This window comes from Thermobia domestica, chromosome 6, assembly GCF_964235325.1.
Source record: "Thermobia domestica chromosome 6, izTheDome1.hap1.1, whole genome shotgun sequence".
Classification (NCBI taxonomy): Eukaryota; Metazoa; Arthropoda; class Insecta; order Zygentoma; family Lepismatidae; genus Thermobia; species Thermobia domestica.
This window is the reverse complement of record NC_137459.1, coordinates 157,146,762-157,723,477: the sequence shown is the minus strand read 5'-3', so window position 1 is coordinate 157,723,477 and position 576,716 is coordinate 157,146,762. Positions and strand designations below refer to the sequence as shown.

Sequence of the window (576,716 nt, the reverse complement as noted above, 5' to 3'; positions counted from 1 at the left end):
AAGAAGCAAGCTACCCGGAGGGATTCTGGTGGATGATCCAAACAATTAACGCACTGAAGCACTATGCCCTCATAAAGTGTATGCAGAAAGTAATGAAACTTGTAGCCGCATGGCGCTCCATTCGCTAGAAGCAAGCTACCCAGAGGTATTGTAGTGGATGGTCCAAAAAAGTAACGCAAAGAAGCGCTATGCCCTCATAACATTTGTGCAGATAGTTATGAGACGTGCCAACGCCTGGCGCTCCATTCGCTAGAAGCAAGCTACCCGGAGGGATTGTGGTGGATCATTCAAACCATTAACGCACTCAGCACTATGTTCACACACAGTAAGTGTCCAGAAAGTAATCAGACTCGCCGCTGCGTGGCGCTCCATGCGCTAGAGGCAAGCTAACCGGAAAGAGTGTGGTGGATGATCCAGACAATTAACGCACTAAAACACTATGCCCTCATAAAGTGTATGCAGAAAGTAATGAGACTCGCCATCGCGTGGCACTCCATTAGCAAGATACAAGGTACCCTAAGGGATTGCGGTGGATGATCCAAACAATTAACGCAATGAAGCACTATGCTCACACACAGTATGTGTCCTGAAATAATGTGCCTCGAAGCTGCGTGGCGTTCCATTCGCTAGAAGCAAGCTACCGGGAGGGATTGTGTTGGATGATCCAAACAATTAACGCACTGAAGCACTATGCATTCATAAAGTGTATGGAGAAAGTGATGAGACTTGCAACCGCGTGGCGTTCCATTCGCTAGAAGCAAGCTACCTGGAGGGATTGTGGTGGATGATCCAAACAATTAACCCACTGAAGCACTATTCTCGCACACAGTATGTATCCAGAAATTAATGAGACTCGCCACTGCGTGGCGCTCCATTCGCTGGAAGCAAGAAACCCGTAGGAGTGGGGTGAACGATCCAATCAATTAACGCACTGAAGCACTATACTCACACACAATATGTGTCCAGAAACTAATGAGACTCGCCGCCGCGTGGCGCTCCATTCGCTAGAAGCAAGCTACCCGGATGGATTGTGGTGGATCATTCAAAGAATTAACGAACTTAAGCACTATGCCCCCATAAAGTGTATGCAGAAAGGAATGAGACTCGCCACCGCGTGGCGCTCGATTCTCTAGAAGCTTCCTACCCGGAGGGTCTGCGGTGCATCATCCAAAACAATTAACGCACTGAAGCACTATGCCCTCATAATGTGCATGCAGAAAGTAATGAGACTTGCCACCGCCTGGCGCTCCATTCGCTAGATGCAAGCTACCCGGAGGGACTGTGGTGGATGATCCAATCAATTAACGCACTGATGCACTATGCCCTCATAAAGTTTATGCAGAAAGTAATGAGACTTGCCACCACGTGGCTCTCCTTTTGCTAGAAGCAAGGTACACGTAGGGATTGTGTTGGATGATCCAAAGAATTAACGAGTGAAGCACTATGCTCACACACAGTATTTGTCCAGGAAGTAATGAGACTCGCTGCTGCGTGGCACTCCATTCGCTAGAAGCAAGCTAACCGGAGGTATTGTGGTGGGTGTTCCAAACAATTAACGCAATGAAGCACTATGCCCTCATAAAGTGTATGCAGAGTGTAATGAGACTTGCCACCGGGTGGCGCTCCATTAGCCAGAAGCAAGCTACCCGGAGGGATTCTGGTTGATGATCCAAGCAATTAACGGATTGAAGCACTATATTCACACACAGTGTGTGTCCAGAAAGTAATGAGACTCGAAGCTGCGTGGCGCTCCATTCGCTAGAAGCAAGCTACCCGGAGGGATTGTGGTAGATGATCCAAAGTGTTAACGGAGTGAAGCACTATCCTCACGCACAGTATTTGTCCAGAAATAATGAGACTCGCCGCTGCGTGGCACTCCATTCGCTAGAAGCATGCTACCCGGAGGGATTGTGGTGGATGGTCCAAACAATTAACGCAATGAAGCACTATGCCCTCATAAAGTGTATGCGGAAAGTAATGAGACTTGCCACCGCGTGGCGCTCCATTCGCTAGATGCAAGTTACCCGGCGTAACTGTGGTGGATGATCCAAACAATTAACGCACTGAGGCACTATACCCTCATAAAGTTTATGCAGAAGGTAATGAGACTTGCCACCACGTGGCGCTCCTTTCGCTAGAAGCAAGGTACCCGTAGGGATTGTGTTGAATGATCCAAAGAATTAACGGAGTGAAGCACTATGCTCACACACATTATTTTTCCAGAAAGTAATGAGACTCGCCGCTGCGTGGCACTCCATTCGCTAGAAGCAAGCTACCCGGAGGGATTGTGGTGGATGATCCAAACATTTTTTTTCGACAGATTTGAGGTGAATCTCTGTTTTATAGTATGGTTCCTAATTATATAAACCATGCCTTATTTTCTTCTTTTTTTGAATTACTATTTATATTTATTGCAATTATTATTATTTTTTTTACAAAAGTACATACACAGACGATCACAGACGTAAAACCTGAAAAGAGACAGATCTGAAAAGAGACTAAAAATTTAAAAAAATATTAATATAATATATAAAAGTGATATTAAAATTGATAGTTATGATAGTAAAAACACAAAAATTTCCTTCTCGTTTATTAGGAAATCTGTACTCCAGACATCCTAAAAGTTTTTCTTCTTGTTTGTTAGGAAATCGGTACTCCAGGTTTCCCCAAAAATTTCTCACATTAACTTATCTTTATTGTTTATTAGTTTTTTATCTAGACTTTGAATTTTGGCTCTTGACAGAACACAAACACTACACATTCTGCACTACAACACTACACTAACACTAAAACACTAAACAGATAAAGTGTTAAGCTCTTGGCTTCCTCAGAGCTAATTTTTTAATTGATATCAAATTTATTTAATTTTATTTTTATTTTTAGTGTATCACACAGGATTTATCTTCTTCTTCTTTCTTCTCGTCTTTCTTTCCAAAGGTTTTCCAAAACATGCCTAGCCAGAGTACTACATTTTTCTAGTTTTTGTTCTTCTTCTATGATCGTTTTTATGCTATCTTGTTTCAGTTCATTTCTTATTTCTTTTATTGTATTCTTTGTTATATATCTGTCGCAAGACCAGAAAATATGCTCCGGAGTGTGAAGATCGCCACAAAAACATTTATCATCGTTTCGCAAGTTTAGTCTTTTAAAATGTGTTTTAAATGTTCCATGTCCTGATATATATTGTATCACATCCTTACTTATATTTCCCATCCTTTCTCTTGTTTTTAAATCTGGTATAATATTTCTAGTCCAAGCACCTTTCCTGGAATTTTTCCATTCTTCTTCCCATTTTGTTCTGATGATTCGTTCAATATCTTCATCGCAGCTTGGTATTTCTCCTGTGATTTCTAATATCTTCGTCATTTCTTTATTTTGGATCCAAGTCTTGATACATTTTCTTAATATTTGGAGATGTATCGGTTCTTCATATGTAAGTAATTGCAGTAATTCGGCTGGGATTGTCTTCATTATGTTATTTATTCTTATTAAAATAAGTCTCTGTACTCTTGTCAATGTTTCTTTTAGTTTAATATTCATAAAAATTCGGTGTCCCCATATGCCCACGCAGTACTGTAAGATTGCCATTAAAATTGTCTTGTTATATAACTTGAAAATCTTCTTGTCTAATCCGAAGTACTTTGTTACAACTGTTAGTAATTTGTTGGCTACCTTTTTTGCTTTTTCTGTTATTTCTGTTATCTATATATATAAAAGAGAACGCACAAATCCTTTGTTACCTCATCACGCTAATACGGCTGAACCAATTTCTTTTATTTTTGGGGGGTTATTAGGATTTGGACCCTAGATGGTTTTTATCATATCACTTTAATTTTTAATTACCAGTGTCTTGAGATAATTGACCATTCAAGTGTCCATAACGTACAAATCCTTTGTTAGTTCATCATAGGTAAAAATAAACGTATTTATATGCAACCCGCATGACCGTGTAACTCGGCGGGTTAACATAAATGACAGGCGATATAATGTTAACATTTACTGCAATCTACTATGGTTTTTATCATATCACTTGGAAGCGAAAACTTCCGGGGTGACCGCAGCGAAGCGGGGCGGGTTAACATAAATGACAGGCGATATAATGTTAACATTTACTGCAATCTTCTATGGTTTTTATCATATCACTTGAAAGCGAAAAAGTAAAAATTATCTAAGTAACAAAGTTTATTGCGTTCCGGGGTGACCGCAGCGAAGCGGGGTGAACGCTGCTAGTATGTTTATGAAAGTTTAATTTTTTATCGATCCATACTCCAAGATATTTGAATTCATTTACGTGTTCAATTTTTGTATCATTAATTTTTATTATTGGATCCCTCTTTAAAATTTGACCAAAGACCGTGTATTTAGTTTTACTTGCTGATAAATTTAACTTATTTTCTTTGCAACAATTATCTAATTCTGTTAATACGATTTTCCCCTTTGTTTCTATTTCATTTCTTGATGATGCTGAAAATACAACTGCCAGATCATCAGCATAACCCACAATACCGGCTGTTTCTTGCATATTATTTAAGTGATTTAAACATGGCTGTAGTGTAACATCCCACATTAAAGGCCCGAATATCGAGCCTTGTGGGGAGCCTTTTGTGCTTATTGTTTTAATGGTTTCTCCCGGTGTTTGCATTTGTATTTGTCTTCTGCTACAATAATCTAACATTATATTGTACAGTGTTTTACTGATGTTCATTTTCTTTAATTCGTTGAAGAAAGCTGGCTACCATAAATTATCAAATGCTCCACTTATGTCAGCGTAAATCACTACTTGATATTTTTCTACTTTTCCCTCTTCTATCAGGTCTATCATTCTTTTAATAGCTGTTTCTGTGTTTTTTCCTTTCCTAAAACCATATTGTAATAAGTCATTTTCTAAAACTCTCGTCCGATTAATCCTTTCCGTTATTGTTCTTTCAAACAGTTTGCTTATAATATTTAGTAAACATATAGTTCTATAGGATTTCGGATCGTCATCTTTTTTGTCGTCAGATTTCTTGAAAATTACTAAGTTAACCTGTTTCCATCTTCTGGGTATTTGTCCTTTTTTAAAACATAGATTAAACAGCTTTGACAAGTATGGTGCCCACTTATCCGCGTTTTTCTTATAAATTACTGGTTTTATGCAGTCTGGATCTGGTGCCTTTTTATTTTTTAATCTTTTAATGTGATTTATTATTTCTTCATTCTTAACTTCTTCACTTTTATCTTTTATTGGAGTCACCCTCATTAAATTTCGTAGTTGTGTCTGTGTTTCATTGTCTTCCCGCTGATCGTCTTTTGGCAGCAAGATGTTCATCAGGTATTCCACTGTTTCTTTCCAGTTTTTTTGTGTACGTCCCGTCTTGTTTTCTGAAAGTTGAAAGAGTGGTAGGTGTTTTTATTTTTTTGCTTATTATTTTATAAGGCTGTCCCCACGGATCTATATTCAGATGTTTTTCGATATAAGATTGCCAGCTTCTTTTCTTACTTTCTGTTATTTTATTTTGATAGTTTTTGTTTTAAATTTCTGTACTTGTTTAACCTTCTTTCTCTTAGATTATTATCTATAGTATTTTGGTATAATTTTCTCGCTTTTCTTGTCTTCCTCTTTAAATTTTGTAATTCGTTTGTCCAAAATGTATTATTATTTATTTCTAATTTGGTTGTTGTTTTAGTTTTAGTTGATTTTTTATTGCACTTTTTGTTGCTTCCTCTATCTGTTGGCCTAGTTGATCTAGGTTGCTCCAATCTTCTATTTTTGGTAATTTTATTTCGTTACAAAATTTTTCCCAATTTATTTTATCTGGGTTATATAGAAATCTTTCCTCTCCCCCGTTTGTGACTATTTCTTGAGTTTTTGTTTTTATTATGTCGAAGATTATTATATTGTGGTCACTTTCAGTGGCCGCATCTAAAACTTTCCAATTTTTTATTAGGCTATAAATTTTCGTTGATGCTATTGTTAGATCAATATTTGACTCTCCTTGACTGCTTCTGTAAGTGGGAGGGGTTCCTTCTTCGTTGATTATTATTAAATTATTGTTCATTATTAGATCCTCCACTCTTTCTCCTCTTTTATCTGTTTTATTACTATGCCACAAATTTGATTTTGCATTCAAGTCAATGCATATTAAAATACTATATCCCTGGTAAACCTTACAGAAGTCATCAATATTGTTTAAAAAGGGCTCTATGTCCATGCTATATTGGCAGTAACAGTTTACTAGTTTGAAATTTCCTAAAGTAGACCTTAACTTTAAACACACAGTCCAATTATCTCCGAATTGCGTAATATTTAATATCTTTATATTTTTGTTCCTATTTATAACTGCTGCCTCTGGTTTTTCACCAGTATTGCATAAATTATCGTCTCCTCCTGTGTGACTTTTAGATATAATTGTTTCCCATGTTCCCATGTTTGTTAATTTTTTGTTTCTTCTATATGGTTCTTGAAGGATAATTAAATCTGCTTCCACTTTTTCTGCCAAATCTTTGATTTCATCCATTACTGTTTTGCTTCCCTTTGCATTTAGTTGAATGACTGTTATTTTTTCTTCTTTAGTTTGGTTATTCATTTTGTTAATAAGAGTTTGTCATAGTTCAAAGATTTTGTTGTTATTTTACTATTTTCTTGTATTAAAAGTCAATTCTTGCTATTGTTCTCTCATATAACAATTTGTAAGTTGCACAGTCTTGATCGTTTTTTGCACTACATTGTTTTTTTTTTCCTTTTTGTGCAAGGGATGCATACTTTCTGTATATCCTTGTTAGGACAATTTGTCCGGTCATGATTTTCTCCACAGTGGTTACAGACTCTCCTCTCCTCTTTACAGTACTTACTTATGTGTAGGTAGTCACAGCACACCGAACACTTGGGAATAGTTATAAAATCTTTTATTGCATGGGCCTCATACATGAGGTATACCCTGCCATTTTGTAGTAGCCTTCTTCTAATTCTATAGGTGACTTCTATGACTAAATGACATTTTGTTTGATTTTTTGGGTCCAGTTCGAAATCTTGGTTTTATTTCACTTTGTACTTCTCCTGTTTCTTCTTTTTCGAAGTTTTGTTCTATGAGTGTCTCTATTATTTCTTCGTCTAAGAAATCAGATGGGACACTGTATATAATAAGTAATGTTTTTTTCTTCTTGGGTTGTTCTGCCATTACCATTTCCTGAAGTTTCTTGTTCCTTACTATTTTTTTTCATGTCTTCTTCGGTAGCAATCTCTACAATTACTGTGTTCTTCATTTTCCTTAATGATGTAATTTTTATTTTCTACTTTTACGGGTTTACACTTGAACAGAATTTTCGGTGTACTTCCGTTACATTTTCGTTGTTTTTTCCTTTCAGAAATATTGTGGGCTTCTGCTTTCTTATCACTTGTTGCACCACCTGTGCTCTTTTACTAGTCAGTCCTGTATTTTGTGCTCCCGAAAGAACTGATGAATATGTTGGTTTGTTTTCTACTTGTTTTCCGTTTTCGGCTTTTAATTTTGCAATTTCGGTCTTCAGTCTTTCATTTTCTTGCTTCAATTTTTCGTTTTCCATTTTGAGATGCTCGTTTTTGCCTAGAGTTTCTGATTGTTGAATGAGCCATTTTGCTAGCTCCTTCTTTATGCTTTTTGCAATAGCACCACTAACTTTGCTCCTTTTTACTGCGTTGTCCACAAATTCTAAACCAGATTCATACGTCTGTGATATATCTCCCACTGATCCCTCCCCCTGATATTTGTCCTTTTCTCTCGCTAATTCTTGTTCGTAGCCTGATAATATTTCCTCATCTTCCTTTTTGTTTATACTTTTATTTTGGTTTGAATATACACTTTGGTACATTGAATGTCCTTGTTCCTGTTCCAGTTTATCAAGAATATCCAAACAATTAACGCAATGAAGCACTATGCCCTAATAAAGTGTATCCAGAAAGTAACGAGACTTGCCACCGCGTGGCGCTCCATTCGCTAGAAGCAAGCTACCCGGAGAGATTCTGGTGGATGATCCAAACAATTAACGCACTAAGGCACTATGCCCTCATAAAGTGTATGCAGAAAGTAATGAGACTGGTAGCCTAGTAGCGCTCCATTCGCTAGAAGCAAGCTACCAGGAAAGATTGTGGTGGATGATCCAAACAATTAACGCACTGAAGCACTACGCTCTCATAAAGTGTATGCAGAGAGTAATGAGACTTGCCACCGCGTGGTTCTCTATTCGCTAGATGCAAGCTACCCGGAGGGACTGTGGTGGATGATCAGAACAATTAACGCACTCAACCACTATGCTCACACACAGTATGTGTCCAGAAATTAATGACACTCGCCGCTGCGTGGCGCTCCATTCGCTAGAAGCAAGCTACCTGGAGGGATTCTGGTTGATGATCCAAACCATTAACACACTGAAGCACTATGCCCTCATAACGTGTATGCAGATAGTTATGAGACTTGCCACCGCGTGGCGCTTCATTCGCTAGAAACAAGCTACCCGGAGGGATTGTGGTGGATGATCCAAAGAATTAACGCACTGAAGCACTATGCTCACACACATTATGTGTCCAGAAAGTAAAGAGACTTGTAGCTGAGTGGCGCTCCATTCGCTACAAGCAAGCTACCCGGAGGAATTGTGATGGATGATCCAAAAAATTAACGCACTGAAGCACAATGCCCTCATAACGTTTATGCAGAAAATTATGAGACTTACCACCGCCTGGCGCTCCATTCGCTAGAGACAAGCTACCCGGAGGAATTGTGGTGGATGATCCTAACAATTAACGCACTGAAGCACTACGCTACACACAATATGTGTCCAGAAAGTAATGACACTCGCCGCTTCGTGGAGCTCCATTCGCTAGAAGAAAGCTACTTGGAGGTATTGTGGTGGATGATCCAAACAATTAACGCACAGAAGCACTATGCTCACACACAATATGTGTCAAGAAAATAGTGAGACTCGCCGCTGCGTGGCGCTCCATTCGCTAGAAGCAAGCTACCCGGACGGATAGTGGTGGATGATCCAAACATTTAACGCACTGATGCACTATGCTCACACACAATATGTGTCCAGAAAATAATGACACTCGCCGCTTCGTGGAGCTCCATTCGCTAGAAGCAAGCTACTTGGAGGTATTGTGGTGGATGACCGAAACAATTAACACACTGAAGCACTATGCTCACACACAATATCCGTCAAGAAAATAGTGAGACTCGCCGCTGAGTGGCGCTCCATTCGCTAGAAGAAAGCTACCCGGAGGGATTGTGGTGGATGATCCAAACAATTAACGAACATAAGCATTATGACCTCATAAAGTGTATGCAAAAACGAATGAGACTTGTCACCGCGTGGCGCTCCATTCGCTACAAGGTAGCTACCTGGACGGTCTGTGGTGGATGATCCAAACAATTAACGCACTGAAGCACTATGCCCTCATAAAGTGTATGCAGAAAGTAATGAGACTTGCCGCCGCGTGGAGCACCATACGCTAGAAGGAAGCTACCCGGGAGGATTGTGCTGGATGATCCAAACAATTACCGAACTGAAGCATTCTGCTCACATACAGTGAATGCAGAAAGTAATGAGACTCGCCGCCGCGTGGCGCTCTATACGCTAGAAATAAATTACCCGGAGGGATTGTAGTGGATGAAATAAAGTATTTACACACTGAAGCAGTTTGATCACATACAGTGAATGCAAAAAGTAATGAAACTCGCCACCGCGTGGCGCTGAAAACGCTCGAAGCATGTTAACCGGAGGGATTGTGGTAGATGATCCAAACAATTAACGCACTGAAGCACTTTGCTCACATAAAGTGAATGCAGAAAGTACTGAGACTCTTCGCCGCGTGGCGCTCCATTGGCTAAAAGCAAACTACCCGGAGGGATTGTAGTGGATGACTTAAAGAATTAACACACTGAAGCATTATTTTTCACATACAGTGAATGCAGAAATAATGAGACTTGACGCTTGTAGCGCTCGATTCGCTAGAAGATAGCTATCCGGTAATATTGTGGTTAATGACCTAAACAATTAACATACTGAAGCACTATGCTCACATACAGTGTACGCGGAAAATAATGAGACTTCCATCCGCGTGGCGCTCCATTCGCTAGGACCAAGCTCTCCAGAGCAATTGTGGTGGTGATCCAAATCATTACGCACTGAAACACTATGGTCACATACAGTGAATCCAGAAAGTAATGAGACTTGCCTCCGCGTGGTGCTCCATGCACTACAAGAAAGCTCTTCGGGCGAAGTGTTGTGGATTATCCAAACAACTAACGCACTGAAGCACTATGCTCACATACAGTGAATGCAGAAAGTAATGAGATTAGCCGCAGCGTGGCGATCAATCCGCTAGAAGCAAATTACCCGCAGGGATTGTAGTGGATGACCAAAAAATTAACATACTGAAGCACTATGCTCACATACAGTGTATGCGCAAGATAATGAGACTTGCCTCCGAATGGCGTTCCATTCGCTACAAGCAAGCTCCCCGGATAGATTGCGGTGGATGATCAAAAATTAACACACTGGAGCACTATGCTCACATACAGTGAATGCAGAAATTAGTGAGACTCGCCGCCGCATGGCGATCCATTCGCTAGAAGCAAGCTCCCCAGAGGGATTGTGGTGGATGATCCAAGCATTTAACGCAGTGAAGTACTATACTTAAATACAGTGAATGCAGAAAGTGTTGAGACCCGCCGCCACGTGGCGCTCCATTCCCTAGACGCAAGCACCCCGGAGGAATTGCGCTGGATGACCTAAACAATTAACGCTCTGAAGCACTATGCTCACCTACAGTATATGCGGAAGATAACGAGACTAGCCTCCGCGTGGCGCTCCATTCGCTACAAAATAGATCTTCGAAAAAATTGTGGTGGATGATCCAAACAATTAATGCACTGAAGCACTATCCTCATATACAGTGAATACAGAAATTAATGAGACTGGCCGCAGAGTGGCGATCCATTCGCTAGAAGCAAGCTCCCAGGAGGGATTGTGGTGGATGACCTAAACAATTAAAGCACTGAAGCACTATGCTCACATACAGTGTATGCGGAAGATAATGAGACTCTCCTTCGAATGGCGTTCCATTCGCAACAAGCAAGCTCCCCGAAGGATGTGGTAGATTATCAAGCAGTTAACGCACTGAAGCACTATGCACACACACAGTGTATGGAAAAATTATTAGACTCGCCCCCGCGTGGGACTCCTTTCGCTAGAAATAAGCTACCATAAGGGATTGTGGTGGATGACCTAAACAATTAACACACTGAATCACTATGTTCACGTAGAGTGAATGCAGAAAGTAATGAGACTCGCCGCCGCGTGGCGTTCCATTGGCTAGAAGGGGCTCCCCGGAAGAATTGCGCTGGATGACCAAAACAATTAACGTTGTGAAGCACTATGCTGAGATGCAGTGAATGCAAAACGTAATGAGACTCGCCGCCGCGTGGCGCTCTGTTCGCTAGAACACAGCTACCCGGAGACATTGTGGTAGATGACCTAAAGAATTAAAACACTAAAGCACTATGCTAACATACAGTGTATGCAAAAAATAGTGACAATGGCTTCCGCGTGGCGCTCCATTCGCCACAATCAAGCTCCCCGGAATGATTGAGGAGGATGATACAAACAATTAACGCACTCAAGCACTATGCTCACCTACAGTGTATGCGGAAATTATTGTGACTCGCCGCCGCGTCGTAATCCAATCGCTAGTCAGAAGCTACCCTGAGGGATTGTGTTGGATGATCTAAGCAGTTAACGCAGTGAAGTACTACGATCACAACAGTATGCGTCAAGAAATATAATGAGATTGGCCGCCGCGTGGCGCTCCATTCAATAGAACCAAACTCCCCGAAAAGATTGTTGTCGTAATCCAAACAATTAACGCACTGAAGCACTATGCTCACATAGATTGAATGCAGAAATTAATGAGACTCGCCTTCGAGTGGCGCTCCATTCGCTAGAATGAAGCTACCCGGAAGGATTCTGTTGGATGACCTAAACAATTAACATACTGAATATCTACGCTCACATACAGTGTATGCGGAAATAATGAGATTGCCCGCAACGAGGCGCTTTGGTCGCTAGAACCAAGCTATTCGGAGGGATTGTGGTGGATGACCTAAACAAATATCGCACTGAAGAACTATGCTCACATATAGTGTATTCGGAAAATAATTAAACTTGCCACCGCTTGGCGCTCCATTCACTACAAGCAAGCTCCCCTGGGGGATTGTGGTGGATGATCCAAACAATTAACGCACTGAAGCACTATGCTCAGATCCACTGTACGCAGAAGGCAATGAGACTCGCCGCCGCGTGGCACTTCATTATCTAGAACAAGCTACCAGGACGGATTGTGGTGGATGACCTAAACAATTAACGCACTGAAGAACTATGCTCACATACACTGTATGCGGAAAATAATCAGACTTGCCACCGCGTGCGCTCCGTTAGCTACAAGCAAGCTCCGCTGAGATATTGCGGTGGATGATCCAAACAATTAACCCACTGAAGCATTACGCTCACATAGAATGTATGGAGAAGGTAATGAGACTCGCCGCCGTGTGGCACTCCATTCGCTAAACGCAGGCACCCCGGAGGGATTGTGCTGGATGACCAAAAGAATTGACACACTGCAGCACTATGCTCACTTACAGTGTATGCGGAAAATAATGAGACTTTCATGCGCGTGGCGTTAAATTCGCAACTAGCAAGCTCCCCGGAGGGATTGTGGTGGATGATTCAAACAATTTACTCACTGAAGCACTATGCTCACATACAGTGTATGCAGAAATTAATGAGACTCGCCGTCGCGTGGCATTCCATTCCCTAGAAGGAAGCCAGCCGGAAGGAATTGTGGTGGATGATCCAAAATATTAACGCACTGAAGCACTATGCTCACTAACAGAATGTGTCAAGAAATTATTGAGACTTCCCGCCGCGTGGCGTTCCATTCTCTAGAACCAAGCTTCCCGGAGAAATTGTGGTGGTGATCCAAAAAAATAACGCACTGAAGCACTATGCTCACATACAGTAAATGCAGAAAGTAATGAGACTCGCCGCCGCGTGGCGCTCCATTCGTTAGAGGCAAGCTACCCGGAAAGATTGTGGTGGATGACCTAAAGAATTAACACACTCAAGAAATATGCTCACATACAGTGATTGCGGAAAAAAAATGACAATTGCCTTCTCGTTTCATTCCATTCTCTAGAACGAACCTACGCGAAGGGATTGTGGAGGATGATTCAAACAGTTAACGCAGTGAAGTACTACGACTACAAACTGTATATGTCAAGAAAATAACGAAACTGCCAGCCGCGTGGCGCTCCATTCGCTACAACCAAGCTCCCCGAAGAAACTGTGGTGGATGATCCAAAAAATTAACGCACTGAAGCACTATGCTCACATACAGTGAATGCAGAAAGTAATGAGACTCGCCGCAGCGTGGCGCTTTCTTTTCTCAAAGCAAGCTATCCGGAAAGATTTTGTTGGATGACCTAAAGAAGTAACACAATGTAGAACTATGCTCACATACAGTGTATGCAGAAGATAATGAGACTCGCCGCTGCATGGCATTACATTCGTAGCAGAAAGCCGGCGGAAAGAATGTTGTGGATGATCCAAACAGTTAACGCACTGAAGTACTACTTTCACGAACAGTACGTGTCCAGAAATTAATGAGACTGGCCGCACCGTGGCGCTCCATTCGCTAGAACCAAGCTCCCCGGAGGTATTTTGGTGGTGATCCCAACAATTATCGCCCTGAAGCACTATGCTCACATACAGTGAGTGCAGAAAGTAATGAGACTCGCCGCCGAGTGGCGCTCCATTCGCTAGAACAAAGCTACCCGGAGTGATCGTGGTGGCTGAACTAAAGAATTAACACACTGAAGCACTATGCTCACAATCAGTGTGTGCGGAAATTAATGAGACTCGACGCAGCGTGGCACTCCATTCGCTACAAGATAGCACTTCGGACGGTTTTTTTGGTGGATGATTCAAACAATTAACGAACTGCAACACTATTCTCACATACAGTGAATGCAGAAACTAATGAGACTCGTTGTCCTGTGGCGCTTCATTCGCAAGAATCAAGTTACCAGGAGGAATTGTGGTGGATGACCTAAACAATTAACACACTGTAGCACTATGTTCACATACACTGTGTGCGGAAATTAATGAGACTTGCCTCCGCCGTGCGTTCCATTCGCTACACTAAAACTCTTTGGACGGATTGTGGTGGATGATCCAAACAATTAACGCAGTGAAGCACTATGCTCATATACAGTTTATGCAAAAATTAACCTTTTGTCACTCGCGCCAAATTTAGTAACATAACTACTCGCGCGTTTGCTTTTTTCCAACATTGACATTTTGAGATACAAACAATATATTTAGTAAACTTATTTGAAGTAATGCATGCAATTGTTGAGTAAATACTTAGGATATTTGGAATTGTTGCTATAGTGTTGTCAAAATGTCTTGATCCGTGGCAAAAATGCGAACTAAAGTTCAAACCATCGACACATCCACGCGTTGAGCCAATAAGGGTTCAGCTGTTGCTAAATGAGAGAGCCTTGGCGAAAGGGAGTGGATTCCTTCAGCCGATAGCAACGCTTGGAACAGAAATCTAGGTGTCAAGTCAATGTGGTATATCTATAGCTTGTCAATATCTCTTCTCTGAGATCGGCTTTCGAAATCATCGAATCTAATGCCCTGGGTAGTAGTAAAAAGCTCGTGTAACTCATTGCTGCTCTTACGATTGGAATTCCTGTTCCGTCACATGTCCACAGTGATCGTACATCATCACGTGTTCCTTTCTTTTGGCAATCAAATAAAGACTTCGAAATAAAGTCATTAATTCTGCTCTTGAAGTTGCTGTACAGTTGCAGTGCGTTCTTCGCCGAAACTTGTTCGTAATTTATCCAAATAATTGTTAGTACATTTTACAATTTCATCAATCACGGCTATATCGATAAATTTCGAAAAAAAAAAAAAAAACTGTTTACTCAGTGATACCCTTAGCAGTAAACTTCGGTTCTAGCATTTTTTTCACAATGTTTTTACACTTTGTCTTTGCTGATGCTGCCAGTTACTATTTACATTTTGTTTTCCTGTCTTTCCCAATGAAACAATATTTTCATTGTAACTGTAATTCACGTCCATATCGTTTGCATCTGAATCTGCATCTACACTGTTCTTATCACTTCACTATCATGATCAATATCATCTTCATTCACTTTTTTCATTACTTCAATCCGCATCACTTTCAGCAGCCACTAATTTTCGATAGTTAACATCAGACTCATCATTAATATTGTCAAGCCAATTCTCTATCTCACTTCTATTCAAGAAGCGAGACGTTGCTTAGAAAAACAAAACTTCACTCATAAACAATAATTATCACATTAACGATCGAGCGTTGGAAAATATCAAACTCCGTAAAAATATATGGTTGCTAGTGTTATCACGGAACTACTCGCGCGTTTGAAAAAAGCAAACGCAGACGAAACTATTTCCTCGACCTGTACTGGAAGCTACTACAATTGCAGCACGTCAGCGAGCTTTAGGGTGAAAGAGGGGAAGGAGCCACTTGAGGAATAGCAGTGAGGGTGACTCCGCTAATACGACCCCATTCGTAAAAATCATTAGTTTTTACTCACCTGTTTGCTTTTTTCCAACAGCGCGAGTGACAAAAGGTTAAGGAGACTTGCCACGGCATGGCACTCCATTCGCCACAAGCAAACTACCCGAAAAAATTGTGGTGGATGATCCGAACAATTAACGCAATGAAGCACTATGCTCACATTCAGTGTATGCAGAAAGTATTGAGACTCGCCGCCGCGTGGCACTCCATATGCTAGAAAAACGCTACCAGGAGGGATTCTGGTGGATGATCGTAACAATTAACGAACTGATGCACTCTGCTCAGATACAGTGTATGCGAAACATAATGAGTCTTGCCTACGCGTGGCGCTCCATTCGCTACATAAAAGCCCTTCGGATAGATTGAGGTGGATGATCCAAAAAATAAACGCACTGAAGCACTATGATCACATACAGTGTATGCAGAAAGTTATGAGGCTCGCCGCCGCGTGGCGCTTCATTCATTAGAAGCAAGCTACCCGGAGGGATTGTGCGAGATGACAAAAACCAATTAACACACTGAAGCACTATGCAAACTTTGAGTTTATGCATAAAGTAATGACATTCGCCGCCGCGTGCCGCTCCATTCATGAGAATCAAGCTACCCGGAGGGTTTGTGGTTGATGACCTAAACATTTAGCACATTGAAGCACTATGCTCACATACAGTGAATGTTCAAACTAATGAGACTCGCAGCCGCTTGGGTCTCCATTACCTAGAAACATCTAAACGGAGGGATTGTGGTGGATGACCAAAACAATAAACACACAGAAGCACTACGCTCACGTAGAGTGAATGCAGAAAGAAATGAGATTCGCCGCCGCGTAGCGCTCCATTCGCGAGAATCAAGCTACCCGGAGGGATTGCGGTGCATGACCTAATCAATTAACACATTGAAGCACTATGCTCACATACAGTGAATGCGAAAATAATGAGACTCGCCGCCGCGTGGCGCTCCATTCGCTAGAAGCATCTACCCGGAAAGATTGTGGTGGATGACCTAAACAGTTAACACATTCAAGCACTATGTTCACATAGAGTTTATGCAGAAGGTAATGAGACTTGCCTCCGAATGGTGTTCCATTCGCTAAAAGCAAGCTCCCCGGAGGGATTGTGGTGGATGATCCAAAGAATTAACACACTGTAGCACTATGCTCACATACAGTGTATGGATAAATAAATGAGACTCGCCGCCGCGTGGCACTCCATTCGCTAGACGCAAGCTAAACGGAGGGATTGTGGTGGATGATCCAAACAATTAACACACTGAAGCACTATGGTCACATGCAGTGAATGCAAAAAGTAATGAGACTCGCCGCCGCGTGCCGCTCCATTCGCTAGAAGCAAGCTACCCGGAGAGATTGTGGTGGATGACGTAAACAATTAACAAACTGAATTACTATGTTCACGTAGAGTGAATTCAGAAAGTAGTGTACTCACCGCCGCGTGGCGCTCCATTCGCGAGAATCAAGCTACCCGGAGGGATTGCGGTGCATGACCTAATCAATTAACACATTGAAGCACTATGCTCACATACAGTGAATGCAAAAATAATGAGACTCGCCGCCGCGTGGCGCTCTATTCGCTAGAAGCATCTACCCGGAAAGATTGTGGTGGATGACCTAAACAGTTAACACATTCAAGCACTATGTTCACATAGAGTTTATGCAGAAGGTAATGAGACATGCCTCCGAATGGTGTTCCATTCGCTAAAAGCAAGCTCCCCGGAGGGATTGTGGTGGATGATCCAAAGAATTAACACACTGTAGCACTATGCTCACATACAGTGTATGGATAAATAAATGAGACTCGCCGCCGCGTGGCACTCCATTCGCTAGACGCAAGCTAAACGGAGGGATTGTGGTGGATGATCCAAACAATTAACACACTGAAGCACTATGGTCACATGCAGTGAATGCAAAAAGTAATGAGACTCGCCGCCGCGTGCCGCTCCATTCGCTAGAAGCAAGCTACCCGGAGAGATTGTGGTGGATGACGTAAACAATTAACACACTGAATCACTATGTTCACGTAGAGTGAATTCAGAAAGTAGTGTACTCACCGCCGCGTGGCGCTCCATTCTCGAGAATCAAGCTACACGGAGGGATTGTGGTGGATGACCTAAACAATTAACCCACTGAAGCACTATACTCACATACAGTGAATGCTTGGTCTGTTTAGTATAAGTCTTAATTCTGGAGTTTGTATGATTTCTATCAAGCCTTCTGTTTCTCTGATAATTCTTAGTTCAGTCCTATCGATCCGATTGTCTTCCTGTAATACTATGTTGTCACATTCAATTAGTAGGTGATCGGGAGACTGTACCTCTCCATAGTCACACAAGTCTGAGTTTAGTAGACCTAGTTTAGTGAAAGTTGTTCTGAAGAGTCCATGACCGGTAATGAATTGAACTCCATGTTTGTTTAGATTTAGCTCTCCAATTTCTAGTCTATTTTTAATTTGTGGAAAAATTTGATGCACTTTTCTTGATTTTCGTTAAATATCCCAATTTTACTGCCACATGGTAAAAATAAATTCATCTATTTCTCTCATGGTCGTTACTCTTATTTGTAGGAGACGCTCTGCCTTATCTGGTCTTCCTTTCTGTAGCCAGTAATTTGCGGCGATTCTATGTATCGACAGATAAAAAGATTCTATTCCTAAAATAATTTAAAGTGCTTCAACAGTGAATGCAGAAAGTAAGGAGACTGGCCGTCGCGTGGTGCTCCATTCGCTAGAAGAAAGCTACCCGGAGGGATTGTGTTAGATGACCTAAAGAATTAAAACAAAGAAGCACTATACTAACATACAGTGTATGTGGTAATTATCAAGACTCTCCGCCGCGTGGCGCCCCATTCTCTTGAAGAAAGCTACCCGGAGGGATTGTAGTGGATGACCTAAAAAATTAGCACATTGAAGCACTATGCTCACATAGAGTGAATGCAGAATGTAATGAGACTCGCCGCCGCGTAGCGCTCCATTCGTTAGAAGCAATGTACCGGGAGGGATTGTGGTGGATGACCTAAACAATTAACACATTAAAGCACTATGCTCACATACAGTGAACGCAGAAAGTAATAAGACTCGCCGCCGCGAAGCGCTCCATTCCCTAGAAGCAAGCTTCCCGGAGGGATTGTGGTGGATGACCTAAACAATTAACACACTCAAGCACTATGATCACATACAGTGAATGCAGAAAGAATGAGATTCGCCGCCGCGTGGCGCTCCATTCGCTATAATAAAGCTTCTCGGAGGGATTGTAGTGGATGACCTAAAGAATTAAAACACTGAAGCACCATGCTCAAATGCAGTGAATGCAGAAAGTAATGAGATTCGCTCCAACGTGGCGCTCCATTCGCTGGAAGCGACCTATCCGGTGCGATATTGGTGGATGACCTAAACAATTAACACACTGAAGCACTATTTTTCACATACAGTGAATGCAGAAAGTAATGAGACTTGCCGGCGCGTGGCGTTTTATTCTCTAGAAGTAAGCTATCCGGAAAGATAGTGCTGGATGACCTAAAGAATTAACACAATGTAGCACTATACTCACATACAGTGTATGCAGAAATTAATGAGACTCGCCGCCGTGTGGCATTCTATTCGTAGAAGGAAGCCAGGCGGAGGGATTGTGGCGGATGATCGAAACAGTTAACGCAGTGAAGTACTAGGTTCACAAACAGTATGTGTCCAGAAATTAATGAGCCTGGCGGCGGCGTGGCGCTCCGCTCGCTAGGACCAAGCTCCCCGGAGTGATTGTGGTGGTGATCCAAACAATTATCGCACTGAAGCACTATGCTCACATACAATGGATGCAGAAAGTAATGAGACTTCCCTCAGAGTGGCGCTCCTCACGCTAGAAGCAAGCTATCCACAGAGATATTGGTGGATGACCTAAACAATTAACACACTCAAGCACTATGATCACATACAGTAAATGCAGAAAGTAATGAGATTCGCCGCCGCGTGGCGCTCCATTCGCTATAATAAAGCTTCCGGAGGGATTGTAGTGGATGACCTAAAGAATTAAAACACTGAAGCACCATGCTCAAATTCAGTGAATGCAGAAAGTAATGAGATTCGCCCCAACGTGGCGCTCCATTCGCTGGAAGCGACCTATGCGGTGCGATATTGGTGGATGACCTAAACAATTAACACACTGAAGCACTAATTTTCACATACAGTGTATGCCGAAATTAATGAGACTCGCCGCAGTGTGGCATCGCATTCGTAGAAGGAAGCCAGGCGGATGGGTTGTGGTGGATGATCCAAACAGTTAACGCAGTGAAGAACTAGGTTCACAAACATTATGTGTCCAGTAATTAAAGAGACTGGCCGCCGCGTGGCGCTCCATTCGCTAGGAACAAGCTCACCGGAGGGATTGTGGTTGTGATGCAAATAATTATCGCACTGAAGCTCTATGATCACATACAGTGAATGCAGAAAGTAATGAGACTCGCCGCTTGTCACTCCATTCGCTAGACGCAAGCTACCCGGAGGGATTGTGCTGGGTGACCTCAACAATTAAAACACTGAAGCACTATGCTCACATACAGTGAATGCAGAAAGTAATGAGACTTGCAGCCGCGTGGCGCTCCATTCGATGGAAGCAAGCTCCCCGGAGGGATTGTGGTGGATGACCTAAACAATTAATGCACTTTAGCACTATGCTCACGTAGAGTGAATTCAGAAATAATGAGATTCGCCGTCGCGTGGCGCTCCATTCGCTGAAAGCAACCTACTCGGAGGGATTGTGGTGGATGACCTAAACAAGTAATACACTGAAGCACTATGCTCACATAGAGTGAACGCAGAAAGTAAAGAGACTCGCAGCCGCCTGGCGCTCCATTCGCTAGAACCATGCTCCCCGGAGGGACTGCGCTGTATGACCTAAACAATTAACGCACTGAAGCGCCATGCTCACATACAGTGAATGCAAAAAGTAATGAGACTCGCCGCCACGTGGCGCTCCAATCGCTAGAAGCAAGCCACCCGGAGGGATTGTGGTATCTGACCTATAGAATTAAAAATCTGAAGCACTCTGCTCAAATACTGTGAGTGCAGAAAGTAATAAGACTTGCAGCCGCGTGGCGCTCCATTCGCTAGAGGCAAGGTACCCGGAGACATTCTAGTGGAAGACCTAAGGAATTTACACACTGAAGCACTGTTTTTCACATACAGTGAATGCAGAACGTAATGAGATTTGCCGCTGCGTGCCGCTTTATTCTCTAGAAGCAAGCTACCGGAAAAATTGTGGTGGTTGACCTAAAGAATGAACACAATGTAGCACTACGTTCGCAAACCGTGTATGCAGAAATTAATGAGACTCGAAGCAGCGTGGAATTAAATTTGTAGAATGAAACTTTTCGGAGGGATTGTGGAGGATGATCCATACAGTTAACGCACTGAATTACTACTTTCAAAAACATTATGTGTCCAGAAATTAATTAGACTGGCCGCCGCGTGGCGCTCCATTCGCTAGGACCAATCTCCCCGGAGGGGTGGTGATCCAAACAGTTAACAAACTGAAGAACTATGCTCACATACAGTGTATGCAGAAATTAATGAGACTCGCAGCCGCGTGGCATTCCATTCTCTAGAAGGTAGGTCCCCGGAGGGATTGTGGTGGATGATCCATACAGTTAACGCAGTGAAGAACTACGCTCACAAACAGTATGTGTCGAGGAATTAATGAGATTGGCCGCCACGTGGCGCTCTGTTCGCTGCAACAAAGCTCTTCGGACGGATTGTGGTGATGACCTAAAGAATAAACACACTCAAGCACGATACTTAAACTAAACTAGATCTAGTAAACTCAGACTTGTGTGATTGTGGAGAGGTGCAGTCTCCGGATCACCTACTATTTGAATGTGACATAGTATTACAGGAAGAGGATCGAATCGATAGGACTGAACTAAGAAGAATCAGAGAAACAAAAGGCTTGATAGAAATCATACAAACTTCAGAATTAAGACCTACACTAAACAGAGAAAGCATTCACTGTTACGGCAAGTCTCGTTACTTTCTGCATTTACTGTACGTGAGCATAGTGCTTCAGTGTGTTTATTGTTTAGGTCATCACCACATTCCGTCCGAAGAGTTTTGTTGTAGCGAACGGAGCGCCTCGCGGAGAAAAGTCTCATTAGTTTCTGCACTCACTGTATGTGAACATATTGCTTCAGTGTGTTAATTGTTTGGGGTCATCCACTACAATCCCTCCGGGGAACTTGGTTCTAGCGAATGGAGCGCCACGCGACGGCCAAACTCATTAATTTCTTCACACATACTTTTTGTGAGCGTAGTACTTCACCGCGTTAAGTGTTTGGATCATGCAGCACAATCCATCCTGTGAGCTTCCTTTTAGAGAATGGAATGCCACGCGGAAGCGAGTCTCAATAATTTCTGCATACACTGTATGTGAGCATGGTGCAACAGTGCTTTAATTGTTTGGATCATTCTCCACAATCTCTCCGGAGAGCTTGTTTATCGCTAATCGAGCGCCACGCGGAGGCGATTGTCATTATTTTCCGCATAGACTGTATGTGAACATATTGCTTCAGTGTGTTAATTCTTTAGGTCATCCACCACAATCCATCCGGTTAGCTTTCTTCCAGCGAATGGAGCGCTTGCCGTGGAGAGTCTCATTAATTTCTCTATACACTGTATCCGAGCATAGTGCTTCAGTGAGTTATTTGTTTGGATCATCCACCACAATCTCTCAAGGAAGCTTGCTTATAGCGTATGGAGCGCCATGCGGCGGCGAGTCTCATTACTTTCTGCTTTTACTGTATGCGAGAATAATGCTTCAGTGCGTTAATTTTTTGGATCATCCACCACAATCCTCCGGGGAGCTTGTTCCTAGCGAATAGAGCGCCAAACGGCTGCCAGTCTTATTAATTTTTTGTCACATACTGGTTGTGAACGTAGTACTTCAGTGTGTCAACTGTTTGGATCATCCACCACAAGCCCTCCGGGTAGCTTTCATCTAGAGAATGGAGCGCCACGCGACGGCGAGTCTAATTACTTTCTGCATTCACTGTATGTGAGCATACTGCTTCAGTGCGTTTATTGTTTGGATCATCACCACAATCCGTCCGAAGAGCTTTGTTGTAGCTAACGGAGCGCCACGCTTAGGCAAGTCTCATTAATTTCTGCATACACTGTAAGTGAGCATAGTGCTTCAGTGTGTTAATTTTTTAAGTCATCCACCACAATCCCTCTGGATAGCTTGCTTCTAGCGAATGGAGCGCCACGCAGAGGCAAATGTTGTTAATTTCCGCAAACACTGTATGTTAGCTTATTACTTCAGTGTGATAATTCTTTAGGTCATCCACTACAATATTTCCCGGTAGCTTTCTTCTTTCGAATGGAGCGCCACGTGGCGGGGAGTCTCATTACTTTCTGCATTTACAGTTTGTGACCATTGTTCAGCAGTGTGTTAATTCTTTAATTCATTCACGACAATCCCTCCAAAAAACTTCCTTCTATCGAATGGAGAGCCACGCAGCGGCGAGTCTCGTTACTTTCTGCATTCAATGTATGTGAGGATAGTGCTTCAGTGCGTTAATTGTTTTGTAAAATCATCACAATCCGTCCGAAGAGCTTTGTTGTAGCGAACGGAGCGCCACGCGGAGGCAACTCTCATAAATTTCTGCATACACTGTATGTGAGCATAGTGCTTCAGTGTGTTAATTATTTATGTCATCCACCACAATCTTTAGGGATAGCTTGTTTCTAGCGAATGGAGCGCCACGCTGCGGTAAATCTAATTAATTTCTGCATACACTTTATGTGAACATACTGCTACATTGTGTTAATTCTTTAGGTCAACAAGCACAATCTTTCCAAATAGCTTGCTTCTAGAGAATAAAGCGCCACGCGGCGGTGAGACTCATTACTTTCACCATTCACTTTATGTGAGCATATTTTTTCAGTGTGTTAATTGTTTATGTCATCCACCACAATCCCTCCAGGTAGCTTGCTTCTAGCGAATGGAGCGACAAGCGCCGTCGAGTCTCATTACTTTCTGCATTCACTGAATGTGAGCAGAGTGCTTCAGTATTTTAATTGTTGAGGTCACCCAGCAAAATCCCTCCGGGTAGCTTGCGTCTAGCGAGTGGAGTGCCACACGCTGGCGAGTCTCCTTACTTTCTACATTCACTGTATGTGAGCATAGTGTTTCAGTGTGATAATTGTTAGGATCACCTCCACAATCCCTCCGCGGAGCTTGCTCTTAACGAATGGAGCGCCACGCGGACGACAGGCTCATTAATTTCTGGACACATACTGTTTGTGAACCTATTACATCACTGTGTTAACTGTTTGGATCTCCACCACAATCCCTCCGCCTCGCTTCCTTCTCCGAATAGAATGCCACACGGTAGCCAGCCTCATTAATTTCTGCATACACCGTATGTGAGTATAGTGCTAGATTGTATTAATTCTTTAGGTAATCCAGTGTGTTAATTGTTTATGTCAAGCACCACTATTTTCCGGATAGCTTGCTTCTTGAGAATGGAGCGCCACTCGTCGGCGAGTCTCATTACATTCTGCATTCACTGTATTTGAGCATGGTGCTTCAGTGTGTTTATTCTTTAGGTTATCCACTACAATCCCTCCGGGAATCTTTCTTCTGGCGAATGGAGCGCCACGCGGCGGCGAGTCTCATTACATTCTGCATTCACTGTATTTGAGCACGGTGCTTCAGTGTGTTAATTCTTTAGGTCATCCACTACAATCCCTCCGGGAATCTTTCTTCTGGCGAATGGAGCGCCACGCGGCGGCTAGTCTCATTTCTTTCTGCATTCAATATATGTGAGCATAGTGCTTCAGTGTGTTAATTGTTTAGGTCATCCACTACAATCCATCCGGGTAGCTATCTTCTAGCGAATGGAACGCCATGTGGCGGCGAGTGTCATTACTTTGTTCATTCACTCTATGTCAGCAGAGTCCTTCAGTGGGATAATTGTTTGGATCACCACCACAATCCTTCCGGGATCTTGGTCCTAGCGAATGGAGTGCCACGCGGCGGCCAGTCTCATTAATTTCTGCATTCACTGTATGTGAGCATAGTGCTTCACTGTGTTAATTGTTTAAGTCATCCACCACAATCCCTTCGAGTTGCTTGCTTCCAGCGAATGGAGCGCCACGCGACGGTCTCATTAATTTCTGCATTCACTGTATGTGAGCATAGTGCTTAAGTGTATTACTTGTTTAGGTCATCCACCACAATCCCTCCGAGTAGCTTGCTTCTAGCGAATGGAGCGCCACGCGACGGCGAGTCCCATTACTTTCTGCATTCACTCTATGTGAGCATAGTGCTTCATTGCGACTATTGTTTGGATCTCCACCACAATCCCTCCGGGGAGCTTGGTCCTGGCGAATGGAGTGCCACGCGGTGGCCAGTCGCATTAATTTCTGCATTCACTGTATGTGAGCATAGTGCTTCAGTGTGTTAATTGTTTAGGTCATCCACCACAATCCCTTCGAGTTGCTTGCTTCCAGCGAATGGAGCGCCACGCGACTTCGAGTCCCAAAACTTTCTGCATTCACTCTATGTGAGTATAGTGCTTTAGTGCGATAATTATTTGGATCACCACCACAATCCCTCTGGGGAGCTTGGTCTTAGCGATTGGAGTGCCACGCGGCGGCCAGTCTCATTAATTTCTGCATTCACTGTGTGTGAGCATAGTGCTTAAGTTTGTTAATATATTAGGTCATCCACCACAATCCCTCCGAGTTGCTTGCTTCCAGCGAATGGAGCGCCACGCGACGGTGAGTCTCATTAATTTCTGCATTCACTGTATGTGAGCATAGTGCTTCAGTGTGTTAATTGTTTAGGTCATCCAGCACAATCGCTCCGGGTAGCTTGCTTCTAGCGAAAGGATTGCAACGCGTTGGCGAGTCTTTTTACTTTCTGCATTCTCTCTGTTAGAGCATAGTGATTCAGTGCATTAATTGTTTAGGTCATCCAGCGCAGTCCTTCCGGGGAGCTTGCGTCTAGCGAATGGAGCGCCACCTGGCGGCGAGTGTCATTACTTTCTGCATGCACTGTATGTAAGCATAGTGCTTCAGTGCGTTAATTCTTTGGATAACCATCACAATCCCTCCGGGGACATGTTTCTAGCGAATGGAGCGCCTCGCGGCGGCCAATCTCATTAATTTCTTTACACATACTGTTTGTGAGAGTAGTAGTTCACTGCGTTAACTCCTTGGATCATCCAACACAATCCCTCAGGGTAGCTTCTTACTAGCGAATGGAATGCCACGCGGCGGCGAGTCTCGATAGTTTCCGCATACACTGTATGTGAGCATAGACCTTCAGCGCGTTAATTGTTTGGAATATCCAACACAATGATTCCGGAAAGCTTCCTTGTAGAGAATGGAGCGCCACTCGGAGGCCATTGTCATTATTTTCCGCATACAGTGTATGTTAGCATAGTGCTTCAATGTTTTAATTCTTTAGGTCATCTAGCACAATCTCTCCGGTTAGCTTTTTTCTTGCGAATAGAGCACCACGCGGCGGCGAGTCTCATTACTTTCTGCATTCACTGTTAAAGCATTTCAAATTATTTTTGGAATTGAGCCTTTTCATCTGTCGGTAGATAGAATCGCCGCAAAATACTCGCTACAAACAGAAAGACCAGATAAGACAGATCGTCTCCTACAAAGAAGAGTAACGACCATGACGGACATAGATGAATTTATTTTTAACATGTGGCAGGAAAGTTGAGATAATTCACGAAAATCAAGAAGAGTGCATCAGATTTTTTCCACAAATTAAAAAAAGACTAGAAATTGGAGAGCTAAATCTAAACAAACCGGCAATTCGATTCATTACCGGCCATGGGCCCTTCAGAACATAGTGCTGTCTCATTGAATGTAAAATGCAGACTCACCGCCGCGTGGCGCTTTATTCTTTAGAACAAGCTATCCGGAAAGTTTGGGCTGGTTCACCTAAAGAATTAATACAATGTAGCACTATGTTCACATACAGTGTATGCAGAAATTAATGAGACTTGCCGCCGCGTGGCGCTCCGTTCGCTACAACAAAGCTCTTCGGATGGATTGTGATGATGATACAAACACACTATGCTCACATACATTGAATGCAGAAAGTAATTAGACTCTCCGCCGCGTGGCGCTCCATTCGCTAGAAGAAACCCACCAGGAGCGATTGTGGTGGTTGACTTTACTAATTAACACACTGAAGCACTATGCTCACATATAGTTTATGCGGAAAATTATGACAATTGCCTCCGCGTGGCGTTCGATTCGCGACAAGCAAGCTCCCCGGAGGGATTGTGGTGGATGATCCAAACAATTAACGCACTGAAGCACCAAGCTCACATACACTGTATGCAGAAATTAATGAGACTCACTTCCGCATGGCATTCCATTATCTAGAACGAAGCTCCCAGGATGGATTGTGGTGCATGATCCAAACAGTAAACGCAGTGAAGTACTACGCTCACAAACAGGATGTGTCAAGAAATTAATGAGACTCGCTGCCACATGGCGCTCCATTCGCTAGAAGAAAGCTACCCGGAAAGATTGTGGTGGATGACCTAAAGAATTAACACACTGAAGTAATATGCTCACATACAGTCTATGCGGAAAATAATGACAAGTGCCTCCGCGTGGCGTTCAATTCGCGACAAGCAAGCTCTCCGGAGGGATTGTGGTGATTGACCTAGTAGTAATCGCATGACTTGAGGCAAATTTGCCGCCCCCTAGAGCGTGGCGCCCGCCGCCGCCGCCAAAATTTTGCGCCCCGGGCGTCCGGCACCCATTTTTGGGTTACGTGGCCCGGGGTCAATGACCTAGGGGGGCGCCCGCCGCCGCTAAAATTTTGCGCCCCCGGGCACCCGTCGCCCATTTTTTGGGTTACGTGGCCCGGGGTCAATAACCTAGGGGTACATAGGATCACCCCTTTTAGATTTTGGTAGGAGTACCATGGCCCACCCCCTAAATTTTGGCAGGGGCACCTAGGACCATCCCCCTTAAATTTTGGAAATTGCCAAATCTAAAAATTTGGTGTGGTAGCCTAGGACCATAGTATGTACTTCTATCAGTATTGGGTGTCTATGTCATTCCCTTTCATGGGTAAAAAAAATGCCAAAAATTCAAATTTCGGGGTTTTTTGACCTAATTTATCCCCTTGGATGAGGTGTTATTATCCTATATGGTTATATGGGCGTATACAGGGTCCATTACCTTTCATAAGATATGGATATATTAATGCACCCCTTGAAAAATTTGGGAAGGGTACCTTGGCCCACCCCTTAAATTTTGGAAATTGACCAATTTAAACATTGGGTATTATAGTACTGCACTCTAATATGTATTATGATAAATTTGGGTGGTCCACCTCGTTCCCTTTTAGGGGTACAAATTTGCCAAAATATAAACGTAAGCAATACGTTGTACCACGTGTTTGTTCTTTTGGCCCAATTTATTTCCTTGGATGAGGTCCTATTACCTTATATGGTTATATGGTTATGTATAGGGGTCTATTCCCTATCATAAGACATAGGTACATTTGTGCACCCCTTTAAAAATTTGGGATGGGTACCTTGGCCCACCCCTTAGACTTTAGAAATTGACCATTTTACATATTTGGTATAATAGTATAGGACCCTAATATATATTACTATAAATTTGGGTGGTCCACCTCGTTCCCTTTCATGGGTACGAAATTGCCAAATTTTAATACATTCACGTGTTTGGTTTTTGACCTAATTTATCCCCTTGGATGAGGTATTATTACCCTATATGGTTATATGAACGTATACAGGGGTCCATTACCTTTCACAAGACATGGGTATATTAATGCACCCCTTGAAAAATTTGGGAGGGGTACCTTGGCCCACCCCTTTAATTTTGGAAATTGACCAATTTAAACATTGGGTATTATAGTACAGGATCCTAATATGTATTATGATAAATTTGGGTGGTCCACCTCGTTCCCTTCTAGGTGTAAAAAATTGCCAAAATATAAACGTAAGCAATACGTTATACCACGTGTTTTGTTTTGGCCCAATTTCTCCCCTTTGATGAGGTTTTATTACCCTATATGGTTATATGGTCATGTATATGGGTTCATTTCCTATCATAAGACATTGGTATATTAATGCACCCCTTGAAAAATTTGGGATGTGTACCTTGGCCCACCCCTTAAATTTTGAAAATTGACCAATTTAAACATTGGGTATTATAGTACAGGATCCTAATATGTATTACGATAAATTTGGGTGGTCCACCTCGTTCCCTTCTAGGGGTACAAAATTGCCAAAATATAAACGTAAGCAATACGTTATACCACGTGTTTTGTTTTGGCCCAATTTCTCCCCTTTGATGAGGTTTTATTACCCTATATGGTTATATGGTCATGTATATGGGTTCATTTCCTATCATAAGACATTGGTATATTAATGCACCCCTTGAAAAATTTGGGATGTGTACCTTGGCCCACCCCTTAAATTTTGAAAATTGACCAATTTAAACATTGGGTATTATAGTACAGGATCCTAATATGTATTACGATAAATTTGGGTGGTCCACCTCGTTCCCTTCTAGGGGTACAAAATTGCCAAAATATAAACGTAAGCAATACGTTATACCACGTGTTTTGTTTTGGCCCAATTTCTCCCCTTTGATGAGGTTTTATTACCCTATATGGTTATATGGTCATGTATATGGGTTCATTTCCTATCATAAGACATGGGTACATTGATGCGCCCCTTGAAAAAATTTGGGATGGGTACCTTGGCCCACCCCTTAAATTTAGAAAATTGACCAATTTAAACACTGGGTATTATAGTACAGGATCCTAATATGTATTATAATAAATTTGGGGTGGTCCACCCCGTTCCCTTTTATGGGTAAAGAACTACCAAAAATTAAATTTCGGAGGTTATTGACCCCTTTGATAAGGATTTAACATGTTATTATATGTGTATGTACAGAGGTTTATTACCTTCATATGTTTATGTGCCCTTTTAAATTTGGGAATTATCAAATAACAAAATTCGGTAAACCTTTTCTAGGACCCATTGGTGTTCCTCTTATGGCCAAATATTCAAAATTTAAAGGTTATTGACCGGCTTTATTATTGAATAACTACAGGATTTATTACTTTTTCATAAGACACAGGTGTATTTGTGTACCAATCTTTAATTTTGGGAGGGGTACATTTCTTATTGTCATATCAATAATTGGTAATTGTTCTTAAAATTGGATAGTATCTCATTCATTGGGTAAATCATTGTCAAATATGAGTATGATCACGTGATCAGTTATTGACCTATGATGGGATTAGGAGTCCAGGACATTGGTACATTTAAACTTTGTAGGATAATTTGAGAATGCGTCATTGGTTTCGATTATTCCAGCCAAATATAAACGTGATTGACCTTGATGAGGTAGTGTACAGGGATACATAGCTAACCTTATTGAAACTTATGACTCATAGTCTTAAGGGAATACATGCTACAACACTGGCAAAGTTATTGTTGATGCAATTTGATTGGTTGATCACTATCTTTCGTGCAATCTGATTGGCTGATCACTATCTTTCGTGCAATCTGATTGGTTGATGAGTTTCAAATCTTTGCTGCATTCAGTTTTGTTTTAACATTTAAAAAGTTTGAAACTTTGGTTTGACATTTTTTCGTTTGATATTTTTAGTTTAAAAATGTTTGTTTCGAAAATTTTTGTTTGAAAATTTTGTTACAAAATTTTGTTTGAAACTTTTCGTTTGAAATTTTTGTTCAAAAATTTTTGTTTGAAAATTTTGTTTGAAAATTTTTTTTGTAAATTTTTTTCAATTTTTTTGTTTAAAATTTTTTCGTTTGAAATTTTTCGTTTCCAAAAATTTTTTTCTGTTTAAAAATTTTTGTTTGAACAGTTTTGTTTGGAAAATTTTGTTTCAAATTTTTTTGTTTGAAAATTTTTGTTTGACATTTTTTTAAAAAAAAAGTTTGTGCACTCATTAGTAAAGAACCGGAACTGTTTAGAACTAAAACCTCTGGCAACATTGTGGTGCAATAGTACACGTCAGAACATGATAATGCAACGTCATCAGTTTTGCATCATATATAAGTATCGTTCGAGTTAGTATTCATGATAATATCATCATGGCTACTTGTCTGCAGTTTCTAAACACACGTGATGTGATGAAATCATTTATCAAGATTACTGATTTACAACAGAATGTACCTTATAGAATCTTAGCTAGCCAAATGATCCCTACAAAGTTTGGATTAAGAATCGTAGTGAAGCTTGAAAATGATAAGAATATAATTTTACCAGCAAGATATTTACCCATGGAAGCATCAAAACAAGAAGAACTGCTGCGTTTCTTAAATACTGGATCTGTATCTTTATGTTACAAAGGATTCTTGGGTCAAAGTCATCAATTTGAATTTAGTACACAGGCAGATTCGTCAGCAATTGTGATGAAATGAATTCAAACGTCATCACATCAGACATAGTTGTATGAATTTGGTTGGTCAGCATGACGTCAGCAACTGTGATGAAATCATGAATTCAAACGTCAGCACATTCCTTTCCAATGACGTCAGCCGTAGTTCTATAAATCAACCAATCCCACGAAATCATTTGAGCAAGTGCTTTTCAGGAGGAAAGATGTGTACTTCTAACGATAAAGAGTTCATCTTCGCAAGCTATTATCCAATAAATATATTTCAAACAAAACATGTGATGATTGGTATCAGTGCTAGAACATTTGAACCAGTAATTCGATTGGGCAAAGCAGAACAATTTGGTGTACAACTGACCTGTGAAGAATGGCAAATATTATGTTCACGAATCGACCAAATGAACGATTATTTTCATGATGAGCTAAATGTGACCATAGTCAAATCATTAGGCTCAAATCATGAAGTGGTGCTGCGTACAGTCCTCGAAGAGAAGATGGTGCTCTTACGTAAAAAGAGTACATTCCATGTCCCTCGCAACATGGTGTATCTAACACAAACGGAATGGAACAAATTCATCAGCGTATTTCAGTGTGTGAAACATGCAGTGGAAGTGTGCAACAAAACAAGTATATTCCTGAAAAAGTACTATTTTGAAAAATGTGTTATGCATATTGTACAACATGTATCTAGATATTGTGATGGTTGTCAACATCGTTCGTGGGTGCATAACTGTATTGATAAACAGTTTATTTGTGATCAAATGGACATTGAGTTTCCACCAATTGATATCGCAATAGACCTTAAAAGACTTCAATTGGAATTAAAATTATACGCTAAAGACAAACTAGTGCAAGAAGTTCAAAATACATTGTATCGACAATATCCAGAACCACTATCTGGTATGGATGTATGTGGAGTGTAATAAAATGATCCATTTCAATGAATTGTGTTTTTTCATTTCAAGTACAACCCCATATTCTGATGTGTACTATTGCACCACAATGTTGCCAGAGGTTTTAGTTCTAAACAGTTCCGGTTCTTTACTAATGAGTTCACAAACTTTTAAAAATGTCAAACCAAACTTTGAAACAAAATTTTTGAAACGAAAAAAATTGGAAACGAAAAATTCAAACAAAATTTTAAAACGAAAAAAATTTTCAAACAAACTTTTGAAAAAACAAAATTCGAAACAAAAAAAATTAAACAAAAAAATTTGGAAACGAAAAATTTCAAACGAAAAAATTTTAAACAAAAAATTTTCAAACAAAAAATGTTCAAACAAAAAAATTTTCAAACAAAAAATTTTGAAACATAAATTTCAAACAAAATTCTGAAACAAAAAATTCAAACACAAATTTGAAACAAGAGTTTTCAAACAAAAACTTTCAAACAAAAAATTTTCAAACAAAAAAAAATTTCACGTCTCACGGTTAACCGTCAAACTTTATCCGGTTTTTAACTATTCGATTAACAAATAAACGGTTTTGATCATATTTATCAGTGAGTGCAAAATGTTGAACGAAACCAAGATTTTTAAATGTTAAATAAAACTTAAAACTGAATGCAGCAAAGATTTGAAAATCATCAACCAATCAGATTGCACGAAAGATAGTGATCAGCCAATCAGATTGCACGAAAGATAGTGATCAACCAATCAAATTGCATCAACAATAACTTTGCCAGTGTTGTAGCATGTATTCCCTTAAGACTATGAGTCATAAGTTTCAATAAGGTTAGCTATGTATCCCTGTACACTACCTCATCAAGGTCAATCACGTTTATATTTGGCTGGAATAATCGAAACCAATGACGCATTCTCAAATTATCCTACAAAGTTTAAATGTACCAATGTCCTGGACTCCTAATCCCATCATAGGTCAATAACTGATCACGTGATCATACTCATATTTGACAATGATTTACCCAATGAATGAGATACTATCCAATTTTAAGAACAATTACCAATTATTGATATGACAATAAGAAATGTACCCCTCCCAAAATTAAAGATTGGTACACAAATACACCTGTGTCTTATGAAAAAGTAATAAATCCTGTAGTTATTCAATAATAAAGCCGGTCAATAACCTTTAAATTTTGAATATTTGGCCATAAGAGGAACACCAATGGGTCCTAGAAAAGGTTTACCGAATTTTGTTATTTGATAATTCCCAAATTTAAAAGGGCACATAAACATATGAAGGTAATAAACCTCTGTACATACCCATATAATATGTTAAATCCTTATCAAAGGGGTCAATAACCTCCGAAATTTAATTTTTGGTAGTTCTTTACCCATAAAAGGGAACGGGGTGGACCACCCCAAATTTATTATAATACATATTAGGATCCTGTACTATAATACCCAGTGTTTAAATTGGTCAATTTTCAAAATTTAAGGGGTGGGCCAAGGTACACATCCCAAATTTTTCAAGGGGTGCATTAATGTACCAATGTCTTATGATAGGAAATGAACCCATATACATGACCATATAACCATATAGGGTAATAAAACCTCATCAAAGGGGAGAAATTGGGCCAAAACAAAACACGTGGTATAACGTATTGCTTACGTTTATCTTTTGGCAATTTTTTACACCTAGAAGGGAACGAGGTGGACCACCCAAATTTATCATAATACATATTAGGATCCTGTACTATAATACCCAATGTTCAAATTGGTGAATTTCCAAAATTAAAGGGGTGGGCCAAGGTACCCCTCCCAAATTTTTCAAGGGGTGCATTAATATACCCATGTCTTGTGAAAGGTAATGGACCCCTGTATACGTTCATATAACCATATAGGGTAATAATACCTCATCCAAGGGGATAAATTAGGTCAAAAACCAAACACGTGAATGTATTAAAATTTGGCAATTTCGTACCCATGAAAGGGAACGAGGTGGACCACCCAAATTTATAGTAATATATATTAGGGTCCTATACTATTATACCAAATATATAAAATGGTCAATTTTTAAAATTTAAGGGGTGGGCCAAGGTACCCATCCCAAATTTTTAAAGGGGTGCACAAATGTACCTATGTCTTATGATAGGGAATAGACCCCTATACATAACCATATAACCATATAAGGTAATAGGACCTCATCCAAGGAAATAAATTGGGCCAAAAGAACAAACACGTGGTACAACGTATTGCTTACGTTTATATTTTGGCAAATTTGTACACCTAAAAGGGAACGAGGTGGACCACCCAAATTTATCATAATACATATTAGGATCCTGTACTATTATACTAAAAATGTAAAATGGTCAATTTCTAAAATTTAAGGGGTGGGCCAAGGTACCCATCCCAAAATTTTAAAGGGGTGTACAAATGTACCTATGTCTTATGATAGGGAATAGACCCCTATACATAACCATATAACCATATAAGGTAATAGGACCTCATCTAAGGAAATAAATTGGGCCAAAAGAACAAACACGTGGTACAACGTATTGCTTACGTTTATATTTTTGGCAATTTTGTACCCCTAAAAGGGAACGAGGTGGACCACCCAAATTTATCATAATACATATTAGGGTACAGTACTATAATACCCAATGTTTAAATTGGTCAATTTCCAAAATTTAAGGGATGGGCCAAGGTACCCTTCCCAAATTTTTCAAGGGGTGCATTAATATATCCATATCTTATGAAAGGTAATGGACCCCTGTATACGCCCATATAACCATATAGGATAATAACACCTCATCCAAGGGGATAAATTAGGTCAAAAAACCCCGAAATTTGAATTTTTGGCAATTTTTTTACTCATGAAAGGGAATGACATAGATACCCAATACTGATAGAAGTACATACTATGGTCCTAGGCTACCAAACCAAATTTTTAGATTTGGCAAATTCCAAAATTTAAGGGGGATGGTCCTAGGTGCCCCTGCCAAAATTTAGGGGGTGAGCCATGGTACCCCTACCAAAATCTAAAAGGGGTGATCCTATGTACCCCTAGGTTATTAACCCCGGGCCACGTAACCCAAAAATGGGCGCCGGGCGCCCGGGGGCGCAAAATTTTAGCGGCGGCGGGCGCCCCCTAGGTCATTGACCCCGGGCCACGTAACCCCAAAAATGGGCGCCGGGCACCCGGGGCGCAAACTTTTGGCGGCGGGGACGCCCCCTAGGTCATTGACCCCGGGCCACGTAACCCCAAAATTTTGGCGGCGGCGGCGGACGCCACGCTCTAGGGGCGGCAAAATTTGCCTCAAGTCATGCGATTACTACTGACCTAAACAATTAACACACTGAAGCAATATGCTCACATACAGTGAGTGCAGAAAGTAATGAGACTTGCCTCAGCGTGACGCTCCATTCGCTACAACAAAGCTCTTCGAATGGATTGTGGTGATGACCTAATCAATAAACACACTGTAGCACTATGTTCACATACAGTGAATGCAGAAAGTAATGAGGCTCGCTGCCGCGAGGCGCTTCATTCGCTAGAAGCAAGCTACCCGGAGGGATAGTAGTGGATGACTAAACGAAATAATACACTGAAGCACTATGCTCCCATACAGTGAATGCACAAAGTAATGAGACTCCCGGCAGCGTGGCGCTTTATTCTCTAGAAACAAGCTGCCCGGAGGGACTGTGGTGGTTGACCTAAACAATTAACACAATGAAGCACTATGCTTACAACCAGTGAATGCAGAAAGTAATGAAACTCACCGCCGCTTGGCGCTCCATTCGCTAGAAGAAAGTTACCCGGAGGGATTGTGGTGGATGATCCAAACAATTAACGCACTGAAGCACTATGCTCACATGCAGTGAATGAACAAAGTAATGAGACTCGCCGCCGCATGGCGCTCCATTCGCTAGAAGCAAGCTACCCGGAGGGACTGTAGTGGATGACCTAAACAATTAACACACTGAAGCAATTTGTTCAGTTACAGTGAGTGTAGAAAGGAATGAGACTTGCCGCAGAGTGGCGCTCCGTTCGCTAGAAGCATCTACCCGGAAAGATTGTGGTGGATGACCTGAAAATTAACACATTGAAGGACTATGCTCACATAGAGTTTCTGCAGAAGATAATGAGACTTGCCTCCGAATGGCGTTCCATTCGCTACAAGCAAGCTCCCTGGAAAGATTGTGGTGGAAGACTTAAACAATTAACACACTGAAGCACAATGCTCACATAAAGTGAATGCAGAAAGTAATCATACTCACCGCCGCGTGGCGCTTTATTCTCTAGAAGCAAGCTATCCGGAAAGATTGTGCTGGTTGACCTAAAGAATTAACACAATGTAGCACTATGCTCACATACAGTGTATGCAGAAATTAATGAGACTTGCCTCCGCGTGGCGCTCCATTCGCTATATAAAAGCTCTTCGGATAGATTGTGGTGGATGATCCAAAAAATAAACGCACTGAAGCACTATGCTGACATACAGTGAATGCAGAAAGTAATGAAACTCGTCGCAGCGTGGCGATCAATTCGCTAAAAGCAAGCTACCCGGAGGATATGTGGTGGATGTCCTAAAGAATTAACACACAGAAAACCTATGCTCACATACAGTCTATGCGGAAGAAAATGAGACCTGCCTCCGAATGGCGTTCCATTCGCTACAAGCAAGCTCCCCGGGGAGATTGTGGTGGATGATCCAAACAATTAACGCACTTAAGCACTATGATCACATACAGTGTATGCAGAAAGTTATGAGGCTAGCCGCCGCGTGGCGCTTCATTCATTAGAAGCAAGCTACCCGGAGGGATTGTGCGAGATGACAAAAACCAATTAACACACTGAAGCACTATGCAAACTTAGAGTCAATGCATAAAGTAATGACATTCGCCGCCACGTGCCGCTCCATTCATGAGAATCAAGATACCCGGAGGGTTTGTGGTTGATGACCTAAACATTTAGCACATTGAAGCACTATGCTCACATACAGTGAATGTTCAAAGTAATGAGACTCGCCGCCGTTTGGGTCTCCATTGCCTAGAAACATCTAAACGGAGGGATTGTGGTGGACGACCAAAACAATAAACACACAGAAGCACTACGCTCACGTAGAGTGAATGCAGAAAGAAATGAGATTCGCCGCCGCGTAGCGCTCCTTTCGCGAGAATCAAGCTACCCGGAGGGATTGTGGTGCATGACCTAATCAATTAACACATTGAAGCACTATGCTCACATACAGTGAATGCAAAAATAATGAGACTCGCCGCCGCGTGGCGCTCCATTCGCTAGAAGCATCTACCCGGAAAGATTGTGGTGGATGACCTAAACAGTTAACACATTCAAGCACTATGCTCACATAGAGTTTATGCAGAAGATAATGAGACTTGCCTCCGAATGGCGTCCCATTCGCTAAAAGCAAGCTCCCCGGAGGGATTGTGGTGGATGATCCAAACAATTAACACATTGTAGCACTATGCTCACATACAGTGTATGGATAAATAAATGAGACTCGCCGCCGCGTGGCACTCCATTCGCTAGACGCAAGCTAAACGGAGGGATTGTGGTGGATGATCCAAACAATTAACACACTGAAGCACTATGATCACATGCATTGAATGCAAAAAGTAATGAGACTCGCCGCCGCGTGCCGCTCCATTCGCTAGAAGCAAGCTACCCGGAGGGATTGTGGTGGATGACGTAAACAACACACTGAATCACTATGTTCACGTAGAGTGAATTCAGAAAGTAGTGTACTCACTGCCGCGTGGCGCTCCATTCTCGAGAATCAAGCTACACGGAGGGATTGTGGTGGATGACCTAAACAATTAACCCACTGAAGCACTATACTCACATACAGTGAATGCTTGGTCTGTTTAGTAAAAGTCTTAATTCTGGAGTTTGTATGATTTCTATCAAGCCTTCTGTTTCTCTGATAATTCGTAGTTCAGTCCTATCGATCCGATTGTCTTCCTGTAATACTATGTTGTCACATTCAATTAGTAGGTGATCGGGAGACTGTACCTCTCCACAGTCACACAAGTCTGAGTTTAGTAGACCTAGTTTAGTGAAAGTTGTTCTGAAGAGTCCATGACCGGTAATGAATTGAACTCCATGTTTGTTTAGATTTAGCTCTCCAATTTCAAGTCTATTTTTAATTAGTGGAAAAATCTGATGCACTCTCCTTGATTTTCGTTAAATATCCCAATTTTAATGCCACATGGTAAAAATAAATTCATCTATTTCTCTCATGGTCGTTACTCTTTTTCGTAGGAGACGTTCTGCCTTATCTGGTCTTCCTTTCTGTAGCCAGTAATTTGCGGCGATCCTATGTATCGACAGATGAAAAGATTCTATTCCTAAAATAATTTAAAGTGCTTCAACAGTGAATGCAGAAAGTAAGGAGACCGGCCGTCGCGTGGTGCTCCATTCGCTAGAAGAAAGCTACCCGAAAGGATTGTGTTAGATGACCTAAAGAATTAAAACAAAGAAGCACTATGCTAACATACAGTGTATGTGGTAATTATCAAGACTCGCCGCGTGGCGCCCCATTCGCTTGAAGAAAGCTACCCGGAGGGATTGTAGTGGATGACCTAAAAAATTAACACATTGAAGCACTATGCTCACATAGAGTGAATGCAGAATGTAATGAGACTCGCCGCCGCGTAGCGCTCCATTCGTTAGAAGCAATGTACCGGGAGGGATTGTGGTGGATGACCTAAACAATTAACACATTGAAGCACTATGCTCACATACAGTGAACGCAGAAAGTAATAAGACTCGCCGCCGTGAAGCGCTCCATTCGCTAGAAGCAAGCTGCCCGGAGGGATTGTGGTGGATGACCTAAACAATTAACACACTCAAGCACTATGATCACATTCAGTGAATGCAGAAAGTAATGAGATTCGCCGCCGCGTGGCGCTCTATTCGCTATAATAAAGCTTCTCGGAGGGACTGTAGTGGATGACCTAAAGAATTAAAACACTGAAGCACCATGCTCAAATGCAGTGAATGCAGAAAGTAATGAGATTCGCTCCAACGTGGCGCTCCATTCGCTGGAAGCGACCTATCCGGTGCGATATTGGTGGATGACCAAATCAATTAACACACTGAAGCACTATTTTTCACATACAGTGAATGCAGAAAGTAATGAGATTTGCCGCCGCGTGGCGTTTAATTCTCTAGAAGTAAGCTATCCGGAAAGATAGTGCTGGATGACCTAAAGAATTAACACAATGTAGCACTATACTCACATACAATGTATGCAGAAATTAATGAGACTCGCCGCCGTGTGGCATTCTATTCGTAGAAGGAAGCCAGGCGGAGGGATTGTGGCGGATGATCGAAACAGTTAACGCAGTGAAGTACTAGGTTCACAAACAGTATGTGTCCAGAAATTAATCAGCCTGGCGGCCGCGTGGCGCTCCGCTCGCTAGGACCAAGCTCCCCGGAGTGACTGTGGTGGTGATCCAAACAATTATCGCACTGAAGCACTATGCTCACATACAATGGATGCAGAAAGTAATGAGACTTCCCACAGCGTGGCGCTCCTCACGCTAGAAGCAAGCTATCCACAGAGATATTGGTGGATGACCTAAACAATTAACAAACTCAAGCACTATGATCACATACAGTAAATGCAGAAAGTAATGAGATTCGCCGCCGCGTGGCGCTCCATTCGCTATAATAAAGCTTCCCGGAGGGATTGTAGTGGATGACCTAAAGAATAAAAACACTGAAGCACCATGCTCAAATGCAGTGAATGCAGAAAGTAATGAGATTCGCCTCAACGTGGCGCTCCATTAGCTGGAAGCGACCTATGCGGTGCGATATTGGTGGATGACCTAAACAATTAACACACTGAAGCACTATTTTTCACATACAGTGTTTGCCGAAATTAATGAGACTCGCCGCAGTGTGACATCCCATTCGTAGAAGGAAGCCAGGCGGATGGATTGTGGTGGATGATCCAAACAGTTAACGCAGTGAAGTACTAGGTTCACAAACATTATGTGTCCAGTAATTAAAGAGACTGGCCGCCGCGTGGCGCTCCATTCGCTAGGAACAAGCTCACCGGAGGGATTGTGGTGGTGATGCAAATAATTATCGCACTGAAGCTCTATGCTCACATACAGTGAATGCAGAAAGTAATGAGACTCGCCGCTTGTCACTCCATTCGCTAGACGCAAGCTACCCGGAGGGATTGTGCTGGGTGACCTCAACAATTAAAACACTGAAGCACTATTCTCACATACAGTGAATGCACAAAATTAATGAGACTTGCAGCCGCGTGGCGCTCCATTCGATGGAAACAAGCTCCCCGGAGGGATTGTGGTGGATGACCTGAACAATTAATGCACTTTAGCACTATGCTCACGTAGAGTGAATTCAGAAATAATGAGATAAGCCGTCGCGTGGCGCTCCATTCGCTGGAAGCGACCTACTCGGAGGGATTGTGGTGGATGACCTAAACAAGTAATACACTGAAGCACTATGCTCACATAGAGTGAACGCAGAAAGTAAAGAGACTCGCAGCCGCGTGGCATTCCATTCTCTAGAAGGTAGGTCCCCGGAGGGATTGTGGTGGATGATCCATACAGTTAACGCAGTGAAGAACTACGCTCACAAACAGTATGTGTCAAGGAATTAATGAGATTGGCCGCCACGTGGCGCTCTGTTCGCTGCAACAAAGCTCTTCGGACGGATTGTGGTGATGACCTAAAGAATAAACACACTCAAGCACGATACTTTCACTAAACTAGATCTAGTAAACTCAGACTTGTGTGATTGTGGAGAGGTGCAGTATCCGGATCACTTACTATTTGAATGTAACAACATAGTATTACAGGAAGAGGATCGGATCGATAGGACTGAACTAAGAAGAATCAGAGAAACAAAAGGCTTGATAGAAATCATACAAACTTCAGAATTAAGACTTACACTAAACAGAGAAAGCATTCACTGTATGTGAGCATAGTGCTTCAGTGCGTTAATTGTTTAGGTCATCCACCACAATCCCTCCGTGTAGCATGATTCTCGAGAATGGAGCGCGACGCGGCGGCGAGTCCCATTACTTTCTGCATTCAATGTATGTGAGCATAGTGCTTGAATGTTTTAGTTGTTTGGGTCATCCACCACAATCCCTCCGGATAGCTTGCGTCTAGCGAATGGAGCGTCACGCGGCGGCAAGTGACATTACTTTCAGCATTCACTGTATGTGAGGATATTGCTTCAGTGTGTTAATTGTTGGATCATCGACCACAATCCATCCCGGAAGCTTGGTACTAGAGAATGGAGCGCCACGCGGCGGCCAGTCTCATTAATTTCTTGACGCATACTGTCTGTGAGCGTAGTACTTCACTGCGTTACCTGTATGGATCATCCACCACAATACCTCCAAGGAGCTTCCTTCTTGCGAATGGAGTGCCTTGCGGCGGTGAGTCTCATTACTTTCTGCATTCAATGTACAGCGTGAGTCAGCGTCATACAATGTGAGTCAGCGTTAACTGTTTGGATCATCCACCACAATCCCACCGCAAGGCTTCTCTCTACGAATGGAATGCCACGCGGCGGCGAGTCTTATTAATTTCTGCATACACTGTAAGTGAACATAGTGCTACACTGTGTTTATTCTTTAGGTCAAGCAGCACATTCTTTCCGGACAACTTGCTTCTAGAGAACAAAGCGCCAGGCGGCGGCAAGTCTCGTTACTTTCTGCATTTACTGTACGTGAGCATAGTGCTTCAGTGTGTTTATTGTTTAGGTCATCACCACATTCCGTCCGAAGAGCTTTGTTGTAGCGAACGGAGCGCCACGCGGAGAAAAGTCTCATTAGTTTCTGCACTCACTGTATGTGAACATATTGCTTCAGTGTGTTAATTGTTTGGGGTCATCCACTACAATCCCTCCGGGAACTTGGTTCTAGCGAATGGAGCGCCACGCGACGGCAAACTCATTAATTTCTTCACACATACTTTTTGTGAGCGTAGTACTTCACCGCGTTAAGTGTTTGGATCATGCAGCACAATCAATCCTGTGAGCTTCCTTTTAGAGAATGGAATGCCACGCGGAAGCGAGTCTCAATAATTTCTGCATACACTGTATGTGAGCATGGTGCAACAGTGCTTTAATTGTTTGGATCATTCACCACAATCCCTCCGGAGAGCTTGTTTATCGCTAATCGAGCGCCACGCGGAGGCGATTGTCATTATTTTCCGCATAGACTGTATGTGAAAATATTGCTTCAGTGTGTTAATTCTTTAGGTCATCCACCACAATCCATCCGGTTAGCTTTCTTCCAGCGAATGGAGCGCTTGCCGTGGAGAGTCTCATTAATTTCTCTATACACTGTATCCGAGCATAGTGCTTCAGTGAGTTATTTGTTTGGATCATCCACCACAATCTCTCCGGGAAGCTTGCTTATAGCGTATGGAGCGCCATGCGGCGGCGAGTCTCATTACTTTCTGCTTTTACTGTGTGCGAGAGTAATGCTTCAGTGCGTTAATTTTTTGGATCATCCACCACAATCCTCCGGGGAGCTTGTTCCTAGCGAATAGAGCGCCAAACGGCTGCCAGTCTTATTAATTTCTTGACACATACTGTTTGTGAACGTAGTACTTCAGTGTGTCAACTGTTTGGATCATCCACCAATATCGCACCGCATAGGTCGCTTCCAGCTAATGGAGCGCCACGTTGAGGCGAATCTCATTACTTTCTGCATTCACTGCATTTGAGCATGGTGCTTCAGTGTTTTTATTCTTTAGGTCATCCACTACAATCCCTCCGGGTAGCTTTCATCTAGAGAATGGAGCGCCACGCGACGGGGAGTCTAATTACTTTCTGCATTCACTGTATGTGAGCATACTGCTTCAGTGCGTTTATTGTTTTGATCATCACCACAATCCGTCCGAAGAACTTTGTTGTAGCTAACGGAGCGCCACGCGGAGGCGAGTCTCATTAATTTCTGCATACACTGTAAGTGAGCATAGTGCTTCAGTGTGTTAATTGTTTAAGTCATCCACCACAATCACTCCGGATAGCTTGCTTCTAGCGAATGGAGCGCCACGCAGAGGCAAATGTTGTTAATTTCCGCAAACACTGTATGTTAGCTTATTACTTCAGTGTGATAATTCTTTAGGTCATCCACTACAATATTTCCCGGTAGCTTTCTTCTTTCGAATGGAGCGCCACGTGGCGGGGAGTCTCATTACTTTCTGCATTTACAGTTTGTGAGCATTGTTCAGCAGTGTGTTAATTCTTTAATTCATTCACGACAATCCCTCCAAAAAACTTCCTTCTATCGAATGGAGAGCCACGCAGCGGCGAGTCTCGTTACTTTCTGCATTCAATGTATGTGAGGATAGTGCTTCAGTGCGTTAATTGTTTTGTAAAATCATCACAATCCGTCCGAAGAGCTTTGTTGTAGCGAACGGAGCGCCACGCGGAGGCAACTCTCATAAATTTCTGCATACACTGTATGTGAGCATAGTGCTTCAGTGTGTTAATTATTTATGTCATCCACCACAATCTTCAAGGATAGCTTGCTTCTAGCGAATGGAGCGCCACGCTGCGGTAAGTCTAATTAATTTCTGCATACACTTTATGTGAACATACTGCTACATTGTGTTAATTCTTTAGGTCAACCAGCACAATCTTTCCAAATAGCTTGCTTCTAGAGAATAAAGCGCCACGCGGCGGTGAGACTCATTACTTTCACCATTCACTTTATGTGAGCATATTTTTTAAGTGTGTTAATTGTTTAAGTCATCCACCACAATCCCTCCAGGTAGCTTGCTTCTAGCGAATGGAGCGCCACGCGGCAGCGAGTCTCATTAATTTCTGCATACACTGTATGTGAGCATAGTGCTTCAGTGTGTTAATTATTTATGTCATCCACCACAATCTTTAGGGATAGCTTGCTTCTAGCGAATGGAGCGCCACGCTGCGGTAAATATAATTAATTTCTGCATACACTTTATGTGAAAATAGTGCTACATTGTGTTAATTCTTTAGGTCAACAAGCACAATCTTTCCAAATAGCTTGCTTCTAGAGAATAAAGCGCCACGCGGCGGTGAGACTCATTACTTTCACCATTCACTTTATGTGAGCATATTTTTTCAGTGTGTTAATTGTTTATGTCATCCACCACAATCCCTCGAGGTCGTCGAGTCTCATTACTTTCTGCATTCACTGAATGTGAGCATAGTGTTTCAGTGCGATAATTGTTAGGATCACCTCCACAATCCCTCCGCGGAGCTTGCTCTTAACGAATGGAGCGCCCCGCGGACGCCAGGCTCATTAATTTCTGGACACATACTGTTTGTGAACCTATTACATCACTGCGTTAACTGTTTGGATCATCCACCACAATCCCTCCGCCTCGCTTCCTTCTCCGAATAGAATGCCACACGGTAGCCAGCCTCATTAATTTCTGCATACACCGTATGTGAGTATAGTGCTAGATTGTATTAATTCTTTAGGTAATCCAGTGTGTTAATTGTTTATGTCATGCACCACTATTTTCCGGATAGCTTGCTTCTTGAGAATGGAGCGCCACTCGGCGGCGAGTCTCATTACATTCTGCATTCACTGTATTTGAGCATGGTGCTTCAGTGTGTTAATTGTTTAGGTCATCCACCACAATCCCTTCGAGTTGCTTGCTTCCAGCGAATGGAGCGCCACGCGACGGCGAATCTCATTATTTTTGATTTCACTCTACTTGAGCATAGTGCTTAAGTGTGTAACTTGTTTAGGTCATCCACCACAATCCCTCCGAGTAGCTTGCTTCTAGCGAATGGAGCGCCACGCGACGGCGAGTCCCATTACTTTCTGCATTCACTCTATGTGAGCATAGTGCTTCATTGCGACTATTGTTTGGATCTCCACCACATTCCCTCCGGGGAGCTTGGTCCTGGCGAATGGAGTGCCACGCGGTGGCCAGTCTCATTAATTTCTGCATTCACTGTATTTGAGCATTGTGCTTCAGTGTGTTAATTCTTTAGGTCATCCACCACAATCCCTTCGAGTTGCTTGCTTCCAGCGAATGGAGCGCCACGCGACGGCGAATCTCATTATTTCTGATTTCACTCTACGTGAGCATAGTGCTTAAGTGTATTATTTGTTTAGGTCATCCACCACAATCCCTCCGAGTAGCTTGCTTCTAGCGAATGGAGCGCCACGCGACTTCGAGTCCCAAAACTTTCTGCATTATCTCTATGTGAGTATAGTGCTTTAGTGCGATAATTATTTGGATCACCACCACAATCCTTCTGGGGAGCTTGGTCTTAGCGATTGGAGTGCCACGCGGCGGCCAGTCTCATTAATTTCTGCATTCACTGTGTGTGAGCATAGTGCTTAAGTTTGTTAATATTTTAGGTCATCCACCACAATTCCTCCAAGTTGCTTGCTTCCAGCGAATGGAGCGCCACGCGACGGTGAGTCTCATTAATTTCTGCATTCACTGTATGTGATCATAGTGCTTAAATGTATTACTTGTTTAGGTGTTCCACCACAATCCCTCCAAGTAGGTTGCTTCCAGCGTATGGAGCGCCACGCGACGGCGAATCTCATTATTTCTGATTTCACTCTACGTGAGCATAGTGCTTAAGTGTATTACTTGTTTAGGTCATCCACCACAATCCCTCCGAGTAGCTTGCTTCTAGCGAATGAAGCGCCACGCGACTTCGAGTCCCAAAACTTTCTGCATTATCTCTATGTGAGTATAGTGCTTTAGTGCGATAATTATTTGGATCACCACCACAATCCCTCTGGGGAGCTTGGTCTTAGCGATTGGAGTGCCACGCGGCGGCCAGTCTCATTAATTTCTGCATTCACTGTGTGTAAGCATAGTGCTTAAGTTTGTTAATATTTTAGGTCATCCACCACAATCCCTCCAAGTTGCTTGCTTCCAGCGAATGGAGCGCCACGCGACGGTGAGTCTCATTAATTTCTGCATTCACTGTATGTGAGCATAGTGCTTCAGTGTGTTAATTGTTTTGGTCATCCAGCACAATCGCTCCGGGTAGCTTGCTTCTAGCGAAAGGATTGCAACGCGGTGGCGAGTCTTTTTACTTTCTGCATTCTCTCTGTTAGAGCATAGTGATTCAGTGCCTTAACTGTTTGGATCATCCACCACAATCCCTCCGCCTGGCTTCCTTCTACGAATGCAATGCCACACGGCGACGAGTCTCATTAATTTCACCATACACTGCATGTGAGCATAGTGCTACATCGTGTTAATTCTTTAGGTCATTCAGGACAATCTTTCCGGATACTTTGCTTTTAGAGAATAAAACGCAACGCAACGGCAAGTCTTATTACTTTCTGCATTCACAGTATTTGAGCAGAGTACATCAGTGTGTTAATTCTAGAGGTCAGCTACCACAATCCCTCCGGGTGTCTTGCTTCTAGCGAATGGAGTGCCAGGCGGCGGCGAGTCTCATTACTTTATGCATTCACTGTATGTGAGCATAGTGCTTCAGTGCGTTAATTATTTTAGGTCATCCAGCGCAGTCCTTCCGGGGAGCTTGCGTCTAGCGAATGGAGCGCCACCTGGCGGCAAGTGTCATTACTTTCTGCATGCACTGTATGAAAGCATAGTGCTTCAGTGCGTTAATTCTTTGGATAACCATCACAATCCCTCCGGGGACATGGTTCTAGCGAATGGAGCGCCTCGCGGCGGCCAATCTCATTAATTTCTTTACACATACTGTTTGTGAAAGTAGTAGTTCACTGCGTTAACTCCTTGGATCATCCAACACAATCCCTCAGGGTAGCTTCTTACTAGCGAATGGAATGCCACGCGGCGGCGAGTCTCGATAGTTTCCGCATACACTGTATGTGAGCATACACCTTCAGCGCGTTAATTGTTTGGAATATCCAACACAATGATTCCGGAAAGCTACCTTGTAGAGAGTGGAGCGCCACTCGGAGGCCATTGTCATTATTTTCCGCATACAGTGTATGTTAGCATAGTGCTTCAATGTTTTAATTCTTTAGGTCATCTAGCACAATCTCTCCGGTTAGCTTTCTTCTTGCGAATAGAGCACCACGCGGCGGCGAGTCTCATTACTTTCTGCATTCACTGTTAAAGCATTTCAAATTATTTTTGGAATTGAGCCTTTTCATCTGTCGATAGATAGAATCGCCGCAAAATACTCGCTACAAAAAGAAAGTCCAGATAAGACAGATCGTCTCCTACAAAGAAGAGTAACGACCATGACGGACATAGATGAATTTATTTTTAACATGTGGCAGGAAAATTGGGATAATTCACGAAAATCAAGAAGAGTGCATCAGATTTTTTCCACAAATTAAAAAAAGACTAGAAATTGGAGAGCTAAATCTAAACAAACCGGCAATTCGATTCATTACCGACCATGGTCCCTTCAGAACATAGTGCTGTCTCATTGAATGTACAATGCAGACTCATCGCCGCGTGGCGCTTTATTCTTTAGAACAAGCTATCCGGAAAGATTGGGCTGGTTCACCTAAAGAATTAATAGAATGTAGCACTATGTTCACATACAGTGTATGCAGAAATTAATGAGACTTGCCGCCGCGTGGCGCTCCGTTCGCTACAACAAAGCTCTTCGGACGGATTGTGATGATGATACAAGCACATAACGCACTGAAGCACTATGCTCACATACATTGAATGCAGAAAGTAATTAGACTCTCCGCCGCGTGGCGCTCCATTCGCTAGAAGGAACCTACCAGGAGGGATTGTGGTGGTTGACTTTACTAATTAACACACTGAAGCACTATGCTCATATACAGTTTATGCGGAAAATTATGACAATTGCCTCCGCGTGGCGTTCGATTCGCGACAAGCAAGCTCCTCGGAGGGATTGTGGTGGATGATATAAACAATTAACGCACTGAAGCACCAAGCTCACATACACTGTATGCAGAAATTAATGAGACTCACTTCCGCATGGCATTCCATTATCTAGAACGAAGCTCCCAAGATGGATTGTGGTGCATGATCCAAACAGTAAACGCAGTGAAGTACTACGCTCACAAACAGGATGTGTCAAGAAATTAATGAGACTCGCTGCCACATCGCGCTCCATTCGCTAGAAGAAAGCTACCCGGAAAGATTGTGGTGGATGACCTAAAGAATTAACACACTGAAGTAATATGCTCACATACAGTCTACGCGGAAAATAATGACAATTGCCTCCGCGTGGCGTTCAATTCGCGACAAGCAAGCTCCCCGGAGGGATTGTGGTGGATGACCTAAACAATTAACACACTGAAGCAATATGCTCACATACAGTGAGTGCAGAAAGTAATGAGACTTGCCTCAGCGTGACGCTCCGTTCGCTACAACAAAGCTCTTCGAATGGATTGTGGTGATGACCTAAACAATAAACACACTGTAGCACTATGTTCACATACAGTGAATGCAGAAAGTAATGAGGCTCGCTGCCGCGAGGCGCTTCATTCGCTAGAAGCAAGCTACCCGGAGGGATAGTAGTGGATGACTAAACGAAATAATACACTGAAGCACTATGCTCACATACAGTGAATGCACAAATTAATGAGACTCCCGGCAGCGTGGCGCTTTATTCTCTAGAAACAAGCTACCCGGAGGGACTGTGGTGGTTGACCTAAACAATTAACACACTGAAGCACTATGCTTACAAACAGTGAATGCAGAAAGTAATGAGACTCACCGCCGCTTGGCGCTCCGTTCGCTAGAAGAAAGTTACCCGGAGGGATTGTGGTGGATGATCCAAACAATTAACGCACTGAAGCACTATGCTCACATGCAGTGAATGAACAAAGTAATGAGACTCGCCGCCGCATGGCGCTCCATTCGCTAGAAGCAAGCTACCCGGAGGGACTGTAGTGGAAGACCTAAACAATTAACACACTGAAGCAATTTGTTCACATACAGTGAGTGTAGAAAGGAATGAGACTTGCCGCAGAGTGGCGCTCCGTTCGCTAGAAGCATCTACCCGGAAAGATTGTGGTGGATGACCTAAAAATTAACACATTGAAGGACTATGCTCACATAGAGTTTATGCAGAAGATAATGAGACTTGCCTCCGAATGGCGTTCCATTCGCTACAAGCAAGCTCCCTGGAGGGATTGTGGTGGAAGACTTAAACAATTAACACAGTAAAGCACAATGCTCACATAAAGTGAATGCAGATAGTAATCAGACTAACCGCCGCGTGGCGCTTTATTCTCTAGAAGCAAGCTATCCGGAAAGATTGTGCTGGTTGACCTAAAGAATTAACACAATGTACCACTATGCTCACATACAGTGTATGCAAAAATTAATGAGACTTGCCTCCGCGTGGCGCTCCGTTCGCTACAACAAAGCTTTTCGAACGGATTGTGGTGATGACCTAAACAATAAACGCACTGAAGCACTATGCTCACATACAGTGAATGCAGAATGTAATGAAACTCGCCGCAGCGTGGCGATCAATTCGTTAGAAGCAAGCTACCCGGAGGGATTGTGGGAAATGACAAAAAACAATTAACACACTGAAGCACTTTGCAAACTTAGAGTGAATGCATAAACTAATGACATTCGCCACCGCGTGCCGCTCCATTCGCGAGAATCAAGCTACCCGGAGGGATTGTGGTGCATCACCTAATCAATTAACACATTGAAGCACTATGCTCACATACAGTGTATGGATAAATTAATGAGACTCGCCGCCGCGTGGCTCTCCATTCTCTAGACGCAAGCTAAGAGGAGGGATTTTGGTGGATGATCCAAACAATTAACACACTGAAGCACTGTGGTCACATACAGTGAATGCAGAAGGTAATGAGACTCGCCGCCACGTGGCGCTCCATTCGCTAGAAGCAAGCTACCCGGAGGGATTGTGATGGATGACGTAAGCAATTAACACACTGAATCACTATGTTCACGTAGAGTGAGTTTAGAAAGTAATGGACTCACCGCCGCGTGGCGCTCCATTCTCGAGAATCAAGCTACACGGTGGGATATTGGTGGATGACCTAAACAATTAACACACTGAACCACTATGCTTACATACAGTGAATGCTTTGTCCGTTTAGTATAAGTCTTAATTCTGGAGTTTGTATGATTTCTATCAAGCCTTCTGTTTCTCTGATTCTTCTTAGTTCAGTCCTATCGATCCGATCGTCTTCCTGTAATACTATGTTGTCACATTCAATTAGTAGTGATCGGGAGAGTGTACTTCTCCACAGTCACACAAGTCTGAGTTTAGTAGACCTAGTTTAGTGAAAGTTGTTCTGAAGAGTCCATGGCCATTAATGAATTGAACTCCATGTTTGTTTAGATTTAGCTCTCTAATTTCTAGTCTATTTTTAGTTTGTTGAAAAATCTGATGCACTCTTCTTGATTTTCGTGAAATATCCCAATTTTCCGGTCACATGGTAAAAAAAATTCATCTATTTCTCTCATGGTCGTTACTCTTTTTTGTAGGAGACGCTCCGCCTTATCTGGTCTTTCTTTCTGTAGCTAGTATTTTGCGGCATTTCTATGTATCGACAGATGAAAAGATTCTATTCCTGAAATAATTTAAAGTGCTTCAACTGCGAATACAGAAAGTAATGAGATTGGCCGTCGCGTGCTGCTCCATTCGCTAGAAGAAAGCTACCCGGAGAGATTGTGGTAGATGACCTAAAGAATTAAAACATTGAACCACTATGCTAACATACAGTGTATGTGGTAATTATCGAGACTCGCCGCCGCGTGGGGCCCCATTCGCTTGAAGAAAGCTACCCGGAGAGATTGTAGTGGATGACCTAAAAAATTAACACATTGAAGCACTATGCTCACATACAGTGAATGCAGAATGTAATGAGACTCGCCGCCGCGTAGCGCTCCATTCTTTAGAAACAATGTACCGGGAGGGATTGTGGTGGATGACCTAAACACATAACACAATGAAGCACGATGCTCACATACATAGAATGCAGAAAGTAATGAGACTAGCCGCCGCATTTCGTACCCTTCGCTAGAAGCAAGCTACCCGGAGGGATTGTGGTGGATGACCTAAACAATTACCACAATGAGGCACTATGCTCACATATAGTGAATGCAGAAAGTAATAAGTCTCGCCGCCGCGAAGCGCTCCATTCGCTAGAAGCAAGCTGCCCGGAGGGATTGTGGTGGATGACCTAAAAAACTAACACACTGAAGCACTATGCTCACATACAGTGAATGCAGAAAGTAATGAGACTCGGAGCCGCTTGGCACTCCATTCGCAAGACGCAAGCTCCCCGGAGGGATTGCGTTGGATGACGTAAATATTAGACGCTCTGAAGACTATGCTCGCATCCAGTGAATGCAGAAAGTAATGAGATTCGCCGCTCCGTGGCGATCCATTCGCTATAATAAATCCTCCCGGAGGGATTGTAGTGGATGACCTAAAGAATTAAGACACTGAAGCACCATGCTCAAATGCAGTGAATGCAGAAAGTAATGAGATCCGCCCCAGCGTGACGCTTCATTCGCTAGAAGCGACCTATCCGGTGCGATATTGGAGGATGACCTAAACAATTAACACACTGAAGCAATATTTTTCACATACAGTGAATGCAGAAAGTAATGAGACTTGCCGCCGCGTGGCGTATTTTCTCTAGAAGCAAGCTATCCGGAAAGATAGTGCTAAATGACCTAAAGAATTAACACACTGAAGCACTATGCTCACATATAGTGAATGCAGAAAGTATTGAGACTCGCAGCCGCTTGGCACTCCATTCGCAAGACGCAAGTTCCCCGGACGGATTGCGCTGGATGACGTAAATATTAGACGCTCTGAAGACTATGCTCACATCCAGTGAATGCAGAAAGTAATGAGATTCGCCGCTGCGTGGCGCTCCATTCGCTATAATAAATCTTCCCGGAGGGATTGTAGTGGATGACTTAAAGAATTAAAACACTGAAGCACCATGCTCAAATGCAGTGAATGCAGAAAGTAATGAGATTCGCCCCAGCGTGGCGCTCCATTCGCTAGAAGCGACCTATCCGGTGCGATATTGGTAGAAGACCAAACAATTAACACACTGAAGCACTATTTTTCACATACAGTGAATGCAGAAAGTAATGAGACTCGCCGCCGTGTGGCGCTTTATTCGCTAGAAGCAAGCTGCCCGGAGGGATAGTAGTGGATGACTAAACGAAATAATACACTGAAGCACTATGCTCAGATACAGTGAATGCACAAAGTAATGATACTCCCGGCAGCTTGGCGCTCCATTCGCTAGAAGCAAGCTATCCGGAAAGATATTGGTGGGTGACCTAAACTATTAGCACATTGAAGCACTATGTTCACATACAGTGAGTGCAGAAAGTAATGAGACTTGCCTCCGCGTGGCGCTCCGTTCGCTACAACAAAGCTTTTCGAACGGATTGTGGTGACGACCTAAACAATAAACACACTGAAGCACTATGCTCACATACAGTGAATGCAGAAAGTAATGAGAGTTGCTGCCGCGTGGCGTTCCTTTCGCTAGAAGCAAGCTACCCGGAGGGATTGTAGTGGATGAGTTAATGAATTAATACACTGAAGCACTATGCTCAAATACAATGAATGCAGAAAGTAATGAGACTCACCGCCGCTTGGCTCTCCATTCCCTAGAAGAAAGTTACCCGGAGGGATTGTGGTGGATGATCCAAACAATTAACGCACTGAAGCAATATGTTCACATACAGTGAGTGTAGAAAGGAATGAGACTTCTCTCCGCGTGGCGCTCCGTTCGCTAGAAGCATCTACCCGGAAATATTGTGGTGGATGACCTAAAAGTTAACACTTTGAAGGACTATGCTCACATAGAGTTTATACAGAAGATAGTGAGACTTGCATCCGAATGGCGTTCCATTCGCTACAAGCAAGCTCCCCGGAGGGATTGTGGTGGAAGACTTAAACAATTAACACACTGAAGCACAATGCTCACATAAAGTGAATGCAGAAAGTAATGAGACTCACCGCCGCGTGGCGCTTTATTCTCTAGAAGCAAGCTATCCGGAAAGATTGTGCTGGTTGACCTAAAGAATTAACACAATGTAGCACTATGCTCACATACAATGTATGCAGAAATTAATGAGACTTGCCTCCGCGTGGCGCTCCATTCGCTACATAAAAGCTCTTCTTATAGATTGTGGTGGATGATCCAAAAAATAAACGCACTGAAGCACTATGCTGACATACAGTAAATGCAGAATGTAATGAAACTCGCCGCAGCGTGGCGATCAATTCGTTAGAAGCAAGCTACCCGGAGGGATTGTGGGAGATGACAAAAAACAATTAACACACTGAAGCACTTTGCAAACTTAGAGTGAATGCATAAACTAATGACATTCGCCACCGCGTGCCCCTCCATTCGCGAGAATCAAGCTACCCGGAGGGATTGTGGTGCATGACCTAATCAATTAACACATTGATGCACTATGCTCACATACAGTGAATGCAAAAAGTAATGAGGCTCGCCGCCGCGTGGCGCTCCATTCGCTAGAAGCATCTACCTGGAAAGATTGTGGTGGATGACCTAAAAATTAACACATTGAAGGACTATGCTCACATAGAGTTTATGCAGAAGATAATGAGACTTGCCTCCGAATGGCGTTCCATTCGCTACAAGCAAGATCCCCGGAGGGATTTTGGTGGATGATCCAAACCATTAACGCACTGAAGCACTATGGTCACATACAGTGAATGCAGAAAGTAATGAGATTCGCCCTAGCGTGGCGCTCCATTCGCTAGAAGCGACCTATCCGGTGCGATATTGGTGGATGACCTAAACAATTAACACACTGAAGCAATATTTTTCACATACAGTGAATGCAGAAAGTAATGAGACTCGCCGCCGTGTGGCATTCTATTCGTAGAACGAAGCATGGCGGAGGGATTGTTGCAAATGATCGAAACAGTTAACGCAGTGAAGTACTAGGTTCACAAACAGTATGTGTCCAGAAATTAATGAGCCTGGCGGGAGCGTGGCGCTCCGCTCCCTAGCACAAAGCTCTCCGGAGAGATTGTGGTAGTGATGCAAATAATTATCGCACTGAAGGTCTATGCTCACATACAGTAAATGCAGAAAGTAATGAGACTCGCCACCGCGTGTCACTCCATTCGCTAGACGCAAGCTACCCGGAGGGATTGTGCTGGGTGACCTCAACAATTAAAACACTGAATCACTATGCTCACATACAGTGAATGCACAAAGTAATGAGACTTGCAGCCGCGTGGCGCTCCATTCGATGGAAGCAAGCTACCCGGAGGGATTGTGGTGGATGACTTAACAAGTAATACACTTAAGCACTATGCTCACATACAGTGAATGCAGAAATTAATGAGACTCACCGTCGCGTGGCGCTCCATTCGCTGGAAGCAAGCAACTCGAACGGATTGTGGTGCATGACCTAAACAATTAACACACTGGAGCACTATGCTCACATACAGTGAATGCAGAAAGTAATGAGATTCGCCGTCGCGTGGCGCTCCATTCGCTAGAGGCAAGGAACCCGGAGACATTGTAGTGGAAGACCTAAAGAATTAACTAACTGAAGCACTATGCTCAAATACAAAAAATTCAGAAAGTAATCTGACTTGCCGCTGCGTTGCGTTTTATTCTCTAGAAGCAACCTATCCGGAAAGATTGTGCTGGCTGACGTAAAGAAATAACACAATGTAGTACTACGCTCACATACAGTGTATGCAGAAATTAGTGAGACTCGCCACCGCGTGGCACTCTATTCGCTAGACGCAAGCAACCCGGAGGGATTGTGATGGATGACTTAAACAATTAACACACTGAAGCACGATGCTCACATACAGTGAATGATGAAAGTAATTGGATTCGCCGTCGCGTGGCCCTCCGTTAGCGAGAATCAAGCTACACGGAGGGATTGTGGAGGATGACCTAAACAATTAACACACTGAAACACTTAGCTTATATACAGTGAATGCAGGAAGTAATGAGATTCTCCGCCGCTTGGCGCTACATTCGCTGGAAAAAAGCTACGCGGAGGGAATGTTGTGGATGACCTAAGCAATTAACACACTGAAGCACGATGCTTACAAGCAGTGAATGCAGAAAGTAATTAGACTCTCCGCAGCGTGGCGCTCCATTCGCTAGAAACAAGCTATTCGGAGGGATTGTGGTGGATGACGTAAACAATTAACACACTGAATCACTATGTTAACGTAGAGTGAATTCAGAAAGTAATGGACTCACCGCCGCGTGGCGCTCCATTCTCGAGAATCAAGCTACACGGAGGGATTGTGGAGGATGACTTAAACAATTAGCACACTGAAGCACTATGCTCACATACAGTTAATGCTTTGTCTGTTTAGTATAAGTCTTAATTCTGGAGTTTGTATGATTTCTATCTAGCCTTCTGTTTCTCTGATTCTTCTTAGTTCAGTCCTATCGATCCGATCGTCTTCCTGTAATACTATGTTGTCACATTCAATTAATAGGTGATCGGGAGACTGTACCTCTCCACAGTCACACAAGTCTGAGTTTAGTAGACCTAGTTTAGTGAAAGTTGTTCTGTAGGGTCCATGGCCGGTAATGAATTGAATTGCATGTTTGTTTGGATTTAGCGCTCCCATTTCTAGTCTATTTTTAATTTGTGGAAAAATCTGATGCACTCTTCTTGATTTTCGTGAAATATCCCAATTTTCCTGCCACATGGTAAAAATAAATTCATCTATTTCTGTCATGGTCGTTACTTTTTTTGTAGAAGACGCTCTGCCGTATCTGGTCTTTCTTTCTGTAGCCAGTATTTTGCGGCGATTCTATGTATTGACAGATGAAAAGACTCTATTCCTAAAAAAAAAATTTGAAGTGCTTCAACAGTGAATGCAGAAAGTAACTCACTGTCGCGTGGGGCTCCATTCGCTAGAAGGAAGCTACCCGGAGAGATTGTGGTAGATGACCTAAAGAATTAAAACTTTGAAGCACTATGCTAACATACAGTGTATGCGGAAAATAATGACAATGGCTTCCGCGTGGCGCTCCATTCGCTACAAGGAACAGCCCCGGAATCATTGTGTTGGATGATCCAAACAATTAACACACTGAAGCACTATGCTTACAAGCAGTGAATGCAGAAAGTAATGAGACTCTCCGCCGCGTGGCGCTCCATTCGCTAGAACAAAGCTACCCGGATGGATTGTAGTGGATGATCCAAACAATTAACGCACTGAAGCAGTATGCTCACATACAGTGAATGCAGAAAGTAACGAGACTCGCTGCCGCGTGGCGCTGCATTCGCTAAAGGAAAGCTCCCAGGATGGATTGTAGTGCATGGTCCAAAGAGTTAACGCGGTGAAGTACTACGCTCACAAACAGTATGTGTCAAGAAATTAATGAGAGTGGCCGTCCCGTGGCGCTTCATTCGCTAGATCCAAGCTCCCCTCAGGGATTGTGGTGGATGATCCAACAATTAACGCACTAAAGCACTATGTTCACACACAGTCAATGCACAAAGTAATGAGACTCGCCGCCGCATGGAGCTCCTTTCGCTAGAAGCAAGCTACCCGGAGGGTTTGTAGTGGATGACCTAAACAATTAACACACTGAAGCAATATGCTCACATACAGTGAGTGCAGAAAGTAATAAGACTTGCCTCGGCGTGGCGCTCCATTCGCTGGAGGAAAGCTCTTCGGACGGATTGTGGTGGATGATCCAAACAATTAACGCACTGATGCACTATGCTCACATACAGTGAATGCATAGAGTAATGGGGCTCAAAGCCGCGTGGCACCCCATTCGGTAGAACCAAATGACAAGGAGGGATTGTGGTGGATGACCTTAACAATTGACACATTGAAGCACTATGCTCACATACAATTTATACGGAAATTAATGAAAGTTGCCTCCGAATGGCGTTCCATACGCTACAAGCAAGCTCCCCGGAGAGATTGTGGTGGATGATCCGAACAAATAACTCACTGAAGCACTCTTCTCGCATACAGTGTATAGAGAAAGTAATGAGACTCGCTTCCGCGTGGCATTCCATTCTCTAAAAAGAAGCTCCCAGGATGGATTGTGGTGCATGATCCAAACAGTTTTTTTTTATAAGCCTCCACTTCCCCCTGCCTTGGCCGATTTCTTACGGTCTTATTATAGGGCAGTCGCAACTTGCCTCTGCCTTTTTTTCTCTCTCATATACTCTTTTATTTCAGTTTTTCTCTCTCTGCTATTCGGCTTTCGTCCTCGACAGATTTGAGGTGAGGCTCTGTTTTATGGCATGGTACCTAATTATATAAACCATGCCTTATTTTCTTCCTTTTTTTTAAATTACTATTTATATTTATTACAATTATTATTATTTTTTTTTTACAAAAGTACATACACAGACGATCACAGACATAAAACCTGAAAAGAGACAGAGCTCAAAAGATACTAAAAATAAAAAATGATTAATATAATATATAAAAGTGATAGTTATGATAGTAAAAACACAAAAATTTCCGTCTCGTTTATTAGGAAATCGGTACTCCAGACTTCCTAAAAGTTTTTCTTCTTGTTTGTTAGGGAATCGGTACTCCAGATTTCCCAAAAATTTTCTCATATTAACTTATCTTTATTGTGTATTCACTTCTTATCTAGATTTGAATTTTGCCTCTTGACAGAACACAAACACTACACATTCTGCACTACAACACCACACTAACACTAAAACACTAAGCATATAAAGTGTTTAGCTCTTGGCTTCCTCAGAGCTGATTGTTTTATTTGATATCAAATCTATTTAATTTTATTTTTATTTTTAGTGTATCACACAAAATTTATCTTCTTCTTCTTTCTTCTCGTCTTTCTTTCCAAAGGTTTTTCAAAACATGCCTTGCCAGAGTACTAAATTTTTCAAGTTTATGTTCTTCTTCTATGATCCTTTTTATGCTATTTTCTTTCAGTTCATTCCTTATTTCTTTTATTGTATTGTTTGTTATATATCTGTCGCAAGACCAGAAAATATGTTCCGGAGTGTGAAGATCGCCACAAAAGCATTTATCATCGTTTTGTAAGTTTAGTCTTTTAAAATGTGTTTTAAATGGTCCATGTCCTGATATATATTCTATCACATCTTTACTTATATTTCCCATCCTTTCTCTTGTTTTTAAATCTGGTATAATATTTCTAGTCCTGGCACCTTTCCTGGAATTTTTCCATTCTTCTTCCCATTTTGTTCTGATGATTCGTTCAATATCTTCATCGCAGCTTGGTATTTCTCCTGTGATTTCTAATATCTTCGTCATTTCTTTATTTTGGATCCAAGTCTTGATACATTTTCTTAATATTTGGAGATGTATCGGTTCTTCATATGTAAGTAATTGCAGTACTTCGGCTGGGATTGTCTTCATTATGTTGTTTACCCTTATTAAAATAAGTCTCCGTACTCTTGTCAATGTTTCTTTTAGTTTAATGTTCATAAAAATTCGGTGTCCCCATATGCCCACGCAGTACTGTAAGATTGCCATTAAAATTGTCTTGTTATATAATTTGAAAATCTTCTTGTCCAATCTAAAGTCCTTTGTTGCAACTGTTAGTAATTTGTTGGCTACCTTTTTTGCTTTTTCTGTTATTTCTGTTATATGTTTATGAAAGTTTAATTTTTTATCGATCCATACTCCAAGATATTTGAATTCATTTACGTGTTCAATTTTTGTATCATTAATTTTTATTATTGGATCCCTCTTTAAGATTTGACCAAAGACCGTGTATTTAGTTTTACTTGCTGATAAATTTAACTTATTTTCTTGGCACCAATTATCTAATTCTGTTAATACTATTTTCCCTTTTGTTTCTATTTCATTTTCTTGATGATGCTGAAAATACAACTGCCAGATCATCCGCATAACCCACAACACCGATTGTTTCTTGCATATTATTTAAGTGATTTAAACATGGCTGTAGTGTAACATCCCACATTAAGGGTCCGAGTATCGAGCCTTGTGGGCAGCCTTTTGTGTTTATTGTTTTAATGGTTTCTCCCGGTGTTTGTATTTGTATTTGTCTTCCGCTACAGTAATCTAACATTATATTATACAGTGTTTTACTGATGTTCATTTTCTTTAATTCGTTGAAGAAAGCTGGCCACCATAAATTATCAAATGCTCCACTTATGTCAGCGTAAATCACTACTTGATATTTTTCTACTTTTCCCTCTTCTATCAGGTCTATCATTCTTTTAATAGCTGTTTCTGTGTTTTTTCCTTTCCTAAAACCATATTGTAATAAGTCATTTTCTAAAACTCTCGTCCGATTAATCCTTTCCGTTATTGTTCTTTCAAACAGTTTGCTTATAATATTTAGTAAACATATAGGTCTATAGGATTTGGGATCGTCATCTTTTTTATCGTCAGATTTCTTAAAAATTACTAAGTTAGCCTGTTTCCATCTTCTGGGTATTTGTCCTTTTTTAAAACATAGATTAAACAGCTTTGACAAGTATGGTGCCCATTTATCCGCGTCCTTCTTATAAATTTCTGGTTTTATGCAGTCTGGACCTGGTGCCTTTTTATTTTTTAATCTTTTAATGTGATTTATTATTTCTTCATTCTTAACTTCTTCTTTTTTATCTTTTATTGGAGTCACCGTCATTAAATTTCGTAGTTGTGTCTGTGTTTCATTGTCTTCCCGCTGATCGTCTTTTGGCAGCAAGATGTTCATCAAATATTCCACTCTTTCTTTCCAGTTTTTTGTGTACGTCCTGAAAGAAAACGTTCACGTCCGTTGCCATAGAAACCGCCGTTTCTAGGGCAATCGATCCTGTCACGGTTAGCCAAAATTGAAAGAATACGTTAAAAAAAAATTAACGAAGATAAAAAAAGCTAATGTAATAGTTGGAGAGGAGTCGCTAAAATTAATTCTCTTTAACGAGGACGATTACGAAAGATCACTTACTGATTGAAATCCAGATTATTTTCCAATAGAGTAACTTCCAATAAACCTTTGGTTATTGTTAATTATTCCATATCGGACTCCCGAAGAAAACTTATCGAAACAACTTATTGACCGTGCCAATAGCGACTACTCTCAATCATGACTCCGTTTTCTTTCATTTAGAAATAGGAAAAAAAGAGAAGAAAGTAGAAGGGTAAAAGAAGGAGGTAGGTAAAGAAGAAAGAAAAGAAATAGGGTATTTTAATGAGAAACAGATTACTGGATAATTCCGGAAATATAGTAAAAGGTCGGGAAAGTCGTTGAAAGATGAATCATTCTAAATGTTATTAACAACTAATCAATTTTGGAATGCTTCGGAATAGACACATGTTCCCTCATACCACCCAGACCTAGCTCCAGGCACCACGATCATGGGGTTGCCCAGACCTAGACCTGGAAATGAGAAAAGTGAAATTTAATTCTTTGTAAAGTTATTCCGACCGGTGATTGATAACTATCCAGCATCTGAACTCGGTCCTCTAGGATCGACCACACATATGAATTAGCCGAGGAAAAAAAAAATCACACTTATCAACTCAATATAAATTTATGTATCGCATCAATAAAAGTCTCAACTTCCTGGAAGAAAGATGTCGTATTTAGGCTTATTCTTGCTATTTTTGCTTCACTCCTCGAGCCGATTTAAACCGTTAGTGACGGTCCTTCATGACCTAGGTTATTTACCTTAACACATATATATATTAAAACATGACACATATATTACAGATGTTAATATGACAAATGATATCACTAAAATTACTTATATTAAATCTATCATGCATTCACACGCTCACTCACTCAGGACAGTGTATATATGTTTAAAGGAAACCAACTAACTACAAAGGTACAAATAGTTTATTACATTCATAGTGAAAAAAAAGGACAAAACAAATAATTATGAAGAAAATATTAAACGCACAAGTTCTTGGTTATATATTAATAGAGTACATAGTGTTATATTTTAGTAATTTTTTATATATTCAATCATATTGACAAATGAAAAAGAAAGGAAAAAAAATAATTACACGTATCATATCTTAGGCATGCTAAAGCAAAATGATGATTTGCGACATACGCAAATACGACACTTATTTCACTTTAAAAAAAAATTGGACAAAGTGGAAAGAAAAAAAAAACCTTTTGGTGTATTAGAACTTATATGAGTCTCTACCTCACGTCGAGATATTAAAATATTAATAATTTCGAGCGTCCAAATCACCACTCACGCACTAGTCGTAGTGTCCAAAACGTTTCGCTCCATTTAACTTAATTTGTGGTCATTTATATATATCTCTATATGTATATATATATATCTATTGGTTTACAAAACCATTCGTCGTCTATATTTGGTTTGTAACTGGTAACAGTTTATATCTGCAATCGCACACTGCTACGTCTATACCCATCTAGGGATTTCGAGAAAATAACTTTCACTAGAGGAAGTTTCTCCTCTTAGACGGTCTATTTCCAAATTTATTAATCGAATAATTTCAAGTTATTTATCCAACACTGGGACACTTCACGAGACCTTTCATTAGGATCACTTTCGTATATGTTTATACATGGTTCGGATTAAAAAAAATGATCTTCCACAGGTGTACGGAGTATGATGGTTCAAATTGAGGATAAAAAAAAACTGGTCAAGTCACAGGATACATATGAAGGTGAGACGGATTCAAGGTGCACTTTCCACAATGGTTTTAGGTTAATTGTTCAGGGATAATATTTGTTATGATGTGGGTTACGTTTAGACCTGCCGATATTTTTTCAATGCATGCCATTATATAAGTACAGAGGTTATCACTTACATTGATTCAGAGGAAAAGGAAAATTACTTAAGTGCACGGCGGTATTCTTAACAAAATCTACGTTCTTAAATTCGTCGGAAGACTTCTGGTAAACTATAGCAACCAATACACGTCTAGGGGGACAGACACGAGCGCTCTTACATATATTCATAATACATTTAATATCATACTTTTACTTTAACATCATATTCACATACTAATTACACATACATTTCGAAGTATTTATTTCTCTCTATATATATATATTTATAATAAATGCGCACACATTTAAATTAATCACCCCAACAATAAAATTTTTCAAGGTTGCAACATTGTCCAAGAAAACAAATGACTTCCAACATTACATTTGGAAACAAATTAACTTTTATCTGATACCGCGCGTCTATAAATTTTTAACTTTTATATAATCAATTCGTGTTTAAATCATGAAGGAAAAAAAAAACTTTGTGAGGCAGGCACGTAACACAGAGCATTTCTAGATATAACTAGGTAAATCAAAATACAGTTTCTGGGCCCAGGTTAACTACAAGGTAATTGAAAACCAAAACAGAAAGGAAAGTGACCAACGGATTAAAAAAAACTTAAGAGGAACGACGGTGAAAGAACGTAATCGAAGTGTCGTCAAATACTAAGTCTTTGTTCATTTCAGCGATAGGTCAAAATGTGATGGAGGACCCAATCATTATCTACTCCATTCATGAATCGTGTCTTGCAACGTCTCAGCTGGTAATTTCAGATCAGAGTTGTACGTTAAATAAATCGTAAGTAACAAGTTCAAAATCTCGGGGGGGGGGAAGGTTGAAAAAATTTTAAAAAAACTTGAAGAAATGAAGACAGAGAGAGAGATAGAGAAGAAGGAAGACTAAGAATAGGGGCGCCAAAGACTTAAGTGAGAAATAACTAACGCTACAAAGTTAGAAGTCGAATTTCGCTCTCAACAAAATCCATAGCCAAAATATTCTTAACATGCCAAAAGGGTGGTCTACTCAAATACGTAGACTCAAGGGGCGTCCTGCTGCCAAGGATGCAAGTTCTGTGTCCATCAGATCCCAATCCCACAAGAGTTGGCTTGTAAGATTGAAATCCGATCCCCGTATCCGAGCCAGACCAGCAGGATAAAAGGAGAGGGGGAAAGGGACCAGGTAACTGCGTCCCCAATTTTGAAATCTCTAAGAAAAAAAATATTCGACCCCTTAGAAAACTAAGAAGGTTCGAGGACAGTAATGAAACTAGAATAGAAGTATTAGCTAAGATATCCCTAACTAATGATTTGCCGAAATAAAAAAAAAATTTAAATAAACTGAATTTTGGATCGGTGATTTCTATGCCAAACCTCACCGATAGCTACCCCGCGCAGACACGCCACAGTCTGGGATGTCGTTAATTTCCCTCGTCTAATTAAACTAAGAAAAGAAATGAAAATACTTAAAGGGACTAGGGGTCGACATCCGGGTACGCGAAAATAAATTTCAATAACTAATTGTTTTAATTCTGTACCCAGTCAGAGCTGTCGCCTCCATGAACATTGTAAGCTAGCCTGAGTAGGTAACGTGAAGAAAAAAAAAATCTCACGGAGTGGTACATTCTATTTTTAAAACCGACCAGAAAATATAATTCACTACAGCCCTGTTGTATAACTACTATTGTCCTTTCATAATTTATTATTCAATATGTCTAGTCAGCGATTATATGATGCTACCCATTCTATCAGATGGTATTACTATGGTTGATTACTATTATGACACATAAACTACAAAGTATTACCGTAGTCCGACTATATATCGCCCTCCGGTCCGCGTGATATTATGGTGCAGGGGTCAGAACCTGAGATGTTTGTAGTTACACGTATCTATTCAATATCTATATATCAACACGCGGCGAAGTATTCACTGGGCTACTATATATTTAACTATATGGGTGTCCTATATTCTATATTCATTTACTACAATATTCATATACTTATTAATATTCATATTCACATTAATATTCATTTGCCACGACGCTATATTCTACAAACACCCTGTTTCCTCTATCTACGCCCAGCCTATTTACACATTTCATCATAATACTTTAAAATCTATAATCACTACAAACATTTTCCCATTCCGATCACCGCACGACAACCTCACTCGAACCCAAGACTCTTTTACCACACACACAATACTATGTAATACTTGGTAGCTTTATTAAGAACGAAAGAAAAAAAATCCTATGTATGTTCACTGAAAATAGAATTATCTGCGATAATGTCTAATGTTTATAAAATTCTGCATCAACAATGAAATTCTACAGCCACGAAGAAAAATGGACATTTAATATATTTTCAAAGCGAAGAACTAGCATCATATCGCCCGACTTCTGTTAAAGATTTACGTATTGTTTATTTATTTAAATATTTAGATTTCTAGACTATGCAGAATGTTGAAACTTTCAGAATATATTAATTTTGGGTCACTTGACCTAACTGTACATTCATATGGGCTGTGAATTATACCTTCTAGGTTTTATTTCGGAAAGAAAGGTCAATTTCATGAAAACTAAATCACTAAGCACTTCGACGGAAGAATGGCGGTTAGTACTGACTTTTGACACTAGGGCTAGCGACGATATAATGAACCCTTGAACAACTGAATGTGACCTTGTACACGGAATTATTATACTATATTACGTTCACTTAATGACGGAGTAATAAAAATTTATCGCATAGTAAATACTACACTGTCCAACACACTCTTTCATCACTTAATTATCACTATCACTGATACTACATTACAAATATACACATACTACTCGAACTACAAGACACATCATGCCACATTCATACTACACACTACATTAATACATGTTATACTAATAAATATACACAGAAATCATTTAGATTTTACCATGTTAAATCGGCTCTATGAAAGGTAACGAAAGGAAAGAAATGAACAGGGCCAACTGGCCCTTATATTTACTAAATCATATTCTTTACTCGACCTATTTAATCGATGCCCTGAGGGGACATATCGGAGTATTAACTAGCAATAGGACCCCTGCCCTGAAGGGGCAGGAACCCGGAACAAACTACATGTTCAACTGATCCCGCTGGAAGCCGTACTCCCAATTTGGGAGTCAGATAGGAGCCCTTACTGAAATTTACACGTGCATTGTGATTACTGGACTGACTACCACAAAATTAAATACCGCCATGTATGTAATTAAAAAAAAATCACTCACTAACTACATAAACAAATCTATAATGGACAGGTCTTGTAACCCTCAATTAGTAGGAAAATTGGGAGGTAGAAATATGATGGGAAACACTGATCTTCTGAACCGGTTTTGGGAAAAGAAAGACGGAAATCACACTACTGTTGAATCCTGTCCATAGCGATCCGCAGATGAAAACATGGCGTCACTGTTGCACTTACTATTTCAGCTTTTTTAGTCCAGTTTTGACTATGAAATTTAATAGTTTTTTTGGCTCCTAGAGACTTCCAACGATTTTAGGTTAAAAAACTCCCAAATATTACCTTGTTTGCAGTTTTCTCACTCCGTTGCAACCTTTTAAGCTCGACGATCGAAATCTGGCTGTTGTCAGCAAGATTTTCCGGCTTGGAATGGAATAATTGCGCCCTAATATCATAGCGTGGGTTTATCAGCCAATCAAAACTAAGCATTTTGGCGGTGGGGCTTTGAAACGAATAAAATTTGGTAAAATCTGGATTAAACTAGATTTTTAGAAGGACCTAGGTATCTAAAAGAGAGGTGAAGGGTGGTCCTGAAAATTCTGTCGAATTTTAGATTGGTTATTTGATCTGGAAAGTTCCGTCCAATAGTGGATCTATGTTTTCAGATAGCACTGACACCGTAAGAATTGTAATAATCCATTTACATATACATATGCAAGACTTATAACTAATTTAAAATATAAATAGAGATATTGATTCCCAAAACTATCATTCCCAATGAATTTTTTACAGTTTTTCCATGTTAATTTGAAATAGAATAACAAATAAAATTTACGGATTATCTGAACAGCCAGAAATTTTTTGTTAAACGTCAAGTACAGTCGGTGCAAAAAATTTCGGGCACCCTCCTATTAAAAACATAATTTCATTAGACTGTAATGGCACATTACAGTTCCCCGGCGTCGTTAAAAAAAAATTTGTTTGAATAACAAAATTTTGTTGAATAGAATTAACATGTATTAATACTAATAAACTAACTACTCACTCATACTCTCATGCACTCAAATGAGACAGTGTAACATTCACTTTGGGTATTGAGATAGAAGTTCACGTTTTTTGTCCTCGGTACAGTTGAAAAGTTTAAGATTTTGGAAATTGTGAGTTCCGATACTTTCACCTTTTAGATTGTGTAATACAGCGCAAATTTTCAATAATTTAACTGCTAAAAACGTTCACAAAGGAACAGAACTGACAGGAGTTCCAGCTGAGATATTGAAAGAGACAACTCATATAACTATCCTTCCTCATTTCACCAGGTAGTTGCGGAATTAGTTCGTCGATTTGACAGCGGTCTCGCGACTATCAATCCCTCGAGTGGCTAGAATTCCATTTCCGCCATTAGTTGGTATTTGCGAAGGGGCAGAATTCTGAGATCTACTTACACAGTTATTGTTAACATTGCCGTTTTGGCCATTACCGTTTTCTCTTCTCCGGTACGCCCCGTTAAAGTTCCTCCTATTATCGTCCCTATTCGGGTTCGATTCCCCCATTGTGCGGTCATAGGGGCGATAACCCCGGCGATTGTTAAACATCGGTCGGTTACGAAACAGACGTCGACCATTATATTGATTGCTTTCTGAGCCACTCCCACTCGGATAGCGAGATCCAGCTTGGGTGTAACTCAGAAAGTCCGTTTGGCAACTAGCCGTTGCCTTGCTTTTCAAGGGTTTCACAACTTTTGCTTGTCGGGCGAAATACCTCTTCGGTGAGCCTCCAGTTTCTTTCCCACATAGGGCAGCTAGGCGTGACGTAACTTCTCGCACCGTTTGGCACAAGTGGGAAGCAATAGCCCGCGACTCATCTGGTGGAAGAGCGTTCACTATGATGTCTACTAGTTCGGCTTGCGATGGATTCTCTGCAATCTGGTAATACAATTCTATGATCTTCCAAGCATAGTCTAGAAGGGACCCATACTTGGCTCGATCATATCTTAAAGATTGGAGGTTGCGTTTCTGAAGCCTCTCTATATGTTCATTGCAGTATTCTTCCTTGAAAAGGATCAGGAAATCGTCAAACGTATGGATTCTATATTTAATAGAAGCAAACCACGCGCCTGATGCTGCAATTAAAAGTTTTTCCACTATTTGTAAACGTTCTCTATCGGTCAGCCGATACATTTCTAAACACTGCTGCAATCTACGCAGAAAAACACGAGGCTGTCCATTGGTAATATTCCCGTCAAAAGTGGGAAAACGTTCGATGTCCCTCAGCGAAACCTTGGAACCCATACTAACATAAGCAGGGGAATAGTTACTGGGAATTAACATATTATCCTGCACAATCGGAGTCGTCACCGGATTTACCACCGACGACGTAGTAGCGGTGTTATAACTACCCATGTAAGGGAAAGGGATTTTGTTGGTCGTATTGAATATGTTGGGCTCCATCCCCGGACCAATCGCACCCATGAACAACGACTCAGAATGGCTCCTTTTCCCGGCAACACGCTATGTGATTGTATACCTCCATGTAAGGAGGGAGCACTCACGCTAGTGACCGTAGTCGTCACAACACTCGACTGATTCGGCACACTATTAGAATTGAACCACGACTTGGGTTCTGACCGATGCATGGGGTAGTGCGTCGCAATATCCCGTGCATCAACCGACATTAAATTTTCTTTTCCTGCGCCACGGGTAGTTGTAGCGGGTAATATTCCTGAGGAATCGCTACCGGGGAAAGTATAGGTTACCTCTGATTTTTCGCGACTAGATTTTGTCATTTCTTTTTGAATATTCGCTATCTCGTTTTGAATTTTCGAAATTTTCTGGTCAGTTACTTCCAGTTCGGTTTTCAATGATAAGTCTGACAAGGTTGACCTTAAACTATCAATTTCGGCCTGCTGTGTTTCCAGTTTATTGTCGATTTTATGTAATTTTGTATCCATTTCTTCAATTTCAGAATTTACATGATCTAATTTACTTTCAGTCTCCTGCTGAAGTTGCTTTATGGACTGTTGAGCCTCGCATCTGACCAAATCGATGTCAGTAGACGTTTGCTCTCTCAATTTGTTTATTGAGGAAGCAAAGTCCGAGCGTATGTTGTCGATTTTCTGGGTTAATACCTCGAATCGAGATTCGGTTTCTCGTTTCGAGGTGTCAAATTTCTCATTTATTTCACGTCTTATCTCCCGGCTATTTATTTCCAGGCTATTATTATCTATTTTCTCATTTATTTCACTATTGTTAGATCAATATTTGACTCTCCTTGACTGCTTCTATAAGTGGGAGGATTTCCTTCTTCGTTGATTATTGTTAAATTATTGTTCATTATTAGATCTTCCACTCTTTCTCCTCTTTTATCTTTTCTCCTCCTGTTTACTATGCCATAAATTTGATTTTGCATTCGAGTCCATGCATATTAAAATACTGTCTCCCTGGTAGATCTGACAGAAGTCATCAATATTGTTTAAAAAGGGTTCTATATCCATGCTATATTGGCAGTAACAGTTTACTAGTTTGAAATTTCCTAAAGTAGACCTTAACTCTAAACACACAGTCCAATTATCTCCGAATTGCGTAATATTTAATATCTTTATATTTTTGTTCCTATTTATAACTGCTGCCTGTGGTTTTTCACCTGTATTGTATAAATTATGGTCTCCTACTGTGTGACTTTTAGATACAATTGTTTCCCGTGTTCCCATGTTTGTTAATTTTTTGTTTCTTGTATATGGTTCTTGAAGGATAGTCAAATCTGCTTCCACTTTTTCTGCCAAATCTTTGATTTCACCCATTACTGTTTTGCTTCCCTTTGCATTTAGTTGAATGACTGTTATTTTTTCTTCTTTAGCTTGGTTATTCATTTTGTTAATATGCGTTTGTCATAGTTCAAAGATTTTGTTGTTATTTTACTATTTTCTTGTATTAAAAGTCAATTCTTGCTATTGTTCTCTCATATAACAATTTGTAAGTTGCACAGTCTTGATCGTTTTTTGCACTACATTGTTTTTTTTTTTCCTTTTTGTGCAAGGGATGCATACTTTCTGTATATCCTTGTTAGGACAATTTGTCCGGTCATGATTTTCTCCACAATGGTTACAGACTCTCCTCTCCTCTTTACAGTACTTACTTATGTGTAGGTAGTCACAGCACACCGAACACTTGGGAATAGTTATAAAATCTTTTATTGCATGGGCCTCATACATGAGGTATACCCTGCCATTTTGTAGTAGCCTTCTTCTAATTCTATAGGTGACTTCTATGACTAAATGACATTTTGTTTGATTTTTGGGTCCAGTTCGAAACCTTGGTTTTATTTCACTTTGTACTTCTCCTGTTTCTTCTTTTTCGAAGTTTTGTTCTATGAGTGTCTCTATTATTTCTTCATCTTTGAAATCAGATGGGACACTGTATATAATGAGTAATGTTTTTTTCTTCTTGGGTTGTTCTGCCATTACCATTTCCTGAAGTTTCTTGTTCCTTATTATTTTTTTCATGTCTTCTTCGGTAGCAGTCTCTACAATTAATGTGTTCTTCATTTTCCTTAATGATGTAATTTTTATTTTCTCCTTTGCCGGGTTTACATTTGAACAGAATTTTCGGTGTACTTCCGTTACATTTTCGTTGTTTTTTCCTTTCAGAAATATTGTGGGCTTCTGCTTTGTTATTACTTGTTGCACCACCTGTGCTCTTTTGCTAGTCAGTCCTGTATTTTGTGCTCCCGAAAGAACTGATGAATATGTTGGTTTGTTTTCTACTTGTTTTCCGTTTTCGGCTTTTAATTTTGCAATTTCGGTCTTCAGTCTTTCATTTTCTTGCTTCAATTTTTCGTTTTCCATTTTGAGATGCTCGTTTTTGCCTAGAGTTTTTGATTGTTGAATGAGCGATTTTGTTAGCTCCTTCTTTATGCTTTTTGCAATAGCACCACTAACCTTGCTCCTTTTTACTGCGTTGTCCACAAATTCTAAACCAGATTCATACGTCTGTGATATATCTACCACTGATCCCTCCTCCTGATATTTGTCCTTTTCTCTCGCTAATTCTTGTTCGTCGGCAGAATATATTTCCTCATCTTCCTTTTTGTTTATACTTTTATTTTGATTTGAATTTACACTTTGGTACATTAAATGTCCTTGTTCCTGTTCCAGTCTATCAAGCATATCGTCATACGAGCCACTTGAATATCGCGGTAGTCTATCCATTTTATTTAATTTGTATTTCTTAGTTCTGGGGGGATCCCGCCCCCTGTTTACGTTGCAAAGTTCTTATCTGTTTTGCATATACAAGTCAGTGGAGAAAAAAACAAAGAAAGCTATAAAGTCCACTTACCTTGTTATGTTGATGTTTAAGTCAGCCAGAAATGTCACTATATGCACACGTGATCTTTTACTATTGTTTACTACAACACATGATACAGGATGAGTTTCCGCGGGAGAAATTCACGTACACTTAGGTCACTCACAGTTCATTTACACTTTGTCACTTCCTATGTTCGCACAAAATGCAAGCTTGCAAATATTTCTTTTTCCTCTTCAGTCTCCACGTCTTAGGTTTTTAACATTTAAAAGTTGCCATGTAATACACTAAAAACACTAGATATTTTACTAATATGTCCGTAAGTTTCTAAAATTTTTAACATCTATTTTCGCACACATTGACGTTATACCCTTACGCGTCCACAGACAAGCGGCTACTTTCCAGCTCAGTCTGCAAACCGTACGTTTTACCGTATTTTGCCGGAGCGACACACACACGTCCACTCGCGCTCACATATACATATACTTTCCCTCTATATACATATCCATATACATATGCATATCCAAACAGTTAACGCGGTGAAGTACTACGCTCACAAACAGTATGTTTCAAGAAATTAATGAGACTGGCCGTTGCGAGGCGCTCCATTCGCTAGAAGCAAGCTACCCGGAGGGATTGTAGTGGATGACCTAAACAATTAATACACTGAAGCAATAAGCTCATATACAGTATATGCGGAAAATAATGACAATTGCCTCCGCGTTGCGCTCGATTCGCGACAAGCAAGCTCCCCGGAGGGATTGTGGTGGATGATCCAAACAATTAACGCACTGAAGCACCATGCTCGCATACAGTGTATGCAGAAATTAATGAGACTCGCTTCCGCGTGGCATTCCATTCTCTAAAAAGAAGCTCCCAGGATGGTTTGTGGTGCATGATCCAAACAGTTAACTTAGTCAAGTACTACGCTCACAAACAGTATGTGTCGAGAAATTAACGAGACTGGCCGTTGCGTGGCGCTAAATTCGCTAGATCCAAGCTCCTCGGAGGGATTTTGGTGGATGATCCAAACAATTAACGCACTAAAGCACTATGCTCACATACAGTGAATGCACAAAATAATGAGACTCGCTGCCGCGTGGCGCTCCATTCGCTAGAAGCAAGCTACCTGGAGGCATGGTGGAAAGACTACAAGGTGGTTGCATGCGCATGTCGCCTGGAGCGCTGTCGTGGCTGTGACGTCATCTAGTTTGCAAGAGACAACGGGAAAAAGGCACGGCTTTAAGTGACAAGTGGAAATGCTTTGTTACTTTGTTCTTTTAAATGATATCGAGAATGCCTAATTGTGCAGCGTACGGCTGTAGTAATTATTACATAAAAACTAAGGGAACTAATATAAAATACTTTAGATTTTCTCAAAAAAGGGGGAATGTCTCCAGAAATGGATTTTAGCTTGCAGGTGACAGGACAAAATAAACCTAAAATATGGTACATAGAAGTAATAAATAAATGCAATGTTAAATGAAATTATAAAAAAGCGATTTCATTATGTAGTTTCTTTTTAGTATTAGTAGTATGTAATAATAGTATATAGGGCTACAGTAGCTTGTGTTAATTCTGCATACAAAAATCCAATAGTACGATTTAAAAAGACGAACTTTGAGGCAAGACCCGGATTCGAAATCATGAGGGAGGGGAACCGACAGAGTTGATCATTTCTATCATCATTTCCTTCTAGATAAGATATTGAGACAAAATTTTCCCCAGAGAGGCAGGCATGTAACTCGAGAAGGGAGGCACGATGATCTAGGGGGCTTACCTCCCTCGAGTTACGCAAATGGAGAGCATTGAACGCGTTAAAGTAGTTCAGGTCTCATTTCATTCTGCAGGTCTGCATTCCTTGTAGCCTCGGTGCTAAAACGGGACGTTGCACTTCAAATTAACTAACGAATGGAAGGTTCGTAATAACGATTAACGGTTACAAAGATATATAACAATGTATTAGATCAAGAGAATAAAGTATCCACCTACCATGTCAGGGCGACCTTCTCGGGACATTTTTACACTCAGATTATTAAATTTTTGTTCATTTTAATCATAACTTTGGATAATTATATATACATATTTAGGGGCCCCCTCCAGAATTACAAGATTAAGAATGACTGCAGTAAATTTAAAAATATGGTAGATTCTCAACCAATCAAGGAAGCACGGTGGCTCAGTGGCAGAAGGCTCACCTCTGGTGCAAGGGATACTAGTCCGCTTCTCGGTCAAGTGAGTTTGTGGTGCATAACATCGTGTCCGTGAGTTTCTCGAGGTACTCCCGCATTCTCATTCCACCAAATTCCACATAATTATTCACTTGCATTTATCTCTTGTCTTCTTTAGTCCACAGGATAGAAAAGAGAAAACTTATCAAGAAAATTAAGAAAATTATGTAATTTTATGGTTTATATGTTTTCTAGCCTAGCTGTAACAACCCTACTTCACCTTCACCTACGCCTAGTACTTTGTTTCTTGCTTGAAATAGTCAAGTTCCAATTTCTTTGTTTGAGGTGTTTTGTATATACATATTTATTTCTGTATATTTTTAGAACACAATAGTATATTGTAACGTTTTATTTCGTACAAATGTTTAATAATACAGTTTGTTATGGCGTAAATTTTGACACTAATATTCAGAGAACTGTCAGTTTCACCAAACCTTTTGTTTAAATACAAATTCTATAAATAAGATCAGCGACTTCAAATAAGATTATTTTTTTATAAATCAAAAATAAAAACGATGTTTAAAATATTAAATACGTGCGTTCCTGCAAGTTTTTAACCTCCACTGAGATTCTGATGAATCTTACGTGGGAGTAACCTCTTAACAAAAACTGTCCAAGCATAACGAAAATATACGTACGTGCATTTCTGTTTACGAAAACCATGAATTCTTCCTTGAGATATTCTCAAAATTTATATGGGGTCATCATTAAAGAATTCTCTTTCAAGCAAATTTATAATACTAGCAAATCAAAACCGATCAATGTGTTACGAAAATATACTTGAGCATATATAAATATATAATAATGAAATGCATTAACGACACACTGTGTTATAGATTATTCAGGCCTATACATACTCGAGGGTATTACTTCAGATGTTTAAAAAAGAAAAGAAAGAAAAGAAAAGAAAAGAAAAAGCAGAAAATGTAGTGAGTAATATTGGCTTGTTCAAGCTTCAAAGTTGTTTAATATGAACTGGTATTGCTGTTTCTTTTGCTATTGTAAATATCTTCCTTTGAATTCACTTAGCTTAAGCATTGATTACATTACATTTATATAATTATTGTTTGTACTAAAACTTTTACTTCGTTGAAGATCACTATAAATAAAAGAGAAGTTTGCGTATAAGATACCAGCGAGCAAGCGCTTGTTAGAAGTTCATCTGACTCTCGCTTTCCACGTCTACGACCAGGATGACGTCATGCGCCAGAGCAACAAGAATGTAGCACTGCATTGCATCCACCTTGTAGTCTTTCCACCATGCCCGGAGGGATTGTAGTGGATGACCTAAAGAATTAAAAAACTGAAGCACTATGCTCAAATACAGTGAATGCACAAAGTAATTAGACTCCCGGCAGCGTGGCGCTCCATTCGCTAGAAGCAAGCTATCCGGAAAGATATTGGTGGATGACCTAAACTATTAACACACTGAAGAACTATTTTTCACATACAGTGAATGCAGAACGTAATGAGACTTGCCGGCGCGTGAAGCTTTATTCTCTAGAAGCAAGCTGCAGGAAAGATTGTGCTCGTTGACCTAAAGAATGAACACAATGTAGCATTATGTTCTCATACAGTGTATGCAGAAATTAATGAGACTCGAAGCAGCGTGGAATAAAATTCGTAGAATGAAGCCTTTCTGAAGGATTCTGGTGGATGATCCAAACAATTAACGCACTGAAGTAGTACTTTCAAAAACATTATATGTCGAGAAATTAATTAGACTGGCCGACGCCTGGCGCTCCATTCGCTAGGACCAATCTCCCCGGAGGGACTGTGGTGGTGATCCAAACAATTAACGCACTGAAGAACTATGCTTACATACAGTGTATGCAGAAATTAATGAGACTCGCCGCCGCGTGGCATTTCATTCTCTAGAAGGTAGGTCCCCGGAGGGATTGTGGTGGATGATCCATACAGTTAACGCAGTGAAGAACTACGATCACAAACAGTATGTGTCAAGAAATTAATGAGATTGGCCGCCGCGTGGCGCTCCGTTCGTTGCAACAAAGCTCTTCGGACGGATAGTGGTGATGACCTAAAGAATAAACACACTCAAGCACGATACTTTCACTAAACTTGGTCTACTAAACTCAGACTTGTGTGACTCTGGAGAGCTACAGTCTACGGATCACCTACTATTTGATTGTGACAACATAGTATTACAGGAAGAGGATCGGATAGATAGGACTGAACTAAGAAGAATCAGAGAAACAGAAGGCTTGATAGAAACCATACAAACTCCAGAATTAAGACTTACACTAAACAGAGAAAGCATTCACTGTTTGTGAGCATAGTGCTTCAGTGTGTTAATTGTTTAGGTCATCCACCACAATCCCTCCGGGTACCTTGCTTATTGCAAATGGAGTACCTCGCGGCGGCGAGTCTCATTACTTTCTGCATTCAATGTACAGCGTTAGTCAGCGTCATACAATGTGAGTCAGCGCTAACTGTTTGGATCATCCACCACAATCCCTCCGCAAGGCTTCTCTCTACGAATGGAATGCCATGCGGCGGCAAGTCTCATTAATTTCTGCATACACTGTAAGTGAACATAGTGCTACATTGTGTTTATTCCTTAGGTCAACCAGCACATTCTTTCCGGACAGCTTACTTCTAGAGAATAATGCGCCACGCGGCGGCAACTCTCATTACTTTCTGCATTCACTGCATGTGAAAAATAGCGCTTCAGTGTGTTAATAGTTTAGGTCATTCACCAATATTTTTCCGGATAGTTTGCTTCTAGCGAATGGAGCGCCACGCCGCCGGGAGTCTAATTACTTAGTGCAAAACTGTTTTTGAGGATAGTGCTTCAGTGTGTTAATTGTTTTGGGTCATCCACTACAATCCCTCCGGGTAGCATGCTTCTAGAGAATGGAGCGCCATGCGGCGGCGAGTCTCATTAATTTGTGCATTCACTGTATATGAGCATAGTGCTCTAGTGCGTTAATTGTTTGGATCACCCACCAAAATCCCTCCAGGGAACTTGGTTCTAGCGAATGGAGCGCGACGCGACGGCCACTCTCATTGATTTCTTGACACATATTCTTTGTGAGCGTAGTACTTCACCGCGTTAACCGTTTGGATCATGCAGCACAATCCATCCTGGAAGCTTCCTTTTAGAGAATGGAATGCCACGCGGAAGCGAGTCTCATTAATTTCTGCATACACTGTATGGGAGCATGGTGCAACAGTGTTTTAATTGTTTGTATCATTCACCACAATCCCTCCGGGGAGCTTGTTTGTTGCGAATCGAGCGCCACGAGGAGGCAATTGTCATTATTTTCCGCATAGACTGTATGTGAGCTTATTGCTTCTTCTTTCTGAGCATTCTTTACGTCATCCACCACAATCTTTACCGGTAGCTTTCTTCTAGCGCATGGAGCGCCACAGGGCGGCGAGTATATTTACTTTCTGCATTCAGTGTTTTTGAGCATAGTGCTTCAATGTGCTAATTGTTTAGGTCATCCACCACAATCCATCCGGTTAGCTTTCTTCCAGCGAATGGAGCGCTTGCCGTGGAGAGTCTCATTACTTTCTCTATACACTGTATGCGAGCATAGTGCCTCAATGAGTTATTTGTTTGGATCATCCACCACAATTTCTCCGGGGAGCTTGCTTATAGCGTATGGAGCGCCATGCGGGGGCGAGTCTAATTACTTTCTGCATTCACTGTATGCGAGAATATTACTTCAGTGCGTTTATTTTTTGGATCATCCACCACAATCCCTCCGGGTAGCTTTCTTCTAGAGAATGGAGCGCCACGCGACGGCGAGTCTAATTACTTCTGCATTCACTGTATGTGAGCATAGTGCTTCAGGGCGTTACTTGTTTTGACCATCACCACAATCCGTCCGAAGAGCTTTGTTGTTGCGAACGGAGCTCCACGCGGAGGCAAGTCTCATTAATTTCTGCAGACACTGTAAGTGAGCATAGTGCTTCAGTGTGTTAATTGTTTAAGTCATCCACCACAATCCCTCCGGATAGCTTGCTTCTAGCGAATGGAGCGCCACGCAGAGGCAAATGTCATTAATTTCCGCAAACACTGTATGTTAGCTTATTGCTTCAGTGTGATAATTCTTTAGGTCGTCCACTACAATATTTCCCGGTAGCTTTCTTCTTTCAAATGGAGCGCCACCCGGCGGCGAGTCTAATTACTTTCTGCATTTACTGTTTGTGAGCATGGTTCTTCAGTGTGTTAATTCTTTAATTCATTTACTAGAATCTCTCCAGGAAACTTGCTTCTATCGAATGGAGAGCCACGCAGCGGCGACTCTCGTTACTTTCTGCATTCAATGTATGTGAAGATAATGCTTCAGTACGTTAATTGTTTGTATCATCAGCAGAAACCTTCCGAAGAGCTTTCTTGTAGCGAACGAAGCGCCACGCGGAGTTAAGTCTCATTAATTTCTGCATACACTGTATGTGAGCATAGTGCTTCCGTGTGTTAATTGTTTATGTCATCCACAATAATCTTTTCGGATAGCTTACTTCTACCGAATGGAGCGCCACGCGGCGGTAAGTTTTACTAATTTCTGCATACACTTTATGTGAACATAGTGCTACATTGTGTTAATTCTTTAGGTCAACCAGCACAATCTTTCCGGATAGTTTGCTTCTAGAGAATAAAGCGCCATGCGGCGGTGAGTCTCATTACTTTCTCCATTCACTCTATGTAAGCATTTTGCTTCAGTGTTTTAATTGTTTAAGTCAACCACCACAATCCCTCCGGGTAGCTTGCTTCCAGCGAATGGAGCGCCACGCGGCTGCGAGTCATATTACTTTCTGCGTTCACTGTATGTTGGCATAGTGCTTCAGTTCGTTAATTGTTTAGATCATCCACCACAATCTCTCCCGGTAGCTTGATTCTCGTTAATGGAGCGCCACGCGGCGGCGAATCTCATTTTTTCTGAAATCACTACGTGAGCATAGTGCTTCAGTGTGTTAATTGTTTAGGTCATCCACCATAATCAATCCGACTAGCTTGCTTCCCGCGAATGGAGCGAAGAGCGGCGTCGGGTCTCATTACTTTCTGCATTCAATGAATGTGAGCATAGTTCTTCAGTATGTTAATTATTTAGGTCACCCAGCACATACCCTCCGGGTAGCTTGCGGCTAGCGAATGGAGCGCAACGCGGTGGCCAGTCTCATTAATTTCTTGACACATACTGTTTGTGATCGTAGTACTTCACTGCGTTAACTGTTTGGATCATCCACCACAATCTCTTCGGGGAGCTTCCTTCTAGAGAATGGAATGAAACGCGATGGAAATTGTCATTATTTTCCGCATACACTTTATGTGTGCATATTGCATCAGTTTGTTAATTCTTTAAATTGTTGAGGTCATATACCACAATCTTTCCGGGTAGCTTTCTTCTAGCGAATGGAGACCCACGCGACGGCGAGTCTCATCACTTTGTGCATTCACTCCATGTGAGCATAGTGCTTCAGTGTATTACTTGTTTAGGTTATCCACCACTATCCCTTCTAGTAGCTTGTTTTCAGCGAATGGAGCGCCACGAGACGGCGAGTCTCATTACCTTGTTCATTCACTCTATGTCAGCAGAAGGCCTCAGTGCGATAATTGTTTGGATCACCACCACAATCCTTCCGAGAGCTTGGTCGTAGCGATTAGAGTGCCACGCTGCGGCCAGTCTCATTAATTTCTGCATTCACTGTATGTGAGCATAGTGCTTCAGTGTGTTAATTGTTTAGGTCGTCCACCACAATCCCTCCGAGTAGGTTTCTTCCAGCGAATGGAGCGCCAGGCGACGACGAGTCTCATTACTTTCTGCATTCAGTCTATGTGAGCATAGTGCTTCAGTGTGTTAATTGTTTAGGTCATCCACCACAATAACTCCGAGTTGCTTGCTTTCAGCGAATGGAGCGCCAGGCGACGGCGAATTTCATTATTTCTGAATTCACTCTACGTGAGCATAGTGCTTAAGTTATTACTTGTTTAGGTCATCCAACACAATCTCTCCGACTAGCTTGCTTCCAGCGAATGGAGCTCCACGCGACGGCGAGTCCTATTACTTTCTGCATTCACTCTATGTGAGCATAGTGGTTCAGTGCGATAATTTGGATCACCACCACAATCCCTCCGGGGAGCTTGGTCCTAGCGATTGGAGTGCCACGCAGCGGCCAGTCTCATTAATTTCTGCATTCATTGTATGTGAGCATAGTGCTTAAGTATGTTAATTGTTTAGGTAATCCACCACAATCCCTCCGAGTTGCTTGCTTCCAGCGAATGGAGCGCCACGCGACGGTGAGTCTCATTAATTTCTGCATTCACTGTATGTGTATAGTGCTTCAGTGTGTTAAATGTTTAGGTCATCCAGCACAATCCCTCCGGGTAGCTTGCGTCTAGCGAATGAAGTGCAACGCGGTGACGAGTCTCATTACTTTCTGCAGTCACTCTATAACAGGATAGTGCTTCAGTGCTATAATTGTTTGGATCACCACCACAATCCCTCCTGGGATCTTGGTCCTAGCGAAAGGAGTGCCACGCGGCGGCCAGCCTCATAAATTTTCTGGACATGTTAGGTTTGTGAACCTAGTACTTCACTTGGTTAACTGTTTGGATCACCCACCACATTCCCTTCGCCTGGCTTCCTTCTACGAATGGAATGCCACACGGCGGCGAGTCTCATTAATTTCTGCATACACTGTATGTGAGCATAGTGCTGCATTGTGTTAATTCTTTAGGTCATCCACTAGAATCTCTCCGGGCACCTTGCCTCTAACGAATGGAGCGCAACGTGGCTGCAAGTCTTATTATTTCCTGCATTCACAGTATTTGAGCATAGTGCTTCAGTGCGTTAATTGTTTACGTCATCCAGCGCAGTCCCTCCGGGGAGCGAGCTTCTAGCAAATGGAGCGCCATGTGGCGGCGAGTGTAATTACTTTCTTCATTCACTGTATGTAAGCATAGTGCTTCAGTGCGTTAATTGTTTGGATAACCACCACAATCCCTCCAGGGAAATGGTTCTAGCGAATGGAGTGCCTCCCGGCGGCCAATCTCATTAATTTCTTTACACATACTGTTTGTGAGAGTAGTACTTCACTGCGTTAAATCCTTGGATCATCCAACACAATCCCTCAGGGTAGCTTCCTACTAGCGAATGGAATGCCACGCGGCGGCGAGTCTCGATATTTTCCGCAAACACTGTATGTGAGCATTGTGCTTCAGCACGTTAATTGTTTGGATTATCCAACACAATGATTCCGGAAAGCTTCCTTGTAGCGAATGGAGTGCCACGCGGAGGCCATTGTCATTATTTTCCGCATACACTCTATGTTAGCATAGTGCTTCAATGTTTTAATTATTTAGGTCGTCTAGCACAATCTCTCCGGTTAGCTTTCTTCTTGCGAATGTAGCACCACGAGGCGGCGAGTCTCATTACTTTCTGCATTCAGTGTTGAAGCACTTCAAATTATTTTAGGAATTGAGCCTTTTCATCTGTCGATTCATAGAATCGCCGCAAAATACAGGCTACAGAAAGAAAGACCAGATAAGGCAGATCGTCTCCTACAAAGAAGAGTAACGACCATGACAGACAAAGATGAATTTATTTTTAACATGTGGCAGGGAAATTGGGATAATTCTCGAAAATCAAGAAGAGTGCATCAGATTTTTCCACAAATTAAAAAAAGACTAGAAATTCGAGAGCTAAATCTAAACAAACATGCAATTCAATTCATTACCGGCCATGAGACCTTCAGAACAGAGTGCTGTCTCATTCAATGTAGAATGCAGACTCACCGCCGCGTGGCGCTTTATTCTCTAGAAGCAAGCTATCCGGAAAGATTGTGCTGGTTGAACTAAAAAATTAATACAATGTAGCACGATGTTCACATACAGCGTATGCAGAAATTAATGAGACTCGCCGCCGCGTGGCGCTCCGTTCGCTACAACAAAGCTCTTCGGACGGATGGTGATGATGATACAAACACATAACGCACTGAAGCACTATGCTCACATACAGTGAATGCAGAAAGTAATGAGACTCGCCGCCGGTTGGCGCTCCATTCGCAAGAATAAAGTTACCGGGAAAGATTGTAGTTGATGACCAAAAAGAATTATCACACTGAGGCAATATGATCACATACAGTGTTTGCGGAAATTAATGACATTTGCGTCCGCGTGGTGCTATATTCGCTAAAAGCAAGCTATTCGGAAAGATTGTCGTGGATGACATAAACAATTAACGCACTTAAGCACTATGCTCACATACAGTGTATGCAGAAATTAATTAAACTTGCGTCCTCGTGGCGCTCCGTTCGCTACAACAAAGCTATTCGGACGGATTGTGGTGATGATCCCAACAATTAACGTACTGAAGCACTATGCTCACATACAGTGAATGCAGAAAGTAATTAGACTCGCCGCCGCGTGGCGCTCCATTCGCTAGAAGAAAGCTACCCGGAGGGATTGTGGTGGATGACCAAAAGAATTAACACACTGAAGTACTATGCTCACATAGAGTGTATGCGGAAATTAATTAGACTTGCCTCCGCGTGGCGCTCCATTCGCTGGAGGAAAGCTTTTCGGACGGATTGTGGTGATGACCTAATAATAAACGCACTAAGGCACTATGCTCACATACAGTGAATGCAGAATGTAATGAGACTCGCTGCCGCGTGGCGCTCCATTCGCTAGAACAAAGCTCTACCGACGGATTGTGGCGATGATCCAAACAATTAACGCATTGAAGCACTATGCTCACATACATTGAATGCAGAAAGTAATGAGACTCCCGGCAGCGTGGCGCCTTATTCTCTAGAAGCAAGCTACCAGGAGGGATTGTGGTGGATGACCTAAACAATTAACACACTGAAGCACTATGCTTACAAACAGTGAATGCAGAAGGTAATGAGACTTGCCTCCGCGTGGCACTCCGTTCGCTACAACAAAGCTCTACCGACGGATTGTGGTGATGATCCAAACAAATAACGCATTGAAGCACTATGTTCACATACATTGAATGCAGAAAGTAATGAGGCTTGCCGCCGCGTGGCGCTCCATTCACAAGGACCAATCTCTCCGGAGGGACTGTGGTGGTGATCCAAACAATTAACGCACTGAAGAACTATGTTCACATACAGTGTATGCAGAAATTAATGAGACTCTCCGAAGCGTGGCAGTCCATTTTCTAGAAGGAAGCTCCTCGGAGGGATTGTGATGGATGATCCATACACTTAACGCAGCGAATTTCTACGCTCACAAACAGTATGTGTCAAGAAATTAATGAGACTGACCACCGCGTGGCGCTCCATTCACAAGGACCAATCTCTCCGGAGTGACTGTGGTGGTGATCCAAACAATTAACGCACTGAAGAACTATGCTCACATACAGTGAATACTGAAAATAATTAGACTCGACGCCGAGTGGCGCTCCATTCGCTGGACGCAAGCTACCCGGAAGGATTGTCAAGGATGACCTAAACAATTAAAACACTCAAGTACGATGCTCACATACATTGAATGCAGAAAGTAATGAGACTCGCCGCCGCGAGGCACTCCATTAGCAAGATGCAAGCTACGCGGAGGGATTGAGTTGGATGACCTAAACAATTAACACACTGAAGCACGATGCTCAAAAGCAGTGAATGCAGAAAGTAATGAGACTCTCAGCCGCGTGGCGCTCCATTCGTAGAAAGAAGCCTTTCGGAGGGATTGTGGTGGATGATCCAAACAGTTAACGCACTGAAGTACTACGTTCACAAACATTATGTGTCTCAAAATTAATGAGACTGGCCGCCGCGTGGCGCTGCATTCGCTAGGACCAAGCTCCCCGGAGGGACTGTGATAATGATCCAAACAATTAACGCAGTGAAGCACTATGCTCACATACAGTGAATGCAGAAAGCAATGAGATTCGCCGCCGCGCGGCGCTCCATTCGCTAAAAGCAAGTTACCCGGAGGGATTATCGTGGATGACTTAAAAAATTAACACACTGAAACACAATGCTTACATAAAGTGAATGCAGAAAGTAATGAGACTCACCGCCGCGTGGCACTTTATTCTCTAGAAGCAAGCTGTCCGGAAAGATTGTGCTGGTTGACCTAAGGAATAAACCCAGTGTAGCACTATGTTCACATACACTCTATGCAGAAATTAATGAGACTTGCCGCCGCGTGGCGCTCCATTCGGTAGAAGCAAATTATCCGGAAAGATTGTGGTGGATGACATAAACAATTAACACACTGAAGCACTATGCTCACATACATTGAATGCCGAAAGTAATGAGACTCGCCGCCGCGTGGCTCTGCATTCGCCAGAAGCAAGTTCCCTGGAGGGATTGTAGTGGATGACCTTAACAATTAACACACTCAAGCACTATGATCACATACAGTTTATGCGGACAATAATGAAACATGCCTGCGAATGGCGTTCCATATGCTAAAAGCAAGCTTCCCGGAGGGATTGTGGTGGATGATCAAAAGAAATAACTCACTGAAGCGTTATGCTCGCATACAGTGTATAGAGAAACTAATGAGACTCGCCGCCGTGTGGCGCTCCATTCGCCGGAAGAAAGCTATCCGGAGGGATTCTGGGGGATGACCTAAACAATTAACACACTGAAGCACTATGCTCACATACATTGAATGCCGAAAATAATGAGACTCGCCGCCGCGTGGCTCTGCATTCGCCAGAAGCAAGTTCCCTGGAGGTATTGTAGTGGATGACCTTAACAATTAACACACTCAAGCACTATGATCACATACAGTTTATGCGGACAATAATGAAACATGCCTGCGAATGGCGTTCCATACGCTAAAAGCAAGCTCCCCGGAGGGATTGTGGCGGATGATCAAAACAAATAACTGACTGAAGCGTTATGCTCGCTTACAGTGTATAGAGAAAGTAATGAGACTCGCCGCCGCGTGGCGCTCCATTCGCTGGAAGAAAGCTATCCGGAAGGATTGTGGTTGATGAACGAAACTATTAACACACTTTAGCACTATTTTTCATATACAGTGAATGCAGAAAGTAATGAGACTTGCCGCCGCGATGCTCTTTACTCCTTAGAAGCAAGCTGTCCGGAAACATTTTGCTGGCTGACCTAAACAATTAACACACTGAAGCAATATGCTCACATACAGTGAGTGCAGAAAGTAATGAGACATGCCTCCGCGTGGCGCTCTATTCTCTAGAAGCAAGCTGTCCGGAAAGATTGTGCTGGTTGACCTAAAGAATAAACACAATGTAGCACTATGTTCACATACAGTGTATGGAGAAATTAATGAGACTCGCCGCGCGTGGCATTCCATTCGTAGAAGGGAGCCTTCGGGAGGGATTGTGGTGGATGATCCAAACTGTTAACGACCTTTAGTACTACGTTCACAAACAGTATGTGTCAAGAAATTAATGAGACTGGCCGCCGCGTGGCGCTCCATTTGCTAGAACCAAGCTCCGGGGAGGGATTGTGTTCGATCATCCAAACACTTAACGAACTGAAGCAATATGCTCACAAACAGTGAATGCAGAAAATAATGAGACTCGCCGCCGGGTGGCGCTCCATTCCCTAGAAGAAAGCTACCAGAGAAGATTGTAGTGGATGACCTAGAGAACTATCACACTGAAGCAATATGCCCACATCCAGTGTTTGCGGAAATTCATGACATTTGCCTCCGCGTGGCGCTCCATTCGCTAGAAGCAAGCTATCCTGAAAGATTGTGGTGGATGACATAAACAATTACCACACTAAAGCACTATGCTCACATACAGTGTATGCAGAAATTAATGAGACTCGCCGCCGCGTGGCATTCCATTCTCTAGAAGGAAGCTCCTTGGAGGGACTGTGGTGGATGCTCCACACAGTTAACGCAGTCTAGTACTACGCAGAGTCAACAGTATGTGTCAAGAAATTAATCAGATTGGCACCCGCGTGGCACACCATTTGCTAGAACCAAGATCCAGGGAGGGATTGTGGTCGGTGATCCAAACAATTAACGCACTGAAGCAATATGCTCACATAGAGTGAATGCTCAAGGTAATGAGACTCGATGCCGCGTTGCGCGCCATTCGCTAGACGCAAGTTTCCCGGATGGATTGTAATGGATGACCTAAATAATTAACACACTCAAGCACACTGCTCACATCCATTGAATGCAGAAGGTAATAAGACTCGCCGCCGCGAGGCACTCCATTCGCAACAAGCAAGATACCCGGAGGGATTGAGGTGGATGACCTAACAATTAACACACTGAAGCACTATGCTCAAATACAGTGAACGCAGAAAGTACTGAGACTCGAAGCCGCGTGGCGCTCCCTTCGCTAGAAGCAATCTACCAGGAGGGATTGTCGTGGATGACTGAAACAATTAACACACTGAAGCATTATGCTCACAAAAAGTGAATACAGAAAGTAATGAGACTCGCCGCCGCGTGGCGCTCCATTCGCTAGAAAAAAGCTACCCGGAGGAATTGTGGTGGATGACCAAGAGCATTAACACACTGAAGCACTATGTTCACATACAGTGTAAGCGAAAATTAATGAGACTTGCCTCCGCGTGGCGCTCCATTCGCTGGAAGAAAGCTCTTCGGACGGATTGTGGTGGATGATCCAAACAACTAACACACTGAAGCACTATGCTCACATAAAGTGAATGCAGAAAGTAATGAGATACACCGCCGCGTGGAGCTTTATTCTCTAGAAGCAAGCTTTCCGGAAAGATAGTGCTGGTTGACCTAAAGAATTAACACAATGTAGGAATATGTTCACATACAGTGTATGCATAAATTGAAGAGACTTGCTTCCGCGCGGCGCTCCGTTCCCTACAACAAACCTGTTCGGACAGATTGTGATGATGATATAAAAAAATAACGCACTGAAACACTATGCTCACATACAGTGAACGCAGAAAGTAATGATACTCGCCGCCGGGTGGCGCACCATTCCTTAGAAAAAAGCTACCGGAGAAGATTGTAGTGGATGACCTAAAGAACTATCAGACTGAAGCAATATGCTCACATACAGTGTTTGCGGAAATTAATGACATTACCTCCACTTGGCGCTCCATTCGCTAGACGCAAGCTACCGGAGGGTTTGTGGTGGATGACCTAAATAATTAACACACTCAAGCGCGATGCTCACATACATTGAATGCAGAAAGTAATGAGACTCGCCGCCGCGAGGCACTCAATTCGCAAGAAGCTAGCTAACCGGAATGATTGAGGTGGATGACCTAAACAATTAAAACACTGAAGCACTATGCTCACACACATTGTATGCAGAAATTGATGAGACTTGCTTCCGCGTGGCGGTCCGTTCTCTACAACAATCTCTTCGGATAGATTGTGATGATGATATAAACAATTATCGCACTCAAGCACTATGCATACATTCATTGAATGCAGAAAGTAATGAGACGCGCCGCCGCGTGGCTCTTCATTCGACCAGAAGCAAATTCCCAGGATGGATTGTAGTGGATGAACTAAAGAACTAACACACTGAAGAACTATGCTCACATACAGTGAATGCAGAAAGTAATGAGACTCGCCGAAGCGTATCGCTCCATTCCCCTGCAAGCTACCCGGAGGGATTGTGGTGGATGACCCAAACAATTAAAATACTGAAGCACGATGCTCAAAAGCAGTGAATGCAGAAAGTAATGAGACTCGCCGCCGAGTGGCGCTCCATTCCCTAGAAGAAAGCTACCAGAGAAGATTGTAGTTGATGACCTAAGGAATTATCACACTGAAGCAATATGCTCACATACAGTGTTTGCGGAAATTAATGACATTTGCCTTCGCGTGGCGCTCCATTCGCTAGAAGCAAGCTATTCGGAAAAATTGTGGTGGATGACATAAACAAATAACACACTAAAGAACTATGCTCACATACAGTGCACGCAGAAATTAATGAGACTAACCTCCGCGTGGCGCTCCGTTCGCTACAACAAAGCTCTTCGGACGGATTGTTGTGATGATCCAAACAATTAACGCACTGAAGCACTATGCTCACATACAGTGAATGCACAACGTAATGATACTCGCCGTAGCGTTGCGCTCCATTCTCTAGAAGAAAAATAATCGGAGTGATTCTGGTGGATGACCAAAAACTTAACACTCTGAAGCAATATGCTCAAATACAGTGAATGCAGAAAGTAATGAGACTTGGCACCGCGTGGCGCTCCATTCGCTAGGACCAATCTCTCCGGAGGGACTGTGGTGGTGATCCAAATTAACGCACTGAAGAACTATGCTCACATAGAGTGTATGCAGAAATTAATGAGACTCTCCGCCGCGTGACAGTCCATTCTCTAGAAGGAAGCTCCTCGGAGGGATTGAGGTTTATGATCCATACACTTAACGCAGCGAAGTACTTCTCTCACAAACAGTATGTGTAAAGAAATTATTGAGACTGACCACCGCGTAGCGCTCCATTCGCCAAAACCCAGCTCACGGGAGGGATTGTGGTCGATGATGCAAACAATTAACGCACTGAAGCAATATGCTCACATAGAGTGAATGCTGAAAATAATTAGACTCGACGCCGCGTGGCGCTCCATTCGCTAGACGCAAGCTACCCGGAAGGATTGTGGAGGATGACCTAAACAATTAAAACACTCAAGCACGATGCTCACATATATTGAATGAAGAAAATAATGAGACTCACCGCCGCGATGCACTCCATTTGCCAGAAGAAAGCTACCCGGAGGGATTGAGGTGGATGACCTAAACAATTAACACACTGAAGCACTATGCTCACATACAGTGAACGCAGAAAGTAATGAGACTCACCGCCGCGTGGCACTTTATTCTCTAGAAGCAAGTTCCCTGGAGAGATTGTAGTAAATGAACTAAAGAACTAACACACTGAAGAACTATGCTCACATACAGTGAATGCAGAAAGTAATGAGACTCGCCTCAGCGTATCGCTCCATTCCCTACAAGCAAGCTACCCATAAGGATACTGGCGGATGACCTAATCAATTAACACACTGAAGCTCAATGCTCACAAAGAGTGAATGCAGAAAATAATGAGACTCGCCGCCGGGAGGCGCTCCATTCGTAGAAGGAGGCCTTTCGGAGGGATTATGGTGGATGATCAAAACAAATAACTCACAGAGGCGATATGCTCGCATACAGTGTATAGAGAAAGTAATGAGACTCGCAGCCGCGTTGCGCTCAATTCGCTAGAATAAAGCTACCCGAAGGTATATTGGTGGATGATCCAAACAATTAACGCACTAAAGCACTATGCTCACATACAGTGAATGCAGAAAGTAACGAGACTCGCCGTCGCGTGGCGCTCCACTCGCTTGAAGAAAGCTATCCGGAAAGATTGTGGTTGATTACCTAAACTATTAACACACTGAAGCACTATTTTTCATATACAGTGAATGCAGAAAGTAATGAGACTTGCCGCCGCGTGGCGCTTTATTCTCTAGAAGCAAGCTATCCGGAAACATTGTGCTGGCTGTCCTAAACAATAAACACACTGAAGCAATATGCTCACATACAGTGAGTGCAGAAAGTAATGAGACTTGCCTCCGCGTGGCTCTTCGTTCGCTACAACAAAACTCTCCGGACGGATTGTGGTGATGACCTAAACAATAAAAACACTGAAGCTTTATGCTCATATACAGTGAATGGAGAAAGTAACAAGACTCGCCGCCGCGGAGCGCTCCATTCGCAAGAAGCGAGCTATCCGGAAATATAATGCAGGGTGACCTAAACTATTAACACACTGAAGCATGATTTTTCACATATGTGCATGCAGAAAGTAATGAGACTTGCCGCCGCGTGGCGCTTTATTCTCTAGAAACAAGCTATCCGGAAACATTGTGCTGGCTGTCCTAAACAGTAAACACACAGAACCAATATGCTTACAAACAGTGAATGCAGAAAGTAATGATACTCGCCGCTGCGTTGCGCGCCATTCGCTGGACGAAAACTACCTGGAGAGATTGTGGTGGATGACCTAAATAATTAACACACTCAAGCACAATGCTCACATACATTGAATGCAGAAAGTAGTGAGACTCACTGCCGCGTTGCGCTCCATTCGAAAGAAGCCAGCTACCAGGAGGGATTGTAGTGGATGACCTAAAGAATTAACACACTGAAGCACTGTGCTCAAATACAGTGAATGCACAAAGTATTGAGACTCCCGGCAGCGTGACCCTCCATTCGCTAAAAACGAGCTATCCGGAAAGATATTGGTGGATGACCCAAACCGTTAACACACTAAAAAACTATTTTTCACATACAGTGAACGCAGAAAGCTAGAAGAAAGCTACCCGGAGGGATTGTGGTGGATGACCAAACCATTAACACACTGAAGCACTATGCTCACATACAGTGTATGCGGAAATTAATGAGACTTGCCTCCGCGTGGCGCTCCTTTCGCTGAAAGTAAGCTATCCGGGGGGATTGTGCTGGATAACCTAAACAATTAACACACTGAAGCACTATGCTCACAAAGATTGAATGCAGAAATTTATTGAGACTCGCCGCTGCGAGGCGCTCCATTCGCAAGAAGAAAGCTATGCGGAAAGATTGTGGTTGATGACCAAAACTATTAACACACTTTAGCACTATTTTTCACATACAGTGAATGCAGAAAGTAATGATACTCGCCGCCGCGTTGCGCGCAATTCGCTGGACGAAAACTACCCGGAGAGATTGTGGTGGATGACCTAAATAATTAACACACTCAAGCACAATGCTCACATACATCGAATGCAGAAAGTAGTAAGACTTGCTGCCGCGTTGCGCTCCATTCGCAAGAAGCCAGCTACCCGGAATGATTGAGGTGGATGACCTAAACAATTAAAACACTGAAGCACTATGCTTACATACAGTGTATGCAGAAAGTAATGAGACTCTCAGCCGCGTGGTGCTCCATTCTCCAGAAGCAAGCTACCCGGAAGGATTGTCGTGGATGACTTAAACAATTAACACACTGAAGCACAATGCTCACATAAAGTGAAGGCAGAAAGTAATGAGACTCGTCGCCGCGTGGCGCTCTATTCGCTTCAAGGAAGCTATCCGGAAAGATTGTGGTCGATGACTTAAACTATTAACACACTGAAGCACTATTTTTCATAAACAGAGAATGCAGAAAGTAATGAGACTTGCCGCCGCGTGGCCCTTTATTCTCTAGAAGCAAGCTGTCCGGAAACATAGTGCTGGCTGACCTAAACAATAAACACACTGAAACAATATGCTCATACACAGTGAGTGCAGAAAGTAATGAGACTTGCCTCCGCGTGGCGCTCCGTTCGCTAGAAACCAGCTATCCGGAAAGATATTGCTGGATGACCTAAACTATTAACACACTGAAGCATGATTTTTCACATAAGTGCATGAAGAAAGTAATGAGACTTGCCGCCGTGTGACGCTTTATTCTCTAGAAGCAAGCTGTCCGGAAAGATTGTGCTGGTTGACCTAAAGAATAAACACAGTGTAGCACTATGTTCACATACAGTGTATGGAGAAATTATTGAGACTCGCCGGCGCGTGGCATTCCATTCGTAGAAGGGAGCCTTCGGGAGGGGTTGTGGTGGATGATCCAAACAGTTAACTCACTAAGGTACTACGTTCTTAAACATTATGTGTCCAGACGTTAATGAGACTGGCCGCCGCGTGGCGCTCCATTCGCAAGGACCAAGCTTCCCGGAGGGACTGTGGTGGTGATCCAAATATTTAACGCACAGAAAAACTATGCTCACTTACTGTGTATGCAGAAATTAATGAGACTCGCCACAGCGTGGCATTTTATTCTTTAGAGGGAAGCTCCTAGGAGGGACTGTGATGGATGATCCATACAATTAACGCAGTGAAGTACTACACTCACAAACAGTATGTGTCAAGAAATTAATGAGACTGGCCGCCGCGTGGCGCTCCATTTGTTAGAACCAAGATCCCGGGAGGGATTGTGGTCGATGATCCAAACAATTAACGCACTGAAGCAATATGCTCACATACAGTGAATGCTGAATGTAGTGATACTGGCCGCCGCGTTGCGCGCCAGTCGCTAGACGCAAGCTACCCGGAGGGATAGTGGTGAATGACTTAAACAATTAACACACTGAAGCACTATGCTCACATAAAGTGAATGCAGAAAGTAATGAGACTCGCCGCCGCGTGGCGCACCATTCGCTAGAAGAAAGTACCCGGAGGGATTGTGGTGGATGACCAAACCATTAACACACTGAAGCACTATGCTCACATAAAGTGTATGCGGAGATTAATGAGACTTGCCTCCGCGTGGCGCTCCTTTCGCTGGAAGTAAGCTATACGGGGGGATTGTTTTGGATAACCTAAACAATTAACACACTGAAGCACTATACTCACAAAGAGTGAATGCAGAAATTTATTGAGACTCGCCGCTGCGAGGCGCTCCATTCGCTAGAAGAAAGCTATGCGGAAAGATTGTGGTTGATGACCAAAACTATTAACACACTGAAACACTATTTTTCACATACAGTGAATGCAGAAAGTAATGAGACTTGCCTCCGCGTGGCGCTCCGTTCATTACAACAATGCTCTCCGGACGGATTTTGGTAATGACCTAAACAATAAACACACTGAAGCACTCGTCTCACATACAGTGAATGCAGAAAGTAGTGAGACTCGCTGCCGCGTTGCGTTCCATTCGCTAGAAGCACGCTACGAGGAGGGATTGTAGTGGATGACCTAAAGAATTAACACACTGAAGCACTATGCTCAAATACAGTGAATGCAGAAAATAATGAGACTCCCGGCAGCGTGACCCTCCATTCGCTAGAAACGAGCTATCCGGAAAGATATTGGTGGATGACCCAAACTGTTAACACACTAAAGCACTATTTTTCACATACAGTGAATTCAGAAAGTAATGAGACTTGCCGCCGTGTGGCGCTTTATTCTCTAGAAGCAAGTTGTCCGGAAAGATTGTGCTGGTTGACCTAAGGAATAAACACAATGCAGCACTATGTTCACATACAGTGTATGCAGAAATTAATGAGACTCGCCGCCGCGTGGCATTCCATTCTCTAGAAGGAAGATCGTTGGAGGGACTGGGGGGGATGCACCACAGAATTAACTCAGTGAAGTACTACGCTGAGTCAACAGTATGTGTGAAGAAATTAATGACACTGGCCGCCGCGTGGCGCTCCATTTGCTAGAACCAAGATACCGGGAGGGATTGTGGTCGATGATCCAAACAATTAACACACTGAAGCACAATGCTCACATAAAGTGAATGCAGAAAGTAATGAGACTCGTCGCCGCGTGGCGCTCCATTCGCTTGAAGAAAGCTATCCGGAAAGATTGTGGTTGATGACCTAAACTATTAACACACTGAGGCACTATTTTTCATATACAGTGAATGCAGAAAGTAATGAGACTTGCCTCCGCGTTGCGCTCCATTCGCTAGAAGCGAGCTATCCGGAATATAATGCAGGATGACCTAAATTATTAACACACTGAAGCATGATTTTTCACATAAGTGCATGCAGAAAGTAATGAGACTTGCCGCCGTGTGACGCTTTATTCTCTAGAAGCAAGCTGTCCGGAAAGATTGTGCTGGTTATCCTAAAGAATAAACACCATGTAGCACTATGTTCACATACAGTGTATGGAGAAATTATTGAGACTCGCGGGAGCGTGGCATTCCATTCGAAGAAGGGAGCCTTAGAAAGGGACTGTGGTGGATGATCCATACAATTAACGCAGTGAAGTACTACACTCACAAACAGTATGTGTCAAGAAATTAATGAGACTGGCCGCCGCGTGGCACTCCATTTTCTAGAACCAAGCTCCCGGGAGGGATTGAGGTGGATAACCAAAAGCATTAACACACTGAAGCACTCTGCTCAAATACAGTGTATGCGGAAATTAATGAAACTCGCCGCAGCGTGGCGCTTTATTCTCTAGAAGCAAGCTATCCGGAAAGATTGTGATGGTTGACCTAAAGAATTAACACAATGTAGCACTATGTTTACATACAGTGTATGCAGAAATTAATGAGACTTGCCGCCGCGTGGCGCTCCATTCGGTAGAAGCAAGCCTTCCGAAAATTTGTGGTGGATGACATAAACAATTAACACACTGAAGCATTATGCTCACATACAGTGTATGAAGAAATTAATGAGACTTGCCTCCGCGTGGCACTCCGTCCGCTACAACAAAGCTCTACCGACGGATTGTGGTGATGATCCAAACAATTAACGCACCGAAGCACTATGCTCAAATACATTGAATGCACAAAGTAATGAGACTCGCCGCCGCGTGGCTCTCCATTCGCCAAAAGCAAGTTCCCTGGAGGGATTGTGGTGGATGATCTAAACAATTAACACACTGAAGCACTATGCTCAAAAACAGTGAATGCAGAAAGTAACGAGACTCGCCGCCGGGTGGCGCTCCATTCGCTAGAAGAAAGCTACCGGGAAAGTTTGTAGTGGATGACCTAAAAAATTATCACACTGAAGCAATATGCTCACATACAGTCTTTGCGGAAATTAATAACATTTGCCTCCGCTTGGCGCTCCATTCTCTAGAAGAAAGCTACCAAGAGGGATTGTGGTGGATGACCAAAAAATTAACACACTGAAGCACTATGATAACATACAGTGAATGCAGAATGTAATGAGACTCGCCGCCGCGTGGCGCTCGATCCGCTCGAATCAAGTTACCATGAGGGATTCTGGGGGATGACCTTAACAATTAACACACTCAAGCACTATGATCACATACAGTTTATGCGCAATATTATTAAACTTGCGTCCGAATGGCGTTCCATACGCTACGAGCAAGCATCCCGGAGGGATTGTGGTGGATGATCAAAACAAATGACTCACTGAAGCGTTATGCTCGCATATAGTGTATAGAGAAAGTAATGAGACTCGCCGCCGTGTGGCGCTCCATTTGCTGGAAGAAAGCTACCTGGAGGCATAATGGTGGATGATCTAAACAATTAACACACTGAAGCACTATGCTAAAAAACAGTGAATGCAGAAAGTAACGAGACTCGCTGCCGCGTTGCGATGCATTCGCTAGAAGCAAGCTACCAGGAGGAATTGTAGTGGATGACCTAAAGAATTAACACACAGAGGCGCTATGCTGAGATACAGTGAATGCACAAAGTAATGAGACTCCCGGAAGCGTGACTCTCCATTCGCTAGAAACGAGCTATCCGGAAAGATATTGGTGGATGACCCTAACTATTAACCCACTGAAGCACTATTTTTCACATACAGTGAATGGAGAAAGTAATGAGACTTGCCGCCGTGTGGCGCCTTATTCTCTAGAAGCAAGTTGTCCGGAAAGATTGTGCTGGTTGACCTAAGGAATAAACACAATGTAGCACTATGTTCACAAACAGTGTATGCAGAAATTAATGAGACTCGCTGCCGCGTGGCATTCCATTCTTTAGAAGGATGCTCCTTGGAGGGACTGTGGGAATGCTCCACAGAATTAACTCAGTGAAGTACTACGCTGAGTTAACAGTATGTGTCAAGAAATTAATGAGACTGGCCGCCGCGTGGCGCTCCATTTGCTAGAACCAAGTAACCGGGAGGGATTGAGGTGGATGAGCTAAACAATTAACACACTGAAGCACTATGCTCACATACAGTGAACGCACAAAGTAATGAGACTCGCCCCCGCGTGGCACTCCATTCGGTAGACGCAGGCTACCCGGAAGGTTTGTGGTGTATGACCTAAATAATTAACACAATCAAACGCGATGCTCACATACATTGAATGCAGAAAGTAATGAGACTCGCCTCCGCGAAGCACTCAATTCGCAAGAAGCAAGCTACCCGGAATGATTGGGGTGGATGACCTAAACAATTAAAACACTCGCTGCCGCGTTGCGCTCCATTCGCTATAAGCAAGCTACCAGGAGGGATTGTAGTGGGTAACCTAAAGAATTAATACACTGAAGCACTATGCTCAAATACAGTGAATGCACAAAGTAATGATACTCCCGGCAGCGTGGCTCTCCATTCTCTAGAAACGAGCTATCCGGAAAGATATTGGTGGATGACCTAAACTATTAACACACTGAAGCACTATTTTTCACATACAATGAATGCAGAAAATAATGAGACTCGCCGCCGTGTGGCGCTTCATTCGCTAGAAGCTAGCTACCCGGAGGGATAGTAGTGGATGACTAACGAAATAATACACTGAAGCACTATGCTCAAATACAGTGAATGCACAAAGTAATGATACTCCCGGAGGCGTGGCTCTCCATTCTCTAGAAACGAGCTATCCGGAAAGATATTGGTCGATGACCTAAACTATTAACACACTGAAGCACTATTTTTCACATACAGTGAATGCAGAAAGTAATGAGACTCACCGCCGTGTGGCGCTTTATTCTCTAGAAGCAAGGTGTCCGGAAAGATGGTACTGGTTGACCTAAAGAATAAACACAATGTAGCACTATGTTCACATACAGTGTATGGAGAAATTAATGAGACTCTCCGACGCGTGGCATTCCATTCGTAGAAGGGAGCCTTGCAGAGGGATTTTGGTGGATGATCCAAAAAGTTAATGTACTAAAGTACTACGTTCACAAACATTATGTGGCCAGAAATTAATGAGACTGGCCACCACGTGGCGCTCTATTCGCTAGGACCAATCTACCCGGAGGGACTGTGGTGGTTATCCAAACATTTAACGCACTGAAGAACTGTGCTCACATACAGTGTATGCAAAAATTAATGAGACTCGCCGCCGCGAGGGACTCAATTCGCAAGAAGCAAGCTACCCGGAATGATTGAGGTGGATGACCTAAACAATTAAAACACTGAAGCACTATGCTCACATACAGTGTATGCAGAAATTGATGTGACTTGCTTCCGCGTGGCGGTCCGTTCGCTACAACGATCTTTGCGGATAGATTGTGATGATGATATAAGCAATGAACGCACTCAAGCACTATGCTTACTTTCATTGAATGCAGAAAGTAATGGGACTCGCCGCCGCGTGGCTCTCCATTCGCCAGAAGCAAGTTCCCTGGAGGGATTGTAGTGAGTGAACTAAAGAACTAACACACTGAAGAACTATGCTCACAAACAGTGAATGCAGAAGGTAATGAGACTCGCTGCCGAGTGGCGCTCCATTCCCTAGAAGAAAGCTACCAGAGAAGATTGTGGTGGATGACCAAAAAATTAACACACTGAAGCAATATGCTCACATACAGTGTTTGCGGAAATTAATGACATTTACCTTCGCGTGGCGCTCCATTCGCTGGAAGCAAGCTATCCGGAAAGGTTGTGGTGGATGACATAAACAAATAACACACTAAAGCACTATGCTTACATACAGTGAATGCAGAAATTAATGAGACTAGCCTCCGCGTGGCGCTCCGTTCGCTACAATAAAGCTCTTCGGACGGATTGTGGTGATGATCCAGACAATTAACGCACTGAAGCACTATTCTCACATACAGTGAATACAAAACGTAATGAGATTCACCGTAGCGTAGCGCTCCATTTTCTAAAGGAAAGCTACCCGGAGTGATTGTGGTGTATGACCAAAAACTTAACACGCTGAAGCACTATGCTCAAATACAGTGAATGCACAAAGTAATGAGACTCACCGTCGCGTGGCGCTCCATTCGCTAGAAGAAAGCTACCCGGAGGGATTTTGGTGGATGACCAAAAGAATTAACACAGTGCAGCACTATGCTCGCATAGAGTGTATGCTCAAATTAATGAGACTTGCCTCCGCGTGGCGCTCCATTCGCTAGAAGAAAGCTACCCGGAGGGATTCTGGTGGATGACCAAAAGAATTAACACACTGCAGCACTATGCTCACATACAGTGTATGCGGAAATTAATGAGACTTGCCTCCGCGTGGCGCTCCATTCGCTGGAAGGAAGCTCTTCGGACGGATTGTGGTGGATGATCCAAACAGTTAACTCACTGAAATACTACTTCAAAAACATTATGTGTCCAGAAATTAATGAGACCGGCCGCCGCCTAGCGCTCCATTCGCTAGGACCAAGTTCCCCGGAGGGACTGTGGTGATGATCCAAACAATTAACGCGCTGAAGCACTATGCACACATACAGTGAATGTGGAAATTAATGAGACTTTCCTCCGCGTGGTTCTCCATTCGCTGGAAGGAAGCCCTTCAGACGGATTGTGGTGGATGATCCAAACAATAAACGAACTGAAGCACTATGCTCACATACAGTGAATGCAGAAAGTAATGAGACTCGCCGCCGCGTGGCGCTCCATTTGCTAGAATCAAGCTACCCGGAAAGATTGTGGTGGATAACCTAAAGAATTAAAACACTAAAGAAATATGCTCACGTAGAGTGACTGCAGAAATAATGAGACTCGCCGCCATGTGGCGCTCCATTTGCGAAAATCAAGCTACACGGAGGGATTGTATTGGATGACCTAAACAATAAACACACTGAAGCACTATGCTCACATACATTGAATTCAGAAAGTAATGAGACTCGCTGCCGCGTGGCGCTCCATTCGCTAAAAGCAAGCTACCCGGAAAGATTGTAGTGGATGACCTAAAGAATAAACATACTGAAGCACTATGCTTAAATACAGTGAATGCAGAAGGTAATGAGACTCGCTGCCGCGTGGCGCTCCATTCGCTAGAAGCAAGCAATCAGGAAAAATATTGGTGAATGACCTAAACTATTAACACACCGAAGCACTGTATTTCACATACAGTGAATGCTGAAAGTAATAAGACTTGCCGCCGCGTGGCGCTTTATTCTCTAGAAGCAAGCTAAACGGAAAGATTGTGCTGGTTGACCTATAGAATTAACACAACGTAGCACTATGTTCATATACAGTGTATGCAGAAATTTATGAGCCTCGCCGCCGCGTGGCTTTGCATTCGTAGAAGGAAGCCAGTCGGAGGGATTGTGGTGGATGATCCAACCAGTTAACGCACTGAAGTAGTAAGTTCACAAACAGTATGTGTCCAGAAATTAATGATACGGGCCGCCGCGTGGCGCTCCTTTCGCTAGGACCAAGCTCCCCGTAGGGATTGTGGTGGTCGATCCAAACAAATAACTCCCTGAAGCACTATGCTCGCATACAGTGTATAGAGAAAAAAAATGAGACTCACCACCGCGTGGCGCTCCATTCGCTGGGGGAAAGCTAACCGGAAAGATGGTGGTGGATGACCTAAAGAATTAACACACTGAAGCAATATACTCACATACAGTGTATGCGGAAAATAATGACAATTACCTCCGCGTGGCTTTCCATTCTCTAGAAGGATGCTCCCCGGAGGAATTGTGGTGGATGTTCCATACAGTTAACGCAGTCTAGTACTACGCTCACAAACAGTATGGGTCAAGAAATTAATGACACTGGCCGCCGCGTGGCGCTCCATTCGCAAGAAACAAGCTCCCGGGAGGGATTGTGGCAGAAGATCCAAACAATTAACGCACTGAACCAATATGCTCACATACAGTGAATGCTGAAAGTAATGAGACTTCTGCCGCGTGGCGCTCCATTCGGTAGACACAAGCTACCCGGATGGATTGTGGTGGTTGACCTAAACAATTAACACACTCAAGCACGATGCTTACATACATTGAATGCAGAAAGTAATGATACTCGCCGCCGCGAGGTACTCCATTCGCTAGAAGCAAGCTTCCGGGAGAGATACAGATGGATGTCCTAAACAATTAATACACTGAAACACTAGGCTCACATACAGTGAACGCAGAAAGTAATGAGAGTCACAGCCGCGTGGCGTTCCATTCGCCAGAAGCAAGCTACCCGGAGAGATTGCGGTGGATGACTTAAAAAATTAACACATTGACGCACTATGCCCACATACAGTGTATGTGAAATTAATGAGACTTGCCCCCGCGTTTCGCTCCGTTCGCAACAACAAAGCTCTTCGGACGGATTGTGGTGATGATCCAAACAATTAACGCACTGAAGCACTATGCTCACATACAGTGAATGCACAAAGTGATGAGACTTTCCACCGCGTGGCTCTCCATTCGCTAGAAGCAAGTTCCCTGGAGGGATTGTAGTGGATGAACTAAAGAATTAACACACTGAAAAACTATGCTCACAAACAGTGAATGCAGAAAGTAATGAGACTCGCTGTAGCGTATCGCTCCATTCCCTGCAACAAGCTACCCGGAGGGATTGTGGTGGATGACATAAACAATTAACACACACTGAAGCACTATGCTCACGTACAGTGTATGCAGAAATTAATGAGACTTGCCTCCGCGTGGCGCTCCGTTAGCTACAACAACGTTTTTCGGACGGATTGTGGTGAGGATCCAAACAATTAACGCACTTAAGCAGTATGCTCACATACAGTGAATGCAGAAAGTAATGAGACTCGCCGCCGCGTGGCGCTCCTTCGCTAGAAGCAAGCTCCTCGGAAGGATTGTGGTGGATGTTCCAAACAATTTATGCACTGAAGCACTGTGCTTACATACAGTGTATGCAGAAATTAATGAGACTTGCCGCCGGGTGGCGCTCCATTCGCTAGAAGAAAGCAACCGGGAAAGATTTTAGTGGATGACCTAAAGAATTATCACACTGAAGCAATATGCTCACATACAGTGAATCCACAATGTAATGAGACTCGCCGCCGCGTGGCGCTCCATTCGCTAGAAGCAAGCTACCGGGAGTGATTGTGGTAGATGACCTAAACAATTAACACAATGAAGCATGATGCTTACATACATTGAATGCAGAAAGTAATGAGACTAGCCGCCGCGTTTCGCACCATTCGCTAGAAGCAAGCTACCCGGAGGGATTGTGGTGGATGATCTAAACAATTAACACACTGAAGCACAAGCTCCCCGGAAGAATTGTGGTGGATGTTCCAAACAATTAACACACTGAAGAACTATGCTCACATACAGTGTATGCAGAAATTAATGAGACTCGCCGCCGGGTGGCGCTCCATTCGCTAGAAGAAAGCAACCGGGAAAGATTGTGCTGGTTGACCTAAAGAATTAACACAATATAGCACTATGTTCACATACAGTGTATGCAGAAATTAATGAGACTTTCCGCCACGTGGCGCTCCATTCGCTAGAAGCGACCTCTCCGGAAAGATGGTGGTGGTTGACCTAAAGAATTAACACACTGAAGTACTATGCTCACAAACAGTGAATGTAGAAAGTAATGAGACTCGCCGCCGCGTGGCGCTCCATTCGCTAGAAGAAAGCTACGCGGAGGGATTGTGGTGGATGATCCAAACAATTAACGCACTGAAGCACTATGCTGACATACAGTGAATGGAGAAACTAACGAGATTCGGCGCCCCGTGGCGCTCCATTCGCTAGAAGATAGCTACCAGGAAAGATTGTGGTTGGTGACCTAAAGAATTAACACACTGAAACAATATGCTCACATTCAGTGTATGCGGAAAGTAATGAAAATTGCCTCCGCGTGGCGCTCGATTCGCGACAAGCAAGCTTCCCGGAGGGATTGTGGGGGATGATCCAAACAATTAACGCACTGAAGCACCATGCTCACAAACAGTGTATGCAGAAATTAATGAGACTCGCTTCCACGTGGCATTCCATTCTTTAGAAGGAGGCTCTCCGGATGGATTGTGGTGCATGATCCAAACAGTTAACGATGTGAAGTACTACGCTCACAAACAGTATGTTTCAAGAAATTAATGAGAGTGGCCGTCGCGTGGCGCTCCATTCGCTAGATCCAAGCTCCGCGGAGGGATTGTGGTGGATGATCCAAACAATTAACGCACTAAAGCACTATGCTCACATACAGTAAATCCACAAATTTATAGTACTCGCCACGGCATGGTGCTCCATTCGCTACAAGCAAGCTACCCGGAAGGATTGTAGTGGATGACCTGAACAATTAACGCACTGAAGCAATATGATCACATACAGTGAGTGCAGAAAGTAATGAGTCTTGCCACCGCTTGGCGCTACGTTCGCTACAATAAAGCTCTTCGGACGGAGTGTGGTGATGACCTAAACTTTTTTTTTATTATTCGCTCAGCCGCGTTACTGTCAGCCGGTGCCTTGGGCATTCAAAACCGCCGAAGTATCATCATTGCGAATGATTTCTCTTTTGGGTTTATTTTTTTCATAATTTTGAAGAAAGAAAGGGAAGGGGAAAAGTATATGGAACCAAAACAAAGGATTGGACAAAAGATAAAGATAAAACGAACAAAAAGCAAAAAAAAATAACTAAACTTAATGTTTGCTTAACGCTACTCTCATTTCTAGCCTTGTGAGATTTAGTGTGTTTTTAGTTTTATTGAGTACGAGTTTGTTACGTGTGTGTTGTTTTCTATGTCGTATGTTTTTTATTTTCGTGTTTACCTATTGGTCATCTTCTTCTTTCTTCTTTTCTTCAGGTTTTCACTCTGTATGTTTGGTTTCTCTGGTTTCTGCCTGCATTTCTCTCCTGTGTGTTCTATTTCACATTTGCACTATTTACACTGGCTTTTCACCTTTATATTTTACCACGCATTCTGGTCCTCGGCGAAAGCACGGTAATCCAGTGCTTTGATTCCAGGAGTCTTTTCTCCAGTCCGAGGACTTCTTCACACATTCTTCCGCTTGCACTCATCCTTCTATTCTTCTTCTGTAAGTTTTTCGTCTTAGATCGGAGTATTCATTTGTCAAATTTTCCAATTTTTTGCAGTCTTCCTCTACTTCTATTATTTCTTTCAGCGGTTTTTCTCTTATTTGAGTTCTTAGTTCTAAAATTTCTTCTAATAATGGACACCACATGACATGGTGCTCAGGAGTTCCTTCTTCTCCGCATTCACACGTTGGGCTGGGTCTTAACTTGATTCTGTGGAGGTGTTGTTCGTATGGTCCATGGCCTGATAGATAATGAATCAATCCATATGTTGGGTTTAAGTGGTTTATTTTTAGTCTATCGACGATACTAGGAAAAATTCTATGTAATCGTTGCGCTCCACTGTATTTCTGCCATTCTTTATCCCATAGTTGTATTATGTTGTCGTTAATTTCTTTCTCATCTTTTAGTTCCCTGTTAAAAATTTATAATTTTCCTTTTCTCTTCTTTCCTTAGCTAGTAATTTGTTGCCCTTTGCAATAACACATAGTTCATTGGTTGGATACCAAGGATTATACAGAGTGCGCTATGCGAAGTAGTGTTAAAAGCTCCAGACATTCTGATTAATAGGTTTCTTTGTGGTCTATTGATTTGATTTCTGTAGGTCTTATTTCTTAATAGTCTATCAATCCAAACGCTGGATGCGTACGCCATGGTAGCAGACAGAATAGTTTCTTTGTATAGTCTTAGTATTTTTAATGGTAGCCTGTATCTGTTTCTTGCAATAGTGGTCAATTTATTCGCTACACTGTTTCCCCTTTTTACTATATATTTCAAATGTTCATCAAATTTTAGTCCATCATCTAGCGTTATACCAAGGTATTTTATGCTTTGCACTCGTTCTACTCCTACTCCATTTAATTTTATAGTCGGATTTCTTTGTAGTTTTGTGCCGAAAATTAGATATTTGGTTTTCTTTGATGATATCCTTAATTTACTCTCCATATTCCATTCTTCAAGTGTTTCTGTTATCTTTTTAACTTTTTGTTCTAATTCCCTTCGGCTGTTTCCTGATGTTGTTATTACGACGTCATCGGTGAATGCCACTATTTTGTCGACTTCATGCTTTTTGTTTATTTTTTCCAAGAAAGTTTGTAATTCTATGTCCCATAGTAGAGGTCCTAATATTGATCCTTGCGGGCATCCTTTCTCTGTTTTAATTACTATGTCGCCCTCTTCATTGGGTATTATTATTTTTCTGTTTTCTAGATAGTTTCTTATCAAATTCAGTAAGTATGCTGGCATTTCCAATTTTTTTACATTTTCAATCAAGGATGGAAACCATAAATTATCAAATGCTCCTTCGATGTCAATGAAGAGCGCTAATACATATTTCTTTTCGTATATCTTTTCTTTGATATCATCTAGAAGAGTATTTATGGCGTCTTCTGTTGATTTTCCTACTCTGAATCCAAGTTGTAGTTTGTCTTCAGTTACGTTTCTGTATTTTTGAATTCTGTTTAATATTACTCTCTCAAAACTTTTTGATATATTTTTTAATAAGCATATAGGTCTATATGAGTTTATTTCTGATGGATCCCTTTCTGGTCCTTTTGAGAGAATAATTAATTTTGATGCTTTCCACGGCTCTGGAATTTTTTGTTTCTTTATTAGTAAATTAAAAAGCTTCGTTAGGTAGGGGACCCATAAATCTTTAGTCTTCTTGTATATTTGGTTTTTGATGCCATCTATACCCGGAGATTTCTTGTTTTTAAGTTTTCTAAAGATCTTTTCTATTTCTTCGTTAGTGACTTTGTCCGATTCTGGTACAGTTCCTCTATGTTGTTCACCCATTTTGTTTCTTAGTACTGTGTTTCTTTCTGCGTCGTTATTGTTTTCATCTCTGGGAAAAAATTTGTTCGCTAAAACTTTTAGAGTTTCTTCTCTGTTTGAGGTGTATGATCCATCTAATTTCTTGACTGTATTTAATACTAATGGGTTTATTTTTTGTGTTATGAGTTTGTATGGAACACCCCATGGATCTATTTCAATATTTTTTTTGAGGTAAAGATCCCAACTTCTTTTCTTAGCCTCTAATATCGCTTCCTTATATTTATTCTTTGCGTTTCTATATTTTTCTAATCTTCTTTCCTTTAGTATTGGGTTATAAGTTGCTTGATAACTTTTCCGGGCTGACGTTGAAAGTCTTTTTAATCTTTGTAGTTTAGGTGTCCAAAAGTCTTCATATACTTGTCTTTCTTGACTTTCCGGAGTAGCCTCTTTTAAAGCTTTTTTTTGTTGCTTGTTCAATTTCGTTGATTATTTCGGTCAAGTTTTCATCTTCATTTATTTGGGGTAGATTTAATTCGTTCTTGAAAGTAATCCAATTTGTCTTAGCTATATTAATTTTTTTTGTTCTTTTCCATTTTTCTCAATTTTCATATCAAATAGTATTATTTCGTGGTCGCTGAGAGTGAGTTTATCTCCAATCTGCCAATTTTCAATCCTACTTGTTATTTCAAATGTTCCGCATGTCACATCAATATGAGAGCTGCCTCTATTCCCTACAAAAGTTGGTCTGTTTCCTATGTTTGAGATTACAAGTCCGTTTTGCATTACAAAATCTTCAACTATTTCTCCTCTATCATTTGTTTCCGGGGCACCCCATAAGATTGATTTTGAATTTGTATCGGCAGGGATTAAAATTTCCGTATTATTCCTCTGCCATATTATCTCTTGAATTTTGTCTATGAAGTCACGTGTTTCTAAGCTGTATAGGAAATACGCATTTATTAGCCAGAATTTCATGTTTCCACACTTAACTTCAGCTGTTGTTATCCAATTGTTACTATATTGGGTTAGTTTAAGTACTTCAATTTCTCTATTCATGGAAACTATAACTGTTTTAGATTCCTGTCCTCCGTACATTATTTTTGAGCTTGCTGGAAAGGTTGTTAATTTCCCTTTTAGTAAATATGGTTCTTGTATTTTTACGATATCAATCTTTTGGATTTCTATTAGTCTTCTAAGTTCCATTGTGGCTATTTTATTTCCTTGTGCGTTATTTTGCATAATTTTCAAATACTTCTGATTTTTATCCATATCTCGTATATATGTAGGCATCCGTTCCTGATTTCGTTGGGTCGAAGTATACACTACCATGCGCACGCACCAGTTGTTTGTAAACATTTTCTAGCGTCCATTATATCCCTCGTCTCTCAGAAACCTCATCCACTAGATCAAGTAATTCCCATCCGTTTGCTGGAAGATCATAAATTCGCAGTTCAATTCTATCGGCTTCCTCCAAGGTTGGAAATGTTATAGTTCTTCCATTTATATGAATATCTCTTACTATCTGCCTTAATGCAGTCATTAGGATTTGTTTTTCTTCCAATTTTGCTAACCTATACATATTGTTTATATTTTCCTATAATTGTACATTATTTATTAAAATTTCTTCATTTGATGGTTTTACTGGAGTATTTTCTGTACTTGAAACTTCCGGATCTTGGATTTGTTGTATATGTTCTTCTTGAATTGGGAAAAGATATTTTTCTTCACCGTGGACAAATGATTCATTAATGTTAGGAGTCTGTTGCATACATTTATAATTCTCTTCGTTATATTTCTTTTTCCTATTCTTTTTTCTATTTTCTAGAAGTGTTTCTAGTTCTCCTTTTTCCTTGTCGTTTTTTGTTAACTTCCCCATTTCGATTTCTTCAGTTTTTATTTTCGATTTTTCATTTTCTTTTGTATCATATGTTTGTGTTTCTTTATCTCTCTTTTCTTTAAGTAGTTTTCATTTTCTTTCTAGAAAATTTTCAAATCTTTGTTTGTCCCTACGTTTCTTACTTGGGCTTTTTCTCTTTGTATTTACTAATTCTTTCTTTTTAATCTCCATAGTTTATTTTAGAAATTATCCTTTCTCTGGCTACTTTGTATGTGACACATTCTTCCGTTTGTGGGTTTTGACATACTTTGTGTCTTAGTTTACATGGTATACATATCTTTTTTCCTTTGTCTTCACATTCGTCGCTTTTTGTTGCAATGAGCCACAATATCTGCATCTCACTTTTTCCTTATTGTCGCAATATTTCGTAACGTGACCGAATTCTTAGCAAATAAAACATTGAGGTACGACCAGGAAATCTTTTATTCCATGTGCCTCATAATCGATGTAGACTTTTTCTTTTTCCACTAACAGTTTCCTTATCTTCGGTTCAACTTCTATCACCAAGTGGCATCGTTTTTCTTGTTTCTTCCCTGCTCGAACACTTTGCTTTATTCTTTTTGGCTTCTTCCATCTCGTTTTCATCAAAATTCTGTTCGATAAAAGCTTGGAGTAGTTCTTCATCCTTTAATTCAGACGGTACCCCATATATGATCATCAGCGGGTTTTTCTTCTTAGTTTCTTCGCACTTGAAGTTTTCCTTATTTCTTCTTTAGCCATTATTTTCCTAATGTCTTCTTTCGTTGCGGTTTCAAGTACTACCATATCTCTGGTAGTTCTTAAAACCAGTTATCTTCAATATCTTTTTTCGTTGATCAATAGCCACTGTTAATCTTTCCGCTGTTTGCTTTGATGACCTAAACAATAAACACACTGAAGAACTATGCTCACATACAGTGAATGCAGAAAGTAATGAGACTCGCGGCCGCGTAGCGCTCCATTCGCTAGAAGCAAGCTATCCGGAAAGATATTGGTGGATGACCTAAACTATTAACACACTGAAGCACTTTTTTTCACATACAGTGAATGCAGAAAGTAATGAGACTTGCCGCCGTGTGGCGCTTTATTCTCTAGAAGCAAGCCGTATGGAAAGATTGTGCGGGTTGACCTAAAGAATAAACACAATGTAGCACTATATTCACATACAGTGTATGGAGAAATTAATGAGACTTGCCGCCGCGTGACATTTCATTCGTAGAAGGGAGCCTTGCAGAGGGATTGGGGTGGATGATCCGAACAGTTAACGCACTGAAGTACTACGTCCACAAACATTATATGTCCATAAATTATTGCGAATGGCCACCGCGTGGTGCTCCATTCGCTAGAAGCAAGCTACCCGGAGGGATTGCGGTGGATTACCTAAACAATTAACACACTGAAGCACTATGCTCACATACAGTGAATGCAGAAAGTAATGAGACTCGCCGCAGCGTAACGCTCCATTCGCTAGAAGCAAGCCACCCGGAGGGATTGTCGTAGATGACCTAAACATTAAACACACTGAAGCACTATGCTCACATCCAGTGGATGCGGAAATTAATGAGACTTGCCTCCGCATGGCGCTCCGTTCGCTACAAGAAAGCTCTTCGGACGGATTGTGGTGATGATCCAAACAATCAACGCGTTGAAGCACTATGCTCTCTTACAGTGAATGCAGAAAGTAATATGACTCTCCGCCCAGCGGCGCTCCATTCGCTAGAAGCAAGCTACCCGGAGGGATTGTAGTGGATGACCTAAAGAATTAAAACACTGAAGCTCTATGCCCAAATACAGTGAATGCAGAAAGTAATGAGACTAGCCGCAGCGTGACGCTGTATTCTCTGGAAGCAAGCTATCCGGAAAGATTGTGCTGGATGACCTAAAGAATTAACACAATGTAAATCTATGCTCACATACAGTGTATGCAGAGATTAATGAGACTCGCCGCCGCGTAACATTCCATTCGTAGAAGGAAACAAGGCGGATGGATTGTTGTGGATGATCCAAACAATTATCGCACTGAAACACTATGCTCACATACAGTGAGTCCAGAAATTAATGAGACTCGCCGCCGCGTGGCGCTCAATTCGCTAGAATAAAGCTTCCCGGACGGATTGTGGTGGCTGACCTAAAGAAATAACACACTGAAGCACCATGGTCACATACAGTGAATGCAGAAACTAATGAGACTCGATGCCCTGTGGCGCTCCATTCGCAATAATCAAGTTGCCAGAAGGTATTGTGGTGGATCACCTAAACAATTAACACACTGAAGCTCTATGCTCACGTAGAGTGACTGCAGAAATAATGAGACCCGCCGCCGCGTGGCGCTCGATTCCCGCGAATCAAGCTTCCCGGAGGGATTGTCGTGGATGATCCAAAAAATTAACGCACTAAAGCACTATGCTCACATACAGTGTATGCAGAAATTATAAGACTCTCCGCCGCGTGGCATTCCATTCTCTAAAAGGAATCTACCGGAGAGATTGTGGTGGATGATCCAAATAGTTAACGTAGTGAATCACAACTTTAACAAACAGCATGTGTCAAAAAATTGAAGAAACTGGCCGTTGCGTGGCGCTCCATTCGCAAGAACCAAGCTCCCCGGAAGGGTTGTGGTTCTGATTCAAACAATTTACGCACTGAAGCACTATGCTCAAATACAGTGAATGCAGAAAGTAATGAGACTCGCCGCCGCGTGACGCTCCATTCGCTAGAAGCAAGCTACCAGGAGGGATTGTAGTGGATGACCTAAACAATTCACACGCTAATGCACTATTTTTCACATACAGTGAATGCAGAAAGTAATGAGACTCGCTGCCGCGTGGCGCTCCTTTCGCTAGAAGCAAGCTACCCGGAGGGATTGTTGTGGATGACCTAAAGAATTAACACACTGAAGCACTATGCTCGAATGCAATGAATGCACAAAGTAATGAGACTCCCGGCAGCGTGGCGCTTCATTCGCTAGAAGCAAGCTATCCGGAAAGATATTGACGGATGATCTAAACTATTAAAACACTGGAGCACTATTTTTCACATACAGTGAATGCAGAAAGTAATGAGACTTGCCGTCGCGTGGCGCTTTATACTTTAGAAGCAAGCTATCCGCAAAGATTGTGCTGGTTGACCTTAAGAATTAACACAATGTAGCATTATGTTCACATACAGTATATGCAGAAATTAATGAAACTCGCCGCCACGTAGCATTCCATTCGTAGAAGGAATCCTTGCGGAGAACTTGTGGTGGATGATCCAAACAGTTAACGCACCGAAGTACTACGTTCACAAACATTATGTGTCCAGAAATTAATGAAACTGGCCGCCACGTGGCGTTCCATTCACTAGACGCAATCTACGCGGAGTGATTGTGGTGGATGACCTAAACAATTAACACACCCAAGCACGATGCTCACATACAATGAATGCAGAAAGTAATGAGACTCGCCGCCGCGCAGCACCCCATTCGCCAGAAGCAAGCTACCGGAGGAAATGAGGTGCATGACCTAAAAAATTAACACACTGAAGCACTATGCTCACATTCAATGAACGCAGAAAGTAATGAGACTCGCAGCCACGTGGCGCTCCATTCGCTAGAAGCAAACTCTTCGGAGGGATTGTGGTGGATGATTTAAACAATTAACACACTGAAGCACTATGCTCACATACAGTGTATACAGAAATTAATGAGACTTGCCTCCGCGTGACGCTCCGTTCGCTACAACAAAGCTCTTCGGACAGATTGTGGTCATAATCCAAACAATTAACGCCCTGAAGCACTATGCTCACATACATTGAATGCAGAAAGTAATCAGACTCGCCGCCGCGTGGCTCTCCATTCGCTAGAAGCTAGTTCCCTAGAGGGATTGTAGTGGATGAACTAAAGAATTAACACACTCAAACACTATGCTCACAAACAGTGATTTCAGATAGTAATGAGACACTCCGCCGCGTGGCGCTCCATTCTCTAGAAGAAAGCAGCCGGGAACGATCGTAGTGGATGAGCTAAATTGTTATCACACTGAAGCAATATCCTCACATACAGTATTTGCTGAAAATAATGACATTTGCCTACGCGTGGCGCTCCATTCACTAGAAGCAAGCTATCCGGAATGATTGTGGTGGATGACATAAACAATTAACACACTGAAGCACTATGCTCACATACAATGTATCCAGAAATTAATGAGACTTGCCTCCGCGTGGCGCTCCGTTCGATACAACAAAGCTCTTCGGACGGATTGTGGTGGATGATCTAAACAATTAACGCACTGAAGCACCATTCTCACATACAGTGAATACTGAAAGTAATGAGACTCGCCGCCGCGTGGTGCTCCATTCGCTAGAATCAAGTTACGAGGAGGGATTGTCGTGGATGATCCAAACAATTAACACACTGATGCACTATGCTCACATCCACTGTATGTGAGCATAGTGCATCAGTGTGTTAATTATTTGGATCATCCACGACAATCTCTCCTCGTAACACTGTATGCAGGAAATAATGAAACTTGCCTCCGAGTGGCGTTCCATTCGCTACAACCAAGATCCCCGTCGGAATTCTGGTGGACGATCCAAGCAATAAACTCACTGAAGCACTATGCTCGCATACAGTGTATAGAGAATGTAATGAGACTCGCCGCCGCGTGGCACTCCATTCGCTAGACGCAAGCTACTGTAGGGATTGTGCTGGATGACCTAAACGATTAACACACCGAAGCACTATGCTCACGTAGAGTGAATGCAGAAATAATTAGACTCGCCGCCGCGTGGCACTCCATTTTCCAGAATCAAGCTTCCCGGAGGGATTGTGGTGGATGATCCAAACAATTAACGCACTGAAGCACTATGCTCACATACGTGGAATGCAGAAAGTAATGAGACTCGCCGCCGCATGGCGCTACATTCGCTAGAAGCAAGCTACCCGGAGGGATTGTAGTGGATGACCTAAACAATATACACTCTGAAGCAATATGCTCACTTACAGTGAGTGCAGAAAGTAATGAGACTCGCCGCCGCGTGGCATTCCATTCGTTAGAAGCAAGCTACCCGGAGAGATTGTAGTGTATGACCTAAAGAATTACACACTGAAGCACTATTTTATATACAGTGAATGCAGAAAGTAATGAGGCTCGCCGCCGCATGGCGCTACATTCGCTAGAAGCAAGCTACCCGGAGGGATTGTAGTGGATGAGCTAAACAATTAGCGCACTTAAGCACTATGCTCACATTTAGTGTATGCAGAAAGTAATGAGACTCGCCGAAGCGTGGCATTCCATTCGTAGAAGGAACTCAGGCGGAGGAATTGTGGTGGAAGAACCAAACTGTTAACGCACTGAGGTACTACGTTCACAAACATTATGTGTCCAGAAATTAATGAGACTGGACGCCTCGTGGCGCTCCATTTGCTAGGACCAAGATCCCCGGAGGGATTGTGGTGGTGATCCAAGCAATTATCGCACTGCAGCAATATGCTCACATACAGTGAATGCAGAAATAATAAGATTCGCCGCCGCGTGGCGCTCCATTCGCTAGAAGCAAGCTACCCGGAGTGATTGTGGTGGATAACCTAAACAATTAAAACACTGACGCACCATGCTCACATACAGTGTATGCGGAAAATAATAAAACTTGCCTCTGAATGGCGTTCCATTCGCTACAAGCAAGCTCCCCGGAGGGATTGTGGTGGATGATCCAAACAATTAACTCACTGAAGCACTATGCTCGCATACAGTTAATGGAGAAATTAATGTGATGGTGATAATAATTAAAGTGATGGAGTAAAGTGATAATAATTAAAGATATTGGTGGATGACCTAATCTATTATCACACTGAAGCACTATGCTCACATACAGTGAATGCAGAAAGTAATGAGACTTTCCGCCGCGTGGCGCTCCATTCTCTAGAAGAAAGCTACCCGGAGGGATAGTGGTGGATGGCCAAAATAATTTACACACTGAAGCACGATGCTCACATACAGTGTATGCGGAAATTATTGAGACTTGCTTCCGCGTGGCGCTCCATTCGCTACAAGCAAGCTCTTCGGACGGATTTTGGTGGATGATCCAAACAATTAACGCACTGAAGCATGATAACATTAGGACAAACGCGGGATTTAGGCATGTGCTAAACTTTACATCTACTCATTACATCACAAATAGGGACAGCGCACTGATATGTCACATGGTGTAATCGTTAGTGATAATGTCACGTTTGTTAGGTATTTAACAACGGCAAGGTGTGAAATTCAATCTGTGGTCAAAATTAGTGATGATCATTTAATTGTCACTTACAGAGACATTGAACAATAAAAATGTTCCTCTTGAGATTTCTAATGTACTTTTAGGTGCCTTTATTACTTGATGGTCTAGACTTGAACTGTATAAACTACTGAGAACTGTAGGCCTAGACAGCTATTTACTGTGACACCGACAGTATTATGTATATACAGAAAAAAATATCAGGTACCTTTTGTTAAAGGAAAAAAGATTATCGGAAGCCTGGAAATTTACATTTCTAGGATTAGGCGCAGAAAATGCTCATATAGGCTAATTAATACCCAGGAAGATGTTCGATAAATAGTCAAAATTAGGGGGGTAACACTGAATGATAGAAGCTGTCATAAAATAAACTTTGAGAGTTTCTATAAATTAGTCTGGACAATTAAAGTCCACAGTAAAAGAAAATACACATAGTATCGTGCGTATACCAGGGTTCCGTATCTTTAGCTGTACCGGGAAAAGACACACCGTGAGGTCAATAAAAGAAGGTAAACGTATTGACGAACACCAGATGACAGACGATAAACCAATACGAAAACGTGCAAGCGTGCCTTACGGTTATAGGCCCATGAACGAGTGAATTTAAGCTTTATGAATGTCTCTTTTCGTGCTGTGAACCCTTCGTATTATTTATTACTAATTTATTGTCAATTTATATATTTATCTATTTGTTTAGTTTTTAAACTATTTCCTTTACTGTGCAATTTTTGTTGCATCGTTTCATATAGAAACTGAATGTTAAAATAGATTGTGAAAATATTTAAAATTCTTATAGAAAGTCGTCGCTAATTATATATTGAATTGGGTTCTGCGAAACCTCGAGCGCTTTATTTTTTTTTAACTCGAGAGCTTTAATATTCTTATATTCCCAGTGATTTTATCTTTCTGTGTGAGTGTGTATATAAAGCAAATGATCTATTGTATGCATTTCAGTACATGATGTTAAAATTTCAACATCCCTCTACTATTTTAATCGCCGGTCTTTCAAGGGCTGGAAAGACATATTTTATAAATCGATTAGTTAGTGAACGTGATCAAATCTTTAGTATAAAATTTAATTATATTGTGTGGTGTTATGGTGCAGTAATACCAAACATAAATGCACATGCAAAAATACGTTTTATGGAGTGGATACTCGACATGACTAATTTTGAAATTAAAGAAAATTCATTATTAATACTCGATGATTTAATCTCTGAAACCAATGGTGATGTTGCTAATTTATTTACAAAGTATGCACATCATACAAAGTTGACAGTAATATTTATTATTAAAAATTTATTTCCAAGAGGAAAACATGCACGTATTATTAGTTTAAATGCACATTATATTATAGTATTTTAAAATCTTCGTGTTTAGTATTACTGTTAGCAAGGCAACTAATGCCTCGATATAGTAAGGAAATCATGAATGTGTTCGAAGAAGTTACACGTGAGCCCCACACTTACTTATTATTTGACTTAACACAGAAAAGAAACGATGCATTGCGAAAACGTACAAATATTTTCCTAAAGAAGTAATGCATGTGTACGCTAACGTAAAGGACATGCATACAAAAATTTTTGTTTAGTCTGAATCAAGTTGTTGAAGGTGAAACAACACTCCAACACGCTCCGTGCCCTGTGCATATTCTACAGTACGAAACGAAAAAACAAATTTTACAAAATGCTTTAGAGGATTTAATAAGAACAATTTCTAAGGTAGGTAAAACACAATAAAAGGAAGCATCCCTTTAAATTCTCGTCAGAAGCAACGTTTACGTAGACATAAAAAGATCTTACGAGCTTTATCTCAACAACGTACGTCATTAAAGAAGAGAAAGAAGTTGTTTGTACAAAAAGAAGGTGCACTTCTACCATTAATCTTGGGACCACATCTTGCATCAGTAGCAAGTAGTATTTTAGTAGATAACAGTGTCAAAATTACTTAAAATGATTTTAATTCCTGCTGTACATGGAATTCGATCCAATCTTAAATCCATAGATTCACGTCAATCTCGTTTAGATGAAGAAATGAATAATATTTTAAGATGTCATGATCTTAGTATCCAACAAAAGTGGCAATTATATCAACAAGCTTTGCATCTTTATTTACAGTATACTCCATCTTCACATAAACCTATGACATTACCTATTATTCAGGAAGAAGAGCAAGAAAAACCATCATCAACTTTCCAACATGATAACAATACTTCTATTTTACCATTTGTATCGGATATTTTACAATAAGTACCGAAAACACTACGTTACAAAACATATATTATTAAAGCAGTTGACAAGTTCCAATAACACTCAGTGGGATAAGTCTGGTATAGTACGTATCCAAGGAAAAACAATATCCGGTTCAAATATTATACATTTAGGAAATGATGTTGTTCGTACAAGAAAATATTCAAGAAAGCCTACAGGTATTCATGTATTTCAAATTTTATTAGATCTTAATGTTCCTAAATAATTTATTGGCCATCGAGCATCAAAATTGAATAGTAGTAGTACTATTAGTAGTAATAGCAAAAACCAATGTAGTCATAAAGTAAGAAAATCTTCTAGTCCTACAGCAGTATCTAATTTATTAAGGCATTGGAAATAATATAGTATGTAAAAATGACAAATTTATAAAAAATATATTATGATTATTCAAATCCTGATTCCTTATCAAGTATGCAAACATTTCATCGTAAAACAAAGTTGCTTAAAAACAAAAATTAAGAAATGATTGCTTCTCAGAATGTTTATACATTACACGCACCAGCTCGTGAAATTTTTGAACGCAAAAAGTATTATATGAGTGTACCAAATGAAACATTACAAATGGATGTAGCAGATATGCAAAATATTGCAAAGTATAATAATAATTATAAATATATATTATTTTGTATTGATATTTTTCACGTTATGCATATTGTGTTCCCATAAAAAGAAAGAAAGGTCTTGAAATTGTAAAAGTAATAACAAAAATTTTAAAACATTTCAATTTGCCCGTGTTTAACGTACAAACAGATTTAGGCGGTGATTTTTATAATCGTCATGTAAAACACTTGCTTCAACAATATGAAATTAATCATTATAGTGTTCAATCCTAAATTAGATGCGCTTTACGAGAACGATTTATATGAACATTAAAAGAAAAATTGTATCTTTACTACAAACAATATTTATCGATATATTACCGTCTTGTATCAAATTGTAAATAATTATAATCATTCATATCATTCAAGTATTCAAATGGCACCTGCACAAGTAAATGATTCCAATATCAGTCAAGTGTGGGAAACATTATACGCAAATAAAATAAGTAAAAAGAATACAAGTTGTAAATTTAGTCCGGGTGATTATGTCCGTGTTAGTAAGTAGAAACATATATTAGAAAAATGATACTTATCTAAATGGGCACAAGAAATATTTATTGTTGATAAATGTATTAAATCAGATACAGTCACTTATAAATTAAAAGATTGGAATGGCGAAGAAATTAAAGGGTTATTTTATGCACAAGAAATAAAGTAATTATAAATTCAAAGAAAACTTATGTAATTGAAAAAAATATTAAAACATAAAAATGGGTGGATGTATGTAAAACGGTTGGGATATCCGGCAAGTATTAATTCATGGATTAGGTCAAATTCTATTCAGTCTGCAAAATGAATTCTAACGTTACACATGAATTTTACGTTACTTTTCCTTCAAATGCCAATAAAAAGCTTTTCAATAATAATACTAATAATACAGCTTCATTTCGAATTAAATTAACGCATTGATTTAAGTGATGAGGATTGGAGCATTGCATTAACACAAATTAATATTCCTTGGAGATTTTATAATGTTGGTGAAAATCAAGAAATTATAATTAATACTGTTATTTATGATACACTCAAATGTCATTATGTTCCAATAACACCCGGATATTATTCATCAATTGAATCTATTCTTCAGATGATTCCTGAAAATGTTCGTATATTACAATACTTACAAAATAAAGATCAAATTGTTATTAAACATTCTTTGAAATTGTATCAATGTATGATTGGTATTACACCGGTACTACAGCATATTTATCAAGGGTATGAAAATACACTTGATATTAAAAATTTTGTTTACAGAAAAGTTAGAAATGTTGATTTGATATTAACACGTCGAAATTTTCCATGTAATATAAATTATAATATACCCAATACAATTAATGCATGTGTTGATATTGTGAAACAACAACAAAATATAGGTCCGACAGTTCGAAAACTTATAATGTACATGATGTGTAGTGTATATAATGTACAACACGGTCATGTAAAATCTTTTGTGTTTCACACACCGCATTATGTTAAAGTTAAAAGAAATATTTTGATACGATAGAAGTAAACTTAAATATGAACATGGGTTTAAATTACCATTTCGTTTCGGGACTTCACACTTCACTTTAAATAAAAATGATTTCTGCTAGTACTGATGATACTTTTTACGTTACATTAGTTTCAATCGCTGTTACAAATGTATATCTTACAAATAGCCAAACACATTTTATTAATCAATAAAAAAATATACGATCATCAGGATCCGATTTATACGTATGGTTAAGTGAAGTACATATTCTGTTAACATGTTATAATATTGCAGAAGGTGAAAATGTTATATGGTATAAATTTAAAAATGCGGAGCCTATGGAAAGTATAGTTATGGTTGTATTATATCCAACCATTCATCAATTAATAGATGAATTAAACTCAGTATTAAGATTTATAAGATTTAGTTTTTCAAATATTGTACATGTCGAATGTGATCAACGTGTAGAATCTGTTACACTGTCACCTACATTAGCATTTCAACTAGCTTTTTTCTGAAAAATCGGATCTTCTAAAACAACGTCGCGGATTCAAACAACCATACATAGATATTGGATATCCACATCAAATTTATATTTAAACAGATATCAATTTTTAGGTGACACAAAAGCACAATTATTACGTATAGCTAAAATCTCTGATATTAAATACGGAAAATAAAAACAATTACCTTTGAAGTTATTCATTATATGCCGCTTGCAAAATTTTGTTTTAACACTATCGAAATACTATTAAAAGATCACACAGGACGAAATTTGCCATTTCGATCCGGGACAATGACCGTGACACCACATTTTAATCACTCTTCTGTATCTGCTAAATAATAATAATAATAATAATAATAATAATGAGATCAAGACGCGTTTCTTATCAATGTTTGCATGGAATACAGTATTTTTCAGGAGTTGTAAATCCAAGGGGACATGGTAAAGGTAGTTTCTTTAAAGGGTTATTTCGTTTTGCTTTACCATTTCTCAAACAAGGTGCAAAAACTGCAGGGTTTCAGACATTGCAAACGGGTATGCAAGTTGTGGGAGATGTATTGGAAAATCGTTCATTTAAAGAATCTGTTCACGCACGAGTAAAAGAAGTTGGTGATAGTTTAAAGACAAAAGCCATTAATAAAGTCGGATAGTTGCTAGCTGGTAGCGGTAAGAGACGGTCACGCAAAAGGAAGACTCCTGCAATTGTAAAGTTTGGACCACCGAGAAAACGTAAACATATAAACGATATCTTTTTATAATGTCTCTTCTAAATTCAGATAGTTCTGAATGTTGTACCAATGAATTTGATTTATTTTCTATACCTATGACACAAATAGTTATTGAAGCAACTACAAATGCTGAATATCGTCCTATTTCTACAGTAACCTCGGAAGGACCTTTGAATTTGTTATTCCTGGAAAAACAGGAATTTATTCATCCTGCATATTTATATCTTTATGTACATTTTAAAATTACAAAAGCTGATGGTACGAATTTAACTGAAGACGATACTGTTGCAATAGCAAATAATTTCCTACGTTCATTATTTAGTCAAATTGATATTTCGTTCTTCATCGGGATATATAGTTCTTCATCAGGATGTTATCTCTATCGTACATATATTGAAACATTATTAAATTATTCTTATAATGCCTCTCAAACACATTTAGCATGTTCCATGCGGCATAAAGATACTGCAAAACATTTTAATAAATTAGATAATACAAATGCTGGTTTTGAAAAACGTGCTAATAAAGTGAAAAATGGTAAATCTTTTGAAATATACGGACGTCTTCACACTGATATTGTAAGTTTAAATGCTTCCCAATAAAGTAAGTTTACGTGTAAAATTACACCGCAGTAAAGATAACTTTTGCTTAATGTCTCCTGAAAATACAAGTTATAAAGTTGCACTTAAAGAGGTTATTCTTCATGTACGACGCATTGATGTAGCTGAAGATTTAGATATGCAATTAAATACACGAATGGTTTCAGAATCGGGCAAGTTACATCTCACAAGAGTAGAAACAAGATGTTATACTATTCCTGCACAAGTCGAGTGTTACAACCTTGATAATCTCTTCCTGGGTATTGTTCCTAAAGGCCTGGTTATTGGTTTCATCTCCAACACAGCCTTCAATGGGAAACCACATCTTAATCCCTATGAGTTTCGAAACTTTAACGTTAACAAACTGCAATTACACGTCGGCTCAAAATCATTTCCTCCCAACCCCCTCGTCCCTGATTTTAATAATTATTTATTCTTTCTAAGTTACTATACTCTGATATCAGGTACTGGTATATATTATTCACATACTGTTACTCTTGATGAATATCCTAATCGATATGCTCTGTATGCTTTTAATTCTGCCGCCAAGAGGAACTATAGACGATAATGCATAGAATGTAGTTCGTGGTTCTCCTGTAAATATAAAAGTATCATTTTCAGAAATTTTAACTGAGCCTGTTATATGTATTATGTATGCACAATATGATTCATTACCATAAGTAGATAAAGATAGAAATATCTATAGTGATAACACCTTTCAATTTATTCAGTTGAGTATAATGAGGGTTGTGCACTTCTCTGCTTTCAAAAATAATGATAATGAATTTATTGTAAAGGAGCTAGCAATTGTAAATCCTGACGTTTCCTTTTTTCAAAATTGGATATATAAACCATCATATCAAATAAATATGTTACCTGAGCAAATCATAAATACAAACAAGTATCTAAGTGAGAATGTATATGGCATTACCTGCCACGAAGACTATGTAGAGTATTCTCATCTTAAGGAGATACTTCAATTATATTGTTCAAATAGTAAAAGTATTTACACATATGGAATAACTAGAAAGTGTTTTCTTCAAGAAATTCTTCAAAGAAATGTTACAAATTTCGAAGAAATAGACTGTCCAAAGTATACTGCATTAAGTTTTCACGTCCACAAGTGTGCACATAATAAACATCGTTTTGGACAATATAGGTGCGGTGTTCATGAAGCATTACTGTATAGTGAATATGTTAAAGTGAATGATTATGTTTTACATGTGAACAAGAGTGATAAGTATATACCTAGTACAATTAAAAATAATCTTCATCATGTATAGTGACAAGTTGTTAAAAGTGTTACTAGCTGATAAAGTGACTGGTGCAAGTGTTACTGGGATTTACCCTATTGATAAACTTCGTGTAATGGTAGAACCACCTGTTGCACTTATGATTAATATCTATGCATCTGATTCAAGTCTGTGGCATTGGGTTGCAGTGTACATAGATGAGAAAAAGCAAGATATTACTTTGATAGCTTTGCTATGGAATTCCCAAGGAAATAAAAAACGTTTTATCAAAAAATACTAAAATATATTTTACAAATAATCAACAATATCAGGACGATAATTCTGTGTTGTGGGGATACTTTGTTTCATTCTTTTTGCATCGTATTATTCGTACTCTATCATTTCAAAAGTGTTTTAAAATGTTTAACAAGAAAATTTGAAAAACAATTTTGATATTGTTTATAAACATGTTAACAAAATTTTTAAAAAATACAAATATTTTTATTATATATATTTACATTTTTTATTTTTTATTATATGTATTCAATTTTTTAATTTTTCAATACTTTTTTAAAAAATTATATCCCTGCATTTTATTTACAATACCTCATTACAATCTTGATAATGCATTAGTTAATGTTGTTTATCTTTCACATTTCCAACAATAACTCAACTGTTGTGCATTATGATATGCACATCTTGATTTCTGTGTGAAAAGAACAATATTCATTAAGTGTGTTTCCACATAATTCATTTAATGAAGGACAATGTTTGGTTTCTAAATCAATTACATTATCTAATGAAAATATGCTCTTCATCCAAAGAGATTTCTTTAAACATTTACAATAAAAGGTTGAATTCTTTGCATATAATTGATATACAAGGTTGCGTATGAATGATACAGTATATCCAGCTTTGCTATCCCACTACAAACAGTGTCAATTTAATGTTAACCAATCAATTTGTTTTTGGCAACCTATTGATAATAAATTTTATTCCATTGGTCATTTTACCAAGCAATTGAAATTTACTGTATCATAGCATGGGCTTAGACAAAACTCAGAAATAATAAATTTATTATCAGACATTTTAGAAGCTTAAAATATCAATAATATATTGATTTACGCATGGTGAAATTTTCATTTCTGCGCTGAATGAAGAATGGTATAATTTGACCAACAAACTGTATTTCTTAAATGATCACAAGTTTTACGCATAAAGTCTATAAATGATATTTCAGTATGATCTTCTTCAAACTCTTCAAAAAGTTCACTAAGAGTTTTATCAAGAGATACGTACTTTGCTGCAAATATTCCAACGTTATGAAGCTTAATACAATAATAAAGAATATTCAATTTGCATTCCACACATTCAAATGGATTATTATTACATAAGAATATTTTTATTGTTTTTAGTACAAAATTCACATTAATATTTTCAGCAGTACAAAACACACATGAAGCACTGCTACGATTTGACTATTTTTTTACACTGGAGTGTACGATTTCCGTCAGTCTTTTTAAAATAAAACATCCAGTAACTTCCTGTGATAGTATGCATCCTTTAATAATTCCAGATATGATTCATAAAATTTTTCTCTTGTTAATATTCCAATAATGTGTCTACTTGCATACAGGTAAAACACATCTTCAAATCTAGGGCTTCTTATAATACTCCAGGCACGGGTTTCCAATGACTTTTGATTTACATTCATACAATCATGAGCATAACCATGATAAGAACCCTCTCCATATCCGTCGCATATTAATGTATCGTTGAAATCCCATTTTTCAATAGCTTTCTTTATACGTTCTCGGTCTACTTTTTGACTATAACAACAGTCTAAACTCTAAAATCTTGATATTCTTTATAACACAAGCGGAGATGAAGGTGGGTTTTCTGAAACTCTTGGCGCTGGTGATTCTATTGCGTCAACATAAAATTCTTTATCTCTCAATGATTCGAATATTTTCTGTTTCAGCATGAGATGATGATGGTGCTTCAATATTACTTTTGCAATAATACTTTTTCTTATACGACTGCATCATGTATCTTTATATATTCTCTCTCATATAACTTTTATTTAAAATACTTTCATACAGAGAATGTAATCACGTGTTCACCTTATCCAACACCAAAGTTTTTTTTTTATCATATTGCCTGGTTTCTCTGATGTCTACTCGCCGCAACGCCAACTTGTTTGTTAATGCGTGAGCAACTTTCTCTAATGTTAGTTGCAATATTTTCAATCACATACCCCAAAAAAATTTACTTCTGCCTATAGATCCAGGTTCCAAATTTATTTTCTATTAGTCGGCCGTTTTCTCTGATGTCTACTCACCATGGGCCAAAGTTAATTGGTAACGCTTCAGCGACTTTCTCTAATATCACGTAAGGTTCATTATTCTACACCACCAGCTTTCAATTCCGGCTTTCCATTAGGGTTCCAAAAGCACGCGAAAATCTCAGTTATATCTAGACTTCAGCCATGAACGACATTCGAAGACCATAGTCTATATATGCACCAGTATACGTACTCCCTACACGACGTTTTTCATACGGAAAATCCACAATGTTTCCAGCATGAATAAAGTTTATTACCTCTCATATCTCTGTACTTCGAAACAAAGTTTTTCTTGAGTATGTATAGCATACGATTTGTGAAAAATTATATAATCACAATCAGCGATTGTTCGACGAGTAATTACGAGAAAATAAATAATTAATATGATCACGGCATATCTGTTCTACGTTATGTGTATGACCTTCGTATCACAGTAAAAACAAAAAATTAAGGAGGGGTCATGCACGGGAGCCATCCTTTACAGGTGCATCAGGGACCGTTCTTTACAGAGGCTATAGGAAATCCATTGGAGCTTTTTACTATGATCACACAGTGTTCGACGGAAGCCATGGAGGGGTTCTGAGTGGGGACCATGGTCCCTACAGGGGGACCATTTTTTACATGAGCTATCGTAAATCCATTGGAGCTTTTTACTATGGTCACACATAGTGCTCGAGGAACTATTGGAGGGGGCCTGGATGGGGCCATTCGACAGGTAGTGAGAACCGTTGGGGCCATCATACTGCGTGGACCATGTGCCTACGTGGACACTACAACCACCAAGGGTCACAAAATATCATTCACCCTTACCAGGAAAAAAACTTCGAGGAATCATGACAGTTTTACATGTCAAAATTAACACCAGACGCTTTCACATGTCGAAATTAACGTCGCACACTTTCTCTAGCCTCTTAACTAACTAAAAACCAGTTACTTGACATTGTCGGCATCCCTTTAACCACTTTTTAAAACATAACTACTATCGGAATCATACATTCATTACACTCACAGGTTCCATTATTTCGGACGAAATTCCGGAATTCGTATTCAAATTTCTGTCTGCCCACTGAATTGAATTAATTCAAATTTGCTTGCTTTCACAACAATGCAAGCGAGCGGGTAAATAAGGAAATGTTTTCACAAAGTTGCTTGGCTTCTTCCTTTCACTCCTGGCTAGGTCTTATGCGCGTGTGTGCCTTTGTTTATGTCTGGGTATATCAAACGGTTCTTCGAACTCAAAACATTTTTAACAAGCGCTTCTCGCGAACCGGCTGAATAGCACCACTAATTGTATCTGTTTCTCAATGAGGCAGAAGCTTTCTGTGTAGTGTTAGATATTCTTATTACACGTAACCAAACTTTATCATGTAACTTGAATGAATTTTTTTCTCCCCTTGTCGTATATTCACTTATATTAAGCGTTTCTTCTCTTCTGTACTTTACTTCCCATATTAAGTGCTTTTACCATTCTCTGTTTCATTGTTTTAACATATTTTGAGCAAATTTCTTCTTAAGTTCGTAGATCTGTAGTTTCCCCTTTTTCCTGTTTTTCCCAAAAGAGAATGTTTCAGCTCGCGTTCGAATTGAAGAAATATAACGAGTAGCCAGTAGAGCTACAAACTCTGGAATTCATAGTAAACTCAATAGTTCTTAAAGGGCTGCGGTGGCTTAGTGGTAGAGAGTTCACTTTTGGTGCCTGGGGCCCAGGTTCGATCTCAGGCCCCGCCAAGTGAAATTTGTGGTAGACAAACACCTTGTGTGTGGGTTTCCTCGGGGTTCTCCCGTTTCGTCCCACATTCTTCATTCCACCATTTCATTCATTACTCATCATCACCGTTTCCTTTAGCCTAACCGACATAATCGTGGGATGTAAAACTCAAAGATTTCATTTCATTCGAGTAAATTCCCAAGATACTCTTGAGATATTTAATAATTTTTTCACCTTTGTTAGTTTTCGCTCTATATGCGCTTATATAATTGTATTTAGCTTGTATAGCTTGGAGAGTTTCTTTTAATACACCGCTGGTGAAGATAGAGTGATCGTCACTCACGACACAGGAGTAGTATCCAAATTCGTTAAAAAAAATTCACCAGATTCTAAATCATAATTTTCGAAGTAAGGTTCCGAACTGAATAAAATTTTACGAAACGAGAGAAGGAATCCACAACTACGAAACAGCATCTGTATCTTACTATTTTCGATTTTGTCGATAACAGGCTCTAGATTATCTATATAAAGTTGGATTCCAGGCTGAGCTACTAGCAAGCTCTCCATCTCTCCAAATCTTCTATTTACGAGTTCTTTATAAAGTGAAAAACTAACACAGCTCCTGACCACCTGAAAGATGTCCTTCCTCATATCTTTTCCAATAAAAGCTTTGCTTAATTCGTCTGTTTCCACATAGGATGGATGGCCTGACACTTGGGCTATATGGGCTGCATAACAAATTGAAGCTCACAGATCCATCGGCCCTCTTGTGACATTTTTGTCACCTTCCTTAAAAGGAAATCTTCTCATAAGAATATTATCAGAAGAAAAATATGTTTGTCGATCCAGGTTCCTGAATTTCTGCTCCTGCTTCTTCGAAACTCTTAATAACTACTCGTTCTTATATTGTACCAACTTGCTAAGAAAGTTATTTTCCCTCTGAAGTTTTCTAATAGCTTCAGTATTATTTAGGTCAAGCAAAGATTCTCCCTTTTCTTTCACTTCTCCTTGTTCTACATACAAAATGAAAGATTCTCAAGTAATTCTTTCTTCTCCTGGGAGGAGATGGGGACCATTGCTCTACTACTAACTTTGCCCCTTTTTCTTCTTTTTAATTTCTTGTTTGATGTTTTTACAGCCTTACTGCTGTCAAAGTCGATTACCATAAGCTCCGTTGGAGGTAAATCGTTAATATCTATTAACTGCCCTCCGTTGGTTTGTACTTTCAAAAACCCTGTGTCATTCCCCTCGATAGGAATTATATCATCTGTAGATATAGTATAAAAAATTCGGGGTCCTCAGTATGTCCCGATTCGATTCTCGAGAGGAAATCCACGGCGTTAGTGCAACCTGATATAAAATGTAAGATTACTGGAAATTGTAAGATCCTAGCTATCCAACGTGCCAACGAAGGTGCTACTTTAGTTGATCCTAAAATAGAAGGTAATGGTGGTGATTCGTATATCTCTGATGTGTGAAGTAAAATATTTCTTTATAGAGGTTTCTACTTCTATTCGGTTGGGTTCTGGAATATACAGTTCTGCGGTGTGTATCTCCTCTTCTCCACGCACACTAGTTTTTGGTTGCTTGTTAAGCAAATCGTCAAAGAAATCTTTCCATCTATTTAAGATGTTATCCGTATCAATGAGAACTGTACCGTCAGATTTCTTTAATATATATAAAGAGCACGAGATTGATAATTTTTTTTAAATTCGCTGATCCCCTTATATATGCCCCGGATGTTTTTATTTTTACTATTCTCTTCAAGTTCCTTAGTTTTAGCTTTCAAACAATCGCGTTTCTTTGTTCTAAAAGTTTTGGAAGTTTCCCGCCTCATGTCTACGAAATTTTGTGTAGTTATTTCATTCTAATTTTGTAGCCAGCGTAATTTTGCCTGTTTTCTCTTCTCTGCTAGTTTAATGCATTCCTGGTTGAACCAAGTTTTGTTTCTACGTATTTCCGCGTGTCCCAACTTTTCTTTTGATGAAATTTTAATGCTATCTCTAATTTCAATCCAGGTATCCTCAACACTAGTGCACTCCGAATCTTCTAAAGCCGAGTACCTATTCGAAACTTCAATCTGGTATTCCTCTCTTACCTGGCTCTCTTCCAATTTCTTTAAATTGAATCTCTCCGTTTTCGGACATTGAGTATTACCTTTATTCAACGATAATCTCTCTCTTGTTATCGCTGCTACCAGGTAGTGAAATGAAATCTTTAAGTTTTACGTCCCACGGTTATGCCGGTTAGGCTAAAGGAGACGGTGATAATGAGAGATGAGTGAAATGGTGGAATGAAGAAAGTGGGAGGAAACGGGAGAACCCCGAGAAAACCCACGAGCACGGCGTTTGTCCACCACAAAGTTCACTTGGCGGGGGCTGGGATCGAACCCGCGACCCCAAGCACCAGAGGTGAACGCTCTACCACTGAGCCACCGCGCCCCCCTACCAGGTAGTGATCAATGTCACAATCAGCCCCTCTAAACGACCGGACATCAACTATGCTAAATTGCCTTCTTCTATCTACTAAAACGTAATCAATTTATGTGTTTTTTCCGTCTGGTGATGTCCAAGTGTATTTATGAACGTCGCGATGTGGGAATTTTGTACTCTTTACGATTAGATTTTTGGATGTTGCAAGGTTCACAAGTCTAACACCGTTGTCGATACTTTCCTTATGCAGACTTTCGTTCCCTATAATCGGTTTGAAAATATCCTCTGGGCCTATCTTCGTATTGAAATCCCCTAATAGAATTTTCATATGGTATCGCGGGAGTTGGTCAAATATCCTTTTCACTTCTTCGTAAAAACTGTCTTTTATATCGTCATCCTTATCTTCAGTTGGGGCATGTACATTTAAAACAATAATATCACACCACCGTCCTTTAAGAGTAATAAAAGAAAGTCTGTCAGTAACAAATTCAACCCGTTTAATTGCTGGTAATATTCGTTTGTGGACAAAAAACCCTGTTCGTAACTGGTGATTTTTAATTCCTTCCCCGTAAAAGAACGTAAAATTCCCTAACTCACATTTCCATTTCCTTCCCACCTAAGTTCCTGAACTCCTACTAGATCTATCCTGTGTTTCTCTAACTACTCGTTACGGATTTTAACGCTCCTGCTCTATAAAGACTTCTAATATTCCAAGTTCCAAATCTGATGTCGATTTTCTTTTGCTGAGGTCGTGCCAAGTTATCAGTCCCTGTCCGAGGCTTTTGTGAATATTTCTGAACAAGTGCTTTTTTTACAGGATGAGGTTGTTAGCCTTACCCAAACCCCCAATGTGGAGGACCACTCCTAGTCGGCTGTCCTCGACTGCTTATTCAATATATTCGCAGCTAACCTCTATATCTAGAGGCCTTCTCCTCGATCCGCAGCCTGAGGACGTGCCATGCCGTGGTGACAGGAACCCATGTTACACAGCCTGGAAGGTTCCTACAATTATTTTCTATAAGGACAGGGTACTAAAACCATTGGGGACCCAGGAACACTCTTCAGGAACCCTTCTCAACCCAGAGACCATGCTCCTGATGACATCGATGGTCATTCACATCATCTTATGTCTTTTACACCTTTTAGAAATCGCACTTACTTTTACACATGTAACAATTAACACGACAACACTTTCTCTACTTTGTAACACATACTACTTACTTCTGCAAGGGACGGCTCTTTCTATGATGTATAAAATTCTACATCTTCCTACTTAGTGTGATGGAGTGATTCGAGAAACACAGGGGCGAGTTTCAAGTGATGTGCTGGCCCCCCAACTCGCCTGATCTGAACCCAATCGAACACATGTGGGATGGGATTGAACGTGACATCAGAGCGCATCGCCCCTCCCGAAATTTATGGGAATTAGGTGACCTATGTGTGCACATGTGGTGCCTACTCTTTCCTACGACCTACCAATGATCATTTCTTCCATGCCAAGACGCGTCGCCGTTGTTATCCGTAACAAAGGTGGACGTACTGACAATTAGGTAGGTAGTCATAATTTTCTGTCTGATGTGTACATATATTTTAACTCGTATATTTTGCCTCGATTCTAATTTCGAGACGTATCGTCCCGAATTCGAGTCGAGTCCGGACAGAAACTGTCGAGACAGAAACATATTTTGGAGTCGAGGCAGTGAATATTTTCGAATCGAGACACGAGTTGAGATAACATTTTCTTGAGACTACACGAAACTGGCTTAAATCTCGACTCGGCTCGTGCTCATCCCTAAATACACACAACAAATCAATATTCGCCAAAGAGACAATTGGGATCTTATCAAACCCCGGAGTAGTGTAACTAATTTTCACCAGAGTAGTTACATTTCCAAACATTTTTCTTCTTCTACACTTTCTTCTTTTAGTGTACCAATCATGGATTTAACAATTTTCTGTAAGGGATGAATATCTAAGTTGGTGGGTAATACTTCTCCGATTACCTCCCTGAAATAGAGTTGGAAACTGGCCGGTATTTCACCAGCCTGGCTGGAAATATTGCTGTTATTTTGATTAAGGCCGATGATCGGTACAAACTTCTTACCAGTCCCTTTATGACCGACATTTTGAAATCTGTAATCCATAATAAAACATCAAGCATCGAAATTCTTCAACAGTACCTTTACAAATACAAATTTCTTTCGTATTACACATTATGCAATAGTTTTTAAATCTATGACAGCTTCCTTTTATTTTTATTGTTAAACATTATTTTCAGCAATAGAGACGAAGTGTATAATTTGTCATAATTGTGCGGCTTAAATAAATTTAAATTATCCATCGATTGTTGGCAAATAACTCTTATGTATTTCGTTGGTACAATGTTTGTTGCATTGTTTAGTTTCACGTCCCCAGCTGCTGCTCATTCCTGAAAGGGACCTCAATCATCTTTTTCTCTGTTAATGTCGACTCGGTGCCGGCACTTTCTCTTTCCAACACTTACGTGGCTACATGGATCATGGTGGACGGAAGTCATTAATCATGCAATGGGGACTGCTTTGCAACAAATGCAGAGTATGAGAATTAAATCTGTCACATCTGTAGTTTCGTGTGGAGAAGAAACAAACTTGTGAACCAAAGGTTTAATAACAACTCAAGTTATTAGTATAAATTTTGCCGAAGATTATTGACGTATATCATCATAAGAGAAATACGAAAATTGTTTTGTTACGAAGAAAAATAACGTACAATCTTGCAAGAGGAGGCAAAGAAACCTAGCGTAACCAGAGTAAAGACGAAAAATCTACAGAGTTGTGATCTTGGTTCAGTAGTCAAGGTGCTTGACAGTAATTTGGAGGTTCTTCGATCGAATCCACTTTTGGCAAGTACTTTTTTTACTTTAGGATTTTTGATGGCGATTGATCGGCGATGACACGTTTTATTATATTCATATATTTGAATACTCGGATATTTCAATACTTGAACAATCAAATCTTCAGGAATAATAATAGTAATAACAATAAGCTCATTATAATAATAATTATCTCGTAGAAGAATTAAAAGCTTGGATCTTATTATCGCTCAGGACATATGATTACAAGCAGAAGCGTGACATTTAGCAAGAATATTTCGGTTTTGTTTAGTGTTGCTCACGAGAAGAGGAATTTCTCATCTCATTTCTAAAACAAAAGAAACAAAATCGGGATGAGAATTAAGATTTTACATTCGAGACGGGACATGGCTAACTAAATTTTCGTCTCGCTCTCGAGATGAGAATCGAGACGAGGCGAAAAGTATCGTAATACTTTTTCCATATTTCTTTTATAAAAATATACGTCAATAATCTTAGGCAAAATTTATGTTAATAACTTGAGTTGTTCTTCAATCTTTAGTTCACAAGTTTGTTTCTTCTCTAAACGAAACTACAGATATAACAGATCTAATTCTCATACTCTGCATTTGAGTAGAAGTGGGTGCCGATAGATGGCCGAGTCAGCAAAAAATTATCTTGTTTTCCTAGAAATTGATGTCATTTCCTGGAATTGGGAGGCAAGTTTCGACAAGCCTTTAGTTGCTATGTTCATAGCCTTTTACGGGTAGTACAGAAGCGCGTGGGAAAATTTTGGTTTATTTGAACCCCGTTACCCCCTACTCCTCCTGGAAAGCCAAAGAGTATAAGCGATTTAGCCCCTTGATCCTATTCCCACGAGATGACTGTAGATTATGAACTGAAAACATGATATTCAAATGATCGAAGCTTCTCAGCAGATTGTATGAAATTGGTCTTAGTTGCTAAGGTAAATATTAAATGTAAGGTTTTTTTTTTTAAAGCGTGAGATGAGACACACTATATGAGTCTCATAACGAAACACATACTCATGCAAAATCGTGTTGATTAGCCCCTTGGCCCTATTCCCACAAAGTGTCTGTAGAAGACGTGATAGTCAAATGATCAAAGCTTCTCACGAAATTGGCTTAGTTGCTAAGGTAAATATTGTATTTCACAATTTTTTAAAGACGTGAGACATGAAACCTGATATAAGTCTCATAACGAAACACATACCTATACACTCCTTTCCCCAGACCTCCTGCGAATGGATTCCAATGATTGAGCAAATTCTAATAATGGAAACTTCTCATAGCATATCATATTGTTTAAAACGTAGGGTGTGAAGTATGTTATATGAATATTCACATGACGATGTCTGCTATGATAAGTAAATCGATATCACTTCCTGTTTAGTTGTTATGTTCATAGCCTTTGAGAACATCATGTTGCTAGAAACAAGATGAAACATGCCTTTTAGGGTTACCATCAGCTATAGGTTCATGAAAAAACATGCCTTTTCTAGTCGTCTTGTATTGGTTAGCTAATTTGAATTCCCAAGCCCCGCCCCCTCCCGTAAAGACTCTTGAACGTCTACCGGATCTTCATCAGAGTCCTTTGAGTTACCACGATTGAAACCTGCCAATTGATTGTGTTTTCAGCTTAAACTGTAGTGAGTGTTTTGTGCTTTAAGTTCTTACGAATAAATCCTATCAATTGATTGTGTTTTCAACCTAAAACTGAAGTGTATGTGTGTTTTGTGATACCGCTCGTTCTTATTAAAATAGGTAAGTAAAATATATATATATATATATATATATATATATATGTTCTTTCTTCATTTAGTTATAAAGGCAGTTGAAAGAACAAGTGTATTTATTCAAAGTTCCGTTCATGTTCTAACATTAAAAAAAACACACAGACACATATGTGAATGTCTGTTTTGTTAGTCTCTTTCTTCCTCTGTTTTGTTAGTACATTGAACTACATCTTAAAATGGTTTAGTTTCAAGAGCAACAGATAAGATGCTATTCTCAAATGTTTTGATGATACGTACTACAATGAGATAACAAGACTGCCCTAGTTAAAAACAGATAAGTGAACTTCTATGAGGCTTCTAAGAAAAATGATAAGATGGAATTCTTGAATGTTTTCTGGTTCGCATTGCAATTGACGCAAGAAGTGTCTGTAGACTTGGTATTTTAATTTTGATAATATGATGTATACGTCTGTCTTTCTGTCTGTAAATGAAATCTTTTAAACAATGAAGAGTTTTACGTCCAACAATAAAGCCAACAAGGTCTGTCTGTCTTTCTATGTCGGCTATGCTAATGGAGGCGATGGTAATGAGTTGAGTTGATTTTAGTTCAGCGTCCCTTTCAACAGCAAGGCTATATGAGACGTGGACCTACTGATTATCGTGGAATCTGAACCACTAAGTTTTACGTCTTACAGTTATGTCGGCTATGCTAATGCAGGAGGTGATGATGAGTTGATGAGTTGAGTTGATTTTAGTTTAGCGCCCCTTTCAGCAGCGAGGCTATATGAGACGTGGACCTACTGATTAACGTGGAATCCGAATCACATGAGCTCCAGCCGGGACGATGGTAATGAGAAATGAATGAATGAAATGTTGCATTAAATTCACGTACACGGTGTTTGTCCACAGAGTTTTACGTCCTACGGTTACGTCTACTAGGCTAATGAAGGAGAGGTGATAATGAAAAAATGAATGAAATGATGTAATGAAGAAAGTGGAAGGAAACTGGTGAACTCCGAAGGGAAATCCACGCATACGATGTTTGTCCACCACAAAGTTCATAGGGCACGAATTGGGATCGAATCAGGGACCCAAGCACTTGAGGTGAACGCTCTACCACTGAGCCCACCGTGCCCTCTGGAACGTAAAAATGAAATGATAAGGACGGTTTTCCGGGGACAGTCAATAGCATCTTTTCGTTAAGTTGTAAAGGAAGCAGGGGATTTGTGGTCACTAAAATTAATGACAAGTATATAGAAAAAAAAAGACGTGATTTGAACACGGGCCCTCATGCACCAGAGGTAAACACTCTACCACTGAGTCACTCAAGTTAATTTCATAATTTTCTAATGTTAATAAGAGTGAAATCTAACGTTAAATACACATACATAAGTCAACGAACTGAGAGAGAGTTTCTGTATTGAACACGGGGACCTCATGCATTAGCGGTGAACACTCTATCACTGAGGCACTGAAGTTAATTTCATAATTTTCTAATGTTAATAAGAGTGAAATCTAACGTTAAATACACACATACATAAGTCAACGAACTGAGAGAGAGTTTCTGTATCTGCAATGTCTACTTGCAAAGAGCAGAAAAATAAGATAACAGAACATGTTTTGTATTTCAATGTTATTCTCCAGCTGTCGCGTCAACATTATCTTAGGTCATGGTTTCAGACAACACGAAGCGAAGATATGTATGTGTGTGTGTGTGTGTTTTAGGTAATATTAAAACAGTGTTTGAGATCTAAAACTTGACAAAACTAGTGATGCTTATACATCTCGGATGCCGTTACCTATGTACACATGATGTTGATTGATTTTTGAGTTTAACGTTCCGTTCAGCAGCGAGGCTATATGCACCACAAAGTTCACACGGCAAGAGTTAGGATCGAACCAGGGACCCCAATCACAGAAGGTGAACGCTTTACCACTGAGCCACAGCACCCCACGATTTCATCATGGGGCACAAATCTTCAAGTTAAAACAATTGTCTATTCTCAAATAAGAGAACATTTCTCCATTTCTTTAAGTTGATCTAGGAAGTTGAACTTTATACAGTTTTCTCCATATTATAGGCTAAGCTGTATGTGATATTACTTTAAAAGGACGAAAGTAGTTAAAATATTCCCTATTATTATCATCATTTCTTCTAAAATGCTCAGATTCCCGTCATAGAATTCGTATACTAGCTATGTACACAGGCGTGCATTAAGAAATTTTTTGTTGGGAGAGGTCCAAGCTTTGGGCGACGAGGCTCAAATACTACAAGCCTCTGTGTAGTATTGAACGCGTATTATTTTGCACTCGAAAAGACAATAAGTACTTGTAAAATACTTTCATCTATATTGTCATAGCGTCCCTTTCAGCAGCGAGGCTATATGAGACGTGGACACTAAATCACCAAGGCCCCCTATCGCATCACAAGTGAACGCTTTACCATTGATTCACCGAGGCCCCCTAGTACTTGTAAAAATTCTTTCATCTATATTGTCATAGCGTCCCTTTCAGCATCGAGGCTATATGAGACGTGGACACTAAATCACCAAGGCCCCTTATCGCATCACAAGTGAACGCTTTACCATTGATTCACCGAGTCCCCTTAGTTCAAAGTACAGTACTCATGTAATAATATTATCTAACATAAAGTTCACTTGTCGAGGGGCTCCCTGGGGGTAATATTCATACACGTAAAATATTTTAAAATAAACAATATTAGTACCGATTCCATAGTTTTCGAAGGTGCTGTATTCAATAAAGACACTTTGAAAATAGTAATATGCCATCTAAGGGGTAAAAAAAAGTGGTGAGCTCACGGGGTCTCCCTGGGGGGTAATATTCATACATGTAAAATATTTTAAAATAAACAATATTAGTACCGATTCCATAGTTTTCGAAGGTGTTGTATTCAATAAAGACACTTTGAAAATAGTAACATGACATCTAAGGGGTAAAAAAGTGATGAGCTCACGGGGGGTGATATTCATACACGTAAAATATTTTAAAATAAACAGTATTAGTTTCGATTCCATAGTTTTCGAAGATGTTGTATTCAATAAAGACACTTTGAAAACAGTAACGTGACATCTAAGGGGTAAAAAGTGTTGAGCTCCCGGGGGTGATATTCATACACGTAAAATAAACAACATTAGTATCGATTCTATAGTTTTCGAAGGTGTTGTATTCAATAAAGACACTTTGAAATCAGTAACATGACATCTAAGGGGTAAAAAGTTGTGGGCTCCCGGGGGTGGTATTCTTACACGTAAAAATAATATAAAATAAACAATATTAGTATCGATTCCATAGTTTTCCTAGTGTTGATTCCATATCGTGACAGGATTCCAATCTGTGACTTCCCGTGCACTAAAGATGAACGCTGTATCACGTAAGAAAAAAAAGAGATGAAATCTTTTAGTTTAAAATGTCTTCCCTCCCTCATTCACACGTTAAGGGGAGCATATGAATAAGACACATGTAGGAACGGTTTTCCTTGGAAAGTCAATAGCATCTTTTCGTTAAGTTGTAAAGAAGATAGCATTGAATTTGTGGTCGCTAAAATTAATGACAGTATAAAAGAAAGACGTGTAGAGAGGAGGAGGAGGAAATACGGATTTCGCGTTCACTAAAATTAACGATAAAATTCTAAAACAGAATAAGTATAAAAGACCATGTAATCTACATATCTTCATTAGTCAATACATTTGAAAGAGATTGTGAACATACATTTGTTTCACGCCTCATCCCATGGAATAGGAAGAAAAGTTAAAAATATTTAAAAGGTATGATGAGAGATTATTTCATTGACATCATAAAGTTCTGTCTTATATAGTATATATTTATATATCTAATATATATTGATTTATAAGTAACAAAATTCATTTCTTTTTTATTTTAGGTTGCATACAAATAAAGATAAGTGTAATCCTTTTCCCTATTCCTGTTGATATTATTATTATTATTCCTTTTTAATTACTTATATATCACATTTTACTTACTCGTATATTCTTTTAAACGCTTATATATCCTTTCAAAATATTTATATACATATATATATATATATATATATATATATTCCATTTAAATAAGATTTATATATCCTATTATATATCATATTCATATACCGTTTACACATATTGCATTACGTATATATACATCTGAGGAAGAAAAATGGCAAAAGAGAGTACGCAAGATTTACTGAAGGAGATTACGGTCTTCATTAATGACATGGAAGAAGAAGAAGAAGAGGTAGTGGGCGTAAATAACGAAACGCAAGTTCTTTTAAGTGAAATAAATGCCATAATCGGGATAGAAGAAGAAGAAGAAGAAGAAGAACAAGAAGACGCAAAAGAAGAAGAAATGGAAATAGATCATCATGAAAAAATGCAAGAAGAAGAAGACGGAGAAGAAAGAATAGAAGAAGCAGCAACAGCAACAGCATCAGCAACAGAAGAAGAAGAAGAAGAAGAAAGAGAAACTAATGAAATTCAAATTCCAGTAGAAAAAGAAGAATATGATGAAGAAGAACTATTACAATTATTGAACAGTGCTAGCAATAGAACGATAACAGAAGAAGCATCAGGCCGTATTAAAGAAATTATAAAGTGGTTACAAGAAGGAACAGAAGAAGACGTCGAAGAAAGGAGAAATGAAGAAGAGCTGCTAAATCTCACGTTTTCCCAAATAATAGGAGAGGATTACAATAAGGAAGAGATGAAGATAGAAGAAGAAGATGATAAGTTTTACACGAATGAACTAGAAAATTGGATTAACAATTTGTTTCCCGATCCCAGAAAAGAAGAAGAAGAAGTAATATATCCCTCAATTATGGAAATATTAGCAGAGGCTAGTGCAGAACAGGAAGAAATGGAAGTCGATTTAGACGACATAGAAAAAAGAATGGACGATTTGCTAGCCGTATTTCAAGCACAACGAAATTCAAATATACAAGTAGGATTCGGAAATAACAACCGTAATGATGGACACAATAGATTTCATATAATAGAAGAACGAAGAAGACAATACAGAAGATACAATATGGAGGGTAGAATGCTACGATTCCGTCTAGCCCCCGTGCGTGCAGATGAAAACCCTTTTACGGCAATTGAAGCAAGTCTACGGGCACTAATAGATTATTTACTACGTAATGTGGACCAGCATGATTACGTAGGAATAACAATCACAAACGAGAGAGAAGGACATCGACCATTTTGGTTGTCATTCAGAGAAGCAAGAAATCTTTCAGCAGAAGTTCTATGGACAAGCTATGAGAAAGTACTGCAAAGTAATGCGGCTTTTCTTATAAATGAAGATTGCATCGTGAATTTTCATCATGTACGTATGCCAAGAGGACAAGGTCCTTTGAAACAACATATTTTGAATACTGAAGAATATGTAAAGGCAAAACGTGGTATTATCACAATTAAGAATAAAGGCACAAGATGTTTAGCACATGCAATCGTCGTTGCCATAGGACTGAAAAAATACAAGGGAAGAAATCAAACTGAATATAATAGATATGTAAAAAATCAAAGTAAATATATAATAGAAAAAGAAGCAGAAGATCTGTGTGAAGCTGCCGATGTAGATCTCAGTCATGGTGGTGGAATTCCTGAAATTCGTAAATTTCAGGAATATTTAAAGGATTATAAAATCACAGTGTATAGGGGCTTTTCAGGAAGTGATGTTATGTTTGAAGCTCCACCAAGTGATAACGAGAGAACTGCTTTAAATTTACTGTTCATAAATAATCACTACAACGTCATTGAAAGCTTGACAGCATGTTTTAGCTGTAATTTTTATTGCGAAAGCTGTCATAAGAAATATCAAAATAAACATGATCATTTGAAACAATGTGCAGCTGTATGTTTTCGTTGTCATCAGAAGCCACCATGTGACTTTAAAGAAACCCATATTAATTGCAATGATTGTAATCGAGAATTTTATGGCCAGTCATGCTATGATTATCACAAGTCAGCGCCATATCAAAATGGAAAGCCTTTATGTTCCATTGTGAAATGTTGTGCCCAGTGTTTGAAAATTTATGTAGTGAAAGAGAAAGGTTCTCACGTATGTGGAGAAACTTATTGCAACATTTGCTATGATATAGTACCACCCAATCATGAATGTTACATGAGAGTGAATGAAAGAAGAAAATCGAAAAAAGCCAATGAAAAAATCATTGTGGAGAAGAAAGCTATGATTCTGTTTTATGATATTGAATGCACACAAGATACGAAAATAGAAGAAGAGGACGCAAACATATATGAACACATACCTAATGTCTTGGTTAGTCAACATGTATGTTACCAGTGTTATGAAGATAACAACATCAAGAATGATTGTGTCATTTGTGGAAAGCGAGAAAATATTTTTGACGGAGAAAATGTAATAGAAGATTTTCTAAAACATCTTCAACAACGTCGACCAAACATTAAATCAATAGCCTGTGTTGCCCATAATTCAAAGGGATATGACGCACATTTCATCATTAAGACCATGGTTGAGAAGATGAATTGGACTCCAGAAGTAATCATGAATGGAGCAAAAATTCTCTCTCTTAAAATAGGAAACGTAACCTTCATCGATTCACTAAGCTTTCTTCCTATGCCCTTAAGTAAATTAAGTGGTGCATTTGGGCTTCAATCGTGCAAAGGATATTTCCCACACTTCTTTAATCGACGTGAGAACCAAACCTATGAAGGGCCGCTTCCAGACATTAAATATTATGGAGCAGATACTATGAAAGTGAGATCTACATCGGCAGCTTCACACAGATCTTCTGCTTCTTTTTCTATTATATATTTACTTTGATTTTTTACATATCTATTATATTCAGTTTGATTTCTTCCCTTGTATTTTTTCAGTCCTATGGCAACGACGATTGCATGTGCTAAACATCTTGTGCCTTTATTCTTAATTGTGATAATACCACGTTTTGCCTTTACATATTCTTCAGTATTCAAAATATGTTGTTTCAAAGGACCTTGTCCTCTTGGCATACGTACATGATGAAAATTCACGATGCAATCTTCATTTATAAGAAAAGCCGCATTACTTTGCAGTACTTTCTCATAGCTTGTCCATAGAACTTCTGCTGAAAGATTTCTTGCTTCTCTGAATGACAACCAAAATGGTCGATGTCCTTCTCTCTCGTTTGTGATTGTTATTCCTACGTAATCATGCTGGTCCACATTACGTAGTAAATAATCTATTAGTGCCCGTAGACTTGCTTCAATTGCCGTAAAAGGGTTTTCATCTGCACGCACGGGGGCTAGACGGAATCGTAGCATTCTACCCTCCATATTGTATCTTCTGTATTGTCTTCTTCGTTCTTCTATTATATGAAATCTATTGTGTCCATCATTACGGTTGTTATTTCCGAATCCTACTTGTATATTTGAATTTCGTTGTGCTTGAAATACGGCTAGCAAATCGTCCATTCTTTTTTCTATGTCGTCTAAATCGACTTCCATTTCTTCCTGTTCTGCACTAGCCTCTGCTAATATTTCCATAATTGAGGGATATATTACTTCTTCTTCTTCTTTTCTGGGATCGGGAAACAAATTGTTAATCCAATTTTCTAGTTCATTCGTGTAAAACTTATCATCTTCTTCTTCTATCTTCATCTCTTCCTTATTGTAATCCTCTCCTATTATTTGGGAAAACGTGAGATTTAGCAGCTCTTCTTCATTTCTCCTTTCTTCGACGTCTTCTTCTGTTCCTTCTTGTAACCACTTTATAATTTCTTTAATACGGCCTGATGCTTCTTCTGTTATCGTTCTATTGCTAGCACTGTTCAATAATTGTAATAGTTCTTCTTCATCATATTCTTCTTTTTCTACTGGAATTTGAATTTCATTAGTTTCTCTTTCTTCTTCTTCTTCTTCTTCTGTTGCTGATGCTGTTGCTGTTGCTGCTTCTTCTATTCTTTCTTCTCCGTCTTCTTCTTCTTGCATTTTTTCATGATGATCTATTTCCATTTCTTCTTCTTTTGCGTCTTCTTGTTCTTCTTCTTCTTCTTCTTCTTCTATCCCGATTATGGCATTTATTTCACTTAAAAGAACTTGCGTTTCGTTATTTACGCCCACTACCTCTTCTTCTTCTTCTTCCATGTCATTAATGAAGACCGTAATCTCCTTCAGTAAATCTTGCGTACTCTCTTTTGCCATTTTTCTTCCTCAGATGTATATATACGTAATGCAATATGTGTAAACGGTATATGAATATGATATATAATAGGATATATAAATCTTATTTAAATGGAATATATATATATATATATATATATATATATATATATATATATATATATATATATATATATGTATATAAATATTTTGAAAGGATATATAAGCGTTTAAAAGAATATACGAGTAAGTAAAATGTGATATATAAGTAATTAAAAAGGAATAATAATAATAATATCAACAGGAATAGGGAAAAGGATTACACTTATCTTTATTTGTATGCAACCTAAAATAAAAAAGAAATGAATTTTGTTACTTATAAATCAATATATATTAGATATATAAATATATACTATATAAGACAGAACTTTATGATGTCAATGAAATAATCTCTCATCATACCTTTTAAATATTTTTAACTTTTCTTCCTATTCCATGGGATGAGGCGTGAAACAAATGTATGTTCACAATCTCTTTCAAATGTATTGACTAATGAAGATATGTAGATTACATGGTCTTTTATACTTATTCTGTTTTAGAATTTTATCGTTAATTTTAGTGAACGCGAAATCCGTATTTCCTCCTCCTCCTCTCTACACGTCTTTCTTTTATACTGTCATTAATTTTAGCGACCACAAATTCAATGCTATCTTCTTTACAACTTAACGAAAAGATGCTATTGACTTTCCAAGGAAAACCGTTCCTACATGTGTCTTATTCATATGCTCCCCTTAACGTGTGAATGAGGGAGGGAAGACATTTTAAACTAAAAGATTTCATCTCTTTTTTTTCTTACGTGATACAGCGTTCATCTTTAGTGCACGGGAAGTCACAGATTGGAATCCTGTCACGATATGGAATCAACACTAGGAAAACTATGGAATCGATACTAATATTGTTTATTTTATATTATTTTTACGTGTAAGAATACCACCCCCGGGAGCCCACAACTTTTTACCCCTTAGATGTCATGTTACTGATTTCAAAGTGTCTTTATTGAATACAACACCTTCGAAAACTATAGAATCGATACTAATGTTGTTTATTTTACGTGTATGAATATCACCCCCGGGAGCTCAACACTTTTTACCCCTTAGATGTCACGTTACTGTTTTCAAAGTGTCTTTATTGAATACAACATCTTCGAAAACTATGGAATCGAAACTAATACTGTTTATTTTAAAATATTTTACGTGTATGAATATCACCCCCCGTGAGCTCATCACTTTTTTACCCCTTAGATGTCATGTTACTATTTTCAAAGTGTCTTTATTGAATACAACACCTTCGAAAACTATGGAATCGGTACTAATATTGTTTATTTTAAAATATTTTACATGTATGAATATTACCCCCCAGGGAGACCCCGTGAGCTCACCACTTTTTTTTACCCCTTAGATGGCATATTACTATTTTCAAAGTGTCTTTATTGAATACAGCACCTTCGAAAACTATGGAATCGGTACTAATATTGTTTATTTTAAAATATTTTACGTGTATGAATATTACCCCCAGGGAGCCCCTCGACAAGTGAACTTTATGTTAGATAATATTATTACATGAGTACTGTACTTTGAACTAAGGGGACTCGGTGAATCAATGGTAAAGCGTTCACTTGTGATGCGATAGGGGGCCTTGGTGATTTAGTGTCCACGTCTCATATAGCCTCGATGCTGAAAGGGACGCTATGACAATATAGATGAAAGAATTTTTACAAGTACTAGGGGGCCTCGGTGAATCAATGGTAAAGCGTTCACTTGTGATGCGATAGGGGGCCTTGGTGATTTAGTGTCCACGTCTCATATAGCCTCGCTGCTGAAAGGGACGCTATGACAATATAGATGAAAGTATTTTACAAGTACTTATTGTCTTTTCGAGTGCAAAATAATACGCGTTCAATACTACACAGAGGCTTGTAGTATTTGAGCCTCGTCGCCCAAAGCTTGGACCTCTCCCAACAAAAAATTTCTTAATGCACGCCTGTGTACATAGCTAGTATACGAATTCTATGACGGGAATCTGAGCATTTTAGAAGAAATGATGATAATAATAGGGAATATTTTAACTACTTTCGTCCTTTTAAAGTAATATCACATACAGCTTAGCCTATAATATGGAGAAAACTGTATAAAGTTCAACTTCCTAGATCAACTTAAAGAAATGGAGAAATGTTCTCTTATTTGAGAATAGACAATTGTTTTAACTTGAAGATTTGTGCCCCATGATGAAATCGTGGGGTGCTGTGGCTCAGTGGTAAAGCGTTCACCTTCTGTGATTGGGGTCCCTGGTTCGATCCTAACTCTTGCCGTGTGAACTTTGTGGTGCATATAGCCTCGCTGCTGAACGGAACGTTAAACTCAAAAATCAATCAACATCATGTGTACATAGGTAACGGCATCCGAGATGTATAAGCATCACTAGTTTTGTCAAGTTTTAGATCTCAAACACTGTTTTAATATTACCTAAAACACACACACACACACATACATATCTTCGCTTCGTGTTGTCTGAAACCATGACCTAAGATAATGTTGACGCGACAGCTGGAGAATAACATTGAAATACAAAACATGTTCTGTTATCTTATTTTTCTGCTCTTTGCAAGTAGACATTGCAGATACAGAAACTCTCTCTCAGTTCGTTGACTTATGTATGTGTGTATTTAACGTTAGATTTCACTCTTATTAACATTAGAAAATTATGAAATTAACTTCAGTGCCTCAGTGATAGAGTGTTCACCGCTAATGCATGAGGTCCCCGTGTTCAATACAGAAACTCTCTCTCAGTTCGTTGACTTATGTATGTGTATTTAACGTTAGATTTCACTCTTATTAACATTAGAAAATTATGAAATTAACTTGAGTGACTCAGTGGTAGAGTGTTTACCTCTGGTGCATGAGGGCCCGTGTTCAAATCACGTCTTTTTTTTTCTATATACTTGTCATTAATTTTAGTGACCACAAATCCCCTGCTTCCTTTACAACTTAACGAAAAGATGCTATTGACTGTCCCCGGAAAACCGTCCTTATCATTTCATTTTTACGTTCCAGAGGGCACGGTGGGCTCAGTGGTAGAGCGTTCACCTCAAGTGCTTGGGTCCCTGATTCGATCCCAGTTCGTGCCCTATGAACTTTGTGGTGGACAAACATCGTATGCGTGGATTTCCCTTCGGAGTTCACCAGTTTCCTTCCACTTTCTTCATTACATCATTTCATTCATTTTTTCATTATCACCTCTCCTTCATTAGCCTAGTAGACGTAACCGTAGGACGTAAAACTCTGTGGACAAACACCGTGTACGTGAATTTAATGCAACATTTCATTCATTCATTTCTCATTACCATCGTCCCGGCTGGAGCTCATGTGATTCGGATTCCACGTTAATCAGTAGGTCCACGTCTCATATAGCCTCGCTGCTGAAAGGGGCGCTAAACTAAAATCAACTCAACTCATCAACTCATCATCACCTCCTGCATTAGCATAGCCGACATAACTGTAAGACGTAAAACTTAGTGGTTCAGATTCCACGATAATCAGTAGGTCCACGTCTCATATAGCCTTGCTGTTGAAAGGGACGCTGAACTAAAATCAACTCAACTCATTACCATCGCCTCCATTAGCATAGCCGACATAGAAAGACAGACAGACCTTGTTGGCTTTATTGTTGGACGTAAAACTCTTCATTGTTTAAAAGATTTCATTTACAGACAGAAAGACAGACGTATACATCATATTATCAAAATTAAAATACCAAGTCTACAGACACTTCTTGCGTCAATTGCAATGCGAACCAGAAAACATTCAAGAATTCCATCTTATCATTTTTCTTAGAAGCCTCATAGAAGTTCACTTATCTGTTTTTAACTAGGGCAGTCTTGTTATCTCATTGTAGTACGTATCATCAAAACATTTGAGAATAGCATCTTATCTGTTGCTCTTGAAACTAAACCATTTTAAGATGTAGTTCAATGTACTAACAAAACAGAGGAAGAAAGAGACTAACAAAACAGACATTCACATATGTGTCTGTGTGTTTTTTTTAATGTTAGAACATGAACGGAACTTTGAATAAATACACTTGTTCTTTCAACTGCCTTTATAACTAAATGAAGAAAGAACATATATATATATATATATATATATATATATATATTTTACTTACCTATTTTAATAAGAACGAGCGGTATCACAAAACACACATACACTTCAGTTTTAGGTTGAAAACACAATCAATTGATAGGATTTATTCGTAAGAACTTAAAGCACAAAACACTCACTACAGTTTAAGCTGAAAACACAATCAATTGGCAGGTTTCAATCGTGGTAACTCAAAGGACTCTGATGAAGATCCGGTAGACGTTCAAGAGTCTTTACGGGAGGGGGCGGGGCTTGGGAATTCAAATTAGCTAACCAATACAAGACGACTAGAAAAGGCATGTTTTTTCATGAACCTATAGCTGATGGTAACCCTAAAAGGCATGTTTCATCTTGTTTCTAGCAACATGATGTTCTCAAAGGCTATGAACATAACAACTAAACAGGAAGTGATATCGATTTACTTATCATAGCAGACATCGTCATGTGAATATTCATATAACATACTTCACACCCTACGTTTTAAACAATATGATATGCTATGAGAAGTTTCCATTATTAGAATTTGCTCAATCATTGGAATCCATTCGCAGGAGGTCTGGGGAAAGGAGTGTATAGGTATGTGTTTCGTTATGAGACTTATATCAGGTTTCATGTCTCACGTCTTTAAAAAATTGTGAAATACAATATTTACCTTAGCAACTAAGCCAATTTCGTGAGAAGCTTTGATCATTTGACTATCACGTCTTCTACAGACACTTTGTGGGAATAGGGCCAAGGGGCTAATCAACACGATTTTGCATGAGTATGTGTTTCGTTATGAGACTCATATAGTGTGTCTCATCTCACGCTTTAAAAAAAAAAAAAACCTTACATTTAATATTTACCTTAGCAACTAAGACCAATTTCATACAATCTGCTGAGAAGCTTCGATCATTTGAATATCATGTTTTCAGTTCATAATCTACAGTCATCTCGTGGGAATAGGATCAAGGGGCTAAATCGCTTATACTCTTTGGCTTTCCAGGAGGAGTAGGGGGTAACGGGGTTCAAATAAACCAAAATTTTCCCACGCGCTTCTGTACTACCCGTAAAAGGCTATGAACATAGCAACTAAAGGCTTGTCGAAACTTGCCTCCCAATTCCAGGAAATGACATCAATTTCTAGGAAAACAAGATAATTTTTTGCTGACTCGGCCATCTATCGGCACCCACTTCTACTATTTGTTTCAAAGCAGTCGCCATTGACTGATCAAATTACTTCTGTCCGCCACGATACAAAAATGGTCGTTTGTTTCACTAATCTAAACATTTTGGTCCATTGAAGCAGGGAGTTTTAAACTACCCTGATTGGAGCTTAGTTTTGTTCCCTCCCCGTTCCATTTCCTTCCCATGGATAGGTCTGAACAGAGATACTTCACTCTTAGGCCTATATTATAGGGAATTTTGACGGGGTGACGGTAATTTTATTTTCCAGAGTTGGCAACCCTACCTTAAAAAACACTGTTCTCGATATAGTGAAGGAAGACATTCTGTCGTCATTTTCACTTTGAAACGACGATCTGAGAGAAGAAATTGTGCTGAACTTAAGAAAAAAACGAATTCGAGATTTTAACGAATATGCACTTTTTATGGTCCCTTGATATCGAAAAACTGATTTTATTATTTTTGTCCGTCTGTTCGTACAACCGCTCCCCCCTATTTAAATGTTCACTTGCATACAGACCGCATCGTTCAACGTATCCACAGGAAGTTTTAGTTAAGATTTTTATAAGATTCCCAAATATCGTTTTACGAATTTTCTTCCTACCTCAGAATTAAAGTTAGTTTACTGATGGTCGCAAACTAAAAGTCGTATTTTGCATTCCGTTGATGGAAACTTGTATGTAATGAGAATCTGAAACCTCTAAGGACGCGCCTGCATTCCTTCTGAATGCGATTGGGAATGCGAATGCAAATTTCCCAACGTGTGTAAATAAATTGGAGTGCCTCAACTAAGTTCCGACCGAGGCTGGCGAGAAAAACTCGCGCCAAGAGAATTTTCTGGTGACTCGGGGCTCTACCGTTTCCTCCCACTTTCTTCATTAACCAATTCGCTCATTTCTCATCATCACTGTCTCTCTTAGCCTTGGTGATAAACGTATGGTCTTAAATTTTCTATTTCATTTCATATTTCACTAACTTTCTGCTATAAATGTATTCTATCTTTCCAGATATATTTTTACTTTTTTTGCCACCCCGAAGTAATACAGGCACTGAAATTCTATGCAGGTACTAACAGCTGATATATTAATTATTCTGTTAGGTTTGTTACTTTAACTTGGTTTCTACCTACAGACTGGAAATGATACAAGATCTATAGTTTGACCCAAATATTCCCTGTGTTAAATCGCTTCGCTCGTGTAATATGTATAGAATAAAAGGGGGTGGTTATGTATATGTTGGATTATAGCCTGAAATTATTTTGATTCTAAATAGAATTCTCATAAATAGGCTATTACTCCAGTTACATTAAGAAATTCTGAAATTAACCTGTGGTAGAACCAGGGAACTACTGTTAAAATTCCACTATTCAGCTAGAAAACTGAGTCGGACTAAGTTGATGACGTCACACTTGTGTTATTACGTGTAGCCTGTCTTTCTCGTCAACCTCGGTTCCGACCTATGGATTCCGAAAAGCGACGAAAAGATGCGAATGCGAACGATCCCAACCTGCTGGGATTGTGCGTCCGAGTTCGTCGTCTGCAGAGGAATTGAGTGCTACGTAATGGGGCGTTTACACTTAGTCGATTTGCGTTCGATTCAGTTGAATTGACGTCACTTTCAACTTAATCGACCGTGTAAACAGGACTTCAACTTAATCGCTTGTTGACCGAAAGCGACTAATCGACCAGCAAATGAATTGAAAGACGTTCTATTTTCTGTGGTCGATTCTATTTTTTTTTTCTGCTAGAGAAGAAAGTTTGCTTTGCATGAAAGCAGACGACGTTGCGAGGTGCGGAGATAAAGGAATAAAACAAAAAAACAAAAATAAAGATGGAAATAGATGTTGATGCTTTAATAAGTTGTGTTTTTGATAAAGTTCCATTGTGGAACAAAGCTCAACCAGATTACGACAAATGACACGTCGTGATCAAATTATGGGCAGATGTAAGCAAGGAACTTAGAGTGGAAGGTATTTATATTTTCCTTGTTTTGTCTTTTAAAAAATGAAGATTTAATCAATACACGAACTTCAACTTTTTATTCAATTTATATTTCCTTTTTGTTCCTCAAATAATGATTTTACGAATGCATGTAATTATTGACAAATATGTTTGAAATAGCAAAAACGGGCTTCTTTACTCACGGAGAAAATTTTCTTAGAAAGTAGGTTGATTCTGTGATATCTAATTTTATTTAGTTAATTTACTTTAAAGTGAAAATAGTAGCGGTTGCCACGGAAGCATAATAAAAACAGGAGCCACATTCACTTTATTTTGCACACAAAGGAAATTAATAGATATTATTATTGTTTAGGCTCTGAAGACTTTAAGTTACGAATTTTCAAGCAAAAGTATTTCACATTGAAGCTTTCAAAGAGACATTTCACCTTAATTCGCATTCGCAAAACTTCGGATCTAGTATGAATTCGCAGTTTGCATTCGCAATCGCATTCGGAGGCGATGAAGGCGCGGCTTAACGCTCGCAATTTTGCATTGTTTGACTCTAATCGAAGGCACGGGCGACTTTAGGAATTTTTTTTTTTTTTTGGATAGGCCCGTTTCCTCGCTTATGGATACATATACACATTTGATTGATTAATGACAAAAGGAAATTAGTTTTACAGTAATGGTTGATGCTATTTGATAAATAATTATCTACCATTAATATAAATAGTGGAAAATATATTTACTCTTTTTCGTATCTTTTAGCGTTTACATATTCAAAATGTTTGGGTAGGCCCATGTGCGTCTCCGGCATCTTAAAATTCGGGGGACGACTAGAATGCTAGTAGACCCCAACTAAATATATGTCAAAACGGTAAGTACATGGGAATATACTTGTACAGGGTGCGGCGTAATTTGACTTGCGTAGTACAATGACGTATTGCATGAATGCGCGCCAGCTCTTGCCGCATTCGTGTACTAATGAGCTGCCATTTCGTATGTGACAGTGATATGAAGCGGTGGAGTGCACAGCATCGTGTCTTTGCTGTTGAAAGTTATTTCAAGAATAACTACTCTGTTATTGCTACCCAGCGGTAATTTCGGCAAAATTTCAACTTGGGACGTTATGAGAAAGTTCCAGATAGACGGACCATTGTGAGGTGGGTATGTGCATTTCGAACAACAGGTTCTGTTTGCAATGCCAAACCGAGAAGAAGTGAAAGAACGGTGGACACCAGAAGCCGGGGAAAATGTTCGTGCTGCAATATTGCGTAGCCCAAAAAGATCTACTCGTCGTCATTCGCAAACTGTACATATGTCTGATCACTCATTCAGGAGAATATTGCAGGAAGATCTCCATTTTCACCCATATAAGCTGCAGGTTGTTCAGAAAAATAAGTCTAGCGATTGGGTTTCACAAGAAACATTCTGCTTAACCATGTGTGATCTTCTTCGCCAAAATTCACAAATGTTGCACACCATCCTGATGTCAGATGAAGCTCATTTCGAGTTATGTGGTTCAGTGAATAAACAGAATATGCGTTATTGGAGTGATGTAAACCCGCATGAACTGCACAGCAAGCCCTTGCGCAGTTCTCGTGTCACAGTGTGGTGTGGAGTTGCTTCCTTTGGGATTGGCTTACTTCTTTGAGAATGACAGCGGTGTGGCTCTAACTGTCACCAGAGAACGCTACCTAAAGATGCTGCAAGACTTCGTTCTTCCCCAATTAGGTATGGTCGATGTGGATGTGGAACATTTATGGTTTCAACAAGACGGAGCGACCTCGCATACAGCCATAATTTGCATGGATTTCTTGCAACAGAGATTTCCAGGTAGAGTAATTTCCCGTTTTGGTGACATTTCCTGGCCGCCTCGCTCACCTGATCTTTCATGTGCAGACTTTTTCTTTCGGGGCTACCTGAAGCAAGAAGTGTTCCGAACACGTTGTGTCACAATTCGTGAGTTGAAGGATCGCATCAGAACTGCCGTCGGCAATGTCCCAGAGAATACGTTACGCCGAGATATGGAAAGCTTCCAACGCCGCCTAGATGAATATGTTGTGCAGAGGGGGCAGCATTTGACAGGAGCCATATTCGAAAAGTAATCCACGCAATGGACAATGACTTACACATTAGTAAAGGGCATACCTTTAACTATTAATTGACATAAGAGGTAATAAATAAATTACAGTTACTGCTTGATGTTGTGTTTTTAATATCCTACTGTAAACGCTGCTGCACCCTGTATTATGAGTTAACGGGATCCTCCTCCTACTTCTACCAATACAATTCACCGTAATTATCTTCTATTGTAGGTTACTTGCCACATATTTAAGTTTACATACAATATGGTTCGTAGATAATTTTTTCGCCTTAACAAAGAAATTATACTTTTAATTCTATCCATTAATTTAACTTTTCCCTATCTTCTACACGACATTCGGAATATAATTTATTCTCTGACGATGTCTTAATATAACTTTAATTATTTCCAATTATATTCATTTGATTCATTATTCCCAGTGTCTATCATTGCTTCATTGTTCCAAGTTTTACGTTCATCTCAAAGTACAGGTTTCGAGAACTAGATTACTTTTCTTTTTCTTTTTTTTTTTTTTTTTGTCTTCTCGTAATGCCACGTTTCTGCTTCGTACAATCCGATACTCTTCGTTTGAGTCCTTTCTGTAACTCTTCATTAAGTGATTCATGGTATCTTACTTCCCACCATAAGGCCTGTCTCAGACGGGACTGAAGTAAGGCTGTGATTCACGATCTAAAATTCACGACCTTACTTAACGATCGTGTGAGAAGTAACTTGCCCCTGATTAAGGTTGAAACTTTCTGCTATCCGTATTTGGATCCTGACTCGGAAGAAATAGAAGCAATTACTATTTTCATCTGGACTTGCATACAACTACCAATCAGAAAAGAGTAGCGCCTGACGACATTCAAATTTATTTCTCGTTGTAATTTCAAAACAATGCTGCCTTGACAAGTGAAGCACAAATAGTACTAATAGTCATAATATGTTTTTTGTAGCATGATTTATACTATTTAAAAATGCAAGAATAAAGACCTTAGACGAGGTATGCAGCGAAGGTATCCGCCCGAACACTGCAGCTGTGAACAAATGTAATTGCAACTTACATTATCTTATAAAAATAGGTGGTTATTGTGCAATTTGTATGCCAAAAAAATGTAACATGTTTAAAAAAAGCGTGCAGGTTTACTTTTGGCGCACCACTCGAAATAATTGTTCAAAAATTAGAATTCTTTCACTAATTACCTTCTTATTGTTTTCTAAATGATTTATGCTGGACGACATGAAAATATCCACATGGCATAAGTAGTTAAAATTCAAGGGGTTTTTATAAGCAATTGTTGAAAAAATATAATTCTTTTACGATTTGCGTATAAATACAGCGTCCGGATGCATGCATAAAAACTACAGCCCAAAAAGCACAAAACAACGCTGCACAAAAAACCACTAAAAAGCACGAATGCTATCTAACCGAGTCATAGCAGAGCAAAGCTGTACGGTAGGGCCCGAGAATTAGCGAGGTGGTGCGTCTGAAGGGAACAGGCGCGTCAGCGAAGGTGGGTATCCGCATAAGCGAGGGTAGTGAAAACGAGTTTGTTTTGACAATGATACGACTTTCAATAGCATTTGACATGGTTTCATACTAGTAGCGTTCCAAACAAATTACAACTTCTGTAAACTGTGTAGAAATTCATCGCCGGTGGAAAATAGTTTCTATATAGGCATCTTTCATATCAACTCATTTATTTTATCCGTCGTAAAGCACTTGTAATAATTTTAGACTAGTAATACTTCACTTGTAAACATAAAATTAAGATGTGATGCGCCAAAAGTAAACCAGTGCCAAAAACAGAAACAATGAGAGTTAATTGTAATCAGCGTTATGTGGCTTTTGGGAAATTTTAGGGAACAGTTCTACAATGCTGGCACAATACAAAAATTCCAGGTGTAGTGCATGAGATGGATTCCCGGTGGGTATAAGTTTACTTGATGGGCTATGTGGGCATTTTTTGTGGGTACTGAACTGAGAGGATGCACTCAGAACCTATATAAGAAAATTGCTCTTTCTTCTTTATTTTAGCTTTCCGCGCCTGATAACTGCTCTCATTTACATATTTGGACAAGCCATTTGTTTTTCAGGTTTACAATCTGGTGGATCCAAGAATCTACAGACCGTTTTTCAGCTGATACAGACTCCCTCATGTTCTTATCTTGCTGCTGAATTTTCGGAGTTACTAATTTCAATAGGCGATGGAATTGAATAATCCATTCTGTAGATTTTTTCTAGGTCAATGCCCTTCGCCCGGAGTCAATGGCCTAGGGGTACTTAGGACCACCCACTCTAAAATTTGGCAGGGGTACCTTGGCCCACCCGCTAAATTTTGGCAGGGGTACATAGGACCAACCCCTTTAAATTTTGAAAATTGCCAAATCGAAAAATTTGGTGTGGTAGCCTAAGACATTGTATTTACCTCTATCAGTATTGGGGGTCTATGTCGTTCCCTTTCATGGGTAAACAATTGCCAAAAATTCAAATTTCGGAGGTTTTTGACCTAATTTATCGCCTTTGATGAGGTGTTATTATCCTATATGGTGAGATGGGCGTATACAGGGGTTCATTACCTTTCATAAGACATGGGTATATTAATGCACCAATTCAAAAATTTGGGAGGGGTACCTTGGCCCACCCCTTTAATTTTAGAAATTGCCCAATTTAAACATTTGGTATAATAGTACAGAACCCTAGTATGTACCACTATAAATTTAGGTGGTCCACGTGTTCCCTTTCATGGGTACAAAATTGCCAAATTTTAATACAACCACGTGTTTGGTTTTTGACCCATCTAAATCCCCGTTGATGAGGTTATATTACCTTATATGGTTACATGGGCGTATAGAGGTGTCCATTCCCCATCATAAGACATGGGTATATTAATGCACCCTTCAAAAATTTGGGAGGGGTACCTTCGGCCACACCTTAAATTTTAGAAATTGTCAATTTTAAACGTTTGGTATTATAGTATAGGGCCCTAATATGTATTATGATAAATTTGGATGGTCCACATCGTTCGCTTTTATGGGTACCAAATTGCCCAAATATAAACGTAAGCAATACGTAGTACCACGTGTTTGGTTTTGACCTAAGTTATCCCCTTTGATGAGGTCCTATTACCTTATATGTTTATATGGGCGTATACAGGGGTCTATTATCTTTCTTAAGACATGGACATATTAATGCACAATGAAGGGGTACCTTGGCCCACCCCTTAAATTTTAGAAATTGTCAAATTTATACATTTGGTGTAATAGTATAGGACCCTAATATAGATCACTATAAGTTTGGATGGTCCAGCTCGATCCCTTTTAGGCATACAAAATTGCCAAAATATAAACGTAAGCAATACGTTGTACCACGTGTTTGGTTTTTGACCTAAGTTATCCCCTTTGATGAGGTCCTATTACCTTATATGATTATGTATAGGTGTCCATTTCCTATCATAAGACATAGGTATATTGATACACCCTTTTTAAAATTTGGCAGGGGGTCCACCCCTTCAATTTTTGGAAATTGTCCAATTTAAGCATAGTACAGGACCTCAATATGTATCATGATAAATTTCGGTGGTCCTTTCATGCGTACAAAATAGTACAACCACGTGTTCGGTTATTGACTCAATTTATCATCTTTGATAAAGTTATAAGGTATGGACGGGTATCCCCTTTTAATTTGGTAGGATCCTTAGGGTGTCAAATGCTAGTACGGTCACGTGATCGATGATTTGTTTCGATGCGCGACGGGTCCCTTGTCAATGTTCTCTAGGAATTAGGTGGAAACTTTGCCCAGGGTTCTCGTCTTATATCGCACAGTTCTTTAGGAGAATCTGATAACGTTGTATCTATCATATTGATGGAATGAACAATAAAAACACATAGATAAGCATAAATTGTATTTTATTCATTTTTCTGGTTTCTTCTTTTTCTTTCTTATTGACAATGTTTGTATATTGAGCTGGGTTTCTTCATTAGACCTCTTCTTGATTGTGATGATTTGTTTCCATGTTTCGCAGCATAGCACCGGGTTGCAAAACTTCGTATTGTGAATTCTGTAAAAGAACGAGGAAAAAAGATGATTAGTATAGAAATAGGTGATGATAAAACAAATACACTGTCAATGATAAATACAATAAAATTACCTGGAATGTATATTGTAGTAGTCTACGATCATTAACCGTGAGTACTCTTGTGAATAAGTATTGAATTTCATGCAGAGATTTTCCTTGGGCTTTACAGCACAAATAAAAATAAGCATAATAGCCACATACGGATGAACCAAGACTTTGCATTTGGCTATTATTATGTTTATAGTACATACAATGAAATTTTAAGAATGCAACATGTTGTGGTACATAAGGATGAAGGCCATAGCTGTCAAAATATTCTCCAACACCGCGATTATCAATATAAATTTCAATCCCATGGCTTCCTAATTTTGTGGATGGATCTGTATTTACAATGATTGTCAGAGGAAGAGAAACTCATCGCTTGCAAATACCCCGGTAAAATGATTTCTGAATAATGTATTACCGTTTAAAGCACTAGCTAATTGTAATGTATTCAACATCGTGAATGGAAATGATACATAACGTATACGTACCTTGTAATTTAAAAGTCCAGGATAATGTTGCACTGGTGGCCGATCTCTAGGAGTGAGGAAAACTCCCCGTACACAATACAGTTTGCAGGTGCTGCTAATTTCTCTTGGAAATGAACTTCCAATCGGATGGCTCCATGTCGTTGTAAATTCCAATAGTGACAATCTCCAGCAGAAGAATCGGGAGTTAGGTCAAATACAAACAGTGTATATCCATTCTTGTAGTCGGCTCTTGAAATTGTATTTCCAGTATTGGTAAAATGTATGCCAGAGATTGAGAACAATGTGTGGTACGATGAAATGTAGAGATTTTCTTCAAAGCTGGGTTGCTATAGTTTTGAAGGTACAGCTTTTCCATCCACGTACAATGTAAAGAAATTAATGTTTAAATGTTGAAATTCAAATGAATTGCTGGTAATAGTTCCACTGGATGCTTCATTCTATGTAAATCCTACAATAATACGGTTTGGAAATGTTCCCATAAACAGGTTATCAATATTTTTGGATTGTATATCCTTCGGGATGGTAAATGTTTTCATTTGAACCCTTGTCAGAGGATACTTTGCCGGTGTAGATTGTAAAATTTTATTGTGTGCCAATTTGACACTAGGGCTAATGCTGACTTTTTTCACCTGCAACAATGCATCTAGAATATTGATTTTTGCATTGACACCACTTTCACTGGCCATGAGACAAAAGATTGGACTGCAGGAATAAGTTTCACACGTAACTCCACTCCATGAATTAAAAATTTATCTTGATTAAAAATGTCACATGAAGATGTCCAATCATATCGAATTTCATACTTTGTTTTGTCAGTTCATAGCGTTGTTGAAATCCTTTGTTCTCAGTGGTGGTTGCGTTCATATGACCAGCCGTATCTTGAAACCACATTGCTGTTTGCAAATGTGTATTTTTAGCTCCATCACTATAATTGAGCACTTTTTCCAGGTACGAACGATATGGATGATTATGTGACGGAAATGAAATTAGTTTATTGTTCATGTAGATTTGTACTTCACTAAACATAGCATTTCGAAAATCATTGTCAGGTGCAATTGCTTTATCCGTTTCGGTGAAGGAGGAACCATCTGATTTCACAATTTGTGCTTGGATGTATACACGACTCCAAAAGTGCATTACCACCTGCAATTCTTCTTTTCCTGCAATAGCAGGCAACCCAAAAAGCTCGGCGCATCGGTAAGTTGCGAATTCGAAAGCCGTTGGACTAAACCTAAATTTTGTAACAAATATATCAGTGTGGCAAACTGCAAATAACAGAATAAAACGAATTATTGAAAATGACAATTTTATTATCGTGGCGGAGTTGGATGACATCAAAAGTTACAACATGATCTTACTTAAGCAGTTCAAACAAGATCAATGGCAAGAAACACATATCACAGGAAAGCATTTGTCTCCTCCTCCGCAACAAAAAAGAATCTCATAAAAGAAAAAAGTTACAAAATGTGAAGGTTTAATATAAAAGCCTCACCAAATATTTTGAAAGTTGACAACGGAAAATTCAAGAACAACTGAACCGAAGTGCATGTGAATGAATTGTAGACGTAAAATGAGGATACGGGTTTCGTATTTTCCTAAAAAAAAGGTTGGGTGGGGCACGAGCCCCTCTAAACCTTTGATCACGATATATGGAGCGTGCTAGTAACACTATGTCAAATGTGTGTAAAGGACATGAAGAATTGCAACGAAACTTTGTGTATGGACAATACGTCAAAAATAAACGAATACGGGTTTTTATGTTCTGTGGAAAAATTATTTTAGGGGGCATAAGTCCCCACGAAAATTTTTAAAGCTGACGCCCGAAAGGCAAGCAGAATTGAACCGAAGTGAATGAAATTGTGAACAGAGATTGCACACGTAAAATGAGGATACGGGTTTTGTATTTTCTTAAAAAAAATGTTGGGTGAAGCACGGACCCTTCCAAAACTTTGATCACGAAATTTGAGAAGTGCTAGTAACGCTATGTCAAATGTGTATAAAGAACATGAAAAATCGCAACGAAACTACGTATAGAAAATATGCGAATAAAAGGATTACGGCTTTTTTATTTTCTGCGGAAAAACGGTTTCAGGGGGCAAAAAACCCACCCGAAACTTTTGAAAATTTACGCCCGAAAGATAAGAAGTTAACCAAAGTGAATGAAATTTTGCACACATATTGTAGACATAAAATGTTGGTATTCGAGTTTTGTATTTACCTGAAAAAGACGGTTAGGTGGGGCATGGACCCCTCCAATCATTTGATCACGAAATATCAAAAGTTCTGGTAAAAATATGTGAGATGTGTGTAACGACATGAAGAATTGCAACATAGCTTTCTGTATGGACGATACGCAAAAAATAAACGAATACGGGTTTTTATGTTCTGTGGAAAAACGATTTTAGGGGCCAAAAGTACCTACGCAAAATTTTTAAAGCTGGCGCACGGAAAGCAAGAAGAAGTGAACCGAAGTGAATTAAATTGCGAACAGAGATTCAGACGTAAAATGAGGATACGGGTTTCGTATTTTCCTGATAAAAATGTTGGGTGAAGCACGGACCCTTCCAAACCTTTGATCACGAAATTTGAGAAGGGCTAGTAACACTGCGTTAAATGTGTGTAAAGAACATGAAAAATCGCAACGAAACTTTTCGTATAGAAAATACGCGAATAAAAGGATTACGGCTTTTTTTATTTTCTGCGGAAAAACGGTTTCAGGGGGCAAAAGAACCCAACCCAAACTTTTGAAAATTTACGCCCGAAAGATAAGAAGTTAACCAAAGTGAATGAAATTTTGCACACATATTGCAGGCATAAAATGTGCGTATACGGGTTCGACCTGGAAAAGACTGTTAGGTGGTGCACAGACCTCCCCAAACCTTGATCAATTACTTTTTTTTTATATTCTGTGTAAATACGATTTTCGGGAGCAAAAGCTCCCACCCAAAATGTTGAAATTTTATGCCTGAAAGGCAAGTTGAAGTGGACCAAAGTGAATGAAATTGCGAAAAGATATTGCAGACATCTAATTAAGGAATACGGGTTTCGTATTTTCCTGAAAAAAAAAAAGATGGATGGGTGGGGCACGGAGCCCTCCAAACATTTGGTCACGAAAACATTGTAAGCGTTAAAGGTGCCTCCCGAAATATTATAAAATACTATATATACTGTTTGTGCTTACTGTTGATCTTCCAAATTTGAAAAATCGGATGGATACACTTCTGAAACACGAAAGGTATTATTTTACATATCCAATATCTACACATAATTCCTTTTGCTTCTGTCCACTCCTTCCGCCACCAGACGCCTCGGTCCACCCAAAAGTTTTTTTCTTTGCAGGAAAATACGCAACCCGTATTCCCTAATTTTATGTCTACAATATCTATGCACAATTTTATTCACTTCGGTCCACTTGTTATTACCTTTCGGGCGTCAACTCTCAAAATTTTGGGTCTGGTTTATCACCCCCTGAAACAACTTTACCGCAGAAAATAAAAATACACGTATTAGTTTATTTTATGTGTAGTATCTACCTACCAAAATTTTATCAAAATCGAAGTGTTACACTTGGGAAGTGTCACTTCTCAGTCATTGTAGAATTATTTTCCTTCTTTTTGCATCAATAAGAAATTGCCTGACAAGTAAAGGGTCCAAATGGATGAATCGAGTTGCGGGATGAGACTTAGTGCTACTGATAGAGGATATGGAAATATGTATATGTGCAAAGTTATAAGGGCTGAACGCCATAAGAAACGGAGGGGGTCAAAATTTATGGCAGGAGGGCTATGCTATGTTATTGAAATACATCAAATAAACTATTGAATCATGAAAATAGTGAAAGATAGACAATACAAACGGTGATAGTTTCTCATATTGACAGTAGAAGAATGGGCAGAGTAGATCGCGAACCTCTGGTGGCACCTTCAAATCCGCCATTTTGAAATATGTGATAATTTTGGAAATGGAAAAGTAGTGATATGATATATCAGTTAGGGCCAGCATGTTCTCAAATGTCAATTATGAACTTTAGTGAACGGTATCTGTACTTAGTTGTTAGATTTAGGATAATCTTCATAGTTATTTACGAAAATCTAGGAGACTGATAGTCGTATGTTGAAAGTTTGGACTATCACGAAAACACATTTAAGTTGAACATGTCCAAAGCCGAGAAAACTAACCTCGAAATTTGATATCCAAGTTGTATATTATTATATTTCACTATCGAATATCAAATTTCACTGTTAGTTTTCTTGGTTTGTAGATATGAGTTATTTTTTGTCCATAATACGACTAATAACGCTAAAAGACTCACAAATCAAATTTAGTTCGTACCTTTAGCATTTCTTACAATCAACGTTCATTTGTAGTTCTTAGCCTTTCAAAAGTATGAGCCTCATAGACTCCTTCTTTCTTACAAATATTAGTATCAATAACATAACCTATTGAAAAATTATATTAACGGTAACCCACCGACAAACTGTAAGCAACCCCTGTAAAATGAAATGAAGTATTTCATTTTAACGAACCACGATTATGCTCTTTAGGCTAAGGGAGACAATGATTATGGCAAGTGAATGTTGATGGAAGATATGATGGAATGAGAATGTGGAAGGAAATTGAAGTATCCCGAGAAAACCCACACACGATGGTGTCCACCACAAAGTTTCTTGGCTGAGGATCGAACCAGAAGCCCCACGTACCAGAAACAAGTGTTTACCACTGAGTCACCGTGTCCTCCCCCAATCCCTAAAAGACGCGAACATCCAGTTAAGAATAACTGACATAAAAAAACGTACTTCCATTTTCTCACAAAGGAAACTCCACGAATCCCACATTCTGACCGTTTGTACTTCTTGTATGTTGGTTTATCAGAAACATTATTTAGTATATCGATACATCTGTCAGAATAATAGTGTTTGCTCCAAAGTAGGGGAAGGTGACTTAGTGATAGAGCGCTTACTTCTGGTGCGGGATGAACCTAGTTCGATCCCAGACTTAAAGTTTGTAGTGGATACCATCGTACTCGTGAGATTTCTCGGAATTATCCTGTTTTCTCCTACATTCTCATTTCACGAATTATTTCCCAAAAATTAACTTTCATCTATTACCTCTCTTTATTATTGGATCGGATATCAGTTTAGCATCCCTTGGGTAGCAAAATTACATGAGATATGGAGCTACGGATTAACATGAGATCCGGAATGCTTGCGCTCCCGCCGCGAATCGGAGCCGGGTCTCCTATGCGAAAGTCGCATGCGCTACCCAATATCCATGCGTGATTTCTCTGTCTTCATTAACCTAGAAGGCATAACATTTAAACTTTATGGACCTCATATAATTTCAGTTCTTCCTCGATAACCAATTCTATACTGAGACAAAGTATATCAATCAAATGTGTCCATCTTCCCTTTTTTTATAATTTTAATGATGTTCTTGTAACTTTGACCGTGTTTTAAGATTCCTGTTAGTCGAAATATCGTAGTTAACTTGCCTCGGTCAACGTTTCATAAAATATCCCCATAATTCTTCAATTTCTTTGAGGTGACCTTTGTGCTGCTCCTGTACCATATCGAGTTGTGCATTAATGGAAGCCATGGCTAAAAATAATATACATTTCCTTTCCCTTGACTTCGATCCGAAATTTTGTTCTCGAGTTATCGCTGTTTTGGGCATTTTTCCGACTGGTTTTTGGCTGGTCATAGCGCCAAAAGGAAGCATTTGTGCACCCAGGCTGTCTTATCATGGTGTCAGGAATCAGCTCCCAACGCTGTCAGTGTTGTTTTGAAACACGCTCTATATTTCTATCCTGTTTCTGATTAGCTTCTCTTTGCCAATCAATTTCCAGTATTCCCAAAACAAACCAAAAGTGAACTAAATTCACTAAATCGCCTACCCCCTATGCTTTCTTCTTGTATAGTACTTATTATATATTTATATTGTAGTTGACAGAGATTGCCAATATTGATTGAAATATCTGGTTAAAATGCTAGTATAGGAATTCCCTCTTCAGTACAGAAATTCCCTCCTTGCATCCTACCGCAATTTTAGGCGAGATGGGATTAAGTAAGATAGGAATTCCCATCTCGCCTAAAATGATAGGCATTCTTATCTTGGAGATGTAAGTGGCTGATAAATCGTTAGGCTAAGTGGGATTAGGCTAGATGGGATGGAATCATCTGAAAAGGTAGGGGGACGGTAGGTAGCGGCATGACGTCACGCCGTACCCCATGCCTATCTTTGTCCATTGTAAATGCTTAGGAAGTGGGGTGTCGCCGTACACAGTTTTTTGTAGGTAGGGATAGGGTCCCCCGCATTCCCACGCACTTTTACCCCTGCTGCTAAGTATTAATTGCTGTGAGGACTAACGAAAAATATTATGTAATAATAATAATAATAATAATAGTAATAATAACGGATCTGAATGATAAATATATTTTTTCAACTTTTATTACAATTGCTGTCTGTTCCCGTGAATCTGGTTATATTGTTTTTGTAAGGAATAAAGAGGCTTCAAACAACAATATGATTTGTATAAAAGAAAAAAAGCCTTATCAGTTGAATTACGAACTGACAACTGACCTTTTGTCTATTTTTTTTAAACACAATGTTACGAGGCACAGAAGCCACCACGCCTGCGGTGTGCTTGCTTTTTTGCCTCAGGCAGCTTCAGTACTAAAGTTAAGACTTTCATTCTGTCAATTTATGTGTAGCTATCAGTCAATCACACAGGTTCTTTGCAACGCTGAATTTTACAAGAAATGTTTTGTTCATCGGATAGGAAGCGAAGCCCATCGTACGTTGTAATCCCTTCCCCTCTTTTGCACAGTGTGTGAAATTTAACATGTATACCGTAGTAAGTTACATAAAAGAGAATGCTATTTAAAAAAATGACATTATCGAATAAGAATGACCATTATTATAATATATTCAATATGAAAAATATTCATTTATCAGTCGTCGTACTTAGTTGTCTGCACTGAAATTCCCATAATGTGCTTTCTTCTTTTCTAATATGAGCTCCGAGCTTCTTCGTGGCTAAGTGGTTAGTGTACCACTCTCCGTAACCCACTGTGACTCACCACCCACGGTGACGCACTCTGACCCACCGTGACCAACTACCCACAATGAACCACTCCCATCCACTTTGAGCTACTCTGACTCACCAAAATCAATCGTTATCAAGTCTGAACACGATCCACGGCCTCTTCTGAACTGACTAAAGACTTTACACTTGCAATAAAACAAGACTGTGAAATTGTCATTAATCGGAGTTTGAATTTCTAGTCAGTCGCTCAAGCACCACTCTGTTACAATAATGGTGGAACTGACCTTTACGATATAAAATGGTAAAGTGTTTGTCAGTGAGGAAATTGAAACTGTTCGAGGTGGGGAGAACTTATTGTGTGCCTAAAATATACTTGTACTAAGAGAGTATTCTTGCAAGTGTTAATTTGTGAACGCATTAGAGAAGAAACTTCTATTCGCAGGAAAATACCCCTGTACAATATGGAAAAGGTTATGGTTTCTCAGTTCACAGTATTTTTCTCACAAAAGACTTGAAAAATCAGTTGTTCATAGGGTATAAAGGTGCTCGGGTACCCTCTGTGACAGCGTCTCCATAAAGTATGCTCATAATTGTAATTTGTGTAATCACTGAAACACCACGTTAAATTTAAGTTACAAATATGCATAATTGCAATTATTATGAATATTTATTCAAAGTAGTTTACCTAAAGCAAAGAAGAGACTTACTAAAAATTAGGTACAAAGTTGAATAACACAAATAAGCCATTAGTAATACAAGTATACATTTTCCGTAACTCGTAATATTCCACCTTAAAACAAATCTGAAATTGGATTTATTTCCTGTTGGTAACTTTTTGTCGGTAAATCATCCGCAGTGGAATGATGTCCATCCTTCAGCCAAGAAATAACCAGCTCGTCTACTTTGAGCATGTCTAGCGGTAGGCCATTAACATTGATGAGCAACAAGTTAGACAATGTTTGACCACTTAGTCTATTTCTAATATCAGTCATCTGTAAATTCATAAGAGAAAATCCCCATTCCCGCTCTGTCGTGGAAATTGATAATACTTCTACCTGATTTCTGCGACTTCTCATCGACAATCTACTTGTTAGACTTAAGTCTGATAACGATTTTTCTTGGTCAGTTTTGAAATACTCAGCAAGAAGTATCATCTCTCTATCACCATATAACATCTTTTCCATATCGATCATGTCAGTTGGCAATGTCGAACCATGTAGAACAGAAACTTCATCTACCACACCTTTGATAGGGAATCTTGTGAATAAATTATCAATTAAAGCCTGATAAACTGATTATTTCTTATTTGTTTATAAATTTAATTTTTGTAATTACACATGAAGGTTTGATGCCATTACCAAGTTCCCTCCCCCGTCTAGAAAGCGAAAGGGAATGAGGTTCCTGGAAAGTGTTCAGAGGTGAATGGGAATTTCCTTCATTCTTCCCCTTCAATTACCACACTGCTGTTTGGCATGTGCCAAATTACGAGGAATTTCAATTAAATTATCATAGTATAATTATTTCCTTGTTGAATTATCAATACGTTTCAGTGAAAAAAAGGATGAAATTTCAAAGATCCAAATCAAAGTAAGTAGACCAACGTAAAGGGAAAAAGGTAAAAAATTGTCCATACAATTATGTGTACAATCCAAACTTAAAATTTTCGTGTAATTAAGCTTACAGTACAAATTTTATGCCTATTTTTCTAACAACTTTATGGGTTGATTTTCCTGTACTGTAAGCGCTCTATATAATAAACATAAGCTTCAGCAATTATTACAGCAGAAAGCAATGAATATATGAAGCCAAGCACTGTATTTTTTGTTTCTGATTTTTTTTCTTAAATAACATCGATCATTTTCGATCATTTTTACAAACCAACTCACTACCAATTTTCCATATATAGAAACTGCCCTCACCCCACATAAAGGAGAATTTAAAAAATGCTAGGACACATTCTGTTTATTTTCAATAAAGAGAATACACTGAATTTCAGCTCCGTAAGTTTAACGGCTTGCGAGATACTAATTTTTTTCGCAAAAAGTTTGATACTCACTACCTCCTTAGGATATTATTATTGCATTATAATAAAAGCAATATAACATCGCAGTTTGAATTAAGGCCTAACTATATACCAAAAGTAATTTCATTTGACTTTGCAATTTGACCGTGATGATCAGGCACACATAGTTACATTCAATTTTTTATATAATAATTTATATATTACAGTGATTCAAAAATGTATTTTTTCCAGTAGTTAGCTCTAAAAACTCAAAGGTCTCGAACAGGGACGTACGCAGGGGATGGGTCCTGGGGGTCCGGACCCCCCTGGAAATTTCGACTTTTATGTAAATTTAGCCTAATTTTAGGGGAATTTTAGAAATTTTGATATAAAATACCCTCATATTGAGTTTGGACACCCCCCGAAATAAATTCCTACGTACGCTACTGGTCTCGAAAGCCATGTTGTAGTGTAAGTCCTATTGCTATTATTACTATTAAAAATATCAATATCCAAAAGTGCCTGAAGTTCTTTTTTCACTTGGTTAGATATACTCACCTCAGGTAAGTTGACAGAAACAAGTGGAAAAGCAAGGGAAATGAAGCTCTTGAAAGTAAAACGGAGACAAATTTACCAGTCTTCAGAAGATACTGTCTACAATGCAGTGAGCAAAGAGGGTCGGTAGATCATACTGAGTCGGTGGGTCGCAGTGGGTCATGGTGGATGGTGGGTCACAGTGGGTCATTTTGGGTGGTGGGTCGCAAGTGAGTCATGGTGGGTGGTGGGTCGCAGTGGGTCACGGTGGGTGGTGGGTCACAGTTTGTCACGGTGGGTGGTAGGTCACAGTGGGTCATGGTGGGTGGTGGATCACAGCGGGTCACATGCTGTTGACCCACGACCCACTGACCCACTCAGAAAACTTGACCCACTGACCCATTCCATCTCTGATAGGAGATATAACTCCGAGGGGAATTTTGTCCCTGGAAAACCTCCCAAAATCGTCAACGGTAAGAAATATTTCTGCAATGCAAGATGTCAATCATTTCCAACTCTATGCTCTGTGACCTAGTTTGCTTCTCATGTTTTCAGTAAACTAGACAGACAAAAGAAAGAATAGAGGCTTTCTTCCAGAAAATTGTGTTCGATTGTGGGGGGTCACACAGGCCCGTATCCATGGGGAGTCTAGGGGAAAGGGCTCACCCTAAATTCTTACATGAGAATGATTTATGAGCATTAAAGTAGTCAGCCATTAGGATTTTTTTTTGTTTTAGGATGATACTAGATTCGACTCCTGGTGTAAGGTCAACTTTCAGTCCTGTGTCATTTGCAGATCTCGTTTCATACAGATTCGTTGAAAACCTCTAAACATGTGCTATGACTAGTATGCGAACTAAAGTTTTTTTTAGCAAAAAAGAGAAATTTCTTGCTTTAGACTCTGCCCTGTAATCCAGTTTTTCTGGAGGCGAGATAGTATGGTTGGGAACGGCCAATCAGATTCAAGTTCCGAACCCACATTAAAAAGACCTTCCTTTATAACCTTACTGTTGTATAAGAACGAAAAACAAAAATATACTGATAGCTCCAGTAATAGATATTATGGGAAAGAGATTTAAAAAATAGGTGGTTTTGAAATAGAGAAAGGACAATACCTGAGCTTTATTAGTATTACTAGCATATATTACCCGCTTTGCTAAGTTGAAATGAAAATTTAAAAGCACAACTCCGTATTTCATGTGTTTAGTACCCGTGAAATATGCTGTTTTCGTTATTAATGGCATCGATTTAAACAGCATCGGATGAATATTTTCATACGACTGATAAATGAATATTTTTCATATTGAATATATTGTAATAATGGTCATTCTTATTCGATAATGTCATTTTTTTAAAAAAAATAGCATTCTCTTTTCTGTAACTTCCTACAGTATATAAGTTAAATTTCACACATTGTGCAAAAGAGGGGAAGGGATTACAACGTACGATGGGCTTCGCTTCGTACCCGATGAACAAAACATTTCTTGTAAAATTCAGCGTTGCAAAGAACCTGTGTGACTGACTGATAGCTACACATAAATTGACAGAATGAAAGTCTTAACTTTAGTACTGAAGCTGCCTGAGGCAAAAACGCAAGCACACCGCAGGCGTGGTGGCTTCTGTGCCTCGTAACATTGTGTTTAAAAAAAACAGACAAAAGGTCAGTTGTCAGTTCGTAATACAACTGATAAGGCTTTTTTTCTTTTATACAAATCATATTGTTGTTTGAAGCCTCTTTATTCCTTACAAAAACAATATAACCAGATTCACGGGAACAGACAGCAATTGTAATAAAAGTTGAAAAAATATATTTATCATTCAGATCCGTTATTATTACTATTATTATTATTATTATTATTATTACATAATATTTTTCGTTAGTCCTCACAGCAATTAATACTTAGCAGCAGGGGTAAAAGTGCGTGGGAATGCGGGGGACCCTATCCCCACCTACAAAAAACTGTGTACGGCGACACCCCACTTCCTAAGCATTTACAATGGACAAAGATAGGCATGGGGTACGGCGTGACGTCATGCCGCTACCTACCGTCCCCCTACCTTTTCAGATGATTCCATCCCATCTAGCCTAATCCCACTTAGCCTAACGATTTATCAGCCACTTACATCTCCAAGATAAGAATGCCTATCATTTTAGGCGAGATGGGAATTCCCATCTTACTTAATCCCATCTCGCCTAAAATTGCGGTAGGATGCAAGGAGGGAATTTCTGTACTGAAGAGGGAATTCCTATACTAGCATTTTAACCAGATATTTCAATCAATATTGGCAATCTCTGTCAACTACAATATAAATATATAATAAGTACTATACAAGAAGAAAGCATAGGGGGTAGGCGATTTAGTGAATTTAGTTCACTTTTGGTTTGTTTTGGGAATACTGGAAATTGATTGGCAAAGAGAAGCTAATCAGAAACAGGATAGAAATATAGAGCGTGTTTCAAAACAACACTGACAGCGTTGGGAGCTGATTCCTGACACCATGATAAGACAGCCTGGGTGCACAAATGCTTCCTTTTGGCGCTATGACCAGCCAAAAACCAGTCGGAAAAATGCCCAAAACAGCGATAACTCGAGAACAAAATTTCGGATCGAAGTCAAGGGAAAGGAAATGTATATTATTTTTAGCCATGGCTTCCATTAATGCACAATTCGATACGGTAACAACTAACTAACAGGTTTCAACTAACAGGAATCTTAGAACACGGTCAAAGATACAAGAACATCATTAAAATTATAAAAAAAGGGAAGATGGACACATTTGATTGATATACTTTTTCTCAGTGTAGAATTGGTTATCGAGGAAGAACTGAAATTATATGAAGTCCATAAAGTTTAAATGTTATGCCTTCTAGGCTAATGAAGACAGAGAAATCACGCATGGATATTGGGTAGCGTCTGCGACTATCGCATAGGAGACCCGGCTCCGATTCGCGGCGGGAGCGCAAGCATTTCGGATCTCATGTTAATCCGTAGCTCCATATCTCATGTAATTTTGCTACCCAAGGGATGCTAAACTGATATCCGATCCAATAATAAAGAGAGGTAATAGATGAAAGTTAATTTTTGGGAAATAATTCGTGAAATGAGAATGTAGGAGAAAACAGGATAATTCCGAGAAATCTCACGAGTACGATGGTATCCACTACAAACTTTAAGTCTGGGATCGAACGAGGTTCATCCCGCACCAGAAGTAAGCGCTCTATCACTAAGTCACCTTCCCCTACTTTGGAGCAAACACTATTATTCTGACAGATCTATTCATATACTAAGTAATGTTTCTGATAAACCAACATACACGAAGTACAAACGGTCAGAATGTGGGATTCGTGAAGTTTCCTTTGTGAGAAAATGGTAAGTACGTTTTTTTATGTCAGTTATTCTTAACTGGATGTCCGCGTTTTTTAGGGATTGGGGGAGGACACGGTGACTCAGTGGTAAACACTTGTTTCTGGTACGCGGGGCTTCTGGTTCGATCCTCAGCCAAGAAACTTTGTGGTGGACACCATCGTGTGTGGGTTTTCTCGGGATACTTCAATTTCCTTCCACATTCTCATTCCATCATATCTTCCATCAACATTCACTTGCCATAATCATTGTCTCCCTTAGCCTAAAGAGCATAATCGTGGTTCGTTAAAATGAAATACTTCATTTCATTTTACAGGGGTTGCTTACAGTTTGTCGGTGGGTTACCGTTAATATAATTTTTCAATAGGTTATGTTATTGATACTAATATTTGTAAGAAAGAAGGAGTCTATGAGGCTCATACATTTGAAAGACTAAGAACTACAATTGAACGTTGATTGTAAGAAATGCTAAAGTTACGAACTAAATTTGATTTGTGAGTCTTTTAGCGTTATTAGTCGTATTATGGACAAAAAATAACTCATATCTACAAACCAAGAAAACTAACAGTGAAATTTGATATTCGATAGTGAAATATAATAATATACAACTTGGATATCAAATTTCGAGGTTAGTTTTCTTGGCTTTGGACATGTTCAACTTAAATGTGTTTTCGTGATAGTCCAAACTTTCAACATACGACTATCAGTCTCCTAGATTTTCGTAAATAACTATGAAGATTATCCTAAATCTAACAACTAAGTACAGATACCGATCACTAGAGCTCATAATTGACTTTTGAGAACATGCTGGCCCTAACTGATATATCACATCACTACTTTTCCATTTCCAAAATTATCACATATTTCAAAATGGCGGATTTGAAAGTGGCGCCAGAGGTTCGCGATCTACTCTGCCCATTCTTCTACTGTCAATATGAGAAACTATCACCGTTTGCATTGTCTATCTTTCACCATTTTCATGATTCAATAGTTTATTTGATGTATTTCAATAACATAGCATAGCCCTTCTGCCATAAATTTTGACCCCCTCCGTTTCTTATGGCGTTCAGCCCTTATAACTTTGCACATATACATATTTCCATATCCTCTATCAGTAACACTAAGTCTCATCCCGCAACTCGATTCATCCAATTGGACCCTTTACTTGTCAGGCAATTTCTTATTGATGGAAAAACAAGGAAAATAATTCTACAATGACTGACAAGTAAAACTTCCCAAGTGTAACATTCCGATTTTGATAAAATTTTGGTTAGTAGATACTGCATATAAAATAAACTAATACGTGTATTTTTATTTTCTGCGGTAAAGTTGTTTAAGGGGTGATAAACCAGACCCAAAATTTTGAGAATTGACGCCCGAAAGGTAATAACAAGTGGACCGAAGTGAATGAAATTGTGCACAGATATTGTAGGCATAAAATTAGGGAATACGGGTTTCGTATTTTCCTGAAAAAAAAAACGGTTAGTTGGGGCACAGACCCCTCCAAATCTTTGATCACGAAATATCAAAAGTGCTAATAACAGTTTGCCAAAGTGCCTACAGAACATGAAGAATTGTAACGAAATTTTGTGTAGTGATAATATGCGAAAAAACTAATACGTTTTTTATTTTCTGTGGAAGAACGGTAAAGGGGAAAAGGCCCCCACACAAAATTTGGAAAATTGACGCCCAAAAGGCAAAAACAAGTGGACCGAAGCGAATGAAACTGTGCTCAAATATTGTAGAGGTAAGATGAAGGAATACGTGTTTCGTATTTTCCTGCAAAGAAAAAACTTTTGGGTGGACCGAGGCGTCTGTTGGCGGAAGGAGTGTAAAGAAGCGAGAGAAATTGTGTGTAGATATTGGATATGTAAAATAAGACCTTTCGTGTTTCAGAAGTGTATACATCCGATTTTTCAAATTTGGAAGATCAACAGTAAGCACAAACAGTATATATAGTATTTTATAATATTTCGGGAGGCACCTTTAACGCTTACAATGTTTTCGTGATCAAATGTTTGGAGGGCTCCGTGTCCCACCCATCCATCTTTTTTTCCAGGAAAGTACGAAATTCGTATTCACTTATTTTGTGTGTAAAATATCTGTGCATAATTTCATTCACTTCGGTTCAGTTCTTCTTGCCTTTCGGGCGTAAACTTTCACAATTTTGGGTGATAGTTTTGCCCTTTAAAACCGTTTTTCCGCAGAAAATAAAACCCGTATTCATTTATTTTTTGCGTATTGTCAACACGTAAAGTTTCCCTGCAATTCTTCATGTCCTTTACACATTTGACCTAGTGTTACTAACACTTTTCATATTTCGTCGTCAAAGGTTTGGAGGGGTCCGTGCACCACCCAACCGATTTTTTTTTTATGAAAATACGAAACCCGTACCCTCATTTTAGTCTATAATGTCTTTTCACAATTCCATTCAGTTCGGTTAACTTCTATTTGCCTTTCGGGCGTCAACTTTTAAAATTTTCGGTGCGAGCTTTTGCTCCCTAAAACCGTATTTCCGCATTAAATAAAACAACTCATATTCGTCTATTTTTCGCGTATTGTCCATACACAAACTTTCGTTGCAATTCGTCATGTCCTTTACGTACATCTGACATACTGATACTAGCACGTTTAATATTTCTTGATCAACTGTTTGGATGGTTCCGTGCCCCACCCAACCGTTTGTTCCAGGAAAATACGAAACCCGGATTACTTAATTAAATGTCTGCAATATCTTTTCACAATTTCATTCACTTCGGTCCACTTCAACTTGCCTTTCAGGCATAAAATTTCAACATTTTGGGTGGGAGCTTTTGCTCCCGAAAATCGTTTTTCCACAGAATATAAAAACAGAATTGATCAAGGTTTGGAGGGGTCTGTGCACCACCTAACAGTCTTTTCCAGGTAAATACGAACCCGTATACGCACATTTTATGTCTACAATATGTGTGCAAAATTTCATTCACTTTGGTTAACTTCTTATCTTTCGGGCGTAAATTTTCAAAAGTTTCGGGTGGGTTTTTTTGCCCCCTGAAACCGTTTTTCCGCAGAAAATAAAAAAGCCGTAATCCTTTTATTCGCTTATTTTCTATACGTAGTTTCGTTGCGATTTTTCATGTTCTTTATACACATTTGACATAGCGTTACTAGCACTTCTCAAATTTCGTGATCAAAGTTTTGGAAGGGTCCGTGCTTCACCCAACATTTTTTTTAAGAAAATACAAAACCCGTATCCTCATTTTACGTGTGCAATCTCTGTTCACAATTTCATTCACTTCGGTTCAATTCTGCTTGCCTTTCGGGCGTCAGCTTTAAAAATTTTGCGTGGGGACTTATGCCCCCTAAAATCATTTTTCCACAGAACATAAAAACCCGTATTCGTTTATTTTTGGCGTATTGTCGATACACAAAGTTTCGTTGCAATTCTTCATGTCCTTTACACACATTTGACATAGTGTTACTAGCACGTTTCATATTTCGTGATCAGAGGTTTGGAGGGGCTCGTGCCCCACCCAACCTTTTTTTAGGAAAATACGAAACTCGTATACCCACATTTTATGTCTACAATATGTGTGCAAAATTTCATTCCCTTCGGTTCACTTCTTTAATCTTTCGGGCGTTAATTTTCAAAATTTTGGGGTGGGTTCTTTTGCCCCCTGAAACCGTTTTTCCGCAGAAAATCAAAAACCGTATTCCTTTGTTTTTTGCGTATTGTCTATACGTAAAGTTTCGTGGCAATTCTTCATGTCCTTTACACACATTTGACATAGTATTACTAGCACTTTTCATATTCCGTGATCAAAAGTTTGCAGAGGTCCGTGCCCCACCCAACATTTTTTTTTCAAGAAAATTCGATACGCGTATCCTCATTTTACGTCTGCAATCTCTGTTCACAATTTCATTCACTTTCGTTCACTTCTCCTTGCCTTTCGGGCGTCAGCTTTAAACATTTTGCGTGGGGACTTTTGCCCCCTAAAATCGTTTTTCCACAGAAAATAAAAACCCGTATTCGTTTATTTTTGGCGTATTGTCCATACTCAAAGTTTCGTTGCAATTCCTCATGTCCTTTACACACATTTGATATAGTGTTACTAGCACGTTTCATATTTCGTGATCAAAGGTTTGGAGGGGCTCGTGACGAACCCAACCTTTTTTTAAGGAAAATACGAAACCCGTATCCTCATTTTACGTCTACAATTCATTCGCATGCGCTTCGGTTCAGTTATTCTTGAATTTTATGCTGTCAACTTTCAAAATATTTGGTGAGGCTTTTATATTAAACCTTCACATTATGTATTTTTTTCTTTTTATGAGATTCTTTTTTGTTGCGGAGAAGGAGAGAAATGCTTTCCTGTGACATGTGTTTCTTGCCATTGATCTTGTTTGAACTGCTTAACTAAGATCATGTTGTAACTTTTGATGTCATCCAACTCCGCAACGATAATAAAATTGTCATTTTCAATAATTCGTTTTATTCTGTTATTTGGAGTTTGCTACAATGATATATTTGTTACAAAATTGAGGTTTGGTCCAACGCCTTTCGAATTCGCAACCAACCGAAGCGCCGAACTTTTTGGGTTGCCTGCTATTGCAGGAAAAGGAGAATCGCAGGTGGTAATGCACTTTTGGAGTCGTGTATACAATAAGGTTTATGGCAAATCAATATATTCATCACCGCTACCACTCACTACAAATTCTATTGGTGAATTTTCAGCTATTGAACTAATTGGTTTGTAGCCAGTAATACGATTGTCCAGAACACTGGTTTGCGTGGGTAACGTTAGAAAATGTCCAATTCACTTTTTACACATTCACAGGATTGATGATGTAAGAAAGCCATCGTTGAATTAATCAAATATATCTGGTGACGATGCCAATGATCTCTTCTTCTTCTTATGTGATAATTTACGTCTCTTCCTAGGATTGATGGTGTTGTTGAAAGTTGGAAGGTCAACCTCAAACTGAGAGCAGTCATCCCATTTTCGTTTATGATATCCACTTCCCAGCATAGTTTTCAACTTATTTTAGCTTTTTCTTGTAAATTTCTTTTTGCCTCTTGCATACGTTGATGAAACGATTCTTCCAGCGGTTGATTCGAGATCACATCATCATTAATCATATTGGCACCTGATTTTAATAATTCTTTTCCCACAGTTTTAGCTCCTTGCTTCACAAGTGGTAACACTGAACGAAATAAGCCACCAAGGAAACTTCGAATGCCATGTCCTGCTTGATAGGGACTTTCCACATAGACGTTGCCGATACCGGATAACGCTTGTTTTTGGTAGTATTGCAAATACGGATCAGTCATGACAACGACGACAGAAATGTAGTTTCGTACACACCGTTCGAAAGGTGAATGGCATACGATGACCTGTGCTATCCCTTATATCGATTTGTGTTTGCTCAAAATTCATTTTTTTCCACCGGAACATAATGTGCAGGATTAAAGATTTGTACTGCATGACTTCCAAAAGTATGATTCACAGGATCCATGTTGACAATTCGTAGCAAGGATGCCATTGTATCTCCAACAATGACAGATTCAATAATGTCACAGTAGACGTACATTTGTGATGGTAAACCTAATCGTACACCCGGTGTATATTGTTCCTTTTGCATATCTTTTAAATCACTTTTCTGTTCAAATCCAAGCATTAAACTAACACTTGGTGAGAATTGTACAGAAGTATGGATTTTCTTATTGGGATGTCTTATGAGGCATATATTATTAGTTGCATAATGAGATATAAATAAATTGGTTTCTTTATGATGTGTATTAATTGCATGAATAAGATCCCGTATATTGTTATAATAGCGTACAGGGATCGTTACAAACTATCATGGTTCTTGATCATTACTACTTGATGATTTGTAATGTATTTTATTGTTTTCACTGCTAATGTTCAGTAAAGAATGTGGATAATGAATCTCTACAATTTACCACATCCCATTTCTGGCGAAACTCTACACGTCGTTGTAATTTCGTAATATATGAAGTCAATGTATTTTCTGGAAAATAATCCATGGAACTATTACTGGGAAGTGTAACGTAAAAATCTTGACGAGGTTCCATTTTTCTTCTTCAGTGAAGTTGCAGGGATCCACGAATTGAATGAGGAAGGATATCCTTTCCACTGGATGAGATACTCCTTCCTGTGACCTTTTGTTCTTGTACGTAATATTTTATCGATGAGGAACGTTGAAGGGAGTGGTACTGGTTGTAATTCTTCTCTGTAAAAAACACCATCGAAGAGTTGATGATTTAAATCCTCTAGTCGATATATTGGTAGGTTTCTTGGTAAAATGGCTTTTTCTCTAAATATTTCCCAAGTCCTGTTCTCAAGGTAACCCTTGTCAAAGATACGTTTTGTTTTACTAATACGAACAGTATCACCAACAGATAAATCCGTATCTTGTTTTGAATGTTGTAGTTTTTTGTCGTATAAGTTATGCCACACCTCCAGTAAATTGTCCTGAGAAACGTTTGCAGGTACCATTTTAATACCAGAATGCCGACTTTCATTGTATGATTTTACAAGTAAAGGCAATACTTTGATGTAATTGTATGTTTGATATTTGGTAAAGTATTTCCACATACGATGTTTCAATGTCTGATTAAATCTTTCTCCGATGCTGGCTTTAATATCTGGATCCTTTGTTGTATCATGCTGCACGTTGTGTTTCCTGAGAAACTTTTGTACTGTCTTGTTGGTAAATTCAGTTCCTTGATCACTACGTAGCACAATTGGTTTCCTGTCCTGGAAAATCATTTCTAATGCATTCAATATATCCTCGGCACTTTTCGATTTTAGTGGTACAGCCCACCCGTACCGACTAAACACATCAATCACTGTAAGAATATAACGGTAATTGTCATTATAGTTTTGAAGTGATTGTAAATCATTTAAATCACATTCCTCTTGATCATCAATATTGTTGACAAGATAAAAATCTCTACGGAAACGACGACGGTGTTGTTTGTTTAACGTGTGGGTGTAACGTGTAGGTAGGTTGTTTGTTTAACCAAAGTTTTATTTTGGCTAGAGGTAGATTTTCCTGTGGCTTGCCATAATTTCTTTGCAGTATGTGCTGGATTGTAATAAATGGATTTCAACTTTTTGTTCATGGTCTGTACGTTGACCATTTTGGAATGATACGTTTTCTTTTTGGTCGGACTTCTAAAACATCATCATCGTCTTTTTCTTCTTCTTCTCCGGAAGAAAATAGTTCAGGTGCCGGTTTTGGTGGTGCATATCCTTCAGATGCTGTTGTACTATTATGCTTGGCAACATAGTTTAATCTTCGTGGACTACCAATCAATTCTTGAGGTGTGTTTGAGGATGCAAGGTAGTTGCAAAACAATTCCCAGCCTTGAGGATTAGAATGTTTTCTCGGTCGAGTCACCATCAGGTTTCATTGATGTAATTGTAAGTGGTATTGGTTCTTCTTGTTTACGTATCACATAAAGATATTTCTGTAATATTCTATTTACTGATACCATTTTTCTTCATCACTTGGATACGATGTATTCAATATAGATTGCATTTCACGATCGAGATTAGATTCTCGATTTTCACTCACACGGGCTGATGATCCATGCATTCGTTGAAGCATTTCTGGTGGCACTAAAACCATCTTCTTGCTATGTTCCATGATGTTTATTGTTTCAACAAAATACTGGATAACACTTTCCTACATTAGCTGCAATAATGCAGGTAAGAATCCTCCTTGTTGTACGGCTAAATGTTTCTTCTTTTTATCCAATGATTTTTTATTGTCCACGAGATAGCAGAGCGTGTTCTTGTAACGCTTTAATCTTCACTTCTGCGCACTTGTCAGTGGCACATTGCCTTTTAAGATATTATAGGAACATTCACAAATACTATGAATTACTGAAGCGTCTGCATTGGTAATAATAGCTCTACGCAATCTTGGTTTAGCTTTGTGCAGAGCACGTAGCAGATCAGCGTGTTTCACTGTAGGAGACATCGTGACAGACTAAGTCATCCTTTTCACATGCACAATAATTTAAACATGTTTTGTTGGTACGTAAACGTAATGCTGCAAATCGTCGGGAAAAATATTTGTACGAAATCGCATTTCATCGGGTGTATCTTGTTTAAGATCTATCAGTAAATAGCTATGTGGATTTCTTGTTGCGTCTGCATAACTTTCTTGTAGAAACAGTGGATGCTCAGGCATGATTTGATAACTCATATGCTTGATTTGTGACTTGTCACGTGGATTTTTAAACAACACCAAATACGAACAATTTAAACTCATATTTGTATTTGCTTTACTTTGATGAAATACATTTTGTGTTATAAAACACACACTAATATTTCGATGATGCGATCCTTTCGTGAACATATCAACAATATCACTATTCACTTCTCGCATATGGTCATCAATAATAATCAAATGTGGTCCATCTTGAGGCTGAAAATCTTTCATCCGTGGAAGTCCTTCGTGAAATTCTACTGCAACATTTCATTCCATGAATTCTTCCATCATCATTCACTTGCCCTAATTAATCGTCTTCCTTAGCTCGTTGTATACAGGTCTTTCCATTCTGCATAATACCAGTATATCTTACGAAATTTCGCATTGATCATGGCTGGGAGATGTGACAGTAATCGCTTCACAAAATACGTTTTTCCACACGCACTAGGTCCTGCGAGAATACAGGAAAACGGACGTTTTCACTGTGTATCCATGATGAACACTAACACCTTGTTTGAAATATGATGCGTATTTAAAGTGACTTCAATTTTTTTTTTTTTAGTTTGTAATTTCTTCCACTAACTGGTAAATGTTGGCGAGAAACGGAAAAAGCTGTTTATCTGTTTATCGAATAGTTGAAAACCGTTTATTTGTTAATTTAATAGTTGAAAACCGAATAAAGTTTAACGGTTAACCGTGAAAGTTGATCACTATTTGATTTTAAATTCTATTTGAAATTTTTTTTCATTTGAAATTTTTGAAATTTTTGTTTCAAAAATTTTCTTTGAAAATTTTTGTTTCAAAATTTTGGTTACATTTTTTTTCAAATTTTTAGGTGGAAATTTTTTTCGTTTCAAAATATTGCTTCAAACTTTTTTGTTTTGAAAATTCTTTAGTTTGAAAATTTTTTCGTTTCAAAATTTTTGTTTGAAAACCTTTCATTTCAAAATTTTTGTTTGAAAATTTTTCGTTTGAAATTTTTGTTTGTAAATTTTTTGTTTGAAAATTTTTCAAAATTTTTCGTTTTAAATTTTTGTTTTGAAAATTTTTTAGTTTCAAGATTTTTGTACAAAAGTTTTCGTTTCAATTTTTTTTGAAAACTTTGGTTTGATTTTTTTCGTTTGAAAGTTCAAAAATGTTTTAAATGCCATGAATCTTTCCTTTCAAAGTTTCCACCTAATTCCTAGAGAACATTGACAAGGGACCCGTCGCGCATCAAAACAAATCATCGATCACGTGACCGTACTAGCATTTGACACCCTAAGGGTCCTACCAAATTGAAAGGGGATACCCGTCCATACCTTATAACTTTATCAAAGAGGATAAATTGAGTCAATAACCGAACACGTGGTTGTACTATTTTGTACGCATGAAAGGACCACCGAAATTTATCATGATACATATTGAGGTTCTGTACTATGCTTAGATTGGACAATTTCCAAAAATTGAAGGGGTGGACCCCCTGCCAAATTTTAAAAAGGGTGCATCAGTATACCCATCTCTTATGATAGGAAATGAACCCCTGTAATCATATAAGGTAATAGGACCTCATCAAAGGGGATAACTTGGGTCAAAAACCGAACACATGGTACAACGCACTGCTTACGTTTATATTTTCGCAATTTGGTACGCCTAAAAGGGAACGAGCTGGACCATCCAAACTTATAGTGATCTATATTAGGGTCCTATACTATTACACCAAATGTATAAATTTGGCAATTTCTAAAATTTAAGGGGTGGTCCAAGGTACCCCTCCAGGGTGCATTAATATACCCATGTCTTATGAAAGGTAATAGACTCCTGTATACGCCCATATGAACATATAAGGTAATAGGACCTTATCAAAGGGGATAACTTAGGTCAAAACCAAACACGTGGTTGTATTAAAATTTGGCAATTTTATACCCATGAAAGGGAACTAGGTGGACCACCTAAATTTATAGTGGTACATACTAGGGTTCTGTACTATTATACCAAATGTTTAAATTGGGCAATTTCTAAAATTAAAGGGGTGGGCCAAGGTACCCCTCCCAAATTTTTGAATTGGTGCATTAATATACCCATGTCTTATGAAAGGTAATGAACCCCTGCATACGACCATATCACCATATAGGATAATAACACCTCATCAAAGGCGATAAATTAGGTCAAAAACCTCCGAAATTTGAATTTTTGGCAATTGTTTACCCATGAAAGGAAACGACATAGACCCCCAATACTGATAGAGGTAAATACTATGGTCTTAGGCTATCACACCAAATTTTTTGATTTGGCAATTTCCAAAATTTAAAGGGGGTGGTCCTATGTACCCCTGCCAAAATTTAGGGGGTGGGCCAAGGTATCCCAGCCAAATTTTAGAGTGGGTAGTCCTAAGTACCCCTAGGTCATTGACCCCGGGCGAAGGGCATTGACCTTTAACCTATGACGTCATTGTGGCTCATTCGCGCCAACGTCGGTCCCAACTACTTTCATTATTCACCATTGAAAATACGGTGCTTTCCTGTGCATTATTGAGGCCAAGAATTCACTCCCTGGTCAACGAGCTCCTCTTTACTCTCTCTCTCTCTCTCTCTCGTTTTTTTAGGGGGAGGGGAGGGCGGATTTTGTGTCAGCAACAGAGCACATATCGCTGCTATGGCTATTTCATCCTCTTCAGATGAACTCATATCGTGAAATAGAAAAACAATAACATTTACGATTTGCGTAACAGGTTTTTCGTTTGTTTCAATACAGCGACCACGAGAGGCTCTGCTGGTAAAACCTACTTAGTATTAAGGATCGTCTGAGACCCCTACATCACCTCAGGATAAAAGAAATTGTATGGAAGTTTCAGTTAAACAATACTGTTAAGTTGTAGCCTGGGTTGAGGCCTTAGTTCAGATCCGTGTGAGACGGGCTTAGTAATCACAATCTTCCTAAAGATTTTCTCCATTTTCCCCGTTGTTTCAATTTCAAGTTTATATTTAATATCTTCGTTAATAATACTATCTAAGTATTTAAATATAGGCAGAGCTCCTTCGTGGCTAAGAAGCATATGTGCCTTTGGTGCCGGAGACCTGTGTTCGATTCCCGGCAGGAACTCATGTGGTTCGACTCTCACAGAATCTGTAGGTCCACGTCTTAAATATAGCCACGCTGCTGAAAGGGAGGCTAAACTAAACTGAAATCAAAGAAAATTAAACATGAGTACCTATTCTACTGCCTTTCTCAGACATCTATCACAGCCTCAATCATCTAGCTTTTCTTGCTGCTATTCTTTTTCATATTTATTTTCATCTTATATTACTATCAGCCTTTCTTTGTATTGTCAGGCATCGTGCGAATTCTCGATTCATATCCTGCAGTAACATCCATTTTATTTTAGAGTAATTATGATAGTCCTTAACCATATTCATCCTCCTATAATCGTGTTCCTGATCAAACTATTTTTCGCTACTCTTCTAGATATTAAATGATAGTACTTGGAAGGAAGCATTATATTTTTTTTCTTTTTGCCAAATACTTCTTTCTATTCAACATTCTATGTCATTTCTTGTATTCCAACTTTGAATGCTTGGTTCATGTGTGAGTTTCTTCCGAGCCTTTGAGCTTCTTTCCCAAGCTTCTTTATCATCTTCATCCAAATTATCAAAGTAAACCAATTTAAACTATTCTAAACCAACGAACACTACATGCACTTCCTTTCTTCCCTTGTCTATACGGCTTTCACCTATTTTACTCAATAGAAGCTAATTGTCTCTTTATGTTGTCTCCTCCCAAATTAAACTCTTCAACTTCATCGTCCACAGAATATCTTTTACATTTAAACCTCAATTTTTGTTGCGTGTGAGGTGAAAATAAGATACTGGTGGAAACACATTTTACTTTACTACCGTATACATCTCCTCATTTGAGCGATATACGGGTACGTACATCGGTCACCGTAAATTGCAGGCTATAGAGGGCGTGAGTTAGTACTTAAACAAGGTGAGTGTAGTTAAGTATTGCATTATTTGTCTGCGATCGTTGCTGGTTGAGTGGCTGCAATAGAGACTACTTTGACTAACCAAACAGTGTAGCATGAAAAAAAAAAATCTTTGAAAGTGACACACATCAGATGGACATTTTAATAACATCAAATTAATACTTAAGAACAGATATAACTTTCATTTCCTTTGCCTGTCTTTACTTGTTCTATATGAAATACTAAATACTTTACAGCACAAATCCATTTCATAACTACACAAAATATTGGGGGACGCGTCCCCCCGCCAGAAACGCCCGTGGCTACCAGGGCTACCCGCTAAAGCTGCAACTGACTGAAGGCTGTTTTCGTATTAGCCTTCGCAAAATTTTACGGTACACATTGGAACGCAAACTATGCACAAAATAAAAATAGCAATATGGGATTATCGCAAGCTTAAATGCAAAATTTAGCATTTCCTTTACCTAATCTGTTGCGGAATTAGAACCCCGGTATGAAATGGGACTCTCAGTCTTCTTCTATAATGGTCAACGCAACTCATAATCCGCAGTTTAGTTTATGCTTCCCGTATATCAGTTTTACGTTTTAATTTGTATTGCTTTCCGCAAATTTTGTGAAAGGTAACACGGTTTGTTCCACAGCTTCATAAACATTCCCGGAGGTTTCCTTCCGCATGAATAGAGGATAAGAATATCACTGTCACCAGCGAAGGAAATTACCAAACCATATTACAGCATGTGGTTCAATATTTTTGCCGGCATGATAAGCAATACAAACTTACTGGTCCCTGCGAAATAACTTTTTTATTATTTTACTGAACGCAAAGAGTGAAAAGCGTTAAAGTGTAACTTAAAGGGATATTATGGAACATGTCTTATTGTAAACAGCGAGGTAGGCGACAATTTTGAAAAGTGTTTCGTTTTTCATTTTATTTATGTTAACCATGTGGGTGTGTATGATTATGTTCAAAGGATAAACATGTTATTAGTTACAGGAGCTGTACGTGACGAAATACAGTTGTCGGAGCCTGGAAGCTTGCGAATTACGATTGCAATCTTATGAAATTCTTTGTTTGTCTTTGTTTACATAATATAATAATGCATCCTATAGTTTTAATTTCTGGACGCCTTCTCAATGATTGCATATAGATTAATATACCTAAAAGCTGATTCACCAAAAAATTGTCATGTGAAAAGTGCACCGCTATATGGTTAGTCACTACAGGCAAGCGGGATAATTTAGGAACTGGGAGGCCAAAATCAGGTAAAATCATCATGTTTACAGGAGAAATGAGTTTATGTAACGTTAAGTGTGATTACTAAGAACTAACGTAATGCAACGTAGCCTAAACCATCAAAAACAAAAGGAGTATGTTTAGTACAAGGGGTCCAGAAGCACGTAAAAAACAAAATTTATAGGAGAAATGAATGATGCAAGTACTTAGACGTAACGTAACTTAACCTAATCTAACATAAACTAATCTAAGCTAACCTAAACTTACCTAATATTATAGAAATAAGCGAAACTTCTATCATTTTTTGTAAAATTATGCGCGACCCCTACACTAATTCCACATAAACTAACCTCAGCTAGCCTAAACTAACCGAATGTGAACAGAAATTACCAAATTGTAAAATATTTAGAGAAAAGAGCTCAACCCCTTCTGCTAAACATAGGCCAAACAAAATATAGGAAGAAAGTACGAATTTTAAGCAAAGAATGGCATACTCGAGCAGATGATTCTACCAAATGTTCACACATATATTGCATTTTAAGGTTTCTTTTTGCAGAACACGCACAAGGGGCTAGTCCATAAACCACGAACTAACTTGTGCTAGGTGGCCACTAAAAAGCACGAATGCTATCTAACCGAGTCATGGCAGGAACGTAGCAGGGGGTGCGTCTGTAAGGAGCAGGCGCGTTAGCGCTGGGGGTATGCCCATAAACGAGGATAGTGGAAAAATACATAAAATATTCAGGTATTACTCGACCAGACGGTTCTACCAAATTTTGACACATTTCTTACAATTTCAGGTCAGGTTAAGGCTTTGTATTTCTTTTAGCAGAGCATGTGCTAAATTAGGAGCTACTTTACTACTTGCAGATTGTCTATAGGAAGGCTCAGTATAAGTTCAGTGTTTAAGTATAGCATAAAAACTAAAGTGCGTAAAACTTGAACAAACCTTGTACTAGGTGGCTACTAAAAGCACGAATGCTGTCTAATCGAGCTTGGGCAGGAGCGCAGCAGATGGGGCCCGAGTGGAAGCGAGTGGGTGCGTTCTTAGGGAGCAGGCGTGTCAGCGACGGAGAGGTATATTCATAATGGACGATATTGGAAGAGCACATTTACACATACAATACTTTCACTATCACTCGAAATTCATTTCAATATGCTGTGCACTGACAGTAATTGCTTATATTCACACTCTCATTCCTTCACGAAAAATGTTTCACATCGTATTTTACCTATAAATTTTCTATTTGGTAGAACCGTCTGCTCGAGTGAACCCTAATTAATTCCCAGCAGTCAAAGATCCTGGTTGCATGTGATGGATATGACATTTCTATTGTGAGTTTTATAACGACCTTTCTTTGTGAGAAATAACAGTGATAACGTTGTGTGGAACGGCACGTATTATTGAAATTGAGCAGAAAGTGTTGCAAATGTAGGAAGGCACTGAAAATAAAGAAATGGAGAAAGAGTTACATTTTCAAATATGAACATTATGTTGATGGTGTGAAATGTCATTGGCAAAAGTCGGCAGTAAAAATTGCTTTTTTTTTTTCATAGAGAAGGTACGTAACGTAGTGTTTTTATCGGTATCATCGCTACCGGTTTCCTACGAACGAACCTGCTCAGTACCGCTCGGGGCCTCCTATTGCACTCATGTCCTGACTCAGATATCATACCTGCATTTTTGTGGCCACCTAGCATAGGTTGGTTTGCGTTTTTACATAATATTTTTCCGGACGCAGTATTTACACGCAAAACGGTCAGGTCTTCTTAAAGTGAATTGCACCGAGGAATTCGTTAAGAGACCCTTTCTAGGATAAAAGCAATGAGTTTCCTCACGAATAAAGAAATCAGAATTTCAACGTGTAAAATAGTGGAACTACTCTGCGACACAAAGATCGTCTATTGTAATATTTGCATTTGTATTTACTAGAGACGCAAGGGCTCGGGGAAAAAAAAAACTCGTGTTTTTTCTGCTTCGCTTTTTTGCTTGGGAAATTTTGGTCTTTTTTCAAAATTTTGCTTTAAATTGATAAAGGAGACTTTGTTTCGCTTCTCTACAGCACAAAAACTCATTTAATTAGTGGTTGATGTAGGTAATAATAGAAAATCTAAAATAAATCATGAATTTCAAAAGGATTTTTAAAACTTCTTAACATATTTACATTATGAATTCCTAAGGATTAACCAATAGATGTAATAATTTTTAACCTCTTATACACAAAAGTAAATACTTTTATTTCAAAAAAGGATACACAAATAACTAGCAAAATTGTATGTAGTATTTTTACTTCAAAATATCACACATTCTCTTTCTGAAACAAAATAAAATAAAACATGAGAGAAATACATTTATATGATAATCTTAAAGGCTGCACATCAAGAGCTTGATTTCGGGTGGTTCTGCACATTCTTGAAACTTTTAAGTTTTAATTTTCATATGCATTGTATGGATATTTCGAACAAATTTTTCATTCATTGATTACGTACGTAATAATCTGTTACCACCTATTAGATGCTTCGGATCTGCAAAATCGGTAAAATTCCGAATTCTATAATGCACTGACTGTTCCTTAAGCTTGTTTAGAATTGGGCAAGTACCGAATTTTCTGTTCATGGATCATATGCGTAATGGACCTTTCATCTGATCGTGTGGTTCCTAGGCTTATAACCACCATCACGATTTACTTAGTCCTGAAGGTTTCTGAATTATTATTAACGACAGGAATTCAACTTTTTTGTTAAAACTATGGAGCACATTTAAGAAGAGTGGAAATAATCAATCACAGTTTCAATTCACAAGAAAGGCGACAAAACTTATTGTAATAATTAGCGAGGCATTTCTCTTAACATTATATTAACAAGATTGATTCCATACGCAGATGAAATTATTGGAGAGTATCAGTGTGGATTTTGGGAAATCGATCAACTATCGACCAGATATTTACTATTCGATAAATACTCGAAAACAAATGGGAATATATTACCCAGTACATCAGCTGTTTATTGATTTTAAAAAGGTTTACGACTCGGATAGGAGGGAAGTATTATACAGTTCTTACAGAATTCGGAATACCGTAAAAGCTAGTTAGATTAATTAAAATGTGTGTTTAAATGAATCCCAGAGTGAAGTCCGAGTAGAAAAAATTTTGTCCTTGAGCTTCAACGTCCAGAATGGTCTGAAACAAGGAGATGCGATATCGCCATTATTATTCAGCATTGTTCCGGAGTACGCTATAAGAAAAATTAAAGATAGCAACCAGGCCCTAGAGCTAAATGGTATCCACCAGGCTATGGCGTATGCTGATGATGTAAATTTAATATGGGATGATAGGAGAACAATAGAAAGAAATGCATAGGCCTTACTAAACGCTTGCAGCGACATTGGTTTAGAAGTAAATGTAGAGAAAACTAAATACATGGAAGTTCACCGGGATCGTAATACGGCAAATTGTGGATGCGTTAAAATATCAAATAATACTTTCGACAAAGTGGATGCTTTCAAATATCTAGGATCAATATTACCAGACCAAAATCATATCCACAAAGAAATTAAATGTCAACTGAAATCAGGAAATTCGTGTTATTATTTAGTTCAAAGTATTTTGTCGTCGCGGATTCTATCGAGGAATTTAAAGCTTAAAATATATAAAACGATAATCATGCCTGTTGTTTTATGGTTGTGAAGCGTAGTCGCTTGGGGGAAGAACGCAGACTGAAAGTATTTGAGAATAAAATCCTGAGAGGAATATTCGGACACAAGAGGAACGGGAATGAGGGAAACTTCATAACGAACTGTATAATTTGTACGGTTTACCAAACATCGTTACGATCATCAAGTCTAGGAGGCTCACGGGGGCAGGTCATGCAGCCAGAATGGAAGAAGGTAGGAACGCTTTCAAAGTTTTAACTGGAAATCCGATCGGAAAACGTTCATTAGGAAAACCTAGGGGCAGATGGGAGGACAATATTAAGATGGATCTCCCAGAAATAGGAATACAAAGTAAAAACTTGATCCAGTTGGTTAAGGATAGAAGTCAGTGGAGAGCTTTTGTGAACGCGGCATTGAACCTTCGGATTCCATAAGCCGTAGAGAGAGGGAATATATTAAGGTTAAGCACAACTGCACAACAACCATGAGTGAGTGGTTAGTTTTTGCACTTCTATTGGGAAATCCGGGATTCAACCTCGAATTCGAGCATTTTGACAAAAGTTTTTCGTAATTGCATCTGTAAATGTATAGATAGTGCGTGTACTGTGAATCCTGGCCGACTTCCTTTATCGTTTTTAAATCGTTGTTATTACTAATTACCAGCAGTGACGGATTTTCGAAGGGGGTTAGGGTGGGGATGTCTTACAGATTGAAGTCTGTATCCCGAAATTACGGAATTTCTAAAACAATCTATATATTTGTTATGCCTTTAGTCATAAACTTCAAGCTCTCCTCAAATAAAAATTAGGAATTTTTAGATAAACTAAACATTAATACGGAAAAACCCTCCCAAACTACTTTTCTAAATCCGCCACTGATATCAGTATAAAATTTTTTTCTAGGTTGTATCCGGAAGGTTATTGCTGAATATACAAACAAAACGAAATATTAGTTATGCTTGTTCTCATAAACTCCCAAATAAAAATTAGGAAATTTTAGAAAAAACAAACATTAAGCAGAGAAACATCTCCCTAAATACTTTTCTGAATCCGCTACTGATTATTTCTATAAAACTGTATTCAAGGTTGTATCCGGAAGATATTGCTAAATCATTGCACAGCTACAGCATAACAAAAATGTGAAAGTACGGTCTGCTAGATATACTAACAAACGTACGCTCTGACGGATATATTGAAAAACATAAGTTTAACTTATGTGCTAGAAGCTAGAGTAGGCCTACTAATCTCTAAGAAATAAAACACGGATGACTAAAAAAGAAATAACGTAGAGAAGAAAAAATATGTCGATAACTCAGAAGTTAAAATGAAGTTAAATATCCTCTACAATTGCCCTCAAATATTACGTACTGTATGTTTACTTTAATTCATAAAACATGTGCTCCATCCATCATGATGGTGAATTCCAGAGCGAAATATGGTATTTAGGTCATGAAATCTTGTTTAACTTTAGTGCGTACTATAAGAAAGCTGTTCAAATAGAAAAATCATGAAAATGAAAAAAACAAAATTTCCAAAATGCAAAAAACCATCGATTCCAAATAGCCAGCTTTTCTGCATCTCTAGTATTTACATATTTGAAGTTTAATGGTATCGCAGTGGAACGATTATTCCTATGATGTACCTGCATTAGTGCTTGAGCTAGACGCTTATATAAACTATTTCCTTACATATTACCCTTCCTTTCTGAAGTGGCAAATTTTGTATATTTATACTTATTTGAATTGCTGCAGAGTACGAATAAGGTTGTCAAGACTTGGAAAGTGTACGGATACATCATTCCTTTATAAAGAAAGACTAGGTGTGAAGGACTTAACTCAGGTGACGTGTTTCTAACCAATGTAGTAAGGTAGAAATAAGAATCATTGAGCATGTAATCCTATATTCCAGATGCACTACAACCTTCAAACTCGTAATACTACATGCATTTCCGGGTTACGAGTAAAACAGCATGTATCCGTGTTTATTCAACACTCTATAACATTTTTAGGGTTATTCCAGAAAAGTTTAAGTTCTTTCATTATTTTTGATAGCTTCTGGTATAAATGTAGCGATAGTGCATATCTTGCTTCAGATAACACACCACAAACAGACCAATTAAAGCATCAGATAATGTTGGTACATATTGTGTGGGTTTAACTTGGTAGTTGGTATTTGTGCATAAAGTAATCCAAATTAGAAATAGTCGATCAGAGTAGTGAAATATTAATATGTTAATTATTTTTCACTAGGATCGTAGAAAGTGGAAGCAGAAAAGAATGGAAGACATTGAAGATCTTAAATAAATAAAAGTAACTGATAATTGTCCCATATGGAATGCAGGAAGTTGTAACACAGCATCTTGTAATTCCTCCAATCCTAGGGAATTCATTCTGCAAACGTAGTTAACAGCCACTATTCAGATAACAGATCGTTACATACGCGTTACGAAGGAGAAAGAAAGGAATATAGAAACAACTACCGATTGTATACAAACACAAACTCGTATCACTACCTCGGGGCGCGGTGGCTCAGTGGTAGAGCGTTCACCTCCGGCGCTTGGGGTCCCTGGTTCGATCCCAGCTCGCGCCGTGTGGACTTTGTGGTGGACAAACACCGTGCTCGTGGGTTTTATCGGGGTTCTCCCACTTTCTTCATTCCACCATTTCATTCATTTCTCATCATCACCGTCTCCTTTAGCCTAACCGACAGAACCGTGAGAGGTAAAACTTAAAGATTTCATTTTCATTTCATTTTTCGTATCACTACCATTCTCGTTGCATAGCAAAACAGAGAACACACTACAAGTTGCTTTTAGTCACTTCCACCAAATTGAAACATCATTACACGGTAGTATAATTGTAGAGCGCTTACTACTGAAGCAAAGGGTATTGCCACATTATACAAATCTGAATTAAAAATTGTGAATATTGAATGTTAAGTGGATTCAAGCTTTCTCCTGAAGTCTCGTGTACAATATGAAATGGCTAAATCAGTACATTGTCAGAGTTCTTGGCTCATTAATTGTAATCTAAAATACGATATACTTTGTTTAATTTTGCGTTATTAAGGTACTACCATCATACGAATTATGATGCGAGTTCCGAACTTACATTCGATTAGTGTGCCAGAACGGTCAGAAATATTGGTTTTAAACTCCCGGGCCATGTTTCTGGTGGATAACATTGTGTCCTTGGGTTTACTTGAGATTGTTTCCTTCCACATTCTCATTCCACCTATTCTTCTATAACCATTCACTTTCAATAATCACCCTTCTCCTTTACCGTAAAGGGCAATTGTGTAGTTTGTTAAAGATTTCAGTCCATTTTTGATATGACGATGACCAAGTTCACTTGCTCCAGCATGATCATTGATCATTTAAAACGTATGTATATAAACACGTAAAGCATGAGTCATCAAATGGGTGTGGAGAAACTAAACTGTAATTCACTCAACACGAACTGATACATGGTAAAATAATTCAAATGTAATATTTATTACGTAAGCAAACGATATTCCAACGGCGGGTTTTTGAAAGTAAACTCCTATTTCGAATGAAAGATATTATTTTGTCGCAGGTACCAGTAAAAGTGAAAGTATTCCTTTCAATTCATGCTATTTTCCGCAACGTGGCGTTACTGTTTAATCCAGGCTAACACTTTAATGCACTTCCTAGCAGATTGTCAACTTCACGAAATGTTTTTAGTTTTTGTCGTGTGTGAATGAAATGCCTTTCTGCAAATTAGACTCACAAGAAGGCAGACTTTGGTAAGTGAACTTCGGGGCCATTATTTGCGAGGTGCTAATGCACATTTAAAGAGTTAATATTACAAACTGGGAGAGCGCAATGGGCAAAATTAACGCAGAAAAACAGTCTTCAAAAAGTTTTCTACTCGACACACATTCTGTACGACGTGCAAATTTATCAAGTAACGGGATGGCAGGGTGAGTAAAGTGTGCGACACACATGCAAAGGGTCCCGGGTTCGATTCCCGTTGGAATCAAACTTTTTTTTTTTTTGCTTCAACCAATAAAGTAGCCATTTGTAACTATAAGTAAAATATTAATTCACCATGTGTTTATAATGAATAAAACAATAGAAATTTTGAAATCACTTGCAAATCTTTCAATGTTCCATGTTAGCCAGCAAGAAAATTTAATCTATTCCGTAAATATACTGATATCACGAGTTGTATTATGGTTGAGAGAGTCAACGGCGCCGATTTCTCTGTAAATTTAGGGGGGGGGGGCATTCATAAAAAAAATACATACATCAATACATGTAACAGTAAAAAAATACAAATAAAAATACACATTCATAAAAATACATGGGGCCCACATGAGTTTGGAGGGCCCAGCCTCCCCCCAGAATCGGCGCCCTTGACGACAGTCGTTGCTTAATAAATGTTCTTGAAACTTCGTGTCTACATCTGTTGATAGTATGCGAATTACAAATGAGTTGAGGGGGAAATCCCCTTTGCCAATACTGGATGTTTCTATAACTAAAGGAGATTTCCTCCTCATTACCCTTGTAATTCTCACACTGTCAACATATGTAGACACAAAGTTTCAAGAACATTTTTTACACAACGACTGCAGTAACAATAATATTTACGGAAGAGATTAAATTTTGTTCCTAGTTAACATGGAACATTGAAATATTTTACAAGTGATTGAAAATTTCTGTTGATTGTGATTGAAAAATATCAATATGTAACGTTTACATCTCCATGTGGGTGATGTAGAGGATTAGGTGGGTGGACTGAGAGATTATTTGGAATAATCGAGAAACTGAAAAATGTGAATTTTAGAATTATATGTCAGCATGAATTCTTTCGAACTTTGCCCCGTGGTTCAACTGTAGTGATTAATTGGCTGTGACTCTTTATCATTGGACTTCATCTTTGATCAATCCGTCTTTGATACTCTGGAGGTAACTTAAGATGTTAAATAACAGTAACCTGTTTTGGGAATAGTGATGTACTGTTGTCCTACGGGGAATGAACTGTGTAAAATACGTTCTTTCCTTGCGTGTCTGAATTGAAATAGTATTACTTAGATTGGAATGGAACTATTTGCAACTTTCTGTCGGCTAGTGCCTACATAGATTGATACTGCTTGTGGATGTGGAATGGCCGACTTTGTGAGTGCACTGAGATTTTGTAGGGCCAGTGCGCTGTTACATCTAAATTCTCAGCTTTTAACAGTTATTAGTTTTCTTTTCAAGTAATATTCTTTACCTTTGTAGCTTTTTGTAAATATGTTAACCTCTAATTTTTGCAAATGGCAGAGTTGTGGGCTTGAGCAGTGCAATGAGAAGGTAAACAGAGGTGCTTTTCCTTACTGCGATAGCCCTTCATACTTTCCAGCTCCTACTCTCGTTCTCATCTACAAAAACTTAATATGTAACTTTTTAAAAACATATTTAAACTTCATGGTGTCCTCAATTCTTTAACACAGGGGTGGCCAAATTTTTTTTTTTTTTTTTTTTTTTTTTTAATTCCGTGATTACCTCAGACTTCCATAGCCCGTTTGCTAATACCGTAGCCCAGTATTTTATATATACAGTATATTTTTAAATATAGAAAATCAAGTAGTGAAAATATTTCCATCCATCGCACGGCTTTGATACGCTCACACACGTCGTCACGAAGGATAGCGGAAAAGTACGAAACACACATTACAACACTTGTTCTCACTCACATGCTAATGGAGGTTGAACTGGGACTTAAACGGCATCTAGAGTATCACTATTCATTTTTCAGCGATTCCGTAAACTATTGATTCGACAATAATGTCAGTAGCTTTCAGCTATGTTTATCACCTCCTTCCAACCTCGTAGGGTCTTACATAGTACGGGATCGGGAGTCACTATTCATCTCAGCGACCCCTCTCGTTGTTAAACGTTTAGCATAGACGCCTTTCTCCTAGAGACCCGAGCTAGATTCCGAGGGGGAGCTTATGCGGTTCGGAACCCACGTTAAGTTGTAGGTCCACGTCTCATATAGCATTGATGCTGAAATGAACGCTAAACTCAGGATCAAATCTTAGCGACCCGGAAAACTATGGATACACTGATATTTGTATAATTTTTCGTTTGCAATTGATTACCTTTAAATGTGATCCCCTTCCAACCTCATAAAGATAGGCCTACTAGGGATGTTTACCCCACTAGGGGCTGAACTTAGAATTAAACGGCCTTGTGAGTATCACTGTTCATCTTAGCGAATCCGAAAACTTTAGATTCGACACTAATATCAGTCGTTCTTCATAATTATTACATGTCACCCCATCCTACCCACGTAGGGGTGATTCGAGGTGTTTTACCGTCGCAGTATTTGTTTCCAGATTGTAAGAAAAAAAATTAAACTCTGGAACATGTGTACGTTTACCTTTAATGAGTTTATATACCGAGTTTCATGTTCCTGACATGAGAGGTCCGTGAGATACTCAGTTCTTTGGCATAAATTATGACTGCTTCGTTCCCCTGTTGGGATATGCATTTTAATCAAACAATAAAAATCCAGTTCGAAGTACTGATAACTATATCTAAAGAAATCATTTCAATCATTAGTTATCCAAAGAAGGATAAATAATGAGGAAACAAGCATTTTCAAATGCGGAACCACTGTTCGAAATTAAATGTAAAATCTCAACTTTGAGTTAATTTTTCTCGTGGCTCCATGGGTGGCGGATATGTTTGAAAAGAGTTCCAGTGGATTCAGGATTCTTAGATTAGTATAAAAAGCGCAATTAGAAATGTATCTAACCATGGACCCTTTTATTGTTGGCATAAGCACTACCTCAAATATCCCATCTTTGAGGTCATTTTTCTCGTCCCCATAGACGGATATGTTTAAAAAATAGTTTCATTAGATTCGCCATCTTAAAATTGCCATTAAAAGAGTAATCAGAAATTTATCCAAACGTAGTAACGTTTTACTAGTTGGATGGTCTTTATACAGATGGTTGAGAATTCCATTGTAAGTATTTTGAGATAGGGAACCTAAGATCGGAAATGCCAGTTACAATCGCCACAGTCGCCACAGCATCTCAAATGAGCAACAAGTTACAGTAAATATATGTTGAATTTTTATCACAAATAACATGATTATAACCGGATAATTCATGAAATTACTATTTTTGGAATCTATTTGAATGTGACGCTTTATAAAATATTCACCTTTTAAAGTTTGGTTTGACATGACGAACGTTCATTTAAACCATAAACAAGATATTTTGTTTGTTATTCAAGATGGAAAACCAAATTTACAAGTACTTAACTGTTCTGCAAAGATAGTTCTTCTTTCTTTCAATTTTCATAAGGAACATGTTTTGGTTTTCACCTGTAAATCAGTGCTTTGCATTTGTATGCGTTTGAAAGTTAAGTTCGTGTAATAAAACCAATATAAAAATTTATTTTATTGTTTAATTTTATAAAATTAAAGTCAAAACTTACATGTGTACTACTAAGTTAGCTTGTGAGAAGTTTATGGGTACATATATAGAAGCCTAAACCTATTATTATTATTATTTCTTTTTTCGGGAGGTTGCACTGGAATGCAACGAATGTTGTGTTATTCTTTCCTACCAGATGCTGAGTATCATTGGTTCATATTCGAATTTTCTTTGCTTATTTCTTTCTTAGCTTACTTTTCCTGTTTACGTCACACTCCAACTTTCTCCTATTCAAGTTTTTGGAAAGAAAATTGTAATGAAAATTATCTATTTCGTACTAAATTCCCCTCTTCTGCTATAGATTTTTTGAGTATGCACCCGTATTATTATTATTATCCTGCTTGCTGGAAGCTCAGCATTCGAGGTTATGTCCTGTTGGTAACTCTTCTGCAGTATCCCCAAATTATAAATTCTCTACTGTAAGTAAAGCTTCTAAAATTTCTGCCGTTAATGTTTGTTATGTAGCGTCAACATTTATTTTCTCACTCTGCGAAGGCCGTAAAACTGACTTGTTTTGCGGACATTTTGTGAGTAGAACCACATATCAAATGTAAGAGGAATTCTAAAATATTTTTTAATTCAGAACTGAATTATTATGTAGCTATTTATGAAATCTATGAAACAATCTATTTTGAAATAATAATAGTAATAGATTTTCCTGTGAATCTTCTCTGTGCCAAACCCGATACCATATGAAGATCACTTTTCTACCGATTTCGTAGGGCAACGAAGGATAGTTACTCTCCTGAAAATTGCAAAATCCAATTCTTTTTACATTCCCTACAGCGTATTTTTATGTAAGTATGTTAGAAAGCAATAAATTGCATTAAATTAATCCAGAATTAATTTTTTTATACAAGATAAGTTTTAGGGTCAAAAGAGTTCTTTTGTTTGTGAATGTACCTCATCCGTCATTGGAACTTAAGGTTTCGGGTTAACTTTATTGCGGGCGTTTAATTGTACATCAGTGATTGCGGGCATTTAATTGTACATCAGTGATATCAGTATGAAAATCGTGGATGACATCAAGTTTAAATCACTATACAGCGAATATATCACTATACACTATATCAGAGAATATCACTATACAGCGAATGGGTGTTACCATAGACGAATCTATGGGAAGAAAGTCTCTCTACAAATTCTGTTTTAAAAACAATTTTACTGGATACCTGGGTAGTTGTGAAGCTTTTCTTTAAATGGTTGGGAAGCCTCTTAAATTGCATAAACGCATCATATAGAATACTGTGTTATTTATTAGCCCGTTATCAAATATAAATTCAGTAGTAGTGTTCGGATATAAGTATTATGCTTTTATTTGATTCTATCGTTGTATTTCGCAGGTAAAGATAAAATTATATTTGCAACTAAGGAGGATCATGAAATCCCGAGCAAGGTAGTACTTCCCGAACCTGAGGAACCTCCTGGTTTGATTCTTCCGAGTGGGGAGATTAATTGGGATTGCCCATGCTTGGGTGGAATGGTCACAGGACCCTGCGGCGTGGAATTTAGAGAAGCATTTTCATGTTTCCACTATAGGTAAGATTATGTGGGGCTTTCTCAGAAGACAGGATAAGACAATATTGATAGTTTTGTGGACATTACTGTTATGTAATAGGATATTTCATCTCTGGTGTAATATTTCTTTTTGTGTGGTTTATTTGATTTGGAGTTTGAATCCCGTTCAGCACCGAGACTGTGTATGAGATGTGAACCTGCAGCTTAACGTGAGATTCGAACCACATGGAACTCCTTACCGGGGAAGGAACTCGGGTTTCCCAAAGATTCTTGTTGCAATAAGCGTTACAAATATAATCTCGTAATTTTGGATCTAGTTTTTCTTATACTAAAGATTGTGTTAAATATAAAACTGGGGTGAAATTTAAATATTACTTTTCAGTACCCCCAACACTAATTTACGGGGTAACTACACCACATGTGTTCCCGCACTAGATCACGGGACCGCTCTTGGTAAGCACGTAAGGCAATTGTACGACTACTCTGAGTTCTGAATTTAAGACCATTTCGTACTTCTGCGAATTACCACAATTGAGAACTAGCATACTATCCAGATGCTTGAAGAAAGAAAGAAAAGACTCTTAACATGTTGACTGCCAGAGCAATATCAGATAACATATTTATCCAGTTTTTTTTTTTTTTTTATTATTATTTATTTACTTATTTATGCTGAATTCTTGCATAAACAATAAAGAAATAAACTTTTGCCATACAATGTAAGAAGAACAAATTGCTAAAGCATTAAGCCAGCGTTAAGGACGGTGATTTTAATATCGAAAACCCTTATACAAAGGATAGTGCATCGTGACTAATTAGTAAGGCTTCAGAAATACAGCTGGTGTTAATCGTAGGTGATTCACACAGTTTTATGTAGTAGTAGTACTTTGAGCATATAATAGTCATCGTGTTAAGCAAACAAGGCGCTACTCCCTCCTCGCTCGTCTAGTAGCACTTGTGCCTTCGGTTCACGTGACCCCGGGTTTGATTCCCAGTGGGAGAGCATAAAAATTAATTTCTCTTTCATTATTCATCCGTCCCCTTTAGCCTAAAGGGCATAGCCGTGGGACTTTAAACTAAACTAAACTTAGAAAAAAAAAAAAGAAAGAAAGAAAGAAAGAAAAGAAATTCAAATAAGACGTTGCGATCTTTAAATCGGGGTAATAAAAATGTAATACTGATGGCTTGTAATTATACGGAGATGAGTCTAAAGTTTTGCAATATTTCGGGCAGCTACTTTTTATGCGTCAATTTACAAGCTGTGTAGCAATGAAAGTAGGAGATCATTATGTTGTGCTGTCTGAATGCATCTTTCGGCTAGTTCTTCCGTTCCTCGTCGGTACCAGTTCTTATACTTCGAGGCAATAAGCTATACTGCATCTTCTACTACCTATCTGTTGTTGAAGCATCGCGAGCACAGGAAGTAGGGAGTGAATTATGGATCGGAACAAGTAATTCGAAGATGTGAAATCCAAACTATTTGCTTTGTGTGGAATCAGTTCAATTTTCTAAGTTCCTGGAGTTTATTCCGCGTCGTTCAGTGATGTGAGGTTTAGCGTTGTTCTGCTGCAGAAGGACTCACTTTATACCGACCAATACAGCTTTTTTTTGGGGGGGGAGAGGGGGTGACTGCATCCTCTTCAGTTGTTCGGAGTAGAGATTGGCATTGATGGTTCAACTGTCCAGAGCGAACTCGTAGTAAATTATCCCCTCATAATTCCACCAGACCCAAAATATCACCTCGAAACTCAAGTCTTTCGCGATAGGCCCTTGTTTAATCATTGCTTATGCATGTTAAGTTTTTGGAAAAATGTCCCATTTTTGTCGCACTTGTAGCCTCCAGTAAAAGCAGATTACTGGGTTTTTCCAGGAGTTTCCTGCACGCATCCACTCGCTTCTGTGATTGATCCAAGATCACTTCGGCGTCTCCGGATGTTTTTACCAAGTTAATAAAGATGATGAACTACATTGGACTTCGAAATATCAAGCTCACCCGATTAAGGAGTGTATCGAAAAGTAGTTAGCAACATTGGAGGGGTCGGTGTGCACTTGCGAGGCTGCATAGACGGGAAAACCTGGAAGCACCTGGTCAGTTGAAGTCTTGTAAACGGATAGCTGCGTGCTTGTTGCTGTGTTCCGAGTTGAATAAGAAATGTCGCGTGTGAAATGGAAAGTGAAGTGGGAAATCCTGCACAATTGGTGCACCGTCAAAGGCATAACATACAATCAGATAGGAAAAAGGTATGGGGCTCATCATACAACTGTGAAATCGGTCGTTGAGAAATTCGGTGAACATTACAGCTTTGAAAATATGCCGAGATCCGGGCGTAAAAAGGATCCCAGAAACCCTGGACTCGACCATGAAGTTGTGCGGTTGATACACCAAAATCCATCAATGTCTGTGCGGGATTTGGCTACCAAAGCGAGAACGTCCATAGGAATGATTCAGCGTATCAAGGCCAGACATAATTTGAAGACCTATAAGAAGCAAAAACGTGCGAAACAAACACCAAAACAGAGACAAACGTCACAAACAAGAGCCCGCAAGCTGTATGACAACATCGTAAAGTCACCAAGAGGACTCAAAAACACTTCCGGGACCCCAATATTACACTGCACGCAATGCTGGGGATGTATGTGCTGCACAGAGGTACGTTGACATGGAAAAATTTGGGGAAAAAGTACTGGTATGGTAGGCAATCTGCTCCTGTGGTTTGCGCTCCGGTATTTTTTATGCAGAATCCACCATAAGCGCAGAAGTGTACCGAAAGGAATGTCTACAAAAAAGACTGCTGCCATTATAAAAGGCATGCAATCCCCCCCTTGTTTTGGCCCGACTTAGCAACAGCATACTATGCTAAGACGACAGTACGGTGGCTCAATGAACAGAACATCGAGTTTGTAAGGAAACACATGAATCCACCAAACTGCCCACAACTAAGTCCAACCGAAAGATATTGGGCAATTGTCAAACGCAACTTCCGAAAGAATGATAAACCAGTGCGCAACATGGCGGACTTAAAGAGAAACTGGGCTGCAGCATCGAGGAAATGCACCGTCGAGACTGTGCAACGGTTAATGGCTGGCATTAAGCAGAAACTACGTTCATATGTACGACGGGACATGTAAGTTGTATTTTCTTTGTCATGGAGATACATAGAAGTTCTCTATTAATAAAAATGTGGGTTTGCTTCACTTTTTATCTTTTCTTCTGACTTTCCTGCCATATGCAATGTTGCTAACTACTTTTCGATACACTCCTTACTTCCGACTACTATTGACTATGGCATGGCGCACGATGTCGGAGTCTACGGTTTTCGACCTGACCTTGGCTGATCGGTCAGTACCTTGAAACTTCAACGACATTTCTTGAGTCATCTGGTTGCTGTACTGTGACCAACCACCCTTACGTATTTCTGGTTGCTTCCGTGGAGTTATGGCCCAATTCGAACGCATAGAGCAAAATTTCCCATATTAGACTCGGTTGCACCTTCATCATTATGGTTGTTAAATCACACACGAGATTGTTAAATTGCAGCACTACGCAACATTTTAGGGCACAAACTACCACTATCTATACTTGCCCCACCTTCAATTCCTTAAACTTCTTCGGAGGACGCCACAAGCGATGCACGGATGCTAATATTGTAGAACTTAAGTCACCTTTGTAATACACAAGAGTAACCGTCCATAAAATTAGGTAGCGATTAGCCAGAGAAAGCCAGAAAACTAGAATTATCTGAGAATTAGTTCCAAAATTTGGAAATTAGGTACTTCTGTCGTGGAAAAAATTGTATTTCGTCTTCCACTAAAGTAGTCTCTCCCAAATTGGGCATCCAAATACTCTTTATCCGTGAATCGCATACACGGCAAATAATATATATATATATATATATCCTTTTTGAGCATGCGTTGATTTCATACCTAGTAGGGCGGCTTAACCCGGAAAATCAAATGAAAACTGTATTTAGTGAAATAATTATGAAACTTGGCACAATTGTAGAGTAAGCCATGGGAAACATTTTAAGATATAGAGTCATTCGAAATTCCTTCTTGTTTGGTCGCCATCGTGGAAACCAATATGTCGTCCACGTGAAGGCACAGACTTTTACTTAAATAATAATAACTCCTCACAGAACTACCCTAGAAACCTACTTCTTGCGTCAAATTAAAGATAAAGAAAGAGTTAAGAATGTAAACTTAGTACTTGTTATTTGTACAGCCACCATATTTAAATATAGCGACTGTTATCAGTAAATTTTAGTTGTACTTGTTACTGAATATTGCTATAATGGCAAACAACTATGAAACTATCAGATTTGTACATTCACGTAAAAGTAAACATGATAGAGCTTAATCTAGCCTTTCCAAAGATGTCATATCTTTGCTTTATCTTCAAAATAAAGGGAGGTAGTCGACTTTATGTATTACAAGGTGTTGTGCTCTGGGATCTTCAATTTCACACCAACGTGTAATTGTGTTCTCAATTACGATAAATACTTCTTTCTCGAGTCAAACAAAATGAATTTCCCAAAAAATATCAGACTAGCAGAATATATTTGCTCGTTTAGTCGCATGCAACACTAATTTGTCTACAGTTAGAATGAACGGTGTACAATTCTTATATTAGTAGAAAACTCTTTTGAAATATTATTATTATAAATTTTATTATATGAGACATTTAAAAAAAAAAAAAAAGTGAGTAACAGAAGTTTCAAAGCATCAAGTCACTTCAGCAAGCGCCTGCACAATTTTTGCACATAAGCGTACACAACAATCCTTTCTTTTCGCACTTGCAAGCATTTTGCTGACATCCTTGCTTGCAGCTGCACTTAATCAGTTCTCTTACTGCCTAGAAATTTCCGGTTGAGTTGACCACTTTGGTGTTGGTTTCCCATCTAACAAAATCCATCCCCAATCTTGTAGTGGTGGAGTATTAATGATCATTGTGGCTTGTCCCCATATGTGAACACTTTGGTAAAGTGCCCTTAAAATATGCTGCTTCAAAGCATAAGCTGTTGGGGGAATGTTGAACATCGTTCTGTTGAAGGAAGTAAATAGTTGCTTTCGAGCCTCATTTACAGTCATTAAGTCACTCGTCTGAACATAGCAGAGCATGGTATATCGTTAGAGTAGATCAAATACATTGTCTGTGATTTTATCTTGAGGAAACGACAGAAACTTAAATGCTTCCAATACTTCAGGAAATGAATTCCATCGCTTTCACATGGGTGCTTTTCCACGCACACACATACACACACACAAAAAAAAAGAAACAAAACACTGTCGCATCCACTGAAAGCGGGGAAAACCGCGAAGTGCAACTGACTTTCGTTCTCCATGTTGTTCAGCAATAACATGGACATAGAAGAATCTGGTATGTCTTCCACTACCAAACTTTGTGAACATCCCTTTAAGACCTTAACGTTTCAACTCAAAATAGTACGATAAAACCAGGTACGGCCAATACGCTGCTGAAGTCGTCTGCTGTGAATTTTACTGGGCGCAGCCATATTGGTTACAAACAATCTGTTGCTAAGGCAGTTTCAATGGCGTTGTATGTGGCAGCTGTCAGTCTTGTGAAAGGAACTTAAAATTATGAAAAAAAAAAAAAAATGCTATATGTTCACCTATAGCAGTGAATATATTTACTTTATACGTATAGGAAGGCTATATTTATCATAATATGAAATAAAATTACTCTACATTTTAATTCCTTCAATCACCAATAACTTGCTGGAGAATCCCAAGTGAGTGAAAATCCCAAGCATGTACATGAGCGCCCCTTAATAATAATTTTAGATTGAGTTTAATTAAAATGATTGAAAATTGTTATGCTATATACTTCTGTCATATTGTTTGTTTAGCTTCAGTGAATGCTAGAATGGAAGAAAGTAGAAACGCTTTCAAAGTCTTGACTGGTAGACCCATAGGTAAACGACCATTAGGAAGACCTAGGCGCAGATGGGAGGATAATATTAAGATGGATCTCGCAGAGATAGGAATACAAAGTAGAAACTGGATCCAATTAGCTAAGGATAGAAGTCAGTGGAGAGCTTTTGTGAACGCGGCACTGAACCTCCGGGTTCCATAGGCCATAGAGTTAGTTAGTTAGTTAGTTTTTAGCTTCAGTGAAAATGTTTAATATGGAAGAAACTTGTTTATAAAATTAGTGATAAGATATTCGGAACAAAGGAGTACAGCGCTAGAATAACCAATTCATTTTAAAGCATACAATTACGAATACATAATCACAGAAATTTAGCATCTTCGTGGAAATAATTTCCTAATTTATTCCTCATTCTTTTGTTAGCGGATGGCACTAGTAAAGTTGAAGTGCGTCACCAGAAATAATTAAATAATTTAAAAGGCATAACTCTCTAACTATCCTATATAATGTCCTAATGTTATCTGAATTATTTTCTTTGCGTCTACCACAAACGACGTGCAGATTTGTAACATGCCAGCATATACATGTATTAAAATTCATAAGGAGAACACGTACCAACTTACGCTGGGTGGTCACATAACACTACATCTATGATGATTAAGGGCAGCTTGAAGCTCGAGCGCATGTAAGGATGCGTCTGTAGGGAGCAGGCGGATCAGTGAAGTTGGGTATGCGTGAAAGAAAGACAGGTACGAAAAGCGTACACTAGCCAGGGCTAGTAAACACTACAAGTGGATTTGCATTTCAATTTCTTAGTAACTATGGCACATTTTTAACGCTGTTTCTATGTTCTCCCTCTACATAAATAATTTTCTTGCACAGAAGCATTTTCGTGGATTATACAAATTTAGAAATAAATTTTCAAATAATGATCCCGTATTTTTCATGAGTACTTAGCGTAGATCGATAGGATGGAGCAGTTATATTTTATGTCGAACGGGATGAGAGAAATTAACAAGTCCGGTTTAAACTTTACTATATTGCGCGTACTATACTCTTACCAAAATTCATATGCAGTAAGGTACGGTTACGTTAGGTTGTGATTACTTAAATACGGTTGTACATATATGTGTAATGCCGATTTACCAATTTTAAAATTATGCATTGCCTGCAAATCTCAATTGTATCAAGAGTTTTAAATTTTTACACATATATGTAACCACAAGGGTAAAATTGTTATCGAACTTACGCTGGTGAGGATCGGAAAGAGCGGAGACAGGAGAGTATCACAGTCCATGCTGGGGCAGGCACTGTTCGAAGATTATAGTATGCCTTTAAACGTTTGATTCAATTATCAGTTTACTAAGAAACGAGTTTACAATGTTCTGAGTATTAATATATATTAAACAGCGAAATTAGCCTAAAAATGTCACAAACAAACAAGCAAAAAAAGATAGAGCAAGGAAACTTTGGTAAAAATATGTGTATTTTAATTTCTTTCTGGCAGAATATGCAAGGAGAGAAAGTATTCTTCAAAAAGATTGAGATACATCTGTTCGTCCAATAAGTAATCAATCATTATATCTTGTACAGTGTGGCTTTGTTTTTGTTTCTCTTTAATATGTTATATAGTACAATATTTCTAATTTCATTATTTAAAAAAAAAAAAAAAAAAAATGCATGTACCTCTTAAACTGTTATGGTTATATCCGAAAACGAAACAAATCATTTTTATAGGCGAGTACCATGTAAACTTCTTCATATAACCCGCTTAAAGCTGGTTTGTTTGTAACCAGCTAGCTGAACAGGAAGCGGAAATGACGTTTACTTCCAGTGTATTGGATCATTGCCAAGGAACTGGCAAAACTTAAAAATTCCGAAAATAAATCTGAACTATTTCCATTCCTAGTAGAAGAAACAGTAAAGTCGGGGTTCTTTTCAGACATTGAAGTAGTATCTACTCATGGTTCAGGAGTTATAACAAATCGGTCTTGTCTTCGCGAAAGTTCTCTTGAAGTTTGCGACCAAGAAGAAGCCGATACCCGCATTATTTTGCACGTTCAGGATGCTGTACTTTATGGCAAACATGACATGTTTCAGAACAGTTAACACCGAAGTTGTGGTTTTGGTAATTTAGTACTATTTCGAGTTGCAACGTCAAGGTCTTAAACGGTTGTTCATAAAGTTTGGTAATGGAAAACATGCCAGATTCTTCTATGTCCATGTTAATGCTGAAGACGAAAGTCAGTTATACATCGCGGTTTCCACGCTTTCAGTGGATGCGACAGTGTTTCGTTTCTTTCCGGGCGTGGAAAAGCAACCATGTGGAAGCGATGGAATTCATTTCCTGAAGTATTGGAAGCATTTGAGTTTCTGTCGTTTCCTCAAGATACAATCACAGACAATGTGTTTGATCTACTCCAACGATATAGATCAGGCGAGTTAGGTAGGTGGTCAATGAACTGAAACCCTAGGTCCCTCAGAAAATCCATTGTTCTGCCAGCCTTGTGGACGGGAGCATTGTCCTGCAAGAACAAGACACCTCGTGTCAACTTTCCCCGGTGCTTTTCTTTAATAGCGTCCTTTACCTTAGCCAGCAGACTGCAGTAATACTCTGTAGTTATGGTTTGGCACTTTGGAAGGTAGTCTGAGAGCAAAACACATCCTTATCCCAGAATATTGAGGCAAGCACCTTCCCTGCGGACTTTTGTGCTTTGAATTTTTTGGGCCCTGGAGATCCTGAGTGGCGCCACTCGCATGACTGCTGTTTGGTTTCCGGGTCAAAGTAATGCAACCACGTTTCATCCTGGGTGACAAGCCGATTCAAAAAATCGTCCTTGGAGTTCGCAAAATGCCGTAAAATCACCTGCGATGATCCTACACGTTCGCGTTTCTCATCCGCGTTCAAACATTTCGGAATCCATTTCGCACAAAGCTTGCGCATGTCCAACTGATCATGGATTATTGACCCAACACATTCTTTGGATATGTGCACTTCGTCAGCTATCTCCTGAAGCGAAATCCGTCTGTTGCTCAGAATCAGGTCGTGAATCTGGTCCACTTTTTCCGGAGTTGACACTGACACTGGCCTGTCACCATCTTCTGTTGAAAATTCACCACGCTTGAAGTTAGCACACCATTTCTTCACAGTGGAGTATGAAGGGCACTGTCCACCCAATGTGTCTAGCATGCAACCATGGATTTTCTTGGACGACTTCTGTTGCAGGAAGAAGAAGTTCATTACACCTCGCAACTCCTCTTTGGTGAATTTGACATCTGGCTCCGCCATGGTTCATTCAATTACCTGTAAAATAAAGACCGCTCATGGTAGAAACGTGAAATTTGGTCAAGATCAACATTTCACATGACATCAGTTACATCAGGGTAGTACATTCGGAAGGTAGTACCCTTGTATTTGTTTCTTGTCCAGTGAGAGAGCATAAAAACCATCCCAAGACATGATGTTAACAGATGATCAATTTAGGTAACATTAAGAATATTAATGTTAGTGATTTTTTTTCAGACGTTGAGAAGATGGTTTTAGTAATAACTCATGGTAGTGCAAATGTGGAGAACAATATCTCAAGTCCGTGAAGAATGTATTGTAGCGAACATGACAAGAGGAGAATTCTGGCCTAGATATGAGTATGATGCTTTAAATACAATCTCAAGATTGGTCGTCAAGAGTGGAGTGCCAATGCGGCTCGTTTGATGAATCTCACAGAGAGAGAGAGAGAACTGAAAAGAGACAAGTCAAGAGAAGAAATGTATGTGAAAGAGGAAAAAAAGAAAGAAAACACTGAATCTTTTAAGAAACAGTTATAAGAAATATAGTATGAACGATTTATTCTCATAAAATAAAATAAAAAACACACTAGCAGCACATTTTCATTAAAGTTGTTGAAAGATCATTCTTTCATTTACTTGAACATGAAGATACGTCTCTGTTAGACGAGGCGGTTATGCATTTACTCAAGAAATGAAAGTAATGACTCGACTGAAATTTACAAAATTGATATTATAGTAAAGTTTTATTTTCAGTAAGTTGAGTCTCCGGCAAAACGTCATTTATTTAATTACTTCTTTATTTCTATTCTGTCCTTGCACATAGTACTTGTTAACTTGGGAAGTAAACACAGTACTTAACTTCAGTTGGGGTATACCTGCAATCTCCAGTAGGAAGAATTTGACAATGCTAATAATCCAGATATACTGATAATTAAATGGACAGTTGAAATTAGAAACTTCGTCAGAGAAAGCGTGAAAAAGTTGAGAATTCTGAGAAAGAAACAGAGTCGTCTCTGAAAATATAAAATTACACACTTTGGTTGTAATTTTGTTTTCAGATGCCCAGAAAATGGAACGCCCAGTAAAGTGAATGAAAAACCGTAAGTTCTTTTGAATATAGTAATGTTTTTTATTATTATTATTATTGTATGCTAAAGATTCGAGCATATTCAACTAAATTACCCAAGATTTTTTTTTTACTTTTTTCTCATAAGACTTAATTTTAGTTTGAATGCCTATGTTTTGATAGTTTTTTTTTTTTTTAATTTTAAAACAAAACAAAAAAAGATAGAATAAAATTTTGGAACAAGGTTTATTGAAGTTGAGCGTCGCCCTTTGAGCACTGAGGCTATATGAGATGTGTAGACCTAGAGTTGAAGGTGAAATCCGGACCAGTGTAATGCGTAAAAATTTCAATGTTTTCACGCCGGGAATCGAACCTGGGATTACGTGCACCAAAGACATGCGTGTTAGCCATTTTTTTTAGCAGGGAGGACTAAACAAGATTTTAGAAGCGATGGTTAACTAAGTTTAATTCCAGGTAAATTTGAAACAGCATAAGCTAGAAGGGGGAAAAAAGAATTACTTTTACTTGTCATTGTGTAGAGATCAACACCTCCATATACCATAGGTATGTGAACTTCTCTCTTTTCATTGTATATTCTGGTATTTGTGTTATGGAATTCAACACTGAACTTTCTCATGGTTAAATACTTAGCGTACCTGCTTTTGGTACGGGAAACTAGAGATGCAAGGGCTCGGAAAAAAACCGGCTTTTTTGGGAAAAAACTCTGTTTTTTCTGCTTCGCTTTTTTGCTTGGGAAATTTTGGGCTTTTTTCAAAATACTGCTTTAAATTGATAAAACAGACTTTGTATCGCTTCTCTATAACACAAAAAATCATTTAATTAGTGGTTGATGCTGATAATAATATAAAACATCGAAAATAAACTATGAATTTCGAAAAATTATTTCAAACAATTTTTCCTCAACATATTTACATTATGAATTCCACAGGATTAACCAATGTATATAATAAGAATTTTTTAACCTCCTATATACAAAAGTAAGCAGAGTTGGCAAGAACCGTGGTTGTTTTTGAAAATGCCAAAAACCCGTTTTTTGGGGGGATGTTTAAACCAGGCTTTTTTGGTTTAAACGAGGCTTTTTTGATTTAGATTTTTTGCTTTATGTATTTATATTACATATTCACAGAAATAAGTTTGTTTCGCCTTGATGTTGTTATGCAACAGCGGGGTTATGCCGGAAGAATTCCCATAAGCTTAAAAAAGTGCGGTCAATAAATTTCTTAAGTTGAGAATCTCCCGCCCTAGCCATTGGGAAAATCCCGTCATTACTTGAAATGTAAGACAATAACGGGAAAATCCTGTTATTGCTTTGCATGTAAAATTTAAAGGTCAACGTACCATAACCAGTACGCTAAAACTGAGGTATTAAATTACAAATTTAGTACGTAGATATCATTGAAAGTCCAATCCAAGCTAATGTTGGAAGCTAGGTAGGCAATCGATAAATTTTGCCAATTTCTATCAATATATTTAAGCAATCTTGGCTTCTTTATAAAACAACACGCATTTAGGCATGCAGAAATATAAAATTTGGTTTGTTTCGTATATTTAGGCTTAACATCCTTACGAAATACCGAGGTTATCAAGAAGACTTTCGCTTAAACTGACATCCGAACCGCTGCTTGGGTTACCCATGAAAGAAGGGTTGTGGTTCGACCGAGAATTGAACATGAGACACCTTGATTAAAAGGTGAAAGGGAAATAAAACTATTGCAGGTGGTTTGATATCTGGAAACGTCACCATGAAGTTCACACGATTCGCATTTTTCATTCTTTTTATTTTTGTGGTTTAAACCAGTTATTAAAAAAAAAAAAAAAAGTTGGTGTAAACCAGCCAACCCTAAAAGTAAACACTTCTAGCAAAATAGTATGTAGTATTTTTACTTCAAAATATTCCATACCCTCTTTTTGAAACAAAATAAAATTAAAACATAAGAGAAATACTTAGATTTATATGATACACTTAAAGGCTGCACATCTAGAGCTTTTGGTTCTCTATATTCTTGAAATTCTACAGTTAAGTTTTATAGAACCTCCATCACAGTTTACCCAATCCTCAAGTTTTCTGAATTTTTAACAAGAGGGATTCAACATATCATTACGGAACTCCCCCTCCCCCCCCCCCCCAAAAAAAAAGACTACGGAATATATTTAAGTTAAGCTAAATACAACTGCACAACAAACATGACTGAGTGATTAGCTTTTGCGCTTTTATCGGGAAGTCCGGGATTCAACCAGCATTCGACTATTCTGACAAAGCTTTTCTTCATTCCATCTGTGAATGTAGAAATAGTGCGTGTACTGTGAGTTGGTCGACTTCCTTTTTTATTGTTTTTAAATCGTTATTATTACTAATTACCAGCAGTGACGGTTTTGCGAAGGTTAGGGGGGCGGTCTTTCGGACTGAAGCCCGTTCCCCAAAGTTACGGAATGTCTGCAACAAACGAAATATCTATTATTTATGCCTTTACTCATAAACTTTAAGCTCCCGTCAAATAAAAATTACGAATGTTTAAAAAACTAAACATTAGTAAGAAACCCTTCCCAAAATACTTTTCTAAATCCGCCACTGATTCTCAGTATAAAATGATTTTTAAAGTTGTATCCGGAAGATTATTGCTAAACATATAAACGAAACGAAATATTAGTTATGCCTGTACTCATAAACTTCAAGCACTTCCCAAATAAAATTAGGACTTTTTAGGAAACGAAACAATCAGAAAAAACCCTCCTAAAGTACTTTTCTAAATCCGCTACTGATTATTTGTATAAATTGGTATTCAAGGTTGTGTCCGGAAAATTATTGCTAAATCACTTCACAGCTACAGTATAACAGAAATGTGGAAGTACGGTTTGACGGATATATTGAAGAAGGTACGCTTTGACGGATAAATAGAAAAACGGGCAAGTGTAACTTTTGCGCTAGAAGCTAGAGTACTAAAAGCTCTTAGAAATGAAACACGGATGACAAGCTAGAGAAGAAAAAAGATGTCGATAACTCAAAAGTTAAAATAAAGTTAAATAGCCTCTAAAATTACCCTCAAATACTACATTTTTCATGTTAGCTTTAATTCGTAAAACATGTGCTCCATCCATCTTGATGGTGAATTTCAGAGCGAAATATCACATTCAGGTCATGGAATTCTTATCTAACTATAGAATATACTATAAGAAAAATATTTAGATAGAAAAATCATGAAGTTGAAAAAAGCCAAAATTTCCAAAATTCTCGTTTTTTTCTCAAAAAAGCCGGCTTTTTATGTGAAAAAAACCATCGATTCAAAAAAGCCGGCTTTTTTGCATCTCTACGGGAAACCCTGGCTTTAGTCTCAGTAAAAATCAGTTGGATGAGATTGTCTCATAGAGACTCGGTGCTGGAAAGGGATCCTCAACTTTAAAGGAGTAAGACTTAAAAAACTACATTATCAAATAATAAATTTGCAACTTGTTCACCACTATTATTATTATTAATATTATTATTATTATATTTACGATATGTGCAGGTATAAATTTCCATTGTACTAATGCTTTATCTGGCTTCTTCATGAACGCCACATACTTGTCATTGTGTCTGCACATTTGTGAAAAAGTAATTTGATGATACAAAAAGTGGTGTTCGGTCGGTTTCATATTAATACATTGTAAACTCCGTAGCGTTAGTAAATTGACGTTGTAATTATGTATTATTCTCTATCAAAACTTTACTAAGTACTTCTAATTTAAGGTATTATTTGTCGCGCTGCTATACGGTTGACTCAATAATAAGCTATCGATAAAATCAGAAGCCAGAAATGAAAATCAAGAATTTAAGTGGTATAATATTTCTGTGAATTTCATATTTAACCTTTTGTGACACTCTCTTGTTAGACGTGTAATAACATTTGAAAGGGCCGACGAATGTGTGCGTGTATTATCAAGAAGTAAATTGTGATGCTCTGTGACAATAATTTTTAATTTGGCTGCTTACAGTACTGCTGAACCAAAGGGGAGTGATTGCTACGAAACGTTCAAAGCCATGCAAGACTGTATGAGTGAGTACCCGTCAATTTACAAAAAGGACGAAGAAGAAGAAGAAGATGAGAATGAAGAGGAAGACAAGAGTGATAAATTCCCTGACGCTTCAATTGAATTAAGTAACTCGAACGATGCCAAAGCTGATACCGATTCAAAATTAGAATCTGAAGCAGCTGACGACCATAGTAAATCTTGACACGCGCTTGCATTGTTAGATGTATTCTAATTATGTTCGCTAAATAGTCGTACTGTAGAAAGTTCTATTAATGTACAGCAACAGTTGATATATGTTGCGACTTGATTTATTACGAGCAGATCAGGAAATCTGTTTGCAATCTATATAATTCAATTTGAATGTTATTTGGATTTCCTGTATTTAAAAATTACGTGTCGATATATGATCTTAGAAAATAAAATATATTTGAAACCTTAGACTTCACAGCTGTCTTTGGGATGTTTAAGGTTTTTCTACAAGTTCTGGTATCACGTTGTAGTGAAATATATTAGTGATAGTCAAAATTGCCAAGTATCCTAGTCGTCTTTGTTCTAATGTGAATATTGACTAGCTTGGAATTGTAATATCCGTTATAAAAGTTGACTTCATCCGATACTCTAAAGTACATACTAAACTTAAACCACAAATTTCTAGCATCGTCTTTGCACTTTAGTGTCCAAAGTATAAGTTGATTTGTTTTTAATACGCGTAATGTAAAGAACTACTACAGGAATTTCAAGACACTTGATGTTGTTTCATAAATACCTGAATGCATTGCGCAGATGTTTCGAACTGTGTCCTAATGTTCATGAATAATGTGTTGTTTCTGTAGCAAAAATGTAAGTCTGTCAACATTAAAATACCAGCAGAAAACTGGTAAACCTTTGTTTTCTTTTTAGAATTGTGTGTGTTTTGGTGAGTGAGCGTGGCTTTTAGTTTATATTTGTAAGTGTGGATTTGGTGTGTGTACGAATGAATATGACAGTGATTACTGATTATCAGTTAAAACAGTCACTTCTGTTATGTAATCACCTAACTTTGTATAGTTGACCCTTTAGGCATTATGTCGAGATAAATGTCTCCTCTATATCTCGTGGGTATGTTATAGTTGATATGCTAAATATTTCTGCATAAACTATGGAGATGATTATGCTAAGATCTGAATTGTTGTTCGAAAGATCGTAGAGATATTGGTTTTTAAAGCTTAGATCAACCACACCTATTAGCGTAAAGCGAATTAAGACCATAACAAGGGTGACTTTTTTTTTTTTTTTTAATTTGGTGTGTATTTCAGAAATTCAAGTTCTTTAAATCCTACTTTTATCTGCTATGTTGCTTTAGTATGAGTTAGATATTTTTCAATCGCAAATAACTAATATTCAAATGGTAAGGTCGGCTGTTATTCACAAATACAGTAATGAATAAGTTTAGTGTAAACGGTTAGTGTACATCTGTTTTCGGTAACTGAAGAAGAAAGAAAAAAAAAAACTTGTCTTATGGGATGTTTCGTATCGGTTATGTATTGTAAAAGCATTTAAGTATTAGCAGAGGACTACCTCTTTTAAATTGACGGAGAACACTTCAGTTAGACTTGTGTAGTGTAAAAGCATTCCATAACCAGTCTCGAGCTTTCCAATCAACTACTTTATTTTATTTTTGTTTTATCTTTCCACTAACCGCTCGAAAACTACAACTTTTCTTATCTGCAGAAGATCGAAATTTTATCTACTCTCTCTACCGACATGAAGAAGTAATAATACTCTCTTCTCTACGAAGATGAAAGCTTCTTCTAACAAATTTGTTCGTAATCTTTAGAATTCATATAACGAGAAAACTCACATATTTGAGAAGCTCAGTCGATTGTCTAAATGCTGTTGGTTTAAATTTATATATAATATAGTAACCAGAGAGAATGCAGTGCCAATAGGAACGTGTAATATTGTGCAGGCTATTATTGTACCTTACTGTACGAACGTTCATAATGTAATTCCTTGTTACGAAAGTGACTCACTATAATGAAAAAACTGCGCGGATATCTGCGTATGTATCCGCATCATTGTAGCTTTTATCAGATATGTTTGTAGTATCTGTGTGGACGGCGGACAAATATGCGGATATTCGTGAAAATACACGAATTTTAACGAGCATTCATCTAAACATTATTATTTACAATTTGTTGTAAAGTATAAATCTGATTTTACGTCAATTTGTGTAAGTTGGCTTATGTTGTTCTTTCTGGAGAGTTTTCTATCTCAATTTTACCTTTGCGTTCTGTACAAACGCACTTACGTTTTATGAGTTCGGAAAATGATTTGCTCTAAAATTAATTAATTGACAGATAACTTGACAGTTTTCTTGTTAGAAATCTGCATTTTGAGGGATCTTTAGTAATTCGTGTTTTTTTCGTTAATTTCGTATATCTGTTCGCATGAATTTTATTACATTTCATTTCATGTAGTTGGCTTACGGTAGAAAGAGGTAGTATTGAATGTTTAGCTTGCCTTCTATAAATATTATTTCATAGGATTCACGAAACTCTAAAGGAGGAATTTACAAGTGTTATAGTTGAAATTACTTTTGAAATATTAATCGTTATGGGACAAACAAGTTTCATATATTTGTTGCCTTTCATTATCTGCGGATGCGGATCGGGATGATGCGGATGCTATTTATATATAGATATATCTGTACAGACCTCTAACTGTAATATCTCATTACCAAGACACGTTTTAGCTGTCAAATCAAAATATTGTCCAATATGTTAACCCTGTATTCCGTGTCGTTCAGCTGAAATTGAGGAAAAAAGAAATAGCTGTAAACAAAGATGTAACTTGAAATATTTTATGGTTTCCGTAAATTTTTACAGCGATTTTTACCCGTATTCGCAGTATTTCCTATTCCTACGTAGGGGCAGAGCCAGTTTCATTCTTGAGCGTGATAATTTTACCAAGGATGTTATAAAATAGAGGATCTGCCTATATGTATCTTCATCCTATTAAATCGATGAAGCCAAAAAACAGTTAAGCATCGGCACGTCTGATTGGCTACTCTTTTCCATCGTGAATGTTGACTTAAAACATTGCGATCTTATCGGGTGGAGTGAGCAGAGTAGGAGTGGCGAAACTGTGACGTATGGCTTCAATATTTTGTTGTAAGGCAGATCCTCTATTTTATAACATCCTTGAATTTTACTTCTTTCACTGGAGACATCATCATACTTAACATCAATTTTTCTTTGGGTTAGAAACATGTTTGCACTTCACAGTTGTTCACTTCTTTTCTAATCGTATTTATTTTAGTTATATCCTTTCTATACAATAGAAGATAATAATATGAAAAGAGCAAATTAAACTTAGAATATAACTATATTTAAAATTCACCAAAGCTGTAGTATAGGTGAAACCTACCTGAAACTAAATAAATGTTTATAAAGAACCTACTTGTAAGAATCAGCTCGAGTAGGGGCAGTGCTACCAGTTGCAAAAATCAAATTATGCTACAAAATAATGCTTGATTTCAGTAATCTGCACAAAAACGTACATATACAGGATGTCTCAAAAGTCCCATGACATAGGATAACTCTGTTATTATCAGAGTTACAACAAAATGTAAGAGGAGAAACTGTCTCCAAATATGATGTTTTCAATCAAAAGTGAAGGATTTTTTTTTTTTCAACTAGACGAGCCGTTTGGGCTGTACACTCTTTATGCGCCCAATGTTAAATGAAAATGCAACGTTGCCATTTGCCTGGACAACACAACATACTGTAAGTGAATTAAATCCACTGTCTTTTACGCAAACGTGTCAATGGCCACCCCCCATGTAAAATACTAACTTCATTCATTTACGTTGTGGGTCCAGGTAAATGACAACTTTGCATCTTTATTTAACATTGGACGCATAAAGAGTGTACAGCCCAAACGGCTCGTCCGATTAAAAAAAAAAAAAAAAAAAAAAAATTCTTCACTTTAGATTGAAAACATCATATTTTGGAGTCGGTTTCTCATCTTACATTTTGTTGTAACTCTGATAACAGAATAACCCTATGTCAGAGGACATTCGAGACACTATAATATATATATATATATAGAAGCAGCCTAAAATATTTAAACGAACATAGACTAAAACTGTCCTCTGTTTAATAATAATAGTAATAGTAATCCCAAATACACACATAAGCACCACCTCTCAAGCTATCAGAAACGAAGAGTTACAGGATTGAAGGTTAAACAATACTATACATAATTAAAACCATGAAAAGAGGTTTAATTCAGCCATTTCAAATTGACCGATGCATGACATCGGAGGAGGTCTTTCAACTCTGAACAGACATATGGAGAACTCAAGAGTACCAAGGACCTAGGAAGCGGATTTTTTAGTAAGAGTTAGTGTTAACTATGTACGAGAATCATGAATCCACGAGTGATGTAAGTGAAAGACCATCGACTCCGCTATCGAAGCTCTGGTTTGCTTGTCACCATTGGTTTGACAAAGCATGTTGGTTTGTCTTTTCTGTGTACTGCTGTTTGTGTTTACTGAGAACGGGAGAAGCAGATGTCTCAGACCGTTGAATTGTAAATAATAGGTTTAATCCATATAACTTTGTCCACCATTTATTGGTATTACCTCCACGGGATAAAAGTAGTGGAGACCGTCGATCTAGCAAAGAGTACATAAAAACATTCAAGCAGATTCATAATCATTTCATCTGTAGCTCAGAAATGAGAGATCACTACATGTAATCTGATAGCGACCTTCAGAAAACCGCATGTAGATATGTGGTCATACTAGGTTAACTGAGATACTTACTAATGTAAAATTCCTAAGCCACTCGACATTTTGTCATGATCACCTGTGTAGCAGACAGTGAATGAGTCTTGCTGGCGAAATATTTTTTGCTCTGCATTATACGTAACTTTAGGAAGCCGTTTTATTTAATGGTGAGTAACTTGGGGACATCCTTTCACACTCAATCCAGCCCAGCGCACGCACAATTTTGCACAACACATACACTCTGAGCTAAATTTTTATTGTTGATATATAGTACATCACCTACTGCGCCATTATTCTCTCATCTATTTATCCTTAGTTTGTTAAAACTTTAATTTAATTCTCGTTAGTATTGGATCATCATTTCATTGTAATGATCCGTTGGGAGTAATTCTCAGTGTCTTTTTCCTTATATTTCTTCTCCGGTCGTAGTTTGCTTTTTATAAAATAAATATGTAGCTTTCTAAACCCTGCATAGTCCATCAACTTGAAAAAAGTGTGAGTTTATTCAGCCTGAAACAGACTGCTTATGGTAGAATGAACTTTAACTATAATTGATGATACACTTTTCATAACGTAAATATATACATATATATATATATATATATCGAACTCCGATAAATAGTACATTCATCTGAGAATAGTATACTTTTCTTATTAATAGTATAGATGATGATACAGTAATCCTGTTGAACGACATTGAGGATAATCAGTAGTGAATTCTTTGATGATTGAATGAGAAGATTTTAACAGGAGATTATTGGTCATAAGGTCTTGCGATGTGGTACACGGCATTCCCAAGTCAGCTGAACGGTTTCTGGTATACTTGAAAGGTGAACATGTTACTGAAGCCAGAACAACGGCATATATTTCTTGCAAGTTTGTTTGTCGAACCTTACTCCGTCGGTCACACTTCCTCCTGCCCAAATATGATCGTTTCTTGGGGAAAAAACCTCGCAGACCTGACTCCAAACTTCATGTTGAAATAAAGACATTGTTTCGGATGTATTCGTTTGCTCATGAATCATAGAGCTGCAAAGTTCCTTAATCATGAACAAACACATATCTACCGGCACACACTATCGAGACCGTGTGTTCTGCTGTCAGTTGAATGTTTAACTCTGAGTTGGTGACCAAACACGTTCCTGAAATGGAATGAAACGTTAAGAGTATTGCTGAATTTGAAGAAAAAGAAAAAAGAAATGGAGGAAATTGTCCAGTTACAATCCCAGTAGTGTATAGTTCATTTAATACTTAAAAGCAACAATGTGACTTTTATTAACTGAATAAGTATACAGAGTGTATTTAAAGTAATGTTGGTTTACAGAACAAAATTCCTTGTTAATTTAAGTTACATATTGTACCAGTTAAGTAATTTCAAAATTGCATCACACTGTTGTTCTGGAAGAGGTTGCCTTTTTTAATAATGGTAACTACAAGCGTATATTTGGCAGGACATTAGTTTCTAGTGCGGGGGAGGGGGGGATCTAACAATCGTCATGAAAACGAATCTACTAAAAAAAAATAATAATAATAATAATAATAATTGTTTTTGTTCGTCTTAATGTCATTGATAGCACTGAACACACGTTCATACTCAGGTGCAGATAATGAGATGAATTCAAGTATCTGCAACTTCGAATCAGTCTGTCGCGGTTTGACATTTGTATCCAAATTAACTCGAAAACTCAAAATAATTAAATAATTCCTCTTGTCTGTCCGGTTAGAAATATCACACACATTAAGTATACTCTTGTTCATCTCATGATTTGTGTCTATTCTCCTTTATTGCAGCTCTTAGTGGACACAATTTTCAGATCATTCACGGCTCCTCACTTTTGTGTTTGACTTCCCTCTGTGTGATGCATGAGTTGAGTATACAAAGATCTATAATGATAATGTGAGGAAAAGTATACAGTGCTTGAGAACCAAGTGAATTAACCACATAGTCCAGGTCCCTCCTTTCAGTACATACTTAATAGTGTGGCCAACTATTCACAAAATAAAACTGGCTGAACGAGTTTCTGTATTAAGAATAGAAGGTAATGCAATTTTCCAGTCACAATAATAAATAGAATACGCGTAAACAATAGCAGATGGCTACAGTGGTTTATTATTTAAAGAAATTCTTCAGTATATTGTAATTTTTTTTTTTTTTTTTTTTTTTATGTAACTGCATAACACTGCTATTTAAACTAGAGAGTTTCTGAGATCTTCATTCTTTTCCAGCTTGACATTTAATCCTACGACGTCTTATTTGAATGCATATGCTTTGAGAATAGGAAAACGTATCGACAGCACACAATTTCCCTAAGTAATATTTTTCTAAGTGCTAAGGAATTATGCAAGTTCCATAATACTTTCAATAAGATGAAAAGATGGCAGAGAGCTTTTTTAAGAAACAAAATATATTTAAGGTGAAGTATCACAGTACGGAAAGATAATTATAATTTAATTATAGGTTCTGATTTAGCTTGCTGGCAAAATGTATTTAAAACTACTGTTTATTGTAACACCAATACGTTCATGAATTTATGCTGAGCTGTGGAGAGTAAAATTTTAACTTCATTTGTACGTGTTTGGCTCCTGCACTTAATTGCAGCAATGATTATAGTATATATATATATACGAACATCATGTAAAAAAGTTGTATTATTTTGACCTTTTCTCGTGGAATGCAAAGTATGTCTCTGTCCAAAGTTAAGCACTGACTGGTAAATATTAATTTAGTCGACATAGACGAGGAACGAAACAAAATGATTACCATTAGATGTGAATCAGTGTGTTTGCTTTATAAAGAGAACATTTATATATTTACATTACTTATTGGTTTATGAAGGGATTCTTCAGTATTAAGTATCACGAGGAATTACTAAGTTAAATTACATCATAATTTAAAAAAAATAGCAGTTTCATTGGGATTATAATAAAATAACACTAGATGTTACGTTAATTGATGTGGCAATTCCTTAAAAATTTCTTGACCACAGAACTCGGCTCGGAGCACAAAAATTCACATCGTTGTTATTTATCAATAGTTAGTTATGAGAAGTTGAAATTCAAGAATATAAAATTTTTCATTTAATTTTTGCATACTTTTCAGACCGGAAGCTGGTTTTCCACGTTGGTTCATGTAACTTCTTAATTGATAATTTGAAGTGATTAAATTAGAGATTAACACCAATTTACAGAACTGAAGCTATATGAAACGAGACCTACTACTTAAACTGGTACCCGAACCACTACTCGGGTTTGTATCAGAAGCAAGCATCCGAACCGAGAATCGAGTCCGGAACTACGATTACACAAACTACACGCTTTAACCTCTTGTCTGCAGAATGTCACTGTAACACCCTGTTTCACTTAGGTTGTCTAATCTGCTTAGGTTTCAAATGTGTATCATAACATGTGGATATTTTCTGCTGAATTTTTGTAGTTATGAGTTTTCAACTTTCGTATTGTAAACAATGTGTTGATGTCACCAGCTAATTAATCACAACACAAGAGTTAACTGAGAAGGAATAAAATGTGTCTTACAAAGGAAATTGCACCTAAAATAATGGAATGAGACCTTCACTCAGTCCATGGTTACTCTGGAACAAATATCTTGGTAAATTGATAAATTCTTTTAGGGTGAAAAAAGACTGAGTGAGTTCGACATCATTTTCGTACATATTCTAAAGTTCCAAATAAACTATTGGTTATATATACACTGACCAGTCAAAACATTATCTACCTTAATATCTGGTAGGTCCACCTTTGGCTCGTAGGGCTGCAGCAATGCGGTTTGTCATGGGAGCAATGATGCCACGGAAAGTGGCTGGAGACATGGACCACCACGCCTGCAGACTAAAGTCACCTTTAATTCTTACATATTCCGCGGGGGGAGGTCTGATCTAGAGTTCAATAACATCCTAAATGTGTTCAATTGGGTTAATATCGGGTGAGCTGGGGACCATTGCAGCAACTAATATTTACCACTATGCCCCTCGAACTACTGCAACACAACGTTGGCCTTGTTACAAGGAGCGTTGTCCTGCTGAAAGATGTGTTTCCCAGCTGGAGACAGCCGACATGAATGGATGAACATGATCAGCAATGACTTGCAATAGCTAGGAACCTTCGTGGTCCTCCACACGCACTTATGGGTCCATGGATGATCATGTGAAAGTTCTATATCATAACTGAGGCACCACCAGCTTGTCGCCGTTCTATTGTGTACGTCTCAAGCAGTTGTTCATCTGGAAGACGACGAATTCTAACCCGGCCATCGATGTAATGAAGACAGTAACACGATTCATTTCTGAATGCAATGGTGTGCCATTGTTCTGTGGTTCAGTGATGATGGGTACATGCCAATTCCAGTCGTAATCGATGATTTCTTGCGGTTGTCATTGCTACACGTGTGGGACGTCAGCTGTGGAGGCCCATACCTAACAGTGTAAGGTAAGCAGGGTGCTTAGAGACACTCCGTGCTTTGTTCATTGTTAGTCTGCTGTTATTGTGCCACAATTTGCACCATAGCATGTTTTACCTAATTCAACATTCTACGACGTTCCATATTTTTAATGAGATGTGGCCGTCCCTCATCGATGTGACCGTCTTGTTGTTTGTTGCAGGTTTCATCGTCCTTTTCCCACCTTTCGAAAACAATAACCGTGGCAGATCGTGAACACCCGACAAGTCATGCTGTTTCCGAAATGATTGTTTCTAGCAGCCGTCTGGTCACCACAATCTAGCCACTACCAAACTTTGAAATATCGTCGGCCTCTATTTCTACGCACAAGAACCATACTGGCTGTACGACTGGGGTTCCTATCACCGTGTGGCGAGCGGTTCTGCTGTGCTTCATGACTTTTACGTCAGCTGGATAATTTTGTTCCAAAAGTAGCGAGTGGTTATAATGATTTGGCTGATGAGTGCACTGGCACAAAATGCAACAGTCTATCCTCAGATTTCTGCGTGGATGCTGATATCTGCATCAATATAACTTCTTGTGCATTTTGCGGGTAGCGGGTGAAATTGTTCATGAAGAAATAATATTTTGATTTTTCTTCGAAAGCAATACAAATTGTTGACGACTTGCACTACAGTGTGATTACTCCCGTTAGAACAAATAACCGTTAGAGCAAACTTGTTTCTTTTCATTTTTCTTTCTTTAGAAATCCCAAAACACACGTAAGTATAAATTTGTAATGAGTTTGAGGTTGCTTAATGGTCTTTTTCAAGGACTTTTTTTTATTTATTTATTTCTATGTCACTTACGTTCTGAGTAAAGATGATGGTTTTATGGGTAATGTGAAGAGATTTAGCGATGTGTTCTAAAATTATTTGACAGGTATGGTATTACCAACTTTATTTCCTTGTGAGGAATATATGAGGACCACGAGTACGTATTTTTTCCTATTAATTTAGTAATTTGTGTCTGTTTTGCATTTTATTTATGGTAGTTTTATTTACAGTCGAAAGAGATTTATTTAATGTTTTGCTTGAATTTGATATTTTATCATAGGATCACAAAACTACAGAGCATTTATTTACAATTACCATGTTAGAAATTACAGTATTTTTGAAATCATAATTGATGTAGAACAAATAAGCAATATGTATGTCTGCGGATGCGATTGTTTTATATCCGTGAAGACTTCTATCTGTCCTTTAGTTGGTTTATGTAAGGCGTTTCTCTCAGTGGCCTTATACAGCCTCATGTTGTTTCATATTGGCTCGAGTTTGTAATTAATGTTAGTTGGATTTGAGTTTAGCGTCCCTTTCAGTAGCGACTATATGAGACATGGACTTACAGGTTCAGCGGGGTATTTTATTTTTACATGAGTTCCAAGTGGCAATCAATTCCGGATCTCCCGCGCCAAAGATATTGAGTTAACGTTTTTGTGTATGTCAGTATTATGTATTCTACTGAAGAAGTGGCGGTTAATTCAACGAAACGATTGTTGGATAAAATTGATGAACATGATGTTACATAAAGTAAAACGTTAAAAAATACATAAATGTGCAGATTTATTTAAAATTTTCAATAAATGTAAAACTATAAAACAATATTGACTTGGTTTTGAGTTCGAAAGATTGGTCATTGAACATACTAGTAGATTTCTTTTATTTCATTTTATTATTCACCCTTTGATACCCTCAGGAATATATTCCAACTTTGCATTGGACTCGATATATATGATGTACATTACTTATTAATTATTATAAATTTCGAAAAAATCCAGAACTAAAAGAAAGACAACAACTTGAGAAACAAATCATTTTAACTGCGATGGTTTCCTTCAGGTGCATAAGTGTTTAGAATGAAAGTGTATAAAAATATACTACTTAAAGCAGATACAACAAATCATGAGCCACTAAAAGTGTAAATATCTCTTGCTAAATTCTTACATCTTTGAAGAAACATTCATTCTTCCAGATTGCTGTTTGAAACATTATTATTATTTAGTAATAATAATATTGTCCCGATATTGAATCTATCGGATGAAAACTCAAATGGAATTACTGTATTTTACTGGAAATTCATCACACATTAATTAAATTTTCAGCCGATAGACTTTTATGATCCCTCATATCCACTCAACCAAATAGATTAAGGAAATTCCATTATTCGTCAATTTTGTTTCGTTTATATCAAAATACAAAACCACGACACATGGAAGTTTTCACAATTCATGTTAAAGGATACATATGTTTAAATGGTTAATAATTCTTGAGTTGCTTTTATGGCTCCACATTTTGATTTTCACCGTTTATCTGTCAGCGAAATGCTCATCGATTACGTTATGCAACAAAAACAGCTAATTTTGTTTCGTTTTTCGGGCCATCTTATCAGTTTTTTTTTTTTTTTTTTCTGTTGTATAAATAGTTTCTTCAGACGGAGAGTAAGTGCTTTTTACGTATGGTGTTACTGTGAGGTAATGTTTAAAGTAGCAAAGTAAAACTTTCTCACAGAGAGTATTTAATGCAGTGTATGAATAAAGTCTGCAATTGCGGAAATCTCTTCATTTCACAATGACTTCACGGTTTCTAGCATTTAAAGATGTTTACGTTGGTAATTCCCTACCAATCAGTGATGCGATTTAGCCGTGTGAGCTTGAAACATCATTTCTATGTTTTTGTTTAGGGATCTCTCTTCGTTTTATTTTTTTCATTCCATATTTTTTTTACAAGTATCATCAGAGTATAAACTTAAAATGGCCAGCTTTCATTTCAATAAGGTCAGGAGCAATTTATTTACAATTGTAATTCTATCATCATTACACTTAAAAATTTGCTAAATAATTCAGTTGTGAATTATTATCTCTCTTGTAGCTGAGTAGTTAGCATTCTATCCTTTGATATGAAAAAAGTAGGGTTCAATTAATGTTCAGGTCCCGTGTTAAATTGTAGATCCATGCCTTACGTAACTTTACTGGTGCAAGGGGTGTTGAAACTCCAGTCACTCCAGAAAGTATTTATTGATTGGCTGCAGTGCAGTAATTGTTTGCAATTTTATCTTCAACTAGTTGAATATACCCATGCTTCGCACGAGGGCTGAATTTGGAAGTCAACGCCTGTGGGAGTATCACCATTGATCTCAGCGACCGCGAAAGCTATGGATTTGATAATAATATCGGTCATTTTGGGCTATTTTTTTACATGTCTTGGTATCCCCCCCCCCCTGACTCCCGACCCGCATACAATTGTAACTAAATTTGCAAATCGTCGCTAATGGAAGTGTCACCATTGACTTCAGCGACCGCGAAAACTATGGATTTGACACTAATATCGGTCATTTCCTACTACTTTTACATGTCCCCCTTAAACCCCCCTGGTTCGAATTTTGACAAAAACGTTTAACTCTGGTCTGGAGCCTGGACCAAGGTAATCGTGACTAAAATTTGGTAACTCTCGGTCAATTTATCTGGTTCCCAAGCCGGTTCCGGTAAACGCCCCCACCCTGACACCGCCTATTTCGTAACTGAAAACATGTAGTAACAGGTTTGGATTACTACGCGTATGATTTCAGAATGTTCATGTTGAAGATCACCTTTAAAATCACTAATTGGTCATGAAATAGAGTTGCAAATATTTGTAAAAGTGTTAAATATCATCTAGTCATTCCATCGCTGTCATAGATGCTATCGGGAATTTAGTAAAACTACCTAAGTTCATTGGAATATTAAAATTGTAGGTTAGAACAGAAATAATATGATTTGATTTCCAGGTAATTTAGCATAACATTATTGTTATTACTTTAAAAAAAAAACTAGCCAGAAGGCAAGCACCCTGTGAGAGGGTTACGCCCTCTTTTAGAAAGGAGATATGGAAAGGATTGGCGGGATTATATTTATTATGGGTGGTCGAAGGGATGCTACATAATCTTTATTGTAAGAGAGGACTTAAAAAAACGCTGCGTTCTTTAACATTTTAAAGGAAAAGGAAACAGAAGTACACTTAAGATCATTAAAAGAATACAATCATATACAGGGAAAATGCCATGATAAACAAATAGACGAGAGAGAAAGTTCATAAAAATATAGTAAATGTATAGAGCAAAGTGACAATAATCATAGAAGGGAGATGTAATGAGGATGCACGATGAGGTGAAGTGCGGTGCAGAGGGTGAACATATAGGTTATGTTAGAGACGAATGAGACTATCTTCTGGTCTAGGGGCTACTCTAGACCGTGATGAAGGACGGATGAAGCCCATGTTATGGCAATGAGGAGTTAGTGTGCAGATAATGACGGAAAGGTATGAGGAAGATGAGTATGAGTGATGTAGTCGTTCAGAAAGAGAAGTTGTGGATCGTTTGGGGGGTAAAGAGAGTTGATAAAGAGTAAATAATAAGGAAAGGGGGGTGTGATAGTAGCGTACAATGGAAGGATGAAGGGCGATGTAATGCATGACGTCGTATAGAAGGGGATGTTGTGATTGGAAACGCTTGGTGATGTACGTCTGGCGGAGTTTTCAATGTAAAATGCAAGGTTTGGAAAGGTGATGAGGCGATAGAGATTTTGGAAACTTTATGCTATGGGCTATGCGAAAGGCGTGCCTTTCCAAGATTAGTAGTTTTTGGTAATATTTGAGTGGAGCAGACATCCAAGCGGTGAAGCCATATGTTAATACTGGGCGAAGAAAGACTTTATACGTATTTAATTGGTATGTGGTTTTAGACCCCATGTTGTTCCAGTCAATCGTTTAAGTAAATATAAACGGTTGTAAGCTTTCTTAGTGACTTGTTGTACATGTTTGCTCCAGGTTAAGTGTGAATCAAAAGTAATGCCAAGATACGTAACTGTTTTGCTAGGATGAAGGGGAACAGAATCTAACGTTAATGAAAAGCGATGTGGACTGCGTCTCACACGAGTGGTCTGTTTGGGAGGTGTGAAGACGATAGTTTGAGTTTTGGCGGCATTGATGGTGAGGCGCCAGCGGGTGCACCAGGTGTGGAAACTGGTAATAGCAGTTTGAAATTTAACGTTGATTTGCTGAATGGTAGGTCCTAGTGCTAGAAAAGCTGTGTCGTCAGCGTACTGAAAACTGTAGACGTGTTCAGGAAGCTGTGGCATGTCGGCAACGTAGAGAAGATAGAGTAACGCAGAAAGAGCGGATCCTTGAGGAACACCTGAGAGTAAGAAAATTGGATGAGAGAGACTAGAGTGAATGGATATGTATGTGATTCGGCCTGCAAGGAAGTGTACGACTAATCTGATGAATTCGATCGGGAACCGGAGTTTGTGTAATTTGTAAATAAGACCATGGTGCCACACCTTATTGAAGGCCTTTTCCAGATCAAATAGTACTATTCCCTGTTCAGTGTAAGCTCTAAACTCCGATAAACAAAATATTTGTATCCTTCCGCTTGTCACAAATATGGTTGGCTAGTGATGCATCACTCCCACTCCCCAAGGGGAGGAGCAAATTATACACGTACATTTTCACAATACCGTCTCGCGTTGACCAGATAATTACAGCAGCAGCAGAAAAGAAAAAAAACTCGAAGGATTTAAAAAAAATATATTTGAATTTCGCTGGTAAGCAATTGTTGCTTAGTGAATAAAGGTTTACCTTGTTGGTGTTTCACCACAATACTCGCGGAACCGGGATTCATGCCAGCCGTCTTTCAGGCTTGAAAGCAGAACACGCGTCCACAGTTTAATTGGCGCCATAATTACTGCGCATGCTTAGTGTTTATTTGTATTGTTTCATTAACCACACTCGATTGCAGTATTATTAGATAATCCGTATTATATTTTTGTCATTTATAATAATGTAGCAGTTTTATATGGAGCTTCAATGTAAAAGTAATAATCCAACCACATGAACTATTTTGCGGAGGAGTACAAGCGTCGGTAGGCCAACAGCAAATCAGCGAGATTTAGTTTCACGTAGCTTTGTTTATTGCAGTTTAGAGCTTACGCCGAACAGGGATTAGACATGATGGTTTGATGGAATTGTAGTGTTGCGTGATGATACTGGTGAAACGTAATAATTGATCATTGATGGAAAATGATGGTCGAAATCCTGCTTGGGTGTCTGGAAGAAGATGCCATCTGTGAGATAGAGATGAAGCCTTTTGACGAGGATGCGTTCTAATATCTTACTAAAAGTAGGGGTAAGTTGTATTGGCCTGTAGGAGCTGATATCTTGAGGTTTATTGGGTTTGAGAAACAATGTTTTGGGTTAATGTTTTGGGCCTTTTCCAAGGCAGTGGAAAGAAGCCAGTTCGTAAGACGAATGTATATATAGATGCTAGAAGGAGAAGCAATGTGGGCGGACATTCTTTGATGTGGCGGTATGTGATGTCATCTGGACCTGGGACAGTGTTGCGTTTCTTCTGCATGACGAAATGAATGTCATCAACTGTGATGGGGGCTGGTATGGGCGTATCGTTAGGTAGTTGATGCTGAATGTTTGGTTGTAATGAAGGTGCAGAGAGATGTAGGCGATCTGCTGCGTGTGGAGCAGCTCCGGAAGTATTTGGAGTGGAGATCTGCTGGAGATGATTGGCGAAAGCATTAGCTTTATCTCTGTCAGTGGGAGCCGGCTGGTCGTTAATAAGAATAGGATAGGAGGTTTTTGTAAGCTTGCCGCATAAGGCATTAAAGCGTTTCCAGTATTTTGTGGGATGAGATATGTCTGCTAGGATGTTACAGGCTTTGACCCAGCTGCGAAGTTTGTAGACTTTGATATAATTATGAACTGTACGATGGAGTTGGATGGCGAAGTGACTCGGGATTGCGGGTGCGATGATAATCATGGAGGAATTGACGGGAGCGTTGGATCATGGTGAGATACTGTGGTGGAAGTTGGGGTTGGTAAGGAATAGAATGACTGACTGGAATGGTAAGTCCGCTAGCTTCTTGGATTGCAGTGGTGATTTATCAACTGTGATGTTTAACTCGTCCTCTGTAGTTGGAACAGTGAGGTGTTGTGTACGTTGTGAGAGATGAGAGCGATATTGTGGCCAGTTGGCTTTGTCAAACCTCAGGCTAGGGCGAGGTTGTGGGCGTTCGTGGTTTGCTGGGTAGTGTGTACGGTAGGAAAGTTTAATGGGTGCGTGATCGTTGCACAGAGAACGTCAATGTGGCAATGGGCTGCTAGAGTGGCTGAGGTGATAACAGCATCAGGAGTGGTATTTGAGATGGGTCTTGTGGCTTTTGGGAGAGCGTGAAAATTGTCGCGACTTTGTGCACTTCTACTGTGGAGATTTAAATCGGCCAAGATGATGTAATGGGGGTAAGTATTGGATACATATTGTAAGAAGTGAAATGGAATAGTATGACCTGGACGAACATAGATGGTGGCAAGGGTGATGATGATGTGGTTGAAATACATGGTAATGATAAAATGTTCAGGGATTGGATGGGTGGTATAACGGTGGTGACGATAAGGCAAATGAGAGCAGAGTCCTATAGCCGCACGTTGGACCGGAAGAGAAGTATCATGACGGGTGATAGTGTGGCCCGGAAGAGGACAGGATGATTTTGGTGTGAAGAATGTTTCGTTTAACAGAAATACCATTATATGTTCTTCTAAGAGCAATTGTTCGAAAAGTAGTTTGTTTCGCTCGTAGGAACGAATATTCAGAAAGAGGAACGTTAAGTCCATGATCAGATGTTAGGGTCTTGGCTATTTGGTTGCGAGGTATGAAAATGAACTGTGGTGCCAGAGTATGTTGCAGTGAAATTAACGTTAAATGTTAGCTTGGCTGCGTATATGATTTGATGGAGAATATGGGGGCGTTGGAATGGATGAATGTTTTGGAGTGTTAAAGTCAGAAAGGTGAGAAGCTGGCTGATGGTGATAGGAGCATCATGATCGTGAGGTGTGTCTGTAGCTGTAGACGAAGTGCGTAATGGTGCGACAAGTTCGGGATGATCCACTGGAGGTGCAGGCTTGGCTTTGCATTTATAGCTGTACGTTGGATGTTTGTCTTGACATGTGGCTCAGGTGGGTGATTGGTACAGATTCGTGCAGGCACATGTGGTGTGCGATCAAGCGCAGTATCCACATTTGGTGTTGTTCTTGCAATCTGCGGTGAGATGGGTGTTATACTCCTGGCATTGCTCACATCGAAGTGGAAGAGGACCATGAGAACGAGAGGGTTCAACTCGATGTTTACGGTTGTAGATGTATGCTCCGTTCGTCAGAAGATCATCGATCGTAGCTTGGTGGGTAGTAAGCACTCTCATCATATAAGTTGGTCCCTTGTCATTGCGAACCCGCAGTACTTTTGTAATTATATGTCCTTCGAGCCTTAGTTCTTCTTGGATTTCTGCTTCGGTGTAGCTGGGTTCCACTCCGTGGATTGCCACTGATAGAAACGGGGTCCGATGAGGAGGTGATGGTTGTTTCCTTCTGCTGTTGTTGAGTGCTTGGAGTTGTGCGTTTGGCCCCAAGATATCAATCGGGTGTTTTTTCTTGATGGTATTTAGCAGATTAGCGTCGTTGGTCTTCAAGGTGATTCCATTGCGGGTATGCACTATCTGAGTTATTGCTGTTCGAGGAAGATATTTTCGTAGTTGAAGCGAAACAAACTTGGTCGTTGAGAATTTGGCATCGTAATTCGTCAGAAGCATTGAGTAAATAGTAGAAGCAGGAAGGTCGGTGTTCTTGGTGCTGGTATCCTGGCTGGCATCGATGGCGTCCATATCTTCTGTGGATTTAGTAGAGTGAAGATGATGCTTCTTTTTAGGTGGTGAGTCTATCAGACGTTCAGCGTAGCTTAACCCAGCAACTGGTGATCGAGATCGGACGGAATTTGTGGACAAAGCTGATGCAGTTGAGTCGCCAGAAATTGTACGTTGCTTCTGATGGCTAGTTGTAGATGGTTGGCTGGATGTCGGCCGCGATCTAGTCTTCGTGGGGCGCACAGCCGGTCCGGGAACAGTAGCCGGTAAGCCTTCATGTCGTCCCTTATCTTTAGTCCTATTAACGTTGCGTGGGTCAGGCATAGCAAGATCCGTCCTAGTGGGCCAGAACCCAAACGTGAAATGATGAACTAGATGATGAGTGTAGATGTGAAGATGAATAGGTAAGAGTACCAGTTTGAATAGTACTCAAGGTTAGGTAGTCCCTCTATCAGACCTGTAGTGCTATTCGCCCTTGGCTGAGATAAGTCTGACTGATAATACTCTACAGTCTGACGCAAGAAAAAACCCAGGATGAGGAGCAGGAAGGTATTCAAAAGGCAGCTGTACTGACGTATGGTACGTCACAGCTGGTACGATCGAATTAAGCATCGATCGGAAGTATGTTTTATTACCTTCTCATGCATACTAACACATGTAAACGTACATAATTTCTTTATGTGAATCTTTTATAATTTGGTGTTGTTTTCATATCTAAGAAACTTCTACAACATATTCTGTTAATTTTTCGAGTATGATGATTTTGAGACTTATTATTCCTTCTAATGTACGAGAAGTAGGTCGGCAAAGTGTAATTCATATTCGAAAGCTTACTAGATAACTAATTGTAAAGTTTTGTATTCCGTAAAACAAAACCCTTGCAAACGAAAGCTAATTTTACATTTCTTTAAACAGGTTAGTTGGAAGTAAGTTTTCTTATACGTATTGATTTTGCTTTTGAGTATATGCAGAAACGAGAAAAACAAAACAAAAAAAGAATAAAAAGAAAACAAAATCTCAACATTGACATTTTACAACTTCATTACAAGTATTACTGTACAGTAATACTACTATGCTGGCTACATGTATACAAGGATTCATAAAGGGAATATGCATTTTATAGTGATTCGTATGGTGAGATGGATATGAATAAGAGAGCAAAAATGATTTGCAGTTAATGCAAGACGACAATACTACAAAATAACAGATGCACCTGAATGAAACTGATGTTTATATTATTACATGTGCCATGTTGGACAAGTTTCAAATTCATTCAAATTTCCCTAAATAATGTTTATTAAGTGTGTATATAGAACTAGTGGTAGTAGTAGCACAAAGGAAGTATTTTTTGTTGATATACTGCAGAAAGCACAAAAACGTATACCAATTTCCGCATATTACGATTTTTTCTTTGCTTTTCTCTTTTTTAAATAAAATGTGTGTACTAAACTTTCTTTATAAATTGAGTTATATAAAATAGATATAATTTACTGTTGTTAGTTGTGTAAACCGTAGTGAGCATCAGTTTTTTAATATTAAGTACAAGGAAATAGTCAAAGGGAAGACAGCCGTACCGTTATTAATGCAAGAAATGGGAGCATCTTTGTAAATTGTTTTCAATATACGTATTTTTAAGGTCATACTGCACTTCTAGTGTTCAAGATTCATTTTAGTAAAGTACTGAAGTACTGTGACTGAAGAAGTAATCAGACTAAATAGTATGTTTATTTTAAGGATTTTCATTATATTATCGACTAGCAGCGTTCACCCCGCTTCGCTGCGGTCACCCCGGAACGCAATAAACTTTGTTACTTAGATAATTTTTACTTTTTCGCTTTCAAGTGATATGATAAAAACCATAGAAGATTGCATTAAATGTTAACATTATATCGCCTGTCATTTATGTTAACCCGCCCCGCTTCGCTGCGGTCACCCCGGAAGTTTTCGCTTTCAAGTGATATGATAAAAACCATAGTAGATTGCAGTAAATGTTAACATTATATCGCCTGTCATTTATGTTAACCCGCCGAGTGACACGGTCATGCGGGTTGCATATAAATACGTTTATTTTTACCTATGATGAACTAACAAAGGATTTGTACGTTATGGACACTTGAATGGTCAATTATCTCAAGACACTGGTAATTAAAAATTAAAGTGATATGATAAAAACCATCTAGGGTCCAAATCCTAATAACCCCCCAAAAATAAAAGAAATTGGTTCAGCCGTATTAGCGTGATGAGGTAACAAAGGATTTGTGCGTTCTCTTTTATATATATAGATGTGAGATTTATCCATGTTTAAAGAAAATGTATTAATATTCAGACTGTGATGCTTGTTTATCATCAGCAATACGAAAAGCCCTGCAGCAGAACAAAATGAACTAGTAAAATATTATATAGTAGTTGTACTTACAAGGAGAAGGGAGACTTTGGTAAGTGAACTTCGCGGCCATTTTTTGCGAGGTGGTAGTGCACATTTAAAGAGTTAATATTACAAACTGGGAGGGCGCAATGGCCAAAAATAACCGAGAAAACCCTTCTTAAAGTTTTCTGCTCGCCGCATATATCGTAAGACGTGCCAACTTATCAAGTTACGGCGTGACAGAGTGAGAAGAACCTGAGACAAGTGCAAAGGGTCCCGGGTTCGATTCCCGGTAGAGTCGAACTTTTTTATTTTCGTTTTTTGCTTCAACCAATAAAGTAGCCATTTGTAACTATAAGTAAAATATTAATTCACCATATGTTTATAATGTATTAAAACAATAGAAATTTTCAATCACTTGTAAAATCTTTCAATATTCCATGTTAGCTAGCAACAGAATTTAATCTATTCCGTAAATATACTGGTATCACGAGTTATATTATGGTTACAACAGTCGCTGTGTAATAAATGTTCTTGACGCTTCTCGTCTACATCTGTTGTCAGTGTGCGAATTACAAACGAGTTGAGGGGGGAATCCCTTTTGCTAATACTGGATGTTGCTATAACCAAAGATTTCCCCCCTCATTCCCCTTGTAATTTGTACACTATCAACAGATGTAGACACGAAGTTTCCAGAATATTTTTACACAACGAATGCGGTAACAATAATATTTACGGAATAGATTAAATTTTGTTCCTAGTTAACATGGAACATTGAAAGAGTTTACAAGAGGTTGAAAGTTTCTATTTTTTAATACATTATAAACATATGGTGAATTAATATTTTACTTATAGTTACAAATGGCTACTTTATTGGTTGAAGCAAAAATCGAAAATAAAAGTTTAACTCGAATGAGAATCGAACCCGGGACCCTCTGCAGTTAAGTCTCAGGTTCTTCTCACTCTGCCAAGCCGTCACTTAATAATTTTGCGCGTCTTACGATATATGGGTGAGAAGAAAATTTTAAGACCTTTTTTTTCTGTCATTTTTGGCCATTGCTCCTTCCTAGTTTGTAATATTAACTCTTTAAATGCGCACTACCGCCTCGCAAAAAATGGCCCCGAAGTTCACTTACCAAAGTCTGCCTTCTCCTCGTTAGATTTACGTGGATTCTTGGTCGTGTCAAAATATACGTAAATTATCATAAGCAATTTGTACGTAATGTAGCGTTGTATTTTGGGTTCATTGTTAAATACTAAAGCGATTACTTTATTACTCTTTAGTCAAAGTTAGTTGAAGTTTTCAGATTAGATACAAGAAAACATAGAGATTTATGATTATTAAATTTTGCTCTTGATATGTAATTTGTTTTCTGTCAATAAAGAATATTGTTTCCACTCGCGTTTTATTTGCCAAAAATAAGCAAGTGATAAGACAGATGTTTGCGGTAGAGCTCTCACCTTTGGTGAGGGTCCCTAGGTCGATCCCAGGCCGTTGTGATGGACATTATGTTCGAGGGTTTTTCTCGGGATTCTTCTATTTGCTCCCATATTCTCATTTCTACCGACCCAAAGACACTATCTGGTCCGATTGGAAAAAAAGATTGGCTGACTGTGAAGAATTACCTGTAGTGTCTTTCCAATTCACTGAAGCAGTGTTTCTTTCAGACATGTTTTTGGGGGGCACTGCCCCTCCGGAGCTCTGAGAGTGCCCACCGGAATAGATTAAAATATTAGTGTATAACATTTGGGGTTTAACGTCCCTTTTAACAGAGAGGCTATATGAGTAGTCTATAACATAATAAATAGAATTGTACCAGCAGTGCCCCCCCCCAGAATACTAAGTGCGTCGCCCCGGAACATTGTTTCTGAAAGAAACACTGTATTGAAGTCCAATAGGTCGAAACAATAACTAATTTCAGCGATCTGACAAGGGAGGGTCACGAAGTGGCTCCGCTGAGATCCGAACGAGACAATTTTGTTTGCATTTGATATATTATAACTAGACGAATCCCAAAGTTAGACGTGCCACCGGGCGGAATGTCATGAGTTACAATATATTTTGTAATGCTAAAGCTACAAAGCTGGCAGAATAGTTTGAACCGGGTCATTTGTTGGGAAACGGTTGGGTAAATGGAATGCTTGGCGAACACATATCCCATCATTTTCAAGATACACTTTTTGGGATAAAAAAAAGTTTGTCCCAGGCGGGGTGCAACTCAAAATTTTCAAATGGCAAGAGGGGTTAAGTAGCACATCGTTTAAAAGCTGTTGTTAAATAAAAGAAGATGGAGCAGGTCTCGGCTTTCTACGACATTCCTATGCAAAATGTTGGCGTGTCAAAATATAAACAAAAGCTTAGTTGAAAATCTATGGTCACCTTGAATCCAAGACGGCCGCTTAAAACCTATGTCATTCATACCAGTACAAATCTAAATCTATTTTTCTCTATTATGTATTTAGAAACAGTAGGAAGACCAAAGAACAATTGAATTTCGATTCACGTCAACTATTATTACATTCCGTAACAACACATATATGTTTTGTTCCTAATGCACGTTCATCAAGGTTCTCTCGATATCATTTACGTGAATATAACGAATATGCGATGAACACAACTCTGACTTCCTATTCATACTGCTAAACAAAAGTTGCATATATTCGGGTATTTTTTTTTAATTTTGTCATACGTAGTTAATATATAAAGGACTTGCTGCACCAGTCAGGTTGGGGGCTCTATTGTAACGTACTCGTGATGGTTACATGTGTATGCTATTCGTTGGTTTGATCGCAATAATTCAAGCAATACCAAATAATAATAATAATAATAATAATAATCCTTTAGTAATCAATAATTATAACAATTGAGGATATATGAAGTCCTGACATAGTGAGAGGCGAGGGCACTCACTATACATAAGCGCCTCGAATAGGGAGAAGTGCAGAGACTCACTTTAATCAAGCATTCCGTTAAAATAAAGGGGTTTCAAATCAATAGAAAGGGATTTCAAATCGGTCTGCAACTTTCTCGTAGTAATCTCTGCCCAGTATAATTGTTCTTGGCTAAGTGCAGAAAATTTCAAACCAAAAGACATTTTGTAATTGTAATCGCCATATTGAATCCGCCATTTTCAATTTTGTAATTTTGAAGTCAGATTCTGAATGAGCTGTCGTAAAAACCCCCCTGTCAGTATGTTTTCTTCTATATTACATGATTGTTTTTTTGTCTATGCTTGGAGACCACCCCTAACGTTCAAAGGATGATTTCTGCCCTTAAATCTTCACCATTGCCGAAACAAAAAATACGTGTCGATTATTTTTCGATGTTCTACAAGTATGCAAAGTTTCATTCAAATCGGTGAGTGATACTTCCGGAAGTCTCCTTGTTGGGCATTATCAGAAATGTAGCACTCTGTTTTCGCAGCACTAAACAACATTTGCAAATGTTAGTTACTTCACAATGAAGTATCCATATGTTAATGTGCCGTAAGAACATAACTTTCAATGTTGTCTATCTGCTATAATACATTAGTCCAATAGCGAAATGAAGCTCACCATACGAACAAGCAAGAAAGTAAACATATAATATTGATACTCAATTGCTTCAGCGTTGTCTAGTGTTGCCAGTGTGGGAAGTTAAATTTCCCTCCGACGGTCATTTTTTCCTTCTTTCCCCTAAAAATTTCTGAACCTTTCGTCTCTGACGCGGAGAAGAGGCAGGGGTAATTTATTTTATATTAATGAACGTTTGTGTTTAATATACGAAATGTATGAATATAATTATCACTAACATTATTATAATCAGGAAACTTTTTTAAAAAATATTTTTCCAACCTCGTTCCAGAAAATTGAAAATTTGAATTACATTTTTAAATTATTTGCAAAAATTATATTCGTTTTTCCGTATCAGTTCTTAATTTTCTAATTCAGCTGGAAAAAAAAAAACTTTCAGAATCATCTGTTAGTTTTCAGGAAAGAAATTCAAGTTGGACAGTGTTAATTGTGTGTAAAGTGAGTGAAATTAGATTACCTTTCTAGTTGTTTATGAATATATCAGATTTTAAAGTTTTAAGTTGCTCTTTGACAACTAATTGTTTTTGCTATGTTCTAGAGATACAAACTGAGTTTTTTTTTTTTTTTTTTTTTTTTAAAGAAATGGAATGTCCCTCCTATTTAGCTTTTAGTTGAGTTGAGATATAGAACACTCTCAAAAAGAAGAAAACTAACGTTAAGAAATTAACTATAAAATACATGTTTAAAAAGTTCCTACATTCTCTTACTAATGTTTTTAGGTCATACAGTCGTGATAACTTTATCATTTGTGTTCATAATTGCATCTTTTTATATCCAAGCATTAAGCTCGCAGCCAAGGACATTTTAGTAGAATTCTTACGCCTCAATTATACAGTTTTGTCATGCAAACCCACGTGATGTATATGTCACAATTGTTTACAGAGAAAGGTTAAAAGTTGATCTCCTTTAGTTGTTGGCGAGCTTTTGGACTATGTAGTGGCTAGTTAGTTTGTTGTTCTTTACGAAATCATGTCGCACTCCTTGCTAAGCAAAGATGTTCCAGATATTGAGGTAACATTGAATTAAATACTAATACATATACAAATAGTATTAAGTTCTAATGATAGTAAAAAAAAAGTATATTCGTGTGCGCATTATTTGTATTTGTTTGGTAGACAGATAAAAACTTACAATATCTTCAAGCAAATTGGTTGTATTTCCCCAAATTCAGAAGGGTCGCGTGGTGCAGTTCTTAGAAGCATATAATCATTTTAAAGAAATTTTGTTTCCAGAAAATTAAATATTATCTTTCAAGTATTATTATATCATTTTTTAAAATTATATTCGTCGGATTTTTTTCCGAACCCGAATTTCTACTAAACCCGAATTTTTCAGGAATTGCAAGTTACCGTTTATAAGATCACTTTGAATGTGAGAGAAAATGATTACCGGTATCTTTTCATTGGTTTTCATTAGTTTAGTATAGTGTGACACTGTACAAACAGAAACAAAGAACACATATATTGCGAGCTAATGGTATGTGTATTTGATGCATCCAGCATTTATTTCTTCATTTAAATGCTGATTTGTCCAGCATTTCTCTCACTAAATTTTAACAAACTATTATCTTTCTTTCATTGCGTAATTAATTGCAATTTCGTTCGACATTCTAACTCCCCCGTAACTATATGGTGAGCGTACGCGTCTTCGGCAAGGGAAACCCGGATACGATTCCCGGTGGGAGCTTATGTAGTTCGGATTTCATGTTAAGCCATGAGTCCACGTCTCATATAGCCTCGGCACTGAACGGGACGCTGAACTCCAAAACAGCGAACCAATATTCATTCTACATTCAGGTGGGCACCCTGGCTCAATTGTAGGGCGTTCATGTTTGGTGTGAGTGATCCTTAGTTTGAGCCCTTTACTACGCGAGTTTGTGATTGGCAATATCGTGTTCTTGGGTTTTCTCGGATTTCTCCATTTCCTAGCACATTCTCATTCCACCAGTTATTTCATAATCAGTCAATTTCATTAATCATTAGTCTCCTTAAAACTAAAGGACATAATCGTGAAGTCTAAAACTAGAAGTTCCATTTCACTTTTCGTTTGACATTTCGTTTTCTAATAAAGGTGCGTTTAACATATTTTGGGGGAGTGATCGCGTTTAATGCGGCAAGATTGCTAACTTATTGCGTTGCTTAATTCGTTAGGACATGAATTCGTTTCTTGTTTTAGTGTAGAATTAAAAGTCATCCCTTTCTCTGGAGCAAGTTTTCTATCACAATGAGCAAAACAAGTATCTCAATTATTATTTTAAAAAGTAGTGTATATATACAGGGTGTTAATGAACTATACCGACAAACTTTAAGAGGCGATTCCTCACATCAAAATAAGAGAAACAGTTCATATTGACCTATGGCGAAAAGTGCATAGTTTCAGAGCTAGGGCTGTTTAAAATCGCGAAAAAGCCAAATTTCAAGAGGCCCTGTTTCGAATTCGAGAAACTGTGGATGGTGAACCTTAACAGCGTAAACGAAGACATGCATATGTAATCCAAACATGCATATTTCATTAATGTTCAATGGTTCAAGATTATTCCCTGCAGGGTAAATTCCCAGACATACCAGCAACCGAATTTTCGGATACGCTCTGACTTCATGATTGGTCCAAAGTGGGCAAACGAGAAGCCTTGATAGCAGTGAACACGAAATCCTTTGGCGCGATGTCGGAATAGTGTGGTATGTTAGCGTAAGTATCCTGCATTTCCGGTTACCAGCAGGAAAGTTTGCCATTTTGTTACATGTCCAATCAAGGTTGGAAAATTACCGGGAGACAGTTCGTAGGATCATTATGGTCGACACTGGACGCCATATTGGAAAATGGCTAACTTCTAGCAAGTTAATCTAAATATTTCCATGAAAGCTTTAGAAAACACTTTTCTTCTTCTCCAGGCTGCTGCCAAACAGAATAAGAAACAGTTAATAGCAAAAATTTTCCGATTTTAGTCATTTAACCCTTCGGGGACCGATGGAACAGATCTGTACCATAGCGTCGACCTTTGGAATTCGCCTTATAAGTCTCTAGTTAAGCTTTTCACACCGGGTTTTTTGCATTTATTCAAGCGTGGAAGCATCAAAGAACGTGTTTCATGAGCATTTTCCAGTCACGCGTGCGATGCCTACTGGTGGTAACGTCACGAATATTGAAGAAGAAAAAATTGGGTAACTTTTAGAGCATTTTTTGCAAATTTTGACACATTCGTATTTATTCTAGGATCATGGTTCGTACCTCGTTGTGTTTATAATGAAGTACTGTTTCCAACTGTACCATTACAATTTCCTTATTGTGTATCAAAAGCGAGAAAATCGCGTAAAAATTGAAAAATGAGTTTTTTTCAAGAAAAATTCCCTTTTTCGGGATTTCTCCCCGTCAGAGCCACGATAGGAACATATGAGTGGTACCATTTGAAAGCTATCCTAATTTGACAGGAAATTGTTTGCGAGTTATGATCCTCGGATAAATAGGGACGTGTCAGAGATGTTTTTGTTTTTCCCTTAAAGTAGTACTTGTTATGCTTTTCACGTGGGGGAATTTTCTTTACGCCCTTAGTTTTTAAGATATGAGATTGATACTTTCCACAGGTATTACATACACCATGTAGTATGTTTTAGGCAATTTTGAGATCAAAGCGTTAACACAGGGGGGAGAGGGACCCAAACTGAAAAAGAGTGATTTTTCTGACAAAAGTTTCCTTTGGAGGTAATTTTTCCTCCACAGGCACATGGTACCCACATGCGAGTGATAACACTCGAAAGGTTGATTCATTCCAAAGACAACAAGGTACGATTCGTGTTCCTACGAAGAATAGTCTTTATTCTGAAGCTCATTGAAAAACAATTGACTGACAATGTATTATTGGATGAAATTGGTAAATCGGCTAGAGCATCTACACTAATTTTGGGGGACTATCCTTCATACGTCGTTCTATTCATTATAAAGCAAAGTTTGTTTGGTGCCACTTGCACGTTCGTGTCATGTACCACTTGCATATTCGAGGGGAGATATTGGTGCCATTTTTTTTTTTTTTTTTTTGTAATTTCCGTTTTTCCCACTTTCGCCAGAAATTTCCCGCCTTAGGTATAAAATAAGGAAATTTGACTAGTACAGTTGGAAACGCAGCTTCTTTACAAAAAACGAGGTATGAACCATGATCCTACGATAAATAGTCTCGTTGCAATAGCTGCTTGACTGAAACTCTAAAATTCACCTAAAAAGGCAAGGTCCCATAAGGGTTAACTGCATGAATAGCCTCCCCGGTGACCCGACCTCACTGTAAGTTTTTATTGTAGATGTGTTGTATATCAAGTACAAACTAATATGGTTTATCATTCTACAAGTTTAATACATTTGCTACAATGTTACATATCTACATAACTCATATACACTTTCACATTTTTTTTTAAAAAAAAGTTCAGCTGCTGTGTTCATAGTGATATCACTGTGAGCATTGTCCTTCACATTCGCAAAGCAACGTACAGACGAGGCCGTTCTTAATACAAGTACATTTCCCAATACAGCGCAGTTTCCAACGGCATGTCACTAGTTGTCGACAGTTATCAGACATACTCCTCAACGTAGTCCACACAGGTTGCTAACCGAGTCCGTCATCTGTTTCCTTCCAACCCCAGTTCAGGGGTTCAACATCATGCACATTATTTTCGAGGCACTGTCGCCAGATCTTGCACTTAAGAGTTGCTCTTCTTGTATGGAGATTCAATGCGTCTTCGGTTAGAGGTATTCTGTCTATTGTGCGATTTATCTTGCCGAATAGAATACGTCCGGTTTCGTTGACTTCCTCGAAGTACTTGATCTGTCGTACATGAGCGTCACAAATCGCTGGATTAGCATGCGAGATTGGTAGCTTACAACATCGTGAGAATGAATGACTGACAGTTTCCGGAAAGCTGTGTCCACTTCTCTAAACGCCATCCAAGTATTCCATGCACTTGTCTTGCCAACGCCAAGGAAGGCTGACACTGTTACAGCCCGTAAAACTGTGAAAAAACGGCAGCAAATTTATCGTTCCAGAGGGTAAGTTCGTGCACATGGTGTATATAGGAATGAAATGTCGCATTTTTGCAGAACCAAAATCAATCCATAGTTTCTCCAGAGTGGATGACAGATGCAGAAACGCAAAGAGAGCGATAACAACAACATCAGAGTCAACTGTACGAACTAATATTTTTGTATCCCTTCTCGGCGGCATAACGGACGTGCAGGATTCTTCCATCAGCTTCTATGTGGGATGAGGGAGAAATACCAGTAATATCTAAGTCTGAAGAAGAGGATAGGTCTTGATTTCCTCTTGTGCAGAATATTTCTCTTTCTGAAATATCAGCTGCAGTTATTGTTTCGGCGAGGTAATGAAATAGCCTTTCCTTGTCATCGTTTGCAAGGAACTTCTGGAAATTTTTTTGGAAACGGCCCCGTTGTCTTGACAACAAAGCGGTCGGCCTGTCCACGCTTGTGACGCGCCTGTGTTTTCAAGCTCTTTTCAATGTAGCGGTCAAAGACCACGTCTAAGCGTTTAGTGTCTCGAAGTGTGAAAGAAATCCAGTTATTCACAACTGCGGTAAATTCCGCAAATGTTTTCGCTGCTTCTGGTTGCAGTTGGTGTACCAGCATCGCTCCATCGAGGACAAGACAAGAGGAATGGGGGATGATAGTACTTGTACACCCATCAATTTTTTCAAAACAATTCAAAATATCTGATTTAGAGGTAGGAAGTCTGAGATCTCCAAATTCAGATGTTGATGGAGGATAAGTTGTGTTCTCATGAGAAAATAATTCTCTGATATCGACCCCCTTTCCTGACATGCTATGAATATCTTGCAGAACAGGTTAGAATCTTTGTGTGCACTAGCACGTTTCATCTTATCTTTGCAACGAACTTTCAACGAGCTACAGTTGAAAAGCTGCATATTAACTTTCTTTATGACATCGTGTATGGACTGCTTGCATGTCATTGGACGGTTATAAAGGAAGTCCTAATACATTTTGGTTCCTGTGGGAGCTGCGATGCGGACAGACTGGCACGAATCTTCTGGCGCTATACGTCTGGTGAACCCAACTATAGACAGATGCTCTTCTAGGGGGGGCAGTAGAAGTAGATCTGGCCCCCCATGATCCCGTGGATATGAGCCTGTCGTGAGCCCCCTTCCCAGAGATGTTGATTTGATATATAGGTCAAGTAACACAATAGCCTTATTTTTGATGTACACAAAATAACTGCCCCCCAGAATACCTGTGCCCTTTCACTAGCCCCCCTCAAGAACGTAAAGCTATTGCCGTTATTGTCTAGCAGTTCACAGTCTTCTATAGTCGTTTTCCCTGTGAATTTGAGCCCAAAGGCGGTGTAAAGTAGACAGATTTTTGGAACTTGTGAAAAGTAGACCATTTTTCAAGATGGTGCCCAGTCACACGAAACATATTCAGAAGCTGTCTCCCGGTTTTTTTCTCATTTACATATCGCGTAAAACACTCTGATCAAATTTCGTGCTGGTAACCGGAAATGCACGATCCATACAAATTATTACACTTACAGACCGCACTAGAAGTGTTAAGTATCGTCAGAAGCACGGTCTCTCGTACTCGGGAAAACGCATGGTGTGATGTTTTCTTTCTCGCTTATAAATGAAGAAAACGTGAAATATACCGTGACGAAATACATATCATAACACGTTATTCCGAACACAAAGAAATATGGAGCTGCCGGTTCCTAACACTTCCGCCTTCCCTCCGAAGCATTGGATGTCCATTGTTGTCAAGGTTTACTTCCTGCCTACTTTGGACCTTTCTTGGAATCACGGTATATCTGAAAATTCTATTGAAAACATATCTGAGAATTACACCCTGTAGGGAATACCCTGTACACCTATTGAAAATTGATGATATATACACTTTGGATTGTGTATGCATGGCTTCCTTTACGCTGATAAGGACCACCATCCACAGTTTCTGTAATTCGAAATAGGTTATATTGATATTTCGCTTTTTCGCGATTTTGGACAGCCCTAGCTCTAAAACTATGCACTTCTCGCCATAGGTCCATATGAACTTTTTCTCTTATTTTGATGTGAGGAATCACCTATTAAAGTTGGTCGGTATAGTTCATTAACACCCTATATATATATCCTAACTATATATAAAACTACATGAGCTGACATAAATTATTGATCACTTCCTGTAGGGCTACAACGATTAAATTTGGCATGAGTGTAGCTTTCCGGAACTAACCCACAAGAAAATTGCCAAAAGAATATTTTTAATTTTTAGGGGGTCTAAATAAGGAATGAAGAATTTCCCCATGTTATTTAAATGGGTCATTTTTATAAATTTATAAGCTCATGTTTTATGTACTTAGAATTGAAAACTCGAAATTCGGTATGCTTGTACGTTTTCGTTAGCGTTACCTAAGTGAATCATCAGAAATAACCAGTTGAGAATGCTCCATGAGCATTGCCAGAACGAACTTAAAAAGAATGGAGAGATGGAGCGGGAAGGAAAACGGTCATTGTTCCTAGATGTAAAAGTAAATCTTTTTACCCGCACCTTCTCTCTCTCTCAAAAATTAGTAAAATATTTTCTCTCTATGATTTACAATTCTTGAGATATGGTTGCTTAAATATCTAGAAATTTGAAATTTTTTTGGCCAACATCTGGGGAAGGGTGGCCAGTTGGCTAGTAGAGAGTTCATCAGCGGGCACTGGTTACTATTTGGTATTAAAATGTTCACCATCCTCTTAGGTATTGATCAACACCAATATGATCTCTCTACAACTTATGGTTCCCAAGCTATGGCTCGTTAAATATCTAGAAATTGGCCATTTTTCGGCTAATATCACGGGAACGGCAAGTCATAGAAAGATGATATTGGTGTTAATCAATACCTAAGAGGATGATAAAAATTTTGGTACCAGTATTAGTTTGTGGCCACTGGCCAACTGGCCATTAGATAAACCAATGACCACTCGGACAGTGGCCACCGGTTACTATTTGGTACCAAAATATTTTTCATCCTCTTAGGTATTTACCAACATCAATATCATATCTCCACAACTTATGGTTCCCGAACTATGGCTCGTTAAATATCTAGAAATTGGCCACTTTTGGCCAATATCAAGGGAACGGTAAGTTACAGAGAGATGATATTGGTATTAACCAATACCTAAGAGGAAGGTAAACAATTTGGTACCGATATTAATTAGTGGCTATTGGCCAAACCAGTGGCCAGTTGCCACCAGTTACTATTTGATACCAAAATATTTACCATCCTCTTAAGTATTGATCAACGTCAATATCATCTCTCTACAGCTTATGGTTCCCGAGCTATGGCTCCTTAAATATGTAGAAATTGACCATTTTTGGGCAATATCACGGGAACGGTAAGTCACAAAAGAGGATACAGTGATAATATTCGGAGGCACAAATGATGTGTCAAAAAATGAATCAAAAAATGTTACAGATACACTGCGTCAAAGGTTGCCTTATATGACACATACAAATGTAATAGTTGTAAATTTGCCTTATAGGTATGATCTTGCTGATTTCTCGTGTGTAAACAAAGAAGTGCTGAAAACAAACGAGAGTTTGAAGAGGTTGTGTAAGCATTTTGGGAATGTAAGGCTGTTAGATGTTAGTAGTATGCCAAGGGAATACCACACAAGGCATGGTATGCATTTAAATCGTAATGGTAAAGATTACATTTGTAACAAACTAAGTGAAATGATAAAACGTAACATAGTAACCTGTCCTATACCCCTCCCTTATCCAGAAAGTAGGAATGAAAATATGGTAAATTCCTTTTCAAATGTGGAAGAACTTCCTTTTTTAGTTCACAGCCAGAAAAATTATGCAAAGGTCCATTAAATATTTATCATCATAATGTACAAGGGCTTGGTACAAAGGTTGAATTATTAGAAGTGCTCCTGGATAAATTAAACAATATAAACATTGTATGTCTTTCTGAACACTGGCTTGATAACAACGCAATAAAATTAGTGAATTTTAGTAAGTTTAAGTTAGCATCATTCTATTGTCGTACGGAAAGGAAGCACGGCGGAGTCTGTATCTTTACAAATGATAATATAAAATATACTGAGTTAGATATAAGTCAGTTCATCTGTGAAATGCACATTGAAGCAACGGCCCTGAAACTAAATGAGTCTAATGTTTACATAATATGTCTATATAGACCTTATGCTGGCGATATGTCTATCTTCTTTAATAAATTAGAATCCATGCTGAATCATTTGTTTGTTAAGCCTCGAAATGTAATTATTTGTGGTGATGTGAATATTAATTGGTTAATTGACTCGAAGTATAAGTCTCAGTTAGAAGGTTTGCTGAACACATTTAATATGCATGCCGTTATAAATGAACCCACGCGATTTGGAAAAACAGCTTTAGATCAGTTCATAATTATGAAAAATCAACCAATAAATGTATCACGTGTTTTCAATCCTGGTTTTTCAGATCATGACGCTATATACGTACAATTACCATTGATAGATAAATTAGTTAAAAATAAAAACTATACAACCTTAAAGAGATCCTTTTCAGAGTCGAATATTCAATATATGTGTTATTTAATAAGCCAAGAAACATGGGAGGATATATATAAATATAGTTCCATGGATGAAAAGTTTAAAGCTTTTATGGACACATTTTTATATTATTTTAATATTGCTTTTCCCTTAAAAAGTCGTACTATTTCGAAACGCATTGATAAAAGTTGGATTACAAATGGAATTAGAAAATCCAGTAGCAATTTGATAAGATTTAATAAGATCCTTAAATCTGGTAATTTTAAATCTGATGATTTAAAGAAATACATACAACTGTATAGGAAAACCTATAAGAAGGTCATAAGGGCAGCAAAATTAATGCAAAACAATAGCTTGATTTTAAATGCCCGAAATAAGACTAAAGCAATGTGGCAAATAATCAATAAAACTCTTGGCACAAGCAGGCCTAAGAGTGTAGAATATCTTAAACTAAATGGTAAAGTTATAAACAATCCACAGCAAATTGCAGATATATTTAACGATCATTTTGTGAATTCAGCTGATCAAACGAAAAATACTGATCACTCAAAAATAATGCAGAAACTCCCAAATCAAGGAGAAATAAACACAAAGTCTATGTTCTTATATCCAGTTTCTGTAGATGAGTTAATAGGAATAATTAAATCTTTATCAAACAGCAGTTCTTCAGGTATGGATGAAGTTCCTTCCATTGTAATTAAAAAATGTGCGAAACATATCACATATCAACTTTGTTACCTTATAAATTTCTCGTTAGAAAACGGTATATTTCCCACACTACTTAAAAATGCTAAGGTTCTTCCAACTTTTAAAAAGGGTGATGAGAATGTCATGACAAATTATCGACCTATTTCAGTGCTATCGATATTTTCAAAAATATTTGAGTCAGTCATGGCAAAACGTCTTAGCAAATTTTTAATAAATCATAATATTATCTCGACTTTTCAGCACGGATTTCAGAAGAATAAAAGTACTGATACCGCTTTATTTGATTTTCTTACAGATGTCCTGAAATCACTCGATAATAAGAATTATGTTATAGGTTTATTCATCGATCTGTCAAAGGCATTTGACAAAATTGATCACAATATTATGCTAAATAAATTGTCTCAATATGGCATACGTGGCGTAGCAAACCAGTGGTTTTCATCCTACCTAACAAATAGATGCCAAACTGTTCAAATTACAAAAGTTGAATCAAATCGATCCTGCACTTTCTTCTCAAAGCAAACAAAAATTACCAGAGGTGTCCCTCAGGGCTCTATTTTAGGCCCTACTCTATTCATAATTTACATAAATGATCTGATAAAAACTTTACACCCCACAAAATGCATGTTATATGCTGATGATATAAATATAGTTATTACTGAACAAGACCCAAATTTAGTATTGGTCAAGACAGAAAAGGTTATAAGCAAAATAGTTACTTGGTTGAATGCAAATAACCTTCTCCTAAATACAGATAAAACAGTCGCAATTAACTTTCGTTTTCCAGGAAATAATCCATCCTTCCCTTCGCTAAACATTAATGGAAAACAAATTGAGTATTCTAATGCAACAAAATTACTTGGTGTTTACATCGATGATGATTTGTCTTGGCAAACCCATGTTAAAACATTAAATAAAAAATTGACTACTTTATATTTTGCGTTCTTTAGGTTACGAGATACAGTTTCACGAAATAGCTTATTATCAATATACTATGCAAAAGTCCAATCACTCCTCAGTTTTGGAATTATCTTTTGGGGGTCAGCCGCATGCAGTCAGGAAACATTTCGGATACAAAAGAAAATACTACGAATAATATTCAGACTAAATAAAAGAACATCATGTAAACAAATATTTAGATCACAAAAAATTTTAACCCTTCCAAGCCTATACATATATAAATGTATACACTTCGTGAAACAAAACAAACAGATGTTTATACAAACAAGAGATATTCATGCATACAACACGCGGCAATTAAACGACATTTACGTAGTACAACAAAATTACTCCAAGTACCAAAAAAATGTTTATTTAAATTGTACGAGACTTTATAATACTTTACCATCACATTATAAAGAGGTAAATTTTAATACTCAAAACAAAATTCGTACTCTGTTACTTTCTAAAGCATATTATTCAGTTCAGGAGTTTGCAAATGATAACGCTGTATGAATATGATGTAATTATGTAACAAATTAAATATGCGATGTTTATTATAATTTTGTACTTCAAATGGTGTAATAAGCTGTAATTACAATTTGATTTATATGCATGACAACTGTAGAACTTATAGGAGATACTCTCCATATTGTAAGTCAAAACAGGCTAAATAAATAAATAAATAAATAAATAGAGAGACGATATTAGTGTTAACCAATCCCTAATAGAATGTTACACATTTTCATAACAATAATAATTGATGGCCACTGGCCAAACCAGTGGTCAGTTGGACAGTGGCTACCGGTTACTATTTAGTACCAAATGTTCACCATCTTTTTAGGTATTGATCTACATCAATATCATCTCTCTACAACTTATGGTTCCCGAGCTATGGCTTCTTAAATATCTAGAAATTGGCTAGTTTTGGCCAATATCATGGGAACGGTAAGTCATAGAGAGATAAGGTGCGTTGCGAAATTATGCGACCACCAGAGTTTATTCAACATAACTCAAGACCCAAGAGAAAATAACAACGAAGTAGAACGTATAGTAATAGCTGTTAGTATGCACTAGAAAAAGACATGGAGAACTCAGGTGTTTGTCCTAATAACGAGCAGTCATGAAAGAAACAAACCAAAAGGTGGATATCAGCTGTTGCAAAATGATACGATCACTATGTGATAGATGGTGTTACTGTAGGTTGGTAAATAAAGGTTGTTGGCGCTCGAAGCGTTTCCAAGCAGGAAACTAGATTTCATGGGATTGAAGAGCACAAAGTATCGTGTTTGGAACGCGCTCGTAGTGTGTATGATGGAGATTAGGAAAATGGGTCGAAGGAGCGCTCTCTATAGGTAAGAAAAGTGCCAAATTATGGCTTATAAAGCTGAAGGAATATCTTTCAGGGGTATAGGTAGGAAAATTGGGCGCACCGCGTGTGTGGTGAGTAATTATTTGAAACTCGGACCAAAGTATGGTGTAAAGAAGTCGGTCGGAAGACAACGGAAACTAACACAGAGACAAGAAAGAAACGCATTGCGTAAGCTTAGTGGTGGCAATACAAGTCTAGACAACTTGTACGGTGATCCTACCATAAACGTCCACAAATCAACCTTGTGCCTCGCTGTGCAGCAGTACAATGTGTTGCAATACAAGAAAAAGAAAGTTCAACCTCGACTCACTGTTAATCACAAGCGCAAGAGACTACGATGGGCGAAAGAGCATGTGCACTGGAAAGAAGAATGGAAGCTGGTAATCTTTAGTGATGAAAAGAAATTTAATTTAGACGGGCTAGATGGGTGGGCATGTCATTGGTATGATTTGAGGAAAGAAGAAAGGATATTTCTCTAACGGCAGCAAGGTGGCAAGTTTATAATGGTCTGGGGTGGGTTTGGATCTTATAGTAAAACCAATCTCGCTTTGCTTTCTTGCCGTATGAAGGACACTGATTATCAAACTTGGCTCTAAGATAATCTGCTCCTCTTCTCTGCTGCAATTGGTGGTCCTTCATGGGTCTTTCAACAAGATAATGCCCCGATACATGTGGCCAATTCTACAAAATAATGGTTTGACTACAAAAACGTGGTCATAATGGATTGGCCTGCAATCTCCCTGGATCTGAATCCAATAGAAAATATTTGGGGTGTGTTGTGTCGACAAGTGTATGCTGGAGGTCGACAGTACGATAGTGTCGAGTCTTTGAAACATGCTATTATTGCTACATGGGATGCATTTGGCATTTCCACGTTATAGAACCTAGTGAATGCCATATTTGACCCCGTGTTTCAACTAGCAGTGAACAATGGTTTATACATACGGTATTAAGTGCAGTGGTCATATCATTTTGCAACAGTGCATTTCACTGTACACTGTATACCCATTGTTTCTTGTATTTCTACATACTGTGCCATACAATAAATGTACTACTTGCTTGATTTAATGTGATTTATTGTCAGTGTTACACCAACTATCTAATCTAGTTAACTTCCCTCACTTTGCATACACTTTACGTACACTCATGTCCAAAATGATTGTCGCATATCTATAACTGTCTTCTTGTAAGAATATAATTTGATAATGATTTTGCAGGGTACTTTTAATACTGATACTATCTGTATAATCGGGAAATGTAAATTTGTGGTAAATTTCATAGGAAAAGAATTATAAATGTGAAAATTAGAATGAGTAAAACAAAATGTTGCTAAATGGACAAGAAAGTTTTATTTTCATTTTATTGTTCTTATTTACTGCTCTTTTGACATGAAATTTGCCACATACATGTCTTTGCCGATTATACACATACTAACATTATAACAAATACCGGGCGAATTCGTTATCAAATTTGGGAGGCCCGGGTTCGATTCCCGGCGTGAGCTCATGTGGTTCGGATTCCACGTTAATCAGTAGGTCCACGTCTCATATAGCCTCGCTGCTGAACGGGACGTAAAACTCAAAATCAACTCAACTCAACTCGTTATCAAATTATATTCCTAGAACAACATATTTATAGACATGCGACAATAATTTTAGACATGAGTGTACCTTAATGCACTGGTCGTATCATTTTGCAACGCACCTTAATATTGGTGTTAGTCAATACCTAAGAGGATGGTACGCATTTTGGTACCACTATTAATTGGTGGCCACTATACAACTGGCCATTGGCCAAACCAGTGGCCATCGGTTACTCTTTAGTACCAAAATGTTCACCATTTTCTTAGGTAATGAACAACACCAATATGATCTCTCTATGACTTACGGTTCCCGAGATATGGCTTCTTAAATCTCTGGAAGTCGGCCATACTTTGGGACGTAAAACTTAAAGATTTCATTTCATTTCATTTTCATTACAAAATGCATAACTTTGGGGCAAAATATTCAGAAAATTACCGTATATTTCTGAATTAAGAAATGTTGTCTTGTTAATGATCAATTTTTAGTTTACTGCTTCGATATTTTGATTGAAAATGAAATTATTCCATTTGTGTGTACATTGTTCTGTTCAATAAATACCTATAATTTCTTGTGTGAGTTGGAGGAGGACAATATTTTAATTTACATGGCTTGCGACGCCACAGATGGTTACATAATTGCTTGAAACTCATTGTAAATTTCACCAGTCTGTTCTTACCATATTACTAAGTTAACTTTAATTAGGCTTACATAAAAGTATAATTTTAAATGAATGTTCCTCAAGGCTGACTTGCTTCTTCAACCAAAATGAAGAACATTAAAAAGAAAGGAAGGAGCTCGTTAATACAATGCAGTCAGATTTCTTAATTTCATACCTTTAAAAAATCTATTTTGTCTCCTTTCCTGGATTAAGGCCATTTCATCATCAAATCACCAAACCTAAAATTTAATAGTTGCATTACCATTATAATCTACCAATTTTTTCTTTACAATATTGAAACTTGTATCTCACTAGTTCAAAAATCTTTCTTCCTTTACTTTTTTGTATCTGGTAGTTTAAATTTTAATGTGCTGGGTATGCTATTTTTTTTTTTTTGTTTGCGTTGTTTTTATTTTTGCGTTTATTTGTTAGTATTTACCTCTTTTGCTAGCAGTGAGGCTATGTAGGACGGAAGGCGCGGTGGCTCAGTGGTAGAGCGTTCACCTCTGGTGCATGGAGTCCCGGGTTCAAACCCTGCTCCGCCAAGTGAAGTTTGTGGTGGACAAATACCGTATTATTGGATTTTTTTCGGGGTTCTCCCGTTTCCTCCCACTTTCTTCATTCCACTATTTCATTAATTTCTTATCATTACCGTCTAGCCGGCATAACCGTGCGTGTAAAACTTAAAGATTTAATTTCATATGTAGGACGAGACCTACAGTTTAAAGTAGGTTCCAGACCAATCTAATTGTAATACATCCTATGTTGTCCCACTTAAAATTGAACCCGGGACCTCACCTGACAAAGTAACGCGAGTTAGCTATGAGACCTGAGAAGAGCGCGATGATCTTTCTTAATATATAATAATAATATACATTCGTCCTAAATTGAAATGTTTCCCACTGTCCTAGATTCAGTGATCTCTTCAGAGGTAACTGCGATCTTTTCTTTTACTTTCACAGTCACAGCCAAATTAAAGAAAGCAATTCGTAGATCTATAAAATATGGTGTAGGAGGACAACGCATGTTGACGGAAATTAAAACTGTAAATAAATAGATTAAAGAGCTTGTCTTTATTTTATCGTAGTATGGTTAATATTAAAAGCACTGATTATTATAACTTGCTACCTATCGGACTTTTTTTTTTTTTTTTGTCAACTTCTGGCATGATAACACAACCATAAGAATCAGGAATTGCGAGGGGCTTCCGGGGAGCCGGCAGTTCATGATTGCAGTTTGCTCTTGCTTTCTCGCAACACAATCAAGTCTCAAGGTAAGCCTGCTATCCTTATCAACACGCAGAGACGGAAATTGTATGGGACTTCCTTGTTGACAATTACGTCGCTTGTATGGTGGATTATTCAAAGTAGCATGCACAAGAGAGTGCTATTTTCAATTGTGTAAACGTGAAAGAATTAACATTCTTAAATCTCTTGAATGTTGTGATAAAGACGAAACACACATTGGTCATCGACACGGTTGAAATGAACTCACCAGCGGAAAAAAAAATCAGTGCTACATACTAGCCATTTTGCTCTCAACAGAAACTATTGCACGGCAGCTCACTATAGTGTGTTTGAGATGACAAACAGCATGACCTTGAGTTGGCTTCACACGGCGTCCAATTGGCTTTGAGCGGTGTTGACAATTCGCGACAAGCACTTCTGCACGCTGACTTCTCGCGCTACTGTGAATTTTGACAATACAAGAGGCGCTACTTAGAAATATTGTATTAGCACATTGACTGCTCATTTTAGTAAGTAGACAAAAGAATTACGAACACATACGTGAAAACTACATCTTTTTATGTCAACTGGCTGTCATGATACACGCTTTTAAAGGTTTCCATATAAAACAATTAGTAAAACGAGCATTGAGTCCTGCGTCTAATTTCCAGTGGATTTTCTTCGATTTGGAAATAGAACTCAAATTTTATTACAGGATAATCAGGAGTGTAGCCAGCAGGTTGTTCTAGGAAAACATCACTTTCAGGGCGACGCAAGCTTTTCACATATTAAAAGCAGAACAAATGAACTCTTTCAGAATATGAAAGCATTTTTACTCACCATACATACATACATACTATACACACATATTTCGACGATGCCACCTTAACAAAAGACGAATCTTGACAGTACTAAAGTTAAAAACCAGATTGTAACAGATGAATCAATAAGCTATTCATAAAAAGACAAATGCTGTTTATGATAGTCTGTTTATCTGACTGTGTTTATGTAGGTTAAAACAATATATGCAATACTATAGTAGTGAGTTCACACGCTGAGCGCACAGTTAGGGAAATGAGAATATAAAGCACATGATTAATGTTAGTTGTTTTAATTAGGTACAGAAACTGTATTGATGATGTTTTTTTTTAATTTTCGTATTTTATTATAAACGTTCTTCATTTGCATTAACTCTGAAATAAGTTTATTAAACATATACCAGGCGAACCTCATTTCGAGGCTGGAAATAGTTTGGAAAGACAAGACCCCCTTTTTCCCCGTTTCTATACCCCTGAGAATTGTAAGCGAGCGAATTAAATAAAAAGCCTCTTTGCAATCTGATTCTCATATAAGAACAGAAAGTATGGGAAGTTCGTAATATTGTATTGTCCTTATTCGACAGAAGAAACGCAGTATGATTTTTTTCTTCGTTTCAATACCTTACTTATGTGTTACCTATTACGTATTTCCTCTTTTCTCCTCTAGCAGGGATTCAAAAGCACCGGGCGTACAAATGGTGTCATAAATTATTGTAACCCAAAACGAACTCGACCATATCGTGTTGCTTACGAATCAGATGGATTGTTGTTGTGAGACCTACACCAAGTATAAGAGTATGTTATTATAAGAACAGATATGGAAATAAAGGGGCTAGTTGTGCAGGAACGCAACTTCTCTTCTAGCATAAACAGAATTCATCAGTGCCTGCCTGGGTTGCTTTCTTTCGTGTTAGTTCGTTTCAAGAAGCTCGAAGAATAATTTTTTGTGTTTACAATTTTTGAAACTCACAATAATAAATTTACAAGACTCAGATTCAGACAATGACGAAATATTAATTGACATAGACGATAGTGAAAGTAGTGTTGAAGACGAGCGTTTAGCAGTTCCACTGGAATAAGTTAAAAGGTAAGTAATTCAGTTGCTATAGGCCTATATACCTCTAGGATGCACAGTCAAAATTTTTGAGTTTGCTGGAATAGTATATTTACATTGTGAATAATGTTGCCAAAGTGTGTGTCATAATCTCAACTGGAAGAAGAGCGAGAATGGAAAGGGGAGTCCGCAATCCGGCAACACCGCGCGGAATATCGCGCACCATTGGATACTGCCCGTGATGCTTTACATCTGAAACACACAATAGACGAGGGTTCTAGCGCTGACATTTAAAAAGTTCAGCAGACTTTTTCAAATGCTGTGTACATCCCGGGCTTCATTCCCGGTGAGAGAGCACTGAACGCGTACGAGTTCGTGTTTGATGGTGAAAGAGTGCATGTCATTGTTTAGTGCCTCGAAGAGGATGATAGTTGCACGGCGGACCAACACACACACTACATTTACACATTTATATCTACGAACAATTTGCGTTTATCAATATATATATATATATATATATATATATATATATATATATATATATATATATATATATATATAGATAGATAGATAGATAGATAGATAGATAGATAGATATATACATCCAGTTACACAATTTACGATTTATACGTTCGCATTGTATATTTTGTTCTTGTACCCTTCCCTAATTTTCCCACTATCTGTACAACTAGCCCTTGTCCTAACGAACTGCATTTCGCTTTTCACATTTCCCCTGGTTTTGACCTATCTCCTTTTATCTTTCCAGATTTTGACCTTTTCCCGTATTTTTGTATTACAATATTCTACATTTTTCTACACGTATCAAACACTTTTTATTAACTTATTAAACGCTTTATATTACTTGCGAATTGTCGAAATGTTGTTTTCTTACCTGGGCCGTTAAATGCTGAAGAAGAATACTGTGCATATCATTCAATTATGATGTATGGATAAAGAAATTAGTGATGAGCGCAAGAGTCTTGGTCTTGCAGTTTTTGCAAGAGTCTTGCATGCAAGACCAAGACCATGACCAGGAATCCCAATGCAAGACCAAGACCAAGGGGTGCAAGACCAAGACCAACAGTCTTGCACAACTACCGGCACTACTTGATTTTTTTTTTGTATGTAAAAAAGAAGCGGATGGATTTCTTGGCTTCAGCAAATATGCTACTGGAGTGAATGTGTTCCCAGTAGTTTATGCAATCCGTATGAGTCGATCTGACCCTGTAGCATATAGCTACAGTATGTCGTTTTCTGAATTTGCTGTTCGCGTTTTCTGTAGATATTGCTCGTTTTCAAGCCACACAGGTGTCATCTTGCGCTATGTGAGCTTTTATGGTGGACAAACACTGTGTACGTGGATTTTGTCGGCTTTTTCCCGTTTCCTTCTACTTTTTTCATTCCACCATTTCAGTCATTTCTCATTATTTCCGTCTCCCTTAGCCTTGGTGAATAACGTGGGACGTTAAACTAGATACTTCATTTCATTTCAAAGCATATTAGTGGTGTTCTTCCAACACTAAGAGAAATGTAGTAATAAACACCGGTAATACCGTGCACCATAGGTGTCGACTACATGGGTATTGACCTTGGCTCCAAGACTCAAGCATCCGTTGGAAATTTCTAATGTGTGCTCCTAAAATTAATATCAAAATAACATTTTCATAACATTGACAAAAACTTAGTGCATATGACCGCAAGTTTGATTTCATGGGCGGGTGCTTATACGTTGAATAAGTGTTTATCAATATAACTCTTAGCCTCCTTAGGTATACGGCACATCGAGGATTGAGCGATATAACATTATACTACAGCAATAAATCTATATTATAAAATTGAAAGTGACTAATTTTGTGACTCCTAATCTCTTGAACCACCCGACCAATCTCGAGCAAATTTTCAACATAGATGAGGTTTGGGCCTGGAATTGTTTGCATCATTTCACTTTGACGGTAAAACTTAGGAGAGGGGAGAAGGAGGAGTTATAAAATAATAAATAAAACTTAATAGGATCTAACTCTTGAGCAAAACGACCAATCTCGATCAAATTTTTAACATAGATGAGGTTCAAGCCTGGAATGTTATCTGTCAGTTCACTTCGACGGAGCAACGTAGGGGAGGAGGAGGTGGGGGAGATGTACAAAAATCAATATAAATAAAAAAAGTGACTAAGTTTGTGACATAATAAGTTTGAACCAATCTCAATCAAATTTTTAACATGTATGAGGTTCGATCCTCGAAAGTTTTTTTTTAGAGTTTATTTCAATTTAATGGTAGAACCTAGGGGTGGAGGAGGGGAGGGGAAGGTGTATATATAAAATAAATAAAACTTAATAATTTTTGAAATACCGGTCCGATCTTGATCAAACTTTTAACATAGATGAAATTCAGACCTGGGGCGATTTCTATCATTACTTTGTCGGTGCAACGTAGGGCAGGGAAGGAGGGAGATATATATGTAAAAAAAAAATATATATATATAAGTGACTGTCTTTGTGACTTCACCACTCTTAAACCAGCCGATCGATCTGAATCAAATGTTCAACATAGATGAGGTTCGGACTTGGGGTGGTTTTTATCAAATCACTTTGACGGTAGAACTTATGGAGGGGAAGGGAATGGAAAATGTACAAAAATAAAATTTAATAACTTTTAAACCACCCGACCGAACTCGATCTCATTTTCAACATAGATGAGGATCGGACCTGAGATGGTTTCTGTCATATCATTTTGACGGTGCAGTTTAGGGAGGAGGAGGGGAAATATATTTAAAAATGATCGAAAATGCCCGATATTAAAATGGAATCTATAGTTTTGGGGGTTGCTGAGATAAACAGTTCAAATCCAAATTCAGCCCCGTAGCTTCGCGGAGGGAAGGGAAGAGATATAAAAATGATCGAAAATGACGAATATTAGTGTCGAATCCATAGTTTTCAAGGTCGCTGAGTTGAATACTGACACTTCCGATGCCGTTTACAACCAAATTCAGCCTCGTAACTTGGGTGAGAGGGAGATACATAATAATGATCAAAAATGACCAAATATTAGTGTAGAATCCATCGTTTTCGGCGTCGCTAAGGTAAACAGTGATACTTCCGATCCCATTTAATTGCAAATTCAGCACCGCAACTTGGGGGAGGAACGAGATATATAAAAATTATCGAAAATGACTATGATCAATGTCGAACTCATGGTTTTCGAGGTCAGTGAGATGAACAATGACACTTCCGATGCCGTGCCTCGCAACATGGGGGAGGAGGAGATATATAAGATTATTGAAAATGACCGATATTAGTGCCGAATCCATAGCTTTCGGGATCTCTGAGGCGAACAGTGACACTTCTAATGCTGTTTAAATCCAAATTCAGCCCCGCAACTTGGGGAGGAGGAGGGGAGAGAAATATAAAAATAATCGAAAATGACCGATATCAGAGAGCGCTTTACTAATAGTAAAATGTGACTGACTAACTAAATATATTATTATTATTTATTTATTTATTAGTTTAGCCCAACGAAATGAGTAATTGATGCTAGTAATCCATATTCACAAGTGAGACTTCAAATAACTTGAGGTTTGATGCCGTTATTTTGTATTTCTAATACAGGTCAAAAGTATTTATATAAATTGAGTTTACACAAAAGACATAGACAGTTGAGTCGTTTTCAGTTTTCACTCAAATTATTCTAAAATATTAAGAGGTTTGATGATAATAACAATTATTATTTTAATTTTCTCTCTCTTTTTTTTTTTTGGTCAATATTGCTAAACATATGATCATCATCATCAACAGCTATTCTGCCATTATTGACAGGTTACTTGCTGCAACTGAGAAGGTTCGACGTTCGGTGGTCCACAGCTAGTCTCTTTGTCTTGACGTAGCGATTTTCTGTTTTAATAAATTCCTTCAACTAGTCTCCTTCGCTCCCTCCCTCTCTTTCCTCCCACAATCAAGGGCGCCGATCCTGGGGGGCCAGGCCCCCCAAAGCTCAATTGGGCCCCCTGTTGTATTTATGAATATACAATATTTGACACAATTTGAATGCAATTCGTCTTAAAATTTTCATATATATACCTTTTGTATCTGAATGGGCCCCCCAAATTTACAGAGAAATCGGCGCCCTTGTCCACAATACCCTCTAGCACGTTCCTCATAATACAGTTCCTCCTCAGTCTATATCCTAACAAGTTCCTCTTCCTTCTCAGCCAATATCCTGACCAGTTCCTCTTCCTCCTCTTAACAATATCTAAAATTATTCTTTTTTCTCCTACTGTTAATATTTCTAACACCTTCTCATTCCTTTTCCGTTCAACACAGCTAATTCTCTCCTTTTTTTCTCCATGTCCATGTTTCGAAAGCCTGCATTTTTTCATCGCTTTTGCGTAATGTCAATGTTTCTGCTCCATAGATTACATATTGGAATAAGTAAAACGAAATCTCAATATTTAATTGGAAGTTTGTTTAATACAGGGATTAGCTAATCGTGGTTGAAAAGAAAAATTTGACGCCTTTAGAGTGTAAAAATAATTTTCCAATTCATGGTATTTCTATAATCTGTGCCGTCTTGATTTTCTTTCATGCGTCTCAGGGGTAGCCTCCCCAGTTTGAGAACCAGTGGAGCGTTGGATCTGTTAAAAAAAATATAAACAGATTACGAAACGTTGTGATTTAGGCATATCTTATAAGTAGTGAAGCGTGGGCACCCACTAAAAAAAAGGTCATAACCTATGTTGTACACTATCATCATACTTACACGAAGTTAAACTATACCTAGGTATTACATCTAAAAACATATATTGTATTTCCGTTACTATTGGCGCATTGTAGAGTTTATTATCCCTTATATCCATAGTAAAATTTACCTATGAAACCTTGAGATTTCTTAAATGCAAGACTTGCAAGACTCTTGCATGCAAGACCAAGACCAAGACTGGGTGTGCAAGACCAAGACCAAGACCAAGACTGGGTGTGCAAGACCAAGACCAAGACCAAGGGTTTCAGTGCAAGACCGAGACCAAGACTGGATGTGCAAGACCAAGACCAAGACCAAAACCACCCTGATCTTGGTCTTGGTCTTGCATTTGCTCATCACTAAAAGAAATATAATGTCGAGTCAAGAATAAGCAGTGAATTTATCCCCTAATGTGGTATATTTAAGCCCTCCCTCAGATTTATATATATATATATATATATATATATATATATATATATATATATATATATATATATATATATATAATGATCCATGATATCATTCAGAAAAATATTAAATTTTCATGGAATGTGGCGTATGCTTTTTAAAGCTTTACAATCATTCTTAGTACGGTACTTGAAAAAAATCAATCTAGAACGAGTGAACGTGTACCCCCGCCCCAGACTGAAAAAAGATATTTTATGATAACTTTCGTAAATATCATTGGTTGTAACAAAATATGATAGATATGTTTATTGAGATTTTCATATAATTCGCACTCTTGCCGTTAGAGTAAATCAAATATCAGGACTCATTTACGCCCCTCTCGAAGATTTAAAGAGAAATTCTATGACAATTTTTGTAATATTTGGTCTAGGAATTAATTCGTGCGGTTTTACAAAAGATGGCGTAACTAGCTTATTGTCCCATAGTTTCGTTGATCCAAACATGCGTTGAAAACTACTGTCATTGAGCATCTTGTTTAGTATATGTCAGTTGCTTGAAGCGGAAACAACAACATTTTTTCTTCAACTGAAAATGGCGCATTTTGTGCCTGATAAAGTGTTTTTGCGGGGAGTTATTCTTCATTGCTTTAACTTGAAGAAAAGTGCTACCGCAAGTCATCATATTTTAGTGGAAGTGTTTGGTGACCATGCTCTAGCTGAGCGAACGTGTCAGAAGTGGTTTGCACGGTTTAAAGGTGGTGATTTCAGCTTGGAAGACCAAAAGCAATTTGGACAGCCAAAAGAATTTCAAGATGAAGAATTGAGAGCATTGCTTGATCAGGATTCGTGTCAAACGCAGGACGAACTTGCAGAAGCATTTAGAGTTGAGCAAACAACAGTTTCCAAACGTCTCAAAGCCATAGGAATGATTCAAAAGATGTCTTATTGGGTTTCACATGAATTGAAAAGAAAGACGTTGAAAGAAGAAAAACCGTTTGCGAATTGCTGCTTCAAAGACAGAAAAGGAAGGGATTTTTGCATCGAATTGTAACTGGTGATGAGAAGTGGATTCATTACGAGAATCCTAAACGAAAAAAGGCCTGGGTGAAGCAAGGTGAACCAGGTCCTTCACAACCGAAACGAGATATTCATTGTGCAAAGGTTATGCTGTATATATGGTGGGATTTGAAACTTGTGGTGTACTATGAACTTCTGAAACTTGGTGAAACTATTAATGGACACCGCTATCGACAACAATTAATGCGTTTGAAGCAAGCTCTGGCCTGAAAACGACCAGAATGGAATACCAGGCATAATAAACTTATTTATCAAGATGATAACGCTCGACCACATGTCGCAAAATCGGTCAAAACCTATTTGGAAAATGTCGGATGGAAAGTGTTACTCCACCCGCCATATTCACCAGACACTGCTCCGTCCGACTACTACTTGATCGATTGCATGAATAACGATTTGATTGGACAACGGTTCACTTTTTCAGAAAATATCGAAAAATGGATCTTTGATTAGATTGCGTCAAAAGATGTGGAATTCTTTCGACACGGTATCCGTAAATTGCCTGAAAGATGGGAGAAAGTAGTGGCTAGCGATGGACAATATTTTTGTTAACGTATTCATTTACTTTGTTTTTGAAATAAAGCTTCAATTTTTATTAAAAACCGCACGAATTAATTCCTAGACCAAATATATATATATATATATATATATATATATATATATATATATATATATATATATATATATATATATATCGTGGAATATGGTCTAACGTTTCCTGAGAATTCCCAATCGTCTTAACTGCTAGTAGTTGAACTAAGACAATAATGGGGGAGCGCGTACTTCTCAATCTGATATAACATATTTTCCCGAATATTTATTAAACATACTCACATTTTTCTCGGTTTCTCCGACACCTTGTCTATTGCGTCAAATATTCGATGAAACCAACTAGTTTCTTCTAAGGCAAGTGATTTTATACCATGCTTAGTATGACATCACAAATGCATCAGTTTCGTATATAAGTATCTCAAACTCGTATTTGTAATATAAGCTTGATTGAATGATCAAGTAATTAATCATTCGATGCTTGACTCTGATATTACACGTCTCGTTTACAGCAACATTTGTTTATAACCACACTGCTTTTCAAGTCCCTTTGGTGTTATAACCGAATTCAACTGTATTTAGATGTGCAAAATGGAACGATCGGTGAAGTGGGCTTACCAAAATAAAAAAAAAAATGCTTAGTTAATGGTTTTAATTTTTGTTAAATAGGACAATCATGGCTTTCGTTCAGCCTATGTTCTCCACATCTGAATTATTTAAACTGACACGCCATCTAGTTTGGTTTATACCATTATAAGTAGTCAACTCATTCAGTTCTATCTCCAACTTATAATTCATTAATGACATCATTCTAACTTTGGGCTCCTAATTCAAAAAGAAACATAGCATAGCAAGTACGTTTGAGATTGGATCTGTGACCTCTCGATTAAATGAGCATGTTCCGATTCTTCAGAGTTGTACGATCATAAACTGAATCAGAATTTCTGTAACCATAGGAAGCACTTTATCTGTCACAGATTAACTTACAGGTCAAAGAGGAAAGTTAGAGGCAAAGGAAGAGAAAAACAACAAGCGAAAGTTTAAATTAAAATAATATACATTGACTTACAAGTAGATAAAGAGATTCAGTGCCCAATTTCTTGTCGTGAAGGTTAGATCAATCATGAAAAAGATAAGAACTAATTTAATTTCCGGGAGAGTGTATTACGTAAGGTTATTTACGTTATTTCGACGTTAATAACAACACAGGCTGCAAGATTACGTAAGCAACAGTTTGTGTATTATCTCTACTTCTTTTCCCAGTTAGTTTCAAATCCCATATTATACAGGGTTATTGCAAATTCTTGAACCTCTAGCTTATTTCCCTTAGCAATATTCGAAAAAAAAAAAAAAAAAAAGAGGTGGAAGAAGAATGAAGAATCGCCCTATACCCCCTTGATTCTGTATATCGATTTATACTGTTACATTTGTTTTTGTCGCATTGCAAGACTATAGTTTTGAGAAATAGGTCCCTGCTATTTAACAGGGTTTTTTTATATGTACTGTATATAAATATAGCTATAAACAATCTGTTTCAGCAGAACTATCAATTATTATTAGCAACGAATGGCATACTTTTCAGCGGCATGGAAGTTCGTTTTTGGATCAAAAGATCCAATATATTTCAATCAAAAACTTTGTTGTAGGTCTTATATCTGGAGAACAACATATAGTGCAGCCAAACCAAAACTATCACTTAACTCAGTATGATGTAATTATTTCGTAGAAAATACGAAAACTCGATTGTATTTGTATTTATTTACTTCATTTGAAACCAAGATACATTTGGTATTTGGAGGGTTCAGACAGTCCTCTTTCTTGTTTCTGATACACTTTGAAAAAGGAAACATGTTACTTTATTTAATACACATTATTGCAAAGATAATCTGCTACGCTGTAATATATTTTATCCACCAGGAATCTCTTAAGTTTCTTCTTAGAAACATTTATATTTTCTTCATTTTTATTTCTCTGGGCAGCTTATTGTAAATTTGTACGCCCATATAGCTTCGGCCTTCCTGTACAATGTTAGTTTTGTAAAATATTGTCTTCTTTCATTTTGCTGTCTGGTATTATAAAGTGACTTATTTGGGTTTCGTCTTTCAATTTTGCTGCATAGATTGCAGTTTTGTATACATACATAGATGGCAGGGTAAGGATGTGGTGCTGTTTAAATTTATCTTTGCATGATGTTCTCATGTGTAGACCAAATATCCGTATTGCTTGCTTCTGTTTCATGAAAACTGCTTTGCTGCTTGAAGATTTGCCCCAGAAAATGATTTCGTAATTTAGTATAGGTTGTATAAGCCCAGTGGCGGATCCAGGATATGATCAAGGGAGGGGCTAAACCATAGTTTGTCGTGTTATCCAGTAAATTTGTCGTGTTATCCAGTGTAAAGCAGGATTGAAGCCCATTTTATCCAGTGTATATCTGAGCTTCAAGGTGGGCTATAGCCTCTATAGCCCCCCCCCCCCCTTAGATCCGCCACTGTATAAGCCCAAATTAGATTTTCATTTATGTTTAGTCCTAAAAATTTAATTTCATGGGTGAAATCTAATTTTAGATCAGTCAATTTATTTTTGGTTTCTTTTATTTTTGTGTTTTGTTTTGTGTGAAAAAGTAGGTATTTTGTTTTTGTGTTGTTTATGCATAAGCGGTTATTTTCGAACCATTTTTTGACGATCTAATACTCTATATGAGTTGTTTCTTAGCTCACTTATGGTTTTACCTTCCACAATTACCCTAGTGTAATCTGCATATAAAATTACTTCAAAATTCTTCAATATTCCAGGTAAGTCATTTATATACAATAGGAATGGGATTGGACCTAATATTGAGCCCTGAGGCACGCCGTTGCGGACTTGTCTTGAATTTGATAAATATGTTTTTACATTCCCATTTTTATGTGGGTCACTTCAACTGCTTGCGTCCTACCCTGTAAATAGGTTTCCATCAGCTGTAACACTTTCCTCCTTATGCCATAATGCTCAAGTTTTCGTAAGAGTATTTTGTGGTTTACGAGATCGAAAGCTTTGCTTAAATCATAAAAAATGCCTAAAATTAGTATTTTATCATTTAGCCCTTTTAGTATGTTTTTGATAAGCGTACATGTTGCCGTAGTTGTGTTTTACTCAGTTACAAAACCGTGTTGTTCATGGCATACTATCTGTTGTTTGTTCAAGAAATTTATTAGTCTCTTTTTAATTAGTTTCTCAAATATTTTATTTATTGGGTGTAAGAATGATATCGATCTGTAATTTTGTATTAATGTTCTGTCTCCCTGTTTAAAGATCAGTTTTATTTTAGCTTATTTTAATTTTGTTGGATATTTTCCTTTATTGAGATTTTCATTGAATAGGTATGTGAGTATTGGTACTAAATTCCGGTTGTTCTGCTTGATTGTTTCAATTGGAATTTCGTCGCTTGTAGTTTTGTTTAGGTTTAGTCTATTTATTTCATAAAATACTCATGTTCTATTATCGGCATGAGAAACATAATTTTGCATGTCCTAGGTTTAAAATGTCTTAATAGTTCAATAGCCTTTTCGCTATCTTGCGTCTTAATCGTTAAGTTATCTGCAATATCGATAAAGATGTCATTAAATATTTCTGATATTTGGTCAGGATCCGTGATCTGTGTCTGATTGACACAAAGACTAATATTGTTTTGTGTACGTTTATTTTCCTTTGTGTATTTTGATTAACTACCTTCCACAGTGTTTTTGTTTCGTAATTTGCTGTCATTATTTTGTTTGTGTTGTAACCTTGTCTAATATTACGTAATTTTCTTTTGTATTGATTTATAAATGCTTTATTTAGTGTTTTATTTCCTGTTTGTTGAGAGTTTTTCAGTAAGTATCTTTTTATTTTACTGAGTTTCCTAACTTTTGGTGTCACCCAACATTTTTCTGGTGTATTTTGTATTATTTTTTATTACTATTTTCGGGAAGGATGCGTCAAAAATACAGTGAATACAATCAAAAAAGGCTTTATATTTTTGGTCAGCTGAGGATTTGTTATACATGTCCATCCATGTTTCGTTTGTTACTAATCTCATAAACTTCTCTTTATGACTTAGGCTGTAGTTTCTGATTGTGCGTGTTTCGTGTGTATTTTCAATTTTTTGTTGTGTTTCTATGTACGTGGGTTCATTTATGATATATGTTATGTTATACGTGTTTAGAAGTGTAATTTCGCGTTCTTTTTCTGGGCAGTTTTTTTTTTTTTTTAAGGAAATCTATGTTGAAATCTCCGCATATTATAATTTTTTTCTTATGTATATTCCGTATGCTCTCTAGAAACATTTTGAGTGAATTAAAGAAGGTGTCAAGAGATCCCGTTGGCTACGATATACTAGAGCAATTATTAAATTTAACTTTTCCATAGTAATGACTGCACATTCATAACCGAACTCGGTACTTGGCATGTCTACTTTTTAACATCTTGTGTCAAGTTTTCTACGACTAGGATTACTGATCCTCCTCTGCTGTTTATTTTCCTATAGAAGTGACTAACTACTTCATAGTTTTATGTTTTTATTTGTGGGTCCTTCAAAAATTTTGTGGCTTCTGATCCTAAAACTAATTTGGCCAATATCGCAATCTTTTGATGCGTTTCTTTTTTTGGATTATTCCTAAAATTCTTGGCCATGTTCGCAATCTTTTGATCCATTTTTTGGGATTGTTCCTAAAATTCTTGTTATGGATTTTCTCGGAAATTGCTGATCAGAATACTCGGAGTATGTCATTTTGTTTAGCTTGATGTGGACTATCGATTGATACGAGGGGTGTTCCGAAAGTAATGCCTCATTTTGTTTCATGGAAACTAAAATGAAGATATATAAATAACAACAGCAGAGATAAACAGAGCAATATTTCAGCTACAGACTGTCGTTTTTGCACATAGTTCCCAACATGCGTTATGCACTTTTGCCAATAATGAACCAGGGCCTGCATGCCGCGCTTGTAAAAATGGGAACCAGCTAAGACTAACCACTTCCTTACAGCTTTGACAGCAGCTTCCGAGTCTTGAAAATGTTCGCCACATTCAGCTTTGTACACAATTCTCCGGTCGTTATCCGGCGATCAGCACGGATGCGTTGATCAAGACGCTCTTCATTGCGAGGGATGACAGCTGTACAGGGTCGACCGGGCGTGGCTTGCCATGAACACCCTTTTCACCACCTTGAAAATGCCGTACCCTCTCCACACATTGCTCACGTCTATTGTGTCGTCTCCATAAACCTTTACTAAGCGTCGATGGATTTCAATCGGCGCAATTCCCTCAGCAGTGAGGAATTCAATCACACATCGTTGTTTTTTAGGCACGTCCATATCAGGTTCCATTTTGGGACACTCATTTGCTGGCGCCAACTACCACAGAACAACGGGACCAATAAATAATTATAATTTTGTGCTACATCTCCTTAACCCCTTCCACTACGATTTATTTTCTGAATTCTGAAAATAAATCGTATTGAAGTATAGGTTATAAAAGTGTGATAGATAGTTTATCATTATATAACTTTCAAAATATCAATATAGTAACCCTATGTAATGCTACAATAGTTTAAATTTAATGACGAGTGTAGCTCGTCATTGTGCGATTTGGCACCGAGAGCCCATGACGAGCTAGACTTGTAATTTCAGTGCAACGGGGTTAACCATACTACATACTGTCGTCTTGTTAGTGCCATTACTAAGAGATTCACGAAGATGTACTTCAGTTTTAGTCTCACCCAAATCGGTGGCGTAGTTGTTGTTCAGCATCAATTTTTAAGTTTACAAAATGATTTGTTTTTCTCAATTTCCTCATGAGGAAAACTACACATGAGCTTTTACACTGTTGCATATCATTTTGTTCTACTTAATGAGATCTATCACTTGGCATTTATCTGATCTTTGGACAAGCCATTAAGAGGTCTAATCACGGCGAAATTAAAATACCGCTAATTTTACAGTAATTGTGTGATATCTTCAAACAGATCATAGATAATCAAAATGTGGAACAAGAATGCCCTACACAATTTTATTTTGTTTGAGACATCGTTATAACGAGTCACCTAGTAGCTTTCCGTTCGCAGCCATTTAGAAACGCGAAAATAAATGCCGATTTTCTAAATGGATGGAAATCGAAAGCAGATAAGCGAGTTGTGATAACGGTATCTCATGTAAAATAATATTGTCTAGCGAGCTCTTATTCTACTTTTTGATTATCTTTTATCTATTTGAAGATATCGCATAATTACTGTAAAATTAACGGTATTTTAATTTCATCATGATGAGGTCTCTCAAACGCTAATAATATCGTAGAATTTAGATACAAATTACAGCTGTGACTTACTTAAACATAGTGGCGGTCTCCAGAGTTCTACAAGAGAGAAGTCACATGGGGCAATGGCGGCGAAACTGGCTTTGTTCCTCCTTTCTCACCGTAAAACTGTAACTAGGGATGGCCAAAATTTTCCAGAATCCGAATTCCGGAAAATAATGTAACTTTCCGGAAATATTCCGAAATCGGAATGTTTTAAATTACGGATTTTTCCTAATTCCGAAGTTTTCCCAATTTTACTTTCCGGATTCCGGAAAGTAAAAATTCCGGAATTGGCCATCCCTACCTGTAACGGACCGATTTTGGTGTAGTTCCTTTCAAGAGAAACGAATAAACCTTGACATCTATTTTGGTACGCGGAGAATTAGATTAAATGTTTGATGTCAGGGAATGTCAGAGGTTATTTATGCTAAGAAAGGTCATAAGATTGCATTGTGTTTACAGTAGATTTTGTTAAATTGAAATATTTAAGTTAATTTTGAACAAACGTTCCTTCAGTGAACCATTTTAAGTTAAAAAAAAAATATTTAACTCTTGTACTTTAATATTAAAATTTGTAATTTTATAAGTATAAAAGAAGAAGAAGAAGAAGAAACTATTAGTTAGAAGTTACACAAATCAAATATGTAGAGAAGAAAATAAGTAAATGTAAACTCTGCGTGTAAAAGTTCTCATCGTGTGATTAAGTGTTGTGTAATTTAACTATTCTTTCTGTATTTCAAAGTTAAGTAATTTAATAGATTTTATTTCTGCTAATGGTAGAACATTGATAACAGTTGTTGACACAATTTGTTTCAAGAGGACTACCATGCATGAGTACCTGTTTAAGAGTCCATAGATGCTGGAAACCCATCAAGATTAGTCCATTACCCCTGAATCAAGAAATATGTTGAACACTGAATTTACGGGAGCCTTAACTCCGAGATAGTTAGTATAGATAACGTCATTGTGTATTAATGGCTTAGCTACATTTTATCGGTTCTGAACAATAGACTTCTAATGCTACCAAGTCAAGTAAGTTGATGCTTCTTATATATTGGACACGGTGAAGTCTACGTTGGAGGGACAAGTCTGGATAGTTTGAATCGTCGAGCCTGTAGCTGACTATATTCTCATGATGGATTCCGATACCTCTGGTGTAAAAATGACTCATGGATTAAATGCTCGCCTAGGATTACAATTGGTATGATTTCGTTACGTCCCTGTCTTCATGGAACTGCGTAGCATGTTGATTAGATGACAACGGAGATCCAATCCACCCGTAATAAAACCATCGTCGGGTTATAATATACCACCAACATACAGGGGACCACAACCAGCTGTATCTGGAGAAACGTTTTGATAACGGCATCCTGAACCAAAATCTTAAAGAACTTCAGGTCTGGAAGACATAGTCTGTTGCATTATGGAGATGGCATGGCTGTTGCAAAACTAACCAAGGTTTTGGAGCCTCCAGTGATTTTTCACTTTGAAGGCATTTTTTAAAAATTATCATATGAGGTACAAATATTACAGGAAAAATAACAACGAATTTGCCATTACATAATCATAATCCAGTTTATGTTTTACATACAAAATTGTTTATTTATTTTGCGTTCAGTTCAAACAATTCAAGAAGTTAACAACAATTCATAATAATAACACTGATAAAATTATTCCTTCAATTTGAATTTATTAATCGATTCAGTAAAAATCATTTTGAGTTCATAACCACTAACATACATAATTATTAGACCCCTAACTGTGTAATCAAAAATGGATACAAAAAGTAAGTTATCATGAAAAGCTAACTAGCTTTATATATCGTATACTAATTTTCGGCTAACTGGGAACTTCGCACCTAGACCGCAGCGTTTTCTCGGCCTATGGCATCACCTCACACTTCATATTTCAGACTTTGCGCGGCAAGAATACGTTTATGGCATCGTTTCTCCGAAATATTTAAACCCCTTTCCCTCTTAGAATACGCATTTCAATCAAATGTTAAAAAGAAGATAAACATGTCGTCTAAAGTGCTGTGTTGAAAAATTCATTTGAATTGGTTCATCCATTTTCCTGTGATGATGAGGTTAACAACTTTGAAGTGATTTTTATATGTTGAAGAAAACTAGAAATTGACCCTCTTCTCTGGTTAAAAGCAGAATTTTCGGAAACACTGTGACACATGTCTACATCTTTCCAAAGAGGACTTTATATACCAAGTTTCTTATCCCTAACATGTCTAATTTTAAGGGATTTCGAGATATGGCCATCTTATTATAACAATTGAAACTACACACTTTTTCTTTCCGCCTCTTTTATTTACTTGCAGGGAAAATATATTTTTTTAAAAAACTGAAACACTTGTCCAATTATTTTAAATGAAAATTCAAAATACCAAATTTCATGTTTCTACCCCTTAAAGGATTTCAAGATATGGCCACCCTACTATAACAATTGTAACCACATCTCTTTTACCTCTTTTTTATCCCTTCTAGGAAAAATATCAAACAAACGTCAAACAGGTTTCTAATTATTTTAAAGGAGAACCCTATATGCCAAATTTCATGTTTCTACCACTCAGAGATCTGGAGATCTAGAGGATTGTAAAAATTGCCACCTCTATTTTTTTTCTTCTCCCTTCCTCGTCGAATTTCCGAAAATCTTCCTTAATGACACCTTACGTTACAAATCCTATGCACTGTCAAAATTCAACTTTTTGGTTAAGTGGTTTGTCCTGTGCGTTGATCATTCAGTCACTCAATTAGGACATGTTCATGTTTAGTATATATAAAAATTTAGATTTATATTTATTAACTTGTAAAGAGGAGGATGGTAATATTTTCAAGATGCACTGAAATACATTCGATTTTGATCGTTTCTAAAGCAAATTAGTAATTCATTCGACCAGTGTTCGAAGTGGAGAAAAAGCAGAGGCAGTATGTTTTATTACGATTTTGACTAGACATACCGGGTATCAAAATGTGAAATGCAATAAGGGTATGTTGCCTAAAATATTGCATTTCTATTTACATAATGTCTGAAAATCATTGGAGAGCTTCTCTGTAGTGACGGGGGGAATGGAGAGAATTTGATCTCCCGCTAACAACTTTCTAAAAAAGTAAAATATTCCCTTATGTTGTACAATAGAGATTTATACACGAAAATGCTCAAAAACTGAATGAGGATATTAACCCCTTCAGTGCGTAATTTTCAGATGCGAACCGCTGTAAAAAGTGTAGTTTTTTTTTTTTTTTTTTTTTTGAGAACTTTGGATGTTGATTCTAAATCTGTTTCAAAATCACTTACATCAAAATCACTAATTGATAACTCTTCCTCGATGTCAGCATCGTTGAAATATCGTTTTGAAGCCATTACTGTACTGTCTGCTCTCAAACAAAACAAAGAATGAAAACTATATTTGACGAAGCCCAAACTCTATTTTAATTTCTTTCTTTTTTCGTCTTCTTCTTTTAATTAAGCAACAATTGAAACCAGCTGAGCGCAAACTCGCTAAATATTGTCGGGATAATATTATTCATACAATGGACAAGTATATTCGCCATACGCAATACAAAATAGCCAAAGCAAAATGAAAGCGTATATATACGCCACCCACACTGAAGGAGTTAACAATTTCGTGCGGGAAAATTCTAAGTCCTCCCATTCAGCTGTGGAGTATTCCCAACCCCCAGAAGATCTTCCCCGCACAGTAGACAACCATAAATCCAATACAATTAGTAACTTCAACCGGCTTACTCCTAAGAGAATTTTAGATAACTTCATTGGTTTATGCTCTTATCTCAGTGCGTACATAAGAGAATTTTCCACCAAGATCTGCTACTTCTAACGAAAAATTCTAACTTCTAATGGAAACTTCAACACGATAATCTCTTCTAGAAACTAAAAGCGGATATTTTAGTTGCCCCATCCCTTCACCATTTCGATGACATATTAGAAATAATAGAATATTCAGACGCAAGTAATATACAAGTGGGAGGACTTCTGACATGCTATGACCCACAATTTGGGATCGAAAAAGTGGTCTCCTATTGTAGTAGAAGACTGACCAAGAGTGAAAAATGGGCCTCTATTTGGCAGAATTATTTGCTCTTATCTATGTGCTACGAAAATTCTGTTACCTCATACTAAATCGAAAGTTCAAATTACTTATATATACAAAATATTTGTCATCTTTAAATTCTCAACCGGACAAAGTTGGAAAATATACACGCTACGAATTCTTTCTTGCAGATTACTAATTTGGAGTTCCTTACTTAAAAGGATCCCAACATCCTGCCGATATTATTAGCAATTTGGAACAACGGGAGGACATACAAAAAAGAAAAGGAAAACAAAAACAAAATTACGAAGAAAGTGAAGATTTCTACACCTTTCGATCCAACGTATCGGAAAACTCCGTTCTTAAAATTGAACACAAGAAGTGTACCGCTAAGAAATCTACAACAAGAACAACGAAAGGATGTAAATTACACCGACGTCATCCCCGTCTTGGAAGAAAAGGAACCAGCGAAAACAGCAAAAAATAATATGTTTTCTGCCTCTTGACGTCCTCTTTTATAGCCAGCGTAGGAGGCGGAGCCTGTGGAGTTGTTGTTGTAGGGGTGCTCTTCGTGACTCTTCGCGTCCTTCTCGTATTTATTTGGAGACGACATTCGTCGGCTGCTTGTTGAATCTTGTGCTGAAGCACATGGTGTTGCTTGTAAATATGAGGGGATATTGCGCCTCTCAGGTGGGGAAAGATAATCTGAAAAATATTTTTAGATGAAGATCACGCACACAAAAAAAAACTGGTAGCAGTGGTTGCAATGCACTGAAAACACTATGAAACGAAGTACTAGAGGATGAGGTGACACTGTATAAAAAGGTTGTGTTTGTTATGAAAAAAGTAGGTGATAACACATTTTGTCTCCAATTTGTAAGGCAGGATCAACACTTGGTATCATTGCCATCAAAGGTGAGAATGTGTTGGCACTGTCGTTACTTGAATAAATATTAAACAGACCGCCTACGGTAGTAGGCTCGTGAGATAATATAGTTTCTACGACAACTTGTGGTTTTTGTTCTGGGACAGTTCTCACATGGGGCAGTAATATTTCCGGTCTCGGAATAGTTATCGTTTGTGGAAGGCGAATTCTTTACAAATCGTGCATATATAAATAAGAAGGATACAACAATAATAGCCATGAGAATAGATAGAATCAGGAGTAGAAGCATCCTGCAAAAATGAAAAGCACTATTATATTTATTTGTTGCGTATGAGGCGTTGGCGAAGGAAGTGAAGTAAAATGATAATGATAGTGTATAGGAAAGTGTTATGAAATTGGAATTCGTAGAAATGGTCTTTTAAGTTATTTTGTTCTCGTTTCAAGAGAGCCTGCACCGAAGTTTACATCGATGAACATTTTAGAGTTTGAGAGTAAAGTTGAAATCAAAGTTGTCAGGCTCTATTGTAAAATTAGTAGAATGTCCGGTTGGTAGGTTTAAAGTAGAGATGGCCAAAAATTTCCGAATTCCGGATTTTTTCCATCGGAGTTTTCTAAATTCCGGATTTTTCCGAATTCCGAAATTTTTCCGAAATACGGAATTAGCCGAATTCCGGAATTTTTCCGATTTTAGTTTCCGGATTCCGGAAAGTAAAATTCCGGAATTGGCCATCTCTAGTTTAAAGTATCTGTCTTAATAATTTGAAATTGCTCGTAATAGAAGAAATATGTTAATGACAAATTAATGGTGTCCGCCGCCATAATGTGGTTGCGTTGTCTGGATATTCTAAGAGGTTTCCTTGTAGTTAATAATAATCCAGTAAGTGTATATAAGTAAAATTATTTTGTTTTTTGATAGCAACGATTTAATATGACAACTGGAAGTTGATTTCTTAAAGACTAAATCATAAAGGCAATCCGTATATTAGAAACGTACCTCTGTATGGAATTTGCAGATTTAAAATATTTGGTGTTTTTTGCAAAGCGACAAGGCCAGTTCATTAATACCAGTGGTAGTCCAGATTGCAAAATCTGGTGTTTGAGTTTGTATATATGCCATTTCAGTAAGAAAACGGAATCCCAGTAAATTGATTTGAATATTCGTGGATGGGTGTTCATTTTTAGCTGTTTATCCATGGAGGCCCGCGATGGGCTTTTAGGCCTTCCAAGGTTAAACTCTAGGGGCGGCCTTATGCGTTATTTTTCTTTTTACTTATTTTCCCAGCAGGATTATGCACCGTGACCTTCCTTAAGACAGGTAGCGCAATCTGATGTGTTCTCCTTCTGCCTAGTGCAGCGCGAAGAGAAAGGTAAGGTATGATCAGCTGAAGACTGATGTCTTCTGCCTCTTGAAGTCGTCTTTTATAGCCAGTTTTGGAGGTGGAGGGGTTGTACGGACCTCTTTGTGACTCTTCCTGTCCTCGTATTTCTTCGGAGATGACATCCGTCTACTATTTGGTGATCTTTTTGCTGAAGCACGTGGTTTTTAAGTGAAATACTAGATCTAAGACTACTTCTTGAAGGTACATCGGTAATACTTCCTTCTTCTTCTCGGTGGTCCAAGATTGTAGGGTGATCAGGCGGTCGAAATATGTAAATATGAGGGGATAATGCAATATTTTTCTTTTGGCTATTGTCCTACCTGATCAATGAAAAAACAAAAGTAAAGCGTGATACAGATTCGAACACCGGTTGTGTGGGTAGAAGTCCTGTACGGATTCAATGAACCACAGAATAACATATAGGGGAACTCACGTACACTCTAAACATGTGGCTAATAGCCGCGAAAGGTGCGAAAGAACGTAGTTTTCTTCTTTTTCATTGCTTTATGATATTTTTATAATGTCGTGTGTAAACTGTGAAGAGAAAGATAGGGATTGGGCTTTTAAAATCTTTTAAACATTTAATTAAATCTCGAGGTGGTAGAAAGGTACGGGTATCAATTTCCTTCTCATAGTAAGGGGCAAAAGATACTATCCCGGGAAAAATATCATTTTCTTTTGTTACAAATAATATATTACTCAGCAAATCACTAAAGAATGTAAAAATATACTTTGTTAGCAAATAAAAAATGTCTGCAGTAAACTAATGTTATACGTTTAATATAATCAAAGGTATAAGTAACAATTGATGATTTTATATACTTTCTAAGCAATACCAATTGGCTTTAACTATCTTCAAAATTAAATGCAGAAACTCTTTATATATATATATATATATATATATATATATATATATATATATATATATATATATATATATATATATATATATATATATATATATATATACAGGGTGTTAATGAACTATACCGATGAACTGTAAACTGTAAGAGGTGATTCCTCACATCAAAATAAGAGAAAATGTTCATATGGACCTATGGCGTATAATGCATAGTTTCAGAGCTAGGGCTGTCCAAAATCGCGAAAAAGCTACATTTTAACAGGACCTATTTCGAATTCTAGAAACTGGGGATGTTGGTCCCTATCAGCATAAAGAAAGCCATGCATACACAATCCAAAAGTATATTTCATCAATTTTCAATAAATGTACAGGGTACTCCCTACAGTGTTTAGTTTTCAGATATGTTTTCGATAGAATTTTCAGATATACCCTGATTTCAAGGATAGTCCAAAGTTGGCAGGAGGTAAGCCTTGGACAACATTGGACATCTAATGCTCCGGAGGGAAGTTGGAAGTGTTAGGAACCGGCAGCTCCCTCTTTTTGTGTGTGTGTGTGTGTGTGTGTGTGTGTTCGGAATAACGTGTGATGCGATGTATTTCGTCATGGTACTGTATATTTAACGTTTTCTTCACTTATAAGTGTGAAACAAAACATCGGAGCATGCGTTTTCTCGAGTACGAGAGACCGTGCTGCTGACGATCCTTAACACTTCCGACATTGCACCAAATGATTCCGTGTTCACTGCTATCAAGGCTTATCATTTGCCAACTTTGGGCCAATCATAAAGTCAGAGCGTATCTCAAAATTCGGTTGATGTCATGTCTGCGAATTTCACCCTACAGCGAATGCTCTGTACACCAATTCAAAATTAATGAAATATGCATATTTGGATTGCGTATTCGTCACATCCTTTACGTTGATAGGATCACCATCCACAGTCTCTCAATTTCGAAATAGGGCTTCTTGAAATTCGGCTTTTTTCGATTTTGGACAGCCCTAGCTCTGAAACTATGCACTTTTTCCCACAGGTCCATATGAACTTTTTTCTCTTATTTTGATGTAAGGAATCAGCTCTTACAGTTTGTCGGCATAGTTCATTAACACCTTGTATATATACAGGGTGGACAATTTATCTGGAACATCCGTGATAACGGGGAAACCAAAAGAGGGGGGAAATGAAACTTTGCATGTTGCAACCATAAGGACGGGGACATCGTTTTACGCATTAAACATCGCCACCTGGTGAACAGTGTTGCCCTCCCAGTATAAAGTTATATTTTTTCAAATAGCACTACGTCAGATTATTACAAATGAAATAAAATGAAATCTTTGAGTTTTACGTCCCACGGTTATGCCGGTTAGGCTAAAGGAGACGGTGATTATGAGAAATGAATGAAATGGTGGAATGAAGAATGTGGGAGGAAACGGGAGAACTCCGAGAAAACCCACGCACACGGTGTTTTCAGATTATTACATATTTCAAATCAGTATGTTAAACGAAAACTTAAAATATCACACTTATTATTCAGTGTTGCAAACTAAAGATGTTATAATATCACAAACATTAGAAGTTTGGAAGACTCTATCACACATACAGCACAACGAAGATGGACAAGACAATGCACATCGGAAGTACCTTAGCGTTGGATACTACGGTCATGGCATGACTTGTTTTGAATGAATAGCAACGAAGTTACAAGTTCTTGAAAATTTGATTTTTTTTTCAAAAGACTTTATTTTGTAAAAATGCTTAGATAAGTACCATATCTAGTTACTTGTGTGGTTTGAAATTAACAAACAAATCATTTTGCCGTTTACAGCATTTTGATACAGACCCGCAACCAGCCACAGAGGTTTAGGGGAGCATGAATATGTTAGGGGGCTAAGTTATTAAAAATTCCCTTACAAATAGCTACATTGTATTTTTTGTATTAATAATTGCATCTTAAGTTAAGGTCTGTAGAGCCATGTTGATTAGTTTCATTCTCTATGTTAGTGTAATGTATTTGCACAGGCATAATTCCACCTGACTGTATTATTCTTGTAATATTGAACATTTAGGTTCACTTTCCCATAGTGAGCCATTGGAGGGACTTGACATTTGAACACCCTGTATCTCGGAAACAAAGCAACATCGGACCCATGCTTATAGGAACATTTTCACTTATTTGGATGTCCGCAATTACCTCGTCACTTTTGGCCATGCATATATATATATATAAAACTTAATAACTAAGTAGTAGTAGTAGTATATATGAGTACATCCTACAAACTGGGTTTCAGGGATTACAGATTGGTTCATCCTTGTACACTTCAAATTTCGGGAGAAGTGCGTATCCTGGGCAATCCAAAAATTTGTACTAAATCAGCTATCTATTCTAGCCCAATTACTGCTGAGTTACAGATTAAAAAAAAAAAACAATTGAAAAGTATATATTAAAACTTAATCAGACACCAAATACCTGTTATCCTTTATCATAGTCTGTCAAACCTTCAAGTGAGAGATTGCATAAAAATAAACACAAAACGAAAGAAAATTATTAACAAAAATTTGAAAGTATGATATATTTATGATCATTGCAATTTTGCATGAGAATGCAAATAGAAAGTTTGAATTAATGAAAGTCTGAAATTAATGAGTAGCTGTGTTTTAAACATTGTAGTCACTGATTTATTTTCCAGTAAAGATGGTGTCTGAAAAAGTCATGTAATTAGTTTGTAATGTTTGCAATTATTACTTTTGCAGAACCTCTTAAGTCTCAACCCTAAAATTAAACCATTCGCCAGTTTAGTTCCGTCTGCAGACACTAAGAAGAATAAACTGAAGTGGAAAAGGAATTCTGATAAAAGATGTTCGGTAAGCAGTTTTTATTTACCTTTAAATATGCATCTTAGCTATTTTCCAGAGTTACGAGTCATTAGATTCCATTAACAAACATATTACTTTGAATTTCATGCGCTATATTCAAAAGAAACAAGCGAAACAGTTCTTCTACTTGTAAAATATAATTTTTTGAATTAATTTCTGAAAGACCCTGGCTAACATGTTCCATTTTAATGTTACGTCTGTCTTATCTCCGATAATCTTCTCCTTTTTCAAGTTGCACAGGTGATTTTTTAATCCAATATGATGTAAATAAATTTGTCCACATTAATGCTTCCAATCCAATAATTCTGCCCATCGCTGCAAATAAATGGCAACCCACTAAAAGGTTGTTTCGAGAAAACGACAATTTCATATTATAGAAATTTATTAATTTCACGAACAAACATGAAACTGTGTGAAACTACAGTAACTAATAATAGAGTCGGTTACAAATCACATAGCATATAATGTGTGCTTGACACAAAAGAAAGAGGAGTACAATCGTAAGATTTGGAGAACAAATTTTGGGTAAACAAAGATGTGGCATACCATTATAATTGCACCAAACTGACATTTACCATAGTTTTGCTACAATTTCTTCCGCAGAAATTACACGTGTCAATAGTTGGCTCTTTGAATCCAATATTATAACTACCACAAAACCAGTGGCGGCTAATGTAAGTGTTGCAGCGTTGCGCAACGACCAAAGTATTTCAAGAAAAAAATATTATTATTAATAGTAGTAAAGAACAGAAAAATACTTTTTAATACTTGCATATATACACTTTAAATAACTTATTTTTTACTTCTGTAACTGTCCGTTCCGTTAATCCATTTTAAAAAGCGAAAAATAATCCGTTATAGAGTCTCTAATTTACATTGTGTTGCAGCGAGCATGCAACGACCAGATTCCTTCAGCGCGGGAATTGGAGCAAATGTTATGTCTCCTTTTCCCTATCTCAGAAGTTAAAGGGATTGGTCGTTGCAGTGCTTCTGCAACACAGCACGATTTCCAGTGAACGAGAAGGTATTTTACGCTAAATAAGATTTCTGAATTTTCTTTCACTAGCAATTAACAAATGGAATTTGTCTTTATGCATTCATATTTTTAAATTACGGGACCATACTGAAGCAAATCAATATAATGACAATTTAAAAAAGTGATTGTAAAATTACAAAATAAGAAAGAAAATATCTAGTAGAGGAGAAAACAAATGAAAGTAGACCCACATTTACAAGTTAATTCTTAGCTTATATTGATAATGAAGGCTTCTTCTACAGTAATTTGTGAATCAAATATTAATAAGTCAGTATGTAGAATCGCTCCCCCCCCCTCTGTGGATAGTATTTTAGTATAAACATATTTCTTTTATAAAATAAGTATATTTTATACTCTTGGTAATTTCCACATAAAACTGTATGATGGGGAACGCCACATTGAATTTGGGACTAATTAGCAATGCTCAGGGGCGTAGCCACGAGGTGGTCCACCGGGTCCGGACCTCCCAAAAATTTCGAAACTTGACTAACATTTGTAGACTTTCTTAATAAACTATACTTTTCTAACACAGAAACGATTGATGTAGGCTAAATATTTTATTTTTCGCCTCATCATTTACTCTTCTTTTCTTATAAAATTAATCGTTCTATCATTTTTTCTAAAAATATAGGTGACAGTAAGTAAGAATTACTTATCGTCTTTTCGGGTGCAGTATAAGACAGGTTCCATATTATGTAGACGTATTGGACCTCCCTCAAATACTTTGGACCCCTCCCAGTTAACATTTCTGGGTGTAGAACTGGCAGTGCTGTTTGTTTTGATGTTCTTTGATTTTTTTTATTTTTTTATTTTTTATTTTTTATTTATTTTTTTTTTTTTTTTGCTTCTGTTACATGCTGATCCTTCATCTGGCGGGCTCCGAGGTTTCCTTTCCATAACATATCACATTGGTAGGCATTGTTTCGCCTCATGTGGAAGTATATTGTGTTCATCGTGCATTGCGTAACAAGCAAGACGGATGATTTGGAATGTAGTTTTTTTTTTCTTTTACGCACATGTGTGTGTGTTGATGTATGAATATGTGACATTTGGAATTCATATACTAGTACCTATTTTGTATCAGCTGTTTTGGTTTTTAATTATTAGGTTTAATTTTATTGTGTGTGCTTTAATTCTGTAAATAACCTACAAATTCTGAATGAATTGTATACCATGACTTCTGTAAATAACTTACAAAACACATTGACCAGCTTTCAACTGAGGAAAAATTTGCAATTAAGACTTAGACAAAACAAGCAAAGGGCAATTCAGGAGAGTGTTCGGAAAAAAAAAATCCAGTTTAAATTTACAGGATATCTTATGCAGTAGTGTTGTTTGCACCAGATATATTTCCTCAATTTATTTTAAATTTTCCTGGATAAACTGTGAATAAAGTGTGTTCAATGTACATTTTTTTTATAACACTAATCTCTGCTACGAATTCTCTTCAGTCAACGCTGAAGAGGAATTCGGATCACTGTCAGGGAGTGAGTTTGCTAGAATGAATCGTTCGCAATAATCTAGAAAAAATATTTAGTAAATCTACAAAGCTTTGAAATTAATATTAACAGTACCTATGGCGTCAGCAAAAGACGAAAAGTTTTTTTTCCACATGAAAAAGAATTGACACTTTCAAGGAATTGAATGTCCAAAGAAAGGTTATCACCATTGGTTATGCTTTCCATCGAAAAAGACCTGACAATAAGAATACCAGAGTTCAACCAGCATGTATTAGACAGATCTGCTCCAATCAAAGAGAGGAGAATGAACTTACTAAATAATTAAGGTGATTAATCGGATAAAATGTTCTGCATTTTTTTATTTTTAAAAAAAGGAATTTTATTTAATTTAACATGTCACATAGCATTTGCATATAAAGTTATGCTGATTAGTCAATGAGTCAACTTTATATCTTCTGTCTCTTATCGCTCGTACTGCAACACCCGAAACCACAATCCACCGGCCGCCACTGCACAAAACACTCTCCGGTACTTGTCGGCACTGACTGGAACTCTAGAATTTTCGGTACAACTTGTAACATTTTTTTCACATTCAGTTCAGGTCCTAAGTATTTTCTTTGAATTTCACCACTACGCCTTGAGTAATGAGAGTGGTAAGTATGGAAGGATTATATATGCTGCTTTACAAAAGCAATATCATCATCGGGTACTTTGTTTACTCTTGTCGCATGTTTTCATCTTTTATCTCGTGGCGGTTTGTTTCAGTATTGCTTTTTACCTTCTTCTGCAAATTTTCCACTCTTCCACGATGCTTCTGTAATCTTAAGATACTTAAAAGTGCCTGCTTGCACACGATCACAGGATTTCCAATTGGACCTTTCAGAGTATAAACGACCAGTGTTGGGAAGTAACGTAACGCAAGTAAAGCGTTACTTTTTAAGTAACGTTTCCTAGTAGCGCGTTACATTTGTTTCCAAAGTAAGTGTAACGGTAACGCGTTGAAAAAATTAAGTAACGTACAGTGGTCAAAAAGTCCTGAATAGACTCATTTTTTTGCCTAATTTTTGTGTTTGACTTCATTTTTCGTTATGAAATTATCGTACTATCTTAAATATTGTTATTGATTTTAATGTAATGTTTCATGCTGATTTCAAATCTACTACTAGTTTTTTAATGCTTAAAATATTTGTAGTAAAGCTGCCTGAACACAATAATGTGAAATATGTGCAGAATAAAACAATATAGAATAATATAATATGAATAGAAGAATAACACGAAAATTGACAAATACGGTACATTTAATACGCATTTTGAAAATTACATTGTTGTGACATGTTAGAACATCAATATTTTATGGGCCAGCCGTTTGCTTTAATTACGGCTCTACATCTTCTTGGCATGGAATGCACCAATTTCAAAATAAGTTCTTTCGTGACAATACGGTTGAAGGAAACTATTAAAGCTTCAATTAACTCACGTTTGTTTGAAGGTTTTTTCTTTGAAATTTCACAACCAATTTTAAACCATAAGTTCTCTATCGGATTAAGGTCGGAGACTGTCCTGGCCAGTTCATTCTATTCACAGTATGGTCTTTGAACCATTTCTGGACTACCTTTGCACAGTGACAGGGGGCGTTATCGTCCTGAAAAATCCATGACTGATTCCCAAAAAGATCTCTCGCAGTTGGTAGCAATTTATTTTGTAGTATTTCAATGTAATCCATGTCTTTCACTCTTCCGCTAACGATGTGAAGTCTTCCAACACCATGAGAAGACATGCAACCCCATACCATCACTTTTGTCGGCTACTTTACGGTGGGCTTCAGACACTGAGGGCTGAATTCCTCATGAGTGCGTCGTCTTACATAGGCACTACTTTGGCTACCAGAAATACAAAACTGACTCTCGTCACTAAATATGACATTTTCCCAGTCTTTAATAGTCCATAATGAATGTTCCCTTGCCCACGTCAATCGCCTCTTGCGTTGAAATTCAGTCAGTAATGATTTTGGGCGCGCTTTACAGCCTCGTAACCCAATTTCCAGCAGTCTTCCTCTAACAGTTCTTGGGCACACACTCACATTTGATGTCAAAGTCCATTGTTTCAAAATTTGCATTGAATTAAGCTTTCTGTTTGAAAGTGAAATCCTGTGCAATAACCTGTCTTCACGTAAAGATGTTTTTCTTGGTCGTCCTGATCGCCCCCTATCCGCAATAGAATTTGTTTCAGAAAATCTTTTCAAAGTTCTCACGACAGTAGAAAGGCCACATGGTACTTTAGCAGCAATTTCTTATTAGAATAACCTTCTTCCTTCAAATGTATTATTTTGTACCTTTTATTCTCAGGCAGATATGAAAACTTAGCCATAATTCAAACATTTTTCACAAACGCACTTCAAATTGCTTTCAGTACACTATTCAATACACTACTAAACCACGTTTCACCTTCTTCTTTCAACCCTTTATCGCTACTGCTCTCTGATTGGTTGAAATAACGGAGCATTTCATTGGTTGAAAACACACTCACTCATTCTTACAGTGACCTTTGCTTTCTTGTCAAAGTTTGTTTCAACGTATCAATGAAACTATTTACTTTAGATGAAATCTACAAACAGATTTGAAATCAGCATGAAAAATACATTAAAATCAATAACAATATTTAAGATAGTGCGTAATTTCATAACGAAAAATGAAGTCAAACACAAAAGTTAGGCACAAAAATGAGTCTGTTCAGGACTTTTTGCCACCACTGTACCTAGTTTGCATTACTTTCAGCAAATCTTAGCCTTAGGGAAATCACATGTACTGACTGCAAGCACCTGGAAGATTTTGTTGTAGATTTTGACAGCTCCAAACAATTACATTCAGTGAGTGAACTAAGAGTGCAATGATATCGGTAGTCTATTTTACTTTGATTGGTGTTGTTTTTATAAAGATGGAGAACGAAAATATTTTACCGTTCGAACATTTGAAAGAATACTTTTTTCTTAAGAGCTGAGGATGATGGTGGAGAGAATTTAAAAGTAAAGTGTCTGAAGTGCCCCGGCGGAAAATATTTATCAACAACTAGGGTCCCATAATTAACGATTTACAGTAAGGGGTTAATATGAATAAACTGTGTTTTGATGAGCAGCAGTAGTAGTGGTCCCCGTTCGCCCGAATGACTCATCCTCACTCTCTTTTATGACCGGGGTGGAAGGTCAATGACCTGGCCCGGGGTCAATGACCTAGGGGTACATAGGACCACCCCCTCTAAATTTTGGCAGGGGTACCATGGCCCACCCCCTAAATTTTGGCAGGGGTACATAGGACCACCCCCCTTAAATTTTGGAAATTGCCAAATCTAAAAATTTGGTATGGTAGCCTAGGACCACAGTATGTACCCCTATCAGTATTGGGTGTCTATGTCGTTCCCTTTTATGAGTAAAAAATTGCCAAAAATTCAAATTTCGGGGTTTTTTGACCTAATTTATCCCCTTTGATGAGGTGTTATTACCTTATATGGTTATATGGGCGTATACAGGGGTCCATTACCTTTCATAACATATGGGTATATTAATGCACCCCTTGAAAAATTTGGGAGGGGTACCTTGGCCCACCCCTTAAATTTTAGAAATTGCCCAATTTAAACATTTGGTATTATAGTACAGAACCCTAGTATGTATCATGATAAATTTGGATGGTCCACCTCGTTCCCTTTTAGGGGTATCAAATTGCCAAAATATAAACGTAAGCAATACGTAGTACCACGTGTTTGGTTTTGACCTAAGTTATCCCCTTGGATGAGGTCCTATTACCTTATATGTTTATATGAGCGTATACAGGAGTCTATTACCTTTCATAAGACATGGGTATATTGGTGCACCCCTTTAAAAATTTGGGAGGGGTACCTTGGCCCACCCCTTTATTTTTAGAAATTGCCCAATTTAAACATTTGGTATAATAGTATAGAACCCTAGTATGTATCACTATAAATTTGGGTGGTCCACCTTGTTCCCTTTCATGGGTACAAAATTACCAAATTTTAGTACAACCACGTGTTTGGTCTTTTCACCTAATTTATCGCGTTTGATGAGGTGTTATTATCCTATATGGTTATATGGGCGTATACAGGGGTTCATTACCTTTCACAAAACATGGGTATATTGGTGCACCCCTTGAAAAATTTGGGAGGGGTACCTTGGCCCACCCCTTAAATTTTGGAAATTGTCCAATTTAAACATTTGGTATAATAGTATATGACCCTAATATATATTACGATAACCTCGTTCCCTTTTAGGGGTACAAAATTGTCAAATTTTAGTACAACCACGTTTTTGGTCATTTGGACCAATTTATGCTTTTGGATGAGGTCCTACAACCTTATATGGTTATATGGTTATGTATGGGTGTCTATTTCCTATCATAAGAAATAGGTACATTTGTGCACTCTGGGAGGGGTACCTTGGCCCACCCCTTAAATTTTGGAAATTGCCCAATTTAAACATTTGGTATTATAGTACCGGACCCTAATATGTATTATGATAAATTTGGGTGGTCCACCTCGTTCCCTTTTAGGGGTACAAAATTGTCAAAATATAAACGTAAGCAATACGTTGTACCACGTGTTTGATCTTTTGGCCCAATTTATCCTCTTGGATGAGGTTCTATTACCTTATATGGTTATATGATTATGTATAGGGGTCTATTCACTATCATAAGACAAAGGTACATTTGTGCACTCCTTTAAAAATTTGGGAGAGGTACTTTGGCCCACCCCTTAAATTTTAGAAATTGCTCATTTTATATATTTGGTATTATAGTACTGGACCCTAACATGTATTATGATAAATTTGGGTGTTTCAACTCGTTCCCTTTTAGGGTACCAAATTGCCAAATTTTAGTACAACCACGTTTTTTTTGGCCCAATTTATCCTCTTGGATGAGGTTCTATTACCTTATATGGTTATATGGTTATGTATAGCGGTCTATTCCCTATCATAAGACATAGGTACATTTGTGCACTCCTTAAAAAATTTGGGAGGGGTACTTTGGCCCACCCCTTAAATTTTGGAAATTGCCCAATTTAAACATTTGGTATTATAGTACAAGACCCTAATATGTATTATGATAAATTTGGGTAATCCACCTCGTTCCCTTTTAGGGGTACAAAATTGACAAAATATAAACGTAAGCATTACGTTGTACCACGTGTTTGGTTTTTGACCTAATTTATTCCTTTGGATGAGGTCCTATTACCTTATATGGTAATGTATAGGTGTTCATTCCCTATCATAAGACATAGGTACATTGATGCACCCCGGGAGGGGATTCAGTATCATAGTACATGACTCAACATGTATCATGATAAATTTGGGTGGTCCACATCGTTCTCTTTTAGGGGTACAAAATTGGTAAAATATAAACATAAGCAATATGTTGTACCATGTGTTTGGTTTTTGGCCCAATTTCTCCCCTTTGATGAGGTTTTATTACCTTATATGGTTATATGGTCATGTATATAGGTTCATTTCCTATCATAAGATATGGGTACATTGATGCATCCTTTAAAAATTTGGGAGGGGTATCTTGGCTTATCCACGCGGTTTTAGAAATTGTTTAATATAAGCATTTGGTATCATAGTACAGGTCTCCAATATGTACCACTATAAATTTGGATGGTCCACATCGTTCCCTTTTCATAGGTAAAGAACTACCAAAAATCAAATTTCGGAGGTTATTGACCCCTATTTAGCATGTTATATGGATATGTACAGAGGTTTATTACCTTTATATGTTTATGTTCCCTTTTAAATTTGGGAATTATCAAATAACAAAATTCGGTAAACGTTTTCTAGGACCCATTGTAGATGTTGATGTTCCTCTTATGGCCAAATATTCAAAATTTAAATGTTATTGACCGGCTTTATTATTGAATAAGTACAGGATTTATTACTTTTTTCATAAGACACAGGTGTATTTGTGTACCAATCTTAAATTTTGGAAGGGGTACATTTCTTATTGTCATATCAATAATTGGTAATTGTTCTTAAAATTGGATAGTATCTCTTTCATTGGGTAAATCATTATGATCACGTGATCGGTTATTGACCTATGATGGGATTAGGAGTCCAGGACATTGGTACATTGAAACTTTGTAGGATAATTTGATAATGCGTCATTGGTTTTGATTATTCCCGCCAAATATAAACGTAAGCAAGACGTTGTACCACGTGATTGTCCTTGATGAGGTAGTGTACAGGGATTCATTTCCTTTGTTGTGGTACTTCTTAAGTTTGAGTACACACACACTTTTAGAAAACAGTTGGTTCTACTCAGGTAAACAATTGACGGACATTATTGACCTTATTGAACATATAATGATATGATTAACTCTAAGACTTAGGTATATCAAGAGAAGTATTCTTTAAATTTGGGAATGGTGATAAACAGAATTTTAACATAAGGTGCGAAATTTGAAACAATACATTGAACTTTAGTCACAGCTCATAGTCTAAGATCATTGGTGGTGATTGATTTGACCTTGAAGTTTAGAAATTTGATAGCTAACCTTATTGAATCTTATGACTCATAGACGAAAGGCAATACATGCTACAACAGTTTAAAATTTAATCATAAGGTGATGTAATCTGACACTAGCAAAGTTATTGTTAATGCAATTTGATTGGATGATCACTATCTTTCCTGCAATCTGATTGGTTGATCACTATCTTTCGTGCAATCTGATTGGTTGATGATTTTCAAATCTTTGCTGTATTCAGTTTTAAGTTTTGTTTAACATTTAAAAATCTTGGTTTCGTTCAACATTTTGCACTCACTGATAAATATGATCAAAACCGTTTATTTGTTAATCGAATAGTTAAAAACCGGATAAAGTTTGACGGTTAACCGTGAAACGTAAAATTTTTAGTTTGAAATTTTTTTGTTTGAAACTTTTTGTTTGAAAATTCTTGCTTTCAAATTTTTGTTTGAATTTTTTGTTTCAAAATTTTGTTTGACATTTTTTTGACAACTTTTGTTTCAAAAATTTTTTGTTTAAAAATTTTTCGTTTGAAATTTTTAAAAATTTTTTCGTTTCAAAATTTTGTTTAAAATTTTTGTTTGAAATTTTTCGTTTCCAAATTTTTTGTTTGAAATTTTTTGTTTTAAAATTTTTGTTCGAAAATTTTGTTTAAAATTTTTTGTTTGAAATTTTTCGTTTCCAAATTTTTTGTTTGAAATTTTTTGTTTCAAAATTTTGTTTGAAATTTTTTTCGCTTCAAAATTTTGTTTGAATTTTTTTCGTTTGAAATTTTTTGTTTGAATTTTTTTTTCGTTTCAAAATTTTGTTTCAAAGATTTTTGTTCTAATTTTTTGTTTCAAAGTTTGGTTTGACATTTTTAAAAGTTTGTGCACTTATTAGTAAAGAACCGGAACTGTTTAAAACAAAAACCTTTGACAACATTGTGGTGCAATAGTACACGTCAGAATATGGGGTTGTACTTGAAATGAAAAAACACAAATCATTGAAATGGATCATTTTATTACACTCCACATACATCCATACCAGATAGTGGTTCTGGATATTGTCGATACAATGTATTTTGAACTTCGTGCACTAGTTTGTCTTTAGCATATAATTTTAATTCCAGTTGAAGTCTTTTAAGGTCTATTGCAATATCAATTGGTGGAAACTCAATGTCCATTTGATCACAAATAAACTGTTTATCAATACAGGTATGCACCCACGAACGATGTTGACAACCATCACAATATCTAGATACATGTTGTACAATATGCATAACACATTTTTCAAAATAGTACTTTTTCAGGAATATACTTGTTTTGTTGCACACTTACACTGCATGTTTAACACACTGGAATACGCTGATGAATTTGTTCCATTCCGTTTGTGTTAGATACACCATGTTGCGAGGGACATGAAATGTACTCTTTTTACGTAACAGCACCATCTTCTCTTCGAGGACTGTACGCAGCACCACTTCATGATTTGAGCCTAATGATTTGACTATGGTCACATTTAGCTCATCATGAAAATAATCGTTCATTTGGTCGATTCGTGCCATTCTTCAAAGTTCAGTTGTACACCAAATTGTTCTGCTTTGCCCAATCGAATTACAGGTTCAAATGTTCTAGCACTGATACCAATCATCACATGTTTTGTTTGAAATATATTTATTGGATAATAGCTTGCGAAGATGAATTCTTTATCGTTAGAAGTACACATCTTTCCTCCTGAAAAGCACTTGCTCAAATGATTTCGTGGGATGACAGTGTATTGGTTGATATATAGTTATTGCTGACGTCATTGAAAAGAAATGTGCTGACATTTGAATTCATGATTTCATCACAGTTGCTGCCGTCATGCTGACCAACCAAATTCATACAACTACGGCTGACGTCATTGGAAAGAAATGTGCTGACGTTTGAATTCAATTGCTGACGAATCCGGCTGTGTATTAAATTCAAGTTGATGACTTCGACCCAAGAATCCTTTGTAACATAAAGATACAGATCCAGTATTTAAGAAACGCAGCAGTTCTTCTTGTTTTGATGCTTCCATGGGAAAATATCTTGCTGGTAAAATTATATTCTTATCATTTTCAAGCTTCACTACGATTCTTAATCCAAACTTTGTAGGGATTTTTTGGCTAGCTAAGATTCTATAAGGTACATTCTGTTGTAAATCAGTAATCTTGGTAAATGATTTCATCACATCACGTGTGTTTAGAAACTGCAGACAAGTAGCCATGATGATGTTGTCATGAATACTAACTCGAACGATGATGCAAAACATGACGTTGCATTATCATGTTCTGACGTGTATTATTGCACCATAATGTTGCCAGAGGTTTTTGTTTTAAACAGATCCGGTTCTTTACTAATAAGTGCACAAACTTTTAAAAATGTCAAATCAAACCTTGAAACAAAAATTTCAAACAAAAATTTCGAAACAAAATTTTTTAAACGAAAAAATTTCAAAGAAAATTTTGAAACAAAAATTTCAAAACAAAAAATTTCAAAAAAAATTTTGAAACAAAAATTTCAAACAAAATTTTGAAACAAAAATTCCAAACCAAAAAATTTCAAACAAATTTTGAAACAAAAATTTCAAACAAAATTTTTTAAACAAAACTTTCGAAACAAATTTTTCAAACCAAAAATTTCAAACGAAAAAATTTCAAACCTGTTTCAAACAAAAAATTTTGAAACAAAAACTTCGAAACAAAAATTTTCAAACTAAAAATATCAAACGAAAAAATGTCAAACCAAAGTTTCAAACAAAAATTTCAAAAACTTTTTTAAATGTTAAACAAAACTTAAAACTGAATGCAGCAAAGATTTGAAAATCAGTAACCAATCAGATTGCACGAAAGATAGTGATCAACCAATCAAATTGCATCAACAATAACTTTGCCAGTGATGTAGCATGTATTCCCTTAAGACTATGAGTCATTAGATTCAATAAGGTTAGCTATGTATCCCTGTACACTACCTCATCAAGGTCAATCACGTGGTACAACGTCTTGCTTACGTTTATATTTGGCGGGAATAATCAAAACCAATGACGCATTATCAAATTATCCTACAAAGTTTCAATGTACCAATGTCCTGGACTCCTAATCCCATCATAGGTCAATAACCGATCACGTGATCATATTGATTTACCCAATGAAAGAGATACTATCCAATTTTAAGAACAATTACCAATTATTGATATGACAATAAGAAATGTACCCCTTCCAAAATTTAAGATTGGTACACAAATACACCTGTGTCTTATGAAAAAAGTAATAAATCCTGTACTTATTCAATAATAAAGCCGGTCAATAACATTTAAATTTTGAATATTTGGCCATAAGAGGAACATCAACATCTACAATGGGTCCTAGAAAACGTTTACCGAATTTTGTTATTTGATAATTCCCAAATTTAAAAGGGAACATAAACATATAAAGGTAATAAACCTCTGTACATATCCATATAACATGCTAAATAGGGGTCAATAACCTCCGAAATTTGATTTTTGGTAGTTCTTTACCTATGAAAAGGGAACGATGTGGACCATCCAAATTTATAGTGGTACATATTGGAGACCTGTACTATGATACCAAATGCTTATATTAAACAATTTCTAAAACCGCGTGGATAAGCCAAGATACCCCTCCCAAATTTTTAAAGGATGCATCAATGTACCCATATCTTATGATAGGAAATGAACCTATATACATGACCATATAACCATATAAGGTAATAAAACCTCATCAAAGGGGAGAAATTGGGCCAAAAACCAAACACATGGTACAACATATTGCTTATGTTTATATTTTACCAATTTTGTACCCCTAAAAGAGAACGATGTGGACCACCCAAATTTATCATGATACATGTTGAGTCATGTACTATGATACTGAATCCCCTCCCGGGGTGCATCAATGTACCTATGTCTTATGATAGGGAATGAACACCTATACATTACCATATAAGGTAATAGGACCTCATCCAAAGGAATAAATTAGGTCAAAAACCAAACACGTGGTACAACGTAATGCTTACGTTTATATTTTGTCAATTTTGTACCCCTAAAAGGGAACGAGGTGGATTACCCAAATTTATCATAATACATATTAGGGTCTTGTACTATAATACCAAATGTTTAAATTGGGCAATTTCCAAAATTTAAGGGGTGGGCCAAAGTACCCCTCCCAAATTTTTTAAGGAGTGCACAAATGTACCTATGTCTTATGATAGGGAATAGACCGCTATACATAACCATATAACCATATAAGGTAATAGAACCTCATCCAAGAGGATAAATTGGGCCAAAAAAAACGTGGTTGTACTAAAATTTGGCAATTTGGTACCCTAAAAGGGAACGAGTTGAAACACCCAAATTTATCATAATACATGTTAGGGTCCAGTACTATAATACCAAATATATAAAATGAGCAATTTCTAAAATTTAAGGGGTGGGCCAAAGTACCTCTCCCAAATTTTTAAAGGAGTGCACAAATGTACCTTTGTCTTATGATAGTGAATAGACCCCTATACATAACCATATAACCATATAAGGTAATAGAACCTCATCCAAGAGGATAAATTGGGCCAAAAGATCAAACACGTGGTACAACGTATTGCTTACGTTTATATTTTGACAATTTTGTACCCCTAAAAGGGAACGAGGTGGACCACCCAAATTTATCATAATACATATTAGGGTCCGGTACTATAATACCAAATGTTTAAATTGGGCAATTTCCAAAATTTAAGGGGTGGGCCAAGGTACCCCTCCCAGAGTGCACAAATGTACCTATTTCTTATGATAGGAAATAGACACCCATACATAACCATATAACCATATAAGGTTGTAGGACCTCATCCAAAAGCATAAATTGGTCCAAATGACCAAAAACGTGGTTGTACTAAAATTTGACAATTTTGTACCCCTAAAAGGGAACGAGGTTATCGTAATATATATTAGGGTCATATACTATTATACCAAATGTTTAAATTGGGCAATTTCCAAAATTTAAGGGGTGGGCCAAGGTACCCCTCCCAAATTTTTCAAGGGGTGCACCAATATACCCATGTTTTGTGAAAGGTAATGAACCCCTGTATACGCCCATATAACCATATAGGATAATAACACCTCATCAAACGCGATAAATTAGGTGAAAAGACCAAACACGTGGTTGTACTAAAATTTGGTAATTTTGTACCCATGAAAGGGAACAAGGTGGACCACCCAAATTTATAGTGATACATACTAGGGTTCTATACTATTATACCAAATGTTTAAATTGGGCAATTTCTAAAAATAAAGGGGTGGGCCAAGGTACCCCTCCCAAATTTTTAAAGGGGTGCACCAATATACCCATGTCTTATGAAAGGTAATAGACTCCTGTATACGCTCATATAAACATATAAGGTAATAGGACCTCATCCAAGGGGATAACTTAGGTCAAAACCAAACACGTGGTACTACGTATTGCTTACGTTTATATTTTGGCAATTTGATACCCCTAAAAGGGAACGAGGTGGACCATCTAAATTTATCATGATACATACTAGGGTTCTGTACTATAATACCAAATGTTTAAATTGGGCAATTTCTAAAATTTAAGGGGTGGGCCAAGGTACCCCTCCCAAATTTTTCAAGGGGTGCATTAATATACCCATATGTTATGAAAGGTAATGGACCCCTGTATACGCCCATATAACCATATAAGGTAATAACACCTCATCAAAGGGGATAAATTAGGTCAAAAAACCCCGAAATTTGAATTTTTGGCAATTTTTTACTCATAAAAGGGAACGACATAGACACCCAATACTGATAGGGGTACATACTGTGGTCCTAGGCTACCATACCAAATTTTTAGATTTGGCAATTTCCAAAATTTAAGGGGGGTGGTCCTATGTACCCCTGCCAAAATTTAGGGGGTGGGCCATGGTACCCCTGCCAAAATTTAGAGGGGGTGGTCCTATGTACCCCTAGGTCATTGACCCCGGGCCAGGTCATTGACCTTTCACCCCGGTCATAAAAGAGAGTGAGGATGAGTCATTCGGGCGAACGGGGACCACTACTACTGCAGCCCTACGTTATTACTAGAAAATAGTTTGCTGATGGTATGTTTGCTTATCCTAGAGTCCCGTTGATTATAGAGTAGTGTAATCTTTCTCTATATTCTTTATTTTTAATTTTACAAAACAACATTGTTATTATTATATAATTAGTTTAGCAGAATAATAATAAGCAACCTTTTTTTCTAACGCATAGGGATGAGCACGAATCAAGCTAAAACTCGACTCGACTCGAATTCAAGTCGATTTTCGAGTCAAGTCAAGGGTAATATCCTCGAGTCGAGTTCCGAGCTGATTCAGTTTTTCGCGTCGAGTTTCGAGTCCAGTCGAGTTTGATAAATGGCTCGTTCATTTTAAGTCGTCTTGAAATCATGGCCTCATTACACTGGAAAACGAAAGCCATGAGAAATGTAAGCTAAACAGTAATGTGGAATACTTTTAGTGTTGCTCACGAGAAGGGACACTGCTCGCATGTGGTCTCGTCTCGATAGCGAAACCACAAGAGATTTTTTATAACAAGCTCAGCTCGGCTCGGCTCAACTGAGAAGATGGCTCGAGCCGGCTCACTTGGGGTGAACCATCAGCTCGAGCTGGCTTGGTAGGGATGAGCCATATGCTCGGTTCGGCTCAACTAAGCCTAGGGTTCTAGCCGAGTTGGTAGGGTGAGCTGTTGGCTCGGCTCCCTTCTCGGTTCGGGTCGATAGTGAATGAGCTGTGAGCCGAGCTGCTCGAGTTGTTGACAATTCTAAACCCGGGCGGAGCAGTTTTGAAGATATTTGGCCAGTGCCCTATAACTTTTAACAGTGTTTGGTTCGAGCCCGAATACTCAACCCAGACCCTCAACCCAAATTCAGAAGCTCGTGAACAATGTCCTTGACTCCTAGACTTCACGACTACCGAGGTTCGCAATCAACTAGTTTTTTAGTATTCAAACACAAACCGCCTATTTTCTTTTTATATACAGTATTGTTATAATTAATAATAATAATAATAATAATAATAATTATTATTATTATTATTATTATTATTATTGTTATAAAAGTTGTAGTAGTAGTAGTGTCATTGATAATAATTACACTGTCTATATAATATACTTGAAGAATATACTCAAAACTACACACCGGATTTGGCTCGAGTCGAGTCGAAACTCGACCCCAATTCGAGTCGAGTTGGAGGAAATTTTTTGAGTCGAGTTCTCGGGTCGAACTCAAAGATGTCTGTTTCTAGTCGAATCGAGTGTCAAAGAAAACTCGCTCGTGTCCATCCTTACGAGTAACGCCGTATGGCATTTTATCAATGTTACATTATATGAAAACGTTCATATATCAAGTAAAAATTTGTCCTTGCATTTACATAAACAGATTCAGAACGTGCAATAATAATAATAATAATAATACCGTAATAATAATAGCGGTAGTAAGAGTAGTATGGAAAATTGAAGTCGTATTTTTTTCACATTTTTAAAGTTTCGGACCTAAAAGTAACGAGTTAGTAACGCGTTACTTGCGAAGTAAAGTAACAGTTACTTTTTGGGGGCAAGTAACGCGTTACTAACGCGTTAGATATTAAGAGAAACTAAAGTAACTTGTAACGCGTTACATTTTTACAAGTAACTTACCCAACACTGTAAACGACGGATGTTTTTCTTTTGGATTTCTGCTTTACGTACTGTCTTTTAATAGTAGTAAGCTGCACACAGGAACATAGATATGCATTTTGCAGGTCAAAATTCCCTAATGTCCAAAAATCCGTGAAAACTTTTGTCTGTGATCAGCATTCAACATGTTGAAGTACTTTCTGGTGAATTTACATATTTCCCAGGAATAGCTCCTATTTTTTTTTAACTTGTTGAAGTGTATTCCAAACCTAAGTCACGCAGGGTTTCCGCTCGCTACTTTTGCATTTCCTCTGAGGTTTTTTTCAGTGATTTCTTGTTTATGTTGTTTTGAGCACCGGATGGACCACTAGTTGCACCATCTGAGGGAACGGGAACCGTCTGCAAGACACAAATGAAAGAAAAAGGTCACAATTTAGGAACAAGATAATGGCATTCAACACAGAACTGAAATGTTTGGTGCAATACAATAGTAACACACAAGACCAATGTAGTCACGTATGAAATAAAGAAGCTTCATAATACATATCCTTTCTTCATTATCTGATGGAAAACCGTTACTTGCTTTGGAAGACAACCACTATCTTTTTAAATAACTGATCCCTTCCGACATGTCACTTTCGATTGCCTCGGAACGACATACACACTTCCGCCCAATGTCGGCCATCTTGTCTTGTGCATTACCATTGTCTTGCACCCAAAATATGTGGATGGTATTCTGTAGTGCTTGTGAGAAATCACATATGGCACTGTTATCAGCCAAATTTGAAATCATTGGCTTGAAGTGTCTCCCATATAGGTTTTGTAAAACAGAGCTAACTCAATTTTCATAAAAATGTGGATTGCTATTATCTTGCAGCTAGGAGCAGAATTGTGGCTACAGATCTGATGAGTTTACTGATGTGAAATATTTAAAACACTCGTAAATAGAAAATATAAACTATATTATAATAAACAAGAAAAACGAAACTTCAGTAATCTCTATAACTAATCTTTTGCACAGAGTTCTGGCTTTGCTTCTTTGCCCACATAGTTATTTTAATGATTTGCTTATCTCTATAAAATGGTTTAATCAAATGAACTCAATGAAATAAATTATCATATTGTACAATCCAAGTTGAAACGAACTAGAAAACTCTGGTATCAGAGAGTCATATGGATTTGAATCCTGCTGAGGCAGGTAATACTGACAGTTTTCCAATTTTACCAAGTCCAATTTGCAATAGAATAATATAATATTTCCTAAATGAAGTACACAATGTCTTACTTGAATTAACAATGGCATATTTTATGTTGACCTATAAATATGGTACTATATCGTCACATGAGAACCAAAGGAACGTAACTCGAAAAATGCTGTTTTCGTTTTCTTCATGTTTGGACATAATTTTGAACGCCCCACTTGGTGTAAATGGAACGTAACGCCATCTGTTCTTGTCGATCATCTGTTGTAATGTAGCTCAATTACCATCTTATTAAAGACACATTTTTCTAAGAAAATAATATGTTTGTCGTCTCGCCTGTAAACTTACGAAAATAGAGTTACGTACCTCTGGTTCTCATGCGACGATATAATGAAAGAGAGAATTGAATTCTCTCTTTTCTTTTCTTTTTTTTTACATTTTCGAAACATTATAAATAATGTATAAATGAATGGCACGAAAGGTAAGAACACGTGTTGCGTAAAAATAAATATTAATCATATATCTGCCTATGGTTTCTTTACCTAGCAATTATACTATTTCGAACCGAAAATGCAGATTTTGGAAACTGCACTTTCGCTTTTACCGAAAGTTTCGAAATTATTTGGCATATCCATTACTGTACTTCCAATTACACAATTCTAAAATGAATTGTTTATTTTGTGTTTAATCTATTCCTGCTTTGCCTCATTCCTTATATAAAAATTATAATTTTGTTTTAAGTTGCTTAATTGTAATTACTACTTGCAATTCTTTGCAACAAATTAAACGTATAAATTTCTATTTAATCACATGTATTTTAAAGTTCAATATTTTAATATTAATTAACTGATCATAAGTAAAATATGCATATTCGTAAATAATCGTTCCTCATTGGATTTTTAAAATATTTTTTTCTGTCCAAGATTGACCCTTAGCTACTATTTAAACTGTATTTATTTTGTTTTTGCTATATCCAATGATTCAGAAATTCGAGTCTGCGTAACTCTGGGAACCCAAAGCCTGCACAATGTGATATTTCATACGCCAAGAGACAGATCATGGTTTACCACCATGTTAAGTTTGGTCCCCATCGGGCGAGTCTTGTGTGTGTGTGGGGGGGGGGGTTGTTTTGAAATACATGACGAAAGTTTGATCCCAGTCGGATGAGTTAAGAATTTGGGTTTTTGCTTTCGAAAATATGACGCAAAATTCGACCGCTTACAACTCGGGAACAGTAAGTGTACAAAATAGTATAATATTTCTGGCGCTTATATAGCTGCCCAAGGTCTACCATCTTGACAAATTTGATACCGATAGGATCATTTACATATATGTGAGGTTTCTTTTATAATATGACGCAAAATTTGATTGTTACTAACACGAGAACCTACAAGATAATATTGCGCACGTTCATATAAGGTGAAGTTCTACCACTATACAAAGATTGATCGTGATCGGAAAAATTCAGTGTATGGGTTTTTATTTTTCAATAATATGACCCAAAATTTGACCCAAGCAACGATAAACTTTTATTAAGAATAAAACTCGACATCTTAGTTGTAACAGGCTGACAGAAAATAACCAAGAATTAACGAACAAAGAGGAGATTGTGAATATATTTGCAACTCCTTTTTCATCAATCTGTAATAACTCATAGACTAGTAGTAGCAGTAAAAATGTATTGTGTGGACAATTGAACCAACTAAAGACCTCGGAAATTAAGATAAGAGGAATCGAAAGAAACGGTATTAAGATTGAAAAAGCAAGAAGGATACCTCTATGTAATTTTTGAGAAAAACAAACTTTTCTTGCGCTAAAACTATGTCGTTTGTTTCCAGTTTAAACTGGCACTTTTTCTTTTGCTAAAGAAATTGATATATCTTTATGTACTTTATATGTAACAAAATACACTGTTATCTAACAGATTATTGTTTGAATTTTCCTTGCAATGGCAGACATACTCTTAAGACTTCTTGTAACATTTATATTTTACCGCCATTCTTTCTTTCACCACAAAACCTACATCGTGCAAATATTTTGTATGGGATGCAGATATTATTAGGGTTGAAAACTACAATATTTTATATCCCAAACTTACCCATCTGCAGTAAAGAAGAAATATGTTTAATAATCTCGACTCTAAAACAGAGTAGCTATAAAGGTAACGAAGAAAGCTCTGTAGCTTTTTCACCCACCACCTTCAAACATCAATATGTCATATAAGACGTACCTGGAAGATCAAAAATAGGCCCCATCAGGATCGATGACCTTCTACCAACGTTCTGGAAGACCATGGATTGCATCGCAGTAGAACTTGGTGGGCCATGAAGCGAAGAAGGTATCAAGTGAATTTTGTATCTCTACTAGAGATTTGAATTGCGTCCACGAAAGTGATTGTCCAAGGAATGGAATAGGTGATAATCGGACGGTGCAATGTCCAGGAGGTACGACATATGCAAGAGTGCTTCCCATCCTTGGCGTAGAATGGAGTCCCGGGTCATCCTACCCACGTGGAGCTTATCGTTGTCCTGTAACAATAAGAACCCTTGGAGATTCAGAAGTGCTAGCTCCAGATTTTTGAGTTTTTTTTGAACACGGCTCAACTGCTGACAGTACACAGTTGCACTGATGCTCTGACCAGCTACTAGCAGCTTCCGATGCACGATGCCACGAGCAGTCCATTAAACACACAGGAGGACCATCTTCTTGTGCAGTGCTGGTTTCGGCTGTTTTGGAACCGGTTCATGGGATACTAACCAATGATGACGGCGCCGCGAAGCTTCGTATAAAACCCACTTCTCATCACATGTCAACACCCTGTCCAGAAATGGCTCGTTTCTCAGACGATACAGCAAAGAAACAAAGGTGTCTGCTCGCGTTGTCTTCTGGCCCAGAGTCAAGTCATGTGGGACTCATCGACCCACCTTGTAGTGCTTCCCAAGTTGATGGAGGTGCTGCCGAATGGTTTCTCCACTCACACTGAATTGTAGTCCCAGTTCCTCACATGTCTGGCCACTGTTCGCCTCAATTGCTGCCTGAAGATTTTCATTTTGTACATGTGTTGATCTTCAGGCAAGTGGTGCGTCTTCGAGCGTTTCATCACCTTCCTTAAACTTGTTAAACCACCGCTACACTGTCCGCGTAGTCACGACATCCTCAGCAAAGGCTTGGCATATCTTCGACCTCGCTGCAGCGGCGTTTGACCCCAGTTTGAACTCGTACAGCATACATGCTCTTATTGACGCTCTGTGGAGGTCCCATGTTCACTCTATTATTACGCAAGTTCACGGTGTAACTTGCCACAACCAGATAGTTTGTTGAATATACCCATACCAACAACCGACTTTTGCATTATCTTCATTCACATTTAACTCACGGTGTGAGACCAATTGAACACAGACCTCCACAAAAACCGACATAACTTTCTTGGTTACCTTTGCATTTTACTATACAAAACAGAAAAGCTCTGAATTTGCGAAGCGAGAAGTTACGGCTGGGTGAATCTATTCATTTGTTTCAAAGTTTTTTTTTTTTTTTTTTTGCACACGCCTATACCGGCACGGGAAGTATTGGAGACTTCCCGTGGATCGATGGTTACCACACAACGTTGGGACCGGTGTGGGGCGGTAGTCGAAGTAAGGGCCCCCTTATCCCACTCCGACACGTCGAATCGGCTGCCCAGAAGGCAGCGTCATAGTCATGAAACTCCTGAATATCTTTATCGATCCGCGGAGCGCGAGGGTGGTGATGCGCGCTAACGTAGCGGGACGAACGAGGACGGCAAGCTCGCTTGAGGCGCGAGCAGACCATATACCCCTCCACGAGATGGTACAAGTTGTCACCCGGGGCCAGTGGCCTGAAAGGTCTCTGACGTACTCCCGAACTTGAGCGTTCCGGGAGTATTTGAGACGCTTAAGATGGTGAGAAGCGTCCAGGCCAGTGGCTCCGGAGACAACCTGCACATCAATGATTGTCGCTTTAGACGGAGTGTGAGCGACTATGTCAGGCTTCCTTAACCCTTCTGAGGTTGGAATGGGGGGCTCCCTCACCACAGACCATCCCTGCTCCTTAAGATCTTCGCACAACGCGTCACAGATGACGTCGTGACGCCTAATCCGGATTCCGTGAGTCCTTCCACAATTTTGGATAATGTGAGCAGCTGTCTCACTGACTCCACAGCTGGCCCGGCAGTCAGTGGACATCTCACATCTCCTAGACCCACGCGAAGTCCGAACTCTACTAGGTAGACAGTTGACTCTTGTATGAATAAAATCTACATAGTCCGCACCGGTAAGGCTTAATGCACCTCCCAACGAGAGGGGGGCCGATGACGGGCCAGCTCGAGAACATTCCCGAACCTCATATCCATCGGTGGAACCATGTAGTTTAAGAGCCATCTGTCTCCTAATGGTGCGAGTATCCCTCACGCCCTGGCCGATAGCCTCAACTCGGCCACGTGCCCACGCTACTTCCCTCTGGATGGAAGGAGAGAAGAAGGCAGCACGGAAGATTTCGAGCGGTGAGTTCTGGAGCTTGCTGAACCGCCTTAGCTTCAGCAAAGGGATGGTCAACCTCAAAGAAGGGATACCAAGTCCACCCTCTCTTATTCGTGCATGGAAGAAGGCCTTGGAGACATCGTGAGGTAGGCGAAGCCAACGGCGCACCGCAGCACGCACTTGTCGGTCAAGTGCTTCAAGGCGACCCGTCGTCGTACGACCCAGCACCAGCGCCTGGTAAAACCTGGGCAACAGGAACTGGACCTACAACAAGAGCCGCTGCTGCGGTTTCAATGGCGCTTTCCTAAGATGTTCAAGATAAAGCGCCAGAGAAGCCTTGGCCGCCACACGTCCCCTAGATGTAAATTGCACTCCCAAATAACGCCAGTGAGAGATGACATCGGCTTGCGGAAGAGCATCGGATCCCACGCGAAACCGTGGCTCCGTCAAGATCTTCATCTTCTTCCCCTTACCGTCTGGCATTAATGAGAGTGCAGAGCTCTTCTTGGAGTTGAGCTCAAGGCCATTCCTCCTAAGCACCTCCACTGTAGTGTCGAGCAGCAGCTGCATGCCTGGTGGAGTAGATGAAACAAGCACCAAATCATCCGCAAAGGCTAGGGAGTTAACCGTTACGGATGCATCGAGGTCAAAACCAACCTCGGATGGCAAAGCACGCAGCACACTGTCAATCACTAGATTGAATAGCAGAGGAGAGAGGGGGTCGCCCTGCCGAACACCTCGATTGACCAAAACAGTTTCAGTGGCCTCCCCAAGCTCCAAGATGGTCTCGGAGTTGGTGTATAACGCATCGACGTAATCCACAAAAGCAAGTGGAGCGCCAATGCGTTCGATAGCGGAAAGGATGGCATGCTTTGACACAGAGTCAAAAGCCTTGGAGACGTCCAGTGTAACAAGATGACATTGCCGAAGACGCTGGTACGCAGTTGAAATCATGCGTCCAGGACTGATACGTTCTCCAAGATCCATCAACGGGCAAAAATGCTCGTTGCCAGCTATCGAATACAGGGGCCTTCACTAGCCGGGCAGCTAGTATTTTATGAAACAGTCTGGTAAATACAGACCCGATGGAAATTGGTCTGTAGTCGGACGGCGCCAAAGGTCGCTCAGTCTTCGGAATGAAGACCGTCCGCGATAATCTGAGGTGATCTGGCAGGGTGCCAACCAAGAGGAACAGGTTGTACAGCTTCAGACGGACTCGGACCGGAACTTCTAGTAGCTCCTTCACGGTCAAACCATCGGGTCCAGGGCCAGTGTCACGACTAAGCCGAGCTCCGGTAACTTCCTCGTCAGTTACAGGAGCCCACAAGTGACTTAGAAGGGGGCTCTCGGAAGGAGCCGGCTCCTCAGGATAAGGGACCGACTTCTTACCGAACAGACCACGCCAAAAACCCCTCATGGCCTCCGGTAAGGGACGCCTTGAGGAGTCTTCGGGGCCGTCTAACACCTCCTTGGCGGCCAGGTGTCGACGCTCACGAAAGAGCTTCTGAACCCGAGCATACTCCTGCCTGCGCTGCTTCCTCTTGGACAGGACTTGGTCTTGAGAGTCGTCACTGCAGCCAAAGTATGATGGAGACCAGGTGACCAAAAGATGGCTTTGAGATATGAGAAAAGTCCAGGCAAGACTTCCTCATCACCCAGGGCCGCCTCTATGATGGCATCGAGACGACAGTCCTGGTACTTTTCTACATCGGGCTGCTGCGCCTGGGTGGTCTGCCCAAGCAGCCCTCTCAACTTCCCCTTAACCTTCTCCCTCCAACCAAGAGAATCCCCCGTCGAACGGGACGGTGGTGCCGGAGGGGAGGAGGAGGGAAAGGAGAACCGGATGTAGGCACCATCATCGCCAGAAATCATCTCAGCCCCCGAGGGAACTGGAGAGGGGCTAGGTGTAGTACCAGGGCTCAGCTGGGAACCCTCGATAGTTTCCTCCGAGACAGCGGGTAAACCTGTGAAATCAGGCACCTCTATCTGGAGGGGGGGTTCCTCGCTCACCAGAGGACGGTCTTGGGCAGGGGCCGTTTCGAGCATCTCGCGCACGAGCCTCTGACTGGCCCGCGACTTACGATGGCTCTTGATCGAATCAAACGATCGCCCTGCGATGACATCAGCCAAGCCCTGATTAAGGAATCGGCATCGGGCCCGGATTAGGCGAACCTCCTCACGAGCCATTAACCGTTCCTCCTCTGGCGTCCACCTTGCTTTGACGCGCTCAGTGTCGACTCTCCTGTTAGCCTCTTCCGGGTGAGCACGTTTAACGTGCACACCCAGGCCAGTCTTCGTGGAGAAGGTTCTCGTGCATCCCGACACAGTACAGGGATATTCAGAAGTTTCATGCGGTGCCGAAGCAGGGGGGGTCCCTGTAGACTCGCCGGCTCTCATCGGCGGCGGCCGATGAGTGGGGGGCTTACTCTTTTTTCCTGAAGGAGCGGCCGACGTGACGGTGACAAGGGGTGCTAGCCCCTGCCCCCGGATCCCTAATACGTTAGCTCCCCCGAACGCAGCGGTGGACACCGCCCGCCCCCGCGGGGGGCTAGCGAGAGCACCATGGGAAATCGTTGCAGCAAGCTGCGTAATATAAACCCGTTGAGCGTGCATGCGGGTTGGTGAACGAGGAGGGTATTTTGGGGTCAGCAGGTGTACGCTGATCAGAGGTATCCAGCAAGGCCGGCCGGTCCCCCGTCTGCTAAAGGAGCGGCCAGATGGCTCCAGAGTAGTGGAATCTCAACCAGGAATGTGCCACCACCCACCAGCCAAGTTGTCCGGGCAAAAGAAGAGGCACCAATTCTTTGTGCGCACCAGCTTAGTACTGGGGCGACAGATGTTCGGTATATATTTTTAGGAGTGCTGAGGAATGCCCAACGCCAGAACCATACCTGGATTGCCCCACCAAGCCAGGAGCGGTCCTAGCGCCGAACACTCCTCAGCCCCCTACTAGCGACAATATGGCCTCAACTTCCACCCATGTGGACTAGCCGGAGGACAGCAGCTCCTGGGAGATTGGTCTGGGACGCAACGAGGCACCCAGTCACCACTACTCCTTTGCGTTCAACAGACCCTCATGAGAAAAACTCAGCGGAGGGCTGCTATCGCACGGCCACTGCCCGAGGCCCTGACAAGGAGACCACCATCTACAGGTCGCCTGGCCTGCTGGATCAACTATAGCCTCGCTATAGAACCCCACTCCTCCCCTAGCTGGAAGCACCAACAAGAATCGAGGTATAGACCCCGCACGCACGCTCAAGGGATTAGATGTTAAACCCATGGTTCTGCTCTGCACCAGCCCCCGTAAGTTGTTCCATTTAGCTACCGTGTCTGTCCCAGCATAGCAAATACAGTTTCCGCAAAGTAGCACGCAAGAAGCCTGTAAAGAGAGACCTCGATTCCCGGTGGGAAGACATGTAGTTCGGATCCCATGTTAGCCTGTAGAACCATGTTTTATATAACCTCGCTGCTGCAAGAGACGCTATTCTTATAAACAAATCAAACATCTACTTATACTGTAAATCACTTAACCCAAGAATCGAAAAATTGGTATTAAACGAAACAAGTTGCAGATTACAGAGATTGGGTATAAATAAATTAAAACTCAAGGACACTGATATAGACTACTTGTGATTTGTCATTTTTATTATTATTTACTTTAATAAAATACAAAACAGAACTGAAAGAATCTATGGACACAATATCTTACAAAGGAACTGCAAACATTAGTGGTTTAACAGTAAGTTTCATCGCCTATGGCATATAACTCATGGGTTTGATTCTCTGTTGGAATACATGTTGTTTCTAGTCTACATCAAATAATAGGTCCATTTGAGTACCTTAAGTGATCAGTGGCTAACGCGTGAACTTTCTGCGCGTGTATGTCCACGTTTGAGTACTGGTAGGAATATTTCTTGCGGATACAAACTCGAGTAGTAGATCGAGTTCCACATTAAGCAGCAATTTATTATTTTATATTTTATTTACTTCATTACAATGATTGGTTTTTGCTCAGTTGATCCCTCTTTCCGTTTCACATAGCCTCGGCGCTGAAAGAGAAAGTTAAGCACGAACGCGAGCAAGCAATACTTTACGTTTGATGCAGTTTCTGTGATCACTTTTTTAAAAGTATCTATATATTAAAATTCTAAGTTTATATGTTTGTCCCCAATCCTTCAGAAAATGAGATCTCCAAAAACCAAAAATGCCAGAAACGTGCCGTTTTCACTGGTCAATTCCAAATTTTGTGTAGATTGTCCAGTTCTAATTGAATATTTAAAAAGCATGGCCGTTATTTCTTTATTACATTTTTTAGGGGTACATTGGAAGTATTGATATTTTGAAGAAGTAAAGCATCATATCCTACGAGTTACACATTCCAACACCACATCGTTGTATAGAGGGGCTGTATATTTCTCAGGCGTTTGTTTCACGACCAAATGATATTAAAAAACGAAGGATAACCACATTTCTCCAGGCTAAGATGAATCATTATTGCTTGGACTGTTTTGCCCAATGAACACTATATATCACTGACGTTACAATTAATTGTGCATGTAATGTATTTGCTTATTACATACCGCTTGCAAAAGAAAAGAAAACACTAATCATACATGAATTAGAAAATCCAACCGGAAATAGGCTCAAATCTTGGAAACGGTACGAGATATTGAAAATATAACCGAAAAAATCTACCCTTTATGGTACCCCTTGCCGATTTTTATCAAGACGTCTTTCACTTGTGTCTGTAAACGGACGTGTACAAATGTTGTGATTAATGACAAGGAGATTCATGCTCATATGTGAATGATGCGCTGTGCAGAGGTCGCAGGTTCAGCTAGTATATATATTAAAATGCTAGGCTTATATGTTTGTGGCCAATTCCATTTATAAGTTCGTGGCCAATTCATTTTTACAATGAGATCTCAGAAACCACAAGCTCTAGAAACGTGCTCTTCTTACTGGCCTATTGCAAAGTTTGTGTAGATCTGCCAGTTCTCATTCATTTTTTTAAAAAAGTGTCGTTATTGTTCTAATCAATATTTTATGGGTCGTTTTGAGCCCATAAGGTTAACATTATCGTTAGGGCGAAGCTGAGGTTCATATCCTTGTGTTAGCAACTAGTAGAGGAGCTACGTAGAGCAGGTTGACGGATATTGCAGGGACTTTGCATAAATCTGAATGGCGAAACCTATTGTTGAAAACTTCAAAGGCTTCAAGAGCTGCAATGAGGCGTACTTAGACGAATATGGATTTATAAGGGGAAAAGTCCATTTGACATCATCTGTCACTTTTCCAAGTTTGCCACAAACTCAACCCAACATCTATACATTAAAAGCTACGTTTATATGTTTGTCTATAGGTGCCTTCCATTTCAATTCAGGCAGAGCAGGTACCATCACCATCTCAGATATTGTTGAAACTTTTTTATAGCAACTAGACATGTTTTTAAGAGACCCATATTTTTTTGCTTTGTCGAAAAAAAATTTTCCCGCCAAGTAATGGGCCATCAAAAACGGGGAGCACAATTTATGAATTGTAGAGGACATGGAAAATGGTCAACTTCGGAGCCTCACCATTCGGCTATGGAGACAGGTAGAGTTATAACACTGGTATACAAATTTTTATCAAGGTCGTGCTTATGTTGGTTTTTCGTCTGTTTCTTAATGATTTGCACCAGCTGAATACGAGTATGACAATTATTTTCCCGTAGTGTCAAAATTTGTGATGATACAAGCATATCAGATTTTATTGAAACAGTAATATTTTTACAGTTGTATCTTATAGGAACATTGAACTACAAACATAACACATACATTTTGGACATCAACTTTGTGGGTAAGAAATATCTACATAATACATAAATACCAAAATATATGAATATTAAATTTCTTATTTAAAAAAACATACAAAAGTGCTTGAGATTGGAGGAAAGTGCTTATGAAGTACTGGAATTCCGTAATCAAAAGTGAAGGTTAGTGGTTCTTTTTCTTTTGTGGAAAACGTTCTTTTCGTCACGGACTAACCCCCAAATATAACCACCCATCATTGCACAGTCCCACCTTCCTTGATATCTGCTTTCCATTACCTGAATGTCCTTATGGAAACGTTCCCCGTGCTCTTCGCTAACATCTCCTAAATTCTCCCTAAAGAAATCCAAGTGTGAATGAAGCATATGTAATTTTAAAGACGTTCTACATCCGAATGCTCGATATTGATCAATGAGTGTTTTAACTTGGTGATCAAACACTTCACTTCGGTTATGCACAAGAAATCCCGTCACAAACTTATGAAAGACCTCCCAAGCGTTTCTTTCCGTCATTTTTTTAAGTCTAAAACTATTAAACATGACACGAATCTGAGGCCCTGTGAAAATGCCAGCCAGAACTTGTGCCTCTGATAAAGCTGGAAACATTTGTGTGATACATTGTAGGGCAGGTAAATTGCGATCCACAGCTTTCACAAATTGTTTTGCCAATCCCAGTTTAATATGCAATGTTGGCAAGAGAATCTTCTCCTTTGGCACTAATGCTTGATTTATCATATTATGTGTCCTGGAATAAGCTCCGTTCTTTCAGGCCACACAGTTTGATCATAATGCTGGTTAGTTGCCCGACTATCCCACAGACATAGAAAGCAGGATTCCACAGGGGCAGCATAAATCCCACAAAGGATTTAGTATAATTACTTTGCAACCCAAGAAAGAAAACGAATAATTTTTAAATCCCCACACACGTCCCATTGATGTTCATCATATTTAATTTTCTCCATCAGCTTTACACCTGAATAGCTTTCCTTCGTGTAGGTGGAATATACAACAGGGATTGAAGGATACGGGTTTCCGTTGTGCAAAATAGCAGCCTTCAGACTAGTACTCGAACTGTCCATGAACAGTCGTCATTTCTTTGGTTCATATTGAAAGCCAATTGCTCTAAAAAAGACCACCCATATCTGTACAGTAGCATAATGAATCCTCAACAGCAAAATAAAAGGTAAAACTGTGGTGTTTACTTCTGTACTTAGATATTTTGCAGGAAGGAAGTAGAAAGTTTCACTCTTTGAGTCGTGATGCTAGCAATTCGGACTTATTTTTCGGTAATTGTAGATCTTTGATAAGATCATCTAGTTCTTTTTGATTTAGTAAATGAGGTTTCTCATTATCTTCCAAAACGAACGAACTATCTGAACTTTCGGAATGAGCTGCTTCTTCACTGAAAACCGTTTGGGATGAAGGTGAGGCAATAGGGAGTTCTTCACTGTGCGGAACAGGTGCTCGGGAGGATGGTATGTTTGGGTATTGTAGCTGACGTCTGTTCTTGCCTTTCTTGTAGTGCGTCAAGTCGATCATGCAAAAATAACAATGATCATGGAATGGTAAACATCATACTTTTCCTATTCTCACGCAACCAATGTTCCAACATCGACCTATAAATACAAGACACAGTGGGGCCCATGCCTTGTCTAGATCCCCAACCGCCATTTCGAAGTAAGCTTTATATGCTACACAAAATTTGTTCCATGCACAATCCTATGCTTCACCTGATTCGGACCAATATAGTATCCTCATACATAACAAGAAGAATCCGCACGTAACTTACACTTCCGACTCGACGACATGCTGTTCAAATACATCAACTACACACTGACACACACTGACATTTAACTACACGCAGGTACACTCAGAGTTATACGATAGTATTAAATAACTGTGAAAATCTGAAAGCAGCACTTTGCGGCCATTTCATTACTACCAGAATTGGCTACAGCTTAACTATTGCTTAGACTCTATTTAATCAATTTACAATTCTGCTATGAATCTTTAGAATCTATATTCTCTGTTTGCTACTCCGAACAATTATCTTCAATAACAAATGCGATACCACATAGCGAGTATCGAAATAAATGCACTCAAATTGCTCTGCATAAACCAGTATAGGTAGTAAAATAAAACATGCATATATCACTGAAAATATTGACACTACATAAAAATAAGTGCCGGATTCGTGTTCAGGGGATCAAAATACATAAACATTCATCAAGAAATAATAATAAGCAAAATTTTGTATACCAGTGTAATTCTTGTTGTGGTATCTACATAGGGATATAAATAAACTATATTTTATTATAGTTTGGTTTGCGCATGCGTATCTTTTTGTACATAAATAACACATGAACGTCAATTTATCTGAAAAGTCGAAGTTTGCGAATTTTTTTCGAGTACTTCCGGTTTGAATTTTAAAATTATGTTTCCACGGTTGGTAAGACCTAGCTACCCACTTTCCGAAAAAAAAAATTGTATCGCTTCTGTGTGCAACCGTTTTGCCGCAAAAAATTCGAGAAATTGTAAAATTTTCAAAAATCGCCAATTTTGGGCGCCATTTTCTCGAAAACACCATCTTTTAAAATTCTGAAAGTTTGTCAGATGGTTCAACTTTACATGAATAATAAACGCACCAAATGCCATTTTCGACCAATGCCTTATGAATTAACTGCAGCCTTCTAAAGTTAGCGAAGTTTCGTTAACTTTGATGTCACAGTTAGCAACACTGGGAACAATAAAAGTGCAATGATTTGATGATGTTTGTGGTTCACATTCATTAAATGAACAATAAAAGGTTTTCTTGAATGTTTTTTTTATTATTTTGATCAAGAAGGCTCTCTGAAATAGTAAAATGAGCCTCCCCCTACTTCTCCGTTTTCTTAAACCGAAATAATCTGACGTGGAACGAAACACACACATTTTAAATTTACTTGAAATGGCCATCCAATAAATTCTGATGATCTACAAAAAGCCTGAACTATTACCTCAGTGATGATTTGGAATGCTCCAGACAAAGTCTCAATTAAGTGCGATGTCATTACAGTGATCGAAAAAGGACAAAAAGTTAAAAAAAAATCGAAACTTTTTTTACGCGTTCCAAAGAAATTTACTGACTTTTTAAACAGAAAAAATTCCAACATATGAATGGGTCACTCGGAATTTTACAGTATTCGACTAAAGTGGGTCAGTCCGCAACCTGCGAGGGAAGTGTGTATGTGTGTGTGTGTGTGTGTGTGTATGTGTGTGTGTGTCTTGTGCAAATTTTAAGTTAGCTGCTACTGCGTTGCTACAAATCAAAGGTGCAGCCTGTATTGAAGCTGTCATGAGTGACCTATTTCCTTTAGTAGGCCTAGTATGATCCTTAGAAAATGACAACTGTCTTCTTCAAGAATGTGGTGAATGTCCTGGAGTGGAAGGAATAAGTGTGGAGTCTTTAATTATTGATCCTGATGAAAATGAAACTGTTACGTATGCCATATGGGAAAACAATAATCTCGTTAAAAAACTGTGCCACTTTCTGTTTTCGTATCGTACATTGCTGGTTTAACTGTAAGAATTGCAATTCATGTCTATATCAAGAAAATCCAAATTGCTACCGAAAAGCACCGTATAAATTTCAAGATACAAATTCTATTTTACTTCATGTGGACTTCGCTGAAAACTGGACTGTTATTCTGCAAAGTGAAATTCAGAGTTATCACCGGAATATGAAACAACTGACAGTTTTGTTGTAATAAACGACGATAAAACACACGATTCGGCTCATGTACTCATACCCATAGACAAGATTATAAAAATACTCGAAGAAAAGCGAAAATATATTTTATAGAAAAAAGGTTTGAATACGTGAAAATAAGTGTCTACAATTTCCCAAACCGTGTCAGTGATTTCTGATGGTGCTGCATCCCACTTTAAAAATCGCTTTCAGATGTTCGAGATGCAGACAGGCAGGGCCGGCGAGAGCGGTCGCGGGCCCCGGGGCTGAGCAATCCCGGGCCCCTCACACGTTCCCTTATAACCTTTTACGTACTTACCACTTTGGACGGAGGTAAACTAAAATGAACATTAAGGCTTAGTTTGAACTCTTTATTAGACCATTAATGCGTTTAATTTACATGGTAAAGAGTATTGCTATATCTCCAAATAAGTGAATAATAGAACTCTGAACCTAGCCTATGTTCACTGTTCGCTGAAAACAAAACAAAACAACAACAACAACAAACTCATTAATTTACTATTTATGATTTTGTTTAGACCCTATAGTTGTTGGTTCTAAGATTTTTAAAGGCTTCAAAACTAAAATGAATAAAAAAATAATATATTTAATACAACGGTATCAAAATACAGAAAAAAGTAACTAATCTACTTGTAATAGCAAAAGTTCTCCCCCAATGCTCAATCAAATGCTCAAAACAAAGTAATTTGTGAAGGAAATAGAAAAAAAAACACGTATTAAATAGTTAATAAAAGTTGAGAAAGTAAATCTTCTCAACCATCCAACCTACCCTGTACTATGAATATCTTTGCACAAATTGTTGCTAGAAATAATTAAATAGAAGTAACCTATGCACTTAGTCTTCCTTAATTAGCGACACGAGGCATTAGGCCTAATTTAGTTATTTCAATGAAATATTGCTCAAATTAACTATAGTGTGATTAATAATGTGATATTAATAGTAATTGTCTGTAGGAGAAATTTATTATATGTGTTAAGACAACTGTTACAGTTAAATGTATCCTTTTCTACGTATAGTTACAACAAAATTCCCTTTCTGGCCTTTTTCAGGGCGAATTCATCAATGATAGCTTCCAGTTTGGTACACTTGACAAGTTCTGTCTTCACTGCCAACAAGCCTAAGCTTGATAATCTGTCTTTGATATACTGTAGAGCGTAAAACATTTTTTACTCTATTTAACAGAGAGAAAGAGCGCTCTGCACTAGCAACGGTAGCAGGGATTGTGGGGAATATACGAAGGGCCACTATCAGATTTGGAAATGAAGTTTCTAGATTCAAAGTTTTGATGTTATTTAGGAGATCCCATGGTGAAAGCGTTTTCTCACCAAAATTGGCTGAATATATCAATTTCAGGCTATGCAGTTCATCAGAAAGATCATCTCCTAAATCTTTTGGGTATCGCTGGACTAGTGCAGCTGATTGTTCTTGGATCTGGTCATCTGTCATTTCTTTGCAAGACCACAGTACACAAAAATTGTTACACAAAGAGCGCACTGATTGGAAGCGAACTGAGCAAGAATATACAATATTTAGTAATTCTTTATCCTCGGCCGCCGGGCCCCCTTTGGGGCCCCGTGCCCCAGGGCTCTGGCCCCTCCTGCCCCCCCTCTCGCCGGCCCTGCAGACAGGTCCGATAAAGCAGTGGTTTCGCAGTGAAACCGGCCATGCAAGGGTCTGTGCGACGGTATTGAGGGGGGAGGTGTAAAGAATGTGGCAACGCGGCATAACCTTAAGCAAAAACATATACACAGTATTAAAACCGCAGAAGAAAAAATGAAATTAAATCTTTAAGTTTTTTACGTCCCACGCATATGCCGGTTGGGCTAAAGAAGACGGTGATTATGAGAAATGAATGAAATGGTGAAATGCAGAAAGTGGGAGGAAACGGAGAAAACCTACGAGCACGGTGTTTGTCAACCACAAAACACACGGCGCGAGCTTGGATCGAACCAGGGCCCCAAGCAACGGAGGTGAACGCTCTACCACTGCGCCACCGCGCCCCCACTAAAACCGCAGAAGAATTCGTGAGTATGGTGCAAGTACAAACTCCGGATATTACTCTCGTTTTGTTGCCTGGGACTGAATTCGACGACTCCCGGAAGAAAAAAAGGAAAAGTATGCGACCGGTAACTGGTATTCAACGAAGTCATCTTTGGCTTTCGGAAAATGGCGAAGTTTTTATGGCAGTAACGGGTCACCATTAACTAACTTCATGCTTCCCCCAAAATCGAACTTCTGCAATTCAAAGTGTAAATTTAAGAAATCTGCAAAAAGGAACTTTTGTCACATACATATATGTATGATAACCAGTGGTGCGTAGCAGAAATATTATTAATAAATCATGAATTACGTGAAGTTGAAGTGCTGTTTATGATTCTACATGGACCTTCAGCATTTGTGACTATCGTCAATGTGCTACGCAGGGGCGGATCCAGGTCGGACTTCTGGAAGTGGGGAGGGGGTAATACTGCTACGTAGAGGTACTTTTAAGAGCTCCAAACTCTGAGATCGGTTTTATTTATATATAAAATAAAAAAGTTTCTTCCTCCTAGATCCACTCCTGGACGAGTTGTGAGTGAGCAAACATCTATTGGAGCACCTGCAGGGTTACATGCTATTAGCGAAGAAGACACCAACCAAAAATGAAATGAAATTTTTGAGTTTTACGTCCCACGGTTATGCCGGTTATGCTAAAGGAGACGGTGATGATGAGTAATGAATGAAATGGTGGAATGAAGAAAGTGGGAGGAAACGGGAGAATCCCGAGAAAACCCACGCACACGGTGTTTGTCCACCACAAAGTTCACTTGGCGGGAGCAGGGTTTGAACCCGGGACCCCAAACAAAGACACCAACCAAGTAAATGATTGGTCCATGTAAATAATAATAATAATAATAATAATAATAATAATAATAATAATAATAATAATAATAATAATAATAATAATAATAGTAATAGTAATAGTAATAAATCAGTGAATTTTTTTTCCGAAGACCATTTTAAGTAAGTGAACCTGAAATTTGTGCGTTTCGTAATCGTAATTTCCACCTCAGATTATTTCGGTTTAAGAAAACGGAGGAGTAGGGGGAGGCTCATTTTACTATTTCAGAGAGCCTTCTTGATCAAAATAATAAAAAAAACATTCAAGAAAACCTTTTATTCTTCATTTAATGAATGTGAACCACAAACATCATCAAAACATTGCACTTTTATTGTTCCCAGTGTTGCTAACTGTGACATCAAAGTTAACGAAACTTTGCTAACTTTAAAAGGCTGCAGTTAATTCATGAGGCATTGGTCGAGAATGGTATTTGGTGTGTTTATTATTCATGTAAAGTTGAATCATCTGACAAAATTTCAGAATTTTGAAAGATGGTGTTTTCGAGAAAATGGCGCCCAAAATTGGCGATTTTTGAAAATTTTACAATTTCTCGAATTTTTTGCGGCAAAACGGTTGCATACAGAAGCGATACAAAAGTTTTTTCGGAAAGCGGGTAATCAGGTCTTACCAACCATGAAAACAGAATTTTAAAATTCAAACCGGAAGTGCTCGAAAAAAATTCGCAAACTTCGACTTTTCAGATAAATTGACGTTCATTTGTTAATTTATGTACAAAAAGATACGCATGCGCAAACCAAACTATAATAAAATGTAGTTTATTTATATCCCTATGTACACCTTGTCTCAAAAAGGTTGAGCGCATTCTTTATTGGTGTTTTGAGGCAAAAATTTTCTAAGTCCAGCTTCGGGTATCTTCGGGAAAAAGTAAGCCAGGTTCGAACCTCCAAGCCAGCCTTTGCAATCGGGAAAAAGTTTGCAGATTTGTTTTTCTTCTTTTAAATATAATAAGACTTGTTACCAAGTGTTTAAAAAAGCAACATTGATTGAAATACTTAATGATACAATATTTCGAAACTTTTTTTTTTTAATGTCAGCACATGCTTGTTTGTCATTTAGCTCTCCATACGTAATGGAACATTAAATACGTTAAAGAATCTTTCCATATGTAAAAGAATGCTCAAAGTTAAGAAATAGAACATAATTATCGCCTGAGTACTAAAATAAAAGTCAAAGTAGAACAGAAACAGCGTTTGTAATGGATATGAATGTCATAATTATCTTGAGATCCGTTATACATCGCTAGAAGCATAGTTCTAGAAGTCCTTGCGTTAGCTCATTGGTAAGCTGTCGGATTTCTAATCTTAAGGTTGAGAGTTCGAATCCCGTCTAGGTTAGTCCTTTTTTAAATTATATTTTCCGCAATGCATGAAAAATTATATAAAATAATTACATTAGAATACATAAGTTGTGTATATATAACATAATCATTGCAGAACATAGTAATTATTATGTTTAAAATATAACATCTGAGATAATTTTCACAGTAGGTCGGTATTATATATGAGGATGTAAATACAACTTAAGAAACTCGTTCAATAGCAATAAATAAGTTATGTAGTGTATTTATTTGCATCTATTTGTCATACAGATGTAACTTCTCAATATTCTCATTACAGCATGTCATTTACATTCGTGAAATACAATATATTCCTACGGATATAGAAAGTGTATAAACAGAGTATCCAAAGTCGTATCCTCCTTCAAGACACATAACTTTTCCCGATCCCCTTAACGTCACGGGAAGAAACACAAACTCTCTTTAGAACGGAATGTCGTTACTTAGAGTCTCATTCGAATACGTTGAATATGCTTTTGTGTATTCATCTCTCTCTCTCTCTCTCTCTCTCTCTCTCTCTCTCTCTCTCTCTCTCTCTCTCTCTCTCTCTCTCTCTCTCTCTCTCTCTCTCTCTCTCTCTCTCTCTCTCTCTCTCTCTCTTTCGCTTTGTTTATGTATGTGTGTGTGTGTGTGTTGCGGAATATCCCAAGTTGAATACAACATTTGCCAAGTATATGAGCATCATTGTCATCGAATACCAGAAATTGAAAGTCGTGTTTCTTCAGGTTGGGTTTGCGTGTTCATGTTAGCTCACTGGTAGAGTACGGACTTGACAATAAAGAGGTCTTGAGTTCAAAGCCTACAGCTAATAATCATTCTTTTGTTAGTAGGATTGCACAGAAATCGGATACAAGGAGTGGTTTATTTCTAGAAATATTTTCAGAAGCGTTTAGGTAGCCCTGAAAAGGGCTGTTTTCGGTAGTTAAGGCGGGGACATTAATATTGTGTCCAAGACCCTTCTGAATTTATTACACGCTCCATTCTTCTGGGCATGGAATCTATTACATGGGTGACAAATCTATCTCCTTCCCCTACCTCCAGCCATGCTTCGGAAACAAGATGCCACAGGTCATCCTGAGTTCTTGGTGGATCTGCCTCAGGCCAACTTTCCCTTAGAGTACGCTTCACTTCTGCCCACATATTTTCCATGAGATTGAGGTCTGCTCCACGAGCGGCCAGTCGATTAAATCAATCTCAGGATGCCCTGCGAACCATTCCTGAATCACACGGGAAGTATGTATTGGCGACTGGTATTGCTGGAACTGAATTACACCATCAGGCTGAAATACTCGTACAGATAGCACCATGATATTACTGATAATGTCTAAGTACTGAGCATTGTCCAGATGTCCTTCAATTCTATGAAGCTGTCCTGCTCCGCGACTGGAAATCCAACCCCAACATAAAATAGATACATGGCCACTGCGATTGCAAGCAGCCACATATCCATGGTCATATCGGGTGACTCTCGGACGATACACAAAACGGCGTCCCTCCTTTGATGTTGTGAATATGGATTCATCTGAGAAAACTACGTTTTCCCAATTGAGACCCACATTCGCCTGTGCAAACGCGAGACGGTAAATTTTGTGGTCGTCTGAGAGTTTTTCCTTCACGGCAGCAACACGGCTACGTAACCTAGCATGACGAAGCCTTCGCAGAGCTGTATGCTTTCTACCAGGAAAGAGAGAAACTTCCCTTAGCTGTCTAGACGTCCTTAGTGGGTCTAACCGGGCTTCGTTTACTAATCTCGCATCTTGGGCTTCGGTTGACACATGCGGACGACCAGGAGATCGTAAATTATCAGTCTGACCTGTAGCACCATATTTCCGAATCCATAGCCTTCCTGTAGAGGCCGGGTCACCTACTCGCCTGCTAGCTGCAGTTGCAGAATAACCTTCCAACTCCCATAAAGTAATTACTGCTGTACGTCTATCCATAGTTACCAATGTTCTGAGCTGTGAGAAGGAAGCAATAGGTAAAAGCTAGTACCTGACGTGTGATTGGTTACTTGCACGACACGCCTATTGTGGGGAACAGCGTTGCCAGATCAAGCATAATGATGCTAGATCTAGCATAATGATGCTAGATCTAGCATAATTTGCATGTCTAGCATCTTGCTTTTAGCATCCTGCCCAAATCTAGCACAATTTCAGCAAGTTTATCAGAAAGCCGTAAAACCTGGAGATGAGAAAGAAGTTGGTCGTGGGAAGAAAAAGAACGGCAGAAATGTATCCTCTTCCATTGATTCATACAGTCGGTAAACCATACAGGCAGTCTTATTTTCCGAAGTAAGTTCGAAACGTCTTTGGGATTTTTTGTGGCTCCACCCAGGGTTTTCTAATCCTTTAACTCCGAGGCATGGGCGGAGCCATGGGGGCCATTCTCCCCCCAACTTTTTGACAACTTCGCCATCTTTATTTCTGACTTCATGATCATATTTATTCCTGAAATGACAGCTCCGAGACCGACCAAAAATCTGCCGCCCCCCCCCTAGCAGACGATTCCCAACTCCCCTTATGCTGCGAAGTAATTTTCTTTCAAAATATGTAAACAAAAACTTTGCATTCATTTATACGATATATACGCCATTGAGTCTGGCAACGACTGCATTAATTTAGCTGAGTTAAAATTTTGGTGCGTGAAGTATTGCATTCTTGCTCTCTGTGTATTTTAAGTTACGTTATCGTATCTCAACTTCGTTTTTTTAAACTCCTGAATTAGTAATTATGAGGATCTAGCATAATTTGACCGAATCTAGCATAAGTTCGATCAGGTTTTGGAATAATTCCGAGCTGTGAGTCTGGCAACGCTGGTGGGGAACGACTTGGTCAACGACTCGCGAAAGAAATCTGAAAATGGTGTGCCGTAATAATAATATCAAAAACAGTTTTTATAAAGGAATATTAATACATACGAAAAGCTGTTTAAAGAATGAATTGTTATACTGACTTTACACGTATAAAAACATATACCAAACAGATTGAGCGATATGATGATAGCTGTTTTGAGACAAACTCTTTCGAAGTCCAACTTCGGGTATCTTCGGAAAACAGTAAACTAAAGCTGCTGGTTCGAACCTCCAAAGCCAACCTTAGTAATCGGGAAACGATGTACAGATATGTTTTTCCTTCTGTTAAATATAATAAGACATGTTGAAATGGTATTAAGTGTAGAAAAAAGTAACATTGAAATACTTAATGATACAATATTTCGAGACTATGTATTCACACTCTCGTTTCGTCATTGTGATTGCCATACGGAAAAGAGCATTTATGTATGAGCTCAGTTATATTATTTCAGAAGCAGCTTCCGAAAAGCGGTCATGTTAGCTCAGTGGTACACCACCGAGCGTTTAAATCGTGAGTTCGATACCCGTTCAGGTGAAATTCTTTTATGATATTCTACTTTCCTCAATGCATGAAAATTATGTAAAATAGTTACATTACAATTCATCAGTTGTATATATCAGTTGAATATATATATTCATATCATCAGTTGTATATATCAATTGAATATATATATTCATATCATTTCACGACATAAGTAATTCTTATCTTTAAAATATAACATCTGAGGTATTGACAGAACGTCGGTGTGTTATGTGTGAATATTGAATACAAATTTTAAAAAATCGTGTAATAGCAATAAATAAGTTATGTAATGTATTTATTTGCAGCTACTTTCATCACAGATAACTTCTCAATATTCGCATTACAGCATTTAGGTAGAGCATATAGAAAATCGGATCGTGGTCCAAGACAAAAAACTAGCTAGCCCCAAACTGTCACGTAAGAAATTCGCGAATCGCAAAAGTAAAGTGAAGAGATTGAGAGCGGTAATTCCTTAATCGCTCTCTCTCAACTCTCTCTTATCTGCATTTATACACATAAAAGTGTATGTATGTATGTTCCAACATAACTCATGTATGCCTAGGGCAGGGTTTCTCAACCTGGGAGTCGCGGCCCCTAGGGGATCGCGAAGATAGGCGGAAGAGATAAATATAGTTAGAATCTAATACCAGAAATTATTTTTAAATATTATTTTTAATTTTGTTCTGATAGGCATACTTTTGTTTTTTATACACACTGTAAAGAACAATAAAAAATAAGTCTACTGAACATTTTCAAAGGGTGTAGAATTCGTGTTACTATTCGGTTCAAAGTCTTGTCGTCGCGAATTCTGTCGAGAAATTTGAAGCTTAAAATATACAAAACGATAATCATGCCTGTTGTTCTGTATGGTTGCGAAACATGGTCGCTTACTTTGAGGGAAGAACATAGACTGAAAGTATTTGAGAACAAGATCCTTAGACGAATATTCGGACCCAAGAGGAACGGGAATGGGGAATGGCGGAAACTTCATAACGAGGAACTACATAATTTATACGGTTTACCCAACATTGTTAGGGTCGTCAAGTCTAGAAGGCTTAGGTGGACAGGTCATGTAGCTAGAATGGAAGAAAGTAGAAACGCTTTCAAAATCTTGACTGGAAGACCAATCGGAAAACGACCATTAGGAAGACCTAGGCGCAGATGGGAGGACAATATTAAGATGGACTTCGCTGAGATACGAATACAAAGTAGAAACTGGATCCAATTGGCTAAGGATAGAAGTCAGTGTAGAGCTTTTGTGAACGCGGCATTGAACCTCCGGGTTCCATAGGCCATAGAGTTAGTTAGTTAGTAGAGTTGTTTAAAAATGAATTTAAATCAAAGAGGTATGATATAAAACTAATGAGAACTGTATATAGAAATACTAGAAAAATACACATGCAACAAAACCTGCACATTGAAATACAATTAAAATTAAAACCTAATGAGACACCTAAGCATGGTGTAATTTCACTAGTTCAGCAATGTCCGGTTCAATCTTCATGACGAACATTATCAAGCCACTTTCAACTGATAAGCGATTTCTTATCTTTGTTTTAATGTTTACCATAAAAAACACACTTTCGCACAAGTACGATATAGCAAATGGAATTATTACTTTTAAAGCAGCAATCCCCAGACCAGGATATTCTTCTCTCCTCATCAGGCAGAACTTGTCCAAGTCTTCGTTACAAAAAAACAGTTGCAAAGACTTGTCGCATGATCATTCTATTATTTGGTAGAGAAGTTGTGGGCTTAGATCGGATACGTTAATGGCCTCTTCAATGAAGGAGTTTAACATCCATCTTGAACCAGCACCTTCGTCGTTGGGAATATTGATATTACAGTTACTGTATCCACTGTCAGTGCCGGGCGCCGAAAAAAGGGGCCACACATTTCGGAGGAAGTGTGTTACTCATGTTAGGAAAGTGCATGTGCACATGGGTAAAATAGAAGGAAAAAACTAATAAAATGTGCTCAAAATTAAGGAAAGGTAGGGTTTATTTTGAAAATGTTATTGAGCTTCGTGCCAACCATGGTGGCGCTTCGTAGCTAGTCTGTCGACGTCACTCATATATACGGTGACATCGTACTATACTCTCGCCCCGGGCGCTGATTTTCCATGGCACTGTTCACTATAAACAAAAAAATGGATTCTACTATTATAGAAATAGGCATGTTAAAAATCCCACACAAGCTTATTATAAAACAAATTATAAAAGGGTCGCTGGCAAGAGCGTGTGATAAAAGGGGATCGTGATAGGAATTAGATTGAGAACCACTGGCCTAGAGTAATTTTAACCACATTTCTTATAGTTTCGAAAAGAGTGCTGTCGGGTTACCTATGGTGAATGGGAGGGGGATACATATAAAAGATTGGTAGAAAATGATCGATATTAGATTCATAGTTTTCGGGGTCGCTTAGATAAATAGTGAGACTTTCAATTTCGCTTAACTCCGATTAAGCTCTCATTAGTAGGGATGGGCACGAACGACTTTTCTTTGAAACTCGACTCGACTCGAAACAGACATCTTTGAGGTCTACTCTTGGACTCGGCGCGAAAAATATCTTCCAACTCGACTCGGATTAGAGTCAAGTCGAACCAAAACGAGCAAAATCCTGTGTGTAGTCCTACCTGGACAATACATAGACAATAATTATTCTATCATCAATTATACTACTATTACTACAAATAATAATAATAATAATAATAATAATAATAATAATAATAATAATAATAATAATAATAATAACAATAATAATAATAATAATAATAATAATTATTATTATTATTATTATTATTATTATTATTATTATTATTATTATTATTATTATTATTATTATTATTATTATTATGACAACACCGTGTACAAACATGAACAATAGATGGTTAGTAAAGGAATACTAAAAGCTAGTTGACTGCCGACGTCGGTAGTCATGAACTCTACAAGGCAAAGACATCGTTCATCACTCTAAGCTGTAAGCGTCGGTGGACTACAGATGGTCAACTATTGACCTCTCGCCAGAAATTGGTGGCCCCGCAGCGACAATCCGTGGTGGCCCAAGTTTCATTTTGAAAACTTTACTACCAGCAGCAGAGACGCGATGAAACGCCAACGAACCACAAAATTACTCTCCCAAAATATGTCAAAATGCCTATATGTGTGATTTGTTTATATTTAGGTGAATCAAAAAACACAAAACAAATACCCGGGGTGGACGCAAACTATCAATATTACGATTACTAGGCACGTGTTCTTCTGACTTCCCCACGGAAACGATCATAAAAAGCTTGGTTGTTGAAGGATAAATCATTGACGTCTTAATTTAGCCAATCAGACAAACCCCTACATCTCGAGTTCTAGAAGGTGATACCGTGAACCGTTTCAGATTTATTGCTTCCTGGTGGAGTACTATCCATGAGCAAAATTTGAGCATAATAGCCGACATGCATCTTCGGTGCCTCTTATCTTTAGTACAATTTTAACCAGAGATGGTGTGGGTCAATGAAAATTTGATCCACGACCCACCATGACCCACTATCACCCACCACCCAAATGCCCCATTGGCCCACTCTGATCTATCAACCATCGTGATCCACTCTGGCCCACCACCAACTATGAACCACTCTGAACCATTGTGACCAACTCCGACCCACCAAAACCCATCGACATCAACTCTGACCGATGGCCCACGTCCTCCTCTCCATTGGCTAAAGAGGTTACACTTGTAATAAAACAAGACTGCGAAATTATCACTTATCGGAGTTTGAATTTCTACCGTTAATGGCTCAAGCACCTCTCTGTTACAATACTGGTGGGTCTGACCTTTACGATATATAATGGCAAAGTGTTTCTCATCTTCCAAATTAAAATGAATTTAAATTTATCATATATAATTATTTCTTTGTTGCCTTACAGACACATTTCAGTAGAAAATAGGGTGAAATTTGAAAGTTTCAAATCAAGGAAAAGTAGACCAACGTAAAAAAAACAGAGAGAGAGAGAGAGAGAGAGAGAGAGAAACTAATTTTCTATATAATTAAGCATGCCGTACTAATTGAAAATGCCCATGTAATTAAGTTTAGAATACAAATTTTATGGCCATTTTTCTCTAACTTTATGGCTTGATTGCCTTATGCTCGGAACGCTCCATATATTAAACACCAGCTTCAGCAATTATAAATAGAAAGCAGTGGGTATAAAATTCAAAAAGAACTTTAATTTGCATTACTCAATCTGTTTCTCAACTAATATCAATCGTTTTCGATTATTTTTACAAATCAACCCACTACCAATTTCCAATATATAGAAAATGCACCCCCGTCCCCCCGCTCATAAAAGATAATTTAAAAAAATGCCAGGACATATTCTCTTTATTTTTAATAAAGAGTTATATGCTGAATTTCAGCTCTCAGTTGAACGGCTTGTGAGATACTCAATTTTTCGCTCATGTGGTTCGGATTCCACGTTAATCAGTAGGTCCACGTCTCATATAGCCTCGCTGCTGAAAGGGACGCTAAACTCAACTCAACTCAACTCAATTTTTCGCAAAAATTCGGACTTCTACTCCCCCTAAGGATATGTATTATAATGAAAGTGACACGCGTATGATAACTTCCCAGTTGGGATTGGAGCCTGATTATATACCAAACGTCAATTTATTTGACTTTGCAATTTGACCGTGATGATTACGCAGACATAGTTACTTTCAATTTTTTATGATACATATCCTTATTTCATATGTTACAGATGATTCAAAAATACTTTTTCAAGCAGTTAGCTCCTCTAGAATCTCACAGGCTGCATCCCAAAATCCAACTCCTACTATCCTATGACAATCCAAAAGTGACTGAACTGTTTTTATTAGGAGCAAATGACAAAAGAAAAATGGAGATCTTGAAAGTAAAATGTAGAAAAGCTCGGTGCCCCCAATAACTACATATTTCTCCGCCCCTTCATCCCGAACTTAAAAATAAAACTTAATTCGAATATGGTTAATTAGTGAATTTATTACAGTTAAATTCCACTCACTACATGCTACAGCTACAACTATGTAACAAAAAATAACAACTGTGAAACATGTTCTGAATTACTATTAGATTTCTTACGCTATTATTAAACATATTAGAATAGTAAAAGAGGATTGTTCGTGAAATAGTATATTTTCTCTTGATTTATAACTTTTTCATACGGAAAAAAATAAAATATTATTCAAGTTTTAAACTTTGCACTCTGCAAATATGTTGCCCTCTAGGCAATGGGACTAATGTGAAATGTGGACTATTGTGGACTAATGGGAAATGCTGCACTGTTAGCGGCGCTGAAAACTTACGATTCGATTCTAATATCGAATGATTTCGATATCTTTATGTCGCTACGTAACCACCCTGGGTGCTAATGGTAGCTTAGTTGGACTTGAATTGAAAGTAGAAACATTCACCTAAGCGACCACGAAACTATGGATTCGATACTAATATCGACCCGTTTCTAGCATTTTTTATATGTATCCCGACAGTACTCTTTTTCCAGACTGTAAGAAATATAGTTAAAATTGCTCTAGATATATCAGAATTATGTTGAAATACACACATAAATCCACTTTTATATTCTGTATAAATAGAGAGTGAGCGAGCGAGCGAGCGAGAGAGAGCGACTGAAGGCATCACCATTTCCACATTGCAAAAGCATATATCAGGAATTGAATTGAAAATCTATGTAAAGACTTTCTGCTGTGGCATGCTTCATAAGGACAATTCCAGTCTGCTCACGTGACCTTTGGGGTTCATGAATTTTTTTGTGAGCGTTCCGACTTTGGATTCTCTGTTTATACCTTCTGTTTATGCATCGAATAACTTTTCAAGAACATAAATGACATTCTGTATTATGAATGTTGAGAATTACCCTCTATATGACAAATAGCTGCAAATAAATACACTACATGATTTATTTATTGCTATTGAACGAGTTTCTTAAGTTGTATTTACATCCTCATATATAATACCGACCTACTGTGAAAATTATCTCAGATGTTATATTTTAAACATAATAATTACTATGTTCTGCAATGATTATGTTATATATACACAACTTATGTATTCTAATGTAATTATTTTATATAATTTTTCATGCATTGCGGAAAATATAATTTAAAAAAAAGGATTAACCTAAACCGGATTCGAACTCTCAACCTTATGATTTGAAATCCGACAGCTTACCAATGAGCTAGCCCAAGGACTTCTAGAACTATGCTTCTAGCGATGTATAACGGATCTCAAGATAATTATGACATTCATATCCATTACAAACGCTGTTTCTGTTCTACTTTGACTTTTTTTTTAGTACTCAGGCGATAATTATGTTCTATTTCTTAACTTTGAGCATTCTTTTACATATGGAAAGATTCTTTAATGTATTTAAATGTTCCATTACGTATGGAGAGCTAAATGGCAAACAAGCATGTGCTGACATTAAAAAAAAAAAAAAGGTTTCGAAATATTGTATCATTAAGTATTTCAATCAATGTTGCTTTTTTAAACACTTGGTAACAAGTCTTATTATATTTAAAAGAAGAAAAACACATCTGCAAACTTTTTCCCGATTGCAAAGGCTGGCTTGGAGGTTCGAACCTGGCTTACTTTTTCCCGAAGATACCCGAAGCTGGACTTAGAAAATTATTGCCTCAAAACACCAGTAAAGAATGCGCTCAACCTTTTTGAGACAAGGTGTACACCTTGTCTCAAAAAGGTTGAGCGCATTCTTTATTGGTGTTTTGAGGCAAAAATTTTCAAAGTCCAACTTCGGGTATCTTCGGAAAATAGTAAACCAGGTTCGAACCTCCAAGCCAGCCTTTGCAATCGGGAAAAAGTTTACAGATGTGTTTTTCTTCTTTTAAATATAATAAGACTTGTTATCAAGTGTTGAAAAAAAGCAACCTTGATTGAAATACTTAATGATACAATATGTCGAAACCTTGTATTAATGTCAGCATTTGCTTGTTTGTCATTTAGCTCTCCATACGTAATGGAACATTTAGATACGTTAAAGAATCCTTCCATATGTAAAAGAATGCTCAAAGTTAAGACACAGAACATAATTATCGCGTGAGTACTAAAATAAAAGTCAAAGTAGAACAAAAACGGCGTTTGTAGTGGATATGAATGTCATAATTATCTTGAGAACTGTCATACATCGCTAGAAGCTTGTTTCCAGAAGCCTTTGTCTTAGCTCACTGGTAAGCTGTCGGATTTCAAATCATAATGTTGAGAGTTCGATTCTCTTCTGGGTCAATGCTTTTTTTAAAATTATATTTTCCGCAATGCATGAAAAATTATATAAAATAATTACATTAAAACACATCAGTTGTATATATATATAACATAATCATTGCAGAACATAGTAATTATTATGTTTAAAATATGACATCTGAAATAGGTAGGTGTTCACAGTAGGTCGGTATTATATATGAGAATCTTAAATACAAGTTAGGAAAATTGTTTAATAGCAATAAATTTATTAGGTAGTGTATTTATTTGCAGCTATTTGTCATATAGAGGGAAATTCTCAACATTCATAATACAGCATGTCATTTATGTTCTTGGAAAATTATTCGATGCATAAACAGAGGGTATAAACAGTGAATCCAAAGTCGCAACGCTCGCAAGAAATTCAGGAACCCCAAAGGTCACGTGAGCAGACTGAATTGTCCTTATGAAGCATGCCACAGCAGAAAGTCTTTACATAGATTTTCAATTCATATGCTTTTGCAGTGTGGAAGTCGTGATGCCTTGACTCGTTCTCTCTCGTTCGCTCGCTTACTCTCTATTTATACAGAATATAAAAGTGGATTATGTGTGTGTTTCAACATAATTCTGATATATCTAGCGCAATTTTAACTATATTTCTGACAAACTGGAAAAGAGTACTGTCGGGATACATATCAAAAATGCTAGAAACGGGTCGATATTGGTATCGAATCCATAGCTTCGTGGTCGCTTAGGTGAATATTTCTACTTTCAATTCAAGTCCAATTAAGTTCCCATTAGCACCCAGGGTGGTTACGTAGCGACATAGAAATATCGAAATCAACCGATATTAGAATCGAATCGTAAGTTTTCAGCGCCGCTAACAGTGCCGCGTTTCACATTAGTCCACATTTCACATTAGTCCCATTGCCTAGAGGGCAACATATTTGCAGAGTGCAAAGTTTAAAACTTGAATAATATTTTAAATTTTTCCGTATGAAAAAGTCAAAGATCAAGAGCAAATATACTATTTCATGAACAATCCTCTTTTACTATTCTAATATGTTTAATAATAGCGTTAGAAATCTAAAAATAATTCAGAACATTTTTCACATTCGTTATTTTTTGTTACGTAGTTATAGTTTTAGCATGTAGTGAGTGGTATTTAACTGTAATAAATTCACTAATTAAGTAGGGATGCGCACGAGACGAGTCGAGACAGGATTTTCCTGACAAAATTCGAGTCGAGACACGGCTCTTTCAATAGAAAAATATACATTTTTCGAGTCGAGACATCACTTTTACAGCACATTTTCGAGTCGAGATAGCCATAAATTAGGGATGGCCAATTCCGGAATTTTTACTTTCCGGAATCCGGAAAGTAAAATCGGAAAATTCCGGAATTCGGAAAAATTCCGGATTTCGGAAAAATTCCGGATTTCGGAAAAATTCCGGAATTCAGAAAAATTCCGGATTTCGGAAAAAAATCCGGAATTGAGAAAAATTCCGGAATTCGGAAAAATTCCGGATTTCGGAAAAATTCCGGAATTCAGAAAAATTCCGGATTTCGGAAAAATTCCGGAATTCAGAAAAATTCCGGATTTTAGAAAAAATCTGGAATTCGGAAAAATTCCGGAATTCGGAAAAAATCCGGATTTCGGAAAAATTCCGGAATTCGGAAAAATTATTTTTTCTTTTTGTAATCCTAAGAATTTTGTTCAAATGCAAACGAACAAATTTCCTTTTTGTAATCCTAAGAATGTATGATGCAAGTTAAGCTGAAACTTACATCCTAAAGTATACACTACGCAATCTTCCCATGGTTAATGAGATGTAGTCCAAAAGTACGATGCACTCCTAATATTTAATTTTTGTTTTACTGTGATATTGTCCAGAGGTAATACATATATCACACTGAGATAAACAACTTGACAGAATGAAGATATCATACGTAGTTTTCCAGAAAATCGTGAGAAACGAATTTTTATGAAGTTAAAATATGCGTCGCTTGTTGCCAGTGTGATGCAATTGATAACTTTTATGCTGGAATAGTCTTATTATTATTATTATTATTATTATTATTATTATTATTATTATTATTATTATTATTATTATTATTATTATTATTATTATTATTATTATTATTATTAATCGTTTGTGTACTGTAAAAGAAAAATATGAACCGTTAAGTAGTAGATTTTATCTGTTGTTTTTTGATATCTTCTAACAGTAATAACAAACTGCTTGTAATTACGCAATGATTATCAAGGACAATGGCATATTAATGTAAGGACTACTCTGCAGACTAGCAATAAACAATAAACAATAACAGATAAACAATAGTTCCAAAAAAAAGTAACTAACTTGGGCACGTCAGAATGTTCGCGAGAATATAGGGACCCATTGAGACTATACGTGGTGTAATTATTACTCAAAGGGCCGTACAATGGAGGCATTAACGTTAATGTTAATGGTACTAATGAGCACTTACTTGCTCTAACGGTTAACCTCATTTTTGAGATGATTCTTAGAAGTGGGCGTGTTGGCATGCAGTTAGAAGACATATCCATTATTTAAAAAGCACACGTTATCTGTGGAGTGCTAACGATTTGCGTCACTATCGAACACTAACATAGCACTAGCGACGTTTAAAGTCGAAATTGGAGTCTGACATAAGTGGCTTGTCAACTTCACGGACATTATATTTCCCTTGAATGCGAGAATTTTGCGCCCAGGAAATTTGCGCCCTACCACAAAAATAGGAAAAAATGCGCTCGCAATATATTTGCACTGGGATGTTTGCGCCCTACCGCAAAAAGAGGGGAAAATGCGCCGGCTATATATTTGCACTGGGATGTTCGCGCCCTACAATTCAACTTATTTTTGTACTGTGTAAAGTAACTTCCACTCACACTTGAACTAGGCTTGCCTCTCATCGTCTCAGTGAGTTACTCCATCCGTTATAATATTCCGAACAAATGAAAAAAAATACAATTTTAGTTCACTGAAGGGCAATCCATACAAATACAATTTTTCATTATACTACAAAATTTACAATAAAAGTATAAATGACTGATATATAATTATTTATTAATATAATCAAAGAGTATAATTTAATCTACAAAAGGCTGTTTGGCTCTACCCAGATATCTCTGTTCACAATCCTTGCGAGTTGTTTGGTTTTTTAGGACACAAACTATAGAAAAGAAAATGTAAAGTGAATGTAAAATCAGTTCAGTAATATTATCAAGAAAACTATGTATGATCTGTCAGGAAAGTAAATGTACACCTATTTTTCGAGTCTGGCATTCCTGCGCTCCATCCGTGGAGAGTATGAGAATTAAATCAATCAAATGTTTACTAAGGGGCAAAAAGAAAAGCTTAATCTGAATAAGACATTGCAGAGGGGCACAAGCTGTGAATACGAATAGTGCATTGTGTAAATAAAGGACGACACCGAAAGAGAAAGCCAGAAACAGCTGTTAAACTTACAAAAAAAGAGTAAAAATTGTCGAAGTGGGAACATAAAACACAAATACAACAAATACGCCGACAACTAAACGATCACCATGCCATGATCTTAGTGTAGTGGTTAAGGTGCTGGCTTATAAATGCAAAGGACGCAAGTTCGAATCTCAAGCGAGGACATTTTAAAAATTTTTGTTAATAATACATACAACTCATGAGAGATGGTAAAAGAGGTCGTATTTAGTTTTTCGTAGCAATTATTATTGGTAATGTTTAGTACTGATAATAATTTTGTCTTTGCGTATTGCTTTTATTCTTTTCTTCATTTCCAAAGAGAAGAATATCCGAACAAATGCCACCAAAATTCCTCATATTTTGAATGTAAACACCATTTGCAATTAGTGAAGAATAAAAATTGAATGTTCCGAAGTAGCTGCAAAAAGTAAAAAGAAAAACATGGAAGTCGACCATACTCATGGTTATTAAAAATACAATTTCTACATGCCTTACACCTCCCGACCACGTTTCTAGGTTAGCAAGTAAGAGGTTTGTGTTTAGGTTAGGTTGGTCAATACGTTTTGCAAAGGGGCCCGGTTTAGCTCTGACGCACCACAGGTGCGAGAAGGGAGAAAAACACTTTTTCTCTCTCCCTCTGTGTGTCTATTTATCTATCTATTTGTATATATATATAACGCTATTTGTGAATGCCATAACCACCCTAATTTTCAGCGGATTGAGACGAAACTTGGCACAAACATTAATTGTTGAAATATCTTGATGACTTCGTTAACCAGAATAATCAGATGAAAATGTTCAAAATGGTGGCCCTTCAAACTCTTAAAAAGTTCCAAGGGAACCAAATTTCGCCCATAAATAGGTATTCAGAAAGTTTGAATAAATTTTCCTCTTTTACTGAAATATTTGTGTGCAGAAACTTATTGAAATATTGGACCCGATTAATCGCCTAAAGAAGGTTCACGCCCTTTCGCTACGGTCAGTTTTTTTTTTTTTTTTTTTTTTTTTTTGCAGGAGGGGTTATTTTCCTATCGGAACAAGATGATTGTTAGTGATGATATGAAATTACACATTGAAAGTGAAGTAACTTGTGTAACGTGTTATTTGAAAGAATAATATAATGAATGTGCATTCCTCTAACACAGAGAACTGTAAATCATATATTTCGAGTTCGGGAGCCTGAATGGCGAGGAGTGTTATTTGATTTGCTTTTTAGTAACACATTGCATTGCAAATAAAGGTAGGCAACATTAGTGGTAAGTAAAATAATAATAATAATAATAATAATAATAATAATAATAATAATAATAATAATAATAATAATAATATCTTAATAATAATAATATCTTAATCAATTCTTCTTCAAACGTAACGATTGTAACGCCATATCTCCCTTACAAACAAAATATTAGCAATTTATATCGAGACAGTATGCACTCATAGTACTCAGAAAAGTAAGCGATTTCAATGCAAAAGGAACGAAGAGTCATTGTCATGGGTACTCATGGGGCCACGGCAGAGCCCTCTTTAGGCAAAGTGTCAATAACTTATATCGAGAGGTGATACTGGGATGGAACCAACTTTGGACACCGTGGACCCATAAAGCGCATCGAAAAAAATATGGGGGGCGCCAGCCAGTATTACTTATTTCCACATAATAATATAAAATTATGTTGTCGAAATACACACACGAGTTAGCTACTAATATTTCATATTATTATTATTATTATTATTATTATTATCGACAGCGTCTTTTCATGACGTGTGCGTGTTTGACATGAAGCCAAAGAGAAGATCCATCATTTGTAGAAAGAATAATAGTCAGTTATTTAACTGTGAACGACAGCGAAAAATACGAAAAGAGTGGACTACCTGTAGCGTAAAGAAGCAATATTTTCTCTCAAATGGATAAAAAATCAAGCCGAGATTAATTCGAACTCGCATGGACGGCGCGAAAAGCCAGTGCTTTGTCCACTTTTTTTTTAACTGACTCACTGAACGTGTTTCAGTAACTTACTTATTGCTAATTTTACTTGCTTCACTCGTTTAACTTGCTTTTTCTAATAACTTATAACGACAGAGACACGAACACAGAAACATCGAGAACAGTTAAAAATCATAGATGCTCTCCCGCCGGGAATCGAACCCGGAACTCCATACACCAAAGGCGCACGTGCTAGCGACTAGACCAGCGGGAAGGGCACCACTCTCTCCCTGTGTCGTTAGGGATTACGACCACTGTCTTGCCAGCTATCACTTCTGTGGGTTGTATACTATGATCACATGTTTCTTCTCTGCTGCAAGAGTAAAACCTACATTATATGTAATACATGAGGTATTTAGACCTACATGCTCTTCATATAATGTAATAAAAGGGTCATGCTGGGAATAAGAAAAAGAACATTCCTTGGACAAAACGGAAACTATAGGCATCAGAAATATTTATCTACGAGGCATGCGCAGTAGTATATTTCAGAATAGTTACTGTTTTGTTCAGTAAACGAAGAAAGGGGTATAAAAAAGCAAATATGTCGCATCAACGAGATCGACCAGATTTGACAGGGGCGGAAGCAGATGTATAGTAATACAACAACTTCGCTCAGTTGATACGAGCCGAGCCGGTTGATATCACTACCCGAGTTGGTCTTCTGCTTGGGCTCAAGAATTCGACCGTGCAGGTCTCAGCCTTAATTTTAAGAACTACAGTATAATTTTGAGTACTACAAGAAAAATACCTTTGACTCGACTCGGATTGAACTCGAGTCGAGTCGAATTTTGGCTCGACTCCTGCTCATCCCTATTCGTATTTGTATTTTGTTTCCACTTCAACAATTTCTACTCTTTTTTTTCTTCGTTTACCTATTGTTTCTGGATTTCTCTGTCGGTGTCGTCCTTTATTAACACCATGCACTATTCTTATTCCCAGCTTGTGACCCGCTTCAATGTCTTATTCAGTTTAGGCTTTTCTCCTTACATTGACTTGACATGTGATTGATTTAGTTCTCACTTTCCGCGCACGACCGATGAAAATGTTTTATTATTATTATTATTATTATTATTATTATTATTATTATTATTATTATTATTATTATTATTAATATCATTACATGAACATGTTTGGAACGAACCAATAATCTTATTGCAATGATATTTCCACCAAAGTGCATGCCGTAGTTAATTTATTCGTTGATCTGGAGACAATTTAGTGCCCATTAATAAACTAAATAACATACAATGGAGTAAAATTACAGAAATGATATCGTATTATACAGTAATTTCGCCGTGCAAGTTCAATAGTATAATAATAATAATAATAATAATAATAATAATAATAATAATAATAATAATAATAATAATAATAATAATAATAATAAAACATTTTCATCGGTCGTGCGCGGAAAGTGAGAATTAAATCAATCACATGTGAAGTCAATGTAAGAAGAAAACCCTAAACTGAATAAGACATTGAAGCGGGTCACAAGCTGGGAATAAGAATAGTGCACGGTGTAAGTAAAGGACGACACCGAAAGAGAAATCCAGAAACAGCAGGTAAAAGGAGAAAAAAGAGTAGACATTGTTGAAGTGGAAACATAAAATACAAACACGAATAGGGATGAGCACAAGTCGAGCCAAAATTCAATTCAACTCGAGTACAATTTGAGTCGAGTCAAAGGTAATTTTCTTGAATTGAGTTCCGAGCCAAGTCGCTGTTTTCGAGGTCTAGTTTCGAGTTGAGTTGAGTTTGATAATGGCTCTTTCGCTCGTTCAGCTCGTTTTAACTCGTTTTGAAATATTGGCCTGATCAGACTGGAAAGCAAAAGCCATGAGAAATGTAAGCAGTAATGTGGAATACTTTTAGTGTTGCACACGACAGAGGTGCGTCTCATCTCGTAATTTTAGTGCATCTCGTCTCGTCTAGATAACGAGAAGACAAGAGTTTATTATTATTATTATTATTATTATTATTATTATTATTATTATTATTATTATTATTACGAGACAGCCTCAAATGTCGTAATCACCAATATAAGTATATACTGTAGTTCTTAAAATCAAGGCTGAGATATGCACGGTTGAATTCTTGAGCCCAAGCAGAAAACCAACTCGAGTAGCGATATCAACCGGCTCGGCTCGTATCAACTGAGCGAACAGCTCGAGTCGGCTCGGTTGGGATGAGCCGATGACCCGAGCCGGCTTAGTTGGAACAAGCCATCGACTCAGCTCAATTGAGCCGATGGCTCGAGCTTTCTCGGTTGGGATGGGTCACCTACTCGGCTCATGTGAACCGGTTCGAGCCAGCTAAGTTGAAACTAGTTCATCAGCACGTTTCGACTCAGCTCAACTAAGCCGATGGCTCAAATCGGCTCGGTGTGGTGAGCTGTTGGCTCGGCTCACTTCTCGATTCGGTTCGATATTGAATGAGCTGTAAGCCGAGCCGCTCGAGCCGTTGAGAAGCCCAAACCCGGTCTCAGCTGTTTTGAATATGTTTGGATGAAGCCTATAACTTTTAACATTTTTTTGCTCGAGCCCGAATACTTGCCCCTTCGGAACTCAAACCCAGAACGTGACCGATGTCCTTGCCTCCTGAAGACTTCCAGACGACCGAGATCGACAGTCAATTAGCTTTTACTATTCAGATACAAACCGTATATCTTTTAAAGATTATACATGGAGTTGATATAATAATAATAATAATAATAATAATAATAATAATAATAATAATAATAATAATAATAATAATAATAATAATAATAATAATAGTTTTAAACTTGCCCTGAAATTTGGCAAAACTTACTTAAAAGTAGAGATTTCGGGGAAAGGGTTCCGTACCTTCAAGACACACCTCTGCAACTACCAACATTTTAAACTAGAACCTTTTATTGAAGTTTCATGTAGAAAGTATGTTTTGAGGAAAATAACTGTAATAAATATAACTGAATATCACGCGACAGTAAGGCATATAATAAACTAATTTTTAGAATATGCAGAGGTAAATATAAAAGATTTGCTACAAAAATACCTACACAGAGCATAATTCAATGAGCTCTGAAATACAATGTAACGAAATAGCCTATGAGATTCAGTCTACAGAGCAATTGTTACTTAAAGAATGAACATACACTATTTCGAGAATCGAGACAACACGGGAAATGTTTACGATACTTTTCGTCTCGTCTCGATTCTCATCTCCAAAGAGAGACGAAAATTTTGATTTAGCCCTGACCAGTCTCGAATGTAAAATGTTAATTCTCATGTTATTTTATTTGTTTTAGAAACGAGATGAGAAACTCCTCTTCTCGTGAGCAACATTAAACCAAACCGAAATATTCTTTCCAAATGTCACGTTTCTCCTTGTAATGGTATGACCTGAGCGATAATTTAGCTTCTAGCTTTTAACCTTCTACGAGATAATAATAATAATTATTATTACTATTATTATTCCTGAAGATTTGATAGTTCAAGTATTGAAACATCCGAGTATTCAAATATCTGAATATAATAAAACGTATGTTATCGCTGATCAATCGCCATCAAAAATTCTAAAGTAAGAAAAAAAAATTGCAACGTGCATTCGCAGAAGCACCTTGACCACTGAACCGCGATCGCTACGCGGTAAACGATCCGTCTTTAGTCTGGTTACGTTAGGTTTCTTTGTCTCCGCTTGCAAACTTGTATGTTATATTTTTCGATTCAAAATGTCTTTCGTATTTCTTTTATGAAGTCGGCAAAGTTTATATTAATAACTTGAGTTTTTCTTAAACCACTGGTTCACAAGTTCGTTCTTTCTCCACACGAAACTACAAATATGACAGATTGAATTCTCATACTCCCCATTTCTTTCAAAGCAGTCGCCATTACCTGGTCAAAGACTTATTTCCGCCATGATTCATATTAACCAAAATAAATTCATTTTTCGGAAGAGGAACTTTCACTTTCCGGATTTCGCAAAATTATGGAATTCAGTTATACTCCGGAATTCAGAAGAATTTCGGAACACGGAAAGAATCCGGAATTTAGAAAATTCCGGAATTGAGAAAAACTCCGACTTTCGAAAAAATCCGGATTTTCCGAATTCCGGAATGTTAACGAAATCAGAAATTTCTAAATTCCGGATTTTTCCGAATTCCGAAATTATTACAAAATTGGAATTTTCCGAATTCCGGAATTTGTCCGGCTTTACTTTCGGGAGTCCGAAAACTAATAATTCCGGAACGGGCTATCCCTAGTTTATACACAACCTTTCAGAACACTAAGCTAGTAGCTGTCTACAAACAAACAAGTAATGCAAAGCATGTTGTATACTGCAATACGTCATGTATTAAAATCCGACACCATGACCCTTTTATTACATTATATGAAGAGCATGTAGGTCTAAATACCTCATGTATTACATATAATGTAGGTTTTACTCTTGCAGCAGAGAAGAAACATGTGATCATAGTATACAACCCACAGAAGTGATAGCTGGCAAGACAGTGGTCGTAATCCCTAACGACACAGGGAGAGAGTGGTGCCCTTCCCGCTGGTCTAGTCGCTAGCACGTGCGCCTTTGGTGTATGGAGTTCCGGGTTCGATTCCCGGCGGGAGAGCATCTATGATTTTTAACTGTTCTCGATGTTTCTGTGTTCGTGTCTCTGTCGTTATAAGTTATTAGAAAAAGCAAGTTAAACGAGTGAAGCAAGTAAAATTAGCAATAAGTAAGTTACTGAAACGCGTTCGGTGAGTCAGTTAAAAAAATAGTGGACAAAGCACTGGCTTTTCGCGCCGTCCATGCGAGTTCGAATTAATCTCGGCTTGATATTTTATCCATTTGAGAGAAAGTATTGTTTCTTTTCGCTACAGGATGGATTTTCTCTTTGGTTTCATGTCAAACATGCTCACGTAATGAAAAGACGCTGTAGGTGATGATGATGATGATGATAATAATAATAATAATAATAATAATAATAATAATAATAATAATAATAATAATAATAATAATAATAATAATAATAATATGAAATATTAGTAGCTAACTCGTGTGTGTATTTCGACAATATAATTTTATATTACTATGTGGAAATAAGTAAGGCTGGCTGGCGCCCGCCTCACTATTTTTTTCGATGCGCCTTATGGGTCCACGGTGTCCAACGTTGGTCCCATCCCAGTATCACCTCCTGTTTTCTCGATATAAGCTATCGACATTTTGCCTAAAGAGGGCTCTGCCGTGGCCCCATGAGTACCCATGACAATGACTCTTCGTTCATTTTGCATTGAAATCGCTTACTTTTCTGAGTACTATGAGTGCATACTGTCCAACGTTGGTCCCATCGCTCTACAGTTTCTCGTTCTCTCGATATAAATTGCTAATATTTTGTTTGTAAGGGAGATATGGCGTTACAATCATTATGTTTGAAGAAGAACTGAGGAAGATATTGCCTTGCCACAAACAACAACTATTATTATTATTATTATTATTATTATTATTATTATTATTATTATTATTATTATTATTATTATTATTATCATTGTTTTACTTACCACTAATGTTGCCTACCTTTATTTGCAATGCAATGTGTTACTAAAAAGCAAATCAAATAACACTCCTCGCCATTCAGGCTCCCGAACTCCAAATACATGAGTTCTCTGTGTTAGAGGAATGCACATTTATTATATTATTCTTTCAAATAACACGTTACACAAGTTACTTCACTTTCAATGTGTAATTTCATATCATCAGTAACAATCATCTTGTTCCAATAGAAAGATAACCCCCTCCTGCAAAAAAAAAAAAAAAAAAAAAAACTGACCGTAGCGAAAGGGCGTGAACCTTCTTTAGGCGATTAATCGGGTCCAATATTTCAATAAGTTTCTGCACACAAATATTTCAGTAAAAGAGGAAAATTTATTCAAACTTTCTGAATACCTATTTATGGGCGAAACTTGGTTCCCTTGGAACTTTTTAAGAGTTTGAAGGGCCACCATTTTGAACATTTTCATCTGATTATTCTGGTTAACGAACTCATCAAGATATTTCAACAATTAATGTTTGTGCCAAGTTTCGTCTCAATCCGCTGAAAATTAGGGTGGTTATGGCATTCACAAATAGCGTTATATATATACAAATAGATAGATAAATAGACACACAGAGGGAGAGAGAAAAAGTGTTTTTCTCCCTTCTCGCACCTGTGGTGCGTCAGAGCTAAACTGGGCCCCTTTGCAAAACGTATTGACGAGCCTAACCTAAACACAAGCCTCTTACTTGATAACGTAGAAACGTGGTCGGGAGGTGTAAGGCATGTAGAAATTGTATTTTTAGTAACCATGAGTATGGTCGACTTCCATGTTTTTCCTTTTACTTTTTGCAGCTACTTCGGAACGTTCAATTTTTATTCTTTACTAATTGCAAATGGCGTTTACATTCAAAATATGAGGAATTTTGGTGGCATTTGTTCGGATATTCTTGTCTTTCGAAATGAAGATAAGAACAAAAGCAACACGCAAAGACAAAAAGTATTATCAGTACTAAACATTACCAATAATAATTGCTACGAAAAACTAAATACGACCTCTTTTACCATCTCTCATGAGTTGTATGTATTATTAACAAAAATTTTTAAAAATGTCCTTGCCGAGGATTCGTACTTGCGTCCTTTGCATTTGTAAGCCAGCACCTTAACCACTACACCAAGATCATGGCATGGTGATCGTTTAGTTGTCGGCGTATTTGTTGTATTCGTGTTTTATGTTCCCACTTCGACAATTTTTACTCTTTTTTTGTAAGTTTAACAGCTGTTTCTGGCTTTCTCTTTCGGTGTCGTCCTTTATTTACACAATGCACTATTCGTATTCACAGCTTGTGCCCCTCTGCAATGTCTTATTCAGATTAAGCTTTTTTTTTGTCCCTCAGTAAACATTTGATTGATTTAATTCTCATACTCTCCACGGATGGAGCGCAGGAATGCCAGACTCGAAAAATAGGTGTACATTTACTTTCCTGACAGATCATACAGTGTGTTTACTTGCTGGAATTACACTTTAAACACACAATTGCGTTCAGTCGTTCTTTCAGAAAAAATGTTCCGGGGGCACACTTAGTATTCCGGAGGGGGTCACTGCTGGTACTATTCTATTTATTATTATATTATAGACGTATTATTTTGGTCTCCTCCGAGGGGGCACTTTGAGAGCTCTGGGGAGGCCAGTGTTCCCCCAAAATCATCTCTGGAAGAAGCAGTGATTGCGTTGATCCGTTGTGTTCTTTTGGCTTATATTGAAGTTTATTCTCCCCTTATATAGCCACAATGAAAATAAATCACAAATGGCATGGTTGTGGGGGGAGGATTGTTTATGCTGTAATGTCAGCCCTTCCGAGCAAATGCGTAAGCTCGTATAGGTTCTTTTATTTCGCAGGGCTCAAACTTCCCGGTGGAGGTACATTGCAGGCGCAATTTTCCTTGTTCTTGAGGTAGGGCGCAAATTTCCCAGACGCAAAATTCCCGACACCGTTCGAATGACCTCGGAAGACTATATCTTTTTCAATACTTTTTTATATTCTTTTACTCGAGATTTCTTCATAGCTTCTTATTAAAATACTTACTAATATATCCTCATTTTATTGTCCTAACCAATCAACATGGGTATGTTGTCAGTAAAATATTTAGATTGATCGAGCCTCTGGTGTGTAACCACAGTATTTCATATCATCCCTCCATTAGAAATCTTGGCTAAACGAACCAATATATGTTGCCAATAAAATAATTTAGAATGATTGAGCCCCTTTTAAATAACCACAGTATTTCGTGACAGACCCCCCCTTCCTATTACCATATTCTAGCTACGTGCCTGACTCAGCTAATTCTCTACATTCTTTACCAAGCACACATTTTCTAAAGCGGAAAATGCTCTCTAAATACCTAAGCTCATTATTTTCAGCAGATGCACAAATTGGGTAACATTCTATCTACATGAATGTTATATATGTCGATTACTGGAAACCGTTTCTCGCTATCTATTACCATATTTACTATATAATGATTAACGTTAAAACCGGAAATGGTTGATTTGTACCGCTTCCGGTTTGAATATTACATTCATCAGGGAACTCGATTCTTAACTATTGACTCTGTACATCGTGGCCAAAATTGATGGTAATCCATCAGATAGTACTTGAGACTGTTTGTTTCACTGACGGACAGAATGAATATATGGCTATAGAGTTTTGATAAACTAAATTCGTTAATGAGTGATGATGGAACAAATATAAGAAAGGGAATCAAGAGTAGGCCTACCACCGGAAAAATTTTCGAACACAAAATTAGCCATCGAAAACCCACATGTCCTGGGTTAGAATACCATAGATGAAAACTCTACCACTGAGTCATCAATCACCCGCTTATTAGTTTTATTAATTATTATATTAATATAAATTAATGAATGCCTGCTTATGTTAATTATTGAACAATTACATTGTATACTTCGTAAAGTCAAAAATTATAAATTTGTATTTACTGTACATACAGTGAGCGCAGAAAGTGTTCGTACACCTATGCTATTGAAACGAGAATGCTTGCGAAAAAGAAACAGAAAATTTAAGAAGTGTAATAACACACACAATATGAATAATGAAAACTAAGCTTTATGAATATACCAATAAAGAACAAAAAGACAAGTTTAATGGTCAGAAAGTAAATAAATTCCGTAGAAAGTGTATAGAGTAGACGCAAAAAGATATCGTACACCTGACGTACGAATACGAAACAAAGATACCACAACTGGGGTTCACTAGTATTCACCTGATTATACACCTCTGTTTATAGCATGACGAATAACAGAATGAGTTTAGTTGTGAATAGGAGTGAAAAAACTGCACGGTGGGCTGTAAAACTGGGAAGCAACCGAACAGAAACAAATGAGGAGACAAGAAAAGTAATTATTAAATTGCATAAGAAGGGTAAATCTTTGAGAAAGATAGCAAACCTTGCAGACAGACCTCGTTCAACAGTACAAACAATAATTGCGATGTATAATGTTCCTATCACTGTGAAAAAAAAAAAAAAACTGGAAGACCAAGAGTGTTGAGTGAACAAGATAAACGTTACATTATTAGGGAAAGAAAAAAGGTTCCGAAAAGTAGTGCTGTGCAATTGGCAACGGATCTGGAAACACGCGGTGTTAAAGTATCAGCCAGTACAGTGCGGAATATTTGCAGGGTATCATGCTCGGATAGCCAGGAAAATGTTATGGGTGAACAAGACAAATCGTATAAAGAGACTAAAGTTTGAAAAAGAGTATAAAGATAAGGGATCAGGCTTCTTTCTGGAATAGGGTCATATTTTCGGACGAAAGTAAGTTTAATCTTATCGAATCCAATGGGAGGCGTATGGTATGACGCAAGGTGAATACAGAGATGAATCCTCAAAATCTCGTCCCTAAAGTAAGACACGGAGGAGGGTCCGTGCTCGTCTGGGGTTGTATGAGTGCCTCAGGAGTGGGTCGTCTCCACTTTATCGATGGAGTGATGATCCACAAAGTGTATATTAACATATTAAAGGAAAATCTCCATACTAGTGCGCAGAAAACAATTTATTGTTCAGCAAGGCAACAACTCCAAACATACAGTGGAAAATACTCGATTGTGGCTACTCTATAATACCTTGAAACAGCTTCGCACACCTCCCCAATCCCCAGACATGAACCCCATAGAACATCTATGGTCTGTTCTGGTGACAAGAATCAGAAGGCACAGCTTCTCTACTAAAGAAGGCCTGAGAAAAGCTATTCAAGAAGAATGGGACATATTTAGTCCCGAAGCTACTAACTAACTAACTAACTCTATGGCCTATGGAACCCGGAGGTTCAATGCCGCGTTCACAAAAGATCTCCACTGACTTAAATAGTCCCGAAGCTACAGAACTACGAACTACTACAGGTGAAATCAATGCCACGAAGACTACAGACAATCATTAACGCACAGGGTAATCCCACAAAATATTAAATAACGTAATATACTTTATAAGTATTAATTCAAGCATAAGTGTACGGTGACTTTTTGCGTTTACAAAAAAGGAATTCTCTCTTTTCTTCTGAGCAAAACAGTGATTGTCTTTGTTTGGCCTTTCTCTTGTATATAGAAATAAAATGTATGAATGTGTAGTCTTAATTCTGGTTATATATATATTTTCCACTTCCCGTTCTCATGCTAGCTGTTTTCAATATAAAGTATGCATGGTGTACGAGCACTTTCTGCGCTCACTGTAGGTATGTTGACAATAAGCGAATGTTATTAGAATATTTGTTGAGATTTCTTTTCCTTCACTGCCTTTCGCCTGATTAAAAAGTAGTTTGCAGTGCTTTGGAGCAGCTGCAGGTGGGAACGCGATAATGTTTGAGACATACCGGCGACTTTTTTGTGTGTGAAAATAAGACCTTCTCATAAAGCAGTAAATAACTGCAGTAGCAATTGTCTACGTAAGTGATAAAGACATATCCATCTACAAGAAACTAATACAGTATATATATTCATTATTGTGTTTCTCTTTTAACAGCTACTAGCTAGGGATGGCCAATTCCAGAATTTTTACTTTCCGGAATCCGGAAAGTAAAATCGGAAAAATTCCGGATCTCGGAAAAATTCCGATTTTTTCTAAATTCCGGATTTTTTCCGAATGTCGGAATTTTTCTGAATTCCGGAATTTTTCCGAAATCCGGAATTTTTCCGAATTCCGGATTTTTTCTGAATTCCGGAATTTTTCCGAAATCCGGATTTTTTCTGAATTCCGGAATTTTTCCGAAATCCGGAATTTTTCTGAATTCCGGAATTTTTCCGAAATCCGGAATTTTTCTGAATTCCGGAATTTTTCCGAATTCCAGATTTTTTCTGAATTCCGGATTTTTTCCGAATTCCGGAATTTTTCCGAATTCCGGAAATTTTCCGAAATCCGGAATTTTTCCGAATTCCGGAATTTTTCTGAATTCCGGAATTTTTCTGAATTCCGGAATTTTTCCGAAATCCGGAATTTTTCTGAATTCCGGAATTTTTCCGAATTCCGGAAAGTAAATTTTCCGATTCCGGAAAACAAAATTTCCGGAATCCGGATTCCGGAAAATTTTGGCCATCCCTACCATAAATCTTGTCTCGTGCGCATCCCTATAATTAAGCATATTCGAATTAAGTTTTATTTTTAAGTTAGGGATGAAGAGGCGGAGAAATATTTGGTCTAGGAATTAATTCGTGCGGGTGGACAAGAGATGGCGCAACGAACGGAGCGTCCCACAGTTCCGTGTATCCACACATGTGTTGCAAACCCCTGTCATCGCGTATCGTTCGTAGTATAGGGCAGTGGATTAAAGCGTCAACAACACCAGTTTGTAGTTAAGTGAACATGGCGCAATTTGTGCCTGATAAAGTGTTTTTGCGGGGTGTCCTGCTGCATTACTTTAACATGCAGAAAAGTGCGACTGAAAGTCATCGTATTTTAGTGGAAGTGTATGGTGACCATGCTCTAGCTGAGCGAACGTGTCAGAAGTGGTTTGCACGGTTTAGAAGTGGTGATTTCGGCTTGGCAGACCAAGAGCGAGCTGGACAGCGAAAAAAATTTCAAGACGAAGAATTGACAGCATTGCTCGAGCAGGATTCGTGTCAAACGCAGGAACAACTTGCAGCAGCATTAGGCGTTGATCAAACAACAGTCTCCAAACGCTTGAAAGCCATGGGAATGATTCAAAAGATGTCACATTGGGTTCCACATGAATTGAAAAACAGAGACGTTGAAAGACGAAAAACCATTTGCGAATTGCTGCTTCAACGACAGAGCAGAAAGGGGTTTCTGCATCGAATTATTACGGGTGATGAGAAGTGGATCCATTACGAGAACCCTAAACGAAAAAAGGCCTGGGTGAAACCAGGTGAACCAGGTCCATCACAACCAAAACGAGATATTCACTGTGCAAAGGTTATGCTGTGCATATGGTGGGATGAAAGGTGTGGTGTACTATGAGCTGCTGCAACCGGGTGAAACTATGAATGGAGAACGTTATCGACGACAATTAATGCGTTTGAAGCAAGCTCTGGCAAGAACACGACCAGAATGGGAGAACAGACATGATAAACTTATTGTTCAACATGATAACGCTCGCCCACATGTCGCAAAACCGGTCAAAACCTATTTAGAAAATGTCGGATGGGAAGTTTTACCCCACCCGCCGTATTCACCAGACGTTGCTCCTTCGGACTACTACTTGTTCGATTGCATGAACAACGATTTGATTGGACAGCGGTTTACTTCTTCAGAAGATATCGAAACATGGGTCTCTGACTGGATCGCTTCCAAGGATGAGGACTTCTTTCGCCACGGAATCCGTACATTGCCTGACAGATGGGCGAAAGTGGTGGCTAGCGATGGACAATATTTTTCTTAAGGTATTTATGTATTTTGTGTTTGTACTACAGCTTCAATGGGTGCGTACCAACCGCACGAATTAATTCCTAGACCAAATATGTAGTTATTGGGGGCGCCGAGAGGAAAACTGCGTAGGGTCGCCGAGCTTTTGAACGCAACACTGGTCGCTAAATTAATTGGTAGAATTTTTAATGTCATTTAAGACCAAATTTAGTCCAAACGGTGACAGTATCCGTTTGCTCTCCTAGGAGAAATGAAAGGGGCTGACATCAAAATTATAAAAAAAGACCGACATTAGTGTCGAATCCATAATTTTCGTGGTGGATTAGATAAAGAGTGGCACTCCAGGTGCCACGTAAGTTAAGCCCTCATTAGCACCCTGAAGGGGTGTGTGAAATTTTGACATTGCAGAAGTAATTGAAAATGACCAATGTTAGTGTTGAATCCATATCTTTCGGGGTCCCCAAGTTCAATGGGAGCAGTTCTGATGGCCTTTAAGTTCAACTTGCAGTAGGAGTAAAATCCCCTAGCACATCTAATAAGGAGAGTCAAGAGTCGAGTAACATATACTGTACAATGATTTAAAACGACCGATATTAGTGTAGAGTCCATAGTTTCGTTATCACCGACATAAATAGCAATACTTCTGAACGAACATGTCAGCTGGATTTTGAATTCACAGGGGCAGTATCGAAGGCATTGCTCGCACAGCTCTAAGTATTTTAATGTTTCTGTATAAGTGTATATTCCAGCGTAACTCCTTAATGTCTGGGGCAACATTTACTAAACTGGAGGGACATATTACTTTCAATCTAAGAGGAAAATATTGTGGTAGTATGAAGTTATGGAAGTTCGGAGGTTTGACATGTAAAAATAATGTAAAACGACTGATCTTAGTGTTTTATCAATAATTTTCTCTGTCGTTGAGATGGATAGTGATGCGCAGAATGGAGTTTACATCCAAATTCATCCCCATCTTTACAGGATGATGGCCTGGGAGAAATAAAAATAGAATCTCAAAAATTACTAAAATATTTGTCGACTTTATAGTTTTCTGGGTTGAGAGAGCGTTTCTAATAACTTTGGAAGGTACTTTGTACCCGCTTCAAGATGGGTGTTTTAATCATATCAATTTCTCACCGTGAGAAAAATGACAATTTCAACTACTATATAGCTAAGGCCAACCTTCACAATCGACGAAAAAATTGTGTGGATGTATGTTTCGCCTTTAAATGAAAGAAGATATGTTAAAATCAAAGATGGAGTTGGTCAATGGGTCGGTTGCTAAGTGGGTGAAATGGGTCAAGATTTGTGAATGGGTCAGTGGATCGTGGGTCAAAAGGACGTGACCTACTGCGAAACACCACTCACCGTGACTCACACTCACCCTCCGACCCATTCTGTTCAGTGCATTGTGGACAACATCTTCTGAACACTGGTGAGCTTTTCTACATTTTGCTTTCAAGATCTCCATTTTTTGCATTTTGTCATTTGTTTCTAATGAAAAAAGTTCAGTTACTTTTGGATTTTCATAGGATAGTAGGAGTTGGATTTTGGGATGCATCCTGTGAGATTCTAGAGGAGCTAACTGCTTGAAAAAATATTTTTGAATCACCTGTAACATATGAAGAATATTATTTAAAAAAATTGAAAGTAACTATGTCTGCGTAATCATCACGGTCAAATTGCAAAGTCAAATGAAATGACGTTTTGTATATAATCAGGCCCCAATCCCAACTGGGAAGTTATCACACGCGTATCACTTTCATTATAATACATATCCTTAGGGGGAGTAGAAGTCCGAATATTTGCGAAAAATTGAGTATCTCACAAGCCGTTCAACTAAGAGCTGAAATTCAGGATATAACTCTTTATTAAAAATAAACAGAATATGTCCTGGCATTTTTTTAAATTGTATTTTATGAGCGGGGGGGGGGTGCATTTTCTATATATTGCAAATTGGTAGTGGGTTGATTTGCAAAAATAATCGAAAACGATTGATATTAGTTGAGAAACCAAATGAGTAATGAAAACTACAGTTCTTCGAATTTTATACCCACTGCTTTCTATTTATAATTGCTGAAGCTGGTGTTTAATATATGGAGCGTTCAGAGCATAAGATAATCAAGCCATAAAGTTGAGAGAAAATTGGCCATAAATTTGTATTGTGAACTTAATTACATGGGTATTTTCAATTAGTACGGCATGCTTAATTATATAGAAAATGTGTTTTTCTTTCTTTTTTTACGTTGGTCTACTTTTCCTGGATTTGAGACTTTCAAATTTCATCCTATTTTCTACTGAAATGTGTCTGTAAGGCAACAAAGAAATAATTATATATGATAAATTTAAATTCATTTTAATTCGGAAGATAAGAAACACTTTGCCATTATATATCGTAAAGGTCAGAACCATCAGTATTGTAGCAGAGAGGTGCTTGAGCCATTGACGGTAAAAATTCAAACTCCGATAAGTGATAATTTCACGGTCTTGTTTTTATTACAAGTGTAACCTCTTTAGTCAATGGAGAGGAGGACGTGGATCATGGGTCAGAGTTGATGTCAATGGGTTTTGGTGGGTCGTAATTGTTCGCAATGATTCAGAGTGGTTCATAGTTGGTGGTGGGTCAGAGTGGATAACGATGGATGATGGGTCAGAGTGGGCCAATGGGTCATTTGGGTGGTGGGTGATAGTGGGTCATGGTGGGTCGTGGATCAAATTTTCATTCACCCACACCATCTCTGGTTAAAATTGTACTAAAGATAAGATGCACCGAAGATGCATGTCGGCTATTATGCACAAATTTTGCACATAGATAGTACCCCACCAGAAAGCAATAAATCTGAAACGGCTCACGGTATCACCACCTGGAAATCGAGATGTAGGGGTTTGTCTGATTAGCTAAATTAAGACGTCAATGATTTATCCTTCAACTAGCAAGCTTTTTATGATCGTTTCCGTGGGGAAGTCAGAAGAATACGTGCCTAGTAATCGTAATATTAATAGTTCGCGTCCACTCCAGGGTATTTGTTTTGTGTTTTTTTGACTCACCTAAATATAAACAAATCACACATGTAGGCATTTTAACATATTTTGGGAGAGTAATTTTCTGGTTCGTTGTCGTTTCATCGCGTCTCTTCCGCTGGTAGTAAAGTTTTCAAAATTGAACTGGGGCCACCGCGGATCATCGCTGCGGAGCCACCAATTTTTGGCGAAAGGTCAATAGTTGACCATCTGTAGTTCACCGACGCTTACATCTTAGGGTAATGAACGATGTCTTTGCTTTATAGACTTCATGACTACCGACGTCGGCAGTCAACTAGCTTTTAGTATTCCTTTACTAACCGTCTATCGTTCATGTTTATACACGGTGTTGTCATAATAATAATAATAATAATAATAATAATAATAATAATAATAATAATAATAATAATAATAATAATTATTATTATTATTATTATTATTATTATTATTATTATTATTATGACAACACCGTGTATAAACATGAACGATAGACGGTTAGTAAAGGAATACTAAAAGCTAGTTGACTGCCGACGTCGGTAGTCATGAAGTCTATAAAGCAAAGACATCGTTCATTACCCCTACATAATAATAATAATAATAATAATAATAATAATAATAATAATAATAATAATTATTATTATTATTATTATTATTATTATTATTAATAATGTTATTATTATTATTATTATTATTATTATTATTATTATTATTATTATTATTTGTAGTAATAGTAGTATAATTGATAATAGAATAATTATATTGTCTATGTATTGTCTAGGTAGGACTACACACAGGATTTGGCTCGTTTTGGTTCGACTCGACTCTAATCCGAGTCGAGTTGGAGGATATTTTTCGCGCCGAGTCCTAGAGTAGACCTCAAAGATATCTGTTTCGAGTCGAGTCGAGTTTCAAAGAAAAGCTGCTTGTGCCCATCCCTACTAATGAGAGCTTAATCGGATTTAAGCGAAATCGAAAGTCACACTATTTATCTAAGCGACCCCGAAAACTATGAATTCGACACTAATATCGATCATTTTCTAGCAATCTTTTATATGTATCCCCCTCCCATCCATCATAGGTAACCCGACAGCACTCTTTTTCAGACTATAAGAAATGTGGTTAAAATTACATTAAAGAAGTTCTGGACACAGCTAAGGAGAAATAGATACAACGAAGAGGACAAGATCACAAGAGACATAGCAAGAGAGAGAAAGAAAGAGGAAGAAGACAAGAACAAAAATGGTTTGGAATAGAAAGCCTAGTTAAAGAAACAGAGAAGATAAAGAGAATGCTTCGGAAAGCAGGAATTAGGACGTACAGGAAAGGAGGAAGCAGAATAATTGAACTAGTAAGAAGAACCAAGAAAAAAGCAGTAGCGGACAAAGATCAAAGGGGAGTAATATATAGAGTAGGATGCGCGGAGTGGAACAAAATTTACATAGGAGAAACAAAAAAGAAAATGCAAGAAAGGATTAAACAGCACCAGGATGATGTAAGATTGAAAAGGGACAACAATGCGATATACAAGCATCACAAAGAGACAAACCGCAGGATAGGGTGGGAAGGAGCAGAGGTCATAGAGGTAGAGAACAGAACTTTGGTGAGAAAATGGAAGGAAGTCAGGGAGATTATGAAGGCAGGAGACAAGGTGATGAATTGGAATGCAGGATTCTCGATAAATAAAGAGTGGGAGAAGATTCTGCTTAAAGAAGAAGAAATGAAAAGAAAGAAAAAAGAAAGAGGAAAAATTAATAAGGAAAATAAAGATAATTAGTGGACAGAATGTACCCAACGAAAAAAAAAGTAAACTTTTAATTGGACACGTGTGCAGCTAAAAAGTGAAAGTGAAAGGCACACAGGTGTTACTTTTTAATGAAAGTTGTATTGACAAAATAGGTACAGATTGACTATACCATTATAGTAAGAATATATCGTTGTAGTATATAAGTGATGACCAACTCCCAAGCAGCCAGAAGGAGTGGAAGTCTGATGAAGACACAGTTATTGTGTTGAAACTGTTACGTGATACTGTTTTTTTTTTTTTTTTACATATCACATAGCCTTGCTCAGTGTGTTATTGTGTACTCTAGGCCACTGATTCTCAACCTAATTCCTATCACGATCCCCTTTTATCACACCCTCTTGCCAGCGATCCTTTTATAATTTGTGTTTTATTATAAGCTTGTGTGGGATTTTTAACATACCTATTTCCATAATAGTAAAATCCATTTCTTGTTTATAGTGAACAGTGCCGTCGCATGGAAAATCAGCGCCCGATGCGAGAGTATACGACGATGTCTCTGTACATATGAGTGAGGTCGACAGACTAACTGCGAAGCGCCACCATGATTGGCACGAAGCTCAATAAAATTTTCAAAAGTAAACCCTGCCTTTCCTTGATTTTGAGCACATTTTATTACGTTTTTCCTTCTATTTTATACATGCACTTTTCTAACCTGAGTAACACACTTCCTCCGAAATTTGTGCTCCCTTTCTTTGGCGCCCGGCACTGACAGTGGATACAGTAACTGTACTATCTATATTCCCAACGACGAAGGTGCTGGTTCAAGATGGATGTTAAACTCCTTCATTGAAGAGGCCATTAACGTATCTGATCTAAGCCCACAACATCTTGACCAAATAATAGAATGATCATGCGACAAGTCTTTGCAACTGGTTTTCTGTAACGAAGACTTGACAAGTTCTGCCTTATGAGGAGAAAAGAATATCCAGGTCTGATATCTGCTGCTTTAAAAGTAATAATTCCATTTGCTATATTGTACCTGTGCGAAAGTTTTTTTTTTTTTTATGGTAAACATGGAAACAAAGACAAGAAATCGCTTGTCAGTTGAAAATGGCTTGATAATGTTCGTCACGAAGATTGAACCGGGCATTGCTGCACTAGTGAAATTACACCATGCTTAGGTATCTCATTAGGTTTTAATTTTAATTGTATTTCAATGTGCAGGTTTTGTTGCATGTGTATTATTCTAGTATTTCTATATACAGTTCTCATTAGTTTCATATCATACGTCTTTCATTTAAATTCATTTTTAAACAACTCTGCACCCTTTCAAAATGTTAAGTAGACTTATTTTTTATTGTTCTTTATAGTATGTATAAAAAATAAAAGTATGCCTATCAGAACAAAATTCAAAATAATATTTAAAAATAATTTCCGGTATTAGATTCTAACTATATTTATCTCTTCCGCTTATCTTCGCGACCCCCTAGGGGCCGCGACTTCCAGGTTGGGAAACCCTGCTCTAGGCATACGTGAGTTATGTTGGAACATATATACATACACTTTTATATGTATAGATGCAGATAAGAGAGAGCGATTAAGGTATTACCGCTCTCAATCTCTTCATCTTACTTTTGCGATTCGTGAATTTCTTACGTGACAATTTGGGGCTAGCTAGTTTTTTTTTTTTTTTTTTTGTCTTGAACCACGATCCGATTTTTGAATGCTCTACCTAAGTGCTGTAATGCGAATATTGAGAAGTTATCTGCGTATGAAAATAGCTGCAAATAAATACATTACATAACTTATTTATTGCTATTACACGATTTTCTTAATTTGTATTTAATAATCACATATAACATATCGACGTTCTCTCAATACCTCAGATGTTATATTTTAAAGATAAGAATTACTTATGTCGTGAAATGATGTGAATATATATATTCAACTGATATATATACAACTGATGATATGAATATATATACCGGTATTCAACTGATATATACAACTGATAAATTGTAATGTAACTATTTTACATAATTTCCATGCATTGAGGAAAGTAGAATATCATAAAACAATCTCACCTGAACGGGCATCGAACTCACGATTTAAACGCTCAGGGGTGCACCACTGAGCTAACATGACCGCTTTTCGGAAGTTGCTTTTGAAATATAACTGAGCTCATACGTAAATGCTCTTTTCCGTATGGAAATCACAATGACTAAACGAGAGTATGAATACATAGTTTCGAAATATTGTATCATTAAGTGTTTCAATCAATGTTACTTTTTTCTACACTTAATACCATTTCAACATGTCTTGTTATATTTAACAGAAGGAAAAACATATCTGTAAATTTTTTCCCGATTTCTAAGGTTGGCTTGGAGGTTCGAACCAGCAGCTTTAGTTTACTGTTTTCCGAAGATACCTGAAGTTGGACTTCGAAAGTGTTCGTCTCAAAACAGCTATCATCATATCGCTCAATCTGTTTGGTATATGGTATATGTTTTTATACGTGTAAAGTCAGTATAACAATTCATTCTTTAAACAGCTTTTCGTATGTATTAATATTCCTTTATAAAAACTGTTTTTAATATTATTATTACCATTTTCAGATTTCTTTCGCAAGTCGTTGACCAAGTCGGTCCCTACAATAGGCGTGTCGTGCAAGTAACCAATCACACGTCAGGTACTAGCTTTTACCTATTGCTTCCTGCTCACAGCTCAGAACATTGGTAACTATGGATAGACGTACAGCAGTAATTATTTTATGGGAGTTGGAAGGCTATTCTGCAAGTGCAGCTAGCAGGCGAGTAGGTGTCCCGGCCTCTACAGGAAGGCGATGGATTCGGAAATATGGTGCTACAGGTCAGACTGGTAATTTACGATCTCCTGGTCGTCCGCGTGAGTCAACCGAAGCCGAAGATGCGAGATTAGTAAACGAAGCCCGGTTAGACCCACTAAGGACGTCTAGGCAGCTAAGGGAAGCTTCTCTCTTTCCTGGTAGTAAGCATACAGCTCTGCGAAGGCTTCGTCATGCTGGGTTACGTGGCCGTTTTGCTGCCGTGAAGGAAAAATTCTCAGACGACCACAAAATTTACCGTCTCGCGTTTGCACAGGCAAATATGGGTCGCAATTGGGAAAACGTAGTTTTCTCAGATGAATCCATATTCACAACATCAAATGAGGGACGCCGTTTTGTGTATCGTCCGAGAGGCATCCGATATGACCCTGGATATGTGACTGCTTGCAATCGCAGTGGCCATGATCTATTTCATGTTGGGGTTGGATTTCCAGTCGCGGAGCAGGACAGCTTCACAGAATTGAAGGACATCTGGACAGTGCTCAGTACTATGACATTATGAGTAATATCATGGTGCCATCTGTACGAGTATTTCAGCCTGATGGTGTAATTCACTTCCAGCAAGACCAGTCGCCAATACATACTTCCCGTGTGGTTCAGGAATGGTTCGCAGGGCAGCCTGAGATGATTTAATTGACTGGCCGCCTCGTGAAGCAGACCTCAATCCCATGGAAAATATGTGGGCAGAAGTGAAGCGTACTCTAAGGGACAGTTGGCCTGAGGCAGATCCACCAAGAACTCAGGATGACCTGTGGCATCTTGTTTCCGAAGCATGTCTGGAGGTAGGGGAAGGAGATAGATTTGTCACCCATTTAATAGATTCCATGCCTAGAAGAATGGGGCGTGTAATAAATTCATAAGGGTCTTGGGCACAATATTAATGTCCCCACCTTAACTCCCGAAAACAGCTCTTTTCAGGGCTACCTAAACGCTTCTGAAAATATTTCTAGAAGTAAACCACTCCTTGTATCCGGTTTCTGTGCAATTCTACTAACAAAAAAATGATAATTCGCTGCAAGCTTTGAACTCAAGACCTCTTCATTGCCAAGCCCGTGTTCTACCAGTGAGCTAACATAAAGCGGCAAATTCAACCTGAAGAAACACGACTTTCAATTTCCGGTATTCGATGACAATGATGCTCATATACTTTGCAAATGTTGTATTCAACTTGGGATATTCCGAAACACACACATAAACAAAGCGATATATATATATATATATATATATATATATATATATATATATATATATATATATATATATATATATATATATATATATATATATATATATATATATACAAAAGCATATTCAAAGTATTCGAATGAGACTCTAAGTAACGACAATCCGTTCTAAAGAGAATTTGTGTTCCTTCTCGTGACGTTAAGGGGATCGGGAAAAGTTATGTGTCTTGAAGCAGGATCAGACTTTGGATACTCTGTTTATACACTTTATATATCCGTAGGAGTATACTGTATTTCGCGAATGTAAATGACATGCTGTATTGAGAATATTGAGAAGTTACATCTGTATGACAAATAGCTGCAAATAAATACACTACCTAATATATTTATTGCTATTAAACGATTTTCCTAACTTGTATTTAAGATTCTCATATATAATACCGACCTACTGTGAACACCTACCTATTTCAAATGTCATATTTTAAACATAATAATTACTATGTTCTGCAATGATTATGTTATATTTGGTCTAGGAATTAATTCGTGCGGGTGGACAAGAGATGGCACAACGAACGGAGCGTCCCACAGTTCCGTGTATCCACACATGTGTTGCAAACCCCTGTCATCGCGTATCGTTCGTAGTATAGGGCAGTGGATTAAAGCGTCAACAACACCAGTTTGTAGTTAAGTGAACATGGCGCAATTTGTGCCTGATAAAGTGTTTTTGCGGGGTGTCCTGCTGCATTACTTTAACATGCAGAAAAGTGCGACTGAAAGTCATCGTATTTTAGTGGAAGTGTATGGTGACCATGCTCTAGCTGAGCGAACGTGTCAGAAGTGGTTTGCACGGTTTAGAAGTGGTGATTTCGGCTTGGCAGACCAAGAGCGAGCTGGACAGCGAAAAAAATTTCAAGACGAAGAATTGACAGCATTGCTCGAGCAGGATTCGTGTCAAACGCAGGAACAACTTGCAGCAGCATTAGGCGTTGATCAAACAACAGTCTCCAAACGCTTGAAAGCCATGGGAATGATTCAAAAGATGTCACATTGGGTTCCACATGAATTGAAAGACAGAGACGTTGAAAGACGAAAAACCATTTGCGAATTGCTGCTTCAACGACAGAGCAGAAAGGGGTTTCTGCATCGAATTATTACGGGTGATGAGAAGTGGATCCATTACGAGAACCCTAAACGAAAAAAGGCCTGGGTGAAACCAGGTGAACCAGGTCCATCACAACCAAAACGAGATATTCACTGTGCAAAGGTTATGCTGTGCATATGGTGGGATATGAAAGGTGTGGTGTACTATGAGCTGCTGCAACCGGGTGAAACTATGAATGGAGAACGTTATCGACGACAATTAATGCGTTTGAAGCAAGCTCTGGCAAGAACACGACCAGAATGGGAGAACAGACATGATAAACTTATTGTTCAACATGATAACGCTCGCCCACATGTCGCAAAACCGGTCAAAACCTATTTAGAAAATGTCGGATGGGAAGTTTTACCCCACCCGCCGTATTCACCAGACGTTGCTCCTTCGGACTACTACTTGTTCGATTGCATGAACAACGATTTGATTGGACAGCGGTTTACTTCTTCAGAAGATATCGAAACATGGGTCTCTGACTGGATCGCTTCTAAGGATGAGGACTTCTTTCGCCACGGAATCCGTACATTGCCTGACAGATGGGCGAAAGTGGTGGCTAGCGATGGACAATATTTTTCTTAAGGTATTTATGTATTTTGCGTTTGTACTACAGCTTCAATGTGTGCGTACCAACCGCACGAATTAATTCCTAGACCAAATATATATATATACAACTGATGTGTTTTAATGTAATTATTTTATATAATTTTTCATGCATTGCGGAAAATATAATTTTAAAAAAAGCATTGGCCCAGAAGAGAATCGACCTCTCCACCTTACGATTTGAAATCCGACAGCTTACCAGCGAGCTAACAGAAGGACTTCTGGAAACAAGCTTCTAGAGATGTATAACGGTTCTCAAGATAATTTTGACATTCATATCCACTACAAACGCTGTTTTTGTTCTACTTTGACTTTTATTTTAGTACTCACGCGATAATTATATTCTATGTCTTAACTTTGAGCATTCTTTTACATATGGAAGGATTCTTTAACGTATCTAAATGTTCCATTACGTATTGAGAGCTAAATGACAAACAAGCAAATGCTGACATTAATACAAGGTTTCGACATATTGTATCATTAAGTATTTCAATCAAGGTTGCTTTTTTTCAACACTTGATAACAAGTCTTATTATATTTAAAAGAAGAAAAACACATCTGTAAACTTTTTCCCGATTGTAAAGGCTGGCTTGCAGGTTCGAACCTGGTTTACTATTTTCCGAAGATACCCGAAGTTGGACTTTGAAAATTTTTGCCTCAAAACACCAATAAAGAATGCGCTCAACCTTTTTGAGACAAGGTGTACCAAATTTCACATAAGTAAATCCCCACGCTAAGCGGGTTTGCATATCCAGGCTCCTAACTATGAAAATATTTACGATCACTCCAACCCCAATCATTTCACAGATTCAACCTGTTGTATATAAGTTATTAGGACATAAAATTGAATGTAATTTATACGAAAAACCCTTTTATGCATTGCAAGACCTGTAACGTCCAAATATTCACCACAAACTTATAGTTGTATCGACATAAACAAACAAACAAACAAAAAAAAAAGTGTGGAGCAGGAAACCACTTTACACAAAAGTCAAAAGAGGTCATTGAAGACATACGAACTGGTCGAGCGGTTTGTGTCACTAGTCTATCAATCAGAAGTTTCTGTGTTCAAAGCCTGTAGAAAATATTCGTTTTTTTTTCTGAAACGTGTGTTCCTATTTTCATCAGAGGACTGAGAACATTTCTTTGAATAAATCTTTGGAAACTACTTTTCTCTCAAATTCGATTAGAAGCGAACATTATATGAATTGAAAATCTAACATCCACAGCTGAGAACAAAATATTAAGTATGTTCAATATGTCATTATTATCATTTGATTTGTAATTAAAAACTAATTATAAGCATTGACGATTTCAGAAGATTCTCCCCCGGTAATGGTCAATATATGAATGAGAAAGAACTGATAAAACATTATTAGTCCATTTGAGCATGATCGAAGATAACTTATGGCCACGAAGGGGGAAATTTATGTCGACAGAGTCTCAAATTCTCCCACAGGTCATGCCCTAAAATCTTAACTGTTTGAAAGGTATCCTTAACAAATAGGATATTACATTTATTTCTCCTTCTACGTTTTGAAATGGAAAAATCATAATTTTAAATAGAATTATAATACGATAAGCATAAAGATTTATACAACTAATGAAGTAAATATTTTTGTGTAAGCTATCGATTTCTATTCGGATTAAAACTCGAATACTCGTTTGCATCACACTTTAAAGTAATTCCTCTCTCTATATATATTTCCTACTGGAAAGCATGTTTAACTCCAATTACTTAATCAATATTTTTAATAATATATTTTTATTGTAATACTCTTACTATTCAATGTTGTATGCACTTAATTTCTCAAAGCAAAACCTCACAAATGTATAATTGACTAGTAAATATTATCAAATAAATTATCATTTAGTTTACGTAAACATTGCATCGCCTGATTTGAAACTTCGTATTTTAAATAATAATAATAATAATAATAATAATAATAATAATAATAATAATAATAATAATAATAATAATAATAATAATAATAATAATAATAATAATAGTAGTAGTAGTAATAAAATCATAGCCATATCTTTATCAGAATTTCAGGCTTAGTCAATAAATGAATTCAACATAGTCTCTATTCGAAGCTCTATTTAATCGAATCAGATAGAAATACGAAGAGGAACTTCGAGAACAGGTAAAAGAAAAATGTTACTTTGGTGGGTTTGGAAGTAACTTTTAAGAGTTTTTTTTTTTTTTTTTTTACAAATTACAGACAAATGCCTTGGACACTTTTTTCTTTTCTTTAAGTTAACTGATTCACCGAACGTATCTGACATATGAGTAACTTGTCTCTATTCGGTTATACACGTTTTACACTCTTTTCCATTAACCTTGAACGACAAGAACACGAACACAAAAACATCCACATAGGTATGACAGTTAAAATTCCTAACTTCCCCACGGGGAATCGAACCCAGGACCACATACACCTGAGGCGCACGTGCTAGCCACTAGACCAGCGGGAAGAGCAAATGAAATGTATTTTGTAGTGTCTGAAGTTTATAGCTATTTCACCCTGTTGTAGTATGTCTATTGATTTTTTAATGTTTACCGTATTCGTTACTTTGAGGAATGATATATATTATTGATATAGGTTTTATTACATATTCGGCCATAAATATTATATAAATTATCAGAATTATTCATGATCTTCCATGGAAATTCACTGGTGCATGCGCAGTAGAAACAGAAGAACACAACTTTCTGATGTTGGTCAGAACACAAATTTCTAACAGGATGTCTGAATTCCTTGGTGGAAAGCAGTAGTTCCCAACCTAGGGACCCGCAGCTTCCTCCTGAGTAAGCATGAAGAGCGAGTAAGGTGGCGAAAGCTACTGGCATAAAAGAATTGTGCAATAAATAAATAAAGCACTACTTATTATGACTTTCAAATTCAGCTTGACAATTTTATAATTGCCGTTTTACAAAAACATCATATTGCACTAGGAGGGTATGCAAAAGTCTTGCTGGAAATAAATATAAATTCCTGGGATTATTATTATTATTATTATTATTATTATTATTATTATTATTATTATTATTATTATTATTATTATTATTATTATTATTATTATTATTATTATTATTGGTCTCCTACTTCTTGGCCAAGATGTGAAATATTCACTACCTTCTTCATACCGCTAAATCAATTTCTTCACTGTTTTCTCGTCACAGCTCATACCCCTAGCTATCTGAATGGCAATTTGTATAATTGTTGCTCGACCTATGATTTTCCCTCGCATAGTAACAGATAGTTTTCTACAGCTTTTAGAGCGAGGTATTTTGACAACCTGTAGAAATTTGCATTGTGATTCGTATTAGCAATGACAGTAAAGTGGATATTTCTGTTCCTACTGTGCATAATCAGTATCATTATATCAGAAGTATTCCGCCATTACCAGCGGGTCACTTACCGCAGCTGAGAAGCTGCCATGCTCCACGATCTTCTGTTAACCTCTCCATCTTCACATACGATTTTTCTGTTTTGATATCGCCAATAGCCTAATTCTGTTTCTATATAGTCTAATTCGTCCTCTCCCTCTCTTCCCTGCCACCATATCCTCTAGCACATCCGTCATGATACAGTTCCTTCTTAACAGTTTCTACAGTTTCGTCCATGTTTATGTCCTATAAATACAGTAAAATACAGTAAACGAAGCATTTTATGAGTCTTTTTCTTTACAACTCTATTCGTGGTCCCCTCAAAATACTATTTCCTCCATCCTAAAGGCTCTTTTCGCCATTTCTATCCTTGCTTTTATTTCACGTTCGCATGTCATATCATCACTAGTAATAGTACTCAGATATCGAAAAGTAATCACTTGTTGTTTTTTCCCGCTCCTACTTCTATATTTCACACCGATCGCTTCGTTTCAATCACCATGGATTTTGTCTTTCTAACATTTATTTTCAGCCCATATTCTTCACAAGCCTTTCTCAAGTTTTCTACATCTTATTAATTTTCTTTTTAGATTCTGCAACAACAACCATATCAACGCCAAACCGTATACACCTCACCATTCTATCTTCTATGGAAATTCCATCTTCATTATGTAGACTCGTTTTCGTTATCTCTTCTAAATAGTTATTAAATAAAATATAATCGGCGAAATACATAATCTCTGTTGAACTCATCTTCCAATTACACTGTCTGTCTACTGTGCATGCACCAGTGAATTTCCATGGAAGATCATGAATAATTCTGATAATTTATATAATATTTATGGCCGAATATGTAATAAAGCCTATATCAATAATATATATCATTCCTCAAAGTAACGAATACGGTAAACATTAAAAAATCAATAGACATACTACAACAGGGTGAAATAGCTATAAACTTCAGACACTACAAAATACATTTCATTTGCTCTTCCCGCTGGTCTAGTGGCTAGCACGTGCGCCTCAGGTGTATGTGGTCCTGGGTTCGATTCCCCGTGGGGAAGTTAGGAATTTTAACTGTCATACCTATGTGGATGTTTTTGTGTTCGTGTTCTTGTCGTTCAAGGTTAATGGAAAAGAGTGTAAAACGTGTATAACCGAATAGAGACAAGTTACTCATATGTCAGATACGTTCGGTGAATCAGTTAACTTAAAGAAAAGAAAAAAGTGTCCAAGGCATTTGTCTGTAATTTGTAAAAAAAAAAAAAAAAAAAAAAAAAACTCTTAAAAGTTACTTCCAAACCCACCAAAGTAACATTTTTCTTTTACCTGTTCTCGAAGTTCCTCTTCGTATTTCTATCTGATTCGATTAAATAGAGCTTCGAATAGAGACTATGTTGAATTCATTTATTGACTAAGCCTGAAATTCTGATAAAGATATGGCTATGATTTTATTACTACTACTACTACTACTATTATTATTATTATTATTATTATTATTATTATTATTATTATTATTATTATTATTATTATTATTATTATTATTATTTAAAATACGAAGTTTCAAATCAGGCGATGCAATGTTTACGTAAACTAAATGATAATTTATTTGATAATATTTACTAGTCAATTATACATTTGTGAGGTTTTGCTTTGAGAAATTAAGTGCATACAACATTGAATAGTAAGAGTATTACAATAAAAATATATTATTAAAAATATTGATTAAGTAATTGGAGTTAAACATGCTTTCCAGTAGGAAATATATATAGAGAGAGGAATTACTTTAAAGTGTGATGCAAACGAGTATTCGAGTTTTAATCCGAATAGAAATCGATAGCTTACACAAAAATATTTACTTCATTAGTTGTATAAATCTTTATGCTTATCGTATTATAATTCTATTTAAAATTATGATTTTTCCATTTCAAAACGTAGAACGAGAAATAAATATAATATTCTATTTGTTAAGGATACCTTTCAAACAGTTAAGATTTCAGGTCATGACCCGTCGGAGAATTTGAGACTCTGTCGACATAAATTTCCCCTTCGTGGCCATAAGTTATTTTCGATCATACTCAAAGTAGACTAATAATGTTTTATCAGTTTTTTCTCATTCATATCTTGACCATTACCGGGGAGAATCTTCTGAAATCGTCAATGCTTATAATTAGTTTTTAATTACAAATCAAATGATAATAATGACATATTGAACATACTTAATATTTTGTTCTCAGCTGTGGATTTTAGATTTTCAATTCATATAATGTTCGCTTCTAATCGAATTTGAGAGAAAAGTAGTTTCCAAAGATTTATTCAAAGAAATGTTCTCAGTCCTCTGATGAAAATAGGAACACACTTTTCAGAAAAAAAAAACGAATATTTTCTACAGGGTTTGAACACAGAAACTTCTGATTGATAGACTAGTGACACAAACCGCTCGACCAGTTCGTATGTCTTCAATGACCTCTTTTGACTTTTGTGTAAAGTGGTTTCCTGCTCCACACTTTTTTTTTGTTTGTTTGTTTGTTTATGTCGATACAACTATAAGTTTCTGGTGAATATTTGGACGTTACAGGTCTTGCAATGCATAAAAGGGTTTTTCGTATAAATTACATTCAATTTTACGTCCTAATAACTTATATACAACAGGTTGAATCTGTGAAATGATTGGGGTTGGAGTGATCGTAAATATTTTCATAGTTAGGAGCCTGGATATGCAAACCCGCTTAGCGTGGGGATTTACTTATGTGAAATTTGGTACCAAATTTCACAAAATTAAATCCCCACGTTAAGCGGGTTTGCATATCCAGGCTCCTAACTATGAAAACATTTACGCTCAGTCCAACCTCAATCATTTCACGAATTCAACCTGTTTTACATATGTTATTAGGACATAATATCGATTGTGATTTATTCTAAAAACACTTTTATACATTGCAAGAGCTGTAACGTCCAAATATTTACTGAGAACTCATAGTCGTATCGGAATAAACAAAAGCGAGTATGGAACAGTAAACTGCTTACACAAAAGGCAAAAGAAGATTTGCAAAGGCATACAAAACGGTCGAGTGGTTTGGGTCGATACACTATCAATCTCATGTTTGTGTGTTCAAACCCGGTAGTAAGTTGTTTCTTTTTTAAGTGTCTTTCTATTTTCAGCCGGAGGCTGAAAATATTTCTTTGAGTAACTCATTGAAAACTTCTTTTGTTTCAAATTCGATTAGAACAGAACATTGTATGAATTGCGAATCTTAAATCCATAGCTTTAAAAAAAAACATGAAGTATAGTCACTACTCCATTATCCTCTGATTTATAAACAGTGGTGACTTCAGAAAATTAATCTCGGGGGGAATTTCAATATGCGGGTGGAGGGCAAACATTGGTAGTCCACATTGAGCACGATCGAATATATGGTCCTGAAGGCGGAAATTTCTTAGCTCGAAAGGGGTCTCAAATTCTCCGTCAAATCACGTCCTGAAAGTATAATTGCTTAAAAGCTTTTCGTAGCAAATATAATATTACACTTGTTTCTCGTTCTACATTTAGAATTGGTAAAATCATAACTTACAGAGGATTATAATAAAAGCATAAAAATTACAATACCAATCATGTATAAATTATCCTGTAAGTTACCAATATTGGGTCAGATTAAAACTCAAATATTGGTTTTCGGATTGCACTTAGAAGTAAGGCCTTCTCTATATAATCCTGATTGGAAAGCCATGTATAACTCTAATTAATTAATCAATATTTATACGAATATTTTTTTTATTTTACTATTTTTACTATTATATACACTTCATTTCCAAAATCAAAATCTCGAAAATGTATATTGCACGACTGCAGACTCGCAAATAAATGATTATTTATCATATATATTGGTCTCTATTCGAAATTCTATTTAATCGAATCCGACAAGAACACAGACAGAAACATCGAGAACAGGTGAAACAAGAGAGAGAAAAAGGCGTTGTATCCGGGAAGTAAGTTCGAATGGTGCTTTACAAGCCGAACGCCTTAGACCACTCGGCTATGGTAACAAGTAGTGATTGTGGCAAAGGCTTCGAGTAGTATTCTTATTACAGAATGACATTTTCTATTGCCTAAAATTTAAACCTAATTTACTTTGATATATCTATTAATTTGTTACATGAACTCGTTTTCGTTACTTTGATGAATGATATATGTTGTTGATATAGATTCTATTACACGTTCTTTCGTAAATATTATAGAAAGTGTCAGGGTTATTTATGATCTTTCATGGAAATTGACTGGCGCATGCGCAGTACACAGACAGTTCAATTGGAAGGCGAGGAAGGAAATGCTAACACACTGCTAGGATGTTTCATCGCTGCGAAGTATAAAGAACAGCTAAAATGTGTTTTACGCTTGCGTAAAGAATCACCAGGTTAATGTTTGTCCAAGTTCTCACAAATCAACTGGATTCATGAAAAATAATTAATATTGTCATTACTGCACAATATGAAGAATAAAGAACGTATATTACACCAGGCCCGTATCCAGTGGGGGTCTAGGGGGGCCGGGCCCACCCTAAATTTTTGCGGGCCCCATCTAAAATTTCCACGGTAGGCTTGCAAATGAACTATCATATGGTGATAAACTATAATATGGTTGGTTCGGGAGCCCCCTAACTTCAGCCCCCCCTACAATTTTGGGCTGGCTACCGGCCTGTATTACACCACATTGTTCTCGAATTCGAACTTAGCTAATGAAGGGACAATAAACAAAATGTGCTTTATTCATTCGAATTGAGATAATTCAATGAAACTAGAAATTACACAATCAAAAGGAAAAATATCGTTAAAAAAACAATAATACTTTTATCCGAGATGTAAAAGAAAGTTATTAATTAACTGAAATGAAAGTAATATTGGGCATGATATAGAGTAAGAAAAAAAGTAAATGTATTCTTAGAAACGTTCAAAGTAAATTCACAAATACTTTTTGAAGATATACTACTCTTCCTTTACGTTTTAACGAACTAATAAGTAAACAAGCAAAGGAAAAGAATGAAGAACGAAAGTATTGCTCTTGAAAAAATATAATAAATAAATGAAACTGAAATAAATGTTTACACAAAAAATAACACACTAGTACTTCGTGTAATCACCTCCAGAGTCAATAACTTCTTGAAGTCTGGAGGGGATACTAGATACAAGTCTCGAGCAATACGACGGTGTGTCACGAAAATGTTGCCACAGTTCCATAACATGATTTTGAAGAAACGTTTGGTCTCTGTCTTCACGTCTCTCTTCCCATTCTTGCACCATGTAGGCCCACAGATGTTCAATTGGGTTCAAATCTGGGGATAGAGGGGGCCACTCAATACAAATTAACTCTGGATGTTCACTTAGCCACTCTCGTGTTTGCCGGGAAGTGTGAACAGCACTGTTGTCATGCATAAATATAGGCCTATATTCTTCCTGTTCGGGGAAGTTTCTTTCTAAGGACGGTAACAACGTATTTTCGAGGATATTAATGTAAACACTGCTGTTCATTCTCTCAGGCACCGCAACCAAATCTCCAGGATCAGCAGCCGTCATGTATCCCCAAAAGTGTGCTGATATTCGTCCTGAACAAGAAGTTCTGATAATATTTTGTTCAGCATACCTGGTTCCGCGCGGTCTATACAATAAAACTCTGCCTTGTTGGTTAGACTTGAAAACCTTCTCGTCGGTCCAGATGACTAAGTCCCAATATGACTGAGGTTGAGTTATGTTATTCTGTGCCCATTCCATTCGTCTGGCCTTGTGAGTTTCAGTCAGGAGAGTCTTCCTAGCGGGTCTTGAACACTGAAGACCAGCCCCCAATAATCTTCTTCTTATTGTTTCGTGAGAACAATTATATTCTCTGGCTTTGTCCAAGAGGATTGATGTGTGGCGTAGAGGTCTGTTGATTAATTCTGTAACTAAAGCTTGATCTTGAGCTGCAGTTGTCACTTTCGACCTTCCACTTCTTGACCGAGACCTGAACCATTCACCACCTTCTTCATGTCGCTGAACCCATTTCTTGACCGTTTTCTTGTCACATCCCAGATCTCTAGCAATCAGAGGCACAGTTTGTCCCATTTTTGCTCGGCCTATGATTTCTCCTTTCAGAGCAACAGACAGTTCTTCACAACCTTTAGAGCGAGGCATTTTCAGAACTTGTTAGAAATTTGCGTTCTGGCGTGTTTGACAAATGTCGGTAAAGTGTATCTTTCTGTTTCTACTGCGCATGCACCAGTCAGTTTTCATGAAAGATCATAAATAATCCTGACAATTGTTGTAATATTTATGAACGAATACGTAATAGAACCTATATTAACAACATCATTCGACAAAGTAAAGAATACCGTAAACATAAAACAATTTCAACAGACTATTACATCAGGCCAAAATAGGCTTAAACTTCAGAGAATACAAAATAAATTTCATACTGTAACAAAAGATTGAACACGAAACACGCTTACTATATTTTCAACTTGTGACATTAGCCGAGTGGACTAAGGCATTCGGCTAGAAATTCTGATGCATCATTCAAGAGAAGTTCGAATTCCACCACAGTACAATTTAGTTTTACCTCTTCTTGACGTTTCTGTTTGTGATCCTGCCGGATTCTATTAATTATAATTTCGTAATACGCTAAAATATACGTAATATTTGAAATTCTTAACCTCCCATTTTTACCTTTTTCAAGCTCAGTTGAGAAGAAAGAGGGAAAATGAAAGTACAAACATTTACAATAATTACTTAGCATTTACTGTCATTGTAATTGTGGATATTTTATTAATGAAAATGTATAATGAACTAAAAATATATTTAGTAGGTCACATGTCTCCATTTTTCGATTCTAACTTGAAAGTTACAGGCGGTGACATATCAAAGACCCAGGGGGTTGTAACCCCTCCCATGGAAACTTTTATATTCTATTGAAATAAAAAGTGTTCCAGTTTATAATCTTGGAAAAGCAACAATCACTGTGTGTGGAGGACGATTTATTTATACTAAGATTTATCACTTCCAAATGTGTCGAAGATGTGACTGTATATTGTGCATAATCATTCAAGAAATATAACACAACGAAGGGACTTCGTAAACCCTTCACGCCACCCCAGGAGGAGGAAGTGCGTCCCGCCGTCCCTCGGTTGGGAAGTACTGCTTGTGAGGGAAACATTCTAACAGTGTGTTAGCGTTTCCTTCCTCGCCTTCCAATTGAACTGTCTGTGTACTCACTGCGCATGCGCCAGTCAATTTCCATGAAAGATCATAAAAAACCCTGATACTTTCTATAATATTTACGAAAGAATGTGTAATAGAATCTATATCAACAACATACATCATTCATCAAAGTAACGAAAACGTGTTCATGAAACAAATTAATAGATATATTATATCAAAGTAAATTAGGTTTAAATTTTAGGCAATAGAAAATGTTATTCTGTAATAAGAACTACTACTCGAAGCCTTTGCTACAATCACTACTTGTTACCATAGCCGAGTGGTCTAAGGCGTTCGGTTTATAAAGCACTATTCGATCTAAGTTCGAGTCTCCGCCGGGTGCAGCACCTTTTTCTCTCTCTTTTTTCACCTGTTCTCAATGTTTCTGTCTGTGTTCTTGTCGGATTCGATTAAATAGAATTTCGAATAGAGACCAATATATATGATAAATAATCATTTGTTTCCGAATCTGCACTCGTACAATATACATTTTCGAGATTTTGATTTTGGAAATGAAGTGTATATAATATTGAATAGTAAAAGTAGTAAAATAAAAAATATTTGTATAAATATTGATTAACTAATTAGAGTTATACATGGCTTTCCAATCAAGATTATACAGAGAAGGCCTTACTTCTAAGTGCAATCCGAAAACCAATATTTGAGTTTTAATCTGACCCAATATTGGTAACTTACAGGATAATTTATACATGATTGGTATTGTAATTTTTATGCTTTTATTATAATCCTCTGTAAGTTATGATTTTACCAATTCTAAATGTAGAACGAGAAACAAGTGTAATATTATATTTGCTACGAAAAGCTTTTAAGCAATTATACTTTCAGGACGTGATTTGACGGAGAATTTGAGACCCCTTTCGAGTTAAGAAATTTCCGCCTTCAGGACCATATATTCGATCGTGCTCAATGTGGACTACCAATGTTTGCCCTCCACCCGCATATTGAAATTCCCCCCGAGATTAATTTTCTGAAGTCACCACTGTTTATAAATCAGAGGATAATGGAGTAGTGACTATACTTCATGTTTTTTTTTAAAGCTATGGATTTAAGATTCGCAATTCATACAATGTTCCGTTCTAATCGAATTTGAAACAAAAGAAGTTTTCAATGAGTTACTCAAAGAAATATTTTCAGCCTCCGGCTGAAAATAGGAAGACACTTAAAAAAGAAACAACTTACTACCGGGTTTGAACATACAAACATGTGATTGATAGTGTATCGACCCAAACCACTCGACCGTTTTGTATGCCTTTGCAGACCTTCTTTTGCCTTTTGTGTAAGCAGTTTACTGTTCCATACTCGCTTTTGTTTATTCCGATACGACTATGAGTTCTCAGTAAATATTTGGACGTTACAGCTCTTGCAATGTATAAAAGTGTTTTTAGAATAAATCACAATCGATATTATGTCCTAATAACATATGTAAAACAGGTTGAATTCGTGAAATGATTGAGGTTGGACTGAGCGTAAATGTTTTCATAGTTAGGAGCCTGGATATGCAAACCCGCTTAACGTGGGGATTTAATTTTGTGAAATTTGGTACATACCACAACAAGAATTATAACTCTACCTATCTCCATAACCGAATGGTGAGGCTCCGAAGTTGACCATTTCCCATGTCTTCTACAATTCATAAATTGTACCAAATTTCACAAAATTAAATCCCCACGTTAAGCGGGTTTGCATATCCAGGCTCCTAACTATGAAAATATTTACGCTCACTCCAACCTCAATCATTTCACGAATTCAACCTGTTTTACGTATGTTATTAGGACATAATATCGATTGTGATTTATTCTAAAAACACTTTTATACATTGCAAGAGCTGTAACGTCCAAATATTTACTGAGAACTCATAGTCGTATCGGAATAAACAAAAGCGAGTATGGAACAGTAAACTGCTTTCACAAAAGGCAAAAGAAGATGTGCAAAGGCATACAAAACGGTCGAGTGGTTTGGGTCGATACACTATCAATCACATGTTTGTGTGTTCAGACCCGGTAGCAAGTTGTTTCTTTTTTTTTTTAAGTGTCCTCCTATTTTCATCCGGAGGCTGAAAATATTTCTTTGAGTAACTCATTGAAAACTTCTTTTTTTCAAATTCGATTAGAACGGAACATTATATGAATTGCGAATCTTAAATCCATAGCTTAAAAAAAAAAGTATACTCACTACTCCATTATCCTCTGATTTGTAACGAAAAACTATTTATAAACAGTGGTGACTTCAGAAAATTATCCTCGGGGGGAATTTCAATATGCGGGTGGAGGGCAAACATTGGTAGTCCACATTGAGCACGATCGAATATATGGTCCTGAAGGCGGAAATTTCTTAGCTCGAGAGGGGTCTCAAATTCTCCCTCAGATCACGTCCTGAAAGCATCATTGCTTAAAAGCTTTTCGTAACAAATATAATATTACACTTGTTTCTCGTTCTACATTTAGCATTGGTAAAATCATAATTTATAGAGGATTATAATAAAAGCATAAAAATTACAATACCAATCATGTATAAATTATCCTGTAAGTTACCAACTTTGGGTCAGATTAAAACTCAAATATTTGTTTTCGGATTACACTTAAGTCAGTCCTCTCTATATAATCCTGATTGGAAGGCCATGTATAATTCTAATTAATTAATCAATATTTATACAAATATTTTTTATTTTACTATTTTTACTATTCAATATTATACACACTTCATTTCCAAAATCAAAATCTCGAAAATGTATATTGTACAAGTGCAGATTCGCAAATAAATGATTATTTATCATATATATTGGTCTCTATTCGAAATTCTAATTAATCGAATCCGACAAGAACACAGACAGAAACATCGAGAACAGGTGAAAAAAAGAGAAAAAAGTGCTGTACCCAGCGGGGACTCGAAGTTAGTTCGAATAGTGCTCTATAAACCGAACGCCTTAGACCACTCGGCTATGGTAAGAACTAGTGATTGTAGCAAAGGCTTCGAGTAGTAGTCCTTATTAGAGAATAACATTTTCTATTGCCTAAAATTTAAACCTAATTTACTTTGATATAATATATCTATTAATTTGTTTCATGAACACGTTTTCGTTACTTTGATGAATGATGTTTGTTGTTGATATAGATTCTATTACACGTTCTTTCGTAAATATTATAGAAAGTATCAGGGTTATTTATGATCTTTCATGGAAATTGACTGGCGCATGCGCAGTACACAGACAGTTCAATTGGAAGGCGAGGAAGGAAACGCTAACACACTGTTAGAATGTTTCCCTCGCAAGCAGTAGTTCCCAACCGAGGGACGGCGGGACGCACTTCCTCCTCCTGGGGTGGCATGAAGGGTTTACGAAGTCCCTTCATTGTGTTATATTTCTTGAATGATTATGCACAATATCCAGTCACATCTTCTACACATTTGGAAGTGATAAATCGTAGTATAAATAAACTGTCCTCCACACACAGTGATTGTTGCTTTTCCAAGATTATAAACTGAAACACTTTTTTATTTCAATAGAATATAAGAGTTTCAATGGGAGGGGTTACAACCCCCTCAACCCCCTGGGTCTTTGATATGTCACCGCCTAAACCGTAACTTTCAAGTGGGAATCGAAAAATGGAGACATGTGACCTACTAAATATATTTTTAGTTCATTATACATTTTCATAAATAAAATATCCACAATTACAATGACAGTAAATGCTAAGTAATTATTGTAAATCTTTGTACTTTCATTTTCCCTCTTTCTTCTCAACTGAGCTTCAAAAATGTAAAAATAGGAGGTTAAGAATTTCAAATATTACGTATATTTTAGCGTATTACGAAATTATATTTAATAGAATCCGGCAGGATCACAAACAGAAACGACAAGAATTGGTAAAACCAAATTGTACTGTGGTGGGATTCGAACTAGCCTTGAATGGTGCCTCAGAATCTCTAGCCGAATGCCTTAGTTCACTTGGCTAATGTGACAAGTTGAAAATATAGTAAGCGTGTTTCATGTGCAATCTTTTGTTACAGTATGAAATTTATTTTGTATTCTCTGAAGTTTAAGCCTATTTTGGCCTGATGTAATAGTCTGTTGAAATTGTTTTATGTTTACGGTATTCTTTACTTTGACGAAGGATGTTGTTAATATAGGTTCTATTACGTATTCGTTCATAAATATTACAACAATTGTCAGGATTATTTATGATCTTTCATGAAAATTGACTGGTGCATGCGCAGTAGAAACAGAAAGATACACTTTACCGACATTTGTCATACACGCCAGAACGCAAATTTCTAACAGGTTCTGAAAATGCCTCGCTCTAAAGGTTGTGGAGAACTGTCTATTGCTCTTAGAGGAGAAATCATAGGCCGAGCAAAAATGGGACAAACTGTGCCTCAGATTGCTAGAGATCTGGGATGTGACAAGAAAACGGTCAAGAAATGGGTTCAGCGACATGAAGAAGGTGGTGAATGGTTCAGGTCTCGGTCAAGAAGTGGAAGGCCAAAAGTGATAACTGCAGCTCAAGATCAAGCTTTAGTTACAGAAGTAATCAACAGACCTCTACGCCACACGTCAAACCTCTTGGACAAAGCCAGAGAATATAATTGTTCTCACGAAACAATAATAAGAAAATTATTGGGGGCTGGTCTACACTGTTCAAGACCCGCTAGGAAGACTCTCCTGACTGAAACTCACAAGGCCAGACGAATGGAATGGGCACAGAATAACATAACCCAACCTCAGTCATATTGGGACTTAGTCATCTGGACCGACGAGAAGGTTTTCAAGTCTAACCAACAAGGCAGAGGTATATTGTATAGACCGCGCGGAACCAGGTATGCTGAACAAAATATTATCAGAACTTCTTGTTCAGGACGAATATCAGCACACTTTTGGGGATACATGACGGCTGCTGGTCCTGGAGATTTGGTTGCGGTGCCTGAGAGAATGAACAGCAGTGTTTACATTAATATCCTCGAAAATACGTTGTTACCGTTCTTAGAAAGAAACTTCCCCGAACAGGAAGAATATAGGCCTATATTTATGCATGACAACAGTGCTGTTCACACTTCCCGGCAAACACGAGAGTGGCTAAGTGAACATCCAGAGTTAATTTGTATTGAGTGGCCCCCTCTATCCCCAGATTTGAACCCAATTGAACATCTGTGGGCCTACATGGTGCAAGAATGGGAAGAGAGACGTGAAGACAGAGACCAAACGTTTCTTCAAAATCATGTTATGGAACTGTGGCAACATTTTCGTGACACACCGTCGTATTGCTCGAGACTTGTATCTAATATCCCCTCCAGACTTCAAGAAGTTATTGACTCTGGAGGTGATTACACGAAGTACTAGTGTGTTATTTTTTGTGTAAACATTTATTTAAGTTTCATTTATTTATTATATTTTTTTCAAGAGCAATACTTTCGTTCTTCATTCTTTTCCTTTGCTTGTTTACTTATTACTTCGTTAAAACGTTAAGGAAGAGTAGTATATCTTCAAAAAGTATTTGTGAATTTACTTTGAACGTTTCTAAGAATACATTTACTTTCTTTTTCTTACTCTATATCATGCCCAATATTACTTTCATTTCAGTTAATTAATAACTTTATTTCACATCTCGGATAAAAGTATTATTGTCTTTTTAACGATGTTTTTCCTTTTGATTGTGTAATTTCTAGTTTCATTGAATCATCTCAATTCGAATGAATAAATCACATTTTGTTTATTGTCCCTTCCTTCGCTAGGTTCGAATTCGAGAACAATGTGGTGTAATTTACGTTCTTTATTCTTCATATTGTGCAGTAATGACAATATTAATTATTTTTCATGATCAGTGAGAACTTGGACAAACATTAACCTGGTGATTCTTTACGGAATGACAAGGGTAAAATACATTTTTGCTGTTCTTTATACTTCACAGCGATGAAACATTCTAACAGTGTGTTAGCGTTTCCTTCCTCGCCTTCCAATTGAACTGTCTGTGTACTGCGCATTCGCCAGTCAATTTCCATGAAAGATCATAAATAACCCTGATACTTTCTATAATATTTACGAAAGAACGTGTAATAGAATCTATATCAACAACAAACATCATTCATCAAAGTAACGAAAACGTGTTCATGAAACAAATTAATAGATATATTATATCAAAGTAAATTAGGTTTAAATTTTAGGCAATAGAAAATGTTATTCTGTAATGAGAACTACTACTCGAAGCCTTTGCTACAATCACTAGCTGTTACCATAGCCGAGTGGTCTAAGGCGTTCGGCTTATAGAGCACCATTCGAACTAACTTCGAGTCCCCGCTGGGTACAGCACTTTTTTCTCTTTTTTTTCACCTGTTCTCGATGTTTCTGTCTGTGTTCTTGTCAGATTCGATTAATTAGAATTTCGAATAGAGACCAATATATATGATAAATAATCATTTATTTGCGAATCTGCACTTGTACAATATACATTTTCGAGATTTTGATTTTGGAAATGAAGTGTGTATAATATTGAATAGTAAAAATAGTAAAATAAAAAAATATTTGTATAAATATTGATTAATTAATTAGAATTATACATGGCCTTCCAATCAGGATTATATAGAGAGGACTGACTTCTAAGTGTAATCCGAAAACAAATATTTGAGTTTTAATCTGACCCAAAGTTGGTAACTTACAGGATAATTTATACATGATTGGTATTGTAATTTTTATGCTTTTATTATAATCCTCTATAAATTATGATTTTACCAATGCTAAATGTAGAACGAGAAACAAGTGTAATATTATATTTGTTACGAAAAGCTTTTAAGCAATGATGCTTTCAGGACGTGATCTGAGGGAGAATTTGAGACCCCTCTCGAGCTAAGAAATTTCCGCCTTCAGGACCATATATTCGATCGTGCTCAATGTGGACTACCAATGTTTGCCCTCCACCCGCATATTGAAATTCCCCCCGAGGATAATTTTCTGAAGTCACCACTGTTTATAAATAGTTTTTCGTTACAAATCAGAGGATAATGGAGTAGTGAGTATACTTTTTTTTTTTTTAGCTATGGATTTAAGATTCGCAATTCTTATAATGTTCCGTTCTAATCGAATTTGAAAAAAAGAAGTTTTCAATGAGTTACTCAAAGAAATATTTTCAGCCTCCGGATGAAAATAGGAGGACACTTAAAAAAAAAGAAACAACTTGCTACCGGGTCTGAACACACAAACATGTGATTGATAGTGTATCGACCCAAACCACTCGACCGTTTTGTATGCCTTTGCATATCTTCTTTTGCCTTTTGTGAAAGCAGTTTACTGTTCCATACTCGCTTTTGTTTATTCCGATACGACTATGAGTTCTCAGTAAATATTTGGACGTTACAGCTCTTGCAATGTATAAAAGTGATTTTAGAATAAATCACAATCGATATTATGTCCTAATAACGTACGTAAAACAGGTTGAATTCGTGAAATGATTGAGGTTGGAGTGAGCGTAAATATTTTCATAGTTAGGAGCCTGGATATGCAAACCCGCTTAACGTGGGGATTTAATTTTGTGAAATTTGGTACTCCCCGTCTTTGATGGCCCATTACTTGGCGGGAAATTTTTTTCGACAAAACAAAAAATATAGGTCTCTTAAAAACATGTCTAGTTGCTATAAAAAAAGTTTCAACAATATCTGAGATGGTGATGGTACAATTTTTTATTTTTTTGCCTGAGTTGAAATGGAAGGCACCTATAGCAATTCACTTCCTTTGTGAGTCGTCCTGTCCTTTACTTATGTGTGTAAACAGACCAGGGTTGGATTATTCCATCTGGAGACCCAAGCTTAGAAAAAATATGTGGCCCCTGCTGACTTCACCTAATACATTTCTGTGAAAGTAGGGATGTTGGGTCATAATGGACACCTTAAGGTTGAAATTGAAATAACATCGTTACTATGAATGGAAAGTCGATGATTTTGCCGTACAATATTCTTCATTCTTTCTTCTACAAATGTAAAGAGGTGTAAGGCATGGAAGTTTTACCAAAAAAAGTTGTAAGTACAAATCAATTGACCTATTGTGAACGACCGTTTTACCCCAGCCTCCTGGGTAAAATGGCCCCATCCTTTGAGCATATGCATATTAACCAAAATTATGTTCTGTTGTGATAAGGAAATGGTAGTTTCCTTAATCATTGAAAATGTTAATGAAACAATTAATTGATCAAATATAAAACAATGAGCGGAAAATTATAAAAACGAAAACAATACTAAAACTAAATGAAAAAGAAAATACAAAGTGGAAAAGAGGGGCTATCAAAAAAAATTAGAGACTAGGTCTCTAACATGCCAACAGACGACAGAAAAAGAAGAAACGCTCGGTCACAGGGAACATTCGAATTGGCAGTGAAACAATTAACAAATTGTGTAAAGCAGATCATTAATCATTGTAATCTATTTGTAGTTAAGATATTTCCTCTACATCCGTCACTTTTTAAATCGTTTTAGATTAAACATACGAATATGTATTAAATTTCCGATTTAAAATGACGGTGATTTCCTGTATTGTAGCTATTTTGTGTATCTGCAATGAAATTTTCACATGCATACTGCAATATTATCGTTCAATTTCCACCCCCTGACTGGGGCAAAAGTGAAGGGAAAATGATTTAAAATTAAGGGAATTCTCTTTGAACTTAGCCCCTGGAAAGCAGTCTAGGATTTTGTGAACAGAAGTGTACAATCATAACATAATGTTATAATGGTACATGCAATTGTTATATGACAACACTTTTAGAAATTATGTAATGCTACATATAATTGTATTGTAATTTTATTTGTGTATTCTGTAAATTTCTCTACACTTAAGATTAAATAAAATGTGCTGACTATGAGCTATTTGAACAGCTAAATGTATTTGCGGTTTGTTTTTCAGACTTGCTCAACATTAGAGAAAAATTTTGACGATATCAAGCACACAACTCTCAGTGAAAGAGCAGCATTAAAAGAAGCAGCCAGATGTTTGAAGTGTGCCGATGCTCCCTGCCAGAAGTCTTGCCCAACACAGCTTGATATTAAAAGTTTCATTACAAGTATTTCAAACAAAGTAAGCCAAAAAATAATTATAATTAAATTACTTTTTTCTCTCTATTACGATTGTAATTGTTGCTGATATAATTCAGAGTAATGTGTTAAGAATTTGAATATTAGGAGACATATTTTCTTCTACAATTATACTTCAATTATATTTCATTTACAATTATAGCTTTGAAATATTTTTCGGATTTAATCTTTTGAAGGAAAAGCTATTAAGAGAAACAATAAATAAATAAATCTGATGTAAATAAATTTTATAAATCACCGACACTACTGTTTCTTTTCAATTTTTTTTTTCTTAGAAATAAAGATGTTTAACGCTGTGTTCTAGAGTTTAGTGTTTTGTACAATAAAAATGTGTTTTTTGATGTTCATCGGTTATTTTAAGTCCAATATACTCTTTTCTATTGTATTTACTTCACTTCATAAGGCCTTTGTGTGTGCGGTAACTAAAATGAATCCAGAGATTTTATCTAATTAATTATTAATATCTATTTATTTAGTAAGTCTCCGATACAACTGGTAAAATCTGTAACACTATCTAGACAGAATTATTAATAATGGAAATGTTTCAAAGAAATTTTAAATGACAAAGGTCAAAGAAACTGCCCAAGAAGGCTAAAGAAATAGAAAATGTGTTCATTATCCTTTGGTAAAAGTTATATCACACTTAGACATATTCCTAGTACTTATCTTCCATTTTGGGCACGTCTGACCCTCCATTTTTTCTATTGGTCACTCAACCAAAACGATTTCTCTCCACGGATAGGGGTTCGATCAATAGTAATCTCCTTATGTTGAAGTTCTGGATGTTATTCAGGAGTGACTTCCTACGTTCAATTCAGCAGCTTTCTACCTTCAACCTCATCATCATCATAGGTATTCTGCCTTTATTGGCAGGTCACTTGCCGCAGCTGAGAAGCTTCCATGCTCCACGATCCTCCGCTAACCTTTTCGTCTTCGCGTATGATCTTTCTGTTTTAATATCATCCATTAATTGTAGTCTCTTTCGCCCCCTCCCTCTCTTTCCCGCCACCATACCCTCTAGGACGTCCCTCATGATACAATCTCTTCTTAGGCAATGTCCCAACCAGTTTCTCTTCCTCTTCCTAATAATATCTAAAAGTGTTCTTTTCTCACCCACCATTTCTAACACTCTCTCATTCGTTTTCCTCTCGACCCAACTAACTCTTTCCATTCTTCTCCACACCCACATTTCGAAGGCTTCCAGTCGATTTTCGTCACCCTTACGCAATGTCCACGTTTCCGCCCCATACAGCACAACACTCCACACGAAGCATTTTATGAGTCTTTTTCTCAACTCTTTGTTCAAGGTCCCACAAAACAGACTTTTCTTTCTTTTAAAGGCTTCTTTCGCCATTCCTATCCTTGCTTTTATTTCACGTTCGCATTTCATGTCATTACTAAGAACACTACCCAGGTATCGAAAACTATTCACTTGTTCTATTTTCTCCCCTCCTACTTTTATATTTGACACAGACCCCTTCGTTCCAATCACCATGGCTTTTGTCTTTCTAACATTTATTTTCATCCCATATTCTTCAAAGCCCCTTCTCATTTTTTCTAACATTTTATTGATTTTCTTTTCAGATTCTGCAACAAGGGCCATATCGTCTGCAAATCTTATGCATCTAATCATTCTACCTCCTACCGAAATGCCATCATCATCATGTAAACTCTTTTCCACTATCTCTTCTAGATAGACATTAAATAGTGTTGGCGAGAGGCAGCATCCTTGTCGAACTCCCCTTCCAATTGTACTCTCTTCCGTCAGTTCTTCCCCTATTCTAACACTTACTTGTTGGTTCATGTATAAGTTTCTTATGAGTCTTCTATCTTTCCATTCCAACCCTATCTTTGTTAGAACTCCCAACAACAATTCCCAATTCACGCGGTCAAAAGCCTTTTCTAGATCAATAAATACAACATACACCTCTTTCCCTTTTTCTATAAATCTTTCACCGATCACCCTTAATAATCCAATAGCATCTCTTGTGCCCTTGCCTCTTCTGAACCCGAACTGCTCTTCCTCAACATCTTTATTTGTTCTTCCATATAACCTTCTGTTCAGTATTCGGAGCAGAATTTTAGCTGCATGAGATACGAGACTAATAGTTCTATAATCCTCACATCTCTTTGGGTTCGATTTCTTAGCCATCGGTATCATGATCGTTTTCAGAAAGTCTCTTGGCCATTCTCCTGTTTCATATATTTCATTGCATAGTCGCCACAATTCTTTCTTTCCCTTGTCTCCTATATTTTTTATGAATTCAATTGGTATGTTATCTATTCCTGTTGCCTTTCCATTCCTAATCTCTGATATAGCCTTTTCAAACTCATCCCGAAGAATACTAAATCCTTTATCATCCTCGCCTACTTCATTTTCCACTTCAACATTTAGGCTACACGGTCTATCCCTACTCTCATATAAGTCTTCAACGTATTCTTTCCACCTTCCTATGACCTCATTTCTCTCGCTGACTACCTTCCCATTCTTATTTTCTACTGCCATCATGATACTCCCTTGTTTCCTCCGAAATTCCATAGATTTCACCTCCTTGTACATTTCCTCATATTTCCCAACTCTTTCTAATTCTTCTATGTCCTCGCATTTTCTTTTGTAAAACTCTTCCCTCGCTTTGTCTGTTTCTCTTCGTAATTCATTATTTAACTTTCTGTACATCTTTCTGCCCTCTTCTGTATCAACCTGTTTCCACATCTTCCTCTCCCTCATTTTCTGCAACATCTGCTCTGTAACCCATGGTTTCTTAGCAGTTTTGTGTTCGCGGTAACCTACTGCTTCTTCTGCAGCCTGCTGTAAGCAACGTTTAATATGTTCCCACCGTGCGTTACTACCTGCGCCTATCCTTTCCTCGTTTGAACATTTTTCTTCGAATTTTTCAGCGAAAAGATTTCTAATTTCCTCGTTTTTCAACTTTTCAGTATTCAACACTTTGTTACCTCCTTTTCTTCTGCCTACATTTTTCAGTTGAATATCTACTTCGGCCAGCACAAGATTATGATCAGAGAAAATATCAGCCCCGGGAAGGGTCTTCGCGTTCTTTAAGCTATTCCGATACCTGTCCTGAATCATAACGTAGTCTATCTGATATCTTCCGCCGTCTATTGGCGATTTCCATGTATATCTTCTTCTCTTGTGCTGATTGAACCAAGTGTTCCCAATTACTAGTGAATTCTGTCTACAGAAATTCACCAGTCCCTCTCCCCTTTCATTTCTTTCGCCTAAACCATATTTGCCTACGATACTACCTTCCTGTTTTTCTCCCACAACTGCATTGAAATCTCCCATTAGAATTATGCATGCACCCTTCTTCTCCCTATCTATAATTTCTTCTATTTTCTCATAATTTTCCTCTACTTCTTCATTTGCATGCGAAGTCGTCGGTGCATATGTCTGTATCACCACTAGATCCTTCGTTTTCCCTTTAAGTCTTAACATCATAACTCTATCATCAATAAATTCTACTTTCACTACCTTCTCCTTTAAGCGCTTTCCAAGAATTATTCCTACGCCATTATGACCGCCCTTTTCATTACCTGAGTAAAACATTCTATATCCTTCGCTGTTCAATACCCCATTACCTTCCCATCTAACTTCACAAACTCCTACCAAATCTAAATTATTTTGTTTCATTTCTTCTTTAAGATTTTCTAATTTTCCTCCCTGTAACATAGTACGTACGTTCCATGTCCCTATCCTAAATCTTTTGCTCTTCCTTGTCTTTCTTTCTCTGTTTGTCTTCCCCCCATCATTACTTTCTCGTCCAATAGTCTTTCCCAAGCCATCCCCCTCCCGGAGATCCGAATGGGGGGATATTTTACCTCCGGAACTACATTTTGACCTGCGAAAGACCATTGTTCATATGTTCTCTTTTCGCTGCTAGCAAACTAGGGAAAATAGAGTGGTGGTTTCCCGTTGCCTTCCACCCCGCAGTATCCCAGCCGTTAAAGTCACTCTGACCACGCCTGGGACTAATGTCCAAGTTGCCGTACCAATCACTATGATTTCCGCCAACTTGGCTACTGGAGAACTGCTGCCTTCTCCCAGAACACTCTTCGTCTGGCTACTCCATTTAGACCAATTCGGTAGGGGTGGCCCTTCTGGTAGTGAACTACCACCGACACAGCTCTAAATTTCACTGTAGCACGCAATCCTCCCCACCCGACACATAAGTGTCTTCGTAAAGGTGGTGTTTATCGGGGAGGACCTTCAACCTAGCAGTACATTAAAGAATGTGTAATCCAATGAGTAGCATGACCAAGACAAAGTAATGTACTTGTAAGAAACGCAATAAAACTTGATTGCACCATTCTCTCCAAGTATGAACAAGCAACATACTAATATCATAGAGAAGTCCTTCAATAATATAGCACATAAAAATTAAAGTTAAGGTAGAAATATATGTAAATAACCAGTTTGATTGTTATTTTTTTTATGTCGTAAAATCCGTAAATTTCACTTAAGAACTTGTACAAGACCGATGGCAGGCTTTGTTTATGCACACTCTCTACAAGTGAAGGCGAACATCTCGAAGAAATTCTTTCCAGAGCTATTGCATTTTCCTCTAAAAATAAACAAATTATCTTTTTGAAGTTGAAAAAAAGAATTGTTTACCCAATATATTCATTAAAAAAATAGTAGGAAAAATCAAAAGATACGGCCTCACACATGGTAAGATTTCTAGTGGCTAAAAACAATAGATTCGTTTGTTTAACCCTAAACCGTGTTATAATGACTTAAGGAATGTATTTAATAGATATGGCTTAAATATAACGATACGACCACAAAAAAAATCTACTGAGAAACATCCTCCAAACTATAAAACTTACTTTACGGGCAATTTATCAAGTAGCGGTATATACCAGGCTTCCTGTTCGTGCAAGCAGATTTATATAAGTAAATCTGCGATAGAAAAAAATAGCATATAGTATATAAAATTTACATATGAATATGCTATTTTCTTTTGTCGATGACTGTACCTCTAAAAGAAAATTTTCTACTACAAGTAAGAAAGCAACAAACGGATATAGAAAGTGGGCAATCGGCTCTAGAACTTTCACATTTAGAACATAATATATTTCATGATTTAAAGAAACTAAAGTTATGTGTAAATCAAATAGAAGGAAGCGTTTCTCGTAGCAAGTAAGGGCCCACATTTAAATTTGACCAGGAGACAACTGTATTCCAATCATACATGTTTTTTCAAGGAGGCATGGAAATTGTTTACATATTGGCAACTCATATGGCAGGCGAAACATAACTCCAGAGATGTCAGATGTGCTCTATATAGTTACTATCCTACATTGCAAGCAGTTTTATGCTTAGAGCGAGAAATATTTTTTCCATAGTTATTCTTATCTCCCTTATATGCAAGCCTTACTATACCAGAAGGTAGGTTCCAATAGATATTTCAACGTAGCGTAACAAGCGTATTTTCAATAGATGGATGATGAGCAATACTTTTTCTCATTGAGTGAATATGAACAAACATGTGTGCAAAATATTCTGGATTTATGTTTAGTACTATCGAGAAAAAACTGAACTCCTTAAATTTCTCGAAAATGAGTACAACTATATAGCGTACCTAATGTGTTTTAGAAACAAAAGTCTGTAAAAGCAGGAAAAGAACCTGCCTTCATGCTAAAATAAAAAGTGTCATCAATGAAATGAAACGAGTATTTTAATATTAGGTATATCAAGATGTTGGACTTAGTTTTAGTAGACGATGTTTCAATGGCGAGGAGACGTAATTTTCTTATGTTATGTTTTGGTTATTTATTTAAAATATTACATTAAAATGATTTCATTCATGCTTTTACTATATGATTATTATCTGGTTTTATTGCGTCGTTTAGTTAGATGACAGAAAACTAGCTATATCAATAATTTATATTTTATATATATTTTTTATGCATCATATTATAGAACATATATATTTTTTGTTTTGTTTTTATGACAGAATTATTATGGAGCAGCAAAAGCTATATTTTCGGACAATCCTCTAGGCTTAACATGTGGAATGGTATGTCCTACAAGTGACCTTTGTGTTGGTGGTTGCAATTTGCAAGCTTCTGAAGAAGGACCAATTAACATTGGTGGTCTCCAACAATTTGCAACTGATGTAAGTACCACAATTTCTTAAAATTATATTTATCAAATGTTAGATTATTTTTCGGTCTGAGATTTATTTTATTAGGCGTAGACATGAAATAAGGATTTCAAAAACTGTACGGTTTAGTGACTGATCTAAGCAAAATTTCCGTTGACTACTATTTTATAGACAAATTAAGTGACATTACGTCAGAAAACTTTGATCCACGATTAAGTTTCATAGTTTGCAGCATAATCTGATTTAGCGAGAATATTGATGAATGTTTTCCAATAACTAACGTAGTTAAGACGCTTCATTAGATTCTGTGACCTGGTGTAATACTTCAAGCAATCTAAGGTTACGTGTAATTTATAGAAGTATTATTAGACAATAAAACAAATCGTGAAACATGATATGTCAGTCTAATTATAAAAGAATGTTAGTTATTCTAATATGCACTCTGTTGATTTATTTGACAGATATTCAAGCAGATGAGAATACCTCAAATACGACCACCTGAAATACAAAATCTTCCAGATAGTTATAATACAAAAATCGCATTAATTGGGTGTGGACCAGCTTCTTTGTCATGTGCAACTTTTCTCTGTAGGCTAGGTTACAATGATGTTACTATATTCGAGAAGCAGAACTATATTGGAGGTCTAAGGTAAGGTGCTCTTGTGTGACAGTTATATATACGCAGTGGTGCTATTCAGCCGGTTCGCACAGGTTCGAGTGAACCTGTTGTTAAATATTTCGAGTTCGCAGAACCGTTTGTTATACCGAGATAAACCTACATACACACATACACACACACACATTACCAAGCCAAACGTGAAAGAAAGAAGCCAAACAAAGTAGTGTTTAAACCTGGCAGAACCTATTTTCAGAATTTGAAAATTAAACCATAAAGATCGTTTGTTCACGATTATTCTCATAAAATTTTAGTTTGTTCAGGATTTATAAACAATTTATATCAAAAACAAAATGGGCGTTGGCAACTTCACGTAGCAGAACCCATTTTCGGCAATCGAAAATAAACCATGCAGATAAGATTTCTATATCTTTTGTATTTCTGTTAGCATAGCAAGTGTGTGCATTGCAAGTTTTAGCTGGAAGGTAGAGTTCGTAGAATACAAATTTTTCACAGCCAAAAACAATTGACCTATTTGAAGAACATTACTCTGTTCTGTACATAGGAGAAGATTAATGGAAGGCGAGGGGAGCGGTAAATTTTATTTTAAGTGTCTTTATTCTTAGAAATTCTTACAGCTACAGGGTTAACTACTATCTCTAAGAAGAAGGTATAGACGTTTATTCCTTAATCTCAAATGCTCAGATATCAAGATTAAGAGCCTGCCTTACTAAAATTAATGCAAAATTTGCCATTTTTCTTTTGCTTGTTTATTCATAAGTGAAAGGAGATAATGACATGCAACTTACCACAATCATAAATAATGTTGTTCTACAACAGAAAATATGAACATGAAGAATTTTCAGTATTGCTATCCATAGAAATTACAGTGTTGCCAGAATAACAATTTCCCTAAAATCTAAGTTAAGGCAGCGACTAGAGGAACGATCTCAACTGCACTTGGTTACGTATTGTGTTGTTTTGGTTTGCTGTGAACTACCTTTTAAATAGCATTATTATTTAGTTTTAATAACTGTATGTTAAACCTATTTTGTTTATTACAAACTAAATACAACTATTATTTAAAAAGTAGTTCACAGGAAACCAAAACAACATGATATGTAATCAAATGCAGCTGAGTTCGTTTCTCTAGTCGCTGCCTTAACTTAGATTTTAGGGAAATTGATATTCTGGCAACACTGTAATTTCTATGGATGGCAACACTGAAAATTCTTCAGGTTCAGATTTTCTGTTGTAGTACAACATTATCTATGATTGTGGTAAGTTGCATTTTATTATGTCCTTTCACTTATGAAAAACAAGCAAAAGAAAAATTGTAAATTTTGTGTTATTTTTAGTAAGGCAGGCTCTTAAGAACTGGTATCATATGAGTGAAGCAGTGAGGGTTATTTATATTTGAAACTCATACATACCATTATTAACAATTGTCGATCCATTGCTGGATGAAGGTCTTTAAATTACTTTTTGACAACCATCTATCTTAGATAATTCATTTCCAAGATATTCGAAGTGCAACATAATTTCGTCACACCATTTGAATGCTGTGTAGGTCGCTACATGTCACAAGAGAATTATATCTATCTATCTATCCGCCTACTATCTCTCTCTCTCCATATATATATATATAGTAAGTTTGGGTGATTCCGGACAGTCGCTGAATTCGGACATCCTAAGCTTATGATAATACTGTTCTTCGCATGTGTAGGAGACTTGTTGTGAAGCCTATTTGAAGCAACGTACCTTTCTACAATTCAGTGCTTAGTAGGAAGTGCAAAGAGTGTTATACGTAGTTTCGACCGTGGGGGAAAGAAGAAGAAACAGGAAAGTTCATGCACGTTTTTTGACCTGATGTAACTTTTAAGTGGAATATGTTAAGGTTTTACACAGAAGTGGTTGTCAGCAAATGGTTAAGTAAGACATATATCGAAGCGAAGACCCTACTTTACTCGTTGTATATTGGAAGAATTCTATTATTTTGCGCGCGCCTGCTCAATGCGTGCACAAGTTTACAGTGTTTAAAACGGGCGAATCCGGACTTTCAAGGAAGGGTGAATTCGGACACGTTTATTACGTTAAGGGGAATACGGACAATGTAATTAATGAACTAAGAGGATTCAGAACACTATCTTCTCTCTCACTTTTCAAGTTTATGAATGTGAAATAGTAGGTAGGATCTATTGCTTATTTCTAGCGTCTATCATTTTTGCCATAAATGGTGTCCGAGGAATCTGCAGAAAAAGCTATAAAATTATATTAGAATCTACCAACACAACTAAATTACAAAATACTAATCATAAAGTGCTCAGAAATTCTACACTACTGAATGACTATATCATTTGGTATATTCCCATTTGATCCGCAACATGTTAGGGAACATGAACTTGTTTTGTCGAATGAACATAATCCGCCAACAGCTGGAAACAATTCCTCTTCTGTGTCATCAGACTCATCCCCAAACACTTCTCAATCGCCTTCCGAGTCCTTAGTTAAACAGTTCGTATTTTTTCCTGTTGTTGTTTCTCGCAAATTCACGTCCCAAAAGTCAGGCATTGCTAAAAGATTAAGTATCACGAAACGCAGTTTGTTTCAAAATGTCTTCTCAATCGAAGATATGGATGAAAACAACTGTGGATTTTGTGGGAAGAATAGTCATGCACCATCATCAAGCAAATACTGTTCCTGAGTGTTGTGTACTGTGTGTAAGACCTGGTTTCATGGAAGATGTGTGGGAGGTGATAAGGAACTGTGTTTTATCTATGGACGATGTATCTGAATTTTGACTTGTGGTTCACGAAACTGGCAGACGTCATTAACGCAAGAAAAATAAATGCTAATCTCAGTGCACACATATAATACATTTTATTAATAATCTAGTTGTTACTAGCAAAAAATAGTAGTACAATGTAATTCTAATGAAAACAACTGTGATTACTATGTTTAATGATTAAACGCTATAATGATAGTTATACTACTGTGCATTTAGCTTACAATTTCAACAGTAATTAGTATAGAAATTGCTATGTTAGTAATTTTTATGTATTTATCATGTATTTATATTTATGTTCTGTACTTATCATATTAGAATTTTAGTGTAGCAAGATAGTAAGCTAAAATGTACCTATCACGTACACATCTTCCTTCAAGGTTCAGTGTCCGGAATCGCCAATCTACTGTCCGGATTCACCATAGCAAATTTGTAAATCAAAGATTTTGTCAACTTTCAGAAAATTATTTTTTATTTCTTAACATGCCATTCCAGGATAACTATTTCAGTTGTACATTCATACCAACATATCATTAAATAATATGACAAAGTATTGGATATTTTTGTTTAGTGGGGTAGCAGTAAAAGAAAGAAACATCACAACTGTCCGGATTCACCCAAACTTACCCTATCTATCTATCTATCTATCTTATATATATATATATATATATATATATATATATATATATATATATATATATATATATATATATATATATATATATATATATATATATATAGAGAGAGAGAGAGAGAGAGAGAGAAAACCGAATGTTAAAGAATTAGAATAGCACCACTGTATACACGTATACATACAATACCAATACAATATACCTAATATACCTAATATATCTAATATACAAGCTGCTTAAAATGCCTACTTAGAATTAATTTACTAACTTCATAGCTTAGAAAAACCTAAGGCTCATCACCGCAGAAACAGAATTTCGCTATTGGATCCAATTTTGTGCGAATCCAATCCAGTTAGGGTTGTTGCTTTTCGCCTCACTATGATCTGGCTTTATATTATCATCCTATCTTTCACAAAACTTTCAGCTTATGTTCATCCTACGAGTATATATGAATATGCTTAGTGAAGTAAGCAGCCTGTATTCTATTGTAACTCATGTATCTTATCGCTTACCAACAGAAATGAGTCATATAAACAGAAACACAAAAAATATTGTAGCAAATCTCTTTGACTGCTGGCTGAAAATCTGAAAATTCATCCGGAAGCTACCGAAAGAAACTTATTTAAGATGGTCAGTACGTGAATGACGTGACCATGAGGTGGATTTATCTACCTCTTAGTGCTAATACTTTAAAATGTAAAATGGAAGGCTCATTTTATCACTCCATAGATAACCTCCAAACTGAAATCGTCTGAACTTTTTGTTGAGTGGCAAGGATAGTGATGCAATTTACTATTCGCATCTCTTTAGCACATACGGCTGAATAATCTTATTCATACAACCTAATTCCTATTTAATAATTAACGCCATTTTCACTGTGGACCTAGAATATTAAAAAAAGGTCAAAGATTAATCAACAGATATTATATCATATGTTAATTTCCTACCAAGTTAAAGACTGAGTTTGATCGAAGAATGGTAACTTAGAAGAGTGCAAATAACTATCAACGGAGAATTAATTTATGTTACCTGTCAGAATGTAGCATAAATGTCACATTTTCAGCAAGAGACTTCTTGAATACAATAAATAAAGTTCATAAATTGTCAATAATCCAAATCAATTCAATCTGTATTACCCAATAAACAATTGATGTGAAGAGCAAGTTCATACTAATGTGACCAATACAATCCCTAAAGCTTTCTCCATTATAAGCAAATGAAATACAGAAACCTATCTTGAGGGAAAGCTTGAAGGGACAGGGAGGAAGAAAGAAGTATATCGCGATAATTTAGTTCATCTTTCTTCGCTACTATTGTCTTATTATCATCGAGCACATTAAATTAGAAACATCACTTGCGCTGCATTATGTCTAGTGTTAGCTACAAAGTTAGGAGAATTTAATTTCACTCGTACTTAGTTTTCTTCACTAGTAAATTCGTCAACTTTACCATTCACTGCTTGCCTAGCCACGTCAGATTTCCTCGACAATGTATAAAACATAATGAATATCACTATTATCGCCATACGTTCTGGAAAATTAAGCATAAACCAATTAGAAAGCTGCAGCTTTTTAGTGAAATCTTGGCCAAAACTATTTGATATTCGTGAAAATATAGTACTCGATAAATTAAAACTTTCTTTAATCATAGCAGAGAGAAATTTTCTATTATAATTTATGAACAGAATACCATATTGGCCCAAAAACACATCGATCGTAATACAACCCTATTTTTTTTAGAGGATTTTAATAGAAAAAATATTACACACAATTTGAAAATAATATATAATGGAAAATGGAACAAATTTGAAGCTCTTCCTAAGATTTAAATCTCAGTCTCTATAGCACTTTCTTCTTCTGGTGGTTATCACTCCTCATCCAATACTCTGGAGGTTTACTCAGGTTGATTTGAATATCTCGTGAGATCATAGTGAAAGTAAATTAATAGTAACTTTTGTGTGTCAATCAAATCCAACTATGACATAACGCATTACTATTATCTATATCCTATATACGCCTGACCTTGACGAGTCACACAAAACACGGACGCAGCACTGTGATATAGGTGGTACAATCCTTCGTGGTATGTGAAATGAACTTTTGTTTGTTTTAGTTTTTCACGTGTAAACAACTAGATTGTGACTATAAGAGCGATTTTTTTTTTTTTTTTTTTTTTTTGCGAAATTGTTCTTATACTATAAACTAGCTAAAATGTCCAATTTTCGCACAGGAGGAATAGGTTTATGGAAAATATTTGAATCCTCTTTCACTTTAGAGTATTTATTTCAATGAAAGTGTAATGATAAAAGTACACAATACACTCTACGTTTGGTATAACTATTGAAAGGTCCTACCCAACAAAATACGCTTTTAATCAAATTGATATGATTATAAAGAAGACAATTTGAAGTGGGTACTATCTTCCAAAAATCTCAAACGGGTTAGACGTTTTCCAGACGGTGAAAACTAAAAATTTGAGACAAATTTCGGTCATTTTTTACATTTTATTTTTCACCTCCCCTACACACCTCACCGGTATAGGTAAACTTGGACTTAAACTGCATTGACCACGTCCCTATTCATTTCAGCGACCCCGAAAACTGGATTGCATACTAATTTTAGTTGTTATGCATTATTTGTACATGCCACTTCTTTCAACTCCCCCACTTGGGGTATCTTGTTTCTACAGTATTTTTTTAATTAAGTCATGTGTCTACCAAGTTATATTAAAACTGCTCCGGACGTTCCGGATTTACTGGAATACAGAATGTATACATCCATCCGAATATATACAGACGTGCGAGAAACACCTTTGGTCCCCTCTAAAGTTCCAATCCAGCTGGCATGCCCGTTCATGCCTAAACTTGAGATTAAATGTCACCGCGATTGTAACCTAATAGCTTGATGGACCCAAACTAGGAATTCAACACTAATCTCAGTCATTTGAAACATTTTATTTTTAACCCCTTCTCACTCCTATACCGATAGAGGCTGATCTTGGACTTTAACGTACACTTCAATGGTATCCACTTAAGGATCCCAAAAAAACTATAGATTCGATACTAATTTTGGTAGTTTTTGAATTTTTCATGTCACTATTCACCCCTAATAGTACTAGTGGGGACTGGATTTGAATTTAAACGGCATCGGGTGTCGCTATTCATCTCAGTGACCCCAAGAACTGTGGACTCTACAATAATATCGGTCGTTTTAGACCATTTTATGTTATTCCTTTCCACTTTTCCTAGGTATGTAGAGGGTGTTACTCCTCATGGAGGCTGAGTTTGAACTTAAAGGTCATCTAAACTGTCACTAATCAACTTACAGACCCCAAAAACTATGGATTCGCCACTCGTGTTAGTCATTTTCAGTTATTTTCCTTGTCATCTGGAGTTTAAATGGCATCTGGACTGTCACTCTTTATCTAAGCGACCCCAAAAACTATGGATTCGAGAATAATATCGATCATTTTGTTATCATTTTTGTCTGCCCCTCCCCTCCCACCAAGGAGTGCTAAGAGGGTCTTGCCCCACTGGGAGATTAACTTGGACTTAAACAGCATCAGGACTGCCACCAATTAACTTAGCGGCGCTCAAATTTAATGGTTCGACATTAATATTGGTCATTTTCGATATTCTTACATGTCACCATTTCACCCACGAGTGCTAATGGGGACTTAAAGTGGACTTAAACGGCATCAGAAGCGTCACTATTTATCTAAGCGACCTCGAAAATTATGGTTTTGACATTAATATCTGTCGATTTTGATCATTTCTATATGCCTCCCGTCCCCTAGGAGTGCCAAGGAGTCTTATCCCAACTATGAGCTGACCTTGGACTTAAAGAGCACCAAAACTGTCCCAAATCAACTTTATGGACCCCTAAAATTATTTTTTGGTATCACCATTCTCCCCCTCGGAAGTAGTAATGGGTCTGAATTATGATTTAAATGGTATCGGAAGTGCCATTGTTCATCTCAGCTAGCCCGAAAACTGCGGATTCGACACTAATATCGATCTTTTTTTTAAATCATTTCCATATGTCTTCCCTCCCTCGCGTAGGTGTACTAGGGGGGATAACCTTCACTGGCTGGTTGAAGTTGGCCGTAAATGGCATCGGAACTCACCAATCAGTTCATGGACCCCAAAACTTTTGGATTTTACACTAATATCGGTTGTTTTCAATAATTTGTATATCTATTCCCCCTTTTACTTTCCCCTGGTGTGCTAGGGGGTTCTTGCCCCAACAGTTCTCTTTCCCAGACTGTAAGTAATATGTGTAAAGTCGCTCCAGGCGTTCGAGTTATGCTGGAACATACACACACACACACACACACACACACATATATATATATATATATATATATATATATATATATATATATATATATATATATATATATATATATATATATGCATAAATATGTACATAAATACATACATAAATATTCGGGCCTCTACGGTGTATAAAGGATTATAAAAATATTGGAGTTTTTGCTATTGGTATAGAACTTGCAGAATTAACTTTATATTTTCCTTAAATATGGGTCATTTTGTATGAAATTCACTGAACTTATAATTTATTTATTGTTTATTTAATACGTTCTTTATTGAATCAATTCGAATTTTGTGGCTGGTAATATGCTATTTGACGTTGCTATACAATAAGAAGTTAAGTAAAGTAAAATCTTAAGTTGATGTCTCAATGCTTACGTACTATAGGCTATTAACGAAGATGGATAAAAATGTAAGTAGTTTGGTGATGAAATCATTTCTGGAATTGTCATAACGTATAATGGAATAAGAATACCCTAAGGAAACCAACCGATATACTAGTTATCCACCCCAGAGCTTATACACCTCCTAACCTAATAGTGTGCACTACAACCGTAATATCATTTTATTTTCCTCCGTAACAATAACTTGTCTATCTGCCAATAATTTAAGCAAATGTAAGTGTGATTGGTATTAAATAAAATAATTTTATTTAATAACATATTGTTGACTTAACTGAAGTTCAAAACTAATCTCATACATCACTTAAGATGCCATAAATCGATGCTAAAATATATACATTTTATTTCTAAATCTCACTTAGTTCCTCAGAAATACCACAGTACCGGTTACCATATAGTGTAGTCAGCTTTGAAGTGGATCTTGTTAAAGACATAGGAGCCAAGATTCAATTGGGCCGAGCATTGTCTACCAATGATCTCACTATTGAGGTAAGCTTAGAGTTAAACTTCGACATCTAGTTTACAATATTTTTCTTAGCATAAATGTTGTTTACATTATTGGTACCTCATTTTAATTTGTATTTACAAGGGGCGTTCAATAAGTTTTGCACGGATGATTACATTATTGTTATTAGTTGCAATATGATGATGAAATTTCAGGTGAACATACTTTGATTCTTTGGCAAAAGATCATATCACTGAATGTAGCCTCCATATATTGTGACGCATCTCATCCAACGTTCTTTCAATTCCTTAAATGTATTTTGATAAAATTCAGGTGGCTGAGTTTTACACCGTTGTTTCATACAGCACTGTTGAATATTTTTCCTCGGAAGTGAGCCTTCAGACGACCAAACAGGAATAAATCAGAAGCCAAGTCCGGACTATAGAGAGGCTGAGGGACGATTTCCCATCCTATTTTCATGATTTTCTACTGTGTCATCATGGCTGTGTAGAGCTTGGCATAGTCATGATGGAGTTCGATGACCTTACCTTGCAACTCCAGTCTCTTGGTCTGGAGACCACGTCTTTCATTATCCAGTGACAAACTATAACACTTCTTGTTAATTGTGAAGCCATGTTGCAAGAAGTCTATAAAAATGGCACCGTACTTATTCCAGAAAAAGAAGGTCATAATTTTCTGGCCTGATCGGGAAGGTCTAGGTTTTTTCAACCGCTGCAACCAACGTTGGATACTAGCGTGGTCCAATGTATGATCCTCATAAATCAGGAGCAACTTCCCATGAATTGAAGTGGCTGATTCGTCGCCGGTTTTGAACAGTAATTCCATTACCGACCGTTGTCGAGTCTTGATGTATACTTCAGTGTCCATTGTGGTTTACCTGTGAACAATAATAAACAACAGTTATTATCATTTTGAAGTCAAAGCATCAAAGTATGTTCACTTAAAATTTCATCATTATATTGTAACTAATAAAAATATTATACCCATCTGTGCAACAATTATTGAACGTACTTTGTATATATAAATCTGTCAAATGTGATTGATTATTTCGTGAATTTTTCTATTATGCGTTAGTAAATATTTCGATAAATTCCATAAATAGAATTCAATTAGTGTCAAGGCACAATGTTTCAGAAAGTGAAGAGAAAGAAGTAGAAGAAAGAATAAATATTAATTATCAAGATAATAGGTTCTTGCTTTCTTTTTCTAGCGTTTGAGAAACCAAGGATACAAAGCAATATTTCTTGGAATTGGTTTGCCAGAACCTAAGAAAATACCAATCTTTAATGGGCTCACTCAGGAAATGGGATTCTTCACATCGAAAGATTTTCTACCTGTAGTTAGTAAAGGAAGTAAAGCAGGTATTAAATTATTTTTCTTTCTTTTTCTTTGACTCTAAAAAACAAATATCATTAGAACATTTCTAACATATATAAGTTGATTATTTTTAGTTGCATTTCTATTTTGAAAAATGAACAATTATTAACAAACATTTTCTTTTTTCAATGAAAATTTTATAATAATAATAATCATAATCATAATTCCTTCACCAAGTTTAAAATAAATATCTTCTTACATTTAATTGAAAACATTAGCCCTCTTACCTTGAACACTCTGTAAAACGTGTTTTTCTTAGACAGTTTCGAAATATGTGAAAAACACGCTTTACAGGAAGATCAAGGTAACAAAGCTGATCTTTTAAACTAGTTTATACGCATCCCATCCTTTTTTCAAAAATCTTCTAACATTCTCTAATGAACTAACCTAAAAGTTTGCTAGAACTATTAGATGTTCTATTCCTCAGAAACCAAACGTTGCTTATTTATATGTTTCAACAAATTTTATTTATTTTTAATTATATCAAATAAAGATATTAGGAAACTTTAAATAGAAAATGGAAATTTCAAAGAGGTAAATCTATTGCATTGTAACGATAGGGACTGTTCCATTTAGTATCTGAGCGCTGTTGTTACTGTATATACTGTTGTTACTGTTGTTACTGCTGTTGTTACTGTATAAGTTAGTTTAAAAAAAAAAAATCTCGCCTACAATTTCTTCCTATGCCTTCAGCAACTGAACAAAATGTTTACTAACTAGCAGTTATTAGAGTTTTGTTTATTACAAGCCTGAGTCATAGGTCTTGCAATATTCTGGTACACAACATACCTGTATTTATTACATTACAATGAAAGCAGGTTAACATTCAAAGTATAGCCGCAATGTTGGACTGTTTACAGCCACCTTCTTGCTAGTTCCTTGATTCCACGATGGTATCACGTCTTGCGTTTAGAGGCAATAATTTCCCACTCCTGTTTTTTGATGAAGCATCGTGATTTCCGGAATTGCGCCATTGACCGAAACAGGTAGTAATCCGAAGTAACAAAGTCAAGGCTATATGCTGCGTGTAGTATCACTACGATACTATCAAATCCTTGATTTGTTGTTGCGTTTTTTGAACCAAGTGTAGGTATGTTATCCTGTTGCAACAGGGCGCGCTTTCGGCCCATCAATGCAGGGTATGTTTTGGTATACATCAGCTCCAACTGTTCGGAATAAATTTCAGCATTGATGTTACAGCTATTGGGAACAAACTCAAAATGAATTACCCCATCGTAGTTCCACCACACGCAGAGCTTGACTTTATGTTCGAAACGACCCTGTTAGACGACCGGTTCTGGAAGTTGACTCTTACTAAATCACTGTTTCTGCACATTCGGATTTCGGGAAATTACTCACTTTTCGTACCATGTGACAATCTGTTTCAGGAATAGCACATCACGTGGATTTTGTAGCAATTATCGGCACACATCTACTCTAATATGGGCCTGAATTGGGGTCAACTCATGTGGCACAAGGTGTCAGCTTCTGGTTGTTCTCCCGAGTTCGTGAAGGTGCACTACATTGAATTGGGACATGCTGAGTTGGTTTGATAAACATCGTGTGCTGAATTGTGGGAATATTTGAACTTTTCGAATAATGGTACGGTATCGTGAAGATAGCACCGTTAAGAAGCATGAGTTGTATACAGGGTGTTAATGAATTAGACCTTAAAACTGAAACAGGTGATCAAAATAAGGAAAAAAGTTCATATGGATCTGTGGTCAGAACTGCATAGTTTCAGAGCTATGGCGGTCCAAAACCATGGGAAAATCAACTTTGGAGGCGAATATCTTTAAAACTGTTAGCCATTCAGCTGAGGCGACATGTTATTATCTTAGATTTGTAACCTGTTGTATCCAAAAATGCATGACTCTGAATCGTTCAGTGGCGACGCAAGGGGTCCCCCACATGAAATGGGGGATCCCGGATATTCCATTATGAAAGATGGGTCCGATTCATGACAGGTATAATAACGTCCAAGCAAGTGACAAAAAGTCGTTAACCGACCACCGATATATATAAACTTTGGAAAACTATGAAAAGAAAAGTGTGGAAACAAAGTTACATTGAAGAATGTAAAATATAAAATATAAGAATGTAAAATAATAATATAAGAATGTAAAATAATGTATAAAATTGAACTGTAAATTCAGAAGGGAAATCGACAAAAATGGGAAACATACAATAGATTGTAAAGGTAACAAGAGATAAGATAAAGTAATTTTAATGATATATATGAAAGATAATATGCGTTTAAGAAAACTATAAGAGAATAAGCCAAAAATAAATATTTGGAATTTTTAATCAAATGACAAAAGCGTTTTCATATAACTTCTTGCAGAGAGTTAAGACTTGTTTAATTAAAAGATCAAATAAAATATATGACATTAGAAGTACATTAGAACAACCACATAACAGGAATTTACAGATCTGACCCAAAGTTCGTATACAAGAAGACGGTGATAGATTATATTGTTCCCAAAATTGAACATTGTAAACATGTTATAATACTCGTCTTAATAGAACATGTAACTACCCGAAGTAACAAATGTTCGAACACGTAGCCGGTCAGATTGTGTGGATTATGTCGTCGTTTTCAGAGCCGTCTTGTGGACAGGCGCCATCATGACCGAAACGTGCTTGATAAAGCTTAGGTCGGAAGACCTAGCAGCCTAGAGTTTAAAGTGTATACTGGGTAGAACACGCTGGGTTCAACTGGCGATATGGGGACGCATGATGTGCTGTAGAAAGATGCTTTATAGAAAGTATCTGGATAAGGTTGGAGGACAAGATTGACGACATAACGGATGCGCGATGTACTAATTATATTTCCCTTAATAAAGACAAGAGACGGGCGAATATATGGCTTATTTCCCCCTCTTTTATCAAATACTAGAAAGTGAAATGTGGATCCTATATGACGAATGAGAACACGCTCGATTTTTCCTCTTGCTTGCAAGTCTGCATACGCACACAGAACCATCTCTGTGTCTAAGGTAGAAACTATTCTCATCGCTGAATACCACCACTATCCACTCACCTTACCACTACAATCTCTCTATCTCTCAATACCACCCAAAACGTTTTTGGTGACGAGCAGGTGCCAGGAGTAATTGTGTCGCTGACCGATGGACCACAGACAAGATATGAAACGCGAGTCGCTATTCAACGGAATGATCATCCGACCTCTTGCTGCCACAATATATTACTACGCTCAAAGACACTTGATTTTACTATAGACGTTCGCTGTTGGTATCGTCCTGGGAGTGATCCACAGTTAAATACACTCCTTTTGTTGTCCGACAACTTTCATACTACTAGCAGCATGTCTTCTACAGACACTACGATCAGCCTGCCGTTTATAATGGTCAGTGTGCTGGACCTTCAAACCAAGATCAGCATGCCCTCTACAAACACAGAATCGGGCGATGGACTCCATACGGGCAGATTTAAAATCCTTTAACACCGGTGTCTTAGACATTTTACGCAGCAAAAAAATTCAATTGCCAACATAAAAGAGATTATATGAACAAAGAAATAAAGAAATTGAACAGTTATGATTTGAAAAGAACCATAGGAAAAATTCAATGAATGAATGAATTCAATCAATGAATGAAAATGTTTGGAATGAAATGAATGATCAGACACGGAATAAATTACATTATGAACCAACCGTTAAAGTTGGAACACAAGAAGTGATATAGGATAGTGAATTTGGAAGTGTGTTCGACAAAAGTTTTACCTTTCAGTGACATTATTTACTATCTAGAAGAATAAGGAAGAAGAGTTTGATTACAGAACAGGTTAATTTGATAGGTTCTACAAGGACTAGTATATTTTTTCTTTTCAGATAATATGTTTCCGTTGTGGAATCTGAATTGCAAATTAACACGATATCAGAAAAGACAAAGAAAAAAAAAAATTGTGAGAATAATTCTCGACGTTAAAATAAATATATAAAAGGTTAAAGCAATGGTGGGTGAGATAATTGAGGCTGCGACAATTGTAGAAGTTTGAGCGAGGAATTAGGAAACATAACTAGTTTTCAATACTTAGATAGTGTTATTAACAGAGATATGAAACTAAATGATAAATAAAATGCAACGTGAAATATCTTTAAGACGATTGTGGTGATAACAATGAAAAGCATACTAAATCAGTTACCGAATAAAGAGTTACAAAAAGGAGTTAAGTGCTTAGTATGGCATTGCATGAAGCATGGACACCACGAAAAGATTACAAAAAATATTGTACTTCAGTTGTTGGGAATTTATATGTTGAAGAGAATAATAAAAAAAAATAAAAAAGAAGAAGAAGAAAAGAAAAAAATAAAAAATAAAAAAAACTTAGTTGATTTGGAACTGCAAACCAACGAGGGGCACTAGAAATAATAGCGGAGATAGAATATAACGCGAAATATTTAAGAAAGATGTTAGGAGATTATTGGAGAAGAAAATATACTTTGAGTAATCGGGTACAAGGTATAATGGAAGGAAAACAAGAAACGTAACAAATATATAATTAATCATTAATGGGTAGTATTAATGGTATAATTCCCATATCAAGACTAAGTTTCCTACGATCATAAAACATAGAAATTTCTAAATATACAGCAAGTAACGTGGACTGATGGAAGAAACATTATACTGATAAAAATAGAAACCAGATCCTGCTAGCTCAAGTAGTTTCTCATTTACCTTAAGATTTTGACATAAATTTTGTTGGGGTCTACAGTCATTCATTCAATTTTCACATGCCAGAGACGCCCACGATCGTCATTGTATCTGTTTTTTTTTTGTTTTTTTTTTTTAAGTTTAGCGTCTCTTTTCAGCTCTCAGGATATATGAGACAAAGACCTACAGTTTAAGATGGAATCCGAACCACCGTAATGCATTTAATGCTCTTCAACTAAGAATCTAACCCAGGATTACCTGTACCAAAGGCGCGCACACTGGTCGCTATACCAGGAGGAAAGTCTTATTGTCTTTGTAGTTAAGATACAAGGAAAATATTTCACAATTCTATTTAAACTTTGAAAGTTATTATTTAATGAGCTATATGAAGATGACGAATATATAATATGTAGTGAAGAGTTAAAGGTTTTATTTTGATGTTTAAGGTTTAGTGTAGTATAAAGACACAGTGGCACAGTGAAAACTCTCACCTGTGGCTCAATAGGTTCGACCCGTTGACGATTCGATCATCGGCCATGTGAGCTCTCGTCGTGTAAAACATAGTATCGATTGTTTTCTCGGTGTCTCCCTAATTCTACACTTTTCTTCACTCAAATCAGTTTTTCATCATTAATTTTCTCAATGAAGAAAAAACTTAGTGATTCGCAAACCAACTCTAGTTAACATCTGGTGAGTTTTGAAATTATAGGAATGTGATACTTGGCAAATGCTATTTGCTAGAGGTACAGAACTTACATAAGCAACATTGTGATCAAATTGGTTGGACTGTGATGTGTAAAATAGCTACCAACTTGATTTCAGGGGAAAATCCAGCTTTATATAAATGATTCACTGAGCCGTCTGTGACATCTGTATGTTTTGCTTTGTGTTGGAGTATGAAATGCTAGTTTCTGGTATGGTAAGGAAATATGGGAACTTACTTTTCACATGTATGCTATTTTAAAGTTGTTTTAGGGATGTACTTAATTACCAAGCTCAGTAGAAATTTATTGCTATTTTTTCTATAATTTTTGTCGCTTGACCAAATTCGCTGTTTAACAGAGAGAATTTTTCCTTTTGCTTGTGTCTTCTGTACTTTCTCATTCATGCTAACTTGATATTTATTTCTTTTCATTGTATTCAAGAAAACAACAAATGTTAATTACTTGTATAAACTGACTACTTGTATAAACTGACAACAAATTTCAATATTAATGTGTCTATATTATGTATAAATAATTTAGAGAATACAAAATAACTAATCAAACCATTCTGATCCCTTATTGTGCTTATAGGAATGTGCAGTTGTAAAGCTGATCTTCCATCCCTTCATGGCAATGTTGTGGTATTAGGAGCTGGTGACACGGCATTCGATTGCGCTACTTCTGCTTTACGCTGTGGAGCAAGAAAAGTATTTGTTGTCTTTAGGAAAGGTTTTACTAATATTCGAGCTGTTCCGGAAGAGGTATAAATGTAGTTTCCTCTATCTTTCGCTGTTTTGTTATGGTTAAAACAAAATCTAGAATGGGTAATGGAAACATTAATTACTTACCAGGAAAAAAAAAGGCTAAAATGAATATATAAAGGACTTTGACTAAACAATTCATCAGACAGGGAGAAGAAGTAGGTTGAGAAAGAATGTATCTTCCAGTCTTTCTGAGGATATAGAAGAGTTTCGGAGAAAGATTTTGAAAATTCTTATGCGGAAACTGTGGTTTAATAAACTGTTGTGGTGGGCTGCGTTCTAGATGTGGCATTTAGGCGTTTCAAGAGTATCGAAATTGTTGGTGTTGATCGAAAGAAGAGCTAAAGTTTCGCCTAGATTCATCAACTGCCTAGCATTCGATGTTGGCGAAATTCTAATACCTCCTTCGGTTTACATTAACAACCACTGATATTTATCCAACGCTCAGACTCCTTATCTGCCCCAAACACAAATAGCCTATCACAACAGCACATTCGATCAGAGTTGCCGCGTGAGTGAGTCTGCTCAACATCCTCCCCTCAGACTTTCCCATGTACCTCAGAAAAAGATGGGAGGCTAACGGTATTTCCATCGTATCCATAAATTGCATTTATGGCCTTAATCGTCTATAAAGGCCCAGCCACTACACTGTCTGTTTCCCATACATATGTTTTACGCTTACTATCATTTCATATTTATTGTTTCTTCAAATGTTTACTTCTAATTTTATATTTATTTTATTGCATTTTGTCTGTTCTCATTATTTATTTATTTATTTATTCATCAGGAAATAGTAGACGTAGGTCCAACAACAGTTTCGTGTACAATAAAAAATTGTACTGAAACATAATAATGATAATAATGAAAATAAATATAAAACACATTAATCGTTAACACAAATAACAATAAACGGGCATGCATAAAGGTATGAAACACAGTAATCACTATATTATAAAAGGTGTAATCTGGTAGAGTGTTTTTTGATAATACCAAAATCTCCAATAAATATATCGGTAAGATGAGGATAATTATTGGTCATAGGCAAACACTTATAGATAAGTATAGAGTCAGATTTCCACGTTTTGCTCCCATGGGCCCTAGCGAAATTGCCACCCCTGTCCACGCCAATTGCATCGTTCTCCAGAACTTCCATTCCCCTGGATCCACTTCTTAAAATATTACTTTTACGTTTGCTGCTAAATTATAATTATTACTATTACTAGTTATTACTGTTCTTATTGCTTATTACTCATTTTATGTAATATATTTTAATTCCTATATCTGGCCAGCATTTAGAGTAGATTCATTGAAACTTACCTGGCTTCTGCCTAACCTATTCAATTACATGGTTGAAAAGATGGCAAGATGAAACAATCTTAAATGATATAAAGAGTTATATTATTGTGCCTAAGCATTTTCATAATGACATTTCTGAAACTTTTGTGTATATAAACTGTTTACGTCTTGCTTTGATGATGGCAAAATCATTAATAATGTCATCAAAATCAAGTTTAACAGTCAAGTCATTTTAGATGGCTAAAACAGCTAGATGAACCAGTCTCTTCTCAGAAAGAGTAGATCTCAAATAGTTTTTGATTCTTCACAGTATGGAAAATGATCTTTACGCCGCACAGTTAGTTTCTGGTTCACATAAAAATCCTTTAAGGCAAATACGTATGTTAGGATATAAGTACTGAAGATTTTTCGATATGAGAAATCGGTTAAGTTGCGATAGTGACATTTCTTCAGCACTTCCCGACTTCTCTTGAGCTAAAGTCTTTTTAAATGAAGGTACTCAACAAGAAACGAAGGTTCCTCGATGTCAGCTGCATATACTTCCTGCAGAGAAGTCGCTGCTGTGGTGATTTCTTTGGCACTCAAGTTGCAATTATTTGTTAAGAAAGGAAATCTGCTGAGAAATTTATTGTAGACCGCGATTCTCTTGTTCAATTCGGAAAGAAGCTTGTCGTTGACCACAACAAAGAGTTTTTGAAGGCAATGATCTGGGTTTTCTATCTCCTTTTTCTCTAATTCATCAAAGAATTTCTTTATTTTTCTTGATCTTTTAGGTCTGTTTCCAATGCATTCACCATCAACTTCAAGAACAGTCTGGAGAGTCTTTAGTTTTTTTTTTTTTTTTTTAACCAGCATCATAACTAACCGACTTATGACAATATTTGCTAAGACTAATCTGCTACAATATTATCGTAGTCACGGCCACTAAAAAAGTGGCTTTCGCTTATTTTATTAAGTCGTTGGTGAAATATGTATTTTCAATAGTTTTATCGTTTTTTAAAAATATTTTTAAAAAATTGCTGCCCCTTAAAATTTGCCGCCCTGGTCCCGAACCCATGTGGCCCATGCCTAAATCCGGCCCTGGATAAGTACACCTTGTCTCAAAAAGGTTGAGCGCATTCTTTATTGGTGTTTTGAGGCAAAAATTTTCAAAGTCCAACTTCGGGTATCTTCGGGAAGTAGTAAACCAGGTTCGAACCTCCAAGCCAGCCTTTGCAATCGGGAAAAAGTTTGCAGATGTGTTTTTCTTCTTTTAAATATAATAAGAGTTGTTACCAAGTGTACAAAAAAAGCAACATTGATTGAAATATTTAATGATACAATATTTCAAAACTTTGTATTAATGTCAGCTCATGTTTGTTTGTCATTTAGCTCTCCATACGTGATGGAACATTTAGATATGTAAACGAATCTTTCCATATGTAAAAGAATGCTCAAAGTTAAGACATAGAATATAATTATCACCTGAGCACTAAAATAAAAGTCAAAGTAGAACAAAAACAGCGTTTCTAGTGGGTATGAATATCATAATTTTCTTGAGAACCGTTACGCATCGCTAAAAGTACCTTGGCAGAAGTCCTTGTATTAGCTCACTGGTAGGCTGTCGGGTTTCAAATCATAAGGTTGTGAGTTCGAATCTCATCTGCGTCAATGCTCTTTTAAAAATTATATTTTCCGCAATGCATGAAAAATTATATAAAATAATGACATTAAATACATCAGTTGTATATATATATAACATAATCATTGCAGAATGTAGTAATTATTATGTTTAAAATATAACATCTGAAATAGGTAGGTGTTCACAGTAGGTCTGTATTATATATATATGAGAATGTTAAATACAAGTTAAGAAACTCGTTCACTATCAATAAATAAATCATGTAGTGTATTTATTTGCAGCTATTTGTCATACAGATGTAACTTCTCAATATTCTCAATACAGCATGTCATTTATATTCGTGAAATACAGTATATTCCTACGGATATAGAAAGTGTGTAAACAGAGTATCCCAAGTCGGATCCTGCTTCAAGACACATAACTTTTCCCGATCCCCTTAACGTCACGGGAAGAAACATAAATTCTCTTTAGAACGGAATGTCGTTACTTAGAGTCTCATTCGAATACGTTGAATATGCTTTTGTATATTAATTTCTTTCTTTTTCTCTCTTTCTCTCTCTCTCTCTCTCTCTCTCTTTCTCTCTCTCTCTCTCTCTCTCTCTCTCTCTCTCTCTCTCTCTTTCGCTTTGTTTATGTGTTGCGGAATATCCCAAGTTGAATACAACATTTGCAAAGTATATGACCATCAGTGGAATACCGGAAATTGAAAGTCGTGTTTCTTCAGGTTGGATTTGCGTGTTCATGTTAGCTCACTGGTAGAGTACGGGCTTGTTAATGAGGTCCTCTTGAGTTCAAAGCCTGCAGAGAATTATTATTATTATTATTTATTTTTTTTTGTTAGTAGAATTGCACAGAAATCGGATTCAAGGAGTGGTTTACTTCTAGAAATATTTTCAGAAGCGTTTAGGTAGCCTTGAAAAGGACTGTTTTCGGGAGTTAAGGCGGGGACATTAATATTGTGTCCAATACCCTTCTGAATTTATTACACGCCCCATCCTTCTGGGCATGGAATCTATTAAATGGGTGACAAATTTATCTCCTTCCCCTACCTCCAGCTATGCTTCGGAAACAAGATGCCACAGGTCATCCTAGGTTCTTGGTGGATCTGCCTCAGGCCAACTATCCCTTAGAGTACGCTTCACTTCTGCCCACATATTTTCCATGAGATTGAGGTCTGCTCCACGAGGCGGCCAGTCAATTAAATCAATCTCAGGCTGCCCTGCGAACCATTCCTGAACCACACGGGAAGTATGTATTGGCGACTGGTCTTGCTGGAACTGAATTACACCATCAGGTGGAAATACTCATACAGATGGCACCATGATATTACTCATAATATCTAAGTACTGAGCACTGTCCAGGTGTCCTTCAATTCTGTGAAGCTGTTCTGCTCCGCGCCCGAAAATTAAACCCCAACATGAAATAGATACATGGCCACTGCGATTTCAAGCAGCAACACATCCAGGGTCATATCGGGTGCCTCTCGGGCGATACACAAAACGGCGTCCCTCATTTGATGTTGTGAATATGGATTCATCTGAGAAAACTACGTTTTCCCAATTGCGACCCACATTCGCCTGTGCAAACGCGAGACGGTAAATTTTGTGGTCGTCTGAGAGTTTTTCCTTCACGGCAGCAACACAGCCACGTAACCCAGCATGACGAAGCTTTCGCAGAGCTGTATGCTTACTACCAGGAAAGAGAGAAGCTTCCCTTAGCTGTCTAGACGTCCGTAGTGGGTCTAACCCGGCTTCGTTTACTAATCTCGCATCTTCGGCTTCGGTTGACACATGCGGACAACCAGAAGATCGTAAATTACCAGTTTGACGTGTAGGACCATATTTCCGAATCCATCGCCTTCCTGTAGATGCCGGGACACCTACTCGCCTGCTAGCTGCAGTTGCAGAATAGCCTTCCAACTCCCATAAAGTAATTACTGCTGTACGTCTATCCATAGTTACCAATGTTCTGAGCTGTGAGCAGGAAGCAATAGGTAAAAGCTAGTACCTGACGTGTGGTTGGTTAATTGCACGACACGCCTATTGTGGGGAACGACTTGGTCAAAGACTCGCGAAAGAAATCTGAAAATGGTGCGCAGTAATAATAATATTAAAAACAGTTTTTATAAAGGAATATTAATACATACGAAAAGCTGTTTAAAGGATGAATTTTTATACTGACTTTACACGTATAAAAACATATACCAAACAGATTGAGCGATATGATGATAGCTGTATTGAGACGAACACTTTCGAAGTCCAACTTCGGGTATCTTCTGAAAACAGTAAACTAAAGCTGCTGGTTCGAACCTCCAAGCCAACCTTAGCAATCGGGAAAAAATGTACAGATATGTTTTTCTTTCTGTTATATATAATAAGACATGTTGAAATGGTATTAAGTGTAGAAAAAAAGTAAAGTTGATTGAAATAGTTAATGATACAATATTTCGAAACTATATATTCACACTCTCGTTTCGTCATTGTGATTTCCATACGAAAAAAAATAATTTACGTATGAGCTCAGTTATATTTCAGAAGCAGCTTCCGAAAAGCGGTCATGTTAGCTCAGTGGTACACCCCCGAGCGTTTAAATCGTGAGTTCGATACCCGTTCAGGTGAGATTCTTTTATGATATTCTACTTTCCTCAATGCATGAAAATTATGTAAAATAGTTACATTACAATTCATCAGCTGTATATATCAGTTGAATATATATATTCATATCATTTCACGACATAAGCAATTCTTATCTTTAAAATATAACATTTGAGGTATTGACAGAACGTCGGTATGTTATATGTGAATATTAAATACAAATTAAGAAAATCGTGTAATGGCAATAAATAAGTTATGTAATGTATTTATTTGCAGCTATTTTCATACGCAGGTAACTTCTCAATATTCGCATTACAGCATTTAGGTAGAGAATATCGAAAATCGGATCGTGGTTTAAGACAAAAAACTAGCTAGCCCCAAACTGTCACGTAAGAAATTCACGAATCGCAAAAGTAAAGTGAAGAGATTGAGAGCGGTAATACCTTAATCGCTCTCTCTCAACTCTCTCTTATCTGCATTTATACATATAAAAGTGTATGTATGTATGTTCCAACATAACTCATGTATGCCTAGAGCAGGGTTTTTCAACCTGGGAGTCGTGGCCCCTAGGGGATCGCGAAGATAAGCGGAAGAGATAAATATAGTTAGAATCTAATACCGGAAATTATTTTGAATTTTGTTCTGATGGGCATACTTTTATTTTTTATACATACTGTAAAGAACAATAAAAAAATAAGTCTACTGAACATTGTCAAAGGGTGCAGAGTTGTTTAAAAATGAATTTAAATGAAAGACGTATGATATGATACTAATGAGAACTGTATATAGAAATACTAGAAAAATACACATGGAACAAAACCTGCACATTGAAATACAATTAAAATTGAAACCTAATGAGATACCTAAGCATGGTGTAATTTCACTAGTGCAGCAATGCCCGGTTCAATCTTCGTGACGAACATTATGAAGCCATTCTCAACTGATAAGCGATTTCTTGTCTTTGTTTTAATGTTTACCATGAAAAAAAAAACTTTCGCACAAGTACGATGTAGCAAATGGAATTATTACTTTTAAAGCAGCAGATACCAGACCAGGATATTCTTCTCTTCTCATCAGGCAGAACTTGTCCAAGTCTTCGTTACAGAAAACCAGTTGCAAAGACTTGTAGCATGATCAGTCTATTATTTGGTCAAGAAGTTGTGGGCTTAGATCATATACGTTAATGGCCTCTTCAATGAAGGAGTTTAACATCCATCTTGAACCAGCACCTTCGTCGTTGGGAATATAGATAGTACAGTTACTATATCCACTGTCAATGCCGGGCGCCGAAAAAGGGGGCACAAATTTCGGAGGAAGTGTGTTACTCATGTTAGGAAAGTAGGGATGCACGCGAGACAAGACGAGACGAGAAATTGAAAAGTTTCGTCTCGTCTCGCAACCTCAAACGTTGGTCTCGTCTCGTAAATGTGAAGTCTCGTCTCGCGTCTCGCATAAAATTTTGAGTCTCATCTCGCGTCTCGCGCGAGACTTTCTCGCATGGTCTCGCAGTCTCGCATATATTCTAGGTCAAAATTTTGCAATGTGTTATTCTATGGCTGTTAATGATTGATGATGTGATATTCTGTCCGAAGGCAGGTATTTGAGCTAAAAGTCCCTTGGCAAGGTGAATGGTGGTTTTCCATTGCTTTCCATGGGATGAATGTTCATAACATCGTAAGGAGACGGAACCTAGAGTTCAACATGGTATTCGAACTTGTGTCCCCTCCGCTCCAAATTAAAAGAAAAGTTGTGCTGGAATTTGATCGCTGGACCATTAATTTTCGTCAAATTAATAGTATAATTTACAGCAAAACCAGCACAAATTGTTGCTGGATCCAACATTGTTTTCCAGCTTAGAGGTGTCCAGTAATATTTGGCTCTTCTAAAATATCGTCACCACTATCAACATTTACACGTTTTGGTCGTTTCCTTGAAGGGTGATTTTCCAGAATAAAGATGTTTTTATACCACCAAAAGCGCTTGTACACAACAAAAGAACGCCTCACAACACAATACGACCCAATTCTTTTGGTTCGTTCGCGCTTGTAGCAATGTTGGATTATCGCATTTTATCAACTTTCGCTTTCAACTTATACTGCCAGATCTAGAAAATAAAATTACTGACAGATATAGGGCCATTCCTACCATCTCCCACGAAACCTATATGGACATCCTGCCAAACCAGTATTTGAATTAAACTTCCGAACTAGAGGGGGATGTTTTTGATAAATATATAGAAAGAAAATACTTATTCGATGTAAAAATATCATGTTATTTCTGCAAGCCGGGCTGGGGATAAACTTTGATGAGAGGGGATTTCCCCGCCATCCCCCAACATTAATCGCTAGTAGTAATGTGAAAAAGACAGAAACAACAGAAATATCATATTTCGCAGCAATAGGGAGTCTTATTCGCTTTTCAGACCAAAAATAGAAGTTCATGTATTCGTGCGCGCCCGCGTGTATGTGTTTGTGTCGCAAAAAAAAAAAGTCCTAAATCTATGCTGTAATAAATTTCCAATTTACAAAGCTTTTCTTTTTTAGAAACTAAAGAAGGCTTTAATTCTGAAAATTAACCTTGATTAATAATAAATCTCATAAAATGTCTATTGCCCCAATTACTTTTTTGTTCCTGGAGGCATTAACGCTCAACTTAGAAAACTCAATAAATGTAAAATTACTAAATATACAATTAAATGTAATTCATAAATGTTGCGAGACTGCGAGAAGTCTCGCGAGACTTCTCGTGCGAGACTTAACCGGGTCTCGTCTAGCGTCTAGTCTCGCGTCTCACATAAAAGTTTCACTCTCGTCTCGTGTCTCGTATCGCAAATGCACTCTCGTCTCGTCTCATCTCGCGTGCATCCCTATAGGAAACTGCACGTGCACATGTATAAAATAGAAGGAAAAACGTAATAAAATGTGCTCAAAATCAAGGAAAGGCAGGGTTTACTTTTGAAAATTTTATTGAGCTTCGTGCCAACCATGGTGGCGCTTCGCAGCTAGTCTGTCGACCTCACTCATATGTACGGAAACATCGTCGTATACTTTCACCCCGAGCGCTGATTTTCCATGCCACGGCACTGCTCACTATAAACAAGAAATGGATTCTACTATTATAGAAATAGGTATGTTCAAAATCCCACACAAGCTTATTATAAAACACAAATTATAGAAGAGTCGCTGGCAAGAGGATGTGATAAAAGGGGATCGTGATAGGAATTAGATTGAGAACCACTGGCCTAGAGTAATTTTAACCACATTTCTTATAGTCTGAAAAAGAATGCTGTCGGGTTACCTATGGTGAATGGGAGGGGGATACATATAAAAGATTGCTAGAAAATGATCGGTATTAGTGTCGAATTCATAGTTTTCGGGGTCGCTTAGATAAATAGTGTGACTTTCGATTTCGCTTAACTCCGATTAAGCTCTCATTAGTAGGGATGAGCACGAGCGACTTTTCTTTGAAACTCGACTTGACTCGAAACAGACATCTTTGAGGTCTACTCTAGGACTCGGCGCGAAAAATATCCTCCAACTCGACTCGGATTAGAGTCGAGTCAAACTAAAACGAGCCAAATCCTGTGTGTAGTCCTACCTAGACAATACATAGACAATATAATTATTCTATTATCGATTATACTACTATTACTACAGATATTATTATTATTATTATTATTATTATTATTATTATTATTATTATTATTATTATTATTATTATTATTATTATTATTATTATTATCACAACACCGTGTATAAACATGAACGATAGATGGTAAGTAAAGGAATACTAAAAACTAGTTGACTGCCGACGTCGGTAGTCATGACGTCTACAAAGCAAAGACATCGTTCATTACCCTAAGCTGTAAGCGTCGGTGGACTACAGATGGTCAACTATTGACCTCTCGCCAAAAATTGGTGGCCCCGCAACGACAATCCGCGGTGGCCCCAGTTCCGTTTTAAAAACTTTACTACCAGCGGCAGAGACGCGATGAAACGACAACGAACCACAAAATTACTCTCCCAAAATATGTTAAAATGCCTATATGTGTGATTTTTTTATATTTAGGTGAGTCAAAAAAACAAAAAACAAATACCCCGGGGTGGACGCGAACTATCAATATTACGATTACTAGGCACGTGTTCTTCTGATTTCCCCACGGAAACGGTAATAAAAAGCTTGCTTGTTGATGGATAAATCATTGACGTCTTAATTTAGCCAATCAGACAAACCCCTACATCTCGAGTTCTAGGAGGTGATACCGTGAACCGTTTCAGATTTATTGCTTTCTGGTGGGGTACTATCTATGTGCAAAATTTGAGCATAATAGCCGACATGCATGTTCGGTGCCTCTTATCTTTAGTACAATTTTAACCAGAGATGGTGTGGGTCAATGAAAATTTGATCCACGACCCACCATGATCCAGTATCACCCACCACCCAAATGACCCATTGGCCCACTCTGACCCATCATCCATCGTGATCCACTCTGACCCACCACCAACTATGAACCACTCTGAACCATTGCGACCAACTCCAACCCACCAACACCCATCGACATCAACTCTGACCCATGATCCACGTCCTCTTCTCCGTTGACTAAAGAGGCTACACTTGTAATAAAACAAGACTGTGAAATTATCACTTATCGGAGTTTGAATTTCTACCGTCAATGGCTCAAGCACCTCTCTGTTACAATACTGGTGGATCTGACCTTTACGATATACAATGGCAAAGTGTTTCTCAACTTCCGAATTAAAATGAATTTAAATTTATCATATATAATTATTTCTTTGTTGCCTTACAGACACATTTCAGTAGAAAATAGGATGAAATTTGAAAGTCTCAAATCAAGGAAAAGTAGACCAACGTAAAAAAAGAAAGAAAAACTAATTTTCTATATCATTAAGCGCCTGAAGTGCCACTCTTTATCTAATCCATCTCGAAAATTATGGATTCGACACTAATGTCGGTCTTTATATATATATATATATATATATAATTTTGATGTCAGCCCCTTTCATTTCTCCTAGGAGAGCAAACGGATACTGCCACCGTTAGGACTAAATTTGGTCTTAAATGACATTAAAATTTCTACCAATTAATTTAGCGACCAGTGTTGCATTTAAAAGCTCGGCGGCCCTACGCACTTTTGCTCTCGGCGCCCCCAATAACTAGATATTTCTCCGTCCCTTCATCCCTAACTTAAAAATAAAACTTAATTCGAATATGCTTAGTTAGTGAATTTATTACATTTAAATACCACTCACTACATGCTACAGCTAGAACTACGTAACAAAAAATAACAAATGAGAAACGTGTTCTGAATTATTTTTAGATTTCTTACGATATTATTATACATATTAGAACAGTAAAAGAGGATTGTTCATGAAATAGTATATTTGCTCTTGATTTTTAACTTTTTCATACGGAAAAAATAAAATATTATTCAAGTTTTAAACTTCGCATTCTGCAAATATATTGCCCTCTAGGCAATGGGACTAATGTGAAATGTGGACTAATGTGGACTAATGGGAAATGCGGCACTGTTAGCGGCGCTGAAAACTTACGATTAGATTCTAATATCGGTTGATTTCGATATTTTTATGTCGCTACGTAACCACCCTGGGTGCTAATGGGAGCTTAATTGGACTTGAATTGAAAGTAGAACTATTCACCTAAGCGACCACGAAGCTATGGATTCGATACTACTATCGACCCGTTTCTAGCATTTTTGATATGTATCCCGACAGTACTCTTTTCCAGACTGTAAGAAATATAGTTATAATTGCGCTAGATATATCAGAATTATGTTGAAACACACACATACATCCACTTTTATATTCTGTATAAATAGAGAGTGAGCGAGCGAGCGAGAGAGAGCGACTAAAGGCATCACCACTACCACATTGCAAAAGCATATATCAGGAATTGAATTGAAAATCTATGTAAACACTTTCTGCTGTGGCGTGCTTCATAAGGACAATTCCAGTCTGCTCACGTGACCTTTGGGGTTCATGAATTTCTTGCAAGCGTTGCGACTTTGGATTCTCTGTTTAAACCCTCGGTTTATGCATCGAATAAGTTTTCAAGAACATAAATGACATGCTGTATTATGAATGTCGAGAATTACCCTCTATATGACAAATAGCTGCAAATAAATACACTACATGATTTATTTATTGCTAGTGAACGAGTTTCTTAACTTGTATTTAACATTCTCATATATATATATAATACAGACCTACTGTGAACACCTACCTATTTCAGATGTTATATTTTAAACATAATAATTACTACATTCTGCAATGATTATGTTATATATATATACAACTGATGTATTTAATGTCATTATTTTATATAATTTTTCATGCATTGCGGAAAATATAATTTTTAAAAGAGCATTGACCCAGATGGGATTCGAACTCACAACCTTATGATCTGAAACCCGACAGCTTACCAGTGAGCTAATACAAGGACTTCTGCCAAGGTACTTTTAGCGATGTATAACGGTTCTCAAAAAAATTATGACATTCATACCCACTAGAAACGCTGTTTTTGTTCTACTTTGACTATTATTTTAGTGCTCAGGCGATAATTATGTTTTATGTCTTAACTTTGAGCATTCTTTTACATATGGAAAGATTCGTTTACATATCTAAATGTTCCATTACGTATGGAGAGCTAAATGACAAACAAACATGAGCTGACATTAATACAAAGTTTCGAAATATTGTGTCATTAAGTATTTCAATCAATGTTGCTTTTTTTCAACACTTGATAACAAGTCTTATTATATTTAAAAGAAGAAAAACACATCTGCAAAGTTTTTCCCGATTGCAGAGGCTGGCTTGGAGGTTCGAACCTGGTTTACTATTTCCCGAAGATACCCGAAGTTGGACTTTGAAAATGTTTGCCTCAAAACACCAATAAAGAATGCGCTCAACCTTTTTGAGACAAGGTGTACATCAACTAAACTAGATACGCACTTAAAAATGTTGTAATTTCTAGTAGTAGTGTAAGGAATATGCGAGTTTACAATATTAATTAACTATAGTTTACCAGTTAGAATTTCGTGTAATAATTTAGGGTCATATAATATTCTTCTTTCTGATAGTTTCAAAAGTCCATGTAAGTGTCTGATTTCATCTTTAGTTATGAATGACAAAACTTTAAATATCCAGAGCAATCATTAAAGAAATAAATTTTTAACTGATTCAATATCATTATAGAAGTACTGTACGCTTCTGTTCCAAACACTAGAATAATATTAAAGATGACTGCAAATATTAGCGACATACAAATTACACAAGATTCCATTAACACAAAATTTCTAGAGATCCAATTGATAATGCCTAAATTTCTCCTAGCTTTGGAGATAATCTGTCCAACTTGTTAAATAATAATTTATTATCGAATATTACTCCCAGATCTTTGGTGGACTCAACATACTTAACAGAAATATTATCAATAACATATCTATAATACAGTAAATAGGATTAGTTTTGATGGAAAATATAACAATATAAGTTTTGTTGAAATTTAAAGGTAAAACATTACTGCAAGACCATTTCATATTATCAATACTACTTTGAATAACACTACAGTCATCAATAGAATCCATAAAACGATATTTTTTTAAGTAATCAGCATACATAAGAAAATCACAGTTAATGTACTGGTTCAAATCATTTATAAATAAATAAAACAAAAACGGTCCCAAGTTAGACCTTTAAGGGACCTTGAACAAATATCGTGAACTGCAGGGATATAACCACGATATCTGACCACAAATTTTCTACTAAAAATGTGTAGACAAACCACGTAATAAAATTAATAAATTATTAGATAAATTATATTCTTTCAATTTTCTTATAAATATATAAAGAGGTAGTTTAGCAAAGGCTTTAGAGAAATCAAAATATACAACATCAACCTGTCCTTGGTTTTAAATACAGAAAGAATATCAGACATGAAACATGTCAAATTAGCATTAGTTGATTTCTCTTCCATGAAACCATGTTGCTGTTCCATAATCCTAGAAGAAACATGGTTATATAAATAGTTATAAATTAGCTTATCATGAATTGTGGGCAGAATGCCCATAATAGAAATCGGTCTAAAGTCGGTAAGATCTTTCCCATTAGTTTTGGGAATGGGAGAGAGAACACAATTTCCCATCTCTCAGGATAGGTGGTAGTAAGTAAACACCAATTAAAAATTGATACAAGGATAGGAGCAAGAATATTCATAACACCTTTAATTATAAAGATTGGTATGCCGTCTAATCCACAAGAGGATTTAACCTTTAAACCTTTCATAACTTTAATCACTTGGTCAACATTAAAAATAGGATAGAAAGTATTATTACCTTCGATACATATAATATATATATATATATATATATATATATATATATATATATATGTGTGTGTGTGTGTGTGTGTGTGTGTTTGTGTGTATAACGTGGGTTCCTGTCACCACGGCATGGCGCGAAATCAGGATGCGGATCGAGGAGAAAGCCTCTAAATATAGAGGTTAGCCTCGAATATACTGAATAAGCAGTCGCGGACAGACGACAAGGAGTGGTCCTCCAGCTTGGGGGTTTGGGTAAGGCTAACAACCTCATCCTGTAAAAAAGACACTTGTTCAGAAACATTCACAGAAACCTCGGATAAGGACTGATAACTTGGCACTTGAAAAGCACTCCGATATGGTGTGATTACATAACTACTTCCTTCTGGTTCGTCTTCTAGAACTGCGAATCTATTTTGCGTTGGTATTTCTCGTACAACACTATGTAGTCTGGATTTATTGATGCATTTTTTGTGAAAGTTAATATCCTTGTGTATAAGCGGGGCGACATTCTGTGATTCTTCTTGGTGCTTCATATATGTTTCTTGTTTGCTGTCACTTATTTTGTCTTTGCCGGGTATTTGCACTTGTAACTGACAGGGCCGGTGGTGTGATATTATTGTTTTAAATGTACATATTGCAACAGAAGATAAGGATAACGATATAAAAGACAGTTTTTACGAAGAAGTTGAACGGATATTTGACCAACTCCCGCGATACCATATGAAAATTCTATTAGGGGATTTTAATGCGAAGGTAGGACGAGAGAATATTTTCAAACCGATTATAGGAAACGAAAGTCTACATAAGGAAAGTAATGACAACGGTGTTAGACTCGTTAACTTTGTAACATCCAAAAACCTTATCGTGAAGAGTACAAAGTTCCCACATCGCGCCCTTCATAATACACTTGGACATAACCAGACGGAAAAATACATAATCAAATTGATCACGTTTTAATTGATAGAAGAAGACATCCGTTGACGCATAATTGACGTCCGGTCGTTTAGAGGGACTGATTGTGACACTGATCGCTACCTGGTAGCAGTGATAATACGAGAGAGATTATCGTTGAACAAAGGAAATATTCAACGTCTGAAAACGGAGAGATTTAATTTAAAGAAATTAGAAGAGAGCCAGGTAAGAAAGGAATACCAGATTGAAGTTTCGAATAGATTCTCAGCTTTGGAAGATTCGGAGTGCACTAGTGTTGAAGATACTTGGATTGAAATTAGAGAAAGCATTAAAATTTCAGCAAAAGAAAAATTGGGACACGCAGAAAAACGTATGAACAAACCATGGTTCGACCAGGAATGCATTAAACTAGCAGAGAAGAGAAAAAAGGCAAAATTACGTTGGCTACAAAATCCGAATGAAATAACCACACAAAATTTCGTAGACATGAGGCGGGAAACTTTCAAAACTTTTAGAACACAGAAACGCGATTTCCTGAAAGCTAAAATTAAGGAACCTGAAGATAATAGTAAAAATAAAAACATTCGGGACATGCATAAGGGGATCAACGAATTTAATAAAGGCTATCAACCTCGTGCTTATATATTAAAGAGAGCTAACGGAACAGTTCTCACGGATACAAAAAACATCTTAAATAGATAAAAATATTTCTTTGACGATTTGCTTAACACACAGCCAAAAACTAACAGAACCCAACCGAATAGTAGGTGAAAACGCTATAAAGAAATTAAAGAAACACAAATCTCTGGTTGTAGACGAAATCCCGGCTGAGTTAATTTTAGCTGGGGGCGAAAAATTGTGGAACAAGATATACAAACTCATTCTCCTTATCTGGAACAAGAAGAATTGCCACAACAGTGGAAAGAATCAATCATTGTTCCAATTCACAAGAAAGGCGACAAAACTGACTGTAATAATTATCAAGGCATTTCTCTTCTGTCAACATCCTATATAATCCTTTCAAACATTCTGTTAGCAAGATTGACCCTATACGCAGGTGAAATTATTGGAGATTATCAGTGTGGATTTAGACAAAATCGATCAACTATCGACCAAATATTTACCATTCGACAAATAATAGAAAGTAGTGGAAATACAATACCCCGGTACATCAACTATTTATTGATTTTAGGAAGGCTTACGACTCGGTTAGGAGAGAAACATTGTACAACGTCCTTACAGAATTTGGAATACCGAAAAAGCTGATTAGATTAATTAAGGTATGTTTAAATGAATCCGATAGTAAAGTCCGGGTAGGAAAATTTTTGTCCACGAGCTTTCACGTCAAGAATGGCCTGAAACAAGATGCGTTGTCGCCATTATTGTTCAACTTTGTCCTGGAATACGCTATAAGAAAAATCAAAGATAGCAACCAGGGCCTAGAATTGAACGATGTACACCAGGTTATAGCGTATGCTGATGATATAAATTTAATAAGGGATGATAGGAGAACAATAGAAAGAAATGCAGAGGTCTTATTAAACGCTTGCAGTGACTTGGGTTTAAAAATAAATGCAGAGAAAACTAAATACATGGAAGTGCGTCGGACCGTAATACGGCAAATTATGGATACGTTAAAATCTTAAATAATACTTTTGATAAAGTGGATACTTTCAAATATCTAGGATCAATGTTAACAGACGAAAATCGTATTCACGAAGAAATTAAATGTTGACTAAAAGCAGTGAATTCATGTTATTATTTAGTTCAAAATCTTTTGTCGTCGTGAATTCTGTCGAGGAATTTGAAGCTTAAAATATATAAAACTATAATCATACCTGTTGTTCTATATGGTTGCGAAACATGGTCGCTTACTCTGAGGGAAGAACATAGACTGAAAGTATTTGAGAACAAGATACTGAGGCGAATATTCGGACTCAAGAGGAACGGGAATGGGGAATGGCGGAAACTTCATAACGAGGAACTACATAATTTATACGGTTTACCAAACATTGTTAGGGTCATCAAGTCTAGGACGCTTAGGTGGGCAGGTCATGTAGCTAGAATGGAAGAAAGTAGAAACGCTTTCAAAATCTTGACTGGAAGACCAATCGGAAAACGACCATTATGAGGACCTAGGCGCAGATGGGAGGAAAATATTAAGATGGATCTCACAGAAATTGGAATACAAAGTAGAAACTGGATGAAGTTAGCTAAGGATAGAAGTCAATGGAGAGCTTTTGTGAACGCGGCATTGAACCTCCGGTCCCGTAGGCCATAGAGTTTTATATATATATATATATGAAGGGTAAGGGGAAAAAGCCAGGAATGTCCATATGTGTGCTTTAACGAGTGCTTTGGCCTATCTGTTGGTGACTCTTGGTACCATTTCAGTGCTTACAATAATGAATGGACAATAACCTTTATTAAGTGATCGTTCGTGTAATTCAACCCTATTCATTTTTTACATGGTTTTTCAATATTAAAAAGCCGTTTACTCGTAAATGTAGTTTTTTGATATTCCTTGTTTTTCCCCCTTACCCTTCATATATATATATATATAATACAAAGTGTTTTAAAACAACACCGATAACGCCTGGGAGGAGATTCCTGACATCAATATAAGGTAAAAAATGCAGACCAACTCGACTGTAGAAATGCTTCTTTTCGGCGATATGAGGAGCCGAAAATTTGTCGGAAAAATGCAAAAACAATCATAATTCAAGAACAAAATATCGGATCAAAGTCAGGTAAAAGGGAACGTCTATTACGTTTAGTCTTAGACTCCATTAATGCAGAATTGGACGTAGTGCACAAGCAGCGTAAGGGTGACCTCAAAAGAAACTGGAGAATTACTTAGGTATTTTATCAAAAATTGAAAGAGCAAAATGAACAACAATCATTTACAATGTTTTAATGAACAAAAATTATTTTACATCTTTCAAGTTAGAAGAACACTGTTAGAGTTCGAAAAAAGCAGAGCTGATATGTTTGACCTATCTACTTTGTCTTAGTATAGAATACATTCTCGGAAGAAGAACTGAAGTGAAACGAGGTCTTTACGTCTCATGGTTATATCTTTTAGGCTAATGAAGACGAATCAGAAATGAAAGCTAATTATTGCAAAAGAATTCGTGGAATAAGAGCGTAGCAGAAAACGGAAAATTTGTGAGAAAACTCACGGACACGATGTTGTCCATCACAAACTTTCATGGTTTAAGACCGAACAAGGGACCACTCACACTTGAAATTGAACTACCGTACCCTTCCCTTTGGAGGAAGAACTATGATTCCGATAGACGTATTGGTCAAATAAATACTACTGTATGTGTGATAAACAAATGTACCAAAAAGTACTGACGTTGAAAGTGTTGAATTCGTGGTTTTCTTCGTCCGGAAATGGTAAGTGTATTTATAGATCACTTATTCTCAACAAGTTCACCGCGTCTGTCCAGGAAGTGAGAACAGATTGTCGGTGGGTAGCTTTTAAGTTGATTTTGAATACATTTCACTATTGTTACTAATTGTAAGGAAGATGGGGTCGTATGGAGCTAGCAAAAACGGGATCTTAGTGTTCAAACGGCTGAAAGTTACCCTTCTACAGTAGTGCTATTCAGACGGTTCGCACTAGTTCGCTTTAACCGGTTGTAAAAATTGCCTCTTCATCTCTAGATCCAGAATTTACGAATTATTATTATTATTATTATTATTATTATTATTATTATTATTATTATTATTATTATTATTATTATTATTATTATTATTATTATTATTATTATTATTATTATTCACTAGTAGTTCTTTTTAAAATCAATATTCAAAATGTCAACATAAGCTATATGTTATATGACCTAATACTAGTTACCATTAGTAATATCATTGAAATGAATAACAATAATAATATAATCATATAGCAATAATATTAACACTAAGTCAACTTACTATATTGATCATAGAACTAGTTGTTAAATAATTTGAATAACACCACTGCTCTTCTAGGTTAATTTTAAGAAAATGCAAGTTGAATGAATAGCGTATAACGATCTTAGTAGATTGGATTTACGTGTCTTAAGCATTATTAGTTGTAGCGTGAAAAACGAAGTGATTCAGACAATTTTCTAATGGTGGAGGGACGAGGAAAAAAAAATACACGAAGCCTAAATAAAGAAGCTCATAGCCAGATGGCAAAAAAATGTGGTAGTGACAGGGGAATCTGCCGAGATATGGTATAAGTAAATTTAATTCATATTGATAAGGTCTAGTTATTTGAGGGTATTCACTTGACTCCCTTCATATTAGCGTATTTCACATTACTATGTACAGCATTTGGGAGGCGTTTTAAGATCAATTCTACAAGACTTACGTAGTCATCACTCAGGCTCGTAGCTACGGGGCCGTACCATGGGAGGTTAAGCTCCTGAACCTTTCAGTTATTTGTAAGCATATATATGAACGTAATGTGAACTCAAGTCATCATCCCTAAAATGGCCCACCCGTCTTATTGTTTTCTCTACGGGACTGTCAACAACAGTGAATCAAATTGCATAGACTGTTTCCTTGCTATTTCTTAACTTGTAAAACGTTCAGTGAAATATATTCTAAATTCGGACGAAATTGATACAGGACTTCTCTGAAGCATTCTAAACAGTAACGATTCCAGCTCTAATTTCTTGGTGAGGCAAGCAGAAAGGCAGACGTTTTGGAGGGTAGAAAATTTTTGTATATCGAAATGGGTAATTTTATATTATTTGACCTATATTGCAATACAACATGTCTAGGGGCAGGCGACGTCACCAAGCTCAGACACTCGCTTTCTTGTCCGTACTCTGGCGGGGTTACGAATTCTTAACTTTTTCATAATTCAGAGCATCGCAGACGTATTAGGGCCTGAAAAGTAGAAGAGGACGGGGAAGGAAATGCGGCTATGAAAGTTTAACTAGGGAAACTTCAAGAGCAAGAGAGTAAAATACAGTTATATAATAATGACGTAAAAATGTTTTCTAATAGGAAGATCAATAGAGCATTACTTCAGGAATATAAACACACCAAGGATAGCCTTTGCAATTAATGAAATGGGAAAAGAGAAACTTAAGTCGTAGATTCCTTGTAAATTACAAGACATTTTAATATTTATATTTACAAAAGTAGCGAACTCCCATACATCACACATATTTCAATATGTTTTTTAAATGAGAAGTCATACATCCAAAGGATGTATTTATGGTCTTTTTCCGAGAGTTTATTTTGTACTGAGACAAACTAAATCGAACACGTACGTCTCTACTTCTTTCGAATTCTAACTGTGTTCTTCTAACTTGGACAATGTGCAATGATTTTTGTTTATTAAAACATTGTACTTTATTGTTGCTTATTAATCTTATTCAACTTTTCATATAATATCTAGGAATTTTCCAATTTCTTTGGGGGACAGCCTTGCGCCACCCATGCACCACGTCTAATTGCGCAAATGGAATATACGACTAAAAATAATAGACATTCCCTTTTATCCAACTTCGATCTAACATTTTGTTCTCGAGTTATGGTTATTTTCGCATTTTTCCGACAAATTTTCGGCTCGTCATAGCGCCGAAAGGAAGTATTTCTACACCCAGGTTGGTCTATACTTTTTGTTTTATCTTGGTGTCAGGAATCACCTCCCAAACGTTGTTGATGTTGTTTTGAAAGATCGTATATATATATGGGAAGTTAGAACAAAGATATTCCCAAATGGTAATACAATAATATAGCAAAAACATATTCATACACTCTGAAAACAGATACATTATAAAACCCTGGGTGGACACCATGTTGGAAGGTAAGCATGACACCCACTTGGACACTTCCAGATTTTTCTCTGCTCTTTAATTATTATTTTTTTTTTTCGTTTCTATTTTTTTTACCTTATTATCTGATGACGCATTTTTAGCGAAAAAGCTTATAGTATATATATATATATGTTTGCTATGTATGATTCTGTAATATAGAAAAATAGAACTTGATATGTGTCCTCAAAATACTTTTTTTTTATATATATATTTGGTATGTTTTAAGCTCATCGATAAAGTTCCTTTTTAATCTTACCTACTAACAAACACGCACTAAAATAACACATGATAATAAAAGGAATATTGTTAAGAGTATGATCAGATGACATTAATGGCAAAGAAATAGAACAACTGAGCACTATATGAAATCCTAACCCAAATGAATGATTAAAAAAAAAAAAAAATGTTGAACACTATCTGAATGCATTTCAAATGTTGTATCTATCTATTCACTATGTCAGCTGCATTTCCTTCACCACTCCCTGTAATTATTCAAGATCATTATTGCACAGAGTCTTTCTAATGATCAGAACACTCGTAAATTACCACTGTCACGGTTTAAGCTGAGCTTCTTTTTCTCAATGAAAAAGGCCTCAATAACCAAATTATTTTATATGTTTTTGGACTTTTGTAGAGTTTTGATTCTCCTAATGTGTGGTTAGACTCATATAAAAGTTTAGGTAAATATAAAATGATTTTGTTTTGTCTGCTTTATGCTTTTAACATATTCTAATATATATGTATATATACAGATTGCCGTTTGTAAAAATTACAACACTAAGAATGACACATGTGATATATATATATATATATAAATTTTCTCTGTCTCTAATTATTCATTTTCAGCACTGTGCCCTGACCGAAGAAACCATCCGTGAATTATCTATATATATAAAAGAGAACGCACAAAATCCTTTGTCCGCTCATCACGCTAATACGGCTGAACCGATTTCTTTCATTTTTGGGGGGTTGTTAGGATTTGGACCCTAGATGGTTTTTATCATATCACTTTAATTTTCAATTACCAGTGTCTTGAGATAATTGACCAATCAGGTGTCCATACGTACAAAAAATCCTTTGTCCGCTCATCACGCTAATACGGCTGAACCGATTTCTTTCATTTTTGGGGGGTTGTTAGGATGTGGACCCTAGATGATTTTTATCATATCACTTTAATTTTCAATTACCAGTGTCTTGAGATAATTGACCATTCAGGTGTCCATACGTACAAATCCTTTGTTATTAGTTCATCATAGGTATAAAAATAAACGTATTTATATGCAACCCGCATGACCCTGTGACTCGGCGGGTTAACATAACTGACAGGCGCTATAAATCACTTGAAAGCGAAAAAGTAAAAATTATCTAAGTAACAAAGTTTATTGCGTTCCGGGATGACCGCAGCGAAGCGGGGCGGGTTGGGGTGACCGCAGCGAAGCGGGGCGGGTTAACATAAATGACAGGCGATATAATGTTAACATTAGTGCAATCTTCTATGGTTTTTATCATATCACTTGAAAGCGAAAAAGTAAAAATTATCTAAGTAACAAAGTTTATTGCGTTCCGGGGTGACCGCAGCGAAGCGGGGTGAACGCTGCTAGTATCTTCTATCGGAAAAATTTCCAATTTCTAACTTGCAATATTATCACACTTTTATGGTGCTTTAGAGATGCCGCTCTTTTCAATAGTTTTCTCTATCTCTCTTAGCTCCCGGCGTAGCATACAGGATCTCATAGTTTCATTCCAGATATACATATATATACATGTGGTACCTTCTTTTTCGGTAACTACTAGCCGAATCTGAATCAGATTTATTGGGTAAATAGCCCCACCATATTTGGTGGCCGAGCTCGGACAGGGACAAACTCTACTTGACGATAGAAATTATGTTCCACAGCTTTGCACGCCTGAGTTTGGTTTGTTTACCTCTTCCACGCCCTATCCAATGAAGCGCGAAAGATTATAGAACGCTTTCTTTGAATTATGATGTGTTATTGTGTTTCTTTTTACTTTCTTGTAAGTTATATATATATTCCTCCATAATTCATAAGTAAATTGAAAGTTAGTTATATTCAGCACCGTAACGGTATTACTTTTCTTAATGACAGGGCGCTTCAAAGTGTGATATAGATATAGATAATGTTTGTTAGGGTTATGCACTACTGGGTATCTCAAAGTTACATACTGGTACATGGAGTGGATGTCTGGATTTTGTTTTAATTTGACGTCAGGCCGTTATTCTACTTTCATTGGTTTCTCATAGTATGTTGCTAATAGCGTACATCGAGACTGACAATTCACATATACAAAGTTTGACTCACTTTTTTATTTATTTATTTATTTATTTATTTTTGTTAATTTCTTTGTTAATTAATTTTTTGTTAATTTTAGATTCTATATTTTTTTTAAATTTCAGAACCATAAGACAAGTGCTTTTTATTTATTTGTTTATTTTTGCACCAAACTTGAAATTCCTTTTACATTTGCGTTTTAATTAAGATAACATCTTATTGCTATTTCAGATGAAACTAGCTGAAGAGGAGAGATGCGAGTTTATTCCATTCCTTTCGCCAAAAGAAGTGATTGTAAAACAGAATAAGATAGTTGCCATGGAATTTTATCGAACGGAACAAAATGACGATGGAGAATGGATAGAAGATGAGGATCAGGTTACGAGATTAAAGGTGAATTTTGTCGTATCCGCCTTTGGATCTGGACTTTTTGATAACGATGGTAAGTGCATTTCTAATGTTTCGTTTGATTTACATTTGACCTCTAAACAAGTATATTATATACAGGGTGCTCCTAAACAACAAAGACAACACCTGAGAGGGGATACCTGGCATAAAGGTAAGAGAAAAAAACAATCTAAGTATAAAAATGCTTGCTTTCGATGCTATGAACAGCCAAAAATTTGTCAGAAGAATGCTAAAACAAACATAACTCGAGAACAAAATATCCGACCAAAGTCGGGTAAAAGGGAGTGTTCATTACTTTTAGCCGTAGAGTCCATTAATACACAATTGGATGTAGTACAAGGATGGCGCAAGGGTAAGCTCAAAAGTTATTATATTTTTTTTAATCAAATGTACAAGAGGAAAGTGAACAATGATCAAATACAATATTTCAATTAAATAAAAATCATAGTACATGTTTAAGTTTCAAGAGCAACACTTAAAATTCAAAATAAAGAGAGGTACACGTGTCTGATTAATCTACTTTGTCTAAACACAAACTAAACTCTCGGAAAAATTGGGTGTATTTGAGTTTAGCGTCCCGTTAGGTATCAAGGCTATATGAGACGTAGACCTACAGCTTAACGTGGGATCCGAACCACATGAAACCATTCGTAAAAGCAACTGAATGAAAAGAAATATTTAACGTCTTACATATGTCACCTAACCTAATGGAGATGGATGGTTAATGAAAGTTAATTATTATGAAGCTAATTGATGGAATGAGAGTGTGAGAAGAGACTTGAGAATCTCGACTAAACTTACTGTCACGATGTTGTCCACCACAAACTCACATGGCTTGAGATCTAACCAGAAATATTTAGCACCACAAGTGAGTGATCTATCACTGAGCCACGCTGCCCCCGTTTTGGAAGAAGAACTATGATCTCGATAGCTGTATCGATCCAGTAAATACTATGTGTGATAAACCAATGTACAAAAAATACTGACGCGCAAAATGTTCATAAAGTTTTCACCGCCCAGAAACAGTAAGTCCATTCTTCTTGTTTACTTGTAAGAAAATGCAAATTGTATGAATACATCATGTAGATTGAGTTTATGAGTCTTAAAAATCATTAGATGATGAAATGATTCAGATACCTCTCTAATGATGTAGTAACAGGAAAAACAGAGCTGCTGAAATGAAAATGTTTGTAGTCAAATGGCAAAAATATGTTGCAGTGCCAGAAGACTACGTTGAGAATAGTACAGGTAACTTCAATCCTTGTCTGACAAGGTCCAGATATACTTCGTGAGAATATTTACTGCATGTTCCTCGTATTACCGTATTTTACAGATTTATAGCATTTAACAAGCGTTTTAAGGCCATTCTACAAGAGTCACATATCCAACAATAGTGAAATAGTTTTATTGAGTGTTTCATTGCGTCACAATAATGGTTTCTTGACTTGTAAAACATTCGATGAAAAGTATTTTGAACTGATAGAGGAACTCACATTAAATGGAGAAGATAAAAATGTATAGTAGAAAGTTCAATAGTACATTAGTACAGAAAAGTGAACACACCAAGGATAGATTATGCAATAATAATTATATATATATATATATATATATATATATATATATATATATATATAGGAATAGGAAAATTTGCAAAAGTGGTAGATTATGTGTAATGTACAAAACATTTATAATGAGTACACTTACAAAAGCTGCGAACTCCCACATAACATACACATTTCAATATTTTTCGTAAGTTGGTTGTTTATGCACTTAAAAGGTGTGTACTTCGGAATTACAGTTCTTAGTCTAAGAGCACAATTTGTATTGAAACAAAGTAGATTACTCAAATATGTCTATTTCTTCCTGTTTAGAATTTTAACTGTGTTCTTCTAGCTTGAACAATGTACTGTGATTCATACTCTTTGAAATAAACCAGAAATTATCTAAATATTTTTATGGTTATCCTTGTGCCGCCCCTACACCACATCAAATTTTCCACTAGTGAAATCTATGACGAAAAATAATGAACATACCTATGTACCCGACTTTGATCTAATATCCTTTTCTCGGAGGATGGCTGCTTTTGCATTTTTCCCACAATGTTACCTATTATTTAATACCTTTAGTTTTGCACAATTATATTACTTCAATTTGTTCCGCCTGTTGTTCTAACTGCAGTCCCTGATGGCGATCTCATGTCTAGTTTTAATTTTTTCACTCCTAAATTCTTTGCCAAAATTAATCTCATTACTCGTTTCTCCATCCTTGTAACTTATTTGGGAAACAAATTTGACTTTTTTTTTTTTGACTCTTCTCTTTAAGAATTTTCTTCTTCTTCTTGTCTATGTTTTAATGAATATCTAATAATGATGACCAAGCAGGATATGTTTTAACAGAACATGTTAGTGATGCAGTCTCAGCGAGGGAATGAACTAGTTCTTGGATATATTTCTGGTGAAAATAGTTTCTGCTTCTGAATTTATATCATACAATATTACAGAATTTAGCATCTAATTGATGCATTATAAAAAAATAAATTGTACTTCTTGATAATGATCTTTAAATTACTCGTACTCACTTTTGCTTCTCTAAATTGTGTTTCTTGAATTAATTTATATATTATTATCTTTATATTTACTGTAGTAAGTTTTTCTCTTTTTAACGTTTCGCAACAAGTTTTAGTAATGGCTATTCAATATAAAAATACAGTGAAACAGTGGCCAATACATTTATTGGCCACTTTTTGTCACAAATTACTGTTAAACTTATAAAAATAGATGAATTATAGAGATTGCTAATTCATCAGATTTTACAGTTATAGCAAAAGTAAGAAGATAAATATTTGGTACAGAAAATAAATTTAGAAATATCTTAATATACTGTCATTTCACGGTGTTTGCAATTTGTCATATACAGATTTTCTAATATATCTTATTTTTGGCAGAAATATTGATACTGTATCGATATTGGGTGCACCATATCATTAATACAGATGGTTTTATACTATATTGGAAATTTTATTTTAAGGCTACTGTCATATCGTTTACTGATCATGAATATTTGGATTTATTACATAAAGTACCTTCGTTTCTGCAGTTTATAACTTAATAGTTTTCCATTATTATGACATTGTTGTTCATATAATCGCCAAAAGAAATGCTTATATGAATCCGAGGTATGTTCAGATACCTAATTTTAACACTATTATTAGTAAATATTGTGTTACGCGATCGAAATTTCAGAGATATACTAAAGAAAACGTTGCAGAAATGTGAACTCTAGCCAGTATTTAAATGTAGTAAATGTTTTACCCTTTCTTTATGAAAGGGATATTATTGATCTTGACATATAACATTCAACTTAATTTTGCTTTCAACTTGGATCATTATGTAGTTGGGAGATCTTAATAAAATGCAAAAATAAAGTTTCGGAAATCATCTATGGTTTGGTACCTAGAATCAAAAGAAGTATTTAATTCTTATAATTGATAGTATAAATGAGTAGAGTCTCCGCCAAAATTCTTACTAATTTAAGATATTGTATTAAATTACCTAATCATTAAAAAATAATAAGATTAAAACGTCTGTTTTGCTTTATGTGTCTTATTCTGCAAACATTTTAAATTTATTTGGATGAATTAATAAACATATTTTGCTAATTCTAGTGAAAGCTGCCATGTCACCTCTAAAGTTTAATAAATGGGGGTTGCCTAACGTAAATACAAAAACAATGGAAACTGAAGAGCCCGGAGTATTTTGTGGGGGTGATCTAGCAGGAATTTCTGAAACTACTGTCGAGGCAGTAAATGATGGAAAAACCGCAGCATGGTATATCCATAAATATATTCAAGTAAGTTAATAGTATAGTTTTCATTATATCATGATTCTCTCACTACTTTTCTTTCCTTTCATTGTGATCATTGATTAAATTTGTTACTTTCTGCATAATTATTACAACTTGTTGATGTTAACTTCTCGAGAATATCATAATTCATCAATGAAGAAGATCATAAAATAATGATAATTTACTTTCTAGTATTGTTTATACAATCAGAAATGGAAAGAAGATTGACTTGCTGCAACGAAGAGAATTACTAATATTGTATTAAACTAAAATGTAATGTTTAACGATTAAATTTTCCAGTTTGCTCTACATACATACTGATAACAATTTCAAATAAACGTATCGTAGTATCTATTGTATGAATTATTAATATAATAGGAAATTTTATTTCAATTTCTAAACCCATATATCTAAAATTAATTCTACCTTGAAACTAAATTCTTTTGTTCTAAATTCTGTTGATTGTATTTAGCTTATAGATAAATGGTAATTCCATGTCATATAGGCTCCCTGATATATTTGTGACGCCATTTCCTTCAAGTTTTCATGAAATTTACAACGAGATACTTTGTATTGTTTAATAATTACCTGTACCTTGGGCAGAAAGTGCTCATACTCAAGCAATATACTTGATATAATGTTAATTTAAAATAACAAAAGAAGAATGTTTTTAATAGATGTAAAGAAATATGCATTATTGTATAATTCGTTGCTATGTAGTTGTTTATGGATACCTAATCAACATGTATGTTTGCAAGACAGTTTGAGTGAAAATACGTTAAAAGAGTATCAACTAATAAATCATTTAATACCGATCATCGATTTGTAATTTCGATAGAAAAGGTGAGAATAATAGTGTATATAATTATTGAAGATATTTTTATGTGTAAACAATTACTACCACTCAAGATTTACTTATATCATTAGCCGAACCAGGTTGACGACTACCTTTGGTGAGTCGTTATAAAATTTTTGGTTTACCTCACCCGGGAACTTTGTAAATTCATATCCTGAAGTATAAAGTAAGGGTGAATTTACTTCTGTAATAAGGTTCATGACTACGAACTTTACTGTACTTAGTAGTGGTAGAATAATCACAAGAAAAATGATGATCGGTGAGGCAATGGAAAAAGAAACTGGTGACAGTGGTAACGAAGAACAAAATACAGCTCCTGTTGTATCCGAAATGTTAACGTTAGAAGACAAAATCTTAATGGCTTTACAGAGACAAGAACAACGATTGGAACAAAGTTTAGCCCAGATGTCGGAAAATTTAAAGCAGACTTCCAGTAAACAGTATGAAGAATTAAAGCAGACTTCCAGTAAACAGTACGAGGAATTAAGTAAACGATTGGAGCAGACATCCGAAGAGACGAAACAATCTATTATCCAGGCGGTGAGTGACATTAGATCACAGTTCGATGAAAAGCTAAGAAGAGTATCTGAAGATTGCCAGGATAATTACAACCATACAATTCAAGAAGTCAACTGTGTAAAAAAGGATTTGGAAGTAATAGAATCTTCTATACGGCAACAAAAGATTCAGGTCACGGATAATTCTACCAAAATACGTGCGAATACTCAGTTGATATCTGCATTACAAGAGGAAATCAGGATGCTACAGATTAAGGACAACGCATACCACAACAACATGGTTAATGATCATCTGGAGTTCCCTTGTTCACAGGAGATGACCTCGCATTCACCCGTAGCAGATCAAAGTGGACCTCACATTATCTCATCTTCAAGTAACCCATCCGATGAGGACATTATTTTGGAAGGAATCCATCCAAGGAATACAGATGGGCGAAAAAGAGATGGTGGAACTACACATCACGCAGTAGGTAGGAATTGTCACTCAACACGAACACGGAAAGATGAAAGAAAGGTAAAGTTAAGTGTAAAGATGAGTGAAATACGTGCTATGAGTAAGTTCAGTGGTAAATGTAACGAAAATGCTACCTCTTTCCTAGAAAAATTTCAGGACGAGTGCAATATAATGTGTATAGATAAATCGCAATATATGAAACTAATCCCTCATTTATTACTCCCACCATGTTCTTTATGGTTTAAAGCCGTACGAGATCACGTCAATACATATGAGGAATTTAAAGCTGCGCTGATTGCAAATTACGAAAATGACTTTTTGCTTGCAAACAGAGATGCCACGATTAGAAATCAACCTTTCAATCCTCGTTTGCACAAATCTGTTGTTGATTTTGTTGTAAATACATATAACGAATTAAAAGTCGTAAATCCGTTGCAATCGGAATCTAGAGTAATTGCATCAATTCGAAATTTGCTACCGTTTAAACTACAACAGATCCTGTTTTCTACCCAGTGTATGAGTTTTAATCACTTATTAATGATTGTACAATGTTATGAAACTCAATACCACGCTCAGAATCATCAAGCAGGAGTAGGCAAAATTAAAAACAATTCAGATCACTTTGTACCTGTTCGTAATCTAAATATCCGTAATGCGAACGATACGGAACACAATCTAAATCGAGTGAATTTAAGCAATCCGAACGAGCAAAATAGGCAAAGATATGTTGGGAATCCACCTAACCTAATCAATCGTGGCAATCCTTATGTTAGACCATATAACCAAAATAGATTCAAAAATAGACGAAATACATGGCGAAATTCAAGGAATACAGTAAACTACATGGATAGACGTAGTCGTAATTCAAGAGATGGCACTTCGCATCAAAATCAAGAGAATGACACAATTCTTGTACAGAATAACAATACAGGACATAATCACGATTGTGCAGTACAATGTACTTTATTGGAACCATACACGAGTATGAATTTAAACTAACTGTAGTTGATGAAGTAAGAGTTAAACCCATATCAGCTACTGATTCTTATGAATATGTTTGTGTAAAAATAGATTTATTTTCTTCCTTTTGTTCGTCCGAACATAGGTTACGTTTAATTTTTGATTTTTACTCAATTTAATTTTCTTTAATTCTCATTAACCAATGATAATTTTCAAATGATTTTAATTCTCTCTTGTTAATGTGAAGAATTATAATTCGATTTATAATTGATTAAAGGCAAAGGTTATTTATATTATAGGTATTTGTGTTGAGAATTTGTTGTCAAAGATTATGTTAAGAATAAGGTTCATTCTATTAAGCTATTTATTCGACGACTGTCTTTATGCGCTACTTTATATGTTACCCGAATAAGATTCTTCTATATTCTAATGCCTTATGGATACAATGTATATTTTGAAACATCAGCTAATGTTGTTATTATATAATGCGCCCTGGAGAGATCAAATATTATTTTCTTAACATCACCGTTTTAATAATGATTGAAACTGCTAATCATTGTGGTTTATGTTTTAAAAAGTAATTTGCCTCTTACGATTTTTAGCTTCGCACCCTTCATTAATTATATTATTAAGCGACGACGTTTTTTTGTAATAAAAGATAAATGAGAATGGAATAAAAGATTTATTATAAATGTATTTATATATATATGAAGCTTAATGAAGATATATATATGAGGGGCGATCAAAATGTAAAGGACATAAGTAATGTAACATCATTATTGTAAACGGACCAGTGGTTCTTAAATATAAAAGCCAAGCTCGCTTGTAACTTTTATATTCAGTCCCATCGTCGGGCGACATTTTTATACAACGAGATACTTTGTATCGTTTAATAATTACCTGTACCTTGGGCAGAAAGTGCTCATACTCAAGCAATATACTTGATATAATGTTAATTTAAAATAACAAAAGAAGAATGTTTTTAATAGATGTAAAGAAATATGCATTATTGTATAATTCGTTGCTATGTAGTTGTTTATGGATACCTAATCAACATGTATGTTTGCAAGACAGTTTGAGTGAAAATATGTTAAAAGAGTATCAACTAATAAATCATTTAATACCGATCATCGATTTGTAATTTCGATAGAAAAGGTGAGAATAATAGTGTATATAATTATTGAAGATATTTTTATGTGTAAACAATTACTACCACTCAAGATTTACTTATATCATTAGCCGAACCAGGTTGACGACTACCTTTGGTGAGTCGTTATAAATTTTAATATGCTTGTATTATTAATATCTAACAATAAAATTTATCATATTACGTATCAAATTTACTTGATTATAAAGTTACAAGCATTATATTTTTTTTCCAAAAATTAATAATAGATACCTTGCTCGTATAGTTTTACAAAAATCTGAATTGTTTCCTGTAGGTCCTAACTTGTTCAAAATATTTGCTCATCATAACATAATATAATTTTCGTGCAATTCATGGCTGATGCTTAGTATTAAAAGTTATGATGTACCCAAAGGAACTGAAATCTCTCCAGTGGCCGCGGTGGCTCAGTGGTAGAGCGTTTACCTCTGGTGCTTGGGATTCCGGGTTCGATCCCAGCCCCCGCCAAGTTAACTTTGTGGTGGACAAACACCGTGTGCGTGGGTTTTCTCGGGGTTCTCCCGTTTCCTCCCACTTTCTTCATTCCACCATTTAATTCATTTCTCATAATCACCGTCTCCTTTAGCCTAACCGGCATAACCGTGGGACGTAAAACTCAAAGATTTTGAAATCTCTCGAAAAATAAAGAAGTAAATATAAAAACTTCGTAAAGTACTAAACTAATGTTACATAATCTTTAGCTGCATGAATCAAACCTGAACGTTTGTTGTTCATACTTGTATGTGTCGCAATTTTCTTTATAATTTTAATACCTAAAATAGATTTTTTTCTTTTCGTGAAGAGTTTGCATAGATTGGAAGTTCAAGAAGAACCACAACTTCCAAAATTCTACACGCCAATAGATCTAGTTGATGTAAGCGTTGAAGTGTGCGGTCTTAAATTCCTGAATCCATTTGGATTGGCTTCTGCTCCTCCATCTACCTCAAGTGCGATGATAAGACGTGGATTTGAGGCTGGATGGGCCTTTGCTGTTACGAAAACATTCTGTCTCAATAAGGTAAGATAACCGAAAGATCTGGTAAGTTCATATCTCTGTTACACAGTGTGGCGCACGGAATGATACGCCGTTATATATATATTAGGGTGTCCCTTAAATAAGGTAATTTCGTATTACGATACGCACACGCGCTAAATGCATTCTATTTGACCGTAAACGCGCATTCGTGAAATAGCAGCTCCCTATGAGAACGTTAACCCGTGCCGACTAGACGACAAAGTCATGAAATGATGTTTCCACATTATAATATAATTTTGAATGTCCAACCATGATAACAGAGAAACCAAAAGAGACACGGAAACAAAACTTTGTACGAAGCAGCTAGAGAAAGGAAGGTACAGTTCGCGGCATAGAAATCGTTACAAAAACTCTAAGTCCAAATTAATAACAAACTCTTGCCCAGTTTTCTTATGCATCCAGAAATACATGTCTCAATCGATTAGTTGCTTCTAGTATTCAATCAACTAATCTCCCACCTCTACCTCTCCTTGTCTAAGGCAGTATGTGTGACGTAGAACACTCTTTCCATTCAACTGAAAAAAGAAACAGGAATCAAGTTTACAACGTTATAGCTTTAAAACAGTCCTTTCCATTCGTTTGTTCTGAAATATTTTTAAGAGACTAAATTAAAAACAAAAAGTCACACAATTTCCCCAGAGCTTCATAAATGCCTTTAGTTTCATTCTTTTCCTTCTTTGAAGACTGCAAGCTAGTAAGATTCTCCCTAAGGAATCTATGGAAATTGCCAATAACGGCAGTGGGTTTTGTGCTTCCTAAAGTCTGTAATGCACGCACAGAGCTCTAAAATACCTACGGAAAGAAATGAGTGTTATTCAATGATTCATTTAATTTCTTTTCAGTAATTGCAAGCAAATGTTCCAGGGGGTCCAGGGGGGGGTAATTTGGGCAGGACAGGAGGGTGTAATTCCCCTCCCTTGAGCTTCATAAATACGTATTGTTTGACCAAATGTATAGTAATACACTGATAGAAAGTGAAAATCTTATTTCGGCGGAGAATCTACCCTCCCTCCCCGAATAAAATCTAAAAGAGACTGTTTTTAGCAACAAACCTATAGAGTTACGATAGCACATTGCTAGAGAGCTTATATTTGGTTTCAAGAGTCGGAGGTTTGATCTCAAGCCATATGAGTTTCTGAGCGACATTGATATATATATATATATATATATATATATATATATATATATATATATATATATATATATATATATATATATATATATATATATATATATTCAAGTATGGAGACAGAGAGGGATGATTTATATATACAGATTTAGAATTGGGGAAAAATGATTGGACAGCATTCGTATTATGTCGAAAATTGTGATTTTGTGAAACAGAAGAAGGGAAGGTTTCGAGCTGTGAGGATCATATTAGGCAGTTGTCAAATTAAGGTGGAGAAATCTTTTTGGAGCATCAGATGATTACGAAGGGAGAGAAAGATATTGAGAACAGAGGAATTAAGAATTTTAAAAAAATCTGCAGCTTCCAAGACGGGTTTCGAACCACGAACCTTGTAGTTATCGAACAACGACTTTACCCATTCTGCTGCGGAGAATTCTATGTACTCGTTCACATACGTTTCCTTCAGCTACGTTGAAAGCTAACTGAATGGAATATTCCAAAAGTTGACTCGGTGGATGCGCCGTTCAGATAGGACGCAAACCTATTGTAACTTAGACAATGACGCACAGGGTTTGGCACTACTTTATCAGATGGTTCTATCAAATGTAACTTAATTAACACAATAGTAACAAATTTTACTGCTTTAAAAAGTGTCATGAACAAGGGGAAGTCCATTATGCACATTGTAACTGTTAGGTGAATGGTTAATGTAAGTCACTTCTACGTGGATGGTCCGAGCTTCGAATCAAGACCATTCTTATTAATTATTTTCCTTGAGCTACTCTCATACTCTGCATTCCATAAGTTCAATTTTGATGTAATGTAGTCACAGTTAGTTTAATTTGAAATTATTTTAAAATATGATATTTGTTATTACATGGCGCTCCTCACTTGTTTCTGGCCCTGCATAAATGCAAAATTGTTTTAAAAGTTTATTTTACTTTCAAGTATGATTGTTTAAAAAAACTTGTCCTTCAACTTTAATTTATAATTGTTTTCTATTTCTTAGTTATAGTAACATATTTTCTATTTATATTGTATTCTATGTTTATTATTTACATTTTATGTCTTACATTTGAAGAGGAGCTTATGACAATTCAGAGCAGCAGGGACATTTCAGGATGCAGGCCTTGGCAATTCGGAGCTCCTGCGCCCACGAAATCACTACTTTCCTGTAAATGATATCTAATTTTAGAGATGATGATAGACATTTTAGTAAAGTATGCCCTCAATCGCTGAAATAAATTCCTATCTACGCCCCTGCAAAGCAGCGACGATTTTAGGGAGTGATCAGTTAGTAATGCCTCCCTGGAGCAACGACACTTCCCCAGAAGTCATATCTCCGATAATTCCGAATGTGATATCAGTATTTGCGCATTATCACTTTTCACTCTCAGTGTATTGAAACGCACCGAAAAGGAACTGTTCTGAAGTATTTGCTGGTTCTCCCTATGACCCCGTGCCAATAGAGCCAACCTTGGACATATCCACATCTGAAATATCACCTTTTATGTCAGTGATCCGAAAACAATCCATTCGACACAAATATAGGATATTTTCGATTCTTTTTTCCTGTCACCCTCCCATTGTCAACTCCATGCCAACTAAGACTTAATTTGGACTTACGCAGCATCCACAGTGTCACTATTCATCTTTACACATGAATTTGACACTAATATCGTTCGTATTTGACTACTTTTACATGTCACCTTCATCTCTTTGTGGGGATGGTTTCAGTGTCTCGCCCCCACAACTATGGAGGAATTTCAACCAACGTAAGTATAATTATAAATTACCATCTGAAAAACAACTGTACGGGTGATCTTTTTCGGAGAGGAATTCCTTAACTACTTTTTCAAAATCAATGTATTGCCTTTTTTTTTCATGCTGAAGGTTGCCAAATGGTAAACTTCATCTGCATTATTGTGCTTTGAATATAAGTCTTAGTGGTTTAATTCACTGAATACTCGCTTACATGTTGCTCTCGTCACAGGAAAAGTGAGATGCAATTATAAAAGAAAAATGAAAAAAATATATTATAAGTTTTATATCCCACGTTTATGCCGATGGAGACAGTGATGGTGAGAAATGAATCAAATCGTGGAATAAAGAAAGTGGAAGGAAACGGGGAAAATCAGAGAAAACTCATGCACACGGTGTTTGTCCATAATAAAGTTCATAAAATAAACTTTTAAAACAATTTTGCATTTATGCAGGGCCAGAAACAAGTGAGGAGCGCCATGTAATAACAAATATCATATTTTAAAATAATTTCAAATTAAACTAACTGTGACTACATTACATCAAAATTGAACTTATGGAATGCACAGTATGAGCTTAGCTCAAAGAAAATAATTAATAAGAATGGTCTTGATTCGAAGCTCGGACCATCCACGTAGAAGTAACTTACATTAACCATTCACCTAACAGACAATGACGCACAGGGTTTGGCATTACTTTATCAGATGGTTCTATCAAATGTAACTTAATTAATACAATAGTAACAAATTTTACTGCTTTAAAAAGTGTCCTGAACAAGGGAAAGTCCATTATGCACATTGTAACTAAGGTACAAGAGGTTTACGTTCTATCTGAACGGCGCATCCACCGAGTGCACATTTGGAATATCCCATTTAGTTAGCTTTCAACGTAGCTAAAGGAAACGTATGTGAACGAGTACATAGAATTCTCCGCAGCAGAATGGGTAAAGTCGTTGTTCGATAACTACAAGGTTCGTGGTTTGAAACCCGTCTCGAAAGCTGCAGATTTTTTAAATTCTTAATTCCTCTGTTCTCAAGATATTTCTCTCCCTTCGTAATCATCTGATGCTCCAAAAAGAGTTCTGCAATTTAATTCGACAACTGCCTAATATGATCATCTCAGTTCGAAACTTTCCCTTCTTCTGTTTCACAAAATCACAAATTTCTTCATAATACGAATGCTGTCCAATCATTTTTCTCCAATTCTAAATCTGTATATATAAATCATCCCTCTCTGTCTCCATACTTGAACATATATATCAGTGTCGCTCAGAAACTCATATGGCTTGAGATCAAACCTCCGACTCTTGAAACCAAATATAAGCTCTCTAGCAATGTGCTATCGTAAACTCTATAGGTTTGTTGCAAAAAACAGTCTCTTTTAGACTTTATTCGGGGAGAAGGGGGGGGGTAGATTCTCCGCCGAAATAAGATTTTCACTTTCTATCAGTGCATTACTATACATTTGGTCAAACAATACGTATTTATGAAGCTCAAGGGAGGGAGAATTACACCCTCCTGTCCTGCCCAAATTACCCCCTGGACCCCCCTGGAACATTTGCTTGCAATTACTGAAAAGAAATTAAATGAATCATTGAATAACACTCATTTCTGTCAGTAGATATTTTAGAGCTCTGTGCGTGCATTACAGACTTTAGGAAGCACAAAACCTACTGCCGTCATTGGCAATTTCCATAGATTTTTTAGGGAGCATCTTACTAGTTTGCAGTCTTTAAAGAAGGGAAAGAATGAAACTAAATATATTTGTGAAGCTCTGGGAAAATTGAGAGACTTTTTTTTTTTTAAATTTAGGCTCTTAAAAATGTTTCAGAACACACGAATGGAAAAGACTGTTTTAAAGCTATAACGTTGTAATCTTGATTCCTGTTTCTTTTTCAGCTCAATGAAAAGAGTGTACTACGTCACACACACTGCTTTAGACAAGGAGAGGTGGGGGAGGCGGATTAGTTGGATTGAATACTAGAAGCAACTAATCGATTGAGACATGTATTTCTGGATGCATAAGAAAACTGGGCAAGAGTTTGTTATTAATTTGAACTTAGAATTTTTGTAACAATTTCTAAGTCGCGAACTGTACCTGCCCGTGTATTGACGAACATCACCGGATTAACAGTGTTAATAACCCAAGAGAAAGTTAGTTAAATAAAATGACTTTTTTGGGGGGGGGATCAAATGCCCTAAATTGGATATCAACATTGGAAGCAACAATGAAAATAAAGAAAAAGAGGTGGTAAACGCAGATCATTGTTGCAAACTTTTCGAGAAATAACTTGAAATATATGTTAAATGCAAACGCCTTTGGCACACACGTTGAGTGAGGTACTAATACTTTGTACACCTTAAATTAAATATTGACAAGAACTGTTTACGCTAACTTCAAGTCTAGAAGGAGCCGTTGAACAGTGTTACCATCAACAGAAGAGAAAATTTAAGTTTGGAAATGGTACAATAACCCAAAAAGGTCACTAGTGCAGTATGGTTTATAACCTACTAGCAGCGTTCACCCCGCTTCGCTGCGGTCACCCCGGAACGCAATAAACTTTGTTACTTAGATAATTTTTACTTTTTCGCTTTCAAGTGATATGGTAAAAACCATAGAAGATTGCAGTAAATGTTAACATTATATCGCCTGTCATTTATGTTAACCCGCCCCGCTTCGCTGCGGTCACCCCCGAACGCAATAAACTTTGTTACTTAGATAATTTTTACTTTTTCGCTTTCAAGTGATATGATAAAAACCATTATAACGTCTGTCATTTATGTTAACCCGCCGAGTGACACGGTCATGCGGGTTGCATATACATACGTTTATTTTTATACCTATGATGAACTAACAAAGGATTTGTACGTAATGGACACCTGAATGGTCAATTATCTCAAGACACTGGTAATTGAAAATTAAAGTGATATGATAAAAACCATCTAGGGTCCAAATCCTAATAACCCCCCAAAAATAAAAGAAATTGGTTCAGCCGTATTAGCGTGATGAGCGGACAAAGGATTTGTACGTTCTCTTTTATATATATAGATAATGCAAGGCGGTAGAGCATGAGGAGCAATACTGTGGTTATGTGAGATCGATAAGTCACCCACTGAGATATTCGGTATCTTGTTAAAGCTGAGAAGTAAGGTTTGTAAGAGATAGCAACGCTACGTGAGCCAACGACGTTTGCATTTAACACATGTTTCACATTATTTCTCGAAAAGTTTGCAACACTGATCTGCGTTTACCATCTCTTTTATCTTTATTTTTATTGTTGCTTAAAATGATAATATCCAATTTAGGTAATGCGATTTACAAAAAGATAACTTTCTCTTGGGTTGGCAACACTGTTCATCCAGTGATGTTCATCAATACACGAGCAGATGTCCTTTCTCTAGTTGCTTCGTGCAAAGTTTCGTTTCTCTGTCTCTTTTGGTTTCTCCGTTACCACGGTTGGACATTCTGAATTATAATATGGAAACGTCATTTCATGACTTTGTCGTCAAGTCGGCACGGTTAATGTTCTCGTAGGGAGCTACTATTTCACTAATGCGTGTTTACGGTCACATAGAATACATTTAGCGCGTGCGTAGCGTAACACGAAATTGACTTATATATATATTTACTGCTAATTAGATTATTTACCAACAATACCTCAATTATGGCATCAGAGATCTGCCAAGACAACCCGAAAGATGGCCATCGGGCTAACTTCAGGTTCAGACGTGACGTCAGAATGAGCAATTGTAAGGACGAGAGTTCCCTACGAATGGGTTGACAGCAATTCTTTACGTGAATGAGATGAACAGAAGGTGTGTTCTGCCACAAAAGTGCATTGTTACATTCATTCTTAAGGGAACTGTTAGTGTAATGTTTTCATGATCATAACTTTAAGAGAAAAATATCTTTGTAAATGCATCCTTAATTACAAAACGAAAGTTACAAAATGATCCAAACATGAGTGTGTTTAACTTTGCAAGTAAAGATACAATCTACTGAAAACGATTAAACATAGATTTTGCAGCAGAAAATATTTTATTCTCACGTAATTCAACAAGGTAAGTCTGTAGATTTTTCTCAGGATAATTTATAGTAAATGATGATTGTTAAGAGTACTTCTTTCAAAAACTGTGTAATATTGACATCTAGCTCAAATACAAAATCTACATTTAGAACCTCTGTACCCTTAAAGTAGCTCGGATACGCAACAGTATGACGTATTGGCAGATTCAGTCTTGGTAAATAAGAACAATTAATATCTTGTATAAACATTGATTTGTTGGTATGTTTAAACCGTTTCCTTACCATCTACGGTATTTGATAGCACAGACTAACTCGGGATCTAAACTATCTACTTTCCGGGAATCGAATTTGCTTCTCCTATACTAAAGGCAAGGTGGCTAACCATATAGCTGTGAGGGCCTACGTCTACGAATGAAGAAATTTTACAAGGAGTTGGTTACTTTTAATGCATGATTGGAGATTCCCAATAGACAAATTCAGCAATTTTATTTGTCTGGCATAATAAACAAATTATTAATTGAAGCAATAGTTAATATGAAGAGTTAGTCTACATTTAATTTTAAACAAGTTTCAATAAGTAATGTCATTAAGAAGGTCAATGTTTTGAAGTATCTGAACGGTCTTGAATAAATCTCTCCTAGAAAACTAATCACAGACTGCACGAAAAATTTCTGCGAGAAGAAACAATACTGAAACTGAAGAATCCTTGACAGAAGAATGTGTGTTCGCTGCAGAATAACGAAGTGGTAAGAGTTGTAATACAGAAGAGTCCCAGCAAATCGGCTAGAAAGGCAGCAATGAAATTGAGAATATCCAGACGCTCTGTTGAACTGATTCTGAAAACTAACCTCCATATATATATCCGTACAAGATCACCGATACACAGGAACTCACACATGACCTCAGGCAGCACAGACAAATATTCGTTCCTTAGGATTAGGGTAAGCGACAAACTCTTAACGACGTTGGTTTTCTGATGAGGTGCACTTTCATTTGGATAGTGCGGTAAATAAACAAAATGTGCGGTTTGAGGCCAATGAGAATCCAAAATTATTTCATGAAAAAAAAAATCAGGGTCTGAGGATCACAGTGTTTGTCGCAGTTTCCATCCATGGACTGACTGGACCTTTTTCTTCTTCAAAGAAAAGGTGAGGAGAATGCGGTACTTGACAATATTACGCAATAACTTTGTTCCACAGCTGTTTGCTACTGCTTTGTCCATCAACACGTAGCGGTTTATGCAGGATGGTGCAAGACCGCACACTCCAAATATTATGTTGGAGTTTTTACACGAGATTTTCAACATATGGATCATTTCAGATGGGTTTCCAAAACGGTTTCAGGTGGACAATCTTGGCCTCCTAACAGCTCAGATCTTAACCTAGGAGACTGTTTTCTATGCGGGTACCTCAAGGGAAATATTTCTACAAAACATCCTCAAAATTGATGAAGCCCAGATTTTTCGTTCAGGAGTGCAGTGAAAATACGAAAAAAAATGTGCCGTTGGTAAAATGTTTGCTTAAATGAAGTTCAAAATCAAAATGGAGGCCATATTGAACATTTTCTGCATTAGGAGTATTTTCCACAATGTATTCTTTCTTGTGATACTAGTTTCATTAAAATTCTTATTAACAAAAGATATATATATATATATATATATATATATATATATATATATATATATATATATATATATAGGGTGTAACATTAATGCATGACCAAAAGTGACGAGGTGATTGTGGACATCCAAATAAGTAAAAATGTTTCTCTAAACATGGGTCCCATGCCACTTCGTTTCCGAGAAACAGGGTGTTCAAATGTCGAGTCCCTCCAATGGCTTACTTCGGAAAGTGAGTGGAAATGTTCAATATTACAGGAATAAAACAATCAAGTGGAATTATCCCTGTGTAAATACATTTACACTAACATGGAGAATGAAACTAATCGACATTTGAGGTTATTATGTTGTTAGCGTTGCCAACCTGGTACAAAATGTTATGTTTTCAAATAGTACTAGGCGTCCACACGAAGTGGGCAACATTGTTACTCAATAACATTACTTCGTAGCTTTTAACATTTAATTACTTTGTGGCTTCATACGTAAGTTATTCTCATGTGCATTCATTTGTAACGACACAATAACACTTTCATGCAAGAGTTTTGATCTGTGAACCGTTGTTTCCTATTGTGGGCAGTTAATTGACTTCACACTTGGACGCCTTGTCTTCCGAAAACGAAGCGGGATCTGCCCCATGTTTAGGAACGTTTTGATGTCAGCAACCATATACTGTGGACGTCTAGTGTTTTTGAAAGCGTAACAATTTATATCAGGTTGGCAATACTGACAACCCAATAACCTTAACTGTTGCTCAGTTTCATTCTCTATGTTAGTGTAAATGTATTTGCAATGGCATAATTCCACTTGATTGTATTATTCCTGCAATATTGAACATTTCCATTCACTTTCCCATAGTGAGCCATTGGAGGGACTCGACATTTGAACACCCTGTATATATATAAATTCGAACTATAAATTCGACACTGACAGTGGCCATTTTCGAAAATTTTTATATATATCTTTCTCCCCCTCCCCCGAGTAGCGGAGCTGATTTTGTATTTAAACTGGATCGGAAATGTCACTCTTCATCTGAATGATCCCGAAAACTATGGATTAGACACTAATATTGGTTATTTTTTATCATTATTATATATAGCTCCCCCTCCCCCACCTCCGTGCTGCGGCACATCAGAATCGTCACTGTTAATCTCAGCTACTCCTAAAACTATGGATTCGACACTAATTTAGTCATTTTTGATCATTTTAAATGTTCATCCCCTTCCCCTACGTTGTACCCTCCACCTCCCCAACTATCAGACCCGAACTTCGATTGAAACAGCATCAGAAGTGTCACTGTTTCTCTCATCGACCCCGAAAACTATGGATTCAACAGTAATATTGGTCATTTTTCATCATTTTTAAAATTTCTTTCTCCCTCCCTCACCCCTACGTTGCATCGAAGTGAATAGCCTAAAGTAATCCCTGCCCTAAACTTATGTATGTTGAAAATTTGATTGAGCTCGGTCGGATGGTTCAAGAGGGATGAAGTCACAATACAGTCATTTTGGTTTTGATTTTTTTTACATATATCTTACCCCTCCCCCTCTTCTACGTTGGCTTGTCAAAGTGAAACGATAAAAAACACCCAATGCTCGACCACCATCTATGTTGGAAATTTGATTGAGATCGGTTGGGTAGTTCAAGAGTTATTAGGTTTTATATATTTTTATATGTCTGTCCCCTCTCCTCCCCCTCCCCTAAGGTCTACCGTCAAAGTGATGTGGTAAAAACCATCCCAGGTCCGAACTTCATCCATATTGGATTCTTTTAAAGATCAGTCGGGTAGTTTAAGCGTTATGAAGTCACAAAGACGGTCACTTTTATTTTTATTCTTTTTACATATATCTCCCTTCCCCTAGGTTGCACCGTAAAAGTGAAATAACGAAAACATCCCAGGCCCGAACCTAATCTATGATTAAAGTTTGATCAAGATAGGTCTGGTAGCTCAAGAATTATTAAGTTTCATTTATTTTTATAGATTTATCCCCTCCCCTCCCCCTCTCCTCCCCTAAGCTCTACAGTTAAAGTGATATGATAAAAACCACCCCAGGCCCGAACATGATCCATATTGAAAATCTGATTAAGATCGGTCAAGTGGTTAAAGCGTGATGAAGTCACAAAGACAGTCACTTTTATTTTTATTTATTTATTTTTACATATATGGACCTCCTTTCCCTCCCCTACAAGTAAAAGTAAAATGATGAAAACATCCCAGGCCCGAACCTTATCTATGTTGAAAGTTTGATCAAGATACGTCTGGTGGCTCAAGAGTTATTAAGTTTCATTTATTTTTATAGATTTATTCCCTCCCCTCCCCCTAACCAAAGTTCTACAGTTAAAGCGATATGATAAAAACCACCTCATATCTGAACCTCTCCTATGTTGAAAATTTGGTTAAGATCGGTCGGGTGGTTTAAGCGTGATGAAGTCACAAAGACAGTCACTTTTATTTGTACTTTTTGGACATATATCTCCCCCCTCCCCTTCATTGCACTGTAAAAGTGAAATAAAGAAAACATCCCAGGCCCGAACCTTATCTATGTTGAAAGTTTGATCGAGATCGGTCGGGTGGATCAAGAGTTATTAAGTTTTATTCATTTTGACAGATTTTCTCTCCTACCCTTCCCCTCCCCTAAGATCTACTGTCAAAATGAAATGATAAAAAACTTTCCAGGTTTGAACTTCATATATGTTGAAAATATGATTGAGATCGATCGGGTGGTTCAAGAGTTATTAATTCTCGAACATAGTCACATTTATTTTTATATTTATTGATTTTGGTATATTTCCCCCTCCACCCCCTCCCCGACATTGCTCCGTCAAAGTCAAATGATAAAAATCATCCCAGTCCCAAACCTCAACTACATTGAAAATTTGATCAAGATCGGTCGGGTGGTTCAAGAGTTATTAAGTTTTATTTATTTTTTCTGTCCCCCTCCTCTAAATTCTACCGTCAAAGTAAATAGCTAAAAACACTCCCAGGCCAGAACCGCATCTACGTTGAAAATTTGATCGAGATCTGTCCGGCGGTTCAAGAGGTTAAGAGTCACAAACATAGTAACTTTCAATTTTATAATATAGATTATTATTATTATTATTATTATTATTATTATTATTATTATTAATAATAATAATAATAATAATAATAATAATAATAATAATAATATACACATTGATATTAATCCAGTATAAACATAGGATATTCAGGATAAGAAAATGCCAATATAGAATGTTTTGGTTCTTAAGTCATTTAGCTGTACAAAACTACAAGAAAGAAATAATAATAATAATTTTATTTTTGAACTTCAAGAATTTTACTTTGTTAATTGTTTACAGGACATGGTGACAAATGTGTCTCCGAGAATCGTGAAAGGGACGACTTCAAGATACCATTATGGTCCTGAACAAGGTTCATTCTTAAACATAGAACTTATCTCTGAGAAAACAGCTGCTTACTGGTGCCGAAGTATTACAGAATTGAAGAAGGATTTTCCGGATAGGGTAAGTGAGGCCAATCACCTTAAATAACACGATCTTTTATAAAAGTAAGGTGTAAAACATTGATTATTTGAGAACAGTTTTAGGATATCATTATTTTTGGGAGGGATCAACATTCAATATAAGTGTCTAAGGACCGAACTTCTAACTATAGTATTTTTCTTTCTCCCTCTCTCTGTTTCCTGCATTATGAAGAGATATAGAGACTTCAAAATTACGTGTTTATATTTAGTAAATCCAGTGTTTTTTCATTACTTATCATGTAGATACTTTTTGATATTCGCATTTCTTTTTTTTAGAAAGCCTTTATAGTGCGTATGGTTATGTTCTAACTATTTTCTCTTAAGTAATTTATTGCTATATATGTTGTTATATATATATATTGTTTATAGATGATTCCTCACATCAAAATAAGAGAAAAAGTTCATATGGACCTATGGCGAAAAGTGCATAGTTTTAGAGCTATGGCTGTCCAAAATCGCGAAAAAGCCAAATTTCAAGAGACCCTATTTCGAAATTGAGAGACTGTGGATGGTGGTTCTTATCAGCGTAAAGGAAAGAACGCATATATAATTTAAAAGTGCATATTTAATCAATTGTAAATAGGTGTAGAGGGTATTCCCATACAGGTACAATTCTTAGATATGTTTTCAATAGAGTTTTCAGATATACACTGATTTCAAGAAAGGTCCAAAAGAGGCAGGAGGTAAACCTTGACAACAATGGACATCCAATGCTTCGGAGGGAAGGCCGAAGTGTTAGAAACCGGCAGCTCCATGTTTCTTTGTGTTTGGAATAACGTGTGATGCGATGTATTTCATCACGGTATATTTAACGATTTTTTCACTTATAAGCGTGAAAGAAAACGTCGCACCATGCGTTTTCCCGAGTACGAGAAACCGTGCTGCTGACGATCCTTAACACTTCCGACATCGCGCCAAAGGATTCCGTGTTCACTGCTATCAAAGCTTATAATTTGCCTACTTTGGACCAATCATAAATTCAGAGCATATCTCAAAATTCGGTTGATGGCATGTCTGGGAATTTCACCCTGCAGGGAATAATCTGTGCATTCATTGAACATTAATGAAATATGCACTTTTGGATTGCGTGTGCGTGGCTTCCTTTATGATGATAAGGACCACCATTCACAGTCTCTCGAAGTCGAAATAGGGCCTCTTGAAATTTGACTTTTTCGAGATTTTGGACAGCCCTAGCTCTGAAACTGCATTTTCCGCCATAGGTCCATATGAACATTTTTTTTTCTTATTTTGATGTAAGAATCACCTCTTAAAGTTTGTCGGTATAATTCATTAACACCTTGTATATGCGATACGCGTTATGCGTATATATTGTTATATATATATATATAGATATAGATATAGATATAGATATAGATATAGATATAGATATAGATATAGATATAGATATAGATATAGATATAGATATAGATAGATAGATAGATAAGCGAGAAAAGCCATAACTCAAGAAGCGGGTGTTCGGATGTAACACCAAAGAATTTCGGGAAATTATTGCTTATAGCATGACATGAAAAAAATAATGGTCAATCTTGGGTGCGGAAATGCGTCAATTCGTAGCTGTAGCCCGCCGAAAATTTGGCGGAACGATGCTTAAAAGAACTATAGCTGGAGGACGAAGTGTCAGATCGAAATCGAGTAAAAAGGCTTAGCAATTATTATCATTCTTTAATTACAATAATATACCAATGAATGTGGTACAGGGCGGTGCAAGGAGTAACTTGAAAGGGAAGAACATTTAGCCTTATTGTTTTAACATTATCCTTACCTTCAGAGCTGCGGGACGTAGATTGGGTTATGACATTTTATTAAGCTTGGGCACAGTAATGTTAAGACCTGACTCATACGGTGTTGTGCACTTACTTTCAAAATGTAATTAAAACTTTCAGGACTAGGGGGATAAATAGCTTCCATATAGTATTCTTTGCTCTATTTCAATAGTTGTGACTCACCCACCAGATGACATTGATATCACGTGAGCTATTTACCCAAGGAGAGTAAGAATCCTAGTAATACAGTAGGTAATAAAAGCATGTACGGGGAGAGGAATGGATGTGCGAATGTCCTGGAGCTGATGCACTCTTGCTTTCTGTGCATTTTATTCGATGAAGAAGGTATGCGGGCTAAAATTAGCATTAAAGACATGAAACATTTTCCTGAAACAAAGAAAAATAACTATTTCAAAAATAATTTAGACAGTGAAATGAGTTCTATTCTTTTGAAAAAACTGATATCAGGGTGAAGCTTTTTGATGGATATAGAGTGTCTGCACGGAGACATAAAGAACTTGTGAAAAATATTTTGTCCCGCATTATTGATGCGATTAAATTTTGTGGGAAACTTGAATTGGCTTTGGGTGGATATGACGAGACAGAGAAGTTAAATAAGTCAGGGACCTATTAATTACACTGCAAGCCTTAATGTTTTGAATACTATTTGGAAAGTTCAAGCAGAGATCGAATTAATAGGGGGAAAGAGGGAGGTTTTCCCTCTCGTCAAATGATTTCCCCTGTTCATCAAAGAAGAATTTCTTCCTTGATAACAAATATTTCTTCCATTTTATATAGTATGTCTTACATCATTGTGTAGAAAGCGAAGCTTGGATATATAACAGGAAAATCCCGTCCTAAGCAAGCTTGATTCGAACTCTGAGTTCAAATACCTCTAAAGGTTAGATTTTGAATGATTATAGAAAGCATATTGTATCCGAAATTCGTAAAGTTAATTTTATGCTCCTTAAAAGTGATGGAACTACAAACAATTCATGCAAAATTCAGCTATCATTCAGGTTTCGAATCTAGGGGAAAGAACTTGAAAATTTTTTGTTATTTTGAAGTACCTGATGGAACTGCTGGTGGCTTATCAACAAAGTTTCTAGGGCAGTTGGGAGTATATATATTCAAGGAAGTGTTTAAATCCTGAAACTCTCCTCTTGCGTACACCACTAATGGAGTGCAGTGCTTGATCAAAATAAGGATCCCAACACAAATGTCTTTCGTTGTTACTGCCATTTAAGGAGACTGTTCTTCAAGGTCTTCCTCGCATAGTAATTATTTTTTTTCTCGGAACAAACAAGGCATAGAACCATTTTTTTTTCAATATTTCTAAAAGTAATTGGTTATTTAACAAAACGTGCTCAAAAGAAGCTAGATACTGTCCAACCGATAATGTGATATAGTTAACATCGTACAATTAATATTATTTTTGAGCAAAATGAACTGCTGTACTACTACTATTAGCTGTAATAGTTCGAGCAAAATAAAACAGACCAAAATAAGTGAGAAAAATTTTGTATTGAAGCAACAGGACTTTTCCGAATATTGAGAGATCCTCTGTTTATATATCCTCTGTTCTCTTGGTTCTATCACAAATCCATGACACATTTTGATATGTTCTTTGGTTCTACGCAAAAGAAAGATTCTGAAGCTGACCAGAGAATCTGTCAACCACTTTGTTAGTACTATGGATAATATTCGCAAAAATGTATGAAAAAAACATTCCTTGAAATGATCAGTTGAAAAAAAGATAATACATCTAACACAGAAATAGAATACAGATGGGCTGGCAGCTCTAGAAGTTTTGTGATATGACTAGAATATGTTTGATTAGAGTATTATTTAAAGATATGATTAGAGTGTTGCTGATAAGGCTTCAGTTTTCAGGTCATTGTGTGCCTCAAAATTATTTTTTTGTTGACAAATTTCATTATACATCAGTGAGTTTCTTGAGAGTGAATTTCAGACAACTTTGAATATGTATGCGAGGATAAATGGTCCGAAACTGGAAACTGAATTATAAGTATTGTAAAATAGCGAATTTGCACTTCTAGTGTTACGCCTCTTCTAGAAATTTTATATTATAATAATTTATTGCGACTATTCTGAGAGTGTATGATATTAAGATTAATTGTAACTATTTCAGTAAGAACAATGGAAATCGAGCGATTATTCTCTACCCTGAATAGAATAAAAATATTCTTGCGCAGTTTCATGAGAAACAAGAAGCTAAATGTTCTGGCAATGCAGTCAATGTAGAGAAAACTTATACACGTGTTTCTACCTTCAGTAGGCATGTGGTAGAAAATATTTTTACGGTCAAAGATAGAAGACTAGTACTGATATATAAAAGATAACAGGTGACTTTTGATTAAACATAACCTCTATCATTAACCTGAAATATAGATATTTGAACATGCTCTACCCCTTTTAAACTCCACGACCCATCATTATATGTATAATAGTCCGCAATCAGGCGCAGAGAATAAATTACTTAGACACGAATATAACATGACGTAATCAGAATTAAACCATAAGCGCTTTCGCTGATGCTTCATCAGAGAAGGAGAAAAGAACTATGTAGCGTGTTTTAGCTCCTATTCTTTTTTAAAATTTCTAGGGAACAGTATATACTTACTGCATAGATAATATTCATCCTAAAAGCTACTTTTACTACAAAATACACAAAACTTAAATATAAGAATGAAACATAAAAGGAGCATGAAAGTTCCAAAGGCATCTTTGAGACATATGTATGTGTCCGTCTGGGAATGGAAAGGTTAACAATGAACGATAACTAAGGAATGTCATGTTTAAATTAAAGTGGAGTTCCAGAGGCACATAGTATTTTAGTCAACAAAGGCGAGGCATTCATATAAGCGCTGTGAGCGATGCACATAATTAAAATTACAGAAAGAGCTTAAATGCTTTCTTTTAGGTGATCTTCAGCTGAAAGTGCGTACTTTCTTCAGTGTTGCGTAATAATGTTTTAATTTAAGAAATAGGCAGTGCTTAGTGTTATGACCCGTACCTTTTATTTAGGTTTGTACTTACATGTATATATAAAAATGAGTACGAACATAATAAAAGGCAGAGACCACCACACTGAACTCTCCCTCCCATCAATTACATTAAATTGTAAATTGTATCATACTGGAGAGCAATGTTTGAAATGTTTACTTATGAAATAAAAACAAAACTAAGGTAGACGTTTTGGGGAAAACTTAATCTAAAAAACTCAATATATCAGTAAGCCACCATTTCTTTGCAAGGAAACTAGTTATGGCATATTTTAGAGTTAATAATAAAATATGGAATCATGCAATACCAAGAAAATCATTAGAACCATTTCCGATTAAATCGTCGGAACAAAACACACCCACATCAGTAAACTATCATTTTTGAAATTTTGTGAGAACTTTGTGTACATCGTAGGCCTGTTAAATGAATATATTTATAACATATAAACAGTCGTTAGAGCAATATTTGAGAAAATCACGGCCTTTGATTTTCATCTTCCAGTACAATACCCTTATTTTTGGGTGTAGGAAAGAAATTCGAAACACCCCAGGAGAATCTAATTAAAACAATGTTTAAAATTTGGTTTCAATAAGTTAAATGGCATGGTCTCAAGGATCCTCTATATACGAATAGATTATTGATTGAACAGACAAAAGCTATCTTTTTCGGCATGCACGGGTCACGAAACATGCAAATCTTTAATTGAGATTTTTCCCAATTCAAAATTTTCCTCATTGCTATCGTCAATCAGAATTAAATATGGATTGTACTATATTAAAAGATTTTTAATGACATTTACTACAATGTGTTAACAAAATTGTAACAGTTTCTCAAAAACAACTCACATAAAGAATCTACGTCCATCAATCTTTCTGATCTTTTCCTGGGAAAAAATGCCAATTTTAGAGTCATAAATGACGTATTTACGTTCAAAAATATCTGTGGAGTTGGAACTGAACCCTGTTCGGATTACGTGATTGTTCGAATTAGCCGGAATAACAGTAAAATTGATTTCTGAAGCGGATGAACGGGTCTATTGTGTTATAATACATAGCGTATAGTGTTTCAAAACACGTTTTCTGACTACAATATATGTACTGTACTGAAAAAATGTTAAAAACGTTGGGAAAACTTGATGCCTTTATTTTCCCAAAGTACTAGTACTTACAGTAGTTACGAATCTTTCCGTTAGGGTTTTATGTTACAGTAAAGTATTTATTCTACTACATAACTGTATTTCACTCATACTAAACCTATGAGTTTCATTATTGTACAGTACGTATACTGTATTCTATTTCAAACTTTGTGTAATTGTCGTAATGTGGCTTAAGGCCTAAATACAGGCATTAAAGAAAAAACTGTATTTTACGAAAGTTTACTTTGTTTTCTACGAAAACACGCACCCATTTTCATCCTTTTAGTTATTAATTTGCTACAACTGTGAATTTTCGCCACAAAAAAGTAAAATAAAATAAAAAGTAAAATAACATAAAATTTTCCTCCCAAATTTGTTCAGATTAACCGGATGTTCGGATTAAACGTGTTCGGATTACCGAGACCCCACTGTAATTTTATTTTTCAAAACAGCTCAGCGATTTTGTTCATGTATCTTTAAAAAATAAGTCATTAACAACCCAACAACATTGCAAAATTCACTTTTCTTGCAAACTTTCGGGAAGGTTAATTTACTGATAGATTGAGTATTGTATGGATGATGATTTCGAACACGACTCTAATAAACCGTATCTCCTGAAACTTTAAAATTAAGAAAATTTCGTACTGTAAGTTTCTTAATGGAACATTTATTTATGAAATATAAACTTCACTCTCACGATCACCAGTATATAAATTCTGGAGTTTTTCAAGAAGAATGACTTATTCTTATCATAGAGTTTTAAATAAATATTTATTTACAAATTATGAACAAGATCGCTTGAGCTGTTTTTGAGAAAATCATTCAAAATAAATAAATAAAAGCAACATCATCAAGTTGCCATAAGACAGCCTAAGTAACTTTGGAATATACATATTTTTGCATGTTGAATACGGGGTAGAGTATTCTACTACCGCTGAAAGCAAAATTCCATGCTTCCGTTGGAGAGGAGACTCTCTGCTGGCCACTAATAGCAACTGTCGAACCACTAAAAGCTGTTTTGTTGGAAGCACAATGGTCTTCAGTGTGTCGTGGATAAGTAAAGGAGGCGTTATTGTTGAGAAACTTTTATATCACGTGCAGAGAGTAGAGCCGCTGTCATGAAAGCAGGTATCTACAATGAATTTTGGATATATTGATTATTACATATGTCGATGGCGTACGCTATACCTGAAAATAGTGTTGTACGGGTGAACTTAATCAAAAATGAAACATTGGTGGGGTAACTTTGGGAAACTCGTAATACCGTGCTAGATAAGTAGCCACCGTCTGTGATGACAAGAGAAGATAAGTGATGGCGAGTGTTCGAAAAAAAAATAGCAGTATCTCAACCTCAACGAACTACTCAGAGGAATAATTTAATTCCCCCCGGACGAAACATCTTTTCTGAGGACATATTAGGTGCACAGGCCTCCAGTAGTGATAAAAAAAAAATATATGTTGGTACAGTCAACTTCTACTACATGGTGAGCTTCTGAGACAAAGGAAGAAAATAAAAAGGAGCTTTTCCAAATAAATTTCTAAACACAAAAGGACCACCGAAGAAACTTCAGTATGAACGAGCTGGTTTTGCACACCTAACATAATTGATAACTATATTTTGTTTGCAATTTGGACACTTTTTTTCCCGTTTCAGTTGCTGCATTTGTACACTACAACTTTTTACCAGTGTGTTCTTTAGTATTTCATTGTACTTCCTTAGTTTTAAGTGTTAAATTGTGCGATGGGAGTTATTTTGATCTTTTGCATTTCTTTGCCACACACTGCTTCTTCTTCAAGCAATTATGCTCACTGGGAAACATTGGGACAGAAAGGAACGGAGCTATCTCAGTACGTAGTTCTCGGATAGTTAATTTTTTGTCATATTTACAAAGAGAAAGGTTGATTCTACATTATTCATCCAGTTTTGGATCTAAATAACCGAATACTTTTTCGTAATTTTCTAATTATGCAAAAATCTATACCAAAGCAATCCGGTATTACGGTATCATTTCTGTGATTTTTCTCAGAGATTTACATTAGTTATATTATGGGGTTAAAACGGAATACGAACAAAATCGTGTGAGTCGTTTCATTAAAAAGTTTGATTAAACTCCCCTTAGCATTAAACAATCTCTTCCCAAGCTTTTAAGAAGAAAAATGGATTATCCCATGTTATGTGGGTGTAACAAAAGTCCCTGGTCATAGGTCAGCTCTGTTAAGAGTGCAGATACAAAAAAAAAAAAAAAAAAGTTGTTGGAAAGGAAGGGTTTTCAATCTAAAGTGTTGGAATTTTTCAGTCGTACCAGCAGTATTGGCTCTACCAGCAGTATTGACAGTAGCTCCAATGGTAATTGAAAAATCAATGTTGACTGTCATAGTGTTACAATAGAAGCACTTGTTAACGCAACAATTGAACGAAAAGCAAGCAGAGATTATGCCGTAGGGAAGAAACAAAAATACTACAAACCACGATTGTAATCATTAGTATTGTGGGGTGAGCAAAGGGTAGGTGAGGATGAAATTCGTAATAAATTGAAAATTAGTTCGGAAAAAGTATTCATGATGTCGTGAAAAATAATGCAGATATTCCTTCATATTACTGCATATATTACCTTTTCTTGCTACGTACTACTACTAATACTGTTACTATAATACTAACATTGAAAGTTACGTACCTTTACTATGAGTATTACTATCTCGTACTAGAATGCCTCCAAGCAAAAAATCGTGTACTAACATCCAAAGTACGTATTTCTGAAACTATCACCTTTGAATTGTAAAAGACCCCTCCATCATGAGTTTACCTTCCTTTTATTAGCAGTCCCTACAGGACGCTATTGTTATTGTCTTATCTGTCACACCTCCGCTGTCTTCAGAACAGTGATAGATACAAACATGCGGTTTTCTACACTCTACTCCGCATCGAAAAGTACGCTTACCAGCCAAATTTTAGACTGATGATCCCAAGGGGTTATTTACGGTCTAAAATGTCATTTGTTAACAATTTCTATGGGGGCCGTAGGCAGGAAAGATGCCTTGGCATCGTGTTGACCACCCATCTCCAATATGGCCGAGGTAAAGGAAATGTGGAGCTCTATATCCGCATTCCTCTCTACATCCCTTCATGACATGGATCTTCGCACGAGGACCACTTTCACCTTCACCACTGGCCTGGACACTTTTTTGTTTCAAACCATTTAACATTTTTAAAGGTAATAGAAATGTACCGTCAAAGCAGTGGATTGTAGTTATTTTGCTATCAAACTAAAGAACAAACACCGAATAGGTAAATACAATTAAATGGTAACCTATAAGGCAACTGAACAAAGTTGGAAAGGTTGCATTGTATACAAAGATTATGTGCTTATTGATTTTAGTTGGCAAAGTACGTATCAATCGGAGTTGTGTGACTATGTAACGCAACTGTCTGTCTATATTGTGTCTAATGCTACCTCTGTGGAACAATTTAGTGTAGATCTGTTCTTTTGGTTTCCTTTGTGACACGTGTGTTCTCAGGAAGTAAAATGTTTCTATGCAGGAAAAAACTGAAATGGTGCTCCTTCATGCACCAGGAATGAGTAAACGGGAAGCAGCAGCAGAGTATTGCAGACGTCGTTCATATTAGGTAACACTGCCCCACCAACTCATTTCGATACTCATAACACGATTCAAAGCTACAGGCAGTGTGGCGGACAGACCCTATAGTGGAAGACCACGAAGGACACCTTTCTGCGCCATGAGTATTAATGTGGATGCTGAGGTGACGGTTGGTCTGGAACGATCAACTTGGAAAGTTGCACAAGAGTCTGGCGTGAGCCATATGCCTGTCTCCAGAATTTTGCAATGTGAACAATATCATCTTTACAAGATACATTTGGTACAAGAGTTACATGGGAATGACACGGACAGAAGAACCGAGTTCTGCAAATGGTTCCAGCAGACACAAATACTGCATCCTAATCAGAGCCTGATATTCTGTTCAGCGATGAGGCTACTTTCCATCTTAAAGGTATAGTCAACAGGCACAACGCTGTGTACTGGTCTATTGCTAGCCCTCATATAATTGTGGAAGTTCACCACCAAGGTGATTCTCGAATATACACATGATGTAGGATATACTATAATGCTTTATTAATACCCGTTGTCCTGCTTGATCGTTAACATCACACAAACTCCTACATCGTCTGGAAACCACACTGCAGCCGTATATGGATGACATGCCCTTGGCATCGAGGCATTTATTTTATTTCCAGCACGATGGATGACTCCCATATTACGACCGTACATTACAATAATGGCTAAACGAGGTGCTTGCTGGTCAATGGATTGGTCTCAAGGATGTTGAATGGCCACCCAGGTCACCTGATCTAACGCTACTAAACTTTTAATTTTTGGGGTATCTAAAGTCAACTTTGTATCGAACCAAACCCAGAACCGTGAATCACCTAAAGGAGAATATCAGGCACGTGTATAGAGAAATAACACCTAAAACATTGCATCATGTATGTGGTAGTGTATGACACCGTATTCACATGTGCTACCAGCAGGAGGGAAACCAATTTAAAACACCTTTGCAGTAGTGTCCAGGAGTGTTACATCTGGAAGCGTATAACGTGCGTGCATGATTTACGTAAATTTATTCTCAGTAACATGTATAGTCTAGTAATCTAGTAAGCTTTGCAAACAATAGTATCAGATGTAGTTTAACTGCATTATGTATTTCGCACCTTAAATGATTTTCACAACCAACTTTTGACTCGTTACGAATTACATCCCCTCTTACACCGCTTTCCGCTGCACCCAACGATGCTAACGGTTGAAATCAAAATTTGCAGTACTCTTGTTTCTTTCCTACGTCATAATTTTTCTTGCCTTCCATTCAATTATAGTGTGAACTAATGCCTCTATTAACACTATGATTGGAAACGGTGTTTTTTCAATTACCATCAGGACTACTACCAGTGTAGAGCCAGAACTGCCGTCCCGGTTTGAAAAATTCCAACGCTTAAGATTGAAAACTTATCATTTCCAGCAACTTTACTCTCTTTACATCTTTTCGTTGGCAAGGGACTTTTGTTTCATCTGTATAGATGTTACATATTTATTTATGAAATACTAAAAAAATCACCAGGGCGATCTTTAAGGAAATAATCCCAAATAAATCTTACTCCATCTTAAAACTGTTCTTTCTAACTAGAGAAATGACTTATGTCATATTGCAGACAATTATTAATGGAATAATAATTTACGAACTATGAATAAAATCGGTTAAAAAGGCATAATCGTTGGATGGTAAATTAATGGTTTCATTTATTTTCACTGTAGGGTTCTTAGTGAAATTTAGATTTATCAAACATGAACAAAATCATTAAAGCCTTTCCGAGAAAATCGTATTTTTAAATCTTGGCACCCCAGTAAACTACACTTATTATTTTTGAGGCATGGGAAAAACCGAAGAAAGAAGTAGAAAAAGAATTATGTGGAAACTATAAAATTTGGTTTTATTTCATTGAACTAAATTTGGTATAAAATTTAGTTCATTGAATGGTGTTGACTCAGATCTGTGCACATACGTCTGAACGAGCAGACGAACTGACGTCGCAGAAACCTCTTTTTCGGCATGTAGGACAATGTAATGTACAAATCCGTTAGATTCTCGAATTCGACTTTTCCATGATTATGATAATTTCTTCTCTCTTATTGGCGCTCGAAAGTGAAATAATGAAAATAAAGATAAATCTAAATTTATAGTAAAAATAAATATGGTTATGATAAACGGAGGAAATGGAATGAGCTAGGTATATCATAGGAGATTAATAACAGGTTGCGGTTCGCGTATGATATGATGATGCAGTTGTCGCCACACTTCTCTTTTAGGAACGTGGAAGAGTTTGTGTGAAGAATTTTGAGAATTTTAATGCGGAAAATGTGATCAGACGTACTGTTGTGATGAAATTTATATTCTGTAATAAGTAGGTGATAAATCTGAGGGTTGCATGAATACCGGTGACTACTGATGCAGAACGAAAGAGGAGTTATAGCTCTGCCAACGAGGAGAACTTGACAGTGAATACACTTAAATATATAAATGAGGTTGGAGCAAGCGCAACTATAGGAATAATGCAATATTGGCGTCCAATCTGACTTTCCTAGTTATCGCGCTTTTCCGTAATATTACTTTCATCGTTTCTTCTCCTTCCCGTCTGATGATACATCAAGCCTTGAAACATAACAATCAAATGTTTTAATAGTTTTAGTTGTTTTTGTTCCCTTTATATCACTTTTCATGATGAAAAATAACCAATTAAAATAAAAGAATCTACTTAGTATGTCTAATACTTTCACTTTCTACCTTTAATTAAGATTTATTTTTCCTCTGTGTAGAAATAATGTATAAATATGACTGTAATTTCTTCGCAGATTATAATAGCAAGCCTAATGTGTACATACAACGCTGAAGACTGGACAGAATTAAGCCAGCAAGCAGAAAACGCTGGAGCAGATGCACTTGAGTTGAACTTGTCTTGCCCTCATGGAATGGGAGAATCTGGCATGGGTTTAGCCTGTGGACAGGTATACAACAACTACTCCTAATGAAATAACCGTGTAGTATTTAGTTAGACACCTTTGAAAACATCTTCGATGTTGGAAACTTTCGATCGTCTGCATTGATCTTACTCATACGACCTACACAAATTAAGATGAAAGGAAAAGGTGTAAATAGAAACAAGAATAGCAAAACAAATATATAACCTGCACTTGGAGGATTAGTTCTCCTGTTAAGTTAACAATTTCATTGAATCATTACTTTTGTAATTATCTACTTATTTTCATCCAGGGTTCTTAACGTTGGCAATCATTACATTTTTTTCTTTCGTGTTTGGTTAAAGTTTACGGGCTAATCCACGAAGACGAAAGAAGATATTGCGTGCAATGAAAATATTCTCAAACAATATTGCAAAATAATAAATATATAAGTAAGAACATAATTAAGCTCTATTGAGTATGATCTGGTAACATTCTTTCGTGGAATTTTTGTAACAACAGGTAGTAAAGAAACAGGGAAATCGGTGGAAATCTAACAGAACATCTAGATTAAGTGACTGTGAATTGACCAGAGTGTTGCATTTATTTATATAAAATAAGTGTGTATATATATGTCAAGGAAGTACTGGCTCACGTAATCCAGTTTTCGTACGCGAATATCGAAATAAGTAGAATGTTCCCTTCTATTCAGACCCAAGCGATGAACTACGGTCGCTAAGTACTATACATGATAATACTAGCATATATTACCAGCTTCGCTGGGTTGAAATGAAGATTTAAATGCACAATTCCGTATCTCATGTGTTTAGTACCCGTGAAATATGCTGTTTTCGTTTTTAATAGCATCGACATAAAAAAAAAACAGCATCGGAAAAATCATTGATCATCTCGGCGACCCCGAAAACCATGGATTCAACACTAATATTAGACATTTTAGATCATTTGTATATATATATATATATATATATATATATATATATATACAGATAGATAGATAGATATAGATACATTTTCCCCTCTCCTTTGTTGCGGGCTGTGGCATCGAAAGTTTCACCGTTCATCTCCGAGACCCCAAGAACTATAGATTCAACACTAGTATCGGTCATTTTCGATCACTTTTAAATATCTGTTCCTCCCCCTCCCCCAAGTTGCGGGGTTGAATTTGAATTTAAACGGGATCGAAAGTGTCACTGTTCATCTAAGCGACCCAGAAAACTATAAATTCGATACTGATAGTGACCATTTTCGATCATTTTTTATATCTCCCTTCCCCCCCTCCTCTCCCAAGTGGCGTGGCTGATTTTGGATTTAAACCGGATCGGAAATGTCACTGTTCATCTGAATGATCCCGAAAACTATGGATTAGACGCTAATATTGGTCATTTTTGATTATTATTATTATTATATATAGCTCCCCCTCCTCCGTGCTGCGGCACACGGTATCAGAATTGTCACTGTTAATCTCAGCTACTCCTAAAACTATGGATTCAATACTAATATTATTCATTTTCCATCATTTTTAAATGTTTATTCTCCTCCCCTACGTTGTACCCTCCCCCTCCTCAACTATCAGGGCTGGATTTGGATTGAAACAGCATCAGAAGTGTCACTGCTTCTCTCATCGACCCCAAAAACTATGAATATTCAATACTAATATCAGTCATTTTTGATCATTTTTATATTTCTCTCCCACTCCCTCTCCTCTACGTTGCATCGTCAAAGTGAATAGCCTAAAGTAATCCCTGTCCCTAAACTCATGTATGTTGAAAATTTCATTGAGATTGGTCGAGTGGTACAAGAGTGATGAAGTCACAAAGGCAGTCATTTTAACTTTAACTTTTTTAACATATATCTCCCCCCTCCACCTCCCCTAGGTTGGCTCGTCAAAGTGAAACGATAGAAAAAAACACCCAAGGCCCGACCCTCATATATGTTGAAAATTTGATCGAAATTGGTTGGTTGGTTCAAAAATTATTGGGTTTCATTAGTTTTTATTTATACGTCCCCCTCCCCCTCCCCTAGGATAAACCGTTAAAGTGAAATTACAAAAATTTTTCCAGATCCGAACCTCATGATTGAGATCGGTTATATAGTTCAAGAGTTATTAAGTTACAAAAATAGTCACTTTCAGTCTTATATAAATTGACTAGTTTTGGCTAGCTGGGGGCTCCACCCCCAGACCCCTGCGTTTGCTCGGCCTGCGGCCACGCATCTCTTAGGTATCAGCCTTTGTATCAAGAGTAAATTTTGTGCATTTGCTCTTTAATTACATTTCCTGAATTTGCACAACTGGGGTCTTCGCCTCCTGACCCTCACGTTTACTCGGCCTACGGCCTCGCACCTCTTAAATCCACAATTCTATCAAATTTCAAGTTTTTTCCTGTTTCGATTATCTAAAAGATAAGGTTTTGTATTCCAAAAAAAAAAAAAAAAAACGCCCATTTAAATAACATGGGAATTTCTTCATTCCCCTTTAGACCCCTTAAAAACTAAAAATGTTCACTTTTGACAATTTTCCTGTAGATTAGTCCCGGAAGGCTACAATCATGCGAAATTTCATCATTCTAATCCTGCCGGAAGTGCCTAAACATTTTGGGGTGTAGAAGATGTCCCATATAAATAACATGGGAAAGACTTTTCAGTTCCCGATAAAAAACACTTTACAGTTGGAAATTTTTATTTTTAGTAATTTATTTAGTTAACGCTAACGAAAACGTATAAGCATACATAATTTCAAGCTTTTATTCCAATTCTAAGTACCTAAAATATGACATTATAAGTAAAAAAAAAAAAAAAAAGGCCCATTTAAATAACATGGGGAATTTCATCTCCCCTTTAGACCCCTTAAAAATTAAAAATATTCATTTTTGGCAATTTTTCTGTCGATTAGTCCCAGAAAGCTACAATCATGTCAAATTTAATCATTGTAGCCCTACAGGAAGCGCCCAATAATTTTGGGGTGTAAAAGTTGTCCCATATAAATAACATAGGAGAGATCTTTCAGTTCCCCATAAAACCACTCTAAAGTTAGGATTTTTTATTTTTACTTATTTACTTAGTTAACGCTAACGTAAACGTACAAGCATACCAAATTTCAAGTTTTTATTCCAATTCCAAGTACCTAAAACATGAGATTATAGGTCAAACAAACACCCATTCAAATAACATGGGGAAATTCTTCATCTCTCCTTTAGACCCTCGAAAAATTAAAAATATTCACTTTTGGCAATTATCCTATCGGTTAGTCTCGGAAAGCTACAATCATGCCAAATTTCAACCTTCCACGTCAACCGGAAGTACCCCTTTAATTTATGTCAGCTCATGTAGTTTTATATATAGTTAGGATTTTTATATATCTCCCCCTCCTTCTCCTCCACTACGTTGCTCTGTCAAATTTAAATAATAAAAACGATCCCAGGCCTGAACCTCATCTATGTTGAAAATTTGATCAAAATCGGTCGAGTGGTTCAGGAGTTATTAAGTTTTATTTATTTTTAATACCACCTCCCCCTCCTCTCAGTTCTACCGATAAAACTTTAATGATTAAAGTGAATAACCTAAAACCAGCCCAGCCTCGAACTTCATCCATGTTACAAATTTGATCGAGATCGGTCGGGCGGTTCAGGAGATTTAGAGTTACAAACATAGTGATTTTCAATTTTTTATATATAGATAAAGCACTTTGTATTAACGGAGGATAAGTAAGTACAGTGATGGCTTAAGGAAACCAAAATATTTTAACCTCGATCGAACCCAATCCCTTGTTTTCTTTTCATTATAAGATAGTGAAATGTATGTAAGATTTTTTATTAATAACAACTAAAATTTTCTATAAATGTGACAGATTTACTTATAATGAACACTTTGCATGTACAATGATAATTAATTGTAAGATCTCGTTTTTACATGGGATCAAATGTCATATAAGGGAATACAAGGATTGGAAAACATTATGGAAAATACATATTTACAGAGTATTCCTCGTCGTTCGCAACATACTTGACCGTTAGATTGAAGATAAGATTTACTATGCACTTTAATACTAAGTAGAAAATGAAAGAAAAGAAAAGTAATTCAGAATGAGCCTTTAGGAAGAAATAAAGCGCACTTTGGATGTTGTTAAGTAAGGAAAATATGCTACTTATGAAATATTTTGTGAGGAATATTGTACTACACGAGGAAGAAACGTCGACATTAAGAAAGAGGAAATAAAAGTGACTTGAGCCATTCTAAATTTGAGTATTGAGAAAAATGGCTAGATATAATGAAAAATCAATGAGAAAATATTACCAAAATCCGGAGAAAAAAAGAGTACTGGAGATTTTTTTAAGAAAAAGAAAAGAAACCGATTAGACTATTTTTGATTAGAAATAGTATTCTAAGTGACGTGATAAAAGATATAGTGAAATATAAAGAAGGAAGGGTACGAAGAATATGAACATGTATGTACAATATTAAGGGTGTCTTTCTTTTAACCAGCAGCAAACTATGGTATGTAGAAGCTTATAATATTGTGACAAGTGGGCTGCATGTGAGAGCAAAGTACTTACAATGATTGTGATACTTCGTTAGCAAGACACGGTCGTAAATTTATTACAACAACAAATAACAGTTATAGACAGGGACGCAGAAACTTTTCTGTAAATGGAAGGGAAGTAAAATTCAGGAATCAATAATAATAATAATGATAATAATAATAATAATAAATAATAATAATAATAATAATAATAATAATAATAATAATAATAATAATAATAATAATAATAATAATAATAATAATTCTAAATTTTTAATATGTTTGTTGGAAACAAACAGCATTACTGCCGCAAGTACGCCAAAGGAAAGGAGCAAAAAAAAAAAAAAAAAAAAAAAAAGGATTTACAAACGCATGCTCCATGCAAGTAGAACACAAACGTTATGCTAAAGTATAAAAGAAATCTTCTCATACATAATATTAACAAAATAAATTACAAAACATTAAAAAGAATGAGTTATAAAAAGCAAACATGTAATATCTGTTATAAACTAAACAAAATACATCGTCATTCACAATATTGTTGAAAAAGTTTACAAAGTATTAAAGAAAAAATCATAAAAATCAATTATATGTATATATAAAACAGAAAATATAGTTTCTATTACAAAATCAAATCATCGAGTAAAAGTAAACAGGTCCACAAGACCTAAGTTTAAACAAAAGACAGTATTTCATTTGAAACCAGTTAAACCATAAAATACGAAAACGTAACTTCGGTCCTAAGTCTAAAGTAAAAGAAGAAAATAGAAAATAAAAAAAAGAAAACGATCCTAACATTACCAAAGTTAAATACATATTATATAAATGGCACCAACTTGAGAGAATACTTAGAATACTCAGAAAAACATTTTTAAAAAACATAAATTATTTAAGCAATTAAAAGATTGAAAAAGAACCTTATTGAAGTTCTCTTGAAACCAACCTAATACAGAATAAAATTTATTTGCAATATTATTATAAATGCAAGATTTTGTAAACAAATTCTTAGTGACCATTTTTTTATATACAGGGAACTCTTATTAACAGAAAGTTTCCTAAAACAAAATCACCTTAAAGAACCTTGTGAAAAAAATTTAAGTCAAAGAAACAACGAATGTCAGAAGTTCAAGATTCAAATCCTTTCTGACATTTCACAAGCTGATTTCCTTTAATGCTTTAAATTTCCGTCTTAGCCAAGTTAAGGAAGTATTTTGAACTGATTCCATAAACTTACTAAAATATCCAGTTTCACTATTCCAGACAACTGTACACTATTCCAAATGTGACCTCACATTACACATATGATAAAATTTCTCATCACTTTTTTTTTTCAAATGAACTTTTTTTGTTTTTTATATCTCTAAAACTCTTTAATAATTTTCAGTTTACCTCAGTAACAGTAGCCAGTAACGAACATGGATCCTTTTGGGAAGGATTCTTTACAGACACGGACCCACCTTCTGAAGTTCTTGGCGCCTTTCTCTCGGTACATGATGGCTCTCTGTTTGCCGCAGTCGGAAAGGTAAATCCATGCTTCATCGAGCGTTACGACGTACATCCACCTTCGTTTTGCCAGATGCCGTTCGTACAGCTTCCGGGCGTTACACTTTCGTTCCTTTTGGTGGGCATCCGTGAGAAGATGGCCGCGAGCTTTCATGACTTTTTCCAGCTTGAGTTGATGGTGTAACGTCCGGCCCACAGTCCCCAAAGACACGTCAAGACGATTAGCCATACACCTTTGTGTTGGCGGATTTTCTTGCATTGCCATTTTGCGAAGTTTCCTCTGCATGATGGAGGTGGCTTTGGTGCATTCCCGCTTCCTAGGCAACTTCGTTGGTGATCCAAATGGTGGAGCTTCGTTGCCCTTGTACTTTTTAATAACATTTTTCATTCCATTCTTCTTGCACTGTTTTCTAATGACAGAAACACTAAAGTGGGCGTCATAAAGAGCCGCAACATAGCCTTCCCAAAACCGGCTTAGTTTGGATGGCATTTTGGTCACAGAGCGGAAACCCACACACTTTGAAACAAATTTAACACAACACTCACAACAATGGTCCTGTTTTGTGCGTTATTGTCGTCCGCGTGGAAAAAAACAACTCCGTTCCCAGGAAGCCACTGCACAACACTGCAGGACGCCACGAGCCAGGTCGGGTGAGTCCATTCTGCCCGGGAGGGGGAAGGAACGAAATCGGCCAAACGTAGGCTGAACAACCTCTGTATTCAAACTTCATTCTTGGCTTGGCATTGATTTAAAATTAAATTTAATACCTTAAGCAATGATACAATTGTTTCGAAACTCAATTTAATTTCCCTCGTTGAAATAAAAGAAATTACAGCAGGTCAAATTTATCCACAATACAATTCATGGTAATATTGATCTCATCAATTTGTTGTACATCAGAACTCCATTTCATAACCCTATAAATTTTCGACTTTTATCTTGTAACTATAATTTGGTTGGTACTCCAATATATAATATTAAAAGGATAAACAAAAAATTAAAGTACTTCATATTTTTAGTCAACAATTTCCTCAAATTAAAAAATAATATATCAAGAGTATTACTAATGAAAAGATATTTTTAGGGCAATACTATATTTATATAGAATATTGAGTTCTCAATTTCTACCTAAGTTTTGTGTTTTATTAATTGTTATTTTATGATGTTTCTAATTTTGTAGAATATTTGTCCATGATTTCTTAGTCATATATCTTTCTTTTCGTATTTTGAACTGATTAATTGAAGGCTTTAGTTGTATGTTATTTTCCTCAATAATGAGTAAAGAATAATCATTATTATATACAATTTTTGTAATTAAATTAATGTCAAATTATTAAATTTTTGTTTAGAAAAGTCTATGTAAGTACTGTGGTCTTAAAATTAACATATATTTTGGGTTCTATAAATTATTTCTTTATGGTGCTTCTTGTATAAATTATTTATTATGGTGTATGTTTTTAAATTTTGTGCAATATATTTTTACAACTTGCTTACTCATGTGTCCTTTTTCCTTTCTTTTATGTGACCAATTTAAAGCTTTGGCTGTAGTGTCACTTTCATCAATAAATTATTAACGAAGTTCGAGACGCTGCTAAAGACCACTCTTAAATAGATAAACGTCCTAGTCTTTATCACATATAATTTCTTTATAATTTCTATAATTTCACGAATGATCAAACTTAATTTCAAACTTATAATAATATCAGGTTAGCTAACTTTCATTTTATTGATGGATGTTTTCGTTGGAAAAGAAGTTAAAGAAGTTTCTCGCTAACTATTGCCATAGTAGGTTGCTATAAATGTTATGCATATAAATATTCTGGCGGAAACGCAATACATAGTAGCAAGTGGTATTTAGAAAATTTTTATGGGTTCATTGATTTATATTTACGTATTTTGTCAACAGAAAAGGTCTATAAGACGTCACCTACGATTTAAAGTTGGATTTTTACCACTATAATGCGTTCGACGTTCTCCCACTGGGAATCTAGCCCGGAACTCCATGCACCAAAGATAGACGTGCTAGCCACCAGACAAGCGAAAATGCTTACCAATTTTTACTTGGAAGGAAGGAAGGTAATACACATTTATCGAAGGCCTTTGACAAATAGAAAACAAGAACTTTTTTTTCCCACATAGGGAGTCATTTTCAGAATGTAAGGACAGATCTGTAAAAACTTGGCGTACATTTTTTGGCTACGTTCTTTTTTTTCTTTTTTTTCTTTTTTTTTTTTGAAAATATTATAAAGTGGATTTAATTGACTGATTAATTATAAGTTATTAAATATAAATGTGTAATATTGAAAAATCTAATTACTTGTTGTTCTTTGATGAATAAAGGAAATTACCATTTATTATGTTTATTTACTAGCATCCACAATTAGTCCGAAATATAACTAGATGGGCGAAAGCAGCTGTCAAGATTCCTGTATTTATTAAACTGACTCCAAATATCACAGACATTGTTTCTATTGCTAGAGCAGCCTATGAAGGTAAGTTTCAGAATACTTACTTATTGCTGGAGAGAATTGGATAATCAGAAAAGAATCGACACCTTTGCTTATTTGTTGTAGTCCAATTATTCGTGAATTTCAATTAATTTTATTTGCAAAACGATATTTCATTTTTCAGAATAAAAATAATCAATATTATTTATGCTCAATGGTTTATAGGTCAAACGTTTAGAAATTACCAGCACTCAAAACTTCTTCAGGCAATTAAAGATATATATATATATACATATATATACTATGTGATCAAAAGTATCCGGACACCCCCAAAACATACGTTTTTCATATTAGGTGCATTGTACTGCCACCTACTGCCAGGTACTTATTATCAGCGACCTCAGTATTCATTAGACATCGTGAGAAAGCAGAATGGGGCGCTCCGCGGAACTCACGGACTTCGAACGTGGTCAGGTGATTGGGTGTTACTTATGTCAGAAGTCTGTACGCGAGATTTCCACACTCCTAAACATCCCTAGGTCCACTGTGTCTGATGTGATAGTGAAGTAGAAACGTGAAGGGACACGTACAGCACAAAAGCGTACAGGCCGACCTCGTCTGATGACTGACAGAGACCGCCGACAGTTGAAGAGGGTCGTAAAGTGTAATAGGCAGACATCTATCCAGACCATCACATAGGAATTCCAAACTGCATCAGGATCCACTCCAAGTACTATGACAGTTAGGCATGAGGTGAAAAACCTGAATTTCATGGCCGAGCGGCTGCTCATAAGCCACACATCACGCAGGTAAATGCCAAACGACGCCTCGCTTGGTGTGAGGAGTGTAAAATTGGATGATTGAACAGTAGAAAAACGTTGTGTGGAGTGACGAATCACGGTACACAATGTGGCGATCCGATGGCAGGGTGTGGGTATGGCGAATGCCCGGTGAACGTCATCTGTCAGTGCCAACAGTAAAATTAGGAGTTGGTGATGTTATGGTGTGGTCGTGTTTTTCTTGGAGGGGACTTGCACCCCTTGTTGTTTTGCGTGGCACTCTCACAGCGCAGGCCTACATTGATGCTTTAAGCGCCTTATTTATTCCCACTGTTGAAGAGCAACTCGGGGATGGCGATTGCATCTTTCAACACGATGGAGCACCTGATCATACTGCACGGCCTGTGGGGGAGTGGTTACACCACCATAACATCCCTGTAATGGACTGGCCTGCACAGAGTCCTGACTTGAATCCTATATAACACCTTTGGGATGTTTTGGAACGCCGACTTCGTGCCAGGCCTCACCAACCTACATCGATACCTCTCCTCAGTTCAGCACTCCGTGAAAAATGGGCTGCCATTCTCCAAGAAACCTTCCAGCACCTGATTGAAAGTATGCCTGCGAGAGTGGAAGCTGTCATCAAGGCTAAGGGTGGGCCAACACCATATTGAACTCCAGCATTACCGATGGAGGGCGCCACAAAATTGTAAGTCATTTTCAGCCAGGTGTCCGGATACTTTTGATCACATAGTAAGTATATATATATATATATATATATATATATATATGTGTGTGTGTGTGTGTGTGTATTTTAAATAGGGTAGCAAACTTTAAATTAAAAATGACAGAAAGACATGGAAATAGTAAAAGCTAAAGCAAACTTCTCACTGTCTCGGAGACATTTTAGTTTTTCTTTAAGTTTCACAATTTGATTTTAATTAAATGTTCTTCACCGACGTAATGAAAGGAATTAGTCATTTGCTTAGTGAAGTTGCTTGATATTTACAATAACTTTTTCTCATTGCCAGGAGGAGCTGATGGTGTTTCGGCTATCAACACTGTACAAGGTTTAATGGGACTTAAAGCTGATGCTACAGCTTGGCCAGCTGTTGGAAAAGAAAAGTTGACTACTTATGGTGGTGTGTCTGGAAATGCCACACGACCGATGGGTTTAAGAGCCGTGTCTTCTATAGCTAATGCTTTACCAGGCTTTCCTATAATGGGTATAGGAGGCATAGATTCAGCTGAAGTTGGGCTCCAGTTCTTACAAGCTGGTGCTTCTCTTTTGCAGGTATGAAATGTAATTTTTGAGTTACTTCTTGGAAAATTCTGTTTCAACAAAAGCAAACTCGTAGAAAGAATTCGATTTGGAACACAAATGAATAGGTTGATCAACGTAGAACTCCTTATGTGTAAATTTTTGGTTTCGCATGTATTTGAATAGGCTCATGGCAATGGACTACCTAAGCCAAGATGTTACAATCTGGCTGTTACGAAGTCGTGCATCCCAGAATTCTTCCTTTTTGGTGGAGTTTTGTTCCAAAACGCTATAAAATGCTGGTAGTAACACAGGTAAGAACTTCTATGTTCGACCGAAATCTGTAGCATAGAATGTGCTTCTCTAGATGCCATGCTGCGGCTACCATGAAGGGCAGGTTGAAAATAATATCTGTAAAAAATATGCTACTGGTAGTTTGAAGGTAATCGGGAAGCACCACTAGTGATATTTAGCGATAAACATCGCTTTTATCTCGAACATACTCGTAGTTACGGCCGAGTTTGTGTACAAAATCATGCGAGTGAGCGAAAAAATCCAGTGCTGTTTCCCTCTACATAAGGAACCAAATCTGGCACCAAAGATGATTTTTAGGGTTGTTGGGCTCTTCAATGAACGTTTTTGCTCCCGTGTAGATTTTTTGTCCCACCAGGTACCTTTTTGATATGGTAGAGGGGAATAGAATTACTTTTTTATATATAGGAATTATTGACGTTGTGTCATGTTCTCCCTTTTTTGATAGCATTTAGTGGGCGTTTGGTCTCACTTTGACTTTAGGAGGGACAGCTGTTTCTGGTCCAGCACGTTCCTCTTTTGATATAATGAAAGAAGTAGGTAAATTTCTGGGAATCATTGAGTACGTGTTGTGTTCTCCCTCTTTTGATAGTATTTAGTGAGTGTCCTTGGTTTTCCCTTGACTTTAGGAAGGCTAGTCCGCTTCTGACTCAGCATGTACCTCGTTTGATATAATACAAGAGAGTAGGGTAAAAGTTTGGTAATCATTGAGCACATGTCGTGTTCTTCCTCTTCCAATAGTATTTAGTGTGTGTCTTTTGTTTTCCTCTGATTTTTAGGAAGGATAGTCCTCTTTTGGCCATGCACGTGCTTCGTTTAATAATAGAAGGAAATAGAATTATTTTTTGGTAATCATTGACCCTGTCGTGTTTAGCTGCTTGGCTTAGCACGAGCTCGTCCTCCACTGAAGAAAGAACGTGAAATTTATTTATTTTTGTAAGGAATGTTCCCTCTTGGTTCACTACACATGTGGGCTCAGTAGGTACCTTGTCCGATATCGTTGAGGGAAGTTAGATTCATTTTGGCAATCATTGATCACGTGTTAGTGTTCTCGCAAGCAAGCAAAGCAAGCAAAAGAGTCTGTTTATCATCTCACTGTGGAGATGAAAGGACGTCCAGTCGTAGGCTGCTTTGTCCAGTGTAGGTACATTATTTGTTTGAATAAAAGTTTGTGCAGTGAGCCAGCATGTCCCACAGAAACGACAGTGCGCAGAACGGAAGCCAGGTGTCCGGGCAGGATGCAAGGCCTGTTTGTCTCGTCAGTGGTGAGTTTTGTCTGGTGTTATTTAGCTACTGGAGTGTTTTGCCTATCGAGGAAGGATGGAGGTTGTTTTTATGTTTTGATGTTTTTCTTTGAATTTAAGAGCTTTGGATTTTTTTTAAAATTTTATTTTATTTATTTATTTATTTATTTATTTATTTATTTTATTATTTTTTATTATTTTTATTTTTTATTTTTTTTAAATTTTATTTGTTTATTATTTTTATTTTTATTTTTTATATATATTTTATCGTTTTTTTAATAGTATTAAAACATATACTGCACATACATATATATATCTGTTCCTTGTTTGCTGATCTGTGTTTTGATTTAATTTTTGTGTTCTTTGTTGTATGGTGTTTATTCTGTTTTGCTTTTATATTCTAGTTCTTCTTTGTGGTATGGTTTTATTGTTGTGTTCTCCTTCTGTTACATGTGTGAGCTGTTTTATTTGTGTGAGTTCTTCTTTGTTGTGTGTGATTTTATTATGTTTGTGTTTTTCGTGTTCTTCTTTGTGGGTTGTTTTCGTGTGAGAGTTCGTCTTTTGTGTCTAATGTGGTCATTTTGTATGTTAGTGTATTTCGACGGGCGTCGTGAGTCTCACTTTTTTATTATTTTTATTATTATTATTTTTATTGTTATTATTATTTCTTGCTAGGTAAGGGATAGGATGTTTTGTAAGGTTGTGTTGCTATTGTTGTCGTTTCTTCTTTCGTATTTCTGAAAGTGATCTTCGTAGAATGGTTTGTTTCTTAGTTGTTGGCTGTAGTTCTTGTTCAGTGTTTGAATTTCTTGGTCTATGGGGTCCAGTTTCGCCAGCCGGTATAGTTGTTCCTTTGTTTCATTGAAGGCCTTGTACCTTCGTCGTATCCAGTATCTTTCTGCTCTGGCAATGTCTTCTATATTGTTGCGTGAAAAGATGGGGTGTCCATAGATGAGCAGGGGTCTTATTGCTGTTTTGTATAGGTATCGCTTGTTTTCTTCTTCGAGGTATCCGGTTCTGGTTAGAGGGAGGAGGGCAAGTGTAGTGCGTATTGCCTTCTTCCTTAGCTGTTTGATGTGCTCTTGGAGTGTGAGTTTGCTGTCTATGGTGATACCTAGGTATTGTGCGGTTGGTTTGGGGTGAATGTATTGGTCTCCTATTTTGATGGTTCTTTTTAGGTCGATGAAAATGCCTCTGTGGTTTGTTGCAGGGTAGAAAAGGATGATTTGAGTTTTCGTAGGGTTCAAGTCTAATTTCCATTTCTCACACCAGGCTTGGAAATAGGCGATTTGGGTCTGGAGATTTTTCAGGATGTATGTAACCGCTTTGCCGGAGGTCCAGTATGCCGTATTGTCAGCAAACAGGCCGAGGTTGGTGTTGAGGTGCTGTTGTACTGGTGTGTCATTGACGTACATGATGTAGAGGAGAGGGGCTATAGTTGATCCTTGGGGGACTCTCCTGTCCACTGAGAAGGTTTCAGAGAGTTGGTTGTTTATTCTAATTTGGGCGGTTCTATTGCTGAGAAAATTGTTTGTCCATCTGATAATGCTTGTAGGTAGGTTGAAATCTGTGATTTTGTTCAGCAGTCCGTCATGCCACACCGCGTCGAAGGCGCCGGTGAGGTCCAGGAATGCTGCCCCCCTCTGAGCCTTTTTCGAAGAGCTATTTCCATATCGTTATAGATATGGAGGACTTGGTCTATTGTGGAGTATTGAGGCCGGAATCCTGCCTGGTTTGGTGTAAGTTGTTTGCTCGTATTGAAATATTTGTGCATTCTATTTACCAAGATTTTTTCCATGAGTTTCGAGATGGTTGATGTTAGGGATATGGTCTGTAGCTTTTGGAGCTGCTCTTTGGCTTTCCTGGCTTGGGTATAATGATTGTTTCGGCTTTTTTCCAGGAGGAGGGGATATATCCCGTCTTGAGGCTCGCTGTGTATCGCGAGGCCAATTTGTTAAGCAGCGTGGGGGGAGCTTCCTTCAGGTGTTTGGGCTAAGGGGCCGCGGTGGCTCAGTGGTAGAGCGTTCACCTCTGGTGCTAGGGGTTCCGGGTTCGATCCCAGCCCCCGCCAAGTGAACTTTGTGGTGGACAAACACCGTGTGCGTGAGTTTTCTCGGGGTTCTCCCGTTTCCTCCCACTTTCTTCATTCCACCATTTCATTCATTACACATCATCACCGTCTCCTTTAGCCTAACCGGCATAACCGTGGGACGTAAAACTCAAAGATTTCATTTCATTTTTTTCCTTCTGGCTACATGGCCTGCCCACTTAAGTCTCCTAGACTTGATGACACTAACAACGTTTGGTAAATGGTATAAATTGTGCTGTTCCTTGTTATGAAGTTTCCGCCATTTCCCATTCCCGTTCCTCTTGGGTCCGAATATTCGTCTCAGGATCTTGTTCTCAAATACTTTACGTTCTTCCTTCCGAGTAAGCGACCATATTTCGGAACCAGACAGCACAAAAAGAAAAAAAAAATAAAATAAATAAATAAATAAAATAAAATGATTATCGTTTTATATAATTTAAGCTTCATTTTCCTTGACAGAATTCGCGACGACGAAAGATTTTCAACTGAATAATAACACGAATTCCCTACTTTTAGTCGACATTTAATTTCTTTGTGAATATGGTTTTCGTCTGTTAATATTGATCCTAGGTATTTGAAAGTATCCACTTTATCGAAAGTATTATTTGATATTTTAACGCATCCATAATTTACAGCATTATGATGCCGACGAACTTCTGTGTATTTAGTTTTCTCTGCGTTTACTTCTAAACCCATGTCCCTGCATGCATTTAATAAGACCTCTGATTTTCTTTCAATTGTTCTCCTATCATCCCCTGTTATATTTATATCACCAGCATACGCCATACCCTGGTCAATACCATTCACCCCTAATGGTTGCTACCTTTTATTTTCCTTATAGCGTACTCTAGAACAAAGTTGAATAATAATGGCGACAACGCATCTCCTTGTTCCAGGTCATTCTCGACGTGAAAAGCTCGTGAATAAGAATTTTCCTACTCGGAATTAATTTTGGAATTTATTTAAACATGCCTAAGTAATCGAACTATCTTTGTCGGTACTCCAAATTCTGTTTTGGTTTTCAAGGTTCTAATATTGACATTGTAAGTAAATGTGATTTTACTTTGATTCTTGAAATCTCCAACTCCTTTAGAAAGACAAAAACCAGTTTCCTCTCAACCTCCTATGTGAAAAACAGGTTGGATGAATCACGTGTTATCGGTAAGCAGCAGAATGTTTTCAAATATTATGGCTTTTACTCTGCTGATATCGATGTTTTATATATATTACTCCTTAGTTTTGGTTCCAATAAACTGCAAAGACATGTTTTAGGGACACTCACAACGACAATGAAAATTAACAAATTGTGTAAAGCAGATGATTAATCATTGTAGTCTATTTGTAGGTAAGATATTTCTCCTACATCCGTCACTTTTTAAATCCTTTTAGATTAAATATATGAATATGTATCAAATTTGCGATTTAAAATTACGGTAATTTCCTACATTGTAAGCTATTTTATTTATCTACAACGAAATTTACATGTGCATACTGCAATATTATTGTTCAATTTCCACTCCTGACTGTAGCAAAAATGGAGGGAAAATAATCAGACCTAAAGGGAATTGGTAAGGATCAAGGGTCATTTTTTCGGTCTTTGTCTCTGGAAGGCAGAATAGGTTTTTGTAAGCTAAAGCACTATAAGATTCCTTGTATGCAGTTGGAAGCTTTCCTTAGGACACTTCAATTGTTACACCCTTGGAAGTTGCAAAAGGTTTTACCATACTGACTATTTCGCTATTTACTTCATTACTCAGTTCCTTAACTATGGAATATTTCTATACAAATGTGTATATTGTTGAAAAATAATTTTAAAAAAGACACTGCAAATGTATGTAGAGTTCCAGAGCTCCATCCTGGCTGAGTGGTTAGCGTACTCATTTTTGGCGTGGGAGACACGAGTTCAATTTTTGGTAAAAACTTATGTGGTTAGGATCCCACGTTAAACTGTAGGTCCACGTCTTATATAGTCTCGCTGCTGAAAGGAATGCTAAAGTTAAAATCAAAATCGTATGTAGAGTTCTACAAGTTTTAGGGAGAGATTGGGATTCACGGTGTCCGCCCAGTAAATGCACCTCTGCTGTTCCAATGACCACCAAAAGTTATCCGAAAACAGAAGGAGGGAAAAGTAATTAGTTCCCTCCCGAACAACGAAATTCCTTACAATTATGTGGAAATTGATATATAATTAAATTACTTGATAGTACATTGAATACAGAGGAAAGCTTTAAGTTAAGTGACATTTGGAACATTTTATTACAATAATTAAAAAACAAGAGAACGAAAGCAATAATAATAAGGGCTAATATATATTTTTTAAAAAAGGACATTTTTGGTGTGAATAATAGGGACATCTTTGCTCATAATTAGATTTCCTGTGAGAACACACACTATCTTGAGGATTTTGAGTGCACATAAAGTAATAAAGGTAATTTTGATCCGTAGGAGATTAATGACATATTAAGCAAACCACGCTTAGTTATTACTGTGTCCGCTAGTGGCACTATTTTCACAACATTACAGTACTGCCAATTGATATGACACTTTTTATGGCTATAGCTCATCGATTTCTTGGCAATTATATCCTAATTATAAAAAAGAAAACATCTCAGTCTATACATCACGCTAATTTATAACAAACAGTCACACTAAATGGTGTTGCTACCTGTGCTTCATATCTACCCAGGCTTGAAAACCATACGATAAATTTATCGTGATATATGACAAATTTAAGCCTTAGCTATATAAAATAATCACCTTGCGATAATAGATGAATATACGACAATTTTAGAACGAACACTTTTTTTTTTTTTTTTTTTTTTTTAGTTTTTGATTATGCATATAAATTTGTAGGTATGCATTAAATCATTATAAAACACAGGCATACTGAGGTTTTTAAGTCATTCCTGCTAAGATAAACCAATTACAATTTGAGAATTAGCAAATGGTAACTCTACACTCATTATTTAAATTCAATTACGCTTATGAGGGGGTGAAAATACTCGTTAATACTTGTTGTTACTCAGAATTGTGTTAATAAGAACTAAAAACGAGGCCGATTTGGAGTTCGAAACTGAAAATTACTAGATAAGTTTATTATATATTATTGCTAGTATTAGTAGTATTATACTTGTTTCTACAATTATCACGTGCATAACAAACATACAATATTTTTTTTTCAATATACGATAATTTTAAAGACGAAAATCCTTAATTTTGTTCTCTGAGATTGGCAACTCTGTGTCTACCTGATGCAAATAGATGTCGCTAGGTACAGGCAATTTGCCGACTTAATCGTATCTTTAAAAACTATTGTTTTAGTTTAATTATTTCAAGACAGCACAGGAGCCGTAACCACATTTAGATTTGAGCATTAATACTTGTATATATTTCTACAGTAATATTGTGACGAAAATTGCAACTTAAACTGTATCGTTTCAATTTAAGTACTTCAAAATGGATAGTGATGATACAGTACATAAAGTTGCTTTACTGTTTTTATTAGGACAAGCCGAATTTTAACCTATAATGTACAGCAGGCCGAAATGTTGGGAGGAATAATTAGTGTTTTTAATTCAAGAATGATAACGTTAAGCATAATCCACAAACTATAAGACAATTATGCGTCCCGAGGAATTTTAGCGGAACGCCAGGACATGACATTGCAATAAAGGAGGATCCCGTGAAATATGGAGCGTATGTGAATCCTAATTATAAATTTGAATTAAACTATAAGTTGTAACAATATTTGATTGTTGTATATTGAAATGTAAAATTACAACAATGTAAAAATTCATATAATACAGTAATAATTGTACAACAATTCCCGAAATTAGTACAACTCTGGTGACGAACACAGTTTTTTTTCAGTTCCGCTCATTTGAAATGCCAATTAAAATAAACACACAGATGAAACACCAAAACTTCTATTTGTTACCGTATCAAAGACATTTTGTTATTGATGTGCGTCTACACAACAAAGCAAGTAGCATATGCGCTGTATTCTTTGAATTTAAACCAAGAGTGTAGCCTTCGGCCTCCCAAATGATCTCCTGCCCACACCCAAATGGGGTCTTCCTGTCATATGTTCATAAAACTAGTTTAATTCTTACTGCAAATGAAGAAGGTTTATTACAGAATGGCAAATATATATATATATATATATATATATATATATATTAATAAGCTACGTTATCTTTAAAATATTTAAAGCTACTGAAATTAATTATCCACTTTGAATTCTCATTTGCTTCGCTGAGTCTACCCACTTGCGACTTGATTACTATACTATTGAACAATGTATTCATACATTTCCTCCAACCTGTGATTAAAGCTTCACACATGTGAAGCCTCAGACACACGTGCTCAAAGTAACATACTGAAAATATAATAATAATAATATGTATGCATGTGTGCAACAGGGTGTGAAATCCCGGGGGACGGGGGGAATTTCCCCCACCAAAAATTTTATGCTTGCATTTCCCCCTCACCAAAATCTGTAGGACACCAATATTAGACTAGGAGGGGGAGATGGAAAGCAAATGCCTACGAATATCCACTAAGGCTAAAGGAGATGGTCATGATGAGATGGATGATAATAGTGGGTTAAGAAAGTGAAACGAAACGGGAGAATCCCGAGAAAACCTCCACACACAGTGTTTATATACCACAAATAGAATTTGGCGCGAGCTGGATCCAGCCAGGGATCCCACCCACCTGAAATGAGCGCTCTACCACTGACGCAACGCGTCTTTTCGTTGTGGTTTCAAGTACTCGCATTGAAACCATATCTGTTATTTATAATAACATATTCTTGCTAATAATACAATACAGATACATAGGTGACCGAATATCTGAGCGATCAAAGTGGAACACTTAAAACTTAGCGAAGAAACGGGAATTTCATAAATAATAATAAACACTATACTCTGACTCTACAGTTCGTGGGGATCTATGGCTGGCCAGGTGGAGCGCTTCAGCTTGGTACGTTTAATGCTTGGTTAGTACATAGGTTCGCAGGCGGTATTATTTCTGACTTCTAGATCTCATTCCGCTACTTTCGTGAATGCAGTATTCAATATGATGGTAAACACAACGAGACTATGATCCCGCGGGAGTCTAACCCTGGACCATACGCACCAAAGTGTATATTAATGCAGTAGATGAGTGTACCAATTTAGGTTAAATAAATAAATAACGTAATTAAAGTATTTTAAATTACAATGACCTCTAGTTTAGACATTTATTACTATTACTACTAGTATGGTGATAATAATAATAATAATAATAATAATAATAATAATAATAATAATAATAATAATAATAATAATAATAATAATAATAATAATCAATGAGTATTTGAACTTTTTCGAGCAGCCACTTCATGTGTGAAGTACAGTCAGGCATTAATGTGGATCGCTGAACTTCTCCCCCCCCTTCCATTCTCCATCGATTTCGCACCCTGGTGTGCAATATGTTTTTATGTATGTATGGTGAGTTATTAATGCTTTCATACTGTAAAAGAAACTTTCTGGTTTACTGTTAGTATGTAAAAATAACAAAACATCTTTGGGTTCAATGGAAAGGTCATTCCTTTCAGAACAACTTGCTGGCTACCCCGTTCATTTGAACCCAAAATAAACTATTAACTATGCGAACAAAGAACAGATATGAAGAACTGCTGAACCAGACGATCACTGTAAACTATACTATGAAAAAGGTACATATGTATAGTCTTCTACAGTACTCATTTAGGATGATATGATGCACTTGCTTATTATTTCACTCATAGAAATCTTAATGTCATTATGCAATGTTTGATTTTTCTTCATAGGTTGGGAGTGCTATTCAAAATCAAGATTTCACACTTATCGACGACTACGTTACTGGACTTAAGGCTTTGTTATATCTTAAAAGTTTGGAACAGCTGAAAGATTGGGATGGACAATCACCGCCAACGATAAAACACCAACGAGGGAAGCCTATAGTTACTCTACAAAATGTAATTAATAAGGTAACGAAAAATTTTGCTGACATATTTTTTTTATAATAAAGTACTCTTTCAGTTAAGAAATATTGTACACATGTCATTAGCTCCGACTACATTGGAACAAAAGGACGTGTGCCTCCAAGTGTTTAGTCTCTATGGTACATTGTACCCAAGAAACTTGTCTGTAGAGAGAGACATTGTCCCACCCGAAAAAACGCATAGCTGAGAGAAGAAACAAGGTAAATACTTCAAGAAAGCCATGTATTTGAGTAGCTCCTTCTCCTCCCCTTTCCTCATCGTGGACTTATATGTATACATATATATATATATATATATATATATATATATATATATATATATATATATATATATATATATATATATATATATATATATATATATATATATATATATAAGTGCTTCGAAAGAAGTCATATTTTCAATTTCTTGTATGCTTGTTTCTATTTATTTGAAATAACTCATATCATGATTGTAACATGCAACACTAAGGTACTTTGAATGTGCATTGTCCCGTCTGTCTCACTCGCGTTATTATCGCTACAGAGGCTCCGAAGTGTGGATAGTGTAACGTTCTTGAAGAATAGGTATGGTGTTTATGTTTTCATTTATTATGCATATGTGAAATATGTAATAACCGGACGCAGTACCATTTAAAAATGTACAACTTTATGTTGAGTTGATAAAACTGTTAATCCGATTATGTTGCTGATTATGTCAAACAATGTCTCCCTGCCGGTATTTACATGGTACAAAATTTTAGCGTTTCTATTAACCCTCCATCGGTCAAGGGGTGAGCGTAGCGCTCACTTTTGTATTTCTGGAGCTGCCATTGGTCGTTGTAATGTTCTACTGACGTGTGGTGCCATCTAACTGTTGGTTGTAATGTTACGAACGGAATTTAGTTGGTAGGAGGTTTGGCGCTAAGAATCAGTGTGAGTTATACTGTTTTTTTTTTTATTTTATTATTATTGAAGTGTCACACGAGTGAAGCTGCACTCATACCATGATGGTGTTAGTGAAATTTCATTAGATACTTTACGTGAAATGGAGTTCAATTAGTTTCAACTACATTGGAAAGTATGTATGGTCTGAATTATGTGTATTGAAGGCTTACGTAACATCCTAGTAGAATGGATCCCTCAGAAATACAAATTAATCAATGGTTGTTAGAAGATACTGGTGATGATATGGATGTTGGTTTATCCGAAGATTTGGCTGATTCAGATGCTAAACAGCCATGTAACAGTGATTACGACAGTGAAAATGAACTATCTGGAAATGAAGGTGTTGTAAATGAAGAACTCGTAGTTCCTCGTGTACAGTATGCAGGAAGAAACCAGGCGACTATTTGGAATACTCAACCACCACGACAACAAATGCGTATGGGCGCAGATATATAGTCATCCATCCACCAGGAGTAAAGGGAGCTACTGCGACAAACGCAGTGACGGTTCTGATGGATGGAAATTTTTTTCCCTGATGTTGTCATTGAAGAAATAACGAAGCATACAAATGACGATCTACGAACAATACCAGCTAAAGGGAAAGTTATCTTGTAGACACGAATCTTAAAGAAATAGGAACTCTGGTAGGTCTTCTATATTTGGCAGAGGTACAAAAATTATCACATCATAGAGCAGAGGATTTGTAGAACCCGGATGGGACTGCACTTGCGTAAAAAGGAAGAAAGTAAATTATCAAGCGCAAAATGTGTGGTTATCTTCAGGTGAGAGCCGAGCTCACCTCTCGACCGAAGTAGGCTTGACCGATGGAGGGTTAAAAGCCCATGCAGAACTCAGGCTCTATTGGACCATTATATTACCTATCACACTCACACTCACACAGAAATACTGGTCATAATGTGCCGTCAGTGGAATTTGGAAGACTTTGCGCTAACATAACTACCATGGAAAATACAGTGCTAACCTAAAATAAAAACTATTATAAAGATAATTATATTAACATATAAAGGCTGCGATACCGTTTTATAGTCTAAAAGCAATTTATGCCATTCTCTTAATGATACTTCTTATTGTTAGATAAATCACTTCATCAATAACAAAAAGGAGTGTAGGTACGCAGAACGAATCAAGTCACTGCCGGAAGGAAAAAAGAAAATCGAGCCCAACGTACCAGAAGAAATTAAGAAAATCGTGGTGAGGAGTAGGGTGGAAGTACGAATATCACAGTTAAACAAACCTTCACTTACCAAAACAACATAAACTTGGACAGAGATACAGCTCATGTAATCTTGATAAATTTTTCTCTCTTTTTCTTTCCCTCTCTTTAGTTTGTGATTCTCGTTTGTAGTTAAATGGTTGGCTTATGCGTCTTTCGCTCGGAAGACCCAGGTTCAATTCCCTGCGTGAGCTCATGTGGTTTAGATTCCACGTTAGGCTGGAAGTCCACGTCATGTAGCCTCGATACTGAAAGACACTAAATTTTAATTCTACCTACCTAATCTCTTTTGTGATCGAGAGTAGTGACAAAAAGTGGATTTTTTCTCATCATTGATATACTTGAATAGCGGCTAAGAACAGGATAGAGAACATAGTGATATAATCACTTTATCACTGGAGTTACAATCCGATTAAATAAATAAATAAACAAATATAAACGTAACAGAAGCACTGTACGCCTTGAAGCAGGAGGTATACTTCAATGATTAAGATGAAGTAGAAGGTGACGGTGTATACCGCCATATATTCTCGACTACACCCTTCAAAATAAGAACAAGAATAAGAATTATTTATTGTCGTTAAACAACATGATATTGTAATAGACGACGTCAAAATTTAAGTTTGCGTACATGTAATATTTACAATTTTAATTAATCAATACAATATTTTATATTTTACCTAGTACTACTTTTCTATTCTAATCCTGAAATTTCTTCCTGAAATTCTAAAATACTGTATATACACTTTTCTAAGAGCCACTTTTTACAGAAACATTTAAAATTTTTAATCTCCATTTCTCTCACTCTAAGTGGCAATAGATTATACAATTTCATCCCTATATATTTATAACTATTTTGAGTTTTGCACAGCCGCACATGGGGAATATTTATTTCATTTTTGCGCCTTGTATTGTGTGAGTGAACACTACTTCGAGTAACGTAATTTGTACAGCTTTCTTTGATATACATAAGGCACGATAATATGTACAAGGACGGGATGGTCATTATTTCAAAATCTTTGAAAGAAATGTCTACAAGATTCTCTCTCTAGATTTCCTGTTATCGTTCTTATCACTCTTTTTTGCCACTTAAATACTGTTTGTGCCCCGGAAGAATTACCCCATAATAGTATGCCATACGACAGGTGAGAGTGAAAGAAAGCATAATATGCAGTGATTAATAGACTTTTACTTACAGATATTTTTAATTTATGTAACACATATACTGCCCTTGATAATTTTTTTACAAAGCTGCATAGTATGTACATTCCAGTTTAATCTCGTATCTAAGTATATACTTAATAGATTAACTGACAAGGGAACCTTCCGAAAATGATAGTTGCAGTGAAAGATGTGGCCTATGCCAATTAAAAGAGCTCTAACAGAGATGTTCATTCCCAAAAAATTAGCTGCCCATAGCAATAGGTTCAAGAAATATAAAGGGTGGAAGTTCGGGAAACAGCAAGGTTGGACAAGGGGGAAAAGTGCAAATTCCGCAAAAAAGGGGGACACGGCAAAATACAATGCTGACATGTGATGTATAGAAAGAGACTTGCCACAATAGGGAACAAATGAAGGCCACCAGTGGGGTTAACAGTGTTGCCAACTGCAATGAAAAGTACATGTTTTGCAAAGAGCACTATATGAAGTGAGTGCAATATTCAGGGTCAACCTGTCATGTAGAATACAAGATATGGCGTGTATAATCAGTGGTACAATCTAATAAAAGAAAATAGAAAAAAACAGAAGTACAAAAAATACGGGAAAGACGGAGTTGGCCATAATGCGCCACATTTGATCACGAGCTGTGCATATTAGAATGAACAAAACAAGAAGCACCGACTATGCAGGAAACCGACGTACCTAGAGTCGAAAAGAAAAACGAGTTCCAAAGTTGGCAACACTGACCATGAAAACCCAGACAATTCTAATGTAGTTAGGCCACTCGCTTCACAAAAAGAAAATTCCGGCAACAGGCATCACTCGGAATGCATCAATGCTAGAGTGATTGAGGCAATGTCAAGTCGGGGAACTTGAAATGGTTGGGTTGAGCCAACAACCGATAATAGAAGTAGTGAACATTATGTCATGGTTGGGTCGTATGTGGGAATATACAGGGTGTCCCACCAAACTTTGTGACCTGAAAGATTTGCGAAAGGAACAAAAATGTGACGGATCCAGTTCTGCAGGAATGTACCAATGTCAGGGGGTAATAAAAGTCTGTGAGAAGCAAGTGCCCCAGGATCCCCATCATAGGGTCCCAGGAGGCAACTTAAAACTTTCAAATGGCAACAGGGACCGAGTGGTAACTCTCTCGATAGATCATGGAATGTGCAACAACACCTATAGGAAACATTTGCTATATGAAGCATGTTTTTCAAAATGGCCGCCACAAATATATGTTGTGTCTTAACATGGCATCGAACATTGTGATCTCGAATTGCTGCGAAGCGATAATAGATGTTGCAAATCCAATTGCACAGGAATGTACTCATGTCGAGGGCCAAGAAAACTTTGTAAGAGGCAAGTCCCCAGGACCCCCATCATAAGGCTTGAGCGGTCAACCGCAACATTTCAAATGAGAACAGGGCGGATGATATTTCTCTGGATAGATACAACACCACCTATAAGAAACATTTGCTATATGAAGCACGGGTTTCAAAATGACCGCCAAAAATGCACGTTGTTCTTGTCACCGAGCAGATATTTTGGCGGCCATTTTGAAATCCCATATAGTAAATATTTCTGATATGCGTTGTTGCATATTACAAGATTTATCGAAATATAACTTGACCGATGGTGCTATTTGAAATTTTGAAGTTGGCCCCTGGGACCCTATGATGGGGAACTTGGGGGTACTTGAGTCTCACAGAAGTTTGTCGCCCGCTGACATGGGTACATTCCTGCACAACTGGGTGTGTCACATTTTTTCGCTTTGAAACTATTTCAGTAGCAGAGTTAGGTGGGACGCTCTGGATATATCATATAGGCGGTGATAGTACTGCAGACAGCAACACACAGCAGATCAAGCCTTTGATTATGTTTGCTTTCTACAGGTGTGTATATGTGATAGAAAGACTACAAAAGGTTCCGACACCTCTAGAGTACTGTTTCGAGACATTCACAGGCGATCATTGTACCATGTGTAACGGATTGGCAGTATTCCGCTGTGCTCACTGCAAATGTATCTTCTGTTTGGACCATTGTCTCATCGAACAATTGCACGTACAATGTGGACGAGCATGTACAAATGATGCGAAGGCTAATGCCTGTTGCCGGAATTTTCTTTTTGTGAAGCGAGTGGCCTAACTATATTAGAATTGTCTGGATTTTCATGGCCATTGTTGCCAACTTTGGAACTCGTTTTTCTTTTCGACTCTAGGTACGTCGGTTTCTTGCATAGTTGGTGCATTCTTGTTTTGTTCATTCTAATATGCACAGCTCGTGATCAAATGTGGCACATTATGGCCAACTCCGTCTTTTCCGTATTTTTCGTACTTCTGTGTTTTCTATTCTCTTTTGTTAGATTGTACCACTGATTATACACGTCATATCTTATGTTCTACATGACAGATTGACCCTGAATATTGCACTCACTTCATATAGTGCTCTTTGCAAAACATGTACTTTTCATTGCAGTTGGCAACACTGTTAACCCCACTGGTGGCCTTCATTTGTTCCCTATTGTGGCAAGTCTCTTTCTATACATCAATTGTCAGCATTGTATTTTTCCGTGCCCCCTTTTTTTGCGGAATTTGCACTCCCCCCTCGTTGTCCAACCTTGCTGTTTCCCAAACTTCCACCCCTTATATTTCTTGAACCTATTGCTATGGGCAGCTAATTTTTTGGGAATGAACATCTCTGTTAGAGCTCTTTCAATTGCCATAGGTCACATCTTTCACTGCAACTATCATTTTCGGAAGGTTCCCTTGTGAGGAGCATTCTCTTGTATCAGTTGTGGAGCTGCTGAGATGAAAGTATAACTTCTCTGTTTTATTATGATTCAAATGTAATTTATTATGGAACAGCCAAACAGTAGATTTATCTATTGCTTTATTATTTTTCGTGTGTATTGCGTTGATATTATTATCCTTCGTTATAAATGTAGTGTCATCGGCATACATAACAGTGGTTTCTAATAAGTAGTCAGGTAAATCGTTAATATATACCAGAAATAGAAAAGGTCCAATGACACTTCCCTGTGGCACTCCTGTTAATATTTCAAGTACGTTTGACTGTTTATTTTGTACACACACAACTTGTTTTCTACTTTCTAGATAAGACCTGATCAATAATACTGTAATTTCTGAATCAATATTTCATGTGAAACAGTATCAAAAGCCTTACTTAAATCTAATAATGTTGCGCAAGCGAATGGACTGTTTTCAAAGGCATCAATTATCTCAGATACAACCTTTTCAACAGCTTTAATTGTGGACATACCTTTCCGAAACCCATATTGTGCACAGATAATGAGATTGTTATTTTCAAAGTACAGAGTTAGTTGTTCTTTCATGCAATGTTCAATAATTTTTGATACAATTGGTACGAGAGATATTGGTCTATAGTAGCTGGTAGTGGCGGCGTAAGGCAAACTGGGGCCCGGGGCCAGTGAAGTAGATCAGGGCCCCTTCTCGAACAATCATGATTTATGCATTGCATTCATTTGAATACTTATTCTTTCCGTTTACTCCTCCTCCCCCTTTCCCGTTGGTGTGTGTGTGTGTGTGTGTGTGTTTAAACCATCTTAATTTGGGATATGTTAAATAAATGGGGGTGACATTCAGCATATATATCATATATATACAGTATATATTCATTTTTAAACAAGGGGCATGACAAAAAGGATTAGGGATACAAGTGTAACGGAAACTACAACCTATGACAGAAATGACAATCTTAAGAACAAACAAAACATAACAACGAAGAATCCAGAATTTATCCGACACCTAAGTTATACTATTCTAGGTTAAAAGCGTAATGTAATTAGATAGAATATTTTAAGTAATGCTCCTAATAATACATTTAGAGACAAATTTACGTACAAAATGTAACAATGAGCTGATATTGAAAAATATGCAAATAATTATATAACCGATGCGATTTCTAAATTTAAGTTCTGTTTTCTATAGAATTTTCTTGTTCGGTTCTCGCCTTTGGTATTTGTCCTGTGCAATTTCTCATATGATAAGTTTATTTATAGTCTCTCACCTGTCTGAGTTTACGCTACATGGTCTTTATTTGATTAGATTTTTCTCATACAATTAGCCCCGTTCACTTTAACATTCGCTTTCTCCCCAGTGGTCATACATGACACTTTTTTTTTTTTACCGAACTAGTAAATAATGGCTGAAATAGATTTCTCTCCTGCGTGTCTTCTTCATTTATCATTTACTAGGTTCAGGGGCGCCGGAACCGGGGGGCAAGGGGAACAGTTGCCCCTCCTGAAATTTTCAGAGGGGGCAAGATACTCGTTTTGCCCCCTCACTTTCAGACTGTAAAAGCATCACACAACATTGATTATAAGAACTAAATTTTGCTTTTTATGGTAATGTAAAAAAATTCTCTATTCCAGATTCATCTTTCTCTTTGAAACAAGGGACCGGGCGCTTTTTCTGCCCCCATGTTAGACAGAAAGAGTTAGGAAAAAGAATTGAAAATTCTCTTTATTTCCATTGGTGTGCATTCTCAAAACACTAAATTCTTTAAAAATTGTTGTTTAAGTAATCGTAAGTCTGCAATACGAAACGAGTCGTCGAGCGAGATTTTAAAGTTTGAAAAATATAACAGTTTAAGTGAGTAACACGACATTTAGGGCCTAAATACATTTTCCACAAAGTGAAATTAATGTTCTTACAAACAATATGCAGAGTGCAGTAAGGTTTTTTAGTGAGGGGGAAAAATGTTGTAAGGTAGGATTAATAATTCAGAACACATGAAAAATGCGAACTCCATTGTCGTTCCGTTCGTTTAACACTTTCACTACCATTTATTTCGGAGTGAGAAAAATTAATATATGGCTACTTTAAGTTGTTTTCAAACATATATATTTGAAATGAAAATAAATATATATATAAAATATTTTTCGCAGTTTCGTTTTTCGACGTGAGAAGGGTGGGACATATGTATCCCACTGATATTTTTACGTGGGATCTATATGTTCCAGTGGTAGTGACATGACTGATCATCTTGTATGTTCAATTATGATACGTATATTGTCAGAAAAAACAGTATGATTACAAATATTTTACATTTCGGCATCCTTTTCCAAATGACAGTACATGCAACTACTGCTTTATCACTAGCACCTTGTTCTTCACTTTCATCTGTTCCATTATCACCACGTTCACTTCCACTACTGTCTATTTGATAATGTTCATAAGAATTCTGTGAACCATTAGCAGGCTTCTCTTTACTAGTGGAACATCGATTCATAGCAATAACATGCGGTAAATTATCACGGATCCTCTGACAAGTAAACCTTACGTTTGGGTGAATCGAGTTGCTGACTGAGACACATATGAGAAAGTAGTACTAAATGTGGTCAGTATTTCAGTGAAGTTATAGGTGCGAAGCTCCAGGGGTTTAGGAGATACAGCTACCAGAACATCACATGGAAGTACAGAATAGTCTTCATACAGTTGGAGGTAAAAGCCCTGTAAGACCTCTTGTAACGACAAAAGGTGAATAACAAATGTATGGGTACATATTAGGACTAGGGGGAAGTCATATAGTAAGGGTATACCTGACGGCGGCCATCTTGAAATCCGCCATTTTGAATTAAGGTTAAGTTTTTAAAATAGGAATAGGGTCATGTGATACATGATTTAAGGCTCAAATTTAATCAGAAGAACAATGGTGATGTTAATTTTGATTTACGCGCAATTGGTAAAAAGTTACAGGGAAATTAAATATTGTTGCAGCATATGTATTAGTCCTTTACCCCACCTTGTAAATTTTGTGTTAATGATAATAATTAAATAAAAAGCAGGTGGATAAATATTAGGTCTATGGTAAGAGATGCCTTGATGGCGGCCATGTTCAAATCCGCCATTTTGAATCAGACAAAAGTTTTAAACAAAACGCATAACAGTGACACCTTATTAATAGCAAATTTTACCATAATCCATACTTTAATTTTGATTTACGACTACTGCTTTGACGGAATTGTTAACGACAAATGTGTCAAGTGTAACTCGATTGCCTTTGTGAGGTGTGCTCACTGTGAGCAGAACATTTGTGCAAGTCATGCACTCTTTTCTGAACTACATATTGATTGTACTAATTGAGGATTTTTCTGGAAGAAAGACCCAAGTTCAATTATGGCTCAATTCCACTTTGGTCATTTTTCCTTAAATTACCAACTTGTTTATACGATAACAAATGCTGGTTAATGATAAAGCAAAAATGGTTATACCGTTGGATTTATGGTAAAATTTGCTATTAATAAGGTGTCACTGTTATGCGTTTTCTTTAAAACTTTTGTCTGATTCAAAATGGCGGATTTGAATATGGCCGCCATCAAGGCATCTCTTAGCATAGACCTAATATTTATCCACCTGCTTTTTATTTAGTTATTATCATTAACACAAAATTTACAAGGTCGGGTAAAGGACTAATACATATGCTGCAACAATATTTAATTTCCCTGTAACTTTTTACCAATTGCGCGTAAATCAAAATTAACGTCACCATTGTTCTTCTGATTAAATTTGAGCCTTAAATCATGTATCACATGACCCTATTCCTATTTTAAAAACTTAACCTTAATTCAAAATGGCGGATTTCAAGATGGCCGCCGTCAGGTATACCCTTACTATATGACTTCCCCCTAGTCCTAATATGTACCCATATATTTGTTATTCACCTTTTGTCATTACAAGAGGTCTTACAGGGCTTTTACCTCCAACTGTATGAAGACTATTCTGTACTTCCATGTGATGTTCTGGTAGCTGTATCTCCTAAACCCCTGGAGCTTCGCACCTATAACTTCACTGAAATACTGACCACATTTAGTACTACTTTCTCATATGTGTCTCAGTCAGCAACTCGATTCACCCAAACGTAAGGTTTACTTGTGAGAATGTATCGTGGGACACACATGTCCCAGTGGTAGTGAAAGGTTAAGATTGAGTGCAGAAATGGAACACCTGTTTCAGCTCTCCTTTCAGACCAAATTCGTAAACAAGAATAAGGAAGACAGTCGCTGCTTCTAATAATTAGTAGTCTTAGATATTTAGCTCGCAGTGGACAAGCAATCAGTGGACATTAGCATAGTACGGATAATTTGATGTTGCTCCTGGCTGAAAGAAAAATGGATGTGCCTGTTCTCAATCAATGGATTAATCGACGGGATAACTGGCTTAGTGCTGATTGAAAGAATGAAATTTAAAAGATTATGGGACATGCAATATAGAGAAATTTGGTAGCAGAAGTTAAAGAGTCTGCATTTTATGCAATCATAGCCGAGTCCACTACTGATATTTCAAAGAAAGAACAGTTATCTCTTTGTGCGCTGTATTGACTCTGATTCATCAAACCCAACAAAATATTTTTGAGAATGATCATCCTACATGGCACAAACAGAATTCACGATCAAAGATATTCTAACGAAACTTAACCTGAATGCAGAAAATATACGCGAATAATGTCATGATGGTGCAGCTATTATGTCAGGACGAGTGAATGATGTGCAGAAGATAATTTCGACTGAACATCCGAAAGCTGTATACATTCATTGCAATAATCATGCATTAGATCTTCCATTGCAGAAAGTAGCACGAAAATGCGAATTTTTGTGTGACGTACGGGCCATAGTGAAAGACGTTTGAAACATAAACCTGGATTCTGCGAAACGACAGACAACATACGCTGACATTGTTCTTGAGCCCTGTAAAACTATCAACGAAAGTAATCCTAAACATTTGCTGCCTCTTTGTCCTACTCGCTGGTGTGTTAGGCGAAAATCTCTAATCAGATTTCAATTTACTACAAACGAATTCAAATCACGTTGGAAAAGAATCATCAGTAATACAAGTGGTCCAAATGATGATCAAAAAGTAATTCTAAAAGGGTATTTGAAAAGAATGAACAAATTCAGAATGATATTTTTTTTTTTATGATAGTCAGTATACGTGCTTTCGTACCTTGCGGACAACTGGCGAAAGTGCTTCAAAATTCTGAAGCTTCTGCTTCTGGAGCTAAAAGAGCAGCAGTGATTCTATCTAGAGGATACTCTCAGAAACCTACGAGGGGACAGTGCATTTGAAAACATCTATAAGTAAGCAAAGGAAAATGCAGACAGACCACACTTAAAATTGCCCATTTCAGGATCAAACAGACCACCAATCAGGTTGGAGCAGACTGATAACCTTTCTATAGCACCTACTCTAGAACCTGTATCAGTTCTTCGAAAAAGTACATCGAAATCATTGCCTATATGTTGAATGAAGTACAGCGTCGTTTCAATCATTCAGGCCTCAAACAACCCATAAAACTCCAGAAGATACTTTGTGAAGGAGCTATATGTGCTGGTAGCTCTCTCTCAAGAGAATATTTGAAGCAGGAATTGGGAGTTCACGTGTCGGATTTTAACCTGGATAGATTATGAGCTCAGCTCAGGCTGCTTCCACCTACTTTGATGACGACTGAGTCGCTGACGACCACCAGAATATTAAAAACTATTGGTGCTGAAACCCCAACTGTTCGCAGCCTTTTCGACCAAATCGTCTAGGGACTGTCGTTCTCACTATGCCATTTTCTTGAGCATTTGCGAAAGATCATTCAGCTATTTGCATCGTCCAAAACCATATTTGAGGACGTCCATGACACAGCAAAGATTGGCTCATCTGTTGTTGTTGCACATGTGTAGCGACCAGACTTAGATTTAAACATCATTGCAAGAGAATTCATATCAAAGACAAGCGAAAGAAAAGATACTTTTGGTCAATTTTGAAAAGAAATAAATGTAGAATTACATAAACGAAAATGTTATGCGTTATATAATCAATTATTTAAATTACAAAATAGCACTTAAAATTCAATATAAACTTGAATTATTCCTTATTAATTGTGTCGTACTTTATTAGTGTGAAGTGAAGTGAATATAATGAGATTAGGAAGAGAGGTGAATGTAATATCAAACTAGATATAGTGAAGTAAGTGTAGTAAAAACTACAAATAACTCTGGATAATTAGTGTAATTGAATTTTCTATATAAATTTTATGAAGTCTAGTGAAAATTCCATTTTTCCATTTCTGGCACGAAGTGAAGGAGGCAGAAAAAATATATTTTCTTATTTTTTAATTGATTATGTAGCCTGTTTTATAATGTTCAAGATACTTTCTACTGCAAAGTGCTACAAAGTTTGTAGTTCTAACTAACTAAACTAACAACTAACTCTATGGCCTATGGAACCCGGAGGTTCAGTGCCGCGTTCACAAAAGCTCTCCACTGACTTCTATCCTTAGCTAATTGCATCCAGTTTCTACTTTGTATTCCTATCTCTGCGAGATCCATCTTAATATTGTCCTCCCATCTGCGCCTAGGTCTTCCTAATGGTCGTTTTCCTATGGGTCTACCAGTCAAGACTTTGAAAGCGTTTCTACTTTCTTCCATTCTAGCTACATGACCTGCCCACCTAAGCCTCCTAGACTTGACGACCCTAACAATGTTGGGTAAACCGTATAAACTATGTAGTTCCTCGTTATGAAGCTTCCGCCATTCCCCATTCTCGTTCCTCTTGGGTCCGAATATTCTTCTCAGGATCCTGTTCTCAAATACTTTCAGTCTATGTTCTTCCCTCAGAGTAAGCGACCATGTTTCACAACCATACAGAACAACAGGCATGATTATCGTGTTATATATTTTAAGCTTCAAATTCCTCGACAGAATTCGCGACGACAAGAGATTTTGAACCGAATAGTAACACGAATTCCCTGCTTTTAGTCGACATTTAATTTCTTCGTGAATATGATTTTCGTCTGTTAATATTGATCCTAAATATTTGAAAGTATCTACTTTATCAAAAGCATTATTTAATATTTTAACGCCTCCACAATTTGCCGTATTACGGTCCCGACGCACTTCCATGTATTTAGTTTTCTCTGCATTTACTTCTAAACCCATGTCCCTGCAAGCGTTTAATAAGATCTCTGCATTTATTTCTACTGTTCTCCTATCATCCCCTATTAAATTTACATCATCAGCATATGCCATAACCTGGTGAATGCCGTTCAACTCTAGACCCTGGTTGCTATCTTTGATTTTCCTTATGGCGTATTCCAGCACAAAGTTAAATAATAATGGCGACAACGCATCTCCTTGTTTCAGGCCATTTTCGACGTGGAAGCTCGTGGACAAAAATTTTCCTACCCGGACTTTACTTTGGGATTCACTTAAACATATCTTAATTAATCTAATTAGCTTTCTCGGTATTCCAAGTTCTGTAAGAACGTTGTATAATGTTTCTCTCCTAACCGAGTCGTAAGCCTTTCTAAAATCAATAAATAGTTGATGTACCGGTGTATTGTATTCCCACTTCTTTTCGAGTATTTGGCGAATGGTAAATATTTGGTCGATAGTTGATCGATTTCGTCTAAATCCGCACTGATAATCTCCAATAATTTCATCTGCGTATGGGGTCAATCTTGCTAACAGAATATTTGAAAGGATTTTATAGGATGTTGACAGAAGAGAAATGCCTCGATAATTATTACAGTCAGTTTTGTCGCCTTTCTTGTGAATTGGAACAATGATTGATTCTTTCCACTCTTGTGGCAATTCTTCCTTGTTCCAGATAAGGAGAATGAGTTTGTGTATCTTGTTCCACAATTTTTCGCCTCCAGCTAAAATTAACTCAGCCGGAATTTCATCTACACCCGGAGATTTGTGTTTCTTCAATTTCTTTATAGCGGCTTCCACTTCTATTCGATTGGGTTCTGGAATATACGGTTCTGCGGTGTGTATCTCCTTTTCTCCACGCACATTAGTTTTTGGCTGCGTGTTCAGCAAATCGTCAAAGAAATCTTTCCATCTATTTAAGAGGCTATCCGTATCGGTGAGAACTGTTCCGTCAGATTTCTTTAATATATAAGCACGAGGTTGATAGCCTTTCTTAAATTCGCTGATCCCCTTATACATGTCCCGAATATTTTTATTTTTACTATTATCTTCAAGTTCCTTAATTTTAGCTTTCAAAAAATCCCGTTTCTTTGTTCTAAAAGTTTTGGAAGTTTCCCGCCTGATATCTGCGAAATTTTGTGTAGTTGTTTCATTCGGATTTTGTAGCCACCGTAATTTTGCCTGTTTTCTCTTCTCTGCTAGTTTAATGCATTCTTGGTCGAACCATGGTTTGTTCCTACGTATTTCCGCGTGTCCCAATTTTTCTATTGCTGAATTTTTAATACTATCTCTAATTTCAATCCAAGTATCCTCAACACTAGTGCATTCCGAGTCTTCTAAAACCGCGAATCTATTCGAAACTTCAATCTGGTATTCCTCTCTTACCTGCCTCTCTTCTAATTTCTTTAAATTAAATCTCTCCGTTTTCGGACATTGAATATTACCTTTATTCAACGATAATCTCTCCCGTATTATCGCTACTACCAGGTAGTGATCAGTGTCACAATCAGCCCCTCTAAACGACCGGACGTCAATTATGCTAGATTGTCTTCTTCTATCTACTAAAACGTGATCAATTTGATTATGTGTTTTCCCGTCTGGTGATGTCCAAGTGTATTTATGAACGTCGCGATGTGGGAATTTTGTACTCTTCACGATTAGGTTTTTGGATGTTGCAAAGTTCACGAGTCTAACACCGTTGTCATTACTTTCCTTATGCAAACTTTCGTTCCCTATAATCGGTTTGAAAATATCCTCTCGTCCTACCTTCGCATTGAAATCCCCTAATAGAATCTTCATATGGTATCGCGGGAGTTGGTCAAATATCCGTTCCACTTCTTCGTAAAAACTATCTTTTATATCGTCACCCTTATCTTCAGTTGGAGCATGTACATTTAAAACAATAATATCACACCACCGTCCCTTAAGAGTAATAAAAGAAAGTCTGTCAGTAACAAATTCAACCCGTTTAATTGCTGGTAATATTCGTTTGTGAACGAAAAACCCTGTTCCTAACTGGTGATTTTTATTTCCTTCCCCGTAAAAGAACGTAAAATTTCCGGAATTCTCAGATCCATTTCCTTCCCACCTAACTTCCTGAACTCCTACTAAGTCCATCCTGTATTTCTCTAACTCATTCGTTACAGATTTTAACGCGCCTGCCCTATAAAGACTTCTAATATTCCATGTTCCAAATCTCATGTCCATTTTCTTTTGCTGATGTCGTGCCAAGTTATCAGTCCTTGTCCGAGGCTTTTGTGAATGTTTCTGAACAAGTACCTTTTTTTACAGGATGAGGGTGTTAGCCTTACCCAAACCCCCAAGCTGGAGGACCACTCCTAGTCGTCTGTCCGCGACTGCTTATTCAGTATATTCGCAGCTAACCTCTATATCTAGAGGCCTTCTCCTCGATCCGCAACCTGAGGACGCGCCATGCCGTGGTGACAGGAACCCACGTTATTTGTAGTTCTAAATAGCAATTTCTAATATTACAGCGTACTGCAACCCTAGAACTGGATTTTTAATAATATAACTTTAATTTTCTCGTTTCCAAGTGATTTAAGCAGCTTTAAGACTCTTTAATAATGACCGTGTGATCTTGCCCAATACAGTTCAAGATATGTACCAGTATATAAAATGGTAAAAATTGTACTTACAAATAGTCATTGTGAGCAGTACAAATTTTACAATTTTATATGTTTTTAATTCTGATTTCAGTGGTTGAAAATTTCTGCACCAGACCAAAATTCACGGTTGAAAATTTCTGCACAGAACTGACACAGGATTAATTAATCTAAAGATGTAAACTACGATGCTTCTCATAGATGGAAATTTCTCTCTCACGAAACTGTTTACAGCTTCATTATATTATTATTATTATTATTATTATTATTATTATTATTATTATTATTATTATTATTATTATTATTATTAACCAATCAAATCAAATTATTGTTACATTACAAACATATATTCGTATTATCTTACCTATGTTACATTCCCGTGTCTATTTTCAAGACAGCAGTTTGCCCCCCCTCCCCCAGTTGAAAAATACTTTCGACGCCACTGACTAAGTTTCTCCCAAGTGATAATATACGATCTATTTAGTGCCACTGCTTTTGCCGAAATATCAATAAGTAGTTAAGCATTAGAATCTTTCTCTCCTGTTTGTTCTTTTTACTATTGTTTCCAGATTTCACACTTGTTTTATGATTCCATTATTTTGTATTTAATAATTCAGTCATATTTATATTCTGCCACTTATAACTGTTTCCATTACCACTTACTAACACACTTAGTATTAGAATATACTGTAACAAAAAATCCTGAATGTATTGAATAATTGGGGACAGAGCTATATCATAGATTAAATATGTGAGCACAGAATTCTAAAAATGAAATGATATCTTTTGAGTTTTACGTCCCACGTTTATGCCGGTTAGACTAAAGGAGACGGTGATGATGAGAGATGAATGAAATGGTGGAATGAAGAAAGTGGGAGGAAATGGGAGAACCCCGAGAAAACCCACGAGCACGGTGTTTGTCCACCACAAAGTTCACTTGGCGAGGGCTGGGATCGAACCCGGCACAGAATTCTACTATGGGTTGTGTACCATCCTACTTTTCATTACCACCCATCACCAGTCAATTGACAGATCTTGACGGCTTTTTATTATTCTTTTGGTACTTTTGTAGTTTTATTGTCTTAAGCTGAAACAAACTACTTTCGGCAATAGTTCCACTACCTTATTAGCCTGTATTCCGCCAGCATTCTGAATGCTACCTTCCTTGCTTTAGTAGCTGCGAAAGTATCAACTATATTATCAAAATCCAAAGTAGATGCTATTCCATTATCGATAGAAAGAATGTCCGGATTCGTGTCTTTCTTGACTCGTAGTGTAGCGTAAGTATGGTCTTATCAGCTATATTTTGCAGAAAGATGATGCGACAGATACGAGTAGTGTTATCAAAATCTGAAGAGCGATTGCCAAACTTTTGTAAGCTTCAAGCCCCATTGAAAATACATATTTCAGTATACCTTGTGGAGAAAGGTCAAGTTGTTCTTTAGGTTTCTAAGCACACCTTAGTGAACGTATTATATATAAACAATTCTACGCCATCGAGGTCACTCGGTTAGAACAAAACCAAATCAGAGCAACAAACATGCTTTTAACCTTTCCCCGCTCTCATCATTTGGCTGCTGCACAAAGTTGGCAAAGTAAGAAAATAGTTCTATTTTATTTCTATCTAAATATAGAAGGGAGCAATATAACATAATCCACATTTTTTAATTTTGAACATTTGAACACTTGTTTTCTTATTGAACATCTTATTCACTCTAAATTTGTGGGCTGAAGTGTAAATATGTACACCAAAAGAACAAGAGCAAAAAAGGAGAAACCAGCCAAGCAAAAAAGTTTCTCTCGCTGAAAAATCAACTTGTAAAGGACAAAAGAAAAAAGACAGAACGAAAACAAGCGAATCAGCAACTATAGCGTCTGCACTAAAGAGCTTTTAGTTAGGAACAGAATGCTAGTACCCTAATATAAAGGTAACCAAGAAAGTTCTGTCACTTTGTCACCAACCACACTGAACATCGATATGTCACCTAAGACGTACCTGGAAAATCAAAAATAGTCCCCATGAGCATCGATGACCTTCTGCCAACGTTCTGGAAGGCCATGGATTCTATCGCGGTAGAACTTGGTGGGCCGTGAAGCGAAGAAGGTATCAAGTGCATTTTGAACCTCTACAAGGGATTTGAATTGTGTCCTCTAAGGTGATTGTCCAAGGAATGGAACAAGTAATAATCGGACGATCCAATGTCCGGGCAGTGTGGCGGATGCAATAATGTTTTCCATCCAAGGCATAGAATGTCCTGGGTCATCCTAGCAACGTGGACCTTAGCGTTGTCCTGTAACAAGGAGAAAACCTTTGCGATTCAGAAGTACTTTCTCCAGAGTTCTGAGTTTTACTTAAAACACTGCTCAACTGCTGACAGTACACAGTTGCATTGATGCTTGACCAGCTGGTAGCATTTCCCGATACACGATGCCGTAAGCAGTCCACCAAACCCACAGGAGGACCACTGGAGTTGCTGGTTTCGGCTATTTTGGAACCGGTTCATGGATGCTAACCACTGACGACGGCACCGTGGAGCTTCGTACAGGACTCACTTGTCATCACACATCAACATCCTGTCCAGAAATGGCTCCTTCCTCAGACGAGACACCAAAGAAACGCAGGTGTCTGCTCGCGTTGCCTTCTGGCCCAGAGTCAAATCATGTGGGATCTATCGACCCAATATATAGTGCTTCCCAAGTTGATGGGGGTGCTGCCGAATGGTTTCTCTACTCACACTGAAATGTAGTCCCAGTTTCTCACATGTGTGGCCACTGTTCGCCTCAATTGTTGCCTGAAGATCTTCATTTTGTAGGTGTGTTGGTCTTTCGGCACGTGGTGCGTCTTCGAGCGTTTAGTCACCGTCCTTAAACTTGTTAAATCATTGCTGTTCTGTCCACGTAGTCACGACACCCTCACCAAAGGCCTGGCATGTCTTTCGCCTCGTTGCAGTGGCGTTTGACTCCTGTTTGAACTCGTACAACATATACGCCCTTACGACGGTTTGTGGAGGTCTCATGTTCCCTCAGTCCTTACGCAAGTTCACGGTGTGGCTGAACTGCCACAACCAGGTAGTGTGTTGGATATACCCCTCACAAACAACTGATCTTCGCCTTATCTTCATTTGCATTCAACTCACCTTATGTGGGCCATTTGAACACAGACGTCCATGGAAAGCGACATAACTTTCTTGGTTATCTTTATAAAGCTTTATGCACTTCATCACTTCTCTGTGCTCTTCCCTTGAACTGATAAATAAATAAATAGTGATATTTGAGGAAGCAAGCTAGCAGAATGTAGACAACACAATATACTTTGACTTTTCTTTTATTATATTTTATTCTACACTTAGATTTTTCCTTTAAATTTCTCTGAAGTAATTCAACAGAGTGAAATTTTTATTTTATTCATATTTTAATCACATACATTTTTCCTTGGAATTTTTTTCAGGCCCCAGCAGTGAAACTGATTTTACTTATTTTTCTCCTACATTCGGCCTTTTTCTTTAATTCTTTTTGGGGGCCCCCAAGAGAGTGAAACGTTTGTATTATTATTTTTTCACCTACATTCAGCTTTTCCTTTAAATTTCTTTGGGAGCCCACAAGATAATAAAACTGTTATTTATTTTTAATCTACATTCAGTTTTTCTTTAAATTTTTTTGCAGGTCCTCAAGAGAGTGAGGTCCTAAGGTATATGTTGTTTAGCTTATACGGAAATCCGGCACTGATTAGTTTTATTAGACAGATGTTATTGTTGTTTCATCTGTTACTTGGTGTAATATTGATTGACATTCAATATTTAATTTTACTTTTAGAGAAGCTGTCAATTATAAACCTTGACGGCGCTTGTACCACAAGCTAACAAGTTTCTTTAGTAATTATTTTTTACCTACCGTCCGGGGGCCCCCACAAAGTCCGGGGGCCCTTACGCCGCCACTGGTTGCTGGGACAGTTTTTGTCCCCTTTTTTATGTATGGGAATAGTAACCGCAATCTTAAGACAATCTGGGAACACTCCTTCTACTAGTATCCAATTAATTAAATGTGTAAGGGGCTTCACTATTACGTCTATAATGTTTTTAATTGTACTATTAGTAAACCCATAATAATCCTCGCTACCAGATGTCTTAAATTTACGAACCACTGACAAAATTGCTTCAGGTGTTACGTTTGTCCATTTAAATGTCAAGTTACTAGTTTGATTTCTACATGAACTTAGAATACTTTTAAAGTCTATAACACCGTTTTCTGCGGACTTAGAGATATTGCTTGTATTTCCATTTACATACTTAGCACTACTTACAAAGAATTCATTAAAAGTGTCAGGGGATATTGATATTGAATCATTTTCTTTTCGTACCCCTATTTCCCTATTTATAATTGTCCACCCTGCTTTACATTTATTTGTATGGTTTACAATAAAATTGTCGTTTGCCTTAATTTTTGCCGCACTTATTTCCTTTCTGTAGCGTCTTTTAGCTCTTATGTATTTCTCTTTTCCCACAGGACAGCCCGATTTAGCCCTATTATACCAAGCAATGACAACCTTACGAAGCTCTGCTAGTTGTGGAGTGTACCAGTTACTAACATTTTGCTGTAATTTGTTTGTAGATAAGTTATAGCATTTAAATTTTCTTGGACAACATTCGTTTAGGCATCGTGTTAAATTGTACATAAAAAATTCACACGCTTCTACTACATTTTTACATCTGAAGAATATTTGCTGCCAGTCAATTTCTTTTAATTTATGTCTTAAACTACAGATATTATCTAAACTAAGTACTCGAAAACTCTTGGTCACCACCCTAGTATTATTGTGTTTGACAAAGGGGTATAACACCCATAGGCCATCGTGATCTGACAATGAGCTGTGTACTACACCACACGATAAATCATTTCTATATACATTTGTAATAATGTTATCTAAACAAGCTTCCTTTCTTGTTGGCTGATCATTTAGAAAATAAAAGTTATATGATCTAAGTATATCAGAAAAATAATTCTTGGTAGGAGTATCAACTAAAATATTGATATTTACATCCTCCAGATATAATATTTTATATTTATCATGCTTACTTAAGTAGTTAGTAAGGTCTTCCCAGCGTGCAAGAAATACATTGAATCCGTATCTGGTGTCCGATAAATTGATACCACAATTGTTTTCGCGCTAGGAAATAAAATTGCAACTACTTCAAATTCCCCCTCATAGCAGAAATTATCTACGTTAATAACAATATAGTCAATGGTGAAGCCATCTCTTAAATAATTAATAATATTTCAAAACTGGAACACTTTGAACCAGGCAGAGGTGGTAATTGTTATGTATATTATAGTAACGTGACATGTCGCTTGGAAGAAGTAATTAGTTTTGGCTAAAGGGTATCGCCAAAAACTATAACGTGACGTGTCGCTTGGAAGAAGCCACACGCACGGAGCTCTAATAACAATCTGACAATCCACTGAGGCAACAACTTGGATGACGACTAGCCAATGGAAAACTTGATCAACCGAAATATAAGTCCATCAACTTGGGAAATACTTCTTAACAATCTGGGTAAGACTCTCAGTTCATGCACAATGGATTTAAATTACACTTACTTGTACAAATCTCCAAGAAAAGCAAAGAAAGTATCATCTCGAAGTCCGGAAGAAAGAGGAGGAGGTTAAGGTGGCCAACATTAATCAGACTCAAAACAAACTTCGTAGAATTTCCTATTCTTGTTAACGATTCGGTTGAAAGAAAGGAAAAATATTGCCTTAATCAAGATACTACCTTATTTATGTAAAGTCATGCATTATAGAATTATCTGAGTTTACTATTTATATTGCATAACACAAAGTAATTGAACTGTTTAACATAAACGTTGTAAGTAGAATATGATTTTATTGTTGAACTATAAGGAGCGAGAGATAACAAAGTTACTTTCTTATATATCTCGCAATAAAAGGTAATTACTAAAGTAGCTGTTCTTGAAACATCAGTCAGTAATGCAGAAAAAAGATATAACATTAAATAATCAAGATTTCGCGTCAATTAAACAGTAAGCTTTGAGTAACAAGTATCCAGCATAAAGACAGTGACAATACTAATACAGGTATTTTTGCTACTTTCCGCCCTTCTGTAGAAATAGAAACGTCACAAAAAAGGAAGCCCCTCAGCAAAGCCCGCGTCCTGACAGAGAATAAGGCATCAATCATCTGTCTCCATGCCTCTCCTCCATGCAGTTAGTATACTAAAGCATTTGTCTGGAGAAGTGTATGTCGCGGCTCTATCTTTACGGAAGACATTTGCACGCGAATCTCACAAAATGTGTACATAGAAAGAAAGAAGGATAAAGAAGAAGATAGGCAAGCGCGAGGAGAGTTTTTACCTTTGTGAGCTTTGATAGAAGGATAAAATCCTGAAAGACAGGGAAAAACCCATAATTGATAATGCTATATGCAATAGGCGATTTACATGCTAAATCACACTGAAAAGGATGGCAAAAGTCCATGTAAACAAGTTTGTATTAATAAATTATGTTATTTCAAAAACCTAACATAATGTGTTATATTTATGCAAAGGGGAGCTGTATTGTTAGTGAAGATCTATTATTCTTTGAGCATGTGATTTGTCTGTCTCATTGTCCATTGTTTGTACTTTAGTTGTCGGTTGCTACTTTAACCCCTGGACTTCTCCTCCACTGTTCGTACTGCGCAGATGACAAGGGTTGACTTCCTTCTCCTTGTGGTTGATCATTATTTCTTCTGGAACAACAATATTTGTTTTCCTAATTGCTTTTATCTGTCTGCATAAGTGGGTTTGGTAATATGTAGTTTTCTAGTTGTCGTAGTTAGTGTGTTGATTGACTTTGAGAAAAATTTTGGTTTCTGTTTGTATGGCATCTAACATTTTATGGCGTTCGTTCTGCGGTGTTGATATTGTAAGACTGTAGGGACTCATGATGTGGCTAGTAGCTCTTTCTATGGCTGATTTTATTTGTTCATCTGTTGGGCTGTGATGCTGTTGTTCGTTTGATTTTAGGGTTATTCCTGGTTCCTGATATATAAAAGAGCCAGTTTTATATATTTGTCTTCTTGTATTGGAATATTGGTGATTCTGTTCTGTTTGAAGATCTTGGGTTTCATTGGGCACCCGCTGCTTCCTGTTCTATGGTTGTTTTCTTTGCAAGTATCGTATATATTTTAGTTAATTGGTTTGCCGCAGTCCTCTGTGCAAGTGCTACCACAACGAACGTATACACTCTGTACTACACATTGAGTGCGTTGATGCCCGTAGTGGTAGCAATTCTAGTATGGCAACGGTCCTAGCTATAGTTTGGAGTTTTTAACTTTGAAATGTGTACTCACTTCATATATAAGTTACCAAACCCACTCGCTTCATATATAAAGGTACTACCTATCACATTTCATTACAAGCAAAATTGTTCTACATCGCAAGTTGCTGTTAGCTTTTATAAAGATCGTTTTACAATTTTCCATCATCACGGGGCAAACAGACAGAGAGAACTTTTCAGTAAAATATATTATTTGTTCAGCATTCAGTTGCTAAGTAAGTTTCATTACGTTAACAGCATGTTTGTGAGGCTCCTCTACACGTCAAATAAATAAAAATGTGCGAGCAACAACCAAGGAAAGAAGCAAGTCTTATTTCTGTAGGCAGTTTTTTTTATTACTTTTAAACGGCCACATTCTTCTTCCCGTAAAAACTAGTCACTAACGATTTTTTTTTTCCTTTTTTACTTTCAATATCTCGCAACAACAAAAATGTCAGCTATAGTATAACCTGACCAGGATATTAGTGCGGTTTTTCGTGGAGGGCGCTAGTGTTGTGTTTACATCAGTTTCTAGGTAAGCACGGTGGGACAGGGGAACGGAGAGCGTCACTCTGCAGTGTATCCAACGATTTTCAAAAGTTGCAGTTTACATGTTATAAGTAGCCTAATCTGTTTCGCTTAATAAAGAACTCCATAAATTATATAGTTGTTATTGAATGCAGTAATGGTTATTCCTGCAGTAATGCAGATGTATTGTGGATAATGTCATATGCATGGAAATTAACAATTTAAGAACAAGATAGCACACAAGTGAGTTTCTACCTTGTATTAAGCAGATTATATAAAAAAATTGATTACGTTTTATTTGATTTCATTATAAAACAGTAGAAACCTGTAAAACTCAGTAATAAGGTGTTAATGACTAAAAGATTAATTATGAGTTGGTAGCTTAGATACTTGCGCAATATCTTGTAACTGTAAGTTTAAATCAAGTTGAGGCTCGCGATGCTTGTATTTGTTTTAATGTAGGTCTATCGATTGACAACTAAATTATTTTCTTGAGTTGTAGCCAAGAAAGAATTCCGATACGTTTCTACTCGAGAACTGTGGAAGCTCTCTCTGTTGGTCTATTGGCTAGCGCATGTGTCTTTGTTGTACGTGGTCCTGTGAGTCCAACAATTAATTTTGTAATCTTTCAATTAATCATCTGTCTCCTCTAGCATAAAGAGCATAATCATGGGACGTTAAACTAAAGAAATTTCATTTCATTTTTTCGATGAATGTGAACCCTTTGGGGGAAAAGGAAGTGAAGAAGAAATTTTCCTTAATTTTTTTTGAAGGGCTACGGGATTGGATAGCTTGTCTTTCGGGATTGCCTTGTAAAATCTGATTACAATGCATCTTTCTTTTAGGATTATTATCGTAAATCCAGTCTTTTGGTAAATGTGAAATAAAAATATCGATAAAACACCAGCGTATGGGTAATGTAAGCATAAATATCATTGGTTCAATACACAATAAATTCACAACCTTTGTTTATGAGTATAGAAATTCCCTTTGAACTCCCTCTGAATTTCTTTCAGACTCTAGGTCTCTTGTGACAAAGAATTAATTCTACTATCTGTTTTCATACACAATATAATTTTGAAACTTGGGAGCCTAGTGTTGTCTTTGTGTCTGTAATACATAATCATTTGTCGATTGACTTCAGAAGACTTGAGTTTAGCCCGTGAGAATAAGTTGCATATAGTTCAAACATATCAGATGTACGGTCTTGTTTAACAAATCCTGTGTGCACATATGAAATTCAAAGACAAAGGCAATCAATCGTCTTTAAACAGCTGTATTTTTATTTCAAGTGTAAGTACTAAAATGTGCTAGGTATAGTTCCAAGAGGTTGGGATTCTTAAAAAAAAAAAAAAAAAAAAACCTGAACTTACGTACTTAACATTGGCACTCATCTTCTTCATGATTTGATGTAAGAAGCGGACGCATGATTTCCGGCCAACTCTTTCATCGCCGGTATCTTTGAGCAATGAGATGGCAGTGGAAGACAAACTTCGTTCTTCGTTCTTCTAACTTCATATTTTGAAAAACTTACGCAAGTGGTTTTGTTACTTAAATACATATCTATTCACTCTAATCAATTTCAAAAGTACCATTAACTTTATAATAACATAATGAATGTAAGAGTTACCATGAAAATGTATTTTGTATTTCTTTTTAAATATGAAATTCATTTTTTTTTCTGAATTTCACTGGAGCTATAAGAAATCAATTGTCAGGCTCCCCACTTTAAATTTTAATCGCTCCTCTACCGCCCCCAATGTAACATTGGGTTTAGCTCTTTTAAATAAATTTTTCAAAATATGGTAGAAATACTGGATTTTTAAATTACCAAACCATGCTAAATAATGACAGGTTAGAGATCAGAGAAAGTTATCTTTATCTACCATCTTAATTAGGGGCGGATCCAAATCTCCTTCGGAGGCGGTTAGATTATCAGTCCCTTAAAATGTTCTGAAAATAACTTCCATAACTTTTGAAGTTGTGTTTGTCTTAACTTGAACATATGCGTGAAGTGGTTTATTATGAACAGGGCAAAAACAACTGTGATAGATTAATTACAAGTAATCCGGTTAGAAACACTGTTGTTTGTATTTTAGTTCCAAAACCGGCCGCCCGCACTCGTTTGCTGGTCAGGTTATAACTTAGCCGTTCTTTTCCAAATGTTAGTAAACAATTCTTTCTATTGTTATTCCCTACACTAAAGGCAATTAAATTCATCCAGCAATGACACGTTTCTTGTGTCCATTTCTTTCTGTACACATAAATCAACAACAATAAAAAATTTCTTCTTCCATTCATTTTATGTATCTTCTCATCTTAAATACAACTGAAATCAATAAAAGAGACAGATGGACAACTGAATCTCATTAAATGCGGTGATTTATCACAATAAAGTAACCTTCCCAGAGCATCCTTGGACGTCTAAAAGTAACTATTATGCTTTCTAGAAATTATCTAGAAACTATACGTCAATATCACCTGTGTTAGCAGCTTCGTTTCGTTTTACAATATACTGAATTGCGTATCATAAAATATCAGGAATATCAATAGATATATAAATTAACAAATAAGTAAAACACGTAATATCTTTATCTGTCTAGGGGAGTACAGTGCCTCAGTGGGACAGCGCTTGCCTCTGGTGCGTGGGATCCCTGGTTCGAACCCAGCCAACTACGCTTTTGGTGGACAGCATCGTGTCCATGGGTATTCTCAGAGTACTCCCGTTTCCTTCCACATTTTATTCTATCAATTTTTCCATCATTCACTTGCCTTACAAGTAAAAGGTCCAAATGGATGAATCGAGTTGCGGGATGAGACTTAGTGCGCCTAATAGAGGATGTGAAAATATGTGTATGTGCAAAGCTATAGTGGCTGAGCGCCATAAGAAACGGAGGGGGTCAAAGTTGGTGGAAGAAGAGCTATTTTATAGAAATACATCAAATAAACTGTTAAATCGTAAAAATAATGAAAGACAATGCAAACGGTAGTAGCTTCACATATTGGCAAAAGAAGAATTGGCAGAGTAGATCACAAACCTCCGCCGCCATCTTGAAATCCGCCATTTTGAAATATGTGATATTTTTTGAAATGGAAAGATAGTCATGTGATATATCAATTAGGGCCATCATGTTCTCGAAAAGTCAATTATGAGCTATATTTATCGTTATCTGTACTTATTTGGAAGATTTAGGCTCAGCTTTATAGTTATTAACGAAAAGCTAGGACACTGATACTCGTAGGCGTATGCCGAAAGTTTGGATTATCACGAAAACACATGTAAGTTATACACATATATAAGAAAAATAACAGTGAAATTCGATATCCGAGTTGTATATTATTACATTATTATTATTTCCGACATTACTTCCAATTTGCTTCATATAGTGCCGAAGAGAAGTGTTCCGGTCTGGAAGAACCTCTTCCGCCTTTTTTTCTCCGTCGAAAACAATGTGGAATCTTTTGTTAAATGGCATACTAATATAGACCATAACACAATTAAATCTGGTATATTGGAATCCAATTAGTACGTGCTGTACGTAAACCACAATTTTTTCACCACTTGCTATATTTTTCATTTAACTTTCTTTGTCCATCTTCATAAGCAATAGCAACTTGGGACGAGCATAGCATGTGATATCTGGATGAAAAGTGAACTACTGCAGTCGAATAAAGCAAAGAAGTTCTAGCGGAAAATAAGTTAGGGGAGGTGGCTTTCTCGAGTGTCGCATTTCGAGCATGTGTTATGACGGTATCCAAACGGATAAAACAGGCCATAATTCATTAGCGGTTAGTGATATGACGAAATGGACAGTAGCATTGCATTCCTGATCAAAACACAATCTTGACACAGGTGTCATATGGCTACCTTTCCATTTAAAAAATATCACAGAGTTCAAGATGGCGATTTCAAGATGGCGCCGGAGGTTCGTGATCTACTCTGTCCAGTCTTCTTTCGCCAATATGTGAAACTGCCACCGTTTGTATTGTCTATCCTTCACTATTTTTACGATTTAACAGTTTATTTGATGTATTTCCATAAAATAGCATAGCCCTTCTCCCACCAACTTTGACCCCCTTCCCCTCCGTTTCTTATGGAGCTCAGCCGCTATAACTTTGCACATACACATATTTTCACATCCTCTATCAGACGCACTAACTCTCATCCCGCAACTAGATTCATCCATTTGGACCCTTTACTTGTTAGTCATCGTCCCCCTTAGCCTAATGGGCATACTCGTGGGAAGTTAAACTGAAACATTTCTTTTCATCTCAATATCTTCATCTGCCGATCTAAAGCTATGGGAGAAGCTATGGAAAATTACCATAATCTGCATCTTCTCATTTATATGTTGTCTCTGTATTTGACTATAGTTCTCGACATCGGTGGCAATGTATCCAATGTTTTTTTTTTAATGTTTTTTATTATATTTCTATATGAAATGATTTCCTTCCAATATCTGGTTTTGCTTTGTATATACATAAATATATTTAACAGTATTTATATTTTTGTATTTTTACAGAAGTTGCCATACTTTGGCGAATACCAGAAGATGAGAGAAGAAAAAATTGCTGAACTGAAGAAAAAAGATGATATTTTAGGACAGAAATACATACCTACGCCAAACAGGCCTTGTTTTGAACCGACAAAAGAAGTTCCTAGGGTAAAGAATGTCATTGGATGTGCATTGCCTATGATTGGTGCATACAAGAGACTAGATAACAAACAACAAGTAGTTGCATTAATTGATGACGTAAGTCTTTCTTTCTCTTTCTCATAAAGTATGTCCATACAGCATTCATTGTCATATCTATGTTTTTATGTTAAAGTAGTGTATATGCAGCTGTTAACACGCACATTTTTAATCTCTTCCTGCGCTTCATTTCTCTTCGTCTTTGATATTGAATGCAAGTGAATAACACAAAGATCTAAAAACATATAAGTCGACCCCATTACACTAAGGATATGCAATTACCAAAATCTTGCCTTATTTACAGCCTTGGGATAGAAGAATATTAATAAAATATTTTATGATTCTGTGATTGATAGTTCCTGAGATACAGCAAACGTAAAAAAAAGTAAATAAAAATAAGCCTCATACCCCCTTATGATATGCAATTCTCAAAAGCTCGCCTTATTTGCAGCCAAAGGTGCAAGTAGAACTTTTCTTCAAAATTTCAGGTTTCTACGGTCTAATAGTTTCTGTGGTATGGTGAACACCACAAAAATATAAGCCCCTCATCCCTTCTTAGATATGGAATTCTCAAAACATTGCTTTATCTGCAGCCTAAGGTCCAGGTTAAACTATTAAACAAGACTTCAAGGTTCTACATCTAATAGTTTCGGAGATCTGTTGGTGATGGAATCAATAAATTTGTCAACGGATTTTCTCTTTATATATATATATATACAGGGCCGACGCTAGCAGTTTTGCCGCCCCTTTAATCTGCAAACCTTATTTTGACAGAAGACGTTCAAGTGTCACGAAAAAGTAAGATGCCCCATTTAAAAACATGTATGAAATGGAAAAGTAAACAAAAAATTGAACTACCTCTCTCGAATGCTTACGTAATATTTAAACGACTCCATACATGACACAATATTCAGTATGATCGATTTCGCAGTAGGCCTATATATATGGACAATACGCAAAAAGTAAACGAATACGGGTTTTTCTAAGTTCTGCGGGAAAACGGTTTTAGGGGGCAAAGGCTCCCACCCTAAATTTTGAAAGTTGAACTCGAAAGGCAAACAGAAGTGAATCGAAAAAAAATGAAATGAAATCTTTAAGTTTTACGTCCCACGGTTATGCCAAAGGAGACGGTGATGATGAGTAATGAATGAAATGGTGGAATGAAGAAAGTGGGAGGAAACGGGAGAACCCCGAGAAAACCCACGCACACGGTGTTTGTCCACCACAAAGTTCACTTGGCGGGGGCTGGGATCGAACCCGGGACCCCAAGCACCAGAGGTGAACGCTCTACCACTGAGCCACCGCGGCCCCAAGAAGTGAATCGAAGTGAGTGCAAATGTGAACATATATTGTAGACATAAAATAAGGATACGGGTTTCATATTTTCCTGGAGAAAATAGTCGTGTGGGGCACGGACCCCTCCAAACCTTTGATCACAAAAAATTAAAATGCTAATAACAGTATGTAGAAAGAGTATAGGGGACATGAAGAATTGCAATGAAACTTTTTGTATGGATAATACGCCAGAAATAAAGCAATACGGGTTCTTTTATGTTCTGTTGAAAAATGGTATTAGGGGCCAAAAGCTCCCACACAAAATTTTGAATGTTGACTCCCGAAAGGCAAAAAGAAGTGAATCGAAGTGAATGAATTTCTACACATATATTGTAGACGTAAAATGAGGAAATACGGTTTTCTATTTTCCTGGAAAACAGGGTTGGGTGCTGCATGGACCCTCCAGACCTGTGGTCACGAAATATTAAAAGTGCTACCAACAGTATGTCAGATGTGTGCAAACAACTTGAAGAATTCCAACATAACTTTGTGTATTAACAATACGCAGAAAAATGAATACTTTTTTTTTTTGTTCTGCGGAAAAAAGGTTTCAGGGGCAAAAGCCACCACCCGAAATTTTGAAAGTTGACGTCCGAAAGGCAAGAAGAAGTGAGCCGAAATGAATGAAATTGTGCACAGATATTGCAGACGTGAAATGAGGGTACGAGTTTCGTACTTTTCTGGGAAAAAACAGTAGGGTGGTGCACAGACCCCTCCAAACCTTTGATTCCGAAAAATCAAAAGTAATAATAACAGTATGTCAGATGTGTGTAAAGGAAATAAAGAATTGCAACATAACTTTGTGTATGGACAATACGCAGAAAGTAAATGAATACGGGTTTTGTTATGTTCTGCGGGAAAACGGTTTTTGGGGGGCAAAACCTCCAAAACAAAATTTTGAATGTTGACTCCCGAATTCAAAAAGAAGTGAACCGAAGGGAGTGAATTTGTGTACAGATATTGTAGACATAAAGTGAGTGAATACGGGTTTCGTATTTTCCTTTAGAAATCGGTTGGGTGGGGCACCGACCCCTCCAAAGCTTTGATCACAAAAAATGAAAAATGCTAGTAACAATATGTTAGATGTGTGTAAAAGACATGAAGATTTGCAACAAAACTTTCTGTGGACAAAAAATAAAGAATATGTTTTTCTTTTTTACGGAAAGACGGTTTTAGGGGCAAAAGAACCCAAAACCAAAATTTTGAAAGTTGACGCGCGAAAGGTAAGAAGAAGTGAACTGAAGTGAATGAAATATGGACAGATATTGTAGACACAAAATTAGGGAATAAGTTTCCTTATTTTCCTGGAAAAAACGACCAGGTGGAGCATGGATCCCTCCAAACCCTTCATCTCGAAATATCAAAATATCTAGTAACAGTATATCAGATGCGTGTAACGGACATGAAGAATTGCATCAAACTGCGTGTATGGGTTGAGTTGAGTTGATTTTAGTTTAGCGTCCCTTTCAGCAGCGAGGCTATATGAGACGTGGACCTACTGATTAACGTGGAATCCGAACCACATGAGCTCCCGCCGGGAATCGAACCCGGGTCTCCCACGCCAAAGGCGCGTACGCTAACCGCTTAGCCACGGAGGAGCTCTGCGAGTATGGGCAATACGCAAAAAATAAACGAATACATTTTTTAATTTTGGTTAAAAACGGTTTTGGTTGGCAAAAGCCCCCGTCTACAATTTTGGAATTTGACCCCAAAAGACAAGAAGAAGTGGACCGAAGTGAATGAAATGTCCACTAATATTGTAGAGGTAAGGTGAGGGAATACGTGTTTCGTATTTTCCTGAAAGAAAAAAATTGTGAGTGAACCGAGGCGTTGAGTCGCGGGAGAAGTGGACCGAAGCGAGAGCAATTGTATGTAGATACTGGATATGTAAAATATGGCCTCTCGTGTTTCACAAGTGTCGTGTCTCCATCCGATTTCTTCAAATTTGGCAGATCAAGTAACAGCAAACACAAACAGTATAACGTGTTTTATAGTATTTCAGGAGGCACCTTTAACCCTTGAAATGTTTTTTTCAGCATAAAGAAAAACACGTGTCGATTTATTTCCAGTTTGCTATTGGTATGCCAAATTTGAAGCAAAACGGATAGGAACACTTGAGAAACACGAGAGCCCTTATTTTACATATAATGTCTACACACAATTTGATTTGCTTGGGTCCACTCCTTTCTGAGCTATTACGGTAATATTTCCTTTTTTTGGGGGGGGGGATGGGACCTAGGCCCCAACACTGTTTTTCCGCAAAAATTAAAACACGTTTCATATATTGTTTTGCAAATAGTCCCTTTACGAAGTTTCGTTGCAATTCTTCATATTCTTTAGGAACTTTTGCGTATGCTTATTTGCACTTTTGATATTCCGTAATGAACAGTTTAGAAGGTCCGTGTCTCACTCAACCGCTTTTTCCAGGGAAATACGAAACCCAATTATCTCATTTTTCGTCCACAATATCTGCGCACAATTTCATTCAATTCGGTGCACTTCTTCTTGCATTTTGGGCCTCAAATTTCAAAATTTCGGATTGGGGCTTTCACCCCCTAAAACCGTATTTCCGCAGAAAACAAAAGAAAAACCGTATTCGGTTATTTTATGCGTATTGTCCCTATACAATGTGTCGTTCCAATTCTTCATGTCCTTCAAGCACTTCTGTTATTAGCAGTTTTGATATTTCACGATCAAAGTTCTGGATGGGGTGTGTGTCCCACCTAAACGGTTTTCTTTTTATCAGGAAAATAAGAAAAAGGTATTCCGTCATTTTATGTCGACAATATCTGTGCACAATTTCATTCACTTCGATTCACTTCCTCTGGGCTTAAGGGCCTTAACTTTCAAAATTTTGGGTGATGGCTTTTGCCCTGTGAAACCGTTTTTCAGCACAAAATAAAAAACCCGTGTTCCTTGTTTTTGGTATATTGTTCATACACAAAGTTTCGTTGCAATTCTTTGTGTCCTTTACACATATTTGTCATATTGTTACTATCACTTTCAATATTTCGTGATGAAAGTTTTAGAGGGGTCCGTTCCCCTTCTAGCCGTTTTTCTAGGAAAATACGAAACACGTGTTCCCTTATTTTATGTCTGCAATATGTGTGTAAAATTTCGTTTACTTCGGTTTACTTGGTTTTACGAATAAGTAAGTAAGTCGAATCGTTTAATTCGGCTTACTTACGAATAAGAAACATGTATTCGTTTATTTCATGTGTAGTATCTACCTCCCAAATTTTATCAAAATCAGAGTGTTACACTTCAGAAGTGTTTCTTGTTAATAATAATATTTCTTTAAAATTTTATGTAAAATAGAGGGGATTAAAGCGAAAAATTGGGATCAATTGGAACTTCCGGCTCCTACCAACATTGAAAGAAATGACATCACAAGTATTTGGATGCAAGGTAGACATGAAATTTGAAACTGAGATTTAACTATATTTTTGTCATGATCTTAATGCACACTACAAAGTTCTTAAATGCTAATTAAGTCAGAATTTTACAACCAAATTAAGTTACAACATAATAATTCTTGTTAGAAAACCCGCATCGGCAATGCGAATTTAAGATTAGCCGATACTTTAGATAGCATGGGAAAAAGGTGAAGAATTATTATGTTGCGGCCTAAGTGTGCGGCCTAGTGGGTTGCGAGGCGATTTAATAAATTGCATGTCTTCTACTCGGCAGAGTCCACCTCAACCGTTTCATTTTGTTTTAAAACAAAACATTTTTGTCATGAGTTACATTTAGGGATGCGCACGAGACGAATCGAGACAGGGTTTTCCTGACAAAATTCGAGTCGACACGGCACTTCCAATAGAGAAATATACATTTTTCGAGTCGAGACATCGATTTTTAGCACATTTTCGAGACGAGACAGCCACAAATCTTGTCTCGTGCGCATCCCAGGTTACAGTAGCACACACTACATGAGTGACAATTTATATTATGATAGAATATATTATGAGCTTTAACAGAAAAAGTGTAGACACTCGATAATTATTACGTAGTAAGATTTCAATAGATTCAGTGCTTGATCGTGCCGTGTATGAAGTTATGAAATATGAATTGGTTTCAAAAGGCGCGATCCAAGGGGAATTTTATAGGGGCTACAGCCCCCCCCCCATGACGCTCAGGTATACAGTGGATAGAGTGTGTTTCAACCCTACTTTAATTACACTGGGTAAAGTTGGAAACTATGGTTTAGACCATCCCTTGATCATATCCTGGTTCTGCGGTGTTAATATGTGGTCAGAACTTGCTGTTCTAGAAGGCTCAAGTTCATACGCGATAAAATAGTATTTCTGCATTATGCACCTTTTTAAAATATTTTCAATATTTGTATGTATCTTCAGACAAACCCTCCTCGAAAAGTTTGATTTATTGGATACTGTATTTCTAACGATACTTCCATTATCAAATAGTGTATGTAGTTTTATTTAACATAGAATTGCATACGCCAAAACAGTAGAAAACATTCTCATCGTTTTAACTTTTCTTGTGTTGATTTTGAGCTTAACGTCCCTTTCAGCAGCGAAGCTATATGAGACGTGAACCTACTAGTTAACGTCGATTCCGAATCACATGAACTCCCACAGGGAATCGAACCTGGGTCTTCCATGCGTTAACTTTACTTGAATTTGGACTCGAACGCTCTCAAGCGGATTTAAGACGGTGGACTTGCCACCCGTATGTTTTTCAATGAATGTATTTCTTAGTAATTATTTTAATTTTACTTTTGAAAAGGTGTAAGCATTTCGCTTTTTTTTTAAATCCTTGAATTATACGTAGTCAAGTGTTGAATACAGGTTTCATTTTTGTACGTGGCAATAGTAACTTCCATGGTCCCCTCTCTTCTACCTCTAGACACAGAAATATTGTTTTTAATACTGCCAAATTATGATTTTTATCAATAAAGAATAACTGTCCTACTAATTCTACTATCGATTTCCTGCTAAGCAAAGATAAAGTGAATCTGAAAAGGTAGGGAAACGGTAGGTAGGATAATAAAGGATCTGAATGATGAAGATAGTTTTTTAACTTTCTATTGCACTCCCTGTGGGCTTCCGTGTTTTTATAAGGAATGAAGCGGCTTCAAACTACAACGATTTGTATAAAAGTCTTATTAGCTGTTTTACGAAGAACTAAGCAACTGACAACTGACCTTGTGTCTGTTTTTCTTTTTAACACAATGTTACGAGGCACAGAAGCCTGCGGGCATTTTGCTTTTTTTTTTTTTGCCTGAGTGTAGCTTCAGTACTAAAATCAAGACTTTCATTCTGTCGTTGGCACGTGTCGAATCAGCTTGTTTGTTGTGCAATGTTTTGCCTTCAGGCGATCGACTAGATAGATAGATAGATAGATAGAAGTGTCAAGAAAGAAAGAAAGAAACAAAACGATATGCTTATTTCATGGAGATATGCTTGCTTCTTGGCATTAATTGTTTGAAAACCAAAACTATTCTGAATATCCATTTTGTTATTTCCATAATAAGTATAAAGCGAAATGTTAATTCTCATATATAGTAGGGGTAAAATTGAGGGGGGACGTGAGGGGAACGTTATATATATAATAACATAGCATATTTCTTTCCAAAATTTTATAAAAACTATTTTATAGAGTTCAAAATTCGGCCAATGTTTATTAGTATTAATATTGCATGTTCATTTTTACTTTTTCTTGCTAAGGTAATATTATAGCGCGCTAATTAAAAATTAATTTTCTTCCATTTAAAAGCTGTTTAAGATATTGGCTTCATTTTGCAACAGTGCAGAACAGCAGATAGGAATCTAACCAGGTAGATTTCTTTCTCTCTCTGCCCTCGCTAGGTCACGTGCGTGAACTTAGGGTTGTCCGCGGAGAAAAAGAGACCGATGGAATGCAGATTGACAGCAAATAAGAGCAAAGTCTGTTTTCTCTCTCTTCATAGATCCTAAATATTTCCTTGATTCTATGTAAACATCTCCGCGAATAATTACCTGTACAGGAATATTGCAGCTAACAACGTACGAAAGTTTCAGAAAAAATGTGGTTTTCAAGTGAGAGAAGTGTGTTTATCTTATAAAATCAGTTTCGAACTGTAGAGCGTAGAACAAACTCACTTATTTTTTGCATCAACTGACAAAACTTTACATACAGATCAAAGAGAAGTCTTAGTGCGTTTGCACACGGCAACGATAATATCGGTGGAAGCATCGATAATGTCGGTGGTGAAATCGACTTCAATGTACTCAAATCGTAGCTTACACACGCCACCGATATTATCGGCCGATCCTCCGACACGCAGATGCTGTCGGCCAAGTCCCCGATAATGTCGGCGGTATCGCCGACACCGATTTTGTCGGTGGCAATGTTTTCTTATGATTGGATGCACATGTGGCCGATAATGTCGGCCGGCCAGTGGGTTAGATGAAGAGAGTGAGTGAGAAGGCGCTGTGTATTTTTGTTTCGTTTCTTGTCTTTGGAATTTTGTTGTTTCCATTTTTTCTATTATAATTGTATAATAATATTATTATTATCTTGTCCTATAAACAACTTCCGAACAGCTTATTATTTTTTTACAGTCTCTGTTTTCGATTGGCTAATTCCCTTTCTTAAATAAGTATAAAATGTGGGAAGTTTGAAGAGTACTGGTTTCCTTCTAAATAGCTATTACCAAATAGAATATAGGGAATTTAGATAACCAATTTCTTGATTATTTTCCACTAATTTTTAATTTTTGCTCTTTCTCCCTCTGTCTCTCTCTCTCTCTCACACACACACATACTCTTTGATGGTATATTTTTAATCTATTAATGCATTTAAATTTCAATACATTCTGGAAATTAATTTAAGCGTAATTTTCAAATTTTGATACACTGTGAACATAAGCATATGGAAAAAATCCTGATTATTATTACTTCCTTTTATTTTCATTAGAATTGTGTGCAGATCACTTTTCCTGGTTCCACTCAATAAGCAATGATTGAATACAATATTTTTTGACAATTCAAAGTAGAATTATTATTTTGAAATGAAACCAATACAATCAAACACTCTTTCCCAAGCTCCAAGGACAAGTTACTCACTTGGCATTTTCTTGATTGTGATCTCAACAATAGGGATGTGACTTCATGCTTCACTTGTTACAGATTTTTTCTCTCACTTCCAAAACTATCCCAAATCTCCCATTTTAAAAAATAATATGTAGAATGGCAATTGAAAACAAAGACCAAAGCTATGTATCCAAGTTTTCCCTCTCCCCTTTGTACCGGGATCGACCCCTTGATAGAGTTCTGCAGTTTAGCTACAGTGACTGGATGAAAAGGTTGTGTATTATTGCATTCTTACCTTTCTAGTTTTCCTTAGATTTTTAGAGATGGCAGGAATTTTTCCATTCGATATTTTAACCGTTATTGAACTTGTGGAATGTAGACTTTGCATATGGGATAAGATAACAGACTCTTTCAAGGACAGAATTGAAAAGCAAAAAGCATTGCGAGAAATTTATGCAAGCCTTGTCCAGGATTTTGAGTTCATGGACAAAAAGAAACGAGAAACGACAGGTATGTATGCAACAGCGCAAATCTGTCTTCAACATTAAGGGGGGGGGACGGGTAAGATCGTTCCCATATTATATATATACATATATAGCGATATTCAAAATATTTCTGTAGCCGAGAAACAATGCTGTAGAGGATCAGGAGAGCAAAATTGTCTTCAACATTGGGAGTCGGGCAGATTTGAGGCTTATTCTGAGTGGATATTAATTTCATCTCACTTTCCTTTCTAGCGATCGGACACAAATAATCAAATTTCTCTCCCAAAAAACACATTTCAAATCGGATTATTGGGGAGGACAGTCTCCCCAGTTCCAAGATTGGAGGTAACATGTCCCCTTCATCCCCCCGGGATTTGCTTCAGTGTATGTATGGAGCAATGTAAAACAGAATTACTAATTCGAATTTTATCATTTAATCTACTATGACATTAATGTTAACTACATGGAAAACAAAATAATATATATACATGTATTTTCATTGGGAAGGCCGATGGGGCTGAAATTGAACGTAAACACTATCGGGGTTGTCACTATACATCTGAGCAATCCCGATAAATATGGATTAGACACAAATATTGGTCATTTTCTACTACTTTTACATGTCCCGGTAAACGCCCCCCTGAGACCCCCTTGGTTCGAATTGTGAAAAAATCGCCTCCGGCCTCCAGCCGATACCGCGAAAACTATGAATGTGACACTAAAATCTTCCATTATCTACTACTTTTACATATTCCGATAAAAGCCCCTATGATCCTCTGGTTCCAATTTTGAAAAAAAAAACACGCCTTGGCCAGCAGCCGATGGGGGCAGTATTTGGAAGTAAACGCCTGTGTGAGTATCACCATTCATCTCAGCGACAGTGGAAACTAATGATTTGAGACTAATATCGGTCATTTTCCATTATTTTTACATGTCTCGCAATTCTCCACCCCGGTGACTCCCGGCCGCATACAATGGTGGCTGAATTAGAAAATCATCGCTAATGAAAGTATCACCATTGATCTCAGCGACCGCGAAAACTATGAAATCGACACTAATATCGGTCATTTTCTACTACTTTTACATGTCTCGGTTAACGCCCTCCTGAGACCCCCCTGGTTCGAATTTAGTCAAAAACGCTTCGCCTTGGTCTGGGACCTGAACCAAGGTATCCGTGTCCAAAATTTGGTAACTCTCGACCAACTTGTCTTGTTCTCAGGCCGGTCCCGGTTGAAAAAAAAAACTTTTCGTCTTGATCTGTGGCCTAGACCAAGCTACCCGCGGCCAAATTTGGAAAACTTTCGTCCACTCGTCTGGTCCACGGGCCGCACAATGATAGCGAGACAGACACTCAAGCAAACTCTATTTTATTTATATTAGAAAGGTCAGATCCACCGTTGTTGTAATAGAGCGGTGCTTGAGTGATTGATCGTAGAAATTAAAAATCCAATGAGTGATAATTTCATAGCCTTGTTTTATTACAAGTTTAAACTCTTTAGTCAGTAGAGAAGAGGGCATGATTCATGGGTCAGAGTTGATGACAATGGGTTTCGGTGTGTCTTGGGTCACAGTGTGTGACAGTGGTTCATGGTGGGTGGTGGGACAGAGTGGGTCACGGTGGGTCATGGTCACGATGGGTGGTGGGTCAGTTGGTCGTGGCTAAAGTTTTCATTGCCCCACACTCTCTCTGAACTACAGTGTTGAAAATTAATCAGTGAAAATCAATTGCAATTGATCAATCAATTGAAAGTAATTGCTGTGGAAATCAAAAATTGCAATTGAATTAATTGCTAATTAATTTCAATTGAAATTGAATGACTGAATTCAATTGCAATTACTTTCCACTGCAATTACTTTCAATCGATTGATTAATTGCAATTGATTCTCCTTTAATAATGGCCAACTGCAATTAACAATTAACCATTACTTACTTCCGTTGTCAATTGCAATTAACAATTAAATTTACAGATTTATTGTTAATTGTCAATTCAATTGAAATTTGCCCAACACTGCCACTCTTCTCTTCACTGTCCCGACCCGGCCCTTCAAACTTTTTTTTGCTTCTATCGAAGCCAGTACTGCCTATTTGGGAAAAGTCTCAATGTAGAGGATTGCTAGTGGTAAAAACGATGCATTCGCCGTTCCGTTGGAAGGGGGGGCTGGTGTAATGTGCCGTAAAATTTTACGTTGCCTCCATAGGAAAAATCTAGATTCGACACTACTAATATATATATATATATAATTGAGAAACACTATGTTTGTGACTCTAAATCTCCCGAACCGCCCCACTGATCTTAATCAAATTTGAAACATGGATGAGTTCTACGGCTGGGCTGATTTAGTCTATTCACTTTGATGGTAGAACTTAGGTGGGGTGTAAAAATAAATAAAATTTAATAATTCCCTAACCACTCGACCGATCTTGATCAAATTTTCAACATAGACGAGGCTCAGGTCTGGCATCGTGTTATTTAAATTTGACGAAGCAACGTGGGGGCGGAGAAGGAGGAGAGATATATAAAAATCAATTTATATAAGACTGAAAGCCACTATTTTTGTAACTTAATAACTCTTGAACTATATCTTGAATATCCGACAGATCGCAATCAAATTTTCAAGATATATGAGGTTTGGATCTGGAAACATTTTTGTAATTTCACTTTAACGGTACATCCTAGGGGGGAGGGGAGGGGGAAGTATAAATAGAAACTAATAAAACCTAATAACTTTTGAACCACCCAACCAATCTCCATCTAATTTTCAACAAATATAAGGTTCGTGCCTTGGGTGTTTTTTTTATCGTTTCACTTTGACAAGCCAACGTAGGGGAGGGAGAAGCAGATATATGTAAAAAATAAAAATAAAAATAAAAATGTCTGGCTCTGTGACTTCATCACTCTTGAACCACCCGACCGATCTAAATCAAATTTTCAATATACATGAGCTTAGGGGGTAGGGATTACTTTAGGCTATTCACTTTGACGAAGCAACGTAGGGGAGGGCGAGAGGGAGAGAAATTTTAAAATGATCAAAAATAACCGATATTAATGTTGAATCCATAGTTTTCGGGCATGATGAGACAAACAGTGACACTTCTGATGCTGTTTCAATACAAGTTCAGCCCTAATAGTTGGGAAGGGGGAGGGTACAATGGAGGAGAGGGGGATAAACGTTTAAAAATGATCGAAACTGAGTAATATTAGTGTCGAATCAATAGTTTTAGGAGTAGCTGATATTAACAGTGAAAATTCTGATTTCGTGTGCCGCAGCACGGCTGAGGGGGAGCTATATATAATAATAATAATCGAAAATGACCAATATTAGTGCCTAATCCATAGTTTTCGGGATCATTCTGATGAACTGTGACATTTTCGATCCGGTTTAAATGCAAAATCACCTCCGCCACTTGCGGGAAGGGGAGAAAGTGATATATAAAATGATCGATAATGGCCACTATCAGTGTCAAATTTATAGTTTTCTGGTTTGCTTGGATGAACAGTGGTACTTTCGATCATGTTTAAATTCAAATTCAACCCCACAACCTGGGGGAAAGGGAGGAAGAGATATTTAAAGGTAATGGAAAATGACCGTTAATTAGTGCTGAATCCACATCTGTGGGGAGTCGCTGAGATGAACAGTGACACTTTCGTTGCCATGGCCCGCAACATAGGGGAGGAGGAAATATATATATAAATGACCGAAAATGACCATTTTTGGTGTCGAATCCATGATTTTTGGGGTCGCCGAGATGATCAATGATATTTTCCGATGCTGTTTAAATCGATGCCATTAAAAACGAAAACAGCATATTTCATGGGTACTAAACACATGAAATACGGAGTTGTGCTTTTAAATTTTCATTTTAATTTAGCAAAGCGGGTAATATATGCTAGTAATACTAATAAAGCTCAGGTACTGTCCTTTCTCTACTTCAAAACCACCTATTTTTTAAATCTCTTTGCTATAATATCTATTACTGGAGCTATCAGTATATTTTTGTTTTTCGTCCTTATACAACACCAAGGTTATAAAGGAAGGTGTTTTTAATGTGCGTTCGGAACTTGAATCTGATAGGTCGTTCCCAACCATACTATCTCGTCTCCAGAAAAACTGGATTACAGGGCAGAGTCTAAAGCAAGAAATTTCTCTCTCTTTTGCTAAAAAAAACTTTAGTTCGCATACTAGTCATAGCACATGTTTAGAGGTTTTTCAACGAATCTGTATGAGACGAGACCTGCAAATGACACAGGACTGAAAGTTGAGCTTACACCAGGAGTCGAATCTGGTATCATCCTAAAACAAAAAAAAATACTAATGGCTGACTACTTTAATGGTCATAAATCATTCTAATGTAAACAATTTGGGTGAGCCCGGCCCCCTAGACTCCCCGTGGATACGAGCCTGTGTGACCCCCCACCCTCGAACATAATTTTCTGGAAGAAAGCCTCTATTCTTCCTTTTGTCTGTCTAGTTTACTGAAAACATGAAAAGCAAATTAGGTCACAGAGCATAGAGTTGGAAATGATGGACATGTAGCATTGCAGACATATTTCGTACCGTTGATGATTTTGGGAGGTTTTTCCAGGGACAAAATTCACCTCGGAGTTATATCTCCCATGGTGCTCAATATGAGTTGAGTTGATTTTGTCGTCCCTTTCAGCAGCGAGGCTATATAAGACGGGACCTACTGATTAATTGAGAAACCCAAACTACATGAGCTCTCACCGGAATCGAACTCGGGTCTCTCACGCAAAAGCACGTACGCTAACCTCTTAGCCACGAAAAAGCTCGGAGCTCATATTAGAAAAGAAGAAAGCACATTATGGGAATTTCAGTGCAGACAACTAAGTACGACGACAGTTAAAAGAATGTTTTTCCATCTTGAATATATTGTAACAATGGTAATCTTATTCAATAATGTCATTTTTTGTAACTTACTACAGTATACAAGTTAAATTTCACACAGTGTGTAAAAGAGGGGAAGGGATTACAACGTACGATGGGCTTCGTTCGCTTTCTATCCGATGGACAAAACCTTTCTTGTAAAAGTCAGCGTTCCAAAGAACCTGTGTGGTTGATTGATAGCTACACATAAATTGACAGAATTTTAGTACTGTCTGCCTGAGGCAAAGTCTTAATTTTAGTACTGAATCTGCCTGAGGCAAAAAGCAAGCACACCGCAAGCGTGGTGGCTTCTGTGCCTCGTAACATTGTGTTTAAAAAAACAGACAAAAGATCACTTGTCAGTGCTTAGTTCTTTGTAAAGCAAACTGATAAGGCTTTTTTTCTTTTATACAAATCATATTGTTGTTTGAAGCCTCTTTATTCCTTACGAAAACAATATAACCAGATTCATGGGAACCCACAGCAATTATAATAAAAGTTGAAAAATATCTGTATCATTCAGATACTTTATTATTATTATTATTATTATTATTATTATTATTATTATTATTATTATTATTATTATTATTATTATTATTATTATCACATAATATTTTTCGTTAGTCCTCACAGCAATTAATACTTAGCAGCAGGGGTTAAAGTGCGTGGGAACGCGGGGGACGCTATCCCCATTTCCAAAAAACTGTGTACGGCGTCCTCCCACCAAGCAATTACAATGGGCAAAGATAGGCATGGGGGACGGCGTGACGTCATGCCGCTACCTACCGTACCCCTACCTTTTCAGATGATTCCATCCAATCTAGCCTAATCCCACCTCGCCTAACGATTTATCAGCAACTTATATCTCCAAAATAAGAATGTCTACCATTTTAGGGGAGATGGGAATTCCTATCTTACTTAATCCCATCTCGCCTAAAATGGCGGTAGGATGCAAGGAGGGAATTTCTGTACTGAAGAAGGAATTCCTCTAATAGAATTTTAACCAGATATTTCAATCAATATTGGCAATCTCTGTCAATTACAATATAAATATATAATAAGTACTATACAAGAAGAAAGCATAGGGGGAAGGCGATTTAGTGAATTTAGTTCACTTTTGGTTTGTTTTGGGAATACTGGAAATTGATTGGCAAAGAGAAGCTAATCAGAAATAGGATAGAAATATAGAGGGTGTTTCAAAACAACACTTACAACGTTTGAGAGCTCATTCCTGACACCATGATAAGACAACCTGGGTGCACAATGCTTTCTTTCGGCGCTATGACCAGCCAAAAACCAGACGGAAAAATGCCCAAAACAGCCGTAACTCGGGAACAAAATGTCGGATCGAAGTCGGGGGAAAGGAAATGTATATTATTTTTAGCCATGGCTTCCATTGTTGCACAACCCAATATGGTACAGAGGCAGCACAAAGGTCACCTCAAATAAATTGAAGAATTATGGGGATATTTTATGAAACGTTGACCGAGGCAAGTTAACTACAATTAAATACGATATTTCAACTAACAGGAATCTTAGAACACGGTCAAAGTTACAAGAACATCATTAAGATTATAAAAAAGCTAAGATGGACACATTTGATTGATCTACTTTGTCTCAGTATAGAATTGGCTATCGAGGAGGAACTGAAATTATTTGAAGTCCATAAAGTTTAAATGTTATGCCTTATAGGCTAATGAAGATAGAGAGATCACGCATGGCTATGGGGTAGCGTCTGCGACTTTCGCATAGGAGACCCGGCTCCGATTCGCGGCGGGAGCGCAAGCAGTTCGTATCTCACGTTAATCCGTAGCTCCATATCTCATGTAGTTTTGCTACCGAAGAAATGCTAAACTGAAATCCGATCCAATAATAAAGAGAGGTAATAGATGGAAGCTAATTTTTGGGAAATAATTTGTGAAATGAGAATGTGGGAGAAAACAGGATAATTCCGAGAAATCTCACGGGTACGATGGTATCCACTACAAATTTTATAGTCTGGGATCGAACGAGGTCCATCCCACACCAGAAGTAAGCGCTCTATCACTAAGTCACCCTCCCCCTACTTTGGAGGAAACACTATGATTCTGACAGATGTATCGATATACTAAATAATGTGTGTGATAAACCAACATACAAGAAGTACAATCGGTCAGAATGTGGGATTCGTGGGGTTTCCTTTATGCGAAAATGGTAAGTACGTTTTTCTATGTCAGTTATTCTTAACTGGATGCCCGCATCTCTTAGGGATTGGGGAAAAACAAGGTGACTCAGTGGTAAACACTTGCCTCTGGTACGTGGGGCCTCTGGTTCGATCCTCAGCCAAGAAATTTTGTGGTGGACACCATCGTATCGTGTGTGGGTTTTCTTGGGATACTTCAATTTCCTTCCACATTCTCATACCATCATATCTTCCATCAACATTCACTTGCCTTAATCATTGTCTCCCTTAGCCTAAAGAGCATAATCGTGGTTCGTTAAAATGAAATACTTCATTTCATTTTACAGGGGTTGCTTACAGTTTGTCGGTGGGTTACCGTTAAGGTAATTTTTTGTAGGTTGTATTATTGATACTAATATTTGTAAGAAAGAAGGAGTCTATAAGGCTCATAATTTTCGAAAGACTAAGAACTACAATTGTACGTTGATTGTAAGAAATGCTAAAGGTACGAACTAAATTTGATTTGTGAGTCTTTTAGCATTATTAGTCGTATTATGGACAAGAAATAACTCACATATCTACAAACCAAGAAAACTAACAGTGAAATTTGATATTCGACAGTGAAATATAATAATATACAACTTGGATATCAAATTTCGAGGTTAGTTTCCTTGGCTTTGGACATGTGCAACTTACATGTGTTTTCGTGATAGTCCAAACTTTCAACATACGAGTATCAGTCTCCTAGATTTTCGTAAATAACTATGAAGATTATCCTAAATCTAACAAATAAGTACAGATAACGATCACTAAAGTTCATAATTGACTTTTGAGAGCATGCTAGCCCTAATTGATATATCACGTCACTACCTTTCCATTTCCAAAATTATCACAGATTTCAAAATGACGGATTTCAAGGTGCCGCCAGAGGTTCGTGATCTACTCTGCCCATTCTTCTTCTGTCAATATGTGAAACTATCACCGTTTGCATTGTCTATCTCTCACTATTTTTATGATTTAACAGTTTATTTGGTGTATTTCAATAACATAGCATAGCTTTCCTACCCATTAATTTTGACCCCCTCCGTTTCTTATGACGTTCAGCCCTTATAATTTTGCAAATATACATATTTCCATATCCTCTATCAGTCGCACTACGTCTCATCCCGCAACTCGATTCATCCATTTGGACCCTTTACTTGTCAGACAATTTTTATTGATGGAGAAACAAGGAAAATAGTTCTACAATGACTGACAAGTAACACTTCCTAAGTGTAACACTCCGATTTTGATAAAATTTGGTAGGTCGATACTACACATAAAATAAACGAATACGTGTATTTTTATTTTCTGCGGTAAAGCTGCTTTAGGGAGCGAAAATTCAGACCCAAAATTTTGAAAGTTGACGCCTGAAAGGTAATAACAAGTGGACCGAAGTGAAATTGTGCACAGATATTGTAGACATAAAATGAGGGAATACGGGTTTCGTATTTTCCTGGAAAAAAACGGTTAGTTGGGCCACGGATCCCTCCAAATCTTTGATCACGAAATATCAAAAGGGCTAATAACAGTATACCAGAAGTGACTAAAGAACATGAAGAATTGCAACGAAATTTTGTGTAGTGAAAATATGCAAAAAGATCTAATGTGTTTTCTATTTTCTGTGGAAAAACGGTAAAGGGGAAAAGGCCCCCAACCAAAATTTTGAAAATTAACGCCCAAAAGGCAAAAAAAAGTGAACCGAAGTGAATGCAATTGTGCACAAATATTGTAGAGGTAAGATGAACGAATACGTGTTTCGTATTTTCCTGCAAAGAAAAGAACTTTTGGGTGGACCGAGGCGTCTGGTGGCGGAAGAAGTGGACAGAAGCGAAAGAAATTGAGTGTAGATATTGGATATGTAAAATAAGACCTTCCGTGTTTCACAAGTGTATCCATTCGATTTTTCAAATTTGGAAGATCAACAGTAAGCACAAACAGTATATGTACTATTTTATAATATTTCAGGAGGCAGCTTTAACGCTTACAATGTTTCCGTGATCAATTGTTTGGAGGGCTCCGTGCCCCACCCAACCGTATTTTTCCAGGAAAATACGAAATCCATATTCCCTTATTTTGTGTGTAAAATATCTGTGCACAATTTCATTCCCTTCGGTTCACTTCTTGTTTTTCGGGCGTAATCTTTCAAAATTTTGGGTGATAGCTTTTGCCCTCTAAAACCGTTTTCCACAGAAAATAAAAACCCGTATTCATTTAGTTTTTGCGTATTGTCAGCACGTAAAGTTTCGCAGCAATTCTCCATGTCCTTTACACACATTTGACCTAGTGTTACTAACACTTTTCATATTTCGTGATCAAAGGTTTGGAGAGGTCCGTGCACCACCCAATCGTTTTTTCCACGAAAATACGAAACCCGTACCCTCAATTTACGTCTGCGATATCTGTTCACAATTCCATTCAGTTCGGTTAACTTCTATTTGCCTTTCAGGCGTCAACTTTCAAAATTGTCGGTGCGAGCTTTTGCCCCCTAAAACCGTTTTCGCGCAGAAAATTAAAAACTCGTATTCGTCTATTTTTCGCGTATTGTCCATACACAAACTTTCGCTGTAATTCGTCATGTTCTTTACACACATCTGACATACTGATACTAGCACTTTTGATATTTCTTGTTCAAATGTTTGGAGGGTTCCGTGTCCCACCCAACTGTTTCTTCCAGGAAAATAGGAAACCCGTATTCTTTAATTAGATGTCTGCAATATATTTTCGCAATTTCATTCACTTCGGGCTACTTTTCTTGTCTTTCGGGCGTAAAATTTCAACATTTTGGGGGGGGGAGCTTTTGCCCCCTAAAATCATTTTTTTCCACTGAATATAAAACCCCGTATTCATTTATTTTTGCGTGTTGTCAATACACAAAGTTTCGTTGTAATTCTTCATGTCCTTTACACACATCTGACATACTGTTACTATCACTTTAGACATTTCCTGGTCAAAGGTTTGGAGGGGTCCGTGTACCACCTAACCGTCTTTTCCAGGTAAATACGAAACCCGCATAAGCACATTTTATGTCTACAATATGTGCAAAATTTCATTCACTTTGGTTCACTTCTTATCTTTCGGGCGTAAATTTTCAAAAGTTTGAGGTGGGTACTTTTGTCTCCTGATGCCGCTTTCCCGTAGAAAGTAAAAACAAAACGGTATTCCTCTCTTTTCTGAGTATTGTCTATACCTGAAGTTTCGTTGCAATTTTTTATGTCCTTTACACACATTTGACATAGTGTTACTAGCACCTTTCATATTTCGTGATCAAAGGTTTGGAGGGGTCCGTACCCCACAGAACCTTTTTTTTTCAGGTAAATACGAAACCCGTATGAGCACATTTTTTGTCTACAATATGTGCAGAATTTCATTCACTTTGGTTCACTTCTTATCTTTCGGGCGTCAATTTTCAAAAGTTTGGGGTGGGTACTTTTGCCTCCTGAAACCGCTTTTTCGTAGAAAGTTTAAAAACAATATTCCTTTGTTTTTTGCGTATGGTCCATACACAAAGTTATGTTGCAATTCTTGATGTCGTTACACACATCTGACATACTGTTACTAGAACTTTTGATATTTCATGATCAAATATTTGGGGGCTCCGTGCCCCACCTAACCGTCTTTTTCAGGTAAATACTAAACCCGTATACTCACATTATATGCCTACAATATCTGTGCAAAATTTCATTAATTTTGATTCACTTCTTCTTATCTTTCGGGCGTCAACTTTCAAAAGCTTGGGGTGGGGTCTGTTGCCCCTGAAAGAATTTTTCCGCAGAAAATTTAAAAAAAAGTATTCCTTTTTTCGCGTATTGTCTATACGTAAAGTTTCGTTGCAATTTTTCATGTTCTTTACGCACATTTGACATAGTGTTACTAGCACTTCTAATATTTCGTGATCAAAGGTTTGGAAGGGTCGGGGCCCCATACAACATTTTTATCAGGAAAATACGAAACCCGTATCCTCATTTTACGTCTGCAATCTCTGTTCACAATTTAATTCACTTCGGTTCACATCTTCTTGATTTTCGTGCGTCAGCTTTAAAAATTTTGCGTGGGGACTTTCGGCCCGTAAAATCGTTCTTCCACAGATCATAAAAACTCGTATTCGTTTATTTTTTGCGTATTGTCCATACAGAAAGCTACGTTGTAATTCTTCATGTCGTTTCACACATCTGACATACTTTTACCAGAACTTTTGATATTTCGTGATCAAATAATTGGAGGGGTCCGTGCCCCACCTAACCGTCTTTTCAGGTAAATACAAAACCCGTATACTAATATTTTATGTCTACAATATGTGTGCAAAATTTCTTTCACTTCGGTTCACTTCTTTTTATCTTTCAGGCGTCAACTTTCAAAAGTTTGCGGTGGGTACTTTTGCCTCCTGAATCCGCTTTTCCGTAGAAAGTAAAACAACAATATTCCTTTGTTTTTTGCGTATAATCCATACACGAAGTTATGTTGCAGTTCTTGATGTCGTTACACACATCTGACACTCTGTTACTAGAAATTTTGATATTTCGTGATCAAAGGTTTGGAGGGGTCCGTACCCCACACAACTTTTTTTTTTTTTTTTTTTTTTTTTTAGGAAAATACTAAGCCAGTATCCTCATCTTACTTCTGCAATCTGTTCAGAATTTCATTCACTTGGGTTCACTTCTTCTTGCCTTTCAGGCGTCAGCTTTAAAAATTTTGCGTGGGGACTTTTGCCCCCTAAAATCGATTTTCTACAGAACATAAAAACCTGTATTCGTTTATTACTTGCGTATTGTCCATACACAAAGGTTCGTTACAATTCTTCATACCCTTTACACACATCTGACATACAGTTTCTATCACTTTTGATATTTCATGATCAAATGATTGGAGGGGCCGTGGTCCACCTAACCGTCTTTTCCAGGTAAATACGAAACCCGTATATCCACATTTTATGTCTACAATATGTGTTCAAAATTTCATTCACTTCGGTTCACTTCTTATCTTTCGGGCGTTAACTTTCAAAAGTTTGGGGTGGGTTCTTTAGCCCCCTGAAACCGTTCTTCCGCAGAAAATCAAAAACCGTATTCCTTTGTTTTTTGCGTATTGTCTATACCTAAAGTTTCGTTGCAATTCTTCATGTCCTTTACACACATTTGACATAGTATTACTAGCACTTTTCGTATTTCGTGATCAAAGGTTTGGAGGGGGCCATGCCCCACCCAACATTTTTTTTTTCAACAAAATTCGATACCCGTGTCCTCATTTTACGTCTGCAATCTCTGTTCACAATTTCTTTCACTTCGATTTACTTCTTCTTACCTTTCGGGCGTCAGCTTTAAAAATTTTTCGTGGGGACTTTTACCCCCTAAAATCGTTTTTCCACAGAACATAAAAGCCCATATTCCTTTATTTTTGACCTATTGTCCATACACAAATTTTCGTTACAATTCTTCATGCCCTTTACACACATTTGACATAGTGTTACAAGCACTTTTCATATTTCGTGATCAAAGGTTTGGAGGGGCACGTGCCCCACCCAACTTTTTTTAGAAAAATACGAAACCCGTATCCTCATTTTACGTCTGCAATATCTGTGCTCAATTCGTTCACATGCACTTCGGTTCAGTTGTTTTTGCCTTTCCGTCGTCAACTTTCAAAATATTTGGTGAGGCTTTTACATTAAACCTTCACATTATATAACTATTTTCTTTTTTATGAGATTATTTTTTGTTGCGGGGGAGGAGATAAATGCTTTCCTGTGATATGTGTTTCTTGCCATTCATCTTGTTTGAATTGCTTAAGTAAGATCATGTTGTAACTTTTGATGTCATCCAACTCCCCCACGATAATAAAATTGTCATTTTTAATAATCCGTTTTATTCTGTTATTTGCAGTTTGCCACACTGATATATTTGTTACAAAATTGAGGTTTGGTTCAACGCCTTTCGAATTCGCAACCAACCCAATCGCCGAGCTTTTTGGGTTGTCTGCTTTTGCAGGAATAGGAGAATCGCAGGTGGTAATGCACTTTTGGAGTCGTGTATACAAGAAGAGCCATACTACTATGTTTGTACACGTTGGTGTGATACATCGTGTGTGGTAAAATTCTAGGGTCATAGACCAAAATGCTAAACAAATTGCGTTGCTAAATAAATTTTAATTGCCTCTCCGGTCATGTAAAAGAAATGTACAATATAACCAGCTTTTGCCTCATGAAATTACACTAAAAAATAATGTTAATAGCAGTTTGCCTTCCACACTAGTAATGTGCCCTATGTTACATAAAAAAAGAATTTGCGCTCAATAGACTGGATGTTAGGACCCTCACTATACTAACAATACAAATGTTAGATAAAGCATTCGAAAGGTTTCTTTTTTAATTATATTTAAAGTGTATTAATATTGAGAAGCCTAATTATCTACAGTAACAAAGAGAATAATAGTTTTGAGAGTTGAATAAAACAGTTCACAGCTAATAATTCAGCACTTTTTATAGATGGTGGGCAACAAGGAACTTTGGAAACTTTTCACTTCCTTGGTGAGCTAACTTTTACTTTGATATGATCTTTTCTTCGTAACTGCATCTAATTATTCTATCCTGGTATTCCTTCTGCCTTTTCCTCTATCAGCACGGTGATCCAAAATGGCCAACCATGCTGTATCTTTTTTTATTATCGTCATAATTCGTCGTCCTTTATTGGTTTTCTTTAGTACGTCTTCAGCAATTAGCGGGCATTTCTTTGCTTTTTCTGGCTGGTTAAAAACTAAATAGGACACCCAAAATTTATTCCTTCATTAATTTGAATAGCACAAAAGGTATAAAATGTTGAGTTAGTTAAAATTGACCATCTTTGCTTCTTCTTCTGGTTGTTACAGAATAAAATAGGACACCCAAATTTATTCCTTTGTTTATTTGAATAGCAGAATAAGGTATAAAATACTCAGCCAGTTAAAATGATCCTTTTTCACTTTTTTTGATTAGTACAAATTTATTCTTCCGCTTATTTGTGTAGTACAAAAGGTACATAAATTCTGAGGCAGTTAAAATTGACCTTCTTCGCTTTTCCTCATTAATACAAAAGTAAAGAAGCCAACAAAATGTATTCAATCTTCATTTTTTTCTGCTTGGTACAAAATTGAATAAGGCACTCAAATTTATTTAATCTTCACATTTTTCTGTTTGATACAAAATTGAATAGGTCACTGAAATTTAACCCTTCGTTTATTTGAATAGCACAAAAAGTTACAGAAATTCTGAACTTGCTAAAATGGCATTTCTCGTTGGTATAAAAAGTAGAACACCCAAATGTATTCTTTCGTTTATTGGAGTAGTACAAAAAAAAAACATAAATTCTAAGCTAGTTAAAATGGCTCTTTCTTCGCTTTTTCTGGTTAGTACAAATTTATTCCTTCGTTTATTTAAATAGTACAAAATGGTATAAAATACTCAGATAGTTAAAACAGTCTCTCCTCGGGTTTTTCTGGTTATTACAAAACTAAATACTCCACTCAAATTTATTCCTTCGTTCATTTTAATAGCACGTAAAGGCACCGAAATTCTGAGCTAGTGAAATGGACATTTTTCGCTTTTTCTGGTTAGTACAAATTTATTTCTTCGTTGATTTAAATAGTATAAAATGGCATAAAATACTCAGCTAGTTAAAATGGTCCTTCTTCATTTTTTGGTTGGTACAAAACTACTCCACTAAAATTTATTACTTCGTTTATTTGAGTAGTACAAGATGATATAAGGTTCTGAGTTAATTAAAATTGTTCCTTTGTTTTTTCTGGTTGGTATAAATTTATTCCTTCGTTTATTTGAACAGCACAAAATGGTATAGAAATACTGAGCTAGTTAAAATGGCATTTCTTGTTGGTACAAAATTGAATAGGTCACACAAATTTATCCTTTTGTTTGTTTAAATAGTACAGGATGATATACAATTCTCAGCTAGTTAAAATGGCATACATCGCTTTTTTCTGGTTGGTACAAGAATAAATACTCCATCCAATTTCATTTTTTTCGTTTATTTGAATAGCCCAAAAAGGTATAAAACACTGAACTAGTTAAAATAGCTTTTCTTGGCTTTTTTTCTCGTCAATACAAAACTAAATAATCCCCTCAAATATTCCTCCTTACTTTCTTCTGCTAGGTACAAAATTGAATAGATCACACAAATTTATCCGTTTAAAAGTTATTGGGGTTTAAATATATGACCTTTGATCTCGATGGTCAGTACTTTTGGGACATAAAGTATTTGATGTCCGATTACCAAATGTGAAAACAGCACCTCAATATGTGGCTACGATTACGAGTTATTCGGGTTTAAATATTCGACGTTTGACCTCGATGGTCAGTACTTTTGGAACGTGTAGTACTTGATGAACTATTAACAAATGTGCAAACAGCACCTCAATATGTGGCTTTTTTACGAGTTATTCGGGTTTAAATTTTTGAACTTCGACCTCGATGGTGAATATTTTTGGGACATGTAGTACTTGATGACCTATTACTAAATGTGGAAACAGCATTTCAATATGTGGATTAGTTTACGAGTTATTCCGTTTTAATTTTTGACCTTTGACTTCGATGGTCAGTACTTTTGGAATATGTACTTGATGACCTATTGTTAAATGTGGAAACGGCACCTCAATGTGTGGCGCCATTTACGAGTTATTACTGTTTAACTGTTTGACCTTTGACCTTGATCGTCTGTACTTTTGGAGCATGTAGCACTTCTTGACTTGTTACTAAATGTGGAAAGAGTACCTCAATACATTGCTCCGTTTACGAGTTATTCTGGTTTAAATATTTGACCTTCATTTTTGGCACTTTTAGGACATGTAGTAGTTGATGACCTGTTACTAAATGTTGAAGCAACACCTCAATACGTTGCTCCGTTTACGAGTTATTCATTTTACTTATATGACCTCTGACTTCGATTGCCAGTACTATTGGGACACGTAGTAGTTGATGACCTATTGTTAAATATGGAAACAGCGCCTCATATGTGGCTCCGTTTACGAATTATTCGTTTTACTTATTTGACCTCTGACTTCGATGGTCAGTACTTTTGTGACATGTAGTACTTGTTGACCTATTACTAAATGTGGAAACAGCACCTCAATACGTTCCTCCGTTTGCGAGTTATTCAAGCTTAAATATTTGACCTTTGACCTCAATGGTCAGTACTTTTGGGACATATAGTACTACATGAATGTTTGTGTAATATCTGCTATGTTACATAGGGGTTGATAAAAAAGGAACGAATATACCTCTGCTATTGGTTCATAGTCTTATGTAATATATGCTGTGTTAAATAGGGGTTGAAAAATAAGCCATAATATTTTATTAGCTCTGTTGTATTAAATAGGGGTTGTAATTTGTGCTATGTTAAGTAGTGGTTAAAAATAGGCTATACTCTTTTATACATAGAGGGTAGCGAAAATAGGTGTTCGTAGTCCCTGTGTAATTTCTGAGTGGATTATGTATTCATTATCTTAAGTATTTTCTCCTATTTTAAAATAGGGATTGAAAAAGTAGTCATAAAAGAGAACGAATACACCCCCATTATTCTCTGTAATGTTAGTAGCCTTTGCTATGTTACATAGGAGTGCTGCTGAAGTATGCGTTCGTAGTCTCTGATATGATAAAATAGGGGTGAAAAATAAGCCAAACTCTTATTAGCTCTGCTACGTGTTCGTAGTCTGCTATGTCACATAGGGGATGGAAAATGTGTTTATAGTCTTTTATTAGCTCTGCAATGTTATATAGAGTTGGAAAATATGATCATAGTCTTATGTAATATGTGCTATGTTAAGTAAAGGTTGAAAAATAAGTCATACTCTTTTATCAGATCTGTTATTTTACATAGGCTTTGCGAAAGGTAGTCATATGCTATGTTAAATACAATGTTTGTGTAATTTCTGCTATATTATGTATAGGGGTTGAGAAAAGTGGTCATAAAAGAGAACCATTATATCTTATGTAATATGTGCTATGTTATATAGGGGTTGAAAAGTAAGCCATACTCTTTTATCAGTTCTGTTATGTTACATAGTTGTGTTCGTAGTCTCTGTGTAATTTCTGCTATGTTAAAATAGGGGTTGAGGTGAAATGATTTTGAGTTTTACGTCCCGTTCAGCAGCGAGGCTATATGAGACGTGGACCTACTGATTAACGTGGAATCCGAACCAAATGAGCTCCCGCCGGGAATCGAACTCGGGTCTCGTACGCCAAAGGCGCGTACGCTAACCGCTTAGCCACGAAGGAGCTCTAAAATAGGGGTTGAAAAAGTGGTCATATACGGGAACGAATACACCTCTAAAAAGGGGTCATAAAATCGAATGAATTTTCGGGGTGTTCAATTTTCCATAGTTGGATAGTACAGTACATGGGTCATGGCGTATCGTGCGACACTGAAAAATCGAGTACATGCTCTCAGGGATCACTGCGAAAAAACGCGAAAACGCCAGACACTGTGCCAGATCGGGAATTTTTTCACTACTGTAGTAAGTCACAGATGTAGATAATAGATACCTTCTTGATGTTTAATCGTATCTTATGCATTATTTGAAATTTTCAGGATATGTGCATCAATTGTGGGAAATGTTACATGGCATGCAACGATTCTGGTTATCAAGCGATTCGGTTTGATCCTGAAACTCATTTACCAGAAGTAACTGACGATTGCACAGGGTGCACTCTCTGTTTATCAGTGTGTCCAATCATAGATTGCATCAGGTATGCTTTTTTTTATTATCTTTGGAAATAGACATTTACTGCAGACATTATCAAATATAATTTATCGTGTTCATCGCCATGAACCTTCAGCTGATTCGAAGACTGTCATGTATTAATTTAAATACATATTTAATTCCCAAGTAGGAAATTCCCACGTATTAAGAATTCTTACAATTCTTCCCTTTTTTAAAAAAAAATCTCCGTATTTTAAAGAATAACTTAAGAGATTGGAGAACATCACAAATTTAGAAATTTACCCAGAAACCATCTGCAAAATGCTATTAACTAATCTTATAACTGTTTTCATACCTTCCAGTATAGACCAAAAATGTAGGTACACAGTTTACTATGTGTACTTCATAATTGTCGGGCATTCAAACTTATACCCTACATGAAAGGTATTAAAATCGGTTATTCGTGTAGTATCATTTCGCAGACACTATCTAGTTCATAATCTAAAATTTCTTGTTCTTTATTGCTTTAAGTTATGCTCATAATAAAAACTGGAGGTGAGTGAACGGAGCCCTTAAGGGGTCAGACTACTAAATATTTTTCAAAAGTTAACAATTTTTCTTTTGCCTGTTTTTCGTAAGTGAAAAGAGGTAATGAAAGGTGAGTTACCACAATAATGGATAATGTTATTCTACACATGAAAATACGAATCGGAAGAATAATCAGTGTTGCTATCCATAGAAATGACAATGTGGCCAAAATTAGAATTACCCAAAAACCTTGGTTAAGTCAGATACTAGAAAAATAAACTCAACGGTAATTGATGACTTATCATGATATCTGTGTTCCTTGTTAACTACTTTTTAAATAATAATCGCATTTATTTTGTAATAACTTACATAAGCTTTTACAAAATAAATAAGTTGTTACAAAATAAATATAAATAATATTAAAAAGTAGTTATCAAGGAACACAGATATCATGATAAGTCATCAATTACAGTTGAGTTTATTTTTCTAGTCTCTGACTTAACCAAGATTTTTGGGTAATTCAAATTTTGGCCACACTGTCATTTCTATGGATAGCAACACTGATTATTCTTCCGATTCGTATTTTCAGGTGTAGAATAACATTATCCATTATTGTGGTATGTTACCTTTCATTATCTCTTTTCACTTTCGAAAAACAGACAAAATAAAAATTGTTAGCTTTTGAAAAATATTTAGTAGTCTTCCTCCTTAACATAGCATCATTAACATCAGCAGACCTTTGATTGACGTTATATCATATTCATAAAGTCCATTTCATCTCTTTCAGTGGGGTTTGACTTACCGTATGTTCTTCAGCAAAATGTACATTATTTTGTATTGCTTATATTTTTATGCATGTATGCTCAGTATTGCTAAGGTTCATTTTTCCCTTGTGTTCAACATAGTGGAGATGTATAATATAATAATAATATAACTGTAAGTGCCTCAGGAAGTTTAGTTTGTAACGTTGTATTTATGTTACATTCCAGCTTACAGTTCGCGTATTTTTTTAGCTATATCAAAACGATCAAATTGCATTAAATAAGACGCACCACCTTGTGTGATTATTACCTTTCATTCCTTTTCACTTAACTTCATTAATAATATAAATTTTTCTTGTTAGTTATCATAGCAAATTTTTAAATAAACAACTATCTGCTGTGCGGTAACTAAGATAATCGATTATACATATAAAATCAACATATATCTTCAGCTACTAAGATTAAATCTTATTTCTTTCTATTTAGAATCAACAACATTATATTCCTTTCTTCATCTTCTTCTACAAAACAGATTGTGTACTTTTATGCACCGTTGCTCAAAACCAAGATATAAAAATAGAAAAAAATTCACAAAAATAGATATACAATATCGTTGTAAGTTTTCAGTTTGATTTCGATGCTACTAATTATTGAATAATTTGCATAATAAAACATTTTGAGACCCTTTTTTATAGTTTGAACAACGTAGCGAGTTTCGAACTGAAGGTTTTATGCTGCTGCTAGAATGATTCTTTCCGCCAGCAAGGAAATGCGACTTTTGTAGTAGATATAAGCCTTGGATGGGTTCTCTCAGTGTTCTTTTCCTATTATACTATTTACTCTTACCTTTTTTTCAATGACAGTTTTTATCTTCATTTGTCTACGTGTCCAAAAGTGTGATATCAATAAAACTATTATCTTTTCAACTTGATTCGCGACTTCTGTGTCATGACCAATGTTGCATTAAAAGTTCCTTTTCCTTTAATGAGAGAGTTTTAAAACAATAGGATAATATGAACAACTAAAGCGATTTCTATGCAATACTACATTAACCTTTTGCTCTCCATTATTACTAGAAAATTTCATTTGAAATCCGAAAATGAACCAAGCAAGCTTACTTTCAATGTATGCACAAAACGGAAATTGTGATTAAAACGAACGTTAAGTTCACTGCAGGGCAGATGTCACTGTTTTTTATACCTCTGCAAATCTTTACCCCCGGAAACTTTTACCCTTTGGAAATCTTAACCCCCATGTAGGTTTTTGGTAATATCAAAGAAAAAGTCAAAAATCACGTTAAAAATTGATTTCATTGAATGTGATCTCGTATGCACTCAATTTGGGTAAGATAGATTTATATTCAAAATTTTGATAGAAAGTACAATTTTCTTAGGACATTAATACTCTCGGTCGGTTTATGATTACTTCAAAAAGAGAACCAAATGTTACATTATAAAGCGATATCGTCCTCTGTTATCTTTTAACAAAAACACTCACTTTGGGCAAGATTACATTAGATTTAAAAATTTGATAGGGGGTAACATTTTCTTAGGAAATTAATACTCCTTTCGGTTCCTGGTTACTTCAAAGACAAAGTCAAATGTTACATTATAAATTGATATCATTCCCTGTTATCTCTTAACAGACACACGCACTTTGGGCAACACGGCATTAAATCGAAAAATAAAAATTGGTCCAACAACAGCTGTGGCGTAGGGAATTTTCAAGCAGTATGCAAAGCTCAGCACACAGCGACTGATTGACATGGCCACCTCCAACGAACTGACGCAGCTAGTCAGTTGAAACTGATACATTACTCCTTCCATAGATGGCACTATATGCCGTGAACGATTTATTACCAGTGGCGCGATATTTGTGTCAGTCCGGAAACTGTTGGAAATACTTTGTAAAAAAGACTGCTTATTAATGCCGTAGTTATGAATAATGTCAGAATATATATTTTAGTAAGGACTATATATATATATATATATATATATATATATATATATATATATATATATATATATATATATATATATAATTTTCAGTTTCTTATATCATGCCTATATTCTTTTCTATTTTTGATAGCTAACTATGTTGTGAAAAGTCACATATTTCTCTAAATATCACTTGAATTCCTTTTCAGCATGGTACCACGTACAACGCCTCACGTCATTAAACGAGGTATTCCTCCAGTTGGATTTTATGAGAAGATCGATTTTTATGCAGGAGAATGTCAGTGATTATAGAGGAAAGAATAAATTTGCGTTTGTTTCTTTGGAGATATTCAAATATTCAAAATTATTTTCGTTTCTTTTGTTTAGCAATTATTGTATAGTAGCAAAATGTGGTTTCATAATCAACATTGAGTTATTTGAATGTAGATATGTGTCTTCTCAGAATTAAAAAGTATTTATTTCTTTGTAGCTATGATGTTCAGAAAACCTAGAAAAAATGACGATATGTTACATTCCTATGACAAACTCCTGAGACCGAATTCAATCCTATATATATATATATATATATATATATATATATATATATATATATATATATATATATATATATATATATATATATATATATATATATATATATATATATATATATATATATATATATATATATATATATATATATATAATTTTTACCTCCATAGAGTTTGAGGTACTGAAAAATGTTGTTTTGAAAAAGTGACTGGTAATGGAAAATACTCAATGTCTATTTGTTTTTTGAGTTAATGTTCCTTTTCAGCAGTCGATATCAAAGTGTAATGCATTTTATTTGAGGAGTCGTTTATTAATTTTTCAATAAACAAGACAGATTTAATGGCCTTTTGGATGACTTCATTGATTTCTATTCCAGAGAGAAACATAGCAAATAGATATTTAAGTGCATCACATGACACTCCGGATTAACGTATCGCTAGTTTTTTTTTTAGTTTTTGAGTTCAACGTTCATTTTCAGCTCCTAAACTCTATAAAACGTGTACCTATACCTTTACGTGCAATCCGAACCACATGAGTTCCCACCGCTAATTGAACCCGGGTCTGCCTGTTGAAGACGCAAACATAAACAATTTAACCACAAAGAAGCTCAAGTATCACTAGAGTTTAAATGTTCTATGTACAGTCAGCAACAAAAATTCTTTCCGTTTGATGACATTAGTTACGTAAATAACTTCAAAATGGAACAACAATTTGAGTAGTTTTCAATAAATAAAATATAACAATTTTCTGTAAGTTCCAGCCCTACCACTATTATTCCCAAAATAAATTTTACCAAACAGAAATAATTTTTGTTGCTTACCGATGGTAAAACTAACGTGAATTATATAAATTAAATAAATGAAATATTGACAATACAGGATCAGCAAAAGTATATAAACAAGATAAAACTGAAGATTTCCAAAACTTGGTAACAACGAATACAAACCACCACCTCAAACTTTGTTCTAAAATAGAACTTTCCAGAACGGTTCGAGTACGTTCTAAAGTTCATCAAAAGTAGTATCACATTTTCTAGAAACTATTATTTCAAACGTAATTTGATCATAAAAAATCACATATGTATATATACGTTCAGTGGCGGCTCTTCAGAGAAATCACATTGGCAAAATTTTAAATTTTATTGTTAGAAGCTAAAGGAAGAAATTTTCATACAGCTTCAGAAATATATATACAAGAATTAGTACATAAGGTACACTTTCTTCTGTTGCAGCGTTAAAATTTTTAATTTTATCGACTTTACTTTCCTCAAGAGCCACTGTTTTACGTATTAATACATTGCTCTTTGATTTATAATATTCAGTTACTGTTGTTATTATTAGATAGACGTTGTAAGTTCAGTATCATAAGCTCTATCAGAATACTGAATTGTATTAACCCTTAACTAGTCGCGTGAAAAAAGTTACTTAATTAGTCGCGTGCGGAATTTTGTTCCGCATAATAACTACATAGTAAAACTCGTGTAATATTTGTTTTTTTAAAAATTTTTATTTAATTTTAGGTTAAAATATTTGTTTTAATGGTCGTCTTAAGTTATTTTATGCTATTGACTAATTATCCTCCTCCTGCAAGTTCAGTCCTCCTGCAAGATACAGGAGGCCCAGCAAGGCCTTTATTTCTTTAATATTAGTATTTTGAGCATCTCTTTCTCTGCTATAAGCGTGTTTCAATGCACTGGTTTGTAAATTCAACGATTCTCTCCAGCATAGGCGTACTAAAGAACAAACTCCAAAATTCGCTCGGCGTTTTCACTTCTTTAGCATGTCCTTTGACTCCTGGTAAATGGGTCAAAATATTCTGACTTCTTCTTCGTATAATTTGCCGTGGAGCATGTGCGTACCATTTAGTGACATTGTCCTTTCCTAGAAGATATGTTCCCCGTGCAGTAGTATTTGAGAGTGATTTCACATGATCTGCTTGTGGCAACACTCCACCTTCATCTGCTGATTCTTCACTGGCAGAGATATGGTCGCTTTCTTCAATGATATCTTCTTCATCGCCATCTTCCAATTTCGGAACATCTAAATTGTCGTCTTCAGCCAGAACTTCCAGTAACATGTTTCTAATTCTGTCCACATCACGTTCATGATTATCCATTTTGAAAGAAAAGACTAACTCTCTTCTCTATGTATTTATTTTCAGAGCGCACAATGCACATATAAACCGCTTATAACTTCAGTTGCTTACAAATGAACTGTACCTGAAAATATATTTTTGTAAAATAAATTTTAAAAAATAGTGGTGGTGGCGCTTGCTTGTGATATGTTTCGTAGTCACCGAATCGCTTAATTGTTGTCGGCTAAAAACAATAAACTGAAAGAAAGCGTAGAATTTGTAGGAGAAAAAAGGGTAACTTATTTAGTCGCGCGCGGAACTTTGCTCCGCAAACTGCATCACTCCAAAATAAATAACAAAATATTCACTAGTGTCTTGGGCAACAATTCAAATATGTATTGTTGTTTAATCATGAAACTTTAAAAGACAGCTAGACAAAAGTTCAAAAGCATACGATCGAAAGTAAGGAAAACAAAAAGAGAAATGTAAAAGTGCGGAACAAAATTCCGCATGCGACTAATTAAGGGTTAACATCGGTTTTGGGCGGTTTACATAGGAATTTAGGACGCCCTTTATCTGCTGACAACTGTATATTGAATATTAAGCAATTAGTTTTGCAAGAAACATTTTAATTCTTCAAGAATTATCTGACATATGTATATCATAAATCTAAATACATTATAAATGGGCATATATTTTCTATATCTAATACGCAGCTATAAGATTTCTTTGATAAGTGTTTTGTCTTTGTGAACATTGCTATATATCAAATAATACATATTACTTAGTCATATTTTTTAAACTGTAAAATACATTTAATGTACAGAATATGACTAACCCAAATGTGATTTATACCTCCATTTAATATTTAGTTTGTATAGTTATGGGATCTATATTATACCGGTACTTAATCGAAATGTATACGATACACATTTTACATGTAATTTCACCTATAATGAGTGGATATTTATTATTAAAACCAATTTGAATCACGAAATTTTTCTTTGAACACACCCCACCTTCTTAACAAATGTATTTTCTGTTAGAAACTAACTAACTGTATGACTACTATGTAAGTGACTGGCAAAGAGAATCTCACTTCTAATACATAAAGGAGAATATATTCATAGGTGTTAATTTACTTTGAAACCTTACCCATAATAAAGGTTATATCTAATTTTTTTTTTTTTTTGCTAGCCGCTTACGTCTAGCACCCACCCAAAGGGTCACACCCTTTATTGAGGGATGAGGGAGGAAAGGAAAAACTGAACAGAGATAGGTAAAAGGTTGATGGTTAGAACCCAGTTTTTATTTATTTCTTTATTTCCATAGAAAAAAAATCAAAAAACAATGTGGAGGGAAGCATCAATTTGCAGCAGCGGGACTGTCGTTGAGCTTCAAGGACATTACGGTCTTTGACCATAATCATTCAATTAGGATGGGACGAGATGAGAATGAGGTGCAGTAGACATCACAACAACAGGGAGATGGTTAAAGTAGACACATGCATGTTATCTTCTGATCCAAGGCTACTCTGGATCGTGATGTAGACATTGGGAGGCCTAGTGAAACAGTAGGACTACTGTGCAGTAGATGGAAAGATGAAAGATGAATCAAGATGCGTGATGAAATCGGCTACGAGAGGAAGGTGAAAACTATCTGGCGGTAGGGAGTAGTAGTAGAGTGTGAAGAGTATGGCGAAGTAATGTCTTTTTACGGAAGGTGGCGTCGAAATGCATAGTGTCGAAGAGAAGTGGATGATGGTTCTGGAAGCGTTGAGCGTTGTATCGTAAGCGGAGAGTTTCAAGATGATATAGAATATGGGGAAATGATGTACGGGCGTATAAATCACGAGTGGGGCTAGGAAGACGGATTCGGAAAGCAAGCCGGAGTGCATGGCGTTCCAGAATTTGAAGGCGTTTGTAGAAGGAGGGAGGAGCATCAACCCAAGCTGTAAAGCCATAAGTGAGGACTGGTCGGAGGAAAGCTTTATAGGTATTCAGAAGGGTGGTAGCAGAAAGACCCCACGTGGTACCGGTCAGGCGACGAAGAAGATTAAGGCGAGAATAGGCCTTTTGACAGATATACTTGAGGTAGGGAGTCCATTTGAGGTGGTGATCAAAAATTACGCCTAAGTAGGTGACAGTTTTGCTGATGGTAATAGGAGTGTGTGAAATGTGAAGATGGAGGTTGGCGGGGTTACGATAGACACGGGACCGTTGGCCAGGTGGTAAGAAGATGATCGCCTGAGTTTTTGTGGCATTGATGGTAAGTCGCCACGTGTGGCACCAAGAAAGAAAGGAATCGATGGCGGGTTGGGGTAAGAGATTAAGGCGAGAGATCGTATTTCCTGTAGCAAGAAAGGCAGTGTCATCAGCATATTGAAAAAGGGTGATATTGGCGGGTAGAGTAGGAAAGTCTGCGACATAAAGAAGATAGAGAAGAGGTGAGAGAGCCGAGCCTTGTGGAACACCTGAGTGAAGGAAAATGGGATGAGATAGATGATTCTTAATGGATACGTAGCTAAGGCGACAGGTTAGAAAGTGATAGATAAGACGAATGTAACAATATGGTAGATTGAAGTGAAAGAGTTTATAGAGAAGGCCCAGATGCCATACCTTGTCGAAAGCTTTTTCGAGATCAAATAACAGAAGACTGGATGGTATGGAAGTGTTAAACTGGTTGGTGATGAAAGTAGTGAGGCGGAGAAGTTGATCTGAGATGCTAAAGGAAGGGCGGAAACCAGCTTGATGGAGAGGGAGTAAATTATAAGCAGTGAGATGGGTGTGGAGACGGGTGACAAGGATACGTTCAAGAATTTTGCTAAATACTATTGTGAGTTGGATGGGGCGATAAGAGGAAACTGAGTTTGCTGGTTTGTTGGGTTTAAGAAACATTAATGTGGTAGATGTTTTCCAGGGTATGGGATAGAAGCCAGTGCGAAGGATGAAGGTAAAAATAACGGAAAGGAGGTAATGTAAGATATAAGGACCTTCCTTGACATGACGATATGTGATTTTATCTATGCCAGGGGCAGTGTTCTTTTTTCGAGAGACGGTTGACAGATTTCCGAGACAGTGAGTGGATTGTATAGAGGAAGCTCATGATCGGGGTGAGGTTGTAAATCCGGTGAGGAAAGGTTTAGATGATCAGTAGGGTGGTGGCGAAGAGGTGGAGCAGGCGCAGTTGGGGTGAAAATACCTTGAAGATGTGTTGCAAATGCGTTGGCTTTGGTAATATCGTCTGAAAGAGGATGATCGCCATCGAGAAGTGGGTAGGGGGTACGGGTACTTTTGCCGGTGAGTTGATGGAAACGCTTCCAGAACTTGGTGGGATGAGAGGTGTCAGCAAGAGTGTTGCACGTTTTAATCCAGCTGCGGCGCTTGTAAGCCACGAGATAATTATGGACTGTACGTTGGTGCTGGCGGTGGAGACGAAGAGATTCAGGATTTCCTGTACGGGTAAAGTCTCGATATAGTTGGCGGGAGCGTGTGATGAGAGAGAGATAGTAGGGTGGGAGTGGCGGTTGGTGTGGTTTGATGACAGATTGTGGGATGTATTTCTGCGACGCTGAGTGAATGGTGTTGGTGACAGTGATTTTTTTTTTTTTTTGCTAGCCGCTTACGACTAGCACCCATTATATCTAATATATATACATACAATATATATGTACACAATATATATATTTATATATATTGTATTAGATACATTTTCATATTTGATATATTTACAGATTAATTTTGTTCTGACAAATTTGTATTTATTATTATAATTATTTTGTAATTTATACAAATGGCTTGAACATTTTTTTTTCGTATTCGTCATCTTAGTCTACGAACTGCTGCCTGGAGCTCCATTCGCTAAAAGCAAGCTACCCGGAGGGATTGTGGTAGATGATCCAACCAATTAACGCACTGAAGCACTTTGCTCACACACATTATGTGTCAAAAAAGTAATGAAACTCGCCGCTTCGTGGCGCTCCACTCGCCAGAAGCAAGCTATCCGGGGGATTTTGGTGGACGATCAAAACAATTAACGCACTGAAGCACTATGCTCACACACAGTATGTGTCAAGAAAGTAATGAGACTCGCCGCTGCGTGGCACTCCATTCGCTAGAAGCAAGCTACCTTGAGGGATTGTGGTGGATGATCAAAACAATTAAGGCACTGACGAACTATGCCCTCATAAAGTGTATGCAGACAGTAATTGAACTCGCCGCTGCGTGGCGCTCCATTCGCTAGAAGCAAGCTACCCGCATAGATTGTGGTGGATGATCAAAACAATTAACGCACTGAAGCACTATGCTCACACACAGTATGGGTCAAAAAAGTAATGAAACTGGCAGCTGCGTGGCGCTCCATTCGCTTGAAGCAAGCTCCCCGGAGGGATTGTGGTGGATGATCAAAACAATTAACGCACTGAAGCACTATGCTCACACACAGTATGTGTCAAGAAAGAAAGGAGGCTCGCCGCTAATTGGTTCTCCATTCGCTAGAAGCAAGCTATCCGGGGGGATTGTGGTGGATGATCAAAAAAATTAACGCACTGAAGCATTATGCTCACACACAGTATGTGTCAAGAAAGTAATGAGACTCGACGCCGCGTGGCGCTCCATTCGCTAGAAGCAAGCTACCCGGAGGAATTGTGGTGGATGATCAAAACAACGCACTGACGAACTATGCCCTCATAAAGTCTTTGCAATAAATAATGAGACTCGCCACTGCGTAGCGCTCCATTCGCTAGAAACAAGCTACCCGGAGAGATTGTGAGGGAAGATCAAAAGAATTAACGCACTGACGAACTATGCCCTCATAACGTGTATGCAGAAAGTAATGAGACTAGCCGCTGCGAGGCGCTCAATCCGCTAGAAGCAAGCTACCCGGAGGGTTTGTGGTGGATGATCAAAACAATTAACGCACTGACGAAGTATGCCCTCGTAAAGTGTATGCAGAACGTAATGAGACTCTCCGCTGCGTGGCGCACCATTCGCTTGAAGCAAGCTCCCCGGAGTTATTTTTGGATAATCCATCCAATTAACGCACTGAAGAACTATGCTCACACACAGTATGTGTGAAGAAACTAATGAGACTCGCCGCTTCGTGGCGCTCCACTAGCTTGAAGCAAGCTCCACGGAGGGATGTTGGTGGATGATCAAAACCAATTAACACACTGAAGCACTATGCTCACACACAGTATGTGTCAAGAAAGTAATGATACTCGCTGCTGCGTGGCGCTCCATTCGCTTGAAGCAAGCTCCCCGGAGGGATTGTAGTGGATGATCAAAGCAATTAACGCACTGAAGCACTATGCTCACACACAGAATGTAATAAGAAAGTAATGAAACTCTCCGCTGCGTGGCGCTCCATTCGCTAGAAGCAAGCTATCCGGGGGATTTTGGTGGATAATCAAAACAATTAACGCACTGAAGCACTATGCTCACTTACAGTATATGTCAAGAATGTTATGAGACTCGCCGCTTCGTAGCGCTCCATTCGCTAGAAGAAAGCTACCAGGAGGGATTGTGGTGGATGATCAAAGCAATTAACGCACTGACGAACTATGCCCCCATAAAGTGTATGCAGAAAATAATGAGACTCGCCGCTGCGTGGCGCTCCATTCGCTAGAAGCAAGCTACCCGGAGGGATTGTGTTGGATTTTCCAACCAATTAACGCACTGAAACACTATGCTCACACACAGTATGTGTCAAGAAAGTAATTAGACACGCTACTGTGTGGCGCTCCGTTCGCTTGAAGGAAGCTCCCCGGAGTGATTGTGGTGGATGATCAAAACAATTTACACACTAAAGCACTATGCTCACAAACAATATGTGTCAAGAAAGTAATGAGACTCGCAACTGCGTGGCGCTCCATTCGCTAGAAGCAAGCTCCCCGCAGGGATTGTGATGGATGATCCAAAAATTTAACGCATTGAAGCACTATGTCCACACACAGTATGTGTCAAGAAAGTAATAAGACTCTCCGCTGTGTGGCGCTCCATTCGCTAGAAGCAAGCAACCCGGAAGGATTGTGATGGATGATCAAAACAATTAACGAACTGACGAACTATGCCTTCATAAAGTGTATGAAGAAAGTAATGAGACTCGCCACTGCGTGGCGATCCATTCCCTTGGAGCAAGCTTCCCGAAGGGATTGTGGTGTATGATCCAACCAATTAACGAACTGAAGCACTATGCTCACACACAGTATGTGTCAAGAAAGTAACGAGACTCGCCGCTGCATGGCGCTCCATTCGCTTGAAGCGAGCTCCCCGAAGGGATTGTTGTGGATGATCAAAACAATTAACGCATTGAAGTACTATGCTCACACAGAGTATGTGTCAAGTAAGTAATGAGACTCGCCGCTGCGTGGTGCTTCATTCGTTAGAAGAAGCTACCCGGAGGAATTGTGGTGGATGATCAAAACAATTAACGCACTGACGAATTATGCTTTCATAAAGTGTATGCAGAAAGTAGTCAGACTTGCCGCTGCGTGGCGCTCCATTCGCTAGAAGCAAGCTACCCGGAGGGATTGTGGTGGATGATCAAAAAATTAACGCACCGACAAACTATGCCCTTATAAACTATATGCAGTAAGTAATGAGACTTGCCGCTGCGTGGAGCTCCATTCGCTAGAAGCAAACAACCCGGAGGAATTGTGGTGGATGATCAAAACAATTAACGCACTGACGAATTATGCTCACACACAGTATGTGTCAAGAAACTAATGAGACTCCCGATGCGTGGCGCTCCATTCGCTTGAAGCAAGCTTCCCAGAGGGATTGTGGTGGATGATTTTACCAATTAACACACTGAAGCCCTATGCTCACACACAGTATGTGTAAAGAAAGTAATGAGACTCGCCGCTGCGTGGCGCTCCATTCGCTTGAAGCAAGGTCACCGGAGGGGTTTTGGTGGATGTTCCATCCAATTAACGCACTGAAGCACTATGCTCACACACAGTATGTGTCAAGAAAGTAATGAGACTCGCCGCTTCGTGGCGCTCAACTAGCTTGAAGCATGCTCCACGGAGGGATGTTGGTGGATGATACAACCGATTAACACACTGAACCCCTATTCTCACACAGAGTATGTGTCAAGAAAGTAATGATACTCGCTGCTGCCTGGTGCTCCATTCGCTAGAAGCAAGCTACCCGGAGGGATTGTGGAGGATGATCAAACATTAAACCCACTGAAGCACTATGCTCACACACAGTATTTGTCAAGAAGGTACTAAGACTCTCCGCTGCGTGGCGCTCCTTTCGCTAGAAGCAAGATATCCGGAGTGATTGTGGTGGATGATCCAACCAATTAATACACTGACGAACTATGTCATCATAAAGTATATGCAGAAATTAATGAGACACGCCGCTCCCTTCCGCCCCAATCGCTATAAGCAAGCTTCCCGGAGGGATTGTGGTGGATGATTAAAACAATTAACGCACTGAAGCACTATGCTCACAGACATTATATATCAAGAAAGTAATGAGACTCACCGCTTCGTAGCGCTCCATTCGCTAGAAGAAAGCTACCCGGAGAGATTGTGGTGGATGATCAAAGCAATTAACGCACTGAAGCAATATGCTCACACATATTATGTGTCAAGAAAGTAATGAGACACGCCGCTTCCTGGCGCTAAACTAGCTTGAAGCAAGCTCCACGGAGGGATGTTGGTGGATGATACAACAAATTAACGCACTGAAGCCCTATGTTCACACACAGTATGTGTCAAGAAAGTAATGAGACTCGCTGCTGCTTGGCGCTCCATTCGCTAAAAGCAAGCTACCCGGAGAGATTCTGGTGGATGATCAAAACAATTAACGTACTGAGCACTATGCTCACACACACCATCTGTCAAGAATGTAATGAGACTCGCCGCTTGGTGGCGCTTCATTCGGTAAGAGTAAGCTACCCGGAGGGATTGTGGTGGATGATCAAAACAATTAACGCACTGAAGCACTATGCTCTCACACAGTATGTGTCAAGAAAGTAATGAGACTCTCCGCTGCGTGGCGCTCTATTCGCTAGAAGCAAACAAACCGGATGGATTGTGGTGGATGATGCAACCAATTAACGCACTGACGAATTATGTCCTCATAAAGTGTATGCAGAAAGGAATGAGACTAACCGCTGCTAGGCGCTCCATTCGCTTGAAGCAAGCTCCCCGGAAGGATTGTGGTGGATGATCGTAACAATTAACGCACTGAAGCACTATGCTCTCACACAGTATGTGTCAAGAAAGTAATGAGACTCTCCGCTGCGTGGCGCTCTATTCGCTAGAAGCAAAAAAACCGGATGGATTGTGGTGGATGATGCAACCAATTAACGCACTGACGAATTATGTCCTAATAAAGTATATGCAGAAAGTAATGCGACTCGCCGCTGCGTGGCGCTCTATTCGCTAGAAGCAAGCTACCCGGAGGGATTGTGGTGGATTTTCCAACCAATTAATGCACTGAAGCGCTATGCTCACACACAGTATGTGTCAAGAAAGTAATGGGACTCGCCGCTGTGTGGCGCTGCATTCGCTTGAAGCAAGCTCCCCGAAATGATTGTGGTGGATGATAAAAAAAACAAACTTACTGAAGCACTATGCTCACACACAGTATGTGTAAAGAAAGTGATGAGATTCGCCGCTCCGTGGCGCTCCATTCGCTAGAAGCAAGCTCCCCGGACCGATTTTGGTGGATAATCAAAACAATTAACGCACTGAAGCACTATGCTCACACACAGTATGTGTCGAGAAAGTAATGAGACTCGCCGCTGCTTGGCGCTGCATTCGCTAGAAGCAAGCTACTCGGAGAGATTCTGGTGGATGATCCAAACAATTAACGTAATGAGCACTATGCTCACACACAGTACGTGTCAAGAAAGTAATGAAACTCGCCGCTGCGTGGCGCTCCATTTGCTTGAAGCAAGCTCCCCGGAGTGTTTGTGGTGGATGATCAAAGGAATTAAAGAACTGAAGAACTATGCTCAGGCACAGTATGTGTCAAGAAAGTAACGGACTCGCCACTGCGTGGGGCCCCATTCGCTTGACGCAAGCTCTCCGGAGTGATTGTGGTGGCTGATCAAAAAAATTAACGCACTGAAGCATTATGCTCACACACAGTATGTTTCAAGAAAGTAATGAGACTCGCCGCTTCGTGGCGCTCCATTCGCCAGAAGCAAGCTATCCGGGGGATATTTGTGGATGATCAAAACAATTAACGCACTGAAGCACTATGCTCACACACAGTATCTGTCAAGAATGTAATGAGACTCGCCGCTTGGTGGCGCTCCATTCGCTAGAAGCAAGCTATCGGGAGTGATTGCGGTGGATGATCAAAACAATTAACGCACTGACGAACTATGCCCTCATAAATTGTATGCAGAAAGGAATGAGACTAACCGCTGCTAGGCGCTCTATTCGCTTGAAGCAAGCTCCCCGAAGGGATTGTGGTGGATTTTCCAACCAATTAACGCACTGGAGCGCTATGCTCACACACAGTATGTGTCAGGAAAGTATTGGGACTCGCCGCTGTGTGGCGCTCCGTTCGCTTGAAGCAACCTCCCCGAAATGATTGTGGTGGATGATAAAAAAAAATAAACGCACTGAAGCACTATGCTCACACACAGTATGTGTCAAGAAAGTGATGAGATTCGCCGCTGCGTGGCGGTTAATTCGCTAGAAGCAAGGTACTTGGAGGGATTCTGGTGGATAATCAAAACAATTAACGCACTGAACCACTATGACCTCATAAAGTGTATGCAGACAGTAATTGGACCCGACGCTGCGTGGCGCTCCATTCGCTAGAAGCAAGCTACCCGGAGGGATTGTGGTGGATGATCAAAACAATTAACGCACTGAAGCACTATGCTCTCACACAGTATGTGTCAAGAAAGTAATGAGACTCTCCGCTGCGTGGCGCTCCATTCGCTAGAAGCAAGCAACCCGTATGGATTGTGGTGGATGATGCAACCAATTAACGCACTGACGAACTATGTCATAATAAAGTATATGCAGAAAGTAATGAGACTCTCCGCTGCGTGGCGCTCCATTCGCTAGAAGCAAGCAACCCGGATGGATTGTTGTGGATGATGCAACCAATTAACGCACTGACGAACAATACCCTCATAAAGTGTATGCAGAAAGTAATGAGACTAGACGCCGCGTGAAACTCCATTCACTAGAAGCAAGCTACCCTGAGAGATTCTGGTGGATGATCCAAACAATTAACGCACTGAATCATTATGCTCACACACAGTAGTGTCAATAAAGTATTGAGACTCGCCGCTGCGTGGCGCTCCATTCGCTTGACGCAAGCTCCCCGGAGTGATTGTGGTGGCTGATCAAAACAATTAACGCACTGAAGCACTATGCTCTCACACAGTATGTGACAAGAAAGTAATGAGACTCGCCGCTGATTGGCGCTCCATTCGCTAGAAGCAAGCTATCCGGGGCGATTGTGGTGGATGGTCAAAACAATTAACGCACTGAAGCACTATGCTCACACACAGTATCTGTCAAGAATGCAATGAGACTCGCCGCTTGGTGGCGCTCCATTCGCTAGAAGCAAGCTACCCGGAGTGATTTTGGTGGCTGATCAAAACAATTAACGCACTGAAGCACTATGCTCTCACACAGTATGTGTCAAGAAAGTAATGAGACTCTCCGCTGTGTGACACTCCATTCGCTTGAAGGAAGCTCCCCGAAATGATTGTGCTGGATGATAAAAAAAAAAAATAAACGCACTGAAGCAATATGATCACACACAGTATGTGTCAAGAAAGTGATGAGATTCGCCGGTGCGTGGCGCTCCATTAATTAGAAGCAATGTACTTGGAGGGATTCTGGTGGATAATCAAAACAATTAACGCACTGAAGCACTATGCTCACACACAGTATGTGTCAAGAAAGTAATGAGACTCGCCGCTGCGTGGCACTCCATTCGCTAGAAGCAAGCTACCTTGAGGTATTGTGGTGGATGATCAAAACATTTAAGGCACTGACGAACTATGCCCTCATAAAGTGTATGCAGATAGTAATTGGACTCGCCGCTGCGTGGCGCTCCATTCGCTAGAAGCAAGCTACCCGGAGGGATTGTGGTGGATGATCAAAACAATTAACGCACTGAAGCACTATGCTCTCACACAGTATGTGTCAAGAAAGTAATGAGACTCTCCGCTGCGTGGCGCTCCATTCGCTAGAAGCAAGCTACCCGGAGAGATTGTGGTGGATGATCAAAGCAATTAAAGCACTTAAGCACTGTGCTCACACACAGTATGCGTCAAGATAGTAATGGACTCGCCGCTGCGTGGCGCCCCATTCGCTTGACGCAAGCTCCCCGGAGTGATTGTGGTGGCTGATCAAAACAATTAACGCACTGAAGCACTATGCTCTCACACAGTATGTGACAAGAAAGTAAGGAGACTCGCCGCTGATTGGCGCTCCATTCGCTAGAAGCAACCTATCCGGGGCGATTGTGGTGGATGGTCAAAACAATTAACGCACTGAAGCACTATGCTCACACACAGTATCTGTCAAGAATGCAATGAGACTCGCCGCTGTGTGACACTCCATTCGCTTGAAGCAAGCTCCCCGAAATGATTGTGCTGGATGATAAAAAAAAAATAAACGCACTGAAGCACTATGATCACACACAGTATGTGTCAAGAAAGTGATGAGATTCGCCGCTGCGTGGCGCTCCATTCCTTAGAAGCAAGGTACTTGGAGGGATTCTGGTGGATAATCAAAACAATTAACGCACTGAAGCACTATGCTCACACACAGTATGTGTCAAGAAAGTAATGAGACTCGCCGCTGCGTGGCACTCCATTCGCTAGAAGCAAGCTACCTTGAGGTATTGTGGTGGATGATCAAAACAATTAAGGCACTGACGAACTATGCCCTCATAAAGTGTATGCAGATAGTAATTGGACTCGCCGCTGCGTGGCGCTCCATTCGCTAGAAGCAAGCTACCCGGAGAGATTGTGGTGGATGATACAACCATTTAACGCACAGAAGAACTATGCTCACACACAGTATGTGTCTAGAAAAAAGTGAGACTCGCCGCTGCGTGGCCTTCGTTCTGTTGAAGCAAGCTCCCCGGATTGATTGTGGTGGCTGATCAAAACAATTAACGCACTGAAGCACTATGCTGACGCACAGTATGTGACAAGAAAGTAATGAGACTCGCCGCTGATTGGCGCTCCATTCGCTAGAAGCAAGCTCCCCAGAGTGATTGTGGTGGCTGATCAAAACAATTAACGCACTGAAGCACTATGCTGACGCACAGTATGTGACAAGAAAGTAATGAGACCCGCCGCTGATTGGCGCTCCATTCGCTAGAAGCAAGCTATCCGGGGGGATTGTTGTGGATGATCAAGACAATTAACGCACTGAAGCACTATGCTCACACACAGTATTTGTCTAGAAAGTAATGAGACTCGCCGCTGCGTTGCACTCTATTCTCTTGAAGCAAGCTCACCGGATTGATTGTGGTGGATGATCAAACAATTAACGCATTGAAGCACTATGCTCACACACAGTATGTGTCAAGAGAAAATGAGACTCGCCGCTGCGTGGCACTCCATTCTCTTGAAGCAAGCTTCCCAGATTGATTGTGGTAGATGATCAAACAGTTAACACACTGAAACACTATGCTCACACACAGTATTTGTCAAGAAATTAATGAGACTCTCCGCTGCGTGGCGCTCCATTCGCTGGAAGCAAGCTACCCGGAGGGATTGTGGTGGATGATCCAACCAACTAATGCACTGAAGAACTATGCCCTCATAAAGTATTTGCAGAAATTAATGAGATTCTCCGCTGCGTGGCGCTCTATTCGCTAGAAGCAAGCTATCCGGAGGGATTGTGGTGGATGATCCAACCAATTAACGCTCTGAAGCACTTTGCTCACACACAGTATGTTTTAAGAAAGCAATGAGACTCGCCGCTTCGTGGCGCTCCATTCGCTAGAAGCAAGCTACCAAGAGGGATTTTGGTGGATGATCAAAACAATTAACACACTGACAAACTATGCCCTCGTAAAGTGTATGCAGAAATTATTGAGACTCTCCGCTTCGTGGCGCTCCATTCGCTTGAAGCAAGCTCCCCGGAGGTTTTTTTTGGATGATCTATCCAACTAGCACTCTGAAGCACTATGCTCACACACAGTATGTGTCAAGAAAGTAATGATACTCGCTGCTACGTGGCCTTCCATTCGCTTGAAGCAAGCTCCCAGGAGGGATTTGTAGTGGATGATCAAAACAATTAACTCACTGAAGCACTATGCTCACAGACAGTATGTGTTAAGAAAGTAATGGGACTCGCCGCTGTGTGGCGCTCCGTTCGCTTGAAGCGAGCTACTCGGAAGGATTGTGGTTGATGATTAAAACAATTAACGCACTGACGAACTATGCCCTCATAAAGTGTATGAAGAAAGTAATAATACTCGCCGCTGCGTGGCGATCCATTCGCTTGGAGCAAGCTTCCCGGAGGGATTGTGGTGTATGATCCAACCAATTAACGCACTGAAGCACTATGCTCACACACAGTATGTGTAAAGAAAGTAATGAGACTCGCCGCTGCATGGCGCTCCATTCGCTTGAAGCGAGCTCCCCGGAGGGATTGTTGTGGTTGATCAAAACAATTAACGCACTGAAGCACTATGCTCACACACCGTATGAGTCAAGTAGGTAATGAGACTCGCCGCTGCGTGGCGCTTCATTCGCTAGAAGAAGCTACCCTGATGGATTGTGGTGGATGATCCAACCAATTAATGCACTGACGAACTATGCTTTCATAAAGTGTATGCAGAACGTAGTCAGACTCGCCGCTGCGTGGCGGTCCATTCGCTAGAAGCAAGCTACCCGGAGGGATTGTGGTGGATAATCAAACAATTAACGCACTGACAAACTATGCCCTTATAAAATGTATGCAGTAAGTAATGAGACTCGCCGCTGCGTGGAGCTCCATTTGTTAGATGCAAGCTACCCGGAGGGATTGTGGTGGATGATCAAAACAATTAACGCACTGACGAATTATGCTCTGTAACGCACATTAGAAAATAAAAAAAAAATAAACAAAAGTGCAGTTGCACAGAATAGAATATTAGCTTCAGGTCCTTTAAATCAGGATAATTGTTCAGAATAGGTATCTATCTCCGCTAAATCGGGGGGAATTATTTTTAGTATTATTATTTCAAAAATGACGTGAATTTATATCACATCGAAAAAGTAAATAATTACTCATCTAAAGTTCAAAATGTCAAATACAATTGCGCTAACTAAGATTTATATAGTAATTAATTATGTAATAAGAAAAGAAGGCAATTCTTACTGTATGATTTATATATGGTCAAATAGAGTTGAATACAAAAATCTAAGAAAGTGACTTTTCGATACAACTGATAGAATTGGATTACAACAAACTTCAAAATAGATACAAAAAATATTAATCTTAAATATATATATATATTTAAAGAACTTACCAATTTACTGTATAAATTGAATAGTAGGAGATCTTCCAAAATTCAATAACGAAATACACCACCTTAAATGACCGATTATTACATGTTGATTACAATCAAAATGGTCAAGAATAATGAAACTTACGTCGAAATCATGTATCTTGCGCAAACACACTTCACGATAAGAACATATATTTTAACTTTCATATAAGGATTTGCTCTATATAACAATTCTGGTAATAACTTCACGATTAATTACACTTGGATTTTTCAAACATTGTAAAGACATTTTCTCCGGCGATTTTTACTTCACTTAATAGGTGATGTTGCACCTTACCCATTCCGAACTAATATATTTAGCCCAATCCCGAGCTTTCAAACGTAGAACGAGTAGTTCCAAAAATGACCGTTGGCGCTGACAACGAAGCATACGGAAAACGATACTAAGCTTCCTCCCGACAGTAGCTGAAAGCAATACAGGGTAGGAAACTAAACCAAATATCCGGACTCTCGAGAGACCCTTCCTTTTTTTCAACTACGGAATAGAGATTTAGATCCCTGACCGTTACACACATCCCTTCGTCCATTTAAAAAAAAATGCAATATTTTTTTATAATAATAATCTAGTTTTTAAGTCTAATATCATTAATATATAACAACTTGTGAGGTAAATGCTATTATGAAGTTATATTGTTGTCGAGTAATTGTTAATTACTATTAACTACTATAAACTAACCCAAATAAGAAAACCAAAAATAATTAAATAACATTAATCCAAAACTTAAACAGAATAGAACTAAAGAAAATTCCCAAATAATAACTACATAAAATAACAAATACTCTACTGTATGACAACAATATACATTCATAAATTATAAATACATAACGAAACTACATATCCAAAATTATACAAAATCTGCTCTATACATACATATATATTGATCTCCTATTTTACAATAAATAAGAAGTTGAATAATATAGAATATAAATATATGGAATTTTATCATCATATATAACTTCAAATATAAGCATATACATTTGTCTTATTACCAGTTGATAAATTTAATTCTTTCCATTATTTCAAATCTATAAATCTGTGAGTATTAATAGTTATCTTGATGGTAGATTTCTTAAGGTATTTCCAATTTCTCAATGACTAGATGATAAATTATGATCGTGATGAGCTCATTCATTCCATAACATCCACATAATGAGGCCAAATACACTATTTTGAAATAGTCGAACCAGCGACTTTTTATCTTCCAATTTACATTAAGATCTTTGTTATTCCTGAAAATAAAAGTACTTTAGTATACGTATGATGACACTACTCTGTTTTTGTCGTATAACTTCTTTCTACGCAGCCATGCTCGTTCCATATTCCGCAAGGCATTCAACCAGGTATCTGGATCCCTGTGTCGAACATCAAGTGAATCAACATTCCATTTCACATCTAGTGGATCAAACACTGGATATGTATATACTAATTCCATCGGACTGTGTTTATGTTCTGAGTGGACAGATGTATTCAGAGAAAATTCAATTTCATGAATGCCTTTGTCCCAATGATGTTGCTTCGTTGCATAGTATGCTTTCAAAGAGTCCTTGATAACTCGTATGTAACGTTCACTTGCGTTACTTCCACTGTGGTACGGTGCGATTCTAATATCCCTGATACCGTTTGCATACAAGAAATCCTGGAATCTTGCTGATACGAACACAGAGTGATTGTCATGGCATAAGGCGTGGAAAAATCCATGACGGCACATCAACTTGTATAGCTTGTTAATGATAACCTGGCTAGATAAAGTTCTAAAAGGTTCTAAGAAAATTCTTTTCGTAAAAGAATCTACAACAATTAAACAAAATCGGCCCGAACTGGACTGTACGAGGGGTCCAATGACGTCACAGGACCATCTTCCGTTTGGAAACGTCTCATAGGTTGACACCAACTGTACCATAGGTTTAGTATTCTTACTTTTGGACTTCTGGCACTCAATACAAGAAGTCACATAATCTCGAATTTCTGCTATCATTTCTGGCCACGTATATCTTGCACAGATCTTAGAAGCACATTTGGAAAAACCCAAGTGCGCCCCAGGAAGAATATAAGAGTGGTATAATTCAATGATGTTTCTTGATAAACTCCTGGGCAAACAAATCTTGTAAGGGTTCTTCAAAGCTTTAGTACGCTTGCATAGGATATCCTTCACAAGTTTATATCCCTGAACCTCCTCTCTATTTTTCAACCTAGCAATTATAGGCCTCAATTCGGGATCTTTTTCCTGATGATCCTTAATAGAAAGTTGTGCATAAGGCATATTCCATATATTAAAAATAAATAAGTTAATGACCTCTTCATCTAATGAGGGGTCTTCATTAAAATCTTCGAAATCTTCTATTTTTTTAAACGTGATAAAAAATCTGCAGGTACATTTAAGGACGAAGGTATACTCTTAATTGTAAAGTTAAATTAGAAAAGCCTATATAATAAACTACCATATCTCTTAACTCTTTTCAAGTTTCTAAGAGCATAAGCTAGACCAGAAATTATCGATTCTCAACTCAAAGGGTTGATGTAAAAATGTACGAAAACGTTCCATGGTTTCTAAAGCTGCAATGAGTTCAAGAACAAAGATTGGCTTGTTTACATCATACTTTTTAAGCTTCCAAGAATAAAAACTTACAGGAACTAATCTATTTTCAGCATCTAATTGTGAGATAGCGCCTCCTATTGAATGACTTGAGGCATCACTTGAGATAACGAAAGGCTTATTTAGATCCGGTAATTTCAATATTACATGACTTTCAAAACATTCTTTCAATCTCTTAAGAGCTACATCTTGTTCTTCTTTCCACTCAAAGGGAACCTTAGGAGAACGTAGACGAATAATTGGCTCTAAAATTTCTTGAAAATCTGGTATATACCTACTATAATATTGAGCAAAACTACACAAGGCAATCACAGCGCGCCTATTTTTAGGTCTTGGTAGTTTCCTTATTACTTCTAATCGAGCTGGATCTAAATACATTTTACCATTTTCTATTATTTGACCTAAATAAGAAATTCGTCGTTGAAAGAAAGAACACTTATCTACTGACAACGTTAATCCACTCTGAGCAAGTTTACTCAGGACTAAATCTAATGTTTTCATATGTGAAGGAATATCGGAACTGGCAATTACTACATCATCTGCATACCAACTTACTCCTAGATCTTTCAGAGGATACAAAATATCTGTTATCAATTTACTAAGTGGAAAAGATCCTGAGGCAATGCCAAATGGAACATACTTAAACTCAAATAATCCTCTATGCGTGAGGAATGCAGTATATTTATATGAGTCTGGAGCTAACCTTATAGTGTGATAAGCTTTCTTTATATCTATTCTAGATAGCACAACACCTTCTGATAATTCTGCTAAGACATCTTCAATACGTGGTGTATATTGAGTATTGACTATTAGTTCTTTATTCAGATCAGTATAGTTGACAACTAACCTCTTAGAACCATCCCTATTTCCCACTAAAAAGCATGGGAAAGCATACTCACTTGAACTAGGTTGAATAATATTTTATTCCAATAGTGAATCTAATATTTTGTCTAACTCTCTTTGTGCAACCCTGGACATTGGATATGCCTTATGTCTAATTGGTTTATAATCTTTAAGTTGAATATCATATTGAAAATTAGGAACTTCTCCTACTCTATTAGAAAATACACTAGGATACTTTATACTTAACTTTTTTATATATTCATCCAAACTAGGATCTTGTTCTACGAGAATTGGATCCACTGTCATAGCTGGTGGTCGGTCATCGTCCTTCAGGTTCTGGAACATTCGGGATGAACACTCAGAATCTTCTGTACTAGCAGAAGTACCTAAGTGCAGCTTGGCTGGACTACCGGGAACACTGCTTGGCTTAGCCTCCATCCATATTTCCTGACTTCCAAATAGCTGACTGGAACCTTGGACTGAACTGGCACCATCATGGAAAACCGCTTCACCATTTCCCCCACTAGTCCTGCTATCATTTGTAGGATCGAGACATCTATTTTCATTGGACCTAAATTGGAATCTCGGATGATGAAGATTTAAAGTAAATGGATCATTATTATTGTCAATACACGATACTGAGTTCGAAAAAGACGCATGTTTGATAAGAGGTTGAAGTTCCAAATCACCATCATTATCTAATAAAGAATTCTTCAAATATTTAGAGTTGGCAACATTACACTTCCGAGTAGCAGAAGGTTGATTAAAGTTTATCAGATTTTTATTACACGAAGAAGTTTTATGTTCCTCTCTTGAATCATTATCACTGGTGTTTTCTTGCACGAAGATGGCAACACTGTTACTCTTTGAACATGATGGGAGAACATCATGTTCGGATGTTAACTCATGTTCATTCACATCTCTGGATTGTTTAAGTTCCAAATGTAGACGTGGATTTTCATTGACACTAAGAAAAGGATTAAGTCTGGCAACACTGTGTACCGAACCTAAGGTATGGTCTAAGTCTCCAACCTTCGAATAAGTTCGATGAATAAAAGAAGTCCGAAAATTGTTTATACCATTCTCAACTAATGTTGTATTCACTATAGAACTGGCAACACTGCTGTCACTCTGGACTGTAACTCCAGATGTAGCATCTCTTCTCTCCCATAAACCTGTGCATCCCATTGATTGATTATCACTATGTCCACTTGGAGAAGGTAACACCCAACTACTAGAAGATGTTCTCGGTTCATCTAATGAAGGATGCTGTCCTCTCATCTGTTGATGGTTGGATGCTGGATGGGCCACTGATGAAGTTAGATCACTATTGATGTGGAGATGTGATGGACCACTGATCCCATCATGAGTACGCAAGATCTTCTTCTTTATATGAGACACTCGTGATTCTCTATCTGATGTGGCAACCCTTTGCTCCATAGACCTATCAACGCGACCATAATAAAGATTAGAGGGATGAGGAATATCTTTATTAAAGGGATTTGAGGATTTGAGATCTCTGGATGCAAGATGTATCTGCTGTCCATTTGGCTCCATCTCCCTCGTAGGGCGGCACTCAGAGGAACCTACCTTAACGGTGCCCCTTACATCATCTTCCTTCCCTAAACACACATATTTATCTTGAATATTCATTAACTTAAAATTCAAAAAATATTTGAAATGTTAACACTGTCACTGAATGTTACTTGTTCCGCACTTTGAGAAACACTATCAATGTCATGTGAATTGTCCGAAGACGAGTTTTCATTACACTCATACCGTAAAGGTATATTCACTTTTTTCATTCCAAGATATAACTGATTGTTTTCAATATCTACTCGCGCCTTTAACATTTTCAATTCGTTTATACCTATCAAAAATATAGGTTTAAGTTCACGTACTAAATAAAATTTGAGTCTATATGCTTTCTGATATAATCTCACTGGTAACCACACCACACTGTCTAACTTAATTTTCGTGTTTCCTACACCAACACCAATAAATTTTTCTGTGAAAATCTTAACCGGTCTTTTCAAATTTCTATTCCATTTTAAAAAGCTCTCTTTATTTACTAGCGAAGCGGAAGCACAACTATCGATGGCGCCACAATTCTGCGCACCTAAAATGTAACCTGTTATAAAAGCCGCCACTAGTTTTCTTGAGTGCGACGTCAGGACACGATTTGCATTACGTTTTTGGCTTATATTGTTCTCTGCACTAACTTCTGGCTCTATTCTCAAGGATTGGGATCGAACTGAGGGCCTGTTACTTTTGAAGCTAGAACCTTGCCCACTCGCATATTTCTGTCTATCATTATTATTAGTCGTAGCTCTATTAACACTAACGAAGCTACGTCGTAGATCACACTGAGATACCAGATGCGGACCTAAACATTCAAAACACCTCGGTGTTGTTTTCTTCCTTCGAATTGTAAAGTTTGACCTTTCACGCCTGGCACCAACCAACGAATTATACATGTCAACATTACGCTGGTAAACGCTGTATTTATTTAGTTCCTGCACAAATACTGGTAAAGATGAGGGTATATTATATCGAAAAACCTCATGTCTGACTACTGGGTTCAAACCCCGCAACAATATGTCTCTCAATTTATCGTCCTGCATACCGCCATAACAAATCGTAAAACTGTCTATCACTTTGTTTACGTATTCCAACACACTTTCTCTAGTCTGTTGTAAACACTAAATATATTTATCATAAATATGTCTCTGGCCTATGGGCGTGACTACATTTGTAAAAATAACATTTGCTATGTATATCCAATCATGTGATAACCCTATTTCTCTTAACAATTCAGTATGAAAACCACCACGAGTTTTCCCAATAGATGCCATGAGTATTGCCTCTATCGGATATATGCCTTGTTTGACAATCCGATAAACCGATAACAAAAATTCAAAAATTAATAGGTCGTTACTCCCGTTACATACTGGTATGGATCTACATATATCTGTGAAGTTGTTACTAGTTATATCTACTGTTAACTTGTCAATATTGGTAGAAAAAGGTACTCCAATATTTATAAGTCTACTATTTTCCAATACTGTTGGATGATTAGCGGTAAGAGAAATAAAAGGATTTGTGTTTTTATTTCCTTCTTTTTCTACAAACTTATGAAAACCTGGTTCCATCGGAACAGAAACTGGTTCTTGTCTTATCAATGAATTTTGTTCCATGACGAAAGGATTATGTGCACTTACACACGATACGGCTGATCGAGTCGTATCGTCATTGTTTACATTTTGCATCACGTTAGTTCCTGCTTGTCTTTCACCAAGCGATGAAGAATAGCTACCAGACGTAACTAACCAAGAATCGCTATAGGTATGCAAGAAAGAATTGGGAGTTGACAATTCACTCGAACTGTTACTTTCTGTTCGTGGTCTATGACTCCTAATAAAGAGGCCATGGTCACCATTGGAAAACCCGTTTAACCACAAGCCTTCAGGACGACTATTACTGGAAGAACTCCTGTACATTTTATTGAGTTTTTTTTTATACTCCTGCTATCAGAAGGATTACAATTAATAAGGCACGACTTTTGGATTCGATGCGTACTTGACAACAACAAAACTAAGATGTAGAACGTAACTTTTGGTATTCTTCACTTGCTTAGACACTAAATTCTTAACTTAAAATACACGTAATTTAAAATATATCTCTTGTATGTACATATACAAATAGAAACACCTACTAACTGACCTTCTGACTGCTCTATCTTAACAAGGACGCTGATTGCTAATATCCTTTATCCTTACGATCATTCTCTTAAATACATTTGAGAAAACTACCCTTATAGCACTTATACAAGATCTATCCAAAACTTTGGTGCTTGTAAGGAAATATAATAGTTCGGAATTTAACTGTGTAACGCACATTAGAAAATAAAAAAAAATCTAAACAAAAGTGCAGTTGCACAGAATAGAATATTAGCTTCAGGTCCTTTAAATCAGGATAATTGTTCAGAATAGGTATCTAGCTCCGCTAAATCGGGGGGAATTATTTTTAGTATTATTATTTCAAAAATGACGTGAATTTATATCACATCGAAAAAGTAAATAATTACTCATCTAAAGTTCAAAATGTCAAATACAAATGCGCTAACTAAGGTTTATATAGTAATTAATTATGTAATAAGAAAAGAAGGCAATTCTTACTGTATGATTTATATATGGTCAAATAGAGTTGAATACAAAAATCTAAGAAAGTGACTTTTCGATACAACTGATAGAATTGAATTACAACAAACTTCAAAATAGATACAAAAAAAATATTAATCTTAAATATATATATATATATATATATATATATATATATATATATATTTAAAGAACTTACCAATTTACTGTATAAATTGAATAGTAGGAGATCTTCCAAAATTCAATAACGAAATACACCACCTTAAATGACCGATTATCACATGTTGATTACAATCAAAATGATCAAGAACAATGAAACTTACGTCGAAATCCTTTATCTTACACAAACATACTTCACGATAAGAAGATATATTTTAACTTTCATATAAGGATTTGCTCTATTTAAACAATTCTGGTAATAACTTCACGATTAATTACACTTGGATTTTTCAAACATTGTAAAGACATTTTCTCCGCCGAATTTTACTTCACTTAATAGGTGATGTTGCACCTTACCCATTCCGAACTAATATATTTAGCCCAACCCCGAGCTTTCAAACGTAGAACGAATAGTTCCAAAAATGACCGTTGGCGCTGACAACTAAGCATACGGAAAACGATACTAAGCTTCCTCTCGACAGTAGCTGAAAGCAATACAGGGTAGGAAACTAAACCAAATATCCGGACTCTCGAGAGACCCTTCCTTTTTTTTTTAACTACGGAATAGAGATTTAGATCTCTAACAGTTACACACATCCGTTCGTCCATTCTAAAAAAATGCAATATTTTTTTATAATAATAATCTAGTATTTAAGTCTAATGTCATTAATATATAACAACTTGTAAGGTAAATGCTATTATGAAGTTATATTGTTGTCGAGTAATTGTTAATTACTATTAACTACTATAAACTAACCCAAATAAGAAAACCAAAAATAATTAAATAACATTAATCCAAAACTTAAACAGAATAGAACTAAAGAGAATCCCAAATAATAACTACATAAAATAACAAATACTCTACTGTATGACAACAATATACATTCATAAATTATAAATACATAACGAAACAACATATCCAAAATTATACAAAATCTGTCAAGCTGGCCCGCATAATCTATTTTTCTTCCCAATTCGGACAAAAGGAGCTTGCTTCAAGCCAGTGGAGCGCCACGAAGCGGCGAGTCTCATTACTTTCTTGACACATAATGTGTGTGAACATAGTGCTTCATTGCGTTAATTGGATGGATCATCCACCAAAATCCCTCCGGGGAGCTTGCTTCAAGCAAATGGAGCGCCACGCAGCGGCGAGTCTCATTACTTTCTTCACACATACTGTGTGTGAGCATAGTGCTTCAGTGCGTTAATTGGTTGGATCATCCACCACAATCCCTCCGGGAAGCTTGCTTGAAGCGAATGGAGCGCCACGCAGCGGGAGTCTCATTACTTTCTTGACACATACTGTGTGTGAGCATAATTCGTCAGTGCGTGAATTGTTTTGATCATCCACCACAATCCCTCCGGGTAGTTTGCTTCTAGCGAAAGGACACACCCTGTGTGTAAGCACATTTCTACAATGCGTTGCATAGCTTTGATTTCCCCACCACAACTGCTCTTGGAGCTTGCTTCTGGCGAATGAAGCGACACGCGGTGGCCAGTCCCAATACTTTCTGGACACACACTGTATGTGAGCACAGTCCTTCAGTGCGTTGATTTACTTGCACCTACCGATATCCCTCCTGAGAGCTTGCTTCTAGCGAATGGATCGCCACACGGCGGACAATCTTGTTACTTTCTGATCACACTGTGTGTGAGCACAGTGCTTCAGTGGGTTGCTTAGCTTGGATGTGCCACCACAATCCCTCGGGGACCATGCTCCTTGCGAATGCAGCACGGTGCGGCGGCCAGACTCATGACTTTCATTAAACACTCTGTAGGTGAGCACAGTGCTTAAGTGCGTTGCTTTGCGTGGATCCCCACTACTATCTCTCCAGGAGCTTGCTTCTAGCGAATGGGGGGCCGCGTGCTTCGAGTCTCATTACTTTATGGACACACTCTGTGTGTAAGCACATTGCTACAATGCGTTGCTTAGCATTGATTCACCACTACAACTGCTCCTAGAGCTTGCTTTTGGCGAAAGTAGCGCGACGCAGCGGTCAGTCTCATTACTTTCTGCATACACCCTGTATGTAAACACAGTGCTTCAGTGCGTTGCATTGCTTGTATAACCAAACACCATCCCTCCGGAGAGCTTGCGTCGAAGCACTATGCTCACACACTGTATGTGTCAAGAAAGTAATGAGACTCGACGGTGCTTGGGGCTCCATTCGCTAGAAGAGAGCTACCCGGAGGGATTGTAGTGGATGGTCAAAACAATTAACGCGTTGACGAACTATGCTCAAATAAAGTGTATGCAGAAATTAATGAGACTCGCCGCTGCGTGGGGCTCCATTCGCTAGAAGCAAGCTACCCGGAGGGATTCTGGTGGATAATCCAAACAATTACCGCACTTAAGCACTATGCTCACACACAGAGTATGTGTCCAGAAATTAATGAGACTCGCCGCTTCATAGCTCTTCAATCGCTAGAAGCAAGCTAAACGGAGGGACTCTGGTGGATGATCAAACAATTAACGCACTGAATCATTATGATCACACACAGTATTGTCAAGAAAGTAATGAGACTCCCGCTGCGTGGCGCTCCATTTGCTAGAAGCAAGCTACCCTGAGGGATTCTGGTGGATGATCCAAACAATTAACGCACTGAAGCACTATGCTCACACACAGAGTATGTGTCCAGATAGTAATGAGACTCGCCGCTGCGTGGGGCTCAATTTGCTAGAAGCAAGCTACCCGGAGGGATTCTGGTGGATAATCCGAACAATTATCGCACTTAAGCACTATGCTCACACACAGAGTATGTGTTCAGAAATTAATGAGACTTTCCGCTTTGTGGGTCTTCAATCGCTAGAAGCAAGCTAAACGGAGGGACTCTGGTGGATGATCCAAAAAAGTAACGCACTAACGAACTATGCCCTCATAAGGTGTATGGAAAAAGTAATGAGACTTGCCAGCGCGTGGCGCTCCATTCGCTAGAAGCAAGCTACCCGGAGAGATTCTGGTGGATGATCAAAACAATTAACGCACTGAAGCACTATGCTCACACCCAGAGTAAGTGTGCAGAAACTAATCAGACACACCGCTGCGTTGCGCTGCATTCGATAGAAGCAAGCTACCCGGAGGGACTCTGGTGGATGATCCAAACAATTAACGCAGTGAAGCACTATGCTCACACACAGAGTATGTGTCCAGAAAGTAATGAGACTCGCCCCTGCGTGGTACTCCGTTTGTTGGAAGCAAGCTACCAGGAGGGATTCTCTTGAATGATCCAAGCAATTAACGCAATGAAGCACTATGCTCACACACAGAGTATGTGTTCAGAAATTAATGAGACATTCCGCTTCGTGGCTCTTCAATCGCTAGAAGCAAGCTAAACGGAGGGACTCTGGTGGATGATCCAAAAAAGTAACCCACTAACGAACTATGCCCTCATAAGGTGTATGCAAAAAGTAATGAGACCCCCCAGCGCGCGGCGCTCCATTCGCAAGAGTCAAGCTACCCAGACAGATTATGGTGGATGATCAAAACAATTAACGCAGTGAAGCACTATGCTCACACAAAGTATATGTCAAGAAAGCAATGAGACTCGCCGGTGAATGGCGCTCCATTCGCTAGAAGCAAGCTACCCGGAGGGATTGTGGTGGATGGTCAAAACAATTAACGCGTTAACGAACTATGCCCTCATAAAGTGTATGCAGAAAGTAATGAGACTCGCCGCTGCCTGGCGCTCAATTCGCTAGAATCAAGCTACCCGGTGAGATTCTGGTGGATGATCAAAACAAAAAACGCACTGAAGCGCTATGCTCACACACAGTATGTGTCAAGAAAGTAATGAGACTCGCCGCTGCGACACGCTGCATTCGCTAGAAGCAAACTACACGGAGGGATTCTGGTGGATGATCCAAACAATTAACGTACTGAAGCACTGTGATCACACACAGAGTATATGTGCAGAAAGTAGTGAGACTCGCCGCTGCGTTGCGCTCCATTCGCTAGAAGCAAAGTACTTGGAGGGATTCTGGTGGATGATCCAAACAATTAACGCACTGACGAATTATGCCCTCATAAAAATTTTGCAGAAAATATTGAGACTTGCCACTGCGTGGCGCTCCATTTGCTAGAAGAAAGCTACCCGGAGGGATTCTGGTGGATGATCCAAAACAATTAACGCACTGAAGCAAAATGCTCACACACAGTATGAGTCCAGAAAGTAATGAGACTCGCCGCTTCGAGACGCTGCGTTCGGTAGAAGCAAACTACAGGGAGGGATTCTGGTGGACGATCCAAACAATTAACGCACTGAAGCACTATGCTCACACACAGAGTATGTGTCCAGAAAGTAATGAAACTCGCCGCTGCGTGGTGCTCCATTCGCTGGAAGCAAGCTACCAGGAGAGATTCTCTTGAATGATCCAAACAATTAACGGTCTGAAGCACTATGCTCACATACAAAGTATGTGTCCAGAAAGTAATGAGACTCGCCGCTGCGTGGGGCTCCATTCGCTAGAAGCAAACTTCCCGGTGAAATTCTGGTGGATGATCAAAACAATTAACGCACTGAAGCACTATGCTCACACACAGTATCTGTCAATAATGAAATGAGACTCGCCGCTTGGTGGCGCTCTTTCGCTAGAAGCAAGCTACCCGGAGGGATTCTGGTGGATGATCAAAACAATTAACGCTCTGAAGCACTATGCCCTCATAAACTGTACGCAGAAAGTAATGAGACTCTCCGCTGCGTGGCGCTCCTTTCGCTAGAAGCAAGCTACCTGGAGATATTTTGGTGGATGATCAAAACAATTAACGCACTGACGAACTATGCCCTCATATAGTGTGTGCAGAAATTATTGAGACAAGCCGCTGTCTGGAGCTCCATTCGCTAGAAGCAAGCTACCCAGAGTTATTCTGGTGGATGATCCAAACAATTAACGAACTGAATCATTATGCTCACACACAGTAGTGTCAAGAAAATAATGAGACTCGCCGCTGCTTGGCGCTCCATTCGCTAGAAGCAAGCTACCCAAAGAGATTGTGGTGGATGATCAAAACAATTAACGCACTGACGAACTATGCCCTCATAAAGTGTATGCAGAAAGTAATGAGACTTGCCGCTGGTTGGCGCTCAATTCGCTAGAAGCAAGCTACCCGGTGAGATTCTGGTGGATGATCAAAACAATTAACGCACTGAAGCGCTATGCTCACACACAGTATGTGTCAAGAAAGTAATGAGACTCGCCGCTGCGACACGCTGCATTCGCTAGAAGCAAACTACACGGAGGGATTCTGGTGGATGATCCAAACAATTAACGTACTGAAGCACTGTGATCACACACAGAGTATATGTGCAGAAAGTAGTGAGACTCGCCGCTGCGTTGCGCTCCATTCGCTAGAAGCAAAGTACTTGGAGGGATTCTGGTGGATGATCCAAACAATTAACGCACTGACGAATTATGCCCTCATAAAGTTTATGCAGAAAATATTGAGACTTGCCACTGCGTGGCCCTCCATTTGCTAGAAGAAAGCTACCCGGAGGGATTCTGGTGGATGATCCAAAGCAATTGGCGCACTGAAGCACTATGCTCACACACAGTATGAGTCCAGAAAGTAATGAGACTCGCCGCTTCGAGACGCTGCGTTCGGTAGAAGCAAACTACAGGGAGGGATTCTGGTGGACGATCCAAACAATTAACGCACTGAAGCACTATGCTCACACAGAGTATGTGTCCAGAAAGTAATGAAACTCGCCGCTGCGTGGTGCTCCATTCGCTGGAAGCAAGCTACCAGGAGAGATTCTCTTGAATGATCCAAACAATTAACGGTCTGAAGCACTATGCTCACATACAAAGTATGGGTCCAGAAAGTAATGAGACTCGCCGCTGCGTGGGGATCCATTCGCTAGAAGCAAACTTCCCGGTGAAATTCTGGTGGATGATCAAAACAATTAACGCACTGAAGCACTATGCTCACACACAGTATCTGTCAATAATGAAATGAGACTCGCCGCTTGGTGGCGCTCTTTCGCTAGAAGCAAGCTACCCGGAGGGATTCTGGTGGATGATCAAAACAATTAACGCTCTGAAGCACTATGCCCTCATAAACTGTACGCAGAAAGTAATGAGACTCTCCGCTGCGTGGCGCTCCTTTCGCTAGAAGCAAGCTACCTGGAGATATTTTTGTGGATGATCAAAACAATTAACGCACTGACGAACTATGCCCTCATATAGTGTATGCAGAAAGTATTGAGACAAGCCGCTGTCTGAAGCTCCATTCGCTAGAAGCAAGCTACCCAGAGTTATTCTGGTGGATGATCCAAACAATTAACGAACTGAATCATTATGCTCACACACAGTAGTGTCAAGAAAATAATGAGACTCGCCGCTGCTTGGCGCTCCATTCGCTAGAAGCAAGCTACCCAAAGAGATTGTGGTGGATGATCAAAACAATTAACGCACTGACGAACTATGCCCTCATAAAGTGTATGCAGAAAGTAATGAGACTAGCCGCTGCTTGTCGCTTCATTCGCTAGAAGCAAGCTACCCGGATGGATTCAGGTGGATGATTAAAACAACTAACGCACTGAAGCACTATGCTCACACGCAATATGTGTCAAGAAAGTAATGAGACTCGCCGCTGCGTTGCTCTTCATTCGCTAGAAGCAAGCTACACGGAGGGACTCTGGTGGATAATCCAAAAAAGTAACGCACTAACAAACTATGCCCTCATAAGTTATATGCAAAAAGTAATGAGAATTGATAGCACGTGGCGCTCCATTCGCTAGAAGCAAAGCTACCCGGAGAGATTATGGTGGATGATCAAAACAATTAAGGCAGTGAAACATTATGCTCACACAAAGTATGTGTCAAGAAAGTAATGAGACTCGCCGGTGCATGGCGCTCCATCCGCTAGAAGCAAGCTACCCGGAAAGATTGTGGTGGATGGTCAAAACAATTAAAGCGTTAACGAACTATGCCCTCATAAAGTGTACGCAGAAAGTAATGAGACTCGCCGTTGCGTGGCGCTCCATTCGCTACGAAGCAAGCTACCCGGAGGGATTCTGGTGGATGATCAAAACATTTAACGCACTGAAGCACTATCCTCAAACACAATATGTGTAAAAAAAGTAATGAGATTCGCCGCTGCTTGGCGCTCCATTCGCTATTAGCAAGCTACCCGGAGGAATTGTGGTTGATGATCAAAAGAATTAACGCACTGACGAATTATGCCCTCATAAAGTGTATGCAGAAAATAATGATACTTGCCACCGTGTGGCGCTCCATTTGCTAGAAGCAAGCTACCCGGAGGGATTCTGGTGGATGATCCAAACAATTAACGCACTGAAGCACTATGCTCACACACAGTATGTGTCCAGAAGGTAATGAGACTCGCCGCTGCGAGACGCTGCATTCGGTAGAAGCAAACTTCATTGAGGGATTCTGGTGGACGATCCAAACAATTAACGCACTGAAGCACTTTGCTCACACACAGTATGTGTCCAGAAAGTAATGAGACTCGCCGCTGCGTGGCGCTCCATTTGCTAGAAGCAAGCTACCCGGAGGGATTCTGGTGGATGATCCAAACAATTAACGCACTGAAGCACTATGCTCACACACAGAGTATGCGTCCAGAAAGTAATGAAACTCTCCGCTGCGTGGCGCTCCATTCGCTAGAAGCAAGCTACCCAGAGAGATTGTGGTGGATGATCAAAACATTTAACGCACTGACGAACTATGCCCTCATAAATTGTAAGCAGAAAGTAATGAGACTCCCTGCTGCGTGGCGCTACATTCGCTACGAAGCAAGCTACCCGGAGGGATTCTGGTGGATGATCCAAACAATTAACGCACTGAAGCACTATGCTCACACACAGAGCATGTGTCCAGAAAGTAATGAGACTCGCCGCTGCGTGGCGCTTCATTCGCTAGAAACAAGCTACACGGAGAGATTGTGGTGGATGATCAAAACATTTAACGCACTGACGAACTATGCCCTCATAAATTGTAAGCAGAAAGTAATGAGACTCCCCGCTGCGTGGCGCTACATTCGCTACGAAGCAAGCTACCCGGAGGGATTCTGGTGGATGATCCAAACAATTAACGCACTGAAGCACTATGCTCACACACAGAGCATGTGTCCAGAAATTAATGAGACTCGCCGCTTCGTGGCTCTTCAATCGCTAGAAACAAGCTACACGGAGAGACTCTGGTGGATGATCCAAAAAAGTAACGCACTGACGAACTATGCCTTCATAAGGTGTATGCAAAAAGCAATGAGACTTCTCAGCGCGTGGCGCTCCATTCGCTAGAAGCATGCTACCCGGAGGGATTGTGGTGGATGATCAAAACAATTAACGCACTTAATCATTATGCACACACACAGTATTGTCAATTAAGTAATGAGACTCACCACTGCGTGCCGCTCAATTCGCTGGAAGCAAAATACCCGGAGGGATTGTGGTGGATGATCAAAACAATTAACGCACTGACGAACTATGAGGTCATAAAGTGTATGTAGAAAGTAATGAGACTCGCCGCTACTTGGCGCTCCATTCGTAAGAAGCAAGCTACCCGGAGAGATTCTGGTGGATGATCAAAACAATTAACGCACTGAAGCACTATGCTCACACACAGAGTGTGTGTCCTGAAAGTAATGAGACTCGCCGGTGCATGGCGCTCCATTCGCTAGAAGCAAGCTACACGGAGGGATTCTGGTAGTTGATCAAAACAATTAACGCACTGACGAACTATGCCCTCATAGATGTACGCAGAAAGTAATGAGACCCTCCGCTGCGTGGCGCTTTATTCGCCAGAAGCAAGCTACCCGAAGGAATTGTGGTCGTTGATCAAAACAACTAACGCACTGACGAACTATGCCCTCATAAAGTGTATGCAGAAAGTAATGAGACTCGCCGCTGGTTGGCGCTCAATTCGCTAGAAGCAAGCTACCCGGATATTCTGGGGGATGATCAAAAGAATTAACGCACTGAAGCACTATGCTCTTACACAGTATCTGTCAATAATGAAATGAGACTCGCCGCTTGGTGGCGCTCCTTCGCTAGAAGCAAGCTACTCGGAAAGATTCTGCTGGGTGATCAAAACAATTAACGCTCTGACGAACTATGCCCTCATAAACTGTACGCAGAAAGTAATGAGACTCTCCGCAGCATGGCGCTCCATTCGCTAGAAGCAAGCTAAATGGAGATACTGTGGTGGATGATCAAAACAATTAACGCACTGACGAACTATGCTCTCATAAAGTGTATGCAGAAAGTAATGAGACTCGCCGCTGGTTGGCGCTCAATTCGCTAGAAGCAAGCTACCCGGTGAGATTCTGGTAGATGGTCAAAACAATTAACGCACTGAAGCGCTATGCTCGCACACAGTATGTGTCAAGAAAGTAATAAGACCCGCCGCTGCGAGACGCTGCATTCGCTAGAAGCAAACTACAGGGAGGGATTCTGGTGGACGATCCAAACAATTAACGCGCTAAAGCACTATGCTCACACATAGAGTATGTGTCCAGGAAGTAATGAAACTCGCCTCTGTGTGGCGCTCCATTCGCTGGAAGCAAGCTACCAGGAGAGATTCTCTTGAATGATCCAAACAATTAACTGTCTGAAGAACTATGCTCACACACAAAGTATGTGTCCAGAAAGTAATGAGACTCGCCGCTTCTTGGGTCTATATTCGCTAGAAGCCAGCTACCCGGTGAAATTCTGGTGGATGATCAAAACAATTAACGCACTGACGAACTATGCCCTCATAAAGTGTATGCAGAAAGTAATGAGACTCGCCGCTGCGTGGCGCTACATTCGCTAGAAGCAAGCTTCCCGGAGAGATTCTGGCGGATGATCAAAACAATTAACGCACTGAAGCACTATGCTCACACACAGTATGTGTCAAGAATATAATGAGACTCGTCGGTATTTGGCGCACCATTCGCTAGAAGCAAGCTACCCGGAGGGATTCTGGTAGATGATCAAAACAATTAACGCACTTACGAACTATGCCCTCATAAATGTACGCAAAAAGGAATGAGTCTATCCTCTGCATGGCGCTCCATTCGCCAGAAACAAGCTACCCGAAGGAATTGTGGTCGATAATCAAAACAAATAACGCACTGACGAACTATGCCCTCATAAAGTGTATGCAGAAAGTAATGAGACTAGCCGCTGCGGGAAGCTCCATTCACTAGAAACAAGATACCCTGAGAGATTCTGGTGGATGATCCAAACAATTAACGCACTGAAACATTACGCTCACACACAGTAGTGTCAAGAAAGTATTGAGACTCGCCGCTGCGTGGCGCTCCATTCGCTAGAAGCAAGCTACACGGAAGGATGGTGGTGGATGATGAAAACAATTAACGCTCTGACGAAATATTCCCTCCTAAAGTGTATGCAAAAGAAATGATACTCGCCGTTGCGAGGCGCTCCACTCGCTAGAAGCAAGATACCCGCTGATATTCTGGGGGATGATCAAAACAATTAACGCACTGAAGCACTATGCTCACACACAGTATGTCCAAGAAAGTAATGAGACTCGCCGCTGCGAGGAGCTCCATTCGCTAGAAGCAAACTACACGGAGGGATTCTGGTGGATGATCCAAACAATTAACGCACTGAAGCACTGTGATCGCACACAGAGTATGTGTGCAGAAAGTAGTGAGACTCGCCGCTGCGTGGCGCTCCATTCGCTAGAAGCAAGGTACTTGGAGGGATTCTGTTGGATAATCCAAACACTTAACGCACTGACGAATTATGCCCTCATAAAGTGTATGCAGAAAATAATGAGACTTGCCACCGTGTGACGCTCCATTTGCTAGAAGCAAGCTACCCGGAGGGATTCTGGCAGTTGATCCAAAGAATTAACGCACTGAAGCACTATGCTCACACACAAAGTATGTGTCCAGAAAGTAATGAGACTCGCCGCTGCGTGGAGTTCCATTCGCTAGAAGCAAGCTACCCGGTGAAATTCTGGTGGATGATCAAAACAATTAACGCACTGACGAACTATGCCATCATAAAGTGTATGCAGAACGTAATGAGACTTGCCGCTGCGTGGCGCTACATTCGCTAGAAGCAAGCTACCCGGAGGGATTCTGGTGGATGATCAAAACAATTAACGCTCTGAAGCACTATGCCCTCATAAACTGTACGCAGAAAGTAATGAGACTCTCCGCTGCGTGGCGCTCCTTTCGCTAGAAGCAAGCTACCTGGAGATATTTTTGTGGATGATCAAAACAATTAACGCACTGACGAACTATGCCCTCATATAGTGTATGCAGAAAGTATTGAGACAAGCTGCTGTCTGAAGCTCCATTCGCTAGAAGCAAGCTACCCAGAGTTATTCTGGTGGATGATCCAAACAATTAACGAACTGAATCATTATGCTCACACACAGTAGTGTCAAGAAAATAATGAGACTCGCCGCTGCTTGGCGCTCCATTCGCTAGAAGCAAGCTACCCAAAGAGATTGTGGTGGATGATCAAAACAATTAACGCACTGACGAACTATGCCCTCATAAAGTGTATGCAGAAAGTAATGAGACTAGCCGCTGCTTGTCGCTTCATTCGCTAGAAGCAAGCTACCCGGATGGATTCAGGTGGATGATTAAAACAACTAACGCACTGAAGCACTATGCTCACACGCAATATGTGTCAAGAAAGTAATGAGACTCGCCGCTGCGTTGCTCTTCATTCGCTAGAAGCAAGCTACACGGAGGGACTCTGGTGGATAATCCAAAAAAGTAACGCACTAACAAACAATGCCCTCATAAGGTATATGCAAAAAGTAATGAGAATTGATAGCACGTGGCGCTCCATTCGCTAGAAGCAAAGCTACCCGGAGAGATTATGGTGGATGATCAAAACAATTAAGGCAGTGAAACATTATGCTCACACAAAGTATGTGTCAAGAAAGTAATGAGACTCGCCGGTGCATGGCGCTCCATCCGCTAGAAGCAAGCTACCCGGAAAGATTGTGGTGGATGGTCAAAACAATTAAAGCGTTAACGAACTATGCCCTCATAAAGTGTACGCAGAAAGTAATGAGACTCGACGTTGCGTGGCGCTCCATTCGCTACGAAGCAAGCTACCCGGAGGGATTCTGGTGGATGATCAAAACATTTAACGCACTGAAGCACTATCCTCAAACACAATATGTGTAAAAAAAGTAATGAGATTCGCCGCTGCTTGGCGCTCCATTTGCTATTAGCAAGCTACCCGGAGGAATTGTGGTTGATGATCAAAAGAATTAACGCACTGACGAATTATGCCCTCATAAAGTGTATGCAGAAAATAATGATACTTGCCACCGTGTGGCGCTCCATTTGCTAGAAGCAAGCTACCCGGAGGGATTCTGGTGGATGATCCAAACAATTAACGCACTGAAGCACTATGCTCACACACAGTATGTGTCCAGAAGGTAATGAGACTCGCCGCTGCGAGACGCTGCATTCGGTAGAAGCAAACTTCATTGAGGGATTCTGGTGGACGATCCAAAAAATTAACGCACTGAAGCATTTTGCTCACACACAGTATGTGTCCAGAAAGTAATGAGACTCGCCGCTGCGTGGCGCTCCATTTGCTAGAAGCAAGCTACCCGGAGGGATTCTGGTGGATGATCCAAACAATTAACGCACTGAAGCACTATGCTCACACACAGAGTATGCGTCCAGAAAGTAATGAAACTCGCCGCTGCGTGGCGCTCCATTCGCTAGAAGCAAGCTACCCAGAGAGATTGTGGTGGATGATCAAAACATTTAACGCACTGACGAACTATGCCCTCATAAATTGTAAGCAGAAAGTAATGAGACTCCCTGCTGCGTGGCGCTACATTCGCTACGAAGCAAGCTACCCGGAGGGATTCTGGTGGATGATCCAAACAATTAACGCACTGAAGCACTATGCTCACACACAGAGCATGTGTCCAGAAAGTAATGAGACTCGCCGCTGCGTGGCGCTTCATTCGCTAGAAACAAGCTACACGGAGAGATTGTGGTGGATGATCAAAACATTTAACGCACTGACGAACTATGCCCTCATAAATTGTAAGCAGAAAGTAATGAGACTCCCCGCTGCGTGGCGCTACATTCGCTACGAAGCAAGCTACCCGGAGGGATTCTGGTGGATGATCCAAACAATTAACGCACTGAAGCACTATGCTCACACACAGAGCATGTGTCCAGAAATTAATGAGACTCGCCGCTTCGTGGCTCTTCAATCGCTAGAAACAAGCTACACGGAGAGACTCTGGTGGATGATCCAAAAAAGTAACGCACTGACGAACTATGCCTTCATAAGGTGTATGCAAAAAGCAATGAGACTTCTCAGCGCGTGGCGCTCCATTCGCTAGAAGCATGCTACCCGGAGGGATTGTGGTGGATGATCAAAACAATTAACGCACTTAATCATTATGCACACACACAGTATTGTCAATTAAGTAATGAGACTCACCACTGCGTGCCGCTCAATTCGCTGGAAGCAAAATACCCGGAGGGATTGTGGTGGATGATCAAAACAATTAACGCACTGACGAACTATGAGGTCATAAAGTGTATGTAGAAAGTAATGAGACTCGCCGCTACGTGGCGCTCCATTCGTAAGAAGCAAGCTACCCGGAGAGATTCTGGTGGATGATCAAAACAATTAACGCACTGAAGCACTATGCTCACACACAGAGTGTGTGTCCTGAAAGTAATGAGACTCGCCGGTGCATGGCGCTCCATTCGCTAGAAGCAAGCTACTCGGAGGGATTCTGGTAGTTGATCAAAACAATTAACGCACTGACGAACTATGCCCTCATAGATGTACGCAGAAAGTAATGAGACCCTCCGCTGCGTGGCGCTTTATTCGCCAGAAGCAAGCTACCCGAAGGAATTGTGGTCGTTGATCAAAACAACTAACGCACTGACGAACTATGCCCTCATAAAGTGTATGCAGAAAGTAATGAGACTCGCCGCTGGTTGGCGCTCAATTCGCTAGAAGCAAGCTACCCGGATATTCTGGGGGATGATCAAAAGAATTAACGCACTGAAGCACTATGCTCTTACACAGTATCTGTCAATAATGAAATGAGACTCGCCGCTTGGTGGCGCTCCTTCGCTAGAAGCAAGCTACTCGGAAAGATTCTGCTGGGTGATCAAAACAATTAACGCTCTGACGAACTATGCCCTCATAAACTGTACGCAGAAAGTAATGAGACTCTCCGCAGCATGGCGCTCCATTCGCTAGAAGCAAGCTAAATGGAGATACTGTGGTGGATGATCAAAACAATTAACGCACTGACGAACTATGCTCTCATAAAGTGTATGCAGAAAGTAATGAGACTCGCCGCTGGTTGGCGCTCAATTCGCTAGAAGCAAGCTACCCGGTGAGATTCTGGTAGATGGTCAAAACAATTAACGCACTGAAGCGCTATGCTCGCACACAGTATGTGTCAAGAAAGTAATAAGACCCGCCGCTGCGAGACGCTGCATTCGCTAGAAGCAAACTACAGGGAGGGATTCTGGTGGACGATCCAAACAATTAACGCGCTAAAGCACTATGCTCACACATAGAGTATGTGTCCAGGAAGTAATGAAACTCGCCTCTGTGTGGCGCTCCATTCGCTGGAAGCAAGCTACCAGGAGAGATTCTCTTGAATGATCCAAACAATTAACTGTCTGAAGAACTATGCTCACACACAAAGTATGTGTCCAGAAAGTAATGAGACTCGCCGCTTCTTGGGTCTATATTCGCTAGAAGCCAGCTACCCGGTGAAATTCTGGTAGATGATCAAAACAATTAACGCACTGACGAACTATGCCCTCATAAAGTGTATGCAGAAAGTAATAAGACTCGCCGCTGCGTGGCGCTACATTCGCTAGAAGCAAGCTTCCCGGAGAGATTCTGGCGGATGATCAAAACAATTAACGCACTGAAGCACTATGCTCACACACAGTATGTGTCAAGAATATAATGAGACTCGCCGGTATTTGGCGCACCATTCGCTAGAAGCAAGCTACCCGGAGGGATTCTGGTAGATGATCAAAACAATTAACGCACTTACGAACTATGCCCTCATAAATGTACGCAAAAAGGAATGAGTCTATCCTCTGCATGGCGCTCCATTCGCCAGAAACAAGCTACCCGAAGGAATTGTGGTCGATAATCAAAACAAATAACGCACTGACGAACTATGCCCTCATAAAGTGTATGCAGAAAGTAATGAGACTAGCCGCTGCGGGAAGCTCCATTCACTAGAAACAAGATACCCTGAGAGATTGTGGTGGATGATCCAAACAATTAACGCACTGAAACATTACGCTCACACACAGTAGTGTCAAGAAAGTATTGAGACTCGCCGCTGCGTGGCGCTCCATTCGCTAGAAGCAAGCTACACGGAAGGATGGTGGTGGATGATGAAAACAATTAACGCTCTGACGAAATATTCCCTCCTAAAGTGTATGCAAAAGAAATGATACTCGCCGTTGCGTGGCGCTCCACCCGCTAGAAGCAAGATACCCGCTGATATTCTGGGGGATGATCAAAACAATTAACGCACTGAAGCACTATGCTCACACACAGTATGTCCAAGAAAGTAATGAGACTCGCCGCTGCGAGGAGCTCCATTCGCTAGAAGCAAACTACACGGAGGGATTCTGGTGGATGATCCAAACAATTAACGCACTGAAGCACTGTGATCGCACACAGAGTATGTGTGCAGAAAGTAGTGAGACTCGCCGCTGCGTGGCGCTCCATTCGCTAGAAGCAAGGTACTTGGAGGGATTCTGTTGGATAATCCAAACACTTAACGCACTGACGAATTATGCCCTCATAAAGTGTATGCAGAAAATAATGAGACTTGCCACCGTGTGACGCTCCATTTGCTAGAAGCAAGCTACCCGGAGGGATTCTGGCAGTTGATCCAAAGAATTAACGCACTGAAGCACTATGCTCACACACAAAGTATGTGTCCAGAAAGTAATGAGACTCGCCGCTGCGTGGAGTTCCATTCGCTAGAAGCAAGCTACCCGGTGAAATTCTGGTGGATGATCAAAACAATTAACGCACTGACGAACTATGCCATCATAAAGTGTATGCAGAACGTAATGAGACTTGCCGCTGCGTGGCGCTACATTCGCTAGAAGCAAGCTACCCGGAGAGATTCTGGCGGGTGATCAAAACAATTAACGCACTGAAGCACTATGCTCACACACAGTATGTGTCAAGAATATAATGACACTCGCCGGTACTTGGCGCACCATTCGCTAGAAGCAAGCTACCCGGAGGGATTGTGGTGGATGGTCTAAACAATTAACGCGTTGACGAACTATGCCCTCATAAAACGTATGCAGAAAGTAATGAGACTCGCCGTTGCGTGGCGCTCCATTCGCTACGAAGCAAGCTACCCGGAGGGATTCGGTTGGATGATCCAAACAATTATCGAACTTAAGCACTATGCTCACACACAGAGTATGTGTCCAGAAATTAACGAAACTGGCCGCTTCGTGGCTCTTCAATCGCTAGAAGCAAGCTACACGGAGAGACTCTGGTGGGGGATCCAAAAAAGTAACGCACTAACGAACTATGCCTTCATAAGGTGTATGCAAAAAGCAATGAGACTTGCCAGCGCGTGGCGCTCCATTCGCTAGAAGCATGCTACCCGGAGGGATTGTGGTGGATGATCAAAACAATTAACGCAATTAATTATTTTGCTCACACACAGTAGTATCAATTAAGTAATGAGACTCACCGCTGCGTGCCGCTCGATTCGCTGGAAGCAAGTTACCCAGAGGGATTGTGGTGGATGATCAAAACATTCAACGCACTGACGAATTATGCCCTCATAAAGTGTATGCAGAAAGTAATGAGACTCGCCGCTGCGTGGCGCTCCATTCGTTAGAAGCAAGCTACCCGGAGAGATTCTGGTGGATGATCAAAACAATTAACGCACTGAATCATTATGCTCACACACAGTAGTGTCAAGAAAGTATTGAGACTCGCCGCTGGGTGGCGCTCCATTCGCTAGAAGCAAGCTACCCGGTGATATTCTGGTGGATGATCAAAACAATTAACGCACTGAAGCACTATGCTCACACACAGTATATGTCAATAATATAATGACACTCGCCGCTTGGTGGCGCTCCTTCGCTAGAAGCAAGCTACCCGGAAGGATTCGGGTGGATATTGAAAACAATTAACGAACTGAAGCACAATGCTCACACACAATATGTGTCAAGAAAGCAATGAGACTCGCCGCTGCTAGGCGCTCCATTCGCTTGAAACAAGCTCCCCGGAAGGATCGTGGTGGACGATCAAAAGAATTAACGCACTGAAGCACTATGCTCACACACAGTATGTGTCAAGAAAGTAATGAGACTCTCTGCTGCGTGGCGCTCCATTCGCTAGAAGCTAGCAACCCGGAGGGATTGTGGTGGATGATGCAACCAATTAACCCACTGACGAACTATGTCCTAATAAAGTATATGCAGAAAGAAATGAGACTCTCCGCTGCGTGGTGCTCCGTTCGCTCCATAATCTAATGAGACTCGAATCCACGCCACCCTCTATTCGCTAGAAAGAAGCCCCGAGAGTGACGGTATTGAGGAATCCAAGCAAAGCAATGCACTCGTACGTCCGTCAAGCTGGCCCACACAAATTTCATATTCAAACTAAAACAGTAAAAAAAAATTACCCAATATGTACCAATTTGTACCACTAAAATTAGAATTTGTACCCCCCAACAATTTCGAAGAAATTGAAGTTTTGATGGCGGGCCAGCCTGACGTCAAGCTGGCCCGCACAATCTATTTTTCTTCCCAATTCGAACAAAAGGAGCTTGCTTCAAGCTAGTGGAGCGCCACGAAGCGGCTAGTCTCATTACTTTCTTGACACATAATGTGTGTGAGCATAGTGCTTCAGTGCGTTACTTGGATGGATCATCCACCAAAATCCCTCCGGGGAGCTTGGTTCAAGCGATTGGAGCGCCACTCAGCGGCGAGTCTCATTACTTTCTTCACACAAACTGTGTCTGAGCATAGTGCTTCAGTGCGTTAATTGGTTGGATCATCCACCACAATCCCTCCGGGAAGGTTGCTTGAAGCGAATGGAGCGCCACGCAGCGGGAGTCTCATTACTTTCTTGACACATGCTGTGTGTGAGCAAAATTCGTCAGTGCGTTAATTGTTTTGATCATCCACCGAAATCCCTTCGGGTAGCTTGCTTCTAGCGAATGGACACACTCTGTGTGTAAGCGCATTGCTACAATGGGTTGCATAGCTTTGATCCCCCACCACAACTGCTCTTGGAGCTTGCTTCTGGCGAATGGAGCGACACGCGGCGGCAAGTCTCAATACTTTCTGCATACACTCTGTATGTAATCACAGTGCTTCAGTGCGATGCATTGCTTGGATAACCAAACACCATCCCTCCGGAGAGCTTGCGTCGAAGCAGTATGCTCACACACAGTATGTGTCAAGAAAGTAATGAGACTCGCCGGTGCTTGGGGCTCCATTCGCTAGAAGCAAGCTACCCGGAGGGATTGTGGTGGATGGACAAAACAGTTAACGTGTTGACGAACTATGCCCTCATAAAATGTATGCAAAAAGTAATGACACTCGCCCTTGAGTGGCGCTCCATTCGCTACGAAGCAAGCTACCCGGAGGGATTCTGGTGGATGACCAAAACAATTAACGCACTGAAGCACTATGCTCACACACAAAGTATGTGTCCAGAAAGTAATGATACTCGCCGCTGCGTGGCGCTCCGTTGACTGGAAGCAAGCTACCAGGAGGGATTCTCTTGAATGATCCAAACAATTAAAGGTCCGAAGCACTATCCTCACTCACAGAGTATGTGTCCAGAAAGTAATGAGACTCGCCGCTGCGTGAGGTTCCATTCGCTAGAAGCAAGCTACCCGGAGGGATTCCGGTGGAAAATCCAAACAATTATCGCACTTAAGCACTATGCTCACACACAGAGTATCTGTCCAGAAATTAATGAGACTCGCCGCTTCGAAGCTATTGAATTGCTAGAAGCAAGCTACAGGGAGGGACGCTGGTGGATGATCCAAACAATTAACGCACTGAATCATTATGCTCACACACAGTAGTGTCAAGAAAGTAATGAGACTCGCCGCTGCGTGGCGCTCCATTTGCTAAAAGCAAGCTACCCCGAGGGATTCTGGTGGATGATCCAAACAATTAACGCACTGAAGCACTATGCTCACACACAGAGTATGTGTCCAGAAAGTAATGAGACTCGCCGCTGCGTGGCGCTCCATTCGCTAGAAGCAAGCTAGCAGGAGGGATTCTATTGAATGATCCAAACAATTAACGGTCTGAAGCACTATGCTCACACACAGAGTATGTGTCCAGAAAGTAATGAGACTCGCCGCTGCGTGGGGCTCAATTCGCTAGAAGCAAGCTACCCGGAAGGATTCTGGTGGATAATCCAAACAATTACCGCACTTAAGCACTATGCTCACACACAGAGTATGTGTCCAGAAATTAATAAAACTCGCCGCTTCGTGGCTCTTAAATCGCTAGAAGCAAGCTACGCGGAGGGACTCTGGTCTATGATCCAAAAAAGTAACGCACTAACGAACTATGCCCTCATAAGGTGTATGGAAAATGTAAAGAGACTTGCCAGCGCGTGGCGCTCCATTCGCTAGAAGCAAGCTACCCGGAGGGATTGTGCTGGATGATCAAAAATTAACGCACTTAATCATTAGGATCACACACAGTAGTGTCAAGAAAGTAATCAGACTCGCTGCTGCGTGGAGCTCCATTCGCTGGAAGCAAGCTACCCAGCGAGATTGAGGTGGATGATCAAAACAATTAACGCACAGACGAACTATGCCCTCATGAAGTGTATGCAGAAAGTAATGAGACTCGCCGCTGACTGGCGCTCAATTCGCTAGAAGCAAGCTAAACGGTGAGATTCTGTTGGATGATCAAAAAAATCAACGCACTGAAGCGCTATGCTCACACACAGTATGTGTCAAGAAAGTAATGAGACTCGCCGCTGCGAGACGCTGCATTCGCTAGAAGCAAACTACACGGAGGAATTCTGGTGGATGACCCAAACAATTAACGCACTGAAGCACTGTGATCACACACAGAGTATGTGTGCAGAAAGTAGTGAGACTCGCCGCTGCATGGCGCTCCATTCGCTAGATGCAAGGTACTTGGAGGGATTCTAGTGGATGATCAAACAATTAACGCACTGAAGAATTATGCCCTCATAAAGTGTATACAGAAAATAATGAGACTTGCCACCGTGTGGCGCTCCATTTGATAGAAGCAAGCTACCCGGAGGGATTCTGGTGGATGATCCAAACAATTAATGCAATGAAGCACTATGCTCACACACAGAGTATGTGTCCAGAAAGTAATCAGACTCGCCGCTGAATGGCGCTCCATTTGCTAGAAGCAAGCTACACGGAGGGATTCTAGTGGATGATCCAAACAATTAAGGCACTGAAGCACTATGCTCACACACAGAGTATGTGTCCAGAAAGTAATGAAACTCGCCGCTGCGTGGCGCTTCATTCGCTAGAAGCAAGCTACCCGGTGATATTTTTGTGGATGAACAAAACAATTACCGCACTGACGAACTATGCCCTCATAAAGTGTATGCAGAAAGTAATGAGACTCGCCGCTGCGTGGAGCTACATTCGCTAGAAGCAAGCTACCCAGAGGGATTCTGGCGGATGATCAAAACAATTAACGCACTGAAGCACTATGCTCACACAGTATGTGTCAAGAAAATAATGAGACTCGCCGGTACTTGGCGCTCCATTCGCTAGAAGCAAGCTACCCGGAGGGATTATGGTGGATGATCCAAACAATTAACGCACTGAAGCACTATAGTCACACACAGTATGTGTCTAGAAAGTAATGAGACTCACCGCTGCGTGGCGCAGCATTCGCTAGAAGCAAGCTACCCGGAGGGACTCTGGTGGATGATCCAAACAATTAGCGCACTGAAGCACTATCCTCACACACAGAGTATGTGTCCAGAAAGTAATGAGACTCGGTGCTGCGTGGCGCTCCATTCGCTGGAAGCAAGCTTCCAGGAGAGATTCTCTTGAATGATCCAAACAATTAACGGTCTGAATCAGTATGCTGACAAACAGAGTATGTGTCCAGAAAGTAATGAGTCTCGCCGCATCGTGGGGCTCCATTCGTTAGAAGCAAGCTACCCTGAGAGATTCTGGTGGATGATCAAAACAATTAACGCACTGAAGCACTATGCTCACACACAGAGTGTGTGTCCAGAATGAAATGAGGCTCGAAGGTGCATGGCGCTCCATTCGCTAGAAGCAAGTTAACCGGAGGGATTCTGGAGGAAGGTCAAAACTATTAACGCGTTAACGAACTATGCCCTCATAAAGTGTATGCAGAAAGTAATGAGACTCACCGATGTGTGGCGCTCCATTCGCCAGAAGCAAGCTACATGAAGGAATTGTGGTCGATGATCAAAACAACTAACGCACTGACGAACTATGCCCTCATAAAGTGTATGCAGAAAGTAATGAGTCTAGTCGCAGCGTGAAACTCCATTCTCTAGAAGCAAGCTACCCTGAGAGATTCTGGTGGATGATCCAAACAATTAACGCACTGAATCATTATGCTCACACACAGTAGTGTCAAGAAAGTATTGAGACTCGCCGCTGCGTGGCGCTCCATTCGCTAGAAGCAAGCTACACGGAAGGATGGTGGTGGATGATCAAAACAATTAACGCTCTGACGAACTATGCCCTCATAAAGTGTATGCAAAAGAAATGATACTCGCCGTTGCGTGGCGCTCCATTCGCTAGAAGCAAGATACCCGGTGATATTCTGGGGGATGATCAAAACAATTAACGCACTGAAGCACTATGCTCACACACAGCATGTCCAAGAAAGTAATGAGACTCGCCGCTGCGAGGAGCTCCATTCGCTAGAAGCAAACTACACGGAGGGATTCTGGTGGATGATCCAAACAATTAACGCACTGAAGCACTGTGATCGCACACAGAGTATGTGTACAGAAAGTAGTGAGACTCGCCGCTGCGTGGCGCTCCATTCGCTAGAAGCAAGGTACTTGGAGTGATTCTGTTGGATAATCCAAACACTTAACGCACAGACGAATTATGCCCTCATAAAGTGGATACAGAAAATAATGAGACTTGCCACCGTGTGACGCTCCATTTGCTAGAAGCAAGCTACCCGGAGGGATTCTGGCAGTTGATCCAAACAATTAACGCACTGAAGCACTATGCTCACACACAGTATGTGTCCAGAAAGTAATGAAACTCGCCGCTGCGAGACGCTGCATTCGGTGGAAGCAAGCTACCCGGAGGGATTCTGGTGGATGATTCAAACAAATAACGCACTGAAGCACTATGCTCACACACAAAGTATGTGTCCAGAAAGTAACGAGACTCGCCGCTGCGTGGAGTTCCATTCGCTAGAAGCAAGCTACCCGGTGAAATTCTGGTGGATGATCAAAACAATTAACGCACTGACGAACTATGTTATCATAAAGTGTATGCAGAAAGTAATGAGACTCGCCGCTGCGTGGCGCTACATTCGCTAGAAGCAAGCTACCCGGTGAAATTCTGGTGGATGATCAAAACAATTAACGCACTGACGAACTATGCCATCATAAAGTGTATGCAGAAAGTAATGAGACTCGCCGCTGCGTGGAGCTACATTCGCTAGAAGCAAGCTACCCAGAGGGATTCTGGCGGATGATCAAAACAATTAACGCACTGAAGCACTATGCTCACACACAGTATGTGTCCAGAAAGTAATGAAATTCGCCGCTGCGAGACGCTGCATTCGGTGGAAGCAAGCTACCCTGAGGGATTCTGGTGGATGATTCAAACAAATAACGCACTGAAGCACTATGCTCACACACAAAGTATGTGTCCAGAAAGTAATGAGACTCGCCGCTGCGTGGAGTTCCATTCGCTAGAAGCAAGCTACCCGGTGAAATTCTGGTGGATGATCAAAACAATTAACGCACTGACGAACTATGCCATCATAAAGTGTATGCAGAAAGTAATGAGACTCGCCGCTGCGTGGCGCTACATTCGCTAGAAGCAAGCTACCCGGAGAGATTCTGGCGGGTGATCAAAACAATTAACGCACTGAAGCACTATGCTCACACACAGTATGTGTCAAGAATATAATGACACTCGCCGGTACTTGGCGCACCATTCGCTAGAAGCAAGCTACCCGGAGGGATTGTGGTGGATGGTCAAAACAATTAACGCGTTGACGAACTATGCCCTCATAAAGTGTATGCAGAAAGTAATGAGACTCGCCGTTGCGTGACGTTCCATTCGCTACGAAGCAAGCTACCCGGAGGGATTCGGTTGGATGATCCAAACAATTATCGAACTTAAGCACTATGCTCACACACAGAGTATGTTTCCAGAAATTAACGAGACTGGCCGCTTCGTGGCTCTTCAAACGCTAGAAGCAAGCTACACGGAGAGACTCTGGTGGGTGATCCAAAAAAGTAACGCACTAACGAACTATGCCTTCATAAGGTGTATGCAAAAAGCAATGAGACTTGCCAGCGCGTGGCGCTCCATTCGCTAGAAGCATGCTACCCGGAGGGATTGTGGTGGATGATCAAAACAATTAACGCAATTAATTATTATGCTCACACACAGTAGTATCAATTAAGTAATGAGACTCACCGCTGCGTGCCGCTCGATTCGCTGGAAGCAAGTTACCCAGAGGGATTGTGGTGGATGATCAAAACATTTAACGCACTGACGAATTATGCCCTCATAAAGTGTATGCAGAAAGTAATGACACCCGCCGCTGCGTGGCGCTCCATTCGCTTGAAACAAGCTCCCCGGAAGGATCGTGGTGGACGATCAAAAGAATTAACGCACTGAAGCACTATGCTCATACACAGTATGTGTCAAGAAAGTAATGAGACTCTCTGCTGCGTGGCGCTCCATTCGCTAGAAGCTAGCAACCCGGAGGGATTGTGGTGGATGATGCAACCAATTAACCCACTGACGAACTATGTCCTAATAAAGTATATGCAGAAAGAAATGAGACTCTCCGCTGCGTGGTGCTCCGTTCGCTCCATAATCTAATGAGACTCGAATCCACGACACCCTCTATTCGCTAGAAAGAAGCCCCGAGAGTGACGGTATTGAGGAATCCAAGCAAAGCAATGCACTCGTACGTCCGTCAAGCTGGCCCACACAAATTTCATATTCAAACTAAAACAGTAAAAAAAAATTACCCAATATGTACCAATTTGTACCACTAAAATTAGAATTTGTACCCCCCAACAATTTCGAAGAAATTGAAGTTTTGATGGCGGGCCAGCTTGACGTCAAGCTGGCCCGCACAATCTATTTTTCTTCCCAATTCGAACAAAAGGAGCTTGCTTCAAGCTAGTGGAGCGCCACGAAGCGGCTAGTCTCATTACTTTCTTGACACATAATGTGTGTGAGCATAGTGCTTCAGAGCGTTACTTGGATGGATCATCCATCAAAATCCCTCCGGGGAGCTTGGTTCAAGCGATTGGAGCGCCACTCAGCGGCGAGTCTCATTACTTTCTTCACACAAACTGTGTCTGAGCATAGTGCTTCAGTGCGTTAATTGGTTGGATCATCCACCACAATCCCTCCGGGAAGGTTGCTTGAAGCGAATGGAGCGCCACGCAGCGGGAGTCTCATTACTTTCTTGACACATGCTGTGTGTGAACAAAATTCGTCAGTGCGTTAATTGTTTTGATCATCCACCAAAATCCCTTCGGGTAGCTTGCTTCTAGCGAATGGACACACTCTGTGTGTAAGCGCATTGCTACAATGGGTTGCATAGCTTTGATCCCCCACCACAACTGCTCTTGGAGCTTACTTCTGGCGAATGGAGCGACACGCGGCGGCCAGTCTCAATACTTTCTGCATACACTCTGTATGTAATCACAGTGCTTCAGTGCGATGCATTGCTTGGATAACCAAACACCATCCCTAAGGAGAGCTTGCGTCGAAGCACTATGCTCACACACGGTATGTGTCAAGAAAGTAATGAGACTCGCCGGTGCTTGGGGCTCCATTCGCTAGAAGCAAGCTACCCGGAGGGATTGTGGTGGATGGACAAAACAGTTAACGTGTTGACGAACTATGCCCTCATAAAGTGTATGCAGAAAGTAATGACACTCGCCGTTGCGTGGCGCTCCATTCGCTACGAAGCAAGCTACCCGGAGGGATTCTGGTGGATGACCAAAACAATTAACGCACTGAAGCACTATGCTCACACACAAAGTATGTGTCCAGAAAGTAATGATACTCGCCGCTGCGTGGCGCTCCGTTGACTGGAAGCAAGCTACCAGGAGGGATTCTCTTGAATGATCCAAACAATTAAAGGTCCGAAGCACTATCCTCACTCACAGAGTATGTGTCCAGAAAGTAATGAGACTCGCCGCTGCGTGAGGTTCCATTCGCTAGAAGCAAGCTATCCGGAGGGATTCCGGTGGAAAATCCAAACAATTATCGCACTTAAGCACTATGCTCACACACAGAGTATCTGTGCAGAAATTAATGAGACTCGCCGCTTCGTAGCTATTCAATTGCTAGAAGCAAGCTACAGGGAGGGACGCTGGTGGATGATCCAAACAATTAACGCACTGAATCATTATGCTCACACACACTAGTGTCAAGAAAGTAATGAGACTCGCCGCTGCGTGGCGCTCCATTTGCTAAAAGCAAGCTACCCCGAGGGATTCCGGTGGATGATCCAAACAATTAACGCACTGAAGCACTATGCTCACACACAGAGTATGTGTCCAGAAAGTAATGAGACTCGCCGCTGCGCGGCGCTCCATTCGCTAGAAGCAAGCTACCAGGAGGGATTCTATTGAATGATCCAAACAATTAACGGTCTGAAGCACTATGCTCACACACAGAGTATGTGTCCAGAAAGTAATGAGACTCGCCGCTGCGTGGGGCTCAATTCGCTAGAAGCAAGCTACCCGGAAGGATTCTGGTGGATAATCCAAACAATTACCGCACTTAAGCACTATGCTCACACACAGAGTATGTGTCCAGAAATTAATAAAACTCGCCGCTTCGTGGCTCTTAAATCGCAAGAAGCAAGCTACGCGGAGGGACTCTGGTGGATGATCCAAAAAAGTAACGCACTAACGAACTATGCCCTCATAAGGTGTATGGAAAATGTAAAGAGACTTGCCAGCGTGTGGCGCTCCATTCGCTAGAAGCAAGCTACCCGGAGGGATTGTGCTGGATGATCAAAAATTAACGCACTTAATCATTAGGATCACACACAGTAGTGTCAAAAAAGTAATCAGACTCGCTGCTGCGTGGAGCTCCATTCGCTAGAAGCAAGCTACCCAGCGAGATTGAGGTGGATGATCAAAACAATTAACGCACAGACGAACTATGCCCTCATGAAGTGTATGCAGAAAGAAATGAGACTCGCCGCTGACTGGCGCTCAATTCGCTAGAAGCAAGCTAAACGGTGAGATTCTGGTGGATGATCAAAACAATCAACGCACTGAAGCGCTATGCTCACACACAGTATGTGTCAAGAAAGTAATGAGACTCGCCGCTGCGAGACGCTGCATTCGCTAGAAGCAAACTACACGGAGGAATTCTGGTGGATGACCCAAACAATTAACGCACTGAAGCACTGTGATCACACACAGAGTATGTGTGCAGAAAGTAGTGAGACTCGCCGCTGCATGGCGCTCCATTCGCTAGAAGCAAGGTACTTGGAGGGATTCTAGTGGATGATCAAACAATTAACGCACTGAAGAATTATGCCCTCATAAAGTGTATACAGAAAATAATGAGACTTGCCACCGTGTGGCGCTCCATTTGCTAGAAGCAAGCTACCCGGAGGGATTCTGGTGGATGATCCAAACAAATAATGCACTGAAGCACTATGCTCACACACAGTATGTGTCCAGAAAGTAATGAGACTCGCCGCTGCGAGACGCTGCATTTGGTAGAAGCAAACTACAGGGAGGGATTCTGGTGGACGATCCAAAAAATTAATGCACTGAAGCACTATGCTCACACACAGAGTATGTGTCCAGAAAGTAATCAGACTCGCCGCTGAATGGCGCTCCATTTGCTAGAAGCAAGCTACGCGGAGGGATTCTGGTGGATGATCCAAACAATTAACGCACTGAAGCACTATGGTCACACACAGAGTATGTGTCCAGAAAGTAATGAAACTTGCCGCTGCGTGGCGCTTCATTCGCTAGAAGCAAGCTACCCGGTGAAATTTTTGTGGATGATCAAAACAATTAACGCACTGACGAACTATGCCGTCATAAAGTGTATGCAGAAACTAATGAGACTCGCCGCTGCGTGGAGCTACATTCGCTAGAAGCAAGCTACCCAGAGGGATTCTGGCGGATGATCAAAACAATTAACGCACTGAAGCACTATGCTCACACAGTATGTGTCAAGAAAATAATGAGACTCGCCGGTACTTGGCGCTCCATTCGCTAGAAGCAAGCTACCCGGAGGGATGATGGTGGATGGTCAAAACAATTAACGCGTTGACTAACTATGCCCTTACAAAGTGTATGCAGAAAGTAATGAGACTCGCCGTTGCGTGGGGCTCCATTCGCTACGAAGCAAGCTACCCGGAGGGATTCTGGTGGATGATCCAAACAATTAACGCACTGAAGCACTATAGTCACACACAGTATGTGTCTAGAAAGTAATGAGACTCACCGCTGCGTGGCGCAGCATTCGCTAGAAGCAAGCTACCCGGAGGGACTCTGGTGGATGATCCAAACAATTAACGCACTGAAGCACTATCCTCACAAACAGAGTATGTGTCCAGAAAGTAATGAGACTCGGTGCTGCGTGGCGCTCCATTCGCTGGAAGCAAGCTACCAGGAGAGATTCTCTTGAATAATCCAAACAATTAACGGTCTGAATCAGTATGCTCACAAACAGAGTATGTGTCCAGAAAGTAATGAGTCTCGCCGCTGCGTGGGGCTCCATTCGTTAGAAGGAAGCTACCCTGAGAGATTCTGGTGGATGATCAAAACAATTAACGCACTGAAGCACTATGCTCACACACAGAGTGTGTGTCCAGAAAGTAATGAAGCTCGAAGGTGCATGGCGCTCCATTCGCTAGAAGCAAGTTAACCGGAGGGATTGTGGTGGAAGGTCAAAACTATTAACGCGTTAACGAACTATGCCCTCATAAAGTGTATGCAGAAAGTAATGAGACTCACCGATGTGTGGCGCTCCATTCGCTAGAAGCAAGCTATCCGGAGGGATTCTGGTAGTTGATCAAAACAATTAACGCACTGACGAACTTTGCCCTCATAAATTTACGGAGAAAGTTATGAGACTCTCCGCTGCGTGGCGCTCCATTCGCCAGAAGCAAGCTACCCGAAGGAATTGTGGTCGATGATGAAAACAACTAACGCACTGACGAACTATGCCCTCATAAAGTGTATGCAGAAAGTAATGAGTCTAGTCGCTGCGTGAAACTCCATTCACTAGAAGCAAGCTACCCTGAGAGATTCTGGTGGATGACCCAAACAATTAACGCACTGAATCATTATGCTCAACCACAGTAGTGTCAAGAAAGTATTGAGACTCGCCGCTGCGTGGCACTCCATTCGCTAGAAGCAAGCTACACGGAAGGATGGTGGTGGGTGATCAAAACAATTAACGCTCTGACGAACTATGCAATCATAAAGTGTATGCAAAAGAAATGATACTCGTCGTTGCGTGGCGCTCCATTCGCTAGAAGCAAGATACCCGGAGGGATTCTGGCAGTTGATCTAAACAATTAACGCACTGAAGCACTATGCTCACACACAGTATGTGTCCAGAAAGTAATGAAACTAGCCGCTGCGAGACGTTGCATTCGGTGGAAGCAAGCTACCCGGAGGGATTCTGGTGGATGATTCAAACAAATAACGCACTGAAGCACTATGCTCACACACAAAGTATGTGTCCAGAAAGTAATGAGACTCGCCGCTGCGTGGAGTTCCATTCGCTAGAAGCAAGCTACCCGGTGAAATTCTGGTGGATGATCAAAACAATTAACGCACTGACGAACTATGCCATCATAAAGTGTATGCAGAAAGTAATGAGACTCGCCGCTGCGTGGCGCTACATTCGCTAGAAGCAAGCTACCCGGAGAGATTCTGGCGGGTGATCAAAACAATTAACGCACTGAAGCACTATGCTCACACACAGTATGTGTCAAGAATATAATGAGACTCGCCGGTACTTGGCGCACCATTCGCTAGAAGCAAGCTACCCGGAGGGATTGTGGTGGATGGTCAAAACAATTAACGCGTTGA

The 576,716-nt window shown here is 37.9% G+C and overlaps 2 protein-coding genes across 2 annotated transcripts; both read left to right on the top strand.

The window, feature by feature from the left end:
- The first annotated feature begins 177,299 nt into the window (after positions 1–177,299).
- LOC145688285 (mitochondrial intermembrane space import and assembly protein 40-like) lies at positions 177,300–205,614 on the top strand. Its single transcript, XM_081762278.1, has 3 exons — positions 177,300–177,495; positions 190,288–190,483; positions 204,694–205,614. Exons 1-3 carry the CDS (start codon positions 177,474–177,476, stop codon positions 204,932–204,934), a joined length of 459 nt encoding a protein of 152 aa, XP_081618404.1. The 5' UTR covers positions 177,300–177,473; the 3' UTR covers positions 204,935–205,614.
- Positions 205,615–229,432: 23,818 nt separating this feature from the next.
- On the top strand, positions 229,433–523,046 carry su(r) (dihydropyrimidine dehydrogenase su(r)). Its single transcript, XM_081762277.1, has 19 exons — positions 229,433–229,582; positions 269,484–269,594; positions 364,345–364,515; positions 370,508–370,669; positions 371,119–371,306; positions 379,787–379,913; positions 381,101–381,251; positions 387,239–387,408; positions 410,537–410,747; positions 414,378–414,562; positions 419,312–419,527; positions 431,416–431,580; positions 443,967–444,119; positions 452,484–452,604; positions 454,370–454,632; positions 464,078–464,257; positions 492,543–492,773; positions 519,220–519,377; positions 522,767–523,046. The coding sequence occupies exons 1-19, from the start codon at positions 229,541–229,543 to the stop codon at positions 522,861–522,863; spliced, it is 3,102 nt and encodes a 1,033-aa protein (XP_081618403.1). The 5' UTR covers positions 229,433–229,540; the 3' UTR covers positions 522,864–523,046.
- The last annotated feature ends 53,670 nt before the right edge of the window (positions 523,047–576,716 follow it).

Bases quoted from the DNA above. Each gene is read 5' to 3' on its own strand.
- LOC145688285 (XM_081762278.1), top strand. From the start codon at position 177,474: ATGTCTTATTGTAAACAGCGAG. The intron at 177,496-190,287 runs GTAGGCGACAAT...TGTATTTCGCAG, and splicing joins GTCTTATTGTAAACAGCGAG to GTAAAGATAAAATTATATTT. The intron at 190,484-204,693 runs GTAAGATTATGT...GGCTGCTTACAG, and splicing joins TTTTCATGTTTCCACTATAG to TACTGCTGAACCAAAGGGGA.